Genomic DNA, 576,716 nt, shown 5'->3' with positions numbered 1-576,716 from the left:
GCTGCAAGACAAAACACAAAGAAAAACCAGAACAGAAACCCAGGAACTCTTGGCACCACCTTAGGTCAGGGCACTGAGTCCCATGAGCTCCTGGAACTCTCTGTAGACTCAGAGACAGCTCAGTGGTCTGGGCTGGGCCCTAGAGATGATGCCCAAAGCAGCCAGAGAAGCTGCATTGTCAGAAGGACTCCAGATAGATAGTGCTGCTGAAACCAAAACCCCTCAGCCAGTTTTGTTTGCTTCTAGTTTGCCCATTCAGATCTGTGCATCCCTGTCCCTGGGGTTTGAATCCCAGCCAGCTCTAGTTGCGGGGTGGGTGGGGGGAGAACAGTAGGAAAGTATTTAAACCACCAGTGCCTCTGCATCCATCTAGCAGGGGAGAGGGCTCTCTGGTCCATTGGGGCTCTGAGAAAGTTGACTAGTCTAACTTTGGCTTGTGGAGATTCAGATAAGCTTGAGCTGAGATAATAATCAATTGAAAGGGGGCAAGAAGACAAGAAGAAGTTCACATGGGAAAGACTCAGATGAGCAGTGCCCTAGCTGGTCTTCTTGAGGGATGGGAAGTTCACATCCAGGGGTGGGAATGGGAAATGGGAGATCAATCTGCTGAGTGAGTATAATACTATTTGGAAGCATAGATTCTTTTGGCAGAACAGATGAAAGCCTTTTAAAAGGCACTTACACAGCTGTAGGAGGACCAGCAGTCTCAATTAACCTGGACCCCGAGATCTCTCAAACACTGGACCACCAACCAGGCAGCATACACCAGCTGATATGAGGCCCCCAACACATATACAGCAGAGGACTGCTGGGTCTGGGTTTAGTCACAGAAGATGTACCTAACCCTCAAGAGACCAGTCTCAAGAGGCCCCAGGGAGTTTAAAGGTCTGGTGGTGAGGGGGAGAGGGGGTAGGGTATGGGATGTGGAATAGTCAGAGGGTGGACCAGGAGGGGAACAAAATATGGAGTTTAAAATAAATAAATAAATAAATAAATAAATAAAATGTACTTACACACACACACAATTTTTTGCCCTTAAATTTAACAGACCTCTCCTCTGCCCTGCCTCCCAAGTCCATCTGTAGCTGTTAGTTAAGGTCCACAGCTACTCTAAGTTAAATAACTAGTTTGGGGGTCTTGTTTGGTTTGTTATTTTTGCTTTTGAGACAGGTTCTTACTATGTAGCCCTAACTGTCCTGGAACTTACTATGTAGACCAGGCTGGTCTCAGGTTCACAGAGATCCACAGACCTCTGCCAAGGGCTAGGATTAAAGCCCTGTGCCACCACACCTGGCGAATACCTGTGTTACTAGCCACCCTGCTATTTTGGAAATACTGGTCAATACATTAAATTAAAGTGCTCCTCTCAGTAACTTCGCTTTCTAAGTTGTCCTTCACACAGAAGGTATGAACACAGTGAAGAACATACAGGGGTGCTTGTTGCATCTAATATAGATAGAGAAAAGATAGGAAAAAAGGTTTTTTAAAAGATGCAGAAGAGAAAAGATAGATTGACCCAAATGCTCTTCTAGAGGACACCAATCAAACCAGCTGTGCCTGCCAGAGTGGGAAACTCTGCAGCCTTCAGAAAGGAGAAGAAAGGGAACAAGTCCCAACAGATAGCAGCATGCCAGCAGGCTGCAATTTATGCAGAACAGGAAAAAAAATGAACCTAGTATTTCTGGACTGGGACCCTGGTTCAGCTTCAGGGAGAACAGGTCGGCGTGAGGCCAAAGTTCTCTCCCTCTTACCATAACCAGCAGGGGACAGAGTTTTCAATGTGGGACAATGGTCATGCTTAAAATGATTCAAAATAAGCAACACAAAAAATTTAAAAGACCAAGAAGAGAGTAACTGGGTGGCAAAACGGAGGGTTCTAAAGTGTCCCTGATGAGACCTGCCTTCCCAGGAGATGTAGCAGATGTGAGTGGTGTTGCCCAGGGCCTGGTGCAGTCAGTCTACCCAGAGGTTCTGAGAAAGACTGCCTAAGTGATGGTCCAGGAAGAAGAAGTGTATGCAGATGTCAGCTCTGCACGGTGGGGCTCCACACCAGGGGTGGGTTCAGTGTGGGGCACACAGAGCTGAGCATTGGAGGCTTGCAGAAGGTGGAGACACTGGTGACAGGTTTCTCTGCATAGCTGGGTGACATTTCAGCAGGGCAGGTCTCACCCCCTGCCAATACCACATTCCTGTCTTTCCTGCCCATCTTTGTTTTCATGAGATTCCTCCCTTACTTGGTTCTCGGGTGACAACAGAGTGTACCAGGAATCCCCAGGAACTGAGAGGCAAAGATCAAGTCAAAAGATGGGTGGGGCTCATAAAGTCAGAAGTGAAACCGAGCCAGGGAGCTCCTGGAGCTACCTACAAGGTGGGAGGACTGAGTTCTGTACAGGACTCGCTCAGGCGAGGCCCAAGGTTGGAACCCCAATGCCCTGAAGGCGCCCCGTGTCGCTCTGATGCCTCAAAACTATTGTCCCTCCAAGTAGGCTGATGGAATCAAAGGTCTGTGGGACACTTGTATACCTTTCCTCTTTTTAAAAATTGTACTAAGACATGCTGATCCTCAGCCCTTAGGCTAAGATACAGTGTAAAAATGGCACTAAAATACACAAAATTCCCATCTCAACCACTTTATAGACATGCAACTTAGTGAAATTACACACAGGCATACTGTATGTAACCATTGCTGAGGTCCTGCTCCTTATCACAAAATGGAAACTCTAGCCTCCCATTTCCTCCTTCTCCAGCCCAAGCAGTCTTCATTCTCTCTTCTCTGAGCCCCTGAACTCAAGGTACCTCAGATAAAAATAAGTCACACAGAATTTCTCTTCTGCAACTGGCTGATCCTACTTAGTACATTGGTTTCAAGGTCTGTGTTTAGCATGTGCCAGAATTCCCCTTTGTTTCAAGGCAAACTAGTGTTGCATAGCATAATGCAGTCCTCGCCTTAGGACAGTTTGAAGCTTATGAGTTCTTGGCTTTGCAACAGGCAAACATGGGAAGCCTCTAGTAGAAACTCAGTCTAGCAGCTGCGCCTCTCCCTGGCCTAGTGCTCTGTGTTGAGGTGGGTCCTCCGTCTTCCCCTCGGGCAGCAATGTGAGCAAGGCTCCTAGATGACCAGGAACTCATGGATGGGAACTGGTGACACTCTGCAGTGGACCTGTGCTGTTAAGTTAGACTCTGCAGAAGGGATGCGTAGTCAGTGCTATTTCGACTCATGAGAGTTTGAGCTTGCAGTGGGCTCATCGGGGCACAATCCCCTCATATGGTAAGAGGCATGCGTATTTCTCTTTGCTCATCATCATCTCTCCTGTGTGGGTTGCTCCCACCTTTTGGCTATGGGGAAACAATACTGCTACATACAAGGGCATGCAAGAAGTCTTTCAGTGGAAGAACGAGATGCCACTGACCCTGGGCTGTGTCTAGAACTTCTCAGGTAGATCTCCTACAAAAGCCTGGAGAGTAGCGACCCATCAAAGGCATTCCTGTTGCTGTGGTCACTGCTTGAGGGTTAGTGCCACCCTGTCGAAATGCCTCAACTTCAGGGAGATTTTAATGAAAACAAATGGCAAGAATTACTCTGAGATTTTAAGCTGATTGTAAAACAGTGAGAACAATACAGGGATTTTTTTTCCATCATGTCTTATTCCTTCCCTGACACAATTTTTATGAATACTCCCTTCTCAGTGCTGGAGAGGGAACCCAGAGCTTTGTGTATGTCAGGCAGTACTCTGTTACTGAGCTATGTACCCAGCCCATCTCCAATTAAAAATACATATTTTATATTTAATTATGCACTCTGTGTGTGTGTGTGTGTGTGTGTGTGAGAGAGAGAGAGAGAGAGAGAGAGAGAGAGGATGTGTGTGTGTGTGTGTGGTGTGTGTAGGGGGCAAGGTAGGCACACATGTGAGATCAAGGAGTCCAAAAGAAGTTGTCAAATACACGGGGGCTGGAGTTACAGACAGTTGTGAGTGCCCAGTGTGTGTACTGGGAACAGAATTCAGGTTCTTTGCAAAAGCAATGCAAATTCTTACAGTGCTGAGCCGTCTCCTCAGACCCCTGATTGCAGAGACCTCCAAGCCTATCCAGGGAGGAGCCCCACACCCAATGGCAGATTCCCCAACTCTCAGCACTCTCTCTGTGGAAGCTTGCTTGCCTTCCTTCTTCCTTCCTTCCTTTTTTAAAATTTTTTGTTTATTTTCAAGACAGAGTTTCTTTGTGCAACCCTGGCTGCCCTGGAACTTGCTTTGTAGACCAGGCTGGCCTCAAACTCAGAGCTCAACCTGCCTCTGCCTCCTGAGTGATAGGATTAAAGGCCTGTACCACACCATTGCCTGTCTCCACCAGAGCTTTTAAATATGGACCTGTTTGTAGGTTATGACTTGATGTTAGTGGGTCATTGACCAGCCTGAAGAAATCAAATAGACCAGAATGGAAAGTGTGGAGTTCAGTGTCTGAGGAAAAGGAAATACTATTTCCTGAGTCTTTTGTTTTAACACACACACACACACACACACACACACACACACACACACACACACACACCAGTTGCCATGGAAACATCTCTTTTTGTGTGAAGCACAGTCTATTGTGGAAGACCATCCTCTGGCATGCCTCCCTGACTCTAAGCCACAGCTTTTGTAGTATCCTGCCCTAGCCTATATACCCTGGATGGCTCTTCTTCACAGCAGTGATGCTGTGATAAGGACTTCAAGGCTACTTCAGTTGCTCTGAGCATGGGGTAGAGGGTGGGCGGGATGAGAAATGCTGGGACCTGGATGGCAAATACAAGCCAGGCATAAGGTGGTAAAGGAGAACACAGCTGAGGGAAAGACAGAGCAGTGGGAGGGGCCCTGAAGTGTGTCATCTCTACACATGTCACGTTGTCAAATGCAATGGGTTGGCTTCTTGGAGGAAGCAAAGCCAAAGGCATCACAGCCAAGATATAAAAGTGGAGAGTTACAACCCCCTGCAACAGTCAAGGAGAGTACTGGGAGTCAGGTCTAAAGCTCTGTCTGAACCCAAAAGCCTGGGGATTTTAGTCAATGACTTATATATGTTTACATGGGGTGGGTCCATTTCTGAGCATGCTCATTTTAAGGTCCTAACTTAAAAAGACAAGAGTAGATGCATTATGCTGGGGCAGGTGGTGTTTAGCTCAAAATCTCCGACCACGTAAGCAAAGCTTAAAGCGATGGAGCTTGCTCAATTCACACCAGAAGCTATAGCTGAAAAAATAAAGGTTATTTAGAAGGTGCATTTAACAGAGGGGCCTGACTTGCTTAGTCACTAACACAAGAACTGCACTCAATGCAGACTCCAGCTAGGAATGGCCCTCGGTGGAAACCAGAGGCCACAGGCAGTGCCAGCCACTGTGTTCTTGGGCGGGCCTTGCTACTGTGGGCCTCTGTGGATGGATAGTTCAGAGACATTACAGGGTGCTTTGAATAGTCTGACACACTGGCTAGGAAGTCTTTCTGAAGCTCTGGTCTAGGGAGGACACTGCTCTGACAAGTTAAGGAACTCCCTCAAATACCTCCATCAGAACCCCAAAACATCAATCATTGTGTGGCACTTCCATGCGCAATAAATACCACCCAGGACTCTTACAAACTCTGAGTCATTCTACCCTGACTCATGGTGAGAACATTTTTCTCTTTGTGGCTTTAAGGTTAGCAGGAAATTGCCTGCCCAGACTGCCTAGGCCTCCTATGAGGCCATGTCTTATTCTGGCCTATCCAGATAGCCAGAACGTGTGGGCTGGAGCCCCACAGGCTGGCCACTGCTCCTTACAGAACAGACACAGAAGGGCCCTGTAAGTGCTCTCCAGACCTGGCAGAAAGCCCAGGAAATCTGGAGCTAGTGCCTTTTCTAAGCAAACTGGCCTGCACTTCCTCCCTGATCTGGGGGGACTTCCTGCTCCTGGGCCACACCCTCCCATTCAGACTCAGACTGACCCAAGTTTTATTGATCAAATTGCACAGATTTACAATGTGACATAAAATAGAATGATAAAAATAATTCTCATCTACCCAAAGGCTAAAGGCACTTTCTTTCCTGATTCTTAAAAATAAATTAAAAACAAAACAAAACAAAACAACAACAACAACAAAAAAAAAACCACTAGGTGTTAATGGGGAACGGGGGACTGTTTTTTTGTTTTGTTTTGTTTTTTGTTTTTTTTTTGTTTTTCTCATTTTTCTTCTCCATTTGTGGATTCTAGGAAGCAAAATGTACCCCTCATTTTAGGCTTCGCCAGCCCCTAGGCTTCACACACAGGCTGATTCCTTCTCTCCTTTTGGCCCAGGCTCTGTGGCTAATTTCATGTCTGTGTGAATTCTCAGGAAGCCCTCAGTGCTGCTCTGGACACCCACTGACTCCAGGAACCCAGGCATCCTTTGTGACAGCCACTTGCTTTCAGCCCATCAGGCATTGACTCCCCACGTCTTCCCACTGATTCCTCTATGTGCCCTCAGCTGAGACCACCTCAGCTCAGCTGTGAGCAGATCTTACAGGGCAGGGACCAGGCTGATGTCACCTCCTCCAGAAAGCCACCCTACCAAAGCCCAGCACGCCTTCACTGCCACCCTCCATGTTGTCTCTCTTCCCTGCTTGCTGTCTGGGCCCTGACTTTCTTTTTTTTTTTTTTTTTTTGGTTTTTCAAGACAGAGTTTCTCTGTGTAGCCCTGGCTGTCCTGGAACTCACTCTGTAGACCAGGCTGGCCTCGAACTCAGAAATCCGCCTGCCTCTGCCTCCCGAGTGCTGGGATTAAAGGCGTGCGCCACCAACGCCAGGCGGCCCTGACTTTCTGAGGCAGGAAATGGGTCCTGAGGTCTTCATGTCCCCAGCAAAGTGCAGAAGGCTGGGTGCCAAGCGGAATGGCTACTTTGAGAGAGACGGGTCTCTGGAAACGCTCATCAGGCAGTGCCCACTGTTCTCTTCTGAGCCTGCCACTGTGACCCAGCTGTGAGCTGGACCTTCTCCCAGAAGCCTAGATTGATGAGGACAGAGGCTCATTCGCTTTGTTCTCATCCACATTTGCTCTGCTCCCTCCCAGGTCCCTGAATTTTATTTTTTTTGGGGGGGGGTTCGAGACAGGGTTTCTCTGTGTAGCCCTGGCTGTCCTGGAGCTCACTTTGTAGACCAGGCTGGCCTCGAACTCAGAAATCCGCCTGCCTCTGCCTCCCGAGTGCTGGGACTAAAGGTGTGCGCCACCACGCCCGGCATCTGAAATTCTTAAGAGAGTGGGTGGGATGCTCTGTTTGGATTCTCCCTCCCCACTGCCTCTTCCTTGTCCAATTCCCCACATTCCTCTCCATCCTAAGTTGACTGGAAGCCCTGGTACAACACTGTATTATTAAAGATGATATTTAAAGGAATTGCTTGGGTAGAGAAGGCATCGAGATGGGTAGGGGTTGAGGGTTATAAACCCTCCCGAGGCAGAATGGAAAAGGAAAGCTCAGAAAATGCATCTAAATCAGGAAGATTAGATGGGTGTGTCTGAAATAGATCAGAACTCTGCAGAGCAGTGGTTCTCAACCTTCTGAATGTGTGGTTCTTTAATATACTTCCTCATAGTGTGGTGACGCCCAGCCATAAAATTATTCTCTTTGCTATTTCATGACTGTAAAGTTTGTTACTGCCATGGATTGTGATGTAACTTTCTGTGTTTTCTGATGGTTTTAGATGACCACTGTGAAAGGGTCGTTCAACTCCCAAAGGGATTGCGTGCGACCTATGGCTTGAGAACCAATTCTCTAGACTCTAGAGTCTAGACATCTGGATGGGAAGGCCCTGAGACTCCACTCTGGGGGCCCATAGGGGCGGTATTTTGCTGTGGCCAGGCAGTGGGAATCTGGAATGCAAATGGGGAAGGACCCAAGGGTTTGCAGGTATGAGGCTGGCTGGCAGGGATGGGGAGGGGGCAAAAAGGAAAACTGGCAGAGCAGGGACCAGAGTGCAGTTGGGGCCAAAGGTCAAAGATCTTAGACTTCCTCCTTGCTCTAGCCTGCTTCTTCCACTCACAGATCTGGACAACTCTCAGGAAACTCTCCTGACTCCCCCAGCTCTGCCCTGACTGGGAGAAAACACCCTGGGAATGGTGGAATGAATTGAGTGCCCAGGCTAGCCCGCTTAAACTGTGAGACTCCAACCTGGGCCCTCTGACCCTGGTTATTTCCTTGAAGCCTGATATACATGTGAGGTCATTGTAATCTGCGGGCCTTCTAAACTGACCACAGCTGTCTGTCTTGCTTGTCTGGACAGACAGAACATTTATTTAAAGAGAGTAGCTGGTTCTTTAGTAGGCTCATGTGGCCAGAACAGACCTAGGAGTAGGAAGGGAGGCAGGTGGGATGCAGATCAGAACAGGCAGATTCTCAGTGTGTCTCTGCTCAGTTCCCTCTCCTTCATCTTCCTCGGGGCACGGACTTCCTGCGCCATCCTTGACAGGGTCTGGTGATGGGGTGTTGGACAGAGACTGGTGAGAAGCAAGGAGTGGGCTCTTTCTGTGGCCTTTTCCAGTCTTGTCCCTTTCTTTCCAGAAACATCTGGTTCACCCCTAGGTCCCTGTGGCCCCTGTCTGGGTGACAACTGTTTCATGAAAGCCCCTCTAGGCATTGATTCAGACGTCAGCAAGCCCGGAGCTTCTTTCAGGGTTTAAGCACCAGACACGGCTTCCCTTTTGTTCCCCTAACCTGGGAGTGGGCAGTGCTCTCTTCCTGTGCTTACTGTTCTCTGGATTGCTTCTATAACTTTGGGGTGTGTGTGTGTGTGTGTGTGTGTGTGTGTGTGTGTGTGTGTCTTTACCTACGCAGGTTCATTCTAGTGTGCATACATTTGGAAGCCAGATGTTTGACACAGGGATGTGTTCCTCAATGGCTTTTTAGAATTAATTAATTAATTTTGAGTTAAGTCTCTCCCTGGTCCTTCCTTCCTTCCTTCCTTCCTTCCTTCCTTCCTTCCTTCCTTCCTTCCTTCCTTCCTTCCTTCCTTCCTTCCTTCTGAGATAAGAACCTCTCCTTGAACCTGCAGCCTGATGCTTCGGCTCTGCTAGCTGGCTAGTGAACCCCAGCCCCATGCATCTGCCCCTCAGTGCTGGGGTTTTGGGTGCTTCTCTTCTCAGCTTTTCCCCGAGTGCCGTGGATCTGACTTCAGGTCTTCATGCTTTCACAATGACCATTTTGCCCACCGAGATCTATCCTCCAATCTCCCTTCTTGTTTTTAGCCACCATAGAACAGAGCCTGGAGCTCAAGCTGAGGTCACAGGAGAAGTGACAAAGTCAGTCTGTGAGGAACAGGCTTCACTTGAGCCGCTTTTCCATGAGCCAGGGCCATTGGAAGGGGAGAGGGGACAGCTAGGGACAGAAAATCCAACTTCTAAGGAAAGCCCCTAATTCCTCTGTGCAGACCACCTGGTCACTTTCAGTCCCAGCGGGGTTGGCTCTAGTTGGGTTCTGTAGTTTCAAACAAACTCTTCAATATGGCTAAATAGAAACAAGCAAGCAGATTGGAGTCAGGGTGAAACTGGGGATTTGGGGTGACACATAGAAATGAACCTCCTAGGGTGGGGGTGGGATAGAAGGAAGAAGGGCTCCCAGCATCAAACAGGGAGCTCAGGCCTCCTCCCTTTTTAACTAGCTGTCCCTCTAAGAATTTTCTCACCTTCTGCTTTTTAATTAGCAAAAATCTAATTAAAGAGTCAACTAATGAGAAGGGTAAAGTTCAGATGACTTTCCAGGGACAGCCACTGGGGCGGTCTGTCAGCTTCCACCTTTCAGCTTGCCAAGAAGCTCAGGAGTCACCCAGGTCACGATGGGGTGGGCCCTCTGCTCTCACAAACACTGGCTCTGTAGAAAGAGGTAGGGCTGGCTGCCCTGCCCACCCCAGGCTCAGCCCCTAGTGCTGGGTGCCCACACTCTGCATGGGGTGGGAAGAATAAGTGGAGGTCTATCCTCTTCTTAAAACCCACTGTGTGAAAAGTCCCTCACCTTCAAGAGGCTATTGTCAAGTTATACGTTCAAATAAGACTCACCACTACATTGAACAAACCCTCAGGTGTGTTAAAGTTTCCTACCGTGCTAGTGAAGAAATGAAAACGCAAAACAGACAAACATTTCCCAGCTACCCTGCAAAACAACTCCTTAGTCTCTTAATAATAACAAAATAGACACCTACTGTTCTACCCAGCAAGTTACTCTTAGGCGTTTCCCCTCAGAGAAATAGAAATGCCCCCCAACAGAAGCCCGAGCAAGATGCCAATAGCAACTGCCTAGAACAGGAAACATTCAATAGAGCTGGGTTAGATTATGCTATGTCCTTACAGATAACTGAATCAACAAACTGGGGATATACACCAAGAACATCACACTTCACGGGATGAGTGGGTGCCCAAAGGTCTTATACTCTTCAGTTACATTTCTGTATATAACTAGAATAATTATTGTGTAAAAATGCTGATTTCTAAGAGACTGTTTGGAATAGTGAGAAAGTGGGATGGTTGGGGAAGTCTCAAGAGTAGTGAAAGGGGGGCTTTTGTGTGATGGGACAGTCCTGAACCCCAGTTGCTCTCAGATAAATCTACTCGAAATGGGAGATCTGTCTTCCCAACCTCACTTTTCCGGTTTGAAAACAATGCTGGTTAGGAAAGATATGGCCACTGGGAAGATGCAGGGAATACAGGTTCCTGTTAGAACCATCACTATCACAAAATAAAACATTTTAAATGTGAATTTTAATGCTGAAGATTGGGAGGTAAAGCACTGTAGGCAACAAAGATCACTAGAGTAGGCTACTGGAGCCTGAACTAACTTTGCTGTCATCTTCAAGAACTACAAAGAGCTAGAGCCAAGGTGGCTCATGGCTAGCAAGGGAGAACTTGTCTGATGCGATCTGACAATGAATCTGCTCACTCTTGGTTTCCATGTGGTGCTCCACACATGCATACACATGCACACTCACGCATGCATGCATGCACGCGCGCACACACACACACACACACACCTCACATTCACATGGTGGTTAGGAGAGGTCACTGTAGACACCATGTGTCTATGTCACCTGGAGCTACCCCACTGAAGAATCACTGCACCCTAGTTCTTGGGCTCTGCTTTCTGTGCTCTGCACAAGTGTCCTGGCCTCCCTGCTTTCTAATGCCTTCTATATATATTTTGTCTCAGACCAGAGGGCTAAGGGTCAGGGGTCCCTGGAGGCATGGTGCTTTTACACTGCCCCAGTGGACAGCGGAGGGAGAAGACATCAGAGCAGCAGAGCCAAAGAAGAGCCTCAGACAAACTGATTCAGTACCCAGAACAGCTTCCCAGCTTCTTCTGCCCATGACATCAAAATCTGATCTTTTCCCTTCCTTCCCCATGCTCCATACAGGCACACACATTATCCTGGAGTTCTTCTACGCATGCTCATAGCAGGTACAAGAAGCATGTGCAGAATAATGCACTCAACACACACACTCAGATGCAGATATATATGCACACACACTCACACATACACACTCAGACACATGTTCACACACAGACTCACCCATGCACACAGATCCCCCCTCACTTGCACATGCGCACACACACACACACACACACACACACACACACACACACACACAGAGAGAGAGAGAGAGAGAGATGATGATGCATGTGCTCCATCTGTGAACACAATTCTGCATTTTCTAAGTTTTCATCAATGAATGAAGATGACTTCCAATGAAAACTAGTGTTACATCGAGCAAACATAGACAGAGCTAACTGCAACAAGGGTCCGTCACAGCCAGCTGGCCAGTGCTTTTTCCAAAATACCAAGACGGAGGCAGAGGAACCGCTCCTGACTGAAGGGGAAAGGACAGCCAACAGAATCAGGAGTTTTGACCTGGCTCCTGGGCTCGGGAAAGGATATTAGTGGGGAAATGAGCAAATAGAACAACAATGGTCAATGGCAAAGTGCTAATGTTAACTTCCTGGTTTGGAGAGACCTGTGGGGTTCAGAGTGAGGAACAGACTTCCTATGCTGCCACTGTGGCTTTAGGAGAAATCTAAAACTGTTTAAAAATAAGTCAAGAAAATCAAATCAATGACAATGACCTCATCCCCTCAAAGTCCCAGGACACCATGAAAGTACTTTTCCAGGAATCCAACTGCAGGGGACAACTGTCAGGACCTCTAGTGATAACTCTCTACCTGGCTGCTTTCCTGCCTCAGGAATCCAGCCTTCTTCCAGTGAGTGACAGGCCTGGACCCCTCCCTCCTCTGGCCACAACGATGTGCTGCATTCTAAAAATTGCCCCCAAACCTCTCTCCAGCCACAGAGACCCCTGGGAGGTAGCCACTCCTCTGATGATGATTTGCGTGACTGGCAAGCATTTGCTCAATAGAATGTGGCAGAGCCATCCTGTCACCCATGCGGCTGTTCCAAAGTGAGGCCCACACCCAGGGCCTGGCACACAGCTCAGGATCTGATCAGCCTGGCTGGATGCCCACGTTTGTGGGGGACTGGTGCTAGAAGAAACCTGCCTCTTTGGTGGAGGCTCTATCAAGGCCACCCACCTGTGGGACCCACAAGAAAGCTTCCCAAGAATGGCTGTTGTTTAACCAATTTGCCTAAAGGTCACTCAATGGGACCTAACCTTCCATGAAGACCAGAAGGGAAAGCGTTGGCCACACCCATTTTATGTAACCTGTCCTATTCCAAGTCTTCCTCCCAGCCCAGAGGCAGCATGGTCAAATTCAGGGCTAGGAAGAAAATTTCACCCACAAACTAGATATTACGGGAGGCTTGGCGGGGAGTTGGGGAGGTGGATGATAGCAGGAGCCAGCTGAGGAAACCTGTTTTCTACTGAATGCATTGCTGAGTGCTGGCAGGGATCAGTGCCTAGTTCTGCTCTGCGGTGTCCCAGAGTTGGGCAGCAACAAGTTTCTCAGAGTCACCTGGGCGGTTCAGATTGTTTTATGGACGATGCTGTCATGAGCTCCCTTCGGCAGGGAACACACATAAATCAAAGTTCAAAGTCAGCTGATGTGATTTGAGAAAATACTGGGAGACCTTCTTTCAGAAGGCCCTTTAAAGAGTCCCCTAGTTCTTTGAACTTTAGTAAAGTACAAACAGCTAGGGGGAAAGAAACGAGGCAGTAGAAGTTTCTTAGAAGTCTGGATAGTCTAGAAGGTGGCTGGACCCCTCCAGCAAGCAAGTGGCCTGGGGATAGCTCCTCATCCTTTGGGAAAGAGGAAAATTCGCTCTAGAGGAACCCAGCCTGGGAAACCCACAGGGAAAGAGGGAGCCTGTAGTTAGCTGCCAGCGAGGTTCCCTGCCGGTTCTGCCCCTCCCTCCCCGCAGGTGGGGGCAGTCACACTCACCAGCTCTGGTAGGAAGAAGGCAAAGGGGATGGTGAGGAACAAGGCGGCGACCCCCGAGGGCACGTCAGGCGGGGCGTAGCTGGTGGCCGGCGGTGCGTCCCGGGAGGCCATGCTGTCACCTCTGCCTGGCGTCTTTACTCCGCAGCACTCGCCTGCGCCCGCAGCTGTTCAAGAATCACCTCCCGCCCGATAGACAGACACACCCATCGGTCGGAGGGACGTCGCCTGGGAGGGGAAAAGAAAGGTTCCAGTAGAGCGGGGCCCTTCTGCGCACTGTGCTAGACAGGAGAGGGGACAGGACCAGCCTCGCAGAAGGTCTTTCTAGACTTTCCCTGCTAAGGAACTTTTGAATGCTGGAGCAAAGGACTCCAGAAGACATGAGTGACATTGTGTGAAAGGAACAGCTTTGTATGTATGCTCCTGGTGATCTCTATGCTCAGAGTGTAAGCAAGGGCTCTTTTGCTAAGATAAAGATTGTTTATTGAGGACCTACTGTGTGGTTAGCCTCCTTCAGACACTTCTGAAGTTCAGATAGACCACCACCACGTGGCTTTGTTGTACCTTTCCAGTTAAGGTCACAGAGTGGTCACAAAAGCATCTGCTTTTGTCCTCAGAGTCTAACGGAAGGATTGGAGCAGCCTGGTTTTCACCTCCCTCCTCAGGTACTCTGAATTCCTCTTGGGTCTTCCTCTTGCTGTCCTTCTAGTCCAGCTAGGACACAGGGTTGGGGCCAGGCAGTTCCTTCCTGCTTAGAGCCTGGGGCTGGCTGCTTTGCTGTGCTTCCAGACCCAAAGCTCTTCCTTTCACACACCCATAAGTCAGGTCTGGAGACTGGGCTACTTTCTTCTTTAACAACCCACTCACCTTGGGTTTTTTTTTTTTTTCCACCGCCCTGAGGGAAGGCCTGGCGCCCCAGAGTCCTCTTCCTCCCCTCTGGCTCCAGCAGGCCAGTTGAAAAGCCTCCTCAGGAGTAGGAGAGGAGGCATGGAAGAGTTGTCCCAGGACTGGGGGATGTCCTGCACAAGAGCCCTGTGTCTTGTTCCTTAGCAACAGCAGGGAATTCCAGGGCCTGTCCTGGGCAAGGTGGGAGGAGTAGCTGGTTAGCTCTGCCTGGTCTGGAGCAGCCAGCAGAGTTTGGATACATGAAGCTTAAAGCCAAGGCATTGCAGGGAAAGGCAAAGATCTTCCCAGCAAGCTTCCAGACAGCCTGTCCTCAACCTTTTCCAAGTCCTAGAGCGTATAGTTCACAAGCTCAGGCCCCACACTGCTGACAGAATGGATCCAAAGCCATCCACTTTTTCTGAATGTTACACACAAGTGCTATGTCTCTCTTTGGGGCTGTGGCCCCCTTGGATGTGACCATAATCTACATGGGGCATCAGGGAAGATAGGGCAGGGTAAGAGGTACACACGGGTTCCAGGGATTGAACCCAGGCCATCAGGCTTGAGGGACAGTGCCTTTACCTGATAAGCCATCTCACTGGCCTCGAAAGTATTAATTCTGAGTAGACTGTGATGTTAACTATGTACACTGTACTTCCTAGAGCAGCTTCTAAACACATTCTAGTGACACAGAGACACAGATCATCACTGGTGCTCTTTTTGGATGCTAGCCTCACTCCTGATTCACTGAGAGATCCTGTCTCAAGGGATTATGTCAGAACATGATAGAGCACACATCTGTATATACACATATTCACATACTGTGAATTCACAGTATGCTGTGCTCATACACGTAAGTTCCAGCAAAGAAAAATTCTACCTGTCAGGAGCTTGTGTCAGTCGAAATGAAGGAATAGTATTGTGGGTGATAAATATATGGGCAAAGTATTACTATGGTTGAGAGCAAAAATCATAGTGCTATTGGGTAATATTTTTAGTTTATATGTATCTAATACAAGGACCGCCATATGGGGCAAGAGAGAAGTAAAGAGACCCTATAAAAATAAATTTCTGTAGTCTATCTGAAGTGGAATTTTTTTTACATATTTTAATTTCACCTAGTGTTAGGGTGTGTGTGTGTGTGTGTGTGTACACTAAGGTTTGCCATTTTAGAGTAGTTTATCTCTCTAAAATTTACCTCAATTCTTGTTTGTACCATCTGTCTCCCAGTTGGAATGGTTTGTCTTCTTTTGGTTGCAAATAGATTGATTTCCCCTCACTTCTTGGAGCATGGCTATGGTAGTCATTTTAATGCCTTAGTGCTAATAACTATGTTGTCTTAGACTTGTCAGCTCTTGGTTTTCTTTTTGTCTTTTTCTCTTACAGATGTTGATATTTTCTCCAGTCTTCAAAGATCACGTGATTTTGGCTTGTCCCATGGGCATGAGGCATCTTGTGTCACAGGGTTTGCATCTTGTTTGAATCCCGTCTTGAGTCCTGATGGGCTTCCTCAGCCAATGAGCTTTGTCTCTCGGCTGTGGCTTCAATGTTGGATCCGTTTTGAAGCTTTGTGATCCTGTGCTAGCTTTGAATCCAAGGCCAAGCCTTAGATACTCTGAGTGTGGTCAGCTTTGGGGTGAGCTCAGGTCAAATGGACTATTTTATGGGGTGATTTTCTTGAGCTCTCTCCATGCTGTGATTGCTCTAACACCTTCTGGAGTGGGGCTGGGGCAGGAAAGGTGCACAAGGGTTTGGGGGATAATATTTTGATGTAAAAAAAAAAAATACATCTCTCACCTCAAAAGGAGTAAGAGATAGCTTGTTCTGGAGCCAGATCTGAGTGCCCATGGCCTGGAAAACACAGAGTTAGGATGTGTATCTCACAGTCTTATAGCTGCAGAACATAGAAAGTCATAAATCAAAGTAATTTTAAGATACTTGGGTGGAAACATCAGAGAAGCAAATCTTTCCTACAGGCCTCAGACGCTGTCTGATGCTGTTCTTTGCTTTTGAGCTGGTAGAGGCCAGTGGTCTGCTAAGCTAATAAATCCCCAAAGGTTTTTATCTATTAATCACAGGATGTTAGGTCCGACACAGAAGTGGACAAGGAAATGGCTGTTTAGAGGGTTAAGGGTAAGAGACAGGATAAGGGTAACTGGGCTCTGGGTCTGCATCACTCTGTCCTCCACACACCACTGCCGTCCCAACCAGTCAACCTGTGTTTGCGGTCATGGTTTCTTCATAGCAATGATCACCATCGACAGGATCTTCTCTTACCCACGAGGCAAACCACCTCCAGGGTTATCTGTGAGGGGGCTTCTACACTGGGTCGATGTAGGAAGCCCTGCCCTAAATGTAGTGAAAGCATCCCATGGATAGGATCTCACCCTGAATATAAAGAGGAGGTTGAGCTGAACACCAGCATCCATCTCTGCTTCCTGCCCGTGACGCAGTGTGGCCAGTCACCTGTGCTCTCACAGCCGTGCTTTGCCTGCCTTTATAGACTGCCCCTCAAGCTGTGAGCCAAGCAAAGCCTTCCCTCCAGTTGCTTCTGTTAGGGATTTTGTTGCAGCTTTGCTGCTCTCTCCGGTTCCAAGGATTCTTTTTCTTCATCAGGCCTGGAGGATTGCTCATGAGATCAAGGCCTACCTGGGCTACAGAGTGAGGCCACGCCTCAAGCAAACAAACAAACAACCAAAACAAAACCTACCAAAATAAGAGAGAGAGAGAGAGAGAGAGAGAGAGAGAGAGAGAGAGAGAGAGAGAGAGAGAGAGAGAGAGAGAGAGAGAGGAGGGAAGGAGGGAGAGGGAGGGTCACCACAGCATGGCAATATTTTGAATTCTGCTTTTCTTCCCCTGCTCTCCCCCTCCCTTGTTTCTGTTGGGTCCTGATCAAGGGTCTCAGTTCCACCCAGTGGGCAAGGGAAGGCAGGCTATCCTTGGCTCGAGCTAAGTGTAGACCCTCCCATCACGTGTTAATTCTCTGTACACTCTTACTACCGGGAATTTCTCTTGCTCATTTACTGCTCATTGCCGTTTGTCCCTGACCCTTGTCCCTTACCCTTCCTTAGGCCGTGGGCTTCAGGAGAGCAGGGTATTCTGGCAGTGGGCCACTGTGTCATCTGGAATGCTGCCTGGTGGCACGGAGCACCCATAATGAGTGTCTGAATGATGATGCCTCTCATTTCTCCAGTCATAAAGATTTTAGCGACAACCTTCCCTACCCGCCCCCACCCCTTTCTCCTCCCCTTCCTCCTCCTCCTCCTTTTGCTGTTTTGATAGCCTCCAGGTTGGCTTCTGAGAAAGAACAAAGTTCTGCATTAATCTTTGCTGGTAGTGTTAGATACGATGGACAGGGTAAGGTCCAACATACCTGTAGACTATAAGAAACTGACTAAGCCGGAGTGAACTACCAAAGTCCCGGGGGTGAGCTGCATCCCATTAATGATTTCAATGTTATATTGCTGCCCAAAGCCCACATTCAGTGTCAGTCACCGCTGAGTCAGATGCCATAGGCCACCAGTGTCCTACCTGAGTGGCAGGTCAGCTCTGTTCTGGCCATTTCCTTATCTCTCATTCCTTCCTCTCCAAGTTGATGTGGTGACTGTGCTTGACACAGGAGCTCAGCGGGCAAGCTGGATTTCCAGAGACTGTTATCAGACTTATGTGGCCCTGAAACAGTTTTGGATGTTGGAGTTGGGTGGCTCCAAGGTCAGGTAGAGGTTTGGAGAGGGAGCATCCAGACAGGAATGTGTATTGTATACGTATTGCTGACTGGACTGCCATTGGGCCATAAATGCCCCCGTTATAGAACTGTTGGAATGGATTGAATGTACAGGTGCATACGTATGTGCACATGGAGCCTAGAGCACATCCCCAGATGCTGTCTACCTTGCTTTTGGAGTCTCTCTGGCCTGGAGCTCACCAAGAAGGCTAGACTGGCCTACCAGGAAGCCCTGGAGGCAGCTGCTGGCCTGGGCCTCCCCAGCCAGTGCGTTCCATGTTGTTGTTGTGTTTGGCATTGTCTATGTGAGGACTGAACTCCTCGAGTGCTTGTTTTTTGTGCAGCAGTTGAGCTACGACCACAGCCCAAATGGTTAGAATTTAAATGTCACAAAAATGAGACACCATTGGAGGACCTCATAGCCATCACACCCTCCCTTTGAGGGTGTTTCCTGTGGTTCCTGGCTACTTGTGCGTGCTGGAAGTTAGGTCAGAGATAGCCCTCAGCTTGGTAGTATAGTAGTTGTCCCAGCAACATTCTGAATAAACAAGGGGATACACGGTGACACCCCTCAGATGTACAGGCAACTAAGGAAGTGCAGTTCTGTCCCCACCTCTTTGAATTGAGGAAACAGAATACATTGCAGTGAGCCAACAACCAGGTCTGATCATTGTCTCTGCCAGAGAACTCCTCTGCCTTGGGAATACTCTACACAAGAGGAAGTGTGGGGACCCTGCAACGGATATCCTATCACACTGCAGGCTGACAAAGCCTTCCCTTGAAGATGACACCTTTGCCTCCTTTCTTCCTTGGTAGAGATAATGGCTTTCCAAGATGCTCCTGAGATGGGCAGACAAGGCTGCCCTGGGTGTGGGAATGCTCACCCATAGACTTCACAGGAGGACACTGGACCAGAGAGTCGCTGAAGCCTGAGACTCACTGCCCTTTAACATTATCTCAAGCACCCAGGGATAGGGACCTCCAGCAGACAAGTAGAATATGAGAGCAGTGACAAGAGGGGCTGGGGGAACCGTTCAGTGGGTAAAGGGCTTGCTGGGAAAGTGTAAGGACCTGGCTTCAGATCCCCAGGACCCACTATGCATCTGTAATGCCAGCACTCCTGAGTTGGGAGGTAGAAGTAGAAGAATTCCAGGAAGGTCAAGGCCAGCTAGCCTTGTATAACAGAGCAGAGAACAAGAGACCCTCCCCAAATAATATGGTCAAGCAAAACCTTCCTTCCAGTTGCTTCTGTTAGGGAGTTTGTTGCAGCTTTGCACACTCTCTCTTTGAGGTTGTCCTCTGAACATCACATACACTCTCTAAATGAGCATCACTCTCTCTCTCTCTCTCTCTCTCTCTCTCTCTCTCTCTCTCTCTCTCACACACACACACACACACATTCTAGAAGGCAGTAATAAAAAGGCTAGACATCTGAATCTGGGGAAGAATGGCCTTGTGATTTAGTTTCTATGGTTCTGATGTAGGGAGTCTCCTCACCTACCACGTAGGCCCCTGTGGAGAAGGCTTCTCCTGCCTGTCCTTTCATGCTGCTCTCTCAGGCCTAACTCAGCCTGTTGTTGAGCCTCATTTCTTCACACACACACACACACACACACACACACACACACACACACACACACACACACACACACACACCAGGACTGTTTCCAGGATGCTTTTGGCTCCTTGACAACCCTTTCCTGTTTTGGAAGCTAAAAGGTGACATTTAAAAAGCCAGAGAGGTTTTGCTGAAAAAACAAGATTCCACTGACTGAAAGGAAGGAAAAGTTTCTCACAGGCCGGGTTATGCCACCACATGGCGCTATCCCCTCTAGTCAGGCCAACTCCCTGTGTCGCTCTCTTTCTGGCCTGGCATCACCTAAACTGTGGCAGTCTTTGTACTTTTTCCATGTGTGCATAAGAACAGGAAAGACAGCCTGAAAGCTCTGAAAGTGGCTCTTTCTCCTGTTCCTGCATCCACTAAAAGGACCTCGCCAGCATTTATTTACTTCCCAAATGTCTGGTGCCAGTCACAAATAAGCCAACTAGGTAAAAAAAAAAATACACACACATATACATACATACTACATACATACATGCATACATACATACATCAAAGAATTCATCATGAAAAAACAAAAAGGAAACAAACAAAAAATAAAACCCACCAACACCTCCCTTTCACACACAAAGGCCATGGGCACAGACACACACAGACACACAAGACACATATACACACAGACAGACAGACAGAGACAGACAGACAGACAGACAGACAGACACATACACACACACACCATGGATTCTACAGAGAAATCTGACTTGGCAGTGGGTAGTAGTGATGTGGCCTTAGGTTCCTTTAGAAACAGGCCTCCAGGCGACTAAGTGGGGACGACTCTATGGCTGGGTAGGAAAGTCCCTGGAGTCCCTGTGCACATCTGACCAGGCAGAGTTTCCAGGGAGAAACAGCTTGAGAGACCTTCGGAAGGAGAAGAGCTGCCTTCGAATGATGGGCAGAAAAGGTGTCTTCTTTTCAGTCCCTACCAGTCATTGAGGACAGAGGGGCAACACAGAGGGGCGCAGTGAATGGGTTTTTATTTCAAGGTCAAGTTCCCACTTGTCTGTCATAATTTGGGCCAGGAATCCAAGGCCCATTGTGGTTTGGATAGAATTTAAGTATGTCTCCCTAGATTTCACAGGTTGAAGGCTTAGTCCCATATGGAAACATCAAAAAGAAATGGGACTTTTAAGAGCTTAGGCCTAGTAGAAGTCAGAACAGCTCAGAAGCATCATAATATAATAAATGTCTAATAATAAAGGTCTCTTATAGGGTAATACATTGTTAAAATGTATTTTTGGGACTAACAGTTTAGATTGGTCTCTTCTTCATTGATCCCAACTTTTCCTTAAATACCTTTCTTAAATTTTATTAGCACATTTTTTTCTTTTAAAGAATACACTTCTCGGGGCAGCAGGCTGACTGTAACAAGTCCTGCCTGCGTACACATGAAGAGGTGGAGCCTCTGAGGCAGTAGACATGTGTAGCTGGAGTTAGCTGCTTGGTGGTTTTTTCTTTTCAACCTGCCCCACCCTTTCAGGTCCCTAACACTAGGTAGGAGAGAAAAAAGGTTAGAGAGGAGGGGGCAACATTATCATTAGACTACTCCTTGCTGATTAGGGGCATCAAGTTCCTTGGGGCAAGATTGAGCTTTGCTGTTAGGATATCTAATTTCTCCTTCTTGAGGTTTCTTCTTTGCATGAGATTCCTTAACAAACAGGAACCAGCAACCAACTACCAACCAAGAACCTACCTCCAGCACCAACAACCATGCCTCTTGAGGTCCTAGCATTTAGAGGATATACCTGTGAAAAGTCCTCATAATTTCAAATGTCACACAGTCACAGAAACTATCTGCCATTGGTAAAATAACGCCCCTGCTAGAGCATGAGGCAAATCACAGTCAGCTGCTGTGGACAATCTGAAGCAGCCCCATGTCCCACACCTGGGATTAAAACAAAAATATATTCCCATATTTTTGGTTTTAAAAGAAACCCAAATGCCAAAACTGTCACTACAGACATGATACATGGCACATCAGCTATACCACTGCCTAGCTCTGACCGTATGCAAGTCATATAACCTGCTTGGTCTGTCTCTTCAACAGTATTATGGATCAGAACCTGCATCCCACAGTAGCTCAGAGGACCACCTAGCTACTGTGGAGCCCTGAAAACCATGACCAGGTACACAGCAGTACCAACTGGTACTCATTATTACCCAGGTCACCTGATAGCATGACCAGGCACCCGAGGGTTACCTGGTGCTGCTATTGTTAACAATAAAGGTTTGAGACATTTGGCAACTTTCGAGAGTGTATCTGAAATGTACTAAGATCTGGGTGTTCTTTGAAAAGCCATGTCAGCTCCACTCTTCAATGTGGGAAAAAAAATCATTTTGACGGAGGACTTTTTATATTGACTTTAAAAGACAAGGCTTCTGCATTTGTTCCAACCTGGAGTAAAGCAACCCAAACATCAGACTAAATTAAATGACTAACAACACGATTTCTCTGAATAACCTACAAATATCACTAGCAACATTCAGCAGTTTGTATATTCTGCATTTTAGACTGTCTTTGCAGTGCTGGGGTTGGAACCCAGGGCCTTGCATGAACTAGACAAGCACTCTACCACTGAGCCCTGTCCTTGGCATTACATTTGGATCAGTCTTATGACTTGGAAATATCTTTTTCCAGTTAGTGGATTATATTTTCACTTTCTTGGATAATCACAAGTTTAACCTTTGCTAAAAACTGCTTTTATAGACATCTACACCTTCAAGTTGACACTTAAGTAATTGATGTTTTGAAAAAAATTTTAGATATAACAATATTCCTTATAAAATTTATTTTATTGTTTTACACTCAATCAAATTATTAGTTCTTTGAAAATATTATTTGCACACAAAAGCATATGACTACGTTCTAACCAGTCTGTCTTTGGCTCAGTTGTTTGAGGCAAGTCTTCCTGGAAGCTCCCTGGGTCCAGTGGGAATCGGAGCATGCCCGCCATTAGCCTGAGTTCTTTCTTATTTCACCCAAGAAGTCATAGGTCTGCTCTGAAAGGTCAAATGGTTTGTGAACTCCATCTGGTGACAGCAGAGCCTTCAGGGAACCCTCGTTCTCCCGGCTCTGCTTGAGGAAGTCAGCAATGGCTTTCCATCTTGCAGCCTCTGTCTCTTCCTCAGCCCACCTAAAGGGGGGCAGCAGTGTTGAGTGCAGAAGAGGGAGCACACAGTCATGGTAGACCAGGAGGAACTCGGCCTTTAGGAGCTCTTTGTCTCTCTGGGAAAACATCACCACAAAGGAACTATCAATAGCCTGGCATCATTGCTCTCAAACTACAAAATCCTGTGAGCTGTCAGCTGAAAGTCACTAAGGAGCAAGGCAAGGCACTGGCAGGGGTTGCATGTGCTCAGTGTTGTAAGAGCCCAGAGCTGGCTGGAGTGAGAGTCATGGTGGAGTTGAGCAATTCTCCCTAAGAACTCTGCAGAGTCTCTGTGAGAGCAAGGATCTCCTAAGCTCCATGTAGAGTGTCACATCTTCTGTCAAGACGACTAAAGGGTTGCAGTCTACTGTAGTGACACCATACACACATACACACACACACTCACATACACTACAACATAAAGTGGCTGTGTAGACTTAGTTGGATTATTATCTGCCAAGAGATAATTGTCTCAATGTCAAAAAGAAGTGGGGCTGGGCATGGTGCTGCACATCTTTAATTCCAGCACTCAGGAGGCAAGGGCAGGCTGACTGGAGTTTGAGGTCAATTAAGTCTATATAACAAGATCCAGGCCAGCCAGGACTACATATTAAGAACTTATCTACAAAAAAGAAGAGAAATGGCAAGCACTCTGGGATCTAGAGAAAGGAGGCCCAATCGGAGGAGTGAAGGCTCATCGGCCTGAGGGCATCAGACCCTCCCTAGATAATGGGAGGACCCACCTAGCCTAGGGCCAGCAGGCTGGGGTGGGACCTCAGAAGCACTGCAGCTGAGCACAAAGGGCTCCACACACAGCTGGCTGCACACATGGAGAGTGCCCAGGCACACCATATATATGGGACAGCTTCCAGGAGCCTGAGGCCCCGCACCTCACCCACTGTTGTTCTAGAAAGGTCTGAAACCAGCAGACTGGGTAAAGTGCGACGTTACTGGTCATGTGGAAGCTTTGGCTGTAATTCTTGCTCCTGCTCTGAAGTTTAGGCTTTTTCTTTTCTTTTCTCTGCTACATTTCTTATAAACAGTTAACACTTTCAAGTGTGTCTAAAATATGTCATCTACAAAGTTAACTCTTGAAAACCATGTAAACATTTTTCAAGAGAAAATTTCTATGAATACTTTCTAAAGTGTTCTAAGTACAGTCCCGATTTTATGTTGGGCCACACCCACAGCTATCCCAGGGCACATGTGGCACATGGGCAGGGGTACACCTTTGAAATAGCAAACAGGAGCCCAGTGTGGCCTCTGTCTCCTTTCAGAAATAAATGTTTATAGAAACGTTAGAGCACTGGGCTCTCACCTACCATCTACGCTGCTTTTTCTTGATGACAGTAGCTTTCTGTGGGAGAGACAGTGTGCCTTACAAAACCTGTCTGAAATCACTCCCTGGTCCTAAACAGAAAATGTCCATCAAGTCCTGCATTCTGGAAGTGACATCCCACCTCACTGGTCAAGGCCAGACTTGCCAAGTTAGCCCACGTGTCTGCAGCAGTGTAAACCAGTATAAACCAGTATAAACCAGACCAGGCACCCACTCAATGCATCCACCACTCGGGCCAGCTCTCATCTCCTTTCTTCCTACTTGATGTGAGTGTGTGTGTGTGTGTGTGAGAGAGAGAGAGAGAGAGAGAGAGAGAGAGAGAGAGAGAGAGAGAGAGAGAGAGAGCACTCGGGCTTTTTTAAAAAGCAAAGTACACATGCTAGCTAGCTGCAAGACTTCTTCATTAAGTACAACGCAGGGATCGAAGTGCTTGGTGTTTAGGAGACTTTAAGAAGTAAACGTGCCGCTTGCTTAGACTGCTTAGACTGTGTCTGTGTGAGCACAATGACACGACTTAGCTGAGGATGGGGTTACATCTAGGGCTGCCTAACTGAAACAGAGGCCTTGTTACAACACATGGGGAATCAGCCTCGAGGTTAGTGTGAAACCCAGTTTTACCTTCTCTGCTCGCTTTAGTGTGCTTTCTTTCTCAGCCCAGGAACTCTACAGAGAGAACAGAAACACTGTGTTAGTCAGAGCACTCGCAAGTCCTGGCAACACCTTCTGCAGCTTCACCCTGTAGTTAAAGCTATGGGCAGGGTCAGGATAGCTGTATAGCATCTAATGCGAAAGAGGTCACACTGTCAGTGGTATCTACTGCCAGCAACCCAGAACCAGCCTGACAGGGATGGCAGGCACATCTGTGAAGGACAACTTCAGAGACTTGTGGTTATTATAGCCAACTTACAAAAAGAATAGGTCAAACACCCCGTATTCCATGCCAAGCACACACAATGCCCAGATGCTAACATAGTCACGAGCTTCCAAGGGGAGACAGCAACAGAAACAGGAAGTCCTGCTAAGTCCCCTATGCCAGCGGCTCTGCCCGCCACACTGGTGACATGGATGGGACAGACAAGTTGATTTGCAAGTAAACATTTCCACAGGCTTCACAAAAGCTTCTTTAAACAGAGAAGCTAGAGATCAAGGGATCCCACACAGGTATGAGCTGAAGAGCTTGGCAAAGCATTTCCCTGGCAGTCTGTAAGGCTGGGTGAATTCCCCAGTCTCCAGGCTGACTGTCCAGGACTAGTACCTGACTCTACAGGTATCTTGAAGGTATCTGGGTAGACAGCCCATGCCCATAGGTGCCTAGGGTCATATCATGCTGAGACAAGGACCCAGTGGCCCCTGGAGAAAGAATGTAATGGGCTGACCATGAAGCGCTGGTGTGTCCAGGTTGTTTCTGCTTCCAGGTTGTGACATCCCACCTTGTTAACTTGCACCTACCCCCTCTAGGTTGAGAGAACCCTTCAGAGCCACAGCGTTTTACGACAGTCATTATTAAAACACCAACCACAAAGTGAACTTAGCTGAGTAAAGTCCGAACACTCACACACTTCATCACGTAAATCTTAAAAGACAACATGTCTTAGTGTGAGCACTACTTAGTAACTTAGACTCTCTGCCTGTAAACTGCCCACTGCTTGCCAGTCAACGTAGAGATTACCTGAGCTTTTAGTCCACAGAAAGCAATGGGGTGGAGGGGTGGGAGTAGACAGAGGGACTTGGGGACAAAAAAAAAAAAAAAAAAAAAAAAAACAGAAGAAAACAAACGAGTGTGGGCCACTACCACCTCACCAAGCCCCACCCTTCTCCTTCTAGAACAAACAGATGCCTGTCTTTCCCAGCTCCCCTCCAGTTAGCAGAAGACATAACTGGCTCTGGCCAATGAAATATGAGCAGAAACGAACAGGCTCTTGAGGTAGAGTGGAAAGCCCAAGGTCAATCCCCTACCTTTTCCTGCAAGGACAAAGGGCAACAGAGAGTGCCATTCATTCCAAATGGTTCTAGGAGAGAACAGGGCCTGCCTTCACCAGCCTTAGGCCTTGGGTAGCTATGGGAGGGAGTCACACTGGAAGGGAACCGGGTAGTGAGAAACAACCCTCCTTTTAAAGACACCCTACTCAAGGCTGCTTCTCCGACCTGCCTGCCCTGTGAGGCCTGCCTGCTTTCTTGACCTCTCTCCCTCTTCCAGCTCCCTCCTCCCCCATCTGCCATGATCTTCAGTTTGCTGCTCCTGAGGTTTTCTTTCTTAGGCTCCAAGATAAAAACATGCTTGTTCTGTTGTTTCAGGTCCCTCTGGCATACAGCAGGCAAACACTTTTCAACCAGAAAAGCCCACTGTTCTAAAGGCTGTGCCATGAGATGGGATTATAACTGGACCACGAATCCCCTTTCTGAGTCCTGCCATGTTCTCCAAGAACATTGTCCAAGAACACTAGGCACTTAACTTACTTCGTGCATAAAACAATAAAATTGTCCTCAAGTTTCCTTCTGGGTCTGCTTTAAAATTCTTTTACCTATAAGATGAGAACTCCTGTAAAAGGGAGCCTATGCCTCCCGTCTCATGACTGTGGTTACTCTCGTAGCAAGGAGTTCAACTGACAGAGTCACAGTCCTGAACATGTGCCGCTATGTCTCTGCACTGCCAGAAGTGTCATCCTCCAGGGAAACTTCCTGGTCACGATCACTCCCTGCCTTTTTTGCTCTCCACATGCAGCCTCTGATTTCTGCCACCTTTGGCCCCTTCACGTATATCACCCTAAATTGGATCCGATCTGCCTCACAAGGTTTCTGCCAATCCTCCCCCACTGTGACAGCATCCCTGTCAGCAGTTAGGCCATGGCCTCACCTTTCCTTAGGTCCCCCTCACCTGAGGATCTTTAATGAGACAGAGTTCTGACTGTCATTTGATGCCATCATTAAACCTTTGAGGTCCCCAGAATGAATTTGGCCACAGCACACACTATGCTATCTACATATAAGCCTGGCATGGTCACAAGGTTTCTCTTTGTTGACCCCAATGTTTCAGGTTAAGATATGTTAAAATGGTGACTTTGGAAATTTAAATTTAGCTGAAGATCAGAGACTTCAAACTGTTCACTTTAATATCCAGTTGCTATTTCAGATAACACAGTATACTGAATTAAACTGAAGATGGTATGTATGCCCCAACTCTTCTGAAAAGTTAGTTGATTTACCCAGTGGACTGCTCTGGAGTTTCACTTGGAGTTTCTTGGGCATCTTACATGGAGGAATATAACAAGCAAGAAAGTACAATGCTCAGCTCACAGTCCCCTGCCACTGCAGCAGTGAAGGTTGTCCCTGGGTAACATTCACCATGCTTGGGAGGATGAGGCTGGGTTAGCTAGACAATGAACAGGGACTAGGAAACACTGGCTGCAGCAAGTTTCCATGGTGGTACGTGCTACCCACCCTGAGAGCATCCATCACGTCGGGCTGCTCCAGGAGCAGAGGGAAGGTGGCCAGCACGGGATGACTGATTAAATCTGAAACACACAACAGGAAGATTCAAACTTCATTCCTATTTTACAGTATTTGATCTCAGTGTTACCTACTCAGATTAAAATTATTTCACCAATTATTTACTGATAACACTTTTTATACACTTTGGCCTCCAGGAGAGTTCAGAGGCTCGAAAGCTGTCCCTTTTAGTATCTCTGTGTCTCTACCTCTTATCCTAGAAAGTTCTGAAATGAGATTTCCAATGGGGCTGGCCATACTGGGTCTTCTGTACGAGAGAGTGTGGAAGAATTAGAAGGGCAGTTTGAATTCCTGGTATGAAGCCTTTCTACAAAGATGCCTAAATCCACTCACGAGTCATGGCAGCACTCTTGGCCTGACACCCCTCAAAGGCTCTTCCTCTTGATCCCATCACAAAGCAATGCACTAATTTCCAAAAAGACACATTCAAACAGGAGCTTTGTTTCTGAAATGCCACATGCTACATATTCTACCATACTGTGCCTCAGTAGAGAACCATCTAGAACAGCTTCCTTGCCTTTGAGAATAGCCAGTAAATCTGCACTTGAGCCCTGGTGCTGGTGAACATTCCTAGTGTTAAATCCAAGGGCAACTGATGGTTAAAGCTTAAGTACCACTCCCCAGCATACAAATATTTCTTCCAGTGTTTCTGTGTAGCTCTAGACTTTGCTCTCTTACATTACTGGGCTGAAACTCTCGAGGTAGAATCTGTTCTAACCAGGAACACGATTGTCCAGTGTGAGGCCTCACCATGCTATCCTGATTCTCAACTCTGCCCATGCCTGCTGCCCTCAACTTCAATCTCACCTGCATAGAAACATTGTCTTATCTTGGGTCTCTAGGCACACCAGTTACTCTAATCAGAAAGGAGTCTCTCACACATCTCCCCAAATGTCTAATCTCTTGCTCAGGTTTCATCTTTGATTATCTACACATCAAAGCCTCTCTTCTTACTACATAATAATTCAGGTCTTCTTAGTGAATGTTCCCTCCATTTTCTTTATAGTCACTTATTTTTAAAAGCTAGAGGGCTTCTTCATGTCATTTTGCTTTGAAGTTTGGTTGCTCCATTTGGTTGGGACAACTAAACCTTTCCCATTTACCATACAATGGCATATGATGTACCCAGCAGGCAGTGGGTATCTGGATACTTATTGATTTCTAGGGTTTGGGTGATAAACAACAGAATTATGATCTTTTACTTTAGAGCCAAGCTCTTATAGCACATGCACTCCCTCTTGGAAAGTTCATTCATGTATGACAGCTCGTGTGTTTTAAAATTTATTTTAAAATATTTTACTTGGAAAAAATCTTTTGAACTCAAACCGAATGCCAAGGACTAAGGAGCTAGATGAATAGTTAAAGCAGGCACTATACAAATTTGAGGCTGAAGTTTGGGTTCCCCAGAAACACGCACTAATGCCTGTTAGCTATAGTAGTTTATCTAAGTTCCAGTACAGAAAGGGAATCCTAGAGCCAGCCAGTCAAGCTGTATGGAAGAGGTCTGCATTCAACTGAGAGGTCCTCCCTCAATGAATTAGGTAGAGAGTAAGGAGTGAAGGTTCCCAACACTAACGTGGGCTTCCACATGTATGTGCATTTGTGTGCACATGAACTCATACATAAAAATTAATTTAAAGAGAAATTTTAAGAATAAAAATAGTGCATAGAAACTAGTGACTATTTGATTTATTGACTTGTAACTGGCTCATGGGCACACTTCATTATGTAAACAATAGTTATTTGGGATGACTGGTTTCTTCCTGAAAAGGTGACATTCAAGGGTCACAGGTGAAAACAGATAATTTCAAGACCAAAAAAAAAAAAAAAAACCTGTTTCCCCGTGGATGGAAAAGAGGAGGCTGAGCGGGGATGAGCGGAGCCTGTGTGAGCTCCCGAAGCTGCCCCTCAGTGGTGTGCCACCCCAATGCTATTCAGTGGTCTTCTTCCACAGGCCACATCTGTAGGCAGGAAATACAGCCTGGCCCAGACTCCATGTCTTCAAGGGTTTGCAGCATCGACACACAGGAAAGACCCCAAACTTACCGGCACTTTGCAGGCTTGTCCTATCTCTCAGGAGCACATCTCCAAGAATTTGTCGGTAAAATATCAGTAAGTGAGCAGAGCACATACTCCCCACCAGGGTTTCTGGCAGCAGACTAGCCGGAGAAGAAAGGCAGTCATTAAACAGACCCTTCCAACCCAACCTACGGGGGTTTTTCCTCTGTGTATTACTTGAATGAACAAGTTTTACTTTACTATTGGGGGAAAAAAAGATTTTACAGTTTAAAGGAAACTTACACCACAACTTGGTCACATTAAACCAGAGATAACTAGCCTCCATTAAACCAGAGATAACTAGTCTCTTCAGATCTATATTTTATGTCTCAGCACTGTATCACACGCTTGTGCTTCCGTGCGAGCGCACACACCCATACTAAATGTCAAATAAAGGAAAGTCACTAATGCCTTGTTCTGGAAAGTGACTAGTGAGCTACACGCCTGAAGAAAAGCATGTGGCTGCCAAGCCTGATGTGGTGGGAGAGGAGGAAATGCCAGTTTAGACTGCTCATGGGTTGGGTGGGACACAGGAGGCGGGACAGACCTGAATCCCCACTTTGCTACTTCCGAGCAGTCAGACTAAGGATTAATTAATCACTCCCAGTGTGCTTTTGTTTCCTTATTTGTAGAGTGCCAAGCCTAACACCCGAATTTCAGGTTACTGAAAGGATTAAAATGAAGCAACTGTAGCATTTAATACATGTCTAGTATATAGCAAAGGCTCAAAAAAAAGGAATTTAATATTGAAGTTAAGATGGTATCAGTTTTCAATAGATTATTAAAACTTTAGGGTGGAATATGTAATCTCCATGGTAAACACACACCTGCACAGAAGTGTGCACAAACAAATATTCCTGATGTACAGACTATACACAAATGGAAACAGAAAGGAAACCAAGTATCAGTGGCAAAACAAAAGAAATAGGAAGGAAAACAGTGAGGAAGAAAATGAAAACCAAAGCTATAAGACACACAGAAAAAGAGTAACAAATGCCAAAATAACAGCACTCCCATGGGCAACTACATTAAATGTAAGTGGATCAAAACTCCCCAATCAAAATATATAGATTGGAAGAAAGAATTTAAAAAGATAATTCCAACTATATAAGAGTCTTGCTTTAGACTCAGGACAAACATATTTCAAAGGTTACAAAGGTGGCTTCAATTTTTATAATTAATCCCTTATTTTAATATCTTGTCAATTTGAGAAGGGAAAATGATCAGACAGGTAAAAGTCAGGCTTCCGGTTGACTGGAAGAAGAGATGAATGAAGCCATTAGGCTGGTGTACAGGAGCTTCCCGGAATGCAGATGAACATCCCTGACCACTCCCTAGCCCTGCCTTTCTAGGCTGTCTTTCCTAGACATATGCACTATTTGGCTCACTGAGCACATAAAAACCCCCGATTTGTATGAATTCAAGCTAGATTTCATGATTGACTATTGAGGAGCATTTCTGGTGCCCTATGAGGTCATGCTGTGACTCCTAAGGGCAGTCTACATCTGGCTGTGGCCTCTGTGGGCAGTGCTCCAAGGTCTGCCGAGTACTGCCTCATGCTGAAGATCTCATTTTGCCAGGGGAAGAGGTGGGGCCTTCCTCCCTCCTGTCTGCCCCCTCTTTCTCCTACAGATCTGCCTGCTCCATCTGTCTGGTAGGTGTGGGCACTCCTTCAGGGTGGGTGCTCCTTCAGGGTGGGTGCTCCTTCAGGGTGGGTGCTCCTTTCCTTCCACTTCCCTACTACATGAGGCAATGGTATTTCACTTTGTTTCTTAGAAATTGCCTAATTTTTTCCAAACCTAAGATGACCAGAAAGTTCTAAGCTACTAAAGGCTGAGCTGAATAAGTGGGAAAATGCTTCACTCCAATTTCACCTGGGGATCACCAAGCCAGGAGCAGAAGGGTGTAATGAATGGGCCCCAGCAGTAATAATAGTTTTACTTTATTTTTAACAAATGTAAGTAAAAGAGAGAAAGGGGTGGAAATGTGTCACACAGACAAAGGAAAATCACTGTAGAATTTACACAGACCATTGCTCTAGGCAAATGCTTCCTTTCATTCAGAACCCCAAGGGCCTAATATTGAGCTCTCTCCCCTCAGGACCTCAGAAGTGTGCCTTTGGTCAAACCAAGTCAAATTAAGTCCCTTTGGAAAATGGCTCTAGGTGTGTGTTGGGGGTGCATGCCTTTAACATCAGCACTCAGGAGGCAAAGGCAGGTGGATCTCTGTGAGTTCAAGGCCAGCCTGGTCTTCATTAGTAAGTTCCAGGGGCAACCAGAGATACATTAGTAGAGAAACCCTGTCTTAGAAAGGAGAGAGAGAGAGAAAGAGAGAGAGAGAGAGAGAGAGAGAGAGAGAGAGAGAGAGAGAGAGAGAGAGAGAGAGAGAGAGAGAATGGGGCAAGTGTTGGTGGAGCTAAACGGAGCTACCATCACATCACATAACAGGCTCACCACAAAATGAGGCTGTGGGCCTAGGGGCGGGCCCTTCCTTGTGCAAAGAAACTGGTAAAAGACCTGGGTCTGCACTTTGCACTTTCACGTCTTCTGATATACAGAGGATCCCTAGGATTTGCAAAAGTACTGGATGGGTGAGGCACTCCAGCAAGCTGGGTGAAAATAAGCACAGGACAGTTCAAACCGGGCTTCTCACCTGCGACCAGGCCTCCACTGTGTGTGAGCTTTGGCATAATAGAAAAAGCTCCACAGAGCATCATCTCTCACCGTCTAGCAGAAGAGAACGGTACTGAAATACAGGTGAAGGTAAAGCAGGGGCCAGTGGGACTAGGCGTGGAATATACCTTTAAAGGGGAGGAGAATGTAGGGGTGTCGCTCCCCTCCTTCTCTCACCCATGGAGGGTGGCTTGTCAGGGATGTGAGGATGCTGAATAGGCCAGCCCTGCCTGTCTTCCCTTCCCTGGTATGGAAGCTCAGAGAATTCTGTGGAAAGCTCACATGCTGGTGCCCAGCCTCTCAGGCCTCACAGTCCATAATCCTTTGGCCCTAGAAAGTCCATGGCCTGGTTTCTCTGAGAGTCATCCTGTTCTTGGATTACACCAACACTATGCTCAAAGCAGAATGACCATTTCAAGATACAGCTTTAATCTGTGGGTCTGTGATGTTTTGAATATGCTTGGTCCAGGAAGTGGCACTCTTAGGAGATTCGGCCTTGTTAAAGTAGGTATGGCCTTTTGGAGGAAGTGTGTCACTGTGGGAGTGGGCTTTGAGACCCTCTTCCTAGCTGCTGGGAAGAAAGTCATCTCCTGTTTGCCTTTGGAAGATGTAGAACTATCAGCTTCTCTAGTACCATGCCTGCCTGCACGCTGCCATGCGTCTTGCCATGATAACAGACTGAACCTTAGAACCTGTAAGCCAGCCCCAGAGAAATGTTTGCCCTTATAAGAGTTGCCTTGGTCATGGTGTCTCCTTATAGCAATGGAGACCCTAACTAAGACAGGGTCTAAAGGAAAAGGACCATAGCAGACAGGCAGGAGGGGCTGGGAACAGTGGGAGGGACGTCCCAGAGAAGCACAAGAGGACACAGCAGGAAGATCTCTCCTTGGAAATCATGACACACACCTATTTCTGTGCCTCCTGTGAGCTGCATGTAACATATACCTTGGTGGTGCCTGAAGTCAGGGGGACAGGGACTAAGGACTTTTGCCATGACCCTACAATACAAGGCAGTGTTTCTAGTTTCAGACAGATGGCCAGTTTGATATTGAGGCAGTGGAGAATATCTGAGCAACAGTATTTGAGCCAACAAAGCAGCATTAAGAGCTGTTCCTGACAGCCACTTGGGAACCCTGCAGGCCTGGCCACAGGTGAGTGGCGGGGCAGCGCAGCAACAGGAGAATGAGGACAGGACCCGGCTTTCTCTTACAAAGCCTGCCTCTGTGAGGCTCTTGTTCCCCACTCCGTGAAAAGGACAATTTTTCAAGGGAAGATTGGCCAAAAGGGGGAGGGTAGATTAAATGTTTTATGAATATCTAGGGACAAAAAAAAGCCAAGAGTAAATAGTGTCCATGAGCACATTATTAATGGCTGCTGACTGACTGAACTGTAAAGTATACCCCACACTTCAGCACAACCTGGACTGAAAACAGCCATGCTCCGAGGGCAGACCAAGCCTCTTTCACTTCCCTACTTCATTAAAAAATGTAAATTATATTATTCACTTGTGTGTGGGGGCAGGGGGAGTTGGTTCTCTCCTTTGACCACATGGACCCTGGGGATCAAACTGAGATGGTCAGGCTTAGCGGCAAGGACCTTTATCTGCTGAGCCAGCTGGCCGGCAGCTATTCCCTACCACTTGGTGACTTGTGAGCCAGGTCCTGGCAGGACAGGGCTCTGCAGCAGGCTCTGCCCTATATGTCTTCCGATTCTGTATGTGCCCCATGATCACATCCCTCAACCCTTCAAGGCCTATTTAAAGACAATGTCAGATTTTACCAGACATGCTCATTTGAGCAAATTCTGGAATCACATTTACATTTGTCTATGCATAAAATCACTCTGCCAGCACATACCCAGAGGAGCCTAGGTTTGTGTGTATGTCACACATAGATATGAGCTAAGTGGTTTCACAGGCTTCCTTTCATTAAACCCTATTCAGCTTTATAGGGCAGATGCTGTTAAAGTTTGAGATCCTGAGAGAGGTGCTTCAGTGACTACAGGGCACTGAGTAAGGCGCTGGTAGATCTGAGATGTCACACATGTAGATTCAATCTTCCGGAGGAAATTCCAGTTAAAATAACGGGAGGTAAACATCCCTCAAATTTAGAATGGTCCACCCCTCTTCCCCAAGGCAGTATCGGTGCTGTCAAGAATGTAGAGGAACCGACACGTTCCTGCTTGGCTAGTGACGAGGCAAATGGTGCAGTCAATGGACAACAGTCTGGAGCTTCTTACCAAGTTAACGAAATGCTCTGTAAGTTAGCAATTCCATCCCAGGTACTTTACCCATAAGAAATGCAGACATGTGCATTATATGCAAATATCTGCAGCAGCTTTACTCCTGTCTGACCAGATCTAGAAACATTAAGCAAGGCATGGACAAGCCAACAATGCCTATCCATCAAGTATAGCACCAGCTAGAACAAAAAGGACCAAGTTACTAACAAGCCCACAGCATGGACGGGCCTCTAGTGCAGCTCCAAGTCTACCCAGCACCATCCATGAGGGTTTGGAAAATGTAGAAGTGTTTAGGAAAAAGACATATGAGTGGCTGCTTGAGGCTGCAGCTGCAGTGCTCATTGCAAAAGGACAGGAAAAACTTTTTAAAAGAGAGAGGGAGAGAAGGAGAGGGAGAGGGAGGGAAGGAGAGAGACCAAGAGAGAGAATGAGGTGTTCTCCATCTTGCCTACAGGAACTGTTATATCCATCATCATGAACATTTGTCAAGACTGAACTGCTTGAAAAAAAGGGAATTTCATTACACATGAACTAGAGCTTCCTAAACCTGACACAGAAAAGAAGGCCACCCCTGAGCACAGGATTATACACTGGTAAGCCTCGCCTATTCAAGAGCATCTAAATTATCTAATGTGACATCCATTACCTAAAAATATAGGTGTAGATGTGTGTGTCATGTAGAGGCTAGAAGATGGTATTGGATCCCCTGGAGATGATTTATGGATGGCTGTAAGCTGCCTGACGTGGGTGCTGGAATCCAGCCCTGGTCCTCCGGAAGAGCAGCCAGAGCCGTAAACCACTGAGCCAGGCCTCCCGGCTTTACAGCCACCATGTGAGCTAATGGGAGGAAGTAAACCTGAGCTTGATCACTGTTGCGCTGCTCAGAGGCGAGAAGTCCAGCAAGCATCCCTTTCCCACTTGTCCCCTGCCTCTCCCAAAAGCCCAGGCCAGCTACTCACCTGAGCATGGCCCTGGACCTCCTGTTCAGAGACCGAAGTTTCACCAGAAGTTGAGGCTGCCTGCGCATGCTTATCATCTGACGGAAAACACTGCCCTGTGCTACAAAAACATCAGGAATGTGGAGCCGGAGTTTAAGTGCTTGGGACAGTGTTCATTCAAACACCCATTCAATGAGAATCTACAGCCAGTGGAGCTGGACTGCACGAAAGGCAGTGGTCACCTGCCCAGCTTCTATGAGCCTGTCTTGACATGAATATGAATGCGTCTCCAGAAAGTGCCTCACAAGCCACTGTGACAGATGCTCTGCGGTATGAAGGGAGCTGATAAAACATGCCTGGCTCCAGATGGAACCAACAGATTCTTAGACTCCATGTCTGTTCTCCAAAGCCAGACTCCCACTGTCACTGTGGGGCACTGTTACTGTTGGGACACTGTTGTTGTGGGACACTGTGGAGCACTGTCACTGTGGGGCACTATGACTGTGGGGCACTATGGGGGCACTATCACTGTGGAGCACTGTCACTGTGGGGCACTGTCTGTCACTGTGGGTACCGTGGGGCACTGTGGGGTGGATCTGGAGCATCATGCCTTGCCCTGGATAGTGGAGGAGTGCTCCGTGTCTGCTGACTCACAGTCTATGAGGAAGGGCCATATATCTGTGTTACTGCCCAGGTCACTGCTTCTCCAGGGCACGGATGGGTGGATGGTATTAAGGACACTCTGGGTTTTTTTTGGGGGGGAGGTGAGAGAGAACAACTTGGCCTGCATTCAAAAATCTACATCCTTTGAATGAGCTTATTCTATACATTTTCTATCTGTCAAGTATTTTGCTGGCAGTTTTTATGACAAGCTAGAGTCATCTGAGAGATAGGAACCTCAGCTGAGAAAATACTTCCACAAGATCAGGCTACAGGCAAGCCTGAATGCCATTTTCTTAATTAGTGATTGATGTGGAAGGGGCCCAAGGCCATTGCAGGTGGTGCCAATCCTGAGCTGGGGGTCCTGGGTTTTAAAAGAAAGCAGGGTGAGCAAGCCAGGAGGAACAGGCCAGTAGGCAACACTCCTCCATGACTCCTGCCCTGTTTGAATCCTGCCCTGACTTCCTTCCATGATGGAAGACCATGTGGAAGTGTACATCAAATAACCCTTCCCACCCCAAGTTTTCATGTTTCACTACAGCAATGAACACCCCCCCCAAGCCAGGCATCAACACAGTGTCCAACAAAAAGGAGCTGAGGTGGGGTCCCCATTCTTCACAATTCTAGAGTCTCAGAGGTGTCAATAAAAATAATCACTTAGTGGCTCAGCATTCGCACTGATGGCACATGAAGGATTTGGCTCCAAGGGAAAGTGTATTTTGTTAGGATGCAGCTGTGCTCTCCGCTGCTCTACTGCTCACTTCCGTTTACGGAAAGGAGGGTAATAAGGTTCTACATGCCACTTCGAGGCCCTGGAGTGCTGCAGACACGGCCCAATGGATAAGAACACTGGCTGCTCTTGCAGAGGACACAGGTCCAGTTCCCAGCACCCACATGGTAGCTCACAACCATCTGTAACTCTAGTGCCAGGGTATCTGACGGCCTCTTCTGACCTCCACAGGCACCAAGCATGCAATGCAGTTCAGAGACATACATGCATACAAACACATACATAAAAAAAAAATAAGTCTTAAAAAAGACCTATATATTAAAGGCGATCACCAGCCTGAATACTATGGAGGTGGTGGAACCATTTGGGGATGGGGCCTTCAGGGACACATTCAGGCACTGGGCTGTGCCTATGAAGGAGATGCAGGGACCCGTGCCCTCTGTGCTGCTCCCCAGCCACTGAGGGGTGGAAGGCTTCTTTACCACATGCTTCGCCATGGTGTTCTTTGCTAACAGAGACCCAAAGCAATAGGGCCAACGGGTCAGAGACTGAACCCTGTGGAAATGCAGACCCAAATAAACCCTCCCTCCTTTAGCTTGCTTATAGCAGGGTCATGGTGATTAAGAAGCCAGCTGACGGAGGGTCACACAGAAGGACTGTACCTCTTCTGGACACTGAAGGGTCCACTTCAACACCTTTTTCGTAAGGAGTGCCGCCATTCAAGAAGAGTTCATATGTTCTAGGAAAGAACAGTACATGTGACAGGTCCTTGTCATGGGCATTTATTTGTCAACTAGACTCTGCCAGGAATGCTTTTCAGCATGAAGTTATTCACGGACATCTTACTAAACTCGTGGGTAAATGAGAGTCAGGATGCAGACTATTCTATGAGGTAGCAACCCAACAGACTCTCTCCTAAGCGCAAACTGCAGGAAGTGTGGTGTCCACATGGAGAGAAGGAAGATTCTGATGTCACTAAAATGATTTGACTTTAATGGTATGTGCCAATAAGTAATAAGCTTTAACTTTCGAATGTATTGAGTCATTACTTGCAGTGAAGTCATTATTCAGCCGTGCCCCTCCCATCCCTTGCTAGCTATGTGCTCTCCTGAGTTGTTGCCCCTGGGTCCCATGTGCCTCTCTTCTGTGGAGGTGTAACTTAAGTGCAGAGAGAAGCTAACGGGCCTCTTTATCATGCACTGCACTCCTAGAGAGGTTTCCCTGGATCCGCACACCCAGCTTTTGATGATCAGCAACTTCCTTCACACAACACACACGGTGGCAATTAAAAACAGCTCTCACTCCACCTCTGGGGAGGGACACCTCATCTCTTCTACTAACTACACTATAACCCTGAGTTACCATGCAATATATCACCATTTATATTATACTTGGTATAAAATAATTTTTTCAAAAAATTATAAGAAATCAGGGTGTCCACAATGATACAATGATAACTAATGTCCTCTCCTCCTTGCTAGGGTGATGCCAGATAACTGGTGGCCTGGACTCTTATCTCTGCCCAGTGGTAAGAAGGCTGTGAGGGGGTGTTGCCTAAGTAATCCTCACATGAGGCTCTGAGATAGGAAGTAATCTCCAGATTAGAGGCAGAGGAACCTGAGACCTGGAGATGTTAAGGAACCTAACTGGTCACCCAGGAGGAGCTGGGCCCACCCAGAATCATCTCAGCCCCAATCTGCCCCTCTGTCTGCCTCTCTGTATCCCCCTGGGAGTTCACGCTTACGCTCTTGACTTGGGTCTTTATTTTCCCCTATTTAAAACTGAAATTACCTATTTCTTGTTAGCTTTTGAGACGGGGAGGCAATCTGCTCTCCCTTGTGTGTGTAACACAGGGATTGGCCCAGTCTGCTCCTGCTCTTACAGCCTCCGTTTGTTTACAGTTGTTGCCACTGCAGTGACCTGCCTGCTATGGAAGGCGGAGGATAGCAGACTCACCATCTGCTCTCTGAAGCGAGCCAGGCTCTATTTTGAGCACAGTGAAGTGTGGTGAATCCATGAGGGCTACAGACTGAACGTTCTCAGCACACAGCCCAGGCAAACACCTTTTAAAACAAGAATTCTCTGGGTCATTTCCTTCTCATTAGGGGAGCATGTGAGCTGTTTTCCCAGGCTTCCTCAGACACTAAGATGGATATGAGATTCCTCTTCCCAAACTTGAACTATTAACAGAACACATCTGAGGTGGACAGTCCTGAGGGATGTTTCTACAAATCCCTCACTTGTAAGGAACAGTGAGCTCACTTACTTTGCTGGAATAGGAACTCCACTGGCATCGAAAAGCTTAAGAAACACCCAGCCACAGCTTAACTCTCCTCTCTCACCAGTTGACTGAAATAAAACGAACACATGGAACAGTGCTTGAGCTAGCCACTTACGAGCACACACTGCGTCCTCACATTCTCTCTAAGCATCTAGCTGTCCTCAAAGAAATGAGATGCTGCTTGCCAGAGCTCCATTTTACTTGTAGGTCAGGTGTTAAAAGTGGTACTTCAAATGACAATTCTGCTTTATCACAGTCGCTTTGAAAGGTCCCTTAGAACCCCACCCTGAGGTAACTGTTGCCACTGGGTGGGTCTTCAGTGCTATACAGTTTGGGAACAGTGTCAAATCACAGGATCCTACATGGCATTCTGAAGCTTTGTTTTACAGGGGAATGGACTAGAGGAATCAGTAACTCAAGGATCCCTTTCCTCAGCCCCCACGCCAGTTGCCAGGATCAGTGGGGCTCACCTGTCTCCAATGCCCTACCCATCTATCCTGAAGATGTAATGGGATCTTCCTGTGATGACAGCTCTCTCAGGATCAGAGTATGGACACGGGGAATCTCTGGTGAGTGTGCACTCCAGTGGGTTATTTCTCTGACAAGCATTAAAGCACACTTCTGATGTTCCCTTGCCTTTGTCTCAAGTCCCTGAGTAAGAACTGTGACCTACAGGGTTAAGTGGCCTCCTCTGGGAAGTCCCAGCCTTTAAGAGAGATTTTGTTCTTTGAAAGCAACTGGAGTTCATTGATGCTATAAATGCCAACAAAACCCTTCTGCCTTAGCTAACACTGAGCATTACCACACACAAATGGGAACCAGAGCAGAAAGATGGCTCAGAGAGTCAAGGTGCTTGCTGCCAAACCTGACAACCTGAGCTCGATGCTCGGGACCAAACAGTGAAAGGAGAGAGTCAACTCCTAAGACTGTTCTCTGACCTACATGCTGTGCCCACTCATAAATAAAATGTATTTTTTTTTTTTAAAAAAAAAAGAGAGAAAAAAAAAGCAAGGTAGTGGTGGTACATGCCTTTAGTCCCAGCACTTGGGAGGCAGAGGCAGGCGGATTTCTGAGTTCAAGGCCAGTCTGGTCTACAGAGTGAGTTCCAGAACAGCCAGGGCTATACAGAGAAACCCTGTCTCGAAAACCAAATAAGTAAGTAAATAAATAAATAAATAAATACATTTTTTTAAAAAGAGAGAGTCATGGGCTGGAGAGATGGCTCAGTGGTTAAGAGCACTGGCTGCTCTTCCAGATGTACTAAGTTCAATTCCCAGAAACCACATGGTGGCTCACAACCATCTATGATGGGATCTGACACCCTCTTCTGGTGTGTCTGAAGATAGCAATAATGTACTCACATAATATAAATAATTTTAAAAAAATGAGAGTCAGCATCAATCTGGTTCCTTTATAGTTAATTTCTGATCACAGAAATCCTTCTTTGTGGTTTCAGTGTGGATTTCCCCCTAAAGGCATGTGTGTTTGATTGAATACCTGGTCTCCAGCTGGTTTTGGTTGCAGAACCTTTAGGGGTGGACCCTGCTGGAGGAAGTGGGTCACTGGGGTGGCCTTGAGGTTACAGTCCAGTCCCATTTGTTCCCTGCCTGCCGCCTCCCTCTGCTGCCTGGCGTGCTTCCCTGCCATGGTGTTCTTATCCCTGGAACTGTGAGCCGGAATACACTCTTCCCCTGAATAAACACTTCTGTCAGGGCGTTTTACCAGAACACCACAAGTGTAGCTAACATAGCTTCTATCACTTTGCTTGTAAATCAGAGATGGTTCTAACGATTCCCCTCTGATGCATTAGAACAGTTTGTCTTTCAGTTTTGACATACATTGCGAATATACGAAATTCCAAGTTCAAATAATATCCCAAGGTCTGGAGTTGAAGAATTGGACCTGATAAAACAGTCACCATCGAGCAAGCATGGCAAGATGCCAGTGACCTAGAAAGATAAGGAAGCCAAAGTTACTGACAGAAGTGAAGAGCGCGCCGGGCTTGGAGTGTCCCTCATCAGCAAAGGGCTCTTGCTATACTAGAGGGAGAGAGGGAGAGCGGGGCCCACAGAGATGGCTCAGTGAGCAAAGGGCTTGCAGCCAGGCCTGAAGACTTGAGTTTGATCCCTGGGTGGACCCACAAAGTAGAGGAGAGTACTGACACCTCCAAGCTATCCTCTACCCTTCTTTTGCATGTATAGTTTTAGCATATGATATGTTAAAATAGAAAAGTGTAAAATAAACAAACAAAAAATGTTCTTGAAAGTAGATGGACCAGATTCACACGTGAATGATTAGAAGCAGAAGCATTTAGCTTTTCTGCTGACAGGGAAATTACCTTAAACCTTCTTGATTTGTTTGTTTAGTTGGTTGATTGGTTTTTAATTTTTATTTATTTTTTGCTTAGAATAGGCAAAGAAGCAAAGAACTATCAGTCAACCCCAGAGCTGTGACAAAACGCATCCTGTTTGTTACATTACACTATTTCTAAAGGCCTGAAGGCCACAGTGCCTTCAGTAGTGGATACTGCTGCTGCTCACAAATGTACGTGCACATGTTCACTCCCACATCACCAGAGCATGTGATGTGCTCAGCTTCATTCAGGAAAAGCACCCATATTACCCCTCAGCTCATCCTCACATCCTGGGAAACCAGGAAATCCTACTTTTAACGCTGCACATTGCCAGAGATGAGGGGGCAAACTGTGAAGGTCTGAGCCAAAGGACAAGCAGTGCTCCCTAGAGGCAGGGGTGAGGGAACAACGGGCTTTGAGGAGCTGTGCCACAGGGCAGTGAGGACACAAGTCACATCAAGTGAGGTGGCTGAGCCTCCAGCACAGCCTGTGCCCTCTCCCTGACCTGTCTTGTGCTAAGACCTGATACAGTAGGAGGAAGGAAACTGAAGGGCTTCTAGGGTGCAGGGGAACAAAGGGGTTAGTTGTGGGAGGGAGGCAAACGATGAAGCCATGAGTCCTTGGAGGTAGGAAAAAGCAAACCACAAACAACACTATCAAAAGTACATGAAGACTCCCGTGACTCACTAGCGTCTGTATGACACTGATCAGGGGCTCGAAGCCCTAACCTCACCACAGCCTCAGCGGGATCTGGGTGTGACACGCCAGCCCCTGAGGTGTCGCCTTTGATTCCTATCTGAGGGAAATACCAAGTGCCATTAGCACAATTGGAAGATTTCATTTTGAAAACGCCCAATCCTAATCTTATTTCTTGCTTTCTGCTCCATGAAAGGACATTTCCTAAAGTTGAAATCCACCTAGAGGCTGTGGTCACAGCTTCAGTGAGTCAGGGACCTGAGGGACTCTTGCAAAGAATAATGAAGATTTCCATTTTGCCCTAAACACTGCATGTCCCATGCAGCACACTCTGGAAGCCTCCAGTGCCCCTTCTACCGCACAGGTGAAGGCTCCCAGCAGGTGACTTACCTGAGGAGAGAAGGTCCATGTTTTTGGCTTCTTAGGCTGCCACACGGCTCGGACTGTATGGATATTACTCAGGACCTGAAAGGAGATTTTTTTTTTTTTCATTTGAAACCACATTGTAGGGGCCAATGAGACCTTGCACATCTGAATCCCAAGTCAGCAACAATGTCTGCATCTATGTGTGTATGTGTTGTATACAGGACAAAGAAAATGGAAGAACAAAAGATTAGAAGGGAGAGAAAAACCAAGCAGGCAGCTGAGGGTGGGGAGTCCAGTGCAGAGCCCGTGTTGAGCACACGTGAGGCCCTGAGCACCATCTCTACCCACAAGAAAAAAATCCGTAAAAATGCAGCATCCAGCCGAAAGCCCCAGGCTCCCTGCTTCCTTTGGCACTGCAGCCTTTGCTGAACTGCTCAGAGAACTGGGCTGTGTGGGGAGGTTATCTCTACAGGTGGCATGTCCTTACTTGGTTCTGACAGCAGCACTTCTTAGTTGTGACAGCCTTAGATTTATTGTGGGAAAATTCAAGTAAACAGCACGGGGACACGCATTCCTACTAGATGCACCTATAACGGGAAATCTACTACAATCCAGTTTTGTGAGTTGATAAACAGCTCTGATTGCTGTTTGTGGTCTATGTGACTCATCTCCTTTCCCTCCTTCCTTCTCAGATCTCTGAGTTGTTCCTGATCTTAGGGACGATGTCTGACATTTTTCTGCTAGGCCTGGTGACGCGGCACTGGGCTGCTTATGTCCTTTACAGAACCAGGGCTCTCCTCTGCCTCTGCTCTGTAGAAAATGTCTTAGGAATCATGACTGGGCTTTGAAATTTCCCACATCTTCCTACATCTGTTGAGCTCTCTGTCCATCCAGCCGTGTTCTTTGTGCTGTCAATATGACAGATTACAGTGATTGCTTGTCAAGGGTTAAATGTTAGCTGCGTAGCTGTACACACCTGAACTCTCGGCAGACACTCCCCTCTCTGTGCAATGGTGTCTGTCGTATCTACCCAGGCTCAGCCTGAGTACTGAATTAGAATTTCAGTTTCTGCAGCCATGAAGGTTATGGTCGTATAATTTCGTTCTTTTTATAGAATACTTTGGCATCATGGTTTTCCTGGCTTCATGAGATGAAGCGTTTTCTTCATATCTGTTCTATACAAGAAGTTCATATGAGATTGGTTCTAAAACTTTTTATGTTGGGAGTAAGTCATTAGTGAAGCCACGCAGGCCTAGAGTGTCCCCTAGAGAAAGGTTTCTTACTACGCTTTCATTTCTTCCACAGACATTGCTCATTCTTACTTCAGTTTCATTACATTACAGTTTTCTAAGAAACACTTTCATCAGTATTGCAAAATTGGCTGGCATACAATTGACTGTGAGAGCCCATCTTGCCCACTAATGTCTGAAGGATCTGTGTTAATGTCTCAATTTCTATTCAGATATCGGTAAAAGTGTTTTTTGTTTGTTTGTTTGCTTGCTTGTTTGTTTGTTTTGGTTTGGTTTTGGTTTTTTGAGACAGGGTTTCTCTGTATAGCCCTGGCTGTCCTGGAACTCACTTTGTAGACCAGGCTGTCCTTGAACTCAGAAATCCGCCTGGCTCTGCCTCCCAAGTGCTGGGACTAAAGGCGGGCGCCACCATGCCCAGCTTGTTTTTGTTTTTCTCTTTAAGAAACAAATTCTTCAGCTGAGCATGGTAGCGCATACCTTTAATCCTAGCACTCGGGAGGCAGAGGCAAACAGATCTCTGTGAGTTCAGGCCAGCCTGGTCTACGAAGTGAGTCCAGGATAGCCAAGGCTACACAGAGAAACCTTCTCTCAAAAGACCCAAACAAACAAACAGAAAAAAAAAACAAAAACAAAAAACCCCCCAAAAAACCCCAAACCAAGCCAAACCAAAAAAACCAATTTCTTCATAAGTTTTATCATATATCTTTCAATTTGATTCTTAAAAACCAAACATAAAAGCAAAACAACTTTTTAATGTTTTCCCTCCATTTATCTTTCCTCCTCTTTTATTAATTTCTGTAATTTCATCTTCTTGATTCTTTCAGGCTTTTCTCACTTTTCTATGCCCAGGTTTGTAAGTTGGTAGCTTGGGCAACTGATTTTGAGTTTTTAGTCTTTCCAGTATTTGCAGTAAAAGCCACAAATGTCCATCCAGGCACTAAGAATTTTTTCATAAAAGATATATTTGTTTAAAAATAATCATTCCAACTTTTGTTTGGTACTGGGTGAAAACCAGTCTCCTGCATCCGGGAGGAGTAGATGGGGCTTTGTAGGAACATGCTGCTCTGCATTCTTAGTTAAGGTGGTGGTTACACTGATGCATCTATTTGTTTATATTCCTATATATGTGTGGTGTGGGTGCATACGGATATGTGTGTATGGAGGGAGGGAGAGAGAGAATCGAGAGAGAGAGAGAGAGAGAGAGAGAGACAGACAGAGAGAGACAGAGAGAGACAGAGAGAGACAGAGACAGAGAGAGAGAGAGAGAGAACACGACACTAATAGAATACTTTTACCATAATTAGGGCAACCTGACTCGGCTCTCATGGATTGAACTCCTACCTTGCTGCCGTCAAACAGGCAGAGGCGGATGTGTCTGCTGAGAACCTGTATGCTTGTTCCTGGGAGAGGGATCATTTTACAGCTCCATAGGGTCAGAATCAATGAAACACGGCTTGGTCTCGACATGATCTGAAAGGAAAATTAACCACAACAATTATTTTTATTTATTATTTAAAACAAAATCCATTTCTAAAACATCTTTTACAAATACAGCTTAAGCAAGCAAATACAGCTAGGGGTAGCAATCCACTCTGGAAATCTTAGCACTTAAGAGGTAAAAACAGAAAGACTGGAAGTTCAAGGCCAGCCTGTGCTACATGAGGCCCTGATTTTTAAAACAAACAAACAAACAAACAAGCAAACAAGGGCTGGTGAGAGGGGGCTCAGCGGTTAAGAGCACTTAACTTAACTACTCTTCCAGAGGTCCTGAGTTCAATTCCCAGCAACCACATGGTGGCTCACAACTATCTGTAATGGGATCTGATGCCCTCTTCTGGTGGGTCTGAAGACAGCTACAGTGTACTCATATATATTACATAAATAATTATTTAGGAAAAAGAAAGCAACAAGCAAGCAAAGGAATAAAAAGAAGACATATAAACTAAAATACAAAACCCAAGAATTTTACACACGCATATATGCACAACATAGTTTTGGTGACTTTCACTTAAAATCAAAATCAGTCATTTTCCTAGAACTACATTTGAACATTGCAATTCTCTTACTTGTAAACTGCAATGAAAAGGACACGCAGACTCACAGGTTAGAATACACCTCCGAGCCATTCTGTAAGATGTGTGTGGGCATGCACAGGTGCCACAGTGCAGCACCGGGACAAGGCATTGGTGTCCAGGTTCGTGCCGAGTTCCCTAAGTGCCGCAGTCAGAAGAGGAGTCTCCTCCTCCTCGAGTAGCTTTTGTTCATGGTGTTTCATCACAGCAATAGAAACCTCAAGCGCAACCACCGCTCTCGGAGGCTATAAAACCTAAACAACCGCTGGGGTCAGGGAGGCCTGCTAGAGTAGTTGCCTATGAATTCCAGTGTGTGTGTGTGTGTGTGTGTGTGTGTGTGCTGAGCTTTTGTTAAGCCAACACCCATGCTGAGGGGTGGCTTTCCAGTGATACAGCTACACAAGTTGCCCATGCTCTTGTAAGTGACCCCACTGATGGACTGGTTCACAGTGGACTCCACAGTATCATTTCTTTGGTCTGTCATGGCCCTCTCTATCTGGGGTGATCTGAAATATCTCCCCAGTAAAGTCACAAAATAGGGACACTTCACCAAACTATAACACTAACATTTATTGAGTTCTTACATGCCCAATGCTGTTCTTTATCATTCAATTTCCATGATAGCTCTGTGCTGAAACAATTACTGCTATTATTATTAACCACCCCATTTTTACATAATAAAAACTGAGGTAAAGATAGAGGACTAGAGAGACAGTTCAGTAGTTAAGGCACTGGCTGATCTTTTAGAAATCTGGAGTTAGATTCTTAGCACCCACATGGTGGCTCACAACTGTCTGTAATCCCAGTTCCAGAGGACTCAACTCCCTCTTCTGGCTTCTGCAAGTACCAGGCACACACATGATACAAAGACATACATGCAGTCAAAGCACACACACACAGACACAAACACATTTTTCTTCAGGGAAAAAATGGCAGTGGGCTAGAGAGATGGCTCAGTGGTTAAGAGCACTGATTGCTCTTCCAGAGGTCCTGAGTTTAACTCCTAGTAACCACATGGTGGCTTACAACCATCTGAAATGGGGTCTGATGACCCCTTCTGGTGTGTCTAAAGACAGGTACAGTGTACTCATATACATAAAATAAAATATTTTTTAAAAAATGGCTGGATAGTTGGGGTTACATAGTAAGACCTTGTCTCAAAAAAAAAAAAAAAAAGAAAGAAAAAGAGAGAGAACAGTTAATATATAAAGTTAGAATTATTTCTTTTATAATGAGAGAAAACAACAGAAAAAAGGAAGATAAAGTTGAGGTGCAAAGTTTCAAATTATAAAATATCTTCCAGAAATGAGTGTGTTCTCTGCAATGTATTTGTCAATTTGCATGCTATTTACATACTTGCCACCGGAGAGACACTGGACTCTCATTTGAGCAACAGTAACCACACGTACCGTGCCTGCCTTAGCATCCCATGTTAGATCTCTGAAGGCCAGCTGCGATGTCGTGAGCTCTGGCTGCAAGAAGTAACTTGCTCGAAACTGGTTCCCTGCTGAAACAACATTCTTTTTATTTTCTTACAAAAAGAGACCTGAAATTCAAAACCCTAAATTGATACCGTTACAGGACAGGCTTAGCAAAAAATTTCTGAAAAGCCATGCAGTCACCAAGAGCTAACTTCCTGAGACAGATGTACCAGATATATATTAAAACAAGGCACAAAACTTAAAAGATATAAAGATCACCTTATCTGGGTGTAGCAGCACACACCTTTAATCCCAGCACTCAGGAGGCAGGGCAGGCAGATCTCTGAGTTTGAGGCCAGCCTGGTCTACAGAGTGAGTTCTAGGAACCCGCCCACCCACCCCACCCCCTGCCACCACCCTCTCTAAAAAAAAAAAAAAAAGATCACCTCAGGGCAGCTTTTTTAAGAGAGTTGGCTGGAGAGATGGCTCAGTGGTTAAGAGCACTGACTGCTCTTTCAGAGTTCCTGAGTTCAAGTCCCAGCAACCACATGGTGGCTCACAACCATCTACAATGGGATCTGATGCCCTCTTCTAGTGTGTCTGAAGCTAACTACAGTGTACTTATATATATATATATATATATATATATATATATATATATATATATAAAATAAATAAATCTTTTAAAAAAGAGTTCTAAAGATTTAGACAAAAAACATGCTTCATGATAATGATGATGTATCCAAATACTTATATAAAAGGTAAGAAATCTGTAATCACTTTTTAGAGATTTGAGGGGAGAAATTACATAAGTGGTTTTACTTTTTTTATATTATTTCTTTTTTGTTTTGTTTTGTTTTGTTTTGAGACAGTGTCCCCTATAAACACCAGGGGTTCTCTAACTCTATATAGCCAAGGATGACTTGAACCTCTGGCCCTCTTGTTTCTGCCTCCCACATCCTGGGATCACAGGCCAACAACTAAGGAATGTTTATTATAGAAAGCACTATTTATTCAAGAAACAGTTTTGGAGCCCTTGCTCTGTGCCAAGTGCTATGTTAAAAGTCAGAGACACAGGAGTGAACCGGAGAGGTATGTCTCTCCCTCATTAGCTTACAGGACTGAGGGGACTGATAAAGCCCACGCTTGAGTTTGGAGGGTGTCAAGGAGTCGGGCTAAAGGGAAACAAACACATCCCATGGCAGGCATCCCTGGAAAGGATGGAAAGGGGTGGGCATTTTAGAACAGGGAAGAACAATTCCATCAGAGGCAACTTCAAGAAGACCTTCCAAGGACAACTGAACAGCCCAGGTACATAGTAGACACCTGCCACCATGGGTCTTCTTACAGCAGCTTACAGACAGTTCTCAAGCACTGGGAAAGCCCAGAATGGACACGGAAACAAACAGGTGGAGAGAAGGCTGCTCAGAAGGGCAGATGAAAGAAGGGTTGGTTCAGTGGGCTGGGGCTTGGGGCGGGCTTTAAAGTCACAGGATTAGGTATCCTGGTAACACCCATGGGCAAGTACCAAAGGCAGGAAGACTGGGAGAGGGTGGCTATAGATACAGGGAAGGTCAAGGAAATCAGAAGTCATGTTTGTGCAACAAGGAAAGGGGCTGGGAGCCAGAGCACCATGCAAGGCCTGGCCTCCACACACATGGCCTGGCCTCCCTCGCTGCCACAGGAAGGATGAGGAAAAGATGAACGCTCAAGAAGGTGAGGTTCAGAGCTGGGGAGACGGATCAGCTAAAGCACTTGCCATGTGAACTTCAGGACCTCAGAACCCAGGCAAAAAAAGCCAAGAGCAGTGTAGTGACAAGCACCCGTGGTTCCAGTGCTGGGGTTCAGAAGCAGGGGGTTCCCGGGGCTTGCTGGCTAGCCAAATTGAGTAGGGGGCCTTGTCTCAAAAATATGGTAGGGGACAGTTGATATAGATACATGGTGTCGACCTCTGGCCTCAGCACGCACGCGCGCGCACACACACACACACACACACACACACACACAAACACGTGTATGTGCAGGAGGTAGATTTAGTATCTTCAACTTGTTTGGACAATTATAGAAGAATTAGCATTCAGTCTTGACTGCTGAACTCCAAGTGTACAGAGACTGAAAGCCTGTGTTACCTTCATCCAGCAGCTGGGAGAGCGTGGAAGGCCGGAATCCTGCAGGAATGGCTCCCATCGTGGCTAACACATCAACAGTATTTATCTGCTGAAGAGAGGAAAATGAAAGACTTGTTGTTCCTGTTCCTCTTCTTGCTTTTGTAGTACTTCAACACTATTGCAAGGCAACCCCCAAGAGGGAAAAACAAACCATACAGACTGTGAAGTAAGTAATACTGCAGTGGGGGCTGGAGAGATGGCTCAGCAGTTAAGAGCACTAACTTAACTACTCTTCCAGAGGGCCTGAGTTCAATTCCCAGCAACCACATGGTGGCTCACAACCATCTGTAATGGGATCTGTCGCCCTCTTCTGGTGTCTGAAGACAGCTACAGTGTATATAGATAAATAAATAAATAAATAAATAAATAGAAAGAAAGAAAGAGAGAGAGAGAGAGAGAAAAGGAAGGGAAGGAAAGGAAAAAGGAAAAAGGAAAAAGGAGAAAGGAGAAAGGAGAAAGGAGAAAGGGAAAGGGAAAGAAAGAAGTACTGCAGGGTAAGCCCAGATTCCTCGAGGGTGGCACCTATCATGAACCCTGGTCTCTCCTAAGGACTGTGACTTCTCATAGTGACTGGAGAATGGAGCTCTGGGTTCTAAATTAGCTGCCAACGTGTCCCCACTCCTGTCAAGGTCCACTGAACACATGGTGACCACTGCACCTGATAAGCACTTTAGAAGCAATGGACGCTCTGTGTGTGCGAGCACTCCTAGCGCACCCTGGTAACAACTAAGGAGGGGAATCCAGGGCGAGGAAAGCTACTCACCACACTGCTAGTGGGGATGATTTGTGGGGTTGGGAGAAATTTCAGTGTTATATCATTTCTGATTGACAGTTTTGTAGGTGATTTCTTGCCCTGATATCTTTTTAAACATTTTTTTAAATAGATCAACTTTAATATTCCAAAATTATAGAAAGTTCATATAGAAACGCAGGATAATTCCAAGCTCTCAAATCACATCACAGATGAGGTTCTCTACTTCTTATACAGAAGGACCTAACGCGAATGCCATTTGTATCATGGGCCACTAAGTGGAAGGTGTGCCTATGTTCCCACCTTGCACCTGTTGCCATCTCTGCTGCCCCCCAGTCTCTATTCTGCTCTGAACTCAGTCTGAACTACTAAGCAACAAATGAAGTGCATCTTGTCAAATACACCAATATTATTAGACACAAAACTGGAGACAGAAGGAACCAACCTCTGAGATAGCTTTTCGCACAGCACTCCAGTGGGAATCAGTTCTAGGAAGACAAAGGAGCAAGGTCAGTGCAGGGACCAGCTGTGCCTATTTCAGCTGGGAGTCACAAACAGAGTGGAGTCACCAATCAGCTCGGGAAACTAAACAGTCTTCTCAGGGGAGGCCCAGCTAGGATTCAATGCCCTAAATGGATTACAAAATTAAACTAGCAAAATTTGCCTTCATTATAAGAAAGTGTTGAGTTATTAACAGTAAAAATAAAGCCAAAAATTTCTGAGGCTGCAGATGATTTAGTTGGTAAAATGTTTGACATGTAAGTGTTTTGAGTCCAAAACCCGAGAGCCAACATTAGATGTGGTGATGTGTATTTTTAATCTCAGAGCTGGTGCAGTGAAGACACAAGGTTCCTGGGGCTCACTGTTTACCCAGCCTAATCTAATTAGCCAGTTCCGAGCCCAAGAGACACCCAACATTAAAAAGCAAAGTGCATAGCTCCTGGGGTACACTATCCAAGGTTTCACACACACGTGTATGCATTGCACATGTCTGCACATACAACCCACTAAACACATGCTCAAAAATGCACACACAGGTTTAAGCCACCCCGATGCCCTCTCCCACCTCGTACCTCTGCTTCACCTGGGCTCCATCTGCAGTTTCATCCACTACCTCCACGTCCTCCTCACCGCCCTCCTCGCTGCCTTCACTTGACTCCAGCTTGTCTTCTTTATTATAGGGCTGAGAGATTGTGGACATACAAAGTGATGCTCAGTCAACACAGAATCAAACCACAAAGATGTATCAGTACTTAGCATAGATGAGGGTATCTGTATGCAAAGCTTGTAACATGTGTTTGGTAATTCATTATTTGGAAAAAAAATGATAGACAGGCACGGTAATTCTACAACTTGGGAGCCTGAGTCAGGAGGATCTCGAGTTTTAGCCTGGCCTGTGCTCCACTGCAAGATCCTGCTTAAGAAAAAAAGAAAAAAAAAACAGAAGAAAGAAGAAGAAGCAGGGGGAGGAGGAAAAGAAGGTAGAGGAGGAAGAGGAAGAAGAAAAGAAGGAGGAGGAAGAAGGAGGAAAAGGAAAAAGAGGAGGAAAAGGAAAAAGAGGAGGAAGAGGAAGGAGAGGAGGAGGAGAAGGGGGAAAAGGAGGAGGAGGAAGAAGAAGAGGAGGAGGAAGAGGAAAAAGAGAAGAAGAAGAAGAAGAAGAAGAACAACAACAACAACAATTAGAAGAAGAGGAGGAGGAGAGATAAGTTTAGCTTATATACCTGCCTATGTCAGATGGAATTTAAATTAAAAATTAAGAGAAGAATCAGCAAAAGTGCTGGCAAAAATGATCTTGGAATGGGATGCCCTTTTTAGAAGTAATACTAAATATAAAACCAAAAGTTATAACTGGAAACACAACACCGATAGATTTAGCTAACAAAACTACACACAACTGAAAGCCAACAAAAATATCAAACACAAATGTCTGAAGGATAATAATCCTCATTAATATTATAACAGCTGCTACATTCAATAAGAAATGATACAAATAGGAAATGAGGAGTGTTAAGACCTAGGTCAAATGTTAAGGCCTAAATAACTGTTACCTGGCTAACCTGTCATTTAGTTCTGTTATTAATATTATAAGGTAACTTTCTCATATGTTGTTTCTGCTGTTATTAGGAAACTTTCTCATGCCCAAATTGATTTCATATCCTGTTACCAGAATGATCTGAGCTCTTGGAAAGCAATCACAACAGAAGACAGTTAGACCTGCTTTGTATAGTTACCTACAACAAGCTTGGATCCAAACCACCTAGCCTGCAGCACTTCCTGCACCTGTGTATAAGCTGCCCCTGGGATGGCCCCCAACATAACAGACACACCTGCACCTATTTAGAGTAGGACTTCCATTTTGAGTAGGGGTCAAGTAAAGTTTAAGTTCCCCAAACCTCCCTCCTGGGAACTAACATCTTACTTGGCAGAACAGACACGAATGTGGGTACTGACATCGTGGTAGGCAAGTTAAGGTGTGAATTTTATACAAGGCAAATCCCCTGCTACAGTTGGATACCCCAACCAACTGAGCAGGACAAATGTACAACAAAGACATGTCCCTAAGGAGATGCTCTATTCCCAAGTCCTGAATGATGGAGTAACTTGGCACAGATGTGTGTAGATCTCAGGCTTAAAAGCCCTGTAGGATCTTGACTCAACATTCAGTTCCCAAGTCTGGGCTGCAGCCCTGATCGATCACTCCTGGGGCCTATGCTCAATAAACTATCCCTGTCTGACTGAAATCCGTGTTTGTGTGGTTTGTGAGGGGGCTTCTGGACTTATTATACTCCAACAAGGAGTAATGGCAAATAAAGCCATAATCAGATTGGTTTTGATGACCACACCCAGCACTGTCAAACATACAAGAAAACACTCTCAGGTAATGCCAAATTAGTAAAAACAAGTCAAATCTAAAGATGTCTGTGTGGGTCATCACAGCAGCGGCTGGCTACCTGTTCTCTGTCTCTCCATCTCTGTTCTGAAAGCATTTCTGACTACACCAGGCACTGGGGAGGCTGAGACAGGCAGATCCCTGGGACTTGGTAGCCTATGTTGAAACCCAATGAGAGACCTTGACTCAGAAACTAAGATGAACAGTACCTGAAACAGTACTAACCCAAAGCACCCTCATGATGGTAGTGTTCCTGGGCTTACAAGCATGCCCCGGGCAGGCGCTCGGGGGGGGGGGGGCGGTAAGTACATTTCCCCTACTCACCGTCTCTTTAAAATTAAGCCAATTCTCTATCTCAAACCATTCACTTACCAACAAGTCAGAAGCACAGCTCCATGCTTATTACCATCAACATGGAAACACTTTAGTTGGAAAGGCAGAAATGGTCAGGACTAACCTCCAAGTAGGTCCTGGGAATGAGACCCTCAACTCCTTCAGCATCCTTAGCCAGCCACCAACCATCAGGCTTCTTTTCAATTATATGGAGAATGTCCCCTTTCTTAAATGGAAACAAATTAGAAACTGAACAAAAATTATAAAATCATGAACAATATTTCATTACAAATGCTTCAAAAATATCTTTTTTTTTTACAAAGGTAAAATGAGCTTATTTAGTCCCATTTAAAAGAAAAAGAAAAAAATCCATAACACTCTACTACTGACTCTTTGTGACTATAAATGAACCATCACATGAAGCATATATTCACGTGACAAGCACCTTTTCACTGTGTGTGCGTGTGTGTGTGTGTGTGTTTGTGAATGTTTTGCCTGCCTGCATGTCTATGTACCACATGAATGCCTGATATCTATGGAAGTCAGAAAGGGTCTTGGATTCCCTGGAGCTGGAGTTGCAGGTGTTTGTGAGCCACAATGTGGGAGCTGGCAACCAAACCCAGGTCTTCCGTAAAAGCAGTAAGTGCTCTCAACTGCTGAGCCATCTCTCCAGCCCCCTCAGTACCATTTAAGGCACCATGCTTATGCTAACACTTGGATTATTATAGAAGACACTGTGGATTTTGCATCTCTCTTTGGACATTATCTTTCAGAAGCAGCATGTGAATCCTTGAGGAAAATCAATTCTGTGAAGTTAAAATTAAACCATATGCTGAAGCAAAAGTAGAACTTATCTAATATATTCCAATTAACACCTTGAATGACATTTATGCATACAGAAAAAATATAATCTACCATCTAGATATGGTGAAGGAAGGTAAAATATTGTAACTTGTGAGTTGTTTAAGAGCCCACTGCCCAGGCCTGAGACTGAGAACAAAGCAGAACAGCCCTCAGGCCTGCCAGGGCAGGGCTGTTGTAAAGGCATTCCTAAGAACATCTTAACTGTGAAGATGAAAAGAATTCAAGCATGCAGGCAAGGCCATCTGGCCGGAACCTCCACTCTGTCTATTGCCCCTTGGCGCAGGGTAAAAGTCATACATCAACTGGTTGCTATGTGAACAAAGATAAGCCCCCAGCCCACAGGAACAAAGTCCTGTTGCTCTGTAATCCTTCTGTTAATGTTTAAATAAGCCAATAGTGTGTCGCTATGCTGAATTCCACACCCCTAAGCCCCTTACCCCATAAAAACTCCTAGCTTTCGAGCCTCGTGGCCGACATCCGTTATCTCCTGTGTGGGATGCATGTCGGCCCGGAGCTCTGTAATTAAACGTCCTCATGTAATTACAGCAAGAGATGGTCCTTCGTGATTTTTTGGGTGCACGCCGAATCAGGAATGGGGTGGGGGTTTCCCCACTAGGTCTAACAATGGTAGTGATACCTTTAATCCCAGCACTGAGAATCTATCTATCTATCTATCTATCTATCTATCTATCTATCTATCTATCTATCTATCTATCATCTTTAATGAGCAAAGAAGTTCTACCACTGATGATGCTGAGAAGCAAAGTGTTTCTTAGAGTATACATTATGTCTAATATTGGTGGCATTCTTCAAACTGAAAAGGAATCCTATGAACTAAAATATAAATGTGTAAGTTTTATAATACACTTATACATCATATTCATTATTTAATTCTGAAAATTGGTAACTACAAGGACTAAGATTAGTATATTCTTTAACATTGTCACTCATGTTGATGGCAGACAATCACAAGCTTCTTCAAGAAGCACAAGTCTCAGGCCAGGCTGACTCAGTGGGAAGTGGTTGTCTAGTACTTGCAAGGCCTGCAGTTTGCTCTCTAGCACGGAAGAAGCAAGAAATACCCTGAGGGGTTTTGGGGGGGGGGGTTGAGGGGTGGTGGTGGTGGTGGAAGGGAGTGTTTTGTTTTTTTGGACAAGGTCTCATCATGTAACCTTGGCTGGCTTGGAACTCACTATGTAGACCAGGCTGATTTTGAACTTGCATATGTCTGTCTCTGCCTCCTGAGTGCTGGCAGTAAAGGCCTAAGTCCATTGCCAGGGGCTGCAGAAGTGTCTTTTAACAACTTGACACATGCCTGTTGCTGCAAGCTTAACTCAAGCTCTGCTTGAGTTAAGTAATTTCATGCATATCACAAGTATAAAATTTACCCTTATTAGGAGTTATCAAACCTGCAGCTATTTTTTCAAAAAAAAAAAAAAAACCAAATCTTTAGAAGGAGTAATTTTAATAAGAGAGCCTCTGATTAGTGCTACTTAGATATTTTGGTTATTTTTCTAAAGATGGATTATTCTCAGGCCTGTGTAACATGAGCACACATAGCCTTTTGTACTGTTAGCCATGCAGTTACCCTGGCTATCCTGCAGATTACTCCACCTTACCTTAAAGGTCAAGTCCCCAGTCTGCTGAGCAGCGAAGTCCCCAAGAGCAATATATGTGACAGTTTCTGTTTCTGCTTGTTTCGGGGAGGCTTGTTCTTGCTTTCCGTCCCCATCCCCTTCTGACTCTTCTTCCTCTCCACCAGTTTCTTCAGTTTCTTCATCATCTTCAGTCGTGTCATCTTCCTCCTTGTCACTGTGTGCCTCAACTCTGTAAAAAACACTTCTATCAGGAGGACCATCTGGAGTTGCATGGGGGCTGGTGGAGGGGGGAGGGCAGTTCTATCAGGAAGACACCTGGAGTTGAATCCTGGCATAGTGACTGAGCAGAGAAGGCCTGCATGGACAAGAGCAGCTCTACATTTGGAGCTGGAAGTGGAAGGAAGCAGGAAAGTTTGGCTGACAGTTTTCACCCACAGGCTGAGCTCATGGGTGGGAGGCACTGAGGGTGGAGGAGCCGGAGTGGTCCCTGCGCAAACTGCTCAAGCATCTTATTCGGTGCAGACAGCATGGGCACAGGTTTCAATTCTGCCTCTGCTCATCCCTCCTTGAATAAACTCGGGTAGATTAGCTGGTCTGTGTTTGCAGTGCTGGGAATGGAACTGGAGGCAAACGCCCTACTACTGAGCCATCACCCCAGTCCATGGCCAAACTGTGGCCGCAGCCTCCCAAGTGTGCGATTAGAGACATGTACCACCACACTCATAAAAAAGCCATAATCATCTCTCAAAAGAAAAGAAAAAAGAGGGGAGGGGAGCGGAGAGGGGAGGAGCTATGACTCCTGTCTGCTGACCCACTGGTGAGCTGTCCTTGTTTCTGCTGCTCCTTTGTTCCCTTTCTTGGGTTTTCTCTGGCCCCTTCCTTTCTCCTTTGGCTCCTTAAGCTGGAAGCTCTAATCTTTTCTCAATCTTCCTTCCAAATTACTCATTCAAACCTATACACTTTCCCCTAAGCACCACTTTGGCTATAACTCACAAGTTATATTCATTTTCTTATTCATAACATGTTCTGTCAGTGCAGTATTTTCTTTGACTCATAAGTTATACAAAAGTGTATGATTTAATTTGCAAACACTAGTGATTTCTATTTTTTATTATTGAATTTTAATGTAATTCCAAAATTTCAAACAATATACATGACACAGATTCAAATTTTAGAAACACACTGACAAGTATTTTGTGGCTTCTGCAGTTCCTTTAATTAACAATTGATGTCACATGTGCACTGCCCTTGAAAATCAGCACACTGTGTCCTTGTGCACAGAGATCCATACAGTCTACACAATGTCATTAGTCAAGGTTGCTGAGCACCAGGACTGATTGACTGACCCACAGGCCTGGCAACTCTAGCTTTATACACTTGAATCTGTTGTTGGGATTATATTTCCCCTAGTGAACTCACTCTTCTATAAATATAAAATGTTCTCGTTATGTAGTAAACACTTCTGGCCTAAATATCTACTTTGCCTGTTAAAGTAACTGCCATACTTGGCTTTTGTTAGCATTTGCATATAATATATTTTCTAATCTCTTACTTTGAAGTTATCTATAAGTTGTCACTAATGTATAACTCTTATAAGCAATATGCATATTTGGGTCTACAAAAACAAACAAACAAACCCAAACCCCAAGGCAACCTGACAATCACTCTCTTTTAAGCAGAATGCTAGTCCACTTATCTTTGACGTAGTCGTCTCAGTGATGACATCACAGCACGTCATCTTTAGTTTACTTCTGTCTCATGTGCTACTTTTGTTGTTTCCCTTCTTTTCTTTTAAAAATTTTGTTTACTGAGTAATTTTTAGCATTCCAGCTTGCTGTTTGTAAAGTTTTCTTAGTTATGCATTTATAATAGACTACCTGCTTATATTGCTCATTTACCTCCCTTAAGTTTTATTTTGTTTTGGCATGTCTAGTCATTTTTTATTAGATCCTGTGATGGGCATATTTATACACGGGATCATATTGTGTTCTTACAGTGCTGATATGTTTAGTGTTATACAGCATTAGCCCAGGATGTCCTGGAACTCCCTCTGTAGACCAGGCTGGGCCTTAAACTCAGAGGTCCACCTGCCCCTGCCTCTGGAGTGCTGTGCACAACCATTGCCTGGTTCTTGTTACAGTTCTTTACTCTAGGATTTAAGTCTGAATTTTTCCAGCTTTATAATCTGTTAAGCTCTCAGATTCTTCTTCTCTTCCTTCTCCTCTTCCTCTTCCTCCTTTTTTTTTCTTTTAGTCAGGGTTTCTCTACATAACCCTGACTACTGGGCTGGAACACTTACATAGTGGAACATGTAAACCACGTCAGCCTCAAACTCACAGAGCTGTCTCTGCCTTCAAAGTGTTGAGATTAAAGGCGTGCACTACTAAACCTAGTGTTCTCAGTTCTTAGTAAAGGCCTTCTATTCGGTCTTTGGAATCATGTCCTAGGCAGCCCAAGCACACACCAGACTTCTGTACTTGTCTTTCTTCAGTCCTTTCACTCTGAGGTACCAGGACTCAGTCCCAGTGGACTTAGCAATTCTAAAATTTGATCTCTGGCACCTCAGCCCAGTAAGGCTGGTTGCTTGCTTAGAGTCCATTTCATCCCTAGGAAACAGGCAAAAGCCAGGACTCACTTTGAATATCTCCAGTGTATGCAGGATGTTAGTCCAGCGTTGTGCAATGTCTTCCAAGAGCCTAACCCCCTCATCCCCCCATCTTATAGTTGTTTCTAATGGGAGCAGAAACACAACACTGGCTACTCTGTCATTCTTAATACTAAACATCAGAAAAATCCCAGAGTGTTTGCATGTATACTACCCATCAGCATCCTACCCAGAGTTCAGAGTAAAAGGCTGAAGACCAAGCTGGGCATGGTGGCACACACCCACAATTCCTGCCCCGAGGCTGCTGAGGGGGGAGAACTACACATCCAAGCCCAGCCTGAACTACACAGCAAGACCCTGTCTAAACAAGCAGAACACCATTTGAAGAGTCTCAATAATTGATCTTTCTCTCTCCAGAAACTGGATTTATTCATAACTACAGGGGGTTTGCTCTATAATTTGAAAAAACTATTATTAATGTTCTTTCTAGCAACAACAAAATAAAGTGCATGTTTCTGCTTTCAATGTTCCCACATTTATGTCCTTTGAAAGAGGAAATGATGTTCGTGGACAGCTCAAATCACTTCTTTTGTGATTCGCTTCCAAGGCAGCATGTGTATTTTCTATCTCTGGTTTATTAGCTCTTCAGATCTCTAGTCTATTGCCCCTGCTAGAGTATGGTCTGAGAGCAGAGACTACAATGCCTCTTTACGCCTCTCACAGGAGCTAACACATTTTGGGATCCACAAGAAATGCCCACGAATTGCCTGTACTTTTCTTGACATTTCCGGTCACACTGCGGGTATGTCTCTATTCTGAACCAAGTTTCAAAGGTGCTGCCACAGGTTGAGGGAAGAAGGGAGCTTACTTGAGAGCGTCTTTCCTGCTGATGCTCACGGCAAGCTCCTGCAGCTGGCAGGCTAGCTTCTCTAGAAGGCTGTGTTCCTCCTCCTTCCTCTGCTCATAGTTCCCCACAGGTGCAGCTTCATCAGCCTGTGGGCGAATAGGCAGCTGTTTCACTGGGAAATCTACCCCAGATTCCATAAATGTATTTAATGTAAAAGGATAACATGAGGGCCGGAGAGATGGCGCAGTGACCAAGAGTGCTTACTGCTCCAGTGGAAGACACAGGCTAGATTCTCAGCACGTAGGAGACAGCTCACTATAACTCCAGTTTTAAGGGATCTAATGACTTCTTCTGGTCCCTGAGGGCACTGCAGGCATGAGGGGCTCGTAGAATCAGACAGGCATACATTCACACCCATAAAAATAAATTTAAAAAAATAAAAGAAGCCAGGTATTGTGGTGCACACTTTTAATCCCAGCACTCAGGAGGCAGAGGCAGGTGGATCACTGTGAGTTTGAGGGCACTCTGGTCTATATAGGACAGCCAGAGCTACAGAGTAAGATTCTGTCTTAAACAAACAAAACAAAACTAAGAAATATGTGTAAAAACAATAATGTTGTAAGGAAACATTAATTACCAATGTGAGAATACATTTACCTTGGAGAGTTTATAGTTCACTGATTCAGAATTCAATGCAAATGAAAAATTTGAATTTCCTTGTTTCTTTATTATACATTACAGATCCCTAAACCTGTATGGGACAGGTTTATGTAGTAAAATTTTAGGCAGCCCAAAAGATAAGGAAGGTTTGTTCCTAAATTCCAGCATTTACTGGTGGGACAAGGTCCCCAAACCCCTTGAAAGCATCCTCTTGTTGTCCTTGGAAGAGGAACTATTAGGTTTTCATTGCTCCGAAGGGGCCAGCCTGCCTCTGACACAGAAGAGCCCAATGTCACTGGAGAGGTTCGAGCTAGATAGCTGCTCAAGTGCAGGATCAAGCATTCAGAATTGGTGGTCCCCACTGTAAATGCCCCGAGGGGCTTTAGCCATGGCCACCACGGAAATTCCTGTTCATCTCACGTCTGCAGTCACTGATAGGAGAGTTACTGTGGGAGCAAAAGCCTCTTCACCAGGTCTTCTCTCCCCATACATTTTAAATCTAAATCTACACTGTAACACACAAGTAATCTAATGCAGAAGAAAGGGGAAAAAAAACCAAAAAAACAAATTGTTCCCAGGTTTCCTGAACTGGTGGTGCTGGGTAAAGCAAGAGTCTCAGTATCTGAGATCCCAGCTGCTCTGCTCTCCAGTAAAGCTCCATCATAAAGCTATCGGGCAAGGGTGGTGGCTGATTCTGGCTGTCCACTTGACACGCCTGGCAATGGGACTCTCCACAGAAGAACTGCCTCCATCAGACTGGCCTGTTGGCATGCCTGTGGGACATTTTCTTGACTGTTAATTATGTCAGAGGCCCAGCCCTAGGCAGGTGGGCCTGTGGAGAAGGCAGGCAGCTGGATGTGAGCCTGAGAGCTGACGATGGGCGCAGCCCTGTGGGGTTTGCTTCAGTTTTTGTCTCTAGGCTTCTGCCTTGAGCTCCTTCGCTGGCTTTCCTTGGTGATGCCTGTGTTCTGTAAGCAAAGTAACTTTCCTCCTTGAAGTTGCCTTTGGTCATGGCGTTTATCATAGCAACAGAAGCAAATGAAAACAGCAATCCACAGCCGGCTGTGGCTGGACATCACCCCTGATGCAAACCCAGGCTCTTGGCAGCTGAAAATCATCCCCACGTAAAGCATTTGCGTCAAAGGAGATTTTGGTGATTCATCATACTTACTTTGTTTAATTTTTGAAGGGTGTTTTTATTTTCATCTACTGCCTGTTTTAACTGGATACATCTAAAATTTGAAAAGATAAAGTATAGGTCAGTTCTCTATTGTCAGAACTAGGCACTACTTTTTATCAAATCATCCACAGTTTCTTGAGTGGCAAGGTTAATTGTTCACCTAGAGAACAGTTGGTCACATGAAGACAGCTGAAAAGTGACTATCCTGAGCAGGGACAAATGGCTTTTAGAGATTTGTGACCAGGTCTTCAAATCTGGGCTCTGCTGGCCAAGACACTAGGGTGATTCTGCCTCAGCCATGGAGGTTGACCCTGAGCAGTGTTTACAGTTACTGTCATGAAAACAGCAAGTCCACAACTGTCCGGTGCAGTGTGCTTTCTTCTAGATCTGTGCTACATCTACAGGAAACTTTTAGCATCATCAGACTGCAGCTAAGCGCCCGCTCTCCCTTCAGAGAACTCAGATTTCTCAGTTGCCCTAAAACATTTGTGTCGTCTTCCCGCTTTAATGTCTAATTTGATTGTCTCATTTATGTCAGCAGGCATCTCACAGTGTTATTGTGAAGATGAAGACAAAGTTTGCAGAGTCCAGGCACGAGTCTTAGCACAGAGAACAAACTGAGAGCAGGCTCCAGTCCGTCCCTGTCCCTGTCTCTGTCCCTGTCCCCGTCCCCCGCAAGGCTCTGCTCTCGCTCTCCTTCCGATTGGACTGGGTAGAAAGTGGTGTTTTAAACACATATGGAGACATTTACTCACTGATCCTTCCACATTACTCTCCATTACTATTTCATTTTGGGGGAAAGGAAAAGAGTAAGACGGAGAGGGTGAGAGTGAGAGAGTGAGCAAGCAAGAGGGGGTGGGGGAAACTTGCTATACAACATTTAAATAGCACCCGCTGAACTAGCCCCTGGACAGGCAGGCGGGCAGCGTACTTACCTTTGGTAAATATCTCTCCTTTTACTTGGTTCCAGAGCACCTGTTAGTTGGCTTTCAGTCACCAAACTATCAACCTACAGCAGATGGAGAAGTTTAAAACATTGTATAAACTGCCATGTTGCCTTGAGAAACAGAACTTTACTAATTTCCCACAATAGATAATAAAGTTTTGAACATGAGCATACAATAAAGTGGAATTTTATAGTAAATGCCACACCTGGATCCTACCATTAGCATCTTATAATGCCTGTTTATCTATCCAGGTCTTTTTCCCCATGAAAACCATCAATAAGTGTATTCCCTCAAATCATACACCACTGGCTTCACTAGCTAGAGTGCTCTGTTAAGGTCCCAGGTACATCTGTACAACCCTGAGGCGCATGTTTATTGTACTTTAACAGACGGATTCGCTTCATAACCCCGAACCTTACCAAGATGTAGGAAACTGCCCCACAAATGACTTTACTCCCTTCCTAATAAATCCATGCTCCATTTCTCCTGAGATAAAACCAGCTCATTTTTTTCACTACAAGTGAGTTTTTCCCACTCACGGGGGCTGAAGGGACTGGCTGGCATGACTCTGTGTAAGCTCTCCTGTGCCCCATGCTTTTGAGGGATTTCATCCTGTGTGGCTTGGTTTATTCTTCACTACAGATGTGCCAGCACTTTCCTTTGACTAGTGTTTTATGGGCACTCTCCTTACCTCTGTTAAGCTCCCACAGAGGCACACATTCTATGGCTTCTCTATAGAGAGTGCGGAAAAGGCAGTGAGTGGGAGAGGAGAGGTCAACTCTCACCAGCTTCCTCTTCACTCTTGCAGTTTGGTGCCCACAAAAAATGCTATTAAAATTCACCCCCAGGGCAGAGCCATCCATCCAAGGTCCAAGTGAAAGACGATTCCTTGGTCCACAGATGCCAATATGAATATCTTCAGGTATGGGCACTGGCAAAACTAGCTAATAGTATCACCATGTCCTTTCCAGATATGGCATTAAAGGGCTTCTCACACCTCATCAAGGAGACTTTCTTTACAATGGACAATTACAGGAAACCACAACAGATCAAAGTGGCAGAGTTGTGGAGCCCAGTCCCAGCTGATACATCTACAACAAACTGCACCTAAGGCTCAGGCATCACTGCAGAAGAGGGGATGGAACGATTGTAAGAGCCAAGGAACGGGAAGCTTGCTGTGGGATTGTCTCCTAGAAATCTGAGAGAAGCCAGACTGATAAAAGTCTCACCAATACGGCTGCCCAACAAGACTTGAACAACCCGGCGTCCCCAATAGACATGCTAGTGTGAAAGAGATAGAGCTTAGAGACTGGCCTAGACAGAGAAATGCGGACAACTAAGGAAGGCTGAGAGCAGGGGAAATAGCCTTCCCCAGCGAAGAGCACACCAAATGGTTAACCAATAGCAAATGGTCAGCCCTGAAAACATACGTGAGAGTAACGTTATACAGACGGAGCAGGAGCAGGCTGTATTTATATATTTAGGAATATACACACACCAACAACACTGATTAAAGAAAAAGAGGCAAGGAAAGAGAGTGGGGCTGGGCTGAGAGTGAGGAGGGAGTAGCAGTAGCACATCTCAGGATCTGGAAGGAAAGGGAAAGATAATTAAGAAATAAAAAAGAGAGCTCCTGAGTCAATCTGTCTCCAGATCAAATAATCCTGAAAACAATAACTGATAAGTTTCCCTGCTGTACTGGCTGGTCTTGTGTGTCAACTTGACACAAGCTGGAGTTATCACAGAGAAAGGAACTTCATTTGAGGAAACGCCTCCATGAGATCCAGCTGAAAGGCATTTTCTTAATTAGTGATCAAGAAGGGAGGGCCCATTGTAGGTGATGCCATCTCTGGGCTGGTAGTCTTGGTTCTATAAGAGAGCAGGCTGAGCAAGCCAGGGGAAGCAAGCCAGTAAGGAACATCCCTCCATGGCCTCTGCATCAGCTCCTGCTTCCTGACCTGCTTGAGTTCCAGTCCTGACTTCTTTCAGTGATGAACAGCAGTATGGAAGTGTAAGCTGAATAAACCCTTTCCTTCCCAACTTGTTTCTTGGTCATGATGTTTGTGCAGGAATAGAGACCCTGACTAAGACTCTCTGACTGACTCTCTCTCTCTCTCTCTCTCTCTCTCTCTCTCTCTCTCTCTCCCTCCCTCCCTCCCTCCCTCTCTCTCTCTCTCTCTCTCTCTCTCTCTCTCTCTCTCTCTCTCTCTCTCTCTCTCCTTTCTCTCTCTCCTTTCTCTCACTGTTCTGTCTCGCCCTGACACAGTATAACCTAGGTGGGAAGCCATGTTGCATTAGACCAGAACATGCAATGCAACATAGCAAAATCCTGGGCCAAGGTCATCCCCTCAACCTATTTCAGAGGCACCCAGTCAGGTCTGGGAGCTCACTGGAGCTGTCTTCTGTCTCTTGAGACCTGCTTGGTCAAGTTTCTAGGCTTGGGAGACTTTCTATGGCTGAGAGAACTGCTAGATCAGCCAAAAACTCTGAGAACCTCCCATGGCCCTGTGGATTCTCAACCCTGGCACTGTGACAGCTGGGGTCACTTGCTTCACAGGTGTGTTTGGTCATTTTGAGGACGCTCTAAGTGACTGGATATTGACCCGTTTCTGCTTTTGTTCCTCATCCACTCCAAATTTTCTATAGAATTGAAACCAGTGACAGTAACTCTCCTTTGCCTTTAGTGCAAATCTGTCCTCAAAATACACTGGTCAAATAGCCACTGCAGGCCTAAATTCTGAATATTTTTAATATCTCAACTGATTTGAACAATTCCTCCAAGACCTCCTCCCCCATAAAACTCACAGCTCACTTAAATATTTTTCAAGGCTCTGGCTTAAAACCATGTCCAGGGCCAAAGTGCCAACTGTTTCTGCTGAGCCTTCAAGCTCACATCTTCACAGATTGTTCCTGAGGTAACAAAGAATCCTTTGCCTTATACTCCCCTCCTCCTGTGTGTCTGCCTAGCTAAGCCTGGAAAATCCTGTTTGTATCTTTAACAGCTAAGAGGGTGTCTCAGTCAGGGTTTCTATTCCTGCACAAAAAATCATGACCAAGGAGCAAGTTGGGGAGGAGAGGGTTTATTCAGCTTACACTTCCACACTGCTGTTCATCACCAAGGGAAGTCAGGACTGGAACTCACACAGGGTAGAAATCTGGAGGCAGGAGCTAATGCAGAAGCCATGGAGGGATGCTGCTTACTGGATTGCTTCCCCTGGCTTCCTCAGCTTGCTTTATAGAACCCAAGATTACTAGCTCAGAGATGGCACCACCCACAATAGGCCCTCCACCCTTGATCACTAATTAAGAAAATGCCTTACAGCTGGATCTCAAGGAGGCGTTTTCTCTAGGGAGGCTCCTTTCTCTGTGATAACTCCAGTTTGTGTCAAGTTGACACACAAAACCAGCCAGTACAGAGATAAAAGGCCCCCAGTTGTCTGTGCTATCTGCAGACACACACAAACTGCTTATGGCTCTGTACATCATTGGTTCAGTCTTACTAAGACTCAAATGTGGTAGGATTGACTTTTGTTTCATACTGTTCTACTCTACTAAGAATTGTGGCTCTGGAGATGGAACTTGGCTGATCTTCTCCAGGCCCAAGTTTTGTTTTGTTTTTTACTTTTCTTTTTAATTTCCTCCAAAGTCTCTGTTCTGGTCAGGCTGGCCACGTGGGGAAAATAGCAATTACTCTGCCCTTGATGTCTGCTGGTACTCAGTTCTTCCTCTTTGGGAAAGCTAATTCCAGGGTCCACATCTACCACCCAAGTGCTGCCATCAATAAAGGAGGCTGCCAGGTATTCTGTCATCTCATGCTTTGGACGCTGCTGGGACATGGTTTTGTATCTGTAGAGTCAAAAAATGATATTATTAAATGAATAATAAGGTTTTATTATGAGTGATAGATACACAAGGCTTTAGATTCTTCAGGAGATGACTTAGACAAGAAGTCTCTATCCTACCTGGGCTTATCTGTATGCTTTGAGACTATGGTCTCTACCCAGATAGAGAGCTCCAGGGCCAGTGCCTGCACTCTTACCTTGAAGCCTACAAGGTATACAGGGTTTGGCATTGAGGCTTGTAAATGTTTTCTTAAATTCCAAAAGCCAGTATCTGTAAAAACTCATTTAATTTGGTTATATTGGCTTACAAATGTAAACAAGCAATTTATTTTTAAATAGAATGAAGTTAAGAAATGTACTTAGTGTGGTTGGTATGTGGTGACCTAGAGGTCTGCCCCCTGACAACAGGAGCACAGCAGGCCTCTGTTACTTCAGTCCCTGTTGCATGTAAATTGTCTATTAGAGATTTGACATGACTGCTTGCATCCGTTGGTTGAGTGTGTGGAATGAGAGTGTAGAAGGTTTTAAAGGGTTTCGTAAATAAGGTTACCTCTAGGAAACAAAAAAATGAGCCACGTACTCTTGACATGGCAGGTACTGACCAGAGTAGCAACTTAGCACTTTCTACTAGGGGAAGCAAGGCATCATTGTCTCTGGGAATATTTCTAAATTGGAAACTGAAAATAATTTCTTCAAGGGGGGGGTAGGCTTTAAATTGTCTCTTTTGCAGCCTGATAGTTACTATATAATCTTGGAATACAGCTATAACAATTTTGTGTTAACAAAAATATGAAGTCATACTTTAATACTAAATATGAGCGTTTGAGGTAATAGTCTCAATTTTTAAAATTTCAGCGTAGCAAACTACTTTTAACCAAAAATTGTGTTTTACTTGTGATCTTTTTGTTCATTAAATAATAATGGACATTGTTAATGTTTGAAACAAACATACAAAGGTCATCATATCTGAGTGCAAGGAGAATCACTTAGACATCTTCTCTTCAGACTCCTTCCTTGAACACTGACTTCTTTTACAAGGCCTCCAGGTGCCTATTCCTTCCACAGTCACCTTACCCTTCTACACTGGTACATGCTCCAGGAAGTTGCACAAAACCGGCTGTTATATCGATCATATTAATCTTCGTGTAAAAGTTTTCCTTTGTAACTCTGATTCTTAATGTTCCTTACAAAGTTCTCCAGTTATTATTTCTTGATTTATGTTCTGTATCTTTGCCATCTGTTAAATTTTATCATGGCCCCTTGGGTGGATCCTTTGCTGAGAAACTCATTGCTGCTCCCCTTTCTGTCAGCCTTTGAAGCGATTCTCAAGAGACTGATGCCCCCAAATGCCTAAAAGCAGTTCGAGTGACCTCTAAAAGGGAACGAATTCGGCCATAGGCCATCCCAATCAGCCCTCTTCCTGTGACTATGGACACTGCTTTTGAGACTCAGAACTAAGACCCCTGGACTGAAGCCTTTGCATCAATAAACCTCTCTGTCTCACCAACTCAGATCAGGGTAACCCCTTCAGGCCCTGCTGGACTCCTTGGCTGCTGCAGTGTTCCACAAGTAAGGAGGACTAGATCTGACAGCTGCTAAGGATAGGCCCTGTGCCCTCCTCAAACAGTGCCAATTCCACACCAATAAATTCTAACTGGTTAGAGATGATGCCTAGAGACAGGGGCCAGACAAAAATTCAACCACAAGCCTGCTCCTATATGGGCTTCTGGTTCTTGCCCATTCTGGTTCCTCTCTACCCCTTGATCTCTCTTTCCTTATTCTCCTCCTAGTTAAGTTGTAAGCCTGTCTTTTACATATTTTACCTATGAACTTCACCTTATACCAAGATAAAGGTCCTACAAGCTCCCCCCTCCCCATACTTCTAAGCCCACAACAGATATATTTACAAATCTGGGGATCCATCCCATAATCAGCTTCCAAACACTGACACCATTGCATACACTAGCAAGATTTTGCTGAAAGGACCCAGATATAGCTGTCTCTTGTGAGACTATGCCAGGGCCTAGCAAACACAGAAGTGGATGCTCACAGTCAGTTACTGGATGGATTACAGAGCCCCCAATGGAGGAGCTAGAGAAAGTAACCAAGGAGCTAAAGGGATCTGCAACCCTATAGGTGGAACAACAATATGAACTAGCCAGTACCCCGGAGCTTGTGTCTCTAGCTGCATATGTATCAGAAGATGGCCTAGCCGGCCATCAGTGGAAAGAGAGGCCCATTGGTCGTGCAAACTTTATATGCCTCAGTACAGGGGAACACCAGGGCCAAGAAATGGGAGTGGGTGGGTAGGGGAGGGTGTGGGGGACTTTTGGGATAGCATTGGAAATGTAAATGAAATAAATACCTAATTTTAAAAAAAAGACGTTTTGATGCTGTGGAGAAACTCTGGCTACAGGGGACCTTCATCCCTTCCATCCCAGCCCAGATACAATTTTTTCCCTTTATCCTCTATTTTCTCCTGCCCTTTCCTTTGGTAGCCCATTTTGGAGCAACAGTCCTGACAATGGGACTGACCAATCACTGTCACCCAGAATTAACTCTACGCCCACTTTCCCTCACTGACCCACTCTGTCTTTTCCGCCTCTGCGCCTCCCCTCCCCAGCCTTCTTGGTTCTACACTATAACCAAACTTCTGCTTACAGCCTTCTAATAATTAATTTCTAAGTCTCTTCAGGAATACAGGATGGCAATCCCCTGATACAGCACAGCTAGTCAAGTTAAGACTTTTCTCCGATATATGACCAGAGGACCCCTCTTCAGTGGACCCATAATTCCCTCCTCTGACAAAGACCCTGCAAGGCCTAAAACAGCTACAACACCCCTGCCCTGTATTTTTAATATTCTCTTAGATTAGGTATAATCTAACTAATAATATAACAGTATATATATATATATATATATATTCCAAAATCCAGTAATTTAGTGTGTGTGTGTGTGTGTGAGAGCGAGAGAATGAGAGAGAAAGCCTTGCTATGTAGCCTAGGCTGGCCTTGAACTGCCTAGATACCCGAATGCTGGGATTACAGGCATGTGCCATCATCGTGCCCAACTAAGTTATTTTTATAATGTCCTTCTGAAGCTTCCCCTGGCTTTCTCACTGTCTCCGTAAATTTAAAATTAGGCCCAGAACTCCATGTTAAGAGTCCACTAAACTCTGTGAAGTCAGGATTCCACCACTGCATGTGTCTTCTTCCAGAATATAGTAGTTGCTTCTTTTTTTTTTTTTAAATTACTGTGATTCAAATATAAAGTTGTCTACATATTTATTTGCCAGATCTTTTGTACTTTAAAATTTTTAAATTATGTTTCAGTTGATAAAAAACAAAAAACAAAAAACAGAACATTGTCAGAACACAGTCCAAGAATGGAGTCATGTGAGGAGAATTCTGAGTGCTTGTGAGAAAACTCAAACAAGACACTCTTAACAGTTTCTTCAAAATATGCAATTGTTCTTGGAATGTGTTTTTATGCTCTTCCCAGGTGTAACAGATAGAAGTGAGTTTATTTCAGCTGTGTTATTCAAATACCTCTATGGAAACAAGTCTTTGCTATATGAGGTCTGTCCTTTTGATTGTATACCGCTTGAACTCATGAGACCTTCACTCATTGAGTCTTCTTTATCCACAGAGTATAAATTGTGTGATGCTCCAAATAAAGCTGGCTAGTGCAGGAGACTGTCATCCCCCTCATATATTGGCTCCACCCCCCTAGATCCCACCACCTCAATGTAGAAACAGTACATATTTAAGGATGATGTTTGAATACAAGTAAGCATATTTAATTATTTAAATCCAGGTTAGTCATATCTAGCTTCTCAAAAGTATCACTTATTTATAGTGAAAACACACAAAATTTTGTATTTTTGAAACAAAAATCCCAAACTGGATAACATATAAACACCAGGAAATCAATATCTCTCTCTCTCTCTCTCTCTCTCTCTCTCTCTCTCTCTTGGTTTTTCAAGACAGGGTTTCTCTGTGTAGCCCTGGCTGTCCTGGAACTCACTTTGTAGACCAGGCTGGCCTCCAACTCAGAAATCTGCCTGCCTCTGCCTCCCAAGTGCTGGGATTAAAGGCATGTGCCACCATGCCTGGCCTAGGAAATCTCTTAATCTGTTAAAGATTATTAAATAAGTTATTTAGTGAAAAAATATGTGGTGCTAGATCACATACTTAAAAAGTAAACTAGCTGGGCATGGTGGTCCATGCCTTTAATGCCAGCAAGCAGGAGGATCTCTGTGAGCTCAAGGCCAAACTGGTCCACTTATTAAGTGCAAGACTAGTCAGAGCTACATAGTTGGAGCCTGTCTAAAATAAATTAAGAATTTCAGAAAAACAAATGAACAATCCAGTAACAGCTATTTGTTACCTCTTTTATTTTTTGAGATTATAATTACATAATTTTCCCTGTGGCTATGTTTAAGAGTAATAGGAATTCAGTGTCTTGAGAAAAAAAAACACATAAAGGCAAACAAGAACCATTGGCAGTTTGCTGTACACTCTAGCCCGCCCTGATTTCCCACTACGTCTTTTTATATACACGATGTAAAACAAATATTATTGAAATAGTATGTATTGCACTTTGCATTCTTTTATATGTATATGAATACTTTGCCTGCCTGCATGTCTGTACATTACATGCTGGCCTGGTGCCCGGAGGCCAGAATCAGGCATCAGAGCCCCAAGAGATAGACAACTGTAAGCCACCATATGGGTGCTGGGAACTGTACTAGTGACCTCTGGAAGAGAAGCCAGTGCTCTCAACCACGGAGCCACGTCCTTACACACCTTTTCTAACTTGATGTCTTACCACAATTCTTTACCCCCTAACACCAAAAGCTCTAGCAAAAATCTCTTCATAGTACCATCAGATTCCATCAGATGATACTGGTAGGTAAGGAATTACAAATGACATCACCTAGGAAAACCACTGCCCTGTCTTGGTAGCTGTGTCTCCTGACAGTCCTTTGTGGTTAAACACTCTTGAAGCTGCAGTTACATTGTTCCTGTTAGAACTTAGGAGGCAAGAACACTCAGTTGTCACACTTGTATAAAAGGGCTGCATCCTCAAAAGACTTCACTTCATTATATTGCTTATGTTGTAATTTGACATTTGCTGTCCCCAAACATGGGCACTTCAAGATCACCAACAGAGGGATACACACTCATGTCAATATCGATTAAAACTTGTTTAAAATGTACATTGGGAGACCTCCCGGGCTCCTCCGGCTCCTGCAGCCCACTCATGTCTCTCTGGAGTACACTTTGCTTTACTATATAAACTTCTGTTTTAAGTTTTATATCCTGTCACTAAGACTCTTTCCTCAAGACAAGAACTGAGGAGCCCTATGGAACAATAATACATTTATGGGTGAGTTTATCCACCCTCTAATATTGATCACTTATTCATATCCAGTTTCTTTTATTATAATAAGCATCTCTGCTCAAATTGAAAATTATTACAAGTGGTATCCTGGAAATGTATCAACCAGCCTAGGAGGATCAACATTTGCTATCTCTTGTCAAACTGCTGTCCAGAAATGCTGTAGCTCATACACTATAGCTTATACATCGCCTGTTTCATCACGTCTTCCATGCACTGTGCGTTGTGACTTACAATCTTTGTGATCTTACCTCTTTTGTGTTTGATCATCTTTGAAATTAACTTTTCTGAAATTACTAATCGTCTGTCCTTAGTTAGTTTATTAAGACTATACGTTGACACCTGTTACACTTTGAGAAAGTGATGAATTTCAAAGGAGAGGGGCGCCGGGCTACTTTAGACAAGGGCCGGAGGGATGAGGGGTGTTGAGGGTTGGTGAGTCGTTAGACCGAATTCTTAGTTGACCCGCAAGGCTTTCTGGAGGTTTTATCTACGGCGGGGGCCCCGGGTTAGAACCGGGCGCTTGGCTCCCGGTGAGGAGCTGGGATGTGGGGCCCTCTACCCCGGACCTACCTGCAGCTTCAGCTCCTGCCCGCGGCGCCTCAGCGCCTGCAGCGGGTCCCGCGGCCGCCGGGCGAGCATCGGCCTAGCCGCCGCCGGCGGGACCGCGCCGGTTGTCAGGGAAACCAAAGCTAGGGCTCAGCAAGATGACGCTATCAGCGGGCGCCACAACCCCGTGCCACAGGTTGCATTAAACGGTCGGTTTAGGCTTTGCAAAAAAAAAAAAAAAAAAAAAAAAAAAAAAAAAAAAAGACTCCTTTCCTTTCCTCTGGATTCCTAGGGATAGTAGAGGTCCCCGGGAGTCCCTGACTGCAGGTCTCATAACAATCACGACCTCACACCATGCGGTGCTCTGTTCTACACAGCTTTCTGAAGCCGAGTCTGCGAAACTAATCTTCAAAAATAGTTCTAACATGGAAAACATTAGCTATGAGAGCTTCCCCGTGGCATTTGTGGGACTCTTATTTCGCTGCACGTTCGCTCTGAAGGTGGTTTTATTGTTAGTCTCATTGTGTAGTCCTGAATTCACAGAAATCCGCGGGCCTCTCTAGTACTGGGCTTAAACGTATGTGCTATCACACTTGGCCCAGAGACGGTTTTAAAATCTTGCCATTTGGGGGTATTGCTGAAGTGTCTCTCGAAAATTTTCATGTGGTAAATCCTCAATTCTATGGGGGTGGTGATTCTGCCATGTGGGACTAGCCTGCGGGCAAAAAGATTTCTCAAGAGCCCCAGTTTCTTTTCACTCTCAGGAGACAGCCCTCTAAATCCAATACCCAAACTCGACAGCAACCTTGGATTTAAGAATGGTGATGGTCCAAGCTCACCACTGGATAGAGCTGGTATGCTATTGCCAAGGTATCTATTATTGTGACTCCTGACTCCCAGTTCCAATGGGCAAAGTACCATGTCCATGGAAGACTTTTCTGGGGGTGGGGGGAGGAGAGTATTTGGTTTCGGACCGGGGAAACCGGGGACCACGAATTCCCTGGCGTGTTCTCCAAGAACACTGGGCACTTAACTTACTTCAGGGAAACCGGGGAAGGGACTGAAGTGCGTATTTTACAAATCAAAGCAGACCCAGTCTCCAGATTCTCGCAGCATCCCTCAGCCCTTATCGAACATACCCTGACCCTAAACTTTACAGCCCAGGTGCTGGTCTGACCTTCCCCCCTGAAGCTCTTCCCTAAGTAATCCAGAGGTTTTGGTCTCTCCCTTTCCCTCCCTCTCCTGGCAACCTTTCTCTTCCCCCTCCCCCACTTCTCTCTTCTCACTGTGATTTCCCTGGCCTTGGTCCTTTGGGTCATTGAACTCACTAATCTGGCTTGAATTGGCTCATTTCACCGGTGGAGAAATAACTTATCAGAGGGAACTTCTTATAGCTAAGTAGGAGGGTAGAAGGAAAAGAAATATCCAGGGGAATGGTCCACTACAAAGCTAGGGACACACAGGACATACAAACAGGTAGTGTAGTAGAGAGCAAGGGCATAGGGCACCTACATGTTTAGAGCAGGATGCCCAGAAGTGACTTAGAAAAGGATGAACATATCCGGATGTTGCACTTAAGCAAAGAGAAGAGGGCTGCTGACATGGCTCCGTGGTTAAGATTATTGACTGCTCTTGCTCAGGACCCAGGTCCAGTTCCCAGGAACCAGCTTGTAACTGCCTTATAACTCCAGTTCCAGGGGATCTGACACTTTTCTCTGGCCTCTGCAAGTACCAGGTAGGCATCCATGTGGTAGACAGACATGCATGCAGACAAAACACAAAACATTCACACTCATAAAAAAAAAAAAAAATCATAAAACAAATGAAAACCCAAAACAGCACAAATGCCAGGTCTTCCAGGAACAGCTCAGAGGCGGAGTTAGTCCAGCCACAAGTCAATTTAACCTCAAGTTTTCAGTTTAGGACAAAATGTACTTCAAGAAACCTATCCCAACTAAGCCTCAATAAATGATATTGACAACAGAGCTTACCCTACTCTGGGGCTGGAGATGGATCACCTAGGAAAATGCCTACTGCACATACATGAAGATCTGGCTTAAACACCCAGCATCCATGTAAAAACCTGGGGTGGAACAGGGCAAACTGTAACGGTAGTTACAGGACCAAGACTTTGGATTCTCAGAACCCACAGTGGAAGTAGCAGTCTCCAGGACAAACTTGCAGTCTACACCGACATACACAGTCACACATGCACTCATACACATGTGGACATACATTCAGTACACACACTACACATACAAGAGAAAAATCCTAGGAAAATGGGCCATGGTGTTTCCCTGGAGAACAAACTGATTTTCTTAAAAATGTGGGCAATGTGTCAGAAATACATCTTATAAACAACCAAGGCTTTGGTCACTTGATAGGACTGGCATTTATCTTTAAGCTTACTCAACGGTTTCTCTTTCATATATATATATATATATATATATATATATATATATATATATATATATATACCGTTATATCACATGCACTATTATTTTTAATTTTAGTTTTTTTACTCTCTACACTCTTCAAAGTGCAAATATCTTGCATTTGTAATGCTTAATTCAGGCATTTGACACAGCTCCTAGCTTTTCTGAATATGTCTAGAAAAATGACTCATAATGGTCTGTTGATCAGATCTGCCTCCAAGGCTGTACCAAGGTGAGATTCCATCAGAAAGTCTCTGCTTTCAGGCTCCAAATCTCTTACTGCAGCAAACTAAATGGTAGGCAAAATACTGCTTTCTTTTGTAAGGAGGAAAAAGATTCAAAGATGTTTAATTTTTTTATTTTAAAAATAGATTCATAAAGTGCAAGAAATTATTTCTCTCCAGTGCTTTATATCCATCTTCGACAAGCTGTTGAAAAACAGTAAGAAAAAAAAAATCAGTAACACAGTATCTTTAACTTCAAATTTCTGTACTGTGATCGCAAACCATGAACTAAGAGAAGAAAACTATAGCACTGTAGAATAACTATGATGAAATGCAAAGCCCCTGCCATCCACGCTAAAAAGCCACTGTGGACCCTTATGAATGTGGAGGCTGCGCGTTAAATGCCTCCCTCCCCCATTTCGAAGTTAAATGTTAAGGTGTAACTGCATCGCACGTGGTAAAAATTCCCATTAAATACCCTCAGCAAACTGAGCTGTTAATACCTGAAAGTAAGTTGTTAGAGAAGACAAAACTATTTTCTTTCTGAAGCAAGCCATGTTCTTGCAAGCCGTGCAAGGACGACTCCTGGGTCGCGCGGCTCCCACGATCCGGGCTGCGTTGGGCTTAGGGAGTGAGAACCCGGCGGACTCGGGCTGCAGCGCGTGCTCAGGCCAGGTCCAGCTTTTTCTGAGTCGTTGCCAGCTTGTCCTGCAGCCTCCGCTTCCTCCAGTCTAGGTAACGCCTCCGCAGCCGATTCGCTTGCCAGCCCAGGACCACTCCAGAGGCGAAAGCCACTAGCACGGACACCTGCAGCGTCCTCTCAGACACGTCCGCCATTGCAACCACTCAGCACAAAGTAGAGTGAGCTACGGAATGGCGCGAGGATCAGACGCCACAGCGCTCGCTTGAGGCCCGCTCTGAGTCTGCGCGAGAAAAGGACAGGAAAGGAAGCAATGTTCCCTGGCTCCCTGGGTCAGGCGTCTTAACTGTGATGTGAGATGGTCTTGGTTTCTGATGGGCTCCGCGTTTCTTCTACATTTGTTTGATATTAGTCAGATACTCACTTGCATCATACCCGAAGTGTCATCTACTATTGTTCGTTATTCTTATCTAAGCTTTCTGGTAACTCGATTTTAAAATAAACAGAGAAAAAATTTAATAACACTTGAACAAATTTAGATGAAATTGCCTTTAATACATTTTCTCTTATCACAGTATACAGGGTATTTTAATATATAATATTCTTCCAAGTTACTAGTGTCAATGCAATAGCCACAGCTCTCATCAATGGAATAAAAAGTGGACGTTGTCAGACCAATGACCTTTAAGTACTTTAAAGAGAGCAGGGGAGGGGCGTGGCATGCAATATACTTAGCCATGAGATAAATACCAACCCAAGCTACTTTTTCTTACCCTTGTCAGAACATGTCTCTAACATGAGACAAAAATGTCAGTGCGCATTTGAGTAAAGAGGAATTCTTTATTCATTGTTGGTTGGAATTCGACCTAGTATGGTCATTGTGGAAATCAGTATGGTGTCTCACAACAACAAAAACAAAACAACACACACACACAAACCCCCAGAAAACTAGAACTGTTTATGACCTAGCTTCCTACTCCTGGGCACACAAAGGATTCTATCTTTTTCGAGAGAAACCTGCACATCCGTGTCAATTGTTCCTCTATTCACAATAGCATGGAATCAGCCCAGATGTTTATCAATCCACTGATGGATGTATAATGACAATGTGGAATAATACACAATAAAATTCTTTTCAGATGTACACCATGAAATTTGTATAAAAATACATGGGGTTAGAAAGTAAAGACCTTAAGGGAAAAAGATGTTAAGAAAGGAGGAGGGGACATTGACAGATGAGACATGGAAGTGGAAAGTAAGCTATGGGGTGTGAAAGAGAACAAAGGGGGTCAGAAGGATGGGGAAGAAAAATCAACTTTTTCTTAAAATGCCATAAGGAAACCTAATCCTACATATGCTAACTAAACATAATTTATAACTCTTTTTTGGCTTACTTTTAACTTAAATAGGTCAGTGTTTAGAAAGGTGATTTCTAGCAGGGCATGGTGGTGCACCCCTGTAATCCCAGCACTTGGGAGGCAGAGGCAGGTGGTTCTCTATGAGCTCAGGGCCAGGATGGTCTACAAATCAAGTCCAGGATAGCCAGGGCTCTGGTTATACTGAGAAATTGTCTTGGAGTTGGAAGCAGGGAGGTGACTTCTAGAAAGCATCTAAATTTGAATCATTCTCAAGAAGATTTGTATACTAAGAGCAACCCAATAGATCAGCCTGCTTACAGGGTCTCCTTACTTTGTTTGTTAGAGTATTTAGAACAACTAGGTCACATGGGTGTATCATATGGGCTTTATTTTTTTTTAACATACATAAATAGTAAGTATGAAAAAAATAGGATTCAAAGTGAGAGTTTAAATTTACTAAGTGTGTTTTGGAGAAGGTCCATATTCATTTTATTTTCTTGAACGCTTATATTCTGAAAGCATCACAATTAGCCTATTACGCAAGGTCTTAATCTTGTTGGAATACTGTTGTTCAAGTAATTTCTTCATATTCTGTCTCAGAAAATCCAAAGATGGAAGATTATGACAATCTGGTATATTCAACATGATGTGAAAAAATTCCTCCCACATATCCAAATGAGGAAGCCTAATAAAGAGACAAAATATTACAATGGATAAAATGCAACCTTAACGTTCATAGCAACAAGTCCCTCCATCTACTCTGTATAGGTGTGGACATGTTAAAAGAACAACTCTCATCTACCCGTATCTTAGCAAATCAAGAATCCATCACAAATAGGAGAAATTAAAAATCCAACGACATGTCTAAATACACCTTGTTCTAAAAATATGATTTAAAATAGCCTTTTAGCAAAAGTTCTTTGGTAGAAAAATTATTTTTTAAAGAATAATCTATCTTCTTTTGGCTTCCTGTGTATAGCACATTTCTAGAATCTGGTAATCTAGTTATCTGGTTTTTAATAAGCTCAACTGCATACATATGTGACAAGACTGGCCAGACAGCCTGAACTATTTAGGATAGAGGTCACACTTAAGGGTCCTAGCTTCTTTTTATTTTTAAACATTTTTTAAAAGATTTACTTATTTATTTAAGGCTTATTTATTTAATGTATGCAAGTACACTGTCACTCTCTTCATGCACACCAGAAAAGGACATTGATCCCATTATAGATGTTTGTGAACCACCATGTGGTTTCTAGGAGTTGAACTCAGGACCTCTGGAAGAACAATCAGTGTTCTTAATTGCTGAGCCATTCCTCCAGTACCGGGTCCTAGCTATTTATAGTGGTTAAATTAACTGAAGGGGAAAAATCCCCTCCAAAATATGGGGAGAAGGCCCCAGAGAGAAAGCAGAACATACTAAAATGTCACTGTAGATGCAAACTGAGAAGGAAGCTTTGGGCTATGCTCCTGACAATAGATGGAAGCATTCTGAACCCTCTGTCCTTTGATAATGAGCAAGAGAAGTAACCAAGTGAAATGAAGAATAAAAATATCTGTTGTAAGTTTTCTTTTGGGTTTTGAACCTACTGTACACGATGTTTATCAAATTTCTGCCAACTGTTTCCCTTTTCTACTTTGGAAGTAGGTGTGGGGAGAATTTTCCCAAGAAGGAATAAACATGCAAAATTCCATTAGGCTATAAACGAGTGATTTTTTTTTTATATACTTTATTATACCCTTAAAAAGTTAATGATACATGGAAACATGCATACATAGAATAATTAGCTTCAATTTGATATCATTAGTGTTATATTTACAGAGTGTTACTCTGGAAACAATACTGACACAAGCTCCAGACCAATCATTAACTTTCTAGCATTTTATACTAAAGTCACAGATGGCTGGAGCTTAATAGACGTTACTTCCTTCTTCTAATTAACAAAACAGCTTCACCTGTGTTATTTCCTTTGCTTGTAAAATTTGAAAAAGCAAGATCATTATTATTCTCATTTACAACAAGAAAATAAACAAATGAAACTGCAAGGCTCACTGATATTGACTTCACTTAAAAAACAGTCAAAAACAGGATACTACCTGCATGCCCAGGAATTCTCAATGGTTTCACAAGGCACACTGAATGCCAGATTTGTTCAGTGCCTAATGTTAGGATTATGCTCTGTCACAATACTGTCCAGGCTCATTTTCTGGCTAATAAAATATACTATTTTACTGTTACTGTTTTTTTCACTGTAGCACCAATTCCAATAACCTACCTTCTAAAAAGACCTTCAGGTTTCCAGACTCCTCCTTCATTTTTTACTTTCATGTAAGAGCCAAAGAGCATACAGTATATTGTTGCAGCAACTCCAAAGTAATCAATCTATAAAGAAAACAGATATATGCATTGTAAATAGTAGCTTACTTCTAAGTATATTAAAATATGTCTCTAACTTAGAAGCTAAATAACCACAGTATTTTAGGTTTATAGAATTCCAAAAGCCAATGATTTGCTTCACTGAATGCCTGTTTAAGCTCTCACTGAGGCTTCTATGAACACAAACACTACTGCCTCTGAGGTAACCCTTTGGAAAGCTCTACCATTATTTAAATAATGTCTTCCACAAGTCCTCTGTTCTATCACTTCCTGAAAACAAACACAGCTTGGCAGTTCTTCCAATCCTATTCCCTGAGACTCTGGTGGTTGTTGTATAACTGCACATCAGTGTCTCTGTGTGATATGTTCATAATAGAATAGAATATTCTAGTCTGGTCCAAATCTGTAGGATAGCAAACTATCCATTCGCCATTCTAATATCAGCATTCATCTACCTGAAGCCTTACTGTTAGTAACCAACCAGAAATAAGGCCCTCAGTTGTGCTCCCTTTATTATGGGAAGTCACAGCTCTATATCTGGACACTGGGCAGCTGTTTTATTAGCTCAGGCTTAAAACATTTATATTTATCCTAACTAGTAGTATCTTTTTTACTTGCCAGCTAATATTCTACTTTGCTGAAAATTCTGAAACTTTCCCACAGAATGTATTTGTTTTCCTGCTCTGTTGACAGAATCTGAACTAATAAGGAAGTCTGTTCAGAAGTAGGATTTCCTCTTCCTCTTTAAGACTTACATTTTACCTTTCCTTGTCTCAAAAACAAACAAACAAACAAACAAAGCCAACAACAACAATAACAAAATGAAACAAAACCTCTTGTTTTCTTTCCATACCTGGTAGCTCCATGGCTTGTTACTGAGCATCTCAGGACACTGAAAACCAGATGTTTCACATTTTCCTGTAAATACAGTTCCTTTAGGGAAAAGTTTCATATCTATACTCTGACCCAGGTCAATCAATGCCAAGCCGGTAGCTAAGTCTTCATCAGCCTGTTCCAAAAATCTACATTAAATACAAACAAGGACCAGGATCTATGAGCACACATTAACAAAAGGATACCTAACAAAACAAAGGATAACAAAACAATACCTATAGGATGGACAAAGTGAAATATGAGGGAAGAACTCCATTAAAATGCCTCGGACTTACCTGTGTCCTAGTATGAAGTTATCTGGCTTAATGTCTCCATGAATGATTTCGCAGCTGTGGACTTGTTCAACCATGTAAAGCATTCTGATAGCGAAAGTGATGACAAGAGCCTGGGGCATCACTTTTTCAGAGGTATTTTTATAGAGGTTAATGACATTCTAAAAATAAGGCAAATGGCATCCTAAGTTGGTTGTAGAAGATTAATGAAATTTCAAGTCAAGTTCTTTACCCCTGCTCTCTATTCCAACAAAACTTCCAACTGTGAAAAATAGTGTAGATAAAAACCAGAAATGCACATACATTTCATGCTCACAGTATCAAAATTAGATACTTACTAGTAACGTCCCATAGCTGTAGAGTTCCCCTACTAATATGCTGCCGTTCTTGAATAAATGAGCAGAATAAAACTTGATGAACATGTGATGTACTTCTGGCTTTAGTCTTTCCATCAGCTGCATCCCAATGTAGAATTCCCAGGAGTTGGCAGGTCTCTGCACCTGCAAATCAAATCAGGTATGTAATACACATATCCTTACCCAGTGTCTGTAAAAGAATAGCAAGAAAGCAACTCCTCCCAGTAAGGATATTGACAAAAAAAATGAGGATAAGCCAAGCAATGGTTAGCAGTATAAAGCTTGCAGGATAATCTTAGTAGTAAGATAATTCTTAGTCTTCCTAGGATAGTTGTGTTTAACTGTTGACTAGGGCCTTATTGATATCAGTATTTAAAGGGGAGTCAGCAGGAAATATACATTATACAAGAAGTTATTCATATCATTTACCTTCAAAATACATTTCTGTTCACTTTTGGCATTTCTCACATCTCCATGAATAGCTTCAAAGACTTGAGCAAAGGCTCCTTCTCCAAGAAGGTGATTCACATAGACCAGCAAAGAACCTTGGAAAATGATACAAAACATTGACAAAAAGCCCTAAGGCCTTTTGACTTCATCAAAGTGAAAAATTCCTGGTGCCTGAACTACATAAATACATTTTTAAAAATGGGTATAATCTGGTGGAAGTTTTCCCAGACTTAAATGAAAGTAAAACCTACACCTACCAAGAAAGAACTTCCTTATCAAATTCTAAGAGGAGTGAAAGAGCCCTGATGCCTCAGTATACTGAGATGTGTGGCCTTGGGCCCTGGCCTTTCCATTACCTGCAGTACTTCCTAGTGCAATTGTTGAGGTACCAGGAAGAACATATAGACATCTGTAAAGCTTTTTGGAAAATGTGCATATTTTATAGGAGAATAAAAAAAGCAAAGCAAGGCCAGGCAGTGGTGGTGCACGCCTTTAATCCCAGCAGTGAGTTTCAAGACAGCCAGGGCTATACAGAGAAACTGTGTGTGTGTGTGTGGGGGGGGGGGGCATAAATGCATAAATATCTGTAATAGTTTAGAATAGTCAGGTCTATTTTGCATTTTAGAAGTTTTTGACTTTGGGGTTGTGAGCTGCCCAACATGGGTGCTGTAAACCAAACTGAGGTCTCCTGAAAGCGTTCTTAACCTCTGAATATCTCTATACAAGAACACATGTATTTTTAACTTTGATAAATTATTGCCAAATTAAAGTCCCAACAGCAATCAGAATATCATTGCTTAACAAAATTTCTCAACATGGCAGATAATTAACTTTCTTGAAAGTAGAAAGGGTAGGAGAATCTCAGAGTTACTAGCAGTTTCTTACTAGAATTCGAAATTCTATTACCCATATAATTCTTACCCAACTGGTATTCTGTCTTGGTCTTAATGGCTGGAAGTTTACTCTGCCACTCAAAAGTATTTGAATAGGAAGTAACTGGCTTAGAAAGCCCAGATAGAAGTTTAAGAATCAATTCATCATCCCATGGGTTCTCAATAGTAAAGCCTTAAAGGGGGAGGAAGAAACATAAATTCAGCATTCAAATATTTTAACAGAAATCTTAGATAAGTAAGTACATGTATTCATTAAATATGCTTTCAAACTCTTACCCCATGTAGAGCATTGATTCAATTAAGAAAAGAAGCTAAAGTCAGTAGTTCTGACCCTGGAGGTGTACAAATTCAGGTTGACTATCCAGTTGTGACAAAGCAAATCATCTAGCTGCTTTTTGACTCATCTGGGCCTGCAGGATTTGCACTTTGAAAAAGTATAGCTGCACACCTTAAAGGTACACATGAACATTAACTGCTTCTAGTGTGCTCAGACATATTCTTTCATTGTTTCCCCTACTAATACACAGAAAATACAATGCTTCAAAGAATTTACATGAAAAAGAATACTGTGTATAGGGAAACAATTCCTAAAGAGAAGACAAAGTCTCTCGCCAATTTAGTGTTATAACCATTCTATCAGTGGCAGTCTGAAAAGGGCACTCTCCAACATGGTTACTACTTAGTACACACAGGACAAAGTTCTGAGACTTATGGACTCATGCAGTTCTTATGGTAAGCCTCTAACGTAGGTACTAGTAGTATCACCTTCATTTTTCAAGTATAAAAATATACTTAATTTTTTAATATGTATTGATTGTTTTGCCTACATGTATGCATATGATACATACATGATAGGAATGGCATCAGATCTCTTGGAATTGGGGCTACAGACAGTTGTGAGACACCATGTAGGTGCTGGGAATTGAACCTGGGTCCTCTGGAAGATCAGCCAGTGCTCTTAACCCCTGAATCATCTCTCCACCTAACCTCAGTTTAATGAACAAGCATGAAGTTGGTTGGGGAGCTGGTAATTAAAACCTAGCCTTAGAACTTAGTCTATCTCCAGACTCTGTTTTCAAGCAAGACTTTCTGTATAACAAGGGACAGAGGATGATACCTCTTAATATTTGGTCTTGACCGACTGTTCTTTTACTTACAGGGCAGAGGGAAATATTAGGTTATATATTTAACACACAGTAAACTCTTAACCTTGCGCTCTTTTTAAAAAGTTTTTTTCTTTTTTAAGATTTATTTATGCCTGGTGCCTAGAGAGATCACATGAGGGTTTCAGATTCCGTGGAACTGGAATTGGATGGTTGTGAGCTACCATGTAGGTGTTGAAAACCAAACCTGGGTCCTCTGGAAGAAGTCAGTACTTCTCTTAACCAGTATACCATTGCTCCAGGTCCCTAATTCCTTTTTGTAATAGTATGATCTTGTTGTCTGTCAAGATTAAAATGGATTGATGGATCTCAAATCTGTTAGTAGTGAATTATTTTGTGATACAGTCACAAGTTTGTCTAAGTTTATTTTTCTATTTGGTGTATTAAGCTCCCACTTGGTTGTTTCATGGAATGACTTTTCAATGCTATCATTCTTATGGGAAAACTAAAATTGAGCATGAGTGCATACTTGGAGCATTGACATTTCTAAGTGTCTGCACGCATTCAACTTGGAGCCCAGCATTGGCATCGGATAGGTCTTCCACCGTCGCACGGTCAATGCCTGTGCATTTAAAAGCCTCAAGGCCGAACACTGCTTCCTGGGTGAACAAACCACCTGTGGCAGGCTGACTAGGACAGGGTAAAGATGCTGAAATTTTCTCTTGAATTGGCCTGGATGTGGAAAAAAGGAGAAAATAAAAACTTTATGTGATTAGAAGCCTATTAGATCTGATGAAAATAAAATAGCTTCTTTTCATTGTATGAATAGAATTTCAAAATTAACTCAAAGGTTGAGTTGATCAATAATGTTCATTAAACAATGAACACAGCTACTAAGATATAGATATCAACAGAAATAAAATCAAAATCACTTAATATCTTAGGTAAACAGGTAAGATAATATATTTGTTATTTAATAGTAACTGTGGGAAGGAATGAGTTAATTCCCCAAAGTTACATCTAAATAGCACTGTCATAATCAAGACTACATAGTTTTCTAAATGACTTTTTCTAACACTAAGACAAACCAACACACATGAGGATCCTCATTCATGTACTTTGTATTTGTGATTTTGCCTATGTGCTAAATAAAACCTAATAGAACAACTGTTATGACTCAAGTTGTTCAAAGGATTAAAAGGATACAGCACACAGAAAGCATAACCACTATGACTGGATTACAATAAACGAAAAATGGTAGCTACTTTTTAACTGTTATATATACCAGTACCTAAAAAAGCTTAAACATTCTACCTTCTATTAAAAGGCACTGTTTTTCTCAATTAAATGGGTATATAAAGCACAATTTGTGTTTCCTCAGTTTTGCAATAGTTGGCATATTGGAGTCTTGGTATTATAAGAGGACTTACAGATTGAACCCTGAAATGAATTTCAGAAAATGTTAGCTCAGGGATCTGTTAGTACTAAGTACTTAGGTTTACATTCACAAACAGCACCTTCTGACTCAAAGCTACCACTGAATTGAAATAAGGTATTTATGATATCTTAAAGAGAAAAGCTACAATGGAAGAGGAGAATGACAAACACAATACCCAAGCTTTCTGCCTTTTGAGAGGTCCACTATGTTTTCTTTACAAGAATCCAAAGCCATATGTGTATACTGTGTGGCTACCACATTTTCTGAAATATAAAAAAAATTATAGACAGACATACTATATACACATGTAGATACAAGCAAACATTTGATAAGGTTAAAAAGGCTGAAATTCTTTTTTATACTGACTTTCACTACAATTTCTAAACAGTGTCACATAGTAAGAAGTGCTATAAAAATAATTATAATTAGGGTTCAAAGAGTAAATAGCAGGTTACCGACATGATGAGCAGACTAAAGAAAGTCACTGGCGCAGGGGCAGCACATATCTGATAAATACACAAAGGGAGAATAAAAGGCTGCAACCCTTCCAGAAGGATTTATATAGAGATTTGTGTGTCTTTTTAACAAACTGGAGAGGATTTAGGTATTGGCAGCACTTAAACCACTGTTCTTTCTAACTTAAAAAACAAAACAAAATAATCTATCTCTATTGACAGGAGACAGGGCAGAATTATGGGCTAAACTTAGCCAATTGTTATACTGGATTAACTTGTTGCTTAAAACAAGTACTGATACTTATTTAGTACTAGAACATAAGCGTCTATTTACAGGATCACAGTGGCTAAGGTGGTAATCACTAGCCTAAGAACAGTTACTTTTGACACTTTGAAGAACTCTTCACAGATTAATTTTCCTTAATTTGTAAAACTTCAAAATTTTATGAATGGCAAACTTGTGATGGTATTTAAAAATAGAATTTTGAACTAACTTCTAAGATTTAAAAAAGAAATAAAACATATTGGGTTAGTACTCTTAAGAAAATATTCTAATATATATATTAGAATATATATATTTTTATCTCCTTACTACTTAGTCAATTTTTAGGTTTTTATGCTCACAATGCCATTAAGAATACCTTCCATCTAGTGAAGTAAAATTCTTCAGCAGTTAATTATTGATTTAAAATTTTTTAAAGATTATGTTTGTGTGTGTAAGTGAGTACATGTCATACATGTCACTGCATATGTATGGAGGTCAGAGGACAACTTGTAGGAGTTAGTTCTTTCATTCTATCTTGTGGGTCCTAGAGATCAACTCAGGTCATCAAGCTTGGCAGCAAGCATTTTTACCTGATAAGACATCTCACCGACATTCATTATTGTTTTGGGAAACTATTACACTTTTAAAGAATCCTGAGAGTGATATAATTTCACTGGTAAACAGACAGTTATCAAAATGGCACAATGCTCCAGACCTCACAGTTTATACCTTTTAGTACCTAAAGTCTGTGTTCAACGTAGTGAGTGGCATTAGAGTTAAATTCGAATGTAGATTTTTTTTTAAAAAACATTTTAAAAATTATTTTATGTGCACGGGTGTTTTACTTGTATGTCTGTCCATCCCAGGTTACAGTCCCTGCAGAGGTCAGAAAAGGCTATCAGATCCTGTGGAACTGGAGTTACAAACTGTTGGGAGCTGGCATGTGGATGTTAGGAACCAAACCCTGGATGTCTGAGCAGCCAGTGTTCTTAACTGCTGAGCTGTCTGGACAGCCTACATATGTGTATCTTTTATATAAAGTTTACATTAGGTTTGAGGTTGAAATGAGGACTAACGGTAGTTTTATAATGCTTTTCTCTGTATGGTATACTTGTCTTCATTTCCAAAGTAACATCTGAAGATATATCATGGATAAAACTGGTTACTCATTACTCATTAGATTAGGAAATTTAAGTTCATTGTTTCTAATAGTTAAGTAACTTAATCTTTTTGTAGTTGTTTTTTCTTAGCTATTACAATATAACATAGGCCTATTGGATATATGTCTATAAGTGACTACACATGTTTTTTTCACTTTCTACCTACATATTAAAATTTAAAAATATAGACTATGAAGACAAACCATCAAAAATGAAGAAACAACAGCAATAACAACAAAAACATGTACACACACATAAATGCATTTTAAGTGTCTTTACAATTTTCAAACTTCCTCTATAGAATTTTCAAAAAGAAACTATAACAACAGTATATTTTTGCAGAAGATAGCTGAACACTCACCTTTATCTTCTGAAATCTGTACTGAATCTGCTGGAAATTTGTGGAATGGTGTAGACGAAAGTTGGGCAGCAGATGTAAAGTCTCCTATATTTTTAGGACTGGGAGCTAGGGTTTTGTTGCAGCGAATACCACATACTGTTGAATCATCCATAAACTCATCAGTGTGAGGCATTTCCTATAACCGAAGACAAATTGGAAAAGACAATTTGCTGCTTTGTTGATGAAATTTAACACATCAGTTAACATAGCCCTGTACTACAAACTACTCAGGAGGGTGTGGAGGTAGAGGATCACTTGAGCTTAGGAATTCAAAATCATCCTGAACAATACAGCAAGCTCCTTTAGCTCCTTTCTCAAAAAAAAAAAACAAAACAAAACCTCAAACATTTTAAGATTGAAAAAAAAAAGTTAAAGGAAAATAGATATAAAGTGTTTTTAGAATACTTCAATAAAGGTGCCTAACAATCGGACATGTTTTTCTCTTGTACATTATTCTTTAAACTTGAAAAGCATTACAAAGATAGTAAAGAGTTCTTCTTTGTTAGTTCCCTTTAGCAGTAATCTTAACCAAAATGTGGTTTATTGTTAAAAATGATACTAGTACCTGGAGTCCTTATTTGGTTTTTCTATTTCCTTTCCAAACTTCAGCATAGGTCAGCACATTGCACATGGCTGCCCTGTCTATTCAATTGCTTCTGACTACAGCCACCTGTGGATCCTTCCTACCCTTTATTCCACTGACAATTTTGAATTGAGGTCAGGATCTATAGATTTCAGAGAAGACTATAAGGGAGTAACTTTGAGAATATGTGCTACCTATTACTGGTGACATTAACCCAACCACTTGGTCAGATATCTCTAAGGTTTCCTTACTGAATTCTTTTCCCTCTCCCTACTGTCTTTTCTGATATAAATCACTATATCCTGCCCATACTGAAAGGAAGGTAAGCTCTACCTTCCACAGGGCTTCATCAAAAGAACCAATGGAAAAATATACATTAACTTCTTTCTCTCTGTGTGTGTACTTGGTACACACATGTACCAAGGCTCACATGTGGAGGTCAGGGAAAACTTTGGGAGTTCGTGGGTCCCAGGAATCAAACTCTTGTCTTCAGGCTTGGTGGAAATGCCTTTACCTGCTGAGCCATCTTTCTGGCCCTCCTGGTGAAATGTTTTACCAGTATAGTAAACGATAATTTTGGTAAGAAGCTTCGGAGCTATGTAGACACCACTTCTTCTCGATAGCGTCAGTAGTCATCCATGGACCCTGCCTATAGCAGTTACTATCTTAGTGTTCTAATGGTGACCTTCTACATTCCTTAGAATGCTTCTGTAAGGGAGATCTGACCCCTCTCCCCTATTGTATGAATACGGGTATTCATTTTATTTCTTGGGTTAAAATACAGTATTACTTATTCTTTCAAATTGTTCCAGGTCTGACTCCTGACTTATTCAAGTTGGTTCTTGTGCCCTCCCCCCTTTATAAAAAGACAAAACCAAAATAATCACATCCATAATTTCTGGCATAGGGTCATCTATTTTCACTGACATGGCCTGTAAAATCAGACATTTCTTTAAGAGTGTAATTATAGGGTGAGTTTTAGAATCCCTGGAGAAAGAGAACTAAAGTTTAGTCGAAACCAAACTCGATAAATCCTCTCAGTTCTTAAAATACTGCATACACATTCTACACATCACATCTGTTAATAAATTTTACCACCTCTTCCAGTATTGAGGGAAAAACTGGATGGTAATAAATATGCCAGTTTCTGCTCAGCATCAGTATATATAGAAAATGTACCTTTTTTGTTTTTATGTTAAAACATGTAGCAGAATAGTTCAACAAAACATAGTTTTAAAGTAGTGGCACTGAATCTAATTAGGGAATTGTAAACATACACATGGGGAACACTCTGGGTCACAATGAAAGTCTAGGTAGGTACAATGGTTGCTGACACATAGGAATGCTATGTGCCAATGAACAGAGAACCTTCTCTGCTGTGGTATGCTGTTGATGCTTCATTTTCATCAATTCAATTTTCTAGGTTTCTCACTAATAGTCCACTGTAGGTCTCAATTCTTATGTCTAAGAAACAATATATACCCCTGGATGGCACCTCCTTGCTAAAGGAATGAATGAGGGGCAAGGATCACAACTGTTTTTATTTTCTCTGCTTACTATAGAATTCAGCTCTGTTGATGAACACATTTTCTTTCATCCAACACTGGACTTTCTAGAAGTTGTGTACACCTTGTGCCATGTGATGAGCATAATCACTTGGTAAAATGAAGAACAGATTATAAGACATATTTCACTGATGAAGCAGAGATTTACTTACATTTGATCTTGACGAATATTTACTGAGAGATCGTTCTCCAAAGGTCCTAGCTCCTAAGGGCTTATTTTTAGGCTGTGGTAAGCTAAAGAAAGATTTGTGTAAATACAAATCATAAAATATACAGATGAAATAAGTAAGCTAAACGTGTTAGAATAATTTGTCACTTATCCTACTTATTGAGTTAATGGTTTTAGAGACTCTTTACTTTCATAGTAACTAAAGCAAAAATGTGTCTAAATTGAATTAACTATAAAAATAAGATGTTTTTAGTACACTGGGTTCCAAGTTTTAGAAGCAAATGAAAACAAGGACCTTGACCATAAGATGTCTCAGGTATAAGGTAACATTTTAAAATCTTATTTTTAGTGCCACTTCTGCAACCTGGTCATGCTGTCTCCATTCTACCTCAGCATGCCAAGATACCTGTAACTCACTTAACAATGAAAATTCCTGAAAATACCTCATTCTATGCCCTGATGTCTTTCTTCTACCTTAAAACATTTTCTCAGCCGGGCGTGGTGGCGCACGCCTTTAATCCCAGCACTCGGGAGGCAGAGGCAGGCGGATTTCTGAGTTCGAGGCCAGCCTGGTCTACAGAGTGAGTTCCAGGACAGCCAGGGCTATACAGAGAAACCCTGTCTCGAAAAACCAAAAAAAAAAAAAAAAAAAAAAAAACATTTTCTCTTTAGGGAACCTTCAGAGAAGGCTCTACTTTATTGGCCCTATACTTTATGAGTATACTGGCAGAGTCATCCACATTTAATGTAATTTCAAATCCAGAGAATTCATCTGTTCTTTGGCAACTTATAACTAGATTGCATTTCTTTTGCAGTTGTGCTTCTGCTATGGGAGGTCTGTTGTCTTGGAACTCATGCATAGCACATTGGCTCCTAACTGTGTGGTTAAAAGGCTTATTGGTAGCAGCGTTGGAACTCCAACCCAGATCATCTACTGAGCAGTCCACCCTATCTCCTTACTGCCTTAAAACTTTTAGCATCTTATGGTATTTTGGTGACATATATTTCTCCCAGGTTGATTTAAAATAGATGTTTTCTTTACCCATAATTTTCTTTGTTTCCATCTTCAAAAATAGGAAAAGCAGATGACAAAGTCATAATCTTTTTAACTCCCCAATCCCCCGAAGATACTGCATTTTCTGCAGGAAAACAAAATAGCATTTCATTATTGTATTATTAAAAGGCATTATCCTTTGGGCTAAACCTCAGCTACCTATTAAAAAAAAAAATCTCAAAATCCTGAAATCTCTAAAAAAAAAATAAAATAAAAACCTAGGTCCTAGATAATAGCATAGGTACTTTGCAGCGAAGTGAATTGACTGATTTATGGTCACTGGGTCTTGCACTCAGTGGAGTGCCTAGTTAGAATTCTAGTTAGAATTGAGAAAGCTGGAAATGAAAACTCAGGGGTTAATTTTTTTCTTAGAAAAAAATTACATAAACAACAACAACTCAAAAATTTTTTGGTTTCATTATAGGAGGGTGGACACTGCTCTGTATGTGACAGATCACTACTAGGCCCTGAGTTTCCTTCTCTTACATGGCACACTATTCAAAGCAGGATCATATTTACTTTTTTATAATGACCATAGCAACTTCCTGTGATACTGTGTACTGAATAGCTTTTAAACAAATCATTACTTTGAAACTGGGCTTCAAATGCATCTTCATTTTGGTCCAGAGATGGCCATTCATCTTTATCATCAGAAATGTCAGGAAGTGTTGGCGCCTGAAACATGTCCATGATGAAACCTTAAAGAACATAAGAAATGTGTCAACAGGCTGCAAATCACTTTTTATTAATTTATGGGAGGCACTACACATACAAACAAAATATTTTACCTAATGCTTCCTTGGTGTGGACAGTTGGTGATGGCTGCACTTTGCATGGTGTTCCTTGAACCATTCCCAATGATGTGTTTGGAGTTGTATGAAAATCAGTAATGCTGGCAACTTTATTTGTTTCACACACTAGAGCAAAGGAGTGGGACAAAATGTACTAACAATATGCCAACTAGAACACATTAGAAGGCACATGATTGTAGTAATTACAATTAAAAGTTTACCAATGTCAATAATGATCACTACTTTTATTATCATTGACTGGGCTTTCATATATTCATGTTTATCTTTGTAATAACATCATGAAGTAAGGTAAAGAATTATCCTTTTATAGAAAAAAAAAAGGTTACACCAAGTTAGTTGTCATGAATAGCATCCTTAGCTCATAATATACCAAGTACTACCTGCTTCTGGTCATATTGTAAATCTTTTCCTCCTACTATGTTATAAATCTTCAGGATGCTTTTCATGTTGTTCAGCTTTGGTTTGCTCAGACTTTCTTTCTCTTCCTCTTTCTCTCCCACTGCTCATCTGAAAGCACTGAAAATATCTTAGGTGCTTGGAACATTAACAGGATTACTGATGCCTGAAAGATCTACACTTGTCATTTATTCTGCCTAAAACAGGTCCATAAAGCTTGCTGCATAGGTAGTTCCCTTCTCCCTTTTACTTAAATCTTACTCTAACAGTCCTTCCTGGTCACGTTCTTTGAATCTTAACTCTCCACCCTAATAGTAATACCTCTTTTCCTGTACGAATTCTCACCCTTTTCTCCACAACTACCTTTTTAACTACTTAGAACTATGCTTTGTATCTATGCTTTGTATTAGTGAGCATGAACCAAGTCTTAGTGTAGTAAGTCTCTATTTCAAATAGCCCTGTTCCTACTGTTAGTGGGAAAGATGCCAGTCATATGAGGAGGGGAAGTAAATGACCAACTGTGTCTTTATTACTTAATGGACAAAATTATCTTCTATGTAAATGCCTCCGCTATACTACCAAACAGAATGTAAGACTAACAAACCTTTGTAAGTATGATGTTTCAGATTAATACATTGAGAAACTTAATAAAAAAATGCCAAAGGATTCTGAACTAGGAAGATGTGACTAATAATTTTCTATTTTTGTCTGAAATAGCCTGAGGCTTTATAAAATCATTCTTTCTCTTCCACATTCTTCCTATACCATAGTCACAGTACAGACACTGAGCAACCCCAAAAGAGTATAAAAAGAATATAAAATAAACTGGATAAACTAAATAAACTGGATGAAATTATTATAATGAAACACTACCTTCTTTTGTTTCTGGTCCACTCTGTGGCATGAATTCATGAACACTTTGATTCACACATCTGAAAGAGAAAACTCTTGAGACTCACTGAAGAATAAAAGCACTTTATATATTAGAATTTTAAACAAACTCTCATCAAATAGTAAAATATTGCCAACAATGTTAAGTTTGTTAGGTTGAGGATAAAACTGCTTAGGGCCATAGTGTAAGTAAATGAAATATTTACTGCCTTTGAGAATACTGATTCGTTCACATAAAGATAACCATTGAATGTTTTTCTGTGACCCAATGGTTATTGTGCTAGCACAGTAACAACCACCCCTCCATTCGGCAGGACAGAATGGCTTCCCAAATTCAAACACACTTCATTTATGGTGCAGGTTAAAGGCCTAAGACCTAGTTTCAGGCAGTGTGTGTTAGTGGAATTAGTACATTTCTTGTGATGAACCTGAAACCATTAGTGATGTCCAGATTTTAAAATGACAAGGGAAGGTAGCAAACCACTTATACAACAGCTTGCTTTTAAACACACTGGGGCAGTCAACCACATCTGTCTAATACTGCTAGAATTCTCTTAAGGAACCGTATTAAAATGTTAAACAAGTACAAATTACTTGTAGTTTTACAAATTCCTATCAAATCACAAGTTAAGAGATGAATAACCAAAGACAAAAATGTAAAATAAATAAGAAATTTGGTATTACTATTTTTGAAGCCTAGAAAAATCCTTCTAAATTGGGGAATAGTGTGGAGATAGATCTTGGCACAAAGAATCATTGGCACTTCTACCAAATAGTTTCTGAAGGAAGACAGAGGAAACATCAGAACACATGTCAATTAGCTTTCTGTGCATTAATAATGCCTACAGGTATGCAGTTAAAGCCAGTAAACAAAGGTACTTTCCGTTTTCAGCTATATATTCTGAAGGTACTGAGAGACTGCTGAAAGTTTTTAATGCAATAAAAAAGTAAAAAGTAAACAAATGCTGTAAAATAAACTTGGAAGTAAGTCTGAAAGATTTGGAGCCAATATTTAATTTTTTTTTCCAACATACAAATTAAAAACCAGAACCGTTTGTTCATCTCTTACACAACATGACACTGCAGATCATAAAAAGAAATGATACATGCCACTCACATCTCTACCATTTCCAGGACACTTAGCTTACCTGGAGTCTGTCAATGACTGGCCACTTACAGGAATAGGAAGAGTTGGCAGGTTGGCAGCTGGGAACAGCAAAGTGCTGTTAACAGCAGTTACCATAAGAGGAACAGAAGGTTCTTCCTGTGGTTTCTCTCTTGAATTCTCTGAGGTCTGATGACTGATGGATGAAAGACTTGGACCCCTCAATTCCTGCTGGGAGCAAGTATTTTGTCCAACACATACTAAACTAACCTTTCATGCAAAACAAAAATATATAAGCAAAAACAAAATTAGGAAGTCCTGAATATTACTAATCAAGTCATTAGAACTTTTCAAAGTATAGCAACAACAACAAAAAGACTAGCCTCTATGATGGCTTCTTGTAGCTTCTTAAACATGGACACACCAAAAGTTTGTATTTATTTTTTAAACTATTATTTGTGTGCACTTATGTATAAATCAGGGCACCTTTTAGGAGCTGGTTGGTTCCCTCTTACTTCATTGGGCCAGGGTCTCAATTCTCTGCATTGCATATTACAGTCCAGTTGGCTCACAAGCTTCCAGGCAATTTCTAGTTCTCTGCCTCTCTCACTGTATGAGGGTTGGGATTACAGATGTGTACTACCATATCTGCCTTTTTACATGGGTTGCTGGGATTATACTCAGGTCATTAGGCTTGTACAGCAAATACCTTTACTGGCTGAGCTATCTCTCCAGTCCAGTATCTTATACTTTCAACCACTGAAAAACAAATTGGCTTTTATAAGATCAGTATTTAAAAGGAGCCCAAACCAATGTGAAACCCTGTCTAATAAAACAAAAACTGAGGTATTAGTAACAATACGTGTGATATCAAAGTGGAAAGGAGGCTACTAGGAGCAAAAGGTTACATGGTAAAAGGAGGGCCAGAGAAAGGGAAAGGAGAATACAAAAACAAAGTATGACAATGTCAATAATGAAACCTATTACTTCATATGTTAAATCATAAAAAAAGACAAGTGAATTACAAAACGAAACAAAAAGTATCTTATCTCTCTTTACCTAAATTTTAGGAAGACTAAAAGTAATGTTACCGAATAATCTCCACAGTGCTCCACTAATATTCTTAGTAGCCATTTTCTATTTAATGGACAGAATATATTTATATTAATTTCCACAAACATGTGGTACATAATAGGAAGGATGAACAAACTTTTAAAATACAGAAAGGCTAATTCCTTATTTTTTTGGGGGGGGGGGGTGTTTAAGACAGGGTTTCTCTGTGCAGTGCAGTCCTGGCTGTCCTGAAACTCACTCTGTAGACCAGGCTGGCCTCGAATTCAGAAATCTGCCTGTCTCTGCCTCCCAAGTGCTGGAATTACAGGCATGTGCCACCACTGCCCAGCCCTAATTCCTTTTCTTATGGAAACATTCTTACAAAAAGTAAGACAGTTAACATAAGCTGTGTATGGAGGCATATGCCTTTATTCAGAGGCAGAAACAGGGGCATCCCTGTCAGTTCAAGGTACATTTGATTGACATAGCAAGTTCCAGGCCAGCAAGGATGACAATTAAGAACCTGTCTCAAAACCAATACAAAAAAAGCGAAAACCATGCCCTTAAACAGTAACTTAAATAACTTACACTATTTCCTCACATAGCAGATTACTATGGAGAAAGGGAAGTCATAGCACAGATCAAGTACCCCATTAAGAAGTACCACAGATCTCAGGGTCTCTTGTACTTTGGACGACTGTGGAGACTAGCTTGAGCTAAACATTTCCACTCAGTTCCTATATTTCTTTGCTTATTCCAAAATTTCACACCTTTATATACCAAATAATTAATTCAGTAAGATTTCTAGCTAGATTTTAAGAATAGCTATAAAAACAAAAGCTAGTAGTATTGGGAATAATGGACATAGTGAAGAACACGGACATACATCAGGCCTGTTCTCAGAAGCAGGAAGGTCCTTGTGAGACAATTCCACCACTTGATGCAATTTCTTGTGAAGTTCATCCATTTTCTGTTTTAATAATTGCTCTTCAAAAGCATTTGCTTCTTTCCTTTTCATATAATTTCTGTCTTCACTAACTTTAAGAACATTAAAAAAAAAAAAACATGGTTTGCTCTCAAATTTTCAACAGAGAATTACATGCAAAATGAATAAATTGTCACAATTTAGGAAAGATTTTTTTTTTTTTTTGGTTTTTCAAGACAGGGTTTCTCTGTATAGCCCTGGCTGTCCTGGAACTCACTCTGTAGACCAGGCCTCGAACTCAGAAATCCTCCTGCCTCTGCCTCCCAAATGCTGGGATTAAAGGCATGCACCACCACGCCCAGCTAGGAAAGATAATTTTTAAAACAAAGTTTTCTATATTTATTAAATTTCAGAGCTTAAACTTACATTATTATTATTATTATTTAGATTTATTTATTTTACGTATGTGAGTACACTGTTGCTGTCTTTAGACACACCAGAAGAGGGCTTCGGATCCCATTACAGATGGTTGTGAGCCACCATGTGGTTGCTGGGACGAACTCAGGACCTCTGGAAGAGCAGTCAGTGCTCTTAACCGCTGAGCCATCTCTCCAGCCCAACTTACATTATTTTTAAATTGTAACCTTTACCTGTCCTCACCATAGATACTATTAAATACAGGTCTTATAACAAAATTGTTATAGAATCAATTATATTCAGCAACAGCAAAGTTTAATACTAAACATTTGTTATAAAATAATCATACTGTGCTGCAAATCACTTGAAAATGGTTTTCCATTTGTTTTTATTTTCTAATTATTTTATCTTATGCATGTTTATGTGTTTGTGGTCATGTGCCTATGTACATATGTGCATGTGGAAGCCAGGGATTCTCACTGGCCTGGAGCTGAGTAGTCTAAGCTGCCTTTGCCACCGGAGTGCTGTGACTACAACTGTCTGTCTCATACTTGTTGCTTTTAATGTGGTTCTTAGTAACCGAACTCACACCCTCATTATTGTATGGCAAGCACTTTACTAACTGAGCTATCTTCTTATCCCCCCATCATCCTCTATTTCACATTTTTAAAAATAAACAACAACAACAAAACCCAACCAAACCAAAAACAAATAAAGGGCACAAATCTCAAGATATGCATGTGGAGCATGGAGGACAATTTGCAGAAGCTGGCTCTCTTCCTACCATGTGAGTCTCAGGGATAGAACTCAGGTACTCATGCTAGTAGCTTGTATTTTTTTAAATTGGTGTCTGCATCTATATGTACATGTGTGTGATAGTGCCTAAAAAAGCTAGAGGTGTTAGATTCCCTGGAGCTGGGTGATATCAGGGTGTTTGTTTTGAGTCACCTGACATGGCTGGGTACTGAACTCAGGTCCTTTGCAAAACACTACCAGCTTGTAACTGCTGAGCTACCCTTCCAGCGCCAACTTTCTAGGAAATAAAGTGTACTAAGGGTCAGAGTTTCAAGTAAAACTTTGAATAGTTCTATTTCCTATAAACATCACATAAAGGCACACTCCAAACATGTCAAAATTTTTTTGGCTAGAGACTACAGGTTGTGATACATGAAAGGAAACTATCAATGGACAATTCAAAATGGGTTCTTAACAAATACTGATGGTTCTCTATAGCTGGTTAAATATAAAAAGTAATGAATATAGGGGCTAGAGAGATGGCTCAGCAGTTAAGAGAGCTTGCTGCTCTTATAAAGTTATGCTGGGTTCCCAGCACCCATATCAGACAGCTCACAATCACCTCTTCTGAGGGCACTGCACTCACATGCAAAAACCCACACTCATATATAACTTTAAATAAAATTTTTTTAAAAAGGTAATGAATAAAAGACTCACATAGTAGATCTAGTCCAAATAACCTAGATGGCATAAAACCCTGAGTGGAACAAAGGTTTGCTTTCCTCTCTCTAAGAGTGTATGCTGTTATAGTAAAAGCAAAGTGCAAATGCAGAGTTCCTTCTGAGGAACAAAAAGTATTTATTCATAAACATAAATAATTTATATAAATAATAATATATTTATTTTATAAACATAAATTTGGCATGCTGATCAGAAAACTATTTTAGCATGTTCTATTTAAAGTAGATGCAGACTTGGGAAATATTTTCTGAACCTTAGTTCTCAATAACTCCTTTCACAGAACAAATAAATGCCCTATAAATTTTAGGACTACTATATACACAGGTTCAAATTTACATACTAAATATGGAAACACTATTTCACTAATGCAAAGAAACACCAGAAAGGATGTTTACTGTAGCCAGGCAGTGGTGGCGCATTCCTTTAATCCTAGCACTCAGACAGAGGCAGGTGGATTTCTGAGTTCGAGGCCAGCCTGGTCTACAGAGTAAGTTCCAGGACAGCCAGAGCTATACAGAGAAACCCTGTCTCAAAAAACCAAAACCAAAACAAAACCAATTTGTTTACTGTAGCGCTGTTTCAATTGCCAGCTATCAGTTCAGCAAAGGAGCCTGTGGACAAGCGCTGCTGCGAGATTAGTATCTAAGGTTTCTGATAGAATGAGCTCAAGGCTTCTCATGTTTCATTCAATTATGTAATTATCCATTATTTAAAATGACATAAAGAAATCCCAACATATAAGAGTGTAAGTACCCCACTGTTCATGCTTCTTCCGTTGATTGTATTTCTGGGCTCTCAGTTCTTCAAAAGAAAATTCTGAATCTCCACGAATAAGCTTTTCCTTGCAGTACATAACTTGCTGAGCTTCAGGCTTGGGTGCCACAGATGAGCTGACAGAGCATTCTGACTTGGAAATCATGATCACTCTTTGTTCCCTACTGGGGAGAAAGACACCATTTATAACAGTGTACTAAAGTAACTTTAATGAAATTTATGTAATAATGTACTCATTTTACTTGCATATTAGACTTTTCATCGCAAGTGGAAGATGCCACACCAGAACATTCTGAACCCTAAAAGACAGAAAACAAACTTGAGTATTCATTTACTAGAGAAGCCTTCACACAAATTAGTTCACAAATATGAAAATGCCTGTGGGAAGGGGCCTTTTAACAGCAAGTATATTTATCATGTATATGTAAGTTATAATTAATAGCTGGAGCTTTAAGTGACATAATTTTTAGTTAACTTTTCATACTGAGGTTTCCTCAAAAGAAAGCAACTAATTTAAATTTTAAAAATTAAAATTTCCTTGTTATTGTTTTACTCTCAGAAATTTCCAACAGTAGCAATAATCCACTAAGCAAATACTGATACTTCATACTTATCGTACAATGAGCTAGGTCTGAGGAATATGACCAAAAGAAAAGTGACATTCATTTCATCTAATATTTAAAATGGGGCTGGCGAGATGGCTCAGCAGGTTAGAGCACTGACTGACTGCTCTTCACAAGGTCCTGAGTTCAAATCCCAGCAACCACATGGTGGCTCACAACCATCCATCATGAGATCTGATGCCCTCTTCTGGTGCGTCTGGCTACAGTGTACTTATGTATAATAATAAATAAATCTTTGGGCCGGAGCAAGCAGGGACTGAGTGAGCAGAGTTGACCTGAGCGAGTGGAGCCAACCAGAGTGAGTGGGGTTGACCGGAGTGAGCAGAGGTCCTAAAAATTCAATTCCCAACAACCTTATGAAGGCTCACAACCATCTGTATAGCTACAGTGTACCTATATACATAAAATAAATAAATAAATCTTTAAAATAAATAAATAAAAATTTAAAATAGTAGAAAGGATGAGGGTGGCAAATCTTGTAAGATACAAACTGCACAATCTATCAAAGAAAGACATATATGTTCTATTTCTAGGAATGTGCTTACTACATTAGAAAAACAGAAGTCTTTATTTAGATTAAGCCATAAGGAGGTTCTAAAGAATGATGGTACTTTGAAAGAGAAAGATGCTAAGGAACATGAAGCAGAAGAGCAGATTTGAGCATTTTTATAAGCAAGCAAGGAAGAAGAGATTTAGATGGATCAACAATATTTATGGGGATGAAAAGCAGGCACAAGGATGAAGCAACTTTCCCCCATAGAAATGGCAGAAATAATATTTATTTTTTATAGCTATGACAGAGGCACCCCAAATTTGAGGTTTATCACAATAAATTCTATTCATCAAAATAATCTGGTATTAAAGGATGTAAAGGTAAGTAAATGAAACACATAATATAAGCCATGGCATGGAACATAGGGAAGGAAAGCCTGGAAGTGTTATTGCTTTGGTTGAGGTTATGTGCAGGAATGTTTGAGGTTCTGGGTTTTTTTTTTCAAAAGCAGGGACAAAAAAAACTTCCAGGCAGCTGGGCGTGGTGGCGCACGCCTTTAATCCCAGCACTCGGGAGGCAGAGGCAGGCGGATTTCTGAGTTCGAGGCCAGCCTGGTCTACAAAGTGAGTGCCAGGACAGCCAGGGCTACACAGAGAAACCCTGTCTCAAAAAACCTAAAAAAGAAAAACAAAAAAACAAAAAAACAAAAACTTCCAGGCAAATGTGATCCAAAATAGGGATTTCCTGGGCCTATGAAAAGGCAATTAGGAAGAAAGAAGTTAAAGATGGGACTGTGTGGGAGAGGCCCTAGGTCTGACAAGATATATTAAAGTTGAACAGAGAGATGATAGAAACGCTCTGAGAGCTATCATGGGATGGTGTTTGAAATGGAGGTCAAGCACAGGGGACAGTGTCAATGGATGAGAGCAAAGGCAGCCAGAAAGGCTATCCAGCAACATTCCTAATTTCTATACAACATACAATAAATGTCCTTGTTACCTGACTCCTAGGAACACAGGCTGAATTTTTTTCTGGATTTGAGTTTGTCATCATAACTTGGTTTAAAATCTGTGCACTATGCAAAGGTTCTGAGGTTGTAGCTATGAGGGGAAAAATGAAATGAGAAATAAGTGAAAAATGACAATAAATAAAATCAGCACATAATAAATTCCTCTATTTGTCCAGTATATTGTATTTAAGAAATCTATTTGTGGCTGGAGAGATGGCCCAGCAGTTAAGAACATTTGTTCTCACAGAGGACCCAGGTTTAATTCCCACTACTCATACAGTGGCTCAGAGTCATCCACAACTCTATTTCTAGGAAATGTGATGTCCTCTCTGACTTATGTGGGCACTAGACATATGCAGTGTAGACATACATGCAAGAAAAACATCCATACATATAAAATATCTAAATCATTAGTACAAAAATTATTTTAAAAATCAACCCATTTAAACTGTCTCAGAAAATGGACTAATTTTCAATTAAGAAAAATACTATAGAAACAATTTTCTGATCAACCCAAAAAGATAATACCTGGATGAACTATAAAGCCTAAGTGGTTATTTTAAATACAATGACAGTAACTATTGCTGAAATGTGATCTTTATATCTAAGAGAAAAGGCCACATTTTAAAAAGTTGTATTGCACCTATTTGATTCAATTCAGAACAGATGGGAAATGCAATATTTACTCTTTGGGACAATCTTTATTTTGTCTTTTTAAAGACAGTGTACTGTTATATAGTCTTGGTTGTCCTCAAATGTATGTTCCTTCTGAGTCCTGTGATTACAAGTGTGTGTCACTAGTGTATCTAGATGTTAGCTTAAAAAAAAATCTTCACACATGGTAAATTCATTAAGCTTTGCTTGCAGATTTTCTGATTTACAATGCTAGGACACAGCTCCTGTGCTGTCCTGAGATATTTTGTGAGATTATTATCAGAGCGCTTTCCCTTTCACCCAAAACAGTAATTTGGTAATTCTTTGGTTTTCATTGAATACTACATAAGGCCCTTTTAAAAAAGCAAAACAAAACAAAACCCACTTAATGAAAATTACAGACTAAAATTTTCAGCAATCTAGATATTTAAAAAAGTATCATTTTACCTTGAGCTGGCAAATGGATTCCAGTAAGGCGTGCTTGGAATAGCCTACATAATAGAAGGTACATACAGATTTTAACTTCACAGTTTAATATACATCTGTACTGAAATGTAACTAATACAACAGACAATAAAGACAGAAAAAGAAAAAAAACTGAATTTCAAAGTTGCTTTAAACTCAGAAATAAAATTCTGGAAATGTTTATATTAGAAAAGTCTTCCTTTTACACAGGTTATGTCAATATTTTTCAAATTTGTTGAGCACATACTTATTCTTTCTTCATTAGGTCTGGAGATGTTAAAATTCAAAGATGCCTCAACTACAACTTCACATATTTTATAATCTGAAACAAAATGATTATAAAGGAATCAAAATATAACACTTAAACCACTGTTTCAAAGGACAGTGGGTTGCATCACTCATGTTTTATAAAAATTTTACACATACATCATTTCATAGCACTTTTCCATACCAACTCAACCTATTAGAAATTGTGCATCTCCAAGCCTGACATTTTGGGGTAATGAAAACAAGAGTATATATTATAGAGAAGAGAAATACAACTAAGCACTAAATCTTGCTTGATGTAAATTTAAAGGAAACAATGGTAACAAAACCATTTTACATGATGGTTTGAAAAAACACAAAGTTAGATAGTATTAAAGAATTATCGTTAACTTTATCAGGCAACATAGAGTAAGCCTATAGGAAACATTTTTTTAAAAGAGGATTGTAGTAGTGTTTGAGATAAAAAATTCTGTCAGCACATGTAATGAGATGACTCTGCAGGTAAGCATGATTCTGCCAGGCCTGACCACCATCATTTAATCTCTGACCTTCACACACTCGAAGTGATGTGCTTGGCCCAAACAAATAAAAAAGATAAACAAATATCATTAGTACCAAAAAAGTTCAAGGGGCTGGAGAAATGGCTCAGAGGTTAAGAGTACAAGCTGCTCTTCCAGAGGACTCAGGTTTGATTCCTAGCACCTACATGATGGTTCACAATGGGATACAGTGTTCTCTTCTGACCTCTGGGGGTGTTGAGTACATACACAATTCACATAATTATATGCAGGCAAGCAATTACATATTTAAATTATTAAAAATTCAACTGTTAACAATTACTAAAAGAATATAAATGAACATTTATTAAATACTGATTTTTTTCTTTTTACGTATACTTGAAAATTCTCATAAAGTTTTTTTAAGCATAAATGCTATAGTAAAACTGAAAAAATAAGTGAATATGTTGAATGCTGGCAAGGTGTGCAATGCATGGAAGGTCCCCAATTCTTCTAATGAGAATGCAGAAAAAAAATTTTGAATAGATGGTTTGGTTGCATGTCCCACATGCCCTAAAACTGTTTAAACATACTTTGTATAAATGTAACAAATATATTTCTTTCAAGGAAAGATCTTGACATGCAGTGTATACATAGCTTAACTGTAAAGCACGTTTGTAATTCTGTACTATGGAGAGGAAAAAATAAAGTTTTCTGCATTTTCAAGTTTTCCCAAATGAGGCATTTTAACAATTGAAAAGTAACAAAACAAAATGTGTGTGGAGAAAAATAAGGTATTCATTATGATAGTTCACTACAGTTTGAATAGCCACCAATGCTGATACTTAACCCACATTGTGAGATTTATAAAATATTATCTCCAAACTGTGATTAGATTAAGAGGACTCTGTCTTCATGAACGGATAATTCTATCTGTGCCTTAATGAGTTATTTGGAGGGGACAATTTGTTTTGTCTCTTGTAGGTGCCCTTCTTGTGCTCTTCTGTGTTGCCTCACAATGCTGCAGTTTAAAGTGACATTATAAAATCTGCCACATAGCATTCTAAGAGAAATATAAAGCTTTCTATCTGTGGTCAGACCTACGACACACATACTATAGTAAGACTTACAGTTAAAGTAGACACACATAAAGATACAGACAGAAAAAGGAAAGAGTTAAATACTTTGAAACTACCTGTATTGTTGCTGTAGTAGTTCTTTAGGTTCAGCCTCATTGTGAATTCCTGTCTGAAAAATAGCACTGGCATGCTGCAGCTCTCCCTGGGATTCCAGATGCCCTGCCCAGGACATGTATATATATGATGACTTGGTTCCAATTCCCTGGTTGTACAGAAACTCGAAAAACTGATGAAGGTCACTGTTGTACTCAGCCTACAAAAATCCAGAGCAAAACCACATATAAATAATGAAGTACAAAGAGATGGTTAATGAATATTGAGGGTAGATGGATAGGAAGAATGACTCTTAATGTTCCACACTAGGAAACTATGTTGATAATTTTATATTCTAAAATAGCTAATAGAGAGGGTTTTGATTTCCAACACACACACACACACAATGATAAATGCCAGAGGTTATATACCATTTACTTGGATCACATTATATACATTTTTTGCATATTGCTACTCTATTCCATAACTATGTATAACAACTATACACAAGATAACCAATCTGCTAGGCTAGTTCTTTCCTAGAGCCCAGCCAGACGTACACTGCTCAATCTTCACGAAAGTCTAGTGCATTATGTAGGTAAAGACAAATGTTCTCTGATGGTAAATCTAAAAGTCATTCCTTCCCTTGATATTCAAAAATTATCAAACTATTTCACAAAATAGTAGGGCCTACAATGATTCATTACATGAAATACTTCTTTTGTCTTAGTCTAAGCTTACTCAAGTCTCGCAAGGTGCCCTTAATTATAGTATTTTATAATTTAAGTAATAATTTAATGATCACTCTCTATTCCATGATTTTATTACTAGAATTCATAGCCCCAAGCTTTCACTTCATATTTGAGAGTCCTGCCCTCTTTTTTCTAAGTTCTCAAAAAAAAAAGAACAAAAAAGCCAAACCAAACACACACAAAAAAAACAATACAATAACATAACCCCAAAACCTAAAAAACAAAATATATCAATACCAAAAAGAAAAAAGTAGAACATAAAAACCAAACTGTAACCAAATAAAAGTATGCAAAAAACCGTGGAGTACCTTATTTGTTGGTCAACTATTCCCAAACATGAGACCTACCCTGGAGTGGTTGATAAACCCAGTGTCATTCCATCTGAGAAAACAGATTTTTCCCTCTCCTGGTAAGTATAAATGATAGTTCAGTTGTTAACTTTTACCCTAGTAGCTAGGTTTTCATTTGTTCACTTATCCATTTTTTTAAATATAACAAAGTAAAATATAATAAGGTAAAACAAAAATGATCACATCAAAATTGAATAAGACAAACCAAAAGAAAGAAAAGAGCCCAAAGAGAAGACACAAGAGTCTGAGACCTACTTGTTTGAACACTCAGGAATCCCGTAGAAACACTAAACTGGAAGCCATAATATAAACACAGACTCCTATCCTCTTAAAGTCTGAGACTGCCTCCTTCTTTTTTGTTTTTCTTTTTTCTTTTTTTGTTGAGACAGGGTTTCTCTGTGTAGCCCTGGCTGTCCTGGAACTCACTTTGTAGACCAGGCTGGCCTCAAACTCAGAAATCCACTTGCCTCTGCCTCCCAAGTCCTGGGATTAAAGGAGTGCGACACCATTTCCAGGCTGCCTCCTTCTTTTAGTACTATGTCTGCCTGCCTCTCTCTCCCAAGTGAGCCACAACTGTCCCCAACCACATTTCTTATCTAACAATTCATTTAACTTTTAGTTCCTATCATGTTGGAACATTTAGATATATGAAATAAAGATGGGTTTTAAAATTAAATCACTGATTCTTCAGTATTTCAGAAGCCAATGCTCTAAAATATGTACTCCTGACTATATAACTTCTAAAACATTCATGAGTCAAAATAAGAAATTTATATAAAAAAGGCAGTCTAAAATGATCTTAACAATGGAGGAGTCCAAAAGCCAGCCAATTGTTGGGCACCCCTTTAATCCCAGGACATGGAGGTAGAGGTAGGTGGATCTCTTTGAGTTCCAGTCCAGTCTGGTCTACATAGTGAGTTCCAGGATAGCCAGGGCTACAACCACCCCTCCCCCCTCCAAAAAAACAAAACCAAACCAAAAACAACAGCAGCAAAACAAAACAAAACAACCAAACCAAGGGAGAGGACCAGAAGTAAAACATTATATTTAGTTATCTACCTGAAATTATACTTACAAATTTTAAGCAATAATTGATGAATCTTGAATCATTGTGGTAGTTCTTCTTATCTAAAAATTCCTTCATTAAATGTTCTAATAATGTCATCAAGTATTCTTTATTGTCAGGAAAATTCTCTTCTACCCACTTTATAAAGCTAGAAAAAAATACGGATATTAGTTTTCCACAGGGTAAAATATGGTTCCTTTGTTTAAAGGAAAACAAACAAACACGCACTAACCTTTCCCATTCTCCAAGTGGGTCATTACCCGTGTAGCTTTGCATATGGGCTTCAAACATGCTAGAATAGAAAAGTACATACATGAAAGAATAATTCCTAGATGACAAAGATATATTTGATTCTACATTGTTATCTATGTACTTGAGAATGGAAATCTTGACTTCAACAACCCAAATATCACATAAAAGAGCAATCATTCAGAGGTGTTCAGGAAAGTGAGAAACAGTATTGGCTTCAAAGTCTATCTAGAGTAGCTGATCTCCAACACTATTGTCTTATTTCTCAGGAGCATAGCTAAGTTAGGGGGTTAGAATAAGATCCAGAGAATGCCTCTCCTTTTGGTGTGACAGCCCCAGTACTTCAATTCGGAGTTTCCAGAGACTGTTGGCTTGAGTCCAAATCTAACATTGTCCCAAAGGAAAAGCCCATGATGACAATGCTCTCAGAGGACTTTGCTTTCCTTACTTCCACAGTACCTAACCACAGCTTAAGAAGTCAAGCAAAGAAATCAGGGCCCAATGACCTCAGATGCTAGTGGGATAAACAAACAAAAACATAAAAATAGTACCATGTTTCGTTAACTAGAAAAGGGGGGCAAACTAAAGGAGTAAGAGTGGGCATATGTTATACTGAAGGACTTGTTAGCTAGCTACCACGGACGGGCATGTTAGGGAAATCATACAGGCTGACAGAACTTGAGCAAGAAGAATCAAATAAAGTGTGAAGAGAAGAGGTGGCAAGCTCTATCTGCATTTTAGATCTCTTCTTTGTTCCTTCACAAAAAGGAGCAGGGCTGGAACCATAAATAGTAATCAGTTCAGAAGTTACAGCAAGTAAGGGTGAGAATAGTATGTGTACAACTTTGGAGAGAGGATAGATGGAAATTAACTGTACTCTCAGGATGAATCAAGTTGAAAAACAATCATAGGTTTTTAAACTGAGAAATGATAAAATTAGGAGAAAAAGAATTTAAAAGTAGTATTTTGGTAGATGACCAGAAAACTATATCTCAAAATATATTTCACTGGCAAACTGAAATGATCATTCAGAGAAACTGCAATGGTTTTCTCATAATTTAGAAGAGATTTTAGCAATTTATTTTTAAGTCAACGATTCTCACTTTTTCACTTTGGATTCTTTTTATCGTGTTTGACATGTCAGCACTACTTCTGTGTTTAGAAATTCTTATTTAGCAAAATAAGAAATACAAATATTTGTACAAGGTAAACAAACATTGAATAGCCTCACACCAACCACACCTCCTGGGAAAATGGCTTAAACATCAAATCATTAAAATAAATTAGCCTTTAAAAATCAAAATACCTAGCTTCTTTTTTAGAACGGGGAGGGGAAATCCTTGGTCGATCTGATCAAAAATTAAATTGCTTAACGCCAACAGATTTTGGTTATCTTACTCTTAGAATACCTAAAGAACTGATGAAGATAAAATTGTATTTCTTGTAACATCCGATTTAAGTTTCAAATGGCTTAACATCGCAGGCTGAGTAAGTCACCTTAAGCGCCCGCCCCCAGACCCAAAAACAAAAACAAACAAAAAACCAATCAGTGCCTGCAGGAAGCCTCAAATGACTTAATAGCAAGCATTTTTTCCCCCATAAAGTTCAGCTTTAATTTTTTCCTTACGTATCAGGCAATCGAGAAATAATAAATTCTTTCCTTAGTGGGGTGGCATTTTTATCAGACTTTGAAATTTTCTCCAAAAATCTCCACCACACAAGTTTGGGTTTTGAAGGCGGGGCGTCCCTCGCGTCTAGAGGAAGTTCCCCATGGAGAAGATACGTGACTTCGGAAGGTTCCGCAGACTGCCCAAATCCTCGGCACAAACGGTAGCCGGCTGCAGCTTGCACGTCTACTCGAGTGACCCGGGGGCCGCAGCCTTGGCTGAGGCCTGGTGCAGCGAACCCGCTGAGGAAGCGGCGCTGAGGAGAAAGCGCGCCTGAGGGACCCGGACTCTAACCGTCCCGACCGGCGCTCAAGCCGGCTCACGCCCACCTCACCGCACCTGACCGACACTTACCGAAAGACATTTTCTAGGTTGTCCATGACGAGAAAAAGCGCGCAGCGGCGAAATACCCCACCAGCCGCCGACCAAACTCCCCATCAGCCCCCCGCCCCGAGTCTCGAAGGCTGCCGGCGATTCGAATTCCCCGCGCAGCCGCACTTGTGCTGTCGAACGTGGGCAGCGCGCCTGGCTATTGGTCTCCGCTGCAGGAGAACTGGCCAATCGCTGCGGCCGTTGCTGGGAGACAAAGTCCCGCCTCCGTCCCCGCCCCCTCCGGCCCTAGCCCTCAGTTCTTTTCATTTGCTTTGTAGTGAGTCCTATGCCAGGTGCTGACTGAGGTAAGGTTTGTTTCCATTCTAGTGAGACACTAACCATTTTTTTTTGGCATAGAGTTATAATTATTACTTTTTAAAAAACGGTATAAATGGCAACTGGCTTACAGTATTACACTACCAGGCTGAACGTGACGATTCTGTGACTGAAACCCCTTTGAGCCCTCTTGGGTCTTGAGAGTCACTCACGAATTTTTGTCGTCTTTGCTTAACTAACAGAAATGGCATAGCTGGTGAGCTGGCTCGGTGAATAAAGGCATCCACAAGGTGGAAGGAAAGAATACCAACTTCTTCAAGTTGTCCTCTGATCTCCACATGCATGCCGTGGCACATACTCATATAACAAACGAGGAAACCACAATCATTATGTCTGGTTCATGAATGAAGACAAATAGCCCTGTGTGTTGTGTGTGTGTGTCCAGAGTTTTATGGGATCCCATGCCTTTGGCCTCTGCCACACTTGGTTCACATAAAGGCACACCCACACGTATTTGTAAAATATTCATAGTAATTTTAAAGAGTCCGGAAGTCCAAGAATAAATATTTAACATGTTCATGTGCCCTGGGAGTGAGTTGAGAAATAATCTAGTCTTCCCTGCTTCTTGAGTTTTAATAACTTCCCACTTTGCCTCTCTAGGGTCACTTGACCAAAGCAAGTAGAACATAAAAGACTCATGTGATTACTACCTTCCTGTTTCTAAAGGTCCTGGGAGTTTTTTCAGCTCCTTCGAGTTGATAAACAAGATATTGCAGCTTCTGGACAGATAGACATTTTCTAACCTAGAGAAAAGAATTATGAGTGATTTCCCATTTGATTTCCTAGAATCATCTAACTAGAGGAACATTCCTGACATGTTTTTATAGCTACACGCGAAAATATTGTCTGTGGCCATGATATTGGCAGAATTGGTAAACACCACTAGAGGGAGTTCCAGGTTCTTGCATTCCTCGTAGATAGTAGCAAGCAAAGTAGATTAAGAATACACTTCCAGTGTTTGGCTGCTAACATCTGCCTCTGTATTTGTAAGGCTCTGGCAGAGCCTCTCAGGGGACAGACATACCAGGCTCCTTTCAGCATGCACTTCTTGGCATCCACAATAGTATCTGGGTTTGGTAACTGTATATGGGATAAATTCCCAGGTGGGACAGTCTCTGGGTGGCCTTTCCTTTAGGCTCTGTTTTACACTTTATCTCCATATTTGCTCCTATGAGTATTTTGTTCTCCAAGAAGGACCGAAGCACCTACACTTTTGTCTTCCTTCTTGAGCTTCATATGGTCTGTGAATTGAATCCTGGTTATTTTAGGGCTTGTATTCACTTATCAGTGAGTGCATACCATGTGTTTTCTTTTGCGGTTGGGTTACCTCACTCAGCATGATATTTTCTAGTTCTATCCATTTGCCTAAGAACTTCATAAATTCATCGTTTTTGTTGTTGTTGTTGTTTGTTTTTTGTTTTTTGTTTTTTGAGACAGGTTTCTCTGTGTAGTCTTGGCTATCCTGGAACTCACTCTGTAGACCAGGCTGACCTCGAACACAGAGATATGCCTGCCTCTGCCTCCCAAGTACTGGGATTAAAGGCGTGCACCACCACGCCTGGCAAATTCGTCATTTTTAATAGTTGAGTAGTACTCCATTGTGTAAATGTATCACATTTTCTGTATCCATTCCTCTGTTGAGGGACATCTGGATTCTTTCCAGCTTCTGGCTATTACAAATAAGGCTGCTATGAACATAGTGGAGCATGTGTCCTTATTTCATGTTGGAGCATCTTCTGGGTATATGCCCAGGAGTAGTATAGCTGGGACCTCAGGTAATACTATGTCCATAATGGCAGCATTCATTAATAATGCCCTCAACTCAGTCCTGTAGTGTGTAGCTCAGTTATCTGAGCCCTGGATAGGGTGTTCAGGAGGCTACTGAGAGACATGTGCCCTTGGGCAAGTCATTAAACATTGTTGGTTATTCATTTGTAAAAGCAGCTTAAAGGAAACCTGAGCACAAATGCCCAAGATTATGCTGTAACTCACCATAAGCCACTGCATGTGGAATGCCCTATAAATGCTTTGCTGGGGAGGAGGACAGTCTGTGCAGTGTGCAGAGAGAAGCCAGAAACAATTTTAGAGACTTTCTCTTGTACTGAAGACCTTGGACAGCTCTTGGGGACTAATTCAGATGCCCTCTCCAGTCTACTACAGACCAGTTCATAATTTTCAGAGGCCAATCACTGTTGGCTTCCTTCATTCCAGTCTTTCTGGTCTATGTCTAGTGGCCAGTCTGTTGCCTTGGGGCGGGTACTTCTTTGTAGGGCTGTCTAGAGGCTCCTTGGGGTTGTGGAGAGGGCAGCATCTTTGGTCTGACTGTGCTGCCTGTTAGGTTGAAGGCTTTGGGAGAAAAGGAAAGGACTGGGAGGCTTTGAAGAGGCAGAGGAGGCAGCTGTCAAACCCCTCAGGAGGCTGCTGAATGGGGTGAGGGAGTAGGCACCCCCTCCATATTAGATCTATGTAGTCATATCAGCAATGTAGCCTCACAGAGGTTCCTGCCACACACCTTCTCCACTGCATTTGGTTGGTCAGGAGTAGTTATCTTTCCCACACTAAGCCAGTCAAAGTTGTACTAGAATTGCTGCAACTTGAAATAAAGGGGAAACAAAGGTAGTTTTTTATGGTTGGAGCTGAGAACAGTGAGGTTGGGGGCTTGTTGGCCTCTGTTGTTCTTACTTCCAGGTGGGCTTTGGTCTAACCTGAGAATGGAGAAAGAGAAGACAGGGAAAGACAGAGAGAGAGAGAGAGAGAGAGAGAGAGAGAGAGAGAGAGAGAGAGAGAGCTGAGACAGTTGGTTCCAGTGGTTTGTGATGCCCTTCACAACAATGATCTTCTCCAGTTATGCCCAAATTTCCCTTGAGTTTTGCAAACTAAAGCATTTTCATTTTGCTGAAAAGAATTCAAACAAGTTTTTATTGGTTTATAACTGAGAGTTAACTGGGTAATAGCATTGGAGAGTGATTGGATAACGTGACTGAAAGAAGTCACATTTTGCCTTCTTTCCCCCTCTCCCTCTTCCTCTCTTCACATACACATCAGACATACATATGGGAGTGTGTATATATTAGCACACACATATACACATGCACATACACAAACACATGCATACATGCATACATACATACATACATACAAACAAATTTTTTGACTCATTTGGAAGAAATTGTGCCACTAAACACTTCTATTTGCTTTCAGACACAGAACATTCAAAATCCATAGTGCTATTATCAAAATCAGAAGCCAACATGGGTGCAATACTGTTGTTACACAAACCATCTTACTTCACTGTCTCCAGGTGCTTCTAGGTTTCAGCAAACCACTGTGTGGCAAAGTTTGGAATCACTCTCTTAGGGGGAAGAGGTGGTTTATGAAAATTCAAGTGTCTATGCTCAACCTTTAGAACATGGGTCTGTTGGGAGACGTGTGTGTATTTGTGCTGCTGAGCCTTTAAAACAAATCTGGCTTACTCTGGTATGTAGTTAATGCAGAAATCAATTATTTAAACCAACAATGGTTACTTCCTTCCATTTATTGGCCCAAGATCAATTTGAGGTGGGGTACTAGTTTGAATAGTATTCCCAACACACACAAAATATGTTTATCTGTAACCTCAGAATGCCTTCTTCTTTAGAAATAAGAATTTTTGCAGACATAATCAAATTGGGAAGTCACTGTGGATTAGTCTGAGCTTTTAACCCAGGGACTGTGTCCTTGTGAGAAGACAGAAGTTTGAAAATAAACACAAGGGGAGAAGGTCGAGTTATGATTAAGGAAGCTATTAGGATGATAAGATGCAAATACAAGCCAAGGAATGCCAGAGATTTCTGGAAGCCACTAGACTTTAGGACATGGCAAGAAAGGATTCTTCCCTGGAGCTCACGGGGACAGAGTACTGTTGCTAGTTCAACTTTACACTGGAAGCCTTCATATCCATGAGGGAACAGGTTTCTGTTGCTAACCTATCAGTTTGTGGTATTTTTGTGGCAGCTCAAGGAAATTAAAACAGTGGCCATTGGACCTATTGAATTTAGCCAAAGTTACTCAAAGGCAACTTCCCTAAGTCATTTATTTCACAGTTTCTCCTTGTTAATATTAATATCAACATAATATTAATGTAATATTTTATGTGTATGAGTGTTTTACCTACAAGTGCATATACACCATGTGTATGCCTGGTACCCATGGAGGTCAGAAAAATGCAGTAGATTGCCCGGATCTGAAACTTCATATGGTTGTGTGCCACCATATGGGTGCTGGGAACTAAACCTGGGACCTCTGCAAGAGCAAAAATGCTGGGAACTGCTGAGCCATATCTCTATCCTTGTCACCTATCACTTCTTAAAATGAACCTCTTTCTGTCAGGTATGGTGGACACTCAGGAGGCAGAGGCAGGGAGATCCCTGTGAGTTCAAGGCCAGCCTAGTCTACCAGACATCCAGGGATACATAAAGAAACCCTGTCAAAAACAAAAACAAATGATCAAACAATCTCTTTCCAATACCATTCTTTCTGTCCACACATAATATAAATTATATATAATACACACATATTCTTAGGTTCCAGAGATTAAGACAAAAACATTATTGATGAGCTGTTTGTTTGTCTACCATGTAATCTGTATAACTGCATGTAGCATACCCAACTGATGGCAAAGAATTCTCACATAACAGGAATCTCATATATATGTATACATATATATATGAGAGATATATGTATGTGTATGCATATATAAAATATTTAATGTCACCAGCAACATTCTTCCAGTATCTTCCAAAGACTATGTAATGCACAATTCTTCAAAAACTTAGAGTGACTTGTAACAGTAGAAGGTTCTCCCCACCCCAACTTGAGCTGAATGCGATGGAAGAAAACATAGTCATTTGTCTTTCTAGTTTCTAGGTCTCTAGACCAGGAGAAAATACATCCTGACTTGACACAGTGCCTCCTGCTGGCACATTGAACTTGATGCTATGATAGTGTGGGGTCTCATTGCCTCCCTTTGGGAGAGGGGAGTGCAGTTTACCTGTGGAAAGCAAAGAGTAGCTGGAGGAGCAGCTTCAGCCACCTCTAGCACTGCTCACAGATTGATTTGGGTGTTGGCCTAAGGTTCTGCCTCCTTGGAGTCAGCAGTGACCTGCTCTGTCTGATGGGCTGAATCTGGAAATTACCTGCATTCTTTTCAGCTGCTAGGGACAAAAGTCCTTGTGGCCACATGCTGGCCATGGTTTTATTGTCTGGGAGCTGAAGTAAGAGGACATGAATAGAATTTGAAGGTAGCATAAGTGAGAAAAACTTTATCTTTAAAAGCTCTAAGATTTAGGTGCTGATGGTGAACACACTACAGAGCTATGTGGGATTGCTTGCCATGACTGTTCTGTTCTGAGCAATACAGGAGAAGATGCTTTCCTTTATTTGGAATGTATGGCACTTAGCATTGCAACATCTATTCTACAGACTGGGGTTCTCAAGAGTAAATGAAAAGATAAAGAGAATACAGAGAAATAATAGATAAAGAGAATACAGAGAATAGATAGATAGATAGATAGATAGATAGATAGATAGATAGATAGATAGAGTGAGCAGACAGAACAGCCCTGAGCAAGCCACTTCACTTTCAGAACTTTCCTACCTCCTGGATTCCTATTTGTGGGAATCCCTTGCTATCTGTTGGGTATTGCTTCATGGAGATGGTGTGGTAGACAAACAAATGGCCCACCAATAACGTTTATGGCCTAACCTCTGGAATTTAAGAATATGTGCTGTTCTTTGGGAAAGGGGGCATTGCTGAAGTGACCTAAGTTAAGGATATTGAGATAAGAGAGCTCTCCTATGTTAACAGGTGGGATCAGTGTAAATAAGGCCTTTTAAGAGGGAGGCAGGAAGTTCAAAATCAAAAGAAGAAAAGGAATTGGAATGCTTGAAGCAGAAGCCGGAGTGATGGTCTTTGAGAACAGAGAAAGGAGCTAAGAGGCAAGAATACAAGTAACCCCCCAAAAGCTTGAACAAAAGCCATGGGAACAGATTTCTGCCCAATAACCTCCAAAGGGAGCCCAGCCCTACTAACACCTTGATTTTAGCCCTGGGAGATCCAGTTTGAACTTTTAACTTTTGGGGGACTATATACAATTACTCCTGGAGGTAGCATCTGCTGACCTAAAGATTGCATAAAATAGTGTTTAAACGGAAGGGAGACATCTTCTTGTACATGACCACAGCAATAATGGGGTGGGGAGAGAGAGAGAGAGAGAGAGAGAGAGAGAGAGAGAGAGAGAGAGAGAGAGAGAGAGAGACTGAGTTTTGTTAGGTGAGTTGAGTGTTCATTATCTTCTGTCTATAGCTCCCAAACTATCTTGTGAGTTGGTTGGTGCCACCTCCAGGTTGAACACACATAATGACCAGTTTGGGGTAGTGAAGTCTTAGCAGACACCAGACCACCTCAGGCCTTGGGAAACATGCAAAATGGCTGGCTGGGTGGTTCTGTTTAATGGCTGAATTGACTTAGTGCTGTGCATTCTTCACGGCCCAGAGACATCAGATCAGCACCTCTTTTAAGGATCTGAAACTTGCTTTTTCTAGTGACCCACAAATCTGGAGGGACAACCTAACGGAGTTAAAGAGCAGTTCCTGGTAAGGTCGGGAGAACAGTGGTGGAGCTCAAATACTCTAGACAGCTCTTTGCCTCAAAAAAAGCAGAGAGGGTGCAGGGCAAGGTTTGTGACAGACAGGTAAAGAGGGAGGAGATGTGTGGGTGAGCTGGGAGGAGACCAGTTTAGTGGAATGGTAAGTAGGAGGGCTCAGAAGCCCGGAGAGCTGTGAAGGTTTAAGCTAGGAGAGCTGAGAAGGTTTACAGAACGGCCTGCAGCCTCAAGCACACGGATGGAGCAGACTTCGGACTTGGGGACTCATCGCTGTACCGCTACCTGGATGGAGAACTCCGGAGCCTTAAGAACCAGCTTCGCAGAGCCCTGGAGAGCTCTCCTCTCTTCCAGCCCAGGTACTTAGTGGAGTTGCGACTCTTGTTCGAGCCTAGGTTAGCTGATTGGCCCCTGGTGGGGCTGGATGGGGTGTGGACCGCACCTTATGGGCAGCTGACCTTATCCTTACCTCTGATAAAGAAGGGATCTCCTAGCAGAAGTGTGGTCACAGCCTGCTGCCGCCTTCCTGAGCCCCTAAAGGTGTCCTGTCCCTTCCACCACAGCTCTCTCCAAAGATCCCAGGTGTGGGCTCCGCAGGGTTAGGTACTGAGACTCACTGTGCATCTTGTTCCCGCCTGGCCAGTCAGAGTCCCACCTAGGGCCGGCAGAAACGAGGAAAAACAAAGATCGGGTGCGCAAACTGGGATGGACACCCCGCTGGGGAGGGGTGCAAACTGAAGCCTCTGGCGGGCTAGTGGATTCAGGTGTGCTAGTTCCGAGAAACTGAGGAAGGACAAGCGGAGCCGAGTTGGCTGGGGGAAGGAGGTGCTAGGTCCTTGACACCGTGCAGCTTAAGGTTACGGATGTAGAAAAATGGACTAGTCACGAGGGTCAGAAATGGACCCCAGCATTGGCGTTCTTTCTCCTACGTTCTGCTGGGGGGTTGACTGACCCTGTTTCAGGAATTCTGAAAAGGCCGATTGCAGCTACTTTGGAGTATTAGCATAATAAAAGTCCTGATTTAGAATGTCAATATCGCCCAAGTAACCCTACTACTTAGGAAGTGGAGGCAGCAGGACCAGGAATTGAAGGTCGTTCTCAGCTTCTGGATGTCCAGATCAGTGGAGGCCACAGATACCCTGTCTCAAAAACAAAACAAACCGCTCCCAAGACAAAAGCACCTTAAAACAGACAAAACTAAACAAAAGGCTGTATGTTCCAGGGAGAATTAGCCGAGCCCTCCTGCCCAGGTAGCTCAAGTTTAATTTGTCTCTCAAGAGCGGTCTGGGCAGAGGGAGGGTGGTCCTCCAAGTATCCTTTGAGAAGACCCTAGGTGCATCTTTGAATGTCACCCTTACTCCTCATCCCTTTCGTTCACTCTTAAGGTCATGGTCCTCAAAGTGTGGACCAGGTATCTAGAGGATACCCAGGACTGCTTCAGGAAGTCCACCAAGGTCAGGATTATTTCTATAAATGTCCCAAGATGCTATTGGCTCTTTGCACGCACACATTCCCACCAATACACAGTAATGGGTTCCGGACACAGCATGACTGGCAGTACCTCTGTATTCATTGAGAATGTGAGATTCCACAGGCTTTCTATTAAGACAGACATTTAAAAAAATTATGAAGATGCAGAACAGCTGTACTTTTCTTCTCGACTTTGTTTTGTTTTGAAAAACAGTTATTTAAAAAAATACACTTAACAGATATACTACATTTACTTTCAAATGAGTTAAGGGTTTGAAACCTTTTCTGTAATAGTGTCTAGGAGGATAAATATTAATAAACATAACTCAACCAAACAAAAGCAATTGAGGGGGTCTCATTTTAGGATTTCAGGGGCCCTTTAGCCTATATTCACTTATGTATCACCCAACCTTTATTTCTGGGCAGTTGGCTCTTGGATGTTTCTGTTTGGATAACTGCATTTTTAAAGCATGGAACAGAATTCTAAGATCTAAACCACTATTTGGGCTAAATAAGAGGTCACCTACTTAAGTATCAACACTACTACTACCTCTGAGGGACAGAGGTATTAGGCAAGCCTGGGTTCTAAAGCCACCAGGGAGCTGACTTCCTTGTGTACTATTGGGGTAATTCCCAACCCATACCTGCAACCCTGAGCTTCTGGCTGAAGGTGTAACTCAGCTATAGGGCACATTTAACAGGTTCAACCTACAATATCACAACAAAATAAAAACAGAAAACACTCCCAGCTCCTTGGTTGTTGTGAAGCATAAATGAAACACTCTTGAGTAAGCAAGCATTCTGGGAACATTGATTGGTGCTGTCCTAGTTAGGGTTACTACTGCTGCGATGAAACACCACAACCAAAAGTAAATGGGGGAGGAAAGGGTTTTTGGCTTACATTTCCTCATCATTGTTCATCCTTGGAGGAAGTCAGGACAGGAATTCAAACTGGGCAGGAACCTGGAAGCAAGAGCTGAGGCAGAAGCCACGGAAGAGCGCTGCTTACTGGCTTATTTTCCATGACTTGCTCAGTCTGCTTTCTTCTAGAATCCACGACCACCAGCCCAGGGATGACACCACCCACAATGGGCTGGGCCTTCCCCTGTCAATCACGAATTAAGAAATGCCCCACAGGCTTGCCTGCAGTCCCATATTATGAAAGCATTTTCTCAGTCGAGGTTCCCTCCTCTCAGGTGACTTTTAGCTTATATAAGGTGACATAAAACCCTGCAGCACAAGTGCATCTCCCTTCTTCTTCCCTTTTACACACACAGGGGAACGAGACTAAACCTCACTATCCCTATGTTTTGCTATTGTTATTTGTTTATTTCATAGTATCAGACTCATAATAGCATAGATGACATTTTACTGTGCCCCCCCTCCGATGGCTCAAGATTCTGATACCTCTATGAAAGTTCACTTTGTGCAACCAGATTTAATCTTTATGAGGTTGGAAAGACAGGGCTCTTATTTCTGGATGCATTCTACTATTGCAAAAGCTCCCTGGAAGATATAACCAGGAAACCTGTCTGTCCTGCAGTTAATCCCTGTCCTCATCCTCCATCAGTGAACTTTTGCTGTTCAAGTAGGTGATAGGGGTGGGGTGGAGATTATGGGAGCCCAGTTCTTTGAGTGCTCTGTACATAGTGCAAAGTTTGTCTAAGGTCAGACACTCTCAGAGCATGAGTCTAGGAAACATTTTTCTCTCCAAAGAAAATAATTATATTGCCAAGGGTTTTAGATCCAGAACACATAGGCCTATGTGTGTCAGCATAATGTATATATTTTATAATTTACTTGTCTATTAAAGATGGCAATAAGGGTAAATTGTAAAAAAGGCAGATCAAATCATTGGGAAGGGGACGGATAAGATTTGGTAATTACAGCAACCATTTCTGCATCTAATTTGAGGAATTGCCTTGAAGGTGCTGGTGAAGCAGTCTTCATCTCCTCTGCTTCTCACTAAGTACAGTCTTAGTGAAGTAAGCGTCTGTCCTCCCCACACCTCCTCTCAGCATCACCTAGGTTCTACCTTTGGGCACAAAGTGTGATTTGTGCTGACCTGTCACCTCACTGCAACCTGGCATTTGTAACCCTGTCTCCTTGACACCCTTCACACACACACACACACACACACACACACACACACACACACACACACACACCACCTCATGCTTTAAGGCTATTTCAGGCATAGCCATTCTCTGCCCACAGGGTCATGTTCCCTGGTTTTGGCCAATGCAATAGGAGGAGAGACTTTTGGGTTGCTCCTCGGAAAGATACTTCATTGATTATTCCAGAGACCTGTCGGCGGTGAATACTTCGTTTTGGACAGGATAGAGTTTAATAGGAAGCTGCTCCTCCTGCAGCCAGTTAGTTACACGGGACGCCAGCCCCACGATGGAGTGACCCATGGAGAAGGGCAGAGGGACACTAGGCTTTGAAATATCCTTGAGTCAAACTGCCCCAGGGCCTGTTTCAAAGTCAGGCCTCCTTAGTTTGTAAGGAAGAAAACTCCCTTTCCTGTCCAAGTGACTATGGATTGGCTGTCAGTTGCTCCAACTACAAGCATTCTGGTTAGACTTAAGTAGTGACTCCCTTTAGTTCCAGAGTTGGAAACTCAGCTTCCAGGAGCTTCAGAAGCAGAAGCCGGAGTTCAGCGCACATGAGTAACAGGGGCAGCCCCGCTGTTCTCTCCCTCTCCTGCTGGTAGCTTTGAGTACATGGTCAAGACTTAGCAACAAGGCAGGAAGACTGAAACACTGGAATTTTTAGCTTGGCCCCAGTCCACCATCACTGACACAGTTGGCAGTCACCTTTTCTTGAAATGGCTACTGGAGTTGAAATCAAGGGCTGGCACAGGCTAGACAGTGTTTGCTCAGATATTGAATGGAGTCACCAAGTAGAGCCATGAGACTGGGATAGAAGAAATGAGCATCTGATGAAGGAACCTGAGGCAACACAACTCAGGTGACAGAGCAGATACTAATGGATGCTAATGCTACTTACAAAGACTTTGTGGCTCTTAGGAACCATAACCAACAGCAACAACGTCTGCCAAGGATTTTCCCAGTTGCAGCTTCTTCAGATGAGCTACACATATAGCTTGCATTGCCTTTAAAAGCTTCCATTTGCCTTGCTTCCTTCCTATAACATGTACAACCTGCATTATAAAGCCCCGCTACTCCAGGAAGAAATTCCACGGGGCATTCCTTAGAGAGCATCCCTCTGTTATTTAGGATAGTAATAGACAATATATCTGCTTTAATAGATGGAGCCCTTTCTGACTGATTCCAAGAGACTGGTGTATGGGTTAAGAGGTCACTGAAACCTGTTCCTATCTGTTCCCCAGATGGCTGCAATTCTGAGTGTTTGGGGGCTAATTCTTAATTAAAGCCATACTCTGTTGTGATCATAAAATTTCAAGCTCTTTTTGGGTCTCTGCAAGGGCTTGAGATTCTTTTGCCACCACCTAGTCGTGTGTTTAATGTTCATTTCCTTTGTTGTATGGAGGTGTGGGGGTGGGTGGGTAGGTGTGTGTGTGTGCATAGGGTGGGAAGATATATATATATATCTTCCCATCATATATATATATATATATATATATATATATATATATATATATATGGGGTGGGTAGACAAGTATGCAGATGTGCACACATGTGTGTGTATGTGCTTGGGTATAGAAGCCAGAGGATAAACTCTGGTGGTGTTCATCAGGCCTTGTCCACTGTTTTGTCTCAGGTAAGGTATTGCTAAGTAGACCTGGCTCTGACAACTGAACTCTGGTTCTTTGCAAGAGCAGCAGCTCCTAACTGATGGGCCATCATCTCTCCATCTCCTAGAGATTTTTATTGTGGAACACTTTTCAGTGCAGAGCAAAGCTATGGAGAGTGAAGATAGTTCCCAGGTCTCCCTCCCCTGTTAATATCTTACATTAGCACAGACAGTTTGTCAAAACTAAGGTGACCACACTAACCTGCTAGTACTAAGTAAACTCAAGATTCTATAATGCTTCCTTAGCTTTCCCATAGCTCTTCTGTTCCCATTCCAGGATCCTGTCCTGGACATCGTGTTGTTATTGTCAAGTTCCCTTAGTGTGCTCTTATCTGTGACATTTCTTCTCTCTCATGTTCTTCTGCCTTGTTATCTTTGTGGAAAATTGATCAGACGTTGTATTAGTCAGGTTTATATTCTTGTGATAAACCTTGGTCAAAAGCAACTTGGTGGGGAAGAGTTTATTTGCTTTATATGTTATAATGAAGAAACTATATCATGGTTTATCATGAAGTAAAGGAAGGGTAGTAACTGAAGGCAGGAACCTGGAGGAAAGAACTGATGCAGAGGCCATGGAGAAGTGCTGCTTACTGGCTTGCTCAGCATGGCTTGCTCAGTCTGCTTTCTTATACAATCCGGAATTGATTGCCTAGAGTGGTACCACCCTCAGTGGGCTTATAAGAGCCTTCTTTTCATCAAGGAGTCTTTGTAAGTAGAGCAGAGGACCATAGTGGTTGAGAATATTTCTTCATCCCTTGCCTGGCAACCTCTGCCCTACCCTTTAGGAGGTATCCACTGCTTTGTTAGCCCTCCTTCCTGTTATAGGTTTGTTTTGTCTGTTTTTAGAATTTAATATAACTAGAATCATGCAATTTGTTCCCTCAGCTTATTTTTATGGCATATAATTTAATGATTCAATTCTAGAGTGAAAATGAGTGAGCTATGGATACAACAGTCACTGAAGACAACTTAGCCATTCTGAGTGCCAGAAGCCAGACACAAAAGAACACATAGAGTATAATCCAGTTTCTTTAATATTCGAAAGAAGTAGACAATAATTTATAGAGTTGTTAAGCAGCCAGCATTGGTCAGTAGAGAGGAAATAGAGGTTGACAGGGAAACTGAGAACACCTTTTCCGCCTTGACCTGGGTGGGGGTTACACAGGCAAATCTACTTTGCACTAATTTCTCAGACTTATAATCCACACCTTTGTTCTTGACACTTTGTATTTTCTTAGAGTATTTTTTTAGAAATAAGATACTAGAAAGGAAAAAGGTAAGATTCAAGTCCCTGCCCTCCAATTTTGTATGTGTGTGTGACAATGCATGTGCTTATTATCTTTTGATAAGTAGGAAGTTACTCCAAAGTGTAGCAGGCATGTTGTCTCACATGCATTCCAGCCAGAGGGATTAAAGGTGTGTGCTAAGGGCTGAGCCACCCCACAACTAGAAATAGTTTGTTTGTTTTTAAATAAATAAGACAATCTCAGAGGTCACAGTGTGATCAAATATCCTGCACTGTCTGTAGAATGAGATGGGAGCAGTATCTGTCACATCTTCATATCTTACAGACTCAGGAAAACAGAAAATGGGAATTATAGCTGTGAAAATACTAAATAACTAGGTATGACTTATATGCCACTGTTATACAAACAATATTTGAAGTAACCAAAGAAGTTTTTTAAATAAGGAAAATATGATATTAACCCTTCATGCTGCTTAGAGTGCTTGTGACTGTTTCTGCAACTCTTGTTTCTCTGATGCACAGTCTCATTCCTCTGCTTTAGAGACTGTTAAAAATTTAGGTGTACTACTGTGATTAACAAATATTCATGTTTCCAGGCTCCCAAAATGCTTATTCATCCAGCTTAGATTTCTTAACTTGGTCAGTCACAATGACAGTTCACATGAAGAACAAGTTCCACCTAATGGCAATTTTAAGTATATATTCTGAGATGCATTTTATGAGCTATGAAGAGGGCTCACTTTTACTGCCAAACCTGATGACCATGATCCACAGAACCCATGCTGTGCAAGGAAAGAATCAGTTCTTGTCAGTTGTCTTCTCATCTCTACATGCGAGCCGTAAGGCTTTCAAAGTCAGACATTGATTGACGGAGGAATTCAAGTTGAGTTCCATGGTGTGGTGCTTTAATCCCCAGAGGGATGGAATCCACTCTTTAATCCCACTAGGTTTCTGCAGCTGTTGTAACTTGTCCTCCAGCCCTTGTGAGTGGCAATAGTAGATAAGAGCAGAGGCTTTGGGTTCTGGTACCTTCAGCTTTACAGAAACAAGTGTAAATTGTTTACCCAATTTACCAGAGCTCCCAGGCAGCTGGTATTAGGGCTCTCAGCCTAGGGTCTCTGAGACCTTGGTCCTCAAAGCTTGGAAGTTCCCCAGGACCTTTCCAGCAACCAGGATCCACAGTTTTCTTCTCTAGCTTTTCACAAACTTCTGTTAATGTTCATTTTAGGCTCTTTGCCCTATCTTGCTTCCTGCTTCCACTATCCCCATCATTTGTATTCTAGATGTTCTTTGAAACTCTGTAGCTGCCCTTGGTCACTGCAGCTACTGATGGCCACTCCCTTTGCAGCTGCTACCACAACTCAGCTAATGCTTCTGTTGTTACCTTTATGTTACTAGCTCTGCCCACCCTCCTAGGGATAAAGATCAAGGTAAGGGGAGAGAAGACCACTCAAGAGAAGCCCAAATTGGAGGAGCCCAGAGAATGTTTAGGGTGAATGCTTTATGTGATATTGGCTGCATGCAACTATAAGTTTGTCTAGACTCATAGACTATAACCCATCAGGAACAAACCCCAAGGTAGTAGAAATTATTTAGTATCCTGGCCTTTGGCTATTGAGTTCCTAGATAAAACACACACACACACACACACACACACACACACACACACACACACAGACTTTATATTTGCAATAAGCCTTAAACTGCACAATAGCTGGGCAGCTGCCTACCCTCCATTCTGTTATAATCTACTTTCTTACTGATAACCCCAATTATTACTTACTATTTAATATGTTCTATTTGAGCTGCTCATAACTCCCTTGGAGCCACGTTTTTATGACTCAGCTAACCCATAGTGGCGTCTCCTTTCTCTTCTCCTGCACCTTCTTCCTTTATCCTATGGTGGCTTCTTCCTCTTCCTTCTCCTCCTGATCCTCTCTGACCCAAGCCCACAAAACCTCAACCCCACCTATATCTCTTCTGCCCAACTATTGGCTGTTTATTTACCAATCACAATTAACTGGGGGCAGGGTCACTTAGCTAGCAGATTCTCTGGGAGAACCAGTTTTGGGGGCCCAAATTAGCATTAGAATACAAGCATCATCAGGGCAGCCCTCTACATCCAGGAGCTGGAGTTGGTGGTTAAGAGCACTTGCTGCTCTTCAAGAAGACCCACGTTCAGATCTCAGCACCCATGTCCCACAGATCACAATTACCTATAACTCCAGCTCCAAGGGACCCACACCCTCTTTTGACCTCCCTGTACCCTCACACACATGTTACACAAAGATCTCATACACACACATATACAAGGCGCAAATGCACACATACACACTAAAATAATTGTTTTTTTAATTCCAAGCAACTCTATAAATGCAGTTTGTTTTATTTTTCTTAAAAATACAATGCATACTTGAACCTGACCACCATTTAGTTTTGAGTAGAATGGCACACACACAAGTAATCTCTGGGAAACATGGTTGTCAAATATGCCAAATGGGAAGAAAATAAGCCAAAGCCATAAAAATGTTAAAAAGCAAAACCATCTACTCTTCAAAAAGGCAACATGTAGACATCGTATGGCTTCAAAAAGTAAAGGGGGAGCCACCAAGCCAAATCTTTCTTTAGTCATTTAAAGAATGGACTTGTGAGACTGTCTTAATTATTTCCCTCCATCCATTAAGGATAGTTTCCCTGACTTTAAGACCCGTTTTGATCATTCTTTGGTTCCTGAGCAAGGGAAAACCGTGATGGCTTCAGATGAGTTGTTACCATCCCTGTAGGTCTTTCCCTTTGCATTGGTTCTCTCAAGTTGTTTGCAAGATTCTTTTGCTTTTAGTTTTTAGAAACTTAATTGTGACACATATCCGTCCATTCGTGAAAGTTCTGTCGAAGTGATAGACTCCTCTCCCAAAAGCTCCCACCCCCAGATGCTTCACTGAAAAGGGAGAGGGTGGTGGTGATGGTTCACACCTTTAATCCCCGCACTGGAAGTAGAAGCAGACTGAATTGTGAGTTCCAGCCCAACAGCACAGAGCCAGTAGACAGCCAGAACTATGGAGAGAAACCCTGTCTTTGAGGGGATGGGGATGAAGGGAGAAAGACAAGAAAGAAAGGGGAGAGAACACATCTTCAGACTTAGAGCTTTCTCATGGCGTCACAGACTCATGTTCTGTCAGCTACAGGCACTAATTTCACCAGAGAAGTGCTTTTATTTATTTATTTTTAAATTAATTTTGGCTACCAAATTTTCAGTTCTATAATTTCTATGTAATGCCTTTTTTTTTCTTAAAATTTTTTTTTTGTATTTCTTTGGTGAGAACTTTTCCTATTTGTTTCAAGAGAGTTGGAATTTGCATACTATAACATTAGTTTGAGGTTTGTTTTAAGATCATGACTTTAATATTCCAGTGTCTGATTCATTTTGGAATTGTCATCACACAAACACTGACAGTATCAAACATGGATGGGCTTTGGGCTTTTGCCATGATTTTAATGGAGATATTTGGATGACAGAGAGAAACTCCTCCTTCCAGATTTATGCTTTTTGAGAAATAGACACTAAGATAGAGCTAGACATGCCAGAAATTTAATGATGGGCACTGCCTGTGAAGGACAAAAACACTGGAGGATTGGTGAGAGAAACCTCCAAAGTACAGTGGGCAAGATGGACGCTGAGTTGGGGGACAGGACGATTGCATCTAGGATAGTCTCCGATATGGCAAAGCCTAAGTGTTTGCCACAGTTTTGACAGAATGTGGGTGGAAAGGAGAAAGGTGATGTTTCTTACTGGACAAGGCTAGTTTTGACCCTACTAGGACCTTGTCAAGCTAGGTCATCTGCTCAAAAAACCTATGAGGAGGGTAACTTCCCAGTAGACTCTCAGCTTCATTCAAAAGATGGCAGAACTTCACCAATTGACTGAACAATTCTCTTTACACTACCACAGCCCTCTCCTTATACCACTGGGTTCCACTCTTTGCCCCCGCGCCCACAGATTCTGCCTTTGGGCTATTCCAGACTTTGAAAGTGTCTGCAGGCTTTTCAGCTCTGTAGTGAAGAAGGAGCTGCAGTGTAATTTTAACAGAATCTTATCAGGAAATCCCCCCTTCCAGCATCCATCTGACTCAGGAGTTGTTACACAGGAACAGGACAAAAGATTGTTGTCTTAGAGCTCTGGATTTGTTTCTGGCAACTTACAGACTCAACTCAAGGTCAGTAACACCTCAGTGTCCTAACGCTCATGTGGTATCCCTCTTCTGTACAGGTATGATTTAAGCTTGGATGAAATGAGAGCTTTGACGAATCAGCGAGTGAAGTTTTTCTTTAGTCTCCCTCTGGTAAAGCGTGTATTCCTGGATCAGGTAAGTGTCATCGCTATTTCTGCATGAATGTGTGTGTGAATATGTCTATCTCTCTCTGTATGTGTGTATGCATATGTACATGCATGTGCATGTATGCACACGTGCACTCGAGAGAGTGTGTGTGTATCTCTTTCTGTGTGTATCTCTGTGTGTATACATACACAAACGTGCATGCATGAGCATGTGTGCGTGTGTGAATCTCTCTCAGTGTGTATGTATATATGTGTGTGTGTGTGTGCCTGTAAGCAAGCAAGACATGTTTTTGTTTGATTTGCTTTTGTGACTTGTGTAAGCTCCTGGATCATGGTCTGAAGCACACTAACAAAGTCATTGTAAAGCAGTGTTCTCTGGAGCCCCCTTTCTGCCTCCTGGACCGCATAGTTACTCCTTGAAGTTCACAGACTAGAGAAAAAAATGAATCACAGAAGTAACAAAATGTCCATTCCTAAAACCAATATAACTTGGAGCATCAAATAAAAACTGCTGACAAATAAGAAACAATGTGTTTAAAAAACATTTGAAATATTTTAGGCCTGTCTGGAGTTTATGAGTCTTGGTCATCTAAAAATTACCATTTTTTACTTCACTGGTACTACTTCAGTCTGCTTAGCCTCATGATAAATAAGGGTGGAAAAGGAGACAAAATGGATTATATATTTTAGTAGGTCTAAGTCCACTTCCATTTCATTCAGCTGAATGGCTTCCTTAAAGTGTTACACAGGGCAAAAGTATGTTTCCTTATGAAGAGTGTCACAGGAGAGGGACCTGAACTAAGGTGGACTGTATGGTGAGGGATTGCTGAGAGCTGGTAGTGCCTCAAAGAGAGCTCAGCCTCTTCCTGCCCAGTCCTGTCTCAGAGGGAGTAACTGAAGGTTGAGAGATGGGGTCCTCTTCTCTGTAGTTTTCGGAAATACCTTTCTCATGTCCCACCAGTCTGAGCTGGAATAGGACTCAGATCCAAATGAGAACAGGTACCCCAACTCCCCACCTCAGAGTGATCATCCTGAGGAAATGTTAGGGCTGACTCTAACATTTCAGGAGAGAATTTCAGTGCCTAAATATGACTTCCTTTTAAGGCATGTCAGCAACCTTGAAGCTGATGGCACTGTCCTTCAATGAGAACATGTGGAAAGATATTTACTTGGAAAAGACAACCCCTGCATAATAGAGAAAAAGGTTGAAGCAAAACAACAACAAAACAAAAGCAATCACATTTCATTACAGCTATTACTCAAGATTTTAAAGTTAATAAATTACCAATCAGTATATACTTAAAGGTATGAGTATAACTAACCCCTATGTTGTTATTTTTCTATTGCTGTGACAAAAATACTGTGACCAAAGCAACTTATAAAAGGAAGGTTTTGGTTTTTTGGTTTGGTTTGGTTTGGTTTGGTTTGGTTTGGTTTGGTTTTTTCAAGGCAGGGTTTCTCTGTATAGCCCTGGCTGTCCTGGAACTCACTCTGTAGACCAGGCTGGCCTTGAATAAAAGGGAGTATTTAATTTGCACTTGTGGTTGCAGAGGGTTACAGTCCATGGCCATTGTGGTGGGGTCATGGCAGCAGGCAGGCAGGCATAGCACTAGAGCAGTAGCTGAGAGCTTACATCTTGATTCACAAGCACAAGGCAGAGAAAGACTGCTTTTGAAACTTCAAAGCCTGCCTCCAGTGACATAAAGTCACATCTTCTAATCCTTCCCAGAGAGTTCCACCAATTGGGGACTACACATTCAAATATATGAGCCTTTGGGGGCCAGCCCCCTTTGCTTCCAACCCTGACATCAGAGGCCAGCATTGATTCATTCACTGTGGGGCTGATGGGAAGGTAGACTCTTGGCATGAGACCAGCCCTCTGCTTTCTTAACCAACCCATTATAGCTAAGGCTTAAACTAGTGTCAATACCCAAGACACTGATGTGAAAGTTGATCCTCTCATGAGGCTCAATAATGGCTTTTCTACCTACCAAGCCTGGAGAATTAACCTTTGTAGTCAAATTCCCAGTGAAGTATTGTAAACTCTGGATTCTGTTATCTTCCTGTTTTAGTAACTCTCCTAGGGGCCTTAGGTACCCTGGACCACTTTCTGTCCTGGATAAATGGGTATAATTCCTCCATGAAACACAGGATTAACCCTTGAGGAACCTTCTGATTTGTATTCTGTTATTTTGACACATTTGGCTCCTCTCTCTGAGTGAATCAGCAAAAGTCAATGGGACCAAAGAAAAGCAAACTAGTCGTCAGTACAGCAGGCTCATCTCACTGGGCAGATGTCATGAGACTTGGCAGTACATCTCTGTTTGAAGGTTCTCAGATCCCACCCTTAGACAGCTGGACAAGCTGTCCACATCCCAGAATCCTAGAAGTGTTATATGATTCACTCTGCCTCTCAATAAAAAAAATATTGAGTAATGACTGTCCTCCCCATTCAGAAAGCATTCCAGACCTTTCCATCTTTCTCTGACCCCTGTGCTGTACTGCTGTTAGCATTCATGACTGAACCAGTGAGCTCAGAGGCAGAGTGCAAGTGTAATGATGATGTTTCCAGGCACTCAAGTAAGGAGCCTCACTTGTTCTAGGTCTCCATGGACAGTTTACAAGCCAAATTGAGCCATTAAAAATATTTCCATTCTGTGTCTTCTCTGTAAGATGAAATGCTTCAGTAATCTTAAAGGGGAAAACATTATCTAAGACCAACTAAAATGTGTGTGAAAGTATATCGGTTTCTCTTACTCTTTCTGTTCTGTCTGTGTGCCTGTGTGTTCATTTTCTCTCTGTGTGTGCCTTTATGTCTCTCCTTCTCTCTGTATCTCTGTGTGTGTCTCTCTCTATCAATCTTTTCATCTCCCTCTCTTCCTCCCTGTGTGTGACTTTCTCTCTATGTGTGTTTCTTTCTCTTTCTGTATTTCTCTGGCTCTATCTGTTTCTCTCTCTCTCTCCTCTCTCTCTCTCTCTCTCTCTCTCTCTCTCTCTCTCTCTCTCTCTCTCTCTCTCTCTCTCTCTCTCTCCCTCTCTCTCTCTCCTCTCTCCCTCTCGCTCCATACATAGAAATACATAGGGCACTCCATGTGAACACCATCCTTGCATGCTATACTGGCACCTCCTATACTGGTTTCTAGTAATGCCATCTCTCTGTAGCTCAGCCAAGAGGTCTCTTGCTCCCCTGACATGTCCCAGAGTGGGTCCTAGTCAGAGGACCTGCTGACCCTTTGTATCTTGCTGAAGAGATTAAAACCTCAGGATGATCATCTGCTGCTCTGTGGCAAACCTGGGGTGGGAGCTTCCTTTGGAACTGTTACCGTTTGAATGTGAAATGTTCTTGTGGGTTCATGCACTTGAATCCTTGGCCTTGATAGTTTTGTTTTGGGAAGTTATTTGTTTAGAAACCTTTGGGACACAGAATCTAGGTGGTAGACATAGGCCACTGGGGGGGGGGCAAGCCTTGGGGGTTACAATCTGACCTCTAGTCCCATTTCCTCTGGTACCTGATCCACTGAGATGTGGGAATTCTCCACCACAAATGCTTGTCACCAGGAACTCTGCCAACCTTGTTTTCCCTCCCATGATGGACTGAAACAACAAGCCAAAGAAACCTTTCCTTTAAGTCATTTATTTTAGATATTTTGTCACAGTGGGGGAAAATAGCTAATACTAGAGCCTGGACATGTGTGTGGCAGCATCTTTAGACATGTGTCCCTGGCAGCCCATACAGGATAATGATCTAGATAAGTAGTTCCCAACCTTCCTAATGCTGAGACTCTTTAACACAGTTCCTCATGGTGTGGTGACCCCAACCATAACATTATTTTGTTGCTACTTTCATAACTGTAATTTTGCTACTATTATAAATCGTAATATAAATAGTTTTTTGAATATTGGAGTTTGCCAAAGGGGTCACGACCCACAGTTTGAGAATCTCTGGTCTATATCATCATTATAGCAAAGAGTGATAGCACAAACTTAAAACTACTTGCAGCCATAGCACTAAGAACTTTAAATGCGTAACTGTGCTAAATATTCAGAACATTGTTCATGGTGTTCCCAAGTACAGATAAAAAAACCCTGAAGCTAGATATTGAGCCAGTTATATATGGAACTAGCAGAGCATAGATTCAAGCCCAGACTGTCAAGCCCTAGGCTTCTCAGTCTGCTGGGACTATGCTTTACAGTCAGGTGGGAAATATTAAAAATTCTTCTGTCTAATAAGCCCCATCCCTAGTCCAGAAACTGTCTCTAATTAATAACCTCTCACAAAGGAAAATTGTTCTCTCTAATGGAGCCTCACTGGGTGTACAAACTATACTTAAGGGGAGGCCCACGTCTAGCAGTAGATGGCCAACACAAAATTAACTCAGTGGCAGTTTTTTGTTTTTTGTTTTTTTCCAGATAGGCTTTCTCTGTATAGCTCTGGATGTCTTAGAACACCCTCTGTAGACAAGGCTGGCCTTAAATTCACAGAGATCTGCCTGCCTCTGCCTCCTGATGACTGAACTTAAGGTGTGTGCCACTAGTGCCCAGCCTAAAATCTTTCTATTTAAAGACTTATTAATGTATGTATATGAGTGTTCTGTCGTCTCCCTGTATACATCTGCATGACAGAAGAGAGCACAAGATTCTGTTATAGATGGTTCTGAGCCACCACGTAGGTGCTGGGAATTGAACTCAGGTCCTTTGAAGAGCAACAAGTGCTCTTAACCACTGAGCTTTCTCTCCAGTCCCACCTGCATCTGTTTCTTTGTATTGTCCTAGTCTGACTTGTTTTATATTATTATTATTATTATTATTATTATTATTATTATTATTATTATTATGAGAGAAAGAAAGGGTGTGGATTTGGGTGGATGGGAAGGAGTTGAGGGGAGGGGAAACTGTAATCAGAATATTGTATGGAAAAATATATTTTCAATTAAAAATTATTTTGTCTAGACTTTTGCCTAGACCAGTGAAATTAGCATTAATTTCATGATTCAGAGTGCATCTGGGGTTTAACACTGCTACACCATGCTCCCTTCTCAGGACCCTTGTAGCCTCTTCCCAAATGGTTCCCATTCATCAGTTGGTCTCTTTCCCAATCATGGCTTACAGCTGGCTCATAGGAACATCCTAACTCAACACTTTCTTCTCCCAGTTGGGGTCAGACTATTCTTGACTATTTATGGGGCTGTCTGGGAACAAATTCTTGGATAATGAAATAGCAACCCACAGCTCCTGCTCACCTACACTATCCCCCCTGAGACTGAAAGAAAATTACCCACAATCCCCTGTGTTATCATCATCCTAATAATTTGCATGGGCAGGCATTGGTAGCAGGAACATGGCCTAGCCCAGTGGTCCTTGAGTGTGGTCTGACAATCCCTGGAAATCTCTGAGATGTTTGCAGGTGCCACCTGAAAAATAAATGCCTGGTTTTCTGTGTGTGTGTGATGCAGGACTTTTGTGACAAACTAACCCAAAGGGCACCTCACAGCAAAGGCAAAGCTGAAAGCCAAGGTGTCTTTAGGCTAGATATTCAAACAATTTGTAAAATGTAAGATAACTCTATTTGTCTAACTTATTTTATTTTTTATTTCCTTTTTGGATTTTGGAAATTGTGTTTATTTTCATGAAACTATTACTTTATGAGTTTATTATTATTTACAATGACTAAAGTACCAAATTTCTCTGTTCTAATTACCAATATGGTAAATTGCTAAATAGAACCACAAGGAAAGCTCCTTGGCAGTCTCACAGTTTTTTTTTTCTTTTTATATTTATTTATTTACTTATGTGTTTGTTTTGTGTGTGTGTGTGTATGTGTATGGACACACATGTGCCACAGCATGTATGTGGAGGTCAGGGGCACCTGTGAGAGTAGGTTCTTTTCGTCTTCCATGTGGGTCCTAACGCTCAAAGTCTGGTCATCAGGCTTGGTGGCAAGCACCTTTACCCACGGAGCCATCTCATTGGTCCCTCAGTAGGTTTTAAGTGTAAAGGGACTTAGGGACCTTGAAGTCTGAACAACACTGGTTTAAATCGTCCACAGGTTCCGGGAAGCCCACTATTAGCTGCCTGGCAGGGAATTGGCAGAAGACCTATCCCCTGATCTTTGTATTTACTCTAACTATATATTATTTTTTAATTAGTTTTAGTTTTGGGTGTTTTACATTAGAGAGATTGGTGATTAGCTCTAAGATGGAATGGTATTCTAAGGTCAGATTGCCTCACTTCTGAAGGTGCTTGAGAATGGGGAAACCGGTTACTTTCCTGATAACCCCTAAGATGTTAGACTTTTTTATTTCCCCAGGAAGTCATGAGTGCATTGCAAAACTCTAGCCGAGCGGGGACTATGTCAAGAAGCCAAAGAAGTGAGTCTGTCATTGGTTCTTCATGAAATTCTGTCCTGTTTAGGCCCCAACACCAACCCAGTCCCTATTGGTCCTAAGGATCATGACAGAGAAGCCTCCTCCCACCCATCCCTGTGCGAGCTCTGACTTTCTTTCTCTGAGACCTTTCCTCTTTGGGCTTGGGCCCTCTGGCTTCTGTTTGTCCTGGAACCCTGGCTTTTCCTAGCAGGCTGTGACAGGCTACCCTGGATCTTGGTCTGTGTGCTGCTTTTGGCAGGAGTCTTTGTCCCAGCTCCAGCCCCATGCACTTGGATGCTGGCCACTTGGCCAGGCCAGCCCTGGCCCCATGGGATCCTGTGGAAGAGTTGAGCAGAGATGACAGGATGGAGTGGACTGTTTATAGAAGTCCCTCTGTATAGATTGGCATCCAAAGTGTGCTGTCATCTGTGGGGACCACAGGGATTTCTTCAGAGAGCCTGCCAGGGAGTGTGTTGTCTGCCAAGAGACTCCAGAGCAGCTGGAATCATGGTTTGTTTATTTCTTGATACTGTGACCATTTTTTATAAATAAGATCTTTTTATTTGAAAAGTTAATTACTACTTTTACAGTCAAGTGTTGTGTAAAAGGTAACAACAATTACTACTTGCTACCATTTGTTAAGTCCCTTCAGTATGGCAGGTGAGGTGACTCACTCACTTCACAGTTATTTACTGGCTCCAACGATGAACTAGACACCAAGGGGCAGAAAGTAAAGCAGGTATTTGTGGAGCTTATAGTTTAATACAGGAGGACACACTACATATTAAATACATATACATTTATTGTACATCAGGCAGTGAGACTCTGTGAGTAAAAATCAGACATTAAAAGTTGGAGAGAAAAAAGATGAAATTGTCTTTATGATGACATGCTCTTAGAGTTGAAAATCATAATAATTGCACAAAAATACGTTAGGAGTAGTAAATTCAGTAAAGTTGCAGATAAGATCAATACGTCTTTCTATGTTAAAATGTACAATCAAAAGAAAATTGATAATTTTAATTATAAAATAAGCATGAAATGACAAAATGCTGAGAAATAAATTTTTCTTTCCTTTGTTCTTTCTTCTTCTTTTTTCTTTTTTCTTTCTTTCTTTCCTTCCTTCCTTCCCTCCCTCTTTCTCTCTCTCTTTCTTTCTCTCTCTCTTTCTCTTTTCATTCTCTCTCTCTTTCTTTTTTTCTTTTTTCTTTTTTTTTTTGAGTCAGGTTTTTCTCTGTGTAGCCCTGGCTGTCCTGGAACTCACTCTGTAGACCAGGCTGGCCTCGAGCTCAGAAATCCGTTTGCCTCTGCCTCCCAAGTGCTGGGATTAAAGGTGTGCACCACCACTGCCCAGCAGATGATTTTTTTTTGGAATGTATCCCTCCAGATGTCTGTGTTGAAAGCTAAGGTCCACCACAGTCATTTTGAGAGGTGGGGCTTCTATATAGGTGATCAGCCTTTGAGGACTCTGCTTCTGTATTAGTCAGGGCTCTCTCTAGAGGGACAGAACGGTAGAATGGATGTCTCCGTATATAAGAGGGATTCATCAGAATGGCTTACAGGGTGTGTTCCAGCTAGTCCAACAATGGCTGTCTATTAACGACAAGTCCAAGAATCCAGTAGTTGCTCAGTCCACCAGGCTGGATGTCTCAGCTGGTCTTCATTATGTGCTGGGATCCTAAAGTACGCTCCAGTGAAGGAATGGATGGATGGGCTTGCCAGTGAGAGCAAGCAGGCAAAGAACAAAGCTTCTTTCTTCCATGTCCTTTGTATAGGCTGCCACCAGACCAACCAGAAGGTGTGGCCCAGGTGGAAGGTGAATCGTCACACTTCAGATGATTTAACTGAGAAAATTCCCTCACAGGTGTGCCTAGATGCTTGGGTTCTTGTCAATTCCAAATGCAATAGAGTTGACAACCAAGACTAGCCATTATAGCTTCCATCAAAAGATTAATGCCATTGTGTCAGTATTGGGAGACCAGCCCTGGCAGGGGTCAGGTACTGAGGTGAGAAACAGCATTGGACTAAGGCCAAAAGCTGATGATCTCTGGCCTTGTAACTCTCTCTTACTGTTCTGGGGGCCACAAGCTGATGGCCTTAGGAAATTTAACCCTCTCTTGCTATTCTGTGGCTAAAAGCTGTTAGCAGCAGAATTAGAGAAAAGGCTTAGTTTCTCTCTGGCCCAAGGGCCCCTCACCCAAGGGCCAGGTGAGAGGCTAGGACTTTGTTAACTCTTTGTGAGCCAGAGAGAAAAAGAAGAAGAAAGGGAGAATTCAAACACACATGTGGACACACACAGATACATACATTTTGGCTGGGCCCAACTACCTGTCTAAATAATTCCACAAGTGTTTATGAACACTTATATATATACACATATACGTACACACGTATGTATGCATATACATATAGGTAGTCAGACATATATACATGTGATGGACGGGGCTGAGTCCCAAACGCCACACTTTATTTCTTCTCTCTAGCCTTCTTATACCTTCTTTATAAAATTACCTCATACATGAAATGTTACACAAAAGGGGAGTTACAGAAGGATGTTGATAGTAGACACAAAGCTGTGTTTCACTCTATAAACTCATTATAAGTTCAAAGCCACAGTTTCACATGGTGTTTTGTTTTTTAAGATTTTTTTTTTTATTTTATGTATATAAGTACACTGTAGCTCTCTTCAGACACACCAGAAGAGGGCATCAGCTCCCATTACAGATGGTTGTGGGCTACCATGTGGTTGCTGGGAATTGATTGAACTCAGGACTTCTGGAAGAACAGTTAGTGATTTTAACTGCTAAGTCATCTCTCCAGCCCCACAGAGACTTTTTGTTTGTTTGTTTTAATCATAGTGCACACTTGTGGCTTAATTGTTGAACCTGACCTAGACTGAATATTCTTCCTTGATCACAAATTTGTCCCAAGCCTATTTTTCTTTTTAATGTAGTTTATGAAAGCTCATTATATTTCTTATTGTCCAGTATTTATTTACTATTTTATGAGGAGGGGACACATTCTATTCTTGATTCTAACTGTATTACATCTTTCTGGCAAAACAACTAAAAGTGTCTTACACTTTCTTCTTAAAATTATTTGAATCAAATCAGGAATGTATAAAGTCATTTACTCATCTAAATACCATTAATTTATGAAAGTTCATCTTCATGGTGATCTGCAGGAAATTTGCTCAATAGGGTGGGCTGATGCCCAGGAATCATTAGGCTATGTAATAGTGGCCGGAGAGGCATCTCAGCAGCCAGAAGCAATCCTGGGATGAAGTCTCTCAGGACCCTGTATTCTCAGAGCTCACCCATTGTAGCCATGCAAAACGGTGGGCCTTCTCCAGAAAACTCACTTGCTTGCCATAGTCTTTCCTAGATGGCTTCTGAAATCTCAGGAGATGTAAACTTCTATTCTGTATAAATTACCCAGTCTCAGGTATTTTGTGATAGCAGCACAGAATGAATACTGGCGTCAGAGTTGAGAGACAGTCCATAGGATGGGAAAAAATACTTATAAATCACATTTCAAAGATATCCATAAAATCTAAAGAATTCTTGGAACTCAACTATACACAGCTTAATTAACAGATGACATGATCCTATATGTAGAAAACAACAACAACAATTTGTTTTAAAGTGGTCAAAGGACTTCAAATGACTCTTCTTTAATAAAAATATACAGATGAGCTATAAATACACAGAATAATGCCTGATATCACTGATCATTAGGGAATTGAAGATCAAACCTTCAGTGAGATACATATTCCTTTACACCCTTTAACATAGTTGCCTATAAAAAATGAGACGATTCCCTTAAGGATAGGAAAATCTGAATCCTTATGTGTTGCTGGGATGAGAATGTAAAGTCATGTAGTCTCTGTTCAAGACACTATGATATTACTTTAAAAATTAAACATTCCCTTAAAAATTAAATCACATGATACAGAAATCACATTTCTTAATATATGCCACAAAGTGGAATTAAAGTTAGGTATATATACATATACACAAATGTATCTAAACATCTATGTATGTATGTATGTATGTATGTATGTATGTATGTATCTATCTATCTATCTATCTATCTATCTATCTATCTATCTATCTATCTATCTATTTACCTATCTATCTATCTCCAGAAGAACAGGGCTTTCTTTGGGACTTCTTTGTCAGGGCTGCTGCTTCTGTAAGGTACTTCTTACCAGTTAATTCTTCCAGGAAGCACCTCCACAGACCTACTCTGAAGCTTGTTTCTTAGCTGATTCCAGATCCAAGCAAGCTGGCAAAATGTCACATGATGTGACATTTACCATCACATCACATTAACAGTACTGATGTGCACAATAGCCAATATCTGTCAGCAGAGGGAGGAATGAGCAAGATGAGGGATATAATGAAAAAAAAAAAAGAAGTTTTTAAGATAAGGGAAATCTGACACCTGTTACAGGGATGACTCTTGCAGGTATTATGACAAACGAGAATAAGGATATCACAAAGGTCCATTACTGTGTGACTTTATGTGATGTCTGTGTAGTAATCAGATTCAAGACAGCGATTAGAAGAACAGTGCTTATTTTGGGCTGGGGAAAAGGAAGATGAGGAGGGTTTTGTTTTCTTTTGATTGGTTTTAGATTTATTTATTATGTATACTGTGTTCTGCTTACATGTATGCCTGTATGCCTGAAGAGGACACCAGCTCTCATTATAGATGGTTGTGAACCACCATGTGGTTGCTGGGAGTTGAACTCAGGACCTCTGGAAGGGCAGCCAGTGCTCTTAACCTCAGAGCCATCTCTCCAGCCCCAGATGAGTTTTTAACTGGCTTTGACTTTCACTTTGGGAAGGTTAAAAAGTTCTAGAGATGAATGCTATTGTTGGTTTCAGAGCACTGTGAGTATCCTTAATGCCCTAGGACTGGACTCCTACGAGTTGTTGAAGTAATAATTTTTATAGATATGCTCGCACTAACTAAACTATTAAAAATCAAGCGTGGGAAAGCATAGAAGGCAGTATAGAAGAACAGATGTCACACACCTCACAGTTATGTGATCTGGAGAAATGCCCCAAGGGTCAGGGAGTGGATTGGGTGGATATTGGGATAATAAACACACTCCCCAAATGTGTTGACAGAGAACAGGGGGTTCGAGGACTGAGTCTGGTGGTTTCTGGAAAAGGATCAGAGAGGAGACCAGGGCAGTAAATAGAGTGGGTATCCTGATGGAGGAACATAGTGCTCAGGAGGGAGGTATGTTGTGAGCAGAGAGAAGGAAGACTTGATGAGCCAAGGATGAAGTGTTACGTGACAATGAAGGGCCTTAGAAGGAGTTTGGTTTTCCTCAGAGTAGATAAATGGGGAGCTTCTAGAAGGACTGAGTGGATCAGGGCATGACCTGATATTTTACCAGGAACTTTTCTAGCTGCTGGGCTTGAGACTATATTAGGTTAGGGGCAGGACTGAAAAGGGGAAGCATTGAGTAGATATTGCATTCCCCTGAGAGAAAGAGAGAGAGAGAGAGAGAGAGAGAGAGAGAGAGAGAGAGAGAGAGAGAGAGAGAGAGAGAAAGAGAGAGAGAGAGAGAGAGCGCTGGTGCTGGCCAGGACCAGATTGACTAGTCTGTGACTGAATTAGAGCTTCTTCTGACATTCTATTGAGAAAGCGTAGGATCTGCTGATGGGTGCCTAGGCACAAAGGAGAGAAGAATGAAGACTCCTCTGAGCATGGCTTGACGTCATCAGGAGGCAGTCTTCAGTTATGATCAGAAATTTGATATGTATAGAAATAGGATTGGAAAATCATGATACGGGCTGGGAAGCTAGATGGAGCCCCAAATGTGTTGACAAAGAACAGGGGGTTCAAGGCCTGAGTCTGGTGGTTTCTGGAAAAGGATCAGGGAGGAGACCAGGGGGGCACTGACCAGAGAAATAGGTCACAAGCAGAAGAGAGTCACAAGTATTTTTCATAGTTATGCAATATGCTGTACAAACTGCATGGTGGTGCATGCTGGTACCCAAATAAGCTCAGGATCAGAAAACTGAGCCAGGAGGATAAAAAATTCAAAGCCATTTTGGGCTGATCAAAACCAAACAAACCAAAAGAAACAAACCAACTCCTCCCAGGAATATCATAAAATAAATACTATTTCCTATTTTATAGGCCATGGGCCATGGGACCAGTGACTAGAGAAAAAGTTTAACTTACCTCAAGCTACATGCTAGAAAGACAAAGGCAAAATTCCAACTATTCCTGCTAGATTCCACAGCCCAAATGGGGTAACGCTCCATCGCACATAGTGTTTCTGTTGTGCAGAGGCAGACACAAAAGCTGGGAGAACATAACTCAGGGCTGCATAACTCAGGAGAAGTAGGTGGCACTCTCTGTCTTCCAAGTGTCCATGATCTACTGGGCCAACGCTTATGTGGAATAGCTGGGGGGGGGGGGGGAGGGGCAATGCAAGATCAACCCACCTGGGCAAGCCGGGATGGATGCTGGCTATAGGAGGCTGCAAAAGCTTCCACTGGTAACTTTATGTAGGTGAATGAAGGTAGAAAGAAGCTACTCTAATGAGGGTTCCTGGGCAGAAGCCATCCTGACTTCTGGATGTTGGGGCAAGCTATTGTGTCTTGGGATCATCCTAACATGAGTATGGATAACACCGTGATGTCCTTCCTGCCATGTGGCAAAGGTAGGCTTGAACCCAGGACCCAAGACCAACCATCATAATCTGTCATTGGGACCAGGAAGCAGGCAAGGGATGTCATCCAAGTGCAGAAATCAGGTTGCAGGTTTATGCTAGCCATGTGCAGCTGAGTCATGACATTTATGCCATATCAGGCTAACCACAATAGTGTTAATTTCTGGTTCCTGCACTGGGATCAGCTTTTTCTTAACCCATGTCTCAAGTCTGCTTCTTCACCTTCTACTCATGCTGTGAAGTTTAGAGAAGTCAAACAATTACAGATAGAAATTATAGAAAAATTCATAAAACTCACTGGAAGAAATGCTGAAAATCCACATTTTTAAGGTAAGACACATTCACTTCAGGCAAATTAAAATAATACACACACAGAGAGACTCATAATACCATATATAACTAATAATGGACTTATGGATGCCAGGGTTGTCTTTTTTAAGTATACTTCGTATATATTTGTACATTGCTTTTAAAATCATTTTTCTGTCCCATGTTGGAGTCAGATAGACAAGGGTTCATACTTGGTTTCTTATTGAGAAACCCAAGTCCTTGGGTGACTTTCTTGCTTCTCTGAGCCCCAGTTTCCTTCACTCACCTCAAAGGGTTCATGAGAGAATCAAATGACATTCTTTGGATAGTATGGGCAATATCAAGTGTTGAATGTGCAATTGACGATATTATGATTTACCATCTAGTTTTTAAATAGCAATTGTTTTACCTTTCAAAATGTCAAGTGACTTTAGCAATAGTTGTCCAAGAGCAAAATAGATAAGCAATCATTAGTTTCTATTAATGCTGTTGCTAGATGTTGTACTTTGCACAAACAGGAAAAAAAAAAAAACCCCAGCTAGGTCAAGCTGATAAGATAAAATTCATTATTACACACTGTTAGTATTGACTAATTCTGTGATTATTCTTTAACTGGAATAATTTCCAAATTGGAAGAATCTTACTTTGTCAGAACGCTGTAATAATGTCTTCATGAAATGAAAATGATCCTTACATCAAGCCCTGGGAATGTCACTTTTCTCAGCCCTGTCCTGACTTTTTCTGGAGCAGTCAAAGTTCCCAGGAGGACAGAAGTGCATGGCTACCATCTTTGGGATCAGTGCTTCCAGCACTCTGTTCAGATACTCTGATCCTGGTAACCATCATGGGACATGAAAGCTAGATGTGAAGGCTGCACTGAGATGGCTAGATTTTCTTGAGATGGTAACTGGAGCCAGTTGGAGGGAGGCGTGACATGAGACTGATGTTCAAGGTGTTCTGGCGCTATCATTACAGTTTACATATGAAACATATATGGATGTACAAAGGACCTGGAATGGTTAAAACAATCCCACAATAAAGCAAAGCTGGTGTGCTCTCACTACATGACTTCAAGGCTCAATGGAAGCTTCTAAGAATACTTGGCTCTGATATAGGAAAAGACACACACTTCAAGGGATCAGGATAGAGAGCCCTGATAGAAATATACATCAGTTCATTTACTCTTGATAGTGTTGCCAAGGCAACTCAACAAGAAAAGAAAAGTTCTGAACCTTGTTAATTTTTACTGAGGAAATGCATGTCTTTCAGGGACACCTCTGGGTGTATAAGACTTTTTTTCTTTCTCCAGAATTTGTAGCAGAATACCACAGCATAGAGATCTGCTACATAAATGCCTCAAAGGAAAGTATTTTAGGACAAACTGTCTTCCTTCTGTTTGAGACTGAACTTCCTAAGCAGATGTGTTTGATGGCATGGGCTACAAGTTTGGATATAATAAAAGTTTGAATATATTATCCATACATTTATAAATTTACTATTTAAAAATCATAAATTTGTACGATGATATAATGAGTTTCATCTGAGTTTCCTTTGAATGTATCAAGTGTAAATGAAAGTAGCTACTGACATAGCAGAGATATTAAAAAAGACACAGAAAAACACATTGATTAATGATTGACCCCAATCATTATAGACAGTCCAGCAAGCGCTGCCAACTTAATGAGAGGACAAATTTGCCAATGATGAATATTAATTCAACAATTAGGTAATCAAATTAAAGACAAGATGGAGAGAATTTATGTGTGTAAACGATGTCAGAATATATGCCAGCAACATAGTCAATCAAATCAAGCCCAGTCCAGGTTTTATAACTTTGATCTGACTTTTGTAAATGGACCAGCCCATATTCAAGTTAACTCAGTGCATACACAAGTTAACACCAGGGAATGACAAACTCCTACTGACGTTTCCCATCAGGCCTAATAACAAACATAGCTGTCTCCTGTGGAGACTGGGGAAGGGAAGTTACCATAATAAACAATTTCAAATGCTCCAAGATGGATGAATTCAACACATGTGCTTGCAGTTAGTTTCAAACTTGTGAGTAAAAATGGCCACAGTTGGATGTTACTAGTAACAAAATTATATTCCTGCATCAATAAGGTAAATGGTCAGAACGAAGAATAAAGAAAACCATTCACACTTGATATTTCTAAGTGATTTACTATCTATCACCTAACATCTATTTATCAGTCATCTACCATTTATCTATCTTATCTATCATCTATCCATCCATCTATTTAATAATTATTTAGAGACAGGTTTTTCCTATGTAGTTCTGACTGGTGTGAAGCACCTATGCAGACCAGGCTGACCAGCTCCTTCCTCTGCCTCCTATGTACCAGGATTTCATATGCCCAGGAGATTTGTATACTTTTGGTGGTTTAGGTTTAGAAAAAGCAGAGCAAGTTGTTGAGGGTAAAGGGATGTTTGTTCAGGTGATTGTAGACTCAGGAAAGCGATGTGGGGGTGCTTTGACAGGATGATGTTGAGTACTTTCTGGAGGTACAAAAAAAGATGGACCAATGATGAAGTTTGGGGCACCAGAGTCCTTCATAACGAAGGACAGAGAGAAGTGGTAGTAAGATGTTCTTGAAAGGGCTCGGGAAGCCCTAGTTTCAACACTCACCAGGTGACTCTGGTTGGGTAAGTCACTTGATTTCCCTGAACATTTTCCATGTTTTGTGTGGGGTCCCGGTGGTTCTAAGGATTGGTAAAACAGAGGACACTAGGCCTTCGAAAATTTCTGCCACAATTGTTTTTCATTATCTGCTTGTAACTGACTCTTCAGTGCAAGCCCAGGCTGGAGCCACGAAATGGTTTCTGTGAGAACCTAGAGATATTTTAGGAAATAATCAATACAAGATGTGTTGGGTTGAAGCCATGTTGAGAAGCATAAATCCTGACAGTATGTTGTTTGATAAAATTAATAATGCTTGAGAGAAACATTGTAAAAACCTGTGGGAGGGAAAAATATGGAGTATGTCTAGAGAGAGAGTTGAAGCCAGTGTGGAAAGAGTCATCCAAAGAAAGTTGGTCATCATCCTGCTGCTGCTGAGGCAGTACACATACACAAGCAAACCAGCACAGGAGTGTGTGCATGGAAACACAAAGACATGTGCACATATCTAAAGGAACATGTACATATCCACATACATGTACAGGAACACACACACACATACATACATGGAAGTATATGTACAAAAAATACATAAGAGAGTTGTGTCTACCTGGATATACAAATACATGTTTGCAAAGATAGATGCACATACATGCACACATGAGCTACAGTTTTTGTTGGTGGGGTCTCAAAGGAAACTGGCCTATGAGAACAACTAGCATGAATTCCAATAATGATAATTGCAGTTTGTCCACTTGTCTTAGTTAGGGTTTCTATTCCTGCACAAACATCATGACTAAGAAGCAAGTTGGGGAGGAAAGGGTTCATTCAGCTAACACTTCCACACTGCTGTTCATCACCAAGGAAGTCAGGACTGGAACTCAAGCAGGTCAAGAAGCAGGAGCTGCATGGATTGGCAGGATCAACATTGTAAAAATGGCTATCTTGCCAAAAGCAATCTACAGATTCAATGCAATCCCCATCAAAATTCCAAATCAATTCTTCAACAAATTAGAAAGTGCAATCTGCAAATTCATCTGGAATAACAAAAAACCTAGGATAGCAAAAACTCTTCTCAAGGATAAAAGAACCTCTGGTGGAATCACCATGCCGGACCTAAAGCTCTACTACAGAGCAATTGTGATAAAAACTGCATGGTACTGGTATAGTGACAGACAAATAGACCAATGGAATAGAATTGAAGACCCAGAAATGAACCCACACACCTATGGTCACTTGATCTTCGACAAGGGAGCTAAAAACATCCAGTGGAAGAAAGACAGCATTTTCAACAAATGGTGCTGGCACAACTGGTTGTTAACATGTAGAAGAATGCGAATCAATCCATTCCTATCTCCTTGTACTAAGGTCAAGTCTAAGTGGATCAAGGAACTTCACATAAAACCAGAGACACTGAAACTTATAGAGGAGAAAGTGGGGAAAAGCCTTGAAGACATGGGCACAGGGGAAAAATTCCTGAATAGAACAGTAATGGCTTGTGCTGTAAGATCGAGAATTGACAAGTGGGACCTCATGAAACTACAAAGCTTCTGCAAGGCTAAAGACACCATCAATAAGACAAAAAAACCACCAACAGATTGGGAAAGGATCTTCACCTATCCTAAATCAGATAAGGGACTAATATCCAATATATATAAAGAACTCAAGAAGGTGGACTCCAGAAAGTCAAATAACCCCATTAAAAAATGGGGCTCAGAACTGAACAAAGAATTCTCACCTGAGGAATACCGAATGGCAGAGAAGCACCTGAAAAAATGTTCAACATCCTTAATCATCAGGGAAATGCAAATCAAAACAACCCTGAGATTCCACCTCACACCAGTCAGAATGGCTAAGATCAAAAATTCAGGTGACAGCAGATGCTGGCGAGGATGTGGAGAAAGAGGAACACTCCTCCATTGTTGGTGGGATTGCAAGCTTGTACAACCACTCTGGAAATCAGTCTGGCGGTTCCTCAGAAAATTGGACATAGCACTACCGGAGGATCCAGCAATACCTCTCCTGGGCATATATCCAGAAGATGTCCCAACTGGTAAAAAGGACACATGCTCCACTATGTTCATAGCAGCCCTATTTATAATAGCCAGAAGCTGGAAAGAACCCAGATGTCCCTCAACAGAGGAATGGATACAGAAATTATGGTACATTTACACAATGGAGTACTACTCAGCTATTAAAAAGAATGAATTTATGAAATTCCTAGCCAAATGGATGGACCTGGAGGGCATCATCTTGAGTGAAGTAACACAATCACAAAAGAACTCACACAATATGTATTCATTGATAAGTGGATATTAGCCCAAAACTTAGGATACCCAAGATATAAGATACAATTTGATAAACGCATGAAACTCAAGAAGAATGAAGACCAAAGTGTGGACACTGTGCCCCTTCTTAGAATTGGGAACAAAACACCCAGGGAAGGAGTTACAGAGACAAAGTTCATAGCTGTGATGAAAGGATGGACCATTTAGAGACTGCTGTATCCAGGGATCCGTCCCATAATCAGCTTCTAAACGCTGACACCATTGCATACACTAGCAAGATTTTGCTGAAAGAACCCAAATATAGCTGTCTCTTGTGAGACGATGCCGGGGCCTAGCAAACACAGGAGTGGATGTTCACAGTCAGCTATTGGATGTATCACAGGGCTCCCAATGGAGAAGCTAGAGAAAGTACCCAAGGAGCTAAAGGGATCTGCAACCCTATTGTTGGAACAACATGATGTACTAACCAGAACCCTGGAGCTCTTGTCTCTAGCTGCATATGTATCGAAAGATGGCCTAGTCGGCCATCAATGGAAAGAGAGGCCCATTGGACTTGCAAACTTTATTTGCCCCAATATAGGGGAATGCCAGGGCCAAAAGAATGGGAATGGGTGGGTAGGGAAGTGGGGGGCGCTATGGGGGACTTTTGGGATAGTATTGGAAATGTAATTGAGGAAAATATGTAATAAAAATATTAAAAAAAAAAAAAAGAAGCAGGAGCTGATGCAGAGGCCATGGAGAGATGTTCCTTACTGGCTTGCTTCCACTGGCTTGCTCAGCCTGCTCTCTTATAGAACCCAAGACTACCAGCCCAGAGATAGCACCACCCACAAGGGGACCTCCCGGCTTGATCACTAATTGAGAAAATGCCTTACAGCTGGATCTCGTGGAGGCATTTCCCCAACTGAAGCTCCTTTCTCTGTGATAACTCCAGCCTGTGTCAAGTTGACACAAAACTAGCCAGTACTCCACTTAAGGGGCTACTACCGTCTCAGGAAATGTTGGATTTTATCAAAAACTCTGTGTGTGTGTGTGTGTGTGTGTGATGTTGGGTGTCTTTCTCCACTGTATTTTTTGAAACTGGCTCCCTCATTGAACATGGAGCTCAATAATTTTGCTGGTTAAGGAGCCCCTAGCAGCCTCCTGTCTCACCTTTCTAGTGTTAGAATTATAGACACCTGTCATTGCACCTGGCTTTTTACAGGGTCCAAACTCAGGCCTTTGCTCTTGAAGCAAGCACTTTGACCACTGAGCTGTCCTAAGCCCTGCTCTGGTTTTCCTGTAATTAAACAAAGGAGAGTGGTACCCTCATTGAGCTTTGGAAGTTGTTAATGCTGTGTACAGGGAGAAGATCAACAGGCATGAGAGATCAGGATTTCATGGCTTTAAAATCATAACTCAAATCCAGAGGTGGCTTGTGCTTAAAAAGAGAAGAACATGGCTTTTCCTTTGTCTTAAATGTTTCCAGATTTTCTGAAGGATTTTCTTCACATTAGTGTTGCTGTGTGAACACTTGGAGAAGCTAGGAAGGATGCCTTGGCTTCCTGTACTGCAGGGGAAACATAGGGAGGCCAGGGAAGAGCTTGGTAAAGCCTCAGGGGTAAAGCCACTTCCCCCAGGCTGACTTGCAGGCAGGAGCAATTGACCTTCTGTTGGAGAAGAAAAGAGGCTGTGGGCTTGTGAAACAGAAGGAAAGAACCCTTGCTGCCCACCCTGATGACCTGACTTAGATCCTTAAGACCTACATCGCTGCTGTAGGAGAGAATTGACTCTTTCAAGTTGTCCTCTGACCTCTACACATGTGCTGTGTTGTGCATACCCCTAAATGTTTGTTTGTTTATTTTACAACCCAATATCAGCCTCCCCTCTACTTCCAGGACCCCCTCACGCAAGTCCTCCCCCAATTCCTCCTTCCCCTAATCAGAAGGTACCCTCTAGGTGACACCCCCCCCAACTAAACTCCCACCCCACCCCAAACATCAAGTCACTTTAGGACTAGGTGCATCCTCTCCCACTGAGGCCAGACAAGGCAGTTTATTTAGGGGAGCAGGTCACAGGCTTAGGGACAGCCCCTGCTCCAGTTGCTGATGGACCCACATGAAGACCAAGCTGCTCATCTGCTGCTTATATGCAGGAGGGCCTAGGTCCAGCCTGTGCTCACTCTTTGGTTGGTGGTTCAGTCTCTTGGAGCCTCCAAGGGTCCAGGTTAGTTGACTCTGTTGGTCTTCCTGTAGGGTCCCTTTCTTCTTCCAGTCCCTCAGTCCTTCTCCCAACTCTTTTGTAAGACTCCCCAATCTCCATATCTCCATCTATAATGTTTGGCTGTGAGTATCTGCATCTTTTTCCACTGGCTGTTGGGTAGAGTTTTGCAGAGGACAGTATGCTAAATTCCTGTTTGCAAGCATAACAGAGTATCATTAATAGTGTCAGAGATTGGTTCTTGCCCATGGGATGGATCTCAATTTAGGTTAATCATTGGTTGGGCAAGTTGGCTTTTGACTTAGGGTCCCTAAATAAGTTTTTTTTTTAAAAAAAATCTTAATAAAAGGGAAAAAGAATCCTTGAATACCACACCCAGATTAGCCAGAGGCCATACTGACACAAGATGAAACATTTATTTTCCAAAGAGCGATGCGAATATTTCCCAACTTAAAATTGCTTTGTGTTGCTTTATTGTGGAAGTATTATGTATATCACATATTATTTAAAATGTAAATTTCAAAGATCAGCAGACCATGAGTAAATCTTCACATTGGGTCTATTTTATTTTCAGGAAGAAAAAAGGAAGAGGTTCATCAGCCAAATCCTTGTCCTGGGAGAAGTGCTCTGTATGGTGGATGTGTCCATGTCTATAAAGGTGAGAGGTTCTGAAAGCTCAGCCTAGAGGAACTCACACTCCCTGGGTATGAGAAGGAGTGGGTGACATCACCATGAGCTCCCAGCATAGTAATTAAACAGGTGTCTGAAAAGTGGTCCACAGCATGACTCATCCCCCCACCTTCCCCTGTCTCCATCATCATCTAGTCTTTGTTGTTTGTTTAGTTTTGAAACAGAGTTTTCCTATGACCTAGGCAGGCCCTGAACTCCTGCTTCTGTCTCCCAAGTGCTGGAATCACTGGTATATTGTTTTTGCATATTGTTTTCAATTATATACATATTGTATATTAATTGTTATTCTCACTTGTCTTTCTTTTCTTTTTCTTTCTTTTTTTTTTTTTTTTTTTTTTTTGAGACAGGGTTTCTCTGTGTAGCCTTGGCTGCCCTGGGACTCTATTTGTAGATGAAGCTGGTCTCGAATTCACAGAGAGCCACCCACTTCTACTTCCCAAATGCTAGGATTAAAGAGAGTTACCCATGTCTACCTCCCAAATGCTGGGATTAAAGATGTGGAGCACCCCACCACCCAGCTTCATTTGTCTTGTTTTCATAAAGACAGTACCATAAATGTCAGTAATTTACTTTCTTCACTTAGATACCACTGCTGAGCTGGATCTGTGTTGCTGCAGTCATTGCCTTCATTAATTTAAGTAATTTAAATATTTGATTTTGAAATATAAACTCTTTAAATTTTATTTATTTATTTATCATGTATGTGTGTCACAAAGAGGAAAGCACTACCTGCTCTCTCATCATCCCACAAGGGAGTCAGATGGTGTTAGCTACCATTGCATCACAGTGACAGAAATACCCACTGGAAACAACAGGGAGAGATGATTTATGTTGGTTCATGATTTCAGCTCATTTTGGGTGAGAAGGCATGGTGAAGCAGGTAGGACCATTGTAGCAAGAGTGTGCAGCAGATAATTGACATCATAGTGGATCAGGAAGCAAAGAGCAAGAAGTGGGCAGGGGTAATGCATCTCCAAGATGTTCCTTTTGGCATAACTCTGTGTGTGTGTGTGTATATGTGTGTGTGTGTGTGCACTTGCACATGTGTAAACGTGCATATGGAAATCCAAGGACAACCTTGGTGTCATTCATCAGCTGTATTTTTTAGTATTTTTAATGGAGGGGGAGAGGAGAGGAAGGAGAGGAAGAAGGGAGGGAGGGAGGGAGGGAGAGAGAGAGAGAGAGAGAGAGAGAGAGAGAGAGAGAGAGAGAGAGAGAGAGAGAGATTGAATGAATATGAATACGAAAGTCCCATGGCATGCCTGTGGAAGTCAGAGGACAATTTGCTGGAATCAGTTCTCTCCTTCTACCATGTAGGTTCTGGGGCTTGAACTCTATCCGGGTCTTGGCAACAATACCCACTGAACCAACGTGCTTGCTCCTAGATAATCTTTAAAAATTAAGACAGAGTCTTTTACTGGCCTGAAACTCACTGAGTAGACTAAATTGGCTGGCCAGTGTGTCCCAGGCATCCTCCTGCCCATGTTCCCAGCACTGAGATTACAAATGCCATGTCATAGCACCTGAGTTTTTCACATAGGTTCTGGGGATCAAACTCAGGTGTTGCGGTTACAATGTAAGCACTTTCCCGACTAAGCCCTCTTATCCCATTCAGGAGTCTTTCGTAATTGTCTATCAGGTTGTGGCTTCAATGTAGGATTAAGGTGAGGACAACCAGCACTTGGCTCTGATAACCAGAATCACCTTCTCATCCCCATCTGTCAGTTGGGGCTTTGCCAAAGCTCATCATTTGTCTCTTGATAACGCCCTGATATCAGATGCCAGCCTTTAGGCATCTCCAGTAGTGGCCTGTGGAGGCTTTGGTCAGCTCTTTTTGGGAACAATGTGGTTATTGCTCCATACTCCTGATGTGATAGCCATCCCTTTTCTTATCTAGATCATCAAGAAAAGAGAGACACACCTCAAACAGTACATGTTGTTCGAATGGGCTTCCATCCACATGGCAACTCAGCCAAAGGCTAGGCTTTTCTCCCTAACCGTCAACTCATCAACTTGTTTCCAGAATCTGTACTGGATCTCTCCACCTCTTTCCTCACAGTCTACCATGTTCTGCCATCACCACTACCTGCCTGCCTGACTCAGGCTAGAAAAATGTCTGTGTTCCTCTTAGGAGGCACTGCTGTAAACATGTCTGGCCAGAGGTCACTCGCTCAGGTCCTCCCTGGTACTCTTCCTGTACTGTCTGGCTTGATCGTGTTGTCTGCCATTTGCAGAATGTGGTTTTTCGAGAGAAAGTCCCCACACTTTAATTGATTGTATGAGTGGATGCAACACAGATTTTATAAGCTGGTCGATTTCCTTTGATGGTACAGGCTCACTCTGGCCCTAGCTGAGTACTAATGTAGCTAATGAATGGGAGCTTTTCAAGGGTGGGTAAACACACACAGACACACAGACACACAGACACACACACACCCCAAAACAAAACAACAACAAAAAAACAACCATTTTTTCCCAGGGAAGAGGGAAAAGTTAAAAACCTAGGAGGAAATGTATCATATAATGTATACATTCACCATTAGCCAAAGAGGAAAATTCAACTTGTCTTAGTTTGAGTATCGTCTTTTAAACTAGACACAGAGAAAAAAAAAATATACCGTTTGAATTGATTCCATTTCCCAAATGTGTGGGCACAGGCTGGTCATACAGTAAACAGTGACCTTCCCTCTAAAATAAAATAAAATAAAATAAAATAAGGTCGAGTTTAAACTTGATAGAGCAAAACAGGCTTAACTGACACACCTAAAGAACTCATCAGGCCAGCAAGACATGACTTCTCGAATCTCTTGGTTGTCTTCTTTCCTCAGCCCTATCTTTTCTACCTTGGCTTCATTCCAGCTCATGGAAAGATGGCAGTCAGCTGGCTCGGGGCTCCATTACTCTGGATTTCATTGTGTCTCGGTGGCACTTGGGATGGCCCCATTGAAACCCTCAGTCTATTTCTGAAGCCTCATGGATGATGTAGCTCAGCTAGATGTAGGTCACAGACTCATCCTGAAGCCACCTGTAAGCCATTCAGGCTCACTCTTGGGAGGGAGGGTCTTCAGAGGAAACTCAGAAAAGGAATGCTGAGTTCAAGGCCAGCAAATCCCAACATGCTTCCACCCACACCTTTGTCTTTGATGTCAGCTGGCTTGCTCCTTCCATGTGGCCTTGTTCTCAGTGCCTCTTCTTCCTCTTTGTATTGGCCAGTTATTGTCAACTTGACATAAACTAGAGTCACCTGGGAAGAGGGAACCTTAACTAAAGAACTGCCTCTCTATCCAACTGGCTTATGTGGCAGGCCTTGATTAATGTTGAACATGGGAAAGCCCAGCCCCATTGTGGTGGTCTCACCCTGGGCAGGTGGTCCTGGGGTAGGCAAGAGCAAGAGGAACAAACCATGGGATCAAGCCAGTTGGTGACTTCTTCAATGGTCTCCACTTCAGTTCCTGTCTCCAGGTTCCTGCCTTAAGCTTCCTGCCTTGGCTTCCCTCCATGATGGCTGCAACCTTGAAGCTGGAAGAAACGCTTTACTCTCCGTAACTTGCTTTTGATCCTTATGTCTATCGTAGCAGCAGAGATCAAACTAGAGCACCTCTCCTCTTCCTCCTCCTTAAGCCCCTGCTTGCTCCTCCCCCTCCTCCCTCCCATTTTTTTCCTGTCAGCAACACTTTATCAGGGCTTGTAAAGGGGCATAAAAAGACCTGTGTAGCACTGAAGGATGCTAAGAGATACCCCTTGAATGGAGTTTCCCAGTGCGTCTAGTTGTTGTTAAGCTGTTGATTGTGACTAGTCATTGTCTGTACTGTCTTTGTTTCTAGTGTGGAATCCGTTTTTTGTTATTTGGTGGTGCAATCAGCAATCTTGGAAGTCCTGAACATGTTATCAAGTGGTTTCGGCCACTCAAGGTATGATGCTTGCCTTAATAGACTGCTTTTTTCACAAAGACTTTAAAAAAATTTCATAGTACTTTTATGTGAATGTACATTTGAATAAAAAAAAACCCAGAATTAGAATCTGTAAAATTTTGTCCCAAATGAGAATTTCAAGACTATCTTTTAAAATATTTTGCTATATTTGGCATATTCTTCTTTTTAAAAGACTAAAAAAATATATATGGGGCTGGAGAGATGGCTTAGCAGTTAAGAGCACTAGCTGTTCTTCCAGAGGACCTGGGTTCAATTCCCAGCAACCACATGGCACCTTACAGCTGTCTGTAACTTCAGTTTCAGGTGATCTGGCACATATTCAGGTAAAACACCAGTGCACATAAAATAGAAATAAATACATTTTAAAAATTATATTTAGGGTTGACATTTTTGCTTGAATGTTTGTCTGTACACCACATGAGTGCCTTGTGCCTTCAGATATCAGAAGAGGGTGTTGGGTTCTCTGGAACTAGAGTTATGGGTGGTTGTGAGCCACTAGGTGGGCGCTGGGAACTGAACCTAGGTCCTCTGCAAAAGCAACAAGTACTCTATACCACTGAGCCATCTTTCTAGCCTCATCTGTCATATTTCTAAGCTTATAAACCAACTACATTTATGATTTTTAAATTTTATGATTGTCTCCAGCTTTCTTCCCCTTTTCTTGCTACTATATAGTTAATGGCCCAAGGTCTTCAGTTAAAGGTCATCTGAACAACTAACTCTCTTTTAATATCTCATGACCTTTAGGAGCAGAAGTATACTGGGATGTTTGCAATGACTGAGAAGGGCCATAGGAGCAACGTGAGAGGGATCCAGACTGAGGCCACCTTTGACCGTGACAATCAGGTAAGGAATCGGATTCCTGTTTCCTGGTTCAGTGCATCAGGGGACCAGTACAGACCATCAAAACTTTCCTGAGCCTGGCTTCACATCCTCTGTGTGTGCTCTGGTGAGAAGCAGAGGCTCAGAACAGCATCTGACTGTTTTAGAGGTGGGAATGAGCTCAGGCTTTGGACAGCAATAGCAGCCAACATTTAAACACTCCCTGCCACCAACAGGGCACTACCTCCCACTCTGTACATGTACTCTGTAGTTTCCCCCTGTAACATTTCCTAGCTATGTTGTTCTTTCCAACAGTAGTGTATGAAGAAGGGAAGAGATATCTTTGTTCTTTCTGTCTGTTGCACATGACAGGATACCCAGAGCTGAGGCTTCCTGGTTAGGAAAGTCCTCTATGCTGACACAGTTGTCCCTCAATATTCATGGGGTATTATAGCTTCTAGGACCCTCTGAGAATTCTAAAATTACACAGAAGCTCAATTTCCTTATATAAGTAGCAGAGTGTTTGTGTAAGACCTACCACATCCTCCTGTATACTTTATATCATTTTTGATGCCTTTTATCAACTAATATGGTACAGATGTCATATACCTGTTGAACTGTATCATTTAGGGAACAAGGATAAGAGAACAATGTCTGCTGATTGTCAGTATAGGTGTAATTAATATGTATATCAATACATAGTTGGTTGAATCCAATGATGTGGGATTCATGGAGATAGATGGCCAGTTAATTGTGTTATGCAATGTTCTTTGTGTGTGTTTGTGTGAATGTGTGTGGTGTATGTGCACATGTGTGTACATGTGCCCATGTGTATGGAGGCTAGAAGAAGACATAGAGTGCCTTGCTTGATCATTCTCCATCACACGATGGAGACAGGGTCTGTCACTGAATCTGGAAGGAATTAGGCTAGCAGTTAGATCCTCCTGTCTCTTCCCCTCACAGTGTGGGTTACAGGCATGGAGGGTCACACCTGGCTTTTTACCTGGGTCTTGGGGACTTAAACTCAGGTCCTCACGTGAGCAGCAGGTATTCTTCCCCACTGAGCCATCTCCCAGCCCCTATGTGGTGTTCTTAACCATGACTTGCATGGTTTTATGCTATAGCCTGAAGGCAGCACACTGTCCTTGTTCTCCTTTTACTTCATGTGATGAACTCTGACCTTTTTCTTTTCATTTTGTCTTTGTGCTTCTATTTTTGCCATTATTCCTTTCTCTTTTCTTTAGAATGCTATTCTATCTATCTATCTATCTATCTATCTATCTATCTATCTATCTATCTATCATCTATCTTTTATCATCTATCTTCTATCATCTATCTATCTATCTTCCATCTATTATCTTCTATCTATCTATCTATCTATCTATCTATCTATCTATCCATCCATCTATCTTCTATCTATCTATCTATCTATCTATCTATCTATCTATCTATCGATCGATCTTCTATCATCTATCATCTTCTATCTATCTATCATCTATCTTCTATCATCTATCTATCTACGTATCCCTATCTATCTATCTATCTATCTATCTATCTATCTATCTATCTATCTATCTATCTATCTAGTGTGTGTGCATGTGTCACAGCATTTATGTGGAGGTCAGAGGACAACTTATTGGAGCCAGTTCTCTCCTTCTACCACATGGGTCCTTGAACTCAGGTTATCAGGCTTGGTGGCAAACACTTCTTTATGCTGAGCCATCTTGATGGCCCTCTTTTCCCTTCTTAATAATTAAATAAACATTTGGTCAAGACCTTCTAACCCTGATGTCTTGCTTCATAATAGACCCCACCAAAGCATGTAGAAGCTCTTTGAAGCTCTCTACTACTGGAATCCTCCCCTGAATAAAGACAGCCACTGTGGTTTGTCTTACTTTGTGGTTTCCTACTTGGTACTGGGTATTCCTAAGGACTCTAAAGGAGTCAGTAAATTCTAATGTGTAGCCATGTTTGTGAGCTGGGTGGGCTGGGAACATTACACAGGTGTCTGTCTAGTTCTAGTCTTCCATTTCCTCTGAGTTTGCCTTTCGGGATCAGGACGTTTTTTAAAGCAAGTTTTCTTGACTGATACATTCTCATTGGATGAGTAGCCAGTGTTTCATGTTCATCAGTTAAGCAGTTCCCGCTAGTTGAGAATTCGAGTGGTAGACAGGCACTAAGTTAAGTACTGAGATAACCAGCCAACGAACTACTGTTGTCCCTATTTCACAAACAGGAAAACTGAGGCTCACAGAGGTTAGGAGCCTGACTGTATTGAGAGAGTTAATGAGGAATCTTAGGCTGAAATGGAACTGCCTTTAAGACTTTAAGAGTGTGGCTTTCCCATCAAGCGATGGCTTATTGACCTAGTATCTTGTGAGTTTTGGCTGGCCTTTTTTTTTTTTTTTTTTTTTTCTTTTCCCAAGCTGTGATATTGAGATGACCTTGGAATCATTACTGTGAGGGAAAACCACCTACGACTCTTGTTTCTTTTTACAATTTTTCCTCAACAAAATATAATTTCTTGCCTGGTCCCATTTTCCCCAAACAGCATAAGTGATTTGGTCACCCCATGGGCCTCTGCAGCTGCCCCTTTCCGACAGGGGAACTGTGGGTAAGAAGTATGGTGAGCACTGTGTCTCCAGTGGGTGGGAGAGAGAGCAAGTCAGTTATAAGCTTTTGCCTGGAGGGAGTGTGTGTGTGTGTGTGTGTGTGTGGCTTTCCCCTTGGATTCATGGTTCTCCTTCATTTCCTCTTGAAAGCGGTGCAGCATATCAAATGATTCTCCCTCCCCTCCCTTACTTTTTTTGTTTTTTGTTGCTTTTGTTTTCATTTGTAGGGGGAATAGATTAATCAGTTGTATGGTTAGGTGTGAGGTAAGAGAGAGTTTTATTTTTAAACTTTATGCTAACTAGTACAAATAAATGAGACTTTAGTCAAAGGTTTTAATGTTTTTTATTAGTTTACATTAATTATTTATTGATTGATTATTGATGGTGTGGGTGTACAGGCACATACAGACACATGCATGTACTTCCGCACTTCTGCACTTATGTGGTCAGAGGACAATTTGCCAGACTCTGTTCTCTCCTTTCATGTGCAGTCCAGGAATTGAAATCAGATCATTGGGCTTTGAAACAAGAGCCTTACTTAAAAAGGCTTACCTTTTTATTTTGCATTATGTACCTGTGTGCAGGTATGTGGGCTATGTGAGTGTAGGTATCCTCAGAGCCCAGGGATGGTGGCTGCCTAGAGTTAGAGTTACAGGAGTCTGGCAGCTTCCTGACATGGGTACTGAGATGCGAACTCAGGTCCTTTGTAAATGCACAGTATGTTCTGAACCACTAAGCTGTCTCTTCAGCCCTCTACTTTCCTAATTTTAAAATTTAATTAATTAATTAATAATTAATTTTTAACATTTCTTAGTGTTAGCAACTCTGACCATTTTGTTGGCCTTCAAGTAATCATAATTGTAGCCAGCACACACGCTGAGCATTGTTTAGATTACAGTTTTGACTCCAGTATTTTGGCTGATACAAACCTGGGGTGTGTCAGATGTGTACAGGACAGGTGGCCTCCCGCCTTCTCCCCGGCAGCCCTGGGGTGTTTCCAGGGCTCCTTCCCTCTTCCTCCCTCACACACACAGGTTGTTTGGTTCTTCTAGCTCACTGCATGCAGCCTAGGGTTGCTCCCACTTTCAGAAGCCCTGGCTGGCCAGATAAGCTAAGGGCATTCTCGAGAGTCTTCTCTTAAAATGATTCAACTCGTCCATGTATTCTGAAAAGCCTCTGCACATGTTAAAGGTTTTCCTGTACAAACTTGTGTCAGAGATTGTTTTCTTGGGCCTCAAGACTGTATTTCTTGACCCAATGGGACAGTCTATACACTTTATAATCAGAAATCAGAGATAATCCTTGTGTGGCCAAGAGCATGTTGGCTTAGCTGACTCTTATCTTCTACATTGTCAACTTCAATTAAATGGCTAGTTTCGCTTTCTGCCATTTCCTCTGGGCCCCTGATCTATCATAGGTACCCTGTATTCAGAACTGACGCTAAGGTCAGCGCCTTCTTCAGAAGAGGTTTATGGGTAACCCATGTGGTGAGCAAGACTGGGGAGAACCAAGCCTCGAAGGCAGTATTTCCACTGGGATGCTGGTATTGGTTTCCAGACAGTAGGAAAGAGAAGCCTAGATTTGAGCAGAGACTGGAAACAAACCCCACTGCTGTTCCTGTTTCTTCAGACCAGGGTTGGTTTTGGGGTGTTTGGAGCTGGAATCCTTGGCTATGTTACTGAGACAAACTGCACAGGGATTGCTAAGATTCCTTCAGAAGACAGACTCCTTTTCAAGTGATTCTGGTCCAAGGACTTGAGCACATGACTCTTGCCTGGGACATTGGGGGACTTTATTAGATTCACTGACTAGCAAAATATTCACAGCAGGTTCTGAAACAGCTAGTCAAAGGCTTTGATGGATGTTTTCTTTTCCTTTAGAAATAAAAATTAAAATTATTTTGGGGTAATATACTAAGGAATGATAGGGCTCTTCCGGCCGGACCAGCACCGGGGTAGCTAGAGCGCAGGGTCGGCTGACACCCGCCAGCTACCCACGACCCCCGCCACAGGATTTTGAGACTTCTGGTGAGTGGAACACAGCCTCTGCTCCAATCTTTAAACAGTGACAACGACAACAACTAACCCCAGAGATTACCAGATGGCGAAAGGTAAACGTAATAATCTTACTAACAGAAACCAAGACCACTCACCATCATCAGAACCCAGCACTCCCATTTCGCCCAGTCCAGGGCATCCCAACACACCGGAAAAGCTAGACACGGATCTAAAAGCGTATCTCATGATGATGGTAGAGGACTTCAAGAAGAACTTTAATAACACACTTAAAGAAATACAAAGGAACACTGGTAAACAGGTAGAAGACATTAAAGAGGAAGCACAAAAATCCCTTAAAGAATTGCAGGAGAACACTGCTAAAGAGTTACAAATCCTTAAAGAAAAACACGATAACATAATCAAACAGGTAGAAGTCCTTAAAGAAAAACAGGAAAACACATCCAAACAGATGATGGAAATGAACAAAACCATACTAGACCTAAAAAGGGAAGTAGACACAATAAAGAAAACCCAAAATGAGGCAACACTGGAGATAGAAACCCTAGGAAAGAAATCTGGAACCATAGATACGAGCATCAGCAACAGAATACAAGAGATGGAAGAGAGAATCTCAGGTGCAGAAGATTCCATAGAGAACATCAGCACAACAATCAAGGAAAATGTAAAACGCAAAAAGATCCTAACTCAAAACATCCAAGAAATACAGGACACAATGAGAAGACCAAACCTACGGATAATAGGAGTGGATGAGAATGAAGATTTTCAACTCAAAGGACCAGCAAACATCTTCAACAAAATTATAGAAGAAAACTTCCCAAATCTAAAGAAAGAGATGCCCATGAACATACAAGAAGCCTACAGAACTCCAAATAGACTGGACCAGAAAAGAAATACCTCCCGACACATAATAATCAGAACAACAAATGCTCTAAATAAAGATAGAATACTAAAAGCAGTAAGAGAAAAAGGCCAAGTAACATATAAAGGCAAGCCTATCAGAATTACACCAGATTTTTCACCAGAGACTATGAAAGCCAGAAGATCCTGGACGGATGTTATACAGACACTAAAAGAACACAAATTCCAGCCCAGGCTACTATACCTAGCCAAACTCAAATTAACATAGATGGAGAAACCAAAGTATTCCACGACAAAACCAAATTCACACATTATCTCTCCACGAATCCAGCCCTTCAAAGGATAATAACAGAAAAAAACCAATACAAGGACAGGAACCACGCCCTAGAAACTACAAGAAGGTAATCCCTCAACAAACCTAAAAGAAGACAGCCACAAGAACAGAATGCCAACTTTAACAACAAAAATAACAGGAAACAACAATTACTTTTCCTTAATATCTCTTAATATCAATGGACTCAACTCCCTGATAAAAAGACATAGACTAACAAACTGGCTACACAAACAACACCCAACATTTTGCTGCTTACAGGAAACTCATCTCAGAGAAAAAGATAGACACTACCTCAGAATGAAAGGCTGGAAAACAATTTTCCAAGCAAATGGTATGAAGAAACAAGCTGGAGTAGCCATTCTAATATCTGATAAGATTGACTTCCAACCCAAAGTCATTAAAAAAGACAGGGAGGGACACTTCATACTCATCAAAGGTAAAATCCTCCAAGAGGAACTATCAATCCTGAATATCTATGCTCCAAATACAAAGGCAGCCACATTCATTAAAGAAACTTTAGTAAATCTCAAAGCACACATTGCACCTCATACAATAATAGTGGGAGACTTCAACACACCACTTTCACCAATGGACAGATCATGGAAACAGAAACTAAACAGGGACACAGAGAAACTAAGAGAAATTATGAATCAAATGGATCTGGCAGATATCTACAGAACATTCTATCCTAAAACAAAAGGATATACCTTCTTCTCAGCACCTCATGGCACCTTCTCCAAAATTGACCACATAATTGGTCACAAAACAGGCCTCAACAGATACAAAAATATTGAAATTGTCCCATGCATCCTATCAGATCACCATGGACTAAAGCTGATCTTCCATAACAAAATAAATAATAGAAAGCCAACCTTCACGTGGAAACTGAACAACACTCTTCTCAATGATACCTTGGTCAAGGAAGGAATAAAGAAAGAAATTAAGGACTTTTTAGAGTTCAATGAAAATGAAGCCACAACATACCCAAACTTATGGGACGCAATGAAAGCATTTCTAAGTGGAAAACTCATAGCTCTGAGTGCCTCCAAAAGGAAACTAGAGAGAGCACACATTAGCAGCTTGACAACATACCTAAAGCACTAGAACAAAAGGAAGCAAATTCACCCAAGAGGAGTAGACGGCAGGAAATAATCAAACTCAGGGGCGAAATCAACCAAGTGGAAACAAGAAGAACTATTCAAAGAATCAACCAATCAAGGAGCTGGTTCTTTGAGAAAATCAACAAGATAGATAAACCCTTAGCCAGACTCACTAGAGGGCACAGGGAAAGCATCCTAATTAACAAAATCAGAAATGAAAAAGGAGACATAACAACAGATCCTGAAGACATCCAAAACACCATCAGATCCTTCTACCAAAGGCTATACTCAACAAAACTGAAGAACCTGGATGAAATGGAGAAGTTCCTAGACAGATACCAGGTACCAAAGTTGAATCAAGATCAGGTTAATGATCTAAACAGCCCTATATCCCCCAAAGAAATAGAAGCAGTCATTAATAGTCTCCCAACTAAAAAAAGCCCAGGACCAGATGGGTTTAGTGCAGAGTTCTATCAGACCTTCAAAGAAGATCTAATCCCAGTTCTTCACAAACTATTCCACAAAATAGAAACAGAAGGTACTCTACCCAACTCATTCTATGAAGCCACAATTACTCTGATACCTAAACCACAAAAAGACCCAACAAAGATAGAAAACTTCAGACCAATATCCCTTATGAATATTGATGCAAAAATCCTCAATAAAGTTCTTGCTAACCGAATCCAAGAACACATCAAAACAATCATCCATCCTGACCAAGTAGGTTTCATCTCAGGGATGCAGGGATGGTTCAATATACGGAAATCCATCAACGTAATCCAGTATATAAACAAACTCAAAGACAAAAACCACATGGTCATCTCGTTAGATGCGGAAAAAGCATTTGACAAGATCCAACACCCATTCATGATAAAAGTCTTGGAAAGATCAGGAATTCAAGGCCCATACCTAAACATGATAAAAGCAATCTACAGCAAACCAGTAGCCAACATCAAAGTAAATGGTGAGAAGCTTGAAGCAATCCCTCTAAAATCAGGGACTAGACAAGGCTGTCCACTTTCTCCATACCTATTCAACATTGTACTTGAAGTCCTAGCCAGAGCAATTCGACAACAAAAGGAGATCAAAGGGATACAAATTGGAAAAGATGAAGTCAAAATATCACTTTTTGCAGATGATATGATAGTATATATGTGACCCTAAAAATTCCACCAGAGAACTCCTAAGCCTGATAAACAGCTTCGGTGAAGTAGCTGGATATAAAATTAACTCAAACAAATCAATGGCCTTTCTCTACACAAAGAATAAACAGGCTGAGAAAGAAATTAGGGAAACAACACCCTTCTCAATAGTCACAAATAATATAAAATATCTTGGTGTGACTCTAACTAAGGAAGTGAAAGATCTGTATAATAAAAACTTCAAGTCTCTGAAGAAAGAAATTATAGAAGATCTCAGAAGATGGAAAGATCTCCCATGCTCATGGATTGGCAGGATCAACATTGTAAAAATGGCTATCTTGCCAAAAGCAATCTACAGATTCAATGCAATCCCCTGAATCCCCTGAATATATCCGCCTGAATATATGTCCGTGCACGACGTGTGTGCACAGTGCTCAGGGAGGTCAGAAGGAAGTCTTGTGGAACTGGAATTACTGATGGCTGTGAGCCACTATGTGGGTTCTACAGAGCTGAACCCGGCTCTTCTGCAAGAGCAACAAGTGCTCTTAGCCTCTGAGATGTCTCTCCAGTTAGTCTGAACTCTCTCCTTTTAATGATGTTTGCTGCTGGGGAGGAAAATGTACCCCAACAGAAACCTGAGTCCCTAGCACCCTGTGGGCTCCAAACAAGGAAAACCTTGTCATTGCTTTTCATTCTCCTTCAGGGTGGGGGTTAGGGATGGGCCAGGTGTGTCTGAGCCAGCCCTCACCCCCTCCCCAGAGCAAACCGACAGCATCCTTACTCTGCCCCCTCCAGTTCTGGAAATATTTAAGGTTTATGTTTTTGGCCAAGAAGTAGCTGAGGCCGTCTGTAGGATGGTGCATGCATAGCTTTCCCTTGAATCTATTTTAATTCTGTTCCCTCCAGGTATGAATGGTGCGGATAATGGAATTTTGATATTTGACAAGGTTCGGATTCCCAGAGAGAACCTGCTGGATAAGTGAGTACTCTTCTCCTTAGTGTCTGTACAGATGACCTACTTGTTCCCGCAAATGAGGCCCTGAGTTTTGAGATCTCACTGTCTGCAAGATTGAGCAGTCATCTTCTGAGTGTTTCAACAACTGGAAAAGGTAGATAAGCAACTAGAGAAAAGGTCAACTGCTCCAACATGACATTGGTCATATGTAATGATTGATACAATTTAATGGGCATTCCTAGACTTTTCTCTATGCCAATATATCTAAAGAAGGAGAGTTACATTAGAATTTTACAGAATATCCATTGATAGATCCTGTTCTTCTCAGAACTTCTAATTTCCATCTGACATTGAATATCAGATGTACCAAAGTACCATGTTAACTAGTCTGTAAATTATGTACCCAATCTCTTGTTTTTGGATATTTATCTTCCTTAGAGTTTGGCAAGAATAAACAAACTGATGTGTGCTACTTGCTTCCCTTGTGGGTGTGAAAAGTTATGATTACCACCTTTCAAGTATAATCAAAACACATCGAATGCATGCATGAAATCCTCAAAGAATAAATAAAAAATATTCTATTAAAAAAAATCACTGAGAGGGAAAATGCCCAGGCAGTCACAGGGCAGTCAAGGTGCATCAATGAGGTGAGAGGTTCTTTCTCTGGTAAGATCCACAATGGCAGTCAAGGTTAAATATGCCTTTCATATATTCTATGCAACAGCACTTGCCTTAGTGCCTCAGCTGTGTTTCCTGTGAGCTGTAAACCCTGGGCCACAGCTGTACTTACATCACTGGTCGAGCCGGAAGTCTGGGCATAAATAAACTGCCTTTTTGGCTTGCTGTGGATTTTCTCTTTTACATAACTTTGCTACTTATAAGTTCATGTCCACAAATAAATGTAGTTGATTACAAAAGTTAAAGAAATCTGTGTGGGAAACAAACTTAGAATGGACAAAATTCTCTCTGTGTCCCACCCCATGAACTGTTGGTAAATAGAACAGAAACACTGAAGACAGATGTCCTGGAAAGTCTCTGCAGCCAGCAGTGCTTGTGAAAGTCAGTTCGAGGCCCATCGAGGCCCAGTTCTAGCCTTCCCTAGAGGTCTATTTCCTAGCACTTGGTAGCATCACCTGATCTGGAGGATGGAAGAGGAAAGGGGAGTCAGGATGGGTGACTCCCCATATCCCATCACCCTATTCAGACCTTAGTGGGTGACTCAGCCTCAGATGACAACTGGCTAAGGCTAAGGGCTCACCAAATGCAGTAGGAGTCAAAAAGTCAGATTCAAGTAGAAAGAAGAAAGCTGGTGGGCTTGTATTGTTTGTAGGTGATACATCACTTTGACGAGCAAGATTTTATTTATAACATTATTTTATTACCATTTAAGTTGTCCCCCACACTGCAGAACAACAGTGGCCATATGTTTTTTTTTTAAGATTTATTTATTTATTTTATGTATATGAGTACACTGTAGCTGTACAGATGGTTGTGAGACTTCATGTGGTTGTTGGGAATTGAATTTAGGACCTCTGTTTGCTCTGGTCAGCCCCACTCACCCCAGTCAGCCTTACTTTCTCAGTCCCTGACTTGCTCCAGCCCAAAGGTTTATTTATTATTATAAGTAAGTATACTGTAGCTGTCTTCAGATGCACCAGAAGAGGGTGTCAGATCTCATTACAGGTGGTTGTGGCAACTACAACTATCATGTGGTTGTTGGGATTTGAACTCAGGACCTTCGGAAGAGCAGTCAGTGCTCTTACCCACTGAGCCATCTCGCCAGCCCCCATATGGGGTTTTGAAAGAGCAGTCTTTTGGGGGTCTTGGTTCATCGGTGATTAGAAAGTGAACTAGTTAACAGGTATAAATATAAATAATTCAGCAAGTCTCTAAAAATGTCAGCTGCCACTTTATTTTTTGAAGAAATTAATAAACTCATCCTAAAATTAATAGGGAAACCTGAATAAAAGCAAGCCATCTTGATAAAGAAGAACAGAGTGGGAGGATCACACTTGGAGTCTGAACGCTTGTGACAAAACTGTGATAATCTACATTGTATGGCATTAGGATCAGGGTAGCTATATGGTTAATGGAGTAGATTAGTCTACAGACAAATCCTCATGTTTATTGATAATTACTAGACCTCCGGAGCACCAAGACAAAGAGGAAACAAAAGTCTTTTCAGCAAATGGCTGGACCCTTATCTTATACTACCCAACATACAGTTAGAAGTCAATTGGGGTATACACTTAGTGACCTTGGTCTCATCAGCGAGTTATTAAATATGACACTAAAAGTACAGCCAACTGAAGAAAAAGTAGGTCAATCAGAGTTTATAAAAATTTTTTAAAAAGTGACAATCTTTTGAATTGAAGAAAAACTTATAAATCAAATACATCAGAAGGGCCTAGCATCGAAAGGACCCAAATATAGCTGTCTCTTGTGAGACGATGCCGGGGCCTAGCAAACACAGGAGTGGATGTTCACAGTCAGCTATTGGATGTATCACAGGGCTCCCAATGGAGAAGCTAGAGAAAGTACCCAAGGAGCTAAAGGGATCTGCAACCCTATTGTTGGAACAACATGATGTACTAACCAGTACCCCGGAGCTCTTGTCTCTAGCTGCATATGTATCGAAAGATGGCCTAGTCGGCCATCAATGGAAAGAGAGGCCCATTGGACTTGCAAACTTTATATGCCCCAATATAGGGGAATGCCAGGGCCAAAAGAATGGGAATGGGTGGGTAGGGAAGTGGGGGGCGCTATGGGGGACTTTTGGGATAGCATTGGAAATGTAATTGAGGAAAATATGTAATAAAAATATTAAAAATCAAAAAAAAAATAAACTCCAAGGGCAAGAGTGATAACTTATATCACATATGGATGATACTTTCATTGTGCCACATCTTAGGCCACATATTTACCTGAAGTTTCAATAAACTGATTGTTCATCTCAAGAAAATAAAAAAAAAAAAAAAAAAAAAGAAGGGCCTAGCATCCAGAATGGGAAACTATCCCAGCTAATCAAGATAGACAAACAGTTAATAAACAAAATATGAATAGACATTTCTCAAAGAATATATTCAAATCACTAATAAAGAAGAAAAGAAATCACAACAATGCCACTGTCATTGGGAGACTATTGTCAAGTCACAGGAAGACACCACTCTGCACTTCGTGGGATGGCTAGGGCAAACCATAGAGACAATACTAAATGCTGCTGTAGATGCAGAGATATTAGAACCATCTCACATTACTGGCAGTACTATAAAATATCTTCATAGACTTGGAAAGTCACTTAGAAGTCCCTCAGAAGTTTTAAGTTCGGACTGGATAGATGGCTCAGCAGTTGAGAACGCTTGTCTGCTGCCCAGGTTCAGTTCCCAGCACCCACATAATGGCTCATAACTGTCTGTTACTCCAGTTCCAGAGGATCTAATGCCCTTTTCTGGCCTCAGTGAGCTCCTGTACTCAAGTAGTGTGCATAAACTCATGCCAGCATATATATACAAATAATACATAAATCTTTAAAAAAGTTTGAAGTTAAATGACCAACAGTTTTATTTCAAAATGCATGTGTGTGTATACACACACATATATGATTGTGTGTGTGTATGTGTGAACATATTTACCTACATATATACATATGCATGTATATACACACACATGCACACACATGCACACACACACATATAAACATTGTCCATGTGCTCATTGAAATGTGTACTTCTATTTGTTTCAAATAAACTTAAGCACAAATGTTCATAGCATAGTCATTCATAATATCCCCAAAGTAGAAACAACTCTAACATCTGTTAGCTGATAAGTGCTAAAAGACATCTGGTATGCCCATTGAGTAAAACATTCATTCATAAAAAATATGAAATACTGCTCTAGGCTAGAGTGTAGGCGAGCAAACCTTGCACTGAGTAAACCTTGTGCTGCGTAAAAGAAGCCAGACTCAGAGAAATATTATATAATTTGATCCCACTGTGATGCAAAGAGCAGGACGATCCATAAGGACAGAAAGTCAGTTCCTAGGGACTAGCGGGCGGAGGACCTAGACAGTGACTCTAATGGTGTGGGATTTCTCTTAGCATGGCGAAACTTGAGGAGCTGAGGGAAAATAATGGTTCTAGAAGTTGTGAATATTCCCAAACCCACCAAATCCAAATGCTGTAAACGTGAATTCTGTGGGGTGTGAGTTGCATCTCACTGTTCTTTAAAAAGCAAGCAAACAAGCGGACGTGTTTGCACAGTCAGGCCCTGCCTTTGGTTTGATGGTGGTGGTCTTTCTGCTCTTCCTTTTTTGGGAGCTGCTACTTCACTGTAGGCTGGCAGCAGTAGAGAACCTGTTCTTGTCAAGTCCTTCCCAGCATTTCTTGCAAAGCTTTCAGGATGCTCATTGCTGTGTTCACACAGGAGTCATAAGATAATCACATCTAGCAGTGCCATGCTTGTGTTGTGTTAAATCCCATCACCTTTTTTCATCTTGCTTCCGTACATCCTCACAGGTTTGGTTCTGTGACTCCAGATGGACAGTACCATTCACCTATTCAAAGCAAGAGCGCAAGATTCAATGTGATCCTGGCAACACTGACTCCTTCAAGACTAGCAGTGACTTTCCAAGCTCTGGGCGCCATGAAGGTAGTTGGCACTGATTTTTAATTAACTTCACAGTCAGTTGTTTCCAGAATGAGCAACAATGTCAGATGCTAAGATTCTCAAGCCACAGTCAATATAATGGGACCAGAGATATTCGTTATATGCTAAAGAGGGCCAGTTAACAATGAATATAGAACATTTCTGCATCCTTGAGACTACATTCCATCCATCTGCATCTCAGATGTGTGTTGATAGGCACAGTTGGAAAAGCAGCAGAATTGTAAAAGATGGCCCAGAGAGACTGTCTTATTTAAGACCTGTACAATGTGGGATGACAGCTCCAGGAGGGGAGAGCAATGCATGATTTTTTTCATGTTTTCATTTTCTGTTCTATTGAACATTATTATGGGGATAGCACTGATTACCCAGTGGATCTGGAGAGCCACAGTTCCTTCTGGGTGGTCTGATAGTCTGGCATGCATTCTTTGTTCCTATCACTGTAGCTATGTGAAGATGAGTGTGGGCCTTGAATTCAGAGACGCTGTATTCCAGTCTTATCTCGTGTGTCCAGAAGTGGGACTGTAGGGACGTCATCAGTTCTCTCTGAGCCTTAATTTTCTCATCAATAAAATGGAACTGATGGTGGTGGTGAGGTAAGAGGAAGGACCAAGAGTGCCAAGTTCCTGGTGCAGAACAGCAACTCTGTAGTTCAGAGCTGTCAGTAATGTGGTTCTTACTGATGCTCCTGCTGTTACTGGCAGGACAGAAGCTGACTGTAACAAGGAATGATTGGTTGTTCCCATGCCTATAGAACTTGTTTCCAAGTAGGGCAATCTGAAATGCCTCGGGCTCTTGGGTATCTAGAATAAACAACAAACTAGAATTGTCCACCAGTCTGCCCAACTAGAAATTAGCTAATGAAATTATCCCGAGTGCTAGTCAACTTTCTGTTCCTGTCTGGAGGGTTCTGAGACAATTGACTTATAAAAAGGAAAAGGTTATGGAGTTTCAGCCCACAGTCAGGGATTCCACTGCCATAGAGCATTGTGGGTCCAGGGAATGCAAAGAATGCTTCTTGTGTCATGGCGTCTGGGAAGCAAAGAGTCAGGAAGGGCTGTACCAGTCACTTGTCTCTTGCTACGACAAAATTCCCGATAAGAAGCAGATTGAGGGAAGGAATGCTTTCTTTTGGACCTAAATTTCCATCGTATATGGTTTAGTATGGGGGGGTGGGGGCGGGGAAGGGGATGGCGGCAGGAACAGGAGATAGCTGGCCACACTGTGTCTGCAGTCAAGAGGCAGAGAGTGGCAGAGGCTTGTGCTCAGCTCCAGCTTACTCTCCCACTTTTATCCAGCCTAGAACCTCCCCTGGGATACTATTCACATGTAGAGTAGAATTTCCCACCTCAGTTCCCCTAATCTAGATAACCCCTGGCGGGCATGCCTGGAGGATTATTTATGTGGAGATTCTCAATCCCACCAAGTCAGCAGTCAAGACAAACCATCTCTGGGGCTGAGCTCGCTGTAGTGTTGAGGGTACATCCAGAGCCATCTTGCTTCCTTCTGTCCTTCCTAGATTCTAAAGATTCCACAGCTTTCCATCAGTGCCACAGGCTAGATCCCAAACTGTCAACACATGGTTTGGGGACCAGCATTCAAGGTCCCAGCTGTAGTGTTCAGGCCAAGGGGGATTCTTCACAGAGCCTAGATGGGGGCTCTGTGTATACTGCCTTGTTGCCCATTGAATGACATTTCCAGTGGATACGTTGCATAGAGAGTGTCCCCAGCACAGATGTTTCAGAGATGCCCTCTCGGCGGCTCCACTTCCCCTGTAACTCAGACGAGGGACGGGTGTTTCCTCGGCTGAAACCTAAGATGTTTCTGATCCTTCTGCTGTTGCTGATGAATGGAAAATGGATCCTTCCCTCCTGCGTGTATTCTTGATGGATTATGAAACTGTCACCCAGGCTGCTCACAATGATATTAACTCAAGGCTGGGCATGCCCAGTCCTTTTAAACTTTGCCCAGATGTCTGACTTTTCATGACTATCTCTCATTTCCACGACATTCCTCAGTACATTGAGATTGCTCTCAAAGGCTTGCCGCAACAGCCATCCTCTCCTTCGTGCCCAAAGTGCCGTGCTCAATTAAATGATCAAGAAGAACAGGAGGAAAAAGAAACCAAGATATTTTGGGTGGGGAGTCAGAGAGGGAGGAGGCTTAAAGGACCTTCAAAGCCTACTTGGGGGGGGGTAGCTGGGAAGCCTTTCCCAGCAAGAAAGGGAGATGAGGATAACCCTGAGGGTGGAGGGCAGAAGCAGAGGACATGGGGATATAAACAAGAGCCAACCTATATGGTTGAATTGATTCTGTGTGAGGGAAATGTTTTGTCACAAGACATGTTGTCTTTACTCGTAAAGGCATCTCTCCCCAAAGGAGGCTTGGGAGCTGCACCCCATCCCAGCAGTGTCTGTCTGGAGTAAGTGATGCTACAGGCAGGGGGTTGCTCATTGAGAATGCCTGTATACACAGGAATGCTTGTCCCAGCCACCCTGTCCCCTCTGTGACCTACTAGTGCTCAAGAACCAAGTTCTCATCTCATGTTAAGGGTCTTATAGGACCCCCTATTCCTGATCCCCTTCTTCCCATTTGGTCATGTCTCCCAGTGATGAGCCTTGCATTTCCTTACTGTGGGTGTGGTACTCACAAGTGATGTTATGTCTACAATCCCCATCTTATCTTTACGTCTGATTCATTTTCACACTCATTTCTAAGCACTTGAAATTGAGCCTTCTTTGGAAATGCCAGGCTTGCACACGGCCCTAGTGTTGTCTGTCTCTAAGACATGGCAGACCTCTTGTAGTGTCCTTTTGGTTATAACTGAGAAAATGTTGCAAGAGTGACCCTGGAACTTAGGAGTTCCACATACATTATGGGAATGGGGTCACAATTCCATTCAGAAGAGGGCATGGCCAATCCCAATGTGATTGACTGGGTTTGGGCATTGTATGTGCAAAGAGGCAACTCAAAGGAAATGGGGCTCATAGGGGTTGGACCCACATTTGCCAAGACTGGTATCTATTAGATATCTCCATGTGTCTGCACACAGGGGAAAGGTCACTTGAGGACAAAGTGGGAATGGCTTCGGGAAACCGCTGGCACCTCAATCTGATGCTTCTAAACTCCAGACTTCGAGGGGAAAAATGTCTGCTATTGAAGTTATTTGGTCTGTTTCACTACCTCAGCAGACTGATATACATGCCAAAAAACCCAATGGGTACTCCTCAACAGGCTGTCAGTCAAGACTGCAGCTGATGAGAGTCATCCTTTCCTTAGCCCAGGGCCCAGCCCTGAACTAGGCAAAGAGAGGTACCTAACGTGAGGATGTCAGGTGAGATTACTGAGTGGAATCAACATGAATGGAAACAGCTGGAATGCTGTGTCTGCTCCAGATGCTGTCTCGAGGCCATTATGAATGAGCAGGGCTCTGGATCCGGCTTCTCTGGGCTTTCATTCTGTCCACCTAGCCTCGGGATTCAGAGTCAGTCCATTTCTAAACAAAACAAAACAAAACAAAAACCAAACAAGACAGAACTGCTGTAAGACACAGCACATATATAAGGGGTTTGCACATATATAGGGCTTGCATAAGTGCCTACGTATACCAAAACCACATGCATACTATTAGTCTGACAGGGATGTGGAAGCTCACAAGACCAAGTTCAACTACACTGGTTATCAAATGCACCTGAGGTTGCAAGGGTGACAAACAGGGGCAGTAACACAAGCTCACCCCTGGCGTGGATGCTCAGACCCACTGTGAGTGGTGGGAGGACTTTGTGAACGAGCCGTGCTGGCTGTGAGGGGGCTGCAGACAACAGCAGCCATGCCGCCTGAGCTAGTGATGGAGCGGTCCCTTGGTTCTTGCTCTAGCATAGATTTTACCGTTAGTGACAGAATATTTACTGGGAGCGGGGACTATGCCTTTTTGGTTCAGTCTCAGTGCAAGGCTTAATTAAGTGCTAAACACCATGGAAGATTTTTAGCCTCCCCCTCTCTTCTTTCTGTCCTTCCATTTATCCTTCTGTCTACCTAGCCACTCATCAATCATCTACCTGTCCAGAACCTACCCACATACATATACCATCTGCCTATATACCTTCCACCTATCAATTTTTACATTATTCTATCTTTTCAGTCATTTGCCAATATACAAATACAGCCCTCCATGCATACCCATTTGCCCATTCATCCATCCTTTCCTCTCTCCTCCCCTCCCCTCGCTCTGTCTCTCCATTCTGCCCTCCACCATACTGTAGGCTTTAGTGATTGATGGAGATCTGTGCAACACTGTGGAGAAAACAACCCATCTCTCTGGATCACATTAGAACCATGCCCTAGCTGGGAATACGGGAGGAGCACCTCGGTGAGATCTTGCAGGAAGGCTCAGGGTGGGAACTGTACTGAACGGGCATGGCTAGAGTTGAACGCCTTTGCTAATGTTCATGTAACTTGGCCTAATAGAGGGCAGAGCTAAGAGAGGTAGTGGGTTCCTATGTCGTCAGTGTCCTAAACATGCATGGTGTGTGTTTTGCTAAAACTAGAGAGAAATTCAACAGATGCATACTCTTTTAACACGTGTCAAATGAGCTCACCACTCATCTGTTCTCAGAGAGCAGCGTGGGAGAGTTGAAATTCGCGGCTCATCTCTCATTAATTGTCTTTTTAGAGAAAGCACAGTCTCAGTGATCATTAAGCTGCTTGGGCTGTGTTATTCCTTTTCCGAGAGAGAGAGAGAGAGAGAGAGAGAGAGAGAGAGAGAGAGAGAGAGAGAGCACAGAAGAGAATGGTAGGGGTAGGGGGAGAGGGAGAAGAGAGCAGACACCAGGACTTGCTCTGTGGGTGAGAATTCCGGTGGGATGACGGTTTTAGCGTAGATGGTCCTGGGATGGGAGATTGGGGTAAGGGCACATCTGTGTCAACTATGACGTGGAACCTTCCCAGGACTGACCACCAGAGGGCAGCAAAGACCAATTTGCGGATTGTTTCCTGACTGCTTATTTGCTTTGCTTTGGGTGTCAGAAGTGGCTGGAATTTTACCGTTGTCAGCGGTTTATTCAGCTTCTTATCAACCACAAGTGCTGACTTTAAAAGGGCAATGGTCACTGTGAGAGTGGGGGATTGCTGGGCTCAAGATCAAGCTTGTAAATAAGCTATGGTTATTTTGATGACTTCAGGGCATAATTTGACTCATAAATGTCTCCTAGAAACAAATGAACCCAACAAAGCCAAAGCCCGTTGTATCACTTTGGATGGGTATAAAAATGCTTACACATTGTCATGTTGACTCTATGGCAATTGTTTATGTTTTTACAACAGAAACTTAAACATTTATTTTTATTTTTGAGACAGGGTCTTGCAATGTATCCCTGCCTAGCTTTGAACTCCCCTTATAGACCAGGTTGGCCTCTAACTCAGAGAGATTCCCCTGCCTCTGCAGGCCTTTACTGGGATTAAAGGCATATATACCGCAACATTTATCTTTTAAAAGATTAATCTGCCGCACTTTCCCCCAAAGTGAGGAGCCGGAGCTCAGTACAGCTAGAGATAAGCTTGTGTGTTGAAAGTGTGTGGAAGAACTACCGTTTTGAGTGCAGTTCCTTTCATATGGACCCAATTTGTTCCCTTTCAGCACTGCGGTAATGATAGAGATGACCTGGTGCATACCGCACAGAGACTCAGAGTGTACCAAAGAAACTAGACCATCGAAAGGGAGCATCCAGGGTTACCCTGGCAAGGGGACAGGGGCAGGTGGCGGTGGGGATCCAGGGTTAGCACCTTATAGAAGGAGATCCCTAGGGTATTGTGGGTTGGAAGGGACCTCGGAGATTGTGTTCTATACTAAGCTCCACAGCTCTCCATGGTTGGGATTGAATCTAAGAATTCCTACGTGAAGAACACAAACTCGGTCGCTCAGCTGCGCCCCACCCCCTCTTTTATAGAAATATTTCCGAGTAAGGCCTCTTGATCCCTGGCAGAGTGACCTAGAGTTGGCATGCAGCCCATCTTTCTTGAGTCACACAGCTAGGTCATGCTTACAGATAGATGGACACTCTCAGCGCCTGTGGCAAGAGTGGAGTTTTTCAGTGCTGAAGGAGGGGGAAGTCCTTGGGCGCTCCTCCCTGTTTGATGTGGCATAGGGAACTTTAGCTGCTGAGACTGTGCCAGCAGTTCAAGGATCAGCACTGCTTGTCAGTGAGTCATCAGAGGTCAAACAGGCCTCTGGGAACCCAGCCTTCTGAGGCTCCAGGTACAGCCATGGCAGCCATGGGGACTGGGACACATGGCTGTGGACTGTTTTTCAGATGTTCCTTGCTTGGGTCCTGCTAGGAAGGAAGCTGGCCTTTCTCGGCTCTGTGGCCCACTTACTTGGGGCAGAGGATATCTGGGATACAGCTGTAGGGAGCTGCATTGTTTCATGGAGACTGTCACCTGTCACTGGGAATCATCGTCTGTGCCACCTGGAAGGTTGGACAATGACAACCGATGGCTGGCAGGTTTTCCTCAGTGTTTCTGCCTGAGGCCATTTCCATGTAAGATGGTCCCTGTGAAGGGGACTGTCCCTTTTCTTCACATTTCACTGTCATGCTTCTGTCCCTTGCTTTAGTAGATTCACCGAGAAAGGGACTGAAAGAGAAAAGCCACAACTGTCACTGGCTTTTGTTGAGAACTTCCTGTTAAGGGACAACATGTGAAGCTATGAGCAGTCACAGTTCATCTCGGCAGTCCTGTAAGGTGGATGTTCTCATGAGTCTTGTATTTAGTTGAGAAATGTTGTGATTCAAAACAACATAGCAGTTTGTCCAGGGTTTGTCAGGGCTCACAGTTCACTAGGGTCCAGTTCTTACCCTGCAGGCAGGGTAGTTTTCAAGTGATAGGTCTTCGAGTGTCTTGCATAAGCCCTAGCCACAGCTGCTCCTGGATCACTATGTGGTACACAGTCATGTTTGCTTTGATTAACTGAGCTCAACCAAAGATTTAAAAATTCTCTACATTGAAAGTCATAGAGATTCTACCCAAACTGGAATTTGTCAGATGTCAGCTGGCTAGTGGCAGGGCCAGAATCTAGGCCTCCACCCCATCTAGTGGCTCTATAGTAGGCTACTGGCTTTTTCTAAGAGTAGTGCCTTTCTGTGGTCCCAAGCATCTGTGCGCCAGGAGGGCTAATGAAGGGCTGAGGCTTCTTCATACGGATGTTCTTTTATGGGGAAAGGAGCCATTTATGGCAAACATTTATGGAAGGTGTTCAGAGGAATTTTAAAAAACTCAATCCACTGTAATAAATTTCTTTCTTTTTTCTTTTGTTTGTTTGTTTGTTTTTCAAGACAGGGTTTCTCTGTGTAGCCCTGGCTGTCCTGGAACTCACTTTGTAGACCAGGCTGGCCTCGAACTCAGAAATCCACCTGCCTCTGCCTCCCAAGTGCTGGGATTAAAGGCGTGCGCCACCACCACCCGGCTTGTAATAATTTTCTATGCCTAGTCTACCAGAAACTTTAATAGGTCAAAAAAGGTTTACCTCTCATTATATATATTTAAAAATTCCCCGGGCCTTTTTAGTCAGACACCACAAAACTCTGAGGGGAGGAACAAGATGAGAGTCTATGACTTGTTTGTGTTCCTGAATTTCTTGATTTATTAATTCTAGGCATTTCTACAGCTCTGCTGTGAGGGCTGAGAGTTCAGCTCAATTATGCAAAACACACCCTTATTTCCATTTCCCCATTTTCCTTTAGTTTTAGATTTTTACATCATTGCAAATCTGTATAAAGCCTACCAGATTACCTACAAACATCCTGCGATCTCCCATTTCCTATCCTGACAACTCGATTTCTTGATTTTATCCACTTTCCAATTTGGTCTGAAGAACTGTAATTCATTTTTATATTGTGAAAACTGAAACAGTGAGTTTTTCTGCTGTATTTAACACCTAGCTTTTGGTGTTTGATTACAATATTAAGGTCAGGGCTATGTATTTGTCAACAGTAGAACTATGCAGAATGTGAAACATATGTTTTTCCCAAACATATGTTTTTCCCATATACATCCAATGTGAAAACCCTTTCACAATGTGAAGAACAGTGTCCTAGCATAACTGTCTTATACTCCATAAACTAATGAAATTCACAGTGCCTGGCATTTTCATTGATATATTTTTGAAAGGCTTGGTTTTCTGCTGCAGTTTTCGGTTGCTTCCTCCCCTCACTGGGAGAAAACTCAGTTATATCTTCTAGTTCATTTTATCTTTTTTTGTTTGTTTGATAGACTTCTGGTAGTAATTAATCTTTTAAAACAAGATTTATCTTTTTGTTTGATTTCCTCTAGTTTTGTTGCAATATGTAATAAAAATCTGGGAGGGAACATGAATGACAGAATTTTGACTCCTTATATGTCATCGGTAGTCTTTATTTTCCCCTCACTTATGACTGACAGTTTACCTGAGACTTGTATGTTGAAAATAACTTCACCTGAAAGGTGTTTCTCCATTATCCTTTTGCTTCCAGTCTGCTTGTGGGCAACCCCGTGTCTCCCTGTAGTGTCTGCATTTTTCCCCTCTGTGAGTTGTTTGTCCTGTGTCTTGAGTGTATGGGAATTTCTTTTGTTTTTTTTAAATTTTTAATATTTTTTTATTACGTATTTTCCTCAATTACATTTCCAATGCTATCCCAAAAGCCCCCCATACCCTCCCCCCCACTTCCCTACCCACCCATTCCCATTCTTTTGGCCCTGGCATTCCCCTGTATTGGGGCATATAAAGTTTGCAAGTCCAATGGGCCTCTCTTTCCAGTGATGGCCGACTAGGCCATCTTTCGATACATATGCAGCTAGAGACAAGAGCTCCGGGGTACTGGTTAGTTCATCATGTTGTTCCAACAATAGGGTTGCAGATCCCTTTAACTCCTTGGGTCCTTTCTCTAGCTCCTCCATTGGGAGCCCTGTGATCCATCCAATAGCTGACTGTGGGCATCCACTTCTGTGTTTGCTAGGCCTCAGCATAGTCTCACAAGAGACAGCTATATCTGGGTCCTTTCAGCAAAATCTTGCTAGTGTATGCAATGGTGTCAGCGTTTGGAAGCTGAATTTCTTAGTGACGTGTCTAGGGTTCGGTTTCCGCTCATCCTGTGTGGCATGTGGCGAGCCCTTTCGATTTTAAAGCTTAGGTCTCCTTCCCTCCTGGGGACTGCTGTCTTTACTTAGAAGTCTACTTATTTAGAGGGTAGGACACCTGGCAAGTCACCTCTCCTGTGTATTCCCTCTAGCATTCCTATAGAGTTGTTGTCCATTTGTTTGGAGTAGTCTGTTGTTTTTAGATCTAACTATGGGCTGAAGATTAAGAGCTCTGCTCCATGAATCATCTCTTTTCTCTAAGAGCAATGGGTTGACTAGGAAAATAAAAACGGTTGAGAAACAGACAGACCAGCAGTTATAGTTGGTATGATATAAATATTGTTATGAGCGGGATCAGAGAACCACCAAGATTAGCTTCAGCCATGCAGTGAGGAGTCCCCCCAAAGACCTTACACTGAGTTTTGAACCCAGGTAGAAGTTAGTTGTCAAGCAAAGTAGTGGAAGGGGCATTCCAGGCATGGAGGAAGGCATGGAGTCACAGAGTGTGTGAACAGTGTGGTCCAGTTGTGGTGCCACACAGGAATTAACATGGGCTGAGTTTCCCTGGGATGCTTGAAGGAAATGGACAGCAGGGAGGCTGCAACAGAGGCTCACACTCAGGAGAAAGACGAGAGGAGATTGATATGTTTAGACTCACTGTCCTGACAGCTGGCTAATGGGTGGAGAGCAAAGCTACCGTTGGGACTATCAAAAGGATCTGAAGAAGACATGTACATCACAAACATAGAAGTAGCAGGCAAGGGAAAGAATGTGACATATGTGGAGGGGCCAGATAGAGAGAGCTGGGCTTACTGGAGTGATGGGTCAGGGGTGAGCCTGGGCTCACTGGAGAGATGGGTCAGGGATGGGTCTGGGCTCATTGGGGTGACTGGTCAGAGATGGGCAAGTCTGGGTTTGGTCAGTGTATGGCTTGAACTTGCTGAGGAAGTTGAGGAGAAGGATATCTTCTGCCTTCCACAGAAGAGACACTTTCTTAAATGTTCAGTAACTCAACCCACCATGTAGCCATTGAGTGACTTGCCTCACCAAAGAATTTAGGAATAAGAGGACAAATTCGATCTTTTCTTTGTCACCATTGTCCCTTCTGAACTGAGAACAAGGCTGGGTACTTAGTGCCTAGTAAATAAATAATGAACACATGATGGATGGATGGATGGATGGATGGATGGATGGATGGATGACTAACTGTAGCATTGAAGGGAGGGGTTTCTTTGTAGAGAATAGATGAGTCCAGATCATAATCTTATGGGGATTTGGTGTGGGACACATAGTGGCTTCCTATTTATTTATTATTTACTAATTAATATTATTTATTATTTTTGTATAAGCCATTTGGTGGCCTTTTATTTGTTGTTTATTAATATTATTTATTTATTTCATGGAACCTGCGGCCTTGTGGCATTTTAGGCATGCACAATAACACCAAGCTACTTTCTCAGCCCTTATGCAGAGGCATTTGAAATGTATGGAGAGCCCTAGAATCCTAAGTGAAACTCTTAGAAAAACAAACATAATACTTCCATTGTCTTGCATGCCAATCCAGAGCTGTGCTATAATCTTGGGGCTAGCCTGCCCCGGGGCATTTCAGTCTGGGCAGTGAGTACATAGGCAGAGAAATCTGTTTATTTCCTGCAGTGCTCATTTACTCCTTGGCTACCCTTGCAGACTGCTCATCGGTGAGTCTCCTGGGCCTGACGATACTGTCAGTGTGACTGAATCGCTATTCTGGGCAGATGACACATAGCCCAGGGACTGTCTCTTGCTCTCTAAAGATGACGATGTAATAGGATCACAGCTTCAATAGTGCACTTCAGGCCACACTGTAGAGCAGTTGGTCTAAGGGGCTTTATATCTGAGTGAAAAATTGATCCCAAACCCCAGTGACACAGACTTTATTTCAGCTTCTCAAACAGGCTTCACTGTCACTTCTGCCCAGGCTACACTGTCACTTCTACATAGGCTGTAATGTCACTTCTGCCCAGGCTACACTGTCACTTCTGCCCAGGCTTCACTGTCACTTCTGCATAGGCTATACTGTCACTTCTGCCCAGGCTACACTGTCACTTCTGCATAGGCTGTACTGTCACTTCTGCCCAGGCTACACTATCATTTCTGCCCAGGCTACACTGTCACTTCTGCCCAGGCTACACTGTCACTTCTGCCCAGGCTACACTGTCACTTCTGCATAGGCTGTACTGTTACTTCTGCCCAGGCTACACTGTCACTTCTGCCCAGGCTGCACTGTCACTTCTGCACAGGCTATACTGTCACTTCTGCCCAGGCTACACTGTCACTTCTGTATAGGCTGTACTGTCACTTCTGCCCAGGCTACACTATCATTTCTGCCCAGGCTACACTGTCACTTCTGCCCAGGCTGCACTGTCACTTCTGCACAGGCTACATTGTTACTTCTGTACAGGATACACCATCACTTCTGCATAGGCTATACTGTCACTTCTGCCCAGGCTACACTGTCACTTCTGCCCAGGCTACAATGTCACCTCTGCCCAGGCTATACTGTCACTTCTGCCCAGGTTACAGTTACTTCTGCCCAGGCTACATTGTCATTTCTGCCCAGGCTATACTGTCACTTCTGCACAGACTGGTTCTCACTTACCCCTGTGATTCTGACGTTTCCTTTCTTAGGCACTGCTTCTATGGAAGTGGATGTTGTGTCTCCTGTGGAGAACCTTCCTTTATTGAACTCTCAAAGTGCTTTGTTTATTCCAGTCCCTGAGGTGAACTCTGTATTTGCTACTGGAAGAGGTGTGTGTGTGTGTGTGTGTGTGTGTGTGTGTAAAGGGTGTGGTGGGGGGCATTGCATAATAGCAGGCACATAGGAGACCTTCAGTAGTTATCTGTGTGTAGCCCATCACAGTATCTCTATGCTAAGGAAATTCAGGAGGACAGAAGGGAGCATACTAGTATCTACAATGGGCTGGACTCCTCCTCAGTACACATGCTCTTACTCACTGACTGCTGCAGCTTCACCACAATGCCTCTTTACAAATGGAAGAGAGAGGATCTGGGAGGTGGGATGGCTTGGCAGTGGTGTTCCATGGCCAGTCTTGTCCTTCATTGACTCCAGTCTCTATCAAAATGTTATAGTTGGGTATAGTGATGTATAACTTTAATCCCAGTACTCAGGAAGCATGGGTTAGAGGATCTCTGTGGGTTTGAGGCCAGCCTGGTCTACATAGTAAGCTCTGTAGTAGTCAGGACTTCTCTCTCTCTCTCTCTCTCTCTCTCTCTCTCTCTCTCTCTCTCTCTCTCTCTCCCTCTCTCTCTTTCCCTTTCCCTCTTTTTTTTTTCTCTTTCTCCTTCAAACCATGCCCCTGCAAAACAAACTTCTTCTTGTCAATGAGCCTTTGTTTTAAGGCTCATTGTCTCACCAGAGGTAGAATTATGGGTATATTGAGCTCTAAAAGAGGGGTTCTTGGGTTTCTAGAAACATAAATGCTTGACTTTTGGGTGGAGCTGAACCATGCAATATTTCAAAAATTTCCTCCTGTCCATCTCCTTGATTGTGTTGCCTGCGTCTTGAATTTGGTTTTTGTTTTTAGGGAACTTCCAGGTCAGGTGGTCAGAGTCAAGGACATTGGCTCAATAATGACCCGATTGAGTCATGTTTGCTTTGTGAACTTTCATCTGGTAATAAGGTTGGAGCGGGTAGACTTTTCCAATTATTTGCATATCTCATTTCCTTGCCTAATCAGTGTTGTGAGAATAATGTCCCACTTTCCATGCTTGAGTGATCAGCTGCAGTTGCGGCAGGCACCAGGGCTGGCTCGCCACAGCATTTCCCTTTCTTACATTCCCTCTCATCCCAGCTTTGCTGCAACCCATGTGCTGGGCTTTCTGAAACAGAACTCATCTCACCAGCAAAATGACACCTTCATGGGCACGGTATTTGCCCTCAATTTAAAGCTGCATGATGGGCACAAGCGTCCTCCTTGAATGTGCTCAGTGAAGGTGTACTGTGCCTAGACTCCATATTAAAACTCCTTTAAGGAAAGGAGGGAGAGCCATTAGATGTAAGGATGGCTTTTTTTTTTAAAGATTTATTTATTTTATGTATATGAGTACACTGTAGCTGTCTACCCCAGAAGACAGCATCAGATCTCATTACAGATGGTTGTGAGCCATCATGTGGTTGCTGGGATTTGAACTCAGGACCTCCGGAAGAGCAGTCAATGCTCTTAACCACTGAGCCATCTCTCCAGCCCCAGGATGGCTTTTTTGATATGTCTCTATGATTACTCATGACCTTACAAATTGTTTAGTTTATAGATCACAACTAGGCTAAAGATGTCAGGTGCCTCTTTTCATCCCACCCCAATGGTGTTGATGGCGGTTGGTGAGCTTTTATGGTAAATAAAGCCCTTTACTTGAGCCTTACAAGGAGTCCCTTTGTAGATTTTAGCATAATCTTAGTTATTTCCTTTGTAGATTTTAACATGATCTTAGTTATTTCCTGGTAGCATCTAATGGAGGGGTGGGCTTGAGGTTTGAATCTAAGGGTCTATCCTATGCCTTCAGTCAAGGGAATTACTAAGATATAATTTTATTGCTTGCTGAGGATGGGCATTTTAAAGAGTATGCAGAGGGAAAGAAAAAAGGAGAGAAAAATCAATGGTGCCAGAGAAGGAAGGAAGGGTGACTTCAGGGAGGATTACTGCACAAGTTGCTTTTTCTGTTAATGTGACAAAATACTGACAAGAAGCAACTTAAGGGAGGAAGGGCTCGTCCTGGCTCACAGTTTGAGGGGTTTCAATCCATCATGATGAGGAAGCCATGGCAACAGGAACTTGAGGCAACTAGCAACATTATGATCACAGTCAAGAAGCAGAGAGTGATGGATGCAGGTGCTCAGTCCTCTCTCCTCTTTTTGTTCAGTGTAAGTCCCAGTCTATGGATTGTGCCACCGATAGCTTCCCACACCAGTTAACCTTTTCTAGATGGTCCCTCATAGGAATGCCAGATGGTTTTCTCTAGGGTGATTGATACCACCCTGACTTTATACATAGGTGGACACTTGACCTTGACATGAAAGCTGACATTTCTTGCTCAGAGATGGGGAAGAGGAAAAGCAGTCTGGAAAGAGGAGGAGTGATAGAGGAACTTTCAAGGTTGGGCAAGAAAGTTGAAGATGGGCATATGATGACTTCTATCCTCCAGGTCTAAGGAGAAGTTGGGGTGGTGTGAAGCTTGGGGAGAAGATTGTGTTGGTCAGATCTCTGTTGCTGAAAACAAAGGACCCGAGAAAACCAACTTAGGAAGGAAAGTCAGTGTGTTTCATCATTTTGGAGGGTTCAGCACCTGGTTGGTTGGCTTTGTTGTTTCGGCCCTATGGAAGGCAGTACATTATGGTGAGGAGTGTTCATGGAGCCAAGCTGCTCACATCATGGTGACAGAGAACTGAGGCAGGTGGGGACAGTTAGGAGGAGGGGCCATGTTTCCCATATTCCCTTCAAACCACATCCCCAATGACCTAATTTCCTTCCACAACTTTCTATGCCCTAAAGGTTCTACTAACTCCCAAGACCACCACAAGTTGGCGATCAAGCCTTTAACAAATGGGGCTTTGGGGGATATTCCAAACCCAAACTGCATATATCAAGGCTCAGCTATTTAAGGAGATAGAATATAGAGGTGAGAGTCAAGAGGCAAAGAGCTATAGGGATCGTGAAACATGGAGTCCCGAGAGGCATTCATGATAGCCCCACATAATAGCAAGATGTGACTTATCCCTGAGGACAGAAGCAGGGAATGGTATGGTTGGGTTGGCTCAGTTGGTTTGCAGGAGGGGACAGGGTGTGGCAGTGGGAGCGATGCCTACTGAGAAGGCTTGAATCAGGTGAGTCTGGGAGATGAGTGTGGAGGAGATTGGAAAAAGGAAGGCTTGCCAGAGAGAAACCCTTTCTCACTACTGTTGGGTACCCGGAATGTGACCAGAAACTTCTCATGAAGGAGATTGACAATCTACCTTTAAATATCACCAACTAGCTAACCCAAGGGTATGGGAAATGTTACAGCAGATATGTCTGGATTTTACCCAAATTGTGATTTTAGTTGCTGTCCATTAGTAATAGTGTATTCAACACCCCCGTCCTCATGGTTAGGCGGTGAGGACAGGTATACTAGTGACTTTTTGTGACAAAATACCTGACTGAAGCAACTTCAGGGAAAAGAGATTTATTTTGGCTTATGATTTTACAGGATACAGTCTATCATGGTGGGGAAGGCTTAGGTGAAGGCTTGGTCCATGGTGGTGGGAATTAATCATGGAGCTTGTTCCCATCTATGGACAACCAGGAGCCAGAGAGCTTGGGCATTGGCTGTAACCTTGAGGTTTGTCTATAACCCTCAAAGGTCTGCCCTTACCCAGTGACCTGCCTGAACCAGGCATGTGTTCCACCCTAAAGTTTCTGACACTTCCTCAGACAGCATCAACAGCTGGGTACTGAGTTTTCAAACATAGGTCTGTGGGAGACATTTCATATTAAAATTGTAACAGAAAGCTTTGGCTGTCCCCAGCTCTATGTCTTTCTGTCCTGAATGTTGAAGGGATCCTAGTAAAAATATTTACAAGGAATATACCTCTTCTGAGTTGCTGCTTAGGGTAGCTTCCTTTCCCTTGCTTAGTTTCTATTCATTAATGAAGGTGCTAAGAGATCAGATGATTCATCTGAGCTGCAGATGGAGGACTTAGGCAGGCTTGTCTGGGATCTATGGAGAATCTGGACCACTATAGGCAGCAGTGTTGGAATGTTCTCTCACCTGGGTAGAGAGGCTTTCCTCCTCTAGGGGGATGGCTCAGAATCAGATGCCTTTCAAGCTAGGTGCTGGTATTGCCTCTAGGGCCAGCAGCTGCCCTGCCCTGGGTCTCTTCATTGCCCCAAGTCAGGTGTCATTGACTTAGCTCAGCTAAGAAAGTATCTGTAAGTGTGCTGTAGGCTAAAGTTGCCTGCTGTCATATGAAAACTCAAGCTTACAATGTGGGGAGTCATGCTTTACTTCCTTAAGGGTGGACTATCGACATATATTATTTGGAATTCTTCTGCATCAATATTTGCATCTTCTTCATTGTTTGTCATTTATTTATTTAGTCGCTTCTTCTTTTTCTTTTACTTCTTTGGCTCTTTGAAACATGGTTTCATGTAGCCAAGGATGACTTCAAACTCAGGTGTAGTCAAGGTTGACTTTGAACTCCTGCTCCTATCTTTCCAGGCCTTGGGTTACAGGTGTGTACCGCCACATCTGTTTGATCACTTCTTTGTATCATTAGATATTTATGGAAGTTTAATTAATGTTTTGGGTTAGAATCTACCTCTACTTCATTTTATTTTGTTACTTAAATTATTTCAGCTGTGCCTACTGGAAATTCTTTCAGTTGGCTTGAGTCTCTTATACATGGCTGTGTGTGTGTGTGTGTGTGTGTGTGTGTGTGTGTGTTAGGTCTTTCTTTCTAGCACTACAGGATACTCCACACTGATCTTATATTTTCCCTGCACCAGGGTAAATCATTTGCCAAAGAACCCTGGTTTCTCTTCTTATAGAACATTTTGAGAGAGCAAGACTTGGGCTCTGTGTGTTTTGTTGCTATAAGGAAAGTTTGTGTATATATCTATATATAAGTAAGTATATTCACTTATATCTTTATTAAGCTAAACATGAATTCATATTATACCTAAACTCTGATTATTACCACATAGATATTCTAGACTTTTCTATGGTGACTGTCATAGGGTCTTACTGCTGTGAACAGACACCATGACCAAGGCAAGTCTTACAAACAACAACATTTAATTGGGGCTGGCTTACAAGATCAGAAGTTCAGTCCATTATCAGCAAGGTGGGGCACATGGCAACATCCAGGCAGACATGGGGCTGGAGGAGCTGAGAGTTCAACCTCTTGTTCTAAAGGCAGCTAGGAGAAGACTGGCTTCAATGTGGTTAGGAGGATTGTCTCATTGCCCACCCCCACAGTGACACACTTCCTCCAACAATGCCACACCTCCAAATAGTGCCACTCCTTGAGCCAAATATATTCAAACCACCACGGTGACTTATGTGTGAGTTACCTTCTCCAACACTGAAAAGCCAGGCTAGAACCACCCACCATCCATTATATTATAATGGTAGCCAGCTTTTAAAACTGTGAACCACATGGGGGTGCTTAGTTACGGCTTGGCTTTGCAGTTTCCTTAGCCTACCCAATCTGCCTGCTCCTCAGTTAAGTTGTTCTGTGTTCTTGGCTCTTTCATTATAGTCTGCACTTCTTCTGGACCCTCCTTAACTTGTAATGTTTTATTTACTAGTTTTTAACCCTTTTCAATTGCATACAGTTTTCTCTCTGTGCTGTGAGTTTCTCTGATGTATCTGCGGATGTAGTATCAGACAGAGTAGCTTTTCCAATCCTAAATATGGTGTGCCTTTCTTCTATCATCTACAACCCCCCTTTCTTTTCCTTTTTTTTTTTTTTTTTGAGACAGGATTTCTCTGTGTAGCCTTAGCTGTTCTGGAACTTGCTTCATACACCAGGCTGGTCTTGAACTCAGAGATCCACCTGCTTCTGCCTTCTGAGTGCTGTGATTAAAGGCATGCATCACCATAGACAGGCTCCAAACTTTTTCAACTTGGATCTATTTACTATCTTCACAGATTGCAGCTTCCAAAAATGTCCTAGAGGTAAAACCACTCTGCAAGCAGCCTTTCTAGATTAGCTCCTTTCACTGAGCAATGTGCACTTTAAGATTCATCCACCCGTGCAGGTTTTTGAAAGCAGCTCATGTTTTCAAATTACTTGTGTAAACACCTAGACTCACTAACTATTTGGTTATATTAGACCAGCAACCTCAACCTTCCACCTCTGTCTCCCCAGTGCTGGGATTATAGACACATCCTGCTTCCTCAGCTTTTCACATGGCTAGTGGACATTACACAGTTTCTAGCATAAGAGACAAAGCTATACAAGATGTCCTTGTATTTTTCTACAATACTTTAAGGCCATGGCAGATAAAAATCACAGTGGATACTTTTCTTGGAACCCTGAAAAGAATTCATTTCCCTGGGTGTGATCTGGTCTCTGCCCCCCTGTGTTGTTGCCTGGAGGCCTGGGATGAGCTTCTGGGCATTCAGTGTGGGAAGATGTGGAGGGAAGGATGCTGAGGAGGGTCCTGAGGTGCAGCCGTTTTTTAGCACTTGCTCCAGGGTGCTCAATCAAGGTGCTAGGCATCTGATGCTGGAGGATTGTGAAAAGCCCAGCCATTCTCTTAGAGTGGGGTGGGTTTATTTAATTAACTATTTCTAACGTGCCCTTTTAAATCAGCAATGATGAAAGGCCTCTATTTTTTTTTTTAAAGATTTATTTATTCTATGTAAGTACACTGTAGCTGTCTTCAGACACACAAGAAGGGGGCATCCAATCTCATTACGGGTAGTTGTGAGCCACCATATGGTTGTGGGATTTGAACTCAGGACCTCCGGAAGAGCAGTCAGTGTACTTACTGAGCCATCTCTCCAACCCTGAATGACCTCTTTAGAAAGGAAAGTATCTTCCTTTGCCTTTCTCTCGATATTATTCAGGGGCCGAAAACTTTCCAGAAACTTCACAGAATGTTCCATGTTGGCCCACACATCTTCAGTGTCTTTCATACTGACTCCAGTCCCAGATTCTCGCCCCTCTCAGGAAGTCTGCAAGTGAAGGGGCAGAGACCCCCCCTGGCAGGGAAATGGAGACAGGTAGAGGCTGTGTATTTGGTTATTCTTGACATGGGCTATCACCAACTCTTACCGACTTGTTGCTCGATGTTCATTTTAGGTTTCTATGTTGAGTGTGTGTGAGGGGAAGGGTTGGGGAGTTAATATTTTCCTGTGCTTGATACTCATATTTCTTTGTTTAGTGACTTTTCCTTTTGTCCCGTTTGGGATTTTTTATTTGCTAAGTGTGTTTAATTACTTTTCCGGTTGTGGTAATAAGATACCTTGACAAAAGCAAGTCGAAGGAAAGCAGCTTATTTGGGCTCACAATGTGAGGGAAGTCCTAGCTGCGGGAGGGAGGCGGAGGTACCTGGTGCCTCTGCATGCATATTTAGGAAGCAGAGCCTCCTGGATGCTTGTGTGCTGCTTCCTTCTTCCCTTTGGCAGCCCAAGCCCAGGGAACCTTGCTGTCCTTCTTTACCCTGACTCTTGCCACCTCAACCAACCAAAGCAAGATGATCCCTAACAGGCCAGCCCGAGACTGCCCTACTGTAACTAGCCCCTCCCAGGAGAGCCCAGCTGCCATCACGTCAGTGCTACCTGGCACACACTAAGCTCCTTGCCCCTATCCCCACACCAGTGTATCCCACTGTCAAGAGCATCCATGCAGGCAGGTGATGCACCACAGGCCTTTGCCAGGTGAGGCACTGAGAACTGCTCTCCTGCCTCACAGAGAAGCGGCAACTTTAAGTTAGAAGGTAGAGCTAGATTCCGGTTTGGTGTGTGTGGCAGGACAGGGAGAAGTGGAAGTAGAGGCATTCTAACATTTCCAGTTGCTTTGTGCCTGAGGACATAGAGCAGCCTGTTTTCTTAGGCTAACTGAATGGCCACTCTCTGGGTTGTAGTGTGATTTCTGTTCACATCCATCGGTTTTGTAGCTTACCTTTCACACCCGCCTTTCAAAGTTTCAGATCTGAGTTACTAAGTTTTTCAAAAGTTAAGTAAATGTCTACTTATTATACACACACACACACCCAACACGTGTGTATACACATGTGCACAAACACACATGCACACACACGTGTATGCTGGCCTTTTCCTTTTTTTTTTTTTTTTTTAAGATTTATTTATTTATTATATGTAAGTACACTGTAGCTGTCTTCAGACACTCCAGAAGAGGGCGCCAGATCTTGTTACGGATGGTTGTTAGCCACCATGTGGTTGCTGGGATTTGAACTCTGGACCTTTGGAAGAGCAGTCGGGTGCTCTTACCCACTGAGCCATCTCACCAGCCCCTGCTGGCCTTTTCCTAAGTATAACTGTTACTTTCTTTCACTCTCTAAAATGTTCATTTCCAGGAATCGAGGTGACATAGCATCAATACATAAAGGCAATCATGACAAATGTGTTGCTGTTTTCCTTCCATCTCCTGCCTTGCTGTCTTCCTCTCCCATTGGTAGGAATGAGGAAAGAGAGGTGGGGGCTGCAGTCCAGGGGCTATGGAAGCCTGCTGTTGGCCTTGAAGTTGGCCCTTCCTTGTTGATAACTGGGCGGGCACACCTCTCCCTGCAGAATGGCTGGCTCCCTGCCAGCCACACAAGGGCTGAGTTCACAGTGACTGCAGTCATGAAGTTGAATTTAGGACATTGGGTTGGCATTTAAAGGGCACAGACGGGAGGTATTCCACTCTGAGCTGTTAGCGTCGCTTCCCGTGCCAGCATGTCAGAGCCGGCTCATCAGCGCTGAGCACATGGCTGAGATCTTTCCGTACATCCTCACATTATCAAACTGAACCCGTGGAGGACCACTGAAAACATTGGAGTTTCTGATGCCATGGGCTGGGGCATAAGAATTTGCATTTTTCATGAGTTCCTTGGGCAGGCTAATACCCATGTTTAAATTAACCTGCGTAAATGATTCCCGTGAAGCAGGGAGTGGGGTCCACATTTCACCGTAAGGAGTCAGCAGCAAGGGTCAAGGGACTTGGCTCCAAAACTCTTGGCAATTCACAAGCATCTCCTAGCTCAGTGACTACCTTAGCGAAGGGAGTAGGAAGGGCCACAGGAAGCCCTTGGAAGACAGGGAAAGGTCCAGTGAGCTGGGGTGGGGTGGGGTCTGATGTGGTTTGAAAGTTAGGCAAAGGCTCAGGAGAGCTGAGGGGACTTCTGTGAAGGACCAGCCTTGGTGGGTGCTGGGGGGCGGGGTAGCACAGAGGCCCTGGTTTCTCAGAAGGAAGCCTCTAGAAGGACAGGGAAGGGGTTAAAGGAATCTGCTCTGTAGATCATTTTCTCCATACCCACCCATTTTTGCTATTAACATGTCATGGCTCTGTGGAAAGCTGTCTACACCGAGGCTGTTTGCAGGAGAGTCTGTGTACACTACAGGTGTTTGTGTGATCTCTCCATGCCAGGGCACTGCTTATAAGAGAATCTTTCTGTGCCATGACCCTGTGACTACTACCCTGCCAGTGCTGTGGTACTCTGTGGGTGGTACTCTCTCTTTGTGCTGTGATTTTCTGTAAGTCTTCCTCCCTCCTTCCCTCCCTCCCTTCCTCCCTTTCCCTCCCTCTCACTCCCTTTCTTCCCCTCTCTCTTCTTCTCCCTCCCTCCCTTCCTCCCTCCCTCTCTCCCTCTGTTTTTCTCTCTCCCTCTCCATTCCTCCCTCTTCTCCCCCTCCCTCCCTCCTTCCTCCCTTCCCCTCCTTCCCTCTCCTCCTCCTTCCTTCCCTCCCTCTCTCTCTTTTTCCCCTCCCTCCCTCTTCTCCCCTTTCCCTCCCTCCCTCCTTCCCCCTCTCTCATTCTCTTTCTCCCTCCTTCCTTCCCTCCCTCTTTTTCCCTCTCTCTCCCTCCCTCTGTCTCCCTCTCTCCATCAACCCTCCCCCTCTTCTGTGCCTCTGTTTGAGTGACACTTTAAGTCCTCTCCTCCCATCATGTTCCTTTTCCATGTTTTATAAAAGATGGAAGAAATTTTAAAATCTCCAGAAAAGAGAAACATGATGAGACTTCCTTTTGAGTTAATTTTGTGATGTTTTAATATTTAGGCACACACGTGAAACAAACAAACAAACAAACAAACACTCCACTCCAGTTAGAGAAACCCCCATGGACATGTAGACAAGGGAGCGAGGCCTCTCACATCCCACACGGGTTCTTCCAGTCTTAGCACGTGTGTGCGCTCAGATCTGCAGCTTTGTATGGGGGGATTTGGCACTGTGGAGGTGTGCCCGGTGAGGTTGAAGCAGGTGGTCTCCTTAGCCAAATCGTACTGACATTTTTTAATAGATCATATAATATTTGAAAAATATTCAAATTATTTTAAAACAGACATTTTCATGATATATCCTCCAGTGTTAGGTTTTCTTGAGAAGTTGGGAGCTCTGGTGTAGATGCTGTCTGTCCCTGGGGAAGGGCCAGACTCGTGTTAATGGCACCTTCAGCACAGGTCTTGGGGCCCTGGAATGTGCTATCACTGGTTTAGAAAGTTCTAGACTTGGAAGACCTTCCACCTGTTGGGTTGAGGGACTTTGGGGCTTACTGGAGTTTCCCCTCTCACCTGTCAGCCATATGTGTGTGTGTGAACTGGGACCTGTGGTGGAACGAGTTTTTGGAACAAACACTTCCTGGTAATCTATGGACTTGGAAGGAAATCTCCTTGGCACCGTCTGTGATAATTTAAACCATTTCTTTCTTTCTTTATTTTGAAAATTATAATGTGTTTTTAAAATGTGATTTTATAAATTATCATTATTTTACAAGGGCCACGTTGTCTACATGGTGCTTTATAGGGTATATCTGGCCACAGCTGGAGCACTTCTGGGTGTTTTATGGCAAATTATTCTCAGATTACCCTTTAATGCAGGAAGGGCTGCCTGTTGTCTGAGCTCCCCGGGTCATACAGAAACCCCCAGCCTTGATACAAAACAGCTGTCTGTGTTCCAAGGAGGAGCATTTCAGGCAGAGGCAGAAGGAAAAAGGGTTTCATGGCTGGTGGAGTTTTAAAAAAAGTTTCTTTCCTTGCCATTTAAATGTGATTTAATTTTGTTACCAACAAATTGTGTAAACCTAAGAGAGAAGCACTGTGAAGGGGGTTTGTTAAGTGTGTTCTGGCAATACTTACAGCATGTCCTGAGGGGGTGCTCCTCAGGGAGGCCAGCACAAATCTCCTGCTGACCTCTATGTCCCTGGGCCTCAGTCTGGCTGGGCCAGGGTCAGGGGCCAACTCACAGACCTCCCTCCCCTTTCTCCTCTGGGTCCCTGCTGAGACCAGCAACAAAGGGGCCAATTGTTGAAGACATACCCTGGTCTGAGTAGCTCCTTGAGCCTCTCTGAATGCCAAAGTGTATCAATGTACATTGGTGTGTGTGTGTATATGAATATACATAGTGTATGTATATATGTATGTACATGTGTGATGGTTCTTGCCCATATATTCATGAAGCATCTGTGCAAACATGCATTCACACATATGCACATGTGAACAAGCATGTGGGCAAATAGATACTGTGATGATATGTTTGTAAGTCTATATAAATGTGTGTTCATGTATGTGAATGGATGTGTCCATATGCATACTAATGCATTTGTGTATAGATGTGAGGATGCATGCATGTATGTACGCATGCGTGGGGGGGTGCGTGTAACTTGATTAAAGAATTTCTGAGTTACTGTTGCATCTTAGCAGCGCCAGTGGCCTTGGAAGCTGGACTGTCCAATGGTAGCTCCTAAGGCCGAGGGGATGAAGGATCTGGATTCTTAGCAGGTTGCACAGCTACCTCTATGTGGTACTCGCCCTGGTATGGAAGGTCTGGATACATTGCTCCTTACTTATTTTCCCTGTAGGAAGCAGACAGAGCAGCCATAAGCCTTCTCCTCATGCAGCAGCTCTTAGCTGCTCATTGGCCTATTCTACCTGGGCTTCCAAGCGAAGCCCTCCAGAGCTTTTCTGTTCCCTTCCTGTCCCTTTCTGGGGCTGCCTGTTAGATCCAGTACATTCTGTGAGGAGCAACTATGAGATGTCTTGACCTCATCAACACTCTGACCTAGTTCCCTCTGAGCCACAGGGCTCTGCCCTGTGTGCCATCATTTTGGTCCTTTGACTCTTACAAGCAGTTTGTTAGGATCGGTGGCTGGACTGGCCTTGGGTATGACCCAGCTCTGTCTGCTGGCATCTTTGAGGCTCAGATTTTCCTTTTTAACAAAATTGTTCCTAAAAAAATGACAAGACACAAGTGACTCTGAAGCTGGGGTGAGGATGAGAAAGCTCCCATTCCTGACTGGTCTTCCTCTGCAGTCTCTCCTCCCTGCGTCCCTCAACAGCACAGCTGCCACAGAATGGCTTTCTGCTTTCTCTCCCGTCTTGTCCCCCACCCCCAGCCCCTGTTTCCTCTCTGCTCCCAGCAAGAGCTTATCTTTCAACTGTGGAAAAGCCACCAATTAAACTTTACTCCAAAGCTTATCAAAATATTCAGTCGGTAAAATTATCTTATAATTAGCTGAACTGTAAGCCAGAAGTCTTTAACCACAGGAAGCGTAATGTGACCCAGCGTGTGGAGTCTGTAAGTTGCTCGTCCTGGCCTTGGCTGCAGTTGCTGCTTTTTGTTCTTTCCCAGTCATTTCCTCCCTGTTCTGCATGGTTCTTAATGGTCCCCAAGGCCTCAAAGAAAATATACTACTAAGATTAGCAGAGATAGATAATGGAACAAATTCAGTTCAAAGTAATATAAGATCAACTTGATTTTTAATATTTTATGCATGTACATTTATATGCATTTTGTGTCTATACCTGTTCATGCATGTGTGTGTGCATATTTGTTGGGGGATATGCATGTGTATGGAGGTCAGAGGACAGGTCCTGTTCACCTGTTTTATTTATGTATTAGATGGGATCTTTCTCTGGCTTGGAACTCACCAAGTAGGCTAAACTAGCTGACCACTGAGTCCCAAGACTACCTGCCTGCTCCTCTCTGAAGCTGGGATTACAAGTGCCTCTTATTACATCCAGTTTGATTAGTGAGGTTTTGAATGGGGTATTGAACTCAAGTCCTGCTTGCAAAGCAAGCACTTTATCAACCGAGCCATCTTCTTAGCCCCTGCTTAATTAATTAATTATTAAGTAGACATATGCCTACTTTCCCAGATTCTGATGTCTTGCCATGACTGGGCCTGTATTTTGGATGACTGCAGTGGTAACTCAGAGCTAAATTATTCTGGAGCCTTGCTGTTCCAACACTATCCAGGGGATTCTGTGGCATGGCCGGCTGGACAACCACTGGGCTTTCTTCTCTCAGTTCATTCCTTTCACAGAGCTCTCCTTCCCCTCTGTGTTCTCCATTCTTTCTATGATGCCACTGAACATGGCAGCATCAGGCATGCCATCTGTCACCCTCCACCCACATCTCCTGGGGACAGCAAGGAAATAGGGATGGTGTTTGGGATCCTAAGGTGCAGCTTAGGCTTTCATGCAGAAGTGATATTACAGGGCACTTAGGGTCTTAATTGCTATGATCTCCTGAAATTGGTAATGCCATGGGCTGGCATTCGTGGGCTCAGGAGACTTACATGGGTTCACTGGACACTGATTATCACCTTTTCTATAGTGAAATGCTTCCAAAATTCTAAAAGCAAATTGAAAATTAAGTTTTGGGGTGCGCTAACATTTTTACAGATGGGTATTACATATATATATAGTATTAGTACTGTAGTTAATATTGATTGTTTTCTGTATTTGTCAGAGAGCAGGCATATACCCATCTATACAGTTACAGTTATAGAACACCTGCTTCATCCTTCTATTATTCTAGCAAGGGAGCAATGATTATGCTCATCTTATAGTGAGGAAACTATAAAGAGTCTTTATAACTTGCAGATGACTGCTAGTCTGACTATCTTAACCACTGCTCACCTTGTATGGACTGGCCAAAGGTCATGGCTTAGGATTTCGACCATGTATATTTGAGAGTTTCTCACTGATACTTATGAGAATAAAGAGGAGGTCACAGTTGCATCTCAACCTCCCATTGATGTCATATCCTGGTGTCACACTTAACATCTCTTGAAGTTACATTTGCAAATGCTTGATTTCTTTACTGCATATAGAATGAATCTTGACTGGCCTCGAGCTGATGGGATCCCTGTAAAGGCTGAGGGAATCCCCAGGAAAGCTCTGAATCAGGTGTCCAATCTCTTGGTGGTCTGAGTCCATGTGATGCTCCCATGGAAGAGGTGGTGAGGGGAGCCACTCTAGGCGGTGCTGTCCTAATGCAAACCTTGGTATCAGCTGCATGCTGACACCCCATCCTTCTGCTGCTGTCTCAAGAGTCCTACCCTACAAGTTCTTCCCAACTAAGGATGCAGTCTGTCCAATCCACAATGAAATGTTCTTGGCCTTCTAAAGGCCCTTTCTAAATATGATGACCTTTTAAAACAAAGTTGAAATCAAAGCTCTATCATTAAAAGTTTTATTCATTAAACAAGTCCCATTAGAAAATGTTTTAAGATTTATTTTTATTATTTTATGTGTATGAATGTTTTCCTGCTTATGTGTGTACGTGCATCATGTATGTACCTACTGCACACAGAAGCCAGAAAAGGACACTAAATGCCCCCAAACTGGAGTTACAGCTGGTTGTGAGCCAACATGTTAGTCCTGGAAATTCCGCAAGTGCTTGTAACCACTGAGCCATCTCTCCAGCTCAATACATTAGGAATATTTAAAAGTAATTGACCACACTGAATTAATTTTCTTGCAAATTCAGCTTGTTCTTTATATTATTTAATTTGTATTTTTCTCTCTGTTCTTAATTACAGCTTGGACTGACGATAGCCATCCGCTACAGCCACAGGTAAAGCTTTAAAATCTTTTTTAAAAAGAAATATATTTGTGGTTTAGAGGTTTTGGTTTTCTTAGATCCTAAAGAATTTTGAGGTTTGTGTTTTGTTTTGTTTTCATTTTTGATGGCTGCTTTTCTGAGATGTGGATGGCACCGTTGAAGTTGCTGTTTGGAGGGAAACATGGCGATGGTGGAACATTTTTTTCTTTTTGTGTTTTTGTTTTTGTTTTTGCTTGTGTTGCAGGCTGGCCTCAACTTTGCAGTCCTGCCTCAGCCTCCCTAAGGCTGGGATCACAGGAGTGTGCCACAGTACTCAGTTCTTGGTTTTTCAGTTCTGATTTTCCTGATTTGACTTTCAAACTGCTAAGATCGCAGGCGTGTACCACTGTGCCCAGCAACATTTTCTGTAGGACACAAACTTGAGAAGCTCTGTGTTAGGGGTGCAGATGTAACTTCTGTGTAGCTCACTGTGCTTGAGTCTGGGTTAGGGATTCTTACATGTGAGGCCAGGCCAAGACTGTTTGTAGAGCTCTTTCCTACCCCACCAGCCTCCCTACTTCCTACATTTGGAGGAAGTGAAGCACCTGTTTTTGTCTTGCTTCATGATTTCCACCCTGGTGTTAATTGCATCATATTAATGGGAAAAGCCCCCATCATTTTCTAGTACCATCATAGCAATCTTGTTCTATGAATGTTTGTTTCCAGAAACATCTTTCCTATTTATGTGCTCCAAGATATATTATGCTGGATGAATTAAAATGAAGGGTTGATATGCAAGGTCTTCCTGCTCTCGTGCACGCGTTGCTCGAAGCTTCCCCAAAGTGCCACCCTTGGGTCAACCGTTTGCTGCTCAGGTTTATCTGGTCAGCTCTTCACAAACATCCCAAAGGAATATTGGGTGGCAGAACAAATTTGCAAGGTACTTGTTACAAGTTGTATGTACAGTTTTGATCTAAGTGTGAGATTCAGACAGCTTCTGAGAAGCAGAGCAGGGCTATGAACAGGAAGAGGGCAGGTATAGCCTTGAACTTCTTGGAATTCATGAGTGAGAAGAGAAGTGTTGAAGGAGGACATTTTGGAGCAGGTGGAAGAAGGCTGCTCCAGACAGCTTCGTGGTCACACAGGGGCGAAGAAATATCTTTTCCTTGTCTGTAATCTAGGCTCATGGCTGAGGTCCCATAACAAAGGGCATAAAATGAGAGCACAGTACACATGTTCATTTAATAGCTTTACATGTGCAGGAGCTTTCATAAGAAAAGGGAGACCTAAAGTGAAGAAGTATGCTTAGACAGGGGTAGGGGGATGAGAGGGGTGGAGGTGGGGGTCTGAGCTAGAGCAGTGCTTCTCAACGTGTGGGTTGAGACCCCTTTAGAGGCCATATACCAGATATCCTGAATATCAGATATTTACATTATACATAACAGTAGCAAAATTACAGTTATCAAAGTGGCACTGAAATAATGTTATGGCTGGGGGTCACCACCACATGAGGAACTGTATTAAAGGGTTTCAGCATTAGAAAGGTTGAGAACTACTCAACTATAAGGAATAGACTCAAATGTCCCCCCCCCCTTTTTTTTTTATCAGCTTCTTGCTGAGCTCTGGTGTCCTCAGACATTAGTATGCTCCTTTGGGAATTAGGAGGGCTCAAATGGGAGTCTTTTGATCTGTTTTGGTGATCTTTTCTGTATTTTTTTTTTTCTCCAAGATGCTGTGCTCTGGAGCAATGTGTCTCAAACTTTTGTGTGTGTGTTTTTGGGTCTGATGTCTGAATGGGTTGTGTGTGCATGGTGTGTGCACACACAGAAACGCTGTCTTGAAGAAGCATGCTGGTCTCTCAGCAGCTCAGCCAGGTTGATACAGCTGATGGGATGCATCCTACTGTGTGCTTAAGACAGGCAGCAAGCACCACACTGAGCTTTAGGCCCAAAGTCAATAGGATGCTGGGTGGATTGTATCCAGCAAGAGGTGGGAAATATCAGGAATGGAGCATACATCACTTTAATTCCAGCACTCAGGAAGCAGGGGCAGGGGCAGGGGCAGGGGCAGGGGCAGGGGCAGGGGCAGGGGCAGGGGCAGGGGCAGGAGCAGAGGCAGAAGCAGGCAGATCTCTGTGAGTTTGAGGCCAATCTGATCTACAGAGTGAGGTACCCTGTCTTGGAAAAAAAAAAAGAATGTGCTAAATGTAGGCCACAGAATGGGGTGTTTGTGTGTGTGTGTGTGTGTGTGTGTGTGTGTGAGAGAGAGAGAGAGAGAGAGAGAGAGACAGAGAGACAGAGAGACAGAGAGACAGAGAGAGACAGAGAGAGACAGAGACAGAGAGAGAGAGAGACAGAGAGAGAGAGAGACAGAGAGACAGAGAGAAAGAGAGACAGAGAGAGACAGAGAGACAGAGACAGAGAGACAGAGGGACAGAGAGGTTGGCATAGACATAGAGAGACAGAGGCAGAGAGCAAAGGATTGTGTCGTACATCTACTCCCTCAAGCTCTGCCACACTTGCTTGGATTCTGCAGCAGACTAAATTTTCCAAAGATGGTGTTCTAGTTTCACTTCTGTTGCTGTGATAATATAGCCTGACAGAAAAAAAAACATCTTAAGGGAGAAAGGATTTGATTTAGGCTATAGAAGCAACCAGCCACTCCACATCCACGTTCAGAAGCAGATAGAAATGAGTCTATGTACGCTTAGTATTCAGCTAGCTTTCTCTACTTTTATCCAGTCCAGAACCTCAAACCAAGGCATGGTGCCTCCTCCTCGTAGGCTGGATCTTCCCACATCAGTGAAGGCAATGGAGACTCTGGTCTTGCTCAGCCTGTGGCCACATGCACGCTTACGGAGTATATTTCAGTTCCTGTGGCTGCTTGCCATCACTTATCTGTCATTTATCTGACTGACATATTCTATAGACCTTGGGTACTGAGCAAGCAGTGGAGACAGCTTATCTCTGCTTCACAGAGTCTGGAGCCTCTGCTGGAAGACTTGAGGGCTGGGGGCCCTGTCATCTGAAACTGTGATTTGCTTTTCTGGAGGGAGGTGCCAACTGAGGTTTTTGTTATGGAGCATAAATGAAGCTAGGAATTCCTTTTTGGAAATACAGTATATCACAGTATCCTAGTGAATGAGGGAGAAATGTAAAATACCATCTTTTCTACAAAACACTTGACAGAGAGATGCCTAAAGGTAATTGTGAGGCTTAAGAACAGATGCAACGAAAAAAAAAAAAAAAAAAGCCGGGCGTGGTAGCGCACGCCTTTAATCCCAGCACTCGGGAGGCAGAGGCAGGCGGATTTCTGAGTTCGAGGCCAGCCTGGTCTACAAAGTGAGTTCCAGGACAGCCAGGGCTATATGATGATGTTTGAGGAGGGGGTTGGGGAAAGGAGTCAAAGGAGGCTTTGTAGAGAAAGTAGCTCCTAAACCATCCTTATTCCTCAAAAGTTGAGAAAGCAAGAGAGACGCCCAGCTGGCTCAGGAGACACCTGGTAGGCTGATCACATGGATTCTTTAGAATGCATGCTCTTTAAATTATTGTTTTTGCCTTGATTTGGAAGAGAGGCCGACTTGGTGTAGGGTTGAAGGTGTAATATAAATTCTAGCTGCTTCTGGTTGCCTCTACAGATTTAATGGTTCCATCTTGAACCCAATCTTGATCTCACTTCCTGCAACAGGAGCTCCTCAGAGTCTTAGATGGAATGCAGAGAGGAAGCCCATCAACTGTCACATAGGAACATATTCGGTATTCTGTGTTGGCTCCAAGGTGTTAGAGTTCTGTCAAGTTACGTAAATGCAGCAAAAACCAACCAATGAACCAACAAACTAATAGAAAACAAGCTGGAGATGTTACAATTAAAAGAATAGAGTCTGAGGAAGAATGACTTTTGCTGAGACCCCCCTCGCAGTTTTCAAGGTCATTCATTGGCTCTTTACCTTGCATCTAAGGATCTGAGATGGAGAGGTGACAACATAAGCCAGCAGCCACAAAAGGCTGCACATGTACAGGAGTTAGAAGATCATAGGACCATGAGTTTGTATTCAACACTTCAATCCATCTTTAGGACCTTTTCATTCTATCAAACTGTAACTGTATTCCCATTAAATAGTAAAACCCTCTCCCATTTCTTCCCTTTCACATCTATGGCAGCCATGTGTTACTTTCTGTTTTGATGATTTAATTACTCTGGGTACCTTATATTGGTTGAATCAGATTGTATTTGTCTTTTCATGTCAATCTTATTTTACTGAGCAGTGCCTAGACATTCTTGGATGCAGCCTGTGCCAGGGTTTCCTTTTTCATTAAGGCCAGTATTCCATTGTGGCTGCCTATTCATTTATCCATCAACTGACTCAGGCTGCATCCACCTTTTACTTACAGTGGATACTGCTGTTGAAACTACAGTACACAAATGTCTGAGTCCCTGCTTCCACTTCTTTTGGGCTTATATCCAGAAGTAGATTCTGAATCTTGTGGCAATTCTACATTTAATTATTTGAGGAGAGTTCATATTGTTTCTTTTTCATTTCCACTTGAAATGGAGTCGTGCCAAGTCGGTGCAGTTCTGGCTCTTTCAGAAACCCACATGTGAAAGGATTTCCAGTTTGCTGTTGAGTTTCAGCAGAACTCAGACACTGGGTTTCCTGGTCTTCTTTGTGCAGATGGGAAGGTGTTGGGGAGCAAAGTATGGGACCTTCAGGTCTCATCACCAGACTTTCATAAATATTCCATCAGAAAGTCCAGGGCAAGATCAATGTGGACACGAGAAACTCAATAGGCACATAGTGGATAGAGATGGGGTAAAGACTCCAGAGAGGGCAAATGGTTCCAGAGTAACTGATGAGGCAGGATGGCTTCTCTATAGAGCAAGGGACTGGAGACATCTTAAGGAGATGAGGGTGAAGAGGAGATGAGGGAGTCAGTAAAATCATGTAACTGTGGTGAGCAGGCAGCACTTCTGCTGTGGTCAGAGCTGGGGACAGAGCTATTCTAGAACAAGAGGGGACCCTGTGTGGTAACTAAGGTACTTGAAGCCCCAAAGCATACAGTGGTGCCTTAGACAAATCTCTCCCATTAAAAAGAAGCATGTGTTAGGATTAAAGACATCCCCCAGAGCACACAGACATTCACATGTGCATACACATGTGTCTACACACACACACACACACACACACACACACACACACACACACACACACACTTCACCCACTTTCACTTCTGCCCCAAGGCATCCTCCATTCCTGTATATCCATCATTCCAGGTTTGTTTGTGTGGCATAGGAGTGCCTATTTGAATATAAGATGCCATACAGGGTTGGTGCTGAGGCAGGGAAGTGGAGAATAATGCAGCTGTGTTCAGACAGCATAAATGTGCAATACAAGGAAAATACTGGCCATGGCTGATGGACATTTGACAGCAGGTCTTTCCCACAGACCATTTATTATCATGATGCCTTAATTTATTTTTATAAAGTCAAGTCATTTTTTTTCCGCAGAGTGGAAAATTGTCTCTTTGATGTTCATTTCCCATTGTTTAGCTTGAGGTTTTGGGTGGAATCCACGCCACTATGACGACTGGGTAACCCCGAGAAGTGCCCTTTGCAGATAACAGCTCTTGAGGCCCTACCACCCACGCAGTGGGAAACAATTTCCCCAGTGTGTGGGTGTTTCGTTTTGTTCTTTCTGTAAGGTTGAAAGAGTCCTCCTCCTTTCTGATCCAGCGCTGCAGCCTGAAGAAACATGCTCCTTCATGGTGGATACCTTGAGGCAGCCATGAAAGAGGAAACAAACTTAGAAATGGCCCTTCACCTTTCTCTCTCACCCTCTGACACTGGAGTAAGCACAGGAGCCAATGGTGTGGCAGTTTTGCATGAGTCACTGCATTCATATTTCTAAAGCCAAAGATAAGAGCAAGGAACAAACCTGCAATAGAATGATTTTGCTAGTTTGTTTTGTTGGGTTTCTTTCTTAAATAGATGGGAAAGGAAGCACATTTTCCATCTAATATGGTTACAGGAAAGCCCACAGGGTTCTAAGTTTTAGATAAAACTGAATAATGATTCTTCTTTGTAATTGACTTACATCTCCTCGCTTCCCCTAGACCTTGAGAAAGGTCAACTTAGCTGTCCACTGAGGCTAGGACACCATCAAGACTTTGGGATTATAGGTAACAATTTTTCCAAAGGACTTGATATCTCTCAAAGTGTGCTGGATAGCTCTATGTCAACTTGACACAGGCTAAAGTCATTGAAGATGGGACCTCAATTAAGAAAATGCCACCATAGTATCCAGCTGTGTGGTATTTTCCTAATTTGTAATAGTGTGGGAGGGTCCAACCCATTGTGGGTAATGCCATCCCTGGGCTGCTGGTCCTGGGTGCTATAAGAAAGCAGGCCTGAGCAAGTCATGTTGGGTAACCCAGTAATCAGCACCCCTCCATGAGCCCTGCTCAGCTTCTGCTTCTAGGTCGCCACCCTGTTTGGGTTCCCATCCTAACTTCCTTCAGTGATGACTATGATTGTGGAAGTGTAAGCCAAATAAGTCCTTTCCTCCTCAGTTTGCTTTTGTTTATGGTGTTTCTTCATAGCAATAGTAACCCAAATTGAGACACAGGGCTGTGGAGCAGCAAAGGCGACAGCAGAATTGGAGCTCCTACATAGTCACTCCCAGAGAGGTAAGGAGTGTCTGTGCCCGGCATGGCTACCCTTAGATGAACATGCAGATCTGCGACTGAACAGTTATTCCAAGCGGTGCTCTTGCCTTTGTTTTGAACGGGTTGTCAAGAAATAAAGGGGCCATGCACCCTTGTGTTGTGACTTGGATTAGAATCAGAGTCTACAGTTGGCAGATGAATCAGAAAGCTTATCGAATGGGCAGGTGACAGCAAGTAAGTAATGCAATTGTCATCTTTTGAAATACAAAAGTAAAGACAAGAAACAGGGTCATCTGGGCCATTGGGTTTTGATTTTGAGTGCTGGCAAATACCTAGTGACTCCCATTTGGAGCTGGTTTTAATCTTGTGGGGTCAGTTGAGGAAGAACGTCATTCTCCAAATTTTGTAAAAATAAAATAAAGTGACTTTCTGCCCTACTTTCCATTTTCAAGAATAGTTGTTTCTGTCACCAGGTCTCTGGCAGGCTGCTTTATCTGTCTCTTTCTCAAACTTCACAGTAAGACTCTGACCAGATTTATACAAAAAAGTTGCCAAGAATTATTCAACTCTGATGGTAGAATCTTAAAAGTCAAGCTATCTTTAGAAGGTTGCATTTTTTGTTATAACCTTCCTACAAAATATTATTCTCAAGGGGCAGACTGCAGATCTTCATGGAGTGTCCAAATCATGTGTTTTTACTTAGGGTTTTGAGAGCTGTGGGTTATGTTGTTGGTATTTCATGGTAGAACTCAGCACGGGCCTGGGGCTCTGTCTCGAGAGTGACAAGCACTCTTCAGGGTAGATACACCTTCTGGTGTATCTTCTATCCCCTGCAATCCCTCATCTCCTCTCTTGTTAGTGGCCTTCTTTTTCCTCATTTACATTTCTAATGCTATCCCAAAAGTCCCCCATACCCTCCCACCCACCCACTCCCACTTTTTAGCCCTGGCGTTCCCCTATACTGGGGCCTATAAAGTTTGCAAGTCCAATGGGCCTCTCTTTCCAGTGATGGCCGACTAGGCCATCTTTTGATACATATGCAGCTAGAGTCAAGAGCTCCGGGGTACTGGTTAGTTCATAATGTTGTTCCACCTATAGGGTTGCAGATCCCTTTAGCTTCTTGGGTGCTTTCTCTAGCTCCTCCATTGGGGGCCCTGTGATCCATCCAATAGCTGACTGTGAGCATCCACTTCTGAGTATGCTAGGCCCCGGCATAGTCTCACAAGGGACAGCTATATCTGGGTCCTTTCAGCAAAATCTTGCTAGTGTATGCAATGGTGTCAGCGTTTGGAAGCTGATTATGGGATGGATCCCTGGATATGGCAGTCTCTAGATGGTCCATCCTTTCATCACAGCTCCAAACTTTGTCTCTGTAACTCCTTCATGGGTGTTTTGTTCCCAATTCTAAGAAGGGGCACAGTGTCCACACTTTGGTCTTCGTTCTTCTTGAGTTTCATGCGTTTAGCAAATTGTATCTTATATTTTGGGTATCCTAAGTTTTTGGGCTAATATCCATTAGTGGCCTTCTTATAAAGAGACCTTTTCATCTAACCTTAAACCTGCTCATTGCATGACATCACCAGACATGCAGGGTTGTCTCCAAGGGTTCTTTGCTTACTAACAGGGGGATCTTCCTCAAACACAGATCTGATACATACTCAGAAGCCTCTGTGGGCTTCCAGGCCAGGGGTATGAAATCCTAATCCTTATTAGCCTGGAATTCTGGATCCATCTCCCCTGGAGACTCCTGTACCTTCATCCTTTGACCCTTTAGTAAATTAGCTTCCCTCCTCTCTTTTTTATTGGTGACCTCCTTTGTCATTTTAGCCCCTTGGGATGTTTTGGTCTTTTTGAAGATTTGTCAAGAACCAGCTCTCCTTTCAGTTGGGTCTCATGATGTTTTCTCAAGACAGTTTCTAGCTCTATGTCTACTTTCTTTCTTTAGCAGGAGATAGGAAGGATAGACTATATTCCTGTCACTGCACATTGGACCTAGCCTATACTGTCTCCTTTCCCATTTGCCCTTGGGGATGCTAAGATCTAAGACCATGGACTGCTGTGCTGTGTTGTTGGGTCTGAGAAAACTTGGATTTTGCTTTATAATCACTCTCTGAAAAAGTGACTTTTCCCTTATTTTCAAAAGACTATGACAATTATATTTCTTATCATTATGCTAAAATACTTAAATGATGCAACTAAAAGATTTATTTTGGCTCACTGTTTGAGGGTGCAATAATTACAGGAAGGAATGATGGGGAAGGGAGGCGTGGGGGCTGGGGTATACAGCAGAGAAAGGAGAATACTGACATCCAGATAGCCTTTTCTTTTCCCCAGTTTTATCCAGTCCCAAACCCCAGCCACCTATGTTGGATGTACCACCTGCACCCATGACAGGACCTGCCCCCTCAGTCCTTCCAAGGGCATATTCTTCCCTTCTGCAGTGCCCTCTGTACATCTTGATAGCTGACTCTTGAAAAACACTTCTCTAGGTGGTTGTTTGCCAAGAACCCTTTCAATGGCCTCCTTAGCTTAAGCTCTCTCATTTTGAAATGAATCTATATGGATACAAACTGAAACCTTTGATGGTTGGGCTCTTGTCCTCAGCTCACCTTTCCTACTGACACAGTGCCAAGTAGGTTTGTTTCTCTTTAATGGTGCTAAGCCCTTAACAATCTCAGCTGCTTGTTCTACACTCACCTACCTCTTCACAAGGTCATTTGTTCATGTGCCTTTCACCACCAAACTGCACATTTTTACATTTTCTGCTCTTTTTCACTGTGAATATGACTAATAACAGCGAGCAGTAGCTATGCCACATCTAAACGCTGTGCTGCCTTGAAATTTCCTCTGCCTGACAAACTAGCTCATTACTTTAGAACTCAGCTTTATTCAAGTGGTTTTTTTTCCCTCACATATGCAGTACATAACCAGTACTTTGCTGGAGTATGACATGAATAGACTTCCTGGAGTCTGATGTCAGAGTAGTCAAAGGAATGGTGATAGACATGCTCTGTCATTTTGGAAGAGGAGGAAGATTGCCAGTGTGTGCACACACATGCGCACATGTGTACACACACACACTCACTAACCTTCCTTGTAATCCTGTGTCTTGGATACCTGTTGGAAGGTACTGCCCACCTTAAGGGTAAGCCTTCCTCCACCAGGGTAGCCTCTGGAAATGCCCTCACAGAAATGCCCAGGGATGAGTCTCCTAGGCGATTCTAGATCTCATCAAGTTGACAGCTAAGATTAATCATCACAGTGCTCAAATCAAGTTGATCAAGAGTCAACATAACTCAAATTAAAATCCTAATTATCTTTTATGTAGAAATTGACAAGTCAATTACCAAACTCTTTTGTAAAGACAAAAGATCTTGAATTTACAATATTAATCAGACTTTTGACACTGTGGCCAAATGTCTGACAGAAACAATAAAAAGGAAGTATAGATTTATTTTGGCTCATAGTATCAGTTCATCTTGGCCAAGGGGCATGGTGGAGCCAAGTTCTACAACTTAGAGCAGTTCAGGGTGAGGGAGAATGTCTGTATTCACAGGCTCTCTCTTTTCCCCTTTGTTCTCATTTGGGTTTCTTGCCTATGTGATGGCCTCTACATTTGAGGGCTGTCTTACCCTAGGTTAATTCCTTCTGAAAATTGCCAGACTGTCCCAGAAGACATGTGCTTTATTGATCTCCTTCTTAACCCACTCTACTGGACAACCAACATTGACCTGTTATACCAGCAATCTTGAAAAACGAACAAACATCGAGAGCTTATTGGAGACTGACTGTAATGCTGCAGTAGTCAGCTCAGTGTGTCTGTCTTTACCATGTATCGCCCCTAAATGTAAAGCCTAAAGCTACTCACCCGGAAAAGAATGAAGAGAAAAATCTTTGTGACCCCGTGCAAGCCATAGCTTTCTTCAGATATAAAAGCCATATAGGAGAAGGTAGGGGAAGTGGATTTCATTAATTAAATACAAGTGCTGCTGGAAAAGCAGGGCCAAAAGATGAAAAGATGGTCCACAAACTGGGAGAAAAATATTTTCCCAGTGTACATCTGATAAGAGACTTGCATCAAGAGTATATAGAAAACTGTACGGACCCCTTGACAAGAAAATAAAGGAGGCCAGATTAACCTATGAACGGAAATCTGTACAGTGAAGAGATGTTTGACACCATCAGTTATTAAGGAGATGAAAATATACGGAATGTACACTAGAATCACTTAAAAGACTCAATATCCTCCAACCCCACACTAACCAGCCGATGAGATGTGGATACTCCCCTTACAGGGAGAAGGCGACACAGTGAAGCCACTTGGGAAAGGATAGCTTCTGGTAATGTTATATCCTTACCAATTTAGTGATTCTACTTCTGGATATTTATACAAGAGAGATGAAACCAGGCTTGGGTGCTGTTGTTTACAGCCTTTCTATGTATAACAGCCTCAAACTGAAAACAGTCCCCCACACCCAGGGAGATGGATGAAGGCGAAAAAAGCCATGTAACGAAATACTTAGAACCAGAAGGCACTGGCATGAGTGAAAAGATGCAGGCATAGGGTTCACGTACCACGTGACTCCCGTTGTAAGACCTGAGGAAGTCCAGCTACACCTCAGCGGTGTCCCAGGAAGGCTTGACTAGAAGAAACAGAGCTGAGGAGTTTGGGGATGGAGGGAGAGGTATTTTAAATCCTGATGGCCACACTTTGTCTTAAAGGAGTTTTACTGTAATGAGATTGTGGTTAGCAGACCGACGTGAGTTAGAGCGAGCTGTGGTAGGGAAGCCTTTGCAACACGGTTTGCTGGGGCTCTTTCTAGAAGGTGGCGTTTCTGGGTCTGTCTTCCAAGGCTGCGGTGTGTGGGCCCAGGGGGTCCTTCATTTGGAGCTGTGGTGTGTTTTCCGTGCTGGGGTAAGACCTGGAGTTCATGTTTTGGCTCATTTTTACCACTTTCAAGTGGTCAAATGGGTGTGCAGTTAGTTGCACTTAGCGCAGCCCTCTCGACTTTCTGTGACTTGCCACATAAACACAGGTGCAGCCAGGTCTTTTGTCAGCTGTGGACATTCCAGATGGAACAGAGCTTGAGCGGGGGGCCTCCTCACGGGGGCAGTTCAGCTTGAGGTAATTGGATTTGACCTTGTCCCTCACCCATAAGACTGCTGCCAGGCGAGAGTCTTGGGGTCTCCTGAGCCCTCGGGGGCGCTGGGCCAGCGTGCTGGGCTTGGCGTAACTTTCCTTCGGTGCAGGTGCCTGAGGTCACATTCCAGGAGGCTCAGCTCATCCTATCCGTCTGGAAAACTCACCCGTGGCTGACCTCTCCCTGGAGACCGAGGAATGGGGTGCAGCTGTTTGCAACTCTCACCAGTGAGAAAGCAGCTCCGTGTTCTGCTCCGGTGAAAGTGGCAGGTGTCATTCCAGTTTCCACTTGGTTGACTGCCATTGAGTGCTGGGCAGAGGGCAGAACATGGGGCACTTGGTGGAGGGCAGAGAAAGGAGCCTGGGTAAAACCCAACAGCATCCTTGGTACTACACTGAGCATGCTCAGTACTTCACCAAGCGGGGCAATACAGTGGCAGTTCTGCCAGAGCCAACTCCGGGAAGAACCTGCTGCTGCTTTGTTTTGGTCCAGGATGGAATGACAGAGCCTGCAGTTGATGGAGGAGGCAGTTTAGCAAGACTGTTCATATTCTAGCCAGGCTGTGGGTTGTGGGGACTGGCTAGTCATCTGGTATACCGTGGCCTTACCTGCAAGCCTAGTTCTGTTTCTAGATTTTCTCTTAAAGGGCTTTCTCGAATTCTATTGCAGGGTTAGACTGGCATCACAATTTAAAGGCTCTGCCACAGCAAGTTTTAACTCCTAGTCATCTTCATGCCTTTTTTTTTTTTTCCGTATGAGTCATACTTTGGTCTCTCATGTTCCCTAAAATCCTGAAACTGAAAATCATCTTCAGATTACATGAAGGTTGACCTGTGGGGATGCTGGGAACCTCTTAGAAGGGGGAGTACTAAAACCGTCAGCTGTAGACCCAGTGTGAAGGAACGGTGCTGAGGCTGCTCTTTCTCGTCTTTCCTGAGGTATCTTATCTTAGCCTTTGCTTCCTGTTGAGGTTGATAGCCTCAAATGTCATGCAGAGAAGCTGCTGTAGAAATGTAAACTCCCTGCATTTTCCTACAGTGGTACACCTGCTTATGCCAGCACCTGCCTCTGGTAGTCAAGCTCATCTCTATCCTTTTTAGAGTCCACAGTGGGGCTGGATGATGGGGAGGGGGAAGGAGTCCCACCTGTGTACTCCATGCCAGCATCCACAGGTTCTGCCTAAGGATCAAATGTGTCTTTCTCCACATTTGCATAATGGTTGACATAAACTGGGTCAGTATGCTTTGCCTCTTAGTGGCAGACAGTGTGGCTATCTATCTATCTATCATCATGTGTGCTATATGTGTTCATGTGTGTGTGTATGTATTTTTGTGTGTACACATGTATACAGGTGCATGCTTATATCCTGCTGCCTGGCTTTTAACATGGATGCTGCGGATCCCAACTCAGGCCCTCACGACTGCATAGCAAGCGTTTAGTGACTGAACTGCCTCTCCAGCTGTAGCGTGATTATTTGTCGATGCTCCTTCTAGACAATTTCCTTTAAACCAGAATGATTTTGACCCCAGGGGATGTTTGTTGATATTTTTTTGGCTAATCCAAGGTCAGAGAGGTTACTTCACATACTTAATGGGTAGAGGCTAGGGGTGTAGTTAACATTCTATAATATACAGCTCTGGAACAGACTGTTGAATTGTCTGACGCAAAACATGAACAGAGCCCAAGTGGAAACCCACTCTAGACAGAAAGGCCCAAGAGGCCAGCACAGTGAACATTCTCCCTCCATCTTTAGGACTGGAAAGTATCCGGTGCTCAGTTAACACAGATCAAGTCAGGTCTGCCATTCAGTGGCTCATGAGCTGCGTTGGCTTTTGGATTAGTAAAATATTCTCCAATGGTTGATGAAATATTTTATTGTTGAATTTGTATTATTTAAATATAAAGGTTAAGTTAACTTTTAATTAATTATACCAGTGAGTGGGCTAGAATGGTTATTTCTTCAACATAGTAGATCACTCTGAACCCACCTGTGGCTGTGTGCTAGTGATACAGAGCAGACTGCAGCAGCCTTCCTCCTGCCCTGGGTGACAGAACCCTTGGCATAAGCTACTTAAGAGGAGGAATGATTCTTTTGCTCATGGTTTCAGAAGGCTTGGTTCCTGAGCAGCCCATGTGCCCTGGCAGGGAACAGGTGCTTCTCCCGAGACCTGCTTTGCTTTCTATAGCTGTGATAAAGACCATGACCAAAAGCAATTCAGGAATGAAGATTTATTTCATCTTATAACTCACAGGTCACATTCCACCACAGAGGGGAGTCAGGGCCACGGAGAAGTGCTGCTTACTGGCTTGCTCTCATCCTGCTCTCTTGTATAATCTAGGACCACCTGCCCAGGGCTGGTATTGCCCACAGTGGTCAGGGCTCTCCCATATCAATCATTAATCAAGAAAATGCTCTACATGTTTGCCCACGGTCAATCTGAATTGAAGTTCCCTCTTCCCAGGATATCCTAGCTTGTCTCGAAAATACAAGCAGCATGCCTCCCTATCTGTATCATTGTAACAATTGCAAATCCCATCCTAATTCCAAACAAAAACACTTCTGTATTAGTCAGGGTTCTCTAGAGTCACAGAATTTACGGATACTCTCTATATAGTAAAATAATTTATTGATGACTTACAGTCGGCAGCCCAATTCCCAACAATGGTTCAGTCGCAGCTGTGAATGGAAGTCCAAGGATCTAGCAGTTACTCAGTCTCACACAGCAAGCAGGCAAAGGAGCAAGAGCTAGACTCCCTTCTGCCAATGTCCTTATATAGTCTCCAGCAGAAGGTGTAGCCCAGATTAAAGGTGTGTTCCACCACACCCTTAATCCCAGATGAAAGGTGTAGCCCAGATTAAACGTGTGTTCCTTAAACTTGGAGATTTAATCTTCTGGAATCCATAGCCACTATGGCTCAAGATCTCCATACCAAAATCCAGATAAGGGTCTCCAAGCCTCCAGATAAGGGTCACTGGTGAGCCTTCCAATTCTGGATTGCAGTTCATTCCAAATATAGTCAAGTTGACAACCAGGAATAGCCACTACAGCATCTTATATTCAAAATAAAACTCAAGTCAGCAACTCAAACAGCAGTTTTAAAAATCAAGTTTCAACTCAAAATAATCTAAAGATTTACTAATTTGGTACTTACATCGGGAGGAATGATGGTAGGAAAACAGGTTTAAAAAAATTTTTGTTTTCTGTAATCAAGCCATCATGTTTCTGCAAGAGGAAAAGAATTGTGTGTACAGTTGAAAAACAAAAACAAAACACCACTGTATTGAATAGCACACAATGGTCTTAAATCTGAGAGGAGATGTTTCAGGTGTTTTGGCATTCCTTGAGTTTGCATGGGGTGTTTAGAACCATGGCTGTGTTCCACAGTGTCGCTCAGATGGGTGCTACCAGGAACACCACCTATGCATTCATTGTGTGACTCTGAGTTGCTGTTTGGTTGCATCTGAAGGAACATTTCACTGCCACTATATTTTTGCAAGCTTCACCTTCAGTCACATGACCCACAGCTTCAGGATCTGGCTCTCAAGTAACCAGCAGTTGCTTAAATCCTGTCCCTGTAACCACCACAGCCCTAAGGGGTAAAAATCAATTCTGTCTTGGCAGCAAGGGAATCTATTCTCAGAGGCTAAAGAACCTGTCCAAGACCACATGGGCACTTAATGAAGGTCATCGTCTTTCGATGATGCTAGGAATCCCTACGTACCTTGGGATAGTAGTGGATATGAGAGCCATTTGAGAAAATGTTCTCAGAAAAATCAGGCTACTTCATACGAGAAAATGCAGGGATGGAGCTTCATAAAGAAATAAAAGGCATAGCATAAGCTAAAAGAGAGAGAGAGACAGAGAGAGAGAGAGAGACAGAGAGAGAGAGAAAGAGACTTCCTTAAGACCCATGAGGGGACACGCAATGGAAATCTAGCTCTCATGCAGGGTCACGACGGCTATGGCTTTGCCCAGACTCATGATGCTGATGGGATTCAGAGTCTTCTTTCATTGTTTCTTCCATTTCTCCCCCAACTGCTTTATGTCAGGCATTATGAACTTAACTGCGAGTCAAGAGAACCCCCAGCTCCACGCTGTAAACAGTAACTGTACTGTTTTCTCACTTAATGACTCCTGAAGTGGAGCAGTTTCGGCGTGGTTATTTTGTGGCTCAATGACATCCTCAAGGACCAGGGTAGCTTTGATCTTTCTTCTCTGCAGCCCCCAAGCTGTCAGTTTTGTCTTGACTGACTCCTTTGTGGTCACAACATGGCCGCTGGGGTCCTTGCTGTCACATGCATATGTGATGGGATTTAGCAGCCGAGGAGGACCCATGCCTCCTCTATGTTTCTTTCTTTTTAGTAGATGGAAACCTTTTCCAGAAACCCTTTAGGAGACTTGCTCTCATTTCAGATCATCAGAGAAAGCCATGTGGTCATTTCTAGGGCTGTCACTGGTGAGGACTTGGATGCCTATGGCTGGATTAGTGAAGCACAGCAGATCCACAGAGCAGAGCAGAGCGGATTAGAAAAACAAAAAAGAGGGCTCTGTTACAAAGGAGGAAGGGAGGAGGGGTGAGGCCGAATAACTGGGAATATTACTACACATTTTAAAAATATTTTTGTTAAAGACAACCTCAAACATGAAAGAAAGTGACAGCCGAGTTCCACTTTCTTCCCCGGTTCCTGCAGTTCTCAGACTCTTACCAGGGTTAAGTCTTCACTAGTCACCCCTTTGTCTGCTGGAGTATTTCAAACATCTCAGACACACATGAATGTTTAATGATCTAAATGTGCAGAAGCCCTCCCTTATACTTGGGCCTGGATTCAAGGGAAAAGGTTGCTTCGTGAGCTAGTGATTAGGAAGGACTAACAGGCATTAACTATTTTTTTTTTTTTTTTGCAAGAGAAAAGACAAGATTCTAACCAGGTGTAGTGACCCACTTCTGGGAAATCATAGGGGAAGACCTTGAATTTGAGGCCAGCCTGGGCTATAGCACAGGGAAACAAGAACAAAACAAAATGAAACAAGAGACAACATTTCTCAGAGGAAAAAACAATATCCAGGGGAAGGAGTTCTCCCTGCTGTTGTTGTGGCTGCATCTGGAGTCTTTTGTACATGGGGAAGCAGCTGTCCTAGGAAGTTTGAGTTGGGGACTGGGGGTGAGAGGTGGGGGTGGTGCTCCGTTCTGCAGGCAAGTGCAGAGTTCAGCCTCAGGTTTACAGTTTCCACTCTCTGGCTGGGGAGGCCGAATGCTTTCTAAGAGTGGGGTTGGGTTTGATGACACCTGTTTCTGCATGCTAATAGATTTCTGGGGTAAGATAGAGCGGTGATGTCACCTGCAGGTGTGTGAGCCTGTGGCGGTTTCCCGAGGCATTGTAGCCACATCTGTCCTCAGCTGTGTGCGTCTTTGCTCCAGCAGGCTGCAGAGTGAGCTGGTTGCCTGCAGAGCAAAAGCCAGAGGCAGCAAGCCGCGGTGGCCTTGCTTCAAACAAGCGGACTTTCCCCAAAGCTTCGGCTGATTTTCACTTAGTTATGGAACAAAACACAAATGTTGTTTCTTTAAAATGCCACAGCGGCAATCAGAGTATATTTCCACGCACCCTTTTCTCAGTTTCCTGAGGCCACCTGCCTTGTTACACATTTGAAAGCTTCCTCTTCCTCTTCCTGAAACAGGAAGCTTGCCTTCTTATTTTCCTCCAGGTTTAAAGTGTGCCCTTCTTTGAAGAGAGTTCACACACACTCTCTGTGGGGTTGCACCTTTGTTTATAACATAAAAAAAAAAATCTCCATTTCTCTACATGTGCTCTGTCTTGTCTCTAAAGGTCACACAGCACAGAGCTCCCTGCTCAGGGTACATCAACCTGGGCTGATTTTATCTGTGTGTGCTTTGTAAGATGTTTGTATTTGCATAGGACGTTTAGATACAGGGACACTTTGCATTACTATATTTGAAAATTGAGAGAGAGAGAGAGAGAGAGAGAGAGAGAGAGAGAGAGAGAGAGAGAGAGATTGAGAGATTGCTGTAGCCTGTGCCCAGTCCAGTGGCTAGTGTAGTAATTACACCAGTTCCTTAGTGTAGCGTTCTCGAGCATGTACAATGTAGTGAAATGAGTGCTTTTTGTTTGCACGGTGTGCAGTTCAGTGTGGTGTGAGAATCCGCCTGACCCCCATACATTTTGTTTGACATGCACAGCTGGGGCACTGGAGGATAGTCCAGGCCATTAAAAAGAATGTGAAAAGAAAACACACACCATCTATTTGTCAGGACACAATGAAAGGGAGACTTACTGGGCCTGGATCACACCGGGAGGAAGGAGAAGAGGAAAACCCACCTGGCCCCCAGGGAACCGGCAGGGGCACAGCTGCTGTTGCCTGCTAGAGCTCCCCTGGTCATGCAAACCGATGCCCTCCCCAGCTCCTGGGATCTTCTTGTTAGGGTGCTGTGCAATCAGGAGGGTGGGGTGGCAGGGAGGAGGTCTTATCTGGACTTGGCATTCCAGGGGAACCCAAGGTTAAGGGGTTCATCAGGCTTATGTGACATCTAGGAATGGCTTCTAAGGGGTCTGACCGGTGAAGACCTGCTACGCCTCCCGAGGTACCCCAGGCTTTCGCCAACAGGCAGGAGAGAAGGCAGTGGTGGATCCTTAGGCAGTTGGTCCCTCCCTCTCCCCAGCCACACAGATGCTGCCCTGTACTCAGCTGCAGTCCCTTCCCACTGGCCCCTCCCATCATCTTTTTTTTATTCCCCATTTGTTTCCTTGCAGGGATCTAGGAGGAAGTGGAAACAACAAGCCAAGCTGATGCTATAAATGGTCGGCTAACCTTGGTTAGGAAATAGTAAGGCACCCAAAATGAAATCTTGCTAAAGGAGTACCCAAGGATCAGTAACATACTGACCAGACTTGTTTAAAAACTATGGAAGATGGGTACCTTTAACATAAAGTTTAGGTTGCTGGGGAAATGTTTCAGCTCATGTTTGGCTCTTCATTGCCACCAAGTAGGCCAATTCCCATACCGCAAAGAAACACCCCTGTCCCACAGCCGACCGTTAGGCCCTACCCCATACCAAAGGGCACGGCTACAATGTTATAACTCTAGACCTAGAGCAATTTTTATGGAGGCTTGTTTCTTTTGGAGCACTAGACAAAACTGGACATATGCTTTGTTATTAAAGGATGTCTTCCTTATTTTTCCTGAGTGTGTGACCTGAGTTGTCACTGGGATTGGGGGATGTTTCTCTGTTACAATAGTATCAGTTTCACACTTCATTCTCTGATTCTTTGATTCTCTCTCTCTCTCTCTCTCTCTCTCTCTCTCTCTGTGTGTGTGTGTGTGTGTATGTGTGCGCGTGTGTATGCATATTCACATGTTCGTGTGTGCAGTTACATCTGAACAGCCATGCTGCATAGGTAGGTCTGGAGAAAGGTCCCTGGCAACCTCACCTGCATTCAGAAGCCAAGACATCTGTGTATTACCTTAGTCACCTGGACCTTTTCAGAGTGACAGCTCTGAGCCTCACCTTGACTCAGACCTGGCTCACTGTCCCTAGTTTCCTCGATGGCCATGTAGAGAAGGGCATCAGTATGCACTTATGCCCTGTAATGGACCGTGGTAGAAAGGTGTCCCAAGAAACTCCCTCTCTGGCAAAAGTAAGAAAAATATACCTTGACTGATGTGGTTTGGCAAGAGTGACTTAAAAATGAACTCCACAAAAACCCCCACACTAATGGGAGATGTGTGTGTCCTTGCCCTTTGCGGCAGAAGTTTAAGGTGCCAGTGTGGTTAGCTGAATCCTGGAAGGAACAAAAGGGGAGATTCCCTCTGGCTGTTTTCATGACTGTACTTATTCAAAACTCCCATTTCCCCCCTCACATACATTCTGTTTCTTGACCTGGAACAGAGACTCTCAGAAATCTAACCCTGGCTATATTAGCAAATGGTAAACTTTTCAGTTCACACTGAATAGTTGATAGGAATTTCAAAACACGGTTAAATGCCTTCTTTGTGAAGACAGCAGGAGCTCCCTCCTTGTCTCTGTGATGTCACTAATCCAGCGTTTGCACCTTACTGTCACTACGTAATGTCTGGGCAACTCAGAAGGATTTCCAGGTAGTGGATCTGAGCACATCTCTCTCTCTCTCTCTCTCTGAGCCATTCATCCATGGTGTTTATGCAGCAGGATTTTCTCACCTCTCTTCACCTTGCTGTGCATTGTCTTTCTGCCAGGGCATCTGAACCACTCTATGTGACCCCCACAGAAATGTCAGTGCATGAGACTCGGGGAGCTCTTGTGAATATTGTGATGACAGATGGCTCAGGCATAAAAGGTATCACCACAGGCTTTGTGAGAGGGGGACTTGTGCTCTTGAGATCTCTCCTTCTCCCCCTCACTCTTTCCCCTTTCCCCTGTTCCTCCCTTCCTCCTTCCCTCTCTCTCTTCCTCCACCCCCCCCCCCAGATCTGCAATGGGGTCATTCAGCATGGGAAGGACACTGAATGTCAGAACCCACCTGCTTCTGACACAGTCCCTCCTGGTCCCCACAAGCTTCATATAACCCAGAGATCTCAGACCCCCTGTTTTCTATTTGACATCAGAAACCACCATATATGGTGCCAACTGTTTCCTCCATCACAGAATGCAGGGGGTACCTGGTGGACAAGACAGGAGGATGAGGGACAGGAAGACTAAGTGGGTTTGGTGCTCTTTGCAGAGGGCTACTTCTTCCTTGTCATGGCCAAGCAGGGACCCTTTCTGTCCCTGCCCTCACCCAAGTATGACATCAAACACACAGAGGCTAGGGCTGGCTGTGTAGGGAACTTCTTTCTGGGCCTCCACACCCCATGACCAGAGCCCAGGTCCTGTAGGTACCTGGTCTTCTCTTCATCTTATACAAGCTACCCTTGATTTCTCAGCAGATCCCTGACTAGAAATCTCTGGGGTTGCTAGTATCATGCCAGGCTTCTGTTGGAGTCTATGTGTTCGCTTTCTAGATTGTTCATAGAATGATCTATAAATTATGTTCTTATTTATAGTTGGTGTAGTAAGGAATCTTCAAGGTTGGCACTTCTCATAAACACAGAATTTCGTCTTCCTATAGACTTATACACCACTTAGGCCACTACAGAGATGCGATCAAGACCTCCTCTCTTTTTGGAAGGTTATCACCTATACTACAGTTGATGCTACAAGTTGTTCTGATAAAACACTGGAGACCAGAGAAGTCTACTGAGATGATCCTGGGTGGGTGAACTTAGATAAGAAAGGGAAATGGTTTAATTTCAAGTGTCATCTGAATTTTCAGACCACCCTATTGTGAAGGTGAACATTGGCTTCCTTTAACACAGTGTGAACAGGACCTGTCCATGCTGCACTCTGCAGGGCTCTGGCCTTTAGCCCATCTGCATTCATCCATCAGGTTCTCAAGTTTCCATGAATAGCATCCAGCACACCAGTTCTGGACCCAGACTTGTGTTCACCTCCCAGGGCAGGCCTGTGACACAAAGCCACCAAACACTACCCATTCAGCAGAGGCTATTTCTCCTGTCCACCCCAGAGACTTCATTTTTTAAATTCAAAAGACTTTCTGGTTTGGTAGGGAGTCCAGCTTTTCTTTTTTAGATAGTGTCTAAGTTTTGTTTATCCTCTCACAGCAGAGACCATGCTGACAACAGGGCCCCTGTTCACCCCTCCTCAGTCACACACAATTCCCAACATTCATTTAGAGAGGCAAATATTTGAATAATTTGAATAAGTAAATATCTTAAGCAATTCCCAAAACATGTTACTTGCTGATAAGTATTTAATGTACTTTTAATGATTACATGCATCTGTTTTCTCTCTTTCAATACCTGAGCTTTAAGATCTATAACGTGATCAGCATTTATTTCATTTTCAGAAAAGCTCACCCACCCTGAACCCCCATTGCTGGGCATGGGCAGGGGTGGGCATCCCACGGCACCACAAAACCATCACAGTATAGGGATTTAGGGATGGATGAGATGTGTTTTGGGTCAAGTTCCAGCACCTGAAACAAGTGGTGTGTGTGTGTGTGTGTGTGTGTGTGTGTGTAATTGTTGTTTCCTTTGTTTGAGACTCTCATTTTAGAGCCAAGGCAGACTTAGAATTCACAATGCAGCCCAGATGTCCATCTGCCTCAGTCTCCAAAAACTGAGACCAATGAATGAGCCAGCATGCCCAGTTGGGCAAATGATTAGCTGTACAGATATTTAGTTTCTTCTAAAAATTTAACTTTACTAATTCTGGTGGTTTAAATGACCCTCCATGGGCTCATATGTTTGAATGTTTGGTCCCGAGTTGGAAAACTGTTTAAGAAGGATTGGGTCCTTGTTGGAGGAACTGTATCACTGGAGATAGACTTTGAGGTTTAAAAAGCCATTCCCGGTTAGCTCTCTCTCTCTCTGCCTTGTGCTTGTGGATCAAGATGTAAGCTCTCAGCTACAGCTCTACCTGCAGCCATGATCCCACCACAATGGCCATGGACTCTAACTCTCTGCAACTGTGAGCCCTAAATTAACTACTTTCTTTTATAAGTTGCCTTGGCCATGGTGTCTTATCTCAGCAGCAGAAAAATAACTGAAACACTCATAGGTTTGTCAAAGGATTCTTTTGTGGATTAATTTCTGGAACTCCTACGAATGCACTTAGCAGAGTGGTAACACAGGAGGTCAGGACTCCTGTTCCATAAATCTTCCTTTCTTTATCCAAAATTTACTTACACACAGCATCCTGATAAGAACCGAACTCTCCCTTCCGCTCCTTTCATGACCTCCAAGAAAATGTCAGCGTACCGCAGAGTCGTGGGGCCAAGATCCTCACAGGGCTCCGGTGAAAGGCCCCCAATGTACTTGGCTGTGTCTGTCCTGATAGTAGGGACAGAAGTTGTTCGCATGGACTCTAGTGTGTACGAGAGCCTTACCTCCTTCTTCTACCCCAGTGTCTGGCTTGGTGACCATCTCAAGTCTTGGCTATAGGAGCAGGACAGGAGAGCAATGATCTCAGTTGAACTTCAGTTCCTTTTGCAGTTTGCTTATGGGGAAGAAATTACATATTCAGATTGTAATGGAACTTGGAGGAAGTTTCTAGTATCTGGGGGAAAACCATGACAGAAGGTGCCATTTAAAACGTATGAATAATGCACAAGTGAAAAGAAATTCAGAGTTACAGGAGCAAACCTGTCTATTGGAGAGAATTGCCATGGGAACCGAAGATGCCAGCCCCATAGCTTTCCTTCAGCAAATGAACTTAATGCTCCAGCTAAATTTAGAGTGCCTTCTGCATGGAGTGCGCTGCAGTGGGCTTTGTCCTTTATTTCAGAAGGCATCTATTTTGTCATCAAAGTGAACATCTGGGGACATTTTAATTGCTGTTTTGCATTGCACTCTATAGAATCTTCCAGCATTCCATGCATTTACCAGCCGGCTGCACACGCTGCCTCATGGATGTCTGCACATCCAGGATGAGATGCAGCCAGTGCTAGTGGTAGCAGCGGGGTTCTTCTGACTGTGGGGAAAAGTCAAGAGTGAAATTCACTGCCTCAATTGGCTTTTTAAAAGCGGTTTTATTGAGATATAATGCACATACATGAAATTGCCTATTTAGCACATACAGTGGCTGTTGGTATCCTCAACAAGTTGTGTAACAACTTTTGTCAATTCTTCTAATGACTAATGACCCATAGTCATCACTACTATCCATCCTTCCTCAACTTAGGCAAAAATTAATCTCTCTACTGCATCTTATTGATCCGTTCACTAGTTTATGGGTGTTGGGTTGCTGCTACTTTATAGCTCTGGTCAATATGTTCCTAGCAACAAAAATGTACAAGTTTTCACAAAGATGTGCATTTGATCTTCCTTGTAACTAAGTTGCTAGGTTGTACGGTAACTGTGTTCACATTTTGAGTTACTTGAACCCCCTGAGATACTGATTCTCTAGTTAGTGAACGGTTGGAATCCTTTCACCGTGCTCACAGAATTATGTGCTCTGAAACATAGAATTATTAATTTTCGGGAGTCCGTTTTTTTCTTTTGGTGCCATATCTAAGAAGCTTCTGCATCCTCCCAAGACCCTGCATCTTTTGTCTGCTTTCTCCTGTGAGATACTTTTGCTCCTAGGTTTAGGCAAATGATCCATATTAAGTTAACTTTTGTTTATGGTGTGGGGAAAGTACCAGCTTTCAGTCTTTTGCATGTGGATATTCACCAGGAACTAAAGAATGGTTCTGGGGAAACTGAATCTACACATGAGAATGGATGAAACTAGATCTGTATCCCTCACTCTGGACAAAAACCAATTCCAAATGGACAAAGACCTCTAATGTAAGACCTGGAGCCTACTAGAAGACAGTGTAGGGAAAACACACCACAGCATAAGTGCATCTGCCCCAGGAACTTTATTGCTTTTAGTCTTTCAGTATTTGTTTGTATTGGTACCATTTTTGAATACTCAGTAGTTCTAAGTGTAAAGATTGGCTTTTGGTGGCGTTGGTGGCTCTTGGTGGGGCTGCAGAGATGACTCGGTGACTGAGGCTGTTTGCTGCTCTTGCAGAGAAGACTTGAGTTCAGTTCCAAGCACCCATGTCAGACAGCTCACAAACGCCTGTGCCATCAACTCCAGGGGATCCAGCATCCTCTTCTGGCCTTCAAGGGCACTGCACTCAGATGTACATACACAGACACACAAATATTGATGTCTTTTAAAGAAGAGTGACTTTTGGAATCTCATATCTCTTTAGCTGATTTACGTCAATTACAGCATACTTCCTCTTGATCACTGGAACTATGTAACAAGTTTCTGGAATGGGAAATGTGAGTTTTCAAAACCATTTTTTTTCTTTCAATATTGGTTGGCTCTTCTAGCTCTCTTCTGCTCCAGGTGAACTTTAGGAGCTTTTCATGGAGTTTGAAAATAGACACGAGATACCTTTTACATGTTTTCTGTCATTTGCGGATGTTAGCTTTGAACCACAGAACTGAAGCAGTAATATATACAAAAATACAAGAGAATAAATGAGCCCAAGTCAGTCCTCCATGTCTGCTGTTTGTTATTCCATTTGGTCTTGTCTATTAAGGATGTTTCCCTGATGTGTTTCCATTTGACCAACGGACTCGTTCTGTCAGTGCTCTTTTAGGTTGTGAGTGTGTCCTATTACTGCTGGTTTTTCCTCCCACTGCGTTAGCGTTGACCTGGGTCAGGTTGCTCATTGTTCGAGACCTGGCTCTGGTCAGCAGTCTCATTGGCAATGGAGCACTGAACTCTCTCTGGCATTGCAGTCATTTGTCTGGCTTCCAGTATAGAAAAGTTGTGTGTTCCTGCATGTGTTACAGTGCCTTGTTCTTTCGTATTTCTGTGTTTCTTTGTTGTGTTGTGTGCATCTATAGGGACAGATAAGGCTTCTGGTTTTTAATTGTTTGTTCCCATTCCACATTCATTTTGTTTGTTTGTCCTTTTTTATTTGCTTAGGTTCTCCCTGCTCCTACCCCAGGATTATTTAAGGAAAACTCTTACTGCTGCAACAGATAGAGTGGTCTGATAGCACTTCCAGGCGCTGGGTTCCTCTTCTGCTTGCTTTCCTCCTTTCTAGGGCCAGGATACTAAAGGTTTGACCCTAAGCTTATGTTTCCACTTGTGCCGAAAGACAAACCTTCCCTCTTAATCTAAATGTCATTGTAAACTTACAAACCACATCCGCAGTGCCATTCGCTATAAGAAAAATCAGCAATTGCTTCATTTGGGGGGTTATTACTGCAAACAGATTTTAACTTGAGCTCTTTATTTTGAACAGGTTTTTTTTTTTTTTTTGGTGCTTCTGTTTTTTGCTTTTCGCTGAATTTTTAGTGAAAAAAATTAACACATCTATAAAGTTTATAATTAAATTCCGGGTTTTCTGACGACTTTAAAGTGCTACTGAATATTTCATAATAAATTAGTCATCAGTTTTTAAGAACACGTGTTTCTTTTCTTTCTCTCTTTAATATATGCTCATTGTAAATACTGACAGGTTTTATAAAGACAGTTTCCTCACACAAAGGCCTTTCCTCTCACCCACTTCCTCATGGTTTGCCCCGCTTTCCTTTGGGTTTTCACACCCCCACCCCCACCCCTGAGATCCATATGTGAGAGGACAGATGTGATACCTGCCTACATCTGGCATATTGTAATCAATATGATATTTTTTACTTGTATTCATCTTCTAGAAAGTGACACTTCCATTCTTCATGGCTGAGTAAAAAAAACTACACTGTAGGCACGCACCATACTTTCTGTGTTGCCTCATCTGCTGATGGATACCTACTGAGTTAATGTGAATAAGTGGGGCAGTAAATACAGATTAGCGAGCCTCTGTGGTATGACGAGCCAGGGCACGTTTGCTGTACACCAGGAGTAGTGTCATCTGATAGTTCCAGTTGCACTAAGAAGTCATGATACTTACATCCATAATGACGTTCTTACCAGCAGTGTACAAGTGTTCCCCTTTCCCTGAATCCTTGCCAGTGTTTATTGTTGTTCAATCTCTTCTTAAAAATGTGTGTGTGTGTGTGTGTGTGCCTGCCTGCTTATCTGTATGTGTATCACATGCAGTACTGGTGGAGGCCAGAAGAGGGCATCGGACCCCCTGGAACTGGAGTTACTGGTGGCTATGGCCTGCCTGCTGTGGTTGTTGGGGACAGAATGTGGGATCTCTGCAGGAGCAGCAGGTGCTCTCAGCCATCTCTCCAACCCTAGTTGTTCATTTTCTCAGTGTCAGTCATTTTAAGATGGGATGAAATCTTAGTGTAGTTTTAATTTGCATTTCCTTAACAGTTAAGGGTACTGAACGTATTTTCGTGGTTCACCATTTGTGTTTAACTTTGTGAGAATTGTCTTTTATTTCCCTAACCCACACAGTTATTTGGTTGTCTGCTTTTTCCATATTTAATTTTCTGAGTCCCTTATATAGTCTAGATATTAATCTCATGTCAGGTGTATAGCCAGCAGTTTTTCTCCATTGTGTAAGCAATGTCTTAGGTCTGATGACTGTTTCCATTTTCATGCAGTAGCTTTTAAAACTAGTGTGATATTACTTGTCAATTCTTGGTCTTTTTCCCTGAGCTGTCGTAGTACTTGTATTATTTTCAAAAATTAATTTATAAAAATTCATGTGTATGAGTATTTTGGCTTCAGATGTATATCTATGCCCACATGTGTACCATGCCTGGGATGGCCAGAAGAGGGCACTAGAGCCTTTGGAACTAGAGTCACAGACATTTTAATCCTCCATGTGGGTGCTGGGAACTGAGTTCCAGTGCTCTCAACAGCTGAGCAAACTCTCCAGTCCTTGAAGTATCTTCTCCATAGTAGTCTCTGACAGTTTCAGAATCTGAGATCTTTGACCCATGTTGAGTTCATGTGCTGGGGATGAGAGAAGGGCGTGGTTTTATCCTCTCCATGCTGATGGCCAGCTGACTCAGAGATGTTTGCTTGAGGTTTTCGTTTTTCTGATGCATATTTTTGGCTTCTTTGTCAAAATTACATGAGCATATTGCGAGGCTGGTCATGACTATTCCATTCTAGTCCAGTCCATTCTACTGGCTCTAGCATGCTGGTTTATAACTATGACTCTAGTATAGTTAGGAAACAGGTGTTTTACCAGGCAGGGTTTGGCACCTCCAGCATGATTCTTTTTCGTTCATGACTATGTTTTCTTTGAATGCCTTTTATTGTGAATGAGCTGCTTGCCTGACTTTTTCCCACAGGAAAGTTTCTGATTTCAGTTGATTTTGTATCTTTTTTTCTTGGGCCGTGGACAACTGTTATGATGTCATTGCTTGATTTTTTTTTTAATTATCTATTTTCTTTTCAAGTCAAATGTTTCAATGTTCAAGTGGGGCAAGGTCACAATAGGGTTGAGGTTTTGTTCCTCCCCCACTTGGGGAGTGCATCTCAATGGTTAAACCTTAATTTCACATTCTTGGTGCACAAGTTCTGATCTCCAGCACCACTCCAAGAGTAAAATACTAACTTCAGAAGCAACCATAACTGATAGATAGGCCTACCTTAAAAACATAGCCACAGTCAATTAAAAACCATAGTCCCCTTGACTCCAGTTGTTTTGTTGGTCTAAAGGAGCAAAGACCAGCGTGGTCGTTTGCTAAGTTAGTAGATATTAAAGTTAATATGGAAACAGAACCATGTGAGACCAACAGTTAACATGAGAGCAACAGAAAGAAAGAAAAAAAGAAAAAGATGAGGTAACTTGAAGGAGTGTAAAAAAAGAAGGGAGGACACCAGGTAGTGCCAGCTAAAGTCTTGATGACAGGAGGGATACATGAAGAACTGGGATCAGACAACTCAAGCAACCCCAGTCCGTGGGAAGCCAAGCCTAGGAGATGCCAGTCCAGGCCTACCTGTTTGGAGAGAGCAGCCAGAGCACTGTATGAAATTAAAGTGATGCCTCTCTGTCTGTGTCCATGCACCTGCTCAGCTGAAGGCAGGCCCCATGGTGTATGTGGCCTGAATACATGTGGAGCCTATGTCTGTGGTCACTTGTGTGTGTTCAGGGCAGACCTTCTCTATGAGATCGCTTGCATGTGTGCCCAGTGCAGTGTCTCCATGTTGTCACACATGTGTGTCCAGTTGCAGATAGTAGGCAGTCACTCACATGTGCCCAGTTGGAGGTGCCTCTATGCAGGTGCAGACTGTGGTTATGTGGGTTCATGCCTTAACACAGGTGCATCTGTGCCAGCACTAGCCTGGTGCAGGTGCAGGTGCAGGTGCAATGTCTCTATGCCATCTTGCCTTTCCTTCCCTGGCCATTTGGGCTGATGTGCTCTGAAAAGAGCAGAGTCCTAGTGGTATTAAGCTTCCTGTGTTGATATTTGTGTTCTGTTTACTCCATAACTAAAGGAGGTAGTTTGCAGGAGGAGGTTGTGGGGACGATAACAGGGTCTCTCAATCTCCAGGCACTAAAAAGGGCTTTTGGCAAGCTTCTCACAGGCACGTGCTCAAATGCCTTTGAGCAGTTGTCACTCATCCCTCTTCTGGGGAACTAGGAAGTCTTGCTCCAGCCTATGGCTCAGACCAGACTGCAACCTTGTGGCATACGGCACAATCCTGATTCAAACGTTTCCCTTTCGGGGTCTGGCAAGATGGATCAGCAGGTAAGAGCACTGGCTGCTCTTCCAAAGGTCCTGAGTTCAAATCCCAGAAACCACATGGTGGCTCACAACCATCGGTACAGTGACATCACTGTGGAGCATAGTGACATCACATATGTGCACTGTGACAGCACATTGGAGCATGCTGTCACCAGGGTGGTGAGATCTGATGCCCTTTTCTGGTGCATCTGAAGTCCGCTACAGTGTAATAATAAGTAAATCTTTGGGCCAGAGCGAGCAGAGGTCCTAAAATTCAATTCCCAACAACCACATGAAGGCTCACAGCCATCTGTACAGCTACAGTGTACTCACAAACATAAAATAAATAAGTAAATAAATCTTTTTTTTTTTAAGGTTTTCCTTTCTAGCTAGTGGTAATGTGCACTCCAGGAATCCTCTCCTTCCCCAAGTCCCAGAGAGGGCTGTATATGGAAGAATCTTACCTCTAGCGTGGCCTAACTATCTACTGAGCTGGGGTCAATTCAAACTGGCTTCTAGCAGCTGCTCCGGTGAAATGCTAGAAAAAGAGGAATTTCTATCCCCTGTATGTTATGCAGACCCCTGGATTCCTGTGGTTGGATTGCAGATCTGATGTGTCCAACAATGGTTCTGCTTTTAGACTCTCTGATTTGTTTTTCCTTGGACTCTGTTCCACTTCTGTTAGTTACCATGTATAGCGCTCGCTCTCGCTCTCGCTTTCTCTATCTCCCTTTTCCTCTCCCTCTCCCTCCCTCTCCCACCTTCCCCTTCCCCCTCCCTCTCCCATCTTCCTCTTCCCTCCTTCCCTGCCTTCCTCTCCCCTCCCCCACTCTCCTTCTCTTCCATCCCACCCTGTAAATTCTCTGCATTGATTAGGGTGCAGGCTTTCTGAGACTCTTCTCTCTTAGGGAGCTCCAGGCTCCATTCCCTCTCTTGCTGCTTTAGGATGGGTCCCCGGAAGGGCCGAACCCTTGGGGAAGGACGTGGTCGCTTTCTCCTGTTCTAACTAGTTTTGTTTTTATTCGCTCACTGAAACTGGTGTTGGTTTGCCATCAGAGGCCTCTCGGGGCAGCTGTTCACAAACAATTCCTCATGTATCCCCTAGAGACTGAAAACATGAATGTTTGCATATCCATGTGTGTATTACCATCTTCTAGTCCATTAAATTTATTTTTATGTATTTTATTCTGGCTGAGGACATTATGAATAAAAATATTTTCTTAACCTGATCTCTAAATTGTCCACAGAACACACCTAGGGTTACATGGGTCTCTGTGTGGAGACATCATAGCTTGTAACTTTGCTAAGTATTTGTTTCTTCTAATAGACTTTCAATGGGTTCCTCGGGATTTTCTATCAGTAAGACTGCATCATAGGCAAATAAAGACAATGCTCTCAATACCCGAATGGTCTTCATGAGTGTTGCTTTCTATCTCTAGCGACATTTCGTCTTTAACTCTGTGTTGTCTGGTACTAGGACAGACCCACTCCAGCCCCCAGAGCTGCTACTTGCTACATTTCTACCATTTTTGCTGCCAGTGTGTTGCTTTGAATAGAAACAGTGTCTCTCCTATCAAGCTTGTGGTCCAACCTTCCTTTTAAATCCAGTATGATGATCCTTGCTTTTTTTATGGATGGCTAGCAATCCTTCGAGCTCCTCCTGCTTCTGCCTTCCTAATGTTGCAGATGAGGGTGCACACTCCCATACCAGGCTTAGCTCATGTATCCTTTATTCTTCTAGTTCTTTTTGCTTTCTTTTGTATTAAGTAAATATTTTCTAGTATAGTATTTATGCCTTTAAATAATTTAAAACTGCACTTTATTTATTGTGTGTACGTGCACAGGCATGCATGCCCAGGGGCACATGAGGAGGTCAGAGGATAACTTGTGGGAGTTAGTTCTTTCCTTCTGCCATGTAGTTCCAAAGATAAAACTCTGATCATCAGGTTTAGAGGCAAGTGCGCTAACCCACAGAGCCATCTCTCTGTCCATCTTTTTATTAATTAACAAAAAACTTCTCATTGGTTCTTTATGAATTTCCCATCATGCACCCCACTCCCACTCATCTCCCTATCCCTTTGTATCTGCCCTCCTCCCACAAAATAAAAACAAACAAAAACAAAATAAAAAATAAACAAAAAAATCTCATCTTGAAAGATGCAGTGTGTCACAGTGTCACACAGTACACCCTTCTGTCCACATGTCTTTTCTTGCAAATATTCATTTTAATGACCACTGTCTGGTTTAAGGCCTCTGGCTTATGCAATACTGTCAGTACTGGATCCTCACTGGGATACCTCTCTGATAACCTGTTGCTGCTCTGTGTCATGGAGATCCTGCAGCTTTGGATCTATAGGATTAACTCCTTCACGTACTCCATCAGTTCATAGATGAGGTAGATGTTGAGGTAGGCCAAACCAAAGCTCTGGATCTGGGCCTGGGTGGCAGCTGAGTTGGTCAGCCTGCCAGTTCTCCTGCATTTTTACCCCCAAGACCAGCTCTCCAGCACTGCCCCAGCTAGCTACCCAATGCCACAGCCTGCAAAGGGCAGGGCCAGCTCTCCTACTTTCATGACCTCAGAATCAGCTCACCTGCACCCAGGCCACCAAAGCCTGTGCTGTGAGTGCTGTAGCCGGGTGGGGCCAGCTCTCCCACGCTCATGATCCTGAGGCCAGCTTCCCCTTGCCACTCTCCCTGTCTCAGTCCTCACTGCCTCTGGCAGGTGGAGGAGCTGGCCCTACCAGGGTGTAGTACTCACAGGAAGTCTGGCGTTAGGAGCTAATTAATTTTTATATAGTTCTTTGCCCACCTCTCCTTTAGGAATGCTTTCTTTTATTGGTAGATTGAATCGATTTTTCATATAATATATTCTGATTCTGATTTCCTCCCCACCATTTCTCTTTTCTGTTATACTATTTTGCATATGCCACATCTACAGAAGTTACACATAGTAATACACAGCATACTATTGCTTTATATAATTTTCACAACTTCTGTGAAAGAGAATAACAAACCTGCATTTATATGGTTTGTTACAATACCCTTATTTTTTATTACTTTTATTTTTTGAGATTATAATATAATTACATCATCTTCCCTTTCTCTTTTCTCCTACCAAAATCTCCCGTATAGCCCTCCCTGCTCTTTTTCAAGTCTATGGCCTCTTTTTTCTTTAATTGTTGTTGCATTCATATATTATAATTCACTTATATTCCTAAACACACAAGTGCAACCTGTTCAGCCTGTATAATGTTACTGTGTGTATATTTTCAGGGCTGACCATTCAGTTATTGGATAATAGATTTAATTGATTGGTTTCTCCCACTCTCAGCATTGCATAGTTACCTGTAGTTCTTTGTGTTGGGTTGAGGCCTTGTTCCCCTTCGTGTTAGCATGTCTAATGTTGTTGTCCTTGTTCAGCTCATATTTATGCGAGACTTAAATTAAATTTTAAAAAGTTGGTGAGACTCGGGTGTAGCTTCTGGCATTACTAGGAGAATATCTCACAGAAAACTCCGTGATCCCCTGTTTCTTGCAATCTTCCCCCTCTTCTGCAATGCTCCTTGAGCTTTTGGTGGGAGTACAACGCCCTTCCTATTCAGAATACCTGTTTTGGTTTGTTTTTCCGATTTTTTTCTGTGGGTCAGCATTACAAGATGGTGGATTTCTTTATTCTAAAATGCTTTCTTCTGAGTTTATTTTTTTGGCACAGTTATTGTGAAATATATTACATTTGTATATGTTATAGCATTATATAATTATTTTCATATGACTATTTGACTGATTTTTCCATCAGTTAAAAGAGGAAGCACGGGGCTGGAGAGATGGCTCAAAAATTAATGACACATGTTGTCTTTACAGAGGACCAGGTTGGATTCCTAGCACTGACATGCAGCTCATAACTATCTGTAATTCCAATTTTAGGAGATTTGACACCTTCTCCTATCTTCTTCAGGCACAAGGCATGAACATACATACATGCATAGAGCGCCCATAAGTACCAAACACTTAACACATAAAACAAAAATCCATTTAAAATATTTTAAGAGGAAGCATACCATTATCTTGTCCTTGTGTACTGACAAGACACATCTCCTTGGGTATGTTCCTCTTCTGTTTCAACTCAAGGAACTTCAGTTCATAGTTCTTTTTTTTTTTTTTAAGATTTATTTTATTATGTATATGAGCACACTGTTGCCGTCGTCATTCTGGTACTCCAGAAGAAGGCAATGATCCCATTACAGGTGGTTGTGAGCCACCATGTGGTTGCTGGGAATTGAACTCAGGACCCCTGGAAGAGCAGTCAGTGCTCTTCACCTCTGAGCCATCTCTCCAGCCCCAGTTCATAGTTCTTATGCTGTTAGTTTTGAGTAGCTATTCTGTTTTGTTTATCTGTGAAAACCCCTGTTTCATCTTAATTTCTGAGAGACATCTCTGTGGGCTGTAACATTGATGTTTGATCCATGCCTTCCTCCCAACAGCTGTGTTGAGCTGTGTTGGGCCTCCATTGCTTCTGACGATAACTGGCTTGTTAATTTGTTGGTATTCTGTTACATACTGTGGCTTTCTTTCACCACTTCCACTCAAATGTGGTGATGGTTTTTCAAAAGAATTGGTAAATATTTAGCCATTAGGTTTTTTTTTTTAAACTTTGAAGATAGTTTTTATTATATTTATTCAGTATGTATGTGTGTGCATGTGTGTGTGCGCGCGTGTGTGTGTGTGTGTGTGTGTGTGTGTGTGTGTACATGTGCATGTGTGTGTGCCCACACGCACCTTGGGGCTCATGTTAGGGTGATGTAGAGTCAGAGGCCAACTGGGAGGAGTCAATTCCCTTCTTCCTCTGTCCAGTCCTGGGGCTGGTGTGGCGATGGTCAGGCTTGGCGAGAGGAGCAGATGCTCATAGGGCATCTCCCCACCCTAGTCTTTCGCTTCCTGTTACCTGTCCCTTCCTTGGTGCCCATGCAGGGGGATGTGCTCATGGGCCTCACACTGCTTTGAGCCTTTGCATACCTTTAACCATTATTTTTTCTGTTTTTTTTTTAATGTTGTCTCCTATTTATTGATTTATGTTTGAAAATTTTATAGTTTCTCCCAGCAATTCAAATTTATAATTGAGCTAATCTCATGAAAATTTTCATTTCAGTTGTTTTTCAACCTCAAACTCTCAATTTTAAAACAATTCTGTGCATTTATTGATACTAAATATTGCTATCCAATACTTAAAACTTTTAATGCGAATTATGTTATTTAAAAATATACTTGTAATGATTGATTTAGATTTTTGTTTCCTAAGTACAACATTCATACCTCCTTAGAGGCAAATTGGGGGCTTGCTTTGTTCCCACTTTGAGTGGTTCACACCTAAATGTCTTATAGCTAGTTTTCTTTGAAAACTGCATGTTTTGGGTAATATCTTCAGACTCGGTGGGTGCTCGTGTTCTCTCTTGAGTTTCCTGTTGTTTATCTATCAATGAAGCTCCTGCTGTCTCCCTGTAGTGCCCTGTAATGTCAGAGCAGATTCAGTCTTGAGCATGTGACTGTTCCTGGACTGCCCGGGATGACTGCTTTTGACCACGCTGTGCTTAGCTCTTTATAAGTTCTTAGGTAGCTTGCTTCTATTAGTAGGCAGTGTGTTGGCTGTTAGGTTCCATTATCATACGCTAGTTGCTGTAGGATTTTAGCACTCCTTGGAGCCTAGTCCCAGTCTGTTTAGTGAAGACCTTTGGAAGGGCCAGGATAGTGCTAATCTGTGAGGCTGTTCAGGCCACAGAAACTCATGTTAGATCTTTCCATGATTCTTTCTATAAAGCTTTTATCCAGCATACTGTTTAGTTTCAATACATTCTTACTTTTTGCAACTAAAGGGATTGTAAAGTTATCAGAAACTCTTAATTGTACTTACATGGTTTTCTTACTGTAACACTACTCATCTGCATGGTCTTTCACATGCTCTGAACCAATTGAAATTCCTCTCCTGAGCCAGAAGCTCCTGCTGATATGGCCTACCTTTCTTCAGGTTCAAGCTTTACACCCGTTGTAACACAGCTGGGTGCTTTCTTCCTCTGAAGTGACTCCTTTACAAGCAAGAGTAGGGTGAGATCATAGCTCCTAGTCTCTGCTCTCTTTCCTAGTGTGAGTCCTTGACCCTAGAAGTGAGCTGGGGCGGGATGCTCAGGGCTAAGTGCTCTTGACTTGCTGTGACTAAAGTGAAGCTTCTGCTCTATGAGAGAGGACTTATTGGAGGAGGAGAGTCCCAAGTTCTCTTGCTTGTCACTGTCTAATAGTGTTTCTATACTATTTAGAAAAAGCGAGAAAAATAGATGCCAGTGTCTTGCTTCTACTGATGTAAAGTCATTGTCACAGACCAGGGGTTGTTAGAGAGTCCTACTGGACCACACCTTCCTAGAGTAGAGCTTCCAGCATATTGAACCACTGGCGGGGAAAAAGCCTACATGAATATATCATTTCTCCAACATTGGACTATCACTTTCCCCCTGAAATTTAGATATTATTAAATAGCTATTTCTTATATTTGTCATAAAATATTTCCCAAAGGTCTTATGTATTGTTGTAGGGATCATTTTCATCAATTAAATAGTAAATGCTTTGGTATTAGTACCATTGCATGTAGGCCAGCAAAAGTGGATTCCATCCAAAGGTGAAAATCATATTTTCTTTTGAGAAAAGTCTTGAAGCATATGGCTGTCTTGGTCCAGATTGTGACCTAGGTGAGCAAGGACTTCCTAGCTCTTGGCAGGAATTCTGTGGTTCAGCCTCCACTAGCCTTTCAGAATCTTTTTGAAATGCATCCACTCAGGCTGTCACCTTGAGTTTTGTTCTTTGGCATCCCATGACTTACATAATTTCCAGCACCCTAAGATCTTACACATAAACTCAAGCGACCTTGTAGGATTTTATTTCCAGGCTGTATTCGTGTGAAGCAGATGGATTGATTTTGTCACAGGCATAATACATTGTTAATTTTGGAAATGGTTTTTGTAAAGAAAACAAGCTGGGTTATTTTCTTTTTAATTTTCAATTATGTGCAAGGATATGTCATCAGTATAAAGAAATCAAATGGGCTTTTCACAACTCAGAAGGCAGTGTTGTCCCTCTGGGATGGCTGACTTAGGGTTTTACTGTTGTAAAGAGACACGATGACCAAGGCAAGTCTTATAAAGGACAACATTTAATTGGGGCTGGCTTACAATTACAGAGGTTCAATTCATTATCATCATGGCAGAAAGTATGGCAGCATCCAGGCAGATATGGTGCTGAAGAAGGAGCTGAGAGTTCTATATCTTGATCCAAAAGAAACCAAGGGGAAAACTGTCCTCAGGCAACTAAGAGGAGGATCTCAAAGCCTACTCCCACCATGACGTAGATCCTCCAACAAGGCCACACCTCTTAATAGTGCCACTCCCTGTGCCAAGCATATTCAAACCACCACAATGGCCCAGGAAGGAACTGGAGTCAGAAAAGAGATAGGCAGACAAAGCATGGTAGTGAAATGTGGGAAGAAATGGACAACCATCTCATAGTGAAATTCTGAAACATGTTCAGATGTATCAGACACTGGAGATATCCACCTGTGCTTGAGGGTGGAAAGCTAGTGGTGGGTACTTGGGCCAAATCCAGCAGAGGGTACTTTTCATTGGCGTGTTCTAGACTTAACAACAGAGATGTTCAATCAACGCCTGACACCCACACCTTGAACATCGCTGAGGCCAGCAACTGGGTAGCCAGCAAGTTTTAAAGGGTTTGGTTTTGTTGAGAGGGATGGTTATTGCAACAGAGAGTCAGTTAAAGAAAAAGGAAATTCCCCAAAGAGAAGTATTCCCCAAAGTTTTATATCCTGTTGCCAATAGTCCAGTAAGGTTGCTTTCACTTATTATTTCAACTGTAGAATCAAAAATGAATCTGGGAATAAGTTGTGTCGATGGAGGTTCATGGCTCATAATTAGTGATTAATGTGGGAGAGAGGTTAAAGCAAGGACTTGTCTGCTAAAGCAATGGGAAGAAAGACCAGGGACTTGTCAGAACCAGAGGACAGCTATTTTAAGTATCAGAAACAAGAGTCTATTCACCTTCATAGATTCTTCTTGGGCTAGCCAGTGGCATTTTATGTGGACAACTAGGTTGGTTGATTAAATGCATCCCACTGGGGTAAACCTATTATTTCTCACCTCTGTTCATCTATAAAAGCTAAAACAAGCCACAAAATAGCACAGATAAAGGCAAAACTTGGTTCATATTCTTAAAGACTTGTGAGTTATCCTGACAGAAGAAAATACGTCAAAGCAAAGAATGTTAGATTAAATTGATTATATAAAAGTACAGATTTTAAACAGGGTGTAATGGTATGCGGCTTTAATCTCAGCACTTAGAAGGCAGAGGTGGGGGGAATCTCTGTGAGTTGGAGTCCAGCCTGGTCTGTGTAATGAGTTCCAGGACAGACAGAGCTTCATAGTGAGATCCTGTCTCAGAGAGAGAGAGAGAGAGAGAGAGACAGACAGACAGACAGACAGAGAGACAGGGAGGGAAGGAGTGATGGAGGGAGGGAGAGAGATGGGAGGAGAGGGAAGAGGGGAGGAGAGAGAGAGGAGAGACAAAGAGGAGAAAGAGAGAGGGAAGAAAAAAGTTCAGATTTAAAAATAACAATTTTAATATATAGAAAGCTTCAGTAAATAATTATTAAATGATACTAATATATAAAGACAAATAGTACTTAAATTTAGAGATGTGTAAACATTTAAACTTAAAGGAGATCCATATATATGTGTGTGTGTGTATCTTTTTTCCTTGGAAATTTACTGAAAGTATAGCTTTAAATATATTCAATGACATAGGGAATTCATAGGTAATAACATTTTAGGTGAAAAGAAAGCATACACAGAACTCTCATGATGTATTCATAACTGGTTATGTTAGTATATGTGGGGGATTTCATCACTCTTTAATTATAACACATTGGCTTTTTCTGACACTGAGATGTTCCCAGTTTCATGCAGATCTCCCTGTATGTTTTATTACTAATGTGTTATATTAACTTGATGGTTCGTGTTTAGGCTATGATGCATCTTTCACAGAAGAGGATGCATGTCTTACTGCTTCTGTGTGACACCAGTGCTCACTCTTTTCCTCCATGTGTCCTTCTTGAGTCACAGGAAAGGCAAACAGATCCAGTGCTACCAGTCTCCATACTTCTAGCAGACTTCCTAAAAGTCTAATCTTTATGTCATGGGTAGAGTCTTGAGCTAGGAGTTACACCTTCAGGAAGATAGACTAAACATGCCTTTCCATGGAGGACAGCAGTGGAATCTGGACATTACACGTGTAATCTAAAAAGAGTGAAGAAAGCAAATAAATGGTCAGACCTCAAGGTCTGAGGATGACACTGGGGGGAGTTCCTGCTTTTCTCTTTATTATACATGCCTCAGAGTAGTTACAAGGGGAGCTGATGGCCCAGAAATACCAATGGACAAACACACAAACACACACACACACAATCATAGACACTCTCACATTAACACACACACACCTCTCACAGATACACACAGGCACATTCACACACACAAACTTATACACACACTCTCAAACATACATTCAAACATACACACACCTTGAAGCTTGTCTTTTTCTTTTTTTTTTTTTAATGAAAGGGAAAATCAAGAGACACTTATCAAGACAGAAAAGTTTTAGATAATATTCTGCATATTCTAATACCACATAAAGAACCAAAACATCATCCCTACTTCATGTTAACAAAGGGTAAGGCCAGCCAGGCGTGGTGGTGCATGCCTTTAATCCCAGCACTTGGGAGGCAGAGGCAAGTAGATTTCTGAGTTCCAGGACAGCCTGGTCTACAAAGTGAGTTCCAGGACAGCCAGGGCTATATAGAGAAACCCTGTCTCAAAAAACAAAAACAAAAACAAAAACAAAAACAAAAACAAAGGGTAAGGCCCTGCCTTCTATGTCTATGATGAAGTTTCTGAAGTCTGTCGCCAGGCTGAGTCTATCTCTTGTGTAATTATAATACTGTAGGAGAACTAGACATGTACCTATACCTAGCAGCTCCTCCTATCTCCTGCTATGAGGGTATCAGAGACCTGCTGGTAACTGTCAGTCTCACCAGCAGAGATGACACTCTCACCACTACTAGGCTGCTGGTGATTATATGAGAGACTAGAACTCTTGCCCTTGCCCAAAGGGAGAGAGAACCTGACACATACATGACTGGAGAACCAGTGGAGGCTGCACACATGTTGGCTTTCTACTTCTGTTTGCCAGTAATGATGCATTTCTAGGCTACAACAGGCCAGAAAAATCCAGAATTTTAGTAAGACCAGAGACTCTAATGTAACCTTAAAATGCATGTACTCCAGTTGAAAATTCCTCATTACACTGTGAACCAGGAAAATCTCGGAGTGGAAAAAGAACCCAGCAGTCCTTGGGCTATAGACACATGCACTGCACGAAGCTGTTACCCAGGTGTGGGAGATCTGAACTCAGGTCCCCATTCTTGTATAGCATGTACTTTCCCCACTGAGTTATTTCCCCAGCTCTGAGATAGCTCAATGAGTAAAGGCACTTCCTGCTAAGCCTGACAGCCAGAGTTGGGTCCCCAGGACCCTCATGGTGGAAAGAGACAAACTGAGTTCCCACAAGTTGTCCTTTGACATCCACAGGCATGCAGCATAGGACCTCCTCATACGGACACAAAGAAGCAGTAAAGTCATTTACATTTTCAATATAAGTCCCATGAGTGTCCTTGAAAACACACAATGAGAACAGAGGAAAACATCAGTGATCTGGAAGAGAACTCAGAGAACAGACTAGCAGAGAGGACAGAGCTTGGCAGCATGAGGAACTGCAGCTATGTGTGTCCTTGAATTCCAGACAGAAAGGAGGAATAGAACGGGGGTGGGAGCATGAAAATGTAGTTGGGATAAAGAAAAATGATTCCTGCAAAAAGACATAACTTACAGATTCAAAAAGTTGAGCAGATCAGTAAGGAGCGAACCAGAGGAATCCACAGGCACACACATTGTGGAAAAAAAACTGAACACTGAAAACAAAGACAAATTCTTGAAAGCAGCAGAGAGAAACAATCACAGCAGATTTCTCATCAGAAGCTGATGAAGGTCACAGGAAGTGGCTTGCCATTTCTCAACCATTAAAGAACCATTAAACCAGACTTCTGGGTGCAGCAAGATGACATTTCAGTACCTCTCAGATGAAATAAAACTGAACATCTGTTTCACTCACAGACTAAAATGATAGCTGAGTAAATTTCCTGCAGGACATGGTTGTACACATCTGTAATCCTAGTAATCAGGGAAGCTGAGTCAGGAGGATTCATCACAAGTTCAAGGCTAGCCTGGGCTACACAGTGAAACAATTTAAAATAAGAGAAAGAAAAAGGATGGAAGGAAGGAAGGAAGGAAGAAGGAAGGAAGCGAGGGAGGGAGGAAGGGAGGAGGGCAAGAAAGGAGGAAGGGAAGAAAAAGTAGTTGAGAGATGGGTTAGGGGCTAAGAGTTCTTGAAGAGGATTCAAATTTGGTTTCTAGCACCTACATGTGGAAGCTTATAATTCCAGCTGCCAGGAATCTGATATCTTCTAGCCTATGAGGATATTACTCTAATATGCATACCCAACACACACACACACACAGATACACACACACACACACAAATACTAATAAAATAAAATCTTTTTTAAAAGGAGATGAGAATGGAAAGAAAAACTTCCCTTAAAAAGGGAAATAATAAAAGAAGAAATTCTGGAAGAGTAGGAAAGAAGAAACCACAGCATAAGTGAGAATATAGATACATTCTCCTCCTCTTGAATTCTCTAAGTTACATGGGACAGCTGGGGCACAAGGGTTATGACACGGGTACATGTGGCTTCAAATGAATTTACAGATGTTACTCAGGACAGTTGCACACAGGAGGGGATGGTGGATGGTAAGAGAGGCAAGGTTTCTGTACTGCACTTGTCTTGGTAAAAGGATGGCACAGGTCAGTCTTGTATGAATATGAATAAACTGTATGCATAAAACCTTAGTGTAATTCTAAAATAGTATCCTGTAGCAATGTGCTCATGGATACCATAATATATTAAAATGAAACCTGAAGGAAGGGAATAAAGATAAACCCCAGAAATTTAAAATATAATTAAAAAAGAAGCAAACATTAACCCTAGTTTCATTATTACAAGGAATGTAAAAAGCATAATTCAGTTAAAAAACAAGTATAACATGTCAGGAACCAAAACCCATAAAACTCTATGCTGTCTGCTCATTTAAATATGACATTTTATTTGCATTTTATACATCATAGCTTACACAGAGATTAATGAAAGAGAGCAGGAGTGGCTATGTTAATTTCACATAAAGTTGGCTGAGAACAAGATGTTCACCACAGATAAAGACATTCACTTCAAGAGGTGCCAGTGCATGAGGGAAGCAGAGCAGCACTGTGTACATGTATGAAGTGCAAGAGCCTGTGAAGACCAGCTAGACCAGAGAAGAAAATGAGACCAACCCACAGCTTCAGTTAGGAAACAGCAACATCCATTTCTGACAACTGGTATACCCACTGTGCCTGATGCCATGGAAGATGCAGAAAAGCCAGCAGTGGCAACAGCCAGCCACAGCCAATCCAAATCAAAAGAACTCTGCTCAACAGACACACAGGGCACACTCATTTCAGACATCCGCTTACACTTTTCAGACACTGTCCTGTGCCTCAGAAGGAATAGCAACATTTTTAAAAATTGAAGTCCTGTCGGGCAACAGTGGCTGATATCTGTCATCCCAGCACTCCGGAGTCTGACTACACAGGTTCAAACTAAGAGTGGATAAGATGGAAATTTTCACTTGCAAAATAAATAACACACATCTGAATAACCCATAATAAAAGAGGAACTCAGAAGCAAAATTTTAAAAATATGAAGATAACACATCAAATTTTGTGCAATATAATTACAGAGTACTAAGAGGGAAATTACTGACACCAAATGTGCATATATGTATCCACTTTTTCTTCTTTATGTGACTAATTCATGGCATATGTATCATATATCTAAATATTATATTTATACATATATACATATATATACAAATATATATATATATAAGTACATATATGTATGTATATGATAAGTTCCTATCTTAAGAACCTATAAAAAGAACAGAGTAGACTAAAAAGAAGGATAATAATGATAAGAGGGTAAATCACTGGGCCTGAGAAACAGAACTATAGAAAATACAAAAGAACAAAGAGCTGTTTTTTTTTTAAATAATAAAAATCCACAAATCTCTAGCAAACTGTTGAACAGAAAGAAAACATATATTACTGATATCAGAAACAGTCTGTGGGTTATTTCCACTCCGTGAAAATGAGCCAGTTCCTCCAGAGCCTCAAATGCTGCAACTTCTCCACTGTGTACAGAACTCAGAATAGCCCTGTAGCCAGTCATAGGCAGTAATGAAGTTGAATTTAAAGACTCCTGAAGACACCAAACATGATGGTGCATGCCTGGATTCCATGCTTGGGAGGCAGAGGCAAGAGAGTCAGGACAGCAAGGCCAGCTTTGGATACATAGACAATCCGGGGCCAGCCTATGCTATATGAGATCCTGTATCAAAAAAAAAAAAAAAAAGTAAAGAAAAATTATGAACCATTTCCAGCCTAAATAATCTCACTGCTCTATTAAGCATTTAAAGAAGAATTAACAACAATTGTACACAACTCCTTGATAAAGAAAAGTAGAAGGAACACATCTCAGTTCTTATATAGAAACCATTATACTTTGGTTTTCCAAATAGAAAGAGACAACACAATAGAAAGAAATCATTCAGCACGATCACTCAGGAATGCAGTCACAGAATCTCCCAAAAACTAAGTATTAGACTTTGGCAGAATGACAGCCACTCATTGTGACCAAGTGGGCTTAATTACAGGGACCTGAGCTTACTTAATATTAAAAAAATCAATATAACTTATCATATTAGTCACATAAAGAAGAAAAATTGGATGCATCTTAACGATTAAAACCTCTCGTTAGCATTGAGCTTGACAGCACAGACCTGCAATCCTAGCTCCTTGGGAAGCTGAGGTTGGAGGACCATAAATTCAAGGCTTTCTCAGGCTACAGAAGGGGTTCAAGTCTCAGCTATAATTTGTGGCTCCCAATTGATTATCAGGTAACATAAGGAGATCCTGACTCAAATACAAAATTTAAAATGTGTTGGGCATATAGCCCAGAGGTAGAGTGCATACCAAGAATGTGTAAAGCCCAAGATTCAGTCCCCAGTACCACAAAACAGAAAATAAGCAGTGTCTGAGAACAGAGGGTCCAGAGATGGCTAGGGGAGAGAGCCCTCACTGCTTCTGCAGAGGATCCAGACACACAGGCAATGGAAGGAAGGACCATCCAGACACTGCCCCACCTGGGGATCCATCCCATAATCAGCCACCAAACGCAGACACTATTATATATGCCAGCAAGATTTTGCTGAAGGGGCCCTGTTATAGCTGTCTCTTGTGAGGCTATGCCAGTGCCTGGCAAATACAGAAGTGGATCCTCACAGCCATCTATTGGATGGAACACAGGGCTCTCAAGGGAGGAGCTAGAGAAAGTACCAAAGGAGCTGAAGGGGTCTGCAACCCTATAGGAAGAACAACAATATGAACTAACCAGTACCCCCAGAGCTCGTGTCTCTAGCTGCATATGCAGCAGAAGATGGCCTAGTCGGCCATCATTGGGAAGAGAGGCCCTTGGTATCGGGAAGATTATATGCCCCAGTACAGGGGAATGCCAGGGCCAGGAAGCGGGAGTGGGTGGGTTGGGGAGCAGGGCAGAGGGAGGGTATAAGGGACTTTTGGGATAGCATTTGAAATGTAAATGAAGAAAATATCTAATAAAAATTGTTTAAAAAACACATAAAATAAAAATAAATTTAAAAAACAGTAAGAGTAGAGATGACTGTGACTACTTTAATAAAGAACATCTCAAATAAATAAATAAGTAAGTAAGTAAGTAAATAGATAAGAGTGCAGCCATAATTAATGAAAGACTCTTTCTCTAGGAGCAGGTGCGGCAAGGATTTGTAATCGTATTGGTCCCATTTAACATGGAGGTAGAAGCTGTGTCCAGTTCAGTAGTAAAGAAAACAAAATGACATGAGCATACAAATTGGAAAGCAAGTAATGAAACTGTTGCTATAATCCTACAACAGGGCTGTGCAGAAAATGCTGAAGTATCTTCAGAGACACCAAGATCTAAGATGCCAGTTGGGTGTGCTCAAAGACACAAAAGTCGCGCATAAAGCCCTCCTGTATTCCACACAGTTGTAGCGGATGTGAGAGTCTCGGGGCTAAAAAGATGAACTGTAATGTTAGTTTGTCATATATTGCTTAATTAAGGGCACATTTTGAGAACGGTGTGACTAGGCAATTTTATCACTGTTTTAACATTATTCTTGGGGGATTGCTGTCATAAACAGAGATAGTTATTGGCCAAAATGTCATTATGTGTCCTATGATCGAATAATTCCATTAAAACAAAAGTACGGGGTACACATGTAGGAAAACATCTGTGAGACCTATGTTCTGGAAAAATTGACAAAATGAGAAAAAGGTCTAAGTCCATAGAGAGCTGGCTCGTGTTTATGGATTGAGGGGCTGTGGTGATTTAAGAACCTATGGATGCCTTTGCCTCTGAGGTGGATTAAGAGTGAAGGTGGAGATGCCAGCTCTCTTTTAATTGTCTCAGAGCATTCACATTGCCAAGAGTAGTCTAAGGCCGGCACTGAGACAAGGGTGTATGCTGTAAAGAGGACTTCATGCTTGTCTATCACCCAGTGTTCAGCCTCAGTGATGGTGCCAAGTGCTGGGGCTCAGCATTTGTCTCTATCCCATGGTCAGGCTCAGACTTGCAGGGAGACCAGAGGTCATGGCTGGCCATTCAGGATACTGATGCATATACTCACTGCTGCATCTGCACCTACCTCAAACGGAAAAGAAAGAGGAAAGATGGCCTGACTCCCGGAGGGAATCTTTATTCCTCACTTGACTGGCTGAGGTGCTTGCAGTATCCCTGAGATGCTGTGATGGGAAAGTGTCCTATTGCAGGAGCTCACATTCAGACCGCTGTAACAGTGAAGCTGTTAGCCCACCCTCGCAGTCTTATCTATAAGGCTCCACATTTTGCACCATTGTAGTTTCTTTTTTTTTCATTCATTAAGATGCATTTAAAAAAATCTCATGGAAGCCTAGTCCTGATGCTTAACATTAACCAAGTCTTGTCACCATAAAAAAATGCTAAGGCTCTATCTAGTTCTGAAAAAGTAAATTCATTTCCCTTGAGTAGTAGTAACTAACTGAATAGGACTCGGGCTCTTTTTTTTTTTTTTTTTTTTTGGTGGGGGCCTTTCCTACTTAAAGAACCACAATCCTATCAGGAAAAGGCTTGCTGTGTCTCCCAACCTCTCTTTCCTGCACCTCATTATTCTCTGATATCTGTGACCTTCTATATCTTCTCACAAATGCTAGTGTTTTCTTTTTTTAAAAAATTTTTTCTTAAGTAATTTCCTCATTTACATTTCCAATGCTATCCCAAAAGTCCCCCACTCCCTTACCCCCCACTCCCACTTCTTGGCCATGGCGTTCTCCTGTACTGAGGCATATAAAGTTTGCATGACCAATGGACCTCTCCACTGATGGCTGGCTAGACATCTGACACATATGCAGCTAGAGACACGAGCTCAGGGGTACTGGTTAGTTCATATTGTTGTTCCACCTATAGGGTTGCAGATCCCTTCAGCTCCTTGGGTATTTTCTCTAGCTCCTCCATTGGGGACCCTGTGATCCATCCAATAGCTGACTGTGAGCATCCACTTCTGTGTTTGCTAGGCCCCAGCATAGTCTCACAAGAGACAGCTATATCAGGGTCCTTTCAGCAAAATCTTGCTAGTGTATGCAATGGTGTCTGCGTTTGGAGGCTGATTATGGGATGGATCCCCGGATATGGTACTCTCTAGATGGTCCATCCTTTTGTCTCAGCTCCAAACTTTGTCTCTGTAACTCCTTCCATGGGTGTTTTGTTCCCAGTTCTAAGAAGGGGCAAAGTGTCCACACTTTGGTCTTCGTTCTTCTTGAGTTTCATGTGCTTTGTATCTTGTATCTTGGTTATTCTAAGTTTCTGGGCTAATATCCACTTATCAGTGAGTACATATCATGTGAGTTCTTTTGTGATTGGGTTACCTCACTCAGGATGATGCCCTCCAGGTCCATTCATTTGCCTAGGAATTTCATAAATTCATTCTTTTTAATGGCTGAGTAGTACTCCATTGTATAAATGCACCCCATTTTCTGTATCCATTCCTCTGTTGAGGGGCATCTGGGTTCTTTCCAGCTTCTGGCTATTATAAATAAGGTTGCTATGAACATAGTGGAGCATGTGTCTTTTTTACTAGTTGGAACATCTTCTGGATATATGCCCAGGAGAGGTATTTCTGGATCCTCTGGTAGTACTATGTCCAATTTTCTGAAGAACCACCAGACTGATTTCCAGAGTGGTTGTACAAGCTTGCAATCCCACCAGCAATGGAGGAGTGTTCCTCTTTCTCCACATCCTCACCAGCATCTGCTGTCACCTGAATTTTTGATCTTAGCCATTCTGACTGGTGTGAGATGGAATCTCAGGGCTGTTTTTTTTTTAAATATATTTTATTACATATTTTCCTCAATTACATTTCCAATGCTATCCCAAAAGTCCCCCATACCCTCCCCCCTCTCCCCCATTTCCCTACCCACCCATTCCCTTTTTTTTTTTTTTTTTTTTTGGCCCTGGTGTTCCCCTGTACTGGGGCATATAAAGTTTGTGTGTCCAATGGGCCTCTCTTTCCAGTGATGGCCGACTAGGCCATCTTTTGATACATATGCAGTTAGAGTCAAGAGCTCCGGGGTACTGGTTAGTTCATAATGTTGTTGCACCTATAGGGTTGCAGGTCCCTTTAGCTCCTTGGATACTTTCTCCAGCTCCTCCATTGGGAGCCCTATGATCCATCCACTAGCTGACTGTGAGCATCCACTTCTGTGTTTGCTAGGCCCCAGCATAGTCTCACAAGAGACAGCTATATCAGGGTCCTTTCAGCAAAATCTTGCTAGTGTATGCAATGGTGTCAGCGTTTGGAAGCTGATTATGGGATGGATCCCTGGGTATGGCAGGGCTGTTTTGATTTGCATTTCCCTGATGATTAAGGATGCTGAACATTTTTTCAGGTACTTCTCAGTCATTCTGTATTCCTCAGGTGAGAATACTTTGTTTAGCTCTGAGCCCCATTTTTTAATGGGGTTATCTGATTTTCTGGAGTCTACCTTCTTCAGTTTTTTATATATATTGGATATTAGACCCCTATCTGATTTAGGATAGGTAAAGATCCTTTCCCAGTCTGTTGGTGGCCTTTTTGTCTTATTGACGGTGTCTTGCTTTACAGAAGCTTTGCAATTTTATGAGGTCCCATTTGTCAATTCTCAATCTTACAGCACAAGCCATTGCTGTTCTATTCAGGAATTTTTCCCCTGTGCCCATATCTTCGAGGCTTTTGCCCACTTTCTCCTCTATAAGTTTCACTGTCTCTGGTTTTATGTAGAGATCCTTGATCCACTTAGATTTGACCTTAGTACAAGGAGATAGGAATGGATCAATTTGCATTCTTCTACATGTTAACCGCCAGTTGTGCCAGCACCATTTGTTGAAAATGCTGTCTTTTTTCCACTGGATGGTTTTTGCTCCCTTGTCAAAATCAAGTGACCATAGGTGTGTGGATTCATTTCTGGGTCTTCAATTCTATTTCAATGGTCTACTTGTCTGTCCCTATACCAGTACCATGCAGTTTTTATCACAATTGCTCTGTAGTACAGCTTAAGGTCAGGCATGATGATTCCACCAGAGGTTCTTTTATCCTTGAGAAGAGTTTTTGCTATCCTAGGTTTTTTGTTATTCCAGATGAATTTGCAGATTGCTCTTTCTAATTCGTTGAAGAATTGAGTTGGAATTTTGATGGGGATTACATTGAATCTGTAGATTGCTTTTGACAAGATAGCCATTTTTACTATATTGATCCTGCCAATCCATGAGCATGGGAGATCTTTCCATCTTCTGAGATCTTCTTTAATTTCTTTCTTCAGAGACTTGAAGTTCTTTTCATACAGATCTTTCATTTCCTTAGTTAGAGTCACGTCAAGGTATTTTATATTATTTGTGACTATTGAGAAGGGTGTTGTATCCCTAATTTCTTTCTCAGCCTGTTTATTCTTTGTGTAGAGAAAGGCCATTGACTTGTTTGAGTTAATTTTATATCCAGCCACTTCACCTAAGCTGTTTATCAGGTTTAGGAGTTCTCTGGTGGAATTTTTAGGGTCACTTATATATACTATCATATCATCCTCAAAAAGTGATATTTTGACTTCTTCCTTTCCAATTTGTATCCCCTTGATCTCCTTTTGTTGTTGAATTGCTCTGGCTAGGACTTCAAGTACAATGTTGAATAGGTAGGGAGAAAGTGGGCAGCCTTGTCTAGTCCCTGATATTAGTGGGATTACTTTCAGCTTCTCACCATTTACTTTGATGTTGGCTACTGGTTTGCTGTATATTGCTTTTATTATGTTTAGGTATGGGCCTTGAATTCCTGATCTTTCCATGACTTTTATCATGAAGGGGTGTTAGATTTTGTCAAATGCTTTCTCCGCGTCTAACGAGATGATCATGTGGTTTTTGTCTTTGAGTTTGTTTATATAATGGATTACATTGATGGATTTCCATATATTAAACCATCCCTGTATCCCTGGAATAAAACCTACTTGGTCAGGATGGATGCTTGTTTTAATGTGTTCTTGAATTCGGTTAGCGAGAATTTTATTGAGTATTTTTGCATCAATATTCATAAGGGAAATTGGTCTGAAGTTCTTTATCTTTGTTGGATCTTTCTGTGGTTTAGGTATCAGAGTAATTGTGGCTTCATAGAATGAATTGGGTAGAGTACCTTCTGCTTCTAATTTGTGGAATAGTTTGTGCAGAACTGGAATTAGATCTTCTTTGAAGGTCTGATAGAACTCTGCACTAAACCCATCTGGTCCTGGGATTTTTTTTTGGTTGGGAGACTATTAATGACTGCTTCTATTTCTTTAGGGGATATGGGACTGTTTAGATCATTAACTTGATCCTGATTTAACTTTGGTACCTGGTATCTGTCTAGAAATTTGTCCATTTCATCCAGGTTTTCCAGGTTTGTTGAGTATAGCCTTTTGTAGAAGGATCTGATGGTGTTTTGGATTTCTTCAGGATCTGTTGTTATGTCTCCCTTTTCATTTCTGATTTTGTTAATTAGGATGCTATCCCTGTGCCCTCTAGTGAGTCTGGGTAAGGGTTTATCTATCTTGTTGATTTTCTCAAAGAACCAGCTCCTCGATTGGTTGATTCTTTGAATTGTTCTTGTTTCCACTTGGTTGATTTCGCCCTGAGTTTGATTATTTCCTGCTGTCTACTCCTCTTGGGTGAATTTGCTTCCTATTGTTCTAGAACTTTTAGGTGTGTTGTCAAGATGCTAGTGTGTGCTCTCTCTAGTTTCCTTTTGGAGGCACTCAGACCTATGAGTTTTCCTCTTAGAAATGCTTTCATTGTGTCCCATAAGTTTGGGCATCTAAAAAATCTTTAATTTCTTTCTTTATTCCTTCCTTAAACAAGGTATCATTGAGAAGAGTGTTGTTCAGTTTCCACGTGAAGGTTGGCTTTCTATTATTTATTTTGTTATTGAAGATCAGCCTTAGTCCATGGTGATCTGATAGGATGCATGGGACAATTTCAATATTTTTTGTATCTGTTGAGGCCTGTTTTGTGACCAATTATATGGTCAGTTTTGGAGAAAGTACCATGAGGTGCTGAGAAGAAGGTATATCCTTTTGTTTTAGGATAAAATGTTCTGTAGATATCTGTTAAATCCATTTGTTTCATAACTTCTGTTAGTTTCACTTTGTCCCTGTTTAGTTTCTGTTTCCACGATCTGTCAATTGATGAAAGTTGTATGTTGAAGTCTCCCACTATTATTGTGTGAGGTGCAATATGTGCTTTGAGCTTTACTAAAGTTTCTTTAATGAATGTGGCTGCCCTTGCATTTGGAGCATAGATATTCAGAATTGAGAGTTCCTCTTGGAGGATTTTACCTTTGATGAGTATGAAGTGTTCCTCCTTGTCTTTTTTGATAACTTTGGGTTGGAAGTCGATTTTATTCGATATTAGAATGGCTACTCCAGCTTGTTTCTTCAGACCATTTGCTTGGATAATTGTTTTCCAGCTTTTCACTCTGAGGTAGTGTCTGTCTTTTTCCCTGAGATGGGTTTCCTGTAAGCAGCAAAATGTTGGGTCCTGTTTGTGTAGCCAGTCTGTTAGTCTATGTCTTTTTATTGAGGAATTGAGTCCATTGATATTCAGATATCAAGGAAAAGTAATTGTTGCTTCCTATTATTTTTGTTGTTAGAGTTGGCATTCTGTTCTTGTGGCTGTCTTCTTTTTGGTTTGTTGAAGGATTACTTTCTTGTTTTTTCTAGGGCATGGTTTCCGTCCTTGTATTTTTTTTTTCTGTTATTATTCTTTGACGGGCTGGATTCATGGAAAGATAATGTGTGAATTTGGTTTTGTTGTGGAATACTTTGGTTTCTCCATCTATGGTAATTGAGAGTTTGGCTGGGTATAGTAGCCTGGGCTGGCATTTGTGTTCTCTTAGTGTCTGTAAAACATCTGTCCAGGATCTTCTGGCTTTCATAGTCTCTGGTGAAAAGTCTGGTGTAATTCTGATAGGCCTGCCTTTATATGTTACTTGACCTTTTTCCCTTACTGCTTTTAATATTCTATCTTTATTTAGTGCATTTGTTGTTCTGATTATTATGTGTCGGGAGGAATTTCTTTTTTGGTCCAGTCTATTTGGAGTTCTGTAGGCTTCTTGTATGTTTATGGGCATCTCTTTCTTCAAGTTTTGGAAGTTTTCTTCTATTATTTTGTTGAAGATATTTGCTGGCCCTTTAAGTTGAAAATCTTCATTCTCATCTACTCCTATTATCCGTAGGTTTGGTCTTCTCCTTGTGTCCTGGATTTCCTGGATGTTTTGAGTTTGGATATTTTTGCATTTTGCATTTTCTTTGATTGTTGTGCCCATGTTCTCTATGGAGTCTTCTGCACCTGAGATTCTCTCTTCCATCTCTTGTATTCTGTTGCTGATGCTTGCATCTATGGCTCCAGATTTCTTTCCTAGGGTTTCTATCTCCAGCCTTGCCTCATTTTGGGTTTTCTTTATTGTGTCTACTTTGCTTTTTAGGTCTAGTATAGTTTTGTTCATTTCCATCACCTGTTTGGATGTGTTTTCCTGTTTTTCTTTAAGGACTTCTACCTGTTTGGTTGTGTTTTCGTGTTTTTCTTTAAGGACTTGTAACTCTTTAGCAGTGTTCTCCTGTATTTCTTTAAGTGAGTTATTAAAGTCCTTCTTGATGTCCTTTACCATCATCATGAGATATGCTTTTAAATCCGGGTCTAGCTTTTCAGGTGTCTTGGGGTGCCCAGGACTGGGTGAGGTGGGAGTGCTGCGTTCTGATGATGGTGAGTGGTCTTGGCTTCTGTTAGTAAGATTCTTTCGTTTGCCTCTCGCCATCTGGTAATCTCTGGAGTCAGTTGTTATAGTTGTCTCTGGTTAGATATTGTTCCTCTCATGATTCTGTTAGCCTCTATCAGCAGACCTGGCAGACTAGCTCTCTCCTGAGTTTTAGTGGTCAGAGCACTCTCTGCAGGCAAGCTCTCCTCTTGCAGGGAAGGTGCCCAGGTATCTGGCGTTCGAATCTGCTTCCTGGCAGAAGTTGTGTTCCACTCACCAGAGGTCCTAAGATCCCGTGGAGAGTGCTCTGGGGACCTTGGGGGTGTCAGCTGACTCTGCGCCCAAGGTGACCCGGTGCTGGTGCCAACCAGAAGGGACTTGTCCTCATGCTCCTTTCTAAGATCAGCTGATTGGCTCAGAAAGAATCTGTTGCCTCTGTGGCTTTGCCCACCCCACCCCACCCTCACATTGTGTTTTGTCCACCTTCTTTCAACCTGGAATTCAGGGGAGAAATCAGTGATGCTCCTCGATATATAAAGGGGGTGCTGACATTAGTTCTCCATCACATGGCCACACACACGCATGTCCGAGCACGCGCGCGCACACACACACACACACACACACACACACACACACACACACCTTAGCACACCTTCTTTCTCAACAATTTCATTACCTTTAATTTAATGTTGGAAAGTAGATGTTCTCCTTTGCCTTAAGGGTCTTTTTATAGAATCTTTGGTAAGATCGAATAGAGAAAAGAGTAACTTTTGGGGGAATTTTACAATCACTTTCTTAGTCAGTTCTGAGTAGACTAACAGACTATCTTGAAGAGTTTGATTGGACTGTTAAGAGTATGGTGATGAACCCTAAGCATTCCTCACTACCTGCCCCAATGTTTTGGGTTCTCAAATGAAAGACACATGTACACAACCTTTATATTTTGATATGCCTAAAACAGCTCAATGGCTGGACCACTTCCTAACCTCCACTTGGGGCCAATCAACCTCCCTCTGATATTCCCCAAGTTATTACTTACTAAATCCTATACTCCTTCTTTGCTGCCCTGGACCCAGTCGGGTAGCTCTTTTGGGTTGCTCTCCCCTGGTCCCTACATAGCAGCTATGCTCTCTGTCCTTCTCATGCATAGTGTCTCTCCTCTCCTTATGCTTCTCCCAGCATGGCTGATCTCTTCCTTCTTCCTCTCTCTCTCTCTCTCTTGCCCCTGAATCCTAAAAGTCCCACCTCTGTCTGCTCTGCCTAGCCATTAGCTGTCAGCATCTTTATTTACCAATCAAATCCAACTGGGGGCAGGGTCCCTGTATGTCTTACTGCAGACACTAGTGTGAGAAGTTTGGGGGACCCAAATTAACATAAGAGTACAAGCAGATACAGTTCTCAACCTTCCTAATGCTGAGACCCTTTAATGTTTCTCTTGTCATGGTTATTCCCAACATTATTATTTCATTGCTACTTCATAGCTGTAATTTTGCTGCTGTTATGGATTGCAATGTAAATATCTGATATGTGACCACAAAGGGGTCATGACCTACAGGTCGAGGACCATAAATCTATTTACAGTTGAGGAAACTGAGGCTCACAAATGCCTGAACAAGATAACCTACACACAGGTGGAAGTGTCTGCATCTCTGTGCAAACCAGGTGTGCATGGTCCCAAGCCTTAGCTTTTAACCATCCTATCTTCTGCCTCCCCTGCAGTGGTATAAATTAGGATGTGATGGCTAGGTCCCAGGATGGCTTCTCACAGGCAACAAGAGGCACCAGTATAGAACAAAAACAGATTGAGCAGAGAGGAAGCCATGTTTCTTAGTGTTTGTTTGTTTTAAAGAAGTTTATTTGAACTAGATCTACTCTTATTTAAATATTTGAACCCTCAAAGAAGAACCTGGGAGACTTGGCCAGTCTCTTATGCAGAGGGAGCCTACTTCTGGTCCTTGTCATCAGATGTTGATGTTGGTCAGAAAGAACCTATTCAGTAGAAATATAAAGGCAGCAATGTGGGTTCACTGTCTGTGTCTTCTCTCAGGCCTGAGTTGTCCAGGTCACCTATTGGCTCAAAGAAAGAAGTGGCATGTTTATAATCTAATCCACACTCTGCAGGCTACCCCATTCCATGTTGCTGCTACATTGTTAATTGTGATGAAAGTGGTCTTCACAGTCTCAGAGAGCAGAGTGTTGGTTGCTGCTTGTGGTGGTTTGAATATGCATGCATGGCCTAAGGAGTGGCATTAGGTGTTGCCTTGTTGGAGTAGGTGTAGCCTTGTTGGAGGAAGGAAGTGTGTAATTGTGGTGGTGGGCTCTGAGACCCTCCACTACATGGAAGATAGTCATCTGTTTGCCTTAGTAACGAGATGTAGAAGTCTCAGTTCCTCCAGCTCCATGCCTGCCTAGATATTGCCATGCCTTGATGATAATGGACTGAACCTCTGAACCTGTAAGCCAGCTCCAATTAAATGTTGTCCTTATAAGAGTTGTCTTGGTCATGGTGTCTATTCACAGCAATGGGAAACCCTAACAAAGACACTACTAGATACTGGCCACAACTTCATACCCATGTGCTGCCTGTTGGGTAGAGTCATTCTTAGGTTTTTGATCTGGCCTGGTCTGTGAGAAAGGGAGATATGGTGAATGGTAGTAATGGCTCTTTTCCAAAGAGCTGCACACTAGCAATGCCATGTGGGTTCCAGCATCTGTGTGTGTAAGCTTGGGACACTGTCTTTGTTTGCTTGGTAGACTTTCTAACACTGACATCAAAGCAATAAGCCAGCATTTCTTTCTCATCAAATATTCCTATGTTTAAAACTTGTTATGTCATTAATCTCCCATTGGAAGAAGAACTGGGTGTATGAGCAACATTCCTTGACCTTGAGATGTGTTGGGGTGTAAAGTCATTGTGCAAGCTGGTTCACAGGCAAGCCGAAGCCAGAAAGGAGATCAAAACCCTCCTCTGTCACTGTCAAGAAGTTTAGAAGACACAAATGTTATTTGTACAGTGTTTATAAGAGTAGGAAAACATTTTGGAAGCTTTCTTGGGAGCAGATCCATATTTTATTACAGCCAAGACACCCCTACCCCTGTGTGTGTGTGTTTGTGTGTGTGTGTGTGTGTGTGTGCAGCACCCATGTATGTATATGTGTAGACACAGGTCATCACTAGATATCATACTCTAACCCTCTTCACATTATTATTACTACTACCACTACTACTACTACTACCACCATCACCACTGCTATTACTACTAATACTGTCACTACCACTACCCCTACCTACTATTACTACTACCACCATCACCACTGCTATTACTACTAATACTGTCACTACCACTACCCCTACCTACTACTACTACTACTATTACTACTACTACTTGAACCAAGATCTTTCACTGTACCTGGAGCTTGTCATTTTGGCTAGACTCCTGGATCTGCCTGTCTCCTCCACAACTCCCAGAGGTTATATTTGTTCAGCTTTTTCATGGGTGAAATCCAAACTCAGGTGTTCATGCTTGCAAAGCAAGCACTTTATCCATTAAGCTATCTCTTTAGTCCAAGGCCACTGTGAAAGCAATGCTTACCTATGGCATACACAGACGTGCACATACACACTTCTTTCATCTGCTGTACAGACTGATTGAAAATTGTCCACTTGAAGAATGACAGCTAAATCATGGTGGATCTAACATGCTAAATTTGATGTCTGGTACAAGATTGCTCAGAGTCCAAAGAGAAAACCATTAGGCATTCAGTTTTAAACAAAACCTGTCTCCATTTTGATACCAGGCATGATCCTACAGGGAATCAGATGTGTTAGAGGGTGGTAGGGCTTGGAGCTGAAGGGAGCTGGAGTGTTTGATGCCCACACATTAGATGATAATGAGAAGCTGAGTTTTCTGTAGTTGGACCTCAGTCTTCTAGGTCCAGTCAATGCTTATATAGTATAGTCATGTCCAAAATCTTCCACATAAACAACTAAAGAAAACTAAGCATGGATTATTAGTAGGGATCATGGTTCCAACCCATCCTGGCAAGGAAGGCATAAAGGCCTTTATTGTGGGATGTGTAGTAGAGTTTCCTCACGTTCATGATGGAGACAGTACTGGAACTAGGAGCCATCTGTAATCTTCATGTGTCTATCCTTAGTGACCTGCTTCTGTTCTTAAGGGTTCCACGGTCTCTTAAAATGATACTGCGAACTGGAGAGCAAATGTTGAAACATGGGCTCATAGGGACTTTTAGAGTAATACAGTGCTATGATCGTGGGCTTAAAATGTTCTGCTTTGATTCCAGGGAGATGGCTCAGTGGGTAAAGTGTTTGATATGCAAGCACAAGGATCTGAGTTCAGATTCCCAGAAGCCACCTAAAAGCCAGGCATGGTGGTATATAGGTGGTATATATGTGTAACTCCAGTTCTGGAGGCATAGAATTAGGCAGAGCCCAAGGGCTTGCTGACTATTCAGCCTGAGCACAGCACCCAGCTCTGGTTCAGTGAGAAACCTTGTCTCAAAACATAAGTTGAAAACAGAGGACCTGATGCCTGCCTCTGGCCTCTACATGCATACACATGGGTAAGCATACCTATACATGTGTGCTGCACACACACATATACCACATACAAGTATGCATACACACATGCATGCTTTGTTTTATAAAATATTTGCACTCCAAGTCCTATATCTAGGAGTGTTCCCCCAAAAGAGGAGAAACAGAAAGGGTTGGACTGAAGGCTCTCTGAGCAGTTGGGCTATCTCTGTGAAGTCATATGGGAATGGGATGTATGTGTCCCACTGAGGGCTCTCACCTGATCCCTTGACTGTAACCTGAAATTGAATTATTAACAAATCCCAATGGACATGGGAGTGTGTCTGGGCCCCAGCTTCTGTCTGCAGAGGTCAAGCACCTCAACACTGAAGGAGGCAAGTTTTTCTTCTCCCTTCCGGCTGCAGAAATGCCTGTGAACTAGCTTGCACCCTTAGCTTGTACCCCAAGACATCTCAGAGTCAAGGACAGAGGCTCAGCCACATAGGATTTTCTCCTTCAGGGTGACTGGATGTCATTCACAGCAGACTGATGCAATGATGCTTCGGAGCAGGAAACATGGGAAGCAATTATCTTTTTAGTAGGTCACTGGCCTCCTTTGGGAGAAGAGACCAGAGGGAGAGTAGAGAAGGCAGGCAATGTAGTTCCCCCCCCCAAGAGGCTGCGCCTGCAGAAGCTGCCTTGGTGATTAATAGCCGTGTCACTTTCTGCGAATGTTGCTTCAAGCGGCCGTGTTCACAATTGAGTGGGGATGAAATACAACAACCAAAAATAAATGTTTCCTCTATTCCTTAGTTGTTGCCAGAGCCCAGAAATAGCGTTTCAGATCTATAATCTTAAATGGCATCATTCGCAGTTCTCTCTGAGCCCTGGATTGATTTTCACGTGGATATCAGCGTGCATACATACTCGGCTCTTTGTTTTTTTTTTTTTTTTTTTTTAAAGATCACGAGAAAGCTAAGTGATTTGGATTCTTTTTCTTTGGAGGGAGTGCTGAAATGAGAATTGTTTTTATAGAGAAAAATATACCCTTTACATGTATTTTTAACAAAAAAATAGTAACCCAGTGGAGGAAAGACAGGAAGAATATTGTGTCCATATAGATCATATTCTGGAACAATAAAAACGTCTGGTAGGCAGTAATTGCTGGCCAGCTGCAGGGATTACAGCCCTGTGAGCTGTGTTCAGGGCAGCATGCCAGGATGCTGGCAACCAGGGAAGGAGCCTTCAGTGTGCCCGACTGGGTCCATAAACATGATGCTGAGTGCAGAATAGCCAGTCAAGGTTGCCTTTGGGGCTATGTCTTCTCTGACCAGTGTCTTGATATCGCGTCTCTGCTGCCTCTCTTGCAGCCAGACAACAAGCTTGGGGATAATGGTGGCAGTCTTAGGGCTGACCTCTGGTGGCATCTCTGAGCAGAAAAGTCATTAATCTTTATTGTCACATTTCCCACCTCTACAGCCAGATAGAACATCAGACAGGTCAGAAGCCAATGGAAACTCCCTTTTGGTGCTTTGGGGCTGTCAGCATCTGAGGCCAGAGGGGAGGAGTTGTGGACCCTGCTTTCTGCTCATCCACTGATTTGGTTTTTTTTTTTTTTTCTGGTCTCATAGAAGAAAGTCAGGGTATGGCTGTTGGCATGATAGGAGGTGGGTTCCTCTCTTCTCCTCTCTCATTCTTCTCATTAATTTCTATCCTAACTGACTACCCATGTTCCCTTGTCAAAGTTATTTCTCTGTAACAACTATTAATAAGCAGACATTCCAGAAAAACAACACAAAACACTAGCATCAGTCGGGAGGTAGAGGGTGCCAGCAGAAAGCATGGACTAAGCAGGCTAAGCAGGCTAAGCAGATTAGGAATGACTCGTTAGATGCTTTGGGAGGCTTCTGATATTGGCAGGGGGCTCTCCTTGGTCTGACACTGCCTTGGTGTCACCTGGGGTGACTTGTGCAGGGTAACAGTGGCCTACATTGTGATAGCCTCGTGAAGGAGGTATTGGGGCCTCTGAATTTGTTAGCTTGCATTTGGAAGATGTTGTCATGGGGACATCATTTGCTATCTTTAGGAATGAGCTCACCCTGGGAGGTGGGGCAAACACTCCAGGATCAGCAAGGCTCCAGTGGAGAAGCATCAGGAGCAGTCAGTTAGTAGAGACACATGCAGTGTCAGGCTGCAAGGGAGAGACGTTGGCACTGGAGGGATCACAGGAAGATTACTGAGGGCATTCTAGGGAGAAGCAACTTTGTTTTTATTGGTTTGTTTCTGTTTGGGTTTTTGAAGGGATATATTAGAGAGAGGGAGAAATATCAGAAAAGTCTCAGTTGGGGAGGGGGATGTGTCTTAGTTAGGGTTTTATTGCTGTGACATCATGACCATGCAACTCTTATTAAAGAAAAATTAATTGAGGCTGGCTGATAGTTTCAGAGGTTTAGTCCATTATCATGGCAGGAAGCATGGCAGTGTGCAGGCAGACACGGTGCAAGAGGAGCTGAGAATTCTGCATCTTGATCCACAGGCAGCAGCAGGATGCTGTCTTCCACACTGAGTGTAGCTTGGGCATAGGAAATCTCAAAGCCCACTCTCACAGTGACATACATCCTTCAAGGCAAGACCTACTCCAACAAGGCCACACCTCCTGATAGTGTCACTCTCTATGGGGTAACCATGCAAACACATGAGTTGATGGGGACCTTGCCAATTGGTCTTAGTTTGGGTCTTTGTAGAGACACCATGAACACAGCAACTTGATTAAAGGCAAACATTTAATTGGGGCTGGCCTACAGTTTCAGAGATTCAGTCCATTATTGTCATGGCCAGAAACACGGCAGCATGCGGGCAGGCATGGTGCTGCAGGGAGCTGAGAGTTCTACATTTTGATGTGAAGGCAGCAGAGAGAGACTGTGTGTGAGCCACCCTGGGCATAGCTTGAGCATAGGAGACCTTGGAAGGGTTTATTTTAGCTCACAGTCCAGTACTGGTCCAGCTTGTGGAAGCTGGTTACATTGTTTCTGCAGTATTGGAAGCAGAAAGCCGTAAATACTTCTATCTTTCTCTTTTCTGTACCCATGGAATGGTGCTACCCACATTTGGGGTGCCCACCTCAGCAAACCTGATCTAGATAGTCCCTCACAGATGTGCCCAGAAGCTTGACTCCCAGGAGATCCTGCCAAGCTGATAAACACTTATTGGCCACCACGCTGATCTAGCATCCAAAATGTTCCCGAGGTCTTCATCAGACCACCCTGCCATGGTTGCCTGCATGTCTTCATTTGAAAAACCTATTCATTCAATATTGTATATCTGCTGTGAAGATTCCTTCAATATTGTGCTGTGCCAAAATAAACATTTGCATCAAGAAACAGAAATTTCAATAGAATACTATTTAAAATTTAAAATTGTGTGTTTATCCTCATCATCATTATTATTATTATTAATCTTTTTTTTTTTTTTTTGAGACAGGGTTCCTCTGTATAGCTCTGGCTGTCCTGGAACTCACTCTGTAGAACAGGCTGGCTTCGAACTCAGAAATCTGTCTGTCTCTGCCTCCCAAGTGCTGGGATTAAAGGTGTGCGCCACCACTGCCTGGCTGTGGTTATCATTTTTAATCAAGATAGAAAGTGTTTATTGATGATTTTCTTTGTGGTCTCTGTGTGAGTAAAATTCTCTGAAATGTTATTTTGGAAATTCTTGATGAAATACTGGTGATTGACAGGGACGGAAGGCTGGACTGCCCTACCTGGGTCTTCTCTGTGATCTGGGCTATGAGCTCCATGTCTGGGACTTGACCTTGAACACTGTAGATTCCCAGAACTTACTGTGTGGATGGCATAGGTCAGGCAAAACTGTCTCCCAGAGGAGTGGCTTGTATATAACCATGCAAGTGTTGCTTAAATGTTAGCTTCAATAATTATAAATACAACTATAGCATAATTATAAAAATTAAAATTAAAACTCAAGAGAGTGGGGACAAATTGAACATTTTAGGTAACTACATGAGACCATTTATGCTGCTGTGACAAAGCACAATTGGCTTAAACAACAGACACTTATGTCTTGTGGTTCTGGAGGCTGAAATGCCATGTTCCAAGAACCAGATTTGGTGTATGTGTGGTTTGTCTCCCTGACCTGTCTTCGTGAGTGTCCTCACCTGACCTTCCTCCAACACATGGAGCTGAAGGAGTGTTTAGTGGGTAAATCAGATTATCACTCCACCCTTATGACTCCATTTAACCTTAATTACTTCCTAAAAGCCCTATCTCTGAATAGTGACTGGGGAATTAGGGCTTCAATGTATGAATTTTGTGGCGACACAATTTAGTCCATAGTGATAACCTAACATTATGATGACAGCATTATTGGAAATTTGATTTTTTTTTTCTTTCTGTTTTTGGTCTCATTATGACCCAGCAGAAGCTGAGAGGTTGCCTTGCACACTGTTCAACCTCTCATTTGAAACCACGTCCTACTGTGGTTGGTGAAAGATAATATGGGAGAAAGAGCCTAAGCTAAGGGTGGAGATGATGGTGTTCCAGCGACGACCATGTGGGGTGGTCAGACTGCCTAGGGAAGTCTGCTCACTCTGCTGTAGCAGCTGCTCCAGTGTGTGCCTGGCTTTGTTTGCCTCATCCCCTTCCACCTGTGTGACACAGCCAGATTGTGACTCCTAGATGCCTTATGCACTAAAATGATCAGGGTACCTTTCTTTTCATTACAAATAAAAATATACTGAAATAGAAGATTATGTTGAAGAAAGTCTGTGTCAAACATGAAAACTAAGAAAAATTTGTTCTTGGTGGTTTGAATATGCTTGGCCCGGGGAGTGGCACTATTAGGAAGTGTGGCCTTGTTGAAGTAGGCACGGCCTTGTAGAAGGAAGTGTATCACTTTGGGGGTGGGCTTTGAGACCCTCCTCCTAGCCACTTGGGAGACAGTCTTCTCCTATCTGCCTTGGATCAAGATATAGAACTCTCAGCTCCTCCATCCCCATGTCTGCCTGGATGTTGTCATGCTTCCACATTGATAATAATGGACTGAATCTCTGAACCTGTAAGCCGGCTCCAATTAAATGCTGTCATTTATAAGAGTTGTCTTGGTCATGGTGTCTGTTCACAGCAGTAAAACCCTAAGACAGAAGTTGGTGCCAGGGCCTGGGGTATTGCTGTGATAGGCTTGACCATAGTTTTGTTTGGAAGAATGTGGATTTGGGAACTTTAGATTTGAAAAGCGGTGGAATGCTTAATTGGGGCTTAATGGGCTATCCTAGTAGAAAGACTTTGTTGCTGAGAGTGATTTGAATGGTTGAAGAGGTTTCAGTGGAGAAGAATTTCAGTCTGTGGCCTAGAGACTATTTTTGTGGTATTTTGGTGAGGAATGTGACTGCCTTTTGCCCTTGTCTAACTGAAGAGTCTACCTGAGGCTAAGGTAAAGAGATTTATACTAATTGCATTAACGAAGGAAGTCTCAAAAAAAGCCCAGCAGAGACTTTATTCTCTGGTTTAGTCTTATGAAGAACACTCTGATAAAGCATACAAACCTAAAAAGAAAAAAAAATTAAAATGTTTGCTCAAAGATTAAAAGGGCACCAAGAAGCGCAATGGAGCTGAATCCTGTGTTTAAGGAGATAAACAGATTAAGGGAGTGGTGACCTTGGGGTAACAATCCACCCAGCTAAATTTAGATCCAGGCATGGCAGTACAAGCCTTTAACCCCAGGAAATAGAGGCAAGCAGATCCCTGAGTTCAAGGCCAGCCTGGTACAGAGCAAATTCTGGGGAGTGGAGGGGGGGGTAGCTTAAATCCAGGGTGTACCCATTTAATCGTAGCACTTCAGAGACATAGCTATGCAGATCTCTGAGTTCAAGGTTACTCTACAGAGCAAGTTCCAAGACAGCCAAGCTTGGGCAGTGAAGGAAACCACTGGAAAACAGAAAGCTGGTGATAATGTAATAGAACAAGGCCATGTTCCAGCCCCAGCAAGCAGCTTTGGCCACATGGCGCTGGCTTTAGAGTCCAGAATACAAGGGACTACTGGGACAAGTGATGCTGGTTAGCTGGAGCTAAGAAAGTAATGGTGATTAAGAAGAGACTAGCATCACTGAGGTGAAATCTTCTGGGAAGTGTTTTCTAAGAGCACAAAGAAACTGTGTTCCAAAGATAGTCAAGGTTGTACCTCATGCTGCAGCTGTACTTGGTAATGTGTAAAGTCACTTAGGTGGTACTGATTTTGAAGGCATGAAGGGGTCATGGAGAGCAGCTGGGGCTTGACACTGAGAGGCCAGGGAAGGTGCAACCTCAGTTGCAGTTGATGGCCCAGGACTGAAGGGGTCATGCAAAGGAGTTGAGGCTCGCACCATGAAGGGAGTCTATGAGAGGCTATTGGTGAAGGCTAATTGCAGCAGAAGATCCCAGTGTATTGAAGATGCCAATACTACGAGATGACCACCAAGAACAGCAGCAGCAGTGGAATGGAATCAGAGCCCAGAGGGCTACAGAGGTCAGAGGTGGAGAAGTGACTCAAACCCTTTTGAGAACCTAGAAGCTTGTGTGCAGATCTCAGACACTGGAACAAGAGGCTGTGAAGCTGAAATTGCCTTGGAAAACCCAAGATGTTAGAGATGCCAGAGCTGTGGGATAAGAAAATCTGCCAACAGGGAGTAGAACCAGCCCAAGAGAAAGAAGTTTGTTGCAGTCAGCAAAGATGAAAGGAGTTGTACATCAGACATAGAGATGCAGAGTTTGGAGTTTGCTTAGCTGCTTTTTCATCTTGCTTTGGTCCAGGATTTCCTTACCATAACATTTTGGAATAGTAATGTATATCCTGTGATGTTGGAAGTTTGTGATCTGCTTTTTTATTTTGATTTTATAGGGGATTACAGTTAAGTGATTGGATGAGTCTCAGAAGAGACTTTGAACTTTGGATTTTTAATATTATTGAGACTGTTGTAGACTATGGGACTTTTGAGGTTGGATTAAAGGTATTTTGCATTATGTTATGGCTAGGTTTGGCCCCCATAGACTCATGTGTTTGAACAGGTCTATGGGAGCCAGGGAATGGAATGTGGTGGTTTGAATATGCTTGACCTAGGGAGTGGCCCTATTAGAAGGTATAGCCTTGTTGGAGTAGGTACGGCCTTTTTGGAGTAGCTGTCCTTAGCTCAATAGTGTCTACAACATAAGTTTGCTTTGGGTGTTTGATAATGAACACTTTGTGTGCATGAATGTGTGTATATATGTGTGTGCGTGTGTATGCACAACATGACAATGTTTATGTAAAACATTCTTTTTAAGAAATCAAAATTAAGTTTATGGCTGTTAAAAGATAGAATGTCACCAATTCCAGAGTCATAGACTATTGGGGGCAAACTCTGTGTCAGCTCTGGGTTGCTTGCTATTTGTGGCTTTAGGCCACAATCTGTGGCAAGGTTTGCCCATGGGCATTGCTACAGGGACAGTCCCACCTGTCTTCTAGATTGCTCTGAGGAAAGACGTGAGATGAATCTGCCTCTAAGTGCCCTGCAGCCGTGGGTACACGATGTGGAGAACACTGTTCCATGCAGAACTGCAGGGGGCTCAGGAGCGTTGGGAGTAATGATCCACCTGCAAACTGACAGGAGCGTGGAGGCCACCACCCTCCTTGTTGCAAATGTCCTTTTGAAATATGTTCTAGGCTACAGCTCCTGTCCTATTAATTATGTCACGAGCCTAGTAAAGCTGAATAATTAATGATCATGGGGCACTTGCAGCTATAGGGTGTCATGTAAATGCTAAGGAGTACAAATTACTCCATATATTAGGTAGATTCGGTGCCTTACACATATTCCACAGTAGGAAGGTTAATTTCTAGGGGAGCTAAAATCTTTCTGTTGGGTTTTCCTCAGAAAGGTGGACTGTCTTAAACACATTTTAGGAGACTTGGGTTCCTATAGCCTGCAGCATTTAAAATACCAATGTCTGGCTGCTACTTACATCCATGAAAATGAAGTCATCTACCACTTTTTGGTAAAAGTTTTGGGTTTTGTTTTTGATTCTCTCTAGCCGAAGGCAATTTGGGCCCAAGGACAAGGAAGAAGTGAAGATCATTGAGCACCAAATGCAGGCACTCAGGCTGATGTCTCACCTGGCCACAGTCCTTCACAAGCAGGTAAGACAGCTCTGGGGTGCTTCTCCCCCAGGAAGGTGGGTGGGACACAGGACTCATTTTCTAACTATGAGCAGGAAAGGGCCTTGGTGGGGTGGGAGAACCTGATCCCAGGTTCAAGGCAAAACCCCAAACTTAACTGAGTATCCAGAAGAGTGGAATCCACCAAGAATTCATAGGTATTGCAACTAACAGATAGGAGCTGTACTAATTGTGCAGCAGTGAAGAGCATGACTGATCTTTCAGAGGATCTGGGCTTGATTCCCACCACTCACATGGCAGCTCATAACCATCGTGAGCTAAGTATACTTTTAGGGTTTTACTGCTGTGAACAGGTACCATGACTCTCACAAAGGACAACATTTAATTGGGGCTGGCTTACAGGTTTAGAGGTTTAGTCCATTCTCATCGAGGTGCTGTGAACAGGTACCGTGACTCTTATAAAGGACAACATTTAATTGGGGCTGGCTTACAGGTTTAGAGGTTTAGTCCATTCTCATCAAGGTGGGAGCGTGGCAGTATCCAGGAACACATGGGGCTGGAGGAGCTGAGAGTTCTACATCTTTATCCAAGGCAGATAGGAGAAGACTGTTTCCCACATGGCTAAGAGGAGGGTCTCAAACCCCACCCCCACAGTGACAGACTTCCTCCAACAAGGCTATACCTACTTCAATAAAGCCACACCTCCTAATAGTGCCACTCCCTGGGCCAAGCATATACAAACCATTACATTCCACTCCATGGCCCCCATAGGCTCTTTCAAAGGCATGAGTCTATGGGGGGCCATACCTACCCATAGTATAATGCAAAATACCTTTAGTCCAACCTCAAACGTCTCATAATCTATAACATAGTCTTTTGGATCCTATTTTCAGGGATCTAATACTCTCTTCTGGTCTCTGGCCACAAGACACTCTCATGGTGCACAGATATGAATGTAGGCAAAACAGCAGGGCACATAAAATAAAACAAACAAACAAACAAGTAATTAAAACAAAACAGAAACAAATAACAGATTTGAACAGTTACCTTCTGGACAATATAGCTCTGAAAACTAGGTCAAAGTGTATGTACTGAGTGTCTTTTGAGGCAGAGGCAGGGTGCTGGACAGTCGTGGTTATAGCAGTGTAAGTGCACATGCATGCTCACTTCCACTACAGGCTTTGGAGCGCTTTGCTTTAGATTTATTTATTTTATGTGTATGACTATTTTGCCTAAATGTAAGTATGTGCACCACATGTGTGCCTGGTAACCGAGGGGGACTGAAGAGGGCATCTGATACACTGAAACTGGGTTACAGATATTCTGAGCCATTCTATGAGTACTGGAAACAAACGTGGGTCCTCTGAAAGAGCAGCAAGTGCTCTCAACTGCTGAGCCACGTTCATAGGCCTCGCCACAGGCTTTTAATGATGCCTTTGGATGCTGCATCTCCCAGTCCTGGGGCAGGTCAGGGTTATGTGTTTTGTGTCACTGTAATCCCTACATCCTAAAGACAAGAAACTTTGAGGTTTGCCTAAGATCACAGAGCCCAAGAGGATGTGGACTGGGAAGAGAACATCAAACTTTAGACCTTTCTTCTGTGTTGTTTTTTTTCTCTAATGTGCAAATTCTGCTTCTCAGTGGGGTTGCTGCAGTCAGCGTCTGGGTAACTTACAGCCCATGCTTGTTAGAAAATTTATACACTGATGAACGAGCAAGTGTTGTAAGAAGATGGCCACGAGAGACCTTGCCATGTCTGGTGTACTACTGACCTGTGGGGTGCCAGCATCCTTGGGCCTGGCTGGGGTTTTCTTACAACACAAGGAGGGGAGTGGAAGTCCAGGAGTCCATTTCAGGGACTACTGAGAATGAAAAAAAACACTGTTTTAGTCCAAGCTACCTGAGAAAAACATAAATCACTCATGCCCAGCATCTGTTACTTAATAGTTTCTGAACATCCACTCCCGTCCCCCCAGTACTGGGATGTCCTAGCAAGCTACTGTTGCTGTGATAAACCAGTAACCAAAGGCAAATTGGGAGGAAAAGGTTCATCTGACTCACGTGTCTGTATACTAATCCATCGCTGAGGTAAATCAAGGCAGAAACTATGGAGGAACACTGATCACTGGCTTGCTCCCTTCCCCTGGCTTACTCCGCTTGCATTCTTATACAACCTGGAATCACTTGCTGAGTAGTGGTGCCACCCACAGTGGGTTATGCCCTCCCACATCGAGCATCAGTCAAGAAAATGTCGGAAAGACTGGCTTACAGGCCAATTGGATGAAGGCAATCTCTCTTGCCAGCTGACTATTTTGTATCAAGCTGACAAAAACTAACCAGCATGCAGGAGTAAACCGTAGGCTGCTGGGCTTGCTGGGCTAGTGCTGTACCACTAAGCACTTCTTTCTGAGTTTAGGTAGAGTAAAATGCACAAATTGTAGTGTAGAGTTTAGTGAATCTGACCAAATATGGACTGTTGTGTAGCAAACACTCTAAGTATAAACCATTTTCATCACCCAGGAAAAGCTCCCTGGGTTCCTTGAAGTTGAACCCCACTTCACCACCATAGCTGAGACAGCACGCATTCTGATTTATATTCCTGTAGCATGGTTTGATTCGTTCCAGTAGAGACAGGTTACAGTTCTAGCTTTAGGATTCAAGGTGGGAAATGACAGGTGATTGACACAAATTAATACCCAATCACAGAACTGTTATTGTGTGTCAGGTGTGATACTGTGCTGTCGAACACATCACAAATCCAGTTGTTCCATGGGCTTCTAAGCTCTTGACTGTTGCTTGTTTGTTGTGTGAGTGTGAGCACATGTATGTTGTGCATATGAGGAGGTCAGAAGTCAGCCTTGAGGCTCCCCTTCCCTCAGCTTCTAAGGAAGTAGCACGTACCAGTTCATGGCAGCATGGCCAAAATTGATGCTGGCGTCTCCCCTCCCCCATCCACTTTTCATTTTCCTTCTCCACAAAGGTTGTCAACCTAGCCATGGGATTTGTCTTCCAACTTCCTTGAATGCGTGCTGCATTCTGTTGGCTTCAGGTTTCAAGCCTGGGTAACTCGAGGCTTGACTGGTGAGATACTCAGAGCTTTCGATTCCACTCAGAGGGGTGGGCCAGGACTTTAGCTATACAAGCCTGGAATCAGTAAGCAGGAGAAACAGCTCTGCAGCCAGGGCCAGCTGGCCCTGCCTCTCCCCCAGAGTCTTGTGACTTCACAGTGGAAAGGCAGACAGCAGAAGTCAGGTGGGGTGGGGTTTTCTTGGGTTATGTTACTTGATCCCACAATTTGCTACTTGTGTGACTTGGAATCCTGTCTCAATTTCTCCATATACAAAATAGTAATAGTCAGGAGTAAGAGGGCTCCGGACTTAGGAGCTTTTGTAAAGATCAGATGGGTGAAGATTTGGATGTGCTCAGTAAATTCGGGTGGTGTGGTCATTATCCTCAAGATTCCTCAAACTTTCTTCTTTTATCTGAGTATTGTGTTTTATTTATTTCAGAATGATTCATAGTTATAGAGTCAACCTTATTATACATCAACTGGAGAATAGAGAAAATATGGTACACAGTCTTCAAACTTCCTCTTCCCCTGTTCTGCCAATTCCCACCCCGTAATGATTGGGTTTGCTTTCCCTGTCCTCTCGACTGACCCTCCTCAGCTCCTCTCTCTTACCATCCACCTCCAACCTGCACTTCGTCAACTTTACCACCATCGGCCTCTTGCATGAAACCAAAGTCTGAGTTCTCAATGGGACTCTCAAGTTTTCTCCTGTTCTAGAGAAGCTAAAGCTCCTTTGTGTGGCCTTGGAATGCCTTCTCTCTGGCACACCCTGTCCACTTGTCTGTGTCTCTCCTCTGTTGGGTCTACTACTGGACTCTGAGCTCTATCCCTAGGCTCACAGGCCTCCTGCCAGGCCCCTCCCATCAGCACCTGCTGCATCTATCCTACCCTCCCCCCCCACACACACACTCTTGCTTTCATCCTCTTAGACAAAGCTCTTCCAAGTCTGCACAGTTACTCTTGGTTGAGGACCTGACTTGTGTGAGCATAGAAGTTGTGGGTCATTAATTTGGTGTCTTCTTATCTCACAGTGCCTGGCTCTGCATAGGTTAATTCAACTAAGGGGATGAAGTTACCTTGTTCAGTGACATCACCTTTGGCCAAGGCATCAGTTAGAGTTTTGTATTTAAACCATCCTGATAGTCTGTGAAGCATAGATTTCATGTTGTGAAGTTCAGAAGTTCCTGGCCAGGGAAGCTGGGGATGAATACCTCCCTTTGGAACCATCTAGTGAGATTTGCTATAGAAAGAAATCTCCCAGCTTAGAAAGTAACTAACAGCTTTTTAAAAATCCTATTTGTAGTGCTCAAAAGAATGTCTGGGTCTGCTTCTTATTTACTCCTGACCAAATGGGCATCTCGAGAAGTTTGGGCTGGGTTCCAGACCAGAGGTGGAGGTAGGGTGTAGAAACATTCATGTATCTGTCTTTCAGCTGGATTTAGTCATTCTCTAGAGAAATCTTCCCACTCGGCACCTGTGAGGATACAATTCAGATAACTGCTAATGCATATTCAAGTGCTTATAGTGTACCAGTCTCCGCCTTAAGAGTGCTCATGTACTGACTCAACATCTTGAGATAACTCAACAGAGTAGAAGTTTGTTCTCTCTCTCTCTCTCTCTCTCTCTCTCTCTCTCTCTCTCTCTCTCTCTCTCTCTCTCTGTGTGTGTGTGTGTGTGTGTGTGTGTGTGTGTGTGTGTGCTCATTTAAATGCAGAGGCTAGAGGGGCACATTGGGTGACTTCTATCTCTGTCCACTGTGTTTACTTGAAACAAAGCCTCCCATTGAGCAGAGTGCTCACTGTTTAGGCTAGGCAGGCTGGCCAGGAAGCTCTAGGGATCTGCCGCCTTTGCCCCCAACACTGAGGTGGCAGGCACACATGCCCTTGGTATGTTTTACTTTTTAACATGGCTACTGGGGATTCAAGCTAGGATGTCTGACCAGCAAGCCCAGGGATCTGCCTGCCTCTGCACCCAACACTAGCCAGCCATTCCCTTGCTACATATTTACCCAAGAGAAACAAAGCCATGAACCTTCTTTAAGATGCATACATAAAACCTCACAGGCTTTTTTTCTAATCAACATTATTGGGGAGTAATTTAGTATTCATTCAAAACAAGCCTTTTAAATAGATCGATGGCGGTATAGTCTCACAAGACTGTCAAGTCACAAAACACTTTCAACCACATTCCAAAATTACTTACACATTTCTGCAGTCTATCCCTCCCTCCAGCCCCATCCCAAGGTCATGGTGGGCATTCTCTTTGCCACTCATTGTAGACTTACTTATAGTAGGACTGTACTGCATATGTTGTGTCTTCCTTATTTCAGATAGTGCTTTGATTTGGGATTCATCTTTGTTACAACACTGATTAGTCACTGCTATTCTCTCCTGACAATTAGTATTCCATTTAAGGTATTGAATATACTACTCTTCTTTTGTGTATTTGCTTATTGATGAACACTTCATTTATTTCCTGTGTGGAACTATTACAAATAAAATGGCTGATCACCTAATGACTTGTCTTGCCCCCCCTTTATTCTTCAAAGTCAGCAATGCCCACTTGCTTCCTAGAGCTGCATCTCTGACTCTTCCCTCCTCTTCTCTTCTCTGTCCCATTCACTCTTGTACACAGATACTTCTGTTCACATTAGCACAGCTGTGTACCCCAGGTCTCTAGCCATAGCTCCCAAGTCCTTTTGCCATATGAGATGACATGCACAGGTTCCAGAGGTAGGAATATGCCCTTCTTTGGGGATCATTACTCAACTATACAATTCATTGCAGAATTCCAATAGAGGAGGACTTTAAATAAATGGCAAGTTTGTAAGGTATGAAAACTTTTTGAAAATAATGTGGACCTGGACTCTATGCATAGACAGGGAAGAAGAGAGATGAGCATGGTGCAGAGGGGGAGGCCAGCATTAGCAATGGAGCTTAGGAATTGAGGGGACAATGATGTAGTAGAGACTGGTGATTGCAGGCTTAGAGGCAGTACTGGGAGACAGTTTTGTAGGGCATCCTGAGTACTAACTGGAGCTTATGGATGCTTCTTTCTCATGGGCTTGACCCACTATTGTATCCACCATACATCTCTACTTTGTCTTACAGGCATGCAGACTATATCCTGGATGAAGATATCTTCCAGGGAAGGGCGCTCACCAACAGTCGCTCGCTACAGGCACTGATGGCTGGGCTGAAAGCCTACAGTACATGGGAGACTGTCAGCTGCCTACAGGACTGTCGTGAATGCACCGGAGGCATGGTGAGTCCCTAAGAGCAGGCCTGCCCCATGGTCACCAGATCTGCAGGGCTGTGTGCTTCGTACAGTATGTGTAGGGGAGTGGGATGTGTTGAACAGAGCAAGTCTTTGAATCTTAAGTACACTGTCACTGCCTCTGAGTACTTAATATTAGCCTGTGACCTGTGCTTATTGTCTTGTATGGTGTTGCAAGCCCTGATGTGGAAATGCTTGGCATGCAATAACTGATCATGAAGATCACTGGTGAATGTCATTGAACTTGAAGGTTGTGGTTGACAGGATAGGAAATGGCCACTGAAGATTCAGATGATCAAAGCTCTGCCCCAGAATTTAGTCCCATGGGTAGAACACAGGAAATGACTTTAAGAGTTTCCAACTCTGGGAAGAAGGCAGAGACAGAGCATTTACAGGCTGCAGCAGTGTCTCCAGCTCCAGGTCTTAGCCTGGACATTGTGGGTGAGAAAGTGCAGTGTGAGTCTCTGGGAGTTGAGGGGTCCCAGAGAACAGCTGTGTTGTGTTGCTTACCCTGGGATCTGTTCATCCAAGGTAGGGCATAGGCAACGGACCAAAGAAATGGTTCTGCTCAAGTTCAACTTGGTGAGCCAGTGAGTGAGTCTGCTGTGGTTGCCTAGAGGAGCATGGGGACACAAAGGCATCCATATCACTGAAAAGCTCACCACTGGATTACAGATGTGTGCTAACATGCCTGGCATTTGTGGGAGTCCTGGGATTTGAGTTCAGGTCTTCATGCCTACACAGCAAGTGTGTTTACTCACCAATTCATTCCCCTAGCCCCACAGTCATGTTTATTCTTTACAAAAATCCTTGCTAATTGTACAACCCTTACTTTGTCTTGGTATATTCCTCTCCATCCCTCTTCTGCCCTCCCTGACCCATCTCATTCCCCATGTATGGGTGACAATCCGTGAAAGTTGCATCCCTGGAGTTCCCACACATTTTCATGCAGCCCTCTCCAAAAAAGGTCTCTGCTCCCCAGCAACTGCCTTTTACTTTCATAACTTTGAAGCAGGATCTTGTGAGTTGTGTAACTTTTGTTCACTTTCAGGGCCTGGCAAGGTTTGGAGCTTCTGAGTCTTATGAACCTCCCTTCTCCAGGGAGGAATGCTTCAGTTTGGAGAAACATTTACATAATAGGATGGGATCTGTATCAGGTTCTTCCACAATTCTGAGTGCTGAATAGGATTCAAGAAGACTGTGTTAGATAAAGCCAGTGAGAAAGTGGACCCAATGTGGTGTGTGTGTGTGTGTGTGTGTGTGTGCGCACACGCGTGCAAGTGTGCAAGTGTGTGCAGAGTATGTGGATGTGGTATTGTGGATCAGTGGCCAGGCATTGGCTGTGGTAGTAATCGGGGTTCAGCCCAAATGGAAACACCATATTGATAACCCCCAGAAATGTAACATTTCAGCCACACAGTCTGAATAGGATAGCTCCTGTAGCTCCCAAAGGACACTTTCCAGAAGAGATGGACAAAAAAACCAAGCCCCTATTGGTCCTTTGATCTAAATTTGAAGCTGAATGTAGTTGACTGTCGTCTAAAATATCGGTATCTAAAAAGAAGGAAGAAAATTTTTAGCTTTAGTAGAGAAAAGGTCAAGAGAAAATTAAGGACAGTTGTAGAAAATCAAAGGGGAAGTATGTTTTGGAAGGCTGTTCCCTGGAGTTGGGGAACCCTGTGGAGAGATAAGTGGAAGGGGACAGAGCCACTGGCAGAGCTGAGGGGCTTCTCCCATGAACTGTTTGCTGGCTCATCAGAAATCCAGAGTGGCTAAGTAGAAGTGCACCCAGGATGGTGAGGTGCCAGAAGACACATGTGTGTCTTCCTTGCAGGATGTTTCATGGGAGATCCCTGGGTGAATGAAGAACAGTGACCTCTGACATTGACGTACCTCTGTGCTAGATTCTCCAAGGTAGCCAGGGCAGTGGCTTGTTCTTACTTCCCTTAGAGACCCAACAAACCAAATGACTGCTTTCTACTATTGGAGCTTGCTGTCCCTTCAGATAGGAGGATGGCAACATCTGGGAACAGAACTTGGGATTCTAGAGTAAGGATGGGTGAACAGATAGGAGGTAGGATCTGAAGGGATCAGGCAGTGGTGTGAGGCTGTTCATAAGGGGATGATCAGGCACAGCTGGAGTCTAAGCTGGCTCAGACAGTGTTCCTCTGAGAGATACCTCAAACCCAAGGTCTTGTCACTCACCTGTGATCTTCCAATCATCTTGCATTCCTCCTTTGGCTCATTCTCTCTGCTCTGGTTTGAATGTAGTTTTGTTTCCATTAAAACTCATTGGGCCTTGGCTCCCTGATGTACTGGGATTGAAGTGGCAGGGCTGTTAAGAACATTTGGGATCATGAAAGGTTTTCTTGATAGATGGGATGGCTTAGTTCTCCTAGGAAATAGGGGGTACAGATGAAGTTGTAAGCTCTGAATCATGGCTTGGTCTTTCTGGCTACTGACCCCTCCACACCCCCTACCCCTATTCTAAAGCTATCTAAGCTTATTTAAGAGATCTCATGAAGACAAAAGATGCTTCAATGGTCAGGAAATCCCATGGGATTTAGGATATTTGCATCAAGAACTAGTGTCAGAGACCAAATATTAGGACAAAGTGTGTTCCAAGCACCCTACTGTTCAGGAAATCACAGGTTTTAGGAGACATGTGCTGGAGGTAGAGACCCAATATCCACTTGTCTCATTACTCTAGGAGCTCTGTGCCAGGACCAGGGGGAAAAGCAAGCTAAGTGTGTACTTCTTTTTTTTTTTTTTTTTTTTTTAAGATTTATTTATTGATTATATGTAAGTACACTGTAGCTGTCTTCAGACACTCCAGAAGAGGGCGCCAGATCTCGTTACGGATGGTTGTGAGCCACCATGTGGTTGCTGGGATTTGAACTCTGGACCTTCAGAAGAGCAGTCGGGTGCTCTTACCCACTGAGCCATCTCACCAGCCCTAAGTGTGTACTTCTTATTGTATCAGAGGCATTGCCACCTGCACACGGGGTGAAGGTGGGGTGTGGCACAACCAAGGACACCATAAAAGGCATGAGTCTAAATGAGGGAGCATAGAAGGACAGAATGGATGAGGAAAAACTAGACTTAGACTGGAGAGAAGGATGAATCAGTGCTGTGCAGAACTGTCTGTGGTAGGCTCTCCCAGGTACCCACATGTGCCTGGGATTGTATCCACAGAGACAGAACCTCAGCACACGGCTAGGAATGCAGCAGACTCTCCACAGTGTCTGCTATTCTCATGAAAGGTTTTCATGAGTGCTCTTTTGCAAAGGAGAAGTGGAGACTGGACCGAGTGGCAGCCAGAGCTGGGGCTGAGTTCTTCATTAGGTCCCTCTGTCCTAAGGCTGACTAGGGTGTACAGCATACAAAGTGGCTAAGGACTAAGCAGTGACCACTGATAGACAGTTGGACAGATGGACTAATGGACAGAGGGGAGTGAGTGGGTGTCCTGTGTATCCATTTTCTCTCATTCTTAGAACTTGAGATTGATTCATAAAACTTGTTCCCTTTCACCTTTCTGTGCATTATTTTAGACAATTAAAGGATTTTGGGCCGGGCGTGGTGGCGCATGCCTTTAATCCCAGCACTTGGGAGGCAGAGGCAGGCGGATTTCTGAGTTCGAGGCCAGCCTGGTCTACAAAGTGAGCTCCAGGACAGCCAGAGCTATAAAGAGAAACCCTGTCTCGAAAAACCAAAAAAAAAAAAAAAAAAAAAAAAGGATTTTGGAGTGTGTGTGCTTGTTCGTGTGTGTGCATGTAGATGCCAGTGGTTGATGTTGGCTGCCTTCCTCAATCCCAACCCTCACCTTTTGTTAATGAGTTAAATTTCCTTTTGACACTTTTGAATATGGCTATGATGCATCTAATTATTCTTACCCTTGCTGTCTTCTGTCTCCCTTCCATTATTGTTCATTCTGCCTCTTTCCTACAAACCCCTTTTCTACCTTTGTATCTTTTGTTTTGTTTTGTGACCCATTGAGTTTAAGCAAGACTACCTGTAAAACTGTGGTTGCAGAACTATCCTTTGGAGCCCAGAAGGTATACAACTGAAGGCCATGATTTCTTCTTCCCCAACACCCATCAACAGCAATAGTTCCCCAGGGAGAGGGAGACCCTCTGAGTCCTTCCCATCCATGGATGACTGCTGAAAGACCCAGCTTTGTTCAGGCCCAGTGCAGGGAATCTCTGCTGCGGTGCATTCATGAATTCTCTGTCACACTCAGAAAACAGTGTTTTGTAGCCCTTCTCTCCAACACTTGGCTCTTATACTCTTTCTCCCACCTCTTCTGGATAATCCCTGAGCCTGGATACATGATATAAATATTTAGGGCTGTGTGCTCATCAGTCATAGCTAGAACAGCCATGTATCTCTTTCACTGCAAAGAGAAGCTTCTCTGATCCAGGCTTAGGGTGGTATATACCTATGCATATAAATGTAAATATTTAGAAGATAGTATTATGTGATGTCAACTTATGAAAACAGCAGCAGTGAGTCCTCCCTTCCCCACCCCAGGGCCTATGACCTTCTAGCCATGACTTTCTAAACAGGTTTAAAGTACCAATCATGAATCCTCTTCTTTGGCCTTAAGTCTATTCAGGTATCTGTCATTTACCCCTGTAACAGTCATGCCCCTATTGTTCTAGGAATTGCACTTGGCATGGCGGGTTGGAATTATGGCTTTGACTTTTCTCCTCTAGCAGCTTCCAGCACCTTCTAGCAGGCAGGAGGCATGCTAGCCAGGAGAAAGGGGGCTTCCAGTTCAGTTCCAGCTTCATTTCTCTATGTCCTGCCACCCACACTTGTCCCACCTTATTTCTGGAGACTGGGTCTTTCTCTGAATACGGAGATCACTGATTTGGTAGACAGGCTGGTCAGTAAACTCCAGAAATCTACTTGCCTCTCCAGGGCTGGGATCACAGGGGCATGTCACGACACCTGCTGCACCTGCCTCCCCTCTCCAGGGCTGGGATCACAGGGGCATGTCACCACACCTGCTGCACTTGCCTCCCCTCTCCAGGGCTGGGACCACAGGTGCATTCACCACCCGCAGCTTTCTGCATGGGTGATGGGGATCTAAAGTTAGGTTCTCATGCTTGGACAGCAGACACTCTACTGACTGAGTCATTATGACTTTTTATGGAGAAGTTGCCAGCCTTGGCTGTATGTCAGTCATATTCAAAGCACGAGTGCCCCACTGGCAGCTCCTTTGAGGGGATGACAAATGTGATGTCATGTCTAGTATGGGAGCAGGAAACTTGAAAAATTATACAGTGTGCTAAGATAGGAACCTTTCTGGCAATAATCTTTGCTGCTTCTCTCTTATCACCAGCAGTCCTCCTAACCTTTGAGGCACTCCTCTTAACTTCTGGCTTTCATGTCTGGCACTAGTACTCAGCATGAGTGTTATCTAGGGAGGGCATGTTATTTCCTCAGTGAAACAATTTTTTAAAAGATTTATTTATTTATTATATGTAAATACACTGTAGCTATCTTCAGACATTCCAGAAGAGGGAGTCAGATCTCCTTATGGATGGTTGTGAGCCACCATGTGGTTGCTGGGATTTGAACTCTGGACCTTCAGAAGAGCAGTTGGGTGTTCTTACCCACTGTGCCATCTCACCAGCCCCAATAATTTCTAAAATATATTTTCTTTATTTACATTTCAAATGTTATCCCATTTCCTTGTTTCCCCTCCAAAAAAAACCCTTATCCCTTCCTCCCCCTCCCCCTGCTCACCAACCCACCCACTCCCACCTCCTGATCCTGGCATTCCCCTACACTGGGGCATTGAGCCGGCACAGGACCAAGGGTCTCTCCTCCCATTGATGCTCCACAGGCCATCCTCTGCTACATATGCGGCTAGAGCCATAGGTCCCTCTATATGTACTCTTTGGTTGGTGGTTTGGTCCCTGGGAGCTCTGGGGGAATCTGATTGGTTCATATTGTTGTTCCTCCTATGGGGCAAACCTCTTCAGCTCCTTGGTTCCTTTCTCTAGCTCCACCATTGGGGACCCTGTGCTCAATCCAATGGTTGGCTGAGAGCATCCATCTCTATATTTGTCAGGCACTGGTGGAGCCTCTCAGGAGACAGCTATATCAGGCTCCTGTCAGCAAGCACTTGTTGGCATCCACTATAGTGTATGGGTTTGGTGACTGGATATGGGATGGATCCCCACCCGCTTCAGTGAAGCAAGTTTAAAACCACATGCATTATGTTTCTTTTCCCAATTGCAAAAGCAATGCATGCTTGCTGTATATACCCACTGTAGACGTTTTTTGAAAATAAGAAAAGCACAAAGAAGGAAGGAAATAGATGCTACACCTGTGCTTCTAAGCAATGACACGCTTCTAAGCCACATTCTTTCTATGTACTGGTGTGTTTAAAGTTTTATAAGGTCTTGCCCCTGAGGCAGTAAGGACAATACTTCAGATTTCACTTATGCAGCAGTGTTAGTATCTGGTAACCTATATGATGTATGTGTAACATAATTTAACTAACCAACTATGGTGGTTTGAAGATGTTTGGCCCATGGGAAGTGCTACTGTTAGGAGGTGTGTCCATGTCAGAGGAAGTGTGTCACTGTGGAGGTGGGCTTTGAGGGCGCCTACAGCTCAAGCTCTGCCCAGTGTGGAAGAGCTAGTCTTCTCCTCGGGGCCTTCAGATCACGATGCCGAACTCTCAGTTCTTTCTCCAACACCATACTTGCCTGGTTCCTGCCATGCTTCCTGCCATGGTGATAATGGACTGAACTTCTCAAACTGTAAGCCAACCCCAATTAAATGTTGTCCTTTATTAGAGTTGTCTTGGTCATGTTGGTCCCTTCGCAGCAATGGAAATACTAACTAAAATGCCAACCTTCAGTTATATAACAATCTATTATTAAAAATATTCTAATACCTAACTTTGGTGCTAATTTGTGTGCATATTCTGCTTTTGGGGGAATACATATTTAAATAATACTGACACTGTGAACAAAGGTTATACGTATTTCTTCTTCTATCAGCAATCAAAACCAAGGCCTAATAGTTTCTAGACCAGTGGCTTTCAAGTTCTCTTGATCATGACCCATCCCCCAAATAGAATTTTCATTATAATCCAGAAATTCCATACATATATACATACATGAAAAGTGGAAAAAATAGAAATTTTCATGTAATAACACTGGCCTTCCCATGATGTGTTCTGGTAATTTCCTTTCATTAGAGAAAAGCGGACCACCATGCATTATCTGGACTTCAGGACCTGCTGGTGTGTCACAGCTTGCTGTTTGCAGAGCCTAGCCAGGCTCACTGGTCAAACCCCAGAGTCTTACTCTAGGTAACCGGGGTTTCAACACAGAGTCCAAGAAGCTGCAGTGTTGGAGGATACATTGTCTAGTCCAGGCTGTGGGATGTCTTCAGTGACTGGAAGGTTTCTAATTTCACCCCCTTGGTACTTAAGATTTTGTATTTGAAGTTCAGGAAGAATGGGGGCCCCAATTATCTTTTGAGAGCCAATACAACATAGTAACCATTTACCCCCTACCTGCCTGAATGAAGCATCGGGCTGCCACTGCTGCTTTTGAGTGTCCTGGCAGGAGCCTTGAGATCCACAGACTCCTTTTGTCTACAAAGGGATATTTCCTTAGCCCGCAATGGCTCACTTTAACTAAGTAACCACTCTGTGTTAGGAATTATTGAGAGAGTCATAAACTGGTTGTTTTTATAGTGTTTTATTAGTTCTTGCTTTTTTGGGAGGGTGGTGACAGCCTACATCTTCGAAGAGTAATATTTTGCTGCTCTAAGAACCCTCTCAATGAAGTTGATGAACGCAGGCTGGGAGTGGAACTTGGAAATTACGTCATCTCTAAGCCTTTGCTTCCAGGTTCTCGTTTCTCTAACTAGCTGCACCTTTGCAACATTGTTGCTCACTTTTTGTGTGCAAAGCCCAGGACGCATGGCCTTCATACAAAGAAAGAGTTTCCCAAGTCTCTTATTCGATGCCCATGCTATTAGGAAGTGTCATAGTTCAAGTTCATGTGAGCACATCCTAACCTAATGGCTAAGTATGATTGTGAAGTAAGGACACACTTACTTTGTTAGGCGGTAACCCTAGGGCACATATTCTTGTCCAGAAGATGATGTGAAGCAGGTTCTGTGCACTGGGAGTGGCATTAGAAGACCCAGAGACTTTAGTCTCAGGATCATTAGGGGATTTCTAGCTGTGTTGACTAACAGGCAACAGATTTACTTTCATGACCTAAACAGCAACAGAAGGTCAATACATGTGCCTTGAATTGTTTGCAAGTCACTGGACATCAGGCAAGAAAGAGTCCGTGACCTTTGACCCACACAAGCCTTACAACTGTCCCAGTTCACTGCCTTGAGAGTGTTTCTAGGCTGTGGCTGAGGAGGGGAAACCAAGGCAGAGCCCAGTCAACTCCCTGTGTTCAGAATGTGGAGCTGAAAGTCCAAGGAGAGTAAAGCATGTGAATTCACAGGACTGACGAGTGAATGAAGCAAGAATTTAGATATGCAGCAGGGTCCTGTAAAGAGTCACTAAGACCTCTTGAATGCCTGTGTGTGTTACTAAAATTCCTCCCCCTGGATACGGATCACATCTGCCACTCCTCCTAAGGTCGTAACAACAAGCCTGAGTATGATTTTCCCACAGTTCAACCTGGGGACCAGTGAGTTTATCGGGATTACTCATAGAACATGAGGTTAGAGAAGGGATCATGAATAGCTCCAAACAACCACAGGGAAAAGTCTCTGCCCAGTATGGATAATGATCACATATATGAAGAGCCCCACCTGCAGGCTTTCATGCTTGGCCCCAGGCCATATCCAGTAAGGACAAAACTGCATGCAAATGGCCGGAGGTATATGGAGAAGGGACCAGTGGCTTTTCTCACCGCCTCCTTCTCTGAGGGAATATTAGCAGTCTGCAGGCCTGACAGGGACAGGCTCCAGGCTGATCTCTAGAAAATGGTGGTGGTTTAGCTCCTTCTAAGTGTAAGGGCGTGCCTCAAAGCTGAGCAAAGATGCTCTCAGAAGCATTGGAGGAACAGCGCTCAGCGGACACATGGCACTGGGAGTGATTGTTTTTGCCACCTTTAAAAAGAAATGCTCCATATAAAAGAATCACCTGTAAAACTGACAGCAGGGTTGTCACTGGGAGCAAGGCAAGTCAGAGGATGCAGAAAATCATTTTCAAAGATCTGAATGGGACAAAGGCAACCTAAACTTGCACATCCAACAAAATTATGTTTCCAAAGCAGAGGTGTTGTAAAGATGCATCACAACTGCGAAAGCTGACTTAGTCACGGGCTGGCTTTCACTCTCAGAAATAGAGTAATTCTTGGGGAGAATGAAAAGGATCCCAGAGTGAAAAGAATAAAATGAGTAACTGCAAGGACAAACAAATGAGGTGTTTTCTCAGCATTTAAATTGTACACACACCTGAACTTTGGAAACAGGGTCTCACTGTGCAGCCCTGCCTAGTCTCTGTCCTCACAGCGAGCGCTAGGATCACAGGTGTGCACCTCTGCCCAGCTTAAGTGCTTTTAACAAAGATTGCTTAAACAAAAGTGATGATAACCTTGTAGCCTGAGGTCAAGCTCTGAGTGCCAGACTTTTGGCTGAAACCAAGTATGACTTAACAAAGGCCTGGAGGGAAGAGAAGAATGCTACTACTGAAAGGTCTTAATCCTCACACACGGCTGTGTAACAGCACTTGAAAGTATACTGGGAACAGTTAAAGATGGGTGCTGTCTAAGTTTTCCTTGTTTGGAACGTTTAGGACCAGAAGTGTTTCAGTTTGGGGAGAGTTTCTGGATTGGAGAATATTTTCACAGACATGACTGTGAATGCTGAAGCACTTTGAAACCCAAAACCTTTCCAGATTTTATAGCATTTGGGATTTCCCATTTTTGTACCATGAGCACTAAGATCTCTGCCAGAATAATACGACAAGATTTATAACTAGCATGTGATTTTGAACAATACCAAAGTAATCAGAAAGATGGGGATGCCGTAAGGAAACTGAACCACAGATGTTAAGTAACTTGCCCACCTTTAAGCTCTAAATGGTGGCCCAGCCTGGCTTAGAAGCAAGCTCTCAAGGATGTCATCCTGAGTGAGGTAACCCAATCACAAAAGAACTCACATGATATGCACTCACTGATAAGTGGATATTAGCCCAGAAGCTGGAAAAACCCAAGATACAATTCGCAAAACACATGAAACTCAAGAAGGAAGACCAAAGTGTGGATACTTTGGTCCTTCTTAGAAGGGGGAACAGAATACCCATGGAAGGAGTTACAGAGACAAAGTGTAGAGCAGAGACTGAAGGAATGACCATCCAGAGACTGCCCCACCTGGGGATCCATTCCATAAACAACTACCAAAACCAGACACTATTGTGGATGCCAACAAGAGCTTGCTTACAGGAGCCTGATATAGCTGTCTCCTATGGGGCTCTGCCAGTGCCTGGCAAATACAGAAGTGGATGCTCACAGCCATCCATTGGATGGAGCACAGGGTCCCCAATGAAGGAGCTAGAGAAAGTACCCAAGGAGATGAATGGGTTTGCAGCCCCATAGGAGGAACAACAATATGAACAAACCAGTATCTCCAGAGCTCCCTGGGACTAAACCACCAACCAAAGAAAGCACATGGTGGGACTCATGGCTCTAGCTGCATATGTAGCAGAGGATGACCTAGTTGGTCATCAATGGGAGGAGAGGCCCTTGGTCTTGTGAAGGTTATATGCCCCAGTATAGGGGACTGCCAGGACCAGGAAGCAGGAATGGGTGGGTTGGTGAGCAGGGGGAGGGGAGGAAGGCATAGAGGTTTTTTGGAGGGGAAACTAGGAAAGGGGAATAACATTTGAAATGTAAGTAAATAATATCTAATAAAAAATAAATTTTTTTTTGAAAAAAAGAAGCAAAGCTCTCTCCTCTTTATAACCTTAGTTCATATGCAAATTGGGTGGTGGTGGCTCACCCTCTACTCGACAATATAGTGGAGCCCTCCCTCCCTAATGGAGGAGCAATTTGTATCTGATCTGTGTCTTTGCAGTCATAGGAACTTGGGCGAGCCTCTCACCTGCCTGTGCCTGTTTCCAGGAGTCTGTGGACCATAGCAGTGGAAATCCATCCACTGGACCAGACCTTCTTTTTCTATTAGCCCTTTTGAGTCAGTTTCTCGATGTTTCCTTCAGAGGGAGGCAAGGTGGATTGTTACTCACCCCAGGCCTCTTCCTAAGTCTGGGAGGGCTGCAACTGGAGTTGGCAAGGCCAGAGCTGCTTTTGGTATGCTACATTTAGGTTTCTACTCTTGGTATGTAAGTGGAAAACCAAACTGGCTTTGTTCAGATGTGTTGAACATCTTTCACCTGGCTCTGTGGGGAGCCAGTCGTTGAAAGCTTCACTCTCTAGCCTCCAGGAGGTCACATGGCCAGAGCCCCTGGCTTGCTTCTCTTTGTCACCCACATTCTTTCCTTATGGATTAATGGGGTCACCCAGGTTTCTCAGGACTGCTGCTATGTAACTATACTTACCCAGTTTGAGTAATTCTAGATTGAATTCTATAATTTCATTCAAGAGTGCAGTGGGGAAATGGCCTTGGTTTTACATTTCTGTCTTTGTGGACATCTGGAAGAGGTATCTTGTCATGGCAGAGGTACCATTGTGTTTGGAACATCATGGTCAAGGCTCTTCCCACGGAGGACCTCAGTTTCTCAACTCATAGATCCCAGGACCTGGGCTAACATCTAGTAAATGCAGCCAGTCCCCTGTACCCATCCATGTATCCTGTCCCTGGCTTTAACCAACTGCAGATTAGACATATTCAGAAAATAATTGTGCCTAAACTAAAATGTTTGGATTCCTCTTTTTCTTATCATGACTCCCTAATCAATATCATATAACAAATATTTACATAGCAATAGGTATGAGAAGCAACCTGGGACCGATTTAACATATTTGGGGTATGTGCAAAGGTTAACTACCATTTTTTTTTTTTTTGGTTTTTAGAATACTATATATTGAAATGTGCCCACAGCATATTAAGTCAGTACTTTCTTTTTTTTGTTTTTTTTAAATTTTTAATATTTTTTTATTATGTATTTTCCTCAGTTACATTTCCAATGCTATCCCAAAAGTCCCCCATACCCCCCCACTTCCCTACCCACCCATTCCCATTCTTTTGGCCCTGGCATTCCCCTGTTTTGGGGCATATAAAGTTTGCAAGTCCAATGGGCCTCTCTTTCCAGTGATGGCCGACTAGGCCATCTTTCGATACATATGCAGCTAGAGACAAGAGCTCCAGGGTACTGGTTAGTTCATCATGTTGTTCCAACTATAGGGTTGCAGATCCCTTTAGCTCCTTGGGTACTTTCTCTAGCTTCTCCATTGGGAGCCCTGTGATCCATCCAATAGCTGACTGTGAGCATCCACTTCTGTGTTTGCTAGGCCCCGGCATAGTCTCACAAGAGACAGCTATATTTGTGTCCTTTCAGCAAAATCTTGCTAGTGTATGCAATGGTGTCAGCGTTTGGAAGCTGATTATGGGATGGATCCCTGGATATGGCAGTCTCTAGATGGTCCATCCTTTCATCACAGCTCCAAACTTTGTCTCTGTGTTAACTACCATTTTATATAAAGGACTTGAACATCCAAAATTCAGGTACTTGCAATAAGTTCTGGAACTACTGCTCTATGGCCATCAAGCAACAATAGTGCTTGATTCTCCCTCCTTTCCCTTTTATGGATGATATAACAGATGAACCCCAACTTTTCCCTTTTCTTTCTTCTGTTCTTCATCGCAACTTACTGGACACAAGTGGGAGCCACCTGACTGGGGTTCTCAGGGTAAGGTTTTGGACTATGGAAGCTGAGTCCAAAGTCTCAGGGTCTACTGAAACAAGCTTGGAATTTGGACACAACTCATGGGTCTAGCTGTCTCCTTACAAGGTCAGAGCCCTTGGCGGTAACTAAACTCTAAACATACCCATAGCCACATCTTGTACCTCTTTGTCTTGGCCCCAGAAGGTACTAAGCCTGTGCTGTCTTTGAGAGCCGTCTCCCCAGCAGGATTTATGACCTACTTCCACCCATGGAGACTGCTTATTCTGCCCCTCGATGTTTCATTTCTCCTCTGCATGTTCCAGAATCCCACACAGAACAGCACAGGGAAAAGCAGAATAAAGAAATAAAAGAACAAAACTGAGCAAGCCAAAGTCTCAGAGGAGATGTGCGATCCAGCATAATGATGAGGTTATCAGAAAGCAGGCCTTGACCCTGCCTTTCATGTCTCACACGGAGCTGCTGTTTGCTGTTCGGGGATACAGTGCAGCTGGATGAAGCCCGAGTGATTACATCCAGTGGTTGCATAACAAAACACTGAGATGATGCCTGTAAACTAAAAGAAAAAAAAAAAAAAAAAAGAGGGGAGTGTGGACCATGGCTGCTGCTTATTCAGTAGACTTCATCCTAAGGCTAACTCCTCAGGGACATTCAACACCACCTCACTTATCTGGCATCAACTAACCTTGGAACAGATCCAAGGCCTGACATAAACAGAACAGATCTCAAGGAAGGCCAGAGATGTCTAGAAGCCTGGGCTCTAGAGTGTAAGCCCTGCTCCACTCCTGAAGGAGCCTGGTTGGTTTCAGCTATGAGCAGGCCTTGTGTGTTGGCACTTGGCTCAGGTTTCAGATCCTCTGCAGAGGGAGGATCGAGGCTCTTTGAATACAGGTGGCTAAGAACACCTAGTAGTACCTGCTAGTGCCTCAGAAAATTTTGAAGAGTTAAAAAAAAATCGGCTTAAAAATCCAAGAATATAGACAGCCCTGAGAAGAAGTCTAAGCTCACCAGGAACACAGAGGTCACCCTGTCACCCAGCAGTGCAAGCTTTGTGTGGGCAAACAGGCTAGCACAGGGAGGGACAATTGCTTGATGGTTACCCATTCTTTCAGGTCCTATAGATGTGTTATCTATAGGATAGCATTTATTTAAATCCTTCAGATTTCTGTGAAAGGCAAGTAGGTCAGCTTGCCTCCGATCTGTGATGACAGAGACTGTTTGGCTTCCTGACCAAATTGTGAAGAAGCAACAGGGCCAAGAACAATCCTGGCTGGTGCCTGGGTCATGTGTTGAGAGGGGTGCTGCTGAAGGATTCTGGCTCTCAAAGTCAGGCTGGCTGGAACTGCATTTGTGTGCGGGGTTAGAGCCTATTGCAGGGCTAGGGTCTGCTGCAGAGTTGGGGTCTGCTATACTAGGGTTGGGGTCTGCTGTAGGGTTAGAGCCTGTTGCAGTATTAAGATCTACTGTTATAGGGTCAGGGTCTGTTTAAGGGTTAGGGTCTGCTAAAGGGTTGGTGTCTGCTGTAGTAGAGTTAGGGTCTGCTGCAGGGTTAGGGTCTGCTGCAGGGTTAGGGTCTGCTACAGGGTTAGGGTCTGCTGCAGGGTTAGGGTCTGCTGTAAGGTTAGGGTCTGCTAAAGGGTTAGGGTCTGATAGAGTTAGGGTATGCTAGAATTCCCCATAATTCAGGCAACTGGGAGGCAGGAGGAAGAAGTCCCTTACTCAGGGTTCAATGGGGGAAACAAAATGTTCAGAGAAGGGTTGTTTAGGGTTCAAGTGTTGACATTATCGTGGTCGCCACTTACACCTTTGTTAGCCTCTGACAACTCGGCATCTTTCCTACTCTTCTGGAACTCATCAAGATCGCTGACCAACTCTCTGCCCTCAAGCCTATCTGTCAGACATTCCCTCTCTAAGGATTGAGCTTCTTCTAGAAGAGTCCCATTATACCAGAGCTCTGAATGAAAACCTAGTAGGCCTCATTATAGATTCTCTACTGCCATTCTGAGAATTACACAGACAATAATGAGTTTGCCTGTCTTGATATTTTATTTTAAAAAACAACACAATAAACATCACCTCATGATTTAGATATTTTTCAGCATGATTCCAAGATGAGAGGAAACAACTCTTGCTTTTCAGAAGAAGTTTTAATGTTTAAGTGAAGTTACTAATAATACATGCGCACCACACACCACGTGAGTGCAGGCACAAGTACCGTGCGTGTGGAGGCCCAAGGACAATGATCTGGGGTCAGTTCTGTCCTTTCACTCTGGAATCTGAGCATGGAACTTAGGTCATCAAGTTTGCACCAGGTTCTTTTATCTGCTGAGCCATCTCACTGGCCCACAACTTTCCGGTTTTGCCTGCTTTAAGTTTTCTTTCTTCTTCTTTTTTTTTTAAATATTTTTTTTATTATGTATTTTCCTCAATTACATTTCCAATGCTATCCCAAAAGTCCCCCATCCCTCCCCCCCACTCCCCTACCCACCCATTCCCACTTTTTGGCCCTGGCGTTCCCCTGTACTGGAGCATATAAAGTTTGCATGACCAATGGGCCTCTCTTTCCAGTGATGGCCGACTAGGCCATCTTTTGATACATATGCAGCTAGAGTCAAGAGCTCCGGGGTACTGGTTAGTTCATAATGTTGTTGCACCTACAGGGTTGCAGATCTCTTTAGCTCCTTGGATACTTTCTCTAGCTCCTCCATTGGGGGCCCTGTGATCCATCCAATAGCTGACTGTGAGCATCCACTTATGTGTTTGCTAGGCCCCGGCATAGTCTCACAAGAGACAGCTATATCTGGGTCCTTTCAGCAAACGCTTGCTAGTGTATGCAACAGTGTCATCGTTTGGAGGCTAATTATGGGATGGATCCCTGGATATGACAATCTCTAGATGGTCCATCCTTTTGTCTCACCTCCAAATTTTGTCTCTGTAACTCCTTCCATGGGTGATTGTTTCCAATTTTAGAAGGGGCAAAGTGTCCACACCTTGGTCTTCGTTCTTCTTCAGTTTCATGTGTTTTAGCCCCTAAAAGGTCAAGTACCTGAGGCCTTGTGGCTGTCTAAGGTGCAGGGACTTTGTTATTTTGTAACTTAGTTATGGCTGGAACAACAAGGTGTAAGACGTCATTTCTTCAGATCTAGTGAAAGGAGGCAGGTGTCCTAAACAAGACCTTTACCTCAAACAGGTATGGTGATATACACGTGTAATCCTGGTTCAAGAAACAGAGGCAAGAAGATCCACCAGTCCAAGGCTAGTATCCTGGGCTACACAGTGAACCTGTCTCATATACTTGTATATGTACATGTATGTATGAATTTGTTTGTATATGTGTATGTATTGTGTTTGTGTGTATGTATATGTTTGTGCATGTGTATGTATTTGTGTACGTGTATGCGTTTGTGTGTATATGTGTATATGTCTGTATTATGTCTATGTGTTTGTATATACGTATATGTATGTGTTTATGTACATTTGTGTACATGTATGTATTTGTGTATATGTTTGTATATATGTATGTTTGTGTATGTGTTTGTGTTTATGTATGTGTTTCTATACATGTATATGTTTGTGTACATGTATGTATATGTGTTTGTGTTTATGTATGTGTTTTTATACATGTGTTTGTGTACGTGTATGTGTATGTGTTTTTGTATGTGTGTGTATGTGAATGGCAGAGTGGCTCATAGGTGGGGCCAATTTCTTAGGATGGGCCCCTGCATGTGGGCATATGTGTTCCCAGGGAGGAGGACTCCATGCAGGGGTAGGTTCCGTAGGATAAAATGAACAAGATTAGTAGATACATAAGTTAGTGTGGTTTTAAATTTAAAAATAGATACGAGACCTTCCAAACCCAAGGATGCTGTCCCTGATTTAGGATTTTGCCTTTCTGATTATGTATGTAGGGAGGCCAGGGAACTTTGTGCCTCTGGGCTTTGTATTAATTAGTGTTTTATACTTCATTCCTACTTAGCATATTACATGTTTTTAAAACAAGCCTGTTTGTATTTTGTTGTGATGTTGAAGTCACTGAGGAGAAATATCATCCCTGTATGTGACAGTCTCCATGTTATCTCTGGGACAGTCTTATGTTCCTGGGTCCGGTCGTGCTAGGCAAATTAGAGTGTGCAGTAACAGGCAGTAAAACTGACCCTTGTCACTGATAAAGGAAAGAGAAATTGCTACAGTGATCCAAGGATAATTAATTTCATTGGCAACATGCCTCTAAAAATCTCAGCCCAAACTTCTTAGGGAAGAAAGTAAGTTGATTATAAATGTCAGACAGAGTAGAGAGCATCCAGACCCACAGTGGATAAAGGACGAGTCTGGCATGGAACCTGAGCTGCCTTGCCAGACTCAGAATCTGTTGTGTAGTTGTCTTTTTCACTCCTTTTCCTCTTGTAAGATAACTCCCTAAAAGGATGGACACACACAAACACACACAAACACACACACACACACACACACACACACACACACACACACACACACACACGTGCACGCTCGCACACGCGCCAAGGCAGAACCAAATGGGTGGAGCAATAAGGCTTCATGAATTGACTTCTGAGTGGTGATCATGTAAGCTAAACTTCTAATGGTGAAAGTAAGAGAGGCCCATTACCAGCATACTCAAGGCAGAAGGAAGAATACATCTTAGGAGGGGAGGGAGAAAGAAAGCAGAAGCAGAGAGGGCAAATAGGAGGGCATGGGGGAGGGAGGGAGAGAGGGAGGGAGAGAGGGAGGGAGAGAGGGAGGGAGGGAGGGAGGGAGGGAGGGAGGGAGGGAGGGAGGGAGGGAGGGAGGGAGGGCAGAAATTCTGGTCTCATGAGAAAAGCCAGGAAGGGTAGAGAGTCCACACATTCATAATTGGTTTATAGTTTTCCACATTCATAATTGGTTTATAGTTTTCCGGCTTTTTCTAGGACTATGATTGTGTTACCTTTGAGAATGATGGCTTTGCTTCTTCCTTTATGATTTTCGCTTTTATTTCTTTGTCTTTGACCATGGAAGTGGTAAGGATTTGCTGTGTGATAGTTGAAGATTAAGTACCCGCATTCATGTTTTATTCTTGACTTTAAGGAGGGTGTGCTTAAGGTGTTGGTGAGGGAACTTTGCTGTTTGTTAAGAACGGTCCATGTTATGGTCTGAGTACGGAACAGTCCCTGTAGGTTCATCTGTTTGAACACTTGCTCCCTAGCTGTTGGTGCTCTTTGGGAAGATACCGACTTTTATGGTTCCACTTGCTATGCTCGCTGCTCCCTGTGTGTTGACGCAATGGGTGCAGCTGGCTTCCTGCACCAGCCACTGTGTGCTTCCCACTAGGAAGGGCTCTATCCCACTGGAGCTGAAATCAGAAGCAAATCCTTTCTCCTGTAAGTTGTTTTTTGTTATGGTGTCTTATCCCAACCTAGGAAATAAACTCACATAATCTGTTTTACTCCTGGTTTATGCATATATATGTGGGTTTTGTATTATAGGTTAGTTTTTAAATCTGGGCACGTGGAATTATTTATCTGCATTTTTTGTGATGATAATATTCTTTTCTCTTTGGAATCTGTAACATAGTGGATTATATTAATAGAGTTTCTTAATGTCAATTGTGAGTGAGGTTAGCATGTGTTTGTTCTTTTCTGGCACTACTCCTATCTTGATTGGATATCAATACTGCTCTCAGGGCTAGGGAGATGGCTAAGAGGGTAAACAAAGGACAAGCAGGAAACTGACCACTAGGATCACATAAAAGCCAGGTAGATATAATGCCAACTGTAGCCCCAGACCCCAGGAGACAGGCACAGGGGCCCATAGACAAGCCAAATCAGGAAGCTCTGGGCTCAAGGGAGAGACCCTACCTCAAGATACAAGGTTGAGAGAAACTGAGGAAGACACCTGATATCATCTTTGGACTACACACACACACACACACACACACACACACACACACACACACACACACACACATACACACACACACACACACAGACATGCACACATGTGCACAAATATGTACACATGCAAAAATATCATATCATCTTTACTGATTTACTTCAGAGCATTGCTCTTTTTCTTCTGTTATCTGGAAAACGTTGCATGGAGCTGAGTAAAGTGAGCTGTCCTTTGACTATCTGGCACAGCAGTTAAGGGTCATGTGGTTGGTCATTGTAGATCCCTTCCTTCCTTCCTTCCTTCCTTCCTTCCTTCCTTCCTTCCTTCCTTCCTTCCTTCCTTCCTTCCTTTCCTTTCATTTTTATTGGATATTTTATTTATTTACATTTCAAATGTTATCCCCTTTCCAAGTTTCCCCCCCCCACCTGGAAACCCTCTATCCCATCCTCCCTCCCCCTGATTCTATGAGGGTGTTCCTCCACCCACCCCCACACACCCACCTCCCTGCCCCCTATTCCCCTACACTGGGGCATCTATCGAGCCTTCATAGGACCAAGGACCTCTCTTCCCATTGATTCCTGACAAGGCCATCATCTGCTACATATGCAGCTGGAGCCTTGTGTACTCCTTGGTTGATAGCTGAGTCCCTGGGAGCTCTGGGGGTCTGGATGGTTGATATTGTTGTTCTTCCTATGGGATTGCAAACCCCTTCAACTTCTTTAGTTCTTTCTCTAACTCCTCTATTGGGGACTCACTCAGTCCAATGGTTGGCTGCAAGCATCTGCTTCTTTATTTATAAGGCTCTGGCAGGGCCTCTCAGGAGACAGTCATATCAGGCTCCTTTCAGCATGTACTTCTTGGCATCCACAATAGTGTCTGGGTTTGGTAACTGTATATGGAATGAATCCCCAGGTGGAACAGTTTCTGAATGGCCTTTCCTTCAGTCTGTGTTCTACACTTTGTCTCCATATTTGCTTCTGTGAGTACTTTGTTCCCCTTCTAAGAAGTACCGAAACACCCACACTTTGGTTTTCCTTCTTCTTGAGCTTCATGTGGTCAGTGAATTGTATCTTGGGTATTTGGAGCATTTGGGCTAATATCCACTTGTCAGTGAGTGCATACCATATGTGTTCTTTTGTGATCCGGTTACCTCAGTCAGGATGATATTTTCTAGTTCCATCCATTTGCCTAAGAATTTCATGAATTTATCATTTTTAATAGCTGAGTAGTACTCCATTGTGTAAATGTATCACATTTTCTGTATCCATTCCTCTGTTGAAGGACATCTGGGTTCTTTCCAGCTTCTGGCTATTATAAATAAGGATGCTATAAACATATTGGAGCATATGTCCTTATTACATGTTGGAACATCTTCTGGCTATATGCCCAGGAGTGGTATAGCTGGGTCTGTAGGTGTTACTATGCCCAATTTTCTGAGAAACCACCAAACTGATTTCCAGAGCAGTTGTACCAGCTTGCAATCCCACCAGCAATGGAGGAGTGTTCCTCTTTCTCCACATCCTCTCCAGCATCTGCTGTCACTTGAGTTTTTTATTTTAGCCATCCTGACTGATGTGAGGCGAAATCTCAGGGTTGTTTTGATTTGCATTTCCCTGATGACTAAGGATGTTGAATATTTCTTTAGGTGCTTCTCAGCCATTCGATATTTCTCAGTTGAAAATTCTTTGTTTAGCTCTGTACCCTGTTTTTGTTGTTGTTGTTGTTATTGTTGTTGTTTTTTGTTTGTTTTTTTATAGTATCAACCAGCAAAGCACTGTCATCTTCAAAAGCCATTTAAAACAGTGTTCTTAGTAGTGTGTACCACAAAGCAGAAGACATCCTTTGGTTTGTATGTTTCACCTGTACCCCGTTTTTATTAGGGTTATTTAATTCTTGGGAGTCTAACTACTTGAGTTCTTTGTATATATTGGATATTAGCACTCAAACTGGATGTAGGATTAGTAAAGATCCTTTCCCAATCTGTTGGTTGCCCTTTTGTCCTATTGACAGTGTCCTTTGCCTTACAGAAGCTTTACAATTTTATAAGGTCCCACTTGTTGATTCTTGATCTTAGAGCATAAGCTATTGGTGTTCTGCTCAGGAAAATGTCCCTTGTGCCCATGTGTTCGAGGCTCTTCCCCACTTTCTCCTCTATTAGTTTCAGTGTCTCTGGTTTTATGTGGAGTTCCTTGATCCACTTGGACTTGAGCTTTGTACAAGGAGGAAAGAATGGGTCAATTTGCATTTTTCTACATGCTGAACGTTGAACCAGCACCATTTGTTAAAAATGCTGTCTCTTTTCCACTGAATGGTTTTAGCTCCTTTGTTAAATATCAAGTGACCATAGGTGTGTGGGTTCATTTCTGGGTCTTCAATTCTATTCCATTGATCTACCTGTACCAATACCATGCAGTTTTTAATCACGATTGCTCTGTAGTACAGTTTGAAGTCAGGGATGATGATTCTGCCAAAAGTTCTTTTATTGTTGAGAATAGTTTTTGCTATCCTGGAATTTTTGTTATTCCAGGATGAATTTGCAAATTGCTCTTTCAAACTCTATGAAGAATTATCTTGGAATTTTGATGGGGATTGCATTGAATCTGTAGATTACTTTCGGCAAGATAGCCATTTTTACTATATTAATCCTGCCAATCCATAAGCATGGGAGATCTTTCCATCTTCTGAGATCTTCTTTGATTTCTTTCTTCAGAGACTTGAAGTTCTTGTCATACAAATCTTTCACTTGCTTGGTTAGAGTCACACTAAAGTATGTAATATTATTTATGACTATTTTGAAGGGTGTCATTTCCGTAATTTCTTTCTTAGACTGTTTATCCTTTGACTAGAGGAAGGCTACTGATTTTTTTTTTTGAGTTAATTTTATATCCAGCCACTTTACTGAAGTTGTTTATCAGCTTTAGGAGTTCTCTGGTGGAATTTTTGGAGTCACTTAAGTATACGATCATATCATCTACAAATAGTGATACTTTGACTTCTTCCTTTCCAATTTGTATCGCTTTGACCTCCTTTTGTTGTCTAATTGGTCTAACTAGAACTTCAAGTATTATATTGAATAGATAGGAAGAAAGAGGGCAGCCTTGTCTAGTCCCTGATTTTAGTGGGATTGCTTCAAGTTTCTCTCCATTTAGTTTGATGTTGACTACTGGTTTGCTGTACATTACTTTTACTATGTTTAGGTATGGGCCTTGAATTCCTGATCTTTCCAAGACTTTTAACCTGAAGGGATGCTGAATTTTGTCAAATGCTTTTTACAGCATCTAATGAAATGATCATGTGGTTTCTTCCTTTGAGTTTGTTTATGTAGTGGATTACATTGAGGGATTTCTGTATATTGAACCACCCCTGCATACATAGGTTGAAGCTTACTTGATCATGGTGAATGATCGTTTTGATGTTCTTGGATTCGGTTGGCAAGAAGTTTATTGAGTTTTTTTTGCACCAATGTTCATAAGAGAGATTGGTCTGAAGTTCTCTTTCTTTGTGTGGTCTTTGTGTGATTTAGGTATAAGTGTAATTGTGGCCTCATAGAACAAATTAGGTAGTGTTCCTTCTGTTTCTATTTTGTAGAATAGTTTAAAGATTATTGGTATTAGGTCTTCTTTGAAGGTTTGATAGAGTTCTCCACTAAACTCATCTGGTCCTGGGCTTTTTTTTTTTTTGGTTGCAAGATTATAAATGACTGCTTCTATTTCTTTGGGGATTATGGGACTTAGATGGTTTATCTGATCCTGTTTTAACTTTGGCACCTGTTATGTGTCTAGAAAATTGTCCATTTCATCCAGATTTTCCAATTTTGTTGACTATAAGCTTTTGTAGTAGAATCTGATGGCTGTTTTAATTTCCACAGTTTCCATTGTTATGTCTTCATTCTCATTTCTGATTTTATTAATTTGGATACTGTCTCTGTGCCCTCTGGTAACTCTGGCTAAGGGCTTATCTATCTTGTTGATTTTCTCAAAGAACCAGCTCCTGGTTTTGTTGATTCTTTCTGTAGTTCTTTTTGTTTCTATTTGGTTGGTTTGAACCGAGTTTGATTACTTCCTGCCATCTACTCCTCTTGAGTGTATTTGCTTCTTTTTGTTCTAGAGCTTTCAGGTGTGCTGTCAAACTGCTAGTGTATCCTCTCTCCAGTTTCTTTTTTGAAGGCACTTAGAGCTATGAGTTTTCCTCTTACCACTGCTTTCATTGTGTCCTACAAGTTTTGGTATGATGTATCTTCATTTTCATTAAATTCTAAAAAGTCTTTAATTTCTTTCTTTATTTCTTCCTTGACCAAGTTATCATTGAGTAGAGTGTTGTTCAGCTTCCATGTATATGTGTGTTTTCCATTGTTTTTGTTGTTATTGAAGACCAGCCTTAGTCTGTGGTGATCGGTTAGGGTGCATGGGATTATTTCAATCTTCTTGTATTTGTTGAGGCCTATTTCGTGATTACATGGTCAGTTTTGGAGAAGGTACCTTGAGGTGCTGAGAAGAAGGTATATTCTTTTGCTTTAGGATAAAATGTTCTATAAATATCTGTTAGATCCATGTGGTTCATAACTTCTGTTAGTTTCACTGTGTCTCTATTAATTTCTGTTTCCATGAACTATCCATTGTTGAGAGTGAGGTGTTGAAGTCTTCCACTATTATTGTGTGGGGTGCAATGTGTGCTTTGAGCTTTTGTAAAGTTGCTTTTATGAATGTGGATGCCCTTGCATTTGGAGCATAGATGTTGAGAATTGAGAATTCATCTTGGTAGATTTTTCCTTTGACCAGTATGAAGTGTCCTCCCTTATTCTTTTTGATAACTTTTGGTTGAAAGTCAATTTTATTCAATATTATAATGGCTACTCCAGCTTGTTTCTTGGGACCATTTGCTTGGAAAATTGTTTTCCAACCTTTTACTCTGAGGTAGTGTCTATCTTTGTCACTGAGGTGCGTTTCCTGTATGCAGCAAAATGCTGCATCCTGTTTACATATCCAGTCTGTTAGTCTATATCTTTTTGGGGGAATTGAGCCCATTGATGTTAAGAGACACTAAGGAAAAGTGATTGTTCCTTCCTGTGATTTTTGTTGTTAGAGGTGGAATTATGTTTGTGTGGCTATCTTCTTTTGGGTTTGTTGAAAGATAACTTTCTTGCTTTTTCTAGAGTGTAGTTTCCCTTCTTGTGTTGGTGTTTTCCATCTATTATCATTTATAGGGCTGGATTTTGGAAAGAGATTGTGTAAATTTGGTTTGTCATGGAATATCTTGTTTTCTCCTTCTATGGTAATTGAAAGTTTTGCTGGATATAGTAGTCTGGGCTGGCATTTATGTTCTCTTAGGGTCTGTGTGACATCTGTCTAGGATCTCCTGGCTTTCATAGTCTCTGGCAAGAAGTCTGGTGTAATTCTGATAGGTCTGCCTTTATATATTACTTGACCTTTCCCCCTTACTGCTTTTAATCTTCTTTCTTGGTTTAGTGCATTTGGTGTTTTGATTATTATGTGACAGGAGGAATTTTTTTTCTGGTCCAGTCTATTTGGTGTTCTGTAGGCTTCTTGTATGTTCATGGGCATCTCTTTCTTTTCTTCTATAGTTTAGTTGAAGATATTTACTGGCCCTTTAAGTTGGGAATCTTCACTCTCTTCTATATCTATTATCCTTAGGTTTGGTCTTCTCATTGTGTCCTGGATTTCCTGGATGATTTGGGTTAGGAGGCTTTTGCTTCTTGCATTTTCTTTGACTGTTGTGTCAATGTTTTCTATGATATCTTCTGCTCCTGAGATTCTCTCTTCTATCTCTTATATTCTGTTGGTGATGCTTGCGTCTATGACTCCTGATCTCTTTCCTAGATTTTCTAACTCCAGGGTTGTTTCCCTTTGTGATTTCTTTATTATTTCTATTTCCATCTTTAGATCTTGGATGGTTTTGTTTGTTTCCTTTACCTGTTTGAATGTGTTTTCCTGTAATTCTTTAAGGGATTTTTGTGTTTCCTCTGTAGGGGCTTCCCCCTGTTTACCTCTGTTCTTCTGTATTTCTTTAAGGGAGTTATTTATGTCCTTCTTAAAGTCTTCTATCATTGTCATGAGAAGTGATTTTTAGACCCAAATCTTGATTTTCCAGTGTGATGGTGTATCCAGGATTTGCTATGGTGGGAAAATTGTTTTTTTTTTAATTTTATTTTTTTATTAGGTATTTATTTCATTTACATTTCCAATGCTATCCCAAAAGTCCCCCCCATACTCCCCCACCCACCCACTCCCACTTCTTGGCCCTGGCGTTCCCCTGTACTGAGGCAGATAAAGTTTGCACGACCAATGGGCCTCTCTTTCTACTGATGGCCAACTAGGCCATCTTCTGATACATATGCAGCTAGAGACATGAGCTCCAGGGGGTACTGGGTATTTCATATTGTTGTTCCACCTATAGGGTTGCAGATCCCTCTAGCTCCTTGGTTACTTTCTCTAGCTCCTCCATTGGGGGCCCTGTGATCCATCCAATAGCTGACTGTGGGCATCCACTTCTGTGTTTGCTAGGCCCTGGCATAGTCTCACAAGAGACAGCTATATCTGGGTCCTTTTAGCAAAATCTTGCTAGTGTATGCAATGATGTCAGTGTTTGGGGCTGATTATGGGATGGATCCCTGGATATGGCAGTCTCTAGATGGTCCATCCTTTCATCTCAGCTCCAAACTGTGTCTCTGTAACTCTTTCCATGGGTGTTTTGTTCCCAATTCTTTTTTTTTTAATTGGGTATTTATTTCATTTACATTTCCAATGCTATCCCAAAAGTCCCCCCCCATACTCCCCCACCCACCCACTCCCACTTCTTGGCCCTGGCGTTCCCCTGTACTGAGGCATATAAAGTTTGCATGACCAATGGGCCTCTCTTTCCACTGATGGCAGGCTAGGCCATCTTCTGATTCATATGCAGCTAGAGACACGAGCTCCGGGGGGTACTGGTTAGTTCATATTGTTGTTCCACCTATAGGATTGCAGATTCCTTTAGCTCCTTGGGTACTTTCTCTACCTCCTCCTTTGGGGGTCCTGTGATCCATCCAATAGCTGACTGTGGGCATCCACTTCTGTGTTTGCTAGGCCCCAGCATAGTCTCACAAGAGACAGCTATATCTGGGTCCTTTCAGCAAAATCTTGCTAGTGTATGCAATGATGTCAGCGTTTGGGGCTGATTATGGGATGGATCCCCGGATATGGTAGTCTCTAGATGGTCCATCCTTTCGTCTCAGCTCCAAACTGTGTCTCTGTAACTCCTTCCATGGGTGTTTTGTTCCCAATTCTAAGAAGGGGCAAAGTGTCCACACTTTGGTCTTTGTTCTTCTTGAGTTTCATGTGTTTAGCAAATTGTATCTTATATCTTGGGTATTCTAAGTTCCTGTGCTAATATCCACTTATCAGTGAGTACATATTGTGTGAGTTCTTTTGTGATTGGGTTACCTCACTCAGGATGATACCCTCCAGGTCCATCCATTTGCCTAGGAATTTCATAAATTCATTCTTTTTAATAGCTGAGTAGTACTCCATTGTATAAATGCACCCCATTTTCTGTATCCATTCCTCTGTTGAGGGGCATCTGGGTTCTTTCCAGCTTCTGGCTATTATAAATAAGGCTGCTATGAACATAGTGGAGCATGTGTCCTTCTTACCGGTTGGAACATCTGGATATATGCCCAGGAAAGGTATTGCGGGATCCTCCGGTAGTACTATGTCCAATTTTCTGAGGAACCGCCAGACTGATTTCCAGAGTGGTTGTACAAGCTTGCAATCCCACCAACAAGAGAATTGGGTTTTGATGATGCCAAGTAACCTTGATTTCTGTTGCTTATGTTCTTACACTTATCTCCCGCCATCTGGTTATCTCTAGTGCTACCTGCCTTGGCTATATCTGACTGGAGCCTGTCCTTCTTGTAATCCTTGTGTTAGAACTCCTCAGAGTCCAGTTGTCGCTGTAATCCTGTGATCCTGTGATTCTGGGATCCTGTGATCCTGAGATCCTGGGTGTGTCAGAGTTCCTAGGAGTCAAGCTGCCTCTGGGACCCTGAGATCCTGGTGTGACCAAGCTCCAGGGATCATGTGATCCTGTGATCCTGGGCATGTTAGAGCGCCTGGGAGTGGAGCTTCCTCTGGGTGTTGTGGGACTGTCTACGGAATTTGTGCCTTGTGGGTTCTTTCTAAGAACACATGAGAACACAGCTTTGTTTCTTCAGTGGCTATAAGTGATTTTCTTTTTGGAGGTCTGTTTTGATAATTTCTGTTTTTCTCTAATTTTCATTTCTTTCCAGTTTCACATTTTTGCTGGCAGAACATTCACAACTCCCATTCTCCTTTTAAATCCTGATGTATTTGTAATTCTGACTCCTCTGTCATTCCTACAGACATTTGTTTTTCTTATCCTCTGAACTTACCTTGCATTTATTATTTAGGTGATAATCTCTCTGTTCTCTTCAGTGCATCTGGTTTTCCTGGTCTGTAGATTTTTTTTTTGACTTTTTTTTTTATTACATATTTTCCTCAATTACATTTCCAATGCTATCCCAAAAGTCCCCCATACCGCCCCCCACTTCCCTACCCTCCCATTCCCATTCTTTTGGCCCTGGCATTCCCCTATATTGGGGCATATAAAGTTTGCAAGTCCAATGGGCCTCTCTTTCCAGTGATGGCCGACTAGGCCATCTTTCGATACATATGCATCTAGAGACAAGAGCTCTGGGGTACTGGTTAGTTCATCTTGTTGTTCCAACTATAGGGTTGCAGATCCCTTTAGCTCCTTGGGTACTTTCTCTAGCTTCTCCATTGGGAGCCCTGTGATACATCCAATAGCTGACTGTGAGCATCCACTCCTGTGTTTGCTAGGCCCCTGCATAGTCTCACAAGAGACAGCTATCTTTGGGTCCTTCCAGCAAAATCTTGCTAGTGTATGCAATGGTGTCAGCGTTTAGAAGCTGATTATGGGATGGATCCCTGGATACGGCAGTCTCTAGATGGTCCATCCTTTCATCACAGCTCCGAACTTTGTCTCTGTAACTCCTTCCCTGGGTGTTTTGTTCCCTATTCTAAGAAGGGGCACAGTGTCCACATTTTGGTCTTCATTCTTCTTGAGTTTCATGCGTTTAGCAAATTGTATCTTATATCTTGGGTATCCTAAGTTTTGGGCTAATATCCACTTATCAGTGAATACATATTGTGTGAGTTCCTTTGTGATTGTGTTACCTCACTCAAGATGATGCCCTCCAGGTCCATCCATTTGGCTAGGAATTTCATAAATTCATTCTTTTTAATAGCTGAGTAGTACTCCATTGTGTAAATGTACCATAATTTCTGTATCCATTCCTCTGTTGAGGGACATCTGGGTTCTTTCCAGCTTCTGGCTATTATAAATAGGGCTGCTATGAACATAGTGGAGCATGTGTCCTTCTTACCGGTTGGGACATCTTCTGGATATATGCCCAGAAGAGGTATTGCTGGATCCTCCGGTAGTACTATGTCCAATTTTCTGAGGAACCGCCAGACTGATTTCCAGAGTGGTTGTACAAGCTTGCAATCCCACCAACAATGGAGGAGTGTTCCTCTTTCTCCACATCCCCGCCAGCATCTGCTGTCACCTGAATTTTTGATCTTAGCCATTCTGACTGGTGTGAGGTGGAATCTCAGGGTTGTTTTGATTTGCATTTCCCTGATGATTAAGGATGTTGAACATTTTTTCAGGTGCTTCTCTGCCATTTGGTATTCTTCAGGTGAGAATTCTTTGTTCAATTCTGAGCCCCATTTTTAATGGGGTTATTTGACTTTCTGGAGTCCACCTTCTTGAGTTCCTTATATATATTGGATATTAGACCCTTATCTGATTTAGGATAGGTAAAGATCCTTTCCCAATCTGTTGGTGGTTTTTTTGTCTTATTGATGGTGTCTTTTGCCTTGCAGAAGCTTTGCAGTTTCATGAGGTCCCACTTGTCAATTCTCGATCTTACAGCACAAGCCATTGCTGTTCTATTCAAGAATTTTTCCCCTGTGCCCATATCTTCAAGGCTTTTCCCCACTTTCTCCTCTATAAGTTTCAGTGTCTCTGGTTTTATGTGAAGTTCCTTGATCCACTTAGACTTGACCTTAGTACAAGGAGATAGGAATGGATCGATTCGCATTCTTCTACATGATAACAACCAGTTGTGCCAGCACCATTTGTTGAAAATGCTGTCTTTCTTCCACTGGATGGTTTTAGCTCCCTTGTGGTCTGTAGATTTTTATTATTGTATTTCTTTCCATCTTCTGGAGTTTATTTTCCTACTTACAGTATCTTCCGAAAACTTTTTGTAGTTAAGGTTTTTTGCATATGTATGTATGGTGTGTACACATGTGTACATGCATGTGGAGGCCCAAGACTAACAGGGCTGTTTCAGCTAGTCTGGCTAGGCAGTTTGTTGGGGCTTCCCTGTCTCTTCAGGATTCTAAGAACCCACATAAAAGCATTTCGGCTCACCTGTAACCCAGGATTTGGATTACAGCCAGTTACAGCTTAGTGGGTATGCATGCAGTGTGGCTCTGGGATCCAAATCCTGGTTCCCATCACCCATTGAGTTGCTTTCCCAGCCCTCTTCCAGTGTCTTAATTTAAGGGTTATTAATTTCCTTAACGTCTCTCTTATTATAAACATTTAATGCTACAACTTCCCTTCTGAAATACTGCTTTGACATTATTAGTTGTGATTTAATGTAGAAAACTTTATTAATTCGAAGTATATTTTAACTTCCACTATGGCTTACTGACTCATATGTTTCTCGAGTGTTTTTTAATTTCCTAATGGCTGATACTTAAAGATGGTAAGAAATGTTTGAATGTCATTAAATCTTTAATTTGTGTTATGAGCCATCATATTTGCACTTGGCATTACTTACATTAATGCTGACAACAGCCATACAAGGTAGAGCTAGTATGACCCCCATATTGGGTATGTGAAACACAGGGCACTGGGCATTTCATTAATTTTCTCAACACCACAGAACAGCTGAGTAGATAGGTCTCAGGTTCAAATCCAGACCATTCAGATTAGGACTAACCATTGCATAAGCCGTCATTATCTCAGTTACTCTTTTTGTTGATATAATAAGAATGAATATTCTTTATTCTTTTTTTTTTCCGGTTTAATTCCTCCACGGTAAGAGAACACAGCCAGTATAGCACAGACTTTCAAAACTTTGTCATGACCTACACTGTGGCATTGCGTGTGGTCAGTTTCAGGATCCACCTCAAAGGCATGGATGCTATTTTCTGGTGCAGTCTCCTAGGTGATCAAGCCCAAGATTTTTGGCTAATGGCGCCTATAACTATGTTAACCTCAGATTCTGATCACATTGAAGTTATGTTATTAGATGATCACACAGTTAGGGTTACCTTATCTTCCTGGTGAATTAAATCTTTGATTTGTAGATAGTAGCTCCCTTCATCCCTAATGTGCTCTAAGGTAGGGGTATGGTTCAGGCCCTAGAGCTATGGTTTGGAATTTCAGAGAACATACTCTACTCCACCTCTGCTGGAGTACAGCTCACAAATCCCCCATCGTCTTGGGTGGGCATGGATGGAGGGGGTAGTTTATCATCATAAGTGGTGGTCTTCAGAAGGCTAGCTCATTCCAGTTGACTCTTTTGAACCTGCTGCTTGGCCTAGCACTGGCTGCCCTCTCTGAAGTCAGGTCTGACCTTTGTTTATCTTTGAGTATTGCTGACAGCCTGATTTGTCCATTTCAAAGACATTTCTCTAGCATATTTGTGATAATTCCTACTAGAACAATTTTGACAACCGTATCTGTGCTGCTGCATTGGCAGAGATGAATATCCCGAGCAAATCTGCCTTTCTCTCCTCTGGCTTGTTTTTCTTAAGTCTCCATGTATTCCCAGTGACTCAGTTCAAAGGGTACTTACCAACTCTAGACCATAGTAGCATTCTTGATTGTAGAGTTCCTTTTCATGGGTGTCCCTTTCTCTCTGTATTCTGTGCTGTGCAGCCAGCTTCTCTCTGTCCTGTTATCTCCTCTGCCAGTCTCCTTCTGTCTAACCTCTTGAGGTTGCTTGGAGTCTTCCTTTCCACTTAGATTGCACTTCTTTGTGGAGTTTTAAATCCTTTCCCAAGGTAAGAACTGTTTCCATGCCAGACTTTTCACATCTCTAGACTCCCTATGTCCCACGACCATTGAGACCAGTCCACTGGGAAGTCACACTGACTCTCACTTTAATACAAATTTGAATGTGTTCCTTTGAGGGTCCCCTATCCACAATTGGCCATTGCACACTGGTAGTCTCAGGGTGCAGAGGAGCAGGGGAGCAGGGAGACTGTTTTGGAAAACAGTTTGTCTATTGAAATATTGGAGTTAGCTTATATACTTTGAGTTCTAGGCTCAAGTTATCCTCCTGCTTCTCTCTTTTGAGTAGTTAAGACTCTAGGTACATGTCACCTGCTCACCTTTCTCTTACTGTCCCTGACTCACACCAGATCTTCTATGCTTGCAGGGTGTGTGTGTGTGTGTGTGTGTGTCTGTCTGTCTGTTTGTCTGTCTGTCTGTGCCTATGTATATGATGGAGGCCAGAGAACATCCTTGGATGTTGTTCCTCTGGCACTGTCCACCTTTGTCTTATTAACATAGCATCTCTCACTTGCCTGGCATTTGCCAAGTAGGACAAGGATTCACCTGTCTCTGCTTTCCCAGTGGGGGCAGTACAAACACACCCTGCTATTTTGTTTGTTTCTGTGGGTTCTGGGGATCTAACCTGGGTCTGAGCATATGCACAACAATTACTTTACTGGGGCTATCTGTTGCCCCAGTCCCATTACCACAGATTTTTAATGATAAATTTTATTTTATTAGTCTACCCACTGATTTCTGTCTTTCTTGAGGGCAGGGAAAAGTCTGATTCATTATAGACAGCCTGGTATCCACAACACAAGGCAGGCATTTGGGGACAGAATTCAAGAAGGAATATCCTCTGGCCCTTGCCAGTTCCTAAGTTCTGAGAATGCAATTCCATAACAAGAGGCCTCAACACATGGAGGGCAGAGCCAGCTCAGTGGGCCAGCTCATCATCAACTCTGTGAGACCCGCTCTGGATTCAGAAGACTCAGCCCAGATGTGGCTGTCTCCAGAAGAGTTACGGTCAATCTCCACACTCTTTCCTCTGGCCTAGGAGTGAATGATGGAGGCATGCAGAAACAATATTAACACAGTTCTAAGACAGCTCCCCTGGCTGAGGAGCTCTATTCCTTTGTGTGTTTCATTGGCCCTTTCTTAATGAGTAAGTTAAGATTGATTGCATCTGTTTCTTCTTTAAATTAACAAAATTTACCCTCAGTTTGTTTAAAAAGAGGGACAAAGGCCTGTTTCTAATTTGTTCTGATACATTTATTAAATGTAATCATCCAGTAAAAAAAAATTCAGAGATGTTGAGAACAGCAGGAAAATATTAAACTTTCAAAATGCAGAGCTTGAATCATAAAATCTGTTTCATGGGTTCTCTATGAAATGGGACATAACCCCAGTGGCATTCACAATTAGCTGCTGAGCTGCTCGATGTAACCCAGAGGGCCGAGAGAGGGTAGCACATCCACCCAACGTGTTCCCTCTTCTCACAGATGAGATTCTGGGCTGCGTTACCCACTGAGGCTTCTGGGGCGTGCGTTTAGTCCACATTTCTTCCCTTCATTCGCTGTTGTTTTATTAAGAGTGAAGTCAGCTAACGGAAAATTTTACTTACTTTTGGAGGATGACTTTTTCTTTCCCCTACTCCCTTTTTCATTCCCATTCCCCTTATAAACCCCACCAGGAATAGAGAAACAAATGCCCCACTTGGGATGCCCAAATAGAAGGAAGAAAATTTTTGCTCTATAATAAAGCCCTAAGGTGCTGTAAGAGTAGGAATCCCTCAGGAACCAAAAGATTGATTCACAATCATGTTATTGATGTATAGATACAAACTACAAATACCAATATGTATTCATGATGTGTGTGTGTGTATGTGTGGACACATGGGTATGCATGATACATCTATAGACGAAAATATCCTCTATAGAATAAACTGAAGCAAAGAGTACATCAAAAGATCATATACTATGACCAAGTGGTATTCATTTCATCATTACAAGGATGCAAGGCTAGTTGGGTGGATGCCAATCAATAAATGTGATATCACATCACCAGAATACACAGAAACAGCACAGGTCATTGTCATAAATGCAAAGGAGACAGTGCTTGTCAAAATTCAGCATCCCTTCAAGATAAAAAAATCAACAAATTTAGGCATAGAAGGAAAATTACTTCTACTCAATGAAATCAATGTGTCAGACTCATAGTTAACAACTGTAAAGGGGAGAGTTAAAAAGATTTTCCTCTATGATCTGGAATAAAAGAAGGCACCCTGTTCTTACTATTTTTAGTCAGCATAGCATAGAAGACTTAACTTGAACAATTAAACAAGAAAAAGACTGGAAAGAAGGAAGTTAAACTGATCCTGTTTGCTGATGACAGGCTTGTGGTTAAAAACAAAAACCTTTAATGGAATACTCAATAAATATTTCACAGAGTTGCAAATGAATTTAATAGAGCCCCAGGACATAAAATCAACACACAAAATTAGTAGCATTTCTACATATTGATGCAAAGCTATCTGAAAAATAAAGAAAGCAATCTCAAATATAATAGCTACCAAAAATGACTAGGAATACATTTAACTAAAGTGGTAAAAAAAAAAAAAAACCTCTACAACAAAACAAAACAGCAGAACATTGGTAAAAAGCAATTGAAGAAGACAGAAAGCTGGAAATGAAGCTCATACTCTTGAATTGGAATAATTAATATCATTAATATTGTTAAAATGTCCGCAGGACCCAGAGTGTGAGGCCCAAATTTTAACCCTGTTCTTTGTAGAAATGCAATGAACACAACACATTCGTATGGCATAGAAACAACCTGAATAATCAAAGCAACTTTAATCAAAGTTACCAACAGCTCAGTGAGCCCCACTATATGACTCCAGATCCATAGTAACCAAACAGCAAGGCTCTCACGTCGAACCAGACAGAGACAACAGAGCAGAGTGGAGAGCCCAGAAATAGACTTAGGTGCTTACAGCTAAATGATTTGTGACAAATGTGTGAAGGACCCATGGAAGTGAGGGCAGCTTCGTCAGCCAAGAGAAACTACACACACACACACACACACACACACACACACACACACACACACGCACACACACACACACATACTTGAATTAGTTCCTCATCTTTAACTATACACAAAACCTAGGTCAAAATTGATAGAGAGCTTAAAAGTGAGACCCTCAAACAATAAAACCATATAATAGAAAATATAAGATATTCACCTAAGCAAGGATGTTTCAGGACACTCCCAACCAAATGCAGGCCAAACTGATCCTGTCAAATTAGGGAATGTCTGTGTGGTAGAGGAAACAACAGAGAGATAACCTGTGGAATGGGGGAAATATTTAAGAATTACATTTTCACAAAGAGAAAAGATGTCCAATGCTTAGATGAATAGCAATAAATAAATAAGAACCCTAATTAAATATAGCAAATGAGGGCTAAGATGGCTCAGTAGATGAATCACTTGGCACACAAGCAAGAAGACTGGAGTTGGCATCTTCAGAACTCCTTTGAAAGCCAGGCAGTTGCCCTGGCCACCTATAATCCCTGGGCCCAGGAGGCAGGAACAGCAGAATCACTGCAACAAGCTGACAGCTGGATGCTGTTGTCTAAACAATAAATGTCCCCCATAGGCTTCTATATGAGAACACTTGGTCCCAGTTGGTGGCACTGTTTAGGAAAATTATAGAGCCATTATGTCCTAAAGTTTAGGAGGTGAAGTGGTCACTGGGAGTGGGCTTTGAAGAATGACTATTATGGAAAATGCTGGAAGATAACAAGTGTTGGTTAGGATGTGGGAAGGGAGGGACCTCTGTATGTTGTTGCTAGGAAAGTAAATAAATGAGTGCAGTCGTTAAGGAAAACAGAATAGAGGTTGCTCAAAAAGCTAAAAGTAGTGTCATAATGTCATCTAGAAATCCCACTACTGTGCATATGCCCAAAATAAAGAAAACCACTATATTGAAGGTATGTCTGCACTCCATTTTGATTATGTCACTATTTGTAACAGTCAAGGTATACAATCAATGTATTCATCAATGAATGAATGAAGTATGTTTGTATATATGTGTGCATATATAATATTACACATAAATTACTCAGTCTTAGATATTGTATTGTAATAGAAAAAGGACCAAGAGATCCTCTCGGATCACATCTAATGACAATGCCACTTTTTAATAATTTTATAATTTTTTATAATAGCCATACTTCAAAGCCCACCTCCAGTGACCACCTCACCTCCTAAACTTTAGGACCTAAATGTTCTATAATCTTCCCCAAAATGCTGCCAACTGGGACCAAGTGTTCCCTTATAAAGCCTATGGGGGACATTTATCATTTAAACATTTATCTTTGTATGCACAAATGTATATACACATACACACACATACTGCATTTTCTTTGTGTATGTGTGTGTCCATAGAATGAATGCAATCCTGATATTTTATGACACTGTAGACAAACCTGAAGGACATTGTGTTGAGCATAATGATCCAGGTACAGAAAGATAAACACTGCATGACCTGACTCATGCAGAATCTAAAAAGTTTGTATCGTGGAAGTGGAGGGTGGAATGGTACCTACTAGAGCTTGGGGGTAGTTAATGGGGAGGGGTAGCAAGGCATTTTTGGGAAACCCTGCTATTAAGGTCATAGTCTACCATGATTGGACAGTTCCTTGAGCTCCACCCAAAATGGAGGACTCCCTTTCCCAGTGAAAATTCCTCCTCCCTGTCTGACCTTATTTGGGGAGCCCAACCCCCACATTCTCTACCTTAGGGATGCCACATAGCCTTTGGTGAAATTACAAGTTCAACTTATTTTCTCCCAAGAAATTGCCTGGCAAACACCTGGAATGCTTCTCATGCAGTGAGGATGTCTTAGTTAGGGTTTTACTTCTACAAACAGGCACCATGACCAAGGCAACTCTTATAAAGGACAACATTTAATTGGGGCTGGCTTATAGGTTCAGAGGTTCCGTCCATTATCAAGGTGGGAGCATGGCAGTGTGCAGGCAGACATGGTGCAGGAGAAGCTGAGAGTTCTACATCGTCATCTGAAGGCTGCTAGGAGAAGACTGGCTTCCAGGCAGCTAGGATGAGGATCTTTTTTTTTCTTTCAATTTTTATTAGATATTTTCTTCATTAACATTTCAAATGCTATCCAGAAAATCCCCTATACCCTCCCCTCCCCCCGCCCTGTTCCCCTACCCACCCACTCCCACTTCTTGGCCCTGGAGTTCCCCTGTACTAGGGCATATAAAGTTTGCAAGACCAAGGGGCCTCTCTTCCCATATGCAGCTAGAGACACGAGCTCTGGAAGTACTAGTTGGTTCATATTGTTGCTCCACCTATAGGGTTGCAGACCCCTTCAGCTCCTTGGGTACTTTCTCTAGCTGCTAGAATGAGGATCTTAAAGCCCACACCCACAGTGACACACTTCCTCCAACAAGGCTACACCTATTCCAACAAGGCCACACCTCCAAATAGTGCCACTCCCTGGACCAAGCATATTCAAAACACCACAGAGAGGTTCCTAGTACCTTAACCCTCAGGAAATGCATACTCACCCTGAAAATCCCTTCCCACTCTCCAAGGTTTATATAGCCCTTATTCACCCCAAGTAAAATACGTGTGCAAGCCATTTCAATAAATTCTGTCTAAAAGAGCTGTAACACTGAAATCCTTGTAGAAGGCCCCCTCTCCCCAGCCAAACCCACAGACCAGGAGTTAAAGGTATAGAATTACAGCTAGAAAAAGGAAGTGAATTTTTAAGAGATTAGTTAATAATGATACATTGTATTCTTCAAAAATGTAAAGAGTGTGGGTGTTATATGGTTTTACCATGGGAGTAATAACCACGGGAGGTGGTGTGTTTGTTAATTAGCATTGTATCACTGTGTGTATATACTTAAGAATATGTTGTACATGATAAAATCATATGCTATCTGCCAATTTTAGAAGTGTGTTTAAGGAACTGGAGGGATGACACAGTGGTTAAGAGCATTTGCTGCTCTTGTAGAGGACTGGAATTTGGTTCCCAGCGCTCACATGGTGACTTATAACTGCCTGTAACTCCTTTCAAGGGGATCCAATGCCCTCTTCTGGCTTCCCTGGGTACCAGGCATGCATATGGTGCACATGTGGACATTCAGGCTAAGCAGTCATATACATAAAATAAAAGTAAATGCATTTTTAAGAAAGAAAGAATGAGGTCCCACTGAGGGTAGGGAGTTGTTGTTTGGTTTGGTTAATGTTTTTAGGGCTGGGGCGGTGGCTCACTGTTCAGCACATTGTTCTTGTAAAGGGTACAGCTTGGTTCTCAGCACCCATGTTGGGTGCCTCACAGCTGCCTGCAACTCCAGCTCCGTGGGATCTAGTCTCTTCTGGCTTCTGTGGGCACCTGCTGTGGTGTACACACACACACACACACACACACACCAAACAATTTTTAAAAGGAAGGAAATTGAAATAAAAAAAGAAAAAAAAAAGGAAGTAAGAAAGGAAAGGGAGGAATCAAATAAGAGAGGTGAGAAAAGGAGAAAAACAGGAAACAAGACTCTTGAAACAAATGGGAAGAGGAAACGAAAGAAGAGTGTGTGTGTGTGCTGGGGAGTTGTAAAGTAAATGAACAGATAGGGGAGCCCAGACAAGTGGGAACTTTGACTTATACAAAAAAGGAAGTGAGAAATGTAAAGCGTCTAAGGGTGAAGAGAAATCTGGGTGTGAGCCATGGGAAAAGGGAAGTAAGAACTGAGAACTGAGAGAGGGGGAGATCCGGTACAGAGGACACAGAGGGTACAGCGGGTGGGAAAAGGGAAGTGAGAACTGAGAGAGGGGGAAATTTGGTACATCGCTTAGGGCGGGTGTGGCTGGTGGGAGAAGGGAAGTGAGAAATGTAAAGCATATGGGGGAGGCAAGGAAGCCAGGTGTGAGCCATGGGAAAAGGGAAGTGAGAACTGAGAACTGAGAGAGGGGGAAATCCGGTACAGTGGACACAGAGGGTACAGCGGGTGGGAAAAGGGAAGTGAGAACTGAGAACGGAGAAAGGGGGTTATCCTGTATGGCGGGTATGGCCAGTATGGGGGATGGGAAAGGGGAAGTGAGGATGTAAGATAAATAAGGGGGAATCCAGATAAGCCAGAAATCTGAAATTTAAAAAAAAAAAAAAAGAGGAAATCAGCTGAGGAAGTGAGAAGTGTGAGAAAGGAAACAAACCAGATGAGAAAGGGAAGCAGGACAGAGGAGAGGCAGAGAGGCCTTGGCAGGGGGAAAGCTCCCAGGCCAGAGATATGCCATACCCCCCTCACATTGGCCTGGACCTGAACCTACGTGCTCCAGGGCCAGTTCTTTATGGGAGGAGACAGACAACACTTGGGTAACTGTGAATTGCTACCTTAGAAATAGGATTTTAAGAAGTGAAAAAGAGGAAGAGGAAGTAGAGGAAGAGGAAGAAGGGAAGGGAGGAGAGGAGGGAAAGGAAGAGAAGGAAGGAGGCAGGGGAAGACAGGAGGAGGAAGCTAGGAAGTGTGAGTTGACAGAGCAGAGCCGTTGGTAAGAAGATGTGCAATGTCAATGTAGGATTCTTAACCTGCCTTCCAGTACTCTTCAGCGTTTAGAGGGGGGAGTTTCAGGGTGGAGGGAGGCATTGTTCTCTTGCAGGAGTAAGCCAATGGTAGAATTCTGAAGAGTTTGAAAACCACCAAAGAATATTGGTGTGATTAGTTGAAATCTTCTGGTTAAAAATGAAATAACCATTTGTCAATGTTTTATCAACAATGAAGACAATACCCAAAATTGTATGTGTGACCTCAAAGCTAATGTGATATATTGAAATTATTCTGAGTAAGAGATGCATTGTTACTTTTTTCTTCTTCATTGATCTGTGCTTTTAATTTTAAGGGAACTAATTTTCCCATGTAATGATGTCATTGCAAATTAAAACACCTTTTTTTTTCTTTCTCTCCCTTCTCTCCTCCTCTTCCTCTGCAACAGGGTTACATGATGGAAACCAGAATCTCAGGCCTGATATGTGACACAGATGTGTTTGTAACCTTTTGAAGGTGACAATGTGGTCATGCTTCAGGTAAGGGTTAGGACACAGTTATTCATTTTAAACAACACACTTTTCAAGACCAAGAATTATCCAAAAAATCTGAAGTGTTTTGTACGTTTTATCTTTATCTGATACCTTCGTTTAATTGGCAGGTGTTTTCCTGTTAGGCAGTTGAACAGGGGATTGGGGTATTTGTCTTTTAGGTCATCTTTGATGTTTAAATATGTCTTTGTAGTTTCAGAAAACCACTAGCATGTACTAAGTCAGATTTTTATGCTAGCAAAGCTATTCCAATGGAGTATTCAGGCCCTGAAGATAAAACGTGAAAAACAGAATGCTAAACTCAAAAGTATGGGGTGGCCAGTCAACACAGAAATGCATATTAGGACAAATTGGGACTCATTGTTGGCGAAAGTAGAAGAGGCTTTACATGTTGCTATGGGACTATGTGTAATTCTACCCCAGGACTCTACCCTAATAATCATAAATATGGAATAAAAAAAACACTGAAGCAATACATTCTCACCACTACATAATTTATTATAGCAATAAGTATCAATAGCAAAATGATTATGTAAATCGTACTCTGACCACTCAGTGGGGAATTATATATCACCTTTAAAATTGTACTTGCAAGCAGTTCTGCTTCTAACAGAAATGTAAAACGTATGGTAAGGAAAATGATATGAAATTACACACAAGATATAATTGTTGTGTTTTTAAGAGAGTAACAGAGGCTGGACGACTCAGGGCATAAAATGCTTGCTACACAGCTGTGGTCACTCAGGTTCAGAACCCCGGAATCCATATAAAAAGCTGGGCAGTTGTGACAGCTGCCTGTAGTCCCAGCACACGGGAGACAGATCTGACTTCCATGGGACAAGCAGGCTGGCCAAACTAGACAAAAGGGAAAGCTCTGGGTTCAGTGAAAGAACCTGCCTCAATATAGACAGTGGAGAGCAAAAATGAAAGACACTTGACATCAACCTCAGGCCTCCACACGCACGTGTGCACTTGCACATACATGCATCTGCAACAAAACAAAAGGAACAAAACCAACAGACAAATAGTGGGGCTTGTGGTCTGTCAGTGGAATCACCACCTCTTCTCCAGTTATCCCTCTTCATAATTCCACATCCTGGAAATACCCAGCAAACAAACAGGATGGGGCTGAAAGGGATAATAAAGATTCTAGCCTCCTAGGGGCCTTAGAACTAGAGAAATGAAAAGGCAAGTACTTGTTCAGGTTTCTAAGAAGCATGGACAAAATACATTCCAAAATGAAGGCTGTTCCCATAGCTTAAGAACCAGAAACACAGTGGCCTAAGAGTGGAAAAACTTGACAATGTCTGCTTTGACTCAGTTAGGCACAAGGAAATGAGACCCTAACTATATTAGTCAGGGTTTTTCTGCTATGGACAGACATCATGACCAAGGCAACTTTTATAAGGACAACATTTCATTGGGACTGGCTTGCAGGTTTAGAGGTTCAATCCATTATCACCATTTGGGAGAATGGCAGCATCCATGCAGATGTGGTGCTGGAGGAGCTAAGAGTTCTACATCTTAATCCAAAGGAAGTCAGGAGCAAACTGTCCTCAGGCAGCTAAGAGGAGAGTCTCAAAACCCACTCCCACAGTGACACACGTCCTCTAACAAGGCCACACCTCCTAACAATGCCACTCCCTAGCCAAGCATATTCAAACCACCACATTCCACTCCCAGGCTCCCAAAGGCTTGAGTCTATGGACACCATACCTAGGCATAGCATAATGCAACAATACCTTTAGTACAACTTCAAAAACTTCATAGTCTATCATAGTCTCTACAATATTAAAACTCCAAAGTTCAAAGTCTCTTCTGAAATTCATGCAGTCTCTTAACTGTAATCCTTTAAGAAATCAAAATTAAAAAGCAGATCACATACTTCCAACATCACAGGATATACATTACCATTCCAAAATGTCATAGTAAGAAAATACTGGACCAAAGGGGTAAACTTCAAATTCTTCATCTCCATGTCTAATGTCCAACTCCTTTCATCTTTGCTGACTGCAACAAATTTTTTTCTCTTGGACTGATTCCACTCCCTATTGGCAGATTTCCTTAGCAGGTATCTCACAACTCTGTCATCTCTAACATCTTGAGTTTTCCAAGACTACTTTAACTTCAGAGCTTCTTGTTCCAGTGTCTGCGATCAGTACACAATCTTCTGTATTCTTAAAACGGTTCGTTTGGGTCACTTCTCCAGTTCTGACCTCTTTAGCACTCTAGGCTCTGGTTAAGTCTACTCCACTGCTGCTGCTGTTCTTGGTGGTCATCCCATGGTACTGGAATCTCCGATATACTGGGATCGTCTGCTGCAACTAGACTTCACCAATAGCCTCTCATAAACTCCCTTCATGGTGCCAAGCCTCAATTTCTTTGCATGACCCCTTGAGTCCTGGACTATCAATTGCAACTGAGGCTGCACCTTTACCAATGGCCTTCCCTGGCCTCTCACAGTGTCAAGCCTCAGCTGCTCTCCATTACACCTTTATGTCTTCAAAACCACCACCTGTGTGACTCTCATACCTTACAAAGTCTAGCTGTACCACAGGTATAACCTTGGCTATCTTTGGAACACAGCTTCTTTGTGCTCTCAGAAATCACTTCCTAGATTTCACCTCAGTGATGCTGGTCTCTTCTTAATCACCACTAATTTCTTAGATTCAGCTAACCAGCATTAATTGTTCCAGTAGCCACTTCTGTTCTTGACTCTAAAGTCAGAGCCGCATGGCCGAAGCTGTGGACTGAAACTGGAACATGGCCCCTTGTTCTATTACATTATCACCAGCTTTCTGTTTTTCAGCTCCTTCAACTGTCTAAGCTTGGCTGTCCTGAAACTTGCTCTGTAAACTGACCTTTAACTCTCTGAGTTCTTCTGAGTCTCCTGAGTTCTGGGATTAAAGGAATATATCACCATGCCTAGACTTAAGCTTTTTCTACTTGGAACTTGCTCTGTACCAGGCTGGCCTTGAACTCAAGAGATCTGCTTGCCTCTGTCTCCTGGGATTAAAAGTGTGTACCGCCATGTCTGGACCTAAGCTTTACATGGCCACTCTTGCTCAAGATCTAGATCAAAAACCTGTGTCTTCCAGCCTCAAGATCTGGATGACAGTTGTGCTCTCCATTTCTGGATTGTAGTTCATTTCAGATCAAAAGTCCAAATGGAAACAGTAGCCTTGTCATAATAATGCTTAGATATAACTATTCCTTCTTCAACTGCAAACGCATAAGTGTAGCGGGGTGGGATCTTGCCCCAAGGTCACCACTCCCTTAATTCCATTTAATGTCCTTGAACACAGAAGTTAGCTTCTTTCCACTTCCTGGTGCCCCTTTACTCTTTGAACCATAAATTGTATTCACAGCTTGTCATTCTTCATTAAGAATGAACGTTAGTAACCACACAATAGAATTAATACCAGGCTGTTTAGAGATTTTCTTTGTCAAAGCAAGTAATCTAAATCTCTTCACCTTAGCTTCAGGCAGACTCCAGACAATGGCAACACGCAACCACATTCTTCACCAAAATGTCACAAAACAGTCTCTAGGCCACATACTAAAATCTCCCCCCACCCCGCCCCCGACACCTCTTGAGCTAGGTTGCCACAGTTCAAAACACCTCCAGAAAGTCTTCCAAGCTTCTACTAGTATGGCCCATTAAGCCCTACTTAAAGCATTCAGTAGCTTTAGAAAGTTGGAAAATCCCCATTCCTCCAAACAAAAGCAAACACAGCAATATCCCAGGACCTGGTCCCAATTTCTGTTTTAGTTAGGGTTTTACTGCTGTGAACAGACACCATGACCAAGGCAACTCTTATAAAGGACAACTTTTAGTTAGGGCTGTCTTATAGGTTCAGAGGTTCAGTCTATTACCATCAAGGTGGGAACATAACAGCGTTTAGGCAGATATGGTGCAGGAGGAACTGAGAATTCTACATCTTGATCCAAAGGAAGCTAGGAGCAGATTGTCCTCAGGTAAATAGGAGGAAGCCACACCCACAGTAACACACTTCCTCCAACAAGGCCACACCTAAATAATGCCACTCACTCCCTGGCCAAGCATATTCAAACTACCACACTAATCCTTCTAATTCCACTCACTAATCATTTCAGTGGGTTCCAATGGAGCTGTTGTATATGTCCCATGACTCTAGGGAGTAGACAGCATAAAATGTACCTACCCTGTGTCATACAGGAAATTAACGTTCTGTATTCCTCTCAACAGAAGCAGAGAATACTCTAGATCTTCATTCCAAGTAGCCTATTATGTATGGAGCCTCTCTATCTACCAATCAGGTGATGTAAAGTGACGTCCACCCTGCTGTCAGCTGTGGGAATAAGAGCTAGGAGACACAATAGTCATCTCTCAGCTTTCCATCATCGTGACAAAATGCCCAAGAAGCAGAATGTAAAGTAGGAATGATTTCTACTGACTCACAGTCAGAGGTTTTAGTTCATTGACTCTTGGCTTCGTGCAGGGTACAAGATAGAGGCTCCAAGGATCCACTCCCTTCTGTTAGAGTTCACTTTATCTTCAATAGCCTATCAAATTAGGGACCCATCAAAGAACTAATTCATTGATTTGTTCAGAGTCCTCATGGACCGATCACTTCTAAAGCCTCCCAAGTGGCAAACAAGCCTTGAGCACATGTCCTTGGGTGGTATTTTTAGATTCCAACCACAGTTCTCCTCCCTCTCCTCCCTCTCCTCCCTCAAAGCAGTTGATGGGGAGTTGAGCCCCAGCGTCACTTGGTCTCAGAAGAGTGAAATGTTGGGAAGCAGAACTCAACTCTCTCCTTCCCTGGCCTTAGTGAGAAGCAGAGAGGCTAAGCCCCTATCTTCATCCAGCATCAACAAGGAACTTAATGAGGTGGCAGAAAACAGGACAACTTGGCATTCTGCCTCCTCTTTCCCATGCCCAGGCAGGATAAATTAGTGGCCCATTTTTGTTAGGACAATATTGGACAAATACAGAGGAAAGAGGAACATACTTACACAGAATCTTTGGAAACTCAGAATGAAACAGGATCTCATTATAACATCTGAATAACCTGGATACAAGAATAAAAAAAAAGAGCCTCACTCATCCTATGACAGGCCAGGGAAATAATGAAGGAAATTAGAAATAGCAACAGATGATGAAGGAAAAGAATCAGATGCTGAATTTTATGACAAGGATTTAAAACTGACCACCATTAAAAAAAAATGCTTCTGTGATAATGAAATGTCTTCCAAACAAAAACAAAGCAAAAAGAATCCCTGAAAAGAAATAAAAAAATAATTTAAAGGATTAAATGTCACTTATAGAACTGAAAATAACAGTAACTGAAATAACAGGGTTACAGAATAATCTCTGTAATATGAGAAGACCCAGAGTGGAATCAGTGAACTTGGTGACTGATCAATAGAATATAGTTTTTACATTTGAGAGAAAATATAGAATACTTACCTTTATGTGTCCATCTAATTTTAGTAAACAACATAACCCATTTTCCTAACCCCCAAAAAACTGATTTAATTCTTACATATGGCTAAATACTATATTATTGTGTACTGTGACATACTTAGATCAAAAGTCAAATCTCAGAGGAACTTAAAAAAATATAGGACTGAGTGGCAGTGAGGCACAGATAGAGTGATCCCACAAGGGAAATGAGGCAAGTCCCTGGGGCATTTTTGTGAAATGTGCCCAGACAACTGGGGGTGGGGCCATGCCTGAGCAGATGGTCTTGAGTTATATTAAGAAAGCAGGCTGAGCAAGCCAAGAGGAGCAAGCCTTTAAGCAATGTTCCTTCATGATCTCTGCATCAGTTCCTGCCTCTTAGTCCTGCCCTGACTTACTTTCCTTCGTGATGGACTATAAGCTGTAAAGAAGAAAAAAATCAGCCCTTTCTTCCCCACATTGTTTTTGCTAATGATGTTTATCACAGCAGTAGAAAATAAGCTAAGATAAAAAACAAAGACAGGAAATCAGAAAGACCCAGTCACCAGCACCAGGAATGACAGAGGATGTGTTGTCAGGGAATTTGCAGCCATTGAAAGACCAATAAGGGAGAAGCTTTGTGAATCTGACAGCTCAGGAAGAAAGGACAAATTCTTCAAAAGCCACCAACTGTTCAAATTTATTAAAGTTAAAATAGAGTACTCAAGTAGTTCTATACTGTTACAGAAATTAAATTTTTAGTAATGATTTAAAAACCCCTGAGAAATAATTTGTAGGCCTGAGCTTGACTAGAAACTCCAATGGTCAATTAAGAAATTTTACAAAATTTCTTCTGGAAAATGAGAGAATTCTTATTTTCACAACTTATATTAGGAGGCTGGAATTATCCTGATACCCAACAGACAGACAGTATAAAGGAGTCAAAACCACAGACCAATGCCGCTCATCAGCTTAGACAGCAAAAGTCTCAGCAAAATGTTAATAAATTAAATCAAGCAATGTGTAAATGAAGTATATACTACAACCTAGTGGGATTTGTTCCTGATGTGCAAAGATGTTTTAAAACTCAAAAATGAGATCAGTGCAATTCTCTTTATCAGTGAAATAAAGGAGAGAGGCCAAATGATCATATTAGTTTACACAGAAAGAGCAATTGAGCCCTTCCAGTCGGTGCCAGCTCCAGGCAACCTTGGGCACAAACTCAGCGGATGGTCCCACATCCCCAGAAGACTCTCCACGCTGCAGGCACCCTAGCTCGCCCAGGGTCTTAGGATCACTGGTGAGTGGAACACAACATCTGTTCCAAACCAAACATGACAGGCCTGTGACAACAGAAGCAAGGACGCAGGAGCTCTGCCTGACCAGCGGCTCGAGTTCCTTCTGATCAGTGCTGCTATACCTTGGATTTGAGCACACTAGACAGCCCCACTGTCCCCAGAGGAGACACCATTTCCAGGAGCTGTAACATGCCCATGATCTTAGGATTTCAGGATCCCAAGATACCAGGAGCTTGGTCACACCAGGATCTCAGGGTCTCAGAGGAAACTTGACTGCCAAGAACTCAGGTTCACAGGATCCCAGAATCACAGAATCACAGAGAAAGCTGGAATCTGAGGAGTCCTGAATCAACCAGGATTATAGGAAGGACAGGCTCCAGTCAGATATATTGAGGGCAACAACCACTTGAGATAATCAGATGGAGATGGCAGGAGGCAAGCATAAGAACAGATGCAATAGAAACCAAGGTTACTTGGCATCATCAGAACCAAACTCTCCCACCATAGTAAGTCCTGGATACACCATCACACCAGAAAAGCAAGATCTGATTCTAAAGTCACTTTTCATGATGATGATGGAGGACTTTAAGAAGGAAATAAATAACTCCATTAAAGAAATACAGGAGAACACAGGTAAACAGCAAGAAGCCCTTAAAGAGGAAATACAAAAATCCCTTAAAGAGTTACAGGAAAACACTACGAAACAGGTGAAAGAATTGAACAAAACCATCCAGGATCTAAAAATGGAAGCAGAAACAATACAGAAATCACAAAGGGAGACAACTCTGAAAATAGAAATCCTAGGAAAGAAACCAGAAACCATAGATTCGGGCATCAGCAACAGAATACAAGAGATGGAAGAGAGAATCTCAGGTGCAGAAGAAAACATGGACACAACAATGAAAGAAAATGCAAAAAGATCCTAACTCAAAACATCCATAAAATCCAGGACACAATGAGAAGACCAAACCTAAGGATAATAGGTATAGATGAGAATGAAGATTTTCAACTTAAAGGGCCAGTAAATATCTTCAACAAAATTATAGGAGAAAACGTCCCTAACCTAAAGAGAGAGATGCCCATGAACATACAAGAAGCCTACAGAACACCAAATAGACTGGACCAGAAAAGAAATTCCTCCTGTCACATAATAATCAGAACAACAAATGCACTAAATAAAGATAGAATATTAGAAGCAGTAAGGGAAAAAGGTCAAGTAACATATAAAGGCAGACCTATCAGAATTACACCAGACTTCTCAGAGACTATGAAAGCCAGAAGATCCTGGGCAGATGTTATACAGACCCTAAGAGAACACAAATGCCAGCCCAGGCTACTATACCCAGCAAAACTCTCAATTACCGTAGATGGAGAAACCAAAGTATTCCATGACAAAACTCCTGATTACACAATATCTTTCCACGAATCCAGCCCTTCAAAGGATAATAAAGGGAAAACTTCAACACAAGGAGGGAAATGACACCCTAGAAAAAGCAAGAAAGTAATTCTTCAACAAACATAAATGAAGATAGCCGCAAGAACAGAATCCCAAATCTAACAACAAAAATAACAGGAAGTAACAATTACTTTTCCTTAATATCTCTTAATATCAGTGGACTCAATTCTCCAATAAAAAGACATAGACTAACAGACTGGCTATATAAACAGGACCCAACATTTTGCTGCATACAGGAAACCCACCTCAGGGACAAAGACAGACACTACCTCAGAGTAGAAGGCTGGAAAACAATTTTCCAAGCAAATGGTCTGAAGAAACAAGCCGGAGTAGCCATTCTAATATCGAATAATATCGACTTCCAACCCAAAGTTTAAAAAAAGAAAAAAAGAAAAAAAAAAGAGGGGCACTTCATACTTGTCAAAGGTAAAATCTTCCAAGATGAACTCTCAATTCTGAATATCTATGCTCCAAACACAAGGGCATCCACATTCATTAAAGAAACTTTAGTAAAGCTCAAAGCACACATTGCACTGCACACAATAATAGTGGGAGACTTTAACACCCTACTCTCGTCAATGGACAGATCCTGGAAACAGAAACTAAACTTTACACAGTGAAACTAACAGAAGTAATGAAACAAATGTATTTAACAGATATCTACAGAATATTTTATCCTAAAACAAAAGGATATACTTTCTTCTCAGCACCTCATGGTACTTTCTCCAAAATTGACCACAAAATTGTCACAAAACAGGTCTCAACAGACACAAAAATATTGAAATTATCCCGTTTCTTATCATATCACCATAGACTAAGGCTGATCTTCAATAACAACATAAATAATAGAAATCCCACATACACGTGGAAGCTGAACAACACTCTACTCAATGATAACTTGGTCAAGGAAAAAATAAAGAAAGAAATTAAAGACTTTTTAGAGTTTAATGAAAATGAAGCCACAACATACCCCAACTTATGGGACACAGTGAAAGTAGTCCTAAGAGGAAAACTCATAGCTCTGAGTGCTGCCAAAAATGAACTAGAGAGAGCACACACTAGCAGCTTGACAACACACCTAAAAGCTCTAGAACAAAAAAAAAAGCAAATTCACCCAAGAGGAGTAGACAGCAGGAAATAATCAAATTCAGGGCTGAAATCAACCAAATAGAAACAGAAAGAACTTTACAAAGAATCAACCAAACCAGGAGCTGTTTATTTTGAGAAAATCAACAAAATATATAAACCCTTAGCCAGACTCACTAAAGGGAACAGGGACAGTATCCTAATTAACTAAATCAGAAATGAAAAGGGAGACATAACAACAGAACCTGAGGAAATCCAAAGCATCATCAGATCCTACTACAAAAGGCTATACTTAACAAAACTGGAAAACATGGATGAAATGGACAATTTTCTAGACAGATACCAAGTACCAAAATTAAATCAGGATCAGATTAACTATCTAAACAACCCCATATCCGCTAAAGAAATAGAAGAAGTCATTAATGGTCTCCCAACCAAAAAAAAAAAAAGCCCAGGACCAGATGGGTTTAGTGCAGAGTTCTATCAGACCTTCAAAGAAGACCTAATTCCAATTCTTCTCAAACTATATCACAAAATAGAAACAGAAGGTACTCTACCCAATTCATTCTATGAAGCCACAATTACTCTGATACCTAAACCACATAAAGACCCAACAAAGAAAGAGAACTACAGGCCAATTTCCCTTATGAATATGAATGCAAAAATACTCAGTAAAATTCTTGCAAACTGAATCCAAGAACACATCAAAACGATCATCCATCATGATCAAGTAGGCTTCATCCTTGGGATGCAGGGATGGTTTATATATGGAAATCCACCAACGTAATCCACTATATAAACAAACTCAAAGACAAAAATCACATGATCATCTTGTTAGTTGCTGAGAAAGCATTTGACAAAATCCAACACCCCTTCATGATAAAAGTCATGGAAAGATCAGGAATTCAAGGCCCATACCTAAACATAATAAAAGCAATATACAGCAAACCAGTAGCCAATATCAAACTAAATGGAGAGAAACTGGAAGCAATCCCATTAAAATTAGGGACTAGACAAGGCTGCCCACTTTCTCCCTACCTATTCAGTATAGTACTCAAAGTCCTAGCCAGAGCAATTCAACAACAAAAGGAGATCAAGGGGATACAAATTGGAAAGGAAGAAGTCAAAATATCACTATTTGCAGATGATATGATAGTATATATATGTGACCCTAAAATTTCCACCAGAGAACTCCTAAACCTGATAATCAGCTTCAGTGCAATAGCTGATATAAAATTAACTCAAACAAATCAGTGGCCTTTCTCTACCCAAAGGATAAACAGGCTGAGAAAGAAATTAGGGAAACAACACCCTTCACAATAGTCACAAACAATACAAAATACCTTGGTGTGACTCTAACTAAAGAAGTGAAAGATCTGTATGATAAGAACTTCAAGTCTTTGAAGGAAGAAATCGAAGAAGATCTCAGAAGATGGAAAGATCTCTCATGCTCATGGATTGGCAGGATTAATATAGTAAAAATGGCCATCTTGCCAAAAGCAATCTACAGATTCAAGGCAATCCCCATCAAAATTCCAACTCAATTCTTTATGGAGTTAGAGGTGGCAATTTGCAAATTCATCTGGGATAACAAAAAACCTAGGATAGCAAAAACTATTCTCAACAATAAAAGAACCTCTAGTGGAATCACCATGCCTGACCTCAAGCTATACTACAGAGCAATTGTGATAAAAAAAACAAAACAAAACTGCATGATACAGGTACAATGACATACAGGTAGATCAATGGAATAGAATTGAAGACCCAGAAATGAACCCACACACCTATGGCCACTTGATATTTGACAAGGGAGCTAAAACCATCCAGTCGAAAAAAGACAGCATTTTCAACAAATGGTGCTGGCACAACTGGCGGTTATCATGTAGAAGAATGCGAATTGATCCATTCTTTCTTTATTTTTTTTTCTTTTTCTAAAAATCTTTCTTTTTTATTTTTTATTAGATATTTTCTTTATATACATTTCAAATGCTATCCCGAAAGTTCCCTATACCCTTCCCCCTGCCCTGCTCCCCGAATTGATCCATTCTTATCTCCTTGTACAAAGCTCAAGTCTAAGTGGATCAAGGAACTCCACATAAAACCAGAGACACTGAAACTTATAGAGGAGAAATACCTCCCCTGGGCATATACCCAGAAGATGTTCCAACTTGTTATAAGGACGCATGCTCCACTATGTTCATAGCAGCCTTATTTGTAATAGCCAGAAGCTGGAAAGAACCCAGATGTCCCTCAACATAAGAATGGATACTGAAAAGGTGGTACATTTACACAATGGAGTATACTTAACTGTAAAAAAAAAAAAAAAAAAAAAAAAACAAAAAACAGTGAATTTATGAAATTCTTAGGCAAATGGATGGAATCCAGTCACAAAAGAATACACATGATATGCACTCACTGATAAGTGGATATTAGCCCAGAAGCTTGGAATACCCAAGATACAATTTGCAAAACACATAAAACTCAAGAAGAAGGAAGACCAAAGTGTGGATACTTCATCCCTTCTTAAAATGGGGAACAAAATACCCATGGAAAGAGTTACAGAGACAAAGTTTGGAGCAGAGCCTGAAGGAACGACCATCTAGAGACTGCCCCACTTGGGGATCTATCCCATAAACAATCACCAAACCCAGACACTAGGCAGATGCCAACAAGAGCCTGCTGACAGGAGCCTGATATAGCTGTCTCCTGCGAGGCTCTACCAGAGCCTGGCAAATACAGAAGTGGATGCTCACAGTCATCCATTGGACAGAGCACAAGGTCCCCAATGAAGGAGCCAGAGAAAGTATTCAGGGAGCTGAGGAGGTCTAAAGCCGCATAGGAGGAACATCAATATGAAGTAACCAGTACCCACAGAGCTCCTTGGAACTATACCACCAATCAAAAACAAAACACAACAAAAAACAAAAACAAAAAACAAAAACAAAAAACCATGGTGGGACTCATGGCTCTAGCTTCATATGTAGCAGAGGATGGTCTAGTTGGTCATCGGAGGAGAGGCCCTAGGTCCTGTGAAAGCTCTATGCCCCAGATCAGGGGAATACCAGGACCAGGAATGGGAGTGGGTGGGTTGGGGAGCAGGGGGAGGGGGGAGGGGATAGGGGATTTTTCAGAGGGGAAATTAGGAAAGGGGATAACATTTGAAACGTAAATAAAGAAAATATCTAAAAAAAAAAAAAAAAAAGAAAGAGCAATCGACAATATTCAACTGCCCTTTGTGATAAAACTTGCAGCAAACTGGAAAGGGGGTATGTCTTACACATAATAAAAAGAATCTACAAATATCACACCAAACACGATTAATGGTGAATGATGGGAGAATTTCGAGGTCAAGGAGAACGGAAAGAACTTTCTCTGTCACTGTGACACAGAACATCACTGTATCAAGGGAAACCATAGGCAATGCAATAAGGCAAGAAAAATGAAGGCATGGAGCCTTAAAGGAGTAGACAACACCTTTGTAGATTACAGGTTTGTAAACACTGAAAAAATTACAGAAAGTCTACAATAATTTGCTGAGTTCAGCAAGATCTCAGGACATACAAAAACTAATTTCTCTTCTACATACTAATAATGAGCAAGCTAGAAACTCAAATTTAAAATGTAGCATTTATAGTTTTTCAAAGGAAAATGTAATATCTTGGTATAAATCTAGCAGAACATGTATAAGGTTTATATGGTCAAAATCACAAGTTTTCCTAAAAGAAGACCTAAATAAATATAAATGATAAAATGTAGAAGAGTTTTAAAAGAAAATTAATGACTGGAAATGTAGCTTAGTTGGTAGAGTTCTCACCTGGTATGCCCGAAGCTCTAGATCTAATCCTAGCATGGGCACAGTGTGAACACTTGGAGTCTCACGGGCACAGGCACAGTGTGAACACCTGTGCTCAGGAGAGACATGGAGACAGGAGGGTCAGAAGTTCAAAGTCATCCTTAGCTTAAGTAGTAAGTTAGAGGACAACCTAAGCTACAAGAGACTTGTCTCAACACAAAATAAAAATGGGAAAACTCACAAGTCCTCTAACACTGGAAAAAGTCATAGACTTGACATCAAAAGCATAATTCATACAAGAAAAAAATGGGTAAAATGAAACTATGTTCTCTGATTGATTTCTAGGAGTGGGGAGTTATTTCTGTTCCCCAGTTTCCTAAAATTTCCCTATTTCAATTAGCAGCATCTAAATAGGACCCAGTGGAGAGAGCATTCGCCTCACAATTGGGCAATTCTCACATTCTAAAGGAGCTGTGCTTTGGCCAATGCAGCCAGCCAGCACCACCTCCCCAGACATTACCTAGGGATGGCCTCTGGAGACCACTCAGCTTGGAAACTGTGGCACACAGCAGGGCATGCCGCAGGTGTCTTTCTGGGGTAGGTTGACTGATGCAAGCTGGCTGGCTGACCCCTCTCCAGCGTCTGGTATCACCCACAGAGTTTTCAGCTCACTTACTTAAAGATGACACTCCCAGTTCTACAGATGTCAGGTGGCTGTTGCACAGCTAATATGTGCTTCAGAGTGTCCTGCAGCACTTTCCCATTTCCCTTTGAGCAAGATGGTAGGTTTCCTGACCCTTCCGATATTTTCTAGGGCAGAGGTTTTAGGCTCTTGATGAAATTCAATTACACCCTCCACCAAATCCAATTATGATCTGAATCCATGAAATCCCATTAGAACTTGCTTTTGCCTCATTAGATATACACGGAGACAGATCCCTGCCTAATCCACCCTGGCACATTTCCTAAATAATGGCATCCAGAGACTTTGCATATATTGTTTATTACCCTGAAGTGCAAATATGCAAAACATGCAAATGAGCCCCAGGGAACTTGCTTAAAGCCCCAGCTGGGGTGGGGAGGGGGTTGGGGGTGGCATTCTGGTGCTACCTGGCTGGAGTGACTTGTGTTTCTAGAGACTCTGTATAGGAGCTGCTGATTAGAAGGCTGTCTGTTCATAGGTGAGAAGCCTGGCAATGCCTGCTGCGAGTCCTCTGATCCACAAGAACACAGATTTCTCCAAGCAAGAGAGAAGTGGCTTGCTGTAGCTCAGGGCTGCTTTCCTCTAGATTATTCCTCTGGAGCCTAGACTTCAGATTCATTCAGCACAGGGTTGAGGACAGGCTTTTGCCCCACTGGCTAGGGACAGCAGTTTTCCTTCCCTGGCTGAAGTGGTCTATGCTATAAATAACAGGGTTTCACTTTCTTTTATAGCTGAACCCCACTGTATACATAAAACTCATTTTCTTTGTCCACTTGTCTATTGATGGACACAGAGGTTGATTCCATGGTTAGCTATTATGAATGGTGCTGCAGTAAACACAGGCATACAGTGTTTCTTTGGTATGCTGGCTTCATTACTGGATAAATACCCAGACAGGGGATAGTTAGATCATATGGTCATTCTATTTTTGGCTTTTTGAAGAGCCTTGTGGTCTGTAGAGCCTGTGTGTAGATGGCTTTTTTTTCTTTACCATCCACCAGGATTTTTCCTGTTTTGTTTTACTATCAGCTACTCTGAATGGTGCGAAATCAACTATAGTTTATTTGTCTTTCCCTATGGCTAACGATTTTGAGTGTTTCATGTATTTGTTGACTGCTACTATTTCTTCTAAGAAGTGTCGGTTTTAAAGTTGAGTTGCTTGGCTCATCCTGTGAGTTTCTTATACCGTTCTAGATGCTAACCCTTTGTCCACTGGTAAATGTCCTCTCTCATTCTGCCGGCCATCTGTTATGTTGGTGCTTGTTCCTTTTGCATTCTAGAGTGCTCCCCTTATAGTTTATTCTGTACCTTCACAGCTTCTGAGGCTTACATTTAAATCTTTGATCCAGTTTGTGTTGATTTTTGTATGGGAGCGAGCCAGGGGCTACCCTATCCCCATTTGTAGATGATGTTCCTTGTACAGAAAGGCCCAAGGACACCATCAAAGGTGTAACAGGACTGACAAACTCAGTAAAGCTCATGATATAAAACCAACACGCAAAGCTCTAGCATTTTATGGGTCTAATGTACAAATGATAATATTTCTGAAAAAGAAGTCATGAAAGCAGGCTTATTAAAATAGCCAAAAACATAAAAATAAAGTACACAGGAATAACAATTGAACCAAAGAAAGACCTTTTACCAAAGAAATCGCTAATGCCAATGAATGAAAATGAAGAAAGAAAGAATGGTCCTGCTGGTGTGCTGGAATAATTAGTACTGTTAAATGTCCATAGAGCTCAAAGAATTTACAGGTTCATAGAAATCTCCACCAATGTAGTCCAAAGAACTCTAAAGACAAAACAAAACCAAACCCCAAAACAAACAAAAACCAAACAAAACCACACTGAAATTCATGTGCAAGAAATCTTGAGGTATCTATCACTATACCTAATTTCATAAGTAACACAACAGTGTGGTATATGCAGAAAGAAAGCCAGGGTAAAATAAATCCAGACATCTGCCACTGACAGAGACACCACAAGGTCACAGAAAACACAGCAGCCTCTTAAGTAAACGAGGAAAGTAGGTAGCTGGGCACACAGAAGAACTTATAAAACAATGGCTTCCTGAGCCAGCCCAAGAGGACTCTATAAAGAAATTCCCAGACAGCAGTAATGCAGCAAGCTCAGGACACATCTAGTCCAAGAGAGCACAGGAAAGCTGTGGGATCAAAAGGATGGCTTCAAACAGGAAGTGGTTTCTGTTTAACAAAGAGCATTGGAGCATGAGTAAGAAACAGGAAGAACTTAGTAATGTCATAGGGAAAAATGTATGCTTCTTCTTGAACAGAGGGAGAGAGAGAGTGAGAGAGAGAGAGAATTTCATCGAGACACCAGGACAAACAGGCTACAATGAAGCACACTGAAGAGCACACAAAAATCTATTTGACTTTAGCACCTACATACTTCTACTGGTTTGACAAAAACTATTGAAGAATTGTCATTTCTGCAAAGCATTGAGTAGAAGCCTTTTACATTTTACAAAATACTTTTAGTTTATTTTATGTCATTTTGAATTTTTAAGACTCAAGTATACTTGAACTATAGTCCCTCTCTGGACATGACTATCATGGTCAGGAACTCATAGCAGCTATGCTTGCCTACACAAAGCCTGCACAAAGCCTATTCGAGATAGAGCCAGCTAAAACTTCAGCATAGATGGGACAAATGGTCTCTAGCCCCACCACTAAAGGGGGAGCTATTTCTGGCTATGGGTAGTGTGGAATCGTTCCTTTTAGAGGGTGTGGCTTCAGGTGGGTTTCTCATTCTCCAGTGGATGGCCCCACTTTTATGCACATATGGGCAGTACAAACTGGACTTAGCAGGTTATCAAAAACAAAAACAAAATCAAAGCACACACACAAAACCAAACCCAGAAAAGAAAGACATGAATTTGGCAAGGCACATGTTGGGGAAACATGGAGGATTAGAGATAGAAATGAAGGGGTGGATAGATTTCAGAAATAAAATATTCTTAAAAATCAAGAAAAAATTTAAAGATAGTTTTCCCTTGAAGCATAAAAAGTAATAAGGAGTGCCATATATATGTGTGTGTGTGTGTGTGTGTGTGTGTGTGTATATATATATATATATTCCATCATTTATCTATTAATAATCTATCACCTATCTCTTACCTATCATCTCTCATCTATTTACCTATCTCCTATCTATCATCTGTCTTTTATCTATATATCCACTATCTCTGTGTCTATCTACCTATCTATCTATCTAATCTATCCATCTTTTAGCCTTACTCTTCTCCCATAGCAGAAAGAATTTGAAAATTTCCCCAGGTAAGTAAGACACAATGAACTGGAATACAATCCTTGAGGCCATCCTGAAGTTGACAGCAAGGGCTGTACCTTGGTCTGAAGTTTTTGAGTCTCCCCTCTGTTCTAGAGAGAACACTGTAATGAACCAGAAAGCAATCTCACAGACCCCGACTTTGTTTGAGTTCAACGGCTAGTAGGTGATGTTGAGGGACCCAACATCAGGGCAAGCATGTGCCCAAAATCAGAAATGCAGGTGGAATCAGCTCAATCACATAGTGCATCTGAAGGGATGAGATCTGGTTGGTAACAGGATCTCGGCTAAGTGGCCACTGCTGTGAGTCATACCTCCTGTTTTCCTGGGAGATCAGCTGCCTGCCTGCTGGAAAGCCAAGGGTCTGCCTGACCTACAGAGCTGGGGGTAGGGTGGGAAGATAGTTCAAGAGCCTTCCCTAAAACCTACAAATAGAAGGCATCCTAGCATTACACGTAGCATAATAACAATAGAAACTTGGGAGTAGATAAGAGGTATGGAATAAGAGATATGTAAAATGAGGCCACACAGCTGGTTAATGGAGGTGGTGAGGGCCATGATGGAATAGGGCAGCCAAAACTGTGCCTGGGATCAAGGTACACACTTCAGAACAATGATGGAGCCCAAGCTAGGGTAGTGGCACGGACACATAGAAGGATTATCTCCAAGATTAATTTGGGGTTAGGGTTGATCCCAAGCAATTCCAAATGTGATCATCCTCTCTGGAAAGTGGAGAGACTTTGGAGCAATTTTTAAAAAGCTGACCAAGGTAGTTTGAATAAGCGTTGTTTCTCTCTTTCCAAGTCCATTGACCCATGCACAAAGCTGGCACCCAGTTTTCAAAACCAGATGTTTCATCATCTAAATATTTAAAGCTCCCTTCAAGGGCTCACATGTGTGCACTCTTGGAGGAAGGAAGCCTTCCAAATCCAAGCCACTCTTTTATCTTTGCTTCTCTGTTCTCCAGAGAAATCCCTTCATTTTCTGCACAGACTGTAACAGTTTCACAGTGAGGTTGACTTTAGCATTGTTGTCCAAGTGATGCTGGTGGGTCTTTGACAAGAATGTGTTAATTGTGTATTTTAATTTTGATGATAATATAAACAGAATAGTCCAAGTAGGGTATGTCAACTGTTAGAATAACAACCCTACAACTAGGAACTCACATGAGCGTCCATCCAGCCTTTGTCTTTGTATAGTGGTTCCCTCCCATCTACAAGACCTCCCCTGATCCATGGGGTGAACATCTTGAGACACTTAGTCAGTGCCTGAAGTCATGAGGTAGTACACGGGGAACCAAACCTTGGCTATGCTGCTTGTTCCTGGACACACACATCTGTGATGAGATTTCATTTATACATTAGGTTCAGCTAAAAATAATAATAGCACAATAGTAGTGATATACTGTAAGAGCTATTATCAAAACTTAAGACTGTCCTCTGGAATCTTTGACTTAATCTTTTCTGCAGACTTAACCATGGGTAACTGAGACTTCAGACAGTGCCCTGTGAATAAGGGAGGACTGGAGAATTTGTACCAAGCCCCAACCTTTGTCACTAGAAACCAGTGAGGGGAGAAAACATGTAGGCTCAGTGTTAGTGAAAAAATAAAAGTGTTTGTGCTTAGCAAAAGCCAAGGGGGGTGGGGTGCATGGTGTGCTGCTATAGAAAGGGTGAGGTGAGGGGCCTCTTCCCCAGTCAGCAGAGCCAAGAGCAAATTGTGTGGGGTTCTGCCACATCTAGGAGGGCCAAGTTCCTGCCACAATGTGTTCTATGCCTTGCTATTAGAGCCGCTGATGTGAGATTCACTGGTGCTTGTAATGTGGCTTGTATTTAATTTTATCGTTTATAGTTGGACAGATCTATAAACATAAGGTGTTTATATCTAGTTTTATATTTGAGCACGTTTAAGTAACATAATTTGAAACAAGCTAAGTCAACATTGCAAGGGACTTTTTTCCCCCCTTCAGGAAGGTTTCCACATTACTCAAGTTGAAGAAAACTTGAAAGGATTCGTTTTTTAGCAACCTCCCTGGCGTTTATTTATTTAGTCACAGATATTAAGTCTTGTTTGCTTTTCATTTTCAGTAATAAAAATTGTACACATGTAATGTTGGAGCTGTGGTCATGGCCAGGCCCTGAGTCTGAGGAGGGGACTGACACATGGCCATGGACACGAACACAGGAACCTGATGAAGGCGAGGGACAGACCCACAGGAGACATTTGAGATGTGGTGGGGGTGAGGATAGGGAAACAGTGGTTTGGGAGGGGCTCTCATTTGCTTTGGAGAATTTGGTCTTAACTAGTTGTTGGTGGGGCTATGGGTCAGTACATGGTTCTTGGAAATGTGGCTAAACTGTCAGCACACCTGTCATTCTCCATGGTGACCTCAGGCCAGCTCTATAGCCCATCTGCTCTCAAGACCTACCCTTCTTCCCGGAAGTTGGCTTCACTGAACTGACCCTGTAGTTGTTCCTGGGTCTCAAAGCAGCCACCTCAAATCTGGAGAAGGACAGAGCCTTAGGAAGCACCCTGCCCCCAACCCTCCATGAATCCTCCAGCTGGACTTCTCTATGGTCTTTTTGGCCAGTCATAGTGCACACATCTGAACTTGGAGATTTGGCTGCGCAGACCTCTCAATAGGAAAGGGTTTGGACCCAAACTGAAGATCCGTGGGGTGTGAAGGCATTGCATCAGCTGTTTGCAGAGCAGACCTGCTCCTGAACTGGCCTCCATGGCACAGGGTGAACTGGCTGGACACACAAAGTGGGTTCTTTTGGGCAATAACAGAACTGGCAGAACTCGGGGCAGGAAGGACCATACTCCCACCAGTTTCTGAGTCATCAGAAGATAATTAAGCAGTAATCTCTACCTTCAGGGCCAGGTGGGTCCTTTAACAACTGCAGCAGTCCCAGGGTGCTCAGAGCATGGTAAGGATTTAGATAATCTGAGGTCCTTTTTCCTCTTCCCAGGACCTAAAGCTGCTACTTAGCTCTCACTGGTAGTTGTCCTGGGGAATATGGGTTCAAGTGTTCCAGAATTTTCAGTTTTTCAAATGGCAAGCACAGTATTTTTAATGTGGAATGGCTGACATGGTGGTATCAAACCAAGCTTATCTACCAGGAGGGATGTGAGCCATCCACATAGTAGGCACAGGCCCTTGGCTCCCAAACAATTCTCCAGGATGTTTCTGCTCTGAACAATAGCTCTGGGTACTAATGGAAAAGGTTGGTGGTTCCTTGGGGAGGGCAAAGGACCAGGATTGAGCTTCACAAGTTACTGTCCTTAGGTCCATGATATTCCCAAGAGATGGCCTCTACCATCTGCAAGTTCCCTGGATTGCGTGTAACTATAAGAAGCTGCAGAATTGGGGTGGGGTGGGGAGTACTGGAGGAATGATGCTCACTTAGGATAGACAGCTGGGCTCTGTTTTATTCACACTGTGAAATCTCTGGCTTGGCCTTTGCCTAGAGAGTGGGGGGCATCACCTGCAATATACCTAGGATTGTATGTGTGTGTATTATGTTCTGTGTTGCCATAGACACCTAGGTCACAGCATGAATGCAATTATAATGTACTGTGGCCATCCTGTACATATAAGCCCCATGTTTGTCCCCCTACACCCAAGATGGCTTTGGTTTTTATACAGTGAGCTGGGTTGGTCACCAGTCATTAGTTAATGCAGTTCTCTGGCAAGGAACAGTCCAAGCACATACCATGAAGGGGAGTTGTGTGTGGCCCTGCTGTAATAGTTAAAATAGGACCTGCATGTTGTGGTGGGGCTCAGACTGTACTGCCATGCATGTGAGGAACCGAAGAGGGAGAGGGAGAAGGAAGGAAAGGGCCTGCCTGCCTGCCTACCTGTCTGTCTGTCCCCTACTGCCATACAGCACTTCCCAACAGACCTGCCCACATGGAGGCATCAAATCATAACTGCCATGGAGCACTTACAGAGTCTGCATCAGAAGCCCCAGTAGGGAACAGCCAAGGGCTTTCCCAGCAGCCTCTCTGTCTTCTGAGGCATTCTTCCTTCCACAGTCCTGGAAGTCCTATTTCCTGCCCTGTCCTGATGGTACTAAGTGTGAGTGGGTACTGCCTCTCTATGCCTATAGTGTTGTGATGTCACCTGTCACTTCCATGCCTGCCATGGAGCTATGTCTCTGCCATCTGCCCAGTAGTCACCTGCTCTGTATGAACCCTGGACCCTACCACTATGCCTGTCCCATAGTAGGCATTTTGGGGTATAGAATTATTAAAACATGAGTTTTGGGTTTTAAGTCCTAACCCTTGTACTTCCTGGCTCTGAGACCCTAGCAACCCTGCTTCAGTTGTTTTAACTAGACAATCAATACCTGTTAAATGAGTTTTCTGTCTAAAGAGTTTAGAACAGAGCCTGGGGAAGGTGCTCAGAGCAAAAAGCTGTTGCCATTGTAAGTGTAGCATAAAGAATCAAGGGAGGGAGAGGGAGGGAGGCAGGCAGGCTGTTTTTCTGATCTGATCAACTCTTCCCTCCCCTTTGAAGTACCCACTACTCCTTACAGTGAAAGGTTCTACTCCTTCCCCTTGAGCTTCTGGGCCTGTCATGTCCTTGCTGGTGTGTCATGACCTTGCCGGTGTAATCACCAGTCCAGTGTGCACACACTGGCCTCTTAAGTTCACACAGAAGCTCCCAAGAGACACACGTGTGCCTCATTCATCTCTATAGCCAGTACTAAACATAAGCAGTATGTACCATGCACATAGCATGTGCTTCATAAATATGGTGGACTGGAGGGAGGGCGCCTTTAAGATGCAACTTGTTTAATTGGGATGAGACAGAGATAATACGGTAAATTGGGCTTAGATTTAGCTAAAAATAACAAAACCCACATCACTCTCATTCATTTGAAATGTGACCTAAACACCCACCTCCCTCTGCTTAAAAAGTCAAGTACATGTGTAAGGGCCAGGAGTTACTCAGACTGTCACGCTGGTTGGTTTACATGTTAACTTCAAATAACTTGAATGGGTCTCTGCTCAGCTCCCTCCTTCCACCCCTTTCTTCCTACTCTCACCACGTTTCCCTGGGCTCTCTCCACCTTCTCTCTTCTCACCAGGAACCTTTGCCTGGGTGGGTTATCCGGAATCTAAGAGAAGTGAACTGTCACGGAGTCTGATGGAGAGTAACACCTACTTGCCCTGTGTTGACCTTCACGCACCGACGTGACCCCGGAGCTGACCTTTAGGAGCACAGTATAGCTGCTCCAGCAGAGGAAAATGTGGGGTGTTCAGTTCCGTGTGCATTTGGAGTAAGAACAAATGACATTTTAGCATTCGTACCCTGCAATATTTGGTGTCTGTGTTAACTAGGTATCCTGCATTGTCCATGGCAAGCCCAACTGAAACTCCCAGGGCCGGGGCCAGCTTTAGCGGGTGACACCGAGGCAGTAGCACCGGGCCACTCGCAGAAGAGCAGAAGAACCCCACTTGGTTTTCTGTTTTCTCCTCACTCCTTTTAACTTTGTGCTTGCAGCATGATGTGGGCCCCTGAAGCCACAAGCACTTCCGCCTTGCAGACCCCTCTGCGGCCCCACCACCCGCCTGCCGCACGCCTGCCGCCAGCCTGTCCCTCCCTTCTCCCTATGGGGTTATCTACAAGTTTCTCCTTAGACTCATATTTTCTATTCTAATTGGCTCAAATGTTTCTGTCTTGGCAGCAAACCTTCCCAGTAAGACTTTTTACTCCAAGTTCGCTGTACCTGGCAAGAATCAGTGAAATCTTTAGCATGTGGAAATGCAAAGTTGATTCACAGATGCCTTGAAAAACGATTTGACCTAAAAACACAAACACACACACAAAAAAAAACAAAAACAAAAACAAAACCCAAAGCCTTATATTGGTGTTACACATTCTATGTTCCAGGATGCGCGAGATATTTATTATATGTGTGTGTTTCTGTACAGTTCCTCACACTCAAAGTCTTCAATGTTGGCTACAGATTAGCTTAATTCCTCTTGCAAATGGATCCTGGTTTTTGTTGTTGTTTTGGAGTTTTTTGTTTTTGTTTTAAGAAAAAAAAATGATATCTTTGCTGACTATGCAGTCACTCCCAAGTTCTAAGAAAGGACTCTTGGGTAAGCAAGAAAATAGGGTACTCACATGTAGAACCAGAGACCTGTATAAATTGCCACAGACACAGTCCTTAGACAGAAATTGTATCACAGCCTCCCTTAAGGAGATTTGGTATAAGGATAACACCAGACTTGGATAAAGAACTAAGTAACTGCTTGAATTTTTTTTTAATGTATGAAAGAATATATTTTAAATAATGAAATCTCTACTATAAAGAAAATTCTGCTGAATAAATGTTGCAGAATTTCCTGGATTTGAGATGCACTTGTGCTATACCTGAGGTCCATTCAGGGGTGGAGGTGTTGGTGAGAGAATCTCTCTGTCCTACCACCCTTTTGTAACTTCTTGTGAATCAGGGATGGTTCTAAAGTGGGAAATCACACTAATAGTATAAGGTGAGGAAAATATAAAACATGGTATATTATCATCAGGAACATATCTCACAGGTGGAAAAGCTCACCTTAGCTGCATGCTTAGCTAAGGTATCTGCCCCATCTTGGCCACCTGTTATTTTGTCTGATACAGTATTGGATCTAGAGACTGTAGCCCCCAAATCTTACTGGCTGAGAACTTCTATCACTAATCCAAGGATCAGTCTTGACTGCCTACTACATTGGACTTGAGAAGCATCTGGAAGATTATCAAACACACCTGGGTGTGGCTGTAAGCAGTAACCAAGAGTGACAACCCTTGAATGTACCGTCTCCAGGCCAGGAGCCTGGACAGACTGACAGAAAGAAAGGAGAAAGCCAGCTCATGACATATCCCTGCCAGACCCTTGAATGTACCATCCTCTAGTCCAGTTGGAGTAACAGAAAGAAGGAGAGAGAGAGAGAGAGAGAGAGAGAGAGAGAGAGAGAGAGAGAGAGAGAGAGAGAGAGAGAGAGAAAGGGAAGGGAAAGGGAAGGGAAGGGAAAGGGGAAAGGGAACGGAAGAGGGAAGGGAAGGGGAGGGGGAAGAGGGGAGGGGAGGGGAAAGGGAAGGGAAGGGAAGGGAAGGGAAGGGAAGGGAAGGGAAGGGAAGGGAAGGGAAGGGAAGGGAAGGGAAGGGAAGGGAAGAAGGGAAGGGAAGGGAAGGGAAGGGAAGGGAAGGGAAGGGAAGGGAAGGGAAGGGAAGGGAAGGGAAGGGAAAAGAAGGGAAGGGAAGAGGGAAGGGAAAGGGAGGGGAGGGGAGCGGAGGGGAGGGGAGGGGAGGGAAAAGGGAAGGGGAGGGGAGGGAAAAGGGAAGGGGAAGGGAAGGGAAAGGAAGGAAAGGGGGAAAAGGGAAAGGGAAGGGGAAAAGGGAAGGGGAAAGGGAGGGAAGGGGATGGGGAAAGTGAAGGGAAGGGGAAAGGGAAGAGAAGGGAAAGGGAAGAAAGGAAAGGAAAAGAAAGGAAAGGAGAAAGTCAGCTAGTGACATACCCCCTGCCTCTGCTTTCTGGCCATCATGTTGCCTGTGGCTCTATCCTACACTGCCTTCCACGCTATGAAACTGTGAGTCCAAACAAATCCTCACATGATGTTGTTTGGCTGTCTGTTTGCCACTGGGATAAGAAAGTCTTCTAACACCTGGACTCTTTTGCCAAGGAGGCATGAGCAGCCCAAAATAACCCGTTTGGAAAGCATGCGCATTTGTCATGACCTAGAAAAGGATCGAAGATCCCAAGTGGGCTACCTGTTTCTGTGGCACTATCCAGGGGGGCAGTTTCTCTCGTCTCTCTTAAATTTAGCAGGGAGAAGTTGATTATTATATCATTCTAATTTTATTCTAATTAGGGTGACTTAATATCCTCAATTTAAGTTGCTTAAATCAGGAAGGCTTAAGCTGCGACAGTTAGAGGATGTCACCGAGACACTGGAGAGGGGAGTGAAGACAGGAACAGAACTTGCCTGTTCCCTCAACAGGACAATGACTTGTCTACTCCCCAGTCTGTTGTTCCTTGTCTGCCTGGTGAAGGACAAAGACATCTGCCCTTCTGTTAGCTATGTTCCCTGCAATGGAGAGACCACAGAGCAGCCAGCATGGACTCTGTGCTGAGGTGGCCATAAACCCAGGGAGTGGTGCAGTGGGTGGGAATCAGAAACAGCACTTGACTAATGGGTGCAATGATACTGGTTTTGAAGCTAGAGGGAGACTAGTTGGAACAATCATAAATTAAATACATTTACAAAACTGTAAATGTTTGTCTTGATGATACATTGGGGAAGCTGAACTTGCCTGTGGGGCCATTTTAATTTTAATTTTAATTTTAATTTTAATTTTACCTCTGGTTGGAGTTAGTTGCTTCCCTTACTGTTGGCAGTGTTTGATTTTCACACTTACTTTATATAGTTATAATCACTATGAAAATATCCGTGTCACTTGATCCCATCATACAGTGATTAGCAAACCCATTGGGGTGAACACACTTGTGCTCTGCACTGTGTTTCTCCCTCTATGACCCTAAGATAAAATCTTGGCCCATGTGGTCCATCTAAAGACATAACTTTATTTTTTTAATATCTGTTTGTTTTTATTTTATGTATATGGGTTTTTGCTTGCATGTATGTCTATACATCATGTATATACCAATACCTAAGGAGACCAAAAGAGGGTGTCAAATGCCCTGGAACTGGAGTTACAAAAGGTTGTCAATCTGCCGTGTGGGTGCTGCGAACCTGCCAGTGTCCTTCGGAAGAGCAGCCAGTGCTCTTAACCACTGAGCCATCTCTCCAGTCCCTAAAGATATAAATTTAAAATTTCAAGACAACACTTCAAGGAACCAAGATAAAATGTCACATCCTTGCACAGCTCCAGGGACTTGGCCTGATGAGGAGATGTGGGTGAATAAAGAAATAATAGACACAGACATCCTGGGTCCAGGTGGACTGGGCTGTCTGCTAGAGAAACTGCACCGCAGAAACTCAGTGTGCTTATTGTATAGAGTTGAACAGGGAGGCAGGGTTATTGCATACAAATAGTCAAGGAGTCTGTGTTGATTGTACATAACTGGATCGAGGAGGCAGATTTGTCTAATCTCAATAGAAGTGGTCTCTGAAGGAGTGTTGCGGGAAGTATTAAAAAAGAGGACACCAAGTTCCCGAGCTACACCCAGCTACTCTCTGCCCATGGTCTCACTGCCTCTATGCTAGCCCCATGCAAGGACCTATCTCAGTCTTCCCAGCTCCACTTCATCTGCCTCAGAGCTGACCATACCTTCTCAGCCATCTACCCGCTGTGGTTGGGGGTCACAATTCCTCTTAACCCAGTAAATCAAAACTCTAGAAGCTTATAATTAATCAGTCCGATTTACATGTCAATAAATTCTCAATTCACAAGATGCCCAAACAATAATTTCAGAGACAATTGGTAATGATACAAGCTACCCACCTCGATTAGACAAGTTATCCCAATTATTCTATCCCTATATGATAATCTATCCCTATATTATAAATACCCGTGGCTATTTAAAGCCACTCGGAATCTAAATGGTTCTGTTCATCCTCCATCTTCCTCCTTCTCCTCCTTCCTTTCTTCCCCTGTCCTCCCCCATCCCTGCCTCTGAAACTCTTAGCTCCGCCTCCTTTTTCCCTGTCCAATCACAGGCTTCCTGTTGTATTAATATTTAAATTAATTGGACAGGGAAAATTCTGCTACAAAGGAGAGCAGTCCTCAGACACTATCAACACTTGCACTCACACCCCAAAGGAAGGTTTTTATATTTTGCTGAGCCCCACCCTGGCAGGGAAGGCTTTACCATTTTCCCATGGACCTGAGGCTGTGGGGTCCTCAGCACAGTTGTTCCTGGGTCAACAGCACAGGGCTTCCTCAGTTCCCTGCAAGAAAATTTAGAGGTCAGAGGACAACTTGTAACAACTGGTCTTTTCCTTCCACCCTGCAGGGAACTGGAATCAGTTCAATAGCCTTTACCAACTGAGCCATCTTGATGGCCCTGAAGTCTGTTTATAATAAGCAAAATAAAAATCTCAGTAAGACATAGCAATGGCTGCATCTCTATACAGAATTTCTATGGCAGCCTCAAATGCAGACTACAGCCCAGGCTTAAGCACCAGTTACAGCTGGAAACATCCCAGAGTGTCATCAATTAAGAAAGGAGAGAATGGCTGAGTCACTGGTGCTGACCTAAATCACCTCTGCCTTCAGTCCCTCACCAGGCAGCTTGACCTTTCCAGAGTCTGGCACCAGAGAACCCAACAGCTTTGATGTTAATGAATCAGAATCTGGGTTTTTAACAGCTTACCAGTGTTTGAACATGGCCTTTTGTAGAATGTTTGCAGGTAGCTTAGTCCTCTGCTGACTGAGGTTGTCATATGCACTTCACACCTGCTATTTTACATTCCAGTTCTCACAAAGTTCCCCCAGACCCCGCCCCACCAATGCTCTGAGATCTGTCAGCATCGCTCTCAGGAGTAGTATGGCTTTCTCTAAGAACCCTGTGTTTATTTGCAGGAGGACTTAGTCTCCGAGATCAGAAAAGGAAAGTGCTATCTGTCTGAATATGTTGGTATAAAAATTAAGGGCTAGGGACACAATTCAATGTGCAAAATGCCTGCTAAGTAAGCATGAAGGACCTATGTTTATATCCCCAGCACCCATATAAAAGCTAGGTGTGGCTGTATGCATCTTTAACGCCAGCAGTGGGGGAGTGGAGACAGGCAGATCCCTGGGGCTCACTGGCCAGTCAGCCTAGCTAAAATGACAGACTCCTGGTTCAATGAGAAACCTGTCACAGAAAAAAAAAAGTGTAGAGAGAAATTGACTTCTGCCCTCTACGCTCCTATATATGAGTGAGTGTATCTATACAACATGTACACACACACAAAACACCACTGAACTATCCTAAATATCCTACTGAGTGGAAATATTTAATTAGTTATGATTTGTCTAAACAATATTATACAGGCATTAAGCAGATAAGTAGATTTATATGTCCCAATGAAAGTCAAAGTATCACTTGATACGTTGTGAATGACAGCATAGGTCACATGCATTTAACCCATGTAGAAGTATTTCAGAGATGCAGGGCCTGGGAGCAGTCTTGTAATCAAGGTACTCAGCAGGCTGAGCCCAGAGGATTGTGGATCTGAGACCAGCCTGCGAAACTTAGTAAGCTTTTCTTTAATTAAAGTAAAGGAAGTATCATATATTGGGTTTAGGACTGCAGAGATGGCTCTTTTGGTAAAGTTTTTGTCATATGGACATGAGGACCTGAAATTTGATTCCCAGACTCATGAAAAAAAAAGCAAAGCTGTATACATACACACACACACATGCGAGAGAGAGAGAGAGAGAGAGAGAGAGAGAGAGAGAGAGAGAGAGAGATCATGTATGCTACTGTGAAGTAATGAAGAAAATGTTCTAAAACTAATAGCTGAAAAAAAGATGACTCAGCCCATTGGGCTAGTGCCCTGATAAGCATTTGTTAGTGCGTGACCCTGTCAGCAGGGCTTAGGCAACATGGTTCATGGTTCAGCTGGGTTTGCTTGTGCTCACTCTTGCTACAAGGGCTTGGTCAGTGCAGGTTGGGCCAAGTTACATCACTCATACATCTAGTGCTGGCTGTGCACTCTCTGCCAAGCCTCTTTTGTAGGTGATCCACAGATATCTTTGAGCAGATCTGCAACAATATTCAGTGTTTTGAAACAAAATTATAATTTTAAAGTTATGGGAGGGGTAGATATTGATAGATTGCTTTGTTTGAGTATTTCAATAGTATTCCCCCAAAGGCTTAACCTGTGGTCCCTGTTCTGCCTCTTTGCTGGCTGTGTCTGAATGCCAGCAATACACCGGCTCAGTGGTGCAGGGCAATGTCTAGAACGGGAGTCTGTAGTTCACATTTCCCTTTGAGGCATCAGCACCGCTGTACACCAGACTGGAAGGGAAAAGCTGGGTCTGGGACTAGCAGGATTATGATCACCGTGGGAACAAGTGCTGAGTACTGGAGGGGCAGAAGAAGAGAGAAGGCCTTGCTCAGAAATTGTGGCTCTTTCAGGAGAAGGCCTTTCCTGTGGCAAGCTCTAATGAAGCAGCCGTCTGAGATGATCTTAACTTGTTCATATTTCTTTATTGGGAGTGGATGTGAATGCATATGCTTTACTGGGGTAAACCAGGGATTATATAATTTGGGGGGTATGAATATCCAGGAAGGGATAGGTCATTGGCTGAAGGCTAAGGCTATTGAGATGCCTCATTAGCATGAAGCGGGGCTCCAGGTGCTATGATATGTGACTGACTGCTCATGGTCACCTTAGTTGAGTGTCATGGTCACAGGCTCCAGAGCAGGTGGTGCATGTACCAAGATGGTTGGTCTCAAGGCTGATGTGAGAGGCTGACAGAAGCCAGGGGAGAAAGGAGTTCTTCAGAGTTGGGATTCAGCAATGTGGAGGGATCAAAGTGGCCTGGTAAATGCCACAATTCCACCACAGAACGTGGAGGCTCCCAGAAGGATGGGGTCTTAGGCTTCTTTCTTGCCACAGAATTTGTTAATGGCAATTGAACTTAATCTGTTGTGGCTTTTGAGGACACTGGCAGGTCTGGCACTTGTGAGATGTGACTAATGCATGATTAACTCTGTGCAGGTTGTGGCCCAGGAACTGCTGGCCCAGTACAGCAAGCAGCATAAGAAAAACCCGCTCTTGGGTGTGATCCAAAACTGGACCGCAACTGCCGGGGACAAGCTGAGAACCAGGTACATACCGCCTGTCTTAGTCAGGGTTTCTATTCCTGCACAAACATCATGACTAAGAAGCAAGTTGGGAAGGAAAGTGTTTCTTCGGCTTACATTTCCATACTGCTGTTCATCACCAAAGGAAGTCAGTACTGGAACTCAAGCAGGTCAGGAAGCAGGAGCTGATGTAGAAGCCATGGAGGGATGTTCCTTACTGGCTTGCTCAGCCTGCTCTCTTATAGAACCTAAGACTACCAGCCCAGAGATGGTCCCACCCACAAGGGGCCTTTCCCCCTTGATCAGTAATTGAGAAAATGCCTTACAGTTGGATCTCATGGAGGCATTTCCTCAACTGAAGCTCCTTTCTCTGTGATAACTCCAGCTGTGTCAAGTTGACACAAAACTAGCCAGTACACCACCCAAGACAGCATCCTCTCTCCTTAAGGGGTTTACTCTGAGCCTGGTTCTAGAGCCTTGACACAGGTTAACTTGTACTTGTTTGACAAATTTAGTATCTATGTGTACAAAAGCAGTAGGGACTACGTAAAATTAGTGCTGTGTCTGCCATCCAACTTAAGATCTCAAATATTTTTGACTCCGGCCCTTTCAAGTTTCTTTTTTATTATTTACTCTGTGAGTTTAAATCTGAAAACCATATAAAGTAGGTTCTTTCTTACTTCCATTTTACAGGTAGAGAAATTGGGGGACAAAAATCAAGTATTTTTCTTAAAGTTACATAGTATACGAGTGGCAGGGGTGAGATCTGACCACAGCCTGTCCAGTTTGAGGAATCTATGCCTAGATTGTTTTTTAAACTTATTTTTAGTATATTGTCTTTAACCTCTATTGGAAAGACTCGGTATCTGGAGTATTATGTATTTTTCTGTTGTCACCTGTTTGTTTTTTGTTTTGTTTTACCTAAGATAGATACGTAGGCAGGAAGCTTCATTACATTCATAAATGCCACAATTTGATTGTATTATTTAAATCTCCAGCTTTGATTGATATTTGAGTTGTAGTCAATATTTTGTGTAAATTGGTAAAACACTTCGTTCATGTTTTCTGAGGAACACGGGGAGGGGATTCCAACGTGAAGCAAATGTACATTCTCCAGTGCCACAGACATCCACAGAGTGAGCCCGCCATCTCTGCAACCGAAGTCACTCCACGCAGTAGCCTGACCTATGCTGGACTCACAGTGTTCTCTGGTGTTAGACAGAAAATGCAAGGACATTGATCTCAAGCCTTTGAGCGGATCTCATGGCTGATTATTGACTTGTAATCTGTTGTTTGAAAAACACTCCCCTAGGGTCCGTTACATAGGTGTGGAGCTGCTCTTTTATGCAGTGTGCCCATGTTTAACATCAGTAGATAGCTCCGGAAAGGTTTCATGCTACAATTGCTACCAGTAGCATGATGATTTCGGCTTCTTTGGACCACACTGTCATCTACAATGTTCACACTTGAGAACCATGCAGTCAAATTTAAAAATTCATTCTCAAAAAAAAAAAAAAAAAAAAAAAAAAACCCTTCCCCCAAAAAACAAAAACACCTCATCATGTTTTAAGTAAGCTTGTGACTTTATATCAGGCTCCCAAGTATCTTAACTCTAGCTCAGGAGAATCTGACACCCTCTTATGGTCTCCTTGGACCCTGTACACATACACATGTATACACAAATATGCACACATGTGCATGCATTCAGAGACTCACATGCATGCACACATCTGTGCAGCACAGTCACATACACATGTGCACATGTACATACATACCATCACACACTAATAAGTATAGTAAAATTTAAGAAAAAATGATTTTTCTGAAAGATACAATTTCCTAAAATTTTCAATTTGTTATTTTAGTGCACATTTGTTATTGCTACATTATAAATTTTATCAAGTGATTTTTTTCTTTATTCTTTTAATCTGATAGGCCTTTGTTAAATTTCTTACATTTATTGTGTGTGTGTGTGTGTGTGTGTGTGTGTATCTGTGTGAGCATGTACATGTGTGCCACAGCACATGTGTAAGGTCAGAGGAAAACTTGCAGGAGTTGGTTCTTGACTTCTGTCCTATGAATTCTGGGGCTAGAACCTGGATCATTAGTTTTTACCCATGGAACCATCTAGCTTGTTGTTCTTATGTGTATACTTCTCTGCTTTAGACTTACAGCATGGTTTTATTGTTGAACTGTTTGGGGAGAACTTTTTATTTGGTGGGAGAAGTCAATATGTGATTTGAAAATGATCTGAGCTTGGGAGAATATTCAAAACCTGGATTTAACCCAATGGCTTTAGGATGGCTAAAGCTTTTCCTCCATCAGTCCCCTCCAGCTACCTCCCTTGTCCTCTGTTCACCTCTTGTGGCGTCCCGGTGCTTTATTGCTGTGGTTCAGTCTCCCCAGAGCTTCATCTGGCCTACTGTGTTTCAGACAACCACTGTTCCCTCTGTCTCTCCTCAAATGAACCTCGCTGTGGTGGTTAATTTTCTTTGTCAACTCGACACAATATAGAATCACCTCAGAAGGACTCTCAACCACAGGCTGTCCAGATTAGGTACACCTGTGGCCATGCCTGTGAGAGATTGTCTTATTAGGCTGACTCATGTGGAAAGATCCACCCCAAATGTGCACAGCACCATTTCATGGTCTGGGTCCCAGACCGAATGAACAGCGAGCAGCTGAGTACTGGTGAGCGAGCATTGGGTGATTGCCCTCTGCTGTTAGCTTCCATGTCATGTGACAAGCTGCCTGACACTGATTCCTGAAGCTGTGACTTTCTGGAAGGGATGGGCTATAACCTGGGGTTGTAAACCTTTCTCCCTTAAGTTGCTTTTGTCCAGGTGTTTTATGACAGCAACAGGAAATGAAATCAAGACACCACTTTTCTGTTTTACTATGCCCATAAATGTTATTTTTTTTAATTCTACTTTGGGAGAGCTCATAGTATTTTTAAAATAATCACTTTTACTTAGAAATTGATTATTGTTCTCTATAACCCAAATATATTGAATTAATTTAAAAAAAACTATTAGAAAATGCAATCTTATAATCTCGACTAAAAACATGGAGAAGGGAACTAGAGATATGGCTCAGGAGTTAAGACTATTTGCTTCTCTTGCAAAGGACCTGGATTCAATTCCCAGCACCCACATGGTGGGTATTACCTACCTATAACTCCATTTTTAAAATTTATTCCAGTTTTTTATTTATTATTTACACACACACACACACACACACACACATACACACACACACATATATATATAATTTATTTGTTATTACTATATACAGTGTCTCTTTTTGGCCATTGAGGGTACCAGGCACACACATGGTGAACATACATACGTGTAGGCAAAACATCATACATAGAAAATAAATCTAAAACCACACAGAATATACAATAAACTATGTATTAAACTTCTCATAACCATTGGGATAAAGAAAAATGCACAGATTTGCAGCCAGTCTCTTTTCATCCTTGCTCCTTAATGTCCTGTTTATCCAAACTGTGCTTTATTTTAGAGTTTGAGTTGCTTTACTGAAGTCTCTCTTACTTTTTGTGCCTCACTTTGTCCTCACACACTTTAGGAAACCAGCAGTGACTTTCTTTTAGCATTGGAACACCACTGCTGGGGATTTGAGAGAGCCCCCGGCTGACTGGTTCACTGTTTTTCTAACAGAGCTGAGAGGAGAGTGCAGTCCCCAACAGTATCCCTTTCATCCTCCCATGTTCACAGCCTGCTGCAAATCATTCCCTCTTTGTTTCCTTTTCAGAGAGCAGAGCTAGATGTATTTTTGTCACTGGAACATGGCAAGCTCTCAACATATGCAAATTTATATCCCCTGCAAAATTTCCAGGATAGATTTGAGATGTGCCGAGGCAGTATTCCAACTGTAAATATTTGGAAAGCACTAGCCCACTTATTTTTTTTGTCTAAGTTTTTCACCTCTGTGGTGGTTTGAATGAGAATGGCCCCATAGGCTTATATGTGTGAATGCTTGATGCAACTGTTTGGGAAGGATTAGGAGGCGTGGCTTTGTCGAAGGAATTGTCACTGGGGGTGGGCTTTGGGGTTTCAAAAGCCCATGCCATTCCTAATTAGCTTTCTCTGTCTGGTAGTTGTGTCTCAAGATGTAAGCTCTCAGCACCATGCCTGCCTGCCTGCTGCCATGCTCCCCACCATGATGGTCCTGGAACTCTAAACCCCTGAAACTATAAACCTCAAATAAACTTTCTCTCCCATAAGTTGTCTTGGTCATGGTGTCTCTTCATAGCAATAGAAAAGAAACTGAAACATCCTCTAGAATAGTTCATCTCTCTCCCATAGCCAGGATTTACTCATTCTGTATGTTGGTAGTTAGTCACTTAAATCCCACACTTTGTTTTTTTCTGTAAAGGAGAGCTATTGCCACCAACACATGTCCAGAACTCCCTATGTGCCAGACATGGTTCTGCACATCAGTATGACGACTTAGCAGTAGCTGAACTTTGTTTCCATGGGACTCATACTCTATTTGAATAGGATGAATTAAGTCTTAATGACAATGTCCAAGGGAAGTACCCAGGAGTGTTGGGGGAGAGCACACAGTAAGAAGGGCTGAGAACTCCCCAATTCTCTGAAGTTTCTCTAAGCAGGCAGCTAGTATGGGGTTACCTAAGGCTCTTGTTCCTTTGGACTGTAGAGGAACCAGGCCTGGTTCAGAAAGGCTTCATGAGACTAGGCTGGGAGGTACAGCTGTAGGTTGTCAGGGAGGAGGGCAGACTCACAGAAAAGAGGAGGGTCTGAGCAGAGGTTATACCCGGACTGTCCCAGGAAGCTCTGCCTCTCACCATCCTGCAGGTGAGCCTGCCAACGTTACCCTCACGCATATATCAGTCTAGAGGCATCTGGATACCAGGGAGAGAAGATTCTGCCTCCCAGTGTGGGGTTATCCATATCTAACTGTGAAAATGCTCAGATATACAACCAAGTGGGAAGGATTCGAGGGTGAACACTCATGTATTCACCTTTCACAGAAAATCTACCATGAACATGCCACTTACTTACTGTTCCTGCTAAAAATTTCTATCACATGTACACCATCATGTGCCACTTGACAACAGGGATGAGATTTGAGTCCCCAGGCTGTTTTGTAGTGGGAATATTATGGAGTATATGTCACAAAACTGGATGGTATAGATCAGTGTTCAGCTTGGACTCTTGGTGAAATTACAGGACATGGTGCCACCGTGGGTTTATGTGGCCATCACTGTTGGAACATGGCACATTGTTTAACAGTAAATATTTTAACAGCTATTTATTATATACTAAAATAATGATAAATTATAGCCTTGTAAATGCATAAGGGTATAATACAGTTGTTTATTATCATTATATAGCATTAAACTTTATACCTATTTACTTATGCTGTACTTTTACATGAGCTGGCAGGCAGCACAGTAAATATGTTCACAGCAGCATCTGTGCAAACAAGCAAGTCCTGTGATGTGTTGTGAGCGTCTTTGTTTCTCTTCAGAGCCCTGGCTGTCCTGAAACCCAGTCTGTAAGCCAGACTAGCCTCAAACTGAGAGATCTGCCCTCCTCTGCCTCCCAAGTACGGGGATTCAAGTTGTGTACCACCACACCCTGCTCTTGTGTTGTGGGCTCTTATAATGGCCAGGGTACCCATAGGCAATGGTAAGTTTTCAGCTCCATTGTGAGCTTCTGGGATTGTTATACAGTGTGGGCATCATTGCATCAGCTTATCTCTGTGTGCATCTTAAAGTACACTCTGAAATAGCAGTGTTTACTCAAGTTCAACCTGTGGGGACAATTCCTTTTCTTCTTATGTAGAATCTTCTTATGATCTCTTGCACAGAACTTAAATGTACACTTGTTGAGTTTTGGCAAGTGCATACATGTTATTCTGATATTTTTCCACCAAAGCCTAGAGTTTCCCATTCTAGGGTTTTATGTAAATGGAACATACTGTCTATACTCTTTTGTAGCTGCCTCAATAATTCAATATAATGCTTTTTGAGATTTATTCGTGGTGTCATAAGTATTACTTTCTCCCCTTTTTATTACTGAGTGGTATTTTATGGATATTCTGTGATTTGTTCTCCATTCTCTTATAACTGATGGACACCTGGGATGTTTCTAGCTTTTCGCTCCGGTGAGTAGGGCAGCTATGAATAGTCTTATATAGGCTTTTTTATGAACGTTGCTCTTGATTTCTCTTGGGCATATAGGAGACATGGAATTGCTAGTCATAACGTATGTGCTTGTTTTATGAGAGACTGTGGGAGTGCCGGAGCCGGTTTGACCATTTGACACTTTCCTGGGTAGATATGAGTGGTCTGGCTTCTCTACCACGTCCTTGGCAACATTTGACACAATATATTTAATTTTAGACAGACAGCTGGGTGTAGCATGCCATTGCACTCCAGTTTTCATTTGCGTTTCTCTGATGACCGGGGATCTGCATTTACCTTGAATCTAGTTTTCCTTCTTTAGTCATTGTGGCTTCCTTGTAAAACAGGCAGTTATTCGAGGTCCCTCCTGGCAGTGGTCCAAGTTTCAAGGCTTTCTACTTTTGGGTGACTTCCTTGTGCTCATAGGGGACACGGATGTGTGGGTGAGGCCCTGCACACACAGTGCACAGCCTAACGGGAATATACACTGAAGTGTGGCAAACATCCCAAGATAGAACAGCAGTTTCCAACACAAACATTCACAATTCCAGGCTTCATAGACTAGCCACTGGATGATTAAGTCATATAAAAAAACAAACAAACAAAAAAAAAACCACGCAAGTTCCTTACCCCTGTCATGAACTAAACCAAGTGAGGAACTCAGCTTTCTGAAGCTAGGTTCAGAATGAGCATTGATATATAGTGATTGTGATTTCCCAGGAACTGGTGTGTAAGCTCCCCCACCCCCACCCCACCACCACCTTTGTCTTTGAGGAAGGTAACAGCTCGTTGAGCACTTTGCCCTTCCAGCTCATGAAGAATGAGTGCCCTTCTGCTTAGAATGAGCATCAGCTAACTGGACTTTTAAGGTTTAATTAGTGGGAACCTGAGTTATTGGGGTCTCGCAATTCTTCCCTTTCCCAAGATGTAGGAAAACAGGAACGTGAGCTATGGGGAAACCATTTATGAATTAGAATCCTATGGACTGGTTAGCTTTTAGTCAACTTGACATAGCCTAGGGTCATCTAGGAAGAGTGAAAATCAATTGAGAAAAGGCCTCCATCAGATTGGCCTGTCTGCGGGTGAGCTTCTTGATTGATGATTGGTGTGGGAGGGCCCATCCCACTGCAGGGTGGTGCTACCCTAGGCATGTGGTCTTAGGTTATATGAAGAAGCAGGCTGAGCAAACTGTACAGAATACGCCAGTAAGCAATGTTTCTCCATGGCCTCTGCTTCAGTTCCTGCCACCAGGTTTCTACCTTGAGTTCCTGCCCTGCCTTCCCACAGTGATGGAAATAATCAGGAACTATAGGTTAAGTAAATTCTTTCCTTCCCAGGTTGTTTCAATCACTGATTATCACACCAACAGAGAGGCAAACTAATAAAACACACTTTTTAAAAAATTACATTATCTACGTGTGTGTGTGTGTGTGTGTGTGTGTGTGTGTGTGTGTAGGTCAGAGGACACTTACAGATGTCTGTTCACTCTTTGCAACATGTGGATCCCAGGAACTGAAGCAGAGCTGTCTCCTGAGTACTCCTGTATCCTGTGATCTAGGTTATCAGGAGATCCGTGGGAAAGAAACACAAAATCAGCACCAAGTCAGACTTGTGTGAGAAAAAAACCCAGGGTAGGAGCCATTTGACTATCGGTGTTTATGCCTCTTGACACCCCATGCTTCAGTTCCCCCCTTTGCCAAATGGGAAAGGTATCAATGGCTACCTCCTGAGGGGAAACATGATCTGTTTCCCCTATGCTTGCCTACAGCCTGCTGGGCACTTATTCCCTCCAGTATCTGGATCCCCCAGAATAAAACTCATCAAGACCTGAAGGTCTTCTCTCCATGTAACATCCATCCTTCTTAGAAGGTGACTGCATCCCTCTGAGCTTCGGTTTCCTAAACAGTATATTAATTATGATGTTAGATAATAATTCAATATAGACAGTTCTCAATAACTCAATAGTAGATAATAACTCGAAAATCTTGAATGTTGTTATGAGCTTCACCTGATAGAAATGGCATAACTGTCAATAAAGAAGAGCTACATAGAAAATATTTGACTCTTAAGATGCCATAGTTGGTAGAAAAATCAGGGAGTCATATTCCTTTTATAGCACAAGGACAAATATGTAGAATAAGCCAGAGCCAAGCACTCACTAGGAAGTACTGAAAAGAAGCCCATGTAATGCCAGTGAGAGCTGGGATGGGTGCCATATTCATGATGCCTTCCTATAGGAAGAAAGTGATTTGGGGTTTTAAAAATACACATTCTGCTGTAATAATAATTTCTATTATTACTATCTTCTTCTTCATCATCATCTTCATCACCACATATGTATGTATGTGCATGTGTGTGTATACGTGTACATGTGTGTATATGTCTGTGTGTGTGTATGTGCTCATGCGCACGCGCACATGTGTGTACATGACATATGCCATGGTGCCTGTGTGGAGGGAGGTTCAAGGATAACTTTTGTGGGTCAGCTTTATTCTTCTACTACAGGATGAAAAGATTAAACTCATTAATTAGGTTTGTGTCAAGTGCTTTTACTCATTGAGACATCTGTCTGGCTCTTTTATTTTTTTAATATTTTAAAATTATGTGTATATTAATTCATGTGCTTCTGTGTGTGTATGTGAGTGCAAGTGCCTGTAGAGGCCAAGGCCTTGGCTCATTTGAAGCTAGAGTTACTGGCAGTTGTTAGCTACCTGACGTGGGTGCTGGGAACTGAACTCAGGTGCTCTAAAAGAGCAGTGTGTGCTCTTCAGCACTGCTGGACCGCATCTCCAGCTCTCACCAGCCATTATAAACCATCCTTGGGGGCTCTTTAAAGTGTTTTGGTCTTGTTGTTTGTTGTTTTGAGACAGTGGTGTGTGTGTGTGTGTGTGTGTGTGTGTGTGTGTGTGTGTGTGTGTGTGTGTGGTGTGTGGTGTGTGTGTGTGTGTGTGAGAGAGAGAGAGAGAGAGAGAGAGAGAACACTTGAGCGTCTGTGGCCTTGACTGTCCTGCAGACCAGGCTGGCTTGGAACTCACAATGATCTGCCTCTGCCTCCCAGATGCTGGAATTAAAGGCATGTGCCACCCACCACAACACCTCCAATTTAGCTGTGATTTTTTTTTTTAAGGGCAAACTAATAACTCTGGTCACTATGTTTTGTTTCTTCTCCTCCAGTTTCCTGGCGTTTAACACTGACACGGTAGGACGTCTTGCCTTTCTGCTGAAAGCAGTGAATTTTTGAGAAAGGGTTCTTCAGCGGAGTTTGGTGTCCAGAATTTACTATAAGGTAATGATACTGTTGTTTGTTTGTTTGTTTGTTTGTTTCCTTTTGATGAATGTGTAAGGCATAGCTGAACCCTGTGTTTAATTTAGTAGGGGATGAATCCGCCCAATCTGAAGCTGGCAGAGCACTCAGGGCTGCACAGGCCGCCTTACAGGGCAACCTCACCTGCCCCTGAAGAGTGATAGTACTGTTTAACCCTCTGTGCGCTGTTCTAGAATCCTGCCTGTAAGCATCATTTGGTGCCATGGAAGCTGCAGAGTGAGGTGATTTTCATTGGGAATGAAAAAAAAAAATTGTCCTCTGGAGAAAATCTGTACATTGAACATATGTAAAGTTAGCATTGTGCTAGCCTGAGGTGTGTTGCACTTTTTATTAAGAAATCCATGGATTTTCTGTGAAAACATAATACAGGAGGTGGAGAGACGGCTCCATTCCTAAGGAGCTTTCTGTGCAAGCATGAGGACGAAAGTCACCCCATCTCCAACACACACACACACACTCCACACACACACACACAGAGACAGAGAGACAGAGACAGAGAGACAGTCAGAGAGAGACATACAGAGACAGAGAAACAGACAGAGGGAGGGAGAACGCAGTGAGTATAGTAGCACTCACTACCACGAGTGCATACCAGTGAGTATGGTATGCCTGTAAGCTCAGTACTAAAGAGGTGGAGACAAGAGTCTCCTGGTGTTTGCCACCCAACCTGTGTAACCAGCCAGTGAGCTCCATGCTTAGTGAGAGACCCTGCCTCAAAAGTAAGAGAATGGGAATGAGAAGGGATGGGGAAAACACCGCATGTTGATCTCTGGCCTCTACAAGCATGTGTACACATGTGCATGGGCAGCCACTCACCCACACATACCTACATACAAATACCCACACACAAATACACACATGTAAAAAAGAAAATGCCATCATTGATAGATACCAAGAAGGAATAGCTGTCATGCTCAGTGCCAGTGGGTTGGCTTCAGGCAGCACTCCAGCTCAACAGGGTTCATTATTTGGTCTAAGGCAAGTGGTCAACAAGACCCCAGAGAACTTTACTCATCCAGTCTCTGAGTCAGCGCTCAGGGCTTAAGAACCAGGATACAGAGAGATTTGCTCCTCTGTGCTGGAGCCAGGTGCTAAAGGGACAAGAACTGAGTCCTGGAACTCTCTTTCAATCCACTCTCTTTATATCAATGGCACAGTGATGTCACTCGGTCTAACAGGAGATAGGAATGAAGAGAATGCAGTGCATCTGGAGATATGCATTCTCCCAGGAACTGGCTGAATGCACAAGAGTCCTGGAGATCATAAGCAGTTGAGACTCATCCTTATGGAGTAGTGCCATACTGCCTAAGGACTTGTTGGAAGCTGGGCCTGGGGATGAGCAAATCAGTCCATCTTTCAGGTAGAGATGTGAGGCGAGGCTCTGCCAGGCCACAGCGGCACGATCTGGTGAGTTTAAGTCACTCCTCATACTCTGGGCTTTTTGTCCAAGCTCTCTGTACAGCTGCAGAGAGGGAGGCTATCACTCAGGGCGAAGATGAGTTGCACCCAGGGCGCAATTGAGAATGGAGAAAATATAGCCTGTGAACCATGCTTTCAACACTATAGAAGAAAGAGCTAAAGATGAAATTGCAAGAGAGGGAAATAGACAAAGGTGGAAAATGCTAACAATCTAACCAGTGGGAAATCCCAAAATGCCAGAACAAAGGGCACCACAGTGGTAATCACAGACACAATGGAAAAATATTTATTTTGTATTTACCAATGTGTCCATGTGTGGGAAGCCTGTGCCTGTATACTAGTTGCTTTTTTCACTGCTCTGACAAGATTTCGGACCAGAATAGCTCACGGAAGGTTGCTTGCCTCACAGTGTGAGGGTGCTGTCCATCACAGCAGTGCAGGCATCCTCTGCATCACAGCAGTGCAGGCATCCTGTGCATCACAGCAGTGCAGGCATCCTGTCCTCCACAGCAGTGCAGGAGTGCTGTCCATCACAACAGTGCAATAGTGCTGTCCCACAGCAGTGCAAGCATCCTGTCCATCACAACAGTGCAGGAGTGCTGTCCATCACAGCAGTGCAAGCATCCTGTCCATCACAGCAGTGCAGGAGTGCTGTCCATCACAGCAGTGCAAGCATCCTGTTCATCACAGCAGTGCAGGCATCCTGTCCACCACAGCAGTGCAGGCATCCTGTCCATCACAACAGTGCAGGCATCCTGTCCATCACAGCAGTGCAAGCATCCTGTCCTCCACAGCAGTGCAGGAGTGCTGTCCATCACAGCCATGCAGGCATCCTGTCTATCACAGCAGTGCAGGCATGGCTGCAGAATCTCTAGGCAGCCAGTCATGTTACATCTGCACCAAATGCTCTCTTCACATTCTTCTCTTGTATTTAGCTGGGGACCCAGCCCATGGGATCCTACTGCTTGCATTCAGGGTAGATCTTTCCTTCTCAGTTAGACCTTTCTAGAAATATCCTCAAAGACACACATGATACCCTCACAATGCAGGTATGTCTAGAAATACCTTACACATGCAGGTGTGTTTTCATAGTAATTCTTGTGCCCTCAGTTCTATTCTTCACATAGTATGGATGCTCTGAAACTTCCTAAACATTCAGAAACATTTTTTCTATTTACAGTTGTCTTCTGCCAGAGGAGGAGTAAGTGTTTTCATTAGTGTCTACTCTGATTTTGAAAGAAGAAAACTTTCACACATGCGAGTGTGTTTTCCAAACATCAAATAAACATTTCGGCAAAGGATGTGCCGAAAAATTGGAAAGGACTTTAGAACCCGACGGTTAAGATTTGCTGCTGCCAAACTTCAGCATCCTCTTCTGTAATTTGGAATAATAAGGCTGAGTACAATGCAAATGTGCTACATGGCCAGCATTTCATTGAATATGTAAAGTAGCCGTGGAAGCTCTAACTGCTGCATTCATGTTAATTAGGTCAGTCTCTACTGTCCATGTAACCTGTTTACAGACAATACCATTAAATATTCATAGCACACAGACAGTTTCTAGGGCTAATCAGAAAGAAGACCATCAAGATTATCAAACAGGCTCCTACCCTGGGGAAAGTCCACATCCAGTTTTAGCCTGAAGCGAAATTAAGAAAAAACCTACAAGGTTAGTAGAAAGAATATGGACATCTATTATTTTAGTTTGTATTCTAGTTTGTATTCACCTCGGGGTTTTCACTCAGCTGGATACAGGTGAGCTTGTGTTTGCTTCCATACGTTAACTGCATGTCGTAATAAAATGATTCTTCTCAGTAGTTAGAATAGCTGACCTAAGCAGAGGCTGGTCAGTAGTCCTCAGCTAGTGCCAAAGGAGGGAAAGTTCATCTACTGTCCCTAATTCTCCTGAAAACAACTGTAATACTTGGCTTAGAGCTTTCAGATTTAAAAAAAGGAGGAGGAGGAGGAAGAGGGGGAAGAAGAGGAGGAGGAAGGGGAGGAAGAAGAAGAAGAGGAGGAGGAGAAGGAGGAGAAGGAGGAGGGAAGCCAAGGTGGCTTCAGGAACATGTGTCTTCCTAGTTCTTTGGTAAAGCTTTGAGGATATTTTTTTTCAAAAGCACATTCCACTGTAGCCATGTTGACCAATCTTCTCAGAGCATTGGACAACTACTGTTCCTCCAACAGGAACATCCACACAACAGAGCCAGCCCCTTGCAGTCATTTGATCGTGTGTTTCTCTCCCCTCAGAGAAGCCTCTACTTTGCTGGTGACAGTACGGAGCACTCACCCTGGCCTCCCTTGGGGGTTCATTTCTCTGGTTTTTCAGACTTGTGTTGTAAGGGCTGTTCATAGTTGCTGCCTCATTTCCCCACTGTGGGGGAAAATATATACCAATGAGAAATGGTTTGGCATATTGGGAATATTGCACCAGGAAAAGCTGCCGACATGCAGGGGGATCTGTAGACAAGAAGACAGATTATCAGTAATTAGTGTGTTTGGAAAATGACTTTACTTTCAAATGTACATGTCAGAAGCTGGGTAGGTAGAGAGATGAGACCCTAGGTAAGTGAACTAGTCCTAGTTAGTCTAGAGTTACTCCATGGTCTGCCTCTCATCCCCTCATATTAGCTACACCTCTACTTGAATTTTTGAGGTTTCTTTAGTTTTTGAGAATTCCACACATAAGTGTAATGTATTTCCATTATCCCCCCCTCTAACTCCTGCTTCCCCCATTCCTTTTATACTTATAACTTCTGTTGCTACACAGATGTAACAATACATTCAGTGTTGCTGTATGTACATGTGTTTAGGACTGGGATCAGATAACCCGCCAGATAAGTCTTGGAAAAAAATGTATTCTCTCTCTCTCTCTCTCTCTCTCTCTCTCTCTCTCTCTCTCTCTCTCTCTCTCTCTCTCTAGCTTTTGAATGCGTGGAGCTCTTCATCCAGGAGTGGAACTCTCCCCCATTCCTGTTGTTGTTATGCAGGTCTTATTTAGGCTGACATATTGTTGAGATTTCATGGGTGCAGCATCCCTGTCAAGTCTAGAATATACTGTCCTTCAGTAGTCCCAGTTGTAGAAGCTGTGTTATATGTGTACCAAGTGGGGCTGCCCATACCCTGGTCATGTATCCTTGCATTCTGACCAGTTGTGGACCTCTGTAGCAGCCTCCATTTCTTTCAAAACGAAGCTCCTTTGATGAAGAGCATTGTCTTAGTTACCTTTCCTATTGCCGTGATAAAACACCATGACCAAGGCTGCTTACAAAATAAATGTTTAGTTTGGGGTTCGTGTCTATAAGCACCATGGTAGAGAACATGGTGGCAGGGAGGCAGGCAGGCAGGCAGGCATGGTACTGGAGCAGTAGCCGAGAGCCTACATCTTTATCTGAAAGTAGGAGGCTGTGTGAGGCAGAGAAATAATTGGGAATGGAGTGGGCCTTTTGAAACCTCAAAGTCCACCTTCAATGTCACACTTCCTCCAATAAGGTCACACCTCCCAATCCTTTCCAAATAGTACCATCATCTGGGGACCAAGCATTCAAACATATGAGCCTATGGAGGCCATTCTTATTCCAACCACCACCAGGGGAAAGAGCAACATTTATCTGTGGGTATAAGGATAAGTATTTAGAATATAGTTTAAGGCTTTATTGGGTTAGGCAATACTAGGGTCTGTGACTCCTCCAGACACAGGTAGTTGGTTAAGTTTACAGTATGTGCCTGTACTGGCTGATTTTGTGTGTCAACTTGACACAAGCTAGAGTAATCAGAGAGGAAGGAGCCTCAGTTGAAGAAATGCCTCCATGAGAACCAGCTGTAGGTCATCTTCTCAATTAGTGATCAGTGACAGAGGGCTCCACCATGGTAGGTGGTGCCACCCCTGGGCTGGTAGTCCTAGGTTCTATAAAAAAAAGCAAGCTGAGAAAGCCATGGGGAAGAAGCCAGTAAGCAGCACTCCTTTATGGCCTCTGCATCAGCTCCTGCCTCTAGGTTCCAGCCCTGCTTGAATTCCTATCCTGACTTCCTCCAATGAGGGACGATAATCTGGTCAAGTAAGCCAAATATACCCTTTCCTCTTCAACTTGCTTTCTGATATGGTGTTTTGTGGCAGCAATAGAAACCCTAACTAAGACAGTGCCTCTACTTTAGAGGGTACAGGAATCCACTGGGAAAGAGTGATTTAAGAAAGCTCATGCAGGTTGACCTCGGCCAACCTCAAGGCCAAGTTGAAAGGAAAGAGAAGTATGCAAACAAAGAAGCATCGAGAGAGATTGTCAAATCCAAGTCAGTAAACTGCTCCTTTTCTTTATTTGGAGATGGAGAATCAGGGAAGTCTGAAAATAAGGTCACTAGAAGCATAACTATGTAGCACTTTCTATTTAGACAACTACATTACTCCGGTTTTTATTGTTGTTGATGTACAACCGGAGCATTCTGACTGCCTGCGGCTTTAAATGTGGATCTTTAAATTGTAACAATACCACAGAGCTTCTGCAAACAATGGCAGCTGTTCTGTTTGTTACAAGTTTAAGCCTGACAATATATTTGTTCAGGTCCAAGAGTTGGGGTTGGGGATCTCATCTCAGCTCTCATCTGTAGAAAAGGAGAAGTGTCGGTAGTGACTGGATGGCCCATGAGTGGCACATGCCTGGGCAAAGGGCACTCAGAGCATCCCTCAATAAGGATCTTCAAGAACACTGGTGAGATGGTGGCTGATGGAGCTAGGAAAATATTGCTGTCAGTCAGCTCAGACAGAGACTCCAGTGCTGGCTGTATCCGTTTGAGGCTACAGACAGGACAGAATGGTAGCCGGCAGTCTGCTTGTTAAACGTAAAAGCTTTATTTTTCTTATTTTCAGTTATGCATACTTGTGTGGGTGGGGGGTTAAGTACAAGTGAGCACAGGTAGCTGTGGAGGCCAAAGACAACAAATCCCCTAGACCTGGAATTGCTGGTGATTGTGATCCACCCAGTGTGGGTGCTGGGAACCACTGAAGGATCCTCTTCTGCTACAAGAGCAGCATATTCTGGTAACTGCTGAGCCATCTTTCCAGCCTATACTTGTTAAGTTTTAGAACAAACAGGCTAGAGAGACAGCTCAATGGCTAAAAGTGCATCACATATTGTCCTTTCAGGGTGAGTTCCATCCCCAGCATCCATGTCAGATGGCTCACAAGAGCCTGCAACTCAAACTCCAGGGAACTTACTGTCCTATTCTGGCCTCCACAGACACTGCGCTCACATGCTTACACCCCACACACATAATAAATAGTAAAAATAAAATCTCTTAGAAACAAACAAAAAACCTAGTATGGTGACCTGAATGAGCAGGTACTTGCCTAATAGTCTCTTGGCACAGAAACATCAAGAGCTTTGCTCCAGGCACAGATCATTAGAGACAGAAGATGCCATGAGAGGTCACATGTCCCAGATTCATAGTTTATGTTAAACTCAAGGGCCGCTTTATACAAAACTTCAACTTCCTCTCAGCTGTCTAGTGCTTAAAAATTCTGGGATGTGAAACAGGTTCTGTTGCTCAGGGTTTAAATACTGAAAGGCCTGAGACAGGGAAGAGGTGACATGGCCCAGGAAGGGATGGCACGCCCAGGAAGGGGTGACATGCTCAGGAAGGGATGACATGGCCCAGGAAGGGCTGTCACACCCAGGAAGGGGTAGGCAGTGGTTTGCTGAGTTCTAGGAACAGAAAGTCAGGAAGCCCCACGATGGGCTGTGCTCACCTCTCAGCCTTCAGTGCTCTCAAGCATTTGCTTAGCTCCTCCCTCTTTGTCATGGCCATCGTTGCTATTTTAAGGCCCACTTAATAAATTTTGACACATGCACACACACACATGCATACACACATGCATACATGTAAATATTCATATTCATTCATCCCCTTGTTTCTGTTCCTCTAGAGAACTCTGACTAAGACTTATGTCATGAAAACTATCCTGTTACTTGGTCTTTTTTCTCTCTTGCTCCGTTCTCCACCCACAGGAGCTCAGAAACTTATTAATATCGGGACTCACGTTTTCTCCCTCGCTTCCAACCCTCTCTGTGCACGACTTTACTAGAAAGACATTAGCAAGTGACTGTTCACTCCAGACAGGACACCATGATAAACCAAAGAAATGATTCCATCTGAGTCTAGCCTACTAACTCAGTGTGATTTGGGGTGAGAGGTACATACAAGGCAATAGGTGAGGAGTCACTCAAAGGCATGGGTGACACAGGCAGGTGCGTCACTGAAAAGCCTACCTCAGAAGGGGTGATGACTTTGGAGTTCCCTGCACACTTCCACTGGAAATCTTCCTCTTATTTAGCAATTGTTCCAGCTTATATAACCTGTGGAGAGACCTTGTGAACTGTAAGTTTTAGAAGCTTCCTGCACCTTGTTGTGTTTGTTCCTGTGCCTCTGAGCCTCCCTCCAGGAAGGAGTATTTCCATTTGGAGGAAATAGTCACATAATATTCCCTCTTTCCCATACCCAGAGCTCTAAACTATCTTTCTGAGAAGAGACTGGGAAGGTTAAGAGGAATTCGAAATAAAGAAGAGGAAAGAAAATTTTACTCCTGATAATTACATGGGAATGGTGGCCATTTCCGCAGGAGTCTGTGAGCTTGGAAGGAGTCTTTGAGATCATATAGTCAGGCACATTCATTACTGGCTGCCTGCCTGGATCAAGACAGCCCATGCTTTCTTCATGGTGTTGGTCACCAGGGGAACAAGGGGACTGAGGACAGTCCAGAGATGCTCCTCCTTGCATCCAGAAGTGCTGTGCTGGCTTCTTGGCTGGGAAGGAGCTTCTCTTTCCCTCATCTCATCATACATGTATTACTTGGAAACAAAAGTATCTCCCCAAATTATTCATTCAGTGAAATCCTACTACATCAGAATGGATTCGTCAATAATTATTTTACCCTTTGGTCTATAATCCAATACTGTTGATTACTTCTTGATTTTGATCCCACCCCCCAAAAAAATGCTCATAGCTTTAGCCATGATGAACTGTTTGTTTAGCTTGGTCTCCATGTCCCTTTCATAGACACCCTGACACCTCTTCCGTTCATTCTTTCTTTTTCTTTTCTTTCTTTTTGAGCATTTTCTTACTTCATGGTTTTTCTTTGTTACTGGCAACTCTAGATCAGGGGCCCAGGCTGCTCTGGAGAGAATTGTATTTAAAATCCAGTGTCTTCTCCTTGGGTTCCCTCTGCTTTCTTTCCAAAGCCATAGGTTACGTATAAATATGAACATATATTAAGTCATATGTATTAGAAACCGTTAGAAACCATGAGTTTTTAATGATGGCTCCAACTCCAGTATGAACAATAGGGTTCGTTTTAAAGTCTTTCTTTCATTTGTTGCTTCTTGCTTGTGTCTGTGTTCCCAAGACATATGTCAAGAACTTAACAGAACTCTTCCTGGTGAGGAACACATTTACTAACTGGAATACAGTATTTTTCTCTGTAACATTAGCCCTACATCATCAAATCAAAACAGCATTTCCAACATTTCTCTGACTAGGTCATTCCCACTCTTCTGCATGGCTCTCTATCCATGAGTAGCAAACCAACGTGTTCCAGTGTGTAATCTTCTTTCAACTCCCTATACTGTGGCTGATTTCACTTTTCCATTTACTTTTAAAATTATTATTTTTAGGGTCTCTATGGGAACCTGTGAAGTTCCCTAGCCTCATTGCTGTACAGAAAGCTACATCTCTTTGGCTTCTTTTTGTTTTGTTTTACTGTTGTGGTTTGAAAATAAAATATCCCTACCCATTCTGAAGTGTTAAAGACCTGACTCCTAGCTAGCAGCTCCTGAGAGGGGACTGAGCACACAAACCTAGTCAATAGAGCAATCCATTGATGGATTATTGATCCATCATTATTGATCAATGATGGAAACTAGGAGGTAGGTCTTATTTGGAGGAACTGGGTCACTGGGGCTGTATTCTTGAAGAGTCTCCCTTTCCCTCCCCCTTCCTCTCCCTCTCCCCCTTCCTCTCCCTCTCCCCCTTCCTCTCCCTCTCCCCTTCCCTCTCCCTCTCCCCCTCCCTCTCCCTGTCCCCCTCCCTCTCCCTGTCCCCCTCCCTCTTCCCTCCTCTCCCCCTATCCCCCTCCCTCTCTCCCTCCCCCTCCCCTTCCTGTCCCTCTCCCCCTCCCTCTCCCTGTCCCCCTCCTCCTCTCCCTCCCCCCTCCCCCTCTCCCTTTCCTCCCCCATCTCCCTCTCCTTTCCATTCATCATGGAGTGAGCATGCTCCATGATGTTCTGTTTCACTATGACCCAGAAGCAACAGACCCTTGTTTGTTCCAGGTATTGTCTCCTGATGTGGGAAAACTTGGACATTCACCTTTCCCATCCTCCATTTCCTCCATTTCTCCATTTCCATCTCTCCCTTTCTCCCCTTGCTAAGCTGGTACTTGTATTTTTTTTCCCACAATGAGTATTCATGAGTGCAGGCTCCTGCTGCCTTTTTCTTATATGAAGGGTAGACTATATAGACTTAGATTTTACCCCTTGTGCTGAAGAGCCATCTGCGTTGTGGTTGCAGCTCAGCTCACTAAGCCTCTCTTACACATTTGATTTCCCATTTACGATTTCATAATTTCTGAAACTCTGCTCAGAGGGAGAGGGTGACGTCAGCCGTGTCTACTTCCTCCTAATCTCATCCACAGAACAGAGTCTGCTCTTGTGCTTTCCTTTCCTTTGGTTTGATGGGTAACATGTTATCTCCATGTTACATGTGTGTGCATGAGCAGCTTTTGCTGTGTGAGGGTCACTGCAACTTTTCTTGTGTTTTCTGCTCCTACCAGGTCTGCCCTTCTCCATGAGATTTTGATGTTTTGCATCAATGTTTTTTTGTTTTTGTTTTTGTTTTCTGCACTAAGGACTGAACAAAAGGAGCCAGGAATGATGGCTCACACCTTTAATCTCAGCACATGGGAGGCAGAGGCAGGTGGATCTCTGAATCTGAGACCAGCCTGGTCTACAGATCAGTTCCAGGACAGCTAGGGCTACTACATAGTAAGACCCTCTTAAAACAAAGCAAGCAAACAAATGCTAATGAAAAAAATCGAAAGTGTTTATTAAATTAATTTGGTTTTTAAGAAAACATTCCTATAAAAGAAAAGCTGCAGGTTTTTGTCATTTTATTGTTGAATCTGTCATTCATTTAAATGGCACAAAACAGTGCCATTTCTGCTGGCCAGAATTTTGTTACTGTGGCACAAATATACACAGTGTAACAAGGAGAAGGTTGATCTTGGCCCACAGTTTCTGAGGACTCAGACCATGCTGACTGGCATTCTCTTCCAAGCCTGGGGTGAGTCAGAACTCTGTGTTAAAGGGTGTGGTGCTCACCCTCAGCAGCCAGGAAGCAGAAGGAAGAGAAAGGAGAGGCCACAGACAACACACCACTCAAAGCACACTCCAGTGGCTTGCTTCTCTCAAAGGCACCAACTCTAAAAGTTACCGCCTCCCAAAAACTATACCCCAAGTCCAGGATCATGCCTTTCACAGGAGCTTGTGAGGGACTGTTCCCATCCCAATCACAGTACCAGCCTGCTTTTTTTTTTTTTAAGATTTATTTATTCATTATATGTAAGTACACTGCAGCTGTCTTCAGACACTCCAGAAGAGGGCTCCAGATCTCGCCGCGGATGGTTGTGAGCCACCATGTGGTTGCCGGGACCCGAACTCTGGACCTTCGGAAGAGCAGTCGGGTGCTCTTACCCACTGAGCCATCTCACCAGCCCCCCCAGCCTGCTTTTAAAAAGAACAAAAGACTGACTGGATCAGTGTATGTGCAGAGCAAAGAAAAGCAAGAGCTGAGCATTCTTCATAAATGTACATCAGCAACATATAGTGACTGACGCCAATAATATATTTTAAAAACAAATCGCATTATAACAGAGGCATTTATTCCAGAATTGTAAGATAGGTTTGATGAGCCGGGCGTGGTGGCGCACGCCTTTAATCCCAGCACTCGGGAGGCAGAGGCAGGCGGATTTCTGAGTTCGAGGCCAGCCTGGTCTACAAAGTGAGTGCCAGGACAGCCAGGGCTACACAGAGAAACCCTGTCTCAAAAAACCAAAAAAAAAAAAAAAAGATAGGTTTGGGTTTGATGTTAAATATTAGCCAATAATATAAACAATGGAAGCTATAATACAAAAACAAAACCCAAAAAACAGAAAACAAAGCCCTCCAAAGGAGATGATGTGTATGATAACATTTTTGTTGTTTCTGAGATAGGCAGCTCACTCTGTAGACCAGAGTGACCTAGAACTCACAGAGATTTCCAGGCCTCTGCTCACCGAGTGCTGGGGTTAAAGGTGAGCACCACCATGCCCAGCCATGAAAAAATTTAACAAAACTCCTGACCAAAAAGAGAGAAAATCTTAGTAGGAATAGAAAAGAATTTTCTTCACTTTGAGAAGGACACATCTATATGTATTTCAGAGTCCTGTCAGTATAACTGGCAGGAGGAGGCAGAGAATCAGGGACAGAGGGAGATAAAGGGAAAAAGAGAGAAGGGGAGGGGGAGAGAAAGGAAGAAGATGTAAAGATTGTAACAAGAAATAAAGCTGCCTTGACTCTCGGGTGGAATAGACCTTTTTATTTTTTGGTAGAAGATTTAAATCAATGCTAGCAATGTGGTTGAGTGGGTAAAGGAGCTTTACCCACAAACATGGAGGCCTGAGTTCAGTCCCCAGATCTCTGTAAAGGTAGATGGGGGAACCAATTCCACAAAGCTATTCTTGGACCACATATCCTGCATCAGGCACACGCACATGTGTGCACACTCGCGTGCGCGCACACACACACACACACTCACACACACACACACACACACCACAGTAGTCAGCGAACTAAGAACATGAAAAGAAGACCTAAAAGTACTTATCAAACAGAACTCTACAGGATCCAAAAAGCAGGATATGATTGTAAGATGTAAAATTCAATATTCAACACAAAGCTTGTTTCTACATCCTCTCAGTAGGCAACTGGAAAATAAAAGTCAGTTTATAGTATACTCACAAACATGAGCATCATATATATATATATATATATATATATATATATATATATATATTCAGCAGTGAAAATTCCAAAGCATAAGAAACCAGTTCACAGAACACTATATAATATGCACAGAGTAAGTCAAGAAATATTAATAATGGCAGGACACATATCATGTCAGTGTATGAGACTTAATGTTGCCATGAGATGTCCTGTGCCCCCTTCAGAGTCAGCTCCACTTCAGTCAAAATCTTGGAAAGAGTGTTTGTAAACTTACAAACTCACTTGACAGTTTATATGGAAATGCAAATGATGTAAAATAGCCCACAGAACTTGGAAAAAGTGGAAGTCACTGAGGGCTGGTGCCAACTGATTTCAAAGCGTGTGCCGAGACTGTCCTAGTCCAGGCCTGAGGACGTTGGCAGGAAGTTAGGCAGACCAGCAGCGCACTGCCAGGCCCACTTAGCCCACATATTTGTCCACTCAAATTCTGACATGAAATAAATTAAACAGTGAGGAGGATTTTTTCTTTAAATAGTAAGAAAAAGTAGATTCTGAATGAAAAAGAAGCAAGCTGTGGTTTGTTTCCTACTCCGTGCACAAATGTTTATTAAAGACCAGCATAGACTTGAATATAATCAGGGGAACTGTAAAATTTCCAGAGAAAACAGAAAAGCATCACCAATATCTACTGGAAGCCATAGTAAAGAAAGATTTCTTAGGGAAACACAGAAAGCACCAATGGCTTACGTTAGCTATTGATAAATTGTCATTGTCTGAAAGACACCCATCAGGACAGACAGAGGCAAACACTAAACCTGGGGGAGGGGAGGAATTACTTGCAGTGTCTGTCTGTGTCTGGCAAAAGGTTTTATCAGAATGTGTGAAGAACCCCCAGGATGAAATAATGAAAAAGATATGATCTAAGAAAAGTTTTCACAAAAATACTTGAAAAGACACCTCATAAAAGAAGATAAAAGAGGAGCTAATGAGCACGTGAAACTTTGCCTAATCTTATTAGTCATAGAGAGCTAGAAATCAAAACCACAAAGAAGAACCAACACCCACCCACTGACGCATATCAACTGAACTGCTAGATGCCACTCAGCCCCAGGGGTAACGCAGGGCAACGCTGGGTCTCATAACTAAGACATTCTAAATGCAATCCCAGAAGCTGAGGATGCAACGTGATGTTAGAGCATTCATTCACTACCATGCACAAGGCCCTGGGTTCAATTACACACACACACACACACACAGAGAGAGAGAGAGAGAGAGAGAGAGAGAGAGAGAGAGAGAGAGAGAGACTCACACACACACACACACACACAGAGAGAGAGAGAGAGAGAGAGACTCACACACACACACACAGAGAGAGAGAGAGAGAGAGACTCACACACACACACACACACACACACTAGTTTGGAAGTCTATTGTAATGTTAAATGTACACTTATTCTATGATCCAGAAATTCTGTCCCTAGAGATATGGCCAAGAAATGATGCTACATGGTTCATAAATAGCCTTATACAGGAGTGTTCCTAACAGCTCTATTAATAACCCCAAGTTGGAAACTGGAAACCGAATGTTTATAGATATGAAACTAGACAAGTAAACTGTGGTTGGCTTCACATAGTGAATCATGTGACGCAGCATGTGTGAGTTCTACTGATGTGCTTAGTGATGTGAAAGAGTGCATACCAGATACCCCATGTATGCGACGGTGGAGGAGGAGGAGGAGAGCCAGCTGACGGTGATATAGTGCAGCAGTCACAATCAGAGAGGGAGAGGGTGGTGCTGAATGAGGAAGCACAGAAGTTATCTGGGGAACTCTGTCTCCCGATTGAGTGACATGATTCCAGGGGGTATGTACACATATGAAAGAAATCACTGATGAGTGTTGGTTTTTTTTGTATTGAGAAATGACTTGGTTATTAAAGTCCTCACGCAGCCATGAGGACCGGAGTTCAAGTCCCAGGATCTGATGTATCACACACCCGTAGTCTTAGTGCTGAGGAGGCAGGAATGAGGCTCTCTGGGCCTTTCTGGGCAGTCAGTTTTTCCAAAGTGGGAAGCTCCAGGTTCAGCAAAAGAGTCTGTTTCAAAAAAAACCAAAAACAAACTGGAGGGCAACTGGGGAAGATCCTGACGTGGAACTCCTGCCCCCACATGCATTCACATGGACGTATGCATGTGCATGCACCTCCTCCAAACACTTAAAATATCACTGAGCTGCAAACTCAAGGTTGATACAGGTTTCACATCTAACAGTGCAGGTGCTATATCTCAGTGACCGGACTTGAAGGTCTCACTCAAGCAGGCCATCCCAGTGGCTAGGATGTATACCGGAAAGTCATTGCAGTTTTCTACATAAGTTAGAAACAGTGAGGTCCAACAGATGGCCCTATTTGTCTCGATTAATGGCATTGATGAGGATTCACTAGGGTCTATCCTATGCTGGGATCTGTGTTAGACACTTCAATGTCACATAGAAAAATAGTAATGGGTCCCCAGGCCACCCAGCAGCATAGACTCCACACAGTCAGACTGGTAACAGGTCAGACTGCAAGAGATGCCCAGTGGAGGGCCAGTCCTGGCAGCAGACAAGTAAGCCCAAAGAGCCTAGACATTCTGCTGGCATCTTGATTTGAGGCCAGACCTTGGGAAACAGGGCTTTGGTGATCTGGTGAGGATGGGCCAGTCCTCATAGACCTATAAAGTTCCATGGAGATCTCCCAGATCAGGGTTGGCACAGGGACAGATAAACTGGCTCATGCAAGGATACCCTCTCCAAAGGCAGTAGACAGATCCCTGTGGTCAGTTGAGGTCACAGTCCTCAGTGATGTTCCTACCACTGTGAGCTTGGACTAGATGAACTGAACCAATAAAGTAATCCTTGCACATGTGCTCATTGGTTTGATGCTGGATCAGTGGGGCAACAACCTTCCGGCCTGCAGGGATGTCAGTTAAACCACAGTCAGGCAGGGAAACTTGATGCCACCAGCCAGACTGAAGCAGCCGGTGCCATTGAGGACAAAGCATTTAAGACCAAACACAGGGTGACATGTGGCATCGGTACACAGACTAATTTCAGAGAACAGACTCAGACTGTCCATGCAAGGGCACACATCTGACCTGTTCACTTGGAAGGCAGCGCTAACTCCGGATTCACTCCTCTGTTCTAGATGCTGAGAGGCCCCTTGCTGGATTAGACTTCTTTATGGTAGCTCTTGCGGACCCCCTCGGATTCCTGCGGCTTTCCTATGTTAGCACTGGTTCCTGTGTGTGTGTGTGTGTGTGTGTGTGTGTGTTTTGGGGGAGGGGTGGTTAGTAGGCAAACTGCTTGCCTAATATGCCTGCAGCCCTGCGGTCAATCCCCAGCACCATATGAGACCAGTATGGCGGTGCACATTTTTGATCCCAGTACGTAAGAGGTAAAGATAGATCATTCCTTGACTACTTAGGGAGCCTGAGGCTAACCTGAGCAACATGAAAAGAAAAAGAAAGTAAGTTCCTTAGTTCAGTGAAAGATACATAAACATGGAGTCGGAACTTAGGATGTATGTTTAAAAGGAAGGAAGGCTGGAGAAGAAAGAGCTATGGGTGTTTTTATTTTAATTTTAATTATGTTCTTCCTTGAAAAATATTGTGTACAGGGCTCATGTATACCATGCACTGTGAGCATTTAGGGCTTTAAGGAGGTCAGAGAACCAAACCAGACAGATTTCCATGCCTCGAGCGAGACCAGTAAGGCATGACAGGGCTGGTTGGTGGACCCACCACCTTAGGCATCCTGCTCACAGCTCCGAGGATCTTCTACATTCCCTGCATGAGATGACTGTGACACAGGTGTCCTGTGAAGACCCTCCTCCACCCCATCAGTGCTACAAGGGTGACCTGTATAATGGCCACAGTCGCCCACAACTCAGATGACTGAGCCTCAGCTGAGACAGCAGCAGAGAAACCAAGTGTGGTTGATGTCAAGCAAAGGTACCCTGGGCTCCAGCTTACATCTTGTTTTCAGGGTGGCGTCACCAAAGAGGAAAGACCCCCAAGACGTCCCAGGTCACAGTGGGTCAGTGATTCTGTTCCAGATGCCTCTTCTCTGAATTCATCCCCGACCCCCGTTTTCTACACACCGTCCTTGCCTCTTGCTCGTTGGCTCATTCCTCTACGTGCCAGCCAGACCCTTCTCCAGCAAACGGCTGCAGGTTCAGGGAAAAATTATCTCTAGGCACAATTTCTTTCCCATAATAAATGTACATTTTTTCCTGCCTTCTGTGGACTTGTAGCAGTCACTAAAGGCAATTGGGTCTTCAGCTGGATGGGGAGTGCAGGCTGTTGAAACACAATCTAGCTGACTGGACTCCAGATGCACACATTGGTGCCTGTACAGTGTATTCAGAGCCCTGTAATTGTATTCTTTCACTTCTTTCTCTAACAGAGCAGCTAAGGAGGAGCTCTGAAAATGAGGATGCTGTTAGGAGAGAGACCAGGCAGCAAACATTTATTTACAGATCTGTTACTGGAAATTATCAAGATCCATTTCAGGAGTTGAGCTTTCAAAAAAAAAAAAAAGTGCTCTAAATGACCAAGGAGAATGTATTGCCCATAATCATTTTCTATCCCTGATGGCTAGGTAATGAAAAGCAGACTCTTCATTGAACATGAAAGCAGGGGAAATTAGGAAGTAATATATTCAATTGTAGAAGCCCTTTGCCAAGACTGTATTGATTTCATGTTCTGACAACTTCAGTTAAATCTCCATGGGGAAACACGTTTGAAGCTGATCACATCTAAGACGTGCATGTTCCCACTGCTTGGACTCCGGGACTCCGGGGGTGGATGGAAGTGGTGATGTCTCCACTGGGGATGCGAAACTCCATCTTCTCTTTGGGACATGTTCATTCTGATTGTGGGAGAGCATGGGCTATAAAGGCCCTAGCATGACCATAACTGCAATGATGGGAGAGGCTGGCCCCCTCTGCTGAACCCACTCTAACTATTCCTCTGCCTCCTCCTTGTATGTCTTCCTCTGATCTCAGCACCCATCTACAATGGCCAATCCTTCCATGTAGCCATTAGCCCTGGCCAGACACTCAGACTTGTGCTAGGTGCTGGGGTCATGTGGCCAGCCAGAGCAGTACTCACACTCTAGCATCAAGAACATTCCAGCAAGGCTGTGCCAACTGCGTGGGAGGGTGGAAGAGAACACCAAAACACTGAGAAAAGATACTGGGGAGCTTCCAGGAGGAGGTGGAATTCTTGAAGCCAGGAGGAGGGATCAGGGAAAGAAGACATTCTGGTAGAGAGAATTTTGAGCTGAAATATCTGGGACAATGTAGTGTTTAGTTTTTGCTACCCCGCTTTAAGCTCTGGGTGGTCGACACCACCAGTGCCATCGAAGTTCCCTTGGATCCATGGATGAAACACACACATTACCTTATTTTCATCCTGCTTTATTGGCTCAATTGCTGGCCTCTTCAATTCTCCTGTGGCCAGCGTGCCCTTCCCAATGCTCTCAGTTAAGCACATCTTAATGTGCTCTTAGTTGCATTTCTAATCTCCCACATAGGGAAGTGGCCTATGGCCGCTCTGCCCAAGATCTCACATGACTAGTCACCTTTTCTCCTCCCGAAGCATGGTGAAATCTCCCTTCCTCTTCCTCTTCCTGCATCTCTTAGCTTGTCTGTGGGTACCCAGAAATTCCTCCTCTTTCTTTCTGCCCAACAATTGGCCCTTGGCATCTGTATTGATCCATCAAGAACCAATTGGGGAACAGGAACTTAGCATCAAAACCACCCACTACAGACAAGGGTTGGGGATGGGAAGCTCATTGGGTTGAGTGCTTATCTAGCATTTACAATGTGCTGCGCCATTCCCCAGAGCTGCAGAGACCAAGTGTGATGCCACATGCTTGTAGTAATCCCAGAACTCTGGAGGTGGAAGAAACTCAAGGCCATCTTGTGTTGCATAGCAAGGTGAGGTGGACCTTAGATATATGAGACCCTATTTAAAGAAGAGAGGGTAGTATGTGTCATAGAACTGTTCACAGATCTCTCTCTCTTTCTCTCTCTCTCTCTCTCTCTCTCTCTCTCTCTCTGTGTGTGTGTGTGTGTGTGTGTGTGTGTGTGTGTGTGTGTGTGTGTATACGTGCATCTAAGTTCACCTCTTTTGTTACTGTTTCACTCTGTAGTCAGGCTGACCTGGAACCCATTGTGTGGCCAAGGCTGTCCTTGAATTTGCAGCAATCTTTCTTCCTGCTGCTTCATCTGAAATTACAGGTATGAGACTCCATGTCTAAACATGAGTCCACGTTTATTGAGCACACACTCTCACAGGCATTGTTGGCAAGATGGCGCCTTTGCTTCTGAGTGAGTGAGGATGTGGGTCTTAACCACATCTCCGATAACCAAGGACAAGGTGCCCAGTCACACTCCTTAAAACCAGATACTCCTGTGGTCCAGAATGTGACTTGGAGACAGTTTCTGGATTCTTCTAATCCTCCTCTGTAAAATCAGAATATTTTCTTACATATGATAATCACATTATGCCTGTGCTTGGCACATGCAATGTGCTTAGTGTGTTTTACGAGACAGGCCTTTCCTACCATTGGGACATCTACTCTGTGTTTCTCTGGGAACATGTGCTGGGAGTTCCAACTCTGCACTTCAGAACACCCCCCCCCCCAACCCCAGGCAAGTTTACCACATTTTGGAGAAAGAGGATTCTGGTTCAGTAGAAGCTGGTGCCCAGCCAGGGACAGGCATCAGTCTGCGCAGGGGAGGAGAAAGAGCAGGGTGGCAGAACAGAGTGCCCTGAGATGAAAACATGCTCTGGTGTCTTCATCTCCAACCAGGAGGCTGCATTCTAGAGGCAGGGGCATCTAGTCTGGGGCATCTAGTCTGTGTAATAGGGCTCTCCTATGGTCAGTGTGACAGCTTAATGGATAAGGATACTTGCTGCCTACTGTGAAGATCTGAGTCTGAGCCCTAGAAACCCACACAGTGAAAGGGGATGAACTGCTACCTCCAGAAATGACTGCCCCTTCCCCCTAAAAAAAAAAGAAAGAAAGAAAGAAAGAAAGAAAGAAAGAAAGAAAGAAAGAAAGAAAGAAAGAAAGAAAGAAAGAAAGAAAAAACAGTAGGGTTCTGCAGAGGGACAGAACCAAGAAACCATATATGTGATTAAAAGAGAGGATTTATTGCATTGGCTTACGTTCTCCGAGTCAGTTTTGCTGGCTGGAGAACTTTGTAAGCTGAGAATCATTAGCTGTAAGCCCAAGAAGCTAGAGGCCAGCAGACAGTGAGCAAGCTCTGAGCGTCACAGAGACCCAGCCAGGAATAGACCAGGAGGAACTGACAAGAGGAAGGATGAGCTAATCTGCCTGGCTGAAGAACATGGTGGGCACAGAGCACACAGGCGAGCTAGGAGAAGACCTGGACCAGGCACTTGCTGTAGCCCTGGTGGGAAAGCCACCATAGGAGACTTAAAATGGGTTCCCAGGGAGGTAAAAAAGGCAGAGAGTACCCCATGACTTTGGAGATACTGAGGGAAAGTCCAGGGCTGAGATTGTAAAAGGGGGATGTTTGGGTCAGGTGACATTGGCAAGGAGGAACCATGCCTATCCACTCACCCAGTCTACTGTTCCCTTGGGCCAGGCACCGTGCCGGGGTTAAAGTGCCCACATTCCACTGGTCAGGTCAGGAAGGGACCCAGGTGCCCCTGAAACACCCAGAAGAAGGAGACTATCAGCCACAGTGCTGGCCCGCAGAGCTTTATCTAAATGTGCTTTCATTCTCTCAGAACAAGAAAACAGGTGGGCAGCCAGGGTCCTGCTGTGGCTCTGTGGCCAAAGCCTGGCCAGGCTCTTGCTGTTTTTCCTCTCTGCTTCCATGTTGTGAGTTAAACTGTTCCCAACAGAAGGATATGTTCAAATCCTAACCTTCATGACCCATGAATGCCAACTTAATTGGAAAAAGGGCCTGTGTAGCTATAACCAAGTTATCAGCAAGGAAGTCATCCTGGGGTGCATGGACTTCCTCCAGTATACCTGGTACCCTTGTAAGAAGAGGGGAGATACACAGAGGCAGATGCAGGGAAGGAAGCTGTGACAGTGGCTACCAAGATCAGAGCCCCACAGTGACAAGACAAGGTAGACCAGAGACGGCCACCACCTGAGGCTAAGCAAGGCAGGACAGTATCTTAGGATGGAGTGGGGCCTGCTGACACCTTGGTTTCAGGCCGAATATCTAGAGTCTCAGGCCCCTGAGACTGTGGTCATTTCCTATAGCAACCCCCAGAAGCCAGAAAGCTCTGTAGCTTTCCTCTGTTCTCACTGCTGTGTGGTGGCTGGCTTGTAGGTGTGGAAAGAACAGGGAAAAAAAAAAAAAGCACGTGCCAGCCTGGGTGGGGTCTTTTCAGGAAAGTGGTGGCTTCCACAGAGTGCCCTGCAGACAGACAATTGTCTGTTCCCACCAGCCTCGGAGGCTGCACGTGTAATCCCAGTGACAGAAAAATTTTGTAGAAAATCATCCTCTATATGTGCATATACACATACAGAATTTATATATTATATAATTTTAAACTTATTAATCTAGGGTATTTGATTACTGAGTTTGAACAAATGCATGTGGTCAAATAGCTCTCACCAAATCTAGACAGAATACACCCATCACTCCAGAAGGTCCCCTCAAGCCAATTTGTCATCTGTCAATCTCTACTTCCAAATATGGTTCCTGTACAACTCTGAACTTTTCTTCACTATAGACTCACAGGACTGTTTCTTTCATCTGCGTTTTGCATAATTTATTGTAAACTGAATAGTAAGCCTTTTGCTTCTGGCTTCTGTTACTTTACACAGTGCTTCTGGGATCCGGCAGCTGTGGCTGTGTGTCTGTGGATGTTCCTTGTCTCTACAGAGTAGGATTTCTGTATAAGGTCTATTCTATCTGTGTGCCCAGTAACCAATTGTTACATTGAAACCACTTTAGTGATTATGAATGAAACATTTTCTTACAGCTCTTTCCCTAGACAACTGTTTCAATTTATCTGTGCAAACACTTCAGAGTGCAATGACTAGCTTCTCTGGTGGCTACATGCTAAAATTTTTTTAAAGGAACTACCAGACTGTTTCCAAAGTGTCCACAGCACCTTGCATCCCTACCAGCGATGTGGTCTCAGCAGCTGACCATTCTTGCTCACGCTATGATCGCCAGTCTTACTTGCTGTTGCCATGGTGGGTGTGAAATGGCTTCCCACTGTGGTCTCGATTTGCATTTCTCAAACCCTCTCTGTGTGTTTATTTTCCATTTCAGATACAGATGGGTGAAGTGTCTGCTCAAAGGTTTTGCCCATGTGTTTAAGTGGGTTTCCCTTTCGTGGTGTATTTTAAAATAAGTTATTCCTTTCCACTTATCTGTAATGCTGATATATATATATATATACACACACACACACACATATATATGTATATGTACATGGTAGCTTTGTAAAAGTCTGCCATATACATGGCTGGCAAACATTTCCACTACTCTGTTACCTTTTATAGCAGTGTGCTGCAAAAGTAAAGGACTTATTAAAATAAAGTTTTCCATATCGTAGCTCATGAACTTTTTGTCTAACCCAGTGTGGCTAAGACTTTCCTCCTGTGGTTCCTAAATTTCTATAAGTGTAGCTCTAAAATTTAGATCAGCAAATCACTTTTGCCCAAAGTGTGCAGTACGAGCTGAAATTTGCTTGGGTTTGCATGTGTTCGTGCATTTATTTTGGCAATATTCCTTCAGAACATCACTTCCCTGTCTTCAATTACCTTAATGACTGTAGATGTGTGGCTGTATTCCTGGGCTCCCTGATTGCTCCATTCCTCCATATTTCTTTTCTTTTTAAAGATTTATTTATTTATTCTATGTAAGTACACATATAAGTAGTAGCTGTTTCAGACACATCAGAAGAGGGCATCAGATCTCATTACAGATGGTTGTGAGCCACTATGTGGTTGCTGGGATTTGAACTCAGGACCTCTGAAGAGCAGTCAGTGCTCTTAACTGCTGAGCCATCTCTCCAGCCCCCATATTTCTATCCTTAACCCAATTATATTCCATTGTGCTAACTGTAGCTTTATCTTTAAATCAGACCATGTGAATCTTTCAAGGTTTTTCTTTCTCAAAACCACCTTTGCCTATTCAAGGTTCTCTGTTGTCCCTACAGCTTCTGTCCTCACACGTTCTTACCAAAGCTGAAAGCTGGCTGGAGTTTTGATGGGCATGTGTTGACTTTGCACATCAGGATGACAAATGATATTGTAGCAATATCAAGGTTTCCCATCTGGGAACATAGCAATATCTCCTTTCATTTAGGGGCCTTTGTAAATTTCTCTATGCCAAGGATATTGCAACCCTACAGAAAGACCAACAATGTCAACTAACCTGGACCCTTGGGACCTCCCAGAGACAGAGCCACCAACCAGAGAGCATACATATGCTGGTCCAAGGGTCCAGGCACATATGTACCAGAGGACTGCCTTGTCTGACCTCAGTAGGAGAGGGTGTGCCTAATCCAGCAGAGACTAAAGTACCAGGGTTGGGGATACCTTGGGGGGGTGCCCCCTCAGGTAAAGGGGAGAGGGGATAAGGAGAGAAACTCTGTGAGGGGAGACCAGGAGGGAAGGCAGCATTTGAGGTGTAAGTAATTAATTAATTTAAAATTTTCTGTATGCCATATTTGGGGCGGGGTTCATGTTTGCATTTATACATATTTTATAAGTATTTCATGTTTCTGGAGTTACCATAATATTTTAAAAAATATTTTTTATTTATATGTGTGTGTAAGTGTATACCATACTCATGCATTTCCTGTGGAAGCCAAAAGAGGGTGTTAGATCTCCCAGAGCTGGAGACACAGGCAGTTGTGAGCTTTAGTATGGGTGCGGATTGAAATTCAGATCCCCTGAAAGAGTAGCAAGTCCTCTTAACCACTGAACTGTCTCTCCAGCCCTATAATAGGATTTTCATTTCATATTTCTAATTGTTCACTATTGGGACATAAACACGGAGTTGACTTTTTAAGTATTAATCTTATACCTTGTGACTTTGCTTAATTTACTAAAAGGTCTATAATCTTTATTATATATCCCTTGGCATTTTCTTTATAGACAATCATGTTTTTTAATATAAAGGTTTTGCTTATTCCTTTCTTTCCTTCTTTCTTTCTTTCTTTCTTTTTTTCTTTCTTTCTTTCCTTCCTTCCTTCTTTCCTTCCTTCCTTCCTTCCTTCCTTCCTTTCTTTCTTTCTTTCTTTCTTTCTTTCTTTCTTTCTTTCCTTCTTTCTTTCCTTCCTTCCTTCTTTCTTTCTTTCCTTCTTTCTTTCCTTCTTTCTTTCCTTCCTTCCTTTCTTTCTTTCTTTCTTTCTTTCTTTCTTTCCTTCTTTCTTTCCTTCCTTCCTTCTTTCTTTCTTTTTTTCTTTCTTTCCTTCTTTCTTTCCTTCCTTCCTTCCTTTCTTTCTTTCTTTCTTTCTTTCTTTCTTTCTTTCTTTCTTTCCTTCCTTCCTTCCTTCCTTCCTTCCTTCCTTCCTTCCTTCCTTCCTTCTTTCTTTCTTTCTTTCTTTCTTTCTTTCTTTCTTTCTTTCTCCTGCCTTATTACCCTGGCTATCTCCTCCAGCACTCTGCAAAGGAGAGAGGTGAAGGCAGACAGCTTTGTCTCCCTTTCCAGAGGGAGAAAGAGCATTTATTCTTTTACTATCAAATATGATGCTAGCTGAGGATGTTTTTAATAATGGTCAACTATAAGGAATGCTTCTAACTGGCTACGTTGCTCAAATTCATTTGAGGTCAGTTTCTAGAAACAAAGAGGAGTAGGTCTGATCATTTACCACACGGAAGGCTTTTTCTCTATGTCCTCCACTCTGTATCTTGATTGTGCTGTGATTGTGCTTTTCATTGGACATTCTCCCATCTGAGGCCGACATATTAGGGGAAAGGTCTATGGGACCCTCTGGGAGCCTTGGGAACCCACTGCTCTCTTGAGTTGCCTTTCTGAGTTTCTTGTGATCTTTGAAGAGGCAAAGAAGCCGCCAGAGTCTTTTCCAGCCTGTTCTCTGTCCCTGTTTTCTGTTTATCTGGCCACTGAAAAGCTTACACCCCGTGTCATACTGCTTTTAAATAGTGCTCTGGACTCTGTCTAGAGCACCTATCTGCATACCTGTGTGGTTTGTTCTTTCCTTCTGCCTCCCTGTGATCTTCAGGAGAGCCTCGCCCTGGCATTATTCTGTAAGATAATGACTAGTGTTGCCAGATTTTGGAAACTTCCAGGAACTCCCAGAATCTGTGAATATCCCACAAGGTGCTTAAGAGAGTCACTGGCCTCTGGCCTCTGCCTTCTCAGTTGGACAGTGACACCAGTTCAGGGGATACTGATTGAGGGATCATTAGCACTGACACACAATCTGTCCTTGCCCTGAGCTGTCATAAGATGCCCTGTTAGATGTGGAGCTAGAGGCTCACATGACATGCATAGCTCTCCTGACCATGCCCACCGCCCCGGGTCCTCATATTGAATTATACATGGCAGAGGCTGTTTTTTCCACTAGCACACAAAGCAGAGTTGGAGGAGGCATCTTACACAGTGAGAGCTCCAGGCCCTGCAGAGGCAAAGCTACCACAAAGCTGGTTACTTTCCGTCTGAGAGGCCTGTCAGCTTGGGGGTGATGTAAGTGGGAAGTGGAGACCTCAAGTGTAACTTTCTATTTGAGAGTTAGTTCCTTGAGAACATACACACAGAATCACTCAAAGTTCAATATCAAGTCATTTGGCTTTTGAGACAAAGAGAGAGAAGGAGGCGCAATGGAAAGGTCAGAAGTGCCAAATTTAACTTTCTACTCTGGTGAGGTAAGATGTGCCTTGGGCTCCATGCATATCTGACCCACAAGGTTTCAGTTGGACGATGTTCTGTGCCAGTGCCAGTGATGCACATAGACAGCCAGTGGCTCCTGTTAACTCCTCACGTGGATCAGACACAGAGACCACTAGATACCAACATGTGAGATGTTACAGACCCACAGGGAGCCATTGAAAGCAAAAAGATGCACCCCATGACAGTGGATGCAAGGAGGGACAGGGGAGATTACATAAAGTATTATATCTAAACAGTCAATTTGGTCTTCAGGCACCCATGGGTGAGCCTACTCTTATTCTGAGAAATATATATAGTATCAAACTATCCACTGTTTATATATCTATGTATCAGTGTACCTATCATATCTCATAAGAGACATTTCTTCATACAGTGGTTGGTGTTTAACACAGAAACTCACAACTGGTCATAGTGCAGAGGATAAACATCTGTGGAATGCTCAGCCACAAGTGGAACATCTGTATCACCACCCCCATCCCCACAAAGTTTCAGGAGCTGTGGTTAAAGGTGGGGGACAGAAGTGAGGGAGGGCTGTCTGTGTGGCAGGACCTCTGCATGAACTCATAGCAGCCATTGTTGCTTACAGCAGACCTGAGTGTGGTCAAGCCATGCAGCACTCCAGCCTGGAGGAGAGAGGGGCTCATGAACCCCACACCAGACTGAGGACAAGTCAGATAATGGCTTTCAGGGGAGGAAAAGTCAGTCTCCTTTATTGGGGGTAGCTCCTGGTAAGCTTACTACACTGTAGTAAATGTCCCACATTTGGGAGTATATGGGCAGCACAAATTAAACTTGGTGGGTTATTTAAAGAGGGGCATGAAGTTGGGGGTGGGGAAGTGTCAGTCAGTCTGGGAGGGGTTAGGGTGTGGACATGAATGAAAATTCTCAAAATTTCATAAAAAATATTATATATAAGAAGAATTGTCAGCTTCCAATGGGATAGCTATATCATCAAATCTTTGAGATCATGGCAGATGAGGGGACAAGAGATGGTGAAAGACAGCAGTGGTGGGTGACTGCAAGCCAACCTACAACCTACAACCGGGCATTTAGGAACTCAAAGCAGTTGTGATAGCATGCATGAGGCCGGTGCAAGCCCAAGCCAGGCAAGATCACAGCATGGAGAGGGGATGGGGTATGGAACCCCACCTCCATCTGGGGAGTTAGTGGCAGTTGATAGCTCCTGGGAGAGGGAGAGTCTTCTTTAAGGGGGTGACCCCTGGTAGACTGGTGACACACCCTATACCCTAGAGAATTTGAGCAACACAAGTTTAACTTGAAGAGTTGTTTGTTTGTTTTTTAAAAAGATATCAAGTTGGGTAGAGAGGAAAGTGGGTGGGCCAGGGAGGAGTGGGGGAGAAGGGAATTGAATATGAACCCAATGCATCGTATGAGATTCTCAAGGAATTAGTTAAAATATTAGTTTTATTTTAAATCTCCAGGAAGTGAATAGTCCCATGTAAATAGTCTCACTGTGTTTATGTATGGGCCTGGATCACTCAAATTATTTCTTTCTTATTTTTGTTTTGTGGTACTAAGGATTGACCCTCACACATACCAGGCAAGTGCTCCACCACCAGGTCATATTGCCTGTCTTCTCTTCTTTTCTCTTCCTTCCTTCCTTCCTTCCTTCCTTCCTTCCTTCCTTCCTTCCTTCCTTCCTTCCTTCCTCCCTCTTTCTTTCTCTCTCTCTCTCTCTCTTTCTTTCTTTCTTTCTTTCTTTCTTTCTTTCTTTCTTTCTTTCTTTCTCTCTCTGTCTCTCTTTCTCTCTCTCTCTTTTTCTTTCTTTCTTTCTCTCTCTTTCTCTCTTTCTCTCTCTCTTTCTTTCTTTCTTTCTCTCTCTCTCTGTCTCTCTTCCTCTTTCTTTCTCTCTCTCTCTCTCTCTTTCTTTCTTTCTTTCTTTCTTTCTTTCTTTCTCTCTCTCTTTCTCTCTCTTTCTTTTCTCTCTCTTTCTTTCTTTCTTTCTTTCTTTCTTTCTTTCTTTCTTTCTTTCTTTCTTTCTTTCTTTCTTTCTCTCTTTCTGTGTATAGAGGAGGGCAGAGAGACAGGGTCTTCTCCCTAAGTTGCTGAGGCTAGCTGTGAATTTACAGTCCTTGTGCTTCAGCCTCTTGAACAACTGAGATTACAGGGTCCATTCCAAATTACTCCTTGAACATGTGTCACCTCTGAAGTATCAGGCATGAATAGACATCATGCCTACTGTATGAGGACTTCACACACACACGCACACACACACACAGAAGCACCCATGCTTGCATGAACACATGTGTGCACACAGCGAACACACACATACACAACACATGCACACACACATACACACACAGGGACTGGACTCCCTGGACACCATCCAGGATATTCATTGCACTCTCAGGTTGCTCTTGCAGGTCCTGCAGACTCCTGGTGACTTTTCACAATACCCAAGCTTAGTGCAGTATTGACAGTTTGGATAGTAACTGGGTCTGTTGGTAAAGGCTGGTAAGCCTAGCTACTTAGAAGCCTGGGGCAAGAAGATCACTAGTTTAAGTCCAGCACAGATAACTTAGTGAGGACCTGTTTCAAAACATAAAGAACAAGGTTGGGTTGGGTGATGTCATTCAGTCCATGGGAGAGTGCTTGTCTACCATGCATGAGGCACAAATTTCAATCCCCCACTACACACAGTCCAAAACCAAGAAAGCAAAAGAAAAAAGGGAAATTTCAAGTTCTTTTTTCTCTAAATATTATTCATTTCCCATCCATTTGACAGGTGGTGACCAAGAAGGGGGACTTCTTCAGTGCCTGGAACTCCTGTATGCACCATGTCACCTCATTGTCTCTGGCACACATTCACAGAGGTGAGTTGGCTCTTGTTGAATGTTCATGACTGCAAGGCTCAGGTTTCTGAATGCCACAGGGGAATATAAGTCTGTAGAAGGGAAATCTTGCCATCAGTCTGAGCCTTGCTGCTGGATTTAGGGCCCCAAGTAACTCCAAGAGGCTTGGAGCCTGTTGTAATTCAACCCCCTGCTTATTAAGAAAACTAGCCAGATAGTGGTCAGAAAGCCCACCAGGATCCATCTACCAGACAGGAGCTAGTTTGTACTCATCAATCACAAGCCCTTTGTCCAACAACATCTGGAATCTCTGAATAAATAAATGGAGAGGATATATATATATATATATATATATATATATATATATATTCAAAACAAAACACAACACAGCACAAGTCTGATACAAAGGCTACTGGTTGAGAAGTTCCAAGCACTATAATAGCTGACTAAACCCAGTCCTTAAATTAGGTGGCTGTGTCAACCCATAAGTCTCTGATTCTCAGCTAAAGACAGTTTTACCTCAAGGTAATATTTGACCATGTTTGAAGATGCTTGCATTGTTTGATGGGAGCAGCATTATTGGCTGGTAGTAGGTAGATGCTAAAATAAATGTTAACTGTCCTATAGGTCACAGGCCAGTTCCTACAGTCCATTATGTAAATAACACTGAGACTAAAACTATTCATTTGATCTAAGGAAACTAAAATAGCACAAGAAAATGAAACATTAAGTATTTGGATTCATGTCATTGAAATTATTTAATGTTAAGAATCACTTTATTCACAACATGACTTCACTGTGCGAGTAATAGGTATTAAAAGAAAAAGCCCAGGCTCTCACCAAGCCTTCTGGTTGTGTGGGGCCTCTTCCATCACATGGAGCCACTGAGGGTCATGCAGAGCAGGGCCAGGTTGACCCCCCCCCTCCTCCCAGCAAGACTGCAGGGGCATGGCTCCTGGTGCTTCTCATCTCGAAGGAGGGAATTCTTCAGTGGAAGAGTCAGGGCAGGTATTGTGGCCAACAACCCAGGAATGAACATATTTGATGAAATTTCCCAGCCTGCGCACCATTTTCCAAAAGGAACTGTGTAGCTTCAGGGATGCCCAGCATCCCTCAGGGCTGAACCAGAGGAAATGCTTTCAGTTCAGCGGGAGTGTGACTACTTCCCTCTCTCTGAGGTTTGGCTCTGGGAACTTTGTGTGCTAGAGCGAGCATCATAATTCAGGCCACTGAGCACAGGCTGGAATGAGGATGTGCCAGGAACACAGGTTCTTCATGGAGAAAGAAAGCAAGTAGTCCACAAGAGGCCTTCACACACAGTGACCCAACCCTGCAGTAACCAGCACAGTATCAGCAGTCCTGATTCTGATTGAATTCTATCTTCTGATCATTGCGACAAGGAGGAGGAGCAAGGAGAGGGACAGACAGGAACAGAGATGGGGGCAGCACTCACATTGGATCCCCTCATTTAGAGATCCAGACATTTTACCTGTATGCCCTGACATGAATTGGCTGTGAGGAAACTTATTCATAGGAACTGAACTTAGAAACGACTGGTTTAACCAGAATGCCAGTTTATTCATCAAGTCAAAACCCACCTGCCGATCGATCGTCTGCACGTCATCCCTCCCCTGGGCAGCACGACCCTTGGAGTTAAGTGGTAACCGAGGGGGTACGGCAGGTCACACCATCTGCATAACTTATGCTTTCAGGGCTGGCTGCCAATCTGAGGACCACGGTCAGGTCAGCTGCCAGTGGTCCTGTAGGTCACAGGCTATCTATGTCCCTGAACCAACTATGGTTCCAGCCATATTTGCTTAAGAAATTTGTGAAGCACACTGAACACACACCAGCCCAGCCCATACACCCTAGTTGAAGGCAGGCATGTCCCACACCTCTATCCACAGCATACATCATTCATTGGCCTCATTCTGGGAGGTGTTAAGGCCCTGGTACTGGGGATCTTCCCTCTGGGTCCCTGTGTACTGACCACAGATACCGTCCATCCCAAAGCCCAGCTCTAAGATGAAGGCATGGGTCATCTTTGACCCCCAATTCTCAAACATCTCTGAATAGCCGTTAGTTTTGTGTCTGGGGCTTGTATGGTTCACCTTAGAAGCAGGACTGTGACTCTTCCAGTGACTCTGCACCTTACAAGTATAGTTGAGTTTGGTGTAAGGTCTGAGGTCACTTGCTTGAGAGGCTGGTTATCTGGGGTCATGCCCTGGCTCTCCTTACACCAGCTCTGTGACTGCAAGAGAGATGCCCAACTTCTCTAAGATTCATTTACAGAGACTGTGAGACTATGGTGAAGATGAATTCAGAGAATCCTTTCAAGTCCTGTCTTACTGTCTGACTCATTCTGCGGGATGCAAAGAAGAAAGCTGTTAATCACTAGTCTAAAAAGAAACAAAAACAAAACAAAAACACCAACCAACCAAACAAAACAAAACAAGACAAAAAAAAAAAAAAGCAACAAATCTTAGTTTCTGTAACTGAAGTAGATCTTGTCTTTTAAGAGGAAGTTAAACAAGTGTGAGTGTTTGAGGTCTGCGTGCCGGGAAGAAACATCAAAGGTTTGCTGTCTGCTCAGCACAAAAGAAATCCAACCCATTCTGAACTTTCAGTTGACTAATTTATTTATTTATTTATTTATTTATTTTTAAAGAGAGTGATTGTTTTCAGAAAATTACCCTCAGGTTTAAGACCAGATACAAAGTTCTTGGGTATATAAAGAAGAACATTAATTCAATGACAGTGTTTAGGGAACTCAGGAATAATTTGTAATAGAAAACTCTGTAATGAAAAGGTTTAGAGGCTATGGCGATGTCTCTGTGGGTGAGAATGCTTACTGCACACATGTGAGGATCTATGCAGCCAGGTGTGGCTGTGTGTCCCTACGACCCCAGCACGTTGGTGGGCACTAACAGGGGGTCACTGGGGCTTACAGACTGCTAGCCTTTCTCCAGGTTCAATGAGAGACCCTGTCTTAAAGGGGAAAAGTAGGAGACCCTACATCTTCCTCTGTCCTCTGCACGCACAAGTGTGCACCTGTTTACACACGAATGTGCCTATACCACATACAGGAAAACAAGCCGTGCAATGCAAAGGTCTGCACAGACAGACCTGTGTCAGGCCCTCAGGATAGGAAGGCACACAGCCTGCAGCAGGCAGGTAGCTGGAGCCCGTGTTGCTGCCTTCACATCCTCCCGCCCTCCAGCAGAGGTCTCCAGGGGAAAGGAAAACTGCTAAGAGCCCAACAGTCTTTGCTGACCTGCACAGACATTGCCTGCAACACTTTTGAAGGAAGAGCACACAGAAGGAGAGGGGGGAATCAGTCTGCTAAAGCTCGGACCTTAACATCTCCCCAGATGAAAATGAACTCAGAGCCAAGCCACTTTTATTAGGAACAAATGGGGAGGAAGCGCCTCCTGCCATCAGTATCAGTTTGTCACCTGAAGGCTGGGGAAAACTCGGCTTGAGATAAAAATGTTAAGCAGTCTCCAGTGGCTTCTGGAGTGGGATGTAACCATTACAGTGATAAATTGATATTTTTCTGTGATGCACATATTTATCTTGCCCTAGAAAGAGCATCTCTGAACCTCATGGTATCTGAACCCCTAAGGGTGTGCCCCGTTCCAGGCAAAAAAGAAAGGAAGCACTCATTAAAGAAAGGGTAGCATCCATGCTTCCCAGCTCCGTGCAGAACCGTCTGTGACGTTTCTCAGAGCTGGTGAGCTTCATGCAGCAGGAAGCCTCTCTTCTGCTTCTTAATAAAGTGCCTGATAATTTTGAATGTCCGCGTTAAGGGCAGGTTGTAATTATAATTAGAACACAGAATGCCACAGGGTTCTGCCTACTGAGAATTAATTTCAGATTCCTTTCAAGGACGTGTGTGTTTTCAAACGAGGCTTTCTTTGTTAATAAAAACATGATCGCATGCATTATTTAAAACAGCGTGTCGTGTTTTGCCCATTAGTGCTGATTCCAATATTCTTCGTGGGGCTAGCACTTTCCTTCCAGTTGTGAATGGAGTTAGTCTTTGGACAAATTGCATTCGCCTTACTTAGCTTACACTTGAAACCATTTTCTATAAAATTATGAAAGTAGATTTACCACCTCCTTGAATGCCTTTTAACAATATGGAAGCACTGAAGGCCACCTCTTCAACACAATCCTGTGTGAGTCTAGGAACTTGTCACCGATTATAAATACCGAAGTGTCACCCCCATGCCACCCTCAGCCCTTAAACCTGAAGGACACGGTTTTCCTTTGATAGAACCAGAAGTTTCAAGTGAACTTATCTTACTGTGTGGATAGTGAGTTTGCGCAGTGTTGTGTTGTTCCTGCTGGAGACTGAAGGGTGGAGGGTGCTGTCAGAGGGGAGGACTCAAGGCCCTGTGCCAGCTATGATAATGTGCTTCTTCTCTCGACGCTAGTCCCCACCAACCTGACACACAAACTTTACCACAGTGGCCTGTGCAGATCCCTATGTCTTCGTTTCTCTTCACAAAACAACTTAATGGAGAAAGGTTGCTTCTAGCTCACAGTCCAGGAGCACAGTGCTGAGGTCAAGGCAGGGGGAGCGTGAAGCATCTGTTACCTCTCATCCACAGTCAAGCAGGGGGAATGAACACAAGCTGCCACTCAGTTCTGCCTCGCTGTCTCTGCAGTTCAGGATCCTAGCCACAGCCGCAGGTTTTCCCACCTCAATCGCCGTTATTAACGTAATTCTGCAGGGGGATTCCAAGAGGCCCATCTTTCAGAGAATACTAGATTCTGTCTAATTGACGATGGACACTAGTCATCACACCGATGAGATGCAAGTGGCTAAAGGGAGGGAGTCCTCAGTACGGCTATACCTGGTCCTATCTTCTCTGTGTGTCTGTCCACATCACATACATGAATGATGGGACTGGCCAGGGATCTAGGGTGCTGAGAAAGGGCAGATGTAATTGGCTCACAGTTCTCAGCAGAGCTGGGCTTTTAGAGACCCCAGGAAGGGAAGGGATGTACCAGCTTGTCTTCTTTCTCCCAGTCAGATGTTCAGCTCAGACCCATGAATGTATTCTGGGAACACAAGGTGCTCATTGTACAGGGTCCACATTCTATAGAACCTCCTATGGCTTGTTGTTGGGAATAGTTACACATGCTCTGTGTGAGAGCCCAAGAAGTCCCGGGTCTCTGGACCTCTCCCAGACGAAGTCAGAAAAACCCGGAAGGTGGTAATGTGATAGAAAAGAGTAAGAACCCATGTTCTCACTACACGTGTTCAAAAGGGACAGCCATGAAGGTGAGCCTTTTACATGGAATCCATTTTAAATGGGAGTGTGAGGTACTTTGTGCTCTTCAAAAGGAACATGATTAAGGACTGGTGAGATGGCTTGTTGCTCACCCAGAATGACAAGGTTCAGCTCCCAACACCCACACGGGCAGCTTAAAGCTACCTACAACTCCAGTCCCAGGGGATCTGATGTCCTCTTTGAGCTTTCAAAGTCATCTCCATACATATGGCACACAGACATACATGTAAACACACGCACACACATGCACAGGCACACACAAATATCTTCTTAAAAGAACTCTGTATTTTGATTGGTTGTGGTTTTCTATAATGGTCTCTGTTGCAAAGAGAAATTTCCTTGATGAGGCTGGAGACTACACTTATCTGTGTGTATAAAGACAAATATCTAGGATGTAATTAGAGATTAGGCTGGTTTAGTAAAGTGGTGGTGTTAGGTCTCTTCCAAGATCTATGACTTCACTAGCCTTGCGTAGTCAGCTGGCTTCTAGTATCAGATATGATTTTCCTCTTGTTGAGTGGGTTGTAAGTCCATTTGGAGAGTTGTTGGTTCCTGCCAGACATGTGTGCCACTACTGCACCCTTGGACGTATCACACTGGGCTGGCTGTAGTTATGTCTCATAAACGGTAAAGTGGGTAGGGTTGCAGGTCGCTTCCCTCCTTTGGAAGTTTTCATGGTATCTTCTGGTACCACGAAAACTAGCCCTCAAGGAAGAGACTTTCAAGTCAGTTCCAAACTCAGGGATATCTGAGCCCTGTGTCTGCAATGCCTGGTGTCTATATTAATAGAGACTTACCTCCTACCTCTGGGGGACAACCAAGGATAATAGCAGTAGTCTATAATGTTTTGGGACCCTCTTGGACAACCGTGACCAGCAAGCAGCTCAAAAGAGGGCTTTTCATGCCTGACGTGAGGGTTTCTGTTAGATGGCCTTAGGCTCTTGGAGAGAGCATTGTCAGTCCAGATGGAAATTGTTCATTTGAACTACATATGTATACTTACACGACTCAGGGTATTTTAGGTATTTTTAGGTAGATAGTTAATATTATGATTCCTTTTGGCTTTTTCCAGACATCTTTACTGCTAGTCTACCCTCCTGTAGTTACCTTCCTCCCCACCCCCACTCCCATTAGCTTCCCCTTTTCCATTTTCCTGATCAGATCACATGTACTCCACTATTCTCCTCTCTATTGCTCCCCCCAGGCCCCACCATGTCAATGGTACCTTATTTTTCTGAGTTTTGCAGTTACTCCAGGCTATGCATGCACATCTGAAGATTTGGAACTAGGAGCTCCAAATGAGAGAATCCAAGTGATGTTTGTCTATCTAGGTCTGGGTTACCTCATTTTAATGTGTTCGTTTCTAGTTCCATCCATGTACTGCCAAAGGTCGTGACTTCAATTTTCTTTACCACTGAGTAGTATTCTATAGAGTATACGTACATTTTCATTTACCTCTTGCCTGTCTAAGGCTATTAGGTTGTTCCTATTTCCTAGCTGTTGTGAATAGAACAGCACTGCATAAGGCTGAGCAAGTGTCGAGTCCTTTGTGCACATGCCCAGGAGTAGTACATCTGGATCACATGGTAGTCTGGCTGCTCAGAATCACTGAAAGGGCAACAGGAATTTACCCTCCCTGGTTTGGAAATAAGTTCCTACCCCTTTGTTTCTCACCATGTGATTTAACAATTATACCTTGTACAGTAAACTGCAAAGATCTATGTCAGCATTCTGAGCTGACTATAAGTAAACATGTAGTGTGTATGGGGGAGGGGGAAGGACAAGGGGAGGGAACAGTAAGTCATCTCAAAATAAGATTCCCTGAGTACCCATGTGGATGGAGAAAATGTGAGAGAGTAAAACAGAATAGGTAGGCTTGTGTCCATGAGCGTCAGGATTAAGAATAAGAGCTTTGGAAGCCAGGCAGAATTCCTGGAGTTTCTTGGTCAGCCAATCTAGCCCAAGCAGTGATCCCAAGTGTAGGAACAAAAACTAAGGTGATCAGTCAAAGGAGATGACACCTGACATCACCCTCTGGCTGCAACATGCATGCATGTACTCATGGGCACACACAGGCACACATGCATACATGTACAAATGGATACAAAATAATTCAAAATCTTTTTTTTAAAAAAAAGATTAAGACCTTCTACACCATCAATAAAAAATAGATGTTGGGCGGGTATAGGGGGCTTTGGGGATAGTATTTGAAATGTATATGAAGAAACTATCTAATAAAAATGCCTTAATTAAAAAAAATAGATGTTGCACAAATTCTTGCCTTATCATAGCACTTCTGGATATGATGTTATTTTTTTTTAAAAAAGCATTGCCCCATAGGGCACTGTAAATTTAGAAATATTTGCAAGGAACACACACTTGAACATGAGTTTTAAAGGGCAGCATATTCTAGTCTCCAAAACATTGAGCAAATAACCTTTGAGTTCACATGAGCCACCCACACAAAAGCCAAAATGAACTACACAGAAAAAAAAAAAAATTGCAAAAGCAACTGTCTGTTGACAACCAGATTTTCTTTCAGCCCTCGAGTTCTGGTCTATAAATAATCCGTGTGTTTCGAGTCTGACCATTGTCTTCAGAGGCCCCTCCTGACATATTCTCAGTTCAGGGTGTCTTAAAACAAATATTAAATGTGTAAATCATGGAAACTATTATGTTTTTAGAGAGCTATTGGAGATATGTGCTTTTTAGATACCCAAAGTGTCAAAATGAAACATTAAGATGATGTATTCTTTCTTTGGAGCATCTGTTTATCTTTTGTGAGATCTCAAGCTTGATAAATCACCAGAGATAAAAACTTCATTTTTAACTTATTGTAAATCCCAAATGCTGAGAGGAAAAATAGTGCTGAGTCTTCTCTATGTGAATTTACCTCTCTCTCTGCTGATGACTTACAGGGGTTTGTTTGCAGAGAAAACACAAGGCTCTGTTGACTGTCGAGATGATGGCTTTTGCTCAGAAACCTGAGAACTGAAGGGGAAAGGGGGAAGCATGTGTTGTCAGAGTTGATAATTTAACGTGGTTTAATATCTGCCTAAAGTGGTACAGGGTGAAAGACAGAAGAAGACCACAAGGTAATTCAGAGAGAAGTCTTAAGAATATTTGAGTTTTTATTTTTCAGTTTGTGTGTGTGTGTGTTGGGGGGGGGGTCTGTGTCAGTGTGTACCTCGTGTATGCAGGTGCCTGGGGGAGTACTAAGGTGTCAGATCCCTGGAGCTGGTGTTACTGGTGGGTATCAGGTATAGATGCTGGCAACTGAACTTGGTTGTCTACAGTAGCAGCAAGGACTTTCAACTGATGAGTCTTGCTCTCTCTCCAGCCCTTAAAGTAAGATTTTTACTAGTATCTTACGTACATATGAAAACTGTTATATGAATATTCTTCTGTATCCAAGAGGACCACACCAAGAAAGTATAGCGATGGCTCTCAACAGTTTTTACTGTGAACTTAAAGATCATAAATGAATCAGTCAATCAACATAATGGCAGGGCATGAATGTTCAAACTCAGTGTGCCTCCGTGTGTAAAGAGGTCCCTGCTGCAGTGGTGCCCCAGTGTCTTTCCTTGCTCTTATGCTGTTGTTCTTCAGCCCTGAGCAGGTTGAGATAAATTTGTGTGCCAACCTAGGCCACAGCTGAGGGGTTTTTTTTCTGATAACTGCCACAAAGTGCTGTTTTAAGGAGATAGCTTCTGTCCTAGGTCTCAGAGGTTACTAAAGTTCCCATAGCACATGGCCAGTGGCAGCTGTGAGCAGGTGACCTCAGTTTTCCCTTCTCTCTCTTCTTGTAAGAAGCATGCAAGTCATGATAAGGAGCAAAACCAAGGGCATTGCCTTCTGCCATGGGACTAAGATAGCCAGATGTTCTGGAGTTTCAAGTCTCCCACCATTTTCTCAGACCAACAGCTATACAGTGGGCTAGTATTTACAGCAAGAGGATATTCCACCTGAATTACTGTATCAAAGGGTTGCAGTCCATTATAGTAGGAAAGAAATGGCAGGCCAGCTCTGTCCATGGGGGCAAGAGTGTGTAGCAAAATATGTTCTCACCACAACAGACCAGGAATCACAGAGTAGGGGGTTGGGGAGGCAGGACCAGGAATTATCTTCAAAACCGCCCCTAATGGTCTGTCCTCAATTAGCTAAACACAGATCCAAACATTTCTAGAATCTTCCAAAATAGCACCTGGGGACAAAGCATTCAAACAGAGGTCTCCAGGAAATCTTTCATATTTAAATCTCTCCACCCATGCAGGCTTTGCTCGGGTTGGGATGGAGCCTAGGGTAGTGTATCGCTGTGCCGGGTTGGTTGAGGCAGCCTGCAGTGTTTGTATGCAAGGCTCTGCTGTGGTAACTGTCAGCAGAGCAGTGGTGAAGGACAGGTGTATAAACCCAGCACTGAGTCCAGCAGCAAGAGGGCAATCCAGAGAGATTAGACAGTAAAGGGTCCATCTATCCCTGTCAAAAGAAGAGGACTGAAGTCCAGGGATGGCAGGGAATTATATTATGCAAACACCTTCAAAAGTGAAATAACACAGTCAAAACCACAAGTAGGGGGGGAAATATCTATGTGCTTACTTAGATAAAAACCAGTGCTCACATAGCAGGCCTTTGATGAGAGTGGCCTTAGATACAGAAAAGAGGAAGGTACTTTATAGAAACTGTAGCATGCCCAGAACCAGTAAGGCTAATTTAAATATCCACTAAAATATGTTCTATGGGCCATCTTGTGCTTCCCTTAGCCATTCTGTTGGAGAAGGTTGAGGAAAGATGACTAACTACATCTGGGGAAGTCTGGGGCTTGCTTGGGTCAACATCTGGGGACATATTATGCTTCAACCACATAGTGAATTAATGCAGTGGAAATCACTGTGGAAGAGGGTAGTTGAAGGTAGATACCAAAGGTACCAAGGCTGTTGGGATTCTCTTCACGAAGTCACTGGAATGGAGATTGAGTGTTTTCTCAGGATGGCTCATGCGGTGGCTGAACCTAGGACTTTCTGGTGGTTCCCATGAATGCTGGCTGGCCTTGTGATCTGCCTAGCCGACTGTGGGGAAGTCACTGACACAGATTTCAGCCCATGTAGTGAGCAGGCAAGGAACTCTACATGCCCCCAAGCAGCCATGTGTTTTTGCCATAACCATAAGGTTGTCCCCCACATGGCAGTGCTGGCAGTCCCCAGGGAGGCCACTCACCTTTCTGTCTCTTCCCTTCCAGTTGCACTAGAGCAGTTCACGACAGCAGTGAGGCAATGTCCCAACAGGGAGGACCAGGCTTTGCTAATGAAGGTAGGTTATCAGCTAAATTCTTATTTCCTTAAAGCCTCCTAGCGTTTTTTGATTGCCCGGAGGAGAGTACCCTTTTATTTTTTTTTTTTTACAAGCGGGAGTAAATTTATCATCTCTGAATTTTGTGCTCCACGGGGATACACTTGTCAGTGGCTGGCGGGAGGGTGGCTGGTTAATGAGCACAACCACAGTCTGTGGAACACAGAAGTGACAGGGAAGTGGGTGTCGACAACTAGCAGGGAGCCTACGTGATTCTCAGTGGACCTGGTTGGTTTTATTTAAACTTATCTGACAGTCTCGATTCTTTCAGCAGATTTATGAGACTTGGCCAAATTCCATGTCTCCGACTTATACTTTTTAATTAAGACAAAGGATCTCACACCTTCCCAGTTGGCCCCATCCTCCCTATCGTCACCAGTGGGAATACCATACAAATCAGACCACTTGTGTCAACTGTCGAGACAGTCAACTCGTGTCTTAGGTTCTTTGTCCTTGAATCGAAAACAAACTCCTCCTCTTCTCAGGAATGACCATTTTATTTCTTCCCTGATGGCATGGACAGAAGTGCGGTATAACCTATATTTAGGGTGTGCATTTAGGAGAGCCAATAAAGGTTGGGCAAGCAGCCTGTGCAATCTTAATAAAAACTGTGTCTGAAGGCAAGAAAGCGGCTCGCAAGTGTAGAGACACACGCGCATTTCCACTGATGACTAAGCCTCCTGTTTTCACCTAGAAATGTACATACTGACCTTGAACACCAGTGTTTCCATGATGTCATTTCCATCCTGTACCTTCAGGAAACCGTGTATACCAGGAGTTGCATTTCTTTACCTAAATACAGTTTCTTTACCAGGTGTCTTCTGACTTGAGAAATGGGTGGGAAAAAAATAGGATGTTACTCTTAAGGGATTTTTCAACTCATTTGCCTAAGGGGTGATATTTTTGGTCTGTCTATTTTTCTGTTTGTTTGTATTATTTTTTTTAACTTTCAATAATGTTTATTTTATAATAAGGAAGGTCTGCTGATCCCAAGTGTTGGGTTGATCTGGGAAGCCCAGTTCATCTGAGTCCAGGCTGTGTGAGGCCCTGACTTGGCCGGACAGATTCAAGCACATGAGATGTTTTGGTAGTCTGAGGTCTCCCACGCTGATGTTCATCCCCTGCTATGAGCTCCATGCCTCAGCCTGTCCTTCCAAGGACTGGTTGGTTTCCTGTGACCTTGAAGCAGCCTTGGTCACAGACACTCACCTTTTATCCATTATCCATTCATGGGTCAAGACACAGAACCTTTGTCCTCTTCCTTTGCATTCTGTCCGGCATCTTCTCTTTCTCTTCTCCTGATCATCTGGACCCCTGTTCAGCGGGAGAGACTACTGGGTTCCATTCTGTCCTGTAAGTGAGCCTCACTGAAACTTATATGTGCATCTCAGAGGTGTTTTCAGAGAACAGAACCACTAAGCTCAGGAGGCCACACCATCCGGCTACTTCTAGTTGCCCTTGTGGTCATGTGTCTGAGTCCCTCTCTCGATTTCTTCTGAGGTAAGACAAGTGAGTAAAAACAGAAGCTACCTGAAGGCCACCACTCCTCCCAAGCTGCCTCCTATTGCCTCTCACGGCTGCACCAGGAGAGATGGCTCCTTTAGTCCACTTGGTTAGACACAAACACTTGGACTTGGGAGAAGATCAAGCTTTCCCAAGATGTTTTTGAATGTGTGTACCTCTCAGGATTTTGTGTTTTCCTTCATGTTTCTTCAGGCTGTATGACCACACTAACTGAGAGAGCTGTCTGTGGGTGTTTTTTACAGTATCTTCGAGATATTTGAGCAGGCCTCATCAAAGAAGTTTCACTGAACAAAAATATGTGCTTTGCTCATATCTACGAAGACTACTTTGTAATTTTTTTTTCAAGAGATTGAGGTTTCTTTCATGTCACTTAGGAGAGGCCACCATGTGGGTGTGACAGGAATGTGTAGGATATTTTGTGGATATGTATAAAAGGATGTAAGAGAACAATAGATCATTTTGAACATTCTCAATCAGCTGACCCTTGATGTTCACTTTGGTGTACTTGGAGTTTATATGTAGTAAATTTCTTTTGTGTGTACGTGCATGCATGCGTGTGTATGTATGTGTGTGTGTGTGTTGTTGAGTATTTTGATCGTATTCATCTCCCTCCCCCAACTCCTCCAAGATCCATCCCCCTTCCCAGCAGCTGTCAATTGCCAATAGCTCCTTCGATAGGGGTGGGACTGTGTGCCCAACTCCCCTTAACTCCCCTCTCCACACTGGGATTTGGTCTGGATTTGCACAAGTCTTTTGCATGCTGTCACAACAACTGTAGTTCATATATGCAGCTATCCTGCTGTGCTCAGAAAACACTGTTTGGGTTATCCACTTTTTGGCCCTTACAATCTTCATATGACCTCTGCTACAATGATCGCTGAGCCTTGAAAGGAGGAAGTGATTATAAATATTCCATTCAGAGCTGAGCATTCCTAAGTCTCTAATTCTCTGCACTTTGGACAATTGTGGGTCTCTATGTTAATCACCATCTGTTGTGAAATAGAAGTTTCTCAAGGCCTTCACCTTCCAGGCTTCCGTTCCTCCCTTGGATAATAGAAGGTTGAGAATATTGACCTGTATGTTTAATGATAGGTCATTAGGAGTCAATTTAATACTGTGTCCACTTAGAAAATAAATAATAGCAGATTCTCACCTAGTACCTGTGACCTGCGTGGCCATAGGCTCTTGGCTCATTATGAGACCTAATATGAGTTTCAATATATGGAACAGGGCTTAAATCCAATGAGAAAGTTGTTGGTTACTTGCATGATGTTCCTGCCATTATTGCATGTCTTGCCAAGCTAATCATTACTGTAGCTCACAAAAGTCACAGCTATATAACATTGATAACTACTTTTCTTCTCTGATAGTATATATAAAACTTTCAGAATGATGAAATCTAGCCAGTAGGGATGAAGCATACAAGTTAGGACCAGTTTGATTTTTCCATGCTCATAGTCACAAGTGTGGTTGGTATCTTCAGCAATAGGGTCTTACTGTAGCTTCTGGAGTGTGACCTATAATATTTGAGGTCTATGGGACCTCATGGGACAACAACTCCAAAAATAAGTAACTCATTCTTGGCACTAGACTTTTATTTATTAGACTATGTATCTGGTAGAGACATTGTCGCCCTGTTTTGGATTAACTATATCTTAACTCATTTTATGAGTGTAATATATACATAATATAATATATATAATATATATAATATATATAATATATAATGTATATATATGTGTGTGTGTATATATATTTCTTTGAAAGGTCCCTAGTGTCATTTATCCTTCCCCATATTCCCTCTTCTACCCTGCCCTCTCTTCTCCCACCACAATCTAACACTTCCTATTCATTATTCTCCTTTATACATTGCAATTTTTGACTTCTCCTTACAATAATTTCTTGGGATCCAAACAACAGCAACGAAAACCAAAACATACTTGTCAAGAGTAGACCATAGCCAAGCAGGTGATGTTCCCAGGACAGTGCTCATTCACTGCACTTGGAATGTACTGACTTTTGTTGGGAAACTTGATTTATAATTTATGGTTGTAGAGGAATACACTTTCAACACATACACATGTGGTAGGGTAGTCCAAGTATATTCCATTTCCATGCATACTGTTGATTCCTCCTGTGGTTCAACATTACTGAAAGCAGAGGACAGGTGCTTTAGTCTAACCTGTGAAGATGTTCTATACATGCACCTCCAAGAAGACAGAAGACATGAGCAGCGAGAACATACAGCTGCAGCAAATTCAGATACCCCTGGAAGAAACAGAAGCAGCAGAACTCAAGATCGTAGAAGCCAAAGCTTTTGTCCAGGTCAGAATAAGCAACAAGTACCAGAAGGTACAATTTTTGGATCCTTTGGCCTCTCCTTAGTGCAACCACCAGAATAAGAGTACCGACAGAGAAGCCCTGCTTCCAATACCTCTTCCTCCCCAGCACCTTAAGAGCACATACAGGAAGCCGGGCTTTGATGGAGTCACAAGACACACTACAGGCTCGCACTGCCATGAACGCTGCCATGCTTTCTGAACCACAGAAACTGAAACCTCTGGAAAGCACAAGGCATAAGCCTTTTCTCTCTTAAATTGTTCCTGTTGGGCAGTTCAGTCATGGCTTTGTTTAAGTAACTAATGCCCTCCACCAACCAAATAGCCCTACTTTGCCTCTCCAGCTTCTTTCTCAGCACTTGGGAAGACTCTTCGGTCCCCATTCCCACCAGGTTTGTCCTAACACTTTTGAAACATGTCTTTGGAGGGTGAAAGACTACCAGTGGTCAGCATCTAGGTGACACTGCATTTGGGCCATCATATTCTAGTCTAACAGTCACCCCTCCTCACTTTGCTCCTGCAGCTCTTGCTCTAACACATCTAATAGGCAGAGTTTGTTTTCCATCAGGGAAGTCAGGAGCCTCCTTGGGTATAGAACATCTCAAGGCCTTCACCTTCCAGGCTTCCATTCCTCCCTTGGATAAACTAGAAAAGGAAGTAATGTGCTCATGGGACAGTGACCCTACCAGGGAGCTGCAACGACTCCTAGCTCAGGTGACAAGTGCTGAAGGACACTTGGCTTATGCCATCCCTGAAGCAAGACAGTAGCAGCAAGGCACCCCCTAGCCAGTGAGTGACCAGACTAAAGTCCTCAGCCTGGGCCTGGCTCAGTTTCCCCGCGTAAGGCTAGGACACCTTGTGAGGGTGAAGATAGCCCTTCCTGTAGGCAGAAGCTGGCATCACAGCACATGGCCCACAGGAAACAGTAAAAAGAATGAAGCTGCCTGTGGAAATAACTAAATAAGCCAGCAGCTTATCACATAGCCTTCCACTGCTGCTCCCAAACTGCAGAGCTTTGGTAGGGCTGCCTAGGAAGTGGTGACCACAGTGTGCTGGCTTGATCTCTGGAGTGCTCTCTGGCTGGGAGGGAAGCTGAGCTGCCTCGTGGTAGGATGGAGATGCTATGTTTTAAGGAGACATGATGACCGTCTCTCTTGGTTCCCATCCACCTGGCAGCATACGCAGGGCCCACTGAGGATGGTGGACACAGCTGTCAGGTGTAATTCCTGGGCCGAGCAAACCCACAGAGATTATGGTGAGTTTGCAGGGCCAAATGCTTCTGGAAGCTTCTTTAACACCATACCACCCACAAAGCATTAGTGCTGCCCCAGGTGCAAAGAGGAACCTGGGCAGATGTGGAAAGAGGGCCTCCCTCTCACACGTTCTCCTGCCACTAAGTCTGGCCAGATGCAACTGTTTTTCCACCTACCAGTGTTTAAGAGACCAGAGACACCGGAACCTTTCTTCAAACTAGAAGTCTCCTAGCTGCAGACACGACCCAGCCCTTCAGCCTTCTACATTTACCAAGTCAACCTCTTCCAGAAGCAGGCATTTTCTCCTAGCCTGGTGGAATCCTGTCAGGAGTAAGGGCTTTCACCAGGAGCACAATGCCTGTGCCTTCACTTGGAAAGGGCTGTGCTGAGGAGAAAGGAGATTTTCCACATGACGGCTCCACTGCGCTGCCCCCCTCCAGAAAGTTCAGAAGCGCCCAGCAAGCTGGTTGTCTAGTGTCTCTTAAATTGTCATTGTCACAAAGATTCTTTCTGCTTCATTTCTCTCAAAGTTCCCCTTCCCCCACACTGCCTGGCCAAAGAGGAGTGCCTGAGCCATTCAGCATCTAGTATGGGGCACAGTGCTGAGCCTCCACACAGGTGCCCTTTGTGTCCCTTTGTGCTTAGAAGAGACCTTTGGTTCCCAAAGGGTACTCACCAAGGCAACTAAGTCTCTGAGCAGAGCTTTCAGAGGGGACTGTCCCGCCCTGACAGGCTTCTGGCAAGCAGCAATTTGTGCCTGTCAAGTGGGCGAGGTGGGTTTTTCCCTCTTTCCTGACTCTAACTGCTCGTTCTTCCTTTTCTCAATGTGTGTAGGAGGTAGCCAGTTTAAGAACCAAACCTAGCGACCAATGGTTAACTGCAAACACCTCTCCTCAAGCACTAGGCCAAATATGATGCCCTTTCTTCTGCAGGTGGCCCTTTTCAGGCCCAAAGACTCCATCCCTAGTCTCCCATCAGCAAAAGTTTCCCCTTGTCCCTTAAGCAATGGCCCTTTAGGGGCTGTTTGTTGTACAGGCTGCGTGCCCCAAACATGCCCAAGACCACCAGTCAGTCAGCCGTCTGGGACCGGCCATGGGATTGAGCCTCCCACACAGGAAGAAGTGAGCTCTCATCTGAAGCTTGACTGCCTGTCCAAATTCAGTCCAGGATGAAGAGTACTGGTGTGTGTTCTGAGCCCATTCATGCCATGACTGCTGTCAGGGACTCTGATGGTGAAAGCCAGCTTTCAGCCCCTGTTCTGTTCCCAGGGTCTTTTCTGTTCCTTGCAACCAAGGGCCACCCAGACAAGAATGCATGAATGACCACAACAATCCTAAGAAATGTTAGGTAACGAAAGTTGGCTGGGTTCCTATTATGTGGCTGATAAAGTTTGATGCCTGGCTCCTTTGCAAACTTTTGTCTCTATGCTTATGCACATCAGAAGGGAAACAGATACTGATGATATAAAAATCAGGGTCAAGCCTTGACTCCCAGAAAGAAATGTTTTTCTCTCCTTCTTGTGTCTCTATGTCACTTGGAAAACTCCCCTTCATCACACTTGGAGGGCTTCTCCCAAGTTAAGTGTGACAAAATTCTGCAGAGATCTGCTTAAAGCACCCCACCAAATCTCATCCCAGTGTAATTTTAATTCTGGAAGTAATCTCTGGTGTGGACAACTAACCTTTCAGCTTGTAGGACTTTTAAAGTCAAGGAATCACGGGGGACTATTGGGCCCGGTGACAAACAGGCAGGAGAGTTATTTCCCTTGCTGTTGTGCACATTTGCCACAGTTCCATTTCTAAAGCACCTGTGGGGGCTGTTATATGTCAGACTCTGTGCTAGGCACTGGGTGAGCAAATGCCAGTAAGGCAGCAGCTACTTTTGTATAGACCAAGGTAACTAATTAGTGACATCACTGCACCCAAATATGCAAACACCCTGGAATACAACCGAGCCCTGAGGAGGATAGTCGGCCATAGGGGAGCACTCAGCTAGACTCCAAGTCAACATGGGTTTAGGGAGGACGCAGAGGAGGAGGTGGCATTGGAGCGAAGTGTCTATCTCTACAGGAAATTAAACTTAGCTGACTGTGTGCTCCACAGCACGTATCAGTGTTGTTGACGGGACAAGGTATGTTCTGAGTTTTTCATGTACAGAGTCGTAGGTTAAGTGCACCCATGTGTGATGTGTGCCTTGAAAGCTGATGCCCAACAGCGACCCTGACAACTGCCTCCCCGGAGGAGGGAGCCCTGAGTATTCTGTTCCAATCTGCGAATTTCCCCCACCCGACCCAGAGGTGTCTTTAGACAGCATTTAGTGTTCCCTCCTTGACCCGGAAAAACTGATCTTCTTGAGTGGGTATTGAGGTGTTCTGGGAGAGAATCTAACAAAAGCTGCCATGAGGAGTTGTCCTAGAATTGTTGTGAGAGTGAAGCCTCTAAGCCAGAAGCCAAGGGAAGAGAGGAAGGGGCCTGAGCACGGCAGGGAGAAAGGTAGAAAGGTCTTGTCTGCTGTGGGATTCTACACTCCAACCATCTCCTCACAAAGCTCTCTGCTTAGGAGAAAGGGGCCAGTGTCATTCTGTATAACTACCATCAGGCTGCCCATGCCCTTTGTCACCCAGGGGACACACACCCAGATGGAAGTGGTTGCAAAGTTGTGTACATCTAACCAGCCCTTGTTAGATTGTTAAACATCTAAATCAATAGCTAAGCAGAAAAGAAGCTAGGTGGCAGAAATCCTCATGTTTGAAAATGCAGCAAGTTGCTCCTCCAAGCATGGCAGGCTCAGCTCTCTGGGGACCTACCCATGCATGCCAGGCACAGGGCCTGTGAAGATTAGGCCTCCTGGCATACTCTGTCCCCCATTTCCTCCATGCACAGATGTACAGAGTAGATTTCCTTTTAAGCTGCAACTCTAGAAGACGGCAATCACTTGGAGCAAAGGTGTTTGGTGGGAATCACACACAGGAAGCTGAGAGCAGCATTTAGCTCTAAGAGACAGGGCAGTATGTTGAGGGAAGAGAGCCCGGTGGACACTGCCCATTTTTCAGTACTGAGGATCCAGCCCAGAAGACAGTCACACAGCTGTCCTGTGTCTAGAAGAACACAGATTTCCCAGAAGACAGCTAAAGGGACACTGGTGCTACCGTTATGGGGAAAAGTCACACTTGGTGGCTGACAAGGTGGTAAACTCCAGCACCCACAGGAGTCAGCTCACCACCAGTCATATCTGCACCCTGAGTAATAACAGGAATCGTTTGAGAGTTCACGGCTTCTGCTCTCTACACCTGATGAACTCTTCCTTTTGTCCTTACTAAATTTTAGTTGCTTAAATTTGGTTGGTTTTATGTTTAACTTTCCATTAAAGAAAAAAAAACAAAAAACAAACAGGATATCAGTTATAGTATGTGGTGAGAAGGGTGAAGGACTAGTTAGGTTTCGTGCTTTCTTCTGCCAGAATCTAGGCAGGCAGCAAAGAGAAATAAAAAGAGAGAGGAACAGAAGGAGGGAGGAAAGGAAGGGAGGGAGAGAGGGAGGGAGGGAGAGAGGGAGGGAGGGAGGGAGGGAGAGAAGGAGGGAGGGAGGGAGGGAGGAAAATGGATTTATATTTTATTTTAATCTCCACCTCCCATATGACAAGGTTTCTTTGTATATAGTTCTGGTTGTCCTGGAACTCGCCTGGCCTGGATCACACAGAGATCTGCCTACTTCTGCTTCCTGAGTGTTGGGATTAAAGGTGTACACCACCACCACCCATCAAAAATGTATTATGTTTAGACTAAAATAGTCCACATGAAGACACCAGCTAAGCAATTGCTGTCCTTTCTCAAAGTCTTCTGCTGAAATCTTTCCAACTTTGAGGAGACCTTTCTTCCTTTTCTGCTCCTTCTGGACAGTCAAGGATTGGGTGGGATCAAGATAACTAGTATTCTGAAGCCTTAGCCAAGTGGGAAGGGCAGCTCAGAACGGCCCATCCACAGGGTCTGGTTAATATATTACATTCTGGAAGGGCTTTGTACAGAACTGAAAACACTAAATGCTAAGACTGGGAGCAATTATTTACGCAAGGCTGGCTTGCCTTTCAAAGTAAAAGACCCAGATTATGGAAACAAAACAAACAACAACAACAAAAAAATCCTCAGAGGTAAGCATGGCTATTATTTCTGTTAAATGTAAGAAGTCACCTAAAAATAGACACTGGAAGACAGACAAGCTGGAACCCTGGGCATGGAGTGCACATATGGAGTTCTCTGCATCCTCAGAAAGCTTCATATCCCAGAGTTGCCAAAAACAAAATAGAAAGTTAGCTCAAAAACTGGGAAAGCCTACCATATACTGCCACAGTGGCATGAGGAAGAAGAGGGGGAAGAGGAGAAGGAGGAAGGGGACAAAGGGTAAGAGAAGGAATAAGAGGAGAAAGAGGACAAGGAGGAAGAGGGTGAAGAGGAGAAGGGGAAAATGAGAAAAGAGGAAAAGGAAAGGAGGAATAGGAGGAGGAAGAGGAGGAGAAGAAGAGAAGAGTTCCAAGAAGGAAGCAGTCCATAAAGAAAGTGCCTTTGACATTAGTTCCAGAATCCAGTGCAATAAGACAAGAAACAGCAGAATACAAGCTGTATCCTTTTAGACAAGAAAGAAGAAAAGCAAGCACTACATGTGACTTGCTTGCTTATCTGTTTAAAAGGCCCTAGCAGCTGGGCCCAACTGGCAGCCACATGCTCCAGGTGGCCTGGGGTAGCTATGATTATACCCAGTGCAGAACAGTAAACCTACTTAAATCTCATGCTTTTCAAAGAAATACATAAATTGATTGCATCCTTCTCAAGTATAAACCCTGTAGATGATGATGTTGTGTCACAATGTCAAATGGTTGGACACACTCAGACGAGTGTCAAAACAAGAGACAGGGGGGCAAAAGAAGAAAGAAAGAAATTGATTCCTGGAACTTAAAACAGAGTCCACCAAAGCTATAGATACAAGGCCAACATGAAAATATTGATATTATTTTTGGATGCTAGTAATGAGTGCCTGGATACTGAATTTTTGAAAGTACCGTGTACAATATCAAAAATAAAAAACCCCATAAATACCTAGTAATAAATCTACCAAAACATGTAGAGAGTGATTTGAAATGCTGATGAAGCAAATCAAAGTAGATCTATGTAAATGGAGAGACTCATCCGCTAGAGGCGTCTATCCAGTAAATATGTAAGTTCTTTTTATCAGGATGTGCAGGTTTAACATAAAATCTCTTATTGCTGGGCACAAAAATCATTCTGAATTTTTTTTTTTTTTTTTTTTTTTTTTTTGGTTTTTCGAGACAGGGTTTCTCTGTATAGCCCTGGCTGTCCTGGAACTCACTTTGTAGACCAGGCTGGCCTCGAACTCAGAAATCCGCCTGCCTCTGCCTCCCGAGTGCTGGGATTAAAGGCGTGTGCCACCACGCCCGGCTCATTCTGAAATTTTTAAGTAACGAAAAGCACCTAGAAGAGCCTAAAATGTCGTGAGAAGAAAATGAAGTGGGAGGCATCAGTCAGAACAGTTTCAACTATTGTAATTAGAGTCATCAAGACTACGTTGTTGGTAGATGCACATGGCTCAGTGGTTCACACCATGCAGGGAAATGCAGAAATATGTGCACAAACAGGGCCACCTGGCTTGTTGAAAAATCAACAGCAAATCCAACAGAAGAAAATACAGCCTCTTCAACAAATGGTGCATAGTAATGGGAGTTCATAGACAAAATAAGATAAGAAAGAAGCCAGGGATGGTTGAGAACTGAGGATGACAGTAAGCTAAGTTGGGATCAGTCTGATTCCAGATTAATACAATTCCACAACTCTCCAGTTTCAATGCATGCAATAGGGGTGTGCTTCTCTGCCAATGTGTGAGTCAGCTTTCTGTAACTGTAACAAATATCCAGACTAAGAAACTTAGATAGAAAACAGGTAGGGGGTATAGTGGTACAGGCCCATCATCCTGAGAGCTGGGGATATAGTTCAGCAGTAAGATTCCCAACACCACAAAATGAAAGGAGAGAAAAGAGGTTAAAGCTCTATTTTGGCTCACGGTTTCAAAGGTTTTGGTCTAGGATTGGGTGGTTGCCCTGCTTTTGGGCACCTGGTTTGGGAAAGCTGCATAGTAGAGCAAGAGCAAAGCCATTCATTTTGAGCCAGGATGGTAGGAAGGACAGAAGAGCCCAACTCCCAGTATTCCTTCAAGGGTTTAGGCCAATGACCAAAAGACGTATCACCATGACCTACCTCTTAAAGGTTCCAAGTTGGAGTTAAAACCTCTAAGAAACAGGTTTTTGGAGAACATTTAAGAGCCAGCCAGAGTCTCAACCAGCCTGCACAGTAAGCTATACAAGGATCCCCTGAGTGTGTAGCCTAGCATGCATAGCTAGCTTGCTGAATTTGTTCTACATGATAATATTTACAAGGCGGAGAGTGGGTTTGCCAGAGTATGGCAACCTCAGGCTAACTGTGTGTCACGGGGTTGCAGGAGAACTATCTTCCTATCACCCTCACTTGCCCCGACTCTTCACTAGCTCTTAAAAAGATGGCCAAAGTCTCCTTCTTCACATCTTTCTATCATCTCCCTGTGTGTGTGTTGATCTCATCTCCTGTGCTTTTCATTTTCTGTCATCTGAAGACCAGGATGCAGCTGCATCCAGACTTATCAGTAAGGCAGACAGAAGGCTGCTGGGAGGCCGTCCCTGCCTTTTGTCCACTCCTGTGTGTTTGATACACCATGACCCCAGCAGCATGTGGGCTATCCTGAAGAGAAATCACCTCTACTACAGAACATGGTGCTAAAGACGGAGCCAGCCAAAGAGCCACATGAGACTCCGTCCCCACCTCCCACTCCTAGAACACCTAGATTGTGACTGGGTTGAGTTTTTTTAAAATAGAGACACATCTCCAAATAGTTTGGAAGTTGAATTTTAATTATGAACAACTTCCTCAAATGGTCAAATAAAAGGACACTAAAATGGACACCACACTGCCTTCCCTGCTTTGGGGTTAAAAATGATTGTGGCTGCCTTACCTGAGCTCACAGCTGAGACCTGGAGGGGACTCAGTGGGGAACTTGAAAGCTCAGAGGTAGGCATTGCTCCAATCCAGCCCAATTTAAGTCACTTTTCTGATATAAGGAATGCCCTTAGAAATCGCAAAGCTGGTATTTTCTCGCTAATGCTGACAGAAATTCCTTAAACCGGGAGATCGCACCATCGCCCATCAATTTTACAAGGCAATAACAGGGATCCCAAGCGGCTAAAGGCTGAGGCCGGAGGCAGACCACTTCATCACAGTGAGAGAACTGGGTTGCTGCTGGGGGAAGCTGTTCCATACTCACGCTGCTCTTCCCCTGTGTTAATAAGCTTTGTTCATCTTCTCTGACACCACAGGCCAACTAGACCCGTTTGCTTCATCCCCCGGCTTATTATGCAGTCAGGCTATGTATGCAGGCCACCAGCTTGTCATAAATTGCAGGCAGCCCCCTTAGTTCTTCTGTTTCGAGTCCCAGTAGGCCTAGTTTCCTGGGAACCAAGGCTCTCAGAACTCATTGGTTTCACAAAGTGCACATGGGGCCCCGATACTGGCCTGGGCACAGTGGGGCACTCCAAGATGCATGAGCGTTTTGATCATGTTGTGATCAAAGAGTGAATCACGTGCCCAGATAATTACACCAGCAGGCAGATTGTGTAATGGAGGGGAAAAACATGTAGTTGTGAGAACCCAAGAGGCAAGAAGTCATGTTAATGGAGGGGTCCTTGGACAAGATTTAAGATACAGAGAACTTCTAAGAATGTGGACATTTCAGCTTGGAGTTTGCCATTTCAAAGAGAGGGGCGTAGGCATGGAATGAGATGCAGAGACTGTATAATACATGCTCACTCCTCATTGAGCGATGATATATGGTCTGAGAAACCCTACGGATCCTGACACACTCAAGAGACCGAGCAAGCAGGAGATGAGGCCGTGAGATGAGGTTTCGCTGTCAGCTGCTTCTGTAAGAGGGACACTACAGATGATGGCATGCAGTCTAGTCAGGGTTCAGATCAGTACCACACACCGTACAAGTTCATTATTATCAAGCATCACAAAACACGCATCATTGTATTGTTAAACCCTTCAACCGTTGGTAGCGCCACAGGCGTGTTCTCAGCAATGTCACTGCCAACAGGAGAGACGCTTTGTTCTACAGTGTCAGAATGTCTGCATCTCTGAGGGGACGTTGTCCCATCACTACAATCTTTTGTTTTGTCTTGAGACAAGGTCTCCCTCAATACCCAGACTGGCTTAGAACTTACTAGACAGCTCAAGTGGAATAAAGCTATCATTCATCCTTCTGTCTTAGCTCCATCCCTTCCATTCTACTCTTATGGGTTCATGGGTGGTCTGTTAGAGACTGAAATGTCAGACTTAGAGTTTAATTTTTTTAAATATGTATTTTCTAAGTTAGTATAAAGCCTGATGATTTTGTTGGGGAATTTATAGAACTGTGAATTTTGACACACAAAGATTTATGTAATTTAACCATTCCTAGACTAGTCTTCAGCCATAGCTTTATAATATTTGTTTCTCCTTTCTAATGCCCTCTGGAAATCAGTGGTGTAGTCTCTGTGGCTATAGTTTTCTCTGTTTAAAAATGCATAAATGGAAGTTCACAGCCCTAAACTTTTCTATATTCACATCTTTCTCTTGCCATGATGACTATGAGATTCAGCCAAGTTGTTGTAACAATCAATGGATAATCCTTTTTTGTTGCTGAGTCATACTCTATTGTATGGATCTACAAGTTTTTCTGTTCACCCATTAGAAAATGTTTGCTCACTGAAATATTCCTGTGTGGACTGTTATGTGAATATAGGCCTTTGATTCTCTAAGACAGCTTTCTTCACCTTGGGTGCATCTTTGAATGGTAAATGTCTCCCGCGTGTTAAAAGTTTAATGCCTACATTGGCAGTGTAAGAGATGAGACCCTTTGAGAGGTTTTAGATTACTATGAGCATGTCCTGGAAAGGGTAGGTGTGACCCCAGTCTCTTCCTTTGTTTTTGTTTTTTTTTTTTAAATGTATCAGTGTATTTTGCTATATCATACACTCCCCACCAGAGGCCCAAGAGTAATATCTCTGGACTCAAGAGTTCAAAACTGTGAGCTCAAATTAACTTTGTCTCCCTATCAGTTGGTAAACTCACATATCTGTTACAGTGGCAGAGAGCTGTTGTACTCAAGTGTGTATAGATACTCGGCCCATCCAGCCTCAGTGTTTAGGGAGGGAGTGTTCCTGCCCACTGCAGGGTGTTTGGGGGTATCCCCAGCTTCTACCTCAATAGATGCTAATAAAATTCCTCAATTTCAATGAGCAAAATGACTCCATACATTGCCAAGTGCAAAATCTACTCATGATTGAGAACCACTCCTCCAAGGCAAGTGCACTGAGGTGAGCTGAGAGCTGTAAGAGAAATAAATCCTCTCATCCCCAAGATGCTTTTGGTCATGGCCTTTATCACAAGAATAGAAGCCCTAATAGTGAAGACAGTAGGGTGCCCTGCTCTTGCATTTTCCGGAAGTAGACACTTAGTGTATACATGCAGTGTTGTTCTTTGTTAGATACAGGTGTGATTCACCAACAAGACCATCACGCTTCCTGGCTGCTTTCCAGAAACTTTAAAAAGGATAGATTCAATTTCTTTAATCTTTGTAAGACTATTCTAGTCAAGTATTTCTTATGTGATTGGTAACATACAATATTATATAAACTGCTCTATTTTAAGTTGAGAGATTTGCATGAGTGAAGCCCACGGTTTCCCATATTTCCTTTTAGTTTCTGTGGGGCTGTGTAGCTTTCTGCTACTTCATATATGATGTTAATAATTGGTGTGTCTCGTTTTACATTCTCAAGCCCATTAGGACTGTGTTAAATATGTGAATCATAATTTAAAATAGCAAATGTTGGTTTTCATTTATCTCAAATGATTTTCCGTTTTCATTTTTACATTTTTACATATATATATATATATCCTGTATTTCTCTTTTGTTGTGTTGCTTTGGATTTATTTTACTCTTGGTTTTCTAAGATTCTTGAGGCTGACACTTCCCATTGATTTTTCTTCTTTAAGTTAAAAATCTGGTATGAATTTGCCTCTGAGAACTGCTTTCTCTATGTCACACAAGGATTTGCATATTTTGTCTTAATTTTCTTCATGACCCTTGAGATTTATTTCTCTATTTATAAATTATTAAGAAAGATGCAGTTTAGTCTCCAAGTGTCAAAAGACTGTCTTGGTTTCTCTTGTTGTTATTGGTTACTTGGTCTGCTCTATGGTAATTACAGGATATACAATGTTTTTAATATTAGAAAAATCTGACAGTAGAGCAAAGAAAACATCTGGAAATAGAGGAAATTATATCACAATAACAGAGTGATAAAAGAAGATACAGTAATTCGAATTCACTCACAGATATTTAAAGTGTGCAATGCAGGGGTGGAGGGTGGCTTGGTGGGTAAGCAAGCTTGCTCTGCAAATAGGAGGAACCTAGGTGAAACCAACACACACATGAACAGATGGGCCTGGCTATGGGTGCCTGAAATCTCAGCATTGGCAGCACAGAGACAGGCAGGTCATGAGAGCTCACTTGCTATCCAGCCTAAAATAGCAAGCTTCTTCTAATTCAGTGAGACACCCTGCCCCGAAGCAGTAAGGCCAAGATTGATAGAGAAGACACTCAACACCCCCTCTGGTCTCCACTCCTGTGCATATGCATGCTGTACAAGCAGGTGCAATGCGCGCGTGTGCACATACACACATACACACACACGCACACACACACATGTAATTTAATTATTTTAAAACTTTAAAAAATCATTTTAAAAACCCCTGTTTTGATTAGTGTGTTTAGGCATGTTATATTTACTGATGTTTATGTCCATGTCTTTTTTTTTTTTTTTTTTTGGTTTTTCAAGACAGGGTTTCTCTGTGTAGCCCTGACTGTCCTGGAACTCACTTTGTAGACCAGGCTGGCCTCGAACTCAGAAATCCACCTGCCTCTGCCTCCCGAGTGCTGGGATTAAAGGCGTGCGCCACAACGCCCGGCTCCCCATGTCATTATTGATATCTGTGTCCACCATTTTATTCTGCTTCTATTTGTTTCTTCAGCTAGCTGTTCCTTTGTTTCCCTTTACATATTGCACTAACCTGCCTTGGCTGTTCCATTCAGACTGTCTATTTACCTGCCACTCACTGCCCACGCTAGTTCCTGTATTCTCCTCTGTCCTCAGGCTCAGTTGTCATAGTCTTTTTGGTGCTTAGCATTATTGGTTCATACTTGTACACCTAAGGCTGAGATCAGAAGTTCACAGTTTTGTGGGTCTGTTTCCCCAAGCCCACCCTACATTCCTACCTATAACTGTCTGCTTCCCTGAGGCTCCCCTTCCAGCTAGAAAACCATGGCTTAGTTAACCTGCTTCTGCGCACCTGCCTTGAGGGACCAGCTGCGTGAAGGATAAAGAGGGAAAGGTTCATCTTACCATCAGTTCAGCCATGCATGTTTTAAAGTCTGGTCTTCCCCAGTCTGGTTGCTACCATTTATTTTTCAGAATTTTCAAATTGTCTCTCTCTTCATACCTTCCAGGAAGTGAGGAAAGTCATCTACTCCAGTTTCTTAGTTTCTATCCTGTTGCTGTGACAGGACACTCTGACACAGTGATTTAAGAGAAAAAAGATTTACGTATTCTGGCTTACAGCTCAAGATTACTGTCTGCTCCATTCTGGCCAGGATGTCAAGGCTACAGGAGCTTGAAGCAGCTGGTCAAATTATATCCACAGCCAAGAAGCAGACAACAATAGATACGTGTTAATGCTCAGCTTCCCTTCACTACATACATAATCCAGATGCCAGCCAGGGAATGGTGCAGTCCACAGTGGACAGGTCTTCCCACATCACTGGAAACAATCAAATAATCCCTTCCCCAAGCCTGGCCAGAGACTTGTCTCCAGGTGATTCTAGATTCTGCGAAGTCAACCACTAACATTTACCATTATGATTATCCTACTCCAAACTAGAACCCATATGCTTTTAGAAAAAGTTATCTCATTTCTTTCATTAAGCTCTGAAGAGTAAAGGTTCTATTGTAAGCACGACTTTACAAACGTGTATGTAATATTGTATCAGGTGACTGAATCAAAATCCATAGAGATTTCAAAGGGCTTGGGGTAAGACACATCATGGAGACAGCTACAAAAGAACAAATCTGTAAGTATCTGCTTAAGGATGTAGTTATGTCTTCATGGGTTGATTAAAAGCTGTTCATAGTAAGAAGGGTGTAGGTGTAAGTATTCAATGATCAAATATTTTTATAAACCAAATGCATATAACACTTTTCCAATTTATTTATTTAAAAATACTATGTGACTGTATGAGAGTACATTGTATTTACTTTGCATATAAAAGCATAGATCCCAAACTCAGGGCATAATGAAGCTGCAGGGACCACTGAGATGCAAAAACATCTGGATACATTTCCTCTTTTCTGGCATCTTAAAAAGAGAGTGACTGTCTAGAAGCCATCAGGTTCAAGAAAACACAAAAACTAAGCTTGTAGGAAAAAGAGGTGGCTTAGTAGTTAAGAGCACTTGTTGCTCTTCCAGAGGACCTGAGTTCGATTTCCAGCACCCGCATTAGGTACTTATAACCACCTGTAACTTACAGTTCTAAGAGATCTGACACCCTCTTCTGTTCTCTATGAGCACCCTCACACAATGACAGATGAGACATACACACACACACACACACTCAAATACATACACGTGTATGCACACATACACATAAAATAAATCTTAAAAAAAAACATAAATTTATGTAGTAAAAAGAAAGTAACAGTTAAGGCTGATTGTATTAAAGACAAAAAGGCCAGGTCGTGACCCTTGAGAGGCAGAAGTGGGCAGATTTGTATGAATTTGAGGGCAATCTGGTCTGTGTAAATGAGTTCCAAGCTAGCCAGGGCTACATAATGTCACCCTGCTTCAAATAGAAAAATAGATACACAAAAAGACGAAGAGGGCTGGAGAGATGACTCAGTGGTTAAGAGTGCTTATGGCACAAATGTGAGAATCTGGGTTGAAGTCCCATGTGAAAAGTCATTAGGGGATGGACAGACAGATCACCTGTGCCTGCTGGCCACCAGCATCACTCCAGGTTTAGTGAGAAACTCAGTGCTGAGAGAATAATGTAGAGAGGGGTAGAGCAGGAATACCCCCCCTTTCCGTATGTACATGCATGGATACATATACCGCACACACATATGCATACCACATACCATGCACAAACATATGCACACCACACACACACACACACAGGGCACATACACCACACACACCACATATTACACACACACACACCACATACAACACACACACACATACCTCATACCATGCACATACACATGCACACACCACACACACACACACACACACACACACACACACACACACGGGAAAAGAATGAAAGTCTCTATGTTGTTAAGGTCTGGTATTTAGAAGTTGTCACAGACTCCTGATTTGTTTTGCAGGCAGCAGAAGTCACGGGGTCAGTAGTAAATAGTATGAATCACTGGAGATTGTCCCTGGCAGTCCCTTTGTTGGACCCTAGACAGAACCAAGCAGGAAATTCCTGTACCTCCTAGAGCTCCTCTAAGCTCATTCATAGCCTTAATCCCCAATGAAGAAGAGTTTAATATAAATGACTTTCCTGGCACTGAGAGCACTGAAGAGCTGGATGCAGAAGCCTGGGCCCTTGGTACCTCTACCTAGATGTGATTCTGGTAACCTCAAAGAGCCAGCACCCATCCTGTTTACACAGACAAGCCAGGAGGGCAGCCTCTGCAGAGTCTAAGCTGCATTACTGAAACAAGCAGACTTTAAAAGCCAATTCACAGTATCAGCAGGAAGGTGACCCAGAACCTAAAGAAAAGAGCAGCCGGCCAGTAAATGCCCTGAGAGTCTGGTGTAGCTGACAGGATGGAGCTAAGCCTGCATTGTGTAGGCAGAGGCTGGCTCGCCAGCAGCTTTCTGCAATTCAGTGGACTTTGACTTGAATTTGGTAGGACTGGATGAGAGGCTGATGTTAACACCAGGACTTGTGATGGGTATCTTTTTCTCTCCAGTTCTACTCTCTTCTCTACCCTGGATATCCTTGGGAAGCTGACCCACTTAGCATGCACGGATGCGATCTATCTTAGTTTCTTTCCTGTTGCTGTGACAAAACACGCCAAATGGATACTTTATGAAGAATAGAAATATATTTGGCTCACAGCTGTGCGGGAGGCTGGAAAGTTCCAAGAGCATGGTGTCCCCATCGCATCCGGTGAGGGGCTGGCTTCTTGCTGCATCTTAGCATGGCAGAGAACATCACAGGACAAGGATTCTAGTTCTGTTCTTTCTCCCTATAAAAGGTGACATGCTGGTCTCATCCTTTCAAAAGCTCCACCTCAAAGGACCATTAACTTGAAGATTATGTCTCCAGCTGGGGGACTTGAAGGAAACATGTTCAAATCATGGCAGATCCTTGCCCTCTCAACTCTGTTGGATTCAGACTCTAGGGGAATAGTACAATGTTGGAATTTCTCTGTCTCCTTCTTACCTCCCTGAGGGGAGCCACCTTGGCTGATGATCCACGACTCTCCTTAGAGCACATGTGTGCACCGTTCTTTCAGACTACAACAGCTACCCTTTGTATTCATCTTCCCATCGGACTCTCCCAGCCAGAGTTTCCAGCTGTAAGGAACTCCATTATCCCTCATGCTTTTCCTACATCTTGCCTACACATATATTGCATATATGCACATGTTTGTATACCCATGTATGAAGATACATGTGCCTATGGGAGAGCAGAGGTTGACAATGGGCATCTTCTTTCATTGTTCCCCTTACTTTTGGAGAACATTTCACTGAACCTGGAGTTTAGTGGTTGGCTAGATTGGCTGGCCAGTGAACCCCCTGTCTCTACTTCCCAGTTCTGGGATTTCAAACATTATCTACCAAACCCAGCTTTTACTTTTTTAAGGGGATGATGGGAACCCAAACTGAGCTCTTACACGTGAGGCCAGCACCCTGTCACTGAGCTGTCTTCCCACCTAAGGCCATCTTCACAAAAGCCATTATCTTAGAGATACGAAGGTGAGGAGTGTTTGTGGATGGAGCGGTAGGCCTGGGCTTTGTGCCACAGTACTACAGAGGGGACTTGAGTGGGCGTGGAGATGAAATGAGAAGGTCAGAGGTCTGATTGCTGAAGCTCGGGTGGAGCTGAGAAGGCTCCTGCACAGCACGCCCCCACAATTTGAAATGATGGGATAGTAAATGGTGAAGAAGTGAGCAGTTAAATGAAAAGCCACTCTGCCTCTGGAAAATGAGTTTATTTCTGCTTGGTGGCTGCCTGTGATGTCACCCAGTGTGCTTGCTTTCAGAAATGTAACCAGGAAAACATCCTGAGGCGAGATGTAAGTGAGGAGTGATATTTCTGTGAAAGTTTAATCAAGTGCTGCTCAATGGAAAACTATCAAGATGGCATTGCAGGGAATCGTTCATGAATGGAAGGGAGGCAAAGAGAACTACGGGTGTCTTTCAAAGTCTATTCTAAGTCACCCGGGTGGGGAGAGCATGGAGGAAGTTACATGTGAACCAAGGTTGACCGGTGTTAAGAGTTCTCGAATGGAACTGACACCAGGGACCCCCTTTTACTGTCTGTCCTACTTTTAGATTTGCTTTCAAGGTTCATCGGAAAGTTAAAACAATAAAACATACTTTTTATCCAAATCATGGCCATTTTAATTAAGGACTTTCTGGTTTTTGGAAACGGGATGTGTTGTCCCACATCCTTACAGACACCGTTTTTCTAACGTTAGCTTGTTTCCTGTCTCTCACTCTTCAGTTCTGTCTGCTGTATGGAATGAAGCTGGTGTTCCAGGAGCGAGGCTGGTACTTAGAACATAAATACCTGACCACCAAGGCCAGCATGCTGATCAGGGCTCAGGTAAGAGGAGACACTCTGTGCATGCGCAGCAGCAGCCTTCGGCTCTTGGCTTCCTCAGAAAATGTCCCTGCCACTCTGTCGCCATTTTCTGAGTGTTGACTTTAGGCCTTTAGGACTTTGTGTGCATAGCTTCAGACTGTGATGATTCTATTAAGTGACAAAGACTAACTCACTATATATGAGCTTCCTGACGTCGAGAGCAGAGACAGGAACGTGTGTTTTCCTTGTTTTGATGGAGATCGGTATTAATATTTTTCCTAATCCTTCCAAAGCATATTAATTCGTCCTTCATATTCAGGAGAAAAATCCTGTGGTAATTTTATGTCAGCAGTGACAATGAAAGTGAAAGCTACTTAGCACCTGTAAGTAAGGTGGAGCCATTAACCCATCCCAGATTGCTGCTGTAGGGATAGAGACCACAGACAGAGGTGGCACTGCAGCAGCAGCAAAGCCTGTCCCTGGTACACCTCCTCTGCAGAGGCACAAAGAAACTGAAGACTCAGTAGTCTTCAGAGAGGCTCATTATATCAAGAGTCTCGATACAGATTTGTAAAAACACAAACTGTAGTTAATATGCCCAATGACACTCAATAAGAGACACTCCTTTGCCAGCAGTTATCAATTATAAGTAGCATCTTTCTTAGTTAGGGTGGGGCTGCTTCCCCTTCTCAGTGCTGGGATCCCACCGGCTTGAATCTACGTGGTCTTGTGCCTGATACCACCGTCTCTGTGGGTCCATATGTGCATCAGTCCTCTTGTGTCTGGAAGAGGATGTTCCTTAGTCATCCAAGCCCCTCTGACTCTTATAATCTCTCTACCTCTTCTTCCACATAGATCCCTGAGCCACAAGGGGAATTTGATAAAGATATACCATACAGGACTGAAGGCTCCAAAGTCTCTCCTTTGCTATACATTGTCTGGTTCTGGGTCTCTGTGTTAATTCCCATCTACTATAAGAAGAAGCTTCTATGATGAATCTCCTAAGGAAGGAGAAAGAGTATAGTATATATGGAAAACTAGAATAGAAGGATTATTCAGGAATTTTGGAAGGGACAAGTAATACTATGTGCCATTTGAAAAACCATATGGAAACCTACTGCTATAGAGGTTTCCTAAAATATATACATATAGGAAAAGAATCCAAATGGAGTCGCCATATGTTGAGGAGGACAATGCCCAGGCTAGACTTTTTAGGCCACAAAGTAAAACCTTGTGCCAGGAATGGGCTGTATCTTGTTGAGTTGTTGACCAAAGGGGTCCCATGGAACCCCTAAACAACACAGGCCATTGCCAAGGCTATAGACTGTGCTTCACAACTTGATGGTAGGGCCTTATTGCTGAAGACAACACATCATTCATTTTTATCTTAAGTGTATAAGTAGTTACCTAAAGACGTGTCTTACACATGTAATGCAGTTGCCCTCAGTGGACAGAAAATGCCATTGTATCCCTTGGGACTGGAGTTTCAGACAGTTCTGAACCACCTTTGTGAGTGCTGGGAATTGAACACACATCCTCTGGAAGAAAAGCCAGTAGGGTAGAACAGTCGAACCAGCCCCTCTGACACATAAACTTTGAAGGCACAAGTGGCTATAAGAGAAGCAATGGATAGGTGGCGGCTGTCTTTGATGGGGACATTTCTCAAAGAGAGCACTCGCTTAGAACTTAATTTAAAAAAATAGTACACACAGAAAAGAGGTTAGAAGTATGAAGAGTCAGAGAACCAAAACACTACTTAATTATGTCTTCTAGAAATGACAGGAAAGTTGCACCCATGAAATCTCAACATGGTCAGCTGAACAAGATTTGCATAAAGACAACAGTTGGCATGCCAACATGGATGGAGGAAGTCTCACAAGGCCCCACTCCTAGATGATGACAATCAGTGGCTGCTATGAGAGGGCAAATCAGGTTTCTTCAGGGACAAGCTCATGGTTGGTTATCTTTAGATAATCAAGCTATCACCCCTAAACATATATACATATAGAAGCAACACTAAGTTGACTCAATAGGTGTTTTACATATACATGAGTGTATGCATGTATGTATGTAACAATATTAAAGAAGAGGTCATGAATTTGAGAGGGAGTTCAGGGATATGGGAGGAGTTGGAGTGAGAGAGAAGGGGTGGAGTGATGTGAATACAGGACTTACGGAGTTCTCTAGAATTATTTTTTAATTAAAATTATTATATAAGAGAATATTTGAGTCTATGGCATCAGTAATGCTGAACTAGAAAAAAACATAGCAGAAGGAGGCTGAGTGAAGACCAACTTTATGTAGACCATGAAAGTGCTTTTGTATTCTTAGAGTGCAATGTGATTTCCATACTTGTCAACCATGGGACTCTCACATCATCCTGGGAGATGAGCAGCCTCCTCAGAACTACCTTTCTCTGGAAGGGCAAACAGGGTTGCTCAAAGGCCTTCTTGTTAGATTTCTAGGCTGCCAACTTGGAGCATGCAAGTGTTCTCAAAAGGGAGAGAATGAGGAAGCTGGTGCACCAGCTTCTATCACCCCCCACCTTTATCATCTTCCCTCTCCAGCACCTCCCCCTCCATCATTCCCCCCTCTGTCACCTCCCACCTTCATCATCTTCCCCTCCATTCTCTCCCCTCTATCATTTCATCTCCCCCTCCATCATCCCCTCCTCCATCACCTGCCCCTCTTTCCTCTCCCCCTCCACCGTCTCCTCCTCCATCCTCCCCCCATCATTTCATCTTCCCCCTCCATCATCTCCTCCTCCATTCTCTCCCCCTCCATCATCTTCCTCTCCATCACCTCCTCCCTCTATCATTTCATCTCCCCCCTCCATGACCTCCCTCTCTCTTATTTCCCCTTCATCATCTTCCCCTTCATCATCTCCCATCTCCATCACCTACCTCTCCATCATCTCTCCCCTCCATCATCTCCCACCTCCATCATTTCCCACCTCCACCATACCTCTTTGCAGAAACCTCTAGTCATCCAGAAAATCATTAGCTTTTCTTAAAAATAGATTTGGGGTCCTTGGTCAATGGAAGATGCCCAGCAGGAGGGTTCTGATAATTCTATATGAGACAGGCAGGGATTCTGTGTCCCTGAAAGTGGCCTAAGTGTTTCCTCCAGTATTTCAAGTTCCCTGGCTCCTCAGGTATGATTCTCCTTGGGGCTAACCCATACCCCTCCCCTGGATTTTATTCTAGCTGTTAGACTTTATCTGAACAGGTCCCTGCTTTCTTTGTCATGTTCCCTGAGGCAGTTTTTAGTTTCTACTCCCAAAATATATTTAACATTGTCCTTTATTTCCCTGTAGATTTTAAAACCTTCAGGTAACAATTTCAGGTTCTTGGATCTTTAAACTTTTATTTCCTTTTCCTACTGTGTCAGCTGTGTTATCTTCTGTGTGTGCTGCTTGGTGCTTTTGTAATGATCTCTATGATTTACATAAAGTCAATTGGAATTACTTCACCTTACTCATCTTCACTCTGAAGAGACATTCGGGATGAGGCCAGCCCTAAACGAATACCTTGCTTGAGGTTTCTTCAAATGATCCATACAATTCAGGGAGGAATTACTTCACCTTCCTGTTACCTAGCATCCAGATTATTGTGGCCAGGACTCCTGTTAAGGTTTTTACCTAGTGCAGTCTCTGGTGTTTTGCTGTTATCCCCACTGGCCCTCTCCTCAGCCACTGACCCTCTGTCAAAGAGAAAGTTCAGGTCTGCTGGAAATGGTACAGGGCTTCAAGGGAAATGCAATTTTCTCTCTTATTTCTCTAATTTTTCTTAAAATTGCTTTTATTGTTTTGTCAAATCACTGGTGCTTTGAAGATGTTTCCCAAATATTTTGATAATATTCAGCAGAAAAGTTGATGTGAGAAAACAATAACAACAACAACAACAACATCAAAAGCTACTTTCAGGAACAGACAGGCTAACTGGCATTCCACACAATCCTCCAACTGCGTGAATGATTTTTGTTTTACCTTCCTCTCCAATGAGGAAACAGGCTCAGAGTGAAACAGGAACCAGCCACAGTTATAGAGACCTGCATCTTCCCACCTCCAAGCCTCTTTACTAATGTGCTTGCTAGGAAATGGTACCAGCAAGCATCAACAAACATGCTAGCATTCATTCTTGGCTCCTAACCACTTGTTGAGAAAAGGAGAAATAAGTCTTGGAAAATGGCTAGGACTGGGACAAAAGGTAAAAATAACTGGGGCTGGAGAGATGGCTCGGCCTTGAAAAGTGTGTATCCATGTGAGGAGGCTCACATTGGTCCATAACTCCAGCGCCAGAGGAATCTCACGCCTTCTTCTGGACACTTAGGGCACTGCTTTCAATGTGCACATACTCCACACAGAGACACTCACATACACTTAGTTGAAAATAAAATAAATCTTTTTAAAAACATAGAGAATGCAGAGAAGAAACCTGAAAGATTTCACCATGTGAAAGTGTGTAATATTATTCTCACTAATAGCAAAATCAATATCAAAGGAAGCTTTCCTGTTGATGTATGTTGACTGAACCATGACCTAGCTATGGGCTGCAGATCAAAAGAGGACCCTCTTCAGTATGGTGAAGATAATACTTAGCAAAATGTTGAATTAGGTTCTGTTTCCTGCTGAACTTGAAACATAGATGTCAATGTATGACAGATGATAAAGGATTTGCCAGGAATCAAGGGACGTTTGGGAGGCCCAGGCCTAATAAGAGGGCTAATCTTCTACCTCTCAGAGGCCATAGGAAATCAAAAATGAGAATCTCAGTGGTCAAACACCAAAAACTCATTCATAAAATGAGAAGATAAATAGCAGCCAGGACTCTGTCCAAGAAATTTTGACACCCCTACCCCCACATTCAAGCACATTGCACTAGTCTTCCCAAATGTTGTTCTATTTTGAGTTAGGACACATCTCTACTGGAGCTAAGCCCATCCAAGTTCTTCTCCTATGACTCTTAGAATGTTTTCTTTGATGCATCCACAGAAGTGCCAGGCAGAGCCCACATTTTGCTTTGCCTCACTTGTAAGACAAAGCAGAGAGCAGACCTGGCAGCCTCGGTCTTCTGTGCAGGAAGAGATGATTCATTTCATTGGTGAGAGCTTCCAGGGGTCTGCTGAAGGGGTGTGACCTGGGCGCTTGGCTGTGCCTGCTCTGCTAGAATGACCCTTCTGGCTAGAGTTTAAGTTTCAGTTCAGTCAATCAGATAGTCGAATTGCTGAAGAGAAGGAACATTCAAGACTAATGGTTGATGGGTCCTTCCAGTAGTTCCCAGTACCACTGGCACGGGGCTTCATTCTTAAATGGCTTAGAGTAAGAGTGTGCAGAAGTGTCCCTTAAGCAAGGATCTCTAGGCCACTGTTCAAATTCAGGAGATGGGTGATCCTCATTATTACCTTTGTACCTTACAGGTTTTCATTTATTTATATGTGGTGCTTGTATTCACTTGTTACTCGTTTATTTTGAACTACACATAGACTAGAAATGCAAATGCTAAAAGAGTCAGGGAAGAAAAAGCAACAGAAAAAAAAAATAGGAGAAGAGCTGTAAGTGGGAAAGATGATTTGGGCTGTGAACCCTTTAGTCTCAGCCTTAGCTTCCAGGAAAATGTATGCCCCACACTCAAAGTCATGAAGCTCAGTGAGTGCTCACGGAGATCTCACCTTCTGCAGAGCCTTCCTTGGCTGATTTCTGTGCTCCCTGGGATGTGCTTTCTGAAGAACACTTAGATTTCCCATCCCTGTTTGCCTTTGTCCAAGGCGGCTCAGCAGGTGTTCATATGGCAAGATCTGTGCAGCCTGAGCTGAGGTTTCAAGCAGTGGGTGTTGAAAAACATCCACAGGAGTAGGAAACTGAGGCAGGGCTCCTTGGCCCTAAAGCCTTGGCTACTGCCTACACTCTCACTTTCCTTTGTCAGAGGGATGTGTGAGAAAAGATTCCGGCTTCCCACCAGTTTAAGTCCAACTCGTGTGGCTTCTGGCAAGTGCTGAGGTATAGGAACCCTGCTGTGACATCCCTGCCAAAAGGGAAAGATGGTGAGAGCTAGCCTGCTAGGGAAAGAGAACACAGATCCTGCTGGGGACCAAGGTCAAGGAGTAGGTAGGGGTGTTGTTTTGGAATGGTCTCACTGAACATGAAACTAAAAGGCTTCAAATTCTGTTGGAATTGAAAGGGTAACCAGGATGGGGCTGAACCCATTGCCTCTTCTGTAGGACTGTTGGTGCCTCTCTGGAGGATAACAGGGAAAAACAAGAGTGTCTGTCCTATCCAACCATCTATTCCTAGGACCAAAGACCTTAAAACAGAGAGACGGGAAGACTGTTAGTGCTGCAGATCACTGCTGAAGGCTAGGGATGTCTCCTTCTCCTTTCCCCTCCCAACCCCTGTGTGCATCAGTGGCATGAAGCACTAGCTTGAACTGATAAATTGGAGCCATTGAGCTGAGGTTAAGAAAAATACACGTGGGGGTTGGTTTCTTTGGTTTAACCAGTAACAGAAGATCATGGGGTCATACCCAGCCACCCGTCCTGATTCTCACCTGGCAGCCACCTGCTCAGACCTCATGGCCACAGTAGAGTTTTGTGTATCTGGAAAATGAACCAGGATCTATTTCCTTCGTTCAAGAGCAGCAGATGAGGCGAGTTGTTTTGCAGATACCCACCCTCTGGGTTCTTCCGGGGCCATCAGCCTGGACCCCTCAGGGAGATGCCTCACGTGCTGGGAAAGTGGGTGGGACACTCTTCCCTCTGAGGGTCATACCCTCAGTCCAGGATTCACAAACATCTGATGGTTGTAATTTGTACCTGAGAGTGATTGTGCTGTACCGAGAAGACTTTTCAGGAGATGGACCCCACCGGACCCCAGTCCCAGTTACAGACAATGATCTTATTATGATTCCTGTAAAATGTAATGGATTTCACTTGATTTTTTTTCCTCTTTCTTTCTTTCTTTTTTTTTTTTGGTTTGGTTTTTCGAGACAGGGTTTCTCTGTGTAGCCCTGGCTGTCCTGGAACTCACTTTGTAGACCAGGCTGGCCTGGAAATCAGAAATCTACCCGCCTCTGCCTCCCGATGGATTTCACTTGAAACAGAAACAAATAACCCTCAGTGTATCCATTCTGACATAACACATAGAAAAGCAAATCTCCTTCTAGTTGCCTTTCACATCCTGAGGGTAAGTGTAAGTTATCTATTCCCTTCAATTCTTATTTTTAATGTTTATTCATTTATTTTTATGAACATGCATGTATATATGCCTGCATGGGCTTATGGGCAGCATGCTCATGCTATACCTGAGGAGGCCAGTAGAGGGTGTTAGATCCTCCTGAACTGGTGTTACAGGCAGGTGTTAGCTGCCAGAGGTGGGTGCTGAGAACCAAACCCAAGTCCTCTGCCACAGGAGTCAATGCTCTTAACCAGTAAACCATCTCTCCAGCACTAGCTACCACCCCATTCCTGTGTCTTCCCCCGTCCCTGCCTGCTCTTTCATTAAAAAAAAAAAAAAATCACTGCTGTGTGGAGCTTAAAGTTTTCCTTTCTCTGGGATACTCAGAATGTTCAGGACTTAGTAACCAGACAAGGATAGCGGAGGGGCGGGGGGGGGGGGGTGTGCATGTGACAGAAAAGGGACAAGCTTGACCTGTGGGCGGGAGCTGGTACATCTGTGGAAGCTGAGGCTTTGGCATCCCCCTTTCCTGGGCAGCTAGTTGCTCCCAAGGCCGCCATAGGCTCACATCATCGCCACAGGCACCCATTCTGTTAAGCTAATGAGTTACTGCTGAGCCAGGGTAATAAGAATGTCAGGTGTGAGCACAGGATTATTTTTTAAAGTCTTTTGGGGAGGCAGATGTTCTATTTCTTAACCTGTGTGATAAATAAGTGTGTTCATTCTGACATGATTTAGCAAGCGGCTGAGCTTAGATCTCTTTGTGCACATTATATGCCAACCAAAAGGCATAAACATCAGAGCAGGAGGCTTTGGGGGCTTATATAAAATTCTCTCATTAGAATCTAACTTGAAATGTATGCTATCCTTGGTCAATTCTTTCTGAATTAAATGTTTTGTTTGGGGAGAATAACACGTTCATATGCACCTGTCCAGAGTAATGCACGACGGTTTCACAATTCTTTACCTACTTCCCCCGTTTGGAAATACCTTGCAAAGCTTTAGAATATCTCCTGCAGGGCAGTGTGCTTCCATTACCACAGGAACCCTCTCGTGGTCTTTTGTGGTCATACCATCTTCCATTGCCCCTCCTCTTTAATCATAGGTCACATGCACCAATCCGTTCTTCATGTGCATAACCATCTTTTCTGCAATGGGTTACATAACATACCCGATTCAGAATCGGCTTCCCCCTCCCACATCATTTTCTGGAGATACATCTATGCTGTTTCATGTATCAAGAGCCTGAGTTATAATTACCAAGTAGTATTTCACACTGTGGGTATGCAACAGTGTGAATAACCCGTCTAGTTTTTAACAGTTAAAACCACTTAAGAAAAAAAAAAAGTTAAAACCACTTGGTTTTAAAACATTGGTATAGCCGGGCGTGGTGGCGCACGCCTTTAATCCCAGCACTCGGGAGGCAGAGGCAGGCGGATTTCTGAGTTCGAGGCCAGCCTGGTCTACAAAGTGAGTGCCAGGACAGCCAGGGCTACACAGAGAAACCCTGTCTCGAAAAACAAAACCAAAAAAAAAAAAAAAAAAAAAAAAAAAACATTGGTATACAGGATTTTGTGTGTATAAAAATCCTAATTTCTCCAATGTTAATGCCCAAAGTAATGTTGAGCGCCGCCTTTGGCTATTTTCTATTTTCACCACCCTGGACAGGGTGCAGATACCAGTCCTTGTGTGCAAGCCTGCTCATCACCAACCACTGAGCATTTTTACGAGGCTACTTAAGTCTCCACCCATTATCTTTTATCTATGTCGTCTCTATGCTGGCCTCCCTGTTTGTCCTCTTCTTTTAGCCTGACATTTTCCTGGCTCTGAGTGTGATGAGTGTCTTTTGATTGAGACCTGGATGTTTGAGGCTTTATGTCACAAAGCAATCTGGATCTGTTTAAGCATCTTTAGCTGGCTTCCTCTAGCACTGTGGGGGATGGTATCTCACCTTAGCACCATGCAATAGAGACAAAAATTCTGAGTACCTTACCCCATCTCTGTTGATAGATGTTCTAGTTAGCGTCTTAACTCAACAGTCTGGAGCAGTGGTTCTCAGCCTTCCTAATGCTCTGATCCTTTAATGTAGTTTTTCATGTTGTAGGGACTCTCAAACGTAAAATTATGTTGTTGCTATGTTATAACTGTAATTTTGCTACTGTTATGAATTGTATTGTAAATATCTGTATTTTCAATAGTCTTGGGTGATTGATTGGTCTTTGTGAAAGAGCCATTCAGACCCCAAAGAAGTTACAGTCCACACACTAAGAACTGGTCTAGGGTAACCTGAGTCTTAGATGAGGGATAGTTCAGATCAGGTCCATGGGGGACTGTCTTGATTGTTAATTGATGCAGAATGGCCCATACCACTGTGGGTGGGTAGCACGATTTCCCGGGCTGTATAAGAAAGCTAGCTAATGGGGTTATTTGACTTTCTGGAGTCCACCTTCTTGAGTTCTTTATATATATTGGATATTAGTCCCTTATCTGATTTAGGATAGGTGAAGATCCTTTCCCAATCTGTTGGTGGTTTTTTGTCTTATTGATGGTGTCTTTAGCCTTGCAGAAGCTTTGTAGTTTCATGAGATCCCACTTGTCAATTCTCGATCTTACAGCACAAGCCATTACTGTTCTATTCAGGAATTTTTCCCCTGTGCCCATATCTTCAAGGCTTTTCCCCACTTTCTCCTCTATAAGTTTCAGTGTCTCTGGTTTTATGTGAAGTTCCTTGATCCACTTAGACTTGACCTTAGTACAAGGAGATAGGAATGGATCGATTCGCATTCTTCTACATGTTAACAACCAGTTGTGCCAGCACCATTTGTTGAAAATGCTGTCTTTCTTCCACTGGATGTTTTTAGCTCCCTTGTCGAAGATCAAGTGACCATAGGTGTGTGGGTTCATTTCTGGGTGTTCAATTCTATTCCATTGGTCTATTTGTCTGTCACTATACCAGTACCATGCAGTTTTTATCACAATTGCTCTGTAGTAGAGCTTTAGGTCCGGCATGGTGATTCCACCAGAGGTTCTTTTATCCTTGAGAAGAGTTTTTGCTATCCTAGGTTTTTTGTTATTCCAGATGAATTTGCAGATTGCACTTTCTAATTCGTTGAAGAATTGATTTGGAATTTTGATGGGGATTGCATTGAATCTGTAGATTGCTTTTGGCAAGATAGCCATTTTTACAATGTTGATCCTGCCAATCCACGAGCATGGGAGATCTTTCCATCTTCTGAGATCTTCTATAATTTCTTTCTTCAGAGACTTGAAGTTTTTATTATACAGATCTTTCACTTCCTTAGTTAGAGTCACGCCAAGATATTTTATATTATTTGTGACTATTGAGAAGGGTGTTGTTTCCCTAATTTCTTTCTCAGCCTGTTTATTCTTTGTGTAGAGAAAGGCCATTGATTTGTTTGAGTTAATTTTATATCCAGCTACTTCACCGAAGCTGTTTATCAGGCTTAGGAGTTCTCTGGTGGAATTTTTAGGGTCACTTATATATACTATCATATCATCTGCAAAAAGTGATATTTTGACTTCATCTTTTCCAATTTGTATCCCTTTGATCTCCTTTTGTTGTCGAATTGCTCTGGCTAGGACTTCAAGTACAATGTTGAATAGGTATGGAGAAAGTGGACAGCCTTGTCTAGTCCCTGATTTTAGAGGGATTGCTTCAAGCTTCTCACCATTTACTTTGATGTTGGCTACTGGTTTGCTGTAGATTGCTTTTATCATGTTTAGGTATGGGCCTTGAATTCCTGATCTTTCCAAGACTTTTATCATGAATGGGTGTTGGATCTTGTCAAATGCTTTTTCCGCATCTAAGGAGATGACCATGTGGTTTTTGTCTTTGAGTTTGTTTATATACTGGATTACGTTGATGGATTTCCGTATATTGAACCATCCCTGCATCCCTGGGATGAAACCTACTTGGTCAGGATGGATGATTGTTTTGATGTGTTCTTGGATTCGGTTAGCAAGAACTTTATTGAGGATTTTTGCATCAATATTCATAAGGGATATTGGTCTGAAGTTTTCTATCTTTGTTGGGTCTTTTTGTGGTTTAGGTATCAGAGTAATTGTGGCTTCATAGAATGAGTTGGGTAGAGTACCTTCTGTTTCTATTTTGTGGAATAGTTTGTGAAGAACTGGGATTAGATCTTCTTTGAAGGTCTGATAGAACTCTGCACTAAACCCATCTGGTCCTGGGCTTTTTTTAGTTGGGAGACTATTAATGACTGCTTCTATTTCTTTGGGGGATATAGGGCTGTTTAGATCATTAACCTGATCTTGATTCAACTTTGGTACCTGGTATCTGTCTAGGAACTCACACAATATGTATTCATTGATAAGTGGATATTAGCCCAAAACTTAGGATACCCAAGATATAAGATACAATTTGATAAACGCATGAAACTCAAGAAGAATGAAGACCAAAGTGTGGACACTGTGCACCTTCTTAGAATTGGGAACAAAACACCCAGGGAAGGAGTTACAGAGACAAAGTTCGTAGCTGTGATGAAAGGATGGACCATTTAGAGACTGCTGTATCCAGGGATCCGTCCCATAATCAGCTTCTAAACGCTGACACCATTGCATACACTAGCAAGATCTTGCTGAAAGGACCCAAATATAGCTGTCTCTTGTGAGACGATGCCGGGGCCTAGCAAACACAGGAGTGGATGTTCACAGTCAGCTATTGGATGTATCACAGGGCTCCCAATGGAGAAGCTAGAGAAAGTACCCAAGGAGCTAAAGGGATCTGCAACCCTATTGTTGGAACAACATGATGTACTAACCAGAACCCTGGAGCTCTTGTCTCTAGCTGCATATGTATCGAAAGATGGCCTAGTCGGCCATCACTGGAAAGAGAGGCCCATTGGACTTGCAAACTTTATATGCCCCAATATAGGGGAATGCCAGGGCCAAAAGAATGGGAATGGGTGGGTAGGGAAGTGGGGGGCGCTATGGGGGACTTTTGGGATAGTATTGGAAATGTAATTGAGGAAAATATGTAATAAAAATATTAAAAAAAAAAAAAAAGAAAGAAAGCTAGCTAAGCATCAGTGAGCCAGCAAGCCAGCAAGCAACCGTGTTTCTCCAAAGTTGCTACTTCAAGCTTCTACTTTGGTTCCTCCCAGACCTGAGAGTGTAACAATAAACCCTTTCCTACCCTCAGTTGCTTTAGTCAGAATGTTTAAACCCAGCAACAGAAAGGAAACTCTAGGGTGTAGGGGGTTCAACTCGGCCTCACCAATTCCTCTGATTGGGAGAGACAGGAAGATGGCATCACTTTCCCCAAGTGGTCTGTCACTTTCACGTTAATGCTAAGTTCTTACCAGGCCTTCTCTGACCTTATGTGGGAGAGGAAAGGAGCTCTCTACTGCCAGGAGATAAAGGCGTGGCTCCTCATGAGGGTCTTGCTACAACCTGTTGGGAATAGAAGACTTCGCTATGTGGCCAGTTGAGCTACTGGGAGGGTGGACACAGCTTTCTCTGTGTGGCTTGGATATACTAGAACAATCATATGGCACAACTCTGTGTAGTGAGGCTGCCATTGCCTGATGCTTTGGCGAGAGACAGCATATGTTTGTTGGGGTATTTGTCGACATCTGTTAGTATCTCTACACTGAAAGAAAGAAAATCCTAGAAAATTTTTCAGAAAGAAAATCTTAGGAAATTACCACCATCACTGTATTAGTTGGGGTTCCATAGAGTCACAGAACTCATGAAATGTCTCTATATATTAAGGGAATTTGTTGTAATGACTTCCAACTAACTCAACAATGGGCAGCTGTGAGTGAGAAGTCCAAGAGTCTAGTAGTTGCTCAGTCCCATGAGGCTGGTTGTTTCCGCTGGTCTTCTGTATGCCTCGAGATCTAAATCAAAAGTACATGTCATCCCATGTTGAGATCTGGGTCAAAAGCCCGTGTCTTCCAACCTCAAGATCTGGATCACAGGTGTGCCCTCCATTTCTGGATTGTAGTTCATTCCAGACATAGTCACGTTGGCAACCAAAGAAACCATGCCAGTCACCCAGGAGTCAGTCCCTAGAGATCTGTTTCTCTCTTCATCCTTTCAAGTCTTCTCAGGTTTGTTTTACTAAAGTATCTAGGGTGTCCTCTGTGGTTGAGGGAATAGAGAATCTGTCTTCTCAGAATGAGCATTGATAGTGACTTCTGCACAAAGGATAGGATGGGATTTATGAAAGTGTTCTAGAACTGAGCCTCAAGCGTGCTAGAGCAGCATGCTCCCACGGAGCCATGGCTGTGGCCCAGTCAGAGTCCTTTCTAGAGAACTTTCTGAATTCCTCAGGCCCTAGATCAGTTGACTCTTGGAGTTCCACTTTACCTGAGCCATTTCTTGTCCCTTGGCCTCATGCTAAAGAGTCTTCCTTGTTGCCTGTAGCTTTTGCTACCCCATCTAAGCTCCGGGAACAGACTGTGCCACCAGCCCCTACCCAAAGAATATTGAATTCGAGGATGAAAAACAGACACACACAGTTGTTCAATTTCAACTTGCCTTATTGGATCAATTGCAGGGCATTATTAATCTCTGAGGCTAGCATGCCCTGCCCAATACTCTTGGCTCAGTACCCTAAATCTGTCTTCAACTTTAGTTGTTCAGTTACCTTTAGCCCCAGCTCAACATCCCATCCCTCCCATCTGGAGAAACAGCCTATGGCTGATATTCCCAAGATTTCACATGGATTCACATGTCCCTCTGAAACATGGCCAAAACTCTTTCCTTCCCTTATGTCTGCTAGCTTGTCTGCAGGGACCTGAAAGTCCCACCTATTCCTTCTGTCCAGCAATTTGCCCATGGCATCTTTACTGATGGATCAAGAACCAATTGGGAAACAGAACCTTAGCATCAGAACCACCCCTACCCTTGCTACACTCTTTGACCTTGGGACCTTTTTGCCTTTCATCTAATCTAGAGCACCCCTCCCAGTCATAGCTGGCCCTATAGACCAATTTCCAAACAGAGGAGATCCCTCTGGGAAGGGCTGTCCTTTTATGGTAAAATAAAGAAAACAAAATGCATTGCATTTTCCATTTTTAAAAAAATGTATTATTAGACCAGTGAGTAGGCTCAGTTGGTCAAGGTACTTGCCACCAAGCCTGATGACCTGAGTTTAGTTCCTGGGGTCCACATGGTGGAAGGGGGAAAACAGGCTACCAAACTACCAAAAGTTGTTCTCTGACTTCCACATGTATGGTATGGAATGTTTTAACACTCTCTCATACATACTACGTAAATATTAAACTATATTATTATGCCCTCCCTACTTTCTAGGAGTCAAAATGCACCCTTTATATATAGTGATGGTAGATGCTATTTTCTGTGATCTTTAACAAAAACTAAAGTTTAAAGTTTGTAGTCACATACTGCTTCCCCTAAAATTGACTTTGTCTTTCTTTTTCTTCTACCTTAAACATATTAATAAAAAATTAACATGGAAAATGGGACTCATTTTGCAAACACTGAAATATGTAAATTTCAGTATACTTTGGTGAGTTTTGACACAGGGCAGACTATATAACACAGAATTTAATCACATTGGAGAAAGTGTCCATTGTTGGAGAAGTTTCTGGGAGCCACTTTTCAGTCCCTGCCTTCCCTGACCCTTGCAGTTCCGACTGTGTGTGTAACTCAGTTCTCCTGCTGCAGAACTTGGGGGAGCAGACAGACTGGCTCCTTCTGTGCAGTGTATGTCTGTGATGTGTTAGTCCATTCCTCTGTATCCTCCCCCTACACACACACACACACACACACTAGTATTTCTTTATGTAGACTTCTCTGGCCTCTCCCTGTCTCTTCTCCCTCCCCAGGGCTCTTTGCTCTAAAACTCTGCTGTGTCATGGCCTCCAGCAACTGGCCTTCACCTCCAGGTGACCTCAGGCACAGTCACTGATACAGAGTCCCTTTGTCTCAGTCAGGCAGCAGTCATGGATGCTAATAGGCATGCTATCTCACCATGTTAATATTCATCTCTCTGACATCTGATCATGTTGATAATCCTTTCAAGTGCTTACTACTCATTGACATGTCTTAATATTTTTGTGAAATATATGATTTTGTCCTCTGTCCTATTAAAATCTGCATAATGCTATGTGGTAGGAATTTGCTAGACAGTATAATTATGAGAAGTTTTAATTTTCCCATACTGTGGCCAAATCATTTTCTTAATATCTTTTGATAAGCATCAGGCTTTAAGTTTGGTGGGATATAAGTCATCAGTTTTTAATTTTTTACTAGTGCCCTTGTGGCTTTTCTAAAAACTTTTTGCCTAACTGAAGGCTGTAAAGATAGGCCCTTATGCTTTCCTAGAAAGCAAATGGCATTTGCTTTTACAACGATGTCTACTTCCTATCTCTAATTTCTGAGCATAGGATGAGGTTGAGGTAGAAGTGGGATAACTATCATAAAATTAGCCAAGTATCTAATCATGACATGTTAATAAACTTGCCTTTTCCCATTCAAGTATTTTGCATTCTCTGGGGAGAATCAACTGAACATAGGACTAGGAGGCTGTAGGGATTTCATATTTAACTCCATTCATTGACTTTATTATTTTTACTAATTTTATCTTGATTGTTATAATCAATCTTATATTGGATAATACAAATCTCCTATGTATTGTATCTATCCTTTTCAGAATAATTTTGGCTATCCTATTTTTTTAAATTTCTCTATACATTTTAGAATTGCCTGTATATTTCCTGCCTGCATTTATATTGACTCTATTCTCCATTTGGAAAGACTTGATGCTCTGTTGAACGTGAACATGGCATGTCACTCCATCCGCTGTCATTTCTCTCCAGCAGATCTTTTTAATTAGCAATAGAATTCTTGAGCATACCTCACTACATTAAGCCTTAATTTGCATGTTCTTAAAGCTATTGAATGGCACATTTTAATTGTACAAATTCCAGTTATGTGTTCCAGATGTATTGTAGACACAATTATTCTTGTGCATTGGCTTGTACACCTAAGTCTACTAAGTCCATATCCTACTGGACTTTAGCATATGGATTTATCATTATTACCAAGAAGGTATGTGTCCTGGACTTTTGAGTTTCATGGCCACAAATGCTTTTAATAGCATCTTGTAAGGGCTCCTAATTCTAGTTAGGCTGTGAAAGGCACATAGAGAACTTTGCTCCATGTGAAGAAGATAAGGAATCTGGGCAAAGCAAAACTGTATGAGGAAGAGGAGCTGTGCTCAGAAAATGATGAAGTAGAGAAATGAGGTCCTTGGGGATAAACCAAAGCCCCTGATGCTTCAAACACGGGGTGAGCGGCTGTCTAGAATGCAGACCGACAGAAATGTGGGCTTAATGATGGGAGAGACTCTAAAGGAAGAGCTGAAACATGAGAACCAGGAAACCTGGAGTGCAGTAACAGCACTGCTCCAGCACTTCCACTGTGTGGAATATTAGACTGGTGGGGTGGGGAGCACAGAGGTGGCCTGAAGGGGCAGCAAATCTCACTGCATTCCAGCTAAAGGATTTAAGCACACAGTTTCCTGTCTGTAAGAAGGGATCTCAGGCTCAGAAGCACTCCCTGGAGACACCGAAGGGATGGCTGTGTTTAGTGCTGTATTTCATGCATTTGTGAGGTTTCTGCCCTTGAAGAAATTTTTGTAATTGAAAATCGCTCCCTCTCAGTTATGTGCTTATCAGACTAAACCATCAGTTGATTCAGATACCATATTCTCCGGTATTAAAGGTGTGAAAGTGCCGTGCTGCAGCTCTGTGACAACCACCTAATTGAGTATTCTTTCTCGTTATGTGTAAATGCCTTTGTCTGTTAGAAATGCTACCAAACGCAGCCCTGTGGTTACTTTAATTCCATTGCTGATCCTTTCATATGGTTTCCTGTATTCTAAAGGGAAAGCCATACGCACTTGACTTCTGTAGAAACTTTTCCTCTTATGAATCAGCAGCAGTTTGAATCAATGTCAGACGCTTTTATTAAGTGGTTAAATTGATGCCTCTGTGTCAGCACTCTTGTTTTAGGTAATGGTGATTTAGCATTCTCACTAAAGGAAATGCCAGCGCATAAAGAAATTATATTTATTGCTAACTAGAGAATCTGTGATAATAATCATGGAAGGGCCGGGCAAACATGAGATCCTGGGTTCAAGCCTGTGGATTACAAACCACCACCACCACCACCACCATCACCACCATCATCACCAGCAGCAGCAGCAGTAACACCACCATTTTTTTTCATTTTCATGTGTGTGTGTGTATATATATATATATGTATGTGTGTGTATATAATATGTATGTGTGTATGTGTGTGTATATATATGTGTGTGTGTATATGTGTGTGTATATGTGTGTGTGTGTGTGTATATATATATATGCATATATATATATGCATATATATATATATATATATATGAGTGTGTTTATATTTGTAGGAGTACATATGTGTGTACTCACTCGTGCATGGACATGCATGTAGAGGCCAGAGATTGACATCAAGGATTATCCTTTTTTTAAATTTGTTTGCTTTTTCATTTTGTTTTGTTTTTGAGACAGGGTTTCTCTGCATAGCCCTGGCTGGCCTAGAACTTGCTCTGTAGACCAGGCTGGCCTCAAACTCACAGAGATCCCCTGTCCCTGCTGCCCAAATGCTAGGATCAAAGGCGTGTACCACCATGACCTAGCCCAATGTTTTTTAATCCAATCAAGTTGGCATTCAGAATTCGTCAAGATACAAATCTTCCAGAGAGACAAATAGGTAGGGACTGAGTCAGAACAAGGCCTCTGGGTGTTTAGTGAGAAGACCAGTTGTATGTAACATCAGGAACAAAGATATTAACCACAAATAATACAGAAGCCAGACATGGTGGTGCACACATTTAATCCTAGCACTTAAGACGCAGAGATGGGCAGATATTTGTTAGTTTGAGAATAGCCTGGTCTATCTAGTAAGTCCCAGGCTAGCCAGGGTTACATAGTGTGACCCGGTATCAAAAAGAAAACAAAAATAATATAGAAACTTCATTTCACTAATAACTTGAATTGTGTCCCTATCACATCTCTGGATTAAACCACATTTTCGCATTTACTTGAAAATACCCTTTCCTTTGTATGTATGTGCCTGGATATAAGTGTGGACCGTGTGGGAGCCAGTGTCCATATAAATGTTTTCCTCAGTAGCTCTCCATCCCTCTCCTTTCTTCCTTCTCTCTCCCTCCTCCCCGCCCCCCCCACCCCCCTTGCTCCCCGCCCCCCCCACCCCCCCACCCCCACACACCTCCCCCACCCCACCCCACCCCCCACCCCACCCCGCCAGCAAGTCCCAGGAACCTCTTCCTCCACTCCCCAGAGCTGGCTGGCATGGCAGCTGCAGACTGTGCCTGTTTATCTGATGCCTCTCATTTGCTAGCATCAGTACAGGTCCTCTCGTGTGTGGCAAGCACTTCAGCAATTGAACCATCTCTCCAGCCTGGAAGATTCCCTTGCTTTTTAAAATGATTTATTTTCTTTTTCATTTATGTGTGTGTGTGTCTCTGTGTCCGTGTATATACGCACACATGGATCCTATGAATTTGAAGTTACAGGCAGTTGTGACCACATGTGGGTGCTGAGAACTGAACTCAGGTCCTCTACAAGAGCAGCAAGCACTTTTAACTGCTGAGCCATCCCCAGCCCTGCTTCCTCTTCTGTCTTTTGTTTGTTTTTTGTTTTGTTTTGTTCCTCAATATCTAGGTTCATCAGAACCAATCAAGTTGGCTGAAAATAATGGGCAGGAAATTACTGTTGGAAATAACAAACAGTCCTCTAGAGATGGATGTCAACTCCATCGGGTTCCTTTCAAAAAATGGGGTACAATTGACATAGCAAGCTTATTTGCTTTACATTTCTGGGCAGAAGCCATTAATAGTAATTAATTCCACTTCTGTGAGGCTGAAGTTCTTTGGGTAATCTTATGTGTGATCATTCCTGGGGTTGCAGTCAAGTGGGCACAACAGTACTGGATTATGGGGAGGCGAGGTGACCCCTGCTGCATCAGCAGTGGGGGCTGCCTGTTGGCCTAGGCTCCTTAGCATTTCTTCCTTAGGTTCCCAATGCCCAGCAGGTGATGCTGGACAGCTAACAGTATCAGCCTCACAGGAGAACAAGAGCAGGGTCCTCAGAGCCTCTTCAAGGCCTAGCCTGTGCAATTCACTTTCTTCACCTTCTACTTGCTAAATGAGCCATGTGGGACAGATATAAAGAGCATAGCACAGTGTCCAAGCAGGGAAGGAGCCGCTCATTTGACTAGCTATTCATCTCTCCATGTGTTTCAGCTTGGGTTTCCCCAAAAGCATCTGGAGCTGGAAACAGAGGCAAGATACACAGAAGCAGGCAAACCTTGCACAGAGAGCAAGCAGTGGTCAGGAAACACATCCTTGCAAATTCCTACATGGCCAGGGCCTTGCTGAATGGAAGTAAGAAAGCTTAGGGGTGGGAAGCTTAGAGACTGTTGCCTCCAGGCCACCTCCTTTTCCTGACTGGATAAGGCAGTACTGGGAGACTCAAACAGTAGAGAAGAAAGAAAATATGCAAGCAGGTGGGCATACGGAATCAAAGGAGACAGGAACCCCTCCCCTGGGTTACAGTCACATATCCACACTCGGGGCCTCCTGGTGCCCCATGCTTCTGCTTGCTTTCTGGTTTGTATTTGTTATCTTATACATCTCTGTGTTTGCCTGCTAGGCTGTATGTGCACCATATACATACTACACACACACACACACACACACACACACACACACTACACACACACACGCCTGCAGAGGCCAGAAGAGGGTGATAGATCCCTCGGAACTGGTGTTACAGGTAGTTGTGAACCACCTGACCTGGGTGCTGGGAACAAACTTGGGTTCTCTGAAGGAGCAAGGGCTGGTAACCACTGAGCCATCTATCCAGGCCACATTCAAGCTTTTTTTTTTTTTTTTTTTTAAAGCAGATTGTATTTTTAAGATTTATTTTTGCTTACATGTATGTATGTTCACTATATATGTCCCTGGTGCCCAGGGTGAGGATGAGGGGGCTAGAAGAGGAAACTGGAGTTAGGGACAGCTGTCAGCCACCATGTGGGTGTCAGTGACTGATCCCAGCTCCTCTACAAGAGTAGCAAGTGTGCTTAACCATTGAGCCATATCTCCAGGTCCTTACCCAAACTGCTTTTTTTTAGAGGCCCTGAAACTTTGCAGTAGCTTCCTGCTGTAAGAGGCCATGGCTGTCTGCAGTGTGTAGTATGCATGTAAGCTTTTCAAGTCCAGTGTGGTCTCTGATGCAGGACAGTACCACAGTTTGAATACTGGGAGTAAAAGGAGGTTAAAGATTATGCTCCTGATAGGAAAAGATGAATGGGCCTGCTTTGTGGGAACCCTGCCCTGCTCTGCCCTGCCCCACCTCACCCCTCCAGCTACATATTCTGAGTTCTGTTGAAGTAAGGATGGGAAAGCCGGAGGTGCTTCAGACTATTCCAGAGCCTGAGGTTTAGAAACTATCCTGGCAGTCAACATTTGGTTTCCCTAGACAGTTCAATGCTCTTTTCCAACACCCGTGGTGGGGTCTCACTCCTGGAGAATGAGGAGCACAGAAATACCGTTCTTAGCTGGGCGTGGTGGCGCACGCCTTTAATCCCAGCACTCGGGAGGCAGAGGCAGGCGGATTTCTGAGTTCGAGGCCAGCCTGGTCTACAAAGTGAGTTCCAGGACAGCCAGGGCTATACAGAGAAACCCTGTCTCGAAAAACCAAAAAAAAAAAAAAAAGAAAGAAAAAGAAATACCGTTCTTCACCAGCATTCGGTCTTTCCTTTTTTTTTTTTTTTTTTTTTTAACTCTTTCTTAGAGCAAATAGAAATCACTTTCCGTAATTTCTACCTCTTAAGTCTATATTTCACACTAGACAAACCAAACCCATGGTATTCTTTCACAAGCCTTCTTTCAAAGTGAGTTTCCCCCATTGGCTGCTACATGACAAGAGTTGGCCTATCTGCCTTAATGAAACCCAAAGGGAGCATTATCTTGAATAATGACATGAATACACGTGGCAAGTTCAGGGGCTGGGTAGACCATCTCGTGGTTTTGAAATGTGTGGTAAAAAGCATCAAGAGTTGACAGATTAGTTGGGGATTTGTCAAGAGTATTAATTACAGACTTGGAAATCTTGGTTAGTGACAGTCTGTCTTGTCGCATCTTGCAAATGTGATCAAAGTCATTTCAGTACTTATTTGATGGTGCCTAACCAAGGTGTGTGAAGAACGAAGCTTTTCATTAGAAATCACTGGGAAGTGGGGTGCATTTTGAAGGAAGAGGGCCTTGAATTGCACTCCCCTTCACACTTTTTCCTCCTCTTTTGGGGAGAGCAGATGGGGGATCTTAAAATATGGATAGCACACAAGGATAAAGTTGGGTCCATAAAAGTGTTTTTTAAAGCTACAAGAAGAAGCTATGAAGCCTGGAGGTTGTTGTGATCAGTCAGTCCAAGACATGTAGAGCTTAACGAAGACCTCAAATGTCAGAGTACAGTATGGAGTTGCTTAGGGGAAAGGAAAACAGGCCTCTGCCCTTGTTCAGATCTAGAAAAATCATCCTTTATTTTGGCTTCTTGCAGGGATGAGTGGGTGGGTCGGTGCTGGCATCTAAATCATAGAAAATGAAATAGAAACACAAGCCTGTCCTGAAACCTCCCTCCCTTCTTCTGGGAAGTCTGTCCTGAGGTACCTGCACTGTCTAGCAGAGTGGATGGACCACTCGTCGATTCTGCTCAGTTGGAGAGGCCGGAAAATGATTAACGCCGAGCCTTGTTTTGTTTGGTGGTCTGCAGCAGTCTCCGAGACCCTCCTTACTGCCTTCCAGACTCTGTTGGCACCCTTCTGGTGAGACGAGGCAGATCTTTTCAATGGCTCATCTAGTCAGAAGTTCTTGTCAGTTGCCTCTGTGCACCAGAGGGTGGCACTCCAGAGGTGGAGAGGAAGGGCGGGAAGAAGGAAAGAGTGAAGAGAAGGCAGCATTAATTCTCAGAGCTAGGTCTCTAGTTATCGAAGTATCTTAGCAAAGAGCCGCTACCCTCAGTCCCTTACCGGGGGATTAGGGACGGGGGAACCCTCTAAGTTTCGACCGGACCTGGGGGTCAGAGACTGAGAGATTTTAAAGAAGTCACAGCTTGTTTAGAAACAATAACTTTCTGTGTTGTGGGGAACCCACATTTTCTGCACTTCTGAGGGGCAGACGACAAGTCCTCCTTGAGCGCGCCCACATCTGACCTGACCCTTTGTGCCATGTTTTGCAGTTGCTGAATTTGTGCGAGTCCGTGAAGGATGACGCCCTGAAGGTGATCTCTGCCTTCAACATTCCACACATCACCATCCGTGCACCAATAACAGGAATCCCCAACCCTGGGGCTGCCGATGCCACCTACCCGGCGCCCACGCAGCCGCTCGTGCGGGATGGGGCGCGCTCTCAACTGGCCAAGCTGTGAGCCAGGCGAGAAATTTAGTGTCCCATCTTCCAAGTATTTGGCCAGAGCTGGAGCAGAGGCCAAAGTGGCATCTGGCAGAGGAGGTCCAGCTAAGGCTGGCGAGGAGCAGGGCAAGTTGTCTGGGAGAGGGAGCCATAGATGGATCACAGTGACTTATCCTCTGGCCTTTGCCTTGACTTCTCCCAGCCATGGCCCTGGATCCCCAGACAATCTCGCCCACTGCATGGTGCCATCAAAGATCTCTACTGTCAGTGGTGACTCAGATTCCCAGAGACTTCGAAAAACTCTGGCGCTGGGTTAAAAAAAAAAATCAAAACATAAAAATCAAACACCCTTAGGCAAAAGGGGTGGAGGAAAGCTCCACCCTCTCCAAGCTCGGGCAAAAGTTCAGCGAGGGATGATTCGTGAATCAGGCTTGCTCCAGCTTTGCGAGGAAATGCGCTGGCTAGAGCGGAGAGCTTGAGCCTGCAGTCGCCCTAGTCTCACCAGGTAGGCGATCTCCGGACCGCATGACCATGCGCGACAAACGCTCCTCAGCGCTAAACTGTTACCAACCCTTCAAAAAAGCATAGATATGCAAAGATTAATAAATAATAGAAAGATGCTCCCGCAGCTTAGAGAGGTAGGGCTGGCTGGCCTGGGGAATAATTGGAATAAAGTGATTTTGGAATTTGGAGAGATTACACAGGCGGAAATGAATTTCTCATTTGTGTTCTGACTTGGCGTTGCCCAGTTTCGTTCTCGTCTCTAGCCATCGACTCGCTCCCCTCCCTCCATATCCGTTGGCAGCCTCAGGAAGGCACCAGTGACCCACTGGCCCTTCCCACGCTGCTCTTCTCTGCTGTCAAATCCGGTCCCTGGAGTTCTCCCGACACAGCCGGAAAAAGCTGAATGGGCCCAAAGGCCCGCGGCTACCTGACTTGAGGCACTTGGTGGAAGCTCCCCTGACTACCTTGTTCCCTGGTGATGCAAGAGCCTCCGCCTCCAGGCCCGCTTCCTAATTAAGCCCTAAATAAGAGCACATAGCCCAACCCGTTGCTTTCCCCAGTGCCTGTATATTTTCTTTTAGCGTGTCCAGGGTTGCAAAATCGGAAGACTCCAGAGCAGCCTGCTCCTACAAAGAAACACCGGCGCTTCCCCACCCCCACCTCCCACCCCTGTATGGTTCTTTTCTAGTCCAAGTATGAGGCGCCTAGCTCCACGCTGAGGGCGCAGAATACTTGTTACTGGCTTTGGACTCCCAGAGTAGCAGCAGCAGATTGGGCTGCATGGGTGGAATAGCGAGTGGCAAGGCACAGTACTAGTTCACAGACCTTGGTCAGGACAGACTTGGATCGGCGGTGTACTTGACTTCATCCACGCCCCTGCCCTGTGCGCTCTTGTAGCGATCACCCCTGACCTCCAGCAAGAGCAAGGCTTTGCCTTGAACACCCCAGCTTCCCTGGGAACCAATGGCTTCTTTGATCTCGCTCAGGATTCACTTGAGAAGCTAGACTTTAGCATGGGGCTGTGTTGTGTCACTGTGACGTTAGATCTGCATACAAACACCAAAATGACCAAGATGGCCCAACATTGATTGGGACGGCAGGTCGCGACACTTGTTCTGCAAGAAAAGGCTACGTCCTACTTACTGCCAGCCTGGATGCAGGTTGGGTAGCCCTTAAATAGAGTTTCCTTAATCTCGTGTGGGGAGTGGGACGTTCCATTTCCAGAGCAGCTTCTCTGGGCCGCCGCTATGAGAGAAGGGGCTGGGGGCGGGGGTGCACATGGCACCATTGACTTCCAGACTTCTGTTGGGATCACAAAGGCCTTAGGAAGATCAAGGGATTTTTCGACCCCCTTATGGTTTCCCCAGCTCGGCCTGAACTCCGCTGCTCCGTGGTCGCCAGCATCAGCGGACCGGATGGATAGACAGTTCCTGGCGTACATTGTGAGCCCAAAACATTTCGAGGCTCCCAACACCGCTCATGGCACAACCGTCTTTCCTTGGTAGCCCCCCTCCTTTTCCTTGTAGTTATTCTTTTCCAGCTAACTTTCTCATTCCCCTATTTTATCTGCTTGTCGTGCCCGCCCATCGCTCCCTGAAGCTTCCCGCTTCCCTTGCCTCTCAACTGTCCTCGCCACCACCTCTGCCTCTTAAGTAATTGGGCACCAGGGAAAAAAATATATAAACCACCACCACAACAACAACAACAGCACACACACACACAAACACAACACCAAGGAGAGCCTAAAAGAGGACAGAAGGCGGCGGCGATAAAGAATCTCGCTTGAGGCACAGACGAAGAGGGGTGAGGATCTTGCTGATCTGAGTCCCCCGGAGGTCAGGAATTCTAGGAAAGGACAGTCAAAGGCCAATGCTCATCCTTGCACCAATCAAATACTCATGGTTTGGGGCTGAGAAGCTGTGCAAAGCAAGGGCGCAGGGGTCCTCCTGAGGCTTCCAACTGGCGCCCGCGGCCGGGCTGGACTCAGAGCAGTGTACCCTGAGCGCCCCCTAAGTTCCGCTCTGCGAGGTGGCCGCCACGGGCGGACGGGGAGGGGCGGGTACCTTCTGAGTGGAGGATGGGCGTGCATGCAGCTGCCCGCAGGCCAAGACACTAGGGTAAACACGCCGGGGTGGGCGGCGCACGCAAACTGCAGGACAGCCGGCGGGGCCACCCTCCCTACTACCTGTCGCAGCCTGCACGCGCCAGTGGCCTGGGGGCCGTGGGGGGTGGGGCTTACCTTCCGCCTTGCCGGGGCCGGACTAAACGGGGGCGGAGCCCGCGGTGATTGGGCGCGGGGGCGGGGGCTCAACTACCGCAGAGTCTCAAGAGCAGGCTGCTTTCACTTCGCTCCCCGCAGGCACTGGGTCACCAGCTGGTTGGAGCTCTGCGGTCCTTGCCATCGTCGCCGTCACCGGATTCCTGCAGCCGCTCTGCGAGCTGTGTTCCACTTGGATTCACACCACCTCCGCAGCTCCCGCCGCCACCGCCTCGGCGCCCTTCCCCTGGCCCTCGTCCACCCAATGTCTGACTCTGATTCTCGGACTGAGAAACGCAAGGTAAACACTCCGCGACTCCCGGGGCGCAGGCTAGGGATGGATAGAAGACAGGCGCCGCAGCGGCTTCATCTGTCTCTGGTGTCGCACGTGCGGGTGGAGGCACTGGTTTGTCCCGCGTGGCTGCAGGAGGCGAACGCTGGGAGTCGGGTCGAGGTCGCTGCGTGCCAAGGCACTTCTGGGGAAGGGTTGTGGGCATTGAAGCTGCGGGCACTTAGCCGAAGACTGGGTTGGGACGCAATGCCGCACGAGGGGCCGCTGAGGCATCTCTCGCGGGCAAGGAGGGCGCGTGGTTTCGGCTTGGAGCCGAGGTCCCGCTTCGTGGTACTGGTAGTGCGTCCAGCCGGGAAGCGTCGCGGCGACCCAGGCGGCCCGGGAGAAGTAGCCGCGCGGTAGCGGCGGGCGGGTAGACGTAACTCTTCGCTGGCGCGGGTTCATTGCGGAGGTTTGAGTATTAAAATCACACGCGCCCAGACTTTGCTTGTACCCATTCAAGCCAGTTTGGCCATAGTGGTCAATTTCCTTTCCGAATGTCCCTGGCGGCCAGGTTCCTTTTGCGACCGTCCTGTGGATATTGAGGAACACCTTATCTACAGGAGACAAGAAACCCCGTAACCCCCCCCCCCCCCCAGGACCACTTAGGCTACGCGTATTCCAAGCCTCAGCCAGCCGACTACTCCTAGCCCGATTGCACCGGGACCCAGTCGCATAGGCTGGCGGACCCCTGAGCTCGCAAGCCTATTGCCCCCGGGGCAGGCACTGCTTGCGGAAGGCTAACTGAACAGTGGGGGCAGAGGTCTGGATGTGCATGCCCGAGACCCGAGATGGTCGTTCATATTTGGTTCGTGTCAGTAGCACTCGGTAGCACATGGGGACACAGCAGGTGAAGTTGCTGAGAAGTTCTTCAGGGGACTGCGGGGGCATTAGGGACTTGGCTCGGAGTGGCCTGGAGTGCGATCGTGGCCTCGCGGATCTCCGAGGGGTGCGTGTCTCGCTTTGTCTCTAATGTCCCGCTGCCCTGGCGGCGGGAATTCCCGCAAAGCGCGCGCCGTCCCGGCCTGGCCCAGGGGTGGGGCGGGGCGCAAAGCGAAGCTGCCCGGCCCCCTAAGTTCCAGCCGGAGCTGCGGTGGCCCGCACAGTCTGAGCGGCGCTGGGCGGCGAGTTTGTCAACAATCGCCTTGCCTTCGGCTGCCTGACCCGTAGGCGCCGCCCCCGCCGCCTCTGCCCATTGGTTACGATGGGGAGCGACTGCGCGCGGGCCAATGGGGAGCACTGGCAGCCGGCGCCAGGGGCGCAGGGCTGGCGGTGCCCGCGCGGCGGCGGGAGCTGCGCGCTAGGGGCGGAGCGGGAGGAGGCGGAGGATGATCCCGGCGGCGGCCGGTGCTGCGCGGGCCAGAGGCGCGGCGCGCGAAACCTTCGGCTCCCCGGCGGAGCGTGGCGGAGGGCGGACGGGCAGGCGCGGGGCCCTGGAGCCCAGGACCCGGCTTTGTTTCCCTTGCCTCCTCGGTGGCGACGTGCAGGGGTCGTTCGATCGGCGCAACACGCCGCGCTTGGAAGGGAAGGGGCGGACGTGAGTCTCGGCATGGTGGCCCGGGGAGGGAAAGAGTCAGCCTTACGCCGGGTATTGCCAAGAACGCGCAGCTAGGTGTGGAACTTTCAAAGGGATGTCTCTTAAGGCCCCCTTTGGAAGTGTGCACATTCCGGCAAGGTTGCACTCGAGAGAAGTGGTTTAGTGTTTGGGGTGGCGCGCAGGGCAGGCAGCAGGAGGGACCTTGCGGCCGAGGGCGCTCGACCCGGGCGGAGCTGCGCTCGGAGTTACAAACTCTATTGTGACGCACTTACTACGACTGACGGCCGCTGCCAAACCTTCTCCAGACTTGCTGCCCTCAGCATTTTCGGCAAACAATGGGGCCGGAGCAGGGAAGGCGGCCAGCCGCCTGCAATCTCTGCATCTGCGCCCGCTCCTGTGCTCCAGCGCCGCATCTGAGCCCGGGAAATGAGAGCCCGCTGGGATTTTCAGACTTGATTCAAGTTTGTCCTGAAGGAAAAGCACGAAATGTAGACGTCCCACGAGCTGCTTCTCCTAAAACTTCTGTGCTTGTGTGTGCGTGAGCGCACAGGCTGACTCCACAAGCTGGGGAGCTGATACTTTGTTTTGTTTGGTAGTCCGATTTAGTTCCACTCTGCATCAAAATAAACACACCTTCATTATTTTGGGCGCCCCTTTGGTCTTACTTGGAAGATAGTCAGAAAAGTAAACAACATAACAAAGAATCTGAGGTTGACTCTAGAATTCTTAACGAGTGGATGAAATGATTTTAAAACTTAATTTGCTGAAGATAATCGTTTTGTTGTCCCCCCTCCCCCTGTTTCCTTGCAGAAAAAAAGACCAAATGGCCAAGCAACCTTCTGATGTAAGTTCTGAGTGTGACAGAGAAGGCGGACAATTGCAGCCCGCTGAGAGGCCTCCCCAGCTCAGGCCTGGGGCCCCTACCTCCCTACAGACAGAACAGCAAGGTAATCCCGACGGCGAAGGGGACCGCTGCCCCCACGGCAGCCCTCAGGGCCCGCTGGCCCCACCGGCCAGCCCTGGCCCTTTTGCTACCAGATCCCCACTTTTCATCTTTGTGAGAAGATCTTCTCTGCTGTCCCGGTCCTCCAGTGGGTATTTCTCTTTTGACACAGACAGGAGCCCGGCACCCATGAGTTGTGACAAGTCAACACAAACCCCAAGTCCTCCTTGCCAGGCCTTCAACCACTATCTCAGTGCAATGGGTAAGCCATAGCTGGGTAAGAGGCAGTTCGTGTATGCTTGTTTGAATATCGGTTTCAAGGCTGTGGGGAGCATTTAAAGCCTCATAGAATCAGTCAAGTGATTCGTTCTATATTTTGATGGAAACAAGATGTATGGAGATCTCAACAATTTTTCTTTTAACTTGTAAAGTTTGTGTCGTGAATTTATGGATGTACAAACATCAACTTACTGAGTTGCAAAGTTTGAATCTGTGGCCTTCTAGCCAAAGTTTATAACCAAGGTACAGTCGGTTTTAACCACTAAGCTTAGATGTTAATGTCATCGTGTTGGAAAGGAACCCCGTCAGATTTATAAAATAGTTTAATAACCACCAGGCATGTAAAAGGAAGTGACTGAACAACTTGGTCATTTCTGAAGACAGCCTCTGCAAAGATGAACAGCAGAGCCAACATAGAACCCCAAAGATGAATTTATGCCCCGATTCTCCTTTAAGCTCATTTTTGCTTCAAGGGATTTAATTTAGCATGGATGGATGAGATTAGATGGTAGATTTTTATTTCAGGGGCTAAAGTCAGTTGTAGAATTTTCTAAAAACTCTATTCCTAATTTTGAGATTTCATGCATAAAATTTGCTCAAACTCATCGACTTCCACAACTTCTCCCCTTCACACCTCCCAGACCAGTTAACCAAGTGGCACAAAATATCCCCGGCGATGCCTGGTACACTGATGAGGACACAGCTGGTGGGCACAGTGGCACTTTGGAGAGTGTTTATCCCATCAGCATTAAAGTTGCCCCTGATGATGTCCTGCAGGACGTGAGTTCTTGGAGTACAAGTGTTTCCATATCACATCACAACCAGGCCAGCAGATCTTGAAGTCAAATATCCCAATCTTTAAACGTTAACAATTACTTTAGATCCTATAGTCACTGTTAAAAGGTGGACTGAGATTTGACTCTTAAGACCTCTCTTAGCTTGTGCCTTGGGCTATGCACATTTCTGGTACACCCCTCAAGGAAGGATGGCTCTGCATGTTGCTTCTCCACCAAAAGAAAAACCATTTATTTTGATCCTGATCATCCACAATCATGTTTGGTATTTATCCGGCCAGTCAGACTTGTAGATGACATTAGGAACTTGCCCATGGTGTCAATTAAGAACATGTCCTCTATGAACCACTCTGGGGACTGTTAAGCCCTCCTAACAGAAGGAGCTGGGAGTCTTGTGTACTACTCTAGCTATTGCTTTCAGAAGTACTTCTGGACAGGCACTTGCTACCATTCATTCTACCACGAAATACACCCAGTATATGGGCATGTGCTGAGTTAGCAAAGCTCCCTGGTAGAAGTGCTTAAAAACCTGTGCATTTTAAGAACCCTCTGGAAGCTATTAGAGTCTTAATACTGCCAGCTTAAGGAATGGTCTCTGCAGGTGGAATAATCTGGGGAACTATTTTCTCCTTTCCTGTTCACTAGGAGTAGTGGATGAGTTAGGGCATTCTCTGATGTGACGATAGTCACAATTGTTTTGTTTTTGGGTCCCATTCTATCTAGGAAGCTAATTACAGTGGAGTTCATCATAATCTGAGATGACTGATACTGAGCTTTAAAGGTCACAGTCTAAATTCTTAGGCAGAGTTAATGGTCATAGCTGTGAAGTGCTAACTAGATTGCACTTCCAGTACACTGGGATGATGTTAGCTTGAAGGTTAATGCGCGAGTTGACACAGCGAGTGACTGGAGCTGGTTTCTATCCGTAAGCTCTGGATAGATTTGCTTGGGGAGGGGGTGGTGGGGTGGGGTGGGGTGGGGCAGAAGGAATTACTGACAGAATAAGAGGACTTAGCCAGATGTGAGGTTATTATATTAGATACACTCAGAGCTTTTGTCCACCACTGCTGCTTTTTTGACCGCCTTCACAATCTCACTTCTGCCTGAACACTACTTAGGCTCAGCTAAAAAGCGATCTCTTCATCTTCTGGACTTGTTTAATATTTTTGAAATCTTCAATGCTGCTTTTGATACATTATTGCAAAATACATTTTCACAAAGGAGCCTTTATGATTGGTATGAGCCACTGGTCGCACAGAGGTCCAGCTTAGCCAAGGGCTCTTCTTCTCCGCTGGCAATTTGCGGTAGGAGACAGAGTATGCCTTAAAAACCATGTCCCCCTCTCCACTGATGTGCTGAGATTAGACCTAAAGCTTTCCCCATTAAGGCAGACTCTCATACAGAGCAGAACCCCAGGTCCTTGTATCTTTACTGTAGTGAGGAAGGAAGGGGTCTCATTGGAGATACCTGGCAAGCAGATACCGTATTAGAGATGTCGGTACAGTTTCCTCCACATCCCACTGTTTTGAAAAGATCTTGCAAGAACATTTTGTTTACTGTTTGGAAGTCGTTTTACTCGACATCAGCCTCCATATACTTTGGGGGGATCAACTTGCCAAACCATTTCTTAGTGAACGGCTGATTATCTTAATAAAAGAGAACCTTCCCCACACCCACTGACTGCCTTTTCTAGTGTTTTTTTATGCCACATATGTTTCTCAAACCAGTTGATCTTTGCACACACTCTCCATCTGAAGCATAATCAGTATGAACTTGGAAATGCAAAGCAGATGAATATTGACTGTCAGCAGGGACTCTGAGGTGTTTGTGAATGTCTTCAGCTTTGGACTGGCAGAGCAGAATTCCATCATCTTTACAATCCCTCAGCATCCTATGCAATTGGCCTCGGCTCAGGAGCGTGAGCTTCCTGTGAAAGGCAGGACATCCTGCAGATGCCATCATGGCTAACATAAAACACCTAGACGTTGGAACCCGTGGAGCTCTGTCTGAGTCTGTCCATGGGGTTGTGTTTTGTTCTTACAGTGTTGGGAATGGAACTCAGACCCCACATAAAGCACATATCTATTCCCAGCATATCTGTGTTGGCACGGGAGGTGTGCCCCTATTATAGACACAAGAACACGGGTACATATTTACATGAGTAGGTGAAGTAATTTCTTGGGCCATCTCCATAGACACTCAGGTCATGTGCACATAGCGGGTGGCTCATTTCTTTTTCTTGCCTTATTGCACTGACTAGAGCCTTGTGGTCTTGTTGGATAGAAGTGATAAAGGTTGTCTGAAGGATCGTTCTCTGCTTAGAGAGAGAGTAAAATCATTAACTAGATTAGTTATAGGTATTTGGGGATACTTGTTTATTTATCTTTATTTTTGTTTATAATCTTTATTAAGATTAGGATATTTTAACCAAACTCCTAAGTTCCTGAGAATTTTCAGAGTTAGGTTTTAATGAAATGTTTGTACCATGATTCTATTAGCCTGTTGGCATGGTGTGGTACAGTGTTCAAACACTGTTAAGTGCTCTTATATGCCCGGGATAAATTCTACTTGGGCAAAACATAATTTGTGTACAATGATGGATTCAATTGAATATTTTATTATTTTTATACCTTGAAAGGTGTGTGTTAGTGCTGTTTGCTTTCTATAGAAAGGCCTGAATGGGTTGAGAAATATTCCCTCTTATTTCCAGAAGGAACTATGAAAAAGCAGTTTTGAGGGGTTGAGACAGGGCCTCATGTAGCCCAGGGTAGCTTTGAACTTACTGTGTAGCCAAAGGTGTGCTTGGTGCTTGATCTTCTGATTCTCCTGACTCCGCCCCCCAGATGCTGAGGTGACAGACATGTGCCACTGTGCTTCTGCCAGAGACCTGACACTCAGCCCAGAGTGTCTCTTGGTGATATCAGAGCACCCTTGGTCTTCCTAGTTGGTTTCTGTGTTCAGTCATCCTTTCCCTGAGGCCCCCCCCTTGGTGAGAACAGACAGTTGCTGGTGAATTCTCTTCCTGCCTATTGGGGCTTCCCAGATAGAGGCCTCTGAGCAACCTGCCTGGGCTCTGGAGACAGTGAGAAGACTAGGTAACTGCCCCAGAGTCTGCTGAGAACCCTGAAGCCCTCCCCTGTCCTCCTTCCCATTTTCCTGTGCTTTGCAGTGTGAGTGGTCTCTTACATTCAAGGAGGAGGGCCTGGCGATGGAGCTGCTCCTCCCCCGGGGAACAGGTCTGTATCTGTCACCTAGGTCTTGTTTGTTGTTGGTGGGTTTTCTTACTCTGTTTAGATGTCGTGACAATTCCAGGTTGCTTGGCTCAGTGGTGGCTCACAACTCCAGAGGCTGAGAATCTAAGGTCAGGTAGATCTGGTGTCTGAAAAGCTGCTTGTCCCAACAGCAGCATCCCCACGGTGTCATCAGTAGGGGAAAGGTTATGGTGTCTCTGAAGGCACTTAGCACTCCCAGGGGACCCACATTTTAATACTGACCATTTGGTGGCTATGGAACATCAATTTAGACTAAGGTTAACTTGATTGGCTACAGAGAATTCAGGATTTTAGAAATCACCTCTCTTCCTTGTGTTTTGCTATTGTCTGCGTGGGATAACATTAAAAGAGATTTAGCAGCTGAGAGTGGTGGTGCACACCTTTAATCCCAGGAGGCAGAGGCAGGTGGATCTCTGAGTTTGAGGCCATCCTGGTCTACAGGGGCAGTTCTTGGACAGCCAGGACTGTATACACAGAAATCCTATCTCAAAAAAACTAAAAAAGAAAGAGATTAGAAATTTAGCTACAATCCTCTTTTTCATAACCACACTGCCTGTCACTTCTCTCACTTGCCCTGTGTGACGAGTGGTGTAGCCTCAGGCTGTTCTCTGTTGCTTCCTGTATGTGTGGATAACCCGGTCTAATTTCAAAATAGATAATGTCCCTTGGGGCATTTATTAAAGAGAATCCCAAGTCTTATAGTTGTGTGTGATTGGATTCTAAGATAGAAGAGATGTACTGGAGAAGCGATGGTGCTATACACACACACAGAGAGAGAGAGAGAGAGAGAGAGAGAGAGAGAGAGAGAGAGAGAGAGAGAGAGAGAGGAGAGGATGAGAATAAGACAGCCTGAGGGACATGCCCTGGCTTGTTCTTTTAAAAGATGACAGACTTGTTAATAGCAAGTTTGGTTCTGAAGAAGTTCTTAGGACTAAAAGGAAGAAGAAACTGTGCTTAACTGTAAGTAGTACAGATACAGATGTGTGACTTTTTACTACTGAAGGAAATAAAATAAAATAAAAAATCACCTGGATAACTATAATAGTGTCTACTGCACATCTGGCGCTGTAACCTTTGTTTCAGGCATCTGCAGCAGCCTGTCACTGGGTATGCATGTCTCCCTGTGTTAGACTCTTGCTGCTGGTGAAGCAACACCTCGCTGCAGCCTGTATTAGAGGTTCTTCCAGGGACACTGTCCCCCTATCAATTCCTTTGAGGGCTGCCTGTATGTGTATACTGTGAATGGAACATCTCCAGCCCATGGAACCCTGTCAGCTGCCTGCCTTGGTCACCTCTCTCTGCAGCCTTGTACAACCACTCAGAGCAAGTCTGGGCGGAATCTTGGCTGCTCCTCAGCTGACCCAAGGGCCACTGTGCATCTGGCAAGTCTATTTGAGCTCCAGTTTTCTCTTCCATCCAGTGAGGACCTGCATTCTCTACGTGCTGTGGGAGCTTGAGAATAACCCAGCAGACAGGAGGCACCTAGTAAGGAACTCAGCACTTCTCCTTGCCTCCCAGGAAGTGTCCCAGCTGATCATAGGCATGGCTGATATGCAGTGTTCTCTACTGACCGACATCTGTGGAAAAGACCAGCCCTTCCGGAACCCACTCACAGGGAACCGTGTGGTCGTGGGAATGTCACACTGTGTAATTCAGAAGCCCTCTGGTTCCAGAGTAAACAAGCAAAAAGGGAAAATATTTTCTAAAAACTCGCTTCAATAGGGTGGGAAGGGAAGTGTGAACCTGCTGCAGGTCTGCTGATGGACCTGAACATCACCCTGAGGGGAACCTTGGCTTTTCTGGCAAATCTTTGGACCGTGGAGGGACATCTGGAAACCCTACCCACACCGGCTCTGCCTGCTTTGGGGCTGAGCCTAGGCCACCTGCTGGAGACGGACCATTTGTGGCAGAAATTTGACTAGAGTTCAGAAATGTGTATTTTGAAAAGAACAGTCTCAAGACAGAAGCGGAGAAGCACTTTCCCCTGCGGGTCAGTGTTCTGGAACAGCTTTTCAAAGCAAGGGGTATGTTTTTTATCCCTGGAAGGCCCACTGTCTGAGCAGTCAAGACTTTAAAAAATGCCTCCTTCCCCTGTATCCTGCGAGGTGAGGAGCAGTCCTTAGCTTGGAGTTGCTATAGGAAGTTTCTAACCCTTCCAGATGAGGCTTTCCCATGCTGGGCAAACCCAGCATTCACAGCATAAAACAGCATCTACTTAATGGCAAGCTGAACCTAGGTCTCTAAGAGGCCAGGCCTCTTTGGTCTCCGAGTGTTAACTTAGGATGAGTCTGAAGTCCCTGGTGTCTGTGGGAAGCCCTGACTTCACTTTGCTTTCTCTAACTCTGACTTTTGTCCAAATCAGAGCCCCTTGTTTCTTCGGAGAGCTGTGGCCTGTCCCCCGATTGATGTTGGTGATAAAGGGATGCGGGCTCCTCCTGTTGTTGCCCTGGCCTTTTGCCAACCGGACAAGAGAGGGCGGGCACTGGTGACTCGTCTCCCCTTAGAGCCCGTGTCCTTCTGGCTCGTGTGTGTGTGTGTGTGTGTGTGTGTGTGTGTGTGTGTGAGAGAGAGAGAGAGAGAGAGAGAGAGATTTGGGCTCACAGTTGATGCCACAGCCAGTTAGAGGCACGGCTCATGTGTGTGGTGTGGGCATGAAGTGTCTGTTTTGTTTTCTGCCTTTTCCTAATGTAAAAACTAGGGAGTGCGGTGTCTAATGACAAAACCTTGCCTTACAGTCATTGGCGCTGCTGCCTGGCCCTCTGCACAGTACAGTCTACTTGGTATGCTTGGGCTTAGCTCTGCATCTTTAGGAATGAAAGTGGGTTTGAAGCTGAAACTGAAAAATAATAAAAACCATTTCAGCTCAGGATGAGTGTACATGTTAAGTTGAAACAGGGTGAACACTTAACAGTTTTCAGCTGTCAGCTGTCTTGAGACCCCACCCCTGGCCGATCAATAGATTATACTTTCAGGTATGGAGTGTAGTTTCCCCGTTCTTATTCCTAAAAGATCTAAATATAAGCAATTTAAGAATAAATGAGATATTTGAGAGTTTTTAAAGATTTTTTTTTTGCCTGTAATGTGTGTGTGTGTGTGTGTGTGTGTGTGTGTGTGTGTGTGTGTGTGTGAAGAGAGCATTGGATCCCCAGAAATGGCAGGTGCAGACAGCTATGAGCTGCCTGATGTGGGTGCTGGGAACTCAACCTAGGCTTCTGTAAATAAGAGCAGCAAGTGTTTTTAACCATTGTGCTGTCTTAAAAAGGGGAAGGGTCTGTTTGACCTTTGGGAATGCTTGTATATGAAGAATACAGGCTGTACAGGCCGTGCTAAACGTTACTTTTCTATAGCATAACGGTGCTAGAGAAAACGCAAGAGAGTTTCTTGGGGCTCAGTGGGATAACACTTGTCATCAAGTCTAAGGCCCTGGATTTGTTCCCCAGCCCCACAGATAGTGGGGTTCATTTCTTTTGTATCCTTGAGAAATTTCTTAGCACAAAATAGTGACAATGAGGTTAGGAGGAAGATGATGTTAAGGGTATATGAGAATATAAACTTTGGTTTTACTTAAACTAGTGTGTGGATTCGAAGCAGCTTAGTGACTTAAAGGAAAAGATTGACTGTTCAGGAAGAGCCCGTGCTGTCCTGTATGATGTGCCTCGTGGCTGTCACCTCGCACTTGCCCTTGGGTTTTAGCTCTGTGGGTTCTCAGCTGAAAGTCTGGCCTAGACAATGCAAGGGCTAAGGGTTAGCTTTGTGTCCACGCTCTTCCCGTGCTGGTCCTGTGATGAAATTTAGTGGTAGAAAGTTTTAGCCTGTGACCCCACCTCCATGGAGTCTTGGTCCTTCCGCTATGATACTCCCATTATCATGAAAGGTAACTGGAGCCCTTACCTGACTTAGGAGGGTGTGGAGGCCACTCAGTGGTCGGAGCACAGGAGAGCAACGCTCCACTGTCCCATTACACCGGGGACTTTTTTCAGAATGTCCTCGAACTGTCTTGCTTGGGTCATGAGTCTTGTGCAACAGAGCTGCCAGCAGCTGTGTCTGCCCTGCCTTTGTGGGCGAGCGGAGAGGCATGTCAGGAGCTTGCGCAGATGAGTGGACTGTCACCATAAACTCACAGAGATGACAGCCGTTTTCCATGTCTTCCTGCACCTGCAGTCACCATAGCCAGTATTTGTAATCAGAACGAACCTATTAATCGTGGTTATAAATTTCACTCTTAACTTTGATCTTTATTTCATTCTGGTGTTTTCCCAACTGAGAAGTCACCTGTACAGAGGCGGGGCATGGAGCGCAGTTTTGTTACATCTGTATACTTTGGACCTGTTTCTCTGCAACCTCCCTCAGACTAGTGTCGCAAAGTTGGCCCGTCAGGTCAGCGGTGAAGGAACTTGGCTACTCCCTCTGTCACCACAAGAATTGGCAAGCTTTCTTTGACAGCAGCGTTTAGTTTAGTTCTTCCTACGACGTCAGCGGCGTCCTCGTTGTTTGTTGGTACGGGACTGGCTGGCATTGGCCTGTGTTGTGTCTCTTCGCGGAAAGGTGTCACCTTCAGCCTGGATGTGTCTAATATGCTTCTGGGGTTGTCTGGGGGAAGAGTCTCAAAGCCCAGCTGAGACAGACATTTAAACCATTAACTGTCCAAGCACAGTGATTGTCTTTGCAGTTATGCAAAGCAGTGTCTGGAATTAAGGTAGAAGGCTTATTCTTTTCTTCCCACAAGATGGGTATAAAGGAAGCAGCTGCCTGTGTTAAGTGGGAAGTTTTCGTTGTCTGTCCTCACAGCGAGTTACCCGCGACGACCGTACATCTGTGTTGAATTACTGCTTCAGTTTGTATATGGCTATTATAAATGCTAAGTTTGTAACTAAGGCCTTCATTAGAAGAAAAAACAAAAAAGGAAAAAAAAAAGCTCAGGGGTGACTTGCAGATGCTGGTTGACCCTTGTTGTCAGCCGGTGTCTTGGTCTCTGTTGTCACTGGGATAAAAACATGATTGAAACCGTACATGAATTTAGGGGAAACTATTGTTGCTTGTTTTCTGCCACTGGTTTTAAGTTACATACAGGAAGCCATAGTTAACTCTGAAAACCCAGGAGTCTTTATTTTATAGTGTGAATTCTTAGCTTCCCTCACCCTCGGCCCAATATGATTTTTGTCTAGAAGCAATTTATAGTTACTGATAGGTAGTAACTTGGGGCTTTTGAATCCTTTGTTTCTGGAGTCTTTAAGTGTGTTGATGTATAGGGGGGGGTTGGATGTTCGTCTTGGGGTTAGACTTTCCATACATAGCTCAGGTTTGCCTCAAACACACCCTGTAGTCCAGGCTTTCCTAGTATTTGGGGTTGTCTGTGTGAGCTACCAGCAAGGATCTCAACCCCAGGCCTCACTCATGCCAAGTGGGTAGGTATCCTCCCGCTGAGCTGTGTCTTCAGTCCAGGCCGTACTTGTGGTCCAGGGGTGGAACCAAGGGTCGTAGGCTCACTCGATTAGGACTGTCTCCGTATGCTACAGCTGCAGCCCTTGTGTTTAAAGGATCCCTACGTGGTACTTTTGATTAATGAAGTAAATCATGACATGTGCTGTCTGGCTAGGACAGGATATTGGTTTTAGGTTTTTGTACTAAATCAAGTACGGGGTTGGTCTTTCAACCCTATTTATTGTATTGAGTTTTGACGTTATTTTTGCTTATTCAAGTAAGATGCAGTCAGAGGCCTGTAACCTTCTGAACATAAACAATGGCTGTGGGCAGAGATGGAGCTGTTCAAAGACTTAGTGGCACAGGACTGAAGAGATGGAGGCACAGGAGTGCCCAGGGTCCTGCCATAACTGGCGAGTATGAAGTGCTGCCATGTGCTGTTCAGAGCAGTGACGTCAGCACGAGAGGAGGCACCGTCTGTTGTGGTGGTACTATTCCCCCAGGGCATGTTAATGAGAGGAGCTGGCTTAGGATCAGGTTTGGGAAGTGTGGCAGCTTTGTTTATTAAAAAGAAAGGTACTATGCTGGCGAGATGAGTACAGTGGTTAAAAGCACTGGCTGCTTTTACAGAGGATCAGTTCAGTTCCCAGTGCCCCTGTGGTGGCTCACCATCACCTCGCTCCAGTTTCCAGTTCCAGTTCAATGCCCATTTTTCTCTACCACATGCTTATGGTGCAAACAGACATTCCTTACATATACACCTGTATATGCAAAATAAAAATAAGTAAAATCCAAAATAATAATAACAAAAAGAGGTGGGGGTTGAGAGGTCCCGGTACACCTTGAGAACAGGACATCTAAACCCTGGAAGTGAGCAAAAAAGCCAAGAAACCAGGTAGCCTGTCACCAACAGGCTCCCAGCCGTGCTTCCCCTGTGCTTCTCGTGGGACTGAGATGTCCCTGGATGTGGGCCCTGCAGCTCGGGCTCCGGACATAACCTCCTGTGTCTAATAAGTCTGTTAGTGTGTGTTTGGGGGACAGCTCAGATGGAAGCGATAAGGAGAGACCTTATGATGTGGGATGGAATGAATGAAAAGGCCCTGAATCTTAGTTGCCGCCAGGTTTGGTCTTTATTGCATGAAACAGACCTTGGTGAAGGGGAAAGGCCTTGTGAATACTAGTTTCCACGTCTCTGTCCAGCTTCAGCCTCCGGGACTAGGGCTTTGCAAACCGTCCGTCTGGAAATGGATGAAAGCAGCCCGTTCCGACCTATTAGCTCAGGGCTACATGACAGCAGCGGGGAGGACACGCCGGAAGAGCGAGTAGGGAAGCTCTGGCTTTGGGTCGTGCACTTCATTATCGAGCATTTTATTCCAGCAGCTGTTTGTAAGGCACCGGCTTGAATTCATGTGACAACTCAGGCTTGACACAAATGTGCGCCAGAGAAAAACAGACTGAGGGAAACCTGAGCTCTTAGGCTGCAGCGTGCCGTTGCTTTATTTTTATGTCTTTCTTCTTTTTACTTTTATGGATATGTTATTTGTATGTGTACCTGCTTGTGGGGTGGTTGTGTGTGTGTGTGTACACGCTGGTATGCAGATGTGCAGAGACCAGAGGTGTTAAGTGTTTTCCTCCAGTCATCTGAGCCTTAGACCTTGAAACAGGGATCTCTCACTAACCTGAAGGTCACAGATTCCACTAGGCTGGTTAGCCAGTGAGTCCTGGGGAATCAATCCTTCTGTCTCCACCTCCCCAGTGCTGGGTGCTAGGGACCCAGCCTCACCTGCACAGCCCCCACTTAACTGACTGTGCCCTCTTCCTACAGATGCCTGCATTTTTATTACTAATAGCTTTTATTTTCATCAAGTGGCTCAGTGGGACTAGTAGATTTGTCTATCAAGAAATAAAATGATGTGAGTAAAAATGTAGACCTGGAAGGAGCTTGAGGCCGGGAGTGGGGGATTGAGGGGAGGGGTGAACAGGGAGACTGACTGGTGGGATTTCTGAGTACACTTTTCAAAAGGAGCTTCTGGTGACATTGTGCACCCTCACTGGTGGCTACAGAGATCTCTTTGCCTTGGGCTGACTGGGAAAAGACAGGACAACTTGGCCCCTTTAAGGTGCCTTTGAAAGCTGCCTGAGCACACCAGTCTGTCACTTCATTCCTTCTGTGGGTATGGCTAAGTAGAGATTACTTCCGGAGACATTTAAGTGAGCAGATTATTGTATTAAACCACATCCCAGAATTATTTTATTTGCCCCACTGAAAACTGAGCATCAAAGTGGCTGCTTGTAGACATTTCCACGTCCACCCCACCGTACTTGAAGTATTTCTTAGGGCTTTATTTTATAGCGGTTTGAGTCCACAAGGAAGTGGTTCTTTGTAGAGGCCTTTATAAGTGTGAGTGGTCCCCTCAGAGCGTCCTCGGGGACAGAGATACACAGCCCTGAGATGGCTGATGAGAGGTGGTTTGTTTGTTTGTTTGTTTGTTTGTTTGTTTGTTTGTTTGTTTTTTCCTTCCTACAGTCCTTGGGCCAATTGCCCTCGACTGTCTGGTGTGTTCCGTTGTGTGTTTGAATGATCAATACTTTCTTCAAAGTCACACATTCCACGTCTACTTGGACATCAGGAAATCCTTTCTCTCTTCTGAGTTGAATATTGATTTGGTTTAATTCATTGCTGGTTACTTTCACATCTAATCTTTGGGGATTACTGACCATCTAAAGACAGCTGAAATTCTCCTGCAGGTTTTGAGTTGGCTCCTGCTATTGCTACACTGTAATGCCAATAGTAATGGGAGTAAGAACTGCCCTGTAGTTAAAGAGACTGAGCTAGCCTTCTCCCAAGCTGAAACTGCAAACCAATGTGCTAGGATGTGTGCTTGTGTTGTTTCACTGCACTGTGGCAGCCCAGGACAACTGGCAGAATGGCTGTGAATGACACAATGTGACCATGATGCTTTGAACCCATTGCTGCTCACTGCAACAAAGTCTCAGCTTGATCTCACTAGCAGCCACTTCCCCTTGATATTAATAGGTACTGAGTTTTGAAGATACCTTGTATTACCTCATGACTTGAAAAAGTGTTAGCCAAGTGGGTGACCCACATCTTGCACCGCTAAGGCCCTTTGGCATCAGGAATGTCCTCCTTTCTCTTTCCCTGAAAAATGAATTGGTATGGTGCCATAGGAAATCATGTTACTGATACCAGTTTTTGGATTTCAAAAAGGTTATTTTTTGAAGTTTGGATGAAAACTCAGTGGGCAGAGGACACTTGGCAAAGCTGCCCATGTCTGACCCAGCACATAAGAAAGTTTTAATAATGGCATTTGTTAAAAGTGAGAAGGAAGAAATGTGGCCCTGGGAAGTCCCCTCTGGTGCAGTTTAGTGGCCTGCAGGCTTGGAGCCTTGCTGCAAGCCTCAGCTTCACAGTATATCTGTGGTCGCAAGCACTCTGCTTCGTCTGCTTGGAGTGTGCGTGTGTGTGTGTGTGTGTGTGTGTGTGTGTGTGTGTGTGTGTGCACACGCGCACTCATGCATGCACACTCATGCCAAGTTCCCAGAATGAAATGTTTCTTAAATACTGAAACTATGTTCTGAGGGTGAAAATTTTTATGTGTGTGGTTTAAAAGTGTGGCCCTCCTTAGAAAAGCTTTTGTAAACAGCTTTCTTGCGAACGCGTATCTCAGGCTCATCACTAGTCACAGAATAAACTATTTGTGGTTGGTTCTTAACCATCTTAGACTGCATTACCTTTTTGATGGGCTGACTGTGGGAGTAAGTGGGTGTGTGCAGGAGAGAGTGACAGGAGTCGGGAAGGTGGGGTGGCATGATTTCTGGGCACTGTGTCCCCAGCCCACAGGCGCCAGGTGCACCTTCAGAAGATCAACAATTGGGACATACTATGGTCGCCTGTGCTTAGGGTGGCTGTGAAAGGGGACAAAGCCACGTCGTGTTGGGAATGGAAATCTCATGTCCGGCTCACTATGCTGTAGAGGACCAACGGGCCCCATTCTTTGCTCTCCTTGTTCTCTCGTGGCACAGGAACAACTATGGGACTCACTAGCGTTAGGCTGTTGGGGGAGCTCAGTGGAAAGCTTCACTACACCCCATCCCTGTACCTCAAAGAAAATAGTTTGTCATCTGAGAAATAATGTTTGAAGATTTCGTCAAACAGTGTACCATATGAGTTACAGCTAGTGTACCTTAAATACAGAAGAAGAGGATGCCTTCTAAAGTACTCTCAATAGAATTTTTATCGTATAAACTTAGTATATTGTGGCTGAAGGAATGGTTCAGTGGTTAAGAGCACTTGCAGCAAAATCATGAAGACTGGAGTTCGAATCCTGGCACCCAAGTACCAATCCAGACATCTGCCCACAGATCCCAGCTCAGAGTCCAAGCAGAGAAGGCAGGATTACTGAGACTTGCTGACTTCCAGCATAATGGAGGAAACTGTGAGTCCCACGGTCAGAGAGAGACCCTGCCTTAAAACGTAGTTGGCAGAAAGGGATGGAGAATGGCACTCCACCCACCCTTCTGGACTCTACACACACCAACAGAAACATGTGTACTCGTGCACATACACAAACATAGGCCAATCTTTTTACAAAGTGTACAGCTAGCCACAGTACATAGCTTGGTGCATATCTACTGTGTGCATGCTACTTGTGCCTTGTGGAGTGGGGGTACTAGCCTTAGTTTTCAGTTTAGATCAGAGGAATAGTATTTGTACCTCAAAAAAACAAAAACAAAAACAAAAAAACAACAACAACAACAACAACCAGAGGAGGGCCAGAGAGATTGCTCAGCAGTTAAGAGCACTGGCTGTTCTTGCCGAAGACCTTGGTTTGATTCCCAGCATCCACGTGGCATGCACATAAATCCATACAGGCAAAATAGTGCCGTGTGTGTGTGTGTGTGTGTGTGTGTGTGTGTGTGTGTGTGTGTGATAGAACACTTGCCCATCATACTAGCATCACAGACAGGGAGAAATAAATATTCCTGATCCTTAAAAAATAAAACACCAGCCAGGTATGGTGCATGCCTTTAATCCCAGCACCTGGGGGGGGGGGGAGGGCAGATAGATCTGAGTTTGAGGCCAGCTTGTCCTATGTCGCCAGTTCCAGCTCAGCCAGGGACCGGGCAGCCTCTAAGACAGACCAGCCTCCTCTGCAAGTGGTGTTTATATTGTACAATACTGTTTTGTAACAGCTTTTTAATATTACACCTAAGTACAGCTGATAGTCTCTTGGTAACCCAGAGCAATTGCCAGCCAATTACAGTTTGGGCTAAGCCTGACCTAACCATTATCTTGGGTTAATACACTGTCCTGACACCACCAGCACAGATCAGGGCCCCAGGCCTAGCCACTGTTTCTGGCCCTTTGTTCTGTGTCTTTTCAGGATCTGGTGTGTGGATCTTAGCACCTCCATCATCCCTCCCACCCTAAGCCTCCTTGCAGGGATGTGGGGATCTGTTTATATCTGCCCACCTATTGTACTAACAGCCACTGAACTTTTTTTTTTTTTAATGGGAGAAACAGACTGTCTGCTTATCTCCCCAAACAACAGGGCATTTATCTGTAAACAAGTTGAGCTTGGCCACCAAAGATCCATAGCTGCTGGCAGCATCTATGTGCTTGCTAAGTGCTAGTTTTGATAAGTCAAGTTGTGACCCAGGATAGCTCCTTCAAATGGTGTATCAGCTCCGTGGACCTCACCTGAGCCTCCCTAGAACAACCTGGCTCATGGTCATTTGTTGTACATCACTGAATATGACCACACAGTAAACACTGGGTAAGTGACTTGGGTCATGCCACCCGACTTTGATCTATTTTTCACCCATTGTCTTCTAGTACTTGGCTTTTCTTTGCTTCCAACCCCAAAGGTGAAGCTAGATAGCTCTCTTCAGTGTGTATGGGGAGAAAGAGTGAACTGTGAAGGTGGGAGAGGTGGGTGACAGGACCTGCCATGGTGCCGTGGTGCCTCCCAGACCTGCTCAGCTGGGCAGGTGTGCATCCCAGTGAGGACACAACAGAGGGAGCCCCTAAGAGAGTGTTTGACGGTCCGTACTTAACAACCACTCGTCATGACCCGGCTGGTGCTGGTCCATGCTTGCCACCCCAGCACTTAGGAAAGCGAAACAGGAGGGGTGAGAGAGACCTGGACTGCACGTGAGATGGTGATTTGCCACTTGTGACACCAGTGCCTCACAAAGCTGACAACCCAGAAGGACATGGAACTGATGGCTTACTCCATTCACCTGACATAGTGTCAACCTTTGGGGTTTGTTTGTTTGTTTGTTTGTTTTTGCCAATTATTTAAACTGTAGTTTTAATAGACTTAATAATAGTACTAATATTAGAAATATTTGTGCTTAAAAGAAAGTATGGCCAGTGTAATTTTTTGTGACTGGATGTGACTTCCTGGTCTGACTTAGCCTAAAAATTTAATTCCTCCATGAGACTTCCTGTCTCCTGTATAGTGATGTCCCCTCTGATACTGAGAGTAGGTAGCTTAATGGAGCACAGATCTCCCCCTTACTGAGGACTTATCTGCTCTTTTAAGCTCTTAGTAGTTTCTCTCTCTCTCTCTCTCTCTCTCTCTCTCTCTCTCTCTCTCTCTCTCTCTCTCTCTCTCTCCCTCCCTCCCTCCCTCTGTTTCTCCTCTCCCTCTCTCTCCTCTCCCTTTGAGAAATCCTCTCAGTGCAGCCCAGCATTATCCTCCTGCCTCGGGTTCTGGAGTGCTGGGATTGCAGCTGGGTTCATCATTAATTTTGCTGAACCATGGGCAACCCTTGGTCAGGGAAGAGGTGGCAAGTGGTTTGAAAAGAATTAGCTAAGTCTTGAAGTGTTCACTTACATATACTTTTGCCTAGTTGTGAGTCTGCAGTTTATGGATCTTTGACAAATAAAAAAGCAAGATGTAATGTTTTTATCAACAGTAGGTTTTTTCTACTTTACTGAGTAGGGAATTTACTTGTGAGTTCCTTGGGCTTTAAAAATTGGAGAGGTAAATGGAAGCCCAGGGCGGGTGACTCATGTGCTCTTACAGTGTTACACCATAACATTAACATTAACTTGGTGTTATGGTTCAGTGTCGGGGCGGGGGAAGGAGGACAGGATCTCACTATATAGGATCTCCCAGGTTGACCTGGAACTCATAGACGTATATGTGTAGATCAGGCTGGCCTCAGACTCACAAATACACCTGTCTCTGCCTCTGCCTCTGCCTCCTGTAACCTTCCCCAATCCAATCTTTTTCTCTTTTCTCAAAAATACCTTTAACTCCCAAACCCAAAACACTTCCAGCCTACGTGTGGTGTTTGCAGACTTGAGTCTCTCTTTGTTGACTGAGTTAATATTCAGTCAGAGCATGCAGTTATGCTCCCATCTGGATGATTTACTGACTCCACTGAGCCTGGAGATAGCCACCTTCCAGGCATCTCTGATTTCTCTTTACTCAGCTTTGGAACGGACAAACATTTCATCAGGTTTGAATTTTTCCTAGGAATTTATATCTTGTTCTAAGACCAAAAGTGGGTATTTCACTGAGAGATTAAAGTGGTATGTTCTCTGATGGTTTGTGTATTTTTTTTCCGAGTGTAGTTCTAGGGATGGACCTTAGGACTTCATGCAAACTGCCCCCTTAAATCTCTCTCTCTCTCTCCCTCTCTCTCTCTCTCTTTCTCACACACACACACACACACACACACACACACACACACACACACTATAATAATAATTAAATAAAGAAATCAGTGAAAGTTAGTTCTCTGCCTTCACCATGTGGGTTTTGCACCAGACCCTGCTGTGTTTCTTTGGTAATCTTCATTGAACAGTTAGTATTCCTTTTGAGATGGGAGTGTGTGAGGCTGGGCCAGGGTGTTTTTTCATCCGAGTCTCCAATTCCTGCCATCACTCTGTAATCACCACACACTGACTGCTGGTTCCCCTTTGTTTTGCTCATCAACTTGACACAAGCTAGAGTCTTCTAGCAAGAGGGAATCTTAATTGAGGGATTACCTACATCAGGTTGCCTGTAGGTAAATCTGTGGGGGTATTTTCTTGCTGTGGAAAGACTGAGCTCGCTGCAGGCAGGGCCACTATGGTATGAAAGCAAGCTGAGCAGCCTGTGGTGAGCAAGCCAGGCAGGAGTGCTCCTGCGCACTGCTTCTTGCTCCTGCATCTCTTCTTGCACTTCCTCCCTGACTTTTCTCTGATGAGGGACTGTGATCAACTGTGTGAGCCAAATAACCCCTTTCTCCCTAATCTGGTTTCAGTTAGCACTTTATCGCAGCAACAGGACATAGCTAACTAGGACAGTGCCTAAAATGATACTGTTTTCACAGTTCTTAACACAGGGTTGAGAGTTCCCAAGGCCAGGGAGCTTCCAGAAGACAAGAGTGTGTTAGGTGGGTTTGTTCCTGGAAACTTGTGTGTGGTGTTCTAAGTGTTGTGGACCTCGGTGTGATTTCTGGTTTCTTTGCCTCCCACACAGCTTCCATAAGGCAGTCTCAGGAGGAACCTGAAGATCTGCGCCCGGAGATACGGATTGCACAGGAGCTGCGGCGGATCGGAGATGAGTTTAACGAAACTTACACAAGGAGGGTAAGGACCTCTCCCCATCCCCAGAGAAAGTGCGACTGCGGAGATATGGCCTCCTTCTGCACCTTACGTTATTTCTCTCCTAACTTCTGATCTGACCTGATGCATCTAAGGGTTTGGCTTTAATTGAGATATACAGTGTGAAGTTGCAAGAGGTATTTTATGTGCAAGAGACCTCAACATATTAGTGCTTAGAGTTCTTTTAAAAGGTTATTGATACACATGAAATAGCTCCATGTAGCTATGGGCACATGGTCTTCAGTTCCTGTGAGGTGCTTCTCCACGTAGGCAGAGCCATTAAATTCTGTAGTCACTCAGCCAGAGCTCGCAGCAAGGGAGCCTTGTCCTCAGCCCTGCTGCTGGCTTTTCCCATTTGATTATTAAACTGTGTTAGGGGACGAGTCATCAATAGCCTATAATGTGAACCTAGTGGAGGCTGGATAAGGGTAGCTGGCTGTCCTGTTGATATTTATTTAAATAATAACGTTGACAACAATAACATAGTCCAGCATCTTCAGAAGCAGTGTGTTTAAAAACAGTTTTGATATGGAACAAAGACATTTGTCTATTTGAGGTCCTGCTTCCTGTGGACTACACTTTTAGGGATGTAGGCTTTGACTGAGGTACAAGACTGCTGTGAGTGGGTGACCAGTTGGCAAAGAGTCTGGAGGTAACTTTGGCTCCTTTTCAAATTCATTCAAATGTAACCTCTCACCTCTCTGGAGAGATGTCAGTCAAGGGACCCTGAGAAGTTTCTGTCTTTACATAGACATCTCCCGTGGAGCTACCAGTCCACACTAAGTGGCTGCTCCCCAGACTGCTTGAGGAGCCTTGTTCCTTTTGAGTAGCAGATCTATCAGGGAGTCCTGGATCTCGAGAATAATCTCAGCCCCCATTCCTGCTCTTCTGTGGGACGTGTTGGGGGATGAATGTGTGTGCTATAGTCAGGCTTCTGTCATAAATGGGAACTGTCGTGTTGATGAATGCACTGAGGAATTTTTCATGAAACTGTGCATAGCCGACACAGGATCATGTCACAGAATATGAATTCCTTCTTAGCCTAGGTACAAAATGGCAGTCTTTTGGGAAGAATGGTTGATCTTATAATTCACCACTAGCGCTACATCCACTAATCCATCTGCCTTGTTTTCTTTAAAGAGATTTTAGTGTTTGTGTTGGTGATTGGGCTGGTTGACTATGAGAGGCCATAGTATGTTTGGGAGCCTGGTCCTTCTGTTGAAAGCAGGGGTAGGGGACATGAGACTATTTGAAAAGAGTGAGGGACTACATCTGAGTCTTGGGCTGGAGCTGAGGCCAGAGTCCAGGAGGATATGCCATTTTTGATGAGTATGGAGAGACATGGAAGTGTAGGTATGAACTGGCTATGATGCTGTGTCTGTCTTACTGTAAATGCCCTCAGGACTGGACCTGGTGGGTGGGTACGCCCCAGGAGGGACGCAGCTGTGGGCAGGCCTTTGTACTGTTGGGACATGTACACCGAGCTGAGCTGGTGCAACACCCCACTCGGGTTGTGTCAGAGCCTTTGTCTGCAGAGCCAGGCATGCTGATGGATCTTTCGTACAAGTTTGATTTTAAACCATAAGGTAAGGACAGAGGACTAGGAGGCCTTCCCCGATGGGAGTGATGGTCGATGCAGCTCCCTGGGGACTGTGAGTGGTTAGTGATGACATGGTCAGGGTGAGTATGGCTACGAAGAGTGTAGTCACATTCTATGGCCGGCCCTCAGGAAGGGTATCCGGGTAATGAGTGATTCAAGTCCTGTGCAGCTAAATACAGACTGCCCCAGATTCTTCACTAACTCAGCTTGCCTTATAGAAGGTGAGACTATGGCTGCATGTGGTTTGCCACCTACCTTCTTCCCAATGTTATTTTATAGTTTCGTGCTTATGTATGCATTTTGTGATGGTTGCATCGGTTGTTTTTGTTTTTGTTTTTTTGTTTTTTTAAACAAGAAGCCACATTTATATATCCTATCCATTTAATACAATAAATATCATTGTACTATTTTGCAAGATTTTATACTTTATTTTGTATGTCTTTTTTTTTTATTTCTGTGTGTGTGTGTGTGTGTGTGTGTGTGTGTGTGTGTGTGTACGTTTTCAGGCTACTGTGCATGTTATAGAAGTCTGAGGATAACCTGTGGGAGTTAGTTCTCTGCTTCCAACTAGCAGACCTGCAAACTTCTCAGCAGTTCGGTCCTTTGCCTCCCGTCTCACCAGTCCTGGGATTACAGATGCACATACCACCACTTCCGGGGCTCTTATGTGGGTCTCAGGAGTCCAACTCAGACCATGAAGCTCCTGAGTGGGGGTGCTGTTGCTAGATGAGCCATCTTGCCAAGCCTTAGCATATCTTAAGCAATGGCTTAAGACCCACTGCTGAAATCCGGTCACTAATAAAGGACTTCAGCTTTCTTAGTAGGCTCAAGAAAGGGATAGATTCCAGGCTAGGCCCTAATTCCTCTAAACTGAAGGCAAATATTCTCCAGATGGTGGTTATCAGCAGCCAGAACACAGTGACCCCTAAAGCCACAGGCACCAGCCCAGCTAGTGAGAAGAGCAGCCATTGTCTGTCATCACACCAGTGGTCCATGGTTGAACCCTGGGGACAGGAAGCCAGGCCGGAAGTGGGGGGGGGGATGATGATGGCTTCAATGGCTTCACCTACCTGACCGGATTCACTGAAGTCTCTAAAAGATTTAATGTCTACACCGGGGCGATTTCTTCTCCCAGGGTTGTTAGCTTCTATTACTTACCTCCTAGAGCCTGACAGGATATCTTCCCAAGTTACCAGGTAGGAAATTAGAGACACTATTTTGTAGTTGTATGTTTAGTCCATTTAAGAGCAGCAGGGCAGCGTGAGATGGTGCTGTGGAGGCAGAGGCAGAGGCAGGAGGTCAGAAGTGAATGCCCAGGCCTGTATGCCCCTGACTGCTGGACTCCCAGAGCCCCACTGCAGTCAGCTATCACTAGGAGCATGCATGCTCTATAACATGGGAATTTGGAGACAGCTTTTCACTTCGAAAAACTTCAAGAAACATTCAGAGAACTTTGTTAACATGTAGCCTTGGCACCCCCAGTATGTCTTGTCAACATGCGCTTTCAATGTGCGGGTTGTTTTCTCCATGCCCCACCTTAGCTTATTCTTAAAAATGGTTTTATTGATTCTTTGAGACCTCCATACAGTGTTTTGATCTTATTCCATCCCCCTCCCCCACCTCCCTACACTCACCCAATTTCATGTTCTCTTTATAACTCATACAAGTATTCACAAGATGATCAGGAAACATGGCTGGGGCCGGGGGAGCAACCACAGGGACATTTGCCGTGAGGTTGTATCATCTGTATAGAATGGGGAAGCTGCATCCGAGAAGTCTCAGTATGGTCACCTAAACAAGATCCGAGCAAGAACAACCCTGCCTGACGTGCGGGTGTGCACGGGGGACTCTCACGAGACGCCATCCCGCATTAGCACTGCAGTGTGTGCTTCCACTGCAGTGTGTGCTTCCTGAGAGTGTGAACACCCTCTCATATCTGCATGTCACCACATGTAGCAGTCACAATCAGCAAATGGATAGTGTCCCCATGCTGTCTTGGAACTGCAGACCTAAACTTCTTCTCTATCCTGAAATGTCCCTTTTAGCTAGATGTTGGAGGAGGGAAACCCGGCCTAAACTCATGCATTGCCTTAAGGAGCACTCTGGCCTGGTTACTCCTCTGTCTTTGGAGAGGCAACACTTGTGCAGGATTCAGGTAGTTTGAGTCTAAAGACTCCCTGTATTTCTTTTACCTGGTGCTTGCATGGCTCGAGGGTTAGGTTTTATGCTTCCGTAGGAACGGTGCAGAATGCAGCTGTCTTTGGTTCCTTCCACCGAGAGGTGTGTGGTGGCTGCCGCTGACAGTCAGAGCCAAGGTGGTGTCTTCAGTGTAGACTTATTAGTTTTCCCCGGAATGGACTCCAGAGCTTAAGACCGAGGAGATGAAGCCGCACTAGGGAGGGGCTGTGCCTTCTGAAAGATTTTCCTGATTGTTATACCCAGGCGCTGTACCAAGCCTTCGAAACTTTGGTGTCTACTCTGCAGTGTGGTACCCATCTGGAAGACTTAGGAGGATGGCAGGGGCTCTGCGGGGAGCCGTTCAGGGAGTCAGTGGGTCCAGAGAGAAGCTCAGAGGGACTGGTTGTCTGAAGGTCATGGAGAAAGCAGGCAGTTTGCGTTTAGCTGAGTGCTGAAGGGTCGTTCGTATCTTGCAGCCTATGTTTGAAGCCTCTTCGTCTTTGTGCCAGGGATGCATCAATGTTCGACAACCCCATTTCACACTCATCTCCCATAGCTGTCATCAGGGCCGTCTCCATGGCTCAGCTGCTGCTCTTATACCCATACCTGGGCCAGGTGACATCAAGTGCATGTCACATAGTCCTCAGCACCTGTGGGCACTAATTCTGAAAGATGCCCACTCGTGGGTATTTTGGCCATGGGCTAGGTTGCTGGGAAAGGCCTGTCAGCCCTTTAGGTAGCTGTTGAGGGGATGTCCTCAAAGTGCCCGGCCGAAAGCTAAGACAGACCCCTGCAGATGGGACAGTGAGCGAATGGAAACCCTTTGTCTGGTCACAAGAAACACCTTTGGTTTACACTGCTTACTTCCCCCTTGGTCTGGGACATGTGCAGGCATGAGTTGATTGGAGTGTACACAGACAACAGGAGAACCCAGCATCAGATAAAGTGGAGCCAAAACGGGGGTCCACACAGATCAGCTTTGATAAAACGCAAGTTTCACTAAAGCGATGTGCACAGGAGCACTTGTATACTTTAAACTTGAAGCCTGTCCGTCTCGCTTTCCTAAGAAAGGGAACCCACTATGCTATCTGACTCCGTGCTTTTAGAAACGACGGTGGTTCCTATAAATCACCAACAAGGGAGAGGCCGAAATTATAGCTTGCTTGGATGAAACCAACCAGAGATGTGTGGCCTCGGGCCATGTTCTCCAGAGGCCCTCATTAATTGAAAGCTGGAGTTTAATAAGATAAGTTGCTTTCTTAAACTGTTGCCATTAAAGGCATGAATATCAATGTAAAATCACATTAGATCTGACTCACGGAAGGATGGGGTCTCTTCACATGGTAGTCGTGGGTCCCTCTTGTAGCAAACGCAGTCACTAGGAGGTAAGGTGGCTATCTACTCTTTTGTCTGTGACACAGTTGTGTGTCGCAGTTGGAGGGAGCGGTTGGGCATTTTGGTTTTAGGCTTTGTTCATATCTGAACTGAGCCACACATTGCCACCTCTGTTCAGTGTCTGGGGGTGGCCAGTGCTTTGGTTTCTCCCCTGAGGCAAGCGGAAAGAGCTGTGTTATTCACTCCATAGCATTGAGCTGCTTTTCTGAATGAGGGTTCCCTGTAGCTACTGAGGGAGGGCAGCTTGGCTCGTCAGCAAGTGCACCCCATCCAGAACCATGGGGTCTACTCTAGTGTCAGATGCTGAACCTTGCGTGCTCGAGAATCTGGGTGCCATTATCACCCCGTTCTCTGTCACGTTGAGCGGTGCCAGGAACTCTGTCCACCTGGCTGCCTTTACATGCTTCGGACGTGCTTTTGAAGCAAGTGCGTTGGACCCTACAGGCGCAGGCTGCATCTGTCTGGGTGTAGGCAAATATGAGAGCAGACTGAAGCACTGGGGTGTGTTTGAATGGCTGGCGGGGTGTTGGGCTAGACATCCTTGTGTTGATCTACACCACACACCACGTGTGAGGGTGCTGTGGGGCCTGGCAGGTGCTACACCTGCAGGGTTACCCGGCCGTTGTGGGATAGGGAGCCGTGAACGTGCAACCAAGAGGAGGTGCAGGTGCCCGGAGGGGAACTTCAGGCAGGTTCTCAGGGTAATTTTTTTTTTTTTTAATCTCTGGAGGAGGAAATGAAGATGCAAAGAAAGGACGGTTTGGCCCTTCTGCAGACACATAAAAATAATAAGGAGGTTGCATCATCCCTTGCCTAGACTTCACCTCGCTGAACCAAAGCAGGAGGTTTTAGTTGTGGTTAAAGTGTGTTACATCCCACTTAGCATTTCTGAACAGCATGTTCCTGCCCTGAGTTGAGTATTTTGTCCCTCATAGCTCTCACAGGAGACATACTACCAATCTTGAACCCTGTTTGGCTGGCCATAGAGCAGGACCCGCTTCTGGTTCTGAGGCCAGCCAGCCTGGCAGGATCCCCACCAAGCAGACCTGTGTGTCATACCTCCAGGGTGGGTAGAGAGATAGCCTCCCGCTGTGAGTAAGATTGTGAAGTGGTTTCTGTGTCCCTATAAAAGACCTCCACTTTTAACAGTTACTGCTATACGACTCAGAGGAGATAGGATACAAGTTTGGTCCTTGAGAATATTTGCAGTCTGTACATAACTGTCAAGCCAGCGTAGCCATGGTAGATCTGTGACGACAGCTCTGCTTGCTTGCTGTGCTGGGGGGTTGTGGGGGAACACATTTGTTCCTCTGATGTTCAGAGGCATTACGTCATACCGGGTGCCTCTTGTGCACTGTCTCCAGCCGTCGTGATCACTAAGCTATGAGACCCAGGCTGTTTAGATGCACGTGTTCTCTTTGTGGCAAATGGGAAGTGAATGCAGTCCCTGGGCAGCCGTTGCCTGGCCTCGAGGCAGCCGTGGGCATTGAACCAGCATGGAAATCTCAGCAAATTCTCTGTCTGAGGGTGGAGAGAGGGGAAAGGCCTCATGGCTGCTATACTCAACATTGTTTAGACGGCTGGGTTAGGATCCCATAGAGGCGTGGTATAGCTGTGTTGTGGGTACCCCTCAGCCTCCTGGATGGCTCACTCAGTGGTGAGGATGGAGGCCGGTGCGCCATCCAGGAGGACGTTGGCATTGCCTTCTCAGGAACCAGCACCTGCAGCAGAGACTCTCTGCCAGAGTCCTTCCTGGTCTCACAGTCCAAAATTCAGTTTCCTATGAGTTACATGCAAACCTGTTAGAAGTTTAAGACTCTTCAGTGTGGACATCGTATGTAAAACACCCGTCCAACGGAGGGTGTGCCTATTCTCAGATGCTTTTGTCTCTAAGAACTTGGGATAGGATACTGTCAGTCTATAAAAAGGATTTATTTATTCATCTTTTATTTATGTGTATGTGCGCATCTCGTGTATACAGGTTGTTCTCAGGACAAAGGGCATTGGAGCCCCTAAAACTAGATGTACAGGCAGTTATGAGCCATCTGAGGGTGCAAAGAACCCAGGTACACAAGACGAGCAGTATATGTTCACAGCCGTTCAGCTGTCTTTCCAGCCCAACGCTGCCATTTTTGCCCTGTTACCTTGACTGCCAGGAAACAGGACTTGAGGTGTGGTTATGTTGCCACAGGTCTCACCCCTGGGTCTTCTTGATGTGATTTGAAATCTCTCTTAACCTTTACCTTTTATTGTGATGTGGTTGTCACTCCAAGCCCCGCTCGCTGGGGTCAGCTGTCTGCGTGGTGTTGTGTCGCGTGAGAGCTCTACACAGGAGGTTGGCATTTGCGCTCTACTGTAGCAGAATCTGAGCTGCGTTGCTGAGCTCACTCGCAGGGTCTGGTCTTGCATCCCACTCCACAGACCCAGTCTGAAATTCCCAACCTCAATCGTTGAGAGGCAGCGCTGTGTTGACTGCCGAGTAGCCTCTGTCCACAATCATTGCTCTCCATTCTGGGAGTTTGAGTGTGAGGTCCTAGGTGTCACATGCCTTCTAGGAAGGTTCACACCTTCCTAGATGCAGCTTACCTGTCCTGGCCCTGCCACCTCTTATCCTGACACCTCCAGCCATTTGCAGTCTGGGGCAACCACACGGGCCCTGTGGGGCTGCTTTAAAGGCTTAAAAGCCTGTAATTTATTTTTCAGCTGGCAGTGGCAGTGGGTGACTCTTAAGACACACAGTCCTAAGGGCACTAGAACATCTTTTCAGGGGGCTGCTTGTCTCTGATGCCTTTAAAAAAAAAAACAAAAAACAAAAAAAAACCCTTCCCACAACTGCATCAGGATAATAGATCGCCCAATATGATTTAGTAGTTAATGTCTCAGCAGCAATGGTGTCTTCACATTCCCCCTCTTTGACTTATTTATGCTGTGCCTCTCGGTGTTTATAGTCACACCTTGCCCTGCCCCAGCCAGTGAGTTCATCTTAGCCACCTTGCTGGAGGTCCTGCCCCATAGTCAGCCATACCTGAGAATTTGGAGGACACTGTGGCCCATGTAGAGGGGTTGCCAGAGGGAGACCTTATTGTACTTTATTTTCTGCTTCAAGAGGTTTTAATCAGGAGGAGCAGTCTGCCTTGTACCAGGCAGCATAGGTGTGGTACTGAGCTGTACCCCAGTCCGCAGATGCCTCTGGGAGTGCCTGCGTGTGAGTTACTGATGCAGACACGCTGGACACAGGCCAAAAGGTGGCTCTGCCAAGAGCTGCGGGCCCAGGGAAAAGGAGCTGATGCCCTCATTCTTCTGTGTTTTCTGTTGTTGTCTCTCTAGTTCTACATAAGCTGTGAGGGACCTTGCAGCACGTAGATGGCTTTTCCCCTGGACAGTGGCATTTAGCTGATGACACCCACCCTGCCCCTACTGCAGGTGATGGTCATTTTGAGGCTTGACATGTCCTGGCCCAAGCACCCAGGGGCCTGTACTTCTGCCAGCCTGCCAGTCTGTCACCAGGTGTGTGTGTGTGTGTGTGTGTGTGTGTGTGTGTGTGTGTGTGTGTGTGTGTGTGTGTGTGGTGTGTGTGTGTGTGTGTGCGCGCGTGTGCACGTGCGCATGCATGCATACTTGCTCACTGGTGGGACGCTTGGCATGATCCTTTCAACTCTCCTGCTCCTTAAACCAAAGGTTAAGGTTAACTGAAGGCTAAGCTCAGCCTTGGGTCCCCTTGTAGGTGTCCAGGAGCACTCTCTCCCTCACACCCTGATCCTGAGCGTTAAGCCCTGGCTTCCTGGCTTTATTCTGCTTCAGTTTTCAACTCTCCTGCCACACCACACCGCCGGCACCACAGCACACGGCAGCAAACACCAGGCTCAGAATGAGGTGCACCTGCAGCAGCCTCATTGCCGAATCTGATGTAAGGTAGAACCGCCCCTCCTCCAGCTGTTTTCTGTTGTGTGGGCCACATGTGCTGGGCCAGAGGAGCAGCTCCAGCCGCCGTGCCAGCTGTCAAGGGATTTCTGGACTGGCACTGTGCTCTGAATCAGTACTAATGGTTTCCTCCATTGAATGTTGTCCAAAAGCAATTGTTCGCTTGTTAGAGGCGCGTGCCGTGCTGTCACACCGGCCCGAGAGGGCGGCACTTCCCCCACCTCCCACCCCTACCCCTGCTCCAAGGACTGGGTCTTCTTCCCTCTGCCAAAATTTCCTGCGTTCCCATGTCAGTTGCCGCCTTTGTACATGTCTTTTCGTTAATCTTGACTGCAGTCACCATGCTCCACCTGTCAACCTCAAATGGTTAGCCAGTCGCTGTCTCCCCAGTTGTTGCTAGGGCTAGAATTTGAAGCTTATCAAGTGTAAGCAGTTGAGGCCCCTCACTTGGGTGACCCATTCTGGGTGTGTTGACTGTCTGTCACCACCTAGTCAGCCCCAGTGCCTGGTTATGCAGAGGGCCGAGGTGACATAGGTCGGTTACAAGTCTTCCCACCTTGGATTGATGGCTTAGTCAGTCGTAGCACATGCTTTCTTTGTTTTAGTGAATTGTGGTTCTATTTTGAATAAGCCTCTTTCGGCCTATTAATATTCGTCCTCATCAAAATGAACTTTCCCCAGAGTTAGTCTCACACAAAAGGGGCAAAGTAATTTTGAAAGTTAAATCAAAACAAAGCAATCTTGTGTGTGCGGAGCCGATAAAATCGCAGCCTGTGGTCACGGGAGCACCTCCACAGGAATCGCTGACATAAGGCTGATTTCCTCCCATCTTGTTATGGAAGGAGAAGGGGAAATGCCCGGGCCCCTTGAGCTTAAGAGCTGTGTAAACAGTGGGGTGAGGAGAGCTCCCCTCACAGCTGGTGTCTGCGGGGACCTGTGGAGTCTGAGAGGGAACAGACAGTCCCAGTCTGATTCATGGTCATTCCCAGACAGTCCTTAGGAACCTTTCCCACCAAAATGAAGGAGGAGGAGGGGTCTGTCGGAGGCTGGGATAGCCACACAGCCAGGTCCTGTTTGTGGGTTAGTCATTTTGGAAACAACTAGGGCCGGCTTCAGCCTTGACTTTGAACCAGGTTGTGGCCGATGGCATTGAGGCAAATGTATTTCTTTGCCTTTCGTTGTCCAATGAGATGAGTTAGAACCAGATGTGAGCACTCTGGAACTGTGCAGGGCGCTCTGAAGTCTTCACATGAACCCGAGGTTTCGTTCTAAACAGTCTTCAGATTGTAACCAACCTACACATGTCACAAGTGTTGTTCTTAACTGCCCTTTCCTTCCTGGGCCTGATGTGGGAGGGTGGGGTTGACTCAGACCCTTGTCTTCCACAGTGGGCAGCCCCTCCGGGATCATTGTTTATCCTTTGCAGCCAGAGGCACATCCCTGCCACTTTATTTAGCTTCTTGGGGCACATGACCCCCAAATCACTGCTTCGTCAAGTCAATCACAGTGGCCAGACTCCACCTCTGGGAGAGTCCTAACCCGTCTGAATATCCGTGAACATGACTGGCAGTACAGAAACCCAAGTTCATTCTTTTCTTTTCCTCTGCTCCCTCCCATACCCTCAGTCACGCACGTCTCCTGAGACACCAACCATCAGTGACCTGGCTGGCGTGGCTCCTGTCCAGTATCCATGTGAAGGTTTACAGTTCCAGGATAGCTTTGGAATGGTTTGGTCTTCTGTTCGCTCTGTTTTCCCAGTGACAGAGAGTTGTACACTTGTACTCCATGATGTCACATCCATCCCCCCTGGAATTTGAGTCTCCCTGCAATTCAGATGGGACATGTCTCTTGCCTTGCATGCGCGCCTTCTCCAGATTCCTAGAAAGTAACTAAGAGCTCTGCTTCTGTTGTTGCAGGTGTTTGCAAACGATTACCAAGAGGCTGAAGGCCACCCTCAAATGGTTATCTTACAACTGTTACGCTTCATCTTCCGGCTGGTATGGAGAAGGCACTGACAGGATCTACATGCAGCCAGGATACGTGGCGGACATGGCTCTTGTTCAGACTGGGAGAACCCCCACATGTCATGTCCATCTCTTGGTGCTGCGACAGTATGTCCAGTGGTTCTATCCCAGAGAGGTGTGCTGAGCGTGGACAGCGCTCTGCACTGTGTCCATGTGAACGGAACCTCTGTTCGTCACCACATGGCCGAGTTTTCAGTAAATATTTGTTGTGAATGTAAACAAGGGAGGGTTTTTCTCTTTTTAATGTACAGATCCTAGGAACAGAGAAATATGCAAGAGAGGTGTTTACATGTGGCGTGTTAATTTTTTTAAACCCACTTTCTTTGATAACTGTTTTTGGTTTTGTTTTTTGTTTTTTTTTTTTTGTTTTGTTTTGTTTTGTTTTTTTGTCTCATTTTGTTTCAGAAAGTAAAGCTTTTTAGCCAATTTATGAATGATTTTTATACTCAAATTCTTAACCCACTACCTACTCAGAGGATTCCATAACCCTGCAGTGGGAACTGAGCCAGCTGATTTATAAGGCTGCCTTAGTTTATTTTTAGAGATTACTGTACAGAATTTTTTAAACAGGAAGAGTATGGTGTTGCCCTCTCTCCTCTGCCATGGCCTCTTTGAGTTTCCTTTTGAGTTATTACTACCAAAACAGTTCTTAGGAAATGGAATGAGTTTGAGCGGCAGAGGTGCTGTTCTGGTACGCCACTTCCACTTTGTAAATATTTACCTCCTTAGCTCAGTTGCTCCTGTGGCAGAAATTCACACTTTTCCTGCTTCCCTCAACTCCTCAGACCCCTCGGTCTGTCTCCACATGGATGCTCAGTTTCAGCCCAGGGTATCTTCAAGTGTATTGTGTCAGCAAGGGCTAGGGGCTGCCCGGATTGTGCCCAGCTCCATCAATCAAGCTGACTCACGGGAAGGGCTCTCGTGCGCTTCACTGCACTGGGGTGGCTGTGTTTGTCTCTTTTATCCTGAGAGGACGTGGGCTTACACATCTTGCTGAAGCCACTAGATCCGCTGGTTGCTGGCTTTGCTGCCGCCACAGGCTCTGCTTTGCTGTGTGTACCAGGTGAGCTGAAGCCCATGCTTTCTAGGGGACTGGCCAGGTCATTTCAGGAGCAAGGAGCTCAGGTGATCCTTTTCCGTGCTTCTTGGGATGTAGCCCTGCTCACCCCATCTGGCCTGTGATTCCTGGATTTCATCTCTATTCCCTTGAGTTAGGGGCTGGCTCTACTTCCATCAGTTCCCAGACATAGGAAGCTTCCATTATACCGAGTAAAGCATTTGTCTTCCACAAGATGTCTGCCTGCTTTGCTCTCTCCATTTTCTTAATACTTGGATCTTGTTGGGCCTACTTGTGTCTGGGGTGGGGGTGGGGTGCTCTTTCTTGGTCCCTGCCCCTTAGGACCACAGCCCAGACATTTGGTCAGTTATTTCAAGAGCAGGCAGGACTGGAAGTGCATAGCCTGGTGGAGGAGCACTTTCTAACCTGTGGAAAGCTGTGGCCCAGCTCCAGCTCCTCCCAAAACAAACAGCACACGTGTAGGCAGACAGCCAGGGGAGATACACAAAAAGGACCAAGAGGAAAGAGCATGGGAGGAGTGGGGATGGCCAGCCCTCTCACTTCTGAGAACTTCAGACATCAGGCAGCTTGCTTAGGAAGCTTTATGAGTTTCCTCGCAAGTCAGCGGTGCCAACGACTGTTTGCTTTTGGCCTGTAGAAAGCCAGTGGTTTTTATTATGTTATGAAGTAGAGAAATCCGTTTGTTCATACTTTCCTCTGTGCGTGTGTGCATGTGTGTGTGTGCGCGCACGTGCGCGTGTTTGTGTGTGTTTATATGTATATGTATATTACCTATAAGCTTCCTTCTAGATTGAGATCATCGGATTCCAAATATCCTTATCCATTTCCCAGCTTCCTTAGATCCCCAGTGGTTTGAAAGCTGTTTTGGCGTTCTCCTCCTTTCCTGACGTATTGAGCCTGCTCATGGTTCCCATGAGGCCTGTGGTTATAAGTTGGTGTTAAAACTGCAACCATGGCTCTGACACACACACACACACACACACACACACACACACACCAAAGACATACTTGGTCCTGGGCCATGCCCCTCCTAGGACCTCCATTCTCATGTGCCAGTCTCCCCGACTGGAGCACTTTACTGTCTCAGCCCCATGGCTCTGTGGCAGTGCTAGAGCAGGTGCAGAGGCTCCAGAGCCAGGTGCCAGTGACATGTGTGGCCCCCAACGCATGCTTACCTCCAGCCTGGGGCTGGCCGCTGAAGCAGCTCATAGGGAAATAAGAGATTCTATGAATTGTAGAAGTATTCAAGAACAGGATGCGGCACCCAGAACGTAAACATGACTGGATGTCCCTGTACTGTATCTGTTTGTTAGAGTGCAAATGCCGCCTGCAGACAGACAGTGCCCCCTGCTTACTGTGGGTAGGCCTTTGTACTTCAATATATTCTCTCTCTTTTGGTAGGACAGAAACTAGATCTCCCTCCCCCTCGTGTGTGTGTGTGTGTGTGTGTGTGTGTGTGTGTGTGTGTGTGTGTGTAAACATAATGCGGGTTTTGTGCCTTGACAACCTCCCCATGTGAGGTTTGTAAATAGTGTCCTGTGACTTCACCTCAAGTTGTAATAAACATACAAAATGGTGTCCTGAGTGATTCTTCAAATTTCTTTTCCAGAGAAGAATTGATGAATTGGGGGAAGGGGCAGGGGTCTGAAAAATCAGTTTAAAGTCTCTCTATTAAAGTATGTAATGGGTAATGTCTGCTTCTCCTATTTCCTTCCAGTGTTGTATATATTTTGACTATTTATTAGATTAGGAAGTCATGTTTCACTCGTCAACTGAGCCAAATGTCTCTGTGCAATTGTGTTCCCTTTACCTTTCTTTGTAAAATATTGTACAGCATAAATGAGTAAAAAAAAAAATCACTGTTTTTCCAAACTTCTCATAATTAAGGATTGTAAATACCATAGGTTCTTCTTCTGTGTAATGTGCCCTACTGTTTCGTAATGCTGTAACTTGTAGAGATGTTGTATATTTATTTTCCGCTTATTTAATGTCTTATGTTCTTGAAAGTGTTGGCATCCCTATCCCTGACAGCCCTGCCATGCCATGAATTGCTTCAGCTCCTGATAAAGGAGGGGTAGTGGCTGGTTCTGTTCCCCCAAGGTGGCTTCTGCTTTGGCTTCTGGCATTCAGTGCTTGGATTCTGCCGCCTTTCTGATGAAATGAGTGTTTTGCTGCCGGTGAGATACCCTAAGATGCTAGCCTGGAAGATTGGACTCTAAGAAAATACCCATCAAACCCATTTGTGAAGCAGCTGGCTTCTGAGAAAATCAGACTCACCAGTAAGTTGGCCACATCTTTAGAGAAGTATTAGCAGCAGATGGGGAAGATTTTTTTTTCCTTAAATTGAAAGAGTATCTTTGACAACTCAGTGTTGAGAGAAATATTATCCTGCTGCCTCTTGAGGTACTGCTGAATGGCTGTCCTGGGTAAGAGAAGGGCCGGTGGGACCTGTTTCTAGAGCATTTGCCAAGGCCACTTGTGTCACCAGGACACTCGCTGGCTACCGTCCCCACCTGCTGTGTGCTTCCTATTTTGAGGTCTGTGGACTGAACTTACCTATAATATTCGGCTCCCTCCCCGTTCACTGCATTAGGGCAGCCCACTCCTGCTTCCCTCTACAGAGGTTCTGGCACCCGTGTCAAGATGGAAAAGCTCACTGAAGCTCTAGAGCCATGTGACTTCATGGAAATGGTTTTGTCCTCCTGCTGATTCAGCCTGGTGCCTGTGTGTGTCCATCCGCTCAGTACGTCTGCATGCGGGTCCTGTCCACACGTGTCGCTAAATCGGCGGGGAATTGCCTCTCAAACAGCATTGCACAAAGCACCCTCAAGTTCCCAGCAAAGTACTTGACCTCTTTCAAATGTGTGTTATTGTGTAGGTTCTGTGACCACTGGTTTCTGTACCCAGACCTGTCAGGTCTCCTTTAGTGAACAGCACTGATCTCTGTATAGTCCCCATCACTAATGTCAGAACCCAGCGTATGTAGCATTTGTATTGCAGTTTCCCTGGCTTCCTTTACGTTTTGCACTGATGAATTTTGACAGGGTAATTGCCACTGTACCTGTGCAATACTGCTGTAAATAACTGCAGATTTTTTTAAGAAACTCAATCTTTTATGTTCTTAATGAATTTTATATAAATAAAACTTGCGACTAGCTTTCATGAACTGTTCGATGTGTGTTCTTAAAATTGGCCGACAACTGAGGGTGCATGTAGATACACCCCCTACCTGATATCAGTCAGAACACATTGACTGCATGGAAAGCTTGTAACTCCTTGCTTGGTAATGAGTCTGTGTAGTATATATAGTTAGAAGCTAACCATGATGGACAGTTTTGAAGCAATGACCAAGCATCCCGCCCACAGAATCAGCCGTGACTCAGTACTTGGGTGGAAAGGTGTTGGGAGGTAGAGGTAGGTCGGGAGAGGACTGTTCTCTGGTCAGCTTACAGAAGGACTGCTCATCTCTGGGTGTAGACTAAATTAGAAGTGGTGAGCCCCTGAGACACCGTTGAGGGGAAACAAGTAGTAAGGTTCACGTGAATGATTTGACTGTTTGGATCTGAAACAGTTTTAAACCAGGCATGTATTCACACTGTTAATTAATTAGGGACTTTGTAAAAACTCATCAACTTGTTGCAAAGGAGTTGTTTGGGCTGCCACCCCCAGTCCTCATCTGGGTAGGAGCCTACATTTTTCCAGAGTCCTTTTCCTGCCATGTGGGTGTGCCATGCCCACCTAGGCGTTTTTGCATAAATGCTCTAACTACATCCTTTACCTAGCAACAGGTCATAGATCTTTCTAGAATGATTCCACTTCACCCTGGCTACTGCATCTGACACTGAGACAATACTCTGGCCTGGCTCGCCGACAGCTGCCACCAGAATGCTCACTCACCTTCTGAGGAAGCTCTGTCATTGGCATGCTCGCACTAGCGTGGGAGGAGACACTGGCCCTCCTGATTTAAATGAGACCGACCTGTTCACAGCTCCCATGACACCGAGCCCTATTGGCGCTGTCATGTTGTCTGAAGACAGTGGGCTTATTTTTAGCAACTTGTTTCACATTTTCCTATCAATGATCAACTTGTTATGCATAATGATCCTTCAGTCTATTGCTTCTTTTCTTCTTACATTCTATTGTGAAAATTTTCACGTACATGAGGAGGAAGTCCACCGCATTCAGCAGCATCCACACGACTCTTATGCTGAATGTTATTCTATGACAACGACATGCCAGCATCTACTGAGAGGTTTTTTTTTTTTTTTTTGCATATTTCAAAGCTAGAGTCATCAGTAAACTCCTTCCTAAATTCAACATACTTGCCATTCGGGTTTTTTTTTTCCTTTAATTATTATTAAGGATAATTTTTACATACAATAAAGCACAGATTTGGGGCTGAGGAGATGGTAGAGCGGTTAAGAGTGCTTCCTGTTCTTGTAGAGGACCCAGGTTTGTTCCCCAGCACCCATGGCCAGTGGATCACAATCATCTATAAATCTATTTACAAGGGATCAGTGCTCTTTTCTGGCCTCAGATCCCCTCCCCACAGACACACATATGTAAACATGAATAAAAAATAAACATTAAGAAAAAACATGTATTCAGCATGCGTTTGTTAAAGTTCAACTGAGGGAACAACTGTCACCCATGGACTGACACTTGAGAAAGTTCCTTCCCAAGCCATGCTGTCCTCCCCACCCCACCCCTGCTGCCCCGAGGAGAGGCCTCTGCTGGGTTTTTCCACTGTAAGTTACTTCTGCCTGCTTCCCACCCTCATATGAGTGGAATAGTCTGTCTGGTTCCTTTCGGTCAAGGCAAGTTCCAGAGTTATGTTACAAGGCCTAGCGATCAGTAGTTGTCTAATGGACACCTGAACCTTTTGACCTTTGGAAGTGACAATGAGCAAAAGTTTCTGTGACTGTTTTCATACAAAGCGTCAGTTACCAACCAAGAAGCCAGATTTCAGTCTCTTACGTTGATTTCTGTGTTTTGTCCCTGCTTGTGACAATCTCTTTATGTCAAGGTTTTAAATATACTTTATTCACATAACCCCACAGTTTGCTTTTTCTTCTTAACCCACCTGGAGTTGCTTTTTAGTGACACACAGTATGACTATTTCTACACCCCATACATTGTCTGCCTCCGTCTATCCTGAAGTGGCCTCTCCCATGCTGTTCTGTTTCTCTACTCTCCTCTCTCCTCTCTCCCTCCAACCTTTTTATTCACGTTAGTTATTAGTTTTTTCTTTTCCGTGTTCTTCCCCACCACCACCACTACCCACACCTTCTGTTCTGTGTTCAAGTCTACATTAACTCAGGAGCAAGTTGCCATTTCACCTATATGGTTCCCAAGGCTTTTGTCTGCATTTCTTTAGATGTGGCTCCCTACCCAGTTTCCAAGTCTGGAGTCAACGTAGCTGAATGTGAGGGTCATGAAAATTTGACAATAGTAAAAGGTCTCTGGATGCTCAAAGGTCAAAAATGAATTCAAAATGAGACACATGAGGAATCAGGGGTACCCTGGTCCCGCTCAGCTTTGTTGGGTCTTGCTATTTTCCTGCAGCCTTGATTGTACATCAGTATGTCATGCTCCACTGAGTCAAAGTCAGTCCCACCTGAGCAAACGCTACCTCAGCTCATACCCAACAGTGCTGCCAGCTATGGATGGAGCTCTTACTGCACTTGGTAATTTTGCTTGTCACGGCTTTATTACAAAAAATAAAGTTTAGTATTTTTTTTTAACCTTCATTCCTTAACATGAAGCTATTGCAAGTGTATCATTGGAAAGGATCGTGTTAGAATGTTTAGTTGGAAAAATGGTCATTCACGCTCTTTTTTCATGGCACCTCTTAGGCTGTCAGCCATGTGAGGATGGAGCTTCGCAGTCGTCAGAAGCCCACTGAAGTAGGTGATGAATGCAGACATTGTACTTTCTGTGAGAAGCCCATGGCCACAGAAGTATCTGCTGGCCGATGCTCTGGGTGGAGAGTGGAAGGGTAATGTGGTTGGGATCTGTGATGGGAACAACAAACAAGATTTCCCCAGGATGCAGGTTGTCTTAACCCGGGCAGAGTGTGCCTGCTGTTGGGTAAATGGCAACTGTTCTAGACCAAGGGAAACTGGAGATAGGAAACACAAGTCTGTTCTGGGATGCACTGTGAATGCCAATCAGTGTGCTCAGCTTGGTTATTATTAAAAAAAAAAAAAAAAAAAAAAAAAGAAGAGGAGGAGGAGGAGGAACTCCTGGACTGACAGACACTACTATGCCTCTGTACTTGACCCAAAAGAGCTTGCAGAATCTGAAAGTTTTTGAGTCTAAGAAGACAATGCCTGCCAATATGTTGTTAGAAAGCCTTAAAAAAAAGAAGGTCAGAAGCCAGGAACCAAAGCACCCAAAAGATTCAGTCTCTTGTTACTTCATGTGTCCTGCAGCACTCACGCTGACATGTTGCTCTGAAGAAACAACACACTGAGAGAAGTGATAGGGAAGGCTGCAGAACATGCTAAAGCGGTAACAAATAAATAACCAGACATTAAAAAAGCAGGGGGGTGGGGAATCGCTGTTTACGTTGCTGACTTGAGTCCCACACCATGTGCGTGCCTACACACATGCGCAAGTGAATTTTGGCCAGGGATTGGGACAGAATTTCCAACAACTTCTAAAATGGCCCTAAATAAACTTCTGCCATTTTGTACTATGTATTTATTCAAGGCAGTATCCTCAGTGGAGCACTGATGATTGTAAAATCAAAATATCCGTCAACTGAAAAATACCGCAGATGTTCTGTAACCTGCAGTATTGGCTCTTGAACCGTAGTTTAATTCCTGGTGCAAAATCAAAGGAGCACATCTCTTAGGATGCAAATTTGTTTTTGTTTTTAATAGCCAGGCAGTGGTGGCCCTCAGAAGGCAGACGTGGGTAGAGCTCTGAATTTGAGCCTAACCTAGTCTACAGAGAGAGTTCCAGGACAGCCAGAGAAACCATGTCTCAAAAAAAAAGACAAATAAAAAACTTAAATGCATCAAAGGTTGTTTTACGTTTCTATGATTTATTGCCAATAAATGATTTGTGCATGTATATTATATACGTGTACACCCTGGGTTGTGTAAATGTTTCTCCGACATCAAATGGTCACAAGTGGAAAAGATTTGAGGAGCGTTGGCTGATTCCGTACACTTGGATTGTCTTCCTTTAACACCTCCAAGTGTCTTGGCTTATTTGAAGGGTGGGATATGCATCGTCTGGCATCCAGCCCCATACAGCTCTCTTTATGTGCCTGGTACCCAGAGTGGCTTCTGCCTGTGAACGTCTCCCCTGCCCACGGTGCAGCTGAGGACAGGCTCAGAGCCAATCCAACGCTCTTTCCCAGCACTTTGCATCTGGGACAAGTACAGTCTGGAGGACAGCACCCAAAAGGCTGCCAGAGGCCTGCTGCCCCCTACTTGGCTATGATGCTCCACTACCCCGCCATCAGCAACAGTTTCCTCTTGGTCTGTGGGGCAGGTGCCCGCCCCTCCAGCGAGTTCTCTTTGTGCTCAATTAGCTGAAGTTGGCCTCTGTTGTTGGCAACTGAACTGCTGACTCATTCCTACCTGTCAGGAAGGCTGAATAAAAGGGTTGCAAGAAGTTCTCTACAAACAGTATGAATTCAGAGGGTGTGGGGCAACAAGCTGAGGGTAAAAATGCCCTGTGGGGCAAGACCAACCAGGACAGAGCTGCTAGGAGTTGCAAGGTATGACAAGGGTGTCTAATCTCTGGTTAACTTACACTTGGTCTTTTTCTCCTGCCAACTCTTTTCTGAAGCAAGCCTGAAATTCTCATTCATATCGCCAAGGCGAAGCTGTTTCAACTGTCACAGGCCGCTGCTTTCCCACACCTTATCACTTCATTACAGGTCCTGCTGAAAGGGACCCTGGGAAGCTAGGCTTTGATAACTGCTTGGCTTCACCTCCTAATAGCAAGCTTGGGGTGAATTAACTCTTTTAATAACCTCTTTCTCATGTCTAAAGAGCAAACTTGGGTCAGTGTCTTTGGAAAGTACACTAAAAAGCTGGAGAGACCGCTCAGGAGGTAAAGGTGCTTGCTGCCAAGGCTGATGACCTGAATTCAAGCCATGGTAGAAGGTGAGGACTCCACAAGTTGTCCTCTGACCTCCATATATACACCATGACATGCATGCAAGCAATCACACACATACACACACACACACACACACACACACACTGCAATAATTTTAAAATATGCTAGACATCAATTTTAAAAACGAATTTAAACGGCCATTTTCCTTAAACAATGATTTAAGTTTTAAGGCCCTATCATGTGTCTAGCACAGGCAAGAATGGTAAGGGTTTAAAACTAGGACTTGCCAGGAAGGGTGAGGAAGGACCCCAGGAAAAGTCAGAGGTGGGATTTCCAGGTGGGAGGCTGCTTTCTGAGTATGATTGGTCTAAGGCTCTATGGGGTGCCTTTCCTCTTCCCTCCTGGCCCCCCAGAGCTTGCTATAATGACCCCCATAATGGCCTCTAATCTTTGGATACCTCTTATCTTTGAGACAAGCCTCGAAGCATCTTATTTTCACCTCAGAACGAACAGTCCTTTCACGTAACTACCACCAGATAGGCAGACTGAGTTACACAGTCTAGGCCCTGTCACAGAGGTCCCTGAGCTGGTCCGTGGCAGAGCCAGGATGAACCGAGGAGCGTGGCCCTGCCTGAGCGTGCACGTGTGGTCACTTCCCTTTCTTTTCTGGTGCAATAGAGCTGGAATGGGAGGATGAGGCAGCCAGGGTCGGCCTCCAGCCCGGTGCCTGAAGAAAGCCTTCTGTAGAGTAGTTCCAGCCATTATGGGGACTTCTAAGTCTGGAGTTTGGTACAAACTCACCCTGAGGGAACCCATCTGTGGGTTTAAGTGTCATCCAGTCACCAAGGGTGCTTCAGCCGCACCTAAGCGGCTCACCTTGCAGACTTCCTGTTCAATCCTTCCTGTCTATTCTCTACATTTCCTGTTTAGTTCTGTGCTTTCTAATACTGACCTTCCCACCTAGTCTGAAGCCCTGCCGACATTCAGCTTGTCCCAGTAACTCTATCTGTAGGAAGGTGTAGTCCGGCTGACTCAACACAGGCTTTCCACCATTGAGAATAACTTCCCACGTAACTTGTTCATATTTAAAGTCATTAAAGAGCCAGGCATGGTGGCACACACCTTTAATCCCAGCACTTGGGAGGCAGAGGCAGGCAGATTTCTGAGGCCAGCCTGGTCTACAAAGTGAGTTTCAGGACAGCCAAGGCTACACAGAGAAACCCTGTCTCGGAAAACCTAAATAAATAAATAAATAAATAAATAAATAAATAAATAAATAAAGTCATTAAAGACATCAGAAGGTAAGGGTAATGGAGAAACAGGTTCAGAAGAACCTGGATATGGTCTTCCCAGGTAAGGTGGGGAAAGTCTTATTTCTAACTCAATGGAAACCAAATCCATCTTTTATGTCTGCTCTTCCAAAGGCTTTTGCTTTAGACCTGGAACAGAGAAGTATTTTAAACCCAGAGATTCCCCAGGACGCAGCATCTCTACAGCACCTGACAGACAGGCTTGGGGCACTGAGGCCACAGCCCTGGTTGACAGAGTTGTCCCTCTTTTGCTTGTCTTACACGTCCCTGAATCCTGAAGGAGAGTGAATTGGGCATGATGGGAGGCTAATGTGTCCTACTCAAGTGTGAACATGAAGAGCCTCACAGCTGGATGTGAGCACCCCCAGGGATTCCAACAGGCCATGCCCAGCCACTGCTGCTCTTCGGGAGACATGCACTGTCCACTTTTCTTGTCTGTACAGAAAATGAGTTATGGTCTGAGTGCGTATAGTGCAGGGTCCAGGTTTGGCTTGCTCAAGAGCTTTTAAACTTGGTTCTCCAGACAAGGGTTCGTCTGCACAGCCAAGGCAGAACCTTTCCGACGTGGGTGAGAACAGCTCATCCAGCCTGCCCATGACCTGGCTCACCCCAAGCTGACAGTCCCATTGGAGATGATACTTTTATCCTGGGTTTTCCAGGATGCCTGGGTTGCCCAAGGCCCTTGTAACAGAAAGGGGGTCATTTTAGCCCCTAGTAGATTCCAGTAAGTCGCTTTTTGGTGTCTCTCAACCCTGACCTCATGTCAATGTTTCCTTCTTCCTGCTAAGAAGCCTAACACCCAAAGCCTGAGATGTAGGAGCTCTGTCAGATCTTCTTTAAAAGTAAGCCAACTCTATTGCCTTCAGATCTGGAGACTATCAAAAAGAAAGCATGAACCAAGGTCATCGAGTGACATTTTGAAAAGGACATTGGAGAGTGGAGGTGGGGTGGGCAGAAGGTTGTTTTTCCTGTGTCAGTTCCTGCCAAGTATTGATCCCGTCTAGGTGAAGGTGAAAGGGTTCTCTTGTCTCTAATCCAGACATCTGAAAAGACTTCTGTTTATTCGTGCATCTATTCATTCTACAAATGTTGGTTGAGTGCCTATCACCTGGCAGGCGCACACTAATCCAAGCATCCAGGAATCACTACGGACAAGACGCTTGCACCGTAGGAGCTTATCTTCAGTAGGTTGTAAGACAACAAACAGGTGAACGAGTGAACTCTCTCTCCAGTGTCTGGTGAATGTGTGAAAAAGCAAGTAAGGCCCAGTGTGGTGGCACAGCTCTGCAGAGGGGATTCAGCCAGCACAGTCTGTCCTCCATGACCCCAGAATAAGCAAGAAGCAGCCAGAGGAGTGTAGTCCAAACCAACAGATTATAGACATGGTAATCGGGGGCAAGCAGAAGGCAAGCTGGTACGGCTGGAACAAACGGGAAATGGTGCAGGCATAGGCGTGAGAAGCAGACTGGCTGAAGGCCAGGAGAACGTGTCCAAAACTGAGTTAGCTCCGACTTTGGTGGGTAGGGGAAGGCTTTTGTCAAAGAGTACCGGCAGCTGCAAGGGATTGTTTAGGGAGATCCCTTCCAACTCCAGATTAAACGAGAATGAGCTTCCATATGACTGAAAGCCAGCCATGACCTAGGGTGCTCTACTGCTTATTAACAGGACATATGGGAGACAAATGGTAAAGACATACAAATAAAAAGTCTAATAATATTGATGTATCATTCAGAGACTGTTACTGCTGGGGGTTGAATGTGTCTCCCAGGAGCTGAGGTGTTGGAAACTTTTCCATGATTCACATGATGCTGTATTCTGTACTGGAGCCTTGGGGGCGGGGGTTAGGATTATGTGGGTCACATGGGTAGTAATACATTGATTACTTTTCTATGCTATGATAAATACCATGACCAAAAGCAACTTGTAGAAGACTTTGTGTATGACTTGCAGTCCCAGAGAGAGTGGGGGAAGCTTGGGGTCGAGTGGCTGGAGCAGATCACATCTTCAGCCACAAATAGGAAACAGAGAGAGCTCACTGGAAATGGTGTAAGGCTAGACACCCTCAAAATCTGTCCCCTCCTCTTGTGACATACTTCCTCCAGTAAGGCTCCACCTCCTAAAGGCTCCACAACCTTCCTTAACAGCACCACCAAACAAGAACCAAGTGCTCATATACTGGAACCTATGGGAGCCATTTCTCATTCAAACCACCACAGGGGAAGACTCATATAACTTCATTAATCACTTTGTAGCAAGAACCCCTAGCTAGCATGCTTGTTCTTGTGTCAGCGTGTGATTTCTACCAAGTTATGATGCAGGAAGAACACTCTAGCCAGATCTTAGACACATATGGTACCAAGCTCTTGAACTTCCCAGTCTATAGAACCACCAACCAAATAAACTCGTCTTTGTAAATTACCCAGCCTCGGGTGTTTCGTTACAGCCACAGAAAATAAGCCAATGAGCTCTTTATTTTTAGACGTGCATTCAAGTATTTAGAGATGAGGAAACACCCTCTCTCAAATGTTCAGGGGGGGCGGAAATGTGCTTACAGGTGTCTCAGGAGTGGGTTGGTGTTTGGTGTGAGGGAGGACAAAGGAAAAAGGAAATATAACCAAGTGGTATAATAATACCTGAGGGGTCTGAGTGAAGGCTCTGAGTACAAATCTTCTCCACTTGTTTTGCACTTTTCTCTGAAATACTCAAGGATAAAACACAAAACTCTGCCAATTTACTTCAAAGGAAAAATGTGGGGAGTGTAGACTGAAGATTCGACAAGGTAGCTTTATGTATTTAGGCATGCATTACAGTGAGGCTCTCTCATAAACCAAATGCCCCCAAACAGAAACTTATATGTGTGTGTTCCAGTCCACATTGGTGCACACATGTATATGCACGTGTATGGAGGCCAGAGGCCAATATCAGGTGTCTTCCTCAGTCACTCCCCACCTCATTTTAGAGTCTCTCGTGAACATCATTGCTCTCTCTCGTTCGGCTGGACTTGCTGACTAGCAAGTCTCTGGGATCTTCACATCTCTACCTCCCTGGGGCTGGGCTTGCTTGTATATACTGCTGTATGGATATATTGGCTTCTTAAGTGGTTGCTAGGGAACCCAGACTCAGATCCTCACACTTGTATGGTAAGGATTTGACTGACTGAGCAACAGCCCTCAGCCCCCCGAGAAGATTTGCTGTTGTTGTTCTTGTTGTTGTTATCATAGACAGATGATGGACCCAATGGCCAATCTTCACCCCCATATGGAGCAGCTGTTACACACAGACCAGATGGTAAAGAAATGGGGCATCCTCCAGCCCAGGGGTTTTTGTTTGTTTCTTTTGATATATAAAATACCAGGGATAGGAGCCCATCTCTCCAGATCTCCCAGAGGCTCTTCTATGAAAGTGACTGCAAGGTGTGTCTGGACCTCATAGCCTCTGGATCAGAGAGCTTCCCCCAAATTCTCATGGATGACTCTAGAATCTGGGGAGCACTCCAGCGCTGTAGTTGGATCAAATGAAAACACACAGGGTAAACATACTGAAGGACAGGTGCTTGCTGTTTGTTTAAATTGATTGTAGTTGCAAAATGTTCAATTCTCATCTCTACTTCCCTCTGCCAATTTGCCCTGGCCCAGGCACTCATGCCGCCTGCCAAAGGCAGGGTGAGTGGGAGGAGAGAGTAGGCTGGAGGGCCCAGGGCCAAGGCCATGGAGGGAGCAGGTGAGGCAGCTCCAATCTGCATGCCCAGGGAGAGCCCAGTCATCAGATGAGTCAGAGCCTGCTGTTGACAAACCTAAAGGGCCAGGTGAGGGCAGAGAGAAGGAGGAGCCATGAGTGTGCCCTGGGAGGCAGAAGAGACAGACTCTCACGTCTAACCCGTATCAGTGATAGCATGGATCACTGTGGGCTTGATATCCTGCTCAGTGGGGTTTGATGCCACAGAGGGTCTTGGCACAAGGCAGGCATCGTCGCCTCCTTAGGAACAAAGCCTGGAGGATGTGCAGAAGGTTCTAAGACTCCCTTGCAGCTATGCAGAGAAAGAGGAAAATGGTCCTTTGCACTGAGGTCCAGCCCACCAACACTGGCCCCAGTAGTAGAGAAACTCTTTAAGAAGGGGATTTCCAGCTATTTCTAGCAGTATCTCAAAGGCTCATCCAGAGATGGCTTTTTGTGACAGCTAACTATTCCAGACCAGACTCTTTCCTACCCACCCATGTGGGGCTGGGCTTAGCCCAGGTGCCCCTCAGGCCATTTAGATTGCCCCCGGCTGATCTCCTGTTGACTTGTAGGTACATGTACCGTGCTAGTCATATTTGAAGTTGTCCTCTGGGCTGAGGCTCAGCACTCTGACTTGGCAGGACCTGAGGGGACCAGTTGAGTTGTAGGTACTCGTAGCACCATCTGCTAGGGGACTGGGAGGTATTTCCATGCCTGGTTAGGACTCTGAGGTAAATCATCCTCATGTAAGCCAGATCCCCTCTTGGCCTCTTGACCTTCACCTTTTTGTAAAAAAAACAACAGTGCATGGCCAGTAGGATCCCCAGGACATAAAGGTTCTGTACCTGAGATCAATGGGGGAAGGAGAAACCCGACTCTCACAAGTGGTTCTCCGACTGCCACATCTGTGCCTGCTGTGGAATGCTTGCACGTGTGTACACACAATGAAATGTAATCATTTTGTTTGTAAGGAGTGAGAACACTGGGCCCATTCAAATGAACAGCCTATGGGCCCTACCACCACTGTGTGTCCTCTGAAGTCCCTGTGAGAGTCTCTCCCCAGAATTCCACAGAGGCAGGATTTGATGTGGGGACTCCCCAGAAAGACGGGTTGGTAATCGTTCACACACAAGCTCTCCTTTCAGACAGGTCGTTATCAGAACCTGGTGGCCACTGGAAAGCAGCAGTGTCCGTGTCATCCGAAAATGACACTTGGGCAAAATAAATCCCAGTAAGCAGGGCTCTTTCCTGGAACACACCACAGACTGTTTCCCAGAACGCCCAGTTCACTCCCACTGGGTGCCCTTGCTCTCTCAGGGAACCTCCTCCCAGACAGCCAGAGGAGGATTCATTTTCCAGCATTCCCTGACCACCACTCAATGCTACCTTCAAACTGCATCCTCTGGCCTGCAGGCCTTCTGCACACTGTGAGCTTGCAGTGACTGGGGGACTGTCAAGGTGGACTCAGGCCCAGGGTTCTAGTGCTCTGGGAGACTGGGGCTGTGTGAGCCCCACTCTTTGTATCTCCAGTACTTTTGAGGAGGACAGCAGAGTTCTTCGTTCAGGGAAAGACCATGGCTCCTCCATCACAGACACGATCAGCAAACATAACTTTGGAAGGGAAAGAGAGCGTCCTTCCCAGTTCCCTCCAGGCCTCTAGTACTAGTCTTGGTGGGACTGTCTGCTGCGGGGCCTTTCTCAGCACAGCCCCGGCCCCAGGGCAATGGGAGAGAGAAGCACTGAGACCCATGTTTCTTTGAACTCTCTTTCACAGGAAATTTGGCTTCAAATTCTTGTACACCAGAAGGCCAAGGCAGCCTTGGGACAGACACACTATGTCTCTTATCTGATGATGTCTGGACAGAGGCCTCTGGAAGCTCTTCTCGGAGCATCAAAAAGAGGCAGCTGGCGACCTCATGGGTCACGACTTTATTCCCTCCACTTGATTTCAAAACATGGGACTGACCTTCCTAGTTCCTGTCGGGGCTTTAAAGTTCAGACATGCAGACAGACAGACAGACAGACAGACAGACGAGATGTGAGGGAGTACACTTGTTGCTCCTGTGACTAAAATCCCACAGGAGCTCAATGTTGCTGATTATTTATGGACCAGGGAAAGAAAGTGGGGGCCTGAAGCTGGGGAGATCTTGTTATCAGCTGAGCACAGCCATACTGACAAACCCCCTTTCCCAAAAGCAAAAACTCCTGAGAGGCAGGTGTGAAACCTAAAGGACTTTGTCCCCCTGAGTCATGATGTCAACGTGTGTAAACACCACCTCCGTGACAAAGTAATGCAGCAGCCAGGGACAATGCCGTGCTTCCTGTTGGACTGCGCCTGTTTCTCTCTCTGTCCACAAAATACTACTTTCAAAGTCCACAAGTCAAGTTATAGAGCCAAGGGAGGAAATGACAACAGTCCTAAGCACAGTGTTGTTTTGTGTAATTTATGTTGTTTTGTCTGACTTTGAAGAACCGTAGGTTTATATAAAGTAAGCTAAATGTTTTCTTTCTGAAAACATCAAATGAAACTCCACATTCAAAGAGTGAGAGTTCTTTGTCCATGTTCCTAAGCGCTGAGAGCCTTCCTTAATGTGTGTTCTGTGACTGCAAGCTCTTCTCCTGAAGCCCAACACAGTTTTCTGTTGAAAAGTAGCCAGGATGGGAGCAAGCCTGGCCCAACAAGTGTCCTGAATGTGCGAGCTCCTTTTGTCATTGTAATGGGAGAGACACTCAAGAAGAGGGCCAGGACAGACTGAAGCTGTCCTGACCCAGCATCTGAGACAGAAAAGGCACAGACCTTCGTTGAGTCTTGATTGATGGAATGGCCTCCAGATAACTTCTACCCAGCTGCTGCTGCTGTCTGTGGGGCAGTTCGAATGACTGAATTCAGCTATTAGGGAGGCTGGGACAGTCCCCACCTCTGATGGCTGGGTCCAGCCTCTTCTGGGTTCATTTGGGGCCTTGGGTTGGGCTGAGACCAGGAGACAGCACTCCTCCATCTGTTGTGTGGTCCTCACAGATACCCAGTCTGGCAATGATGTACTAGCCATTTTCCTGACCTTATCACATATGACATCCATCTGACCTATATTTCTCATATATGTATGCATGGACCTATGCTAGCTCCCACCTCCGGCCACAAGCGACAATGGACCTTTAGGAATCTCCGTGTACCATAAACCTGAGGAAGTGCACGAGGGAAGGAAGAAAGCCACGTGCACAAGCAGCACATGCCTGCAGAAGCCAGCGATAGAGGCTGGAAGGATACTGTGTTGTTACTTGGCTTACAAAATACCAGAGAACAGCAACTAAAGTGAAGACGCTTTAGTTTAGTTGGGCTCAGTTTGAGTCAATCATGGGACAGTCCCAGGGCCCGGGTGTGACACAATTGGTCCCATCGCATCTGGAGAAGCAGTGCTAATGAATACTGAAAGCCAGTTACATTTATTTATTTATTTATTTATTTATTTATTTATATTCTTTTTATTCAGTTCAGGTCCCCCCAGGCCATGGAATGGTGCTGCCAATACTCAGGGTGGCTTTTTCTTCCTCAGCTTCTGGAACACCCTTACGAACAAGCTCAGGGGTGTATCTCCTGTGTGATTCTAAATCCAGGTCAAGTTGACAGTGAAGATGACCCACCACTGGCCACCAGATCTACTGACCCCTGTGTACCTGACACTTGTACACAGCTCAATCTTTAGCGCCCAAGTCAGACTCCAAAGCTGAGGGGGCTGAGGGTCAGGCACATGAGGAAGACATTAATTTTCTGGGACCGCCTTAGCCAGTTGCTCCAGTGCCTTGACTTAATGCAGCTCACCTCAAAGGCTGCTATCTGGCCTTCTGTGTATGTGTGTGTGTGTGTGTGTGTGTGTGTGTGTGTGTGTGTATGTGTGTGTATGTGTGTGTATGTATGTGTATGTGTGTGTATATGTGTGTATGCGTGTGTATGTGTGTATGTGTATGTGTATGTATGTGTGTGTGTATGTGTGTGTATGTGTGTGTATGTGTGTGTATATGTGTGTGTGTGTTGTTCTCAGCGTTTTACCTGAATGATCTCCCTTAGTGCTCACATAAATATTAAGATGTATGTACCAATCCATACTGAACTATAGAAAGGAATCCACATGGCTAGAAAGTGATGGGACCTGGTAGGTGTGGCTCATAGACTAATCAGAGGCATCGGCACGGACTCCACCTCCCTCGTGGTTCCTTAATACCTTGTCCTTGGGGACAGCTATATCCTGTCCAGTGGATTGTCAGCATTCAGTCTGAGAGTCTCTGGAGACCCCTCCCTTCAGACGATGTCTTTCTGCAGCCATTGAGTCTCACCCTTGACCTAGATCCTGCAGACTGCTTGCGACCGTCTGTTTTGTTCTGCTTTTCTCTAGAGCCTTCCTCCTTCCTACCTTCTCCTCTTTTCTGTCTGGCTTCTACTCCTCAGAATCTTTGTAACGGAAATTCCCTTAGCAAGTCGGCCTTTGTTATAGCTACTTGGCAAAACCCCAACCCGGGAGCCCTCCCTTCCACCTCTCCATGCCTGCACCCTGGCTTCTGGTAGTTTGGAGAGAGAATCACACAATTTGCCTGGGTACTTTTGTACTGGGCTCTCGACTCAGCTCAGCCTGCAGGTTGACCCTCAACACTGCCAGGCTAGGCTATGGATTCCATTATTCTCTGCAGTCATCTCTCATCCTGTGGCCTACAGGACCTGTGTGCTCTCCTGTCTCTGCATCTGGCCCTCATTCTGCTCCATAGATCCCTGCATTCTTCTTCCAATCCCCCCACCCTGCCCCATTTAACTCAACTTTCATCTTCTGTACATCAAACTGGCCATTTTATCCAGGCTGTGTCTATCTTCTGCAGGGATGGCCAAGGCCTCCCAGCTGGGCTCTGGAGTCAGCCATCCCACTCCCTGGGTGTCTCTGGCCTCTTGCACAGTGCCCTTCTGTTTCTGGACAATTCCAACCAGCATCCAGCAGTGCTTCCTTGGTCCCCTGGCCTCCAGCCCCTCTGGCATAGAGACTTTTGAGCTCCTCTCTGCCTTCAGAGACACAGCTTTCAAAATAATCGGATTTGTTCACATTGTGTCTATTTTCTTAACTCCTTTTGCAGTCCTGGGCACAAGACACCCTGGCGAGGCTCCCAACACTTTCCCTGGAGATTTCTGTCAAGGTTGCCAGCGACCTGGCTAGCTGGCTCTTGGATTTTATCCTGAGTCTGGACACACTCTGAGCATCTGTCAACAGACTCTCCCAGCTACCTCCCTGATGGTCCTTGTGAGCCCGCCCCTTTTTCAGACTCTTTCAGAGTGTGAGTGCTCCCTGGGCCCCTGGAGTTTTTTGTCTTCCTACCCCAGGTGTTTTCCCTCAGACTGTGGATAGAGTCAAAGCCGGTTCTCAAGCCAATTCCAGGTCCATCCTGCATTTCTTTGAACTTCCTTCCAATGGATCTGTAGAGGCTGCAGCCTCACACCGTTTCCTCCAGAGAGACCCCAGTCTTCCCATAACTGACGCATCCGGATTCAGTCTTCCCCACCAGTGTGTTCCCTACAGCAGTCGCCATCCCAGTAGGCTGACATGAAGCCCTCCCTAGCCCACTCAAGCCTTTCTCTAGAGTCTTCTCACATCATCTGAAATCTATACCCTGTGGTGACCTGGAGGACACGGCCCTTTGGTCCATGTTCTGATCAAGATATTGTCCCAGAGACTCTCTAAGACCCTAAGGTCTTCCTCCTTGAAGATCCTGGGTATACAGCTTGTCTTGCCCTGCATAACCTCCCCCTCTCCCCCCTTCCCCGGTTCTTCACACGAGCTGGTTTTCCTTACTGTCTCTCTCTGTTTCAAATGCTATCTATCCAAAGCAGTCATCACTAGCCAGCCTTATCTAAAGTAAGCCCCTTTTAGATTCTTCATCTCAAACCCATTCTAGTTATTTCTAACAGTACAATTTTAAATGGACTCTTCCTGGTGTTTTAAATCTCTCTGAAATTTGATTTGATCTTTATTTTCGACGAGAACAAATGTACATGTCTAAGAAATGAAATATATATTTTCAAAATACGTTTATACTGTCTGGCATCTTCTGGTCATGTTTCTCAGGTGGACGTCTGTCTCAAATGTTAAAATAGATTTATTTGCATGTCCGTTTTGCTCTTTTTTGATGTTGCTGTGGACCCAAGAAAACCTGCCTCTTGCTTCGTACGATACCCCTTGAGGATGCAGAGTGGTGCCCAGCATCTTCTGCTGGGTGCTGAATGGGAGACTGAAGGACAGAAAGCAGGGTTGGAGCCACCTGTGACTCATAACTCACAAAACTCGCATGCAGCTCACACAGCATCCTGCAGAAGATCAAACACAGTATCAGAGTTATTGAGAGGCTATCTGAGACTGAGGAAGGTCCGGGAAGTCTTCCTGGAGGAAGAGACTTGGGACTAGACAGCTGAGAGCCTGTCCCGTTTCTGCTGATCTCTGACTTCAGCAGAGCTTATGAAACTCAACTCTGGTCATGAAGGCCTGGCACTGATTTTGAGTTAATCTTGTTTCCCTCACGTGTCTGGCCTGTGGACGGAACTGGGCTCTTCCAGGACCCCTATAGGCCCTTTCTTTGAATAGCTGCTTTTGATCACCTTTGCTGACCATCCTACTCTAACCTCATCACCCCCTGCTCTGCCACCCCCAATTCCACCCAGCCTCTTGGACAGGTCCATCTTCTTCCAAGGGGTCTTACCTTGCTCTCCCTGGCACTGTCTCTCCCACTGGTGTCTCTGGGCTTTGTTTTCCTCCTGTTCCCACCGTTGTCCACAATCATCTGAGGGTGAATCAGGTTGACTGTGGTAAGAATCCCTCCCACCCCCCACCCCCCACTGCCCCAAGGCTCACAGTGACTGGCGCATGTGAACTGGGAGGGGAACAGAGCTCTATACTATTCACCCACCATGGTTTTTCCCATGGTCTCTATTTGAGGACACAGGCTGGTGGAGCCTCCACCATCTGGAGCATTGCCAGGCACCATGGGAGTGAGAAACGAGGACAGCTGTGAGTCAGCTCTTACCAGCACCCACCATCTGAAAAACACGACCAACGTGTCTCTTTCCCTCCTGTTCTATGGGTCTGTGAGGTTTTTGCAGGGTGAGGAGAGGCAGGAGCAGCAAGCAAGAGTATTATCCAGTGTTCTCAAAGAGAGCTCACTGGCTTGCCCCTCCCATGCCTAGCTTGTAATTTGTGCAAAGATGCAGTATGAACGGGAACCCCACTTCCGGGCCAGGATGCCCCTTTCCATTTCAGTGGATTCTAACACACACAGTAGGAGTGGGTGATTTTGAGGACTTTGGCTCAAGAGAGCTCTGGCAAAGTCTTGGATGAAGTTTCCACTAGCTGACCTCATTTTGCCCCGTGCTTTTTAGCCACAAGCTCTATGTTTTTCCCTTCGGGTGTACAAACCTCTCCCAGCCTCACCTCGTCCTTCCACCCAGTGAGAGGTTTCTAAGGAACTGGTGAGGCCACAGCTGTTCTGTGTTGAGTCCTCCCCAAAGGCCAGCACTGGGGTCAATGTTTAATCACCTTTTCATGACTCCTCATCACAAACCAGCTGGTAAGGAGACTATTGTCCCCAAGCCACTTTTATAGAAACGAGGAAACTGAAGTTCAAAGAGGTTTTTTTAAACCTCCCAGCTTGTGGGCTGGACCTTCGGGCATTTCCCTAGTCTGTGTGACTGGCACGCCTGCCTCGTGACTGGCTGGCTCCTGGGCTGAAAGGGGGCTGAAAGGGTGAGTCGGTGAAGGTCGGCCCTGCAGCCAGCCACCAGCTCGCCTGGGAACCAAGTGTTCTTCTGTGCAGGGGTTGAAGTGCATAGATAATGGTGGAATTTACCTCTCAAGATGGCAGGGCCAAGTGTGACTTTGTTTGATAAGCTTGGATTTTATGTCTTTAGAAGCAAACAAACAAACCATCAAGTGGCAGTGTGGCTGGCTGACTGCCCAGAAGCCTGACCCAGAGGGAGAGGCATGGACTCCACCCTCGGGAGAGCCAGGGTTCTGGGGTGACGAGCTTCATGGAGTTTCCCCGCCAATACCCAGGTTCCCCTGGCTGGGTTTCTTCCAGCTTCTCCTGGTCTCCTTTGTGGGGTTCTGGAGCTGTGGAAGAGCTCACTCACAGCACATCCATTTTCAGGCTCACTCACTGACAGAAAGGACAGTGGCCACAGTGAACTACACTGATACCACACGACAGGCACCCAACTAAGAACTTTATTATTTGCATTGTGGTTTCTTTTTAAATTTTTCATTAATCATAGGGAACTGAGGCAGAGGCTCCTGAGTTCTGGGCTGGGCTGGGGTATTTAGTGATACTCTGTCTCAAAGGTAGGAATTATTATTCCTTTTTGTAGGAAGATAGAAACCATTTATTTTTAACTTACTAGTAACATTTTTTTCTATTCATTTTATCTTAATTTTAAAAATTGATACATAAGATGTAAAAAATGTAGGTATATAGGTAGTAATATGACTTTTTTCCACTTTTGAGGATATTTTTTTCTTTGCTTCAGGTTTTTTGTTTTGTTGTTGTTGTTTTAGGGGTTTTGTTTTGCCTTATTATTGCCAGCCTCCCTGAGAGACAGGGCTGTCTAGGCTGGCCTTGAACTCCCAGACATCCGCCTGCCTCTGCCTCCCCAGTACTGGGATTAAAAGAGTATGCCACCACTCCCTGGATAAATAGAATCTTTTTGTTGTTGGTTTTATTTTGAGATGGGGTTTCTCTATGTAGCCCTGACTGTCTTACAAATCACTGTGTAGATTCAGAACTCAGAGATTCACCTGCCTCTGCTTTAGGAGTGCTGGGATTAAAGGTGTGGGCTAGGAATACTGCCCTTTCTCTTTGTTTGTGGTGTGGTTTGGTTTGTTGAGGCAGAATCTCAAAATGTAGACCTGACTGGCCTGGGGCTCACAAAGAACCAAGCACCTGCCTCTGCCTTTGGAGTGCAGTGTTACATGGCCACACCCAGAGGCCAGGTGATATTTTAATACAATGTACCCGTGCTTTCACTGTGAAGAACTAAAAGATGATCGAGGACACAGAGTCATGTGACTTGATCTTAAAATTAATTTATTTTTAATTGGCAATTCTGAATTATATATGTATATATTGATTTCTCACAACACAGTGATTTAAAAAGTGCATGCATGGTAGAATGGTGTGGTGGTTTGTGTATGCTTGGCCCAGGGAGTAGCGCTTTTAGGAGGTGTGGCTTGTTGGAGTAGGTGTGGCCATGTTGAATAGGTGTGTCACTGTGGGTGTGGGCTTTAAGACCCTCATCCTATGTTCTGGAGAGATGGCTCAGTGGTTAAGAGCACTGACTGCTCTTCCAAAGGTCCTGAGTTCAAATCCCAGCAATCACATGGTGGCTTACAACCATCTGTAATGACATCTGATGCCCTCTTCTGGTGTGTCTGAAGACAGCAACAGTATACTTACATATAATAAGTAAATAAATCTTTAAAAAAAAAAAAAAAAAAGACCGTCATCCTAGCTGCCTGAGGAGTATTTGCCCTTGGAACAAGATGTAGAACTCTCAGCTCCTCCAGCTCCATGCCTGCCTAGATACTGCTATCCTCCTGCCTTGATGATAATGGACTGAACCTCTGAACCTGTGAGCCAGCCCCAATTAAATGTTGCCCTTTTAAGAGTTGCCTTGGTCATGGTGTCTGTTCACAGCAGTTAAACCCTAACTAAGACAAATGGCTAAATCAAACTTGTTATTATATGTATTACCTCATTTAGTTGTTTTTGTTTTTTTGTTTTGTTCTGTTTTACCTAAAGTCACCATCTGTGCAATAAATTTCTTGTGTGTCAGAGACCATACCGTGAGAAAGGGAGCTTCTCACAATCTCCCACCCTGACAGGCCAAATGGCCTCGTGATAGGAGCCGGTTGTCACTCCCTCCTCCCTGTTCTCTTCCTGGCACCTGAGGCTGTAAAAGCTGAATTATAGTCCCCTCTTCCCTATCTCTTCCTGACTCCCATGACTTCCAAGGACATGAGTTACACCTGAGTCCGGCTTGACACCCCAAGGCTGTCAAGGAGGATCTATGTTCTGGAGATAAGATGCAAAGGGCCCGCCGCCTGGAGCCTGACTTCGGCCCTCATGTCAGCAGATGCCCACTCTTTGTTCTTTGTTAAATTCCCCCTCGACCCCTCCCCTATTCCCCGAGATGTATGCTTTAAAACCAGGCGTCCCAGCCTAATATACCGAGACCTTAATAGGTACAATATACTTGGTCATCCACTTCTCTTTTCTCTTCCAATCCCATTTCCTTACAGGTTTGCTGTCCCCTTGCACCCACAAATAACTGAATCCCGCGGGATGGGATACTTGTGTTATCCCTGTTGTATAAAACCTTAATCATTATCCCTTTAACTACTATTTCCCCCTCCACTATATTTTTTTGAGTTATTCCATTTTACATATGATGAATATGAAGCTTGCATTAAAATGCCCTCAAGCTCCTACCTATGGAGTGATGAGCTAAGCTAGCAACCCACAAGCCTTCCAAAGGCCACAGTCCCTCCGCTTTACTGTGATGCAAGATTGACGGATGGCAGTGATAAAGCTGGGAATGATGATGGCGATGCTCGTGGAGATGAGGCCAAGATTGACCTTCCCACTGTGAGTTGCAGATGATTTGAGTGTGTCATCTAAAGACTATTATACTAGAAGGCGGAGCTTTGGAGTGGCAGTGGTGATGGGCCTTCATGAGGCAGAATTTAGTGGGAGTCAGATAGATTACTGGGGATAATGTCCTTGGATGGGATTAATATAATTCACAGGACTCTGAGAAGTACACACACACACACACACACACACACACACACACACACACACACATTGCTACAAACAAAACAAGCCCCTAAATCAACCAGTCAATCAAACTCTCTCTCTCTCTCTCTCTCTCTCTCTCTCTCTCTCTCTGTGTGTGTGTGTGTGTGTCTCTGTGTGTGTGTCTCTCTCTCTATCTCTCTCTGTGTCTCTCTGTCTCTGTCTCTCTGTCTCTGTCTCTGTCTCTCTCTCACACACACACACACATACACACACACACACACACACACACACACAATTCTACCACAATGCCATCTGTTTTGTTGAGATGCAGCCACACAACCTTGCCAGAGACAAAATGGATGGAACCACCCTGAGTTTAGACCTTCAAGTTTAGCCTCCAAACCTGTGAACTAAATAAACTTCTTTGCTTTACAGGGTATTTAGCTTCCAGTATCTGGCTTCTGCTGCTATGGCAACAGAGGATGAGCTGAGAGGTCAGGGAGATAGTTCAATGGTTAAAATGTTTGCCCCACAAGCACCATGCATGAGGACTGGAGTTTGGATCCGGAATCCATGTGTCTTTCTCTTTGTTTCTATTGCTGTGATAAAACACTAACTATAAACAACTCAGAGTTCATGTCACCCAACAGGTTACAGTCATCAGGGCAGAAACAGAGGCAGGAACCGGGGGCAGGAACACAAGCAGAACCAAGGAAGAGCCCTGCTTCCTGGCTTGCTCCTCTGTCTTTGTAGGCATAATGGTTTTTGTGCGCTGTCTAAAGGTTATCTTTAGGTTATTCAAATGCTGATTTTTCTGCCCCCATTTCTTGTCTCAACCCTCGGTATTGTCTAGACTCCTGTCTCCAGTTTGTGTAAACGGTTCTTACCATTTATTCTCTGCCTTGTCAATAAATGCTGAACACCCAATGGCTGGGCAGAAGAGAGAATAGGGAGGGGCTTTGGAGTCACAAGGACAGGGTCATGGCTAGGAAGTAGCCAGATAAACATAGGATGTTAAGATAGATCATTTAAACACCCAGATATTGAGGTGCAGCTTAAAATAAATATTGGTTTCTCTGTGTGGTTAACTGGGGACTAACAAAGGTAAAGAAATACAGCTACCAGATTAATTTACTATTTATATCTTTATTAAAATATAATTTATTTTATACTCCTCATGCTAGCTCAGCTTGGTTTTTTTTGTTGTTGTTGTTTTGTTTTGTTTTTGTTTTTGTTTTTGTTTTTTTGTAACCTGGGACCGCTGACCAGATGTGGGCTTTCCCACATCAACCATCTGTCAACAAAATGTACCACAGGCTTGCCCACAAGCCATTCTGAAGAAAGCAATCCCTCAACTGAGCTTCCTTCTTCCTAGGAATGCCTGTCTGTGTCAAGTTATCTGTGTCAAAAACCAACCAGCACACTATATAGATGCTAGAGGCACAAAGCAGCCCACTCACAACTCCAGCTATGAAGGTGGAGATGGGATTCCTGGAGCAAGCTGGCTAGCTAGACTAGTCACAGCAACCAGCTCTGAGTTGAAAAAAGTAGAGAGTAATCAAGAAAGACATCTGACATCAACTTTGGATGTCCATACACATCACTACGCAAATGTGAGTCTACACACATAAACACACACATATCCATGCATGCATGCCCCACACGAGAAAGAAAAGAAAATGAACTGCTATGCCCCAAATGGTTATTAATGAGTGACCCGATTCTTAGCCTCTTTTAGAAGTCAAAGCCTCCCTGCTCTCGGGGTCATAATGGAAGAGGCTTTGCCTGCACCAGGATGCTCAGTGAGTAGGAGCTGTTGTTCACTAATCCAGTCCCATATCCTCTCTCCCTGTGCAGCCACAGCCTAGAAGGCCACACACACACACACACACACACACACACACACACACACACACACAGGCTTGTTGCAGAAGATCCAGGTTCCCACTGCAGCCATCTCTTCTGGGCACAGCTTCTCCTAGGTGAGGCATCTTCCTACCCTCTGCCATGACCTTTTCTCTCCAGCCTGGCCCAGCCTGGCTCATCCCACTGGCCCAGCTTGACACACATCTTGGCATATCTTCTGCATCCTTCTGCAGGTTATCCTGAGTAATGGCTGTGCCTGGTGGGCTCATTCCTCCTTTCATGGATTTATCCATTTGTCTTTTTTCAGCCATGTATGTGAGGCACCTCCCATGAGCCAGGTGTGTATGATGTAGAGGAATGAGCCTGGGCTAGGGCAGGCATGAGTTCTGTTCTCTCTCCATCAGTTGTGTGGCTGGACAGATAACCATTTGTCAGCCTCCGGTTTGCTCTTCTGTAACATCAAGACCATCATGGATGGCATTGTGTGGAATGTGGGACCTAACAGTTCACCACAGGCCTTCTGTAACCCTAACTCCTTGCTTAAGCCTCACTACTCCCACCACTGCTCCAACTGAAGCTCCTCACCAGTGTTCCACCAGAGCAAGTGACACATGCAGTCTGGGACTATGTTGAGGACTCTGAGTGGTTTAGGGTCAGAGCAGAGTTGAGGTGGAAGCCCCACAATAGCTTCCAGGTTCCTTAGATCATCGTGCATTCCTCTGAATACAGGCTTTCCTGGGTGTCCTGTCTGGATGGAGAGAAGGGAGCTGGTTGGCGCTCTTCCTTCAGGCCTGTGGGCTGCTTTGCTGAGCTATGTAGAGAAGAAGGCATAGCTCTCTCAGGGTCACACTGGAGCCATAATTGCGGGCAGATTCCTGAGATAGTCCTAGTAAGAATTCCTTCCAAACAGAGAGGGAGAAAAGGGCCAGAGAAAGGAAGCAGGGGAAATAACAGGAAGTGAAGGCAGGTGCTAGTGAGAAAGGGAGGAAGAGGATTCGAAACAGAACCCTGAGCCTTCTTATACGTGCCTTACTGCTCAGTGCTGGGAGATGCTGCTAACTAGGCCTTGTCAGCTAGAGAGGGCAGAGGGCTTAAAGTCAGCAACCAGGGAGGGAACAGAGCCACATCGAGAATTGTCAGGGAGCCAGAATAATCTCTTGCCATTCCTAGAGAAATTCTAGAGACATTCTACCTATAGTAGAGTGCTTGGCTGGCATGCACGGGACCTTGTGCTCAAGTCCTAACCCTGTATAAGCTGGGCACTTTCCTGTAATCCCTGCGCTGGAGAGGTAAAGACAGAGAGGATCAAAGCCATTCTTGCCCACATAGCATACCTATAGTAGAGTGCTTGGCTGGCATGCACGGGACCCTGTGCTCAAGTCCTAACCCTGTATAAGCTGGGCACTTTCCTGTAATCCCTGCGCTGGAGAGGTAAAGACAGAGAGGATCAAAGCCATTCTTGCCCACATAGCAAGTTCAAGGCCAACCTGGATGACATGAGCCCCTGAGACCTAGTCTCAAAATAAAAGCGAACATCAAAAACACAGCCAAACCCAGGGCCTCAAATGGTACTGCAAATCCTCACAAGTGTGTGTGTGTGTGTGTGTGTGTGTGTGTATGCGTGCGCGTGTTTGTATATTCCTTCTTCCTCATTTGTTGAAAGCTTTGACCACCTAAAGTAAAGACTACATGAACACAATTACATTCATACACACACACACACACACACCTTTTTTATGCCCTGTGTATTCCATTTTTATTTAAAAAAAATAACTTGAACAAAGCTAAAATATGTATTTTCTCACTAGTCAACCTCTCCCTCTTCCTCAGCAAAACCAACAAAGATCCCTGCATCTACTTTTCTTTCTAATCCCATATATGTAGATTGGAAATGGTTACATTCTGTAATTGTCACAGAGCAGTGGGGAAATGGAGTGAGCAGGTCGTCTCATTCTAGCCTCTAGGTTCTGGTCTTCTGCTAGACTAAAGTAATCAAACCCTGCCATTGTTTGCTTAGCTGTTATAGCTAGAAGGGGGCTGATGTCCTTCGGCGATCTCCAGTACAGTTACAGTTGAACGGTGGCTGGGCTATAGTCCCCAAACAATTGTCACTAACAGGATGGTGGCCAGTGCTGCCTAGTAGGATCTAGGATGGGGATACTGGCTGGCATATTTCCTGGCCTTGTATGGGAAGGTCAAGTGTGAATGTGGCGGTCAGATTAGAAGGATGCTGTACTTCCTTCACGACCTGGTCTCAGGTGTCATTGAATGTCATTTGTGTCATAGTTGTACCTGGATTCAAGGGCAAGCAGATCATTAGGTAAGTGAGAAAAGCATTTGGGATGGGAAACTTCTCTGTACCCACCCTGTGTAATAACATAGTGTTCAAATATTTGTCTCAATAAGGATAAATTATGGAATTTTTGTTCTTTCTAAGAAATTGTCACAGGGCTGGTGAGATGGCTCAGTGGGTAAGAGCACCCGACTGCTCTTCCAAAGGTCCAGAGTTCAAATCCCAGCAACCACATGGTGGCTCACAACCATCCGTAACGAGATCTGGCACCCTCTTCTGGAGTGTCTGAAGACAGCTACAGTGTACTTACATATAATAAATAAATAAATCTTTAAAAAAAAAGAAATTGTCACAAACTATTGTGACATCGATGTCATGATGTCCCCATGGCCTTCAGACTGTGTGTTTCTCATCTCTGTTTACTCTTCACTTTCATCCTGGCAAACAGGGGTACTGGTTTTGACCCCTGAGGTCCACTGAGTGGGTAAAGAGAGCCAGGGTTAGTTGAGTCCTCTCATGAAGAGTGATGACTATGGCTACTTCTCTGTGAGACAAACCAGGCATTTTGTACAAGAGCAAAGCTGGGCCTTGGCAAGGCTGCCTAGCTTGCTGTTATCGATGCCCTGTCAGCAGGGTCATGTATTGGGCAAGACTAAACAGCAATGTATCTCTGGCACGGGTAACTGGGATCCATTTAGCTTGCATGGTCCAAGGAAAGGGCTTCATTTGAGGGGGCCAGATAGGAGAGCTGTGTGCTTTGAGAGGGAGATGCCTGATTGGGGAAATTTTAGAGCAGCTGCTGTTGGGTTCCTTCCCAGAACTGACTCTCCTGGTCTCTGCAGTTCAGTTTCTGAATGCCTCTTCTTCTCAGGACAGCACTGGTGTCCAGAAGTAAGGTTGGGCCAGGCTATACTCTAATTTGGTTTTCATCTGAGAGAAGGTGGGTGTCCTAAGGTTCTGTCACAGTAATTTACCCAGGGAATTAAAATGCAGACCCCAAGGCTGGAGAGATGGCTCAGCGATTAAGAGCACTGCCTGCTTGCTCTTCCAGAGGTCCTGAGTTCAATTTCCAGCAACCACATGGTGGCTCCCAACCATCCACAGTGAGGTCTGATGACCTCTTCTGGGGTATCTGAAGACAGCTACAGTGTACTTACATATAAAAATAAATCTTAAAAAAAAAAAAAAGATCCGAGTTGATACTCAGACACCATGTTAAAAAGTCAGTTGTAGTGGCACCCACTTGTCACTCCCATGTGGAGATGGTAGAGTCTTTGGGCACACTGGCTAAACTCCACTACTTGACAATCCCCACGTCCCAGTGAAAGGCTTTGCTTCAAAAGAAGAAATGAGAGGTGACAGCTGTGGGTGACCTCCTAGCATCAAAATGTACACACACGAAGACATATGTATAAGAATACATGTACATGCTGGGCGGTGGTGATGCATGCCTTTAATCCCAACACTTGAGAGGCAGAGGCAGGCGGATTTCTGAGTTTGAGGCCGGCCTGGTCTACAGAGTGAGTTCCAGGACAGCCAGGACTACACAGAGAAACCTTGTCTCAAAACACCAAAAACCAAAAAAAAAAAAAAAAAGAATGCATGCACTCATGCAGATGCATACAGATGGGGGCTACATTTTTACTTTTTGTTTTAAAACTTAAGACAGACTTCCAATATAGCCTAGATATTACACACAATAGACTAGTCCTGGGGAAGGCATAAGAGGCAAAGCTGAGGCCAGGCTCGCTGCCCACCACAGTCTCTTAGGTGTGGCCTTAACCTGCAGCCACTTCAGAGGCTGAATCAGGAAGTGAGAAGGCTCTTCCAGCAATGGGTTGGCCACATGTGCAGTGCCAAGGGACAAATGCCTTTCAGGCAGAAATCACAGAATGTGACAAGACTCATCAGTCAATTTTAGTCAACTTTGAAACTTCCGTTCAGCTCCAGCAGGGCTGGAATTTAACATCTGTGTGGCTAGTGACTATCACACATTTCCTAATGTGTAACGTGCTGTTTCTTTGCTTTGGAATCTAAGTAACCAATGAAAGAGCCATTTTCTCTGAGCTTTCACTCCTGTGGAAAGGTGAGTGCTGGAACCCCCGGGGGCAGCAGTGGGCTTGCAGGAGACACAGCCAGGTGATCTAAAATCTCAGCTTCATTGTCAGAAATTCAAGATGAATCGCTGTGTGTCCATTTGTGATTCTACTGTGAACACCCGTCTGTGTCCATAACGTGTTGTCCATGTTACAACAGTCTGTTCATGACTGCATAGAGCTCCCTGGAATGGAAAACGGCTGCCAATCCAGCCCGGCCTCTTCCTAGAGTTACCATCAATGGCAGCTTGTCGAAAAGCAGGTTGACTTAAACCAAGAACTTAAATCTCCTTTTTTGTTTGTTTGTTTGTTTCATAGAACAAAACCAACAGATTGTTGCTGATAATTTCTGATTAATAAGCTTGTTCTTCAGAGGGTCTAATTTTCATGCTCTGCAAATTTCTCACGGAAACAACAAGCATGCACAAGACTTGCTTGGGTCTCAGCAGAGGGTGGCTTTGAATGTCTGCCACTGGGGTGCTAAGAGCTTGATACTTAAGGGAGATCATGTTGTCACCACAGAGCTCAGCTCATCCTAATTCTTTCTGGGTTGCCCAGGGTCCTGGACCCATGTCCTTTCTCCATGAGGAAACAGTCTCTCAGTCAGTAAAAATTCCCTGTTCCCCACCCCTAGGCAAGGACCTGATGTTTCACCACCTCTACCAGGTGTCCTTATTTTCTTCCACTGTTGCCCTAAATGTAAGCACAGAGTCAACACAATAATTCAGAATGGGAAGCAGAGGTTGGGCTTGTTTTGAAAATACCTTTTAAAAAGAAGAGTTTTAGAACAATAAACGTATTGATAAAAATCACACAGCTGAAGTGAAACCCACTCGTCCACCTTCCTCGGGGCTTCCTGTTTTGGTTAACACATTATCGTCAGCCTCGGTGGTATTTCCACCCTCTGCTTCCACCCGCACATCTGGACGAAATGTGTGCTCAACGGGAAGGGTCTGGAGCCCTTCCCTGTTCTGTGCAGGTCGGGGCATTCCACCAGCTGTTACCAAGAAGGAGCCAGTGAAGCTCTGGCTGCCCTTGGAGCCAGCAGAGCCACGCTTAAGTGGCTTGGACTGCTTTCTGCTCTGGACCCCTGGTTTTTAATCCTGGTTCCCTCCTTGTCATGGAGAAGGGGTGGTATTCTTCATTTTTTCTCAGTCCTGGAGCAGAGAAGAACATTCTTTGCATCGTCCATCTGCAGCTGTTTACAGCTAAGGGGTAAGTCGCCAAACATAACACTGTGAGTCCCAAACAGGACAAAATGAAAAGGTGACAGTGGTGATGGCTTAAATAGGACCCCACTACCCACCCACCTCCCCCCCCAGACTCATGTGTTTGAATGCTTGGCCCACAGAGAAGGGCACTATTAGGAGGTGTGGCCTCATTGGAGTAGGTGTGGCCTTGGAGGAAGTGAGTCATTGGGGTGGGCTTTGAGGTTTCCTATTTTCAGACTCTACCCAGTGTGGAATGAGAGCCTCCTCCTAGCTGCCAATTGAAGGCAGTCTCTTCTGGCTGTCTTTGGTTCAAGATGTAGAACTCTTAGCTCCTACTCCAGCACCATGTCTGCCTGCAGTCTGCCGTGCTTCCTGCCATGATGATATTGGAGTGAACCTCTAAAACTGTAAACCATCCCCAATTCAGTGTTTTCCTTTATAAGAGTTGCTTTGGTCTTGGTCATGGTAGCCCTTCACAGCAATAAAACCGTAATTAAGACAGTGACCGAGATGCTAACAGCAGCAGTCCCTCTCTGGCAACCCTGGCTCCGCTTCCAGTGGATGTTAAACTACCCTAGCCAACCTTTGAGATCGGTCTCCCTACTCCTCCCTCCCCATGACTCCGTGGACTTCTTCTTTCTTTTCTAATATTTTGCTGTTTTAGGCAGGCACTCGGGTGGCTCAGGCTGGCTTTGAGCTAGTTACATATCAAGTTTGAACTCCTGATCCTTCTGCCTCTGCTTCTCCATATTGGGTTCATAGGCCAGCTCCCACCGCCTGGGTTGCTATGTCTTTTTATTTTGGTAGAGGCAGTACTATTTGTGTATTATATTTGCTCAAAGCTACTACAGAAGTGAAAGAACAAATGACAGATAAACACCTTTATTCCCAAGTAGACATAAATAAATTACGTTTTTTTTTTTTTTAAGTTTCTGTTGGATTTCTCAAGGCAGTATTGGGGAAATAGCAAAACTTTGCATACTTGATTTCTCAAAGATGGCCACCATTTATACATTCAACAGTCCCTGACCCCTAACCTTGTCTTCTTAGACTGGACAGGTCCCATGGCTGTTCTGATAACAGAGAAGTATATCCCAGGTGTCTAGGTCCAGACCTAAGTGAACTGGCAGCTTCTATGTCCTTCTTCACTCTTGGATATTCTCCTCCTGCTGCGGAGAAGTTCAGACCTCATGGAGAGTCACATGGAGGACAGCCCAAGTACTCTTTGACAGCACCAGATGGACCCCTGTCACCAGGCAGCATTGACAGCCACAGGTGGGTGTGGGGGAAGCCAGGCCATCTTGACCAAATAGAAGCTCCTGTTGTTCTGTGAGAACCCATCCAAGCAGTTACTAGTTTCATGAAGTTTACTCCAAATGACCTCCTCTGCACAACCAGGGCAGAGGTGACCCCTTGCCTATGGGCCTCACACAATGCTCACTTACAGGGAACACCAGCAGCAACCTGTTTACCCTGGACTGGAGACATAAGGTAAAGCCCATGGACAAAGTGCAATGGACACTGAGTATATATTGCCTGAGGTGCTGGCACAGTCTGAGCCCCCAACAATTTGGTTTTCTAGACTATAGGGAAAACACACCCCCTTTTGTGACCTTGTAAGTCTGTTCACTGAAGGGAGAAGACATGCATACGGCCATGTATGGTGTCTGTATTTTCCTCTGCCAGAACATGAACCTTCCCTCTCATGTGTGTTCCCCTCCCAATAAAAGCATCCTTTCTGTGCTGGAGAGATGGCTTAGCCATTAAGAGCAGTAGTTCAGAGGTCCTGAGTTCAATTCCCAGCAACCATATGGTGCCCTGTTCTGTCTGATGCCCTCTTCTGTCAAGCAAGCATACAAATAGAACATTCATATACATTAATAATAAAATAAATCTTCAAAAGAGCATCCTTTCTGCACATGCCCCACCAAAACAGACATCTACGCTTGTCTTTAAAAGGAGCCTGGATTGGTACCACTGCTGTGATGGCTATTCCCAGTTATCAACTTGACTGTGTCTGCAATGAACTACAATCCAGAAATAGAGGCCACACCTATGACCCAGATCTTGAGGCTGGAAGACAGGGTTTTGATACGGATCTTGAGGCATAGTGGCTATGAAAAGCTTAGCCCCAAGCAAGGTAATGTACACCTTTAATCCCAGGAGACAGAGGCAAGCAGATCTCTGAGTTCAAGGCCAACCTGGGACAGTTCGCCCCAGTTCCAAGTAAAGAATGCGTAGGTCCAGGCATGGTGGTACACACCTTTAATTCGGGGCATACCTTCTGTGGGAGGCCTACGTAAGGACAATGGAAGAAAGAAGGCTTTTTTTTTTCCCCTCTCCACCTCCTTTCACTTACTTGCCAGCACATCTGTTGGAACCTTCATCTTCAGGATTCCAGCTTATATAGAAGACCAGCTGAGGCATTCACTACTAGACTGAGCAACTACTAGATTCTTGGACTTCCCATTCACAGCTACCCACTGTTGGGTTAGTTGAACTGCCTTAATATATAGACAGTCCATAAGTTCTGTGACTCTAGAGAACCCTGACTAATACAGGGAAAAGGAAAAACAAAAACAAAAGGAAAAAGCCCACCCACTATCAGAAGGGAGTGCTGTTAAAGGAAGGGAGCAGGGAGCACAGAACTCCTGTCAGGGCTGTTTGTTTTAAAGGAGAAAGACCACTCTGGCCTTGGTCTGACTCTCTGTGTGAAAGTGGTTCACAGACAGGCTTCTGTGGTTCTTCAGTTCACATGTCCTGATCTGTCACAAGTTCCTACTATGGTGACAGTAGCTGAGTTCAGGCCTAGTTGCCTGTCCATGAAATGGACACATGCAGTGACTGTGTATAGCTTCTCCCCAGGCAGAGCTTAGATTTGTTTGGTTTTGACACTGTCTTTCCCCGACTGAGGAAGGTTGATCTGACAGCCAATGATGAGCTACTCTTTGCCCTGTGGCTGGTAACTGTCTCTGGGGTGGGGGTGGGAGATAAACTTGGAAGTGGGTCTCATTCTAAAATCAGGAATGTCATGTCGGAGGCTCAAATTGTGGCCAGGAAAGTAAAAGAGAAGTGGAGAGAGGGACAGAGGGGACGGGGGTGGGGGTTTGGGGGGAGACGTGGTCCCAGGCCACGGAGCAGGCTTTGCATTTGGATGCCTGACTTCAGCGGAAGGTAGAGGATCAGAGAGCTTGGCCAGATGCCTGGGTCAGAGCTGCCCAGGAAGTAAGAATCCTTCCCCTCACTGTGCCCTTGCCAGCTCTGCTGGAGAAGACTGCAAAGGAACATTGGTCCCGGGCAGGTACATCACCATAGACAGCCTGCACCGTGGCTGGTTGCCTGGTGTTTCACAATGGAACAGAGAGTGCCGTGCAGCCCACAGTGAGAAGGCGAGGGTAGAGGACCCTCCAGCATTTCTACAGGCTAGCCCTCCTCTCTTGAAGATCAGCACACTGGAGCTAGGATGGGCTACCTTGGAGAACAGAGAGAGGCCAAGCTGCTGCTGTTGATAGTAAGGGCAGCCAAGCTTCTATTCCAGACTGGCTCCGGGGCTGTGGGTAATTAATTCTCTTTCTCATAGCTGCCTCAGTCCCTCTCCAGCGGTTCTCAGCCTTCCTTAATGCTATGACCCTTTAATATTCAGTTTCCTCCTATTATGGTGACCCCTAATCATAAAATTATTTCCATTGCTACTTCATAACTGTAATTTTACCACTGTTATGAATTGTAATGTAAATATCTGTGGCACATATAATGCAAAGGGGTCGCAACCCACAGGCTGAGAAACACTCATCTAGAGCTGTCCCTCCTCATCCAGGCAGAGAGTGGACAAAGCATTGCTCCTTGACTTTGCTCTGTAATTTTCAAAAGTGAGACACAAATTACCTCCACTGAACAGCACACATATTATTTGTCTAATTCCCTCGACAACCATTTAGAATCCTTCATCCCTGAGCAACACACTCCTTCCTCCCTCCTTCCAGCGGCCCCTGGCTCCCCATCTCCTGGCTTCTGCCATAGGTTAGTGTTACCTGCTCTTGATCTTTATAATAATGAAAACAAAGGGCGTAGAGCAGCAGTCGTTTTGTGTCTGATTTCTTTCCCTCAGCGGAACATTCTTGAGAGTGTTCTCTCTACGTGCTCTGTTTCCTTGCTTCACATTGCATACGTGGCTATCCCTCAATTTGGGCTGTGTCTCACATTTACTAAATCCTGGATTTTTCTATCACCAATAAAACTTAGGAATATTTGGGTGGACGCTCGCAGCCACCTGCCCTCGATAGTACCTCAGAGGGGAGTTGCTGATGTTGAGTTGACGATTGTGACCGTAACAGTTAATTGTTAACTGGACACAATCTGGAGTCACCTAAAAAGAGAGTCTCTGGATTGTTTAAACCAGGCATACCATGGCTATAAAGGCTTTTCTCAATCCTGTTGTTTGAATTGAGGAAGCCCATGGTGAATAAAGGAAGCTCCAATTTCTGGGTTTGGGTCCTGGAATGTTAACAAAGAGAGTGATCTGAGCGTGAGTCCATTCCCCCCTGCTCCTAACTGTGGATGCCACGTGAGCCACTAACTGTGGATGCCACGTGAGCCACTAACTGTGGGTGCCACATGAGCCACTAACTGTGGGTGCCACGTGAGCCACTAACTGTGGATGCCACGTGAGCCACTGCAACCCCTGTGAGCTAAAGCAATCCTCCCTTGTCCTAAGTTGTTTTCTTTCAGGGTGTTTTAATACAGCCATAGAAGCCAAGGTTGAATATTTATTTTTTATTAGAAAAATACCAGACACTTTCCCGGGGATGCTGTACCATCTACTGTGTTCCTGTGAGCAGTAAGAGACCTACTGGCTTTCATGTCATTTCCAACACTTGGTGGACCTCCTTGCCCATCTGGCAGGTATGTGGATAAGACCACATCATGGTTTTCCTTATGTGACTTCAACTCCATGGCATAGGCCCAACAGGCACCACCATTCATGTGTACACATGCTCACCCAGATAAACATACAACTACACACAATTTTAAAAATTAATAAATCTTTAAAACAACCACCAATTTGATATAAAAAAACAAAGACGTCAATTTCTCCCATTATGATGGAAGAAAACAAGATATAATTTAAGTGATATCTATCTAATACAGAATTTTCAGATCTTGGATCAGATAAAAGGTCAAAAGGTCAAAAGTTAACTTGAATAATTTCAAGTAGATAGCACCATTTGTTGATTTTTTTAAAAAGGTATATGGTAATGTTTCTAGAAAGACTAACAGAAATTCTGATAGTGTCAAAACGTGGTTTTGTGGATGGACAGTTCTTTCTCTTTTAATAGTTGTTTTGTTTGAGACAAGGTCTCATTATCTCAGGCTGGTTGTAAAAACTTCCCTCCCTCCCTCCCTCCCTCCCTCCTTCCCTCCCTCCTTCCTTCCTTCCTTCCTTCCTGTCAGTCTGTCTGTATGTCTAATGTGCATTGGTGTTTTGTCTACATGTAGGTCTATGTAAGGATGTCAGGTCTTGGAGTTACAGACAGCTATGAGCTGCCATGTGGGTGCTGGGAATTGAACCCAGGTCCTCTGGAAGAGCATTTAGTGCTCTTAAGTACTGAGCCATCTCTCTAGCTTCTTGTTGTGACTTCTTAATCGTACCTCCAGCTCACAGGCCACTCCGGCACACCCAGCAGGCTGTGGGGCTAACATCACTTTTGTGTAATATGAATTACATATATGCAAAGTAGATAGGAAGCAAGGTCAGGCACCCTCCTGAAATACCTACCAAAGGGCTCTAATGCCAGGCAGACAGTATGGCATCGATTCTTCATGAATATAGCCAGCCAGCTCTCACTGAAGATTTCGAACTTGTCAGACTCCATAATCACACGAACTAAGCATACTTCTCCCCACATACATGTTTGGTTTCTCTGGAGATTCCGAAGGCCTTCTTACTAAAGCCTAGAACATAGAACTTACCAAAAGCGAAAGAGCATCAATGAACTGCCTTTAAATTTTCAAAATCTCTGAAACCCCAGTCTCCAAATTCCTTTACAGTCAGGATGGCTCAGAACATCCTTCCAAGCATCAGGGCCTGCTCCCCATCTTTTTAGTTACCTTTTCATCAGTGTGACAGAGTCCCGGGAAAACAAAATGAAGGGATTTCTTTGGGCTCACAGCTTCAGACAGTTCTGTCTATGACTGGTGGGCCCTGTTGCTTTGGGCCTGAAGCTAGACAGAAACAAAGAAGCATAGTGTAGGAGCTTGTGGTAGAGAAGGCTGCTCATGCCATGGTGGCCAAGAAGCAGAAAAAGAAACAGGAAGGGGCCAGCAAGCAGGTCCGTCTTTCCAAGGCATATTCCCCTATGATCTACTTCAACATTCCATCAACCTCCGCAAACAGCGCTGCCATTGGGAGATGAAAACACGATCTTGTGGGAACATTTTATATGCAGAGCATAACGCCCACCCAAAGCTAGAATGGCTTCCCAAGAGCTGTTGACCTTTGAGCTTTTATTTATCTATTTCATCTTGAAAGCTGTGATTACTTTTTAAATATTTTTTTTGTTTTAAGAATTTCATTTATGAATAGGCTATATTTGCATAAGGTATATCCTGGGAGTGATTTGAAGATGATTTTACAGACACATGCATAAGTGAAAACTCGTGTTATCCATTATTCATGTGAGTGTAGGGGCAGATGGTGATTTGGAAACTGCCCGCTGATGTTCCACCTTTGTTCCCTCAGTCATGGGTTTGGTTCATTCTAGAAGAGACTTTTTAGAGGCACAAGATGATTTGACTGGAAATGGACTGCTATTTCTCATGGCTGTGTGTAGGTGAAGTCACCTTAGTGGAGCCACCAAGAATATCGGTTTCAGGGTTCCTTCTCAGTAGTGGAGGTGGGATGTCTATTCTCAGAGGTAGAAGAGGGAAGGTGTTGATGACATCATAGTCTTTCAATGTCAGCAAATCTCAAGTTGGTTTAAAAAAAAAAAGGATAGACCAGTTGGAAATGCACAAAAAACAGGGCTTGTCGATGTGGGTCTGTTGTCTGAGCACTTGGGAAGCGAGGTTCAGAGAGCAGGAAGTCTAGGTCAGCCTGGGTGGGCTACATGAGAACCTGGAGAGAGAGAGAGAGAGGGAGAGGGAGAGGGAGAGGGAGAGGGAGAGGGAGAGGGAGAGGGAGAGGGAGAGGGAGAGAGAGAGGGAGAGAGAGAGAGAGAACAAAATTTAAAGGTGTTAAATGTTTGCCACAGGATTTGTTTTCTTAATGGCTCAGGAGTTGGTGCGGTGCCTCAGGGGCCGTAGCTTGGGTCAGCACAGGGTACTTTCCCTGTACGTGAACCACCACAAACACTTCACTTTAACCCAGGCAGTCAGATCCTCCAAACCAAAGAGAAAAGCCCCAGCCTGGGTTAACTGGCAGCTGAAGGCAACAGACAGCCCAGACTGGGGGAGGGTGGGGTGGAAATGAACCTCATTGGGTGGTTTCTACCTAACTATCCCAGACCCTCCCACACTGGGGTTTGCATAAAGTTGCAGAGGTGGCCAGCTCCCACTAAGTATCCAGTTGTGTGCACTTGTTCAAAGGCCAGTGTGTGGACTTACACGGGTGAGAAAGTCTTAGGACCCCCTACTAACTTACTTGTATTTTGTTATTTCAACAACTTCAACCCAGTGTGCTGGACATGAAAAGAGGCCATGAGAAAATGAGAGGACATGAAGGTTGGAGGAGGACATGTTGGGGGCAGTGGGAGCAAGAGAGCTCTGGGAGGAACGAGACACCCTGTGTATATGTGAGAAATTGTCAAAGAAAAACCTCCTCCGAATCACTCCTAGAACATTCCTCATGGCATGTCTGCCCCCAGTCCGTTTACACCTATTTTATATCTCTGCAGACTCCCGGCCCTGCTTGCTCCTGGACCTCACTCCCTCTGGCCCATAGATTTTGTTTGTTTGTTTGTTTCTCATTACAGATGATTGTGAGCCACCATGTGGCTACTGGGACTTGAACTCATGACCTCCAGAAGAGCAGTCAGTGCTCTTAACTGCTGAGCCATCTCTGCAGCCCAGATTTAGATTTATATAATGCAGATATATAACAGCAGTCTTTTCCCTGGTTCTTTCACTCACCAGAATTCCTTTGATGATTCATCCACATTTTATTTATCAGCCACTTATTTTTCCTTCCTTTTCTCTGGCCCGTGTCGGGGATGTACCACGTCAGTGTCACATGCTGAACGTTCAGGTGGGTTTCAGTTTGGGGCTATGACAAACCAAGCTCCTGAGATTTGAGTCCAAGATGTTTTGTGAACATTTAGTTCCTTTTCCCTTGGAATTGAAAGTCTGCGGCATGTGATGTAGTCCGTGCATGTTTAACTTTTTAAGTACTTTGAGCTGTTTTTTTTTTTTTTAATGTTTGTAGAAGTTTACAGTCACAGCAGCAGTGTGTGAGAATTCTAGTGCCTTTATGTCTCCTGCACTTGGTAGTGTCCATCTTTCTCATGGAAGCCGTTCAGAAGTGTGTGTGATGGTGTTACACAGTGATTGCAGTCTGCATTTCCCTAGTGACTAGTGATACTGTTGCTTGCACAGCTGCAGAAATAGCTCTCATTGAGCTTTTATGATTTTTAAAATTTTTCTGGATATAAGTCTATTGTAAGATATATGTGCATTAGGGATGGAGAGGTCAGAGGTTAAGAGTGCTCTTCCAGAAGACCTGGGTTTGGTTCCCAGCACCTACATGGCAGCTCACAACTGTAACTCCAGTTCCAGAGGACCTAATACTCTACTCTGGCCTACACACACACACACACACACACACACACACACACACGCGCACTTGGTAGTGTCTGTCTTTCTCATGGAAACCATTCAAAAGTATGTGTGATGGCTTAGCTTTTTTTCATATGGCAAAACACCCATATGAATAAAATAAAAGTTAAACAATTTAAAGATGTAAAAATATTTGGGTGACATTTTTTCCTCCCAGTATATATAGCTTGTCTTTCTTTGCCGTTAAAATTTTTTCAAAGAACAGAAGTTTTAAATGTGAAAAGGTCTAATTATATCAGTGTATTTCTAGATTGTGTATTTGGGGGTCATGTCTTAAAACTCTTCATCTAAGGCAAAGTCGAAATGTGTGTGTGTGTGTGTGTGTGTGTGTGTGTACATTTCCTGAGTTTGAGCTTGTGGGCATGTGTGCCCAGGCACACACATGTGAAGGTCAGAGGAAGACATTGGGTCTCTTTCTCTATCACTTTCTGCCTTCTTGCTTTGGGACAGAGTCTGTCACTGAATGGGAGGCTCGCTGTTTCAACCAGGCTGTTCAGGCAATGAGCCTCTATGATCTACTGGTCACTGCCCTCCTCCCTGCCCTCCACTGCTGGGGCTTCAGGCACACACACAGCCCATGCCTGGCTTTAGGGATTTAAAGTCCGCAAACTCTTACCACTGAGCTGTCTCCTCAGGCCTTCCCACAGTTTTCTCTCTCTTATCTTTAAAGATTTATACTTTCAGACTTAACACTGAAGTGAACGATGCACATTCTTAGCATTTTCTTGTGAGTTTTTTTTTTTTTTTTTTTTTTTGGTTTTTCGAGACAGGGTTTCTCTGTATAGCCCTGGCTGTCCTGGAACTCACTTTGTAGACCAGGCTGGCCTCGAACTCAGAAATCCTCCTGCCTCTGCCTCCCGAGTGCTGGGACTAAAGGCGTGCACCACCACACCCGGCTTCTTGTGAGTTTTGAAAAGCTCCTCTCCCCCATCCAGGAGAGAATACTTCAGTGTTGAGGAAACAGCTACTCGACACACGTTTGCCATACTTATTCATAAGTACTGCATATGTTGCTGCCACTATGAATAAGTCAGATTTCAATCTCTGATATTATTTAGAAATAGTGTCTTGGGACATTGCTAAATTCACTTCTGAGGTCTGGTAATTTACTTTCACATTCCTAAGTATTTTATAGAGAAGGACTGTCCACAGTACAAAACTTCTATTTCTTTTTTGTGACTTAGGCTGGCTAGGATTCTCAGCACCAGGCTAATTAGAGGTGGTTCCCCTGGTTTCTGCCTCAATATGAGAAAAGTGTGTCTTTTATCATGAAACATACAAACTGTGGGTATTTTCACAGTTGCTCTTAAACAGGACAAACACATGGTCTTCTAGACCTGGTTCTCTAATCATTTTAACCAAGAAGAGTGGTAAGGTTTTGTCAAATGTCTGTTTCCTGCATCTGTTAAGATGGCCAGGTAGTTCTTAATTTTGCTATTTATATCATGACTTACATTGAATGGGTTTTGAAGACTGAACTCAACGGGGTAGAAGGAGATAATTGACTCGAGAGTTGTCCTCTGACCTCCACACATGTCATGGGATGGGCCCCACATGTATGTTTCTATGTGTATTGGAGTATCTCTCTCTCTCTCTCTCTCACATACACACACACTAAAGATAAACACATTATAAATGGACCTGTTTGTGTGTAGTTCATAGTGCACACAGAGCTGCAGATCAGAAAGACTGAATCATAAATAGCAGGCCCACACATATCTCCCACTATACCACTAAAGACTGCAACCTCTTTATTTCAGATATCACGTTCTTATCAAGAAGAAGTTATAAGGCACACTAAAGGAAAAAACAGACGCAGAATCCAACTGAGAGAGCAAGAACAGTGACATCAGGCATGGAGCTGGAAAGGAAATCTTGTGTTCTGTCTGTCGTCGGGGAAGGCTGTCCACCTCCTCCTTACTTCACCTGTCTGCGATATGTATTGTTTAACTCTACCTACTTTCCAGGGTTTGTCATTCAATTTTCAGAAATGTGACTGTGATCTGTCTCAGTGTGGGTTACTCTAGGCTTCTCTCTCTCTCTCTCTCTCTCTCTCTCTTTCTGGGGGATCTGTTACCATTTCTGTTTAGAAACCGCAGCTTTATGCCTGCTGCCAAAAGTTTGCAATGATCATATGCTTTCTGCTGCTCCTCTCTGCCTCTGCTCTCTGCGGGGACTCAGATCTTACAAACACCAGGTCTTTTATTGCCCATAGTTCTCTCAGACAGTTCATTTCCTAATCTCCAGAGTTCGTAATTATCTAACCTTGCCTCTGATTTATTCATTTTTGTCTGCAAACTTAGCCCATCTATTGACTTTTCATTTTAGTTGTTATATTTTTTAATTTTCTAATTTTTACTTCATGTTCTTATGCCTTTACTTAGATGCTCATGATTTTTGTCTTAATATTTTGTTTCAAGAGTAAATTCAAGGGCCTGGGAAGTGGCTCTGTTGGGTGAAATGTAAGAAAAAATTATTTTAAAAGGGTACATTGGATTTTACAATGGTTTTCAGCATGCCTCACACTAATGACATCCCATTGTTACCATCTGTTGCCTTTCTCGTTTTTTTTGTCCAGTTTCCTCATACGACAAGTGCTTTTTGCATTAGTAACTTTTTAGTGTGTATTAGTTATATACAACAATGGATTTCATTGTGAGAATTCAGACATGTATATAATGTTTTGATCATATCCACCTTATTGCTCTTGTACCCCCAACTCCACTGATGCCCTCTTCCCAAACAACTTTTCCCTTCTACTTCCATGGCCTCCTTCTCCTCCTCTTCCTCCTCTTCCTCCTTTTCCTCCTCCTTCAGCTCCTTCTCCTCTTCCTATTTCTTTCTCCTCCTCTTCTACCTCCATTCACCTTCTCACCTTCTGTGTCCCAATGAGTTTAATTAGGTTGCTTACAAAAGCATGGGTAAAAGTTATTTATAGGAGTAAAACCGTGGTAGTTGTTCAGTCCACAAGGCTGGATGCTTCTGAAGGTTCCTGGAGAGCTGCTGCTCCCTAGTTGAAAGCTTGGTTCTACTGTAGGCAAAGGAATCACCAGGGGCAGCGGCACAGGAACAAATGAGCACAGAGGCGGGGGGGGGGGGGGGGGCAAGACAGGAGAAGGCAGACAATCTTCCCTCCATTTTTTATCTGGACTGCTCCCTGAAAAAGTGGCCACCCACAGTTCATGTGGGGGAGGGGAGTAGGTCTCACATCAATCAAGACAAGTGCTCCATCTAGGCTGTAGCTACCGAGCAGGGGTAAGAATGTGGGGGCTTTGGGCAGAAAGTGGACAGTTATGAGTGCTCATGATAAGAATGCCATGCTTTCTTGCTGGGTTTTATATTTGGACATTTTCACAGTGACAGGTGGAATCGTATGCATAGTCTCCTCCTCAGTTCAGAGCAGAGGCTCAACACTTCCCTCATCTACAGAGTGAGCCCACGCCAAGGAGGAAGTGAGAATAAATTGCAATGAATGAGAGAATAACTTAGTTAGGGAGATGGTTTATCACTGGAAAAAAAATCTCCCAGTCTTACACTGCCCTGGTGTCTATTCACCTGTAAAATTTGACATTTTGATTGCAAAGGTAATATAAACAGACAATAAAATGATCGCTCAATAGAGAAAAGAAAAATAAATAAATAAAAATTGTATTCCTCTGGGAAAGATGGCTGAGCAGCTAAGAGCATTTGCTGCTCTTCCAGATGAGCTGAGTTCTTGACACATGTCAGGTACCCGACAACACCTGTAACTCCATCTCCCGGAGTCTGACCCTTCTCCTGGCCTCCCAGGCACCTGTACTAACATGCCCATACATACCCACATGCAGACACGTAAGTAAACATGAAGATAAATCTTAAAAAAAAAAAAAGATTCCTTGTATGAGTAGCCTCATGAAGACAGTGCTTGATGGTTTGTTAGCTACTCAGAGAGGGGTGGGGGAGAGAGAGAGAGAGAGAGAGAGAGAGAGAGAGAGAGAGAGAGAGAGAGAATGCTACCTATTATTTTGCAACTTCCCTTTTTTTCTTGAACATTCTTCAAAGGAACACTCTACAGAGTAAAGTAAATAGTTGCTTAGAAGAAGGTGTGGTTAAACCAGACAGTTATATGATCATGCTAATTTTAATTTTGACATGAAGTTAAATGTGGACATTTACCTGGTACATAATTTTGTATACATATTATGCTTTTAACCTAAGAACAAAACAAATACAGCAGCAGGAACAACCCAAGTAGTGAGAGCTGAAGTTGGGGTTGGGATCAGGTGGCCCTTGGCGCCTCTGGGGACAGGTGGCAGCTGGGCCACGTGAGGGGAACTATTTAGCAGAGTGACTCAGCAGAGCCAGGCTGACCAAGATCACACTCTGTCAGGAAGATGACTGTTTTTAGTCATCCAATTTCTCTTCTAAGATGTCGAAAACGCTCACTTGTCAGGTCCTCTCTGCTCTGCTAATTGGAGTTTGGATTTCAGTCTTTCCCAGGACTAAGCAATTCTGTTTGGAGCTCATTTTTAGAGGCATCAAAGGTGTTTGACTCAAGTTTGAACCCAGGATCTCCTCAGACGTCCTTCAAACAAGTATCCTGCAATGATTCAGAAACCCCACAAACAGAAATGTTAGCAAAAGACCCAGGAAAGCTGACCTTCAGCCATAGTGCCATGAAGCTTTCTTCTTCTTGACCAGCAAAGGACATCATCATCACCACCACCACCATCATCACCACCACCACCATCATCATCATCACCATCACCATCACCACCATCATCATCATCTCCACCGCTGGAGGGAGAATGGGTGGCGAACAGATGTGGAGAACCATGGGGAAGGTTAAAAGTGTCTTTCCCAGGAGAAGGGTCCAGACATTACTGTTGGTGCAGAATGACCCTATAGCAATGATAAACAGATTATAAGGACTGGATAGAGGCCTTCATGGAAATCAGTTTGAAGATAGTGGAGCATTCAGATACATCTGTTCTTTCTGCCTGGATCATAGATGGATCCTTCTGAGAATGCTACCCTGGGGAGAAAGTAAGACAGTCAATTTAGACTGAAATTGTACATTGCCCTTTACTGCTGATAATACTGATGTAAAAGCTATTTTTTTTTAGATGAAACTGTACAGAGATCATTTTGAATAATCTATGCATGTATTTTGTGATTTATCTCAATTCTTTGGCAATCATTTTGAATAGTCTATGTACAAGTTCTGTGATATATTTTGATTTGTTTGCTGCAATCATTTGACCAATCTCTGCCTGAGATCTGTAATGCATTTCCATTCTATTTGTCTGATGCTGCGATATGTCTTCCAAACTTGTCCCCATTGATCTATACAGGATGTGTAAAGTCTAAATGCACGTGAGTGATTTCATTATATCTTTATGTTCTAATTTGACCCAAAGAAGAGTGAGTGAATTCAAATACTCTATGAGCTTCAGAAGCCTAGAGTCTGAGATGAAATACAAGAATGTAAAAATATAAGTAGAATTTAGGGGTAATCTGGTTAGAAGGTAAATAACTAGATAGTCGATTTTCCCAGTTTGTAGGTATTTATCTTAATTTCCAGTAAGAGATATATGGAACTGATTAAAATGGGTGTGTGTGATCAAAGTGGTTTAGGTTCCTCTTTGCTTGTTTACAAATAAACCCTGTGCGTGCTCATCCACCTCAGTGCAAATGTGAGCAGAGCCCAGCCATCGGGGAGGGCCTACTGGCTTCCCCAGCCATATTTTCTTTTCTGTACTTAACCTTACCTGATATTTCCTGCCACCTGGTTTACATCCAGAACTGTTTTCTCTCGTGGTATGTTGACTCTTCTCCTTGGCCCCATGAAGCACCATTGTGCTCAATACAAACCCGTTGTCCCTGATTTTATATTGTTGGCCCTAACAGATTCCTAAAAACCCAAGGAGGAGGACATATGTGTGCAAGAGGTGATGGGCTGCCTGCTGTAAAACAGAACTCTGGCTTAGGCCTCTTTGTACACACAAGGCTCCTCTCTCTGATAGTATAGCCATCAATTTCATCAATAGTAAATGTATCCAAAGCTGTGATTATAAATGTTTCTAGGTTAGTTGAGTGCTGACTGGATAATACCAGATCCAACAGGAATCCTATCGCTGCCCTAAATGCTTGGTAGGAGGCCTTGACTTCATCCACCCACCCAAATGTTCAGTTCTTACTGTACAGAACTAAACACTGATTTTCTAGATTCTTTACATACCCTAAATACCTGCCCCAGGGAGTTTTTCAACTCTAGCCTGTGCTCTGAGGACAGGCTAGGACAAAGCTGTGTCCTAACCTCCCACCTAGTGGAGAACCACAAGCCCTTCTTCGACATCAACGTCCTCAGAGTTATGCCCTCCTGGAGTCTTTTCTTTCAAGGGTCTTGGTGCCTCTTTAGACGTGATGTCATGACCATCTTGGTGGCAGGCAGCTGCAGGGGGAGTGAGTGGATAGAGATGGTCTTGTGGTCCCCTGACAAATTCATTCAGACATTGCTCATTTTGGAGCCAGAGCCTTCCCAGGGAGGCCTGGGTAAGGGTCCCAGTGGTTTCCCAATGTAGAGTAGCTGTTCTTTCTGTGCTCCTTCTGTGTGAGAAAATACTGGGCAGCCAGGGTCTCTTGCTCTGTGCCCAGCTCCACCCTGGCTCTGTCCAAACCAAAGATGGGACCAGAGTCCCATCTCCCTCTAGTTTTGTAGAGGTGTATTATCACCCATCCTTTTCGTCTTTACCTAGAACCACTCAAATCTCAAGAACTATTTTATTGTAATATCAGATTGTGCTACATTTAAACAAACAATCAAACAACACCCAGGAGCAATCATCATCTGCTTGGATGGGAAGAAAATTTCCCCTTCTTCTATCTAGGACTCTGGGCAGGATTTAGCTGCACCGTCTCCCTTTTCTATGAAAGCTGCTTCACTCACGGGGCCATCATAATACATGGACAATATTGTGCACTGTTGGTACAGATCACTAAATGAACAATAATCATAATGTTTATAATGAACCATGCCTGAACACTATACCGGCCAATCAAAAGGACACTGAGCACTCCAATGAGCCCTTCCTCTACATTCTGGATTCATTTCCTTGTACAGAGGGTCATGAGCCCTTCTGCAGTTCCTGACATATCATAATAAACTGCCCTCCATGGAAGAGTATACAAGCATATTGTCAGGAGCAATGGACAATGATGGCACTTTTACCGTTTCCATAGGCTCAGTTTTTAATTAGCATGCAAACACTCGTTACAAGGCCCAAACATGTCTAACATCTTCAGCCCCCACACACAAACACATATTCTTTTTTCTTTTTTTAAAGATTTATTTATTTATTATATGTAAGTACACCGTAGCTGTCTTCACACACTCCAGAAGAGGGTGTCAGATCTCATTACGGGTGGTTGTGAGCCACCATGTGGTTGCTGGGATTTGAACTCAGGACCTTCAGAAGAGCAGTCAGTGCTCTTAACCGCTGAGCCATCTCTCCAGCCCACTTTTTTATTCTTGAGATAGAGTTTCTGTATGTAAGTTTGGCTAACCTAGAACTCACTCTGTAGATCAGGCTGACCTTGAACTCATAGGAACCTGCCTGCCTCTGCCTCCCTGGTGCTGGTATTACAGGTGTGTGGCACCATGCTCAGCTTTTTGATAATTTAGTTAGATGACTAAGGAGCACATGAACAATTTCCCACAGACCAGTCATGTCACCATGGTGCTATGCCAGCTAAGCATTCTGGCATCTTTCCCTTGGTTTCTGTACCTGTATGTGAGAGCATGTGGGAGTATGTGTGTGCATGTGTGTGCACGCATGCACTGCTCACATGTTTCTGTGTTTACCTAAGTGTATGTAGGTGCAGAGGCCAGTGGTTACCTCCACTGTTGTTCTTCAGACACTGTTCACTTTCTTCTTCAGACATTAGCCTGAAATTCTCCAAGGAGGCCAGACTGACGGGCCAGTGAGCCCTAGGGAGCTGCCTGCCTCTGCCTCCCTAGCACTGGGCACATAACGGTACCTTTGGCTTTTTTTTTTAAGTGTGTGTGTGTGTGTGTGTGTGTGTGTGTGTGTGTAATAGACAGAGAGACAGAGAGAGACAGAGAGACAGAGCGAAAGATCCATGTTTGCATGTGTGTGCACACATATCTGTGTGCATGGGAAAACCCAGAGTTGATACCAGATTTCTCCCTAGATTGTTCTCCAGCTTATTTATTGAATCATCATCTGAACCTGGAGTTCACAATTCCAGCTAGTGTAGCTAGCAGTGCCTCCTGAGTTCTGGGATTAGAGATGGCTTTTACAAGAGGTCTGGGCATTGAAGCTCCTGTCTTCGTACTTATGTGGTAAGCACTTTATCTACAGCAAACCTATGCCTCCAAACCTATGCCTGTCCCTCTCATGAATCCTGTGTATCAAACTCAGGTCCTTGTGCTTTACAGGCAAGTTGTTTATGGCCTGAGCCCTCTCCCTGACCCAAAAGTTATCATTCGTAGACAGTTGCCAGTTCATCCACACTAAGCATTTATGCTGGGCATACTGGGCTTTATAGAAGCTGCTTAATTTTATTTTCAAATACTGGGCTTTATAGAAGCTGCTTAATTTTATTTTCAAATAGTTTTCTCCTTTCTCAGAGAGAACTTGGCAAGGGCTTGGTCCTGTTATGGTCAATTAGCTATGTATCTCTCTTGCCAACAAGAGTTGGCCTGTTGGGCTGGACTTGGGCACCAGATGCCACCTCCTGCTTGGCTGCCCTCTTGGTGACATCACCTATACCTGGAGTACCCAGTAGACAATGGGCTGGAAAGGAGTCTGACCAGCCAGGACCATGACATTGGACACAGGTCACTGCTGTTGAAGGAGTGGCTCAGCTTTGAGGCTCCTAACGGCCTGCAGGCTTGACCCAAGAAGGCTCTAAACCATGTGACCTTTCTAACTACCACCGTGTCACATGCCTGGCTTCTCGGTGCTGCAAAGGTTAGCTAAGCCAGGGCTAGCGTTTCTATGATTGAAGTGTGATGAGGCAGGAGGAGAGAACCCAACACCCAGAATGAGCCTCCAGCCTGAGGCGGAGCAGAACTCAATTTGTACACACAATCTGCCCATATGTGTGTCACCTTCATTCTGTTCAAACACGGCAGGCTAGGGAGGCTGCACTCTAGAATATAGTCATGAGGAGGCAAAGGAATGGGAGTGAATCGAGCTAAGTGGAGCTGCTGTATGGTTTACCTTAGCCTTCCAAAGTGGTCTGGTCACATTGCATCTCCCCTGGGCGTTTTCCTATGGGGCTTTGTAGATCCACTTCCCACTGTCAAGATCAACCCTGGGATGCCATGAGCTCAGGGGTTCCTCTGACAAATAAATGCTCACGGTGTACTAGACTTGGGGTCAATAGAGCCAGGTTAGATTTGGCCTGTCTTCCAGGAGCTCTCAGATAGCCAGTCTGTGGCCATAGTACCATGAGGATCCTGCTAGCTGAGCACAAAGCTCCTGGGGAAGAAAGCACAGAACTTGTTGCCTAGAAGCTGTGTTTCGAATAGCTTAAAGACAGGTAGGCCAACGGTGGCGGTCTTACCCAAAAGAAGCACCGAGTCCTCGGGCTCCAGCAGGAGCTACCAGGTAGGAGGATGGAGCAGCTTGTAGAGGCAGCAGAGAGGAGCTGCTCCTTAGCTTACATTTGGTGATCGTAGGGAAAAGAGGATTTAAAATGGTTCTGTGGCTTTGACAGTGGGGCATTTAGGGCACAAAAGAGAGTTCAGTAATGAACATGCTGAACTCTGAACATCTAGGAGACATCATAGCATAGTTGAGAGGTCCAGAGTCCAGGACAAGGCGTCTTTAATTGAGGACGAGAGTCTGGGTCCAATAGCCACAGAATTACAATAGGAAAGAGAACAGGTAAGCAGGGGGAGACTGAGTGTCCATTTCCACTTGCATGTGATGAGGGCCAGCCCATCTGACTATAGGAGGAAGGTGTGGGCTTAGCAACCCTAGTACCTGTTACTCCATAGGGGGAAAGACCCAGGAAACAAGGAAAAGTTAAAGAAATGGATGAGTCTGCCAACTAATGAATCATCATTCATTCCCCTGAAGCCACTCAGCTTGAAAAGAATTTACTGGAAACCAATTTGTTGAAGGATCAGTTTCCCTGGTGAGGGAGGACTCCCTGGAATTTACCCAAAAGTTGTTCGGGTTAATTACTTTAACAATGATCATCATGTTTGTCTGCTGGTTCCCACAAGCCTTCAGATTCCCCCTGCGTGGTTTTCTACCTTACAATCAGTTTCATTTCACTCGCCTGTCTTAGTCAATATTCTCACTAGTCACCCTGCTATTGATCTTTCAGCCCATGTCAATATTTTGAGGGTTTCTTTATTTAGAGAGTGATGGACTTCCTGAGCTCATGAAATTATTAGTGTGTGTGTGTGTGTGCCCATATGCGTGCGCTTGCACGTGTGCACTAGTGGCTGGGTTTTCCTCAACTGCATTTACAGTCAATTGTAATTTGAAAGACAGGGCTCTAAATTGGACAACTAACTGCTCCCACTTTGGGATTTTTGTCATTGGGGAAATTGTCATAAATATGTGAAAATTAACACTGCAGAAAAAAAACGTTGAGTTGGCTGCCTGCCAAACCTCTCAGGGAAACACAGAATAGATACAGAAGGGTGTTAGATGGCCCTCGCTGGACAAGGCTATCTTTTCTGCAAAGCAGAGGTTAAAGTTGGAAAAGCCTCGTGAATTGTCAAAACCTTTATATATGACAATGGAAGAGAAGTCAGCTCTAGAAATGGGAACCACATGCCAAATAACTGATTTTTTTTTTAAGTTACAAGGTAGAGAATCCCCAAATGAAATATTTTTACTAGATAAATACTAAGGCCTAGCCAGAGAAAAGAGAGAATCCTGCACAGAAAATTGCTAGGATCGTGTTATTGTGCGTCTTGAGAATAGGCAGGACAGAGAAGTTGGGATTTGGTAGCCTGCAGAATTTGGCTTCAGAAAAGTAATTTTTAGTGTCCCAGGTTGCTTTTGTTTTTAAAACAGTCACTTCCAAACATGGCTTTAGGAAACTTTTCTGAGCGGGACTGACTGCACACTGGGGAGGCTTAGGAAACAGAAGCGACCTAGAATCTAGATTTTGCAGGAAACCAGAAGAGGCCAGTTATGCAGATTATTTGGAGGCCCGTACAGCGCTGGAGGCTGCAGAGAGCACCTTTCGCTGGGGAGGGTGAGGTCATCTGAGGACAGAGGAAAAACGAAGAGGAAGTGCCCTCTGGAGCTGGGAAGGTGCTGGGGGCTAAGGAGGAGTGCACCGGGAGGGTGGGGGCGGGGGCTTGGAAAGGGATTCTCTCCAGCGCCATTTCTATAACCTGAGCTGCACTAGCTGGAAGAACTCCAGAGTGCGTAAACAGGGGCCGTGGGCATACGGTGGTAAGACTGGGATTCCACGGCCAGGGAGCAAGCACTAACCAAGGGGAGGGGTTGGGAGGCAGAATGTCTAGAAGCAGGCGAAGGAGGGAGAGTGCCCTTGGCAACGGGGAGATAATGAGCGCTCCTCGCAGTCCAGGAACAGGTCTGCTTAGAGATAAGCAAGGAGGCCAGGAAGAGAATCCCAAGGGCCCCAAGGCATGTGAGGTAGCACAATGCTGGGTTTCAGGTGTGGCTTTGGGGTTTGAACAGGGAGAAAAGCCCGCTCAGCACCATTCTGTCCCTGAGGCCATAACTGTCCCATCACATTCTTCTCACAAAAGAAGGTGAGACTCGAAACCACTCTCCATCACCTAGTAGCCCCATCCCTTGTCTTGTCCTTCCTCATCCCTGCCTGGCTGGCAATTAACACAGTACACCCCAGGAACCTACTCCGTTTCTGGGCAGATATGGTTATTCATCCAGAAAGGAGAATGAATTAACCTGCTTCCGTTTTCCCAGCGCCCGTCTATCTCCCTCCCATTCCTAGGAGGCCGCCCTCCTCCTTCTCACCCCCCACCCCGCTCCTACCCAGAGGCAGCAGGAAGCCTCTCTGCAGGGATACTAGCTGGGGATCTCCTGGCTGGAAACACCTGTTTCGCTGCAGCCTGGGGCACTGTGACCCCTGGGGATGCAGCTCAGAAAGCCCCTATTAAAATGCTAATGCAGCATCTGGAAGGGTGAAGCCTCAAGGCAGCCTCCTATCTCGGTGCCTGAGCTTCCTCCTGTCTGACTAGACAGGGATAGAACACCCTGTGGGTATGGCGGATGTCTTGACATCAGGTACCAACCCAGCATTCTGCTAAACTCTATGTTTGAGTTCCATGGCAGTCAGGCTTAAGCTTGGGCGCCTCTCAGGACAGCAGGTCTTAAGAGTCTGGCGTCTCCCTATCCCTGGCCCTCCCTAACACTGTATTATTCAGGGCCCAGTGTCTCACTTTTCTCAAGACACCTCAGCACCCCCACAGCTGTCCATGTAAGATGTGGTCACCTTCAGTCTGTCACTTCAGAGAAGTGGGGATCTCCATGTTAGGCTTCAAACCTAGGACCCCTAACACTAGCCCTGTTAATATACAGGCAATTCCACTTGGCCTCTCAGGGACCTAGCAACTGCTTATGTCATCACCTGACCCTGCTGTAGATATAATAAGGTTCCTCCAGCCACCACATCTCTCTCTCCACCCCACCCCGAAAGAGGGTTGGAGAGGTAGCTCAGCGGTTAGGAGAACATACTATTTTTCAAGTGCTCACATCACACAGCTGCCAACTGACTGTAACTCCAGCTTTAAGGGATCCAATACCTCTGGCTCCTGTGGGTACCTGGATTCCTGTGTGCATACACACACACACACACACACACACACACCTTGTATATACATAATTAAAATGAAATAAATGCTTTTTAAAAGAGAAATATATGTATGTTTGATTAAACTTACAGTGAATATCAGACTTAATGGTAAAAAGCTTAATCTCTTCCTCCTATGATCACAAACAAGGCAAGGTTATTCAAAACCAGTGAGGCCACTCCTGCCCGTGACCCAAGCAGTATGGAGGGCCGAGAAAGGAAGAGAAATGCCTGGGCTTGCTGGCCATCAGCCTAGCCCAAACACAGCGAAGGACCCTGTCTCAGGCAATAAAACAGGGATGGGGAGGAGGCATTTTGACATCCTCCACTGGCCTCTGTGTGCACCGGCACAGATGTGAACACGCATGTCACACACACACACAGAAAGAGAGAATAGATGTATCAAAAAAAGATTCACCATAACAATCTCTAATTTACAAAGTCAGACAGATTGAAATAGATATAACAACTTCTAAATTACACACATACACACATTCTTTTTGAAGAACTCAAAATGGATTGCAGATTGATGTAAGACTATAAAAGTATTATTTTAGAAATAACAAGAAAATATCCAGGACTTGGGACTAGGCTAGACTTGAGGCCAAACACATGCTCCATAAAACATATAAAAAATATTGATAAACAAGAGTTTACAAAAACTGGAATCATTTACCTTTTGACTTTAAGAAGATGAGAAAGCATAGATTAAGATGAATGTCTTTCAAAGATCTAATATATCTTACTAGTGAAGAATCAATGGAGAACTAAACAACCAAATTAAAAATTGTGCAAAAGACACAAAGTCATTTCATCAAAGGGAACGTATGTATGGCAAAAATGTAAAGAGAGGAAATGAGCTGTCTCTCTGCACCGCCTCTCAAGGAGATGGGAATTTAAGGACTTGCTGGGCTAGAGGCTAAGGGACTAAAGGGAAACGGATACTGCCAGCAGGAATGTAGACCTCACAGCACTGCACAGCACAGCTGGGTGGCTTCTTAAAAACTTAGTGTCTGAGCTGGATGTCGGAGGGTACACGGTTGATCCCAGCACTCGGGAGGCAGAGACAGGTGGATATCTAGTTTGAGACCAGCCTAGTCTACAAAGTGAGTTCCAGGACAGCCTTAGTCTTGGTCTTTCCAGGATGTTGTGACCAGATAGTCCAAGAAGGATGGATTAGACAAATGACATCCATTTCCGTAGTTCTGAGAGCCAGAACTAGTTGCTAGAATTTTGGGGATCCGGTTCTCTGATTTGAGGATTTCATGGCTTGCACATAGTATCTTCCCGCCATATCCTCCCGTGGTACAGGAGGCCAGGCAGCTTCCGGGCCTTTTATATAAGGCTGCTGTCATTCTGCCTCCTGACCTTCACTCTCCAAGACCTCATCTTCTGATGTCATCATACAAAAGATTAGGTTTCAACATAGGAATTTGAGGGCAGGAGACATGAACATTCAGATTGTCACACTAAAAATATACCTTTCACATGGCCTAGCAATTTTATCCTTGGGCATTTACTCCAGAAAAATGGAAACGTAAGCACACAAAAGCGTATGTAGGATAGACATTTTATATGTACTAACTGAAATCTAGAAATACCCACAGTGTTCTAGCACAGTGAGATGATTCAACAACTGTGGTATAGCCACACCATGGAATATTGCTCTGCCTTTATTTTTCTGCTGTAACAAAGAATCCTGATAAAAGACAGTGTAGGGGCAAAAAGGGGTTCTTCCAGCTTACAACTGCAGATCCCAGCCCATCAGTAAAAGAAGGCAAGGCAGGAGCTTGAAGATAAGCCTTCTTGGTCTTCCACACAGAAATACCTGCAACCAAGCTCATCTCACAGCTGAAGAAATGCAGTAGGAATTGTGAAGGTGCTGCTTGTTGCTAGCAACAGGTTTACTCTCTGTCAGTTTTCCTATGCAGCTCAGGACCACTTGCCTAGGGATTGGCATCAACTAGCAGTCCCAAGTATCTCCCACATACCACAGTCCAATCTGATCTAGGCAGTTTCTTAATGTGAGTCTCTCTCTCTTTTTTTTTTAAAGATTTATTTATTTATTTTATATATACGAGTACACTGTAGCTGTCTTCAGACACACCAGAAAAAGGTATCAGATGTCATTTTGAATGGTTGTGAGCCACCATGTGGTTGTTAGGATTTGAACTCAGGGCCTTTGGGAGAGCTGTCAGTGCTCTTAACTGCTGACAGGCCATTCTAGGTTGTGTCAAGTTGACAGTCACAGCTAACCAGAAAAAAATACTATTCAGTAATGAAAGGAAACCATGTTCTAACAGGTACAAAACGTGTGTCTATAGGGCTTTCTAGTAAGCAAAGAGAGTCAGTTTCAAAGGGTCACATATCATACCATTCCATTTCCAAAAAATTTTAACATTACATATAGAGATAGAGATAGGAGCACAATGATTTGCAAGGGTTAGAGACTAGAGGAGAAGTGTGTATGACGATAAAGGGGTAACATGAGGGACCCCATGTTGTTGTGGAACACTTTAGCATCTTGACTGTGGTTGAATTTACATAAATCTATATACTCATGGCCACCAACACATGCATAAATGCATCTGTGAGCACACACAGTCACACACATGCATGCTTACACATGGACCTATCAATACTCCATACCAGTCACACACATGCACACACACAGACTATCAATACTCCCTACTCTGGCTTAGGTGTATCTGATAGGCAACTGGGGGAGGGAACTTGAGGTGTTATCTTTAGAAGTTATATCTGTCTCAAACTATAATTGATATTCTTATTTACTTATGATATGTGTATGAGTGTTTTATCTTCATGTGTGCATCATGTGTGTACCAGGTGCCCAAGGAGGCTAGAGGAAGCCATCAAGATCTCCAAGAATTGGAGTTACAGATGTTTATAAGCACCTTGTAGGGTGGTGGAACTGAGCCTGGGACCTGTTCAGGAGCAGCAAGTGCTTTTAACTGCAAAATCATCTCTCTAGTTCCACAAAAAACATATATATAAGTAAAACTTATATATATATATATATATATATATATATATATATATGTAAAACTTATATATATATAAGTATTACTTATATTATATATATAAGTAATATATATAATAAAACTGATATATATATATAAGTTTCATTGTTCCCAGATAGCCTAGTTCCCGATGAGAATATGACTGGTCTTTACATGGTGATTCTATAAGTCTCAAGTTCTCGCCCATTGTTGTTTCTAAGGCAAAGCCTTTGCCTTACAGTTTTGAAAGTTGGGTGTATGTAAGTATAGGTAAAGGCAATTCTGAGCTGACTTCTTGTGAGTTTTTCTGGGTGTCTTTCACCACGTTTACGACGTTTAGAGCCACTGATTATTGCACATATTCCTGTCACCTACTTTTTATACTCTTTTTCTAGGACTGTGATTCTAGAAACACATTTTCTACCACTGGGCTTACTCTTTCTTCAAGAAACCTGTGTTATTCCACAATTCCCAGCCTGGACCAACTCCCATTCACTCCCTTTCTCTAAATTATCTCTTGGGTTTCCAAACACAACTGGCAAATGATCAAACTGGGATTTCCCAGGTAGCTGATTCTTGCTCTAGAGCTGTCTCACTTTCAATATTGATCTCTTGCTGAAAAAATATTGACATCTCCAGAAACAACCAATCTAGGCAGCTCTTCGGGATCTCAAATCTTCCCACAGGAATGACACTCCCACCCCGTGCTGCTGCCCCTTGGGACTCAGCCTCTTCAGGAGGACCCTTTCCAGTCTCCAAACCATGTTCCTTTCCCTGCCAGACCCTGCCATATTTGCCCTAAGAGCTTGAGGTTCTCTCACAGATCTCCCTGCCCCAAATAATCTTCCCATGGAATCTTCGAGGTCCTACAGCCCCACAGCTGAAATGCCCTCCTGGCTTCCTTTGATCACACCTCTTCTCTCTGAGCCTCAGTCCTCCTCCATTGACTCTTCCTGACCTTTGTGCAGTTTCTAAGTCTTTATCAAACTGTAGTGCTCACACAGTGTACTGCAGGACTTTCAAGAGCTGGGTGTATTTTTCACATGCACACCTATGCCCGCATGTTACCCCACTGGGCACAGGAGCTTCAGAACACTTCTGTGCTAACCCTACCACCCTGCTGAGTTCTCTGCTCATCACTGCTCTGACTCCTATCAGTACAGGTTATTCTTACCGGTTCTTGAAGTTTGCACAGATGACCCTTATGGTGTGAACACAAACTGTCTCCCATGGTGTGGAACACTTGTCCCCAGCTAGTGGTGCTATTTTGGGAGGTTCTGGAACGTTCAAGAAGTGGGAACTAACTGGCTGGGGGCAGGCTTTTTTGAAGCTTATCTCCCAGACCTTGTGCTGTAGTGAGGGTTTTCTTGCTGTGAGGGACACCATGACCATGGCAAGTCTTACAAAGGAAAACATTTCATTGGGGCTGAGTATAGTTCAGAGGTTCAGTCCGTTATCCTTATGCCAAGAAGCATGGTGATATGGAGGCAGGCATGACGTAGGAGTAGATGAGAGTTCTACATCTGGGTCAGCAGGCAACAGGAACTGACAGACAGACTTCCTCCAACAAAGCCACACCTCCTAATAATGCCACTCCTTATGAGCCTGTGAGGGCCATTTTCTTGCAAAATGCCACACTCTGGTTTCTTCATTTTCTTCCTCCCTCCTCCAGCTCTTTCTCTGTCCCTCTTTCTCTCTCATCTTCCTCCTGCCCTCTCTACTCCTGTCCTATACCCTTCCTCCCTCCCTCCTCCTCTCTCTTGACCCACTGCACTATGAACACCTTCTTTGCCAATTGTTCTCACCATGCCTCCCTCATCATGTTGGACTGAGACCCTCTGAAACTGTGAACCAAAATAAATCTTTCCTCATAGACATTGTCTCAGGTATTTTGGTACCAATAAATAACTAATACAATGCTCACTGTCTTAGATTGATCTTGCCCTTGTGTGTACTCCTGGTGGCTCAGTAGAATCCCACTGATAGGCCCAGTGGAGTGTTATCTACTCCAGTCCTGATCGATTTTGAGGTTTTTCTCCTCCCTTGGGCTTTTTGTTATTCAATACCCTTTAGTGTTTTGCCTATATCTGTCTTCAAAGCAGCTCACTGTTCTTCAACATGGCCCAGAGTATTAGGCCTTTAGCCTCTTGCCTGCCTTTTTCAGAGGCCAGAGCAAGATCTATAAGTTCTCTGGTGTCAGAGGGTCAAGTCAAGCTGTGTATCAAAAACAAATGAGGAGAAGTGGACATCAATATGAGATCAAGCAATTTCAGGCTTGTGGGCCATGGGGGGGAGAGCCTCAACCAATCTCAGGGTGAGGTTGTGTGGACTCACTGGCTTTTGTGTGAAAGGAGCAGGCCACACCAGACAGCCCAGGCTAGAGCTCCCTGGAGAGCTGGAGTCTCTGGGCTTGGGTTTGGGTTCCCTGGCCTCCTGCCCAGTGTCGTGAGGCAACCCAAATGAGAGCCCAAGAGAGCCAAGAGCCACAGGGCTGTTTTTCTAAGATTTAAAAGGGATTATGTCATCCACCCAGCCCTTGTTTGCCCAAGGGAAGAACCTCAAGTCTCCTCCCTCAGGACCCTCTGAGAGATCTTTCTATAGGCGCTGTGGCAGAAAGAGAGAGGACAGAGCCACAGGCAGCGGGAACAGCTGGGGATGGCCTCTGGCAGAGGCCTGAGGCTTAACTGACTGCACCTGATGAGCAACAGAGATTGCAGCTTGTGGGCCACCACACTGACTGTTTACATATGCATAATCAGAGGGAAGGGGGGAAGACTTGGGAGCGAAACACCAGAGAAAAACCCAAGAAGCCACAAGACCCAGACGAGAATCAGCGATCTGGTAATGACTGGGTTGCTGTGAGGCTGGTGTTTATTCCAGACAGAGCTAGTGCTTCCCTGAGATCTGGTGACAATTTGGGGCATGTATATTTAGGGGGAAGGGCAAGTCCTGAGAATTGGTTTTGAGTCAGGAGACCTGGGGTTGAAACTCAGCCATGTGGTCCACAGCTTTTCAGATTTGGGGCAACTTAGCCACCTAGCCCATCAGCCTGCAGAGTCCCTGCCTGGAGTAGGAAACAGATAAGTCCTGCTGCACAGGTCTGCCTCGGCATCCGGTTTTGGAGGCCCAGGCTCACTAAGTCTCTGGCTGGATGTCACTGTAAGCATATCAGTACGTTATCTGTTTCCCGTGCCCCACCCCCACCCCCAGCTCCAACACCTTTGAGATCTCCCCCAGCCTAAGGCAAGGTTTGTTTTTGCTTTAAGTTCCTGCTGCCAAAGCGAAGGCAGGCCTGTTAAGAGTCAAATCCTTGCCCAGCGTCTCATGTTACAAGGCATTATTTGCTCAAGGTGTCTGAACAACTTATTTTGAACCACAAAGTTCTATCTTGGGAAGAACCAGTGGCTTCAGTATCCTAAACCAGCGAGTTTTGATTTTTATTTTTTAAAGATGCTGAAAGGGTCACCCATAGGAGACCAAGAAAGAGTACCACATAGGCGATTTCAAGGTTGGTCATGATCATCTGGCTTCTTGAAGATACAGTGAGGGTAACAAATTCACACCATAGAGACCCGTGCAGGATGTGTTTAATCAAGTGCTTCGCCAGTAGCTATGTGTGGCCTGCCTTTCCAGGCAGGGTCCCTGCATCTGAAATTATTCATCCAGAGCCACCATGAGGTATTTGTGAATAAACTGTAACAAATATCCAGAGGGACATCATGGTGACAAAGACACTGAGCTTTCAAAGAACTCGAGTGACAAGATTCATGGGTTAGACACTCATGCTTTGTTTTGTTTTATTGTGTGTCTGTGTGTGCGTTCAGGCGAGCGTGCATGGCACATGAACACCTGTACCTGTAAAGTAAGAGAAAGACTTTCGGTGTGTCTCTACTCAGCACTATCCGCCGTGTGGGTGTTGGTTTTGTTTTGTCTTTTACTTTCATATATGTGTGCTGTATTTGTATCATTCCATCCTTCTCCTCCCTTCAAGCCTTCCTGTAGTTCTCTCTACTCCCTCACGAATTCCCAGCTTCCTTTTCCTTATAATTATTACATATGCACACAGACACACACACACACACACAGATACAGACACACATACACACACATACAGACACACATACACTCATACACACACATACAGACAGACACCTGCTGAATCTATTTCGTTACTTGTGTGTATGTTTTTCGGGCTGACCATTGGACAACCTCTGAGGAAGAGTGCCCTCCCCTTTCTGCAGTTGTTAGTTGCTTGTACCTCTTCATCGAGGGGTAACATAGGATCTTAGACTGGCCTGGAGCTTGCCCAGTGGGAGAGGCTGTGGGCTAGCCAATAAATCCTAGGAATCCTCCAGTCTCCACTTCCCCAGTGCTCAGCTAGCAGGCATGTGCCACCACGCAGAGTTTATCTGGGTTTGGGGATTGAACTGGCTCGCCAAGGCTTCCCATTAAGCACCTCACTAACAGAGCCATTGCCTTAGCTCTCCAGACTTGCACAGCATTTAAAATCTGTTTGTAAATCTCTAGTATGAGCTAAATAAATATCTCATTTTTCTCTCTATATTCCTAATACTTGGCCAAACTTCTACTTACATATTTTCTCATGAAGAAAGGCATGTATACAATTATCTTAAAATCAGTACATATGACGTACCTCTAATCTACAAATGCAAAGTTCCCAAGATGTCTAATTAGACCCATCCCATGCTCTCTGGAACCTGCAGAAAGCTATTGCCAACCTGTACGAAGACCATTAGATACAAGGTGAGCTGAGCCAACTGTTGGCAGAGGCTTCAATGTACCAGGCTTCAATATGAACACTTCCCTTGTCATCAGCTGCCCTGAAGTGGCTCTGTAATCACATCCTGTGACTCTGGGGTGGGTATTGGGCAGATTGTGGGATAAAATGTAAAGGTGACTTGCTGACAGGGTTGTGACTACCTGGCTTTGAGATGGGATGTGAGACAGGTGCCAGAAAAAAAGCTGTGGAACCAACATGCAGAGGAAGAGGAGAGGGTAGGATGTCCGAGTGGCTATGCCCACAGTACGTAGCAGCACAGATTGGCAAACCTATATTTCTTTCTCTTCTCTCTCTGCTTGCTCCCCATGAGTCCAAAGACTTGTGGCTGGTGAAATGCAGCCTCCTCTCTATCCTTGTTACCACATTTCCCCCTGAAAAGTGGCTTTCTCTTCTCTCTTAGTTCTGGAGTTCCCACTGGAAGGGGAAACAGGACTCTGGATGAGAGAGAAATGCACTGCTTTCTTATTTTCAAAATAAAGCAATTCAGCCAACCTGGCTTCCCCAAAGAGGCCATCACTATTGGCACATCTGGCCAGGGAAGTGGAGTCACCTCAAATCACATCTCATAGTTCCCCCAGGTCCAGCTTCCCTCGGATGTGGGTAAGTCTGTGTGCCCAGGAGCCCAAGGGAGAAGAAGCAACATCTTACTGAACACATCTCACGCATTATTTCTGGTTCCTTCTTCTGAGGTTAGCTCCAACCTGAATTTACTGGAAATAGGCTGGCTATGCGCCTCAGACACAGTCAGGCATGCAGTGAATAGTGTCAGTGCTGCGGGGAAGAGTACTCACATGATATAGTGTTGACCCAAGAAGGCGACAGGGATGGACCTGGTAACATCTGAACATTTCTCCTCTGGTTGATCCTGCAGCCTAGAGCTCATTGCAATAGTCCCAACACCTATGTTTTCTGTATTGAGCATCGAGCTGGGGCTCAGTGTCCATCCTAAACCTTGAGTTCTTGGTGCATAGCTCTTTGAAGTACAGAAATGGGAAAGAGCAGCTTCATAAGCCAGGACAGTTTTCTGAAAGTCTTAATGAGTGACACTTCCCTCCTGTAGCAGGCTCCTGTGAGGGAATTCCAGACTGGTTAAGGTAGGTCCTATCTTTCTATCCATGCCAGGGACTAGAGTCGGTGCTAACCGTGAGGTCGCAGCCCTGCTGGAGCAGAGCATCCTTCTGAGGCTAAAACTGAAAGAACAACAGAGACAGTGTGAAAGCCCCTTGTTGAACCACAGCCCTGGCCTGGTGTCATTTTTGAGAATACACTTCTCTATTCTGCGAATGGTTTACTGTTTTCTTTATGGTCCAGCTATTTGTGTGCCCTGAGAAATCACTAGCAACTGCTTTACCAAGAAATGAGCTAGCTCTTTGGGGACTGTGTTTATTGTGGTCTTCTTATCTGAAGGGAACTAGACTTTGAAGCGTCCAGAAGAAAACCAGCATTCCTGATGGGCTTGGTGAGCCAAAGTGTCTTTTGATGACAAGTGGCTGAACACTCCAAGCAAACATACTAACTGTAAAAACCTCACTCTCGGAGCACAGCTCAAACCCTATTCTTAGTTTCTCATTTCTCCCCTTGGCCCACAGCTGGGCTCTGAGGATGGAGACCCCATCCTGCATCTAAGATCTAGACAGCTGGGGGCAGGGAAGTAGAGAAATCTCTCCCTGGAAGGCTTTTAGCTAATATACTTATCTTTCAGGTCTGCCATTGGAACTGGAACATGGGACCTCAAGTATAGAACATTCTCTTCTCCACTTCTGATGTGTAAAAGAATTCAAAGAGGTCCACATCCATATAGCATAGCATAGCATAGCATAGCATAGCATAGCATAGCATAGCATGTATGATGTGACATCATCAGCCCATCCACGTATTCTTTCCAGGTCTAGTTGATGAAAGGGCTTCCATGTAATTGAGGATCAGTGTTTTAGAATAGTGGAACAAAGAAAGAACACTCTCAGATAGAACCCTGGCTCCATTAGCTGTGAAAGGTCCCTACCTACTTACTGCCTCTGATTCTGACCACTGTCATCCCCAGTAAATATTTAAGATCTTTCGAAAATAACCCCTGGGCTAGAAATCAATTTCCAGCAATCCTTTCAAGCCCAAAGTAATACCATATCTAAATTTCTCTGATTCTAAGTTTGTTATCTAGAGAATTATGTGGTACACATTGTCAGCAAACACTGCAAATGATTCCTTGTGCGTGAATGCACTCGAGCATATGCCCCAGGCCTCCTGCAGAAAATGAAACCAAGTGCTTCCTGCATCCCCAGAGATTAAAGAAGGCAGAATAGAAGTTCTGGTCTCTTTTAAGGCTCCATCATCAGAGTAGACACATGGTGACTCCCAAGACATTTCAGAGTTTGGAAAAACAGGCCGGGGGGGCGGGGGGGGGGGCGGGCTGAAGAGACGGTTTGGTTCTCAGAAGTGTTACCGCCAACTGGAAGAACAATTGGTGGAGAGAAATCCCAAATAGATGACACAAACTTTGATGACAACAACCTTCAGAAATACCAGAGTCCAGACACAATGAAGAATGCACACATGTGGGCAAAACTCTCTTACACAAAAAAAATAATTTTTAAAAAAATTAAGGACTTCAAGTTGAAAGGAAGTGGTGCCATCAAGGGCAGTGATGTTCTAGACAAACAAAGACTTTCTAAATTTAAATATATGTTATTAAAGAAGAAGAATATTATGGGGTATATGTGTAGTGCATATGAAAATTTTAACATAAAATTATTGGAGTATATGGATCTATGGATCCTGAGGTTTTTTGTAATTTGCATAAAACAACACAATTATAATTTAGTGAAGTGTAAGACATACATCGTAGTCTCTATGTAATCAATAACCAGCTCAAAAAAGTTGGCTAAAAGGCTAACACATAAATTAAGAAGTGATTTTAAAATATGCTAAGATAATTTTAAAAGCAGGCAGAAAAGAAGGACCAGAGGAACAAACACTAGAGGCTAAGAACTCAGGTGAATAGTGAACCAGCTACCTCAGTAGAGCAAGCTACTTACTAGGTGAGGGAAGGGAAGTATCAAGACAGCAAAACGTCAGTCCAAAAAGGAGATTGTACAGGTGGAGAAAGAAGAGTCTCTGTAAGATGTGTGACAGAAATGTTAAAAAGGAAGAGAGGGAGAGAGAGAGAGAGAGAGAGAGAGAGAGAGAGAGAGAGAGAGAGATTAGGACAACAGGAAGAAGGTTGCTGGTGGGGCTGTGGAGCTTTCAGATGGAGATGAGTTCCAGATGGAGTAGGGGCGGACATGTCATAAGCATCAGCTCATCCAGGAGAAGTGACAATCACTGGTTTGTAGGTACTGAGAAATTATCTTCAACATACACAAAGCAAAAAACAACACAACTCAAAAATCAGGAAATGCCACAATCCTGCTTTAAGATGTTCACACTGTTATTGATAGAAGGGCTAGGTCTCAAATCAGTGGTGGCATCTGCATTTGCATAAACTCGCCAATGTCTTGGCCCTGTTGGCATTTAGAGAGCATCTTGCTCCGTGGAGCTCTTGTCAAGAAGGTACTGTGTTACGTGAAATAGGTGAGAAAGATAAATGCAGGGGCCTATGAGTTGGCTCAGGAAGCAGAGGTGCTTGCCACCAAGTCTGACAACCTGAGTTAGATCTCTGGAATCCACATGGTAGAAGAAAACAACTAACTCCTGACAGCTGACTTCTGACTTCCACATGCACACTGTGACACACACACAAATACAATTAGGTAAATGTAAAATGAAGAAAGACCATTAGTACATGTTCTCACTTATATAGTATCCGAAATTGTCGATCTCACAAAAGCAGAAGACAGACTAGAGAAGGCTGTGGGGAAGGGTGGTGATTAAGGGGTTCAGTTGCTCACGAGTGATAACTCTTTGTGTTCTATAGCATAGTAGGCTACACTTGGCTGTATATTGCAAAAGGGCTCCTAGAGAGATGAGATGGAATGAGAAAGAGATGGAATGTTAGAGATAATAAATATGCCAACTATCCTCATGTGAGCCTTAAACATTTATATGGATTGAAATATTACTCTGCACCCCAAAATATGAGCAATTATTATGTATAAATTAAAACCAAAACCGTATGTTTCCAGTTAAAAGATAAATTACACGTGAGTCCATAAAATAAGTCCCAATAAGTTGAAAAGGTAGTACTGGTGTATTGAGTTTTTGTTGGGTACAAGGGCATTAAACCAGAAGTCACTGATGGTGAGATTTAGAGGCAGACAGGACTTCTAAGTAACCCTGAGCTAAAGCAGAAGCCGCAAGGAAAACGGACTTTTGATCAGAATGATCGTGGAAATAAAACATCAAGATGTTGAGGTGTGGTAAGAACAGTGTTAGGAAGGAGATTGATTCATAATTTCATATACAAAAGAAGGTAGGTTTCAAGGCAGTGCTTCAATGGCCCTCTCTAAGACTCGGAACAAAAAGAAGGAAGGGAGGGAGGGAAGGTGAAAGGAAGTAAGAAGGAAGGAAACACTGAGTAGAAGAAAAAGAAATAATAAGAGTGGAACCAAATAACATAAAAACAGAGAATACAGAAAATTAACAAACAAAAGTGATTACGTGAGAAGATGGAGTAGCCAGATTAACGTGCAAACAGGAGTGTGATGGTGGCTGGCCAAGGACTGACAGATAATCAACAGAAATGAACCAAGAGCCAGGGACGACTTCACACTTACAGGGACATCTGCGTTTGTCCAAGAAGTCAAAACGATTTATGGGGAAGGAAAAGTCTTCTAAAAAAAAATGGTGCTGCCTTCATTGGGTGTTTATTTGGAGACAAACAAGACACTTATCTTTCTCTCTCTCTCTCTCTCTCTCTCTCTCTCTCTCTCTCTCTCTCTCTCTCTCTCTCTCTTCCTCATTTGCAAAAATTAACTTGAAATGAACCACAGACCCAGGGACAAAAGCCATAACATATTTAGAGAAAAGCGTAAGAGAACATTTTCGTAGTTTGGGGTATAAGCAAATGTTGGGTGCGTCACGGGAAGAGCTAATCAGCAAGGATGGCAGAGACATCTGTGTCCAACAAAGCTGAAAGTGTCTGCTGGTGAGGAATCTCAGCAAGAGAGCTGGAGAGACGACTGCTCAGCCCTTTTAACAGCATTGGCTGCTTCCCACAGAACCCAGGTTTGGTTCCCAGAGCCCACATGGTGGCTTACAACAATCTGTCACTCCATTTCTAGGGAACCCAGTGCCCTCACCTGGCCACTTCAGGTTCTAGGCACAAACATGATATATGAACATACATACAGGCCAATACTCACAGACCTTAAAAATAAATAATTACATCTTAAAAAGACATCAGTAAGCAAACAAACAAGCAAGCCACCTATTGGGAGAAAATATTCACAAATCTAAAAATGGACAGATATGCTGGGTATATCAAGAACTCTTTCAACTCACTAATGAAAGATAATCAATTCAACTAAAAATGGGTGAAAGAGCCTGATAGGGTAGTGCACAATTATAAACCAAGAGAGAAGTGAGTTCAAGGTTGGCTTAAGACACGTGAGATTATATAAGGAAAGGACCCAGAGAGCTGTGGATACAATTCAGTGGTGATAGCACCTGCCCAGACTGTGCAAAGCCAAGAGTTCAACTTCAGCCTCATGCGAATATGTGAGCAATTAAATAAATCGGTAAATAGCTGGATGAGAGAATTTGTATACTATACACACACACACAACAACAACAACAACAACAACAAAACAGACATGCAAATGACCACCAGGGACTACAAAGACACTCACCAGTACTCAGCAGGAAATAAGAATTAAAACCACAAATGAGATACCACAATACTCCTACCAGAAATTAAAATCACCAGCATGACTAAATATTAGTAAGGATGTGGCAACTCCTAAGACAATACATAAACACTGCCCTGTGACCCATAGTGGCCCTCCTAGGGATTTTCCCACATGAAACGAAAACACATGTTCACCAAAAGACTCACCCACCCAGGATGGTCACGCCAGCTCAACAACAGGAAGGGTCGGAGTATTCTTTGACGCAGCCATAGGAACGAGTTCCCTAGCATTCCGCTACTGTAGAAAGGAAAAGATAGAAAGAGGGGTGGACTGAGGTCACACTGCCTCCTTTAAGAGCACACTTCTGTGACACTGAGACTAGCAGGAAGCAAAACCCTGCCCCTGGAAGTTGCTACCATCTCCCAACAGTACCACAGTAGGACTCAACCCCTCATCCCCGACCATAGCGCCCCACCCCTGACCCTCATCCCTTGACCCTACACCCCTGCCTAACCTTTGTGGGGATGCGATTAAGACTGAAGGATTCAAGGATGGCTGCTCAATGGGTTTGGGTCATCGTTATGAACATGCTAGGAGATTTCAGAAGCCAGTGCCATGTACAAGGGTTCAAGTTTCAGCATAGCTTTCTCCTGACCCGGTCAGTAGCTACTGTGGAAGAATGGCTCTGTCAGGGATGGCAGTCTTTTCCATTGGTGTGTCTTTCCCTAACTACTTGAGGGCATATCCTCTGCTCTCTCTCTGAGCTGTGTCAAACTCAAGACACTTTTACAATGGTCTTCCAATTCCTTGTGGGAGAAAATAAACCTTCCCAGAAGGCCTGAAGGGGCTCAGGAACCCCAGGGGAAGACTCCTTCCAAGGTCCTGTGGTTGGCGCACAGGAAGAGATTTCATGAGGGGCCATGCGGGATCAGCACAGGCAGGGTAAGGAATCCCAGTAGGTGCTCTCCACAAAACATCATCTGCTCATCCCTTGCCTCCTCTCATGACGTCATCTGGACCAGCTCGATGGAGCAGCAGAGAAGAGGCGGGGTATGACAGGCTGAGAGTAGGTTTCCTAGTACCACCATGCTCTGTTATACACCAATATGACAGAGGCACACATCCTAAAATTTACAGCAGAACAGGACCAACAAAGGCACAAGATAACAAACAAGCTGAAGAAGCAAGAAGACTTTTGTTCAGATACTTAGCATGCATGTAAAGAACTAAGGTTGTTTCCAGGCAGACTCAAGAACTTCACAGGCTCCATCTTGTCTCTGACCTCTAAGCCCTATCATATGCTCTGTTCAAGATAACCAAAAAAGAGTCTATTTCTCCAAAACTGTTAGGGGAAGCAAAAGACTTTACAGACAGCATATGGAGACCAAGGGTAATGCCACATGCTCCAAAGGGGCGGGGGAGGGACCTCTCACTGAATATTTCTCTCCTTTTCAAATGTATTTCTCCTCTGAGATCCTTTCCACCTTTCCTCTGAGTCTCCATTCCCATTAAGAGTTCTGGCTTTCTGTTCTGTGTTCTACAGAACCCTTCTCTGTCTACACACAGCCTGGGTGTCTAGCCCTAGCTTCTACTTGAACTGAGGTATGTCACTGGAAACATTGGCCCGGTGAAGCAGGGTTGGTGGTCCTACAAGAGTCTCATCAAGTCCTCACTGAAACTTCATCTCCATCATCTTCAACTACCATCTTCATCGTCATCACAGCCACATGCCACCATTACCCGACCTCTCCCATTAGCATCACCTCATCACTGCCACCAGCACCGTAATCATATCACCGCCATCAGCATCCTTACCAATTCCACCACCAGCACTATCCATGTTTTGGCGGGAGGATGGGTGGGTGGCTCATCATATATAAGAAAAAGTACTCAGAACTTATTATTGCAGTTGCTCGGGAGACAGAAGTAGACCTACTTGCATTTCATGGAGGAGGACATTAGAAATCTGAGAAATGCTCCTCCTTTGGAGGAGTTCAGTACACTGGGATTCTCTGGCCTCAGCCAGGCCCTTGCTACAGCTGCCAGGCTGTCGGTTTCTTTCCTTGGTTATGGTTGTCCCAGATCCTCATCAGATTCTAATCCAAGGCCAGATGGTCTCTGTACTTTCTACCAAACAGTCCAGGGGCCTCTGTTGCAAGCACTCATCCTGCTTCACCCTCTCACTATACAGCCAACCTTTCTTGAGCAGCAACTTTTCCAAGGATGCTTTGGTACACAACCGTATCACTTCACTCAGACCATTCATCTTACTGGTGAAGTCTATCCCTGTGGCCTTAAAAACCCCATAACTCTGATTCTGTTCCTTTCCACAGCTCCTACCCAGGCTGTGAGATGTGCTTGGGTGTTTCCTTGTGGGAAGAGCAGCCTGCCTGCTAGGCCCATATAATACTGGCAACTCATAGCGTCTAGGTTTAGAGGGACTGTCACTGGAAATGGCTGGAGACGCCACTGAGAACTGTTCAGAACGTACATCCTGCTAACTTCATAATTAAAGGACAAGACATCTGGGAACCCTTCATGTGGTGTACCAACATCAAGAAAAGCATCAAGAGTTTGTAGAAGAGAGGCGGACTCACTAAGGCTACCTTGTCAGGGTTTTTGTAATGTGGCTTTCCTAGCAGACAAAGCAAAGGCTGAGACTGTTAATGTGAGGTTTGGGGATGAGCAAGACGGCAGGCTTACTCCAAAATGTGCACCAGGCAACCGTCGTACTTGGACTTGACTAACTCCGATGAGCTGTGCTATCCCTGTGCTAGACTAGCATCACACATTCCAGGCTCCACAAAGCCCACAGAGAGTCTTGCTGAACACTGTTATCAGGTGTGTGTTCTGCCTCCAAGGCAGACCAGTAGATCTCTTTATCTGATTAATTAAATAATGATGCTATACACATCTGTGCACACATTTTTGTGTGGACGTGTTTTGAATTCTCTTCGGTATCCCAACAGGAGTAGAGTACTGGGTGCCATGGGGTGGTGACTCGAACGTGTAACACACAGACGAAATGTCTCATGATTTTCCAAAGTAAACTAATTTGACATTCCTCCTGGCCGTGTGCTAAGAGATATTATTTCTATACGTCTTCACCGACACTTGCTATTATTGTCTGTCTTTTTATTTTAATCATCCTTGTGGGCGTGAGGCAGCATTTCGCTTGTGGTTTTGATGAGCATTTATCTGATGAGTAAGAATGTGGCGTTGGCTATTTGAATATCTTCGGTAGAGGAACTTCTAGCTGGGTGTCTCATTCATTTTTGAAGTTTCAGAGTTATTAAGTTGTAATACTTTTTAAAAATATTCTAGATAGCTGGTCTGTGAGTATTTTTCTATGTACAGATTACACAGAATTGGTGCATAATTCTTTTTATTCCTGGATTCCATGATTCCTGCCCCTTCCCCCTCCCCCAGGATAATACTTGCCTCCTAGAATGACTAAGAAAGTGTTCCCACGTAAGCTACATTTTGAAAGAATGTCTTAAGGGTTTGTGTTAATTATTCTTTTAAAACCTTTGTATAATTTGCCACTGAAATCATCTAGTTTGGGGTTTTTCCTGTGGTCATTTTTTTAGGGGGAAAAGAAGGGTTAAGGCTGGGTCTTGTATAACCCAGGCTCACCTCAAGTTCACCAGGCATCTGTGGCTGACCCTGAACCCCTGATCCTCCTGCCTCAGCCTCCACATTGCTCAGATCACAGGTGTAGAATTCTGTGCCCTATTTGGAATTTTTGGTTGATAAAAGTTCTAATTTAATCTCTTTACTTTTTGTTGCACAACCGTATTTTCCTGAGTTAGTTTTGTTAGTCTACGTCTTTCTCGAAACAATTCCACTTCCTCCATGTTACCAGCACGTTAGCGGAGAGAGACAAGGTTAAAGTATTTCTTTACGCTTATTTCCTTTTGAAAGCCTGAGGTTGTTCTTGCTTCCATCGTTTCAGTAAAGAGATTGTTCTTTTTCTCCCTAGTTAGTGCGGCCAAGTATTGGAATGTGTGTTCTTGCCGGGCTTTCAGGGTTTTTTTTTTTTTTTCCTATCCTCTCTTTTATTCATTTCTACTCTGATCTTTATCATTTTTTTCTTCTGCTTGCTTTAGTTAGATTTTTTCCTCTTTTTCTTTTCCAGTTCCTTAGGATGGAAGATGAATTATTGATTTTTAAGCTCCTTTTGTTTTGTTTTGTTTTTTAATGTCGATGTTCATGAACATTGATCTGCCAGCAATGCTTTTGCTATGTCTTGTAGTTCCGTCTTGTGGTCCTTTCATTTATCATAAGCCACGCTCAAACTTTCCTGCCTGATCTCTCAGAGTGCTTTAACATTTCAGTTCTGGGAAAGTCTCTGTTTACTTTCTATGTGATTTCTTCACTCACACCGCTGTGGCTGATGACATCAGTCCTTTCGATCTCTGGGGACCATTTTCATGGCCTCACATATGCCTATCCTGGAGCCTCTTGTGCAAAGATGACTTTGGTGTGCAGTGGAACTTTCTATGGGTGTCCCCTAGGTCATTTGGTTGAGAGTGTTGTCTACATGTTGTCTAAGTATTCCATTTCACCCATGTTCTGCATGAAATCTGTTCTGTTGTCACACATTGGGATGTTACAGGCTCCAGTTATTGCTTTTGGATGATTGATTTCTGTTTCTGGTGGCTTTCACCTTAGTGTTTTGGGGCTCTGTGTGAGGTATACAGTTTCACAGTTGGTTTGGCTTCTTCATGGACTGCCCCACGGTGATTCTCATTCTGAATTGTTCTCTTTTTTGTCTCTGATATCACTTTTGTCTAACAGTAGTGTAGCCACCTTCCTCTTTTTGTTTTTTTTTCATGGTAGACCTGACATTTTCTACTTTACTTTCAACCTAATTGCACCCCTTGTGGCTGCTATCATAGTTTTCGTACATTCTTTCTTTTTAACTCTTTTAATTGAAAATTTAAGACATTTAAGTTTAATGTAACTATTCACAGGGTAGAATTTACATCTGCTATTTTGACATTTCTTTTTATACATCTTAAGTTTTTTGTCCTTCTATTCCCCCTTGTTGCGTGTTTTATATTAGTCATTTTTAATATACCATTTTGAATGCTTAGCATACATTGTGCTAATTTTCAAATTATTATCTTAGCAGTTTCCTTGAAGAGTTTCAATTAATATCTGTCGCAGTTAATATTAGATGTCAACTGGCCAAATTAAAGGATATCTGCATATCTGGCCAGGCACCATTCTGAATGTGTGTGAGACTGTCTACAGAGAAGACTGGCATTGTATCAGTGAACTGTGTCAAAGTCACCTTCAGTTCGTGGGAACGTACACCATCCAACTAGCAGAGGAACCATACAGAACTGAAGGTATCTCTCTTTCTCTGTCCTCTGGAACTCAGGCCTTTGGACGCTGGGACTTGTACTAGGTGCTTCTCCCACTTCCTGGCACTTAGCCTTGGGTGGTGGTGTGCCCTCAGCTTCTCAAGGTTCTAGAACAAATGAACTGCTGAGTTGCTTCTGTGATCTAGGGCATGTGAGGAGCTCTGGGGTCTTTTTTGAGCATGTGCACTACTCTGTTGATACCCAGGGCTTTTCTTCCTTGTGCTCACAGATTTCTATATTTCTGAATTTCTACATTTCTGAAGCCTTCAGATTTGGAGTTGTGTTTTGCCCCACTTCTCCAAACAAGCTAACTGAGAGACTTCTCAACCTCTCCAACCTCTCAGCCCAGCTCTTCTGATAAAGCCCTCACTGAATTCCTACTTGAGTCAATTTAGAGGCCATCTAATAATTAGATGGAGGTTATCTCAAGGTTCTAGAACAAATGAACTGCTGAGTTGCTTCTGTGATCTAGGGCATGTGAGGAGCTCTGGGGTCTTTTTTGAGCATGTGCACTACTCTGTTGATACCCAGGGCTTTTCTTCCTTGTGCTCACAGATTTCTATATTCCCCAGACGATACATGCCAGAGTTCTCAGTGCTTCGTGGCCTTTAGATCCTGCCTGCTAGCCTTTAGATTATGCATATGCTTAGTTTATTATTGCTCCAACTGTCATCCTCTGCCTCCACCATCTATGACGTCCAACAATTCCCACTGAGTGTTTTTAACAAATGCCCTACAGGAAACAGCTTTTAGCCCCGAGGAAATTTTGTTAGATTAAATAAAGACAGGCTTGCAAGTGGTGCTTTCGGAGAGCCGTCAGGCCTAGTTTCTCCTAGGGACTTTTGACTTTGCAAGGCTCAGACAGAACGAGAGAGAGAGAGAGAGAGAGAGAGAGAGAGAGAGAGAGAGAGAGAGAGAGAGAGAGAGAGAGAGAAAGTTGTGTGCTAGAAAGCTCACTACTTTTAGTGAAATCCTGTCATTCTATCTAAATCATTGCTGGCTGCCTGGAAGCCTTTGGGCCAATCTCTAGAGTTCTCGAAAGGTTGAAACTAGCTGTCTTTGTTGTCTTTCTCATCATTTTGTAGAAAAGAGGCTTTTCAAGATCTCTGCCACACCATTTTTGCAAATGCCGCTGCGTTTCCTCCTCTTTCCCAACCTGCCATATATAAAACTAAAAGGACACCAGGAAGGAACACATCAAAACCCTCTCAACAAGACGGTCCCTGCAAACAGGTAGACTTAACTAGCCAGTCAAAGGCCACCACTACCCTGCCCCGCCCCGCCTTCCTTGACCACTCCCACCGTGCATTTGCTGTAACCTCCTACATTCATGATGGCTCACCAAACCCTGCAAGTTGTTAGTTATCAAATCTGAACAAGTTGTAAATTGCCCTAAGGATCTAACATGGGGGAATTCAGCAGACACTCAAAAAGCTTACGAATGGGCGCTCTTTAGGGGGAATGGCTCCTGGCCCTGAGAAGTCCTGGAATTTTCCACCATAGTGTTGCTGCCTCAGGAGTGGGGATGGGATACAGGGCGGGCACTGTGTGCTGAGGAGGACTTCGGGGTTCACCTTTAACTCCCTGCTCACATGTCACAATTACTCTGTTTCTTTGATGCACACATGCTTTGCCGATCTACAAAGCACGGCTCCAGGGCAGCCTCAGGGCTCATCTCCCACTCTCCTCCTGAAGGCCTCCTTCCCGGCCCTGCCATCGGTCCCTTCTTTGAGAAAAATCTAGCCTGCCAGAAGACTTGCATTGATAAATTATTAACTGATTCCGCTGCACATCAACTTTAACCGATTCATGTGATCTCTAACTCCTGAAAGTATTTTTATAGAACTAAATCAAAGCTTTGAAGGTGACCAAGCATCTTATCTCCAAAGGAAGAAACATAGCAGTTGTGTGCCAGATACTTAGAGTTAAACACACATTTTCTGCTGGTGTTGCCTTTTTGTTTTTTGTTTTGTTTGAGGCATGTGTGTGCATGTGTCTGTGTGTGCACCTGTTTGTGTGTGCATGTACATGTCTCTGTGTGTGGTGCATTTATTTTGTTTTATTTTTGAGCCTGTGTAGCTCAGATGACCTTAAACTTGCTGCAAAGCACAAATTGGCCAAACACTGGCCAACTTCCTGTCTTAGCCTCCCAAGTGCTAGGCTCTCAGGTGTGCATTGCCATGCCTCGTCATACTGACATTTCAAATACAGCGTTTCAAGCACATGTCGGCTTCCGCAGAACACATCTCTCCATCTGTATCACAACTGCATTTACCCTGCACTGCATTATCTTGAAACAAATTTCAGTTTTTGGATAGTTAAAATAAAGGCCTGTTTTCTAATAACTCAATTAATGAATAATTGGAACATCAGAAGTTGTGCAGAAGTCTATATTTGAGAAACTTGACCTATTTATAAATCTCGAAATATTGTCACAATTTAAAAAAATAAACACCAAAAAAAAAAAAATAGACACCAGGCTGGATGTGAACTCTGGGCTGGATGTGATGGTGTGTGCTTTTAATCTCAGCCTTGGCTGGTGGGTCTCTATGAGTTCAAGGCCAGCCTGGGCTACATAGTAAGTTCCAGGACAGCCAAAGCTACATGGTGAGACCGTGCCACAAAAATCAAGTAAAATAAAGTAAACGTACTAATCACCCCAAGTTCCCGTGTGCCCGGTTACCACAGCCTGTCCTAGGACTGTAAGCTAACTAAACTTTGTACTAAAGACAGACTCGTGTACTCCACTTTAACTCATCGTAATTATCTCTGAGGTTTAGTCACGCCACCCTGCTTTCCATAATGGCTTCTGTGTGACCAAGTGGCAATTTGCTAATCCGTCCATTGGCTGGGGTGCGTTCGGGTGGTTTTGAGCTCTTGATAGTACAACCTAAGCAATTGTGGGCACTTGAGTACAATTCCATGTAAGATGTGATTTCATTTCATTGACGGGATGGAAATAGCCAAGCTTAGAAGACAAAGGCACTTGCTAGATATCTTTTAAGCTCTTAAAATTCACTCTCATTTATTTAGTGTGTGTACAGGGTGCCACACATGCCTTTGAAAGGGAAGGGATAACTTCTCGGGTTGATTCTGTCCTTCTACTGTGTGGGGCCTGGAGACAGATCTCAGGTTGACAGGCCTGGTAGCAGGCACCTCCACCTACGGAGCCATCTAGCTGGCCTTAATTTTTTAAAGGTGACAAAATGCTCTTTAAAGTGATCATACCAATTTCCATTCCCAGCAGCTGGGAATGGGAATCCCCGCAGCTCCCAGATTTTTGCAGATCTCCCCATTCTCGTGCAGTGGAGCTGTGTCATGGTTGTTACAGCAGTTGCCTAGTGACTGACAATGGTAGGTCTTCTTCCATATGCTTCTTCACCAGCTCAAGACACTCTTCAGTGAGATGTCTATTCAGATCTTCTGCCCTTTGCTTTCTTTCCATTACTTCTGGGTACCAGCCCTTGGTTGTAGATGATGCTTTGTAAATATTTTCTCTCATCTCTGTGGCTTTCTTTTCCATTCTCCTAGGCATCTTTTATTGTAATGAAGCCCACCAGTCCAGGGGTTATTTCCAGCGTGGGTGTGCGTTTTTATATGTGTGCAGGTTCATGTGTGGGTAGGTGCATGTGTTTGTGCGGGTGCATGTGCATGTGCGTGGTCATGCATGTAGAGGGCAGAGGTCAACCTTGAGTGGTATTCCTCGGTCATGGTTTACCTTGATTTTTTGGAGAGAGTAGGTCTTATTGGGATCTGGGCTTACTGACAGGGAGGGTGGGCAGCCAGGGAGAGCCAGGGATCCACCTGTGCCAGGCTTCTGAGTCCTAGGATTATCAGCACATGCCTCCATTTGCAGATTTCTTTTTTTAAAACCCAAGTGCAGGGATTGAACTCATGTTCTCAGGCTTGCACAGCAAACAAGTTACCAACTGAGCCATCTCCCCACACCAAGAGGTTTTCTTTAACCATTTAAGTGTTAGCTATTAAAAAATTAACATTGCAGTGCCAAACTCAAGGTCACTAAAATTTTCTTTTATATTTTCTCTAGGAGTTTTAGATTTTGGCTCTTTTCATTTATACCCACGATCTGTTTTGCATTCATTTTTCTCCCATGGTATAAAGTAAGAACTGAGGGCATGCCAGTTTGTTGATTGTAGCTGTCCAGCTTCCTCTAGCATCAGTTGTTGAAGACTCTTTTTTACACCAGATTTTCTTGAAAAACTTTGTCAAAAAGAAATTGACGGGGGGCTAGAGAGATGGATCAGTGGCTCACAACAATCTGTAATGGGATCCAATGCCCTCTTCTGGTGTGTCTGAGGAGAGCAACAGTTTACTCATATAAATAAAATAAATAAATACTTAAAGAAAGAAAGAAAGAAAGAAAGAAAGAAAGAAAGAAAGAAAGAAAGAAAGAAAGAAAGTGAAATGTAGGGCTGTCAATTTCCAGCCTTTCATTTACACACACACACACACACACACACACACACACACACACACAATTAAAGGAAACAATAGAGCTTTTTAATTAGCTTTAGATAAGCAATGCAGGCCTTAAGAAGCTCCCAGCCTTCCTCCAGATCTCTTTCCCCCATCCTGGGGACCTTGCCCACTTAGGCAGTGGGAGGATTGAGACCCTCCTTCACCTTGACAACAATGAGAAGACATCCTGTGAATCTGGCTTAAGGAATGAGTCACAAAGGGTGGCTTGAGTCACCTAGCAGGTCCAGTTATGCTAATTCCTTGGAGAGACCTAGAGATATTAAAAAGGGTACTGAGATGCATGGAGAAGTTTGAATCTTTGATTCCACACAAAGACTAAGAGTGGAGTGGGCCGTGATTTATGTGAATCAAGTCACAATACAAACCTGAAAGATTCCCTCTCACCCCCATCTCTCCATTGAAAACATAATCCTGTATCGTGGTGGGATGGAGGAGGAGGGGATGTATTAGATTTGTGCTGAGGACAAATTTTGAAAGGCTTCTTACAGAGTACAACTGGGAGGCCATGATTGCCTTGTGGGGCTGGTAACCAGTGGAATAAAGGGGGTGCTAAATCCAAAGAGTCAGCTTCAGGAAGACCACTGGGGACCATTAGCATGCTGCAGGGTGAGGAAAGACACCCAAGAGGTCAGAGAATGGTCCAGTCTGCAAGGGCTTGGGTCAGGGAGGTCGTGGTAAGCTCAATGGAAGACAGCCTCATTGTCCAGTTGGAAAATGTCCACAGAGGGAGGATGCTGCAAAGAAGTCACCAGAGCAATGACTGAGGTTACAGTTATCTATGTTTAGCTGACACTTGGGAGACTCTGGTATGTGCTCTGCTATTTGGCTTATATACTAATCAAGGTCTCTAGAGGCACAGAACCAGTAGAACACATGCACACAGGGGAGGGATCTATCAGTTTATCAGATTGGCTCACACAATTCAGTGTGGGTAGTCCAACAATGGCCAACTGCATGCTAGAATCCCATAACCTCACTGTTCATGAGGCTGGGTGCCTTAACCGTCCCAACATGGCACTGAAGGCTTAGAGGATTCCTGGAGAGCTGTGGGTTTTCGGTCCAAAGAACCTGGACTCCGGTGTTCCAATGTCAGGGATGGGTGGAGCAGAGGAGATGCATTTGCCAGCAGCAAGATAAGGTAGGCAGGTAGAAGAAACAGCTTTGAGTTCAGACCTCTGGGCTACTGCTGGAAGGAAGGGGCTGTCCAGTGTGTGTGTGTGTGTGTGTGTGTGTGTGTGTGTGTGTGTGTGTGTGTTGAGGAGAGGGGAGGTTTTTCTCCTTCTGTTAATCCTTCTAGGAAATATTCCTGCAAACCCACCCATAGGCATGTCTCTTAGTTGATCCCAGATCCAATCAAGTTGACAACCGAGGCCAACTTACAAAGCCTAGGTCTCTATAGCCCTCATTCATACATGGGGTGGAAAAACGCTGGACTGGAGTGTCCCTCAGCCCCACTCCTACCATCATGTAGTCACATCTGTGAGCCCAGAGTACTCAGTCAAACTGAGAGAACTGAGTGTAGCCAAGAGTCCTGGTGCCACATCTCAGCTGTGACTCAATCAGATCAGAAGCAGAAGGCAGTAGTGTAACCCTCTAACACTTGGCCATCATGCCCAGCTTCTTTTTGTCTTCCCCTGAAACAACAGAATTTTCATAATTTAAGGAGGTTAATTTTTCTCTCATTTTCTATTTTACCTCAGACCACTCAGGATCAAATTCTATGGGAAGCAGTAGAGACTGAGATTTCCTTATTTACAGCAAAAATAATTCCCTGAAAATGTTCACCAAACTCACTTTGCATGGCAGAGCAGGCTTTGGCCAGCACTTCTTGGCTTTAAGGGACCTTCCTGCACTTCATTGAACTGCCCTCTGCATGGGTAATTCCAGGGATTCTGCTCACAACCTATGACTCTGTCTCCTTGTTACTTTCAAAAGTAACAAGCTTTTGAAAGGCTCCAAAGCTCAGGAGAAGATACTCAACATGACTTGACATTAGCGAGAGGCGAGTAAGGAACACAGTGAGGTCCACTGCACATACATACGACTATGACAGAAAAGATGGACGATAATAATAAGAGTTGAAATAAATGTAGAGGAATTGTTATCTTTGTCCATTATTGGAATGCAACAAAGTTCAGTTGCCTTGCATAGAAATCTAATGGTCTGAGATCATAGAAATCACAGATCGGAACTGTAGAGTTATTACATGACCCTGCCATTCTCCTTCTAGGTATCAGTTGATCCAAGGCCACTAAAAATATACACGCTACTGGAACTTGTTTATGCTTGCTGATGACAACATTCTTCACAAAGCTACCATGTGGAAGCAACCAAATGTCCCTTAATCATGCCTGCAACAGCACGGGTAGACCTCAAAGACACCAGGTGAAAGCAATCAGAGCAAATGGCCTCATGGATATGATTGTCCCCACAGTTGGGTACACTCCTTTGCACATCATTTGAGAATGGCTTCACTTTTCCATGGATTGTCCTGTGGGTGGATTTATAGACATGTTGGAGAAGGAAAATGATTTTGTTTCACTGAAACCCCACTCCTCACCGTCCACCGGGCCATAATAAGACAGCATACATATTAGATGGCCCATAAACATCCAGTTGAGGTTTTGTATCTCAAATGAGCTAAACCATTCAGAATGTAAAATAATAATAATAGCCCACCAAAAAACTGTTAGTGTAACCCTTGCTAGCTTCATGGTGGCTAGGAAACAAAGAGAGAGACAGTGAAGGATCAGGGGCAAGGGTTATCTTTCTAGACCATGTCTACTGTGACATACTTCCTGAGCCCCACCCCAGACCCATCAGTGGGTTACATCATGGATTATATCAGGATTTTGTGAATCAGTGACTTTCAATGATAAACTCCACCAGCAGGAGACCATCCCCTCAACAGGAGCTTCTAGCTGTCTACACCATGTTCAAGCCATAATTCTTCTGGTCCAACTTCTGATCCCAGACCAAGTGTTGGCATCAGGACATTCCAAACCTATGAGGCAACAGCATGACCTGTGACCTACAGACGGATAGCCAAGACAATGACCACCATATTCCCAGCATTCACTTGGCTCACCTCCCACCCTTACTTGTGTTACATCATTTTCCATATAAATAAGGAGAATGCCCCTTCCTCACTCTCTCTCTCTTTTCTCCTCTCTCCCCTTTTTCTCTCTTTGCCTCTTCTTTGTCTCTCCCTTCCAATACAACCTCTTCCACCTGGAACTGCTTTGGCCTAGCTTGCTGTTGTGGTACCACCCGCCATTCTAACACATCACCAAGTCCTGCAGATTGGAGGCCTCTTTCCTAATAGCTAAGTGCTGAAGTCACACCCAAGTTTGTTTTGTATTTGTTTTTGCTTCTGTTGTTGTTGTGGTTGTTTGGTTGTTTTTGTTTTGTTTTGTTTTGTTGGAATTTTGTTTTTGCTTTTGTCATCCAAACTTTTGAATACCCTAAAGGAGGATGGTATCAACTTTGAGTGCCACTCCCTGCCTACACTTTCTACTCAGGTATTTGAAAAGGTGAAGACTTCCACTCAGATGAACTCTTCTGGTGCAAAACAACTTCCGCTGTGGCAAACGCCAGCGCTTTGTCAGCCTCTCAGAGTCTGGACAGAACAAGACACAGATGGACCAAGGGATACATTTGTTCTCTCCACCCGACCTCCACTTCTCAGGCAAATCAGACTGGTGCACAGTACACGTGGGACAGCCTCAATACATTTTTCTTTATTTAAAAAAAGAAAAACAAAGTTGGTTGAATTTGCTGGTGGTATGGCTTTCAGGTATAAGTCTCTTCCTCTGAAGGAATAAATTGAGCCTGAAGACACGAAGAAGGACAACTGGCTCTTGGCTGAGCACAGCCCAGCTAGGTGGAGGGGGCACGGGAGGACAGGAAGTGAGGGTCCGGGACAGGATGCTTTGACTGGACCACTGACAACAGAAGCCTCTCCCTGGATAGCACACAAACAGGGAGAAAGGTACCTGAAGGGAGGGCGGGCGCTGAGCATGGGGGTCTCAGAGAGGCCAGAGGGCAGTATGCAGCAGGAAGTTCCCAGGAGGAAAAGCAGCCTCAGGGTAAAGTTACCAGCCTCCGCTGCACCCTGGAAACCGGTCTTTCTGGCTTTTCTAGGGTCAGAGGGCAAGCTTCCCAGCAGACTGTAGACTTTCTAGACTTGGCTCCTTTCCCCCTCCTTCCCCAGGGAAGGGCAGGGCAGGAAGTTTGAGATAACTGAGTTCCTGGGTCACCCAGAGAATCCCCTGAAATGAATCAGATGGGAGGAAATGGAAGCCACTGCCTGGTGCTCACATTCTTTCAGTACTGAGAATGCTCGTATCTCATACTTGTATCTACGGAATTTACATGAAATTAAAGACCCCGGTGCAGACAAAGTTCCCAAACCTTGGAATTGCCTAATTAGACACAGGAAGCCTCCCCACAAGATGGTATGAGCAGGAAGAACTTGCTCAGGGCAAAGCCTTTTGTGCAGCCAATAAGGTGGGCATGGGAGTCCCAGGGCAGAGGCTGGGCAGAGCTTTCTGATCAGAAGAGCATGGAGAAGCAGAGGAAGCTGTTATTGTGAAAAGACAGGCTATAGAGAAGAAATTACATAAAAAACCCAGCGGATCACTGACAATGGACACTGAGCCAGCCACAGGATGCTTACAGGGATTGTTAACATTTAATTTTGATTTCTTGTTCACACTGCTATCCAACTGTTTCTTCTTAGGACAGCACATCTTCCTTGAGAGTGAATTTTGGTGCAGATAAAGCAGAAGGGAAGAGTTAGAAGGGGAGAACAGAAGGGGAGGGGAGGACAGAGGGGAGGGGGTGCTTCTTCTCAGGCTTTAAACGCTGTTGTTGCCTGTAAAGGGTTTGTCCTAAATGACATCATCCAAGTGCCCGCTGTGCACCTCTGGGACAAACAGCCTAGACAAAGGAACCTGGTGAGACCGGAATCTCTGGGCCTCCAGCAGGCTGACAAAGAGCAAAGCTTCTGCTGTCCTCATGGGGTCTAGCTGCTCTGCGACCTGGAGTGCTGGGTACTCCTTACAAGAACCAGCAGTGCAGGCTGGACTTTAGGGAGATGTAGGGAGGCTAAAAGGGAGCCCCAGGTCCCCTGATGTGGGGGTGGGGCAACAAATGAAGGAACTAGGAGACTGTTTAGGAAGCCTGGCCAAGAGGTCCAGACAGCCCTGGCTGGTCATCAGAAATAGGGTCCCGGATAGACAGAGTCTTCTCTGTGGTCTTCCTGGTCTATGTAACTGCTGCCACAGACCAGGGTGGAGGCCACTCTGTCTAACTCCCTGTGTTGTGGAGGTCCCTTCAAGAGTCACAGCCAGCAGTGAAACATCCTTGGAGAGGCAAGAATGAAACTCTCTTCAGCACAGCTTCCTTAGCCAGGCTGGTCTGACCCTGCGCTGTTTCTTTTTTACAGATTTAAACACAGTAAAACTTTGGAAGGAAGTTTCCTCCTGACAATATCCCAATAAAGCTGAAGGCGTGGCTACACTGAAACTCTGTCACCTGTGAACTCTTCCTCAAGAGTGGGCTCTGTTGACTGTGAAACATTGCTCGGATAAGGCCTAGGCAGGAAGGGTTTGCAATAAGTCTAAGGATGGGCTCTGCTGACAGAGAAGCAACACTTGCATTAAAGCCTTGGAATAAGCATAATGGCCAACTCTTCTGCACAGTACGTGGGGCCTCTTTCATGGGGATGGCTTCTATTGACTGAGAAACAACGGTCAGGAGTCTAGGGGATTCAGGTGAGGCTCCCCAGAGCAGAAAAGATCATCAGGTTATTAAATAACATCCATTCGAGCTTTCCGGTGAACAAGTTTGTGTCACTGAAGACAAAGCCTGTAACCATTTGGTTTCTCTAGTGTTATTTGTAAGACTTGGACCTGTGTCCGTCTGCACTGTGTTCCATTTCACAGAGACCTTGAAGCCACCCATGAGAATGCTCACTGCAGGGGCTGCGAGACAGTTGAGTGGATCAAGTGTTTGCTGTGGAGGCATGAGGTCCGGGGTTTGGATTCCCAGAACCCACACAAATGTCACGGTGACCTGTAACTCCTGCATTCAGAAGGCAAAGACAGGGATCCCTGGAGCAAGCCAGCTAGCTAGACAAACCTCTATCTGGGAGCTCTGGGCTCACATGAAAGACCCCTCCTTAATGAATAAGGTGGGGAATGAGGAAGACCCCTGATGTCAACCTCAATCTTCCAATGCACCCATGCACATACATATACTCAAGTGTCTTAGTCAGGGTTTCATTGCTGTGAACAGACACCCTGACCTTGGCAACGCTTATAGGGGACAACATTTAATTGAGGCTGGCTAACAGGTTCAGAGTTTCAGTCCATTATTATCAAGGCAGGAGGATGGCAGTATCTAGGCAGTCATGGAGCTGGAAGAGCTGAGAGTTCTACATCTTGTTCCAAAGGCAAACAAGAAGAAGACTGACTCCTCAGTCAGCTAAGAGGAAGGTCTCAAAGCCCACTACCACGGTGATACACTTCCTCCAACAAGGCCACACCTCCTAGTAGTACCACTCCCTGGGCCAAACATTCATCACATCAAACATTTATAGCACTTACACATGTACACATACATGTACACACACATGCACACACCCCCACCCCAAACACACACACACACATGCTTCTCATTTTTCATCTCAAGACTCCTAGTGAGGTTCCAAGGGCAGGAGAGAAGGCCTCTAGCTGGCTCTGGAGGAGAAATTTGTAGATTGCATTGTCTGGAGGACCATTGCATATTCTCCCCTGGCTCTATGCTGGGTCCTGGAATCCCACCAGGAATAGAGCCTATCCCCTGTGGGCATCCAGGAGAGTGACATTAGGACCAGCACCGTGGAGTAAGCACAAGGCTGGAGGAAGCTATGGATCATGGCAGCCTTAACGTGACGTCGTCATGCTAGTGTTTCCAAGTTGACTCGGTGAAGGCCATTTCTTTACAAATCCCTCCTATTTTGCCGGTTGAACCTTGAACCTACCCTTTTTAGCATTAATTGTCAACTTGACATAGCAGCCTGAGATCATCTTGGAGGAAAGCCTCCACTGAGGAACTAGTCTGTGGGTGTAACTATGGGAGCTTGTTTTCGCTGTGAGTTGATGGAGGAGGGGCCAGCTCACAGTGAGTGGTATTCATGGTGACTGAGGACAATATAACAAGGCTACCTAAAGAGGAGCTCCTGACAACAAGTGGCATTCCTCCATGGTTTTTGCTTCAAGTTCCTGTCCTGACTTCCCTCACGGATGACCCGGAAGTAGTTCTTTCCTCCCTTAAGCTTCTCTGTCAGAGCACTGGGACAGACCCCATGATGTTCACATTTTTGAGGAAGAAACTTCTGTTAACCCTCAGGGTGTGTCTCTGGCACCTAACAGAACAAATGCCAACCCAGTTTTCATTCTGTCTGTCTACATAGGTTCAAACACAGTACATCTTCACTAAAACTCACACCGCAGTGCAAATCCTCTGTTTGTAGTCTTGGGGGACAAGTGTTTGTGGGCAGCACCTTCTGAAAGCAGTGCTGATTCTTTCATGGGAGTGAACACTTGTCATCACAGGACTGGGGTAGTTAGTGCAGGAAGGGGCTGTCATTAGATGAGGTTGCCCCTTTGTGTCCTCTTGTGCCTGTGCCTGCTTACCCTTCTGAGTCCTCCCATGAGTTGAAACTGCACAAAAACCACAAGGGAAGTCAGACAGATTCTAGTGTCCTGCATCTAGACTTCCCAGACTTCAGAACTGTGAACCCAAATAACAATGCACTTCTTTACAAATTACCCACTCTCGGGCGGTCGGTTCTAGCCACAGAATGCAGACTTAGGCATCTGACATTTATTCCGTGAGGAGTTCAGATTGCACTCTCCTTTCTCTTTCCTCAGACGCAATAAGGAAAACACGAGAAAACGCAGTAGTCTGTCGTGTAGACCAGTCTTTTCTTGCTCCCACCCATCACCCCTCCTCTGAACAGGTAAAGGCACTCTGTGATTCGGGAGGTACAGAGGGACTTTGAAGTCAGGTAGCCGCTGTCCAGCAGCAGCACCATGGGGAAGGTTTCTGAGCTCTTGAAGCCTCAGTTCCTTCCTGTAAAAAACTGAACCTAGAAGTTACTTACATAGGGCAGCACTGGGCGGAGACCACCACTCAAAATACAGAACCTGTAGTATGAAAATTATTATGTACACTTACATGAGAACTGTTTTGTTTCTTATCTTAAAGCCATACATTATTATTATTATTGGTTTGTATTATTGCTATTCCATTTTTATTGTTATTTTATTGTACTTTGTTTTATTTTAATTTGTGCTATGCCCGGACATCTACCTGAAATTTAAGTGACCCATGAATGTCAAGGTTTGACACAGACTATTAAATAGAATGGGCTCAGTCAATGGCAGCCGTAATAGTTTCTAGAAATTCCTCAAGAAATTATCCAGAAGACTTCAGGGAGAGTTGGGGACAGTCACACTCTAGTTGGAAGCACTTTTCTGGGCATACGACATGGATAAGACAGGCAAGACGTAAATAGGACCAGTTTTTGTATTCTCAAAGGAAAACGAGTAACCGTTAACCCTAAGTCTATGGGTCCTATGCACAAGGGACATTCAGGATGACATAGAGAACATGAAGAGGCCTCTGTAAAAGAACACTGAAGGCTGAGTGAGCAATGAGGAGCCAGGAGTGCCAAGCAGATACTTCAAACATCAGGCTAAGAGAGAACATATGTGAGAGCACTTTGTAACGCTTCTGACCTGGCGACAGATGTGAATGGCTACTTCTGTATCCTGGTTACCACAGCAACAGAAGAGACTATGTATTGTGGTCCTGAGACAGTGACCCCCAGTGAAACGTATTTTTTTAAAAAAATACGTAGTGGGGGTCTCTTGTTGCATTCTTCCACCCCGACTATAAAACTGTAAGATATAATGAGAATATTCTCCCCTCTGGATACTCTGGCTCGAGGCTGGACTCTTCTCAGATCTGTGTTCTCTTGGTGGCCCTGGTGGAGGGATGAGGAATCTGCCCTTCCAAGCCTGGCTCAGCAGGCTGGATCTTGGGTGAGGACTGAACAGCCAGGCCAGACAGCAGGCCGCCTAGCTGCCCCAACTCTCTGCTGGCAGACCTGGCCTTGGCCTGTTGTCTGCTTTCCAGCTCTGATTCTTCTGCTTGCTGGCCACTGGCCACAGTGTTGCTCTGCACTCCGTTATCTGGAACTGTCAGATCCTTTGGCTCAGCCTGTCTCTATCCCTGTGCCATCCCATGGGGCTGTGTTTGCAGGCTCGGCCCCTCATGGCTCGGGAAGCGCGCCAGAGCAGAAGGGTTCAATGCCCACAGTACTCTGTGTGGGGCATGAGGGGCCACTGGAGGCTCTATTGGCACTGACAAATAGTACTCACTCTGTGGGAAGCCTTGAGTACTCGGAATCCATTAGTAAGCAGAAAACTAAGCTTACAAGCCAGTGTGCCAATAACTTCATAATATATAGACTCATGATTCATATGTATATTATCTGTATACAGCCAGCCCCCTGTAGCCAAGGATCCTACAACCCCAGACTAAACGAATCACAAACAAAAAATATTTTTGTAACTGCATCTGTATTTAACAACGACAGATATTTTTCCTAAATGATACAACCACTAACACAACATCTAAGTTAACTGAGGACTGTTTAAATTTTATAGGATGGTATTTGCAGGTCCATTGCAAATACTGAATCAGTTTATATAAGGGACTTGAGCACTTATAAGATTTGGGCATCTGAGAGGTTAGACGCTCCAGGAAGCAGTCCCCTATAGATGTCAAGGGCAACCTCACAAACACATATGCACATATATGATACTATATATAACTGCATATGCATATGCATGATCTTCTTCATGGATGCGTATACATGTATAAATGGGTGGATGACTGAAATAAACACAGCTCACGCATAAGCAGTGGTGTAGATATAGACATACTGGAGAGTTTACTGGGCAGCACACCACTATGAGTTGCAATAGTTAGATTTTAGCTGGATTTAATTTTCTCCTTTTATTTTGCTCTATTTTTTAATTTTCTGGAAATAATACACATGATGCAATCAAAATAAAGGAAGTGGGGCTGAGGCTATGGCTTCATTAGTTGTGTTTCTGCTCAGCATGTACAGAACCTATGCTTTGCTCCCTAGCACGGCATAAACTGGGCTTTGCTATGTATGTCTGTCATCCCCACCCTTGGGAGGTGCAAACAGGAGGGGCCCACCATGAAAAGAGCAGGCAGAGCCTGTCATCTGCTTTTGTAGATATATATTTTTTTCTGCTTGTGTTTATTTGTATATGTGCACATGTATACAAATGCATGTGGAAGACAGTCCAGCCTCGGGTGTTACATCTCAAGAACCACGGTCTCAAGCCGGGCGTGGTGGCGCACGCCTTTAATCCCAGCACTTGGGAGGCAGAGGCAGGCGGATTTCTGAGTTCGAGGCCAGCCTGGTCTACAAAGTGAGTTCCAGGACAGCCAGGGCTACACAGAGAAACCCTGTCTCGAAAAACCAAAGGAAAAAAAAAAAAAAAGAACCACGGTCTCTGGGTTTGCTTGTTTGTTTTTTAAAAATCTTGAGAGAGATCATGGACCTTGCTGATTCTGTTAGACAGACTGGCCAGCAAGTGAAGTTCCAGGAATTCTCCTGTCTCCACCTTCTTGGTGCTGGGATTATGAGCGAAGAAAGGCAGCACACTGGGATTTCCTTACATGGGATCTGGGGACTGAGCCTTTTACTAATTGAGCTTGTCTCTGGCTCCCTTCACCATGTATTTAACTCAGGTTTTATCTACACACTAGAACCCTGGGAGGCTCCTCTGACCTGAGAATCTGCAAAATATGGGAGACATCCTCCTGCCCCACTCGGGTCTGCACAATTCCTCTACAGTGACCTCTGCCTGTTCAGATGGAGAAGGAGCCGTTCTTTCTGCTCCTTTTCCCTTCCTCCATCTCCCATCTACTTTTCCTCTCTGTCCCTCCAGTCTTCCTTTCTTTCTGTCTGTCTCTGATATTCAGGGCCTTCCTGGGCAGTGCTAGTCTATACCAAAGACTATACTCCCAAGAGGGAAGCAAGCAAGAACCTGCCACACTGCTGGGTATATGAATGTCCCTGAGCCTAGCTGTGTCCACAGGTCCATCCCAGCCTGGCTCTGCAGTAGCTCACTATGCAGGCCTGGGTTGCTCCTAGAGTGCTGTCTTCTCTGCCTGGAATGACAGAAGAACCAGTCTCCATCCTCTGCTGAGTCTGAGGCACCAGCTAGGAGCCCCATCTGTGGGTCCCTTCACTGGGACCCTCAGCCAGGACATAGTGACTAGGCTATGCTCTTGTCCCATAGGAAGCACAGGAGGCACTGAGGGGTAAGTAACAGTCCATTCCTCTAGTCCTGGCTCGTCCTACCTAGACCCTAGCAGAGCAGGGTGTAGAACAGGTCTGTCTTGCTAAAATGACACAGAATCCTCTGCTTGGAGCCACACTGGTAGGTACGGAGGCTTTGGAGTTTCCCAATGAGGCACCCTGCACATCTCAGCTCAGGTACCAGGAGGCAAAGCTGTCAGCACATGAGAACAGAGGACAGTGGAATCCCACATCTGTGCTCTCTCTGAACCTCCCATTAGGGCGGGAAAGAGTGGCAGCAACTGTCTCAAGGGATGAGATTAATGAACAAAAGTGTGAAATGCTCCGAGTAGACAAGGACAACAGCTGTTAATGGGAGTAGCGCTAACTGCAGTGGCCTGGGGCCAATCCCTTCACCTCTGGAAGCCTCTATTTCCTCATCTGCAAGAGAAGAAAATAAAAATAGGCTTTCTACAGGATTAAGTGGGTGGAGAGGAAAATCCTTGTATTCTGTAAGCAATTGTATCCAGAGTTGTAACCAATGGAATTTCCTGTCTAAAGTAGCTCCAGTTAGGTAGTTACTATCCTTCAAAGCTGAACACATTAGCCATCAGCATCCACCCACTTAAATACACACACATGCACACACACACATGCACACACATACAAATGCACACACACGCACACACATACATACACACACATGTACACACACATGCACACACACACACCCCTGTGAAAGGAAACATCTGAACCATCATGCTTCAGCATCCACTTTTCCTCAGCTCTCCTGGATTGGTCTTCATGAGCTATGAAGTCCCTTGTGGCCAGTAGAGAATATAGAGTAAGGCGTTTGGGAACAGACTGTAGGCACAGCCTGCAAGGTGCTTTTGTATGAATAGAGAAGAGAACCCTTTCCCTGTGTCACACCTTCGAAAATGGGATTGCGTTAATGATGATTGTCAACTTGACAAGATTTATAATCACTGAGAAGACACGCCTCTATGTCTGAGAATCACCTAGGAGACACACCTCTGGATGTGCCAGAGAGTGGAGCCCGTGATCAGAGAAGTTTAACTGGGGAAGAAGATCACTTTCAAAGTGGACAGCTCTCTTCCATGAACTGGGGTCCTAGAGTGAACCAAAAGTAGAAAGGGAAGAAACCAGCAGAGCCCTAGCATCCACTCTTCCCAGTTCCCACTGCAGATACAATGTGTCCAGTGTCTTCACACTCCTGCCACCATGCATTCCCTACCATGACAGACTGTACCCCCCAGACCATAAGCCAAAATAAACTCTTCCCACTGTAAATCACTTTTTGCCATAGCAACTAGAAAAGTAATCAATACTGGTAGAAACTGGATCTCAACTCTTGCTTACCCTTTCCTGCACAACACGACCCTGTTCATAAGGCCTGAATATAGGCTGCGATCTCGCATGCCTTCTGGGCAGTCTGAGGTATTAGTGGGGTGAGCCAAGTTGCTCAAGTGTGAGGCAGAAGGAAGGGTGGGGCCTACAGTTGGTGGTGCAACAGCCAGGCTTGGAGTCTGAGGAGAAGCTGTGACCAGCTTGGAAGCAATACCAGATGCTGGTGACTTTATAGTCAACTGGAGAAATCTACAGAGCTGACTTATGTGGGTCTTTCAGGCCTCTGACCATGGGTTCACCTCTCATGACTATTCCCAACCTCAATCAGCTAGCCCCTTCCCGGCCCCTTTACTGTGCCTCCTTCTTCTTCCAGATGCTACCAACTTCATCCAACAGCCAACCCTTCAGAACTTTGCATGAAGAGTTGAGGACTAACTCAGATGATAGAGCTTGCCTAGTATGTGTGAGGCCTTAGATCCCACCCCCAGCTCTGCAAAAACAATAAAAAAAAAAAAAAAAAAAAAAAGGAAACAAACTTAGTAGGAGTATCACTTCCTCTTTTGAATTCCCACAAATATCCTGGCTGCTGTTTCCCAGAATTCCTGCGATCATGAGGAAGAGTTAACCCCAGGAATTTCTGGCACGTGGTGGTTATTACCACCTCAGGCACACTTCCTTTTCCATCTGGTTAGTTTAATTGTCATTTGACACAATCTAGAATCACCTGAGAAGAGAGCCACAGTGGGGTATTACCCACATCAGGTTGGTCTTCTGGACATATCTGAGGAGGATTGTCTTGAGTTAATTGATATTGCGAGACCTAACCCACTGTGGGCAGCACCATTCCTTAGGCCTGGGGTCCTAAACTGTATGAGTGGAGAAAATGACCTCAGTACAAGCAAGCAGGAGGCTTGGCCTTTGCATATACTGTATGCTCTTGGCTATGGAAGTGCTGTGACTAGCCATTGGAGGTGCCTGCCTTTGACATCCCCACAATGGTGGACCTAACCTGGAGTTGTGAATTTAGACGAGCCCCTTTCTCCTCTAAGTTGCTTTTGACAGGGTATTTTAGCACAGCAGCAGAAATGGTGTCACCAACAAATTCATACCTTCCTAGTCCTTTGTGGCATTGTTTAGCCTGTACAGGTCCAGTGGCCACCATAAATTTAATTATCAGTTTGTGACTTCTCATTGTTCTTCCTCCTTTATATCTTTGAAGTGCTCAGACTCAGAGAGAGAGAGAGAGAGAGAGAGAGAGAGAGAGAGGAGAGAGAGAGAGAAAGAGAGAGAGAGAGGAGAGAGAGAGAGAGAGAGAGAGAGAGAGAGAGAGAGAGAGAGAGGGAAGAGAGAGAGAGAGAGAGAGAGAGAGAGAGAGAGAGAGAGAGAGAGAGAGAGAGAAGCCTTGTCTGTTTTTGTCTCTTTTGGGCACAGAAGTCCCCATTTCAAGAAAAGGTTTTACCAAAAGCAACTTGGCCCTTGGCCAAGACAACACCCTACAAGACTTAACACCAGTTCCCAGCACTGAAACAGAGGAGAACGGACAAAGCCAGTCTCCTAGAGGTGCCTGGCTGAGTGCTCCCACTGGGAGAATTTCCACGCATGCTCTGACACCTGTCTTTCTGGGTTTTGCCCCTCACTTCTCCACTCTTGTTTTCTTTGTCCCATGGTCAGCTGGAGAGCTATGACTTTGTCACTCAGTTCCTGGTGGGTCTGTACAGGGCAGGACTGTTATAACTATTCTGTAGACACTTCACATTCTGGCATGTTAAAGGGTGTTACTAAATTATATACTAAAAAAAAGTTCTTTGATGTGATAAGTTTCAAATGCATTAAACCAAAGTTCTCCGGGGTTCTCTGCTACAGGACTTCTTAGAGCCTTGACTGTGCTGTGGCTTTCTAAGAAAGGGGCGGGCCACACACACTTGTCAGCTTCTGGCAGATGTGGTATGCTGCATCAGCCTTTAGGTGCTGAGGGGTGCACCCTGGGAGATGCACCAACGGATGCTGCACAGTGTGCTGGGCTTTTCCCACTCTCCCCTCCAGCCTGGTTGCCTTTCCTGGAATTGTGTTCCCATCTTGGCTTGCTTGATACATCTCAGGTCACCGACTTCCAGAGTATTCTAAGAGGCTCAGCAGAGGGTTGTGTCCTGAGATCATCTCTGTTGCTGGCAGCTGTTCAGAACGGAGAAGTAGGAAGACTGTTGGTGAGGCTGGTGTGGCTGACCACATGTGTGCTCTTTTGTTTGCTGTGTTCTGGCATGGCCAGGGGACCTGGGGAACCTAAGAATCTGTTTGCTCCGGGTTTACGCCAAAGGACTTTTAGAGCAAAGCAAGACACAATTCCACAGTGGCTCCTAGAAGTCTACATGGGTGGATGTTAGGATGCTAGTCCGTGATGTTAACTGATGTTTTCTTTGGTTCTGAGATGTCATCAATTGTAAGACACACTGTTGTTATAGCAGCAACTTGTTGAGGAATGACAAAAAAGAAAGACAGAAAGAGAAAGAAAGAAACTAGGTGGAGTATAGGACACATTCTGATTTTAGAATAATTAAAATGGGAACAATTGTGTGCCCCGGTCTCAGAAATAGACTATTTCTACAGGTTGGGGCTGGCTTCCTCTACATTACTATGAAGGAAGCTGAGAAACAGACTTTGGGCAAGGAGGTGGAAGACTGGGGTGCTGGGATGGTGTTTGATCTCAAAATTTAGTTATTGACCTATCACATGGTCAAGGCTTATGTAGTAGCAGGGACTGTGGTAGATATTCCATGCCTCCTCCCTCTTTATAGAAGGAATGTCTGGATATATGTAGCAAATAGTTCTTTTCCATTGGCCCAAAGCCTCAGTCTCACTGTACCCCCTGAAAGTCACCGCTAATTCATAAAAATGAAATCAGAAACTTAGTATGAGTATTTTTAAATAATGGGTGGGGATGTCCCTTCTATGGCTCCACATCGTAAGTGGTCTAATCCAAAGAATCCTGACTCTTGTACCATGCCTGGAATTCTGTCACACTCAAAGATAGTGGGCAGGCCCTTGATGTTGGATGGCAGTGTTTTTCTAGATTAAAGCCTTCCATCTCAGAGAGAAGCTTGTTAAGATACAGAATGTTAGGAGGAAGGTGAGACAACAGGATTTGTGGGGGTGTCAGATGACCTCTCCACAGGTTGCCTAAGTCCACCAGAAAACACAGATATTTACATAATGATTTATACCAGTAGCAAAATTACAGTTATGAAGTAGCAACAAAACCAATTTTATGGTTGGAGGTCACCGCAACCTGAGGAATTGTATTCAAGGGTCACAGCATTAGGAAGGTTGAGAACCACAGTTCTAAGGAGAAGAGAAGCTTTCCATCCTGCAGGGAAGCACCTGGAGCTCAAAAAAGGAAACAACTCAAAGCCTTCAGGAAGTTCCTGAAACTAACTAGATATACTAGGCTCTTCCTGTCCCAAACTTACATTGTTGGCATTTCATCTAGGCTCCACAGTTACCTGATAACAGCCAGGTGTGCCTAACTCACTGGAAAAGGGGCTCCTTGCCCCCTCCTCACTCTCTTGTACTCATCCCCTCTTGCTCTTGCCCCTTACCCTCTTCTCTCTCTTTCCCCATTCCCCTCTCCCCTCTCTCTCCACATGCTCATGGCCAGCTTCTTCTTCTTCTTTCTTCTTCTTTCTTCTTCTTTCTTCTTCTTTCTTCTTCTTTCTTCTTCTTCTTCTTCTTCTTCTTCTTCTTCTTCTTCTTCTTCTTCTTCTTCTTCTTCTTCTTCTTCTCCTCCTCCTCCTTCTCCTTCTCCTTCTCCTTCTCCTTCTCCTTCTCCTTCTCCTTCTCCTTCTCCTTCTCCTTCTCCTTCTCCTTCTCCTTCTCCTTCTTCTTCTCCTTCTTCTTCTCCTTTTTCTCCTCCTCCTCCTCCTCCTTCTCTCTCTCTCTCTCCCTCCTCTCTTTGCCTTTCTCTATCTCCACTCCCTCAACTTCCCTCCCTATGCCCTCAATAAACTCTATTCTATACTATATTCATGTGGCTGGTATTTCAGAGCGAAGGGATGACTCAGCATGGGCCCACACCCCCTTCCCCCACACCATATTGTGTCTCCACTGAACATATCTGTGATGGTTTGTATATCCTTGGACCAGGGAGTGGCACCATCTGAAGGTGCGGCCTTGTTGGAGTAGGTATGACCTGGTTGGAATGGGTGTGGGCATAAGATCCTCACCCTAGTTGCCAGGAAGTCAGTCTTCCACCAGCAGCCTTTGGATGAAGACATAGAACTCTCAGCTCCTCCTGTGCCATGCCTGCCTGGATACTGCCATGCTCCCACCTTGATGATAATGGACTGAACCTCTGAACCTGTAAGCCAGCCCCAATTAAATGTTGTTTTTTTTTTATAAGACTTGCCTTGGTCATGGTGTCTGTTCACAGCAGTAAAACCCTAACTAAGACAATATCCCTGGCTCTTTTCTTATCTTTATATAAAACACAACATATATAATCTGAAAGAGAGTGACATCCTCAACAAGACAAGATGCTGAAAGAGGCTGAGAGTGAGCAAGGGGCCTGGAAAGGACACTCCAACTTATTGAGCTGCTACAGGCTCTGTGGTGTGCTCCAGGTCTCCAACTTTGGTGCACTGTCATTCATGTTCGGGTGAGCTTGGGTGGTGCAGCTATCTCTGGGTGATTATTGCTCTGTCATCAGTTCCCTATCGGGCATGAGTGGACATTTGTTCACACCTCTCCAGGAATAGTTTCATACAACAGTTGAATTGGTATCCCAATCCTGAAAAAAAAAAAAAAAAAAAGAAAAGAAAAGAAAAAAAACTGCAATGGAGAAATGTCAAAGGTTACAAAAAGGCCTGGGTAGCCTCAGTGAATTCTGGGAGGTGGGTGTATTTCCATCTCTATGCTGTGTGAACTTGATCAGAGAAAACAGGTGCAGTGGAGACTTCAGGACAGAACCAGAGCTGGAGACAACTAAGGACCAATGAGTAGAAGCCTGCTCCTGACTGTATGGGTGAAGAATGGGATGCTGAGGAATGAGGAGGAAGTGGAAAATCCAAGCTATCCTGTTAGTCTGTGTTGTCTTTTTGCTGTGTGATTTTTGGACCTTATTTTCAGCAAATTGACCAAAGACTCTGAGTGGTGCCATGAGCTGCCTACAAGAGTTCAGGTTGTAACACAAATACTCATGGGTGTGCCATGAAGCACACTCTCAAAGGACTGAGCTTCCCTGGGGCTGATCTTGGAAAGATATGCTCGTCCATTCAGTCTTCAGGTGAGACTGTCCAATTTGGCGTGTTTATTGGCCCCATCCTTGCTCAGCTCACATCTGGGCAGTGGTATTGGTGAGACTTTACAGGTACAGGTTCTGATATTACTAGTAGTAACAATCTCACAGCAAACTCCCTGATCCTCTGCTTCTTCCAATCTTTCTAATCCCTCTTTCACAATGTTCCCCCGAGCCTTGGGTGTTGGGAGTGTTTTGTAGATGTATCCATTCGGACTAGGCTACACAACTCTGCATTTTGATTGGTTGTGGTTTTCTGTAGTGATTGCCTGATGTACAGGGAGGTTTTCTTGATGAGGGGGGAGGACTACATTTCTAACTACTTAGTGAAGTTGTTGGAGGAGGATCTACAACTCTGTAATCTCCAACAATTTATAAATATCTGTCCTGATGCCCACAGAGAAGCCAGGTCATTATGTTTTATCACAGCAATAGGAAAAAGAACTAAGAGACCCCCTACCTCAATCTCCCAAAGGTGGGGTCACAGAGATGTACTTCCATGGCCTGTACAGCCTGTCTTTCCCTCTCTCTCTCCCTCCCTTCTTCCCTCCCTCCTTTCCTTCTTTCTTTCATCCCCCTCCCCCCATTGTTCCTTTCTATTTCAGTGTGTCCTCTAGGGAGGCCATCAGAGAAGAAGGGGTGAGCAGGGTTGTGATAGGTGTGAGGCAGAACTAGCCAGGAACCAGCAAGGTCTCCGTGGACAGCACCAGGTCATGGCACCTGCTGGTGCAGACTGTAGATGAAAACCCTCTACGGGGATGTGTAAAGGACTGGGACGGTGCCCCATTTCTCTGGCCAAAAACAACTTGAGAGAGGAAAGGGCTTATTCAGCTTACACTTCTAGGACATAGTCTATCACTGACAGAAGTTGGGGTGGAACGCAAAGGCAGGAACCTAAAGCAAAAACCATGGTAGAACACTGCGTATGGGCTCTCTCAAAGGCTCATGCTTCACTAAGCTTTCATATGCTACCTGCGATACGGTTTCACCCATAGTGGGCTGTGTCCTTCTATGCCAATTGGTAATCAAGATAACCCCCAAACCGGACAGTGGTGGCACATACCTTTAATCCCAGCACTTGGGAGGCAGAGGCTAGCCTGGTCTACAGAGTGAGTTCCAGGACAGCCAGGGCTACACAGAGAAACCCTGTCTTGAAAAAAAAAAAAAAAGCCAAAAAATACCAAAACAAACAAACAAACAAACAAAAAGATAATCCCCAAAGGGTGTGCCCAAAGGCCAATCAATTACCCAGAGGCAATTTCTCAGTGGAAGTTTTTTTTTCAGGTAACCCTGGACCTCAATAAGTGACAATTCAGGCTAATTAGGGGAGGGAGTCATGAAATTTTATGTACAGTAAAAGGTTTCTGAATGCAGAAAGAGAAAATTGAGCTGAAATAAATGATGTGATGCGTTTGAAGTGATTCTGACCCTGCCTGCCTGGCTTGTATAATCCCTACTGCAGCCTGTTCTGACGACAGACAGACTCAGTCAGTTTGCTCTGCACTTGCCGTCCCACCACACGACAGCAGCAAAGATGCCTAAACACCCACAGCTCCTCAAATGTGAGGGTATCGGATGGTTCGGACTTCAGTGCTTTTAACTGTGTGTACAGAGCTTTTTGATTTCGTAGGAACAAAGTGCTGTAATGACGGAAAATAAAAACATTTGATATTTTTCCACTGTTACTCCCCAGAATGTGTCAATTAGCAAAGCTGATTTATTCTTTTAGAACATTGGATTTAAGAAAACTTGTCATTTGAGTTGCTGACTTGAATTTAGCAAAGAATTACTAGATTGACTTCGTCTTGCGATTAGCACAGAATCGTCAATAATTCTGAGGTGAAACTAAATGTCCTCTGTCATCTCATTTTATACATTTGTGTAAAGCCCTGTTCTCTGCACTGACAGTCACAAAGTCACGCTACAGGTGCTCCACACCCATTCAGGCAAGATTTCGTTCTTTATGCAAAACTAACAGGCACATCCGTCTCGTTAATATGCAAAGTTGCTTTGATCTTTAGTAAATGGTAATTTACTAAATTACCAATAATTACACACATATTATATGTTTTAGAATACGGGGTTTTGTAATGTGTTGACAGCAAATGTTTGATTTGTGCACCACCCCCCCCTGCCTTTTTATAAATGTGTAGCCCGGGCTGACCTTGAGTTTGCGATCCTCCTGCCTCTACCTCTTCAGGGTATCTACTTGTGTCACTATCACAACTGGTTTATGTACCCATTTTATAGAGAGATCCCAGATCATTAAATAAATAAATAGATAAAAATTTCCCAGTCCGGAAGGAGTCCTTTTGGGTGATCTCTAGAGCTCTCACAGAGGCTGGGAGATGCGAACGCTCTGAGCCTTGCTGCGAGGATGTACTGTTTGGGAACTAAAGGCAAAGGAAAAACAGCTTTTCAGTATACATTCAAAGGTGCTTGCTTGCTTGCTTGTTTTGGTTTGGTTTGGTTTGAGACAGAAGTTTGCACTGTAGCTCAAGCTGAAATTTACAAATAGCAGGGCTAACCGTCTGACAGGCAACGGCCTACATAGCAGACAAGACCAGAGAGGGCAGTTTTGTGAGTCTCTGGATGTTACAATGCAATACAGAGAACATATTACAAGCAACACAAACACCAGTGTGGTCAGGTTTTGTGCAAACACAGAGGTCTTGAAGGTGTTATAAACGAATGGATGAATGAAGGTTTAAATAGTCACATAAAGGTGTGCCAGTGTGTACATATGTAGAAAGGGAAAGAGCTGGGGGGGAGGGGCAGAAAACAGAACGAGTGTCCTGGAATACTGAGAAAACTGCAAAAAAGTTCTCAGAGCAAAAAGCAAATTGTGGATTCTCTGACCACAGTTGAATAAGGCTTGGCTTGGCTATGAAAATGATGGCCAGGCCCCCCAATGGAGGAGCTAGAGAAAGTACCCAAGGAGCTAAAAGGATCCACAATCCTATAGGTGGAACAACATTATGAACTAACCAGTACCCCGGAGCTCTTGACTCTAGCTGCATATGAATCAGAAGATGGCCTAGTCGGCCATCAGTGGAAAGAGAGGCCCATTGGTCGTGCAAACTTTATATGCCTCAGTACAGGGGAACGACAGGGACAAGAAGTGGGAGTGGGTGGGTGGGGGAGCGTGTGGGGGACTTTTGGGATAGCATTGGAAATGTAAATGAAATAAATACCCAATTAAAAAAGAAAAAAGAAAATGATGGCCAAATAGATCCAAAATGTGATATATGGCCCCTGGCTAAATATAAGGGTTTTGTTTGTTTTTGTTTTTGTTTTTGTTTCAAACCTCTCAAGCCTTTGGCAACCAAAGGCTGAATTCAGTGACGTCAGTGAAAGAGAAGAGCCACCTCCTTGGAATCTGTCCTTACAAAACTTCTCAGGGCTAGAGAGATGGCTTGATTGGTAAAGTACTTCCCACAAAGCACGAGCAGCTGAGCGTGGATCCAGAGAATCCGTGTCAAAGCTGAGCGTGACAACACACACCTGTCAGCCCAGGGCCGGGGAGGGGAGGTAGACACAGGAGGATCCTTGGGGCTTATCCGCCAACCAGTCAGACTGGCAAGTGAGCTCCAGGTTCAGTGAGAGGTTTATCTGTCAGAACCTCATGGACAGTTGGCTACCATCCTGTGAGGAGCAGACCAAACCTTTAGGCAACAACAATACCACTGCTTCAGCCTTTGTCATTCCTGGGATCTTTGTTCAGTTACACCCGGATTCATGGCGATTAAGAAATTTCTCAGAATTGACGCAGATAGAAGTGAGAGTAAGGTGTAGGCTCTGGGTCCAAACACCTGCTGGGCTGTTCTCTTCATCTTCATCTGACGCCCACATTTTAATGGCAATGACTGGACAGTGGTCAGGAGGGGTTGCCTATCATGTTGTCCTTCCTTGCATCCTTCTCTGGGTGCGGCTGGATACCTGCTTCATGTGGACTTAAAGTTTACAACCCAGACAGAGCCTTGTGCTGTGTACCCCCTCAATACAATAAAGCAAAAACAAACAAACACACACAGCACTCACTAGCTTTGGGGGAGTGTCTGCTTCCTCAGCAGAGGGTAGGGATGCCCTAAGGGACCATGACATCCCAATGGGCATGTCACTAGGAGAGGAAACACACCTGGATGTGTCTGTTCACACAACCAACAAACAAAGCTAACAGAATTTAAGGCTCTGTCTGAGTACTTTAAAACTTTCCCATTGAAAGAATGGAGACAAGGACACAAACCAACACCCCTGACCCTGTGATGCTTAGAGACACTTGCGGTGGGACTGATGGATTCCTCCAGTCCTAAGCATTACCCCAGGGACTTAGAGCCAATGTGGACTTTTCAATCCATTTCCTCCTCCAACCTCTGTCCTTTGCTCACTTCCTCATCCCGACTGGGACGCCCGTGGGTACTTCATGCCATCAAACCCTTTCACAGAAGCAGAGCAGAGCTAAAGCTGTGCGGGTGACAGCAGGAGATGGCAAATCATTAGCTTGAGGATACTGGTCTTCTCCACCACTGCCTTCCTACCTCTCAGTCCTGTGAGCAGCACCATGTCTTCGGGGACAGTCACATGGTACCAGATGAGGTTAAAGACAAGGTTTCTGGGTAATGCAAAGGCTGACAGAGTCTTGGCAGAAGGCTCCACATGTGTTTTCAGGATTGGGTCATGAGGGTTGACTGCCGTGTGATACTCAATCTTTTCCTCTATATACGCCTTTTTGGAGGGTTCCATGGTTTCATGTGTGTGTGTGTGTGTGTGTGTGTGTGTGTGTGTGTGTGAGTGAGGAGCTAGCTCATGCATAAGTATGTGGTACCTGCAGAAGTCAGATGATGCTATTAGAAAGCATAGTGCTGGAGTTACAGGCAACTGTGTGCTTCCTTACTGTTGTGAGATGCTGCAGGGAACTCTCCTCTGCAAGAACAGCAAGTGCTCTTAACCACCAAGCCACCTGTCCAGCATTCGTTCAACTCTTCTTTAGAGAAAAACAGTCAAAAGTTGTCTAAACACAGATTCTGAGAAACGTGTCACCAAATGTTTACAACCTTGTCTGCATTGTGCAAATATCCTAAGTGCACTTACCCACTAACACGGCCAAGAAGTCACAAAGGGGTATAAGCTTACGGGAGAACCTTCATACACACAATCCAACATTCTGCTGTAATGCCCTTATGCCATGTATGACTACCCTGCCACCTTATGCAGTAATCCCATGCCCCACCCCCACCCCAAATCTTCCATATGTGGCACTTCTACACTGACCATGGTGCACTGTACACAGCACAAAGATCTTTGCCCTTTTTCTCAACAAGGGACCATCATCTCTGGATGTCCACAGCGCTTGGTACCCAATCTCCACCACCCAATATATTATACAGGGTTAATTACTTTAGTCACACTATGTAGTATGCAAATGTGTGCCCAATCCTCCCTCTGCCTCATGGCCCTGCCAGTTGTGGCCCTTACACTCCCACAGGACCATACTCTCATCATCTGCACACATCTTCACGAGGGCTGCTCATTTGAGGCTCCATCTCACATTAACATGCGTTTGGAAAGATGTGGACAGGAAAAAAGGGCATGGGGAATACACAGTATCTCACCCCTCCTGTTTTGTATTGATCACAGTTCTCCAGAACTTATGGATGAATAAGTTATGAATGAATATCTCTTCTTCCCCTCCCCCCTCCCCCTCTCCCTCCCCCTCCCTCTCCCTCCCTCTCTCTCTCTCCCCACTCCTCTCTCTCATATGGCAGAACCATGAAGGAGTAGGTCCCAATGCCAGCAAAGGAATAGATCTGTTAGCAAGGTGAGGGCAAGCAGGCAGAGAGCAAAAGTTTCCTTCTATGTCCTTACACAGGCTTCTAGCAGAAGGTGTGTCCCAGATTAGAGGTGTGTCTTCCTGCCTCAAAGGTCCAGACTGGAAGTGGATTCACCCTCTTCAAACCAAGCAGAAAACCTTTCATAGGTGTGCCCACCTGCCCTCTGTTTCTGGATTGCAGTTCATTCCAGATATAGTCAAGTTGACAGCTATACGACCACCACAGGTCTCGTCAGATCTTAATATTTACCCATACTTGATCCAGGACTTACAAGAGTAATAACCACTATATAAAACATTATAGACGTAGCTCAAGGCTTTCCTGGCCCCATTTCTCATCTTCGTTTCTCAAGTAAGGCATGAGCTTGAATTTAGTGTGTGTGAATATCAAACATGTTTTTGACAGTTGTCCTAAGATGCATACCCATGAGTGAAACATAAGATTGCTTTGTGACTTGAAGTTTTAGGGAAGTCTGTTCTGCTATACAGGTCCTTCTAAAATTTGTTGCTCACGGTTGTGTTTATATTTACCCAGATGGATACATGTTGCTCTAGCACTTATATTTTACCAACTATATACTATTCTGTCACCAAAAGTTTCAGGATTAAGTTAGCCATTTCGTGTTGGTTTCTTTTATTATTTTTGTTTTTCAAGACATTTTTTTTTTTTTCTGTGTAGCCTTGACTGTCCTGGAACTTGCTCTGGCCTCGAACTCACAAGAGATCTGCCTGTCTCTGTCTCCTGAGTGCTGGGACTAAAGGTGTGTGCCACCCCCATCTGGCTCATGCTGGTTTCTTTAAGCCTGCTTTCTTCCTTCACTTTTTGCTACTTTAGACAATGATGCATTAAATATTTGTGCATATGTGTGTCAGTTTCTCAAGTCTGAAGCTCTCTTCTCCCAAGGGAAGGCTGACCTCTCTACCCCTATCAGCAGGTATGAGTTCCCAGTGTTTGCCATTTGTAGCAACTCCTGATATTAGTCGACCGATACTTCAACCAATCTGATGTAGAAATTTTGTGTGGTTAATGTTACAGATTATCTCTGAGCTACTTCTATGGGGGTGTGTCTAGGTGTTAGTGAAGGCTCTGACAGAATGAAAGGCTAGGCTCCTCAGGCAAGCTGCTTTGGGGACTTTATCTACAGCACTAGATTTTCAGCTTTTCCTTGGGTCTCTATTCCGCTGTTCTTTCAACTTGGACTCCAGTAGTTCCATACTGGCACGAACAAGTTCCTTAAAGTACATCTCTATACAGGTATATATCCTATTACCCTAGTTTCCCTGGAGGACCTCAACTAATACAGATGTTATCTTACTCTGTTTTTTGTTGTTATAACAAAGTACCAGAGACTGAATAATTTATGAAGGTGAGACATCTATTTGGATTGAGATTCTAGAGGCTGGGAAGCCTCAAGCATGATGCTGGCACCTAGTGAGGACCTTGTACTGCATCCTAACGTGATAGAAGATACTGTACAGCAAGATGAAGAAAACCAGGCTCCTCCTCCTCCCTGCCTCCTCCTCTTTCTCTTCTTCTAAACCCCCTGTCATCATGAGCTCCTGCCCCTATGACGTTGTCTAACCCCATTGCTTCTGAAAGACTTCCTCTCCACTGCTGCCCACATACAACATGGGACATTCTCTTTCTGAGCGCTGGGCAGGGTTCCTCTGGTGCTTCTCCCCGATCTGTGGCTCTCAGGTGCCACTTGTTTCTTTATTTTTCTTCACCAAGCCATTTATTGTTCCCTCACTGGTTGACAGATGGTCTTCTATTCTGGATCCTGACCTCCTGACCTCTCTGATTGCATTGTAATTATCCTTTTACGGATTGATGTTTGATATGTTCATAAATAAGTCTTTTAAAATGTTTTCTGCCAGTGGTGGTGGTGGCACATGCCTTGAATCCCAGTATACCCAGGAGGCAGAGGCAGGTGGATCTCTGTGAGTTCAAGGCCAGTCTGGTCTACAGAGTGAGTTCCAGGACAGTCAAGGCTACACAGAGAAACCCTGTCTTGAGAAACAAAAACAAACAAAAGTTTCCTATAGATTTAATTATTATTCTAAGTGATCTATTAAATTTTTGCATCTAGTTTAGGAAAAATAGTTTCTTAGTCTAAGTTCAGAAAGATATCTTCTGAATTTGATCCTGTGTTATTTAGATTTGTTGCTTTTTATGCTTACATATTCCTTCACCTTCTGTGTTCTTGCATGTCTAAAGGTATAACGATCTAGCTGTTCTTATGCATATGATCTGTTGTACTCTAAATTACATGACTGGACAGTGAATCCTCTAGAATAACCCCAATTAATCCTGGACGGAAGCTACTTTGTTTTCCCCTGGCCTGGCTTCCTGCTCCTATCATGTTGGATTCCCTGTGTACAGGGGTCCATTTCTGAATTTCTCTGATGGCTTTGACATGTCTGGCATTTCGGTATCAATGCCCTGTTCTCTTTAATCAAGTTTTAAAATTAGTGTTGATGATTTTCCTCTTGTTAAGTTTTACACACACACACAAAAACACCCCTTGAGTTGTGGGTATGTATATATTGAGTTCAGGGTCTCTTTAGATGGTAAGTGACGTCTTTATCCAGTTGAATCCAGTTTCCAGTGACAACCAGGATCAGGCTGTCATATATTTACTAAGTAGAAGCAGAAATGTTTTACAACTGGTATAGATGAGATTTTTATTACTAATAAAAATTTGAACTGCTACATGACAATTTTTAACTAATATAGGTCTCTCTCTCTCTCTCTCATCTGCAGTCTTCTTTCTATTGGATGTATTTCAGTCTTCTTTCTATGGGATGTATTTTGCCGACTTTGTTTGTTTTTGAGCAGTTTATGTGGAGTAGCATTAGAACATTCCGTGCCAAGAAGGCCAACTCTGCTTCTTTGTGAGTTTCTTCTCCATGTCTTTTGTCTCCTTGTTCTGGGTATGGCTTCCTGGAAACTGAGGAATAAAAATATTGGTAATGGCCTCCTTGCCTCCTGCTGGTGTTGATCTGTGTGATTCCGGAGCTTCACCACCAATTATAGTGCTTACATTTTTTTGATAAATATCTTTTATCACACTACAGACATTTCCTATAATTCCTACTGTGAACACTCAGCTCGCTTACTTTCAGCCTTTCATAATCTTATGAGACAACCCTCACTGGCCGCATGGCTGAGTCTGGAGACTCATCTGCCTCAGACCCCCAGCCCAGTACATTTCAGCTTTAATTCCCTGTTCAGCTTCTGAGTAATTATGAAGTGACCATGAGGTTGTCAAACATGTGAATTTGGGATGCTTTCCCAGTTGATGATGGCTCCTTTACTAGGCTTAGATTGACTGCATCGCCATGTGATATTGGTGATGTATAAATGTTTGTAAAGTCCCTTGTCACCTACGGTTTGGTTTTTTGTTTGTTTGTTTGTTTGTTTTTGATTTTGTTTTTCGAGAGAGGGTTTCTCTGTGTAGCCCTGGCTGTCCTGGAACTCACTCTGTAGATCAGGCTGGCCTCGAACTCAGAAATCCTCCTGCCTCTGCCTCCTGAGTGCTGGGATTAAAGGCGTGCACCACCATGCCCAGCTGGTTTGCTTAAGTTTTAAGTTCTCTGTGCCTCTTCAAAGAAAACAAGGACTATCTTTAGTTGCTAAGCTTTTCACACGTACATATATAGATATAATATTTAATATATACATACAACCACATATGCACAAACATGCACACACATGCATTTAGACATGAAAATATACACTCGAAGCACATACATGTATAAGCATATATGCAAACATACATATATATGCACACAAATGCACATATACAAGCACATATATACATGTATACTTATATATACACAAACATGCATACACACAAACATGCATACACAGATAGTGCAACACATATACATATTTACATGAGTACACACAGATAATATACATACACATACACATACTTATGCACATACTCATGTAGATACATGCACATACATTAAATAATATTTGCTGATTTTGTTTCCCAAATCTTTCATGTACCAATAGTGCTTTTCATGTCTTAAAGATGATTTCTTTTTTTTAAGATTTATTTATTTATTATATGTAAGTACACTGTAGCTGTCTTCAGACACTCCAGAAGAGGGCGTCAGATCTCATTACAGATGGTTGTGAGCCACCATGTGGTTGCTGGGATCTGAACTCAGGACCTCTGGAGAAGCAATCAGTGCTCTTAACCTCTTAGCCATCTCTCCTGCCCTAATGATGATTTCTTAACTTTTGGTAAAGTTAGAGGAGACAAGATTCATACCTATGATTTCGTGCATTGGTTTTCTGTGCATTTATTAGCCAGCTTCGGAACCCTAAGGACTTGGTCCCTACTTTTGGCATCTGCCGTGTACAGCTCCCAGCCTTTCTGTGGTCATTTGTCATAAATGTCATCATCACCTTCAACTGTCATTCATTCTGTCTTACAGTAGCTGAGTCGTGGCCATCTACACCTGCGGCAGCTGATGACAGATTTCAGAGCATAATTAGTTTGTGAGTATGTGTCTTGTGTCTTGCTACTAAGTTATTGTTCCTGCTTTCCCAACCCTGCTGCAATACCCGCAGTGGGGAGAAGTCACAGGAAGTGTCCTTGTGTGCCCTGGTCTAAAATCAGCAGAGGGCCATACCCTGCACACCAGGGAGGCCACTCTCTCAAGGCAGCCAGGACCACTGAGAGTAGCTACATACCCTTGATGAATAAAGATGCTAACTCAAGGCTCATGAGTCCATTTGCCCCTTGACATTCTGTGCCTGTCCCTGGAGTCACATGGAGTTGAGCTGAGGCCCTGGTGGAAGAAACTCTTCCTGCAGTTGGGAGATCACGAGTGACTCAACTCCAGAGCCGCGTGATATCAGGTGCAGTTAGATCACCTACAGAATATCTGAAAGCCTCTTGCATTTTGGGGCCATGGTGCTCCCTTTCACCAACAATTGGGTGACACCAATTAGTGGCTGTCCCCAGGTTAGATCTATAACTCATTTTACCACCTGTCTTCACCAGGCCAGTGTAGGCCAGACAAGCCCAGCCCAAGATGCAAAATTTAAAAGGACATATTCTTTTTCAGGTGTCAACTTTGCCCTTTCAGGGACCTGAGAAGAGTGTCTTCTTAAACAAGGCATCCTAGACACCAGGTTGTCTTTTTCCACAGTCCTGGCTCTGATCACCACCATTCCCCATCAGAGAAGTCAAGCGCTGAGGGGCACCTCTTGTCTTCTCTGTTGCTATACTGTTATCAAAGTAACCTTCCTGGTTTGTTTATGTCCATCAAAAGGGACTAAGTACAATGTAGATTGGGGTGTTGGAGTGAGGTCTTGGGTTTCATCTGCCTAATTTACCTATTACGTTTTTTCATGGGTTCAAGATGCAGCTGTTTTTTAACACACTTTCAGTGAGTGCCAAGGACAAACCTTCTGGCAGGAGGAGCTTTGCTCTGACAAGGGGAACTCTGGTCTCAGCAGAGAACTCAGGAGGGAGGCTGGAAGATTGCTTCTGAGGTGAGGCCAGCTGGGTTGCTCATAGGGTTGGATGGGGCTAGACTCAAACATTACAAGAGGGTTCTAACAAGACTTCCTGGTGTGTGGTGGAGCCTTCAACAAGGTGAAGCCATAGGAAGCTGGCCATTTGCTTTGTGTTAAGGGACCTTGAAGCAGGGACATCTGGGCACAGTGCAGTTACAGGGGTCAGGGTTGGGAGTGCAAGCCCTCCTCCCCAGGGGCTTCCAATTCCCCTCCACACTCACCCCCAGCCCTCCTCCTTGTTATCAGTCTGAGGGAAGCTGTTGTTTCAGGGAAGAGATAAAAGTTAATCACAGATTGGAACTGCACGGAAAATAAGAAAATATCGATGACTTCATTCACCTGAGTACCCGCCTGGGGGGAAGTGTTCAGCCTTTGCAGTGGTCAGACCAGTTCAACCAGTTCTTGTTTTTAAATACAGGCCTGGACTTAAACAAAGGCCGAGACTCATGAATAGGGGGCATTCATTAGCAGTTCTGAGTCACCCTGCAGACCTACTGCGCACCCTCATTTGTCTAGACAGAGGACTGCAGCTTTTCTCTGTTTATTCCTACAGCTGTCTTTTCACTGGACACCCCCAAGGCCCTCCCTCTCTCATTACAACCCTTATCTGGTCACACATCACCCTAGAGACTCCCAAACAGAAAGCCAGACCAGGCGCACACACCAGTTGCCAAACACTGGTGCTAGTGTTCAGGGTTGGGCAAGTTCTCAATTCTGGCCATCTGAGATGAACACCAGAGAGCTGAGTCCTTGAGGAAATGAGAACTTGGGTTAGAATTCTAGTTGAGTTTGAGTTAAAAGCCGAATGGGTTTTTTTAATGGTTGGTACAGAAGTGTTAGGCAAATACCATGTGGTACCTGGGGACATAGCTGGAAGCCATCAGGCCTCCCAGGCAAGGACACCAAAGCCTGCCCTTCTGGAAGAATTTCTTCACACATTGCAGCTGTGAGCTTATGTGTGCTGCAGCAGGACTAGATGGCCTGGTAGCTAAGGGAAACCACCTAAGATATTGGGGGTTGAGAAACTGAGCTGTACATAAAGACTAAAGGTGATTAAAGCCAGGAAATGAAAGAGGCACACAAGACACACGAGGTCTGTAGAGTGCTAGGTCTGTAGAGTGCTTGCTTGCCTGGCATTCAGGGAGCGTTGGATTCAATTGCAGCACACCATCAAATGTGTGGTGGCACACATGTGTTGTTACAAGACTCACAAGTTCTTGGTGGCAGAGGCTACTTAGGAATTTCAAGGCCATCCTGGGCTACATGGTGTTCCGTCTCACAGAAAAAAGGAAACAAAGAGACTAAGTGTGTCATTTTATTTTTTTAAAACAGAAACAAAATAACCACAAATTACAAGTGAAGGAGATTCTTGCTTGGTGGCAGCATTGGAGAGGTCAAAGTCCTTGTTTGTCTCTCCATCACTCAGAATGCTCTCTTTCTGGCCTTTTGTTAGTTAGATGCCAATATGCCCCTGTTCCCGCCAGAACCTTCTATGTACTTTCATCTTCTTGGACCTTTCATTCTTGGACTCCATCTCCTAACCTACTCCGACATCTTGACATTCATCCTTTCAACCATGCCCATCTGGCATAATGGTGTAACTCACGTCCATGGCTTGCTTCTGAGGATGCCCTAGCGGTAGAGATGAGCCTGCAAGAGTGGGAGATCCAGAGGCTTCAGGGGATAAGAAGCCTTGGTGGTGGGTTTTGATGGTGTCAGTATTGCTAGCAAGTGGCTCTCAGGACTATTAGAACCAGAAAGAAGACTCTCCAAGGACCCAGGACAGAGAAAGGCTAGAAAAGGCAGGGGAAGGGACCTCAGGAGAGCCAAGGAGGAAGATACCCTCTGCGGTGAAGAGTCAAGAGACAGGGCCAAGATGAAAGGTTCCACCAAAACGGTGCCTCCTTCCTAGTCCACATCAGGCTGTTGTATTTGGGAGACTAGATGAGGAACTTGCATACAGACACCACACATTAACTGGTACTATGGTGCCCAGGAAGCCAACAGTGTCCAGGAGACATTAACATGCTCTACCGATTATTACACAAGAATAACAGGACTTGTCACAGGTGTGGGCTGGAGGCGTGCCGTCTTCTGAGAAGCAGTGAATTTCAGAGTGTCCTGGCTCCATCATTGACTCTCAGCTACTGTTCCCAACCTCATAAGCATGACTGAGCTAGGGCTAGGCTCTGGGCGTCCATCATGGAAGTGCCATAGCTATTTTGATTCTCAGTGGTGAAAGAGCCTACTCTTCCAGAAGGCGGGTCTAGTTCTAATGGAATCACACCGGAACGTGTAAGCTCATGGGAGGCTACAGAGGACCTAAGTGGCCTGAGAGCTAAGAGAAGCCACCTAAGATTCCTGGTGTGGCTGCAGTGCACAGGAAGGGTTCAGTCAGAGCGCCCTTCCCAGAAAGCCTTGGACTTCTAAAGGAACTGTGGTGGGGAGGGATGGAAGTTTGCTTTCAGTTGGAAGTGAATCTGGACCACAGGGCTGTACCATATAGCATCTCCTTTGCAGGCACACCATGGTTTGCCAGTGTCCTTCCTTTGACTGATACAGCCCCCCTCCCTCCCCAGCTGTACTCTCAGGTACCTTGAGGGTAGAGCTAGTTAGCCTTTGTCTTGGGAAGCCAGCACAGAGCCCAGTGCTTGGAAGGGATGCTGTGTAAAATATATGTTGTGTAAAGGAGTAAAGAGATAGGTGAGTGAGGAAAGAGAGAAGGAAGGGAGGAGAAAGTCAGAAGAAAGGAAAGAAGCTGCCAGAAAAGATAATAAAAAATGTTAGTGATGCTTTCTCTGTCTACAAACCAGAGAGTCCCTTATTTGATTCTAAACCCTTCTAATAAGAATTTTACCTCTAATCATTCAAATGTGCAGTAGCATGAGGATTAAAATGACCCTCACCCTCTGAGATCAAGGGCTATGTAGCCCAGGGACAGATACATCAGAGTCCATGGTTCTGGCGATGTCCAAGTCCCTCCAGGCCCTGGAGCCCCTGTATGTCACCTCAACTCAAATGGAGAGTCCCTTCCACTGCTCATGTGTCATCCCTGTCCATCCTCTACTGAATCCCACGGGGCTAGGCGGGGTCCTGCACAACTGCACAGGGTCTGTGCCACCCACATTCTCCCTGCCCTGACTCATTGTCACCCACTGTCCCCTCTTCTGTCGATAGTTCTGTGACTACCCAATTTCATACAAAATGGCTTCTTTGTTGGAGACCCAGTGCCTGGATGTTGGCAAATGAGTGTATCATTTTGCTCAAATTTAATTTTAAGGTAACTTTATTTTTATAGTTAACCCAAGCAGAAACATTCACTGGAAAGCACTCGTAGATGAAGCAAGAGCCCCTTCACTCTCCATGGTCCTTTTCTGTGGATCGTCTGGCCAACTACTTCATCCATTTTTCTCTTCAACTGTTACTCTTGAATTTTTTTTTTCCTTGTTGATTACTAGGTATTCCTGACAGAGTCTGGATAACAACCTAGAATTTTTGTTTTGTTTTGAGACAAGCTTTTGCTTTCCAGCCAGACTTCTCTCTAACTGGTGAACCTCCTGCCTTAGTCTCCCAATGGCTAGATTGCAGATGTGCCTAACAAGAAAGAGTCTATGCATATGTGCTGATGAGATGGCTCAGTGGTTAAGAGCACTTGTTGCTCTTCTGGAAGACCCAGGTTCAATTCCCAGCACCCGCATGGCAGCTCACATCTAATTTTAACTCCAGTTTCAGGGGATCTGACACACCCATACAGACATACATTCAGGCAAAACACCACTGCACATAAAATTAAAAGTAAATAAAGTATTAAAAAAGAATCTGTGCATGTATGCAGATATTATACTTGTGCATAAATATGACTATGACTCTATAAGCATATATATATATATATATATATATATATCACACAATGGCATATATGCATATACATGCGTAGACAATATGTTACAAGTGTCCTCTGCCGCCTGTCTTGGTCTCAGTTTGTAGCGATTTTTGGTTTTAAATCAGAAGTTCCACATGTTAATGAAAGCAGACTTACGACTCTTCCCCCAGCCCTCCTCTGGGATTTGCCTCTCAGGGTCCTTTTTGCTCCCACTTCAAGGTTGTAAACTTATTCTTCCATTTACTTTCAGCTCTAATTTTATCTATCTATCTATTAAGACAGCATTTCATGTGGTCTAAGCAGACTTCAAACTTACTGTCACAGTATAACTGAGAATGAGCTTAGACTCTTGATCCTCCATCCACTGCCTAAGAACAGGGCTTACAGGTATGAGGCATCACACCCAGTCTACACAGTACTGGAGAGTGAACCCAGGGCTTTGTACATGCTAGACAAGGGGTTTACCAACTGAGCTATGTGTTAGTGTCCCATATACCCTATCTAATCTGTTGATGGTCCCACCTCTGTCCTGTGACCTGGTTCCAATGGGTTCCTCTTCAGGGGAGTTTTGAGGTGGTTATTTTTCTTTTTCATCAATTCTTGGGAACGTTTTTTATTTAACAATGTCTGCTCATCTCCCTGATTGCCCAGGTGAGGTGTAGAGGGCCCCAGGGGTCAAAGAGGTAGCTCTTTGAGCCAAGTCTGGCATTATTTCTTCTCCGTATTTGCTAACTAGTGCACGAATTCTGCAGAGACAAACATCAGAAAGACCCTTCTGAGGTTTGCTCTGCTCCCTGCAAAGCCAGGGTGTCGGTCTGCCCTGCTCTCCTGGAACTTCTGAGAGTAGCTGGTATCGGTGTGACCTTTCCCTGACCATGCTATCCAAACAGACGCATGCAATGGAAGAAAAAGAAGGGGAGGGAAAACTCCCTTTCTACTATGCAAATATACTATGGAAAACAAACATGACCTCACATGGGTTCAGCACCTTACATTTTTTTGCTTTATTTTTTAGTTAGGTATACATGCATGTGTCTGTGAGTATTTATCAGATCACATGGAGGTGGGGTTTCAAAAGTGGTGACCCTTCTCAAATGGAACCCAGGTCCTCTGCGACAGCATAAGTATTCTTCACAGCTGAACTGCCTCTCTGGCCTCAGAGTTAGAAGCTCAGAGTTCACTCTTCCCTTCTCAGCCGGCTCCCTCGGGTCACACAGCATTTACAGAGTGCAATATCCTAAGTGTCACGGACATGGGACACTGAGATATCACAGAGAACTCGGGACCTCGTGTAAGCTCCTTGATGTCTTCTTCCCAATTAAAAACAAACAGATTAAAAACAAACAAACAACCCCCAAAATCCGTCTGGCCACAAAAAACAAAATTGCCCATTTGCTTTAGAAAAGCATATAAAATATAAAACCCACTCACTGGCTCTGGGGCGCTAGCTTTGCTTTAAACCTACAAAGCAGAAATGAAAAAGCTCCATGCATCCCACCAGGGATCTTGTAGTGTTACAGGAGACGTTGGGGCCTTGACTGGTATAAACAAGCCTTTTCTACCACATGATTTTGCTATAACGTTATGGTACCAGAGGCACAAATAAACCTTTCTTTATAAAATGTTTGCCTCGGGAATTTTGTCATAGTGATAGAACGCTAATAGTACAGTGTCTTAGTCTATGCTCTGCTTCTATAACTGAATTATCACTGGGTAGGGAATTTATATCACCTGTAAGGACCTGTCAGTACCATCATGATAGCAATCGAATGTCATCTTGGGTACAAGAGGAGACATTTAAACCACAGCAGAAAGAGCCCATCTACATCCCTGTGTTCAGAAATTCAGACAGGCTAACGAGGAGAGCTCTTCAGATAGAAAGATCCAGAATCATTGGTGTAACTCCTGTGTGGGAGCCCCTCTCCTTTCACCCCACCTTGGTGTCTTATGTTCTCTCCGACACCCAAGGGAGCCTGATCCTGGAACCTTTAGTTGTCATAGCCTGTGGAGAGTTGCCCTGACTGAAGAGTGTTTGCTGTTGTTTTGGTTTTGGTGTTTTGTTTTGTTTGTATTTTATTTCTGAGAGATTTTTGAAAATAAGGCCAGGAAAATGGAAAGGAGAAGTTCCTCAGATCCAGAGTGACTGCCAGGTTCCTTTGAGGGCTTTAGTGTCAATAGGGCCCTGAGGTTATCAAGAGAGGTCTGCCAGGTCGGATCCACGGAGCCAACAGAAGGTGAGTACCGCGTGGCAGGAGGCTTCTGTAAATCCCACTGGGGTTGGAGCGCCAGTTTCCCCATCTCAGCCCCCACTGGCTGACACTGAATTTCAACATCACCTTCCTCTGCTACCTCAGTATAGCTCTCTGTCTCATGCCCGGGCAGAGACTTTCCTAATTCCTCCGTCCCAGCTTGGCTCATTCCGTTGTCCTTCCTGCATGTGCCACCACACACAGAGTCTAGAGTAACCCTGACAAGGTGGCTGCTGGGCACAGGCAAGGTGGCATAGACTCTGGGTTGAACCCTACCCTGTCAGGCTGAGCAAGTTTAACTCTTCTTGAAGTGGCTTCATCTGCAAACTAGGTTAACAATGGCATCTCAAAAGCTATGCTGACTGCAGGGAGTAAAATTTCTTGAACTAAACATATTGCCTAGGGCTGGAGAGATGACTCCATGGCTAAAAATATGCATTGTTCTTGTAGGGGATCTGGGTTCAGTTCCGGGCACACCACATGGCAACAACCAGCCATCTTTGATCCCCCCTTCTGGCCTCCATGGGCATCAGGTATATACATAGTACACTTCCACTCACGTAGGCAAGACACCTGTGCACAAAATAAATACATCTTTAAAAGATATTTACTACAAGCCTTATGTGTGTGGTACCTGTAATCATAGCACTCAAGAGGCTGAGACAGGAGGATGATGAGTTTGAGGTCAGCCTGGCCTACATAGTGAGATATTATCTTTTAAAAATGTGGGTGATGGAAGAGCCCTAGGAATTGTAAATAACAGTATTAAAACAACTTTGTCCCTTTTGCATACGTTCAAGTTTATCTAGCCAGGAAAGCAAGCAAACAAGGCGTTTCCCCAAGGCCAGCTTCCAGGTAAGCAAGCATCAAGGGACACTTAATAAATGAAGCTCTCTGTGTGAGCATTTCCTGTGATTGCATTCTGATATTGTACACATTTCCTGTCCTTACAGGGAGTGCTCTGGAGCAAAGGGGAAGTGCTGCCTTTGAGAGCCAGAGTCATTTACAAGGCAGTTAACACCCTTTTGCCTGGAGCTCATCATTATGCAAATGAGCGCCACCCACCTGGCCTTGGAAGTTAAAGCCCCAGCACAGATTCTTTTTGTACCGATTTTCTTGGATACTCTCTTCGTTTTTCCTTCCTTCCTTCCTTCCTTCCTTCCTTCCTTCCTTCCTTCCTTCCTTCCTTCCTTCCTCCCTTCCTCCCTTCCTCCCTCCCTCCCTCCCTCCCTCCCTCCCTCCCTCCCTCCCTCCCTTCCTCCCTCCTTTCCTTTCTTCCTTCTCTCCCTTTTCCCTCTTTTTCTTCTCCATCCCTCCTCCTTTTTCCCTACCTCTCACCTATCTCTTTGTCTCTGTCCTTGCTCTCTTCTGCTGATAGCTCTCCCCACCTCTAGCTTTCCTACCATACGTTGCAGCTCCTTAATAGCCCTTAGTAGGAAAGAGACATGAGTATGCAGCTCAGAGGCCACCCACAAATGAACTTTGTACTACATTACTGTCACTGAGCAGACACGCTGTGGCTGTGTATCTCTACATAGACCCAGAATGGTTCCCATTTTGTGGCTGCCACGTCTATTTCCTTAGGGAGTTGAGTTACTGGTACACCCACTTTATTGGAAGGATCCACTAATGAAAGCGACAGGTGGTCTTTCATGTGTGGACTGTGTTACAATGGTAGAAGTGGCATCCATGCTGCTTGTGGTACGAAGCCTGGCCTGTTTGTTTTGAACCTTGGTTTTCTTATCCACAGTCCTGCAGTTTCTGTTCTCTGTAAATACCCGCACAGAGGCTTCTAGCTGAATCCTGCTCAGGCTTAGCTCAGAGCCTGGCACCAGTGAAAGGGCAGCCAGGGCACAGGTATCTGGCCTGATGGTATCTGTCTCACACAAATGCAAGTGATCCTCAACCCACTATGAGATGAGATAAAGCGATTTTAAGGTAACAAATATTATTAGTAAACAATGCCATTTAATATCTCTAACCTAGGGAAGGTCCTGGCGAAACAACCCGACATGAATGTGGTATAGCTTCAACGGTTTCCCCTCGAGACCTGTGTCCACTGCCCCAACCTGCAAAAGCATACTGTATGGCACATCATTAAACAAGGGGCAAAATCAAGATTAAAGCAAAATAAAACTGGCAAAACAAAAGCCTTGTCCACTTCACTCTCCCAGTGCTGAGACCCCGTCCACCTGAACCTGTTCAAGTCTCGTGCACGCCACCACAGTCCCTGTGAACCCCTCCCTTCCATTGTCTATGTGAAGACCTGACCCTTGGACTCAGTCACCACCTCCAGCTCTTAGAGTCTCTTGACTTTTTCTTCTCCATAAATCCCTGTCTTGAGGAGAGGGATTTGATGAAGACATCTGACTTCGAATTGAGTGCTCCAAAGTCTCTCCCTTTCTGCATCTTTCCCGCTTGTGGGTCTCTTTGGTAATTCCTATGTACTGCAGCAAGAAGCATCCCTGCTGAGGGCTGAGTGAGGACTGATCTATGGTTGTGTGTCACTAGGTCACTAGGTCACTAGGAGTCTTTTTTGTTTTTGTTTTTTTGAGACAGGGTTTCTCTGTGTAGCCCTTGGCTGTCCTGGAATTCACTCTGTAGACCAGGCTGGCCTGGAACTCAGAAATCACACCTGCCTCTGCCTCCCACATTCTGAGATTAAAGGCGTGCGCCACCACTGCCCGGCTACTAGGAGTCGTTTTATTACTCTGTTCTTTTAGCAGAAGTAGGTTTGGAGGAGTTGGGGGAGGGAAACACATTCAAAATCTATCGTGTGGGAAAAAATTAATAAAAAGTGAAAATGACCACAGAAGGGTATATGGGAGGGTTTAGAGGGAGGAAAGAGGAGGAAAAATGATGTAATCATATGATAATCTTAAATAATTAAGGAAATGATGAAGATATGTAAACAAAGAAAAGAAACTCAAGCTCTTCAGTTGAAACATCAGGCATTGGTGACAATCTGCACAGGCCAAGATGGGTCTTGGAAAACATTGCAGGATCAGAGCCCCCTTAAACTTGAAAAAGAGTGTTTCTATAAAACTGAAGTGAAAATGGCTTGAGCATAGCCTCCTCAGCAGAGGTTCCTTACAGAGGCTGCAGGGGTGGCAGTGGGTGGGAGGGCAGTGGGGTGGGTATCTAAGCACTGAGCATCAGAGAACCATGAACCATCAGCTGTCACTTCCTGGGTCCTCATGGTTGTATGGAGACCCTTGGGGGAGCTGTCTGGAGGTTGTTGTCAGGGCTTACACTTGACCATGTTTTCCCATCATGCTCCAGGAGTCCAGGCTTCAGTCTCCAGAGTGTGTCCTGCTGCGAAGAAGATGTAAAAGGGAGATGTCCTTCCTTTACAGGGTGTAAAGGAAGGACGTGGGTTGTAACTAGGAGTCCACTGTCAGCAGTGACATGACGTGAGGATGTGTTGGTCTGTTTCCCAGAACAACCCTTGTCCAAAATGAGATGCAGCGTTGTACCACAACATCATGACTGGGGAGCTGAACCCTGTGAGAGAACTACGGGGCTGTTACCATGGCTCAGTCAGTGAAAGTGCTTGCTGCAAAACTAACAACCTGTGTTTGATCCTGGGAACCCACAAGGTGGAAGGAGAGAACCAACTCCTGAAACATGTCTTCACTCAGCCCACCTCAAATAAATGTTCAAAAGAAAAATCAGTGGTGCTGCTGCAGTTTGAACGTTGTGCCTGTTGTGTCTGTCCTCCTAGATTCCCCTCCCCCGAGCACACACAGAATCTAACCCCCAGTGTGATGGAGACAGGACCAATGGGAGGAGAATAGGTTTTGAGGGCTGAACCATGGATAAGATGGATGATTTCATGGAGGTGACCCCAGACAGCTGTTATGTCCCTTACACTTTATTAAGAACCTAAAATTCTAACCCTGTATTTATGGGGGCTGGGAGGATGGCTGCATGGGTAGAGAGCTTGCTTACTTTGAAAGCATGAGGACCTGAGTTCAATCTCCAGAACCCACAAAGGCTGGGCATGGTAGCACACGCCTGCCAACCCTGCACAGGGAAAGGAGAGAGAGAGAGACAGGAGGATCCCCGGGATGGGCTGGCCAGCCTGTCTAGACTAATTGGTGAGCTCCAGGCCAAGAAGAGCTATCTCAAAGAAGGTGGACAGCATTCTGATGATAATATCTGAGTTGTCCTCTGGCCTAATATACACAAACACACATGTCCAAATATAACCACACACGCATGCACATGCTTGAGCATGCACACACACCTGTACGTAACAAAAGACAGCTCCGGGTTGAGTGTGGCTTCCCTAAGCTTCTAGCCTGTGATTTCTGGAAATGTCTAGAATAATTTTGCTGCAAACAGAATATTGCTGATGTCAGGCGCTCTGGCAAGGCTCTGTGCTCCCATACCACCCTGCCCAGCCTGTGGGTGGAGTTGGCTACCACAGGACCTAGCATTTCATAACCACCTCCAGCTGTAAGTTAGTTAGCACATCCTAGCAAGGGACTTAGTACTCACTGTGGGGCTTTTTCTTTTTATTTTTTTTCCTGATGAAAGCTAAACAAACACAGACTTCCTCTCAACATCGCATGCATTGGCAAGAAGCGGTATGAAGATGAAACCCTGCAGAAAAGCACTGGGTAGACAGTGAAGACATAGCTTCCTAGGGTGGTGCAGAGGAGGAAGGAAGGAGAAGATGGAAGTGGGCGACTTCATCTTCAACAATTCATCCCAATCCACTCTCTCCAATCATCTTCATCATACCCAACATTGGTCTCCAACATGCCAGTGGTCCCAAATTCCCAGCAATCTCTAGGAAAGGTGGTTGAGTCTCAAGGAAGTGACTTCAGTAGAGCCCAGGGAGCAATTGATCAAGAGTCCCAGGAACCCATCTATCTCAAAGGCATATGGAATTAATTCCCTATATGTTAGATTCTTCACTATGTGGAGTACCCAATATAAACAATTAAAGGGAGGGAAGGTTGATTCTGGCTCTTGGTTTCAGCCCATTGTCCTCTGCTCTGGTGACTCTGGGCCCACAGTGAGGCAGAGTGTGACACCGAGAAGGAATGACAGGAAGCAACAATGTCATCCTATGGTGAATCCACGAATGGGTAAGCCACTGATTGTACCAAATCCCCCAGGAAACTCATCAGCTGTCAATCAAGCTCTGAATAAAGCCGGCAGGGGTGGAGGGGGAGCATCCCTAGTCAAACCATAACACCTCCTATAGCTAACGGTTCAACCCTTCATTCATTTGGTGGAGGTTCAGGGAGAAGTCAGTCTTTGAAGCCACACAGGCTGCAGCCATGAGTTCAGGAAGCCTGAAAACGCTGGCCCCAAACTGCTAGGACTTGCTAAATAGCTA

At 44.0% G+C, this 576,716-nt stretch overlaps 6 protein-coding genes across 13 annotated transcripts in view; 2 read left to right on the top strand and 4 right to left on the bottom strand.

The window, feature by feature from the left end:
• The window catches only part of Mall (mal, T cell differentiation protein like), a 25,484-nt gene extending 11,918 nt beyond the window's left edge, over positions 1-13,566 (bottom strand). Inside the window, exon 1 of the mRNA XM_021156259.3 lies at positions 13,360-13,566. Within this exon, the coding sequence (XP_021011918.1) occupies positions 13,360-13,470 (111 nt within the window). The 5' untranslated portion in view covers positions 13,471-13,566. The remainder of the gene's footprint in view (positions 1-13,359) is intronic.
• Positions 13,567-22,363: 8,797 nt separating this feature from the next.
• Positions 22,364-72,071, bottom strand: Nphp1 (nephrocystin 1). Of its 4 annotated transcripts, none has more exons than XM_021183840.2 (20): positions 71,978-72,071; positions 62,148-62,221; positions 61,204-61,264; positions 59,394-59,518; positions 55,942-56,149; positions 53,583-53,684; positions 51,309-51,418; positions 50,681-50,723; positions 49,446-49,533; positions 47,305-47,402; positions 45,165-45,293; positions 42,598-42,672; positions 40,997-41,107; positions 39,144-39,226; positions 37,540-37,616; positions 35,509-35,608; positions 29,625-29,737; positions 27,510-27,583; positions 24,690-24,734; positions 22,364-22,809 (listed from the first exon to the last, which is right to left on the bottom strand). In XM_021183840.2, exons 1-20 carry the CDS (start codon positions 72,044-72,046, stop codon positions 22,537-22,539), a joined length of 2,058 nt encoding a protein of 685 aa, XP_021039499.1. In that variant the 5' UTR covers positions 72,047-72,071; the 3' UTR covers positions 22,364-22,536. The 4 variants fall into 4 exon arrangements, with proteins under 4 accessions (XP_021039499.1, XP_021039504.1, XP_021039508.1 ...); XM_021183845.2 differs by having other exon boundaries at positions 47,305-47,399; XM_021183849.3 differs by having other exon boundaries at positions 49,446-49,530.
• Positions 72,072-74,724: 2,653 nt separating this feature from the next.
• On the bottom strand, positions 74,725-75,521 carry Mtln (mitoregulin). Its single transcript, XM_085829304.1, has 2 exons — positions 75,116-75,521; positions 74,725-74,816 (listed from the first exon to the last, which is right to left on the bottom strand). Exon 1 carries the CDS (start codon positions 75,447-75,449, stop codon positions 75,279-75,281), a length of 171 nt encoding a protein of 56 aa, XP_085685430.1. The 5' UTR covers positions 75,450-75,521; the 3' UTR covers positions 74,725-74,816; positions 75,116-75,278.
• A 1,460-nt stretch (positions 75,522-76,981) lies between these two features.
• Positions 76,982-107,595, bottom strand: Bub1 (BUB1 mitotic checkpoint serine/threonine kinase). 2 transcript variants are annotated; one of them, XM_021156315.2, is made up of 25 exons: positions 107,512-107,595; positions 105,474-105,533; positions 105,251-105,389; positions 103,097-103,293; positions 101,120-101,163; positions 100,009-100,109; positions 98,140-98,192; positions 97,873-98,054; positions 95,188-95,339; positions 93,292-93,518; positions 92,126-92,184; positions 90,833-90,961; positions 90,632-90,742; positions 90,033-90,129; positions 88,974-89,055; positions 86,635-86,809; positions 84,569-84,656; positions 83,485-83,687; positions 81,881-82,024; positions 80,939-81,054; positions 80,492-80,653; positions 80,157-80,314; positions 79,841-80,009; positions 78,887-78,993; positions 76,982-77,295 (listed from the first exon to the last, which is right to left on the bottom strand). In XM_021156315.2, the coding sequence occupies exons 1-25, from the start codon at positions 107,535-107,537 to the stop codon at positions 77,100-77,102; spliced, it is 3,177 nt and encodes a 1,058-aa protein (XP_021011974.1). In that variant the 5' UTR covers positions 107,538-107,595; the 3' UTR covers positions 76,982-77,099. The 2 variants fall into 2 exon arrangements, with proteins under 2 accessions (XP_021011974.1, XP_085690403.1); XM_085834277.1 differs by having other exon boundaries at positions 93,292-93,476.
• A 24,465-nt stretch (positions 107,596-132,060) lies between these two features.
• Acoxl (acyl-CoA oxidase like) lies at positions 132,061-423,782 on the top strand. Its single transcript, XM_021179280.3, is given in 18 exon segments — positions 132,061-132,213; positions 146,415-146,498; positions 150,355-150,441; positions 151,210-151,308; positions 160,218-160,327; positions 164,818-164,950; positions 191,601-191,635; positions 255,789-255,890; positions 256,290-256,304; positions 262,054-262,207; positions 301,108-301,167; positions 301,169-301,198; positions 330,946-331,055; positions 340,384-340,495; positions 368,630-368,717; positions 379,236-379,306; positions 400,397-400,498; positions 422,960-423,782. Coding segments are annotated over 18 exon segments (1,734 nt in total). The 3' UTR covers positions 423,149-423,782.
• A 2,185-nt stretch (positions 423,783-425,967) lies between these two features.
• On the top strand, positions 425,968-460,764 carry Bcl2l11 (BCL2 like 11). Of its 4 annotated transcripts, XM_021155557.3 has the most exons (5): positions 427,552-427,761; positions 428,572-428,708; positions 428,877-428,966; positions 446,972-447,081; positions 458,107-460,764. In XM_021155557.3, the coding sequence occupies exons 1-5, from the start codon at positions 427,553-427,555 to the stop codon at positions 458,203-458,205; spliced, it is 645 nt and encodes a 214-aa protein (XP_021011216.2). In that variant the 5' UTR covers position 427,552; the 3' UTR covers positions 458,206-460,764. The 4 variants fall into 4 exon arrangements, with proteins under 4 accessions (XP_021011215.1, XP_021011216.2, XP_085690402.1 ...); XM_021155556.3 differs by lacking the exon at positions 427,552-427,761 and adding an exon at positions 425,968-426,194 and having other exon boundaries at positions 428,572-428,966; XM_085834276.1 differs by lacking the exon at positions 428,877-428,966.
• The last annotated feature ends 115,952 nt before the right edge of the window (positions 460,765-576,716 follow it).

This window comes from Mus caroli, unplaced genomic scaffold (genome assembly GCF_978045245.1).
Source record: "Mus caroli unplaced genomic scaffold, Mus_caroli_1 scaffold_2, whole genome shotgun sequence".
In the NCBI taxonomy this organism is placed as follows: Eukaryota; Metazoa; Chordata; class Mammalia; order Rodentia; family Muridae; genus Mus; species Mus caroli.
This window is presented reverse-complemented; position numbering and strand designations above follow the sequence as displayed.

What these genes read in the sequence shown, in the direction of transcription:
- Nphp1 (XM_021183840.2), bottom strand. Translation starts at nt 72,046, where the DNA reads ATGCTCGCCCGGCGGCCGCGGGACCCGCTGCAGGCGCTGAGGCGCCGC. An exon ending in TGCGAAAAGCTATCTCAGAG is followed by an intron (nt 49,534 to 50,680) that starts GTTGGTTCCTTC and finishes TCCTCTCTTCAG; the next exon opens with CAGATAAATACTGTTGATGT. An exon ending in GGAGTTCCTATTCCAGCAAA is followed by an intron (nt 37,617 to 39,143) that starts GTAAGTGAGCTC and finishes GTTCTTTCCTAG; the next exon opens with AACATATGAACTCTTCTTGA.
- Bub1 (XM_021156315.2), bottom strand. Translation starts at nt 107,537, where the DNA reads ATGGACAACCTAGAAAATGTCTTTCG. An exon ending in GAAGAAGCATGAACAGTGGG is followed by an intron (nt 95,340 to 97,872) that starts GTACTTACACTC and finishes ATGTTCTTAAAG; the next exon opens with TTAGTGAAGACAGAAATTAT. An exon ending in CAAGACAGAATACCAGTTGG is followed by an intron (nt 81,055 to 81,880) that starts GTAAGAATTATA and finishes TCATTTTCCAAG; the next exon opens with GTTCTTTGCTGGTCTATGTG.
- Bcl2l11 (XM_085834275.1), top strand. Translation starts at nt 427,553, where the DNA reads ATGATCCCGGCGGCGGCCGGTGCTGCGCGGGCCAGAGGCGCGGCGCGC. An exon ending in CCACTATCTCAGTGCAATGG is followed by an intron (nt 428,967 to 446,971) that starts GTAAGCCATAGC and finishes CCTCCCACACAG; the next exon opens with CTTCCATAAGGCAGTCTCAG. An exon ending in ACGAAACTTACACAAGGAGG is followed by an intron (nt 447,082 to 458,106) that starts GTAAGGACCTCT and finishes CTGTTGTTGCAG; the next exon opens with GTGTTTGCAAACGATTACCA.
- Mtln (XM_085829304.1), bottom strand. Translation starts at nt 75,449, where the DNA reads ATGGCGGACGTGTCTGAGAGGACGCTGCAGGTGTCCGTGCTAGTGGCT.